General features: G+C 39.0%; 13 protein-coding genes across 20 annotated transcripts in view; 9 read left to right on the top strand and 4 right to left on the bottom strand.

Annotated features, from left to right (window-relative positions):
* Positions 1–1,675: 1,675 nt before the first annotated feature.
* LOC134311878 (neuropilin and tolloid-like protein 1) lies at positions 1,676–12,254 on the top strand. Its single transcript, XM_062993525.1, has 9 exons — positions 1,676–1,700; positions 3,524–3,553; positions 4,103–4,237; positions 4,335–4,583; positions 6,598–6,639; positions 6,729–6,856; positions 9,114–9,342; positions 9,523–9,636; positions 11,665–12,254. The coding sequence occupies exons 1-9, from the start codon at positions 1,676–1,678 to the stop codon at positions 12,180–12,182; spliced, it is 1,470 nt and encodes a 489-aa protein (XP_062849595.1). The 3' UTR covers positions 12,183–12,254.
* Positions 12,255–14,340: 2,086 nt separating this feature from the next.
* Positions 14,341–20,196, top strand: atpsckmt (fATP synthase c subunit lysine N-methyltransferase). The gene is made up of 4 exons (XM_062993091.1): positions 14,341–14,828; positions 17,458–17,595; positions 17,920–17,970; positions 19,910–20,196. The coding sequence occupies exons 1-4, from the start codon at positions 14,556–14,558 to the stop codon at positions 20,117–20,119; spliced, it is 672 nt and encodes a 223-aa protein (XP_062849161.1). The 5' UTR covers positions 14,341–14,555; the 3' UTR covers positions 20,120–20,196.
* Positions 20,197–22,398: 2,202 nt separating this feature from the next.
* On the top strand, positions 22,399–64,380 carry marchf6 (membrane-associated ring finger (C3HC4) 6). Its single transcript, XM_062993962.1, has 26 exons — positions 22,399–22,561; positions 25,075–25,174; positions 28,074–28,147; positions 35,910–36,053; positions 36,934–37,006; positions 40,067–40,235; positions 45,803–45,995; positions 50,105–50,166; positions 50,287–50,319; positions 50,401–50,452; positions 50,538–50,596; positions 50,687–50,767; positions 51,812–51,880; positions 54,043–54,117; positions 54,205–54,339; positions 54,441–54,560; positions 55,086–55,186; positions 56,490–56,627; positions 57,279–57,486; positions 57,590–57,659; positions 58,235–58,416; positions 58,550–58,684; positions 58,793–58,882; positions 58,985–59,117; positions 61,645–61,780; positions 62,625–64,380. Exons 1-26 carry the CDS (start codon positions 22,543–22,545, stop codon positions 62,710–62,712), a joined length of 2,739 nt encoding a protein of 912 aa, XP_062850032.1. The 5' UTR covers positions 22,399–22,542; the 3' UTR covers positions 62,713–64,380.
* Positions 64,381–76,258: 11,878 nt separating this feature from the next.
* On the top strand, positions 76,259–85,078 carry ankrd33bb (ankyrin repeat domain 33Bb). The gene is made up of 4 exons (XM_062993523.1): positions 76,259–76,624; positions 82,722–82,851; positions 83,018–83,158; positions 84,252–85,078. The coding sequence occupies exons 1-4, from the start codon at positions 76,259–76,261 to the stop codon at positions 85,076–85,078; spliced, it is 1,464 nt and encodes a 487-aa protein (XP_062849593.1).
* Positions 85,079–88,075: 2,997 nt separating this feature from the next.
* On the bottom strand, positions 88,076–266,274 carry ctnnd2b (catenin (cadherin-associated protein), delta 2b). 5 transcript variants are annotated; one of them, XM_062993956.1, is made up of 23 exons: positions 266,148–266,274; positions 221,527–221,660; positions 190,034–190,146; positions 170,624–170,658; positions 169,620–169,736; positions 166,931–167,100; positions 162,622–163,117; positions 161,991–162,128; positions 159,126–159,360; positions 155,328–155,384; positions 128,282–128,414; positions 127,588–127,801; positions 124,616–124,799; positions 116,547–116,664; positions 110,845–111,030; positions 110,155–110,349; positions 108,193–108,343; positions 106,656–106,872; positions 100,833–100,917; positions 98,444–98,570; positions 94,797–94,928; positions 91,647–91,723; positions 88,076–90,652 (listed from the first exon to the last, which is right to left on the bottom strand). In XM_062993956.1, the coding sequence occupies exons 2-23, from the start codon at positions 221,653–221,655 to the stop codon at positions 90,407–90,409; spliced, it is 3,555 nt and encodes a 1,184-aa protein (XP_062850026.1). In that variant the 5' UTR covers positions 221,656–221,660; positions 266,148–266,274; the 3' UTR covers positions 88,076–90,406. The 5 variants fall into 5 exon arrangements, with proteins under 5 accessions (XP_062850026.1, XP_062850028.1, XP_062850027.1 ...); XM_062993958.1 differs by having other exon boundaries at positions 110,176–110,349; XM_062993957.1 differs by having other exon boundaries at positions 169,626–169,736.
* Positions 266,275–271,381: 5,107 nt separating this feature from the next.
* LOC134311876 (probable G-protein coupled receptor 141) lies at positions 271,382–272,272 on the bottom strand. The gene has a single exon (XM_062993522.1). The coding sequence runs from the start codon at positions 272,270–272,272 to the stop codon at positions 271,382–271,384; it is 891 nt and encodes a 296-aa protein (XP_062849592.1).
* Positions 272,273–281,804: 9,532 nt separating this feature from the next.
* Positions 281,805–290,041, top strand: si:dkey-94e7.2 (uncharacterized protein LOC100141353 homolog). The gene is made up of 7 exons (XM_062993090.1): positions 281,805–281,827; positions 282,932–283,047; positions 285,518–285,673; positions 287,472–287,576; positions 288,619–288,828; positions 289,627–289,819; positions 289,939–290,041. Exons 1-7 carry the CDS (start codon positions 281,805–281,807, stop codon positions 290,039–290,041), a joined length of 906 nt encoding a protein of 301 aa, XP_062849160.1.
* Positions 290,042–293,057: 3,016 nt separating this feature from the next.
* LOC134311457 (protein transport protein Sec61 subunit gamma-like) lies at positions 293,058–296,206 on the top strand. The gene is made up of 4 exons (XM_062993089.1): positions 293,058–293,147; positions 295,307–295,413; positions 295,714–295,816; positions 295,920–296,206. Exons 2-4 carry the CDS (start codon positions 295,320–295,322, stop codon positions 295,927–295,929), a joined length of 207 nt encoding a protein of 68 aa, XP_062849159.1. The 5' UTR covers positions 293,058–293,147; positions 295,307–295,319; the 3' UTR covers positions 295,930–296,206.
* Positions 296,207–297,389: 1,183 nt separating this feature from the next.
* Positions 297,390–307,156, bottom strand: LOC134311875 (oxygen-regulated protein 1). Its single transcript, XM_062993521.1, has 3 exons — positions 306,491–307,156; positions 302,583–302,742; positions 297,390–302,104 (listed from the first exon to the last, which is right to left on the bottom strand). The coding sequence occupies exons 1-3, from the start codon at positions 307,154–307,156 to the stop codon at positions 297,390–297,392; spliced, it is 5,541 nt and encodes a 1,846-aa protein (XP_062849591.1).
* A 6,713-nt stretch (positions 307,157–313,869) lies between these two features.
* Positions 313,870–324,879, top strand: tcea1 (transcription elongation factor A (SII), 1). Its single transcript, XM_062993088.1, has 10 exons — positions 313,870–314,054; positions 317,291–317,353; positions 317,432–317,537; positions 317,738–317,840; positions 318,262–318,395; positions 321,698–321,754; positions 321,860–322,014; positions 322,134–322,280; positions 323,943–324,014; positions 324,108–324,879. Exons 1-10 carry the CDS (start codon positions 313,980–313,982, stop codon positions 324,114–324,116), a joined length of 921 nt encoding a protein of 306 aa, XP_062849158.1. The 5' UTR covers positions 313,870–313,979; the 3' UTR covers positions 324,117–324,879.
* A 9,384-nt stretch (positions 324,880–334,263) lies between these two features.
* Positions 334,264–342,682, bottom strand: rgs20 (regulator of G protein signaling 20). Of its 2 annotated transcripts, none has more exons than XM_062993086.1 (5): positions 342,603–342,682; positions 340,073–340,248; positions 336,868–336,957; positions 335,755–335,989; positions 334,264–334,739 (listed from the first exon to the last, which is right to left on the bottom strand). In XM_062993086.1, exons 1-5 carry the CDS (start codon positions 342,663–342,665, stop codon positions 334,551–334,553), a joined length of 753 nt encoding a protein of 250 aa, XP_062849156.1. In that variant the 5' UTR covers positions 342,666–342,682; the 3' UTR covers positions 334,264–334,550. The 2 variants fall into 2 exon arrangements, with proteins under 2 accessions (XP_062849156.1, XP_062849157.1); XM_062993087.1 differs by having other exon boundaries at positions 336,868–336,945.
* Positions 342,683–357,021: 14,339 nt separating this feature from the next.
* atp6v1h (ATPase H+ transporting V1 subunit H) lies at positions 357,022–428,914 on the top strand. Of its 3 annotated transcripts, none has more exons than XM_062993082.1 (14): positions 357,022–357,071; positions 360,464–360,605; positions 366,494–366,593; positions 366,724–366,813; positions 370,017–370,130; positions 376,516–376,620; positions 381,221–381,274; positions 382,163–382,260; positions 384,273–384,465; positions 400,111–400,289; positions 400,471–400,596; positions 401,882–401,983; positions 405,515–405,628; positions 428,025–428,914. In XM_062993082.1, exons 2-14 carry the CDS (start codon positions 360,502–360,504, stop codon positions 428,089–428,091), a joined length of 1,446 nt encoding a protein of 481 aa, XP_062849152.1. In that variant the 5' UTR covers positions 357,022–357,071; positions 360,464–360,501; the 3' UTR covers positions 428,092–428,914. The 3 variants fall into 3 exon arrangements, with proteins under 3 accessions (XP_062849152.1, XP_062849155.1, XP_062849153.1); XM_062993083.1 differs by lacking the exon at positions 357,022–357,071 and adding an exon at positions 357,234–357,246; XM_062993085.1 differs by lacking the exon at positions 381,221–381,274.
* A 53,988-nt stretch (positions 428,915–482,902) lies between these two features.
* oprk1 (opioid receptor, kappa 1) overlaps positions 482,903–483,629 on the top strand; it is a 3,221-nt gene continuing 2,494 nt past the window's right edge. Inside the window, exon 1 of the mRNA XM_062993955.1 lies at positions 482,903–483,141. Coding sequence (XP_062850025.1) covers positions 482,903–483,141 — 239 coding nt within the window. The remainder of the gene's footprint in view (positions 483,142–483,629) is intronic.

The following is a 483,629-nucleotide window of genomic DNA, read 5'->3' as shown; positions in this document are numbered from 1 at the left end:
ATGTTGTTGTACAACTTGTTTTACTGTAGACACTAACATCTGTGTTGCTGCAGCTTAAAGTGCGTTTTTTATCGCATCTGGGAAATTTTTATCCTATCTTTAAATCATATAAAGGTTTTCTTCCTACTCTTTTTACTCATTATCTTACAAACCAAAGAGTCTTAGAAATGGCCTCAAGTGACATTCAAAACTTGTGAAAATCTATGATTTGCTTTTTGAGATCTGTACAGAGGTCACTAAACCTCCCAACTGTAATAATTGTGACTCAGTTTAATAGGGCAGCCAAGCTAGGCATATTTACATTGTACAAAAAGTAACTATGTAGATTATCTTTTTTACCCACAAAGAATAAGACAGCCATGCCACAATCAGATTATATCAAACTTTCCATACCAACACATTTTTTTAAGTTGCATTAAGTATTTTTATCCAACAGATTATGTTAAATGTTCATTTACCACAACTCTACAAAAACTGTGTGTATGTGTTCCAGTAATTCAGTCACAAAAAATGAAAAGTTGCACAAATGAGGGGTAGCACAATGGCTCAGTGGGTAGCACTGTTGCCTCACAGCAAGAAGGTCCTGGGTTTAATCCCCAGATGGGGCGGTCCAGGTCTTTTCTGTGTGGAGTTTGTGGGAGCTTTGGTTTCCTCCTACAGTCCAAAGACATGCAAGTGAGGTAAACTGGTGATACAAAATTGTCTGTGACTGTGTTTGACATTAAACTTGAACTGATGAATCTTGTGTAACGAGTAACTACCGTTTCTGTCTTGTAAAATGTAAAATACATTATATGCTTCCAACTTTGTTGCAACAGTTTGGGAAAAGCCTTGACATGGTCCAGCACAGTTGTGCCCCTGTGTACAAACCAAGGTCCATAAAAACTTTATCTGACAGATTTAATATAAAAAACAATGACTTCCAAAGTGTGATTTTATCAGGCACTGAAAATCTTTGGGATACATTGCAACATAGTTTGCCAGACCCACTTGTTTAGCATAACAAATGTTGTTTTGACTAAATGGCTTCAAGATCTTGTGGAAAGTCCTTTCCAAAGAGCAAAGGGTGCCACAAAAGTGACAACTTTATAGTATTATCTATTGTTTTAAAATGGGCTGTCCAACAAGCTAATGGTCAGTTGTCCACATACTTTTGGCTGTATAGTGCACAAATCTTTCAAGTGCATGTGATTTTAACTGAAGTGCATGTGATTTTAACTGAAGTGCATGTGATTTTAACTGAAGTGCATGTGATTTTAACTGAAGTGCATGTGATTTTAATTAAAAGAAGAAAATTATTTTACTGAACTATTTTCTGAGTTCAAATATAATGCTGGGTAAGTGTCGTACCTTAGCGAAATATCCTATCATGTTACTTTCTTAGTTTGGATAATCTGTCTGGCAAATGCTTCGAAATGACCCTGTCTTATCCTAAATCTGAAGGGCAGCTGTTAATCCAGTGTGGATGCACACAGGTTTTTACTAAGACAGACGCGGTAGGATTATTTAGCTTTACTAACCTGCAGACGCTCTCCCAGTTTGTACCAGCAGAATGGGACTTTCAAATGTGTTTTTCATCTTGGAGACTTTGGAGAATTTGTTTAGGAAAACATTTTAGCATCAAACTGGTCGTTAAAGCTGGAGTTCTGTTAAGATATTTATTCTTTAGTGAAGCATGGACATTCGAACACTGCTGCTGGGTAAGTTGACATGAAAAACAGGCTAGTATGAGCTATTCTTGTATAGATTTTGATTGTTTTATTCGGATTTTAATGTCATATTTTACACTTTGGTTACATTCATGACAAAATAGGTAGTTACAGGTTACACGATTCTTCAGTTCAAGTTCAATGTTAAACACTGTCTTGGCCAACTTTGTATCTCCAATTCACCTAACTTGCATGTCTTTGAACTTTGGGAAGAAACCGAAGCTCCAGAAGGAAACCCACACAGACATGGGGAGAACATGCAAACTCCTGTGAAGCAACAACATTACCAGCCAAGCCACCATGCCGGCCTTCTTGTATACATAACAAATATAAATTGATTAATATTACTTTCTTAATAATTTAGAAATTTTATTGTTTATAGTAATTTCACACAACAAAACATGCTGCAAAGGATCATTGTGATCATCTGTAATAGAATGTCATGGTTTTCATATGGAAATCATTGATCATTTTCTGTGTAAAGTGACAGTGGATTATTACATTTTTCATGCCTTTCATATTTGGATCAATTTAGATATTGTTCAATAATACATTAATTAAATAATTCAATGATGTATGTGTGTTTTTACACTTGTGAATGGTAGCTATTACTGTAAAATAGACTGTCCTGCTTATTTACAAACTTATAAGTATATTTAATCAAAGTTATAATGTAAGCATTTAATGCATAATTTAACAGGTCTCTTTCCGTACAACACTTATATTGTTATATTGATATATTGTTTAAAATAAAACATTTATGGTTTTTAAAAAATCTTGTCACAAATATGTGGTCACTGCCGATACTTAAATATTTACTCGCTGACACATTTTTGTGGTCATTCTTTATTCCTGATCAGGGTTGCAGAAGGTCCAGCACCACCCAAACTTTTAAAAGGTGTTTATCTTTTGCAGAGTGACACAGAGGCACTGGAAAAAACATGCCAAACTCCTTACAGACTGTGGACCCATCTTGATGTGCAGCACAGCTACTAGTTTTTCCACATTTTGCCCAATGTTTTCTTGTGTATTAGCTACAAACCCAATAGAAAAGAAAGATGAGACAGTATAAAACATTCAAATTAAATCTGTGCTAGTGTTTTTCTTTTTAACAACATTCTTTAATCATTTCATAACTTAATACACAAATGATAAACTTGTAAAATCAATATTTTGTCTATTTTTTGCTTGTATACAACATTTTATTTGGCCAACAGTCCTAGGTCTCTGCAGTGGGCCATATATTTTCAATGGGAAACAGGTCTGGACTGCAGGCAGGCTACACTAGCATCTGTACTCTCTTTCTACAAAGTCATGCTGTTGTAATACATGATGTGTATGTACCCCTTAGTATTACAGTATGGTGCCATTACAGATGTAGTTATGAACAAACCCACCCCCATGCATACTTGAGCTGCACAGTTACACTGAATGAGCTACAGCTCATAAGTATGCGGTGCTGGCCCTCATCCTACTGTTTGGTGCCTATTGTGTCACACAGGAAATGTAAAAAATGGAAATTACCAATGTCTTAATTGAGTACAGACCGAAAAGGGCAAGGCCAGTGTCTAAAATTGTGCAAAGTTCCTTAAGATCCCTAAATTCTACTCTAAAAATGGATATGATACCCCTTAAATTATATTGGCATCTAAAATATACTGTTAATGCACTAATTTGTTCATTTGTTTGTCAATGTTGTTTTTGTTAACTATCAAGTGTTCAAGTATTACAGTTTAAGTGGATAAATCATTTTGTCCTTTTTTTTGAAGATTGCATGCAATGCCATTTCATTCCCGAGCGGCACAATGGCTAAGTGGGTAGCACTGTCGCTTCACAGCAAGAAGGTCCTGGGTTCGATCCCCAGGTGGTGCGGTCTGGGTCCTTTCTGTGTGGAGTTTGCATGTTCTCCCCGTGTCCGCGTGGGTTTCCTCTGGGAGCTCCGGTTTCCTCTCAAAGACATGCAAGTGAGGTGAATTGGAGATACTAAATTGTTCAAGACTGTGTTCGATATAACCTTGTGAACTGATGAATCTTGTGTAATGAGTAACTACCGTTCCTGTCATGAATGTAACCAAAGTGTAAAACATGATGTTAAAATCCTAACAAACAAAAAACGTTTCTGTCTTCGTTTAGTTGTAACAGTGCTCAGAGTTGAGTTTTCTGCAGCACAAAATGGATCAACAAAGATTGCAGGTAATCTAATCATGCCATAATCTACAGAATTTATTAGTTTCTTCTTTTCTGTAATGTAATAATGTGGTTTGATATTAAAAGACCAAAAGTGCCAGTAACTATTTTCCTCCAGTATTTTAATATGTACAAGCTTCATGTGTATTTATTCTTGTTTATTTCGTTAATACGTAATACAAATTTTTGGTTCACTTGTATCCAAGTTCAAAACAACTCAGGGGTGACACCAGTGGGTCTGTGTGGTGCCTGGATTAAAGAAGCTGATGGGGGATCATTTACATCTCCCAATTATCCTGAAAAATATCCTCCTGATAGAGAATGCACTTACATAATAGAAGGTGAGTTTATCAAATGCCTAGAAGTCTCTGTGCATGTCCGCTTGCTTGTTTTGATCCTTATAACATCACATTTTTGTTCTCTTCTTGTAATTTTTAGCATCACCACAACAATGCATTGACCTATACTTTGATGATAAGTATGCTATAGAGCCTTCCTGGGAGTGTAAATTCGACCACATTGAAGTTCGAGATGGGCCCTTTAGCTTTTCGCCCATTATCGGGCGATATTGTGGGCAGAAGAGTCCGGTGTACGTCAGGTCCAGTGGGAGATACCTTTGGATTAAATTTATTGCGGACAGTGAATTAGAGGCCATTGGTTTTTCTGCAAGATACAATTTCACTCAAGGTAAGAACAGACCTGCTTAAACATAGTTACTTAATCTATGAGTTTCAATTGGTGATTTGATTAATTTCCACATTCCAAAACACATCTAAACTGCCCAGAAGTGGCAAAATAAATTGATGCCTGGTCCTGGGTTTATTCCTGCCTGGCGCCCGACCCACTACAACCCTGACCAGGATAAAGTAGTTATTGTAAATAACTGATGAACTAATTGCTGAATTACCTAGCACTATGGCTCTGAAAGTCAGAAAATTACTTTTATATCTAAATAATATCTTAATATGATAATTCATATTAGCATCAAGTAAAGAACTGGAGCACCACAAATAGTGTACCATGGTAAAATACATCATCATATTCATTCTAATAATGTTTTCGCAATACAGAGGGCAGTATATTAATGTATCTGTTTATTTGCAATGTTTTCCAATTGTCTTCTTCTTGGTGTTATGCAAAGTTCACCCCAGTCCTACATGCATATGCTATAATACAACAAACAGCAATCAGCATTCGGAATAATCTGGGCCAAGCTGCGGCCGAGATAAGAAACCATGAGAGGATTAGTGATGATCCCCAGATGATTTTAGATTGAAACCTTACTTGACCTTTCCTGTTTGAGAATTTGGGAAAATTCAAGTTTACTTGCCACATAGTGTACAATTGTTTTTGAAACTAAACTAAGAAAAAAGTTAAGGTTTAGACGGAAACTACCTAACTGATCAGTTTGTCAATTGAACAAGTTTGTCTATGCAGGTCATATTACTTGTCTTGTTATGGGATAGGGCAACCTAATCTGTATGAAGCTGGTATGAGGATTAAAAATCATGATTTAGGACACAGTGCATACTTTTGTATTCTTCTTTAATCCTACACGTTATAGATTACATGCAAAAAAAAATAGATTGCACCAGTGTGTTGTTTTGAATGACCTCCAGTTAAACAATACTTTTATATTAAAAGATTTGGATAGTACTTGAATACTGTATTTAAGACCCTAAATATTTTTACATATTCAGATAAGTAAAAGCTTTTTTAATTACTGTATTAATATTCTATTTATGCATTTTCCTGAAGAGGGTTATACCTAATACACACCCCCTCTGACAAGTGTGTTGTAGTCAACCTCTTATTTTCACCTGCAAGAGACGGGTTCACACAGAGAGCAGTAATGTGTATGCTCCTGATTATTTCCCGTCGCTGTGCAGGCGCTGTCGATCAGCCAACAGAGGCCACAGCAGCAGCAGCAGCAATGAGGACTCCCTTTGGCCCTCCCACCCTCAGACACAGCTAATCATGTCTGTGTAGGCAGAGAGCTTGAGATCTCAGCAGTGATGGCTAGTGTGTTAGACTGCTGCGCCACCTTAGCATACTAAGCTATTCAAATTCATTTAAAATAGAACATTGAAATGAGAGAAAATGCTTGAAAATATGAACTGTAACACTAGTGATAGCACAGTGAATAACTGGAATACTATGAAGTACAGTTTGAGTTCGCAATGTACCGTATGTAACAATCTTCTGTTGCTCTTAATAGCTTTTAACTGTTAAGATAAATGTTATATTTACCATCTGTTCATAGTGTAACTGTTGCTACAGGCTTATCAAGTGACACCAGCGACACTAGTAAAAATATTATTATTTTGCCTAGCTAAAGCATAACTATTATAACTATTATGCTTAGCTAAAAAATGACCCATGTACAGTAAAACAGATTATTTATGCATTAATGTAAAACACTTTAGGTTAGTAGGTCTTAAAAAATTAATTCTACTTACAATTGGCTAGAAATAAGTCAAGAAAACGTGTCAGTATTAAATTCACTAGAGTTATAGGTAATGGAAAGCTTCAAACCCTTACTGTGTGGGGTTTAGGGTGAAATTTACCACACATATTAATAAATATTTACCAAAGAGTTTAAATACTAGCAACTTAGATCAAAGTAAGTTCAAATGCATAGTAATACTTTATAGAACTTTATTACAGTTTCAGCCTAACACCCAGCCTGTTGTCTTTTCAGACCCTGATTTTAAAGATGCAGAAACCCCTCTTTTACTGCCATGTGAGTTACATTATTCACCTGTAATGGCTGTAAATTAAAAAACAAAGTAGTTAACTAATTCTGCATTAAATGACGTTGTTTTCCTGCAGCATGTGAGTTTGAGATGAGTGGACCTGAGGGCATTGTTGAGTCTGTGATGGTAGAAAAAGAAGGCAAAGCTCTGAAGACAGAGGCTGTGGACTGCAGGTGGTTCATCAGAGCCCCATCTAACTCGAAGGTAAAACCCTGCCTGTTAGGCTCTGTGGCATCAGGGGAATGTACCATCTCTCCCTGACGCCACAGGCCTTACAGAGCAGAAACGAGCTGTGCCTTTAAGTACATGGCCAGCTCGTTAGGGCGAATGGGCTACACCTGTGCCTTCCCTTATTTAAGGGATAGGTGCAGAGCTGTAGCCGTCGCACCTTCTGCTCTTGTTGGCTGTTTCTTTTTTCTTTCTTTGAGTTTGTTTGACACTGCGGTGTCCTTTTATGTTTATTGTTTTTTTTATCTTTAGGTTGTGCCGCCGCACTGTGCCGCCGCCGCCGTGCCGCTGCCGCCAAGCTGCCGCCATAGTGCCGCAGCTGTCGTGCCGCCGCCGCCGCCTGGTGGCCGCTCTCAGGTCGCCGTCGGGCCGCTGCCGCCGAGCCGTCGAGCCGCCGTGCCGCCGCCACCTAGAGACCCCATGACTGCGCCCAGAGGAACGTGACCCCCTCCCAGCTACCGCTGGTGACAGCGTCACGTTCCGCCCTCTGGAGCGCAGGAGCAAATGGCCACTTCCCAGCCACCTTGGCTGGTGACAGCGCCTTTGTCATTAACTTTTGAAACCCGCAAATCGATCACACCCGGTAGCTGGCATGGCTCTAGCCAGCATTAGTTGCTGGAAAGCGCCATGCCACGCAGCTATTGTCGGTGTTACCCCCCCTTCTTCGGCCAACAGCGCGAGGTGGTCCATCTCGCGAACCCACTCTTTGCTTCAATAGCGCCGGGAGCGAGTCTGCCACTAGCGCCGCTGTGGCAGGCTGTTAAAGCTCCCGGTCGGGAGGCAAGAGTCCTGGGTTCGCGCCTCGCGCTTCCCCTTTTCTTTTGTATGCCTTTTTTTGTTCCTTTTCAGCCCTCGACGTCCGGCTGCCTTCGGGATTCCCCGAAGTGTTTTTTGTTATTGTTATTCCTTTTATTTTATGTATATTATGTTTATGATTTTGTAAATAAAAACCCTTTTTAGTTAAAACCTCCGCATCCCTGGGTCCTTCCTCCTCACATCATAACACTGCCTAGAGTAAATTGCTTTGCTTTGAATTTTTACAGTATCAAAGTCAACTTTAAAGAAAAAGAAAAAATAACACGATTATTTTAGTTTTTAAAAATACTATTTAAAAATAGTAAATGTTACAGCACTAAAAGTATGTGACCATATAGAAGCACTTTGTAGTTCTACAATCACTGACTGTAGTTCATCTGTTTCTCTGCATGCTTTGTTAGCCCCCTTTCATGCTGTTCTTCAATGGTCAACTCTCCTAGGACCACTACAGAGCAGGTATTATTTGGGTGGTGGATCATTCCCAGCACTGCAGTGACACACATGGTGGTGGTGTGTTAGTGTGTGTTGTGCTGGTGTGAGTGTATAAAACACAGCAGCATTGATGGAGTTTTTAAACACCTCACTGTCACTGCTGGACTGAGAATAGTCCACCAACCAAAAATATATCTAGCCAACAGCGCCCCGTGGACAGCGTCCTGTGACCACTGATGAAGGTCTTAAAGATGACCAACTCAAACAGCAGCCATAGATGAGTGATCGTCTCTTACATCTACAAGGTGGACCAAGGTAGGAGTGTCTAATAGAGAGGACAGTGAGTGGACACGGTATTTAAAAACTCCAGCAGCGCTGCTGTGTCTGATCCACTCATACCAGTACAACACACACTAACACACCACCACCATGTCATTGTCACTACAGTGCTGAGAATCATCCACCACCTAAATAATACCTGCTCTGTAGTGGTCCTGTGGGGGTCCTGACCTTAGAAGAACAGGGTGAAAGCAGGCTAAAAAGGTATGTAGAGAAACAGATGGACTACAGTCAGTAATTGTAGAACTACAAAGTGCTCCTATATGGTAAGTGGAGCTGATAAAATGGACAGTGAGTGTAGAAACAAGGCGGTGGTTTTAATGTTATGGCTGATCGGTGTATCTATATATATCCATTGTCAGTTATCATATCAGTTGTCACCTTAACAGCAGGTTAGTTTTTCATGTCAATTGTAAGAGCTGTAATTGTGTAAATGTCTGTGGAACAGTAACAGCTTAGATACAAGGTGATAGGCCACACTGGCTGATAGAACACAACTGCAGATGACTTCAGCTTGTAGTCTTAAAAAATTATGTCCTTGGTTGCAACTCTAGTTCCAGACCACCTATAAAAGCATCTATTGACTATGTTGTGATTGTTGTTGTAAACTGAATGATATAATCACATGTATGATGTGGCCCCTCAGATGTACCTGCGTTTTCTGGAGTATGAGATGCATAACTCCAACGAGTGTAAGCGCAACTTTGTGGCTGTGTATGAAGGCAGCAGCTCAGTCGAGCACCTGAAGAACAAGTTCTGCAGCACTGTGGCCAACGATGTCATGTTGCTCTCGTCTGTGGGAGTAATCCGCATGTGGGCTGATGAGGGCAGCCGCAGGAGTCGCTTCCGTATTCTCTTTACCACCTTCCAAGAACGTGAGCCAGATCTTTGTGTATACTGTTAACCTATAATTTTCTCTCATGTTCTTTATGTGGACAGTTCAAGACTGAATATGTACTTCCTATTTAGCTATTTATTAACTGATAGCTATTATGAACATGATCATAAATATTATATCATCAGAACTGACATTAATCCTCTTTTATGTTCTTTAGCTCCGTGTGAGGAGGATACTTTCTTTTGCCACAGCAACATGTGCATTAATCAAACTTTAGTGTGCAATGGGATTCAGAACTGTGTCTATCCTTGGGATGAGAATGGCTGCAAAGGTACGCTATCCAGTTATGATCAGAAATATATCTAAGTCTTAATAGAAAATACTGTATTAATATTACAGGCTTCTTTTAAATGTTTGTTTGTTTGTTTTATTAGGATTTTAACGTCATGTTTTACACTACAGGCTTCTTTTAAATGTGATAATGTGAACTACTCCTTTCAGTGATGCTGATGCAGAGGCCCAGGCGAGAATAGTTAACGTGAAAGTGTAGCCAAAAATTACATTAAAACTATTTCCACCTTGGCCAAATGTAGTTTATCAGCTTAAAATGTTCGCTGTCCTAAGTGCGCCTCTTGAGATTTGCACCAGAGCCACAATGTCAGTTAACTAATGGTTTTAATAGTAATTCTTTTGAATTTGTACTACATAATAAATAGAAACCATTTGGCTAAATAGTTTAATTTAATAGCAGAAGAAGATAAGCTTGATACTTGCATCGAGTGATGAGGATGAATGTAACTCAAGATGACTGTTGCTACTGTTAGCTGCTTGTGTACACTGTAGATGTGGATGTTGGGAGTTAGCTGTAGCTTTTTCTAACTAAATGAGTGCAACAACTTCTGATAAAACAACTTTTTCCTTGGTCATATATCTACACACAGCAAAGTAGAATTTTAATGAATAGTGCAAATGTTATTCACTATAATGTCATTTAACTTTCTGGCATGCTCCCCTAATTTTCTGTTAGTGATTATGATTCATTATAGCTGGTAAATTCTTTTTGTTTATATAAAAATGAGGCGTTGCAGTGGATTAGTGGGTAGCACTGTCGCCTCACAGCAAGAAGGTTCTGGGTTTGATTTACAGGTGATGCGGTCTGGGTCCTTTCTGTGTGGAGTTTGCATGTTCTCCTTGTGTCTGTGTGGGTTTTCTCCTGGTGCTTCGGTTTCCTTCCACAGTCCACAGACATGCAGTCAGGTTAATTGGAGATACTAAAATTGCCCTAAGTATAAGAGTGTAAATGTGTGCGTGTGTGTGTGTGTGTGTGTGTGTGTGTGTGTGTGTAAGAGAGAGAGAGAGAGTATGTGTGAGTATGTGCGTGTGTTTGCCCTGTGGTGGACTGGCGACCTTTTCAGGGTGTTTCCTGTCTTTCATCCAGTGGAGTGGACCCACCGCGACCCTGAATAAGATAAGTGGTAACAAAACAGACAGTGAGTAAATATATATATTGGGCTGTGTACTGTGGTCTTATGCCAAGGTCTGGTTAAAAAAATCACCTAATCTTGGCATAAAATTGTCCACCTACCAGATATAATCAAAGCTGCTGGAAAATATTCATTGGTACTTTTTACATTTTTTTAAATGCATTTTCTCCCCATTTTCCTCCTGATTTAGCACACTCAATTTGTCTTCCGCTGCTGAGAGATACCAGATTGCATTCAAGGAGAGCACGTCATTGTAGACGCCTCCTCTGACACGTGTACAGCCCTCCTCTTCTCTCCCATGCACTCTGCACAGGCGTCTCTTCCGCTAATCAGGGTCCTTACACAGCGTATGAAGACCGAGGAGTTCAGAAACTCGGTGCTGGTGTGCTAGTGCAATATCCCGCTGCGCCACCTGGGCGCACCTCATTGGTACTTTTTAATGGGTGCTGTCAGAGTACTTTACAGTAATGTATTTTGTAGATTATTTAATTTAAATTAAACCCCATTTCCATATAAGTTGGGACATTTTGTAAAATGCATTAAAATCAAGAATCTGTGATTTATTCTTTTGATCCTTTATTTAACTGACAAACGTAAATGACTTTTAATGTTTTGGCTGATTATCTTGAAAAAACTCTTAATCCAGGATTGCAAATAATTTAGGTCTTTCACCATCTACCATACATAATATCATGAAAAGGTTTGTAGATACTGAGAATCCTCAAAAACCCTAAACAAATAGCAACCATAACAAAAAACATCTTTCGTATCATAGATTCACTGGGTGAAACTAATTAAAGACTTTATATACATTAGGCCGTGGGCTCTTTTCTGTGACATTTGTTTTTTACCCGCACCCCCTTGTCTTTACCCAGAGAAACGGAAAACCACCATTTTGGACAGCCTGGACCAAACCAACATGACTATAATTGGGGTGACATGTGGGATAGTGCTCATCTTGCTAACCGTGTCGATCATAATCCAGGTCAAGCAGCCGCGTAAGAAGTACATAGTGAGAAGGGATGACTTTGATCCAGAGCTTCTGCGTGAAGCGCTTGCGCCTCCACACTATGAGCTGTGCGCTCTCAGACGAGAGCCGTCGACTGAGGATTTCTCTGGCCTGCGCCGCTCTTCCTCCAAGTGTGTTCACGGTCACCACTGTGGCTCTCAGGCATCCAGTGCCCGCGGCAGTCGCAGTGATCTGAGTCTGGGTCTTCTTGCTGAGACAGCCAGCACCCCGCGCAGGAGCATGGTAATGCTCAGGCACAGCCACTCTCTAGAGGATGATGAGGTGTGTGAGCTGGACGATGAGCTGGAGGGTGGGAACATGATCAGTCACATGGGAGTGGAGATGGACAGGAATATGCACCAAAATATGTGCAACGATTTCTGAGGTACCAGTATCAGTTATGAGTTTAAACATGTAATGTCTCCTGAAATATGCAAAAATAATAAAATAAATAAATAAGTGAAAAACAGCATTGTTTTGATGACTGGTTAAGAATTATTGCCAAATAAACATATAACTGTTACCAGGATTTTTATTGCCAGGTTCCAAACAATGGTTAGCACTTACTGCTGTTTGGCTGGTCAGTTTTTATGTACTAATTTTATTCATTCATTTATCCTAAGTAACCTTCCTATTCTGCTCAGGGTCACAGTGGGTCCAGTACAGAGCTTATACACAGGGCAGTTGTAGCCTAGTGGTTAAGGAACTGAAGGTACAGGTTGCCACTGTTGGGCCCTTGAGCAAGGCCTTTAACCCTCAATTGCTTAGATTGTATACTGCCACAACTGTAAGTTGGATAAAAGCGTCTGCTAAATGCAGAAAATGTAAATGTAATACACTCACTACATTTAATCCCTCAATTACACCAAGAGGCAATTTAGTGGCATATTCTGGTGGAAGGAAGCCAGAGTACATGAATACAATTAATTGATAATGAATAAACCTTAACAATTTAATGTCAGCATTGTTTATAATATAACATGCAACATTATTTATCATTATTTAACTTTTACAATGATCTGGTGACAATGTTGTTAATTGCAACATTTGATTTTGGGAAAACATGAGACTTGTAGCACACAGAGATTTCAACAATAAAAACCACACCAATTCTTAAGTTCAGCATCTCTTGAGTAACAGTTGTGCACACTTTAGGGGGTGTTTGCTTTAAAACATTAGGCATTGCAGTTATAATATATTGGTTATTTAGTAGTAGCAACTGTCGGATCAGAATTTTATGATCTACTTTTTGTCAGCTTAGTCTCTTAAAACGACTTTACATATTTCATGCATATCTGATGAATGTCTTGATGCATGCTCAATAATCCAGGGACACAAATCCACAAAGTTGAATCAGTTCATCTGGACACAAGTTTGTCATAGAGATACACTGATCAGCCATAACATTAAAACCACCTCCTTGTTTCTACGCTCACTGTCCATTTTATAATCTCCACTTACCATATAGAAGCACTTTGTAGTTCTACAATTACTGACTGTAGTCCATCTATTTATCTTCATACTTTTTAGCCTGCTTTCACCCTGTTCTTCAATGGTCAGGACCCCCACAGGACCACCACAGAGCAGATATTATTTAGGTGGTGGATGATTCTCTGTGTTAGTGTGTGTTGTGCTGGTATGAGTGGATCAGTCACAGCAATGCTGCTGGAGTTTTTAAATACCGTGTCCACTCACTGTCCACTTTATTAGACACTCCTACCTTGGTTCACCTTGTAGATGTAAAGTCAGAGACGATCGCTCATCTATTGCTGCTGTTTGAGTTGGTCATCTTCTAGACCTTCATCACAGGACGCTGCCCCTGGGGCGCTGTTGGCTGGATATTTTTGGTTGGTGGACTATTCTCAGACCAGCAGTGACAGTGAGGTGTTTAAAAACTTCATCAGCGCTGCTGTGTCTTATCCACTGATACCAGCACAACACACACTAACACACCACCACCATGTCAGTGTCACTGCAGTGCTGAGAATGATCCACCACCTAAATAATACCTGCTCTGTAGTGGTCCTGGGAGAGTCCTGACCATTGAAGAACAGCATGAAAGGGGGCTAACAAAGCATGCAGAGAAATAGAAGGACTACAGTCAGTAACTGTAGAACTACAAAGTGCTTCTATATAGTAAGTGGAGCTGATAAAATGGCGAGTGAGTGTAGAAACAAGGAGGTGGTTTTAATGATATGGCTGATCGATGTATTTATAAACGCAAAGTGATTTGGTTCCCCCTTCTGGTTGACACATGTCATTGACATGTCATTTAAAAATGTAGATCAGAGTGGAGAGTGAGACTTAAAGAATATTTGGTGAAAAGTTTACTATGTAAACGTAAATGTAAATAAATGCAATGTTTGCATCAAAATGGTGTTTAAATTAAATTAAACTGCAATCATCCTCACGAGATTCATCTGTCGGCGTTTTAGTGCGGAACTAATGACAATCCTGAGCTGTACCATATCGGAAGACAATACAGATGCACACGCTAAAGGATGTTACATATGATTAGTTCATGACTGAGATAAATTATCATTATTCGTGAAACTGTTATTAACTAAATTAGAACAGTAAAATCTACCGGCAGTGGTAATAACAGGCCAATAGTAAACTGTTGCACGAGGTGACAGGCTTGAGTTTAGTTAGCTCTGTGCTATCTATGTAGGTGCATTAGGGTAAGTTAAAAGTACCAGCCTAGTGCACTAAACAGTGAGTGATGAAGGATTGAGCTACAGACTAAAGTCATTTACCATGTCTGATTTTAAAATAGAGCTACAACAAAGCTCAGATGTACAAGTCCAGAGTAGCAGCATTAAGAGACGTGTAGGAGTGATAGTGACATGTGCACTGGGAGGATCATTAGTAGCTTTATATGCTGTTGCTGCACCGTTCGTTGCTCCAGCATTGAGGAAAATCTGTCTGCCATTCGTCCCCGCCACCAGCACTCAGGTCAACAATGTCCTCAGCGTGTTAAAAGCAAGATCAGGGAGCCTGGTGGACATTGGAAGCGGTGATGGACGAATAGTAAGTCATTTCTAATTGTCCTGTTTTAAAGTATGCTTAATTTCATAATGGAAGTTGGTGTGATTGGTTTTCTAGAGTCCATCTTTCCTGACCAATGCTCACCTGTAAGTCAAGTTAAGTCAACTTTATTTATATAGCGCTTTTTACATTAGACATTGTCTCAAAGCAACTTTACGGAATCCAGGACCAACAGACCAAAACCCCTGTTGAGCAAGCCGAGGGCGACAGTGGCAAGGAAAAACTCCCTTAAATATACAGGAAGAAACCTTGAGAGGAACCAGACTCAGCAGGGACCCATCCTTCTTGGGTCTGGAGGATAATTTAAATAAATAGGGTTTACACAAATCATACATACACAAATTAAAATGAACTAAAAGTTATAACTAGCAATAATAATTGAAGTTATTATTCAGTCCAGTCTGTGATTGGCACGGCAGTCTCGACTTCATTTCTTAACCTCGGGTGGGTAAACAGGTTTCCATCAGAACCACCTTGGGGTAAAACAACAGAAACTGTAGTTTAAAATGTAAAATGCGAGTTGAGTAAAATATCAGTTTTACAGAGAGTTTTAGACTCCGGCACCCCTAATTATTACAGCATAACTAAAAGGGAGAGCGAGCGGGTAACAAGGTCATGAAGGCTTTCACAGGACATCAGCGCCCACCTCTCCTACCCAAACCTGAGTGATCGGACACAAACACAAGCATCACATCAAAAAAGAACATCACATTAAAAAATATGGAACAATTAGTAGAACTTGTTCCGTTTGTTGCTGTAACAAGTCTCTCTTTAATGCCTTCCAGACTGAGGGCACCAGGAAAGATGAATACAATGATCAATATAGCTTATATTTTCCAACAAATAAAATTAAAATTAAATTAATAAGCTACCTTGCAGCAACTCATGCATGCTTACATTTATGTGGGCTTATGTCTTAGTTTGCAAACTTATACTGTACAGTATAGTGTAGTACTAAAACAATTAGTGGTGAAATAATTAGTAGAGTAGCATGCAGCTCAAGATGAAGTATGATATACATCGACCAGGCATAACACCACTGACAGGTGAAGTGAATAACACTGATTATCTCTTCATCACGGCACCTGTTAGTGGGTGGGGTATATTAGGCAGCAAGTGAAAATTTTATCCTCAAAGGAACAGAGTAAACCGACGACAGGGTCATGGGCAGCCAAGGTTCATTGATGCACGTGGGGAGCGAAGGCTGGCCCGTGTGGTCTGATCCAACAGACGAGCTACTGTAGCTCAAATTGCTGAAGAAGTTAATGCTGGTTCTAACAGAAAAGTGTCAGAATACACAGTGCATCGCAGTTTGTTGCGTATGGGGCTGCATAGCCGCAGATCAGTCAGGGTGCCTATGCTGACCCCTGTTCAACGCCGAAAGCGCCAACAATGGACACGTGAGCATTGGAACTGGACTACGGAGCAATGGAAGAAGGTGGCCTGGTCTGATGAATCACGTTTTCTTTTACATCACGTGGATGGCCGGGTGCGTGTGCGTCACTTACCTGGGGAACACATGGCACCAGGATGCACTATGGGAAGAAGGTAAGCTGGCAGAGGCATTGTGATGCTTTTGGGCAATGTTCTGCTGGGAAACCTTGAGTCCTGCCATCCAAGTGGATGTTACTTTGACACGTATCACCTACCTAAGCATTGTTGCAGACCATGTACACCCTTTCATGGAAACGCTATTCCCTGATGGCTGTGGCCTCTTTCAGCAGGATAATGCGCCCTGCCACAAAGCAAAAATGGTTCAGGAATGGTTTGAGGAGCACAACAATGAGAACAAACAATTTGAGGTGTTGACTTGGCCTCCAAATTCCTCAGATCTCAATTCAATCAAGCATCTGTGGGATTTGCTGGACAAACAAGTCAGATCCATGGAGGCCCCACCTCACAACTTACAGGAGTTAAAGGATCTGCTGCTAACATCTAGGTGCCAGATACAACAGCACACCTTCAGGGGGTCTAGTGGAGTCCATGCCTCGATGGGTCAGGGCTGTTTTGGCAGCAAAAGGGGGACCAACACAATATGATTGATTTGTACTAGACTCTGATTGGTTATCAGCATATAATTTTGCTTCTCATTTGCATAAGGTTAAACTTTCCTCAACTTTGTTGTATCACCTCACCCACCCTGCATTGCCAAGTTTCTTATATTGATTAGGGTTGCAGGTAGCCTGCAAGAAAACACTGGTTGTAAGACAGTAATACACCCTGGCAAAGTATCAGTCTGTTGCACATCATCAGTTAATTACCCATTCACTCTCATACCAAGGAGCAATTCAGATCAACCAATTCTCCTTTCTGCATGTTTTTGAAAGATAGGCAGAAACTAGGCATGAAGAATTGGTGAACATGTAAAACTGGGACCAGAAATGAACCCAGGACCCAGTGTTGCCATGTTTAGCCAACCTACCATCTGCTCCACTGTGCTGCCCTCACAACTGTTTCAACTTCAAACTAATGTTCATTATCTTTATTTTTAGTTCAAATAAAATTAACAGGAAAAGAAAGTTCTTTTGCAGTAGGTTAGAAATTTCTTGTTGTCGTTTAATTTTTCAACACAAATTTTTTCAGCCCTTACACTTATTATATGTGCCCACAGGTTATAGCTGCAGCAAAGGAGGGTTTTCGGGCAGTTGGCTTTGAGCTGAATCCATGGTTGGTGTGGTACTCCCGTTACAAAGCATGGACACAAGGAGTTAATCAGCGCACCTCTTTTCACATATCTGATCTTTGGAAGGTAGGAAATTTATTGAATGCAGTGCACATCCAGTTGCAATTGATGCTCTTATATTTTATTATATTATAAAATAATTCCCATTTCTGGAAAACACAAGATTTCAGCTATGTTATGGCTTATCGTCAGATGCTAATACATTTCAATATCAAAAACACATGACTACAACAATGAGTGCAGGTTGAATGTAAGACTTAAGTAAGAGTTACTTTATTTTATGTCTACTATCAGTTAGAATGTTACAGTTAATTAAATGTAAGATTTTAGAAATGTTTTAAGACCTTCAAAAAGTAACTGCTTTTATTAACATCTCACTCTCTCTCGTAGGTCAACTTTTCACAGTATTCTAATGTAGTAATATTTGGAGTTCCACAAATGGTAAGATTTATCAACTTTTTGTGTGTCGTTCAGCATTTTACTATATTCAAAATAAAAATGTTTGTTTGTAATCATCTTAAAACCTGAAGCTCTAAAACTGCAAAAACAGTGCTTTAACATTTTTGACCGTTATCTATAATATACCAAAAAGGTGAATTGATTTAAAAAAATGTTTGTAAAAACAAAAGCTGTTTTTAAAGATAAATAAAAGACCTGCTATTCTGCCCCAATAAATGTTTGTGCACAATTATACACTGATCAGCCATAACATTAAAACCACCTCCTTGTTTCTACACTCACTGTCTATTTTATCAGCTCCACTTACCATATAGAAGCACTTTGAAGTTCTACATTTACTGACTGTAGTCCATCTATTTCTCTACACACTTTTTTGCCTGCTTTTGTCCTGTTCTTCAATGGTCAGGACCACCACAGAGCAGGTATTATTTAGGTGGTGGGTCATTCTCAGCACTGCAGTGATAATGACATGACATGGTGGTGGTGTGTTAGTGTGTGTTTGAGTGGATCAGACACAGCAGCGCTGCTGGAGTTTTTAAATACTGTGTCCACCCACTGTCCACTCTATTAGACACTCCTACCTAGTTGGTTCACCTTGTAGTTGTAAAGTCAAAGATGATCACTCATCTATTGCTGCTGTTTGAGTTGGTCATCTGTAAGACCTTCATCAGTGGTCACAGGACGCTGCCGACGGTGATCTGTTGGCTGGATATTTTTGGTTGGTGGACTATTCTCAGTCCAGCAGTGACAGTGAGGTGTTTAAAAACATCCATCAGTGCTGCTGTGTCTTATCCACTCATACTAGCACAACACACACTAACACACCACCACCATGTCAGTGTCACTGCAGTGCTGAGAATGATCCACCAGCCAAATAATACCTACTCTGTGGTGGTCCTGTGAGGGTCCTGACCATTTAAGAACTGCATGAAAGGGGGCTAACAAAGCATGCAGAGAAACAGATGGACTACAGTCAGTAATTGTAGAACTACAAAGTGCTTCTATATGGTAAGTGGAGCTGATAAAATGGACAGTGAGTGTAGAAACAAGGAGGTGGTTTTAATGCTATGGCTGATCGGTGTATATACTTAATGTTTTCTAATTGTGTTTGTTTCTTGAGCAGTGTGCATTCTTGTACTGATTATACACTGATATTTTTAACCTTTACCCATTCAATAAAATGTTTACGCTCACCTACAGAGTTATCAGATTTATCTAATGGCAGTTTATAGATAGCTACAGGGAGGACACACTTCCTGGTTATTCATCGGTGTGGGCCAGCAGCAATAACTTATGGATAAATAGGTAGGGAATTCCCCCATGGCCGAAAGATTGCATTCCAATAAGATAGGAAAAGGTTAAACCAGTTTAATTATTCTTACTTGTTTTGGGCTCCTCAGGAGGAAATACTGTTTGGTATTATTAGTACCTTCTAGTCTGTGTTTTACTGTAATCATGTACTGTGTTTTGGAGACCAGTAATTGTTGTTTCATATTACTTTGGGTAAGTACAAACCCTGTACTGCACCGTATCCAGCATGTGGCTAAGCTGTGCATGTTACACACAGTTTAATTCCACTACATCAGTTCTCAGTAAAATAAAATATGACATAACTGGACAATGCAGATTTAAATCTCTTCTTAAAACGTTTTTGTTTACTCAACACTTTCATTCTCGTGTTTTTATTTGATTGTTGTTCTTGACTGTAACTACTATGTGAAGCGTCCTTGGGTATTATGAAAGGTGCTATATAAGTTGAATGTATTATTATTACATTTGTGAAAGGCTGCACTAATTTCATGTGCTATGTGAAGCTAAATAGAACCTGTCCACTGTGACACTGTACCAAAGTCAGACATACAGACCAAGACTGAACCAAGTGTAATTACAGTGATTGTGTGTGTAATGATCCTCTCTGTAGATGGAGCAGCTGGAGGGCAAACTACAGGCAGAGCTTCAGTCGTCAGCCAGAGTGGTTGCGTGCCGTTTTCCCTTCCCCACGTGGACTCCTGATCATGTAGCTGGAGAGGGAATAGACACTGTATGGGTGTACGATGGCAAGACATTCAAATCTCACAAAACCACAGGAGAGCTGCTGAATGCCACTGAAGTGAACAAGGAGCATGAATGATAGTTAGAAAGCTATTAAATTAAACAGACTGAATGGATGTTTATACATGTATTTATAATAAACCAATGCATACTTAATGCTTTCTGCTTATATTTTTAACACCTCACTACACAGTTAAACACAGGTTCTCTATGTACATTGCAACTGTTGCTACACTGAATAGAGAATATAATAAAAAAAAAAAAGATAAAAGTATTGCAAAAAAGAATCGAACTGCTTTGTAAAGTCTTTTTATATGATCATATATTACAATATTGATGCTTGTATTTGTAGACCTGTAGAGGGTTTTGGCACAGCCATATAATTCATGAGACAGTTTGCATATTTGAAAACTTTGAGCCAGCATGCAGACCAATATTCAAAAATAATATGTTCATGTTTATGTGTGTGTACAGTGCTGTGGAAAGGTATTTGCCCCCTCCTGATTTTTTCTGTTTTACATGTGTTGCACATACAGTACGTTCTACATCAAACTACTTTTAATATTAGACAAAAATAACCTAATGATTTTTATAAAAGATTTTATTTATTGAATGAAAATGCTGTTTAGCCCTACCTGGCCCTATGTAGAAAAAGTAATCACCCACTTAGCTACTAAATCAACTAGTTAACCAAATTCTTGTTAGGTTATATTACTGAAATATTTTGTTTTTTAATGCAGTGCTTTTTGGGGGGATCAAAGGTCAAGGCCATTCAACATTGGTTTTCAGTGTTGCCCTTTGTGCATAGAAATTTTTGTGGCAGACCACGGAAAAAAACAGGCCGGGGTCACCGAGTGCTAAGGGGCATAGTGCACAACAACTAGGCACTCAGAGCTTCATGGTTTCCATGGTAGAGCAGCTGTGTGGAAGCCGTACATCACCAAGCACAATGCCAAATGTCGAAGGAGTGGTGTAAAGCAGGCTGTTACTAGACTCTGGAGCAGTTGAAATGTGTTTTGCTAAGTGACAAATCACACTTCACTACGTGGCAGTCTCATGGATGAGCCTGAATTTGATGAATGCCATGAGAATGTTATCTGCCGGGCTGCATTGTTCCGACTGTAAAGTTTGGTGGAGGAGGGATATTGCTATGGGGTTGTTTTTCAGAGGTTGGTTTAGACCCCCTTAGTTCCAGTGAGGGGAAATCTCACTGATTTAGCATACCAAATATTTTGGACAATTGTATGCTTCCAACTTTGTGGGAACAGTTTGGGTAAGGCATTTTGTCTTCTAACATGACATGACTGCCCCATTGCACAAAGCAAAGTCCATAAAGTATGGTGTGAACAATCTTGACCTACACAGAGCCTTGACCTAGAATAGAAATTGCAAGTCATGTCCTCTCATCCCACATCAGTGTCTGGCCTCACAAATGCTCTTCTAAGCGAATGGGCAAAACTTCCCACTGTTATAGCTGCAAAGGGAAGACTCCATATTAACTCTGTAGATAAAATGTGTAGGTGCCAAGAGAGAGAAGGCCCAGTCCAATATTGTTAATATATTGTTGATAAGCGGTTCAAACTTCACCCTGGTCTTAGTCTGTAAAGAAAACTGGTAAACATGCAAAAGGTTGGTTAGGAGCTCTTAATTGCCCCTAAATGTGAGTGGTGCTCTACAACGGGGGTTTGGGCGGCACGGTGGCTAAGTGGGTAGCACTGTCGCCTCACAGCAAGAAGGTCCTGAGTTCGATCCCCAGGTGGGGCGGTCCGGGTCCTTTCTGTGTGGAGTTTGCATGTTCTCCCCGTGTCTGCGTGGGTTTCCTCCGGGTGCTCCAGTTTCCTCCCACAGTCCAAAGACATGCAGGTGAGGTGAATTGGAGATACAAAATTGTCCAAGACTGTGTTCGATATAACCTTGTTAACTGATAAACCTTGTGTAATGAGTAACTACTGTGTCTGTCATGAATGTAACCAAAGTGTGTAAACATGACAGTAAAATCCTAATAAAAAAAAAAAAAAATAAATAAAAATAAATAAAAAAAACGACGGGGCTCTGTCAAATGTCTCCCTGCTTAGCACCAGGTATTTGGGATCGACTGCGACCCTAATCAGAATAAAATGGACGAACACACTGTCTTTTTAATGTGTGTGTGGGTGTCCACATGCGTTTAAATAGGTTTAAGATACGAAACGCCATATTTCCTGTGTCCCGTGTTATATTAAAATGTGTTATTGTTGTAACGTGTTACCTGTAGAGGCCGCTACTCGGATTTGATTCACAGATTATGTGTAGCTGGGTGATGGAAGCAAAATAGGAAGCCTGACGTCTTGCTGAACAGTTTTTTGTCTGAGGGCTGCGACACCGAAACAACCAGGAGTTCCAGTTTTGAAATGTTTCTTTAGTTTAAATGTTAGCTTTTAGCTGAGATTCACTGCCATCACTTGACACTGCTATTATGTGTTGACTGTAGCCAGAACAGTGCGTCACGGCTCGAGCTACAAGATGGACACTGCAGAAGAAGGTAAACTAAAATAACACCTAATGGCTTTTAATGTGTGTCGAAAACGCGAGAACGTCAATACTAGTTAATGTTCACTTCATATGTGCTTTACATTTTGTTCAGCATTAGAATGCAATACAGAACCTAACCGTAGCTGTTAGGAACCAGTGTGCGTTGTTTTACCTAGCATGTTACCTAGCTAGCTTTTAAGTTGGACTGCTCTGTGTGGCCCTCTTGTATGAAGCTTTTAGCTAGCTGGCTAAGTAGTGTTGTTGTTGGGCAGGTTTATGTGTAAACCTGTCATTACGTTTGTACTTGGTAGTATACTATAACCTAATACTTAATATTGATAGTGGAAGAATGGTAGCGGTTAGCCGAAGAGCTAACATGCGGAGGTTTTGAGACAGCATTCTGTAGGCTTCTAAAACAAGCAGCCGTCCATTTGTTTACTTTAGTAAATTAGTTCGACATTTGAGGGAACACGTATATCACCAGATTTGGTTCTGCCAACTGCCAATAAATCATTAGAGCTACAGTATGCAGGGTTACAAATGTGTTCAATAATTTTGTCTACAATGTCTTGCAGTGTAAATAACAATAGTTGTAATAGTCGCAGTGTTTAATACAATGCACTTAACATTTAGCATTAATTTGTACTTAAATTATATTTGTCAGGTTGCAAATGTGGTGCAGTTAATAGATTGTGTCGATACTCTTCTCCTGTCAGTGTGTGTGAGGAGTTTCACATGTTCTTTGCATTATATTCCTCAAGAAGGTCTGGTTTCCTCCCATATTCCAAAGACATGCAGTAGGTGGATTTGCAACTCTAAATTGCCCCCGTGTAGGTCTGTGTGTGATTTTGTATAGCCATGAGATCTGTTGGTGCCTTGTCTAAGATGTATTTTTTTGCTTTGTGTTCAATGTTTTTGGGTGAGTAGACAGACTGTGACCAGTTAGTAAAAACGATGGAATAAATACATTTTCAAATAAAGTAAATTCACCAGCAGACAGTGTTTTTTTGCAGTGGTTAGACTAGTCAGTGGGCATTAGAAATTACTAGTAGCCTGTCTTCATGAAGCCCTGTATAAGGAGCTAAATAATATATTTAAGGCCATCCAATATGTGTTCTTTTGTGTATATAGGCAAGTAGCCATAAAACATTTAAATCTTATGGTAATAATATTTATTATATTTAAAAATAATTTTAATCACATCAAAACTGGTAACTTTGTCCAGAAACAAAACGTCTAATTTAGACTTAATGGAATGAAAAAGGCAGTTAATTTTACTCTGACTCTAAAGAGGGCTAACCTAAGTCATACAAATACAAAATACATCAAATGTGGTAAAATGTTTTATGAGGCTAAATCAGCTTTAATTTTAAGTCATTCCAGTTTTTACACGTTATGTTTTGCAAATAAATGACAGTAAACAACATGTTGTTTCTTTGTATAATAATTGAAAATATCTAGGTCTGCTTTCTGTAAACTTGGGTTCGGGTTACAACTTTGCGTGTTTTTCCTTTTTTTTTACCAGGATGTTTGCTTGTGTAATATGAGAACAGTACAGAAACAGTGTTTATGAGTCATAAAAGCAGTAGTACCTGGGAGGTATTTTAGGATTTAGTACTGATGTACAGAAAACACTAATTGTTGTATGAATTTCTGCTTACACCAGTGTTTTATACAGTGAGTCAGTCAGTAAATATTGGCCTTTTTTCATTTAAATGCTTGACACTGAACTGAAATGCAGCTAATGCTGAATTCATGACCAAGAAGGATTTGGGAATGTTCCAAATTCCGGGTAGGAAAAAGGCACTCAACAGTGGCACTCAAAGATCTCCAACTTATGAGTTGCAATGCCTTGACCTTATGGTGACATGTTGGTGAAGAAATAAAAGGGAGCTTAAGGGTTTTGAAGCAGGAGAGAGGACACAGCTCCTTGATTATTTTAGGAAGCTTTGGATTCCTCTTCCTTTGACCTAGATGAGGCTTTTTTGTAATGTAGTCACAAACTATAAGGATTTAAAACAAATAAATAGAAAATCGCAGTGGAAAGTAATGCAGAATGAACACTGGCCGTACCTGTTTCTCCTACTCTTCCTGGGTGTTACATGTATTGTGTAAAAGCTGTTTGGAAGCTTTCTTTTGTGCTCACACACAATAAACAAAGAATGTGCTTTTCTTTTTAACACCTTTTGAGTTGGGACATATCAGATTTGAAAATTTCATGTTACTATTTGTCCTAAACCCCTACACCCAGACTAGTCCATCTGCTGCTTCATCACAGTGGTGTGTGGATACAAAAATGTGTTACATTCAGTCTAATAAGCGTCCCTCATCATCATTTGTATCATTTAATTACTGAAAAAGAGCATTAAATACCATAGTTATTTATGATTAGTGTCAATATTTTTAGGTGAAGTAAATCATTTGTTATTTATTTTTTCAACTGTCATTTCCTTGTACTTTCAAGCTATGCTTTTCATTAATGCACTTTTAATATTGGTGTACTTTTATTTGTTTTTTCTACAGCTGATATATGTCGAGTGTGTCGCTCTGAGGGAACTCTGGACAAACCCCTCTACCATCCTTGTGTTTGCACTGGAAGTATTAAATTTATCCACCAAGAATGGTAAGTACTGAATGTAATTATTCTGTAGTTTTTAAAAATATGCTTTTTAGTTTTACTTGAAACTACACATCTTTGAAATGCCCAGGACACAGGGTAAGTCTTGCCTTAAGCTAAACTTAAGCTAAACATTTAAACCTAATCACTGGGGACTAAACACCAATACCTAATCCTATTAGACTTTATCTGTGCTGATCATTTTTATTTTTCCCCAAAGTTGTATGTTTGTTTGTATTGCAAATACATAAAAGAAAATTGAGTAGAAGTGAGTTTGCACCTGTGAAACATTTAAATCTACAGATGAGATGAAACATATCTACCATCATGAATAAAATATGAAGAAAATGCAAGATAAACCTGAAAACTAAACAAACGCATTCTCAGCTACATAGCAGTGTTCCTTTCACGACTCATGCGTACATTATGCTGCTGGTGATGTCTCACTGATCTTTATTGCTGTAACTACAAATGGCCATAGTACAATGACTTTTGATTATTTACTAGAACATGCCTGTAGGCTTACTGCTTAACATGTAACTAGAACTTTGGAGTCATCGAGTTCAGCAGAGGTAAAAAGATAAAAGATTTGCTAGATAATCCAACAGTTTTAAACATTGCCAAGCATACATTTTACCTACTGCATTTAGGGCCCTACGAAGTAATGTTAATTATTCTGTTTAACCGCAGCTAAGCTTTGGATTAGACACTTGGTTTGTGCCATGTATGCTGTTGTAAGTAGTCCATAATAAACACATTTTATAGAGCCTGATTAATATTGCATAACTCTAATGTACAAACTAAATATTGCTGCACAAAAGATTTAGCAGAGCTTCTCAAAGAAAATATGAGGTGTTTTCTTTTGTACATTGAGGACAGTGATTAAATGATAAACTTAGATCCTGTTAGACGTTGTGTAGTTTGTTATGGCAGGTAGGACAGCAAACGATTGCACTTGGATGCAAACCAAAATAACCAGCAAACTCTAGTGCAGCACAATTACTTTTAAAAAAACAATGTAACTTTAGTTTGAACTCTTGTTTAGTTTTAACCCATCAGCATCGTGACATCTTATAAACTATTACATTAAAACAAAATAGATACAAGCCTTTGATCTAAATAAAGGTCAAATAGTTCCCAAAACAAGCAGTAACCCTGCATTGTTAATAAATAGTTTGGTTACAAAAGAGCTTATGTTTAAAACATTGTTTACCTGTGGAAGAGATGGCACCAGGAAGCATGTATGTTCAGGTATAGATCTAGATAAATATATAGATCCAAACAAAGGTGATGATTTATTAATTAGCTTGTTCTGCAGAAAGCAGATCATTACATTAGTGGTCGGCATTTCAGTGCAGTTTACCACACTTGCACCAGCTGGTCTTGCCCACCCTCTCTACACCTTGGGGAACTGATGGCTTCTCTTCTGCACAAACTTGAGTTCGTACAGTTGCTCTCCTCCTCACTGGCTGAAATTGCATAAGCTGTTGTGTTTGAATCTCGTTAAAACATGTTCAGTTTCGTCTTTTGCCATAATGTGACTGAAGCAACAAGCACATACGAAGACTGCTGTTCACCTGACTAACTTCTTGATGTAGTCACTGACCAACAGCAACATGGCGGCATGCCAGAGCAAAAGCATAATTTTGTACAAAACATAAACGTAATTGTTTTATACGTTTTCCCCCACCCGAGTTAAATTATAACACACTTTATTCTGTACAAAACTCTAAATTAGGATGCCTTGTGTACCAATTGAGGAAAGCAGTTGCAGCATGAAAGCTATCAAACCACAGTCAGCCATAAGCTTTTGTGTGAGGAGAATGAGAGATTTTACAAGAGCTGTGTGATTCCACAATAACAATGTCAGTGCTTACTAAAATCACTTATTAGAGGTTATTAAGGGAAAAGTACTTGGGCTGGGAGTTGCTTGTATTCATCAGTAAATATTCTTTATTTGTTTACATGAGTGTTTTCGCCATATTTCTATTGTATTGCCATTCAGTTTGATACACATTGCCATAACACCTTTTAAGATGAGGGGGAGTTTAATATTTCAGGTACCACCAACATAATAGATATTTTTAGGGAAGCTTTAATGTACCATTGAACTGTGCAGTGGTCAGTATCTATCAAAAGTGGTCCAAGGAGGGAACAGTGGTAAATCGGCGACAGGGTCATGGGCGGCCAAGGGTCATTGATGCACTTGGAGAGCGAAGGCTGGCCCGTGTGGTCCAATCCAACAGACGAGCTACTGTAGCTCAAATTGCTGAAGAAGTTAATGCTGGTTCTGATAGAAAAGTGTCAGAATACACAGTGCATCACAGTTTGTTGCATATGAGGTAGCACAAGGGGGACCAACACAATATTAGGAAGGTGGTCATAATGTTATGGCTGATCGGTGTATTCATGTTAATAAAACTCAGTAATGTGTTTATATTTTAATAGGACACTACACTTGTCGGTTGACTGTTAACTGTTGACAAATGATTAGTTATCGGTTACAAGAAGTTGTAATCAAAATGTTATAATGTTGATGGGGTATTGCACAGGGTGTCCACTTTTTCACAGTGTGTGGAAAAAGTAATGTTATTTATATCATTCTTTGTCATTTTAGTTACCTTTTAAAAGTCTTTAAGCAGTGGCTTTTAAAGGTGTTATGTAAACTCTTTTGAAAATAATCTGCTGTTAATTGTGAGTTGTGTGCTCTCGGCATGCCTTCTGCTTACAGAATGAACTTGCTGTACCCATTAGTAGTTTTACCAACAGTTAATAAAAGATTACAGCTGTGTGCATTATACTTGCTTGTCAGGATATCAAACAACCCTGGAATGCTAGCTGAATCATGTGGTTCATCCCATCTGTGCAGCATCTTAATCCTGTGTACCTTTCTTGTTTTTCCTAGTTTGGTGCAATGGCTCAAACACAGCAGAAAAGAGTACTGCGAATTATGCAAGCACAGATTTGCTTTTACTCCAAGTAAGTAAAACACTCGTGTTGTCTGATGTCACTCAACAGACATAACTCATAACTCCTGGAGTTCAGCACAGTTACTGCAGCTTTCTTTGGCCCTTTTAGCACCTTAGTATTAACTGACATAGGTGGAGCTATGTGACAACAATACCACACTAGTTACTGGTTTTCATTATGTGTTTTCTCCTGGGCTAATTAAGATACTTTGTTCATATGGTCTTATATGTTCTTTAGTACTATATGTATATAGTTCCATATTTTCTTGATATACAGTGGGGGAAATAAGTATTTGATCCCCTGCTGATTTTGTAAGTTTACCCCTTGAACAGTCTATAATTTTTATGGAAGGTTTATTTTAACAGAGAGAGACAGAATATCAACAAAAAATCCAGAAAAAAAACATTAAATAAAAGTTATAAATTAATTTGTATTTAATTAAGGAAAATAAGTATTTGATCCCCTACCAACCAGCAAGAATTCTGACCCCCACAGACCGGTTATGTGCCCATGAGGCACACAAATTAGTCCTGTCCCTGTATAAAAGACTCCTGTCACAGAATCAGTTTCTTCCGTTCAAATCACTCGACCACCATGGGCAAGACCAAAGAGCTATCAAAGGACGTCAGGGACAAGATTGTAGACCTGCACAAGGCTGGAATGGGCTACAAGACCATCAGCAAGAAGCTTGGTGAGAAAGAGACCACTGTTGGTGTGATAATCGAAAATGGAAGAAATACAAGATCACAGTCACTCACCCTCACTCTGGAGCTCCATGCAAGATCTCACCTGGTGGGGTAAGAATGATTCTGAGAAAGGTGAGGTCAGTCCAGAATTACATGGGAGGAGCTTGTCAATGATCTCAAGGGAGCTGATGATGGCTCCCCACCTTGTGCCAAACTTCACAAGAAAATGTTTAGTCTGTTCAAAAACATTTAACATTTCTCATTGCAAGACTTAACAATAATTTTGTTTTTTTGCCATCTACCATACACAATATTGTTACAAGATTTCAGGGAGTCCGGAGAAATCTTAGTCTATGTAGGGCAAGACCAGAAATCACTGTTAATTTTACCTGAGCTTTTGAGCCCTTAGCATTGCTTGAGAAATGTTCACACTTCTTGGATAAATATATTCATTGGGCTCTGGAGTACTTTGCAAAAACATTGACACTTAACACAGCCTGTCGCTGCATCAAGAAATGCAAATTGAAACTCTACTACTCGAAGAGAAAGCCATACATCAATTCTAAACAGAAATGCTGCCGAGTTCTGTGGGCCGAGCTCATCTCTGATAGACTGAAAGTCAGAAAACATGTGCTGTAGTTAGATGAGTCCAGATGAGCTTGTTTTCAGGAAAAACAGATGTTGAGTTCTATGTGTCAAAATGGAAAAGGATCATCCAGACTGTTATAAGAGAAAAGTACAAAAGCCAGCATCTGTCAGGGTATGGAGATGCATTAGGGACCACAGCATGGGTGACTTGCTTATGTCTGAGGTGCCACTGACATGGAGCTGTATTTTTGGATTTTAGAGAGATTTCATTCTATCAAGGCCAAATCTTTTCCCATGAAGTCACAGGTTATTTCAGCAAGATAATGCCCGGCCTCATTATGTACTTGTGCTTTGTGGACACAGAGTGCATGTGCTTGACCTGCCTGCCTGCAGTCCAGATCTGTCACATATAGAAACTATATGACGCATCAGGAAGAGAAGAAATAGACAACAGAGACCAGGGATTTTTGAACAGCTGATGTTTTGTATCGAGCACGAAGGGGCAAAAATCCCATCTGCAAAACTGCAACACTTAATCGTCTTCAGTTCCCAAATGATTAAAATGTGCAATTGTTAGGAAAAGCGATAGAACACAGTGGTAAACATGCCTCTGTTTCTGGTAAACATATATTTTTGAGTGGGTTGCAGGCATTAAAAATTCTATACACTACAAGTTTTATTGCATTAAAAAAAAAGATATATCTCTATAAAATAAATATATATATATATATATATATATATATATATATATATATATATATATATATACACAGTGTATCACAAAAGTGAGTACACCCCTCACATTTCTGCAAATATTTCATTATATCTTTTCATGGGACAACACTATAGACATGAAACTTGGATATAATTTAGAGTAGTCAGTGTACAACTTGTATAGCAGTGTAGATTTACTGTCTTCTGAAAATAACTCAACACACAGCCATTAATGTCTAAATAGCTGGCAACATAAGTGAGTACACCCCACAGTGAACATGTCCAAATTGTGCCCAAATTTGTCGTTGTCCCTCCCTGGTGTCATGTGTCAAGGTCCCAGGTGTAAATGGGGAGCAGGGCTGTTAAATTTGGTGTTTTGGGTACAATTTTCTCATACTGGCCACTGGATATCCAACATGGCACCTCATGGCAAAGAACTCTCTGAGGATGTGAGAAATAGAATTGTTGCTCTCCACAAAGATGGCCTGGGCTATAAGAAGATTGCTAACACCCTGAAACTGAGCTACAGCATGGTGGCCAAGGTCATACAGCGGTTTTCCAGGACAGGTTCCACTCGGAACAGGCTTCGCCAGGGTCGACCAAAGAAGTTGAGTCCACGTGTTCGGCGTCATATCCAGAGGTTGGCTTTAAAAAATAGACACATGAGTGCTGCCAGCATTGCTGCAGAGGTTGAAGACGTGGGAGGTCAGCCTGTCAGTGCTCAGACCATACGCCGCACACTGCATCAACTCGGTCTGCATGGTCGTCATCCCAGAAGGAAGCTGACGCACAAGAAAGCCCGCAAACAGTTTGCTGAAGACAAGCAGTCCAAGAACATGGATTACTGGAATGCCCTGTGGTCTGACGAGACCAAGATAAACTTGTTTGGCTCAGATGGTGTCCAGCATGTGTGGCGGCGCCCTGGTGAGAAGTACCAAGACAACTGTCTCTTGCCTACAGTCAAGCATGGTGGTGGTAGCATCATGGTCTTGGGCTGCATGAGTGTTGCTGGCACTGGGGAGCTGCAGTTCATTGAGGGAAACATGAATTCCAACATGTACTGTGACATTCTGAAACAGAGCATGATCCCCTCCCTTCGAAAACTGGGCCTAATGGAAGCTGAAGGTAAAGGTGATGGATTAAACCCAATTGAGCACCTGTGGTGCATCCTCAAGTGGAAGGTGGAGGAGTTCAAGGTGTCTAACATCCACCAGCTCCGTGATGTCATCATGGAGGAGTGGAAGAGGATTCCAGTAGCAACCTGTGCAGCTCTGGTGAATTCCATGCCCAGGAGGGTTAAGGCAGTGCTGGATAATAATGGTGGTCACACAAAATATTGACACTTTGGGCACAATTTGGACATGTTCACTGTGGGGTGTACTCACTTATGTTGCCAGCCATTTAGACATTAATGGCTGTGTGTTGAGTTATTTTCAGAAGACATTAAATCTGACTACTCTAAGTTATATCCAAGTTTCATGTCTATAGTGTTGTCCCATGAAAATATATAATGAAATATTTGCAGAAATGTGAGGGGTGTACTCACTTTTGTGATACACTGTGTATATATATATACTTTTTAGTGTCCCCACTTGATAAATAATATACAATTATATTAATATAAGTGGATATACCTTCAATCTACTCCATTTGCACATCTTTACTGAAACCTAAAGTAATTTTTACAGAAAATGTATGATTTTTGAAAAGATAACCCTTGAAACCCCCAAAATGTCATTCAGTGCAACGGTCCCCCTACCTCTTTAAGTAATAAAACATTAAGAAAAAACTAATTAATCTTAAGTAAAACTTAAAATTTACTGCTTTGGCATAATTGTACAAATGTCATGTGTGACATATTAAATAATATTCAATCAGATGTGTTTTTTAATATGAATAATATTTAGGATACTTTCAGTCCCCATTTTCCCAATCTTCAGTTGTCATTCAGTACAACGTTAATAAAAAGCCTTATTTTAATATGCAATCAAGCTACTGCAGTCATGTGACCAATTATAACAACAAAAGAAGACACCTGGGGACCCTTCAGCACACACACATGGTCAATGCATTTTAACATTATTTGATAAAAATGTCTTTTTTACTGACATAGTACATTAAAGAACAAAACTGAGTGTCATTCAGTACAACACAGAAAACGTAATATTACGGTTACTCTTGTAAACAAACAAGGTTATTAACATTTAAATGTGAATATGTGTAGAAATGTCTTTGAGCTGAGGTCAATGTTAGCTTTTGCTAACCACTGGGATAACTGTAAAATGTGCTAAAGTAAAATTTCTGTCATTCAGTACAACAACAGTCATTCAGTGCAACAGAATTTCACTGTTGCATTAAATTTTCTAATGTTTTAAAATTCTTTTTAAATATTAAAACCACTTTTTTCCATTCTAGTCTTCCTTAATAAGAGCAGTAATTACAATGAATATTAATAATTATGTTTTTGATGAAGTGGTCCCTGAGATTTTGTTATTGTCAAGTACGATGACCTGCCATTCGTTGGGCAGGTACTGCTGTCTGTAGGAGATGAGGTGCAAGTTAGCTGCATGCTACAAAATTGAAACAGAAATTCCTTTGTGTGGCCAAATCCACCTGATGAAATTTACTACCTTAAGTCTAATGTCAAAATCATAATCGCAGAACCAAAGCCATGTACAGCAAGAACCTCAAGGTTAACAACAAAAGACTGGAAAACATTTGTTCAGTTCATGAAATAAAATGCGACTTCAAATGGTTTTTACTGCTGAATGAATTTAGATTTACTGCAGCAACTTTTTCACGTGTTATGACACAAATTCCACACTTCCACACTGTTCTGGTGCCTTACAAGTTGTTATGATGGCTTCATTAGCTATGTTTTTGATTGCCTTACTTTTTTCATGATGTAGTAATATTATAACACATACTTGCCACTGGTGTGGCATATTTTCATTCTACTACTGCTACTTTAATCAATAAAGAACTTAAAAACAAATTAAGTCATGAATATTCTGATGTAACAGGATAATTTGGAGTGTCATTCAGTGCAACATAAAATCATCATACAGTGCAACAAAAACATTTGCTTAAAATAACTGAAATAAGTAATTATTATATATATGTTTTCATGTGAATGCAAGAGAATCCAGGCCTGCTTCATAGAAAACAGAGTTTGATTTAGGTTTCAAATAGAATAGAATGTGTAGCAAAAACATCTTGTATACAAATAAACAAAATCCCAAGACGCATTAGAGTACAAACAATGCACAGAAAATTCAAAACAGAGTAAGTACAGTTTCTTCTGAGGTTTTAAATCTTTTGTAAGAGATATACTAAACTTATAAATTTGAAATGGCTAAGATTGTTCCTTGTGTGTGTATTTTGTCATAAATTAGTCGTTGCACTGAATGACATTTTTGTGCCCTTGTTGTGTGTCAACAACACTAAAATTATCAAATAAGCAAAATGCTGAGAAAAAAAATACATATTTACATAGGTGACACATTTGTGCACAATATTAAATAAAAATATTATACAATTTAACCATTTTATATATATATATATATATATATATATATATATATATATATATATATATATATATATACATATATATAAATATACAGGGGTTGGACAAAATAACTGAAACACCTTGTTTTAGACCACAATAATTTATTAGTATGGTGTAGGGCCTCCTTTTGCGGCCAATACAGCGTCAATTCGTCTTGGAAATGACATATACAAGTCCTGCACAGTGGTCAGAGGGATTTTAAGCCATTCTTCTTGCAGGATAGTGGCCAGGTCACTACGTGATGCTGGTGGAGGAAAACGTTTCCTGACTTGCTTCTCCAAAACACCCCAAAGTGGCTCAATAATATTTAGATCTGGTGACTGTGCAGGCCATGGGAGATGTTCAACTTCACTTTCATGTTCATCAAACCAATCTTTCACCAGTCTTGCTGTGTGTATTGGTGCATTGTCATCCTGATACACGGCACCGCCATTGGATGCACATGGTCCTCCAGAATGGTTCGGTAGTCCTTGGCAGTGACGCGCCCATCTAGCACAAGTATTGGGCCAAGGGAATGCCATGATATGGCAGCCCAAACCATCACTGATCCACCCCCATGCTTCACTCTGGGCATGCAACAGTCTGGGTGGTACGCTTCTTTGGGGCTTCTCCACACCGTAACTCTCCCGGATGTGGGGAAAACAGTAAAGGTGGACTCATCAGAGAACAATACATGTTTCACATTGTCCACAGCCCAAGATTTGCGCTCCTTGCACCATTGAAACCGACGTTTGGCATTGGCACGAGTGACCAAAGGTTTGGCTATAGCAGCCCGGCCGTGCATATTGACCCTGTGGAGCTCCCGACGGACAGTTCTGGTGGAAACAGGAGAGTTGAGGTGCACATTTAATTCTGCCGTGATTTGGGCAGCCGTGGTTTTATGTTTTTTGGATACAATCCGGGTTAGCACCCGAACATCCCTTTCAGACAGCTTCCTCTTGCGTCCACAGTTAATCCTGTTGGATGTGGTTTGTCCTTCTTGGTGGTATGCTGACATTACCCTGGATACCGTGGCTCTTGATACATCACAAAGACTTGCTGTCTTGGTCACAGATGCGCCAGCAAGACGTGCACCAACAATTTGTCCTCTTTTGAACTCTGGTATGTCACCCATAATGTTGTGTGCATTGCAATATTTTGAGCAAAACTGTGCTCTTACCCTGCTAATTGAACCTTCACACTCTGCTCTTACTGGTGCAATGTGCAATTAATGAAGATTGGCCACCAGACTGGTCCAATTTAGCCATGAAACCTCCCACACTAAAATGACAGGTGTTTCAGTTATTTTGTCCAACCCCTTTATATATATATATATATATATATATATATATAAAGACGAATAGGGTGTTCCAAGTACCAAAAAAGTACCAAAAGTACCAAAAAAGTATATATATATATATATATATATATATATATATATATATATATATATATATATATATATATATATATATTAGGGCTGTCGAAGTTAACGCGATAATAACGCATTAACGCAATCTCAATTTAACGCGATTAAGATAAATAGTGCCATTAACGCAAATTCTAGTTCATGTTGAGACTTGACTGGTAAAACAAACGTTTTAATGTCGGACATGTCACCGTTTTTCATTTGCGGTTTGTTAACATAATGTAAAAGAGCGTCGTAGCATCTGCACTTGCATAATAAAGAAATAAATACACGCTATATTCACAAGTTGTCGGGAGCAGAACACTTTATTAACTTATTCTGTTACGGTAAAGAATACCGGACAGCTGAGTCAAGCACGTTGTCCATGAACTATGGAAGCCCCAAAGGGTCAAAACACACTCACTTTGTGTATAAACGTCCATCAAACCATTGGATAGTATTACTGCCTAGTATGTGAGTGAATAAAACTCCCTTACAGTTTTCTCTTGTCCCAGCAGTTTTTAACATAAGTACATTTAGCATAAAATGTGTTCACCATTTTAATTGTAACATTTCACTTAAAAATCCTTGTTTTCTATAACATTTACACAGATTTTTTTTAATGCGATTAATCGCGATTAACTATATGAAATTCTGAGATTAATCGCGATAAAAATTTTTAATCGTTTGACAGCCCTAATATATATATATAATGTGTGTGTGTGTTTCTATAAAGTCTCTAATAAAGTTTCTATTACCTTGTTTATATTGCTGATTGAAAAGAGCAGGTTTTAAATATGTTTTATCCCCTTTTCCTACTTTTAGTTTACTCTCCAGACATGCCCTCACGGCTTCCTGTACAGGACATATTTGCCGGTCTGGTGACCAGTATAGGCACGGCCATACGATACTGGTTTCACTATACGCTGGTGGCTTTTGCTTGGCTGGGAGTCGTCCCTTTAACAGCATGTAAGTGTTTAAGACTTTACAGGGAATGCAGCATGTTAAGGTGGAATTTGTTAGTTGTGGTGTATGGTGTCCTGTATAAAGATCACTCACTCAGCATTTGGGTTTTACCATTGCAAATGTATTAAATCATGACAAACAACAGCTGCTGAAAGACTGCAAGGGTTAAAGTTTGATTAATCTTATTAATGATTACGTTCAGACTTTTTCTTCCACAACCTGTTTTATTAATTTGACTTGAATGTAGAGCATTGACGTTGTGCGAAAATAAGAGCAAATAAACTCCTCTGAGACATTTAATAACATTAGACATTTTAGATTTGTTTATATACAGTACAGTTGTGATTGTGTTCGTGTTGTGATCACTTAGGTTTAGATTAGTTTGTTTTTACTTCATTACCATAGAACTGTCAGGGGTTTTAGGCCCTCAGAGCAGGAGTAGAAAATGTATATATTTATCATTTGAAAATTAGCATTTAAATGAATACATTGAATTCTGCTGCTTATTCAGATTATTCTGCATGCTTATTCAATTTGTGCTAGAAGGTTTAAATAAAAAATTTATATGAGCTGGTCCATCTGTGGATTTCTAGAGTGCCAAGCAATAGGAATTTAATGAGAGACCAATTTCACATGACAGTAAAACTGACCAATGGATGGGCTTTGTTAACACAAATTTTATGACAAGTTATGGAGTGGGGTAGGAGGTTGGGGGGCAGAGAGCCAGGGTTGAAGAGTGTACCTGCACCAAAGCAATTTGATACTGTCGCATACCAATACAGCCATAAAATCTATACTAAGGCTGACAATGTGGTACTATATATATTGGTATTGTGCGAGTGAAATAAAAATGTTAAATGAATTCTCTTGTTCCTCGTTACAGGTCGTATCTATAAGTGTTTGTTTACTGGTTCTGTAAGCTCCCTCCTGACTCTGCCGTTAGATATGCTTTCCACGTAAGTACCAGCAAAACAAAACTATAGCATCATTTTGTGAGAGTTGGATTAAACTGAATTGCAAGGTTGACAAACCTGTAGGTAGGGTTAGGGTAGATTTTTTTCTGCTATGCATTTACAATTATTTGTAAACAAAAATCTTTAAATGTAGTTGTTTTTACACCACTTAAATTGGTTGATTGATGTGCAAAATGCACATAATCAGTTATAATCAGTGATATTCACTCATTCTCTCGCACTCGTGGAAGACGGTCGCACTTCTCCCTCCTCCCTTATCTTCCCTGCTTGGCTTCTCCTGTATCGTCTTGTCTCGTCTACTCTACTCTACAGAGGTTTTCTTAGCACAGCTCCTCAAAGAACAAATTATGGAATTGGTTAAATGGTCTGAATGCTATTGACACCATCTTCTCATCGAGAAGTTCGGGTTCGGGGGAACCCACATGCCCCGACGGAACGCAGATGGCAGGATACGCGATGGACTCGTGGGAGAAGTGGAGGGTCGTGTGCCTGGCACCTCTTTCGTTGGAGGACGTAGAGGATGTTTACCTATTCAAAACTTTGATTGTGGGGTTTTTGCTGATTGGATTAGGCTTTACCCTGCTGTATCGGGAAATTAAAAAAGTTGGGTCAGTTGTCAAAGGTCCCCAGAAACTGCCCAAGTTGATTGATATATGGTGGGTAGAGCTGTAGGAACTCAGACTGTGGTTATTAATCGCAATATGGATTCCATTTTGGAGAAACTAACGGCTTTGCGAAAAGAGATGAACCAGAGACGCATTCATTCTGAGAGTTTGTGTTAAATTTGTATTAGTGCTCAGACAAAACAACTAGTTATTATCTGCTATTCGGCTTCTCCTGTTATCAGCTTCGGCCTTGCTGATAGGAAATCCCTCCAGAAGACCTGTTGCTATGGTTATCTCGTATCTACCCTCCCCTGCTCCCTGACTGTTTTTTCATTCTGGTTAGCAACTGCTGCAAACGCCATCTTATCGCGAACTTTGTACAGACTTTTTGCTACGGGAATGAATGACTGACAGATTATTTCCCCAACCCCCAACCCAACGTTTTCCACTCTTAGCTTAATTCCACCAACACGGCAGGACAGGTCTGTAGTGCGCGCTGGTTTGGCTGCGAATCACCAGATGGCTGCTTGTTGCAGTTGGTTACTCTTGATCCCCTCATCCCTACCCGTGGCTGGTTGTGTGACTATGTTATGTTTTGTTTACATGTGCTTGTGTGCTTAAGGAGCTTTTTTTTCGTGTTACCATAATGTGCTCCTCAGGGAGCACAATCTGGTTGCTGTTTTTTTTTTTTTTTTTATCTCCTATCCTCCCAATGTGTTTATTATTTCTTGTTTCTTATCCTGTCTTCCCCCCCCCCCCCCTTGTCATATTGAATGTTTGGACGGGTGGATGGCTAATTTCGCTGTAATTGTACTTGTTGCAATTTATAGTGACAATAAAGTTCTACTACTACTACTACTACTATAACAGGAAGCAAATGTGCTGTCAACAGGGTCTGTGTAACTTAACAACACAGCTAGCAAAGTACACTATATGGACAAAATGAACTGGAACATCAGTTGAGGTTTTCTTGACCAACATCAGTGCCCAGCCATACAAATGCTCTTGATTGAACAAGCACAAAGTCTCACAGACATACTTCCAAGTCTTGTGAAAAGCCTTCTCAGAAGAGTGGCTTTTGTTAGAGCTGAAAAGATTATATGAAGGTCACTCTATTTTTATATCATTTGTTTTTGATATGGTATTAAATGGTTTTTGAAATATATGATTGGACATACAAAACTTACACATATACACCTAATCCAAGGACAAGAAGCAACAAAATGTCAAACTTGCAACCCCACACTAACCATAAAAGACATACTCCTGGAATGTCCACCACACAACATTACAATAACAAAATGTTACACAGTAGTGGCCTTGAAAGACATTTTTAACAATGGGCTGTTTAGGCGCCCAGCCTGCCAGTAGCAGAACTGAGATTAACAAGTTTGAGATGTCAGCTCTGGTGTGCTAACGTGTTTTACCGCTGCACCACCTGAGAGCCCGTAATGTAATATTAGTATGAGAGATCTTCAAATAGTTTCCACACTTTTACATTTTTGTTGGAAACGGTGAGGGTAGGAGGAGTAGTAAGTGGTCGTGACTGGGAGACAGAGAAAGCTTATAGTCTGGATTTAGCGGCATTGGATGCTGAAGGAAGCTTTAAGGGGAAAAACATTTTCATGTGATGATGATGTGAAAGAAGAGGTGCATCAGTGGCTACATGCTCAACCAAAAACATTTGTTGCTGATGGCATTAAAAAGTTGGTATGACCCTGGGGAAGAATGCATTGGAAGGTGTAGAAAAGTGATGTAATTTGTTTTTGAAATTTTTTATAAATAGAGTTTTAAAAAGGGTGGAAACTTTTTGAAGAACCCTCATATTGTTCCGTATGTCTTTGTATGGACCTTACTTTTTGCACAAGTGTGCGTTTAAGTTGGAAGCAAATTATTTCCTGTTTATTATTGATTTTATACACCTGTTAGCAACATGTGTGACTAACACCCAAACTTAGTCATTAAGAGGTGCCCGTACCGTTCAGTCATATAGTCAAGTATTAGTAAAACAGATACTGTTTTTTTTCCATTATAAGCAATCAATCTTTTTAGTCAATATGTACTATTCTGAACAGGCACAGGAACACAGTTCAGTTTGCTTCACTGCTTATTGCAGTCAGGCTTTCAGGTTAATTGGTGTTTTCCCTCACTAAACACAGCAACACCAGGCATGTCATCTACATGCCTCACACCTATTGCTCAAGTCTGGGTGAATGAGGTAAATCTACTGTTGGAGCTTCTCTCCTAACCAGAGCAAAAACCTAAAACATTGAGCAAACAGGAAACCCAAAAGAAGCTAGAACAGGTTCCCTTAGTGTAGCTATTAACCGCAAACCGACTAGTTTTTGTTCTTCGAGTGCACTAGGAAGTAATCATGTTGAGCGTACATACATGTTTCTCACTTATGTTTGTTGCTGAATGTTGTTGACATCTGTAGAGAGAACCTGTTGGCGGACTGTCTTCAAGGCTGTTTTGTGGTGACCTGCACTCTGTGCGCCTTCATCAGTCTGGTGTGGTTACGGGAGCAGATAGTTCACGGTGGAGCACCGCTGTGGTTGGAACAAAACCAGCAGCAACCTGCAAATGCAGCAGCGCAGCCTAATGAGGTAAACGCACTACTCCTGAGACTCAGTTTCAAAACTCACATTCAAACCACGTTTTAGAGCAGGGGTGTCAAACTCATTTTCACAGAGGGCCACATCAGCATTATGGTGGCCCTCAAAGGGCCGATTGTAACGTATCATGCTGTGATTGCAGTCACATTGCTGTTTTTCTTGGAGGCTGAATTCTGCATTTATATTGTTCTACTTTACCACAGACACAGCCTCATAACACAAGAGACGCACCGGTTTCTCTTCCTGAAGCACAAACTTGTTTTCACTTTCATTAAATTTCCTCCTTATGCTTAATTTTCTTACTTATCTTCCTGTACATTTTAGGATCATGTGTAAATATGTGTAACATCATCTACTGGTGGGATGTGTCACTTTGCAGGTCACAAAATCAGCATGCATTTTGAAAGATGCAGTTTGTTTAGGATTTTACAGTGTATTTTTAAGACAATCATTCTGTCCTCACTAATAGTTTATCCCCCTTTCCCAGCTAGACAGACAGACAGACAGCTCCCTTCAGAATACAGTCGGTTTATTTGCTCCCCAGCTGTGTGCATCAAAATGAAGTAAAAATAAAAACAATAAAGAACCTAATACAGTAAAAGCACACAGCTGTAGTCAAGTGTTACATCTGGTACAATATGAGATTTAACCAAACGTAAAATAACGAGTTAAAATTGTGTGTAAAGATACTAATTGCTATAGTAACGTAACAACAGTATTTAATTACGGTAAATTTGTAACTAAAACGCTGTGATATACTCTTACTACAACCCCTGGCAAAAATTATGGAATCACCACTCTTGGAAGATGTTCTTTCAATTGTTTAATTTTGTAGAAAAAAAATAAATCACAGACATGCCACAAAACTATCATTTCTCAAACTGTCAACCCTCTGGCATTAAGAAACAATAAAAAAAGAAACAAATATAATAGTTGTGGTCAGTCACAATTGCTTTTTTTTAGATCAAGTAGAGGAAAAAAATATGGAATCACTCAAATCTGAGGAAAAAATTATGGAATCATTAGAAAACACTGCACCATTATTACTTTGTTGCACCACCTCTGGCTTTTATAATGATTTAAACTCTCTGAGGCATGGAGTTAACTAATGACAAACAGTATTCTTCATCAATCTGCCTTCAACTGTCTCTTGCTGTTGCCAGATCAGCTTTGCAGGTTGGAACCTTGGCATTGACCATTTTCTTCAATTTCCACCAGAGATTTTCAAATGGATTGAGATCCGGACTATTTGCAGGCCATGCCATTGACATTATATGTTTTCTTGAAGGAAAGTTTTCACGTCCTTTGCCCTATGGCAAGATGCATTATCATCTTGAAAAATGAAGTCATCATCACCAAACATCCTTTCAACTGATGGAATAAGAAAAGCGTCCAAAATTTCAATGTGGACTTTGGCATTTATTGAAGACCATCTCCCCTGTGCCTTTACCCGACATGCAGGCCCATATCATCAACAACTGTGGAAATTAACATGTTTTCTTTAGGCAGTTATCTTCATAAATTTCATTGGACAGACACCAAACAAAAGTTCCAGCATCATCACCTTGCCCAATGCAGATTCGCGATTCATCACTGAAGATCACTTTTATCCAGTCACCCACAGTCCACGATTGCTTTTCTTTAGCCTACTTTAACCTTGTTCTTTTCTTTTTAGGTGTTAATGGTGGCTTTTGTTTGGCTTTTCTGTATGTAAATCCCATTTCTTTTAGGTGATTTCTTACAGTTCAGTCACAGACATTGACTCCACTTTCCGGCCACTTGTTTCTCATTTGTTTTGTTGTGCATTTTCTGTTTTCAAGACATATTGCTTTAAGTTTTCTATCTTGATGCTTTGATGTCTTACTTGGTCTACCAGTATGCTTCCCTTTTACAACCTTCCCATTTTGTTTGTACTTGGTCCAGATTTTAAACACAGCTTACTGGGAACAACCAACATCTTTTGCGACATTCCACAATGATTTATCTTCTTGAAGGAGTTTTATAATCCTCTCATTTGTTTCAACTGACATATCTTGTGTTGGAACCATGATTCATGACAATCTGCTTTGTCCAACAGCTCTCCGAGGTGTAAGCACTCTTTTTAAACTGAAGAATAATTAGCAAATCTAATCTGCTGCAGATGTTTTGTTTTTAAACTGCAAATTACAGAGTGATTCCATAATTTTTTCCTCAGATTTGAGTGATTCCATATTTTTTTCCTCTACTTGATCTAAAAAAAGCAATTGTGACTGACCACAACTATTATATTTGTTTCTTTTTTTTATTGTTTCTTAATGCCAGAAGGTTGACATTTTGAAAAATGATAGTTTTGTGGCATGTCTGATTTCTTTTTTTTCTACAAAATTAAACAATTGACCGAACATCTTCCAAGAGTGGTGATTCCATAATTTTTGCCAGGGGTTGTATATACAGTGGTTTGCAAAAGTATTCATACCCCTTGAACTTTTCCATATTTTGTCACATTACAACCACAAACATAAATATATTTCACTGGAATTTAATGTGAAAGACCAACACAAAGTGGTATACAATTGTGAAGTGGAACGAAAGTTATACATGATTCAAAACATTTTTTACAAATAAAAAACTGAAAAGTGCAGTGTGCAAAAGTATCCAGCCCCCCTGAGTCAATACTTTGTGAAACCACCTTTTGCTGCAATTACAGCTGCAAGTCTTTTAGGGTATGTCTCCACCAGCTTTGCACATCTAGTGACTGACATTTTTGCCCATTCTTCTTTGCAAAACAGCTCAAGCTCAGTCAGATTAGATGGAGAGCGTTTGTGAACAGCAGTTTTCAGATCTTGCCACAAATTCTCGATGAATATGTTTTGTTTTAAACCATTCCATTGTAGCCCTGGCTTTATGTTTAGGGTCGTTGTCCTGCTGGAAGGTGAACCTCCGCCCCAGTCTCAAGTCTTTTGCAGACTCCAACAGGTTTTCTTCCAAGATTGCCCTGTATTTGGCTCCATCCATCTTCCCATCAACTTTGACCAACTTCCCTATCCCTGCTGAAGAGAAGCAGCCCCAGAGCATGATGCTGCCACCACCATATTTGACAGTGGGGATGGTGTGTTCAGAGTGATGTGCAGTGTTAATTCTCCGCCACACATAGTCCAGAGTCACCATGGGCCTCTTGGCTGCATCTCTGATCAGTGCTCTCCTTGTTCGGCCTGTAAGTTTAGGTGGACGGCCTTGTCTTGGTAGGTTTACAGTTGTGCCATACTCTTTCCATTTCCGGATAATGGATTGAACAGTGCTCCATGAGATGTTCAAAGCTTGGGAAATCTTTTTATAGCCTAAGCCTGCTTTAAACTTCTCCACAACCTTATTCCTGACCTGTCTGGTGTGTTCTTTGGACTTCATAATGCTGTTTACTCCCCAATATTCTCTTAACCAACCTCTGAGGCCGTCACGGAGCAGCTGTATTTGTACTGAGATTAGATTACACACAGGTGGACTCTTTTTAGTCATTAGCAGTCATCAGGCAACTTCTGAATGCAATTGGTTGCACTCAGAGAAAAGGGGGCTGGATAATTTTGCACACCGCACTTTTCAGTTTTTTATTTGTAAAAAATGTTTTGAATCATGTATAATTTTCCTTCCACTTCACAATTGTATACCACTTTGTGTTGGTCTTTCACATCAAATTCCAGTGAAATATATTTGTTTGTGGTTGTAATGTGACAAAATATGGAAAAGTTCAAGGGGTATGATTCCTTTTCAAGCCACTGTATACTCTTTACTAACAACTGAGAATATAAACGCCACTACTTACAGACGATGCTTGGGTATTATATTGCAATATAATTATTTGTATTTATTTATTATTGTTTACGTTACTGACTACGCTACCCCGCGTTCTTTTGCCGTAAAAGTCACATGGCTTCTTAGCGAGGGTAAAGTTAGTTGCCATGACTACGATGTCACGTTTGTCTCTTAAAGGCGCAGGAGCGCATTAAATTATAAGCGCGTCTCTGTAAGGACTAGAACCATCACAACAATCATACAGTCGTTTAAGCTCTCGCGGGCCGGATCAAAGGACGCGGCGGGCCGGATCTGGCCCGCGGGCCGTGAGTTTGACACCCCTGTTTTAGAGGATTACGTATTTAAACATGAAGATAAGTTTGTGCATGTGAGTGGCATGTATGGAAGATTTTGGCTAAGGTTAAGGGGTAAAACCTTTTAACAGATGATATTCTTCAAAGATTTGCACAGTGCTGTCTGATCGAGTGGCTTCATGTGCTGAAGAAGGTGTGTGCTAAACTGCATCCCTCTTCTGCCTGCATGAGTGTTGCGCAATAAGGAGATAAGAAATGGCTACAAATTGCAAGAAATTTGGGGAAGGTACTATTAAAAAGAAAGAAAACAAAGGTAGCATGTCTTAAAAAAAAAAAATATATATATATATACATATTTCCCTTTCTCTCTCAGTTTAGTCATATCCAATTACCCAGCTGTATCCTCTCCACTGCAGTACCTAACACACGCTCCCTCTGACAGCTGTGTAGTAATCTCTTTGACCTTCCCTCCTGACAGTCTTGTCTGTGTGGGTGCCTGGCCAGTCGCCTTTTAAAGTTACAGGATGAGCTAGAGGATTACCTCCTCAAACTTGCAAGCACACACTGCGTGTACCTAAATTTACTTAGTCCGTAAATTAGCTTGAACTGACTAGGAAGAAATGTTTTTCTCCCACAGCTGATATTTATCAGCATACTCAAAAATACAGTAAAAAGTAGATAAAAGTTGTAGGAAACTAATAGCACAAAATTAATTTAGTATGATTCTCTTGAAGCACAGGCAGACACATGGCTTTTTTGCTGCTGGCAGCTCAACCAGACCTGCACATAACCTTGAACAGACACTTCAAAATAAAAGTACTATTACTTGTACTAAATGAAAGTGTAAATTAATGCAACTTACAAGCTTTCTTAATTTTGACACAGTCTTAAAAAGGGTTGGCCAATTATTTAAACAATATAAATACAACAGTTACATTTTGGACCACACAGAAATCCAGGAGCAAAGTTGAACTTTCATTTAATAGTGACTTTATTTTCTTAAAATGTGTATTATGTTTCTTCCAACCGAGACTGACGTTCACATTTGTATTGAGTGGCTAAAAGTGATGGTGTCAGAGCAAAATGAGTTGTAAGATAGATCTTCAACCCGGCATATCAGGCTGATTAAGCACACACAAAATAATTAAGCACACACGACAAAGGCTGAAAATAAATGGACCCCATGGAGATCTCATTCATAAGGCCAGTATATGGAGGACCTGAAGCAAATAATGCTTGAGAGACAGAGACCAGAGCCCTTGAACTGTAAATAAAGGAGTCGGCACCGTCAATCATGTACGACTCCACATGACGTCATGTTACCACAATCCATGTTACAAACATGCACTTGATAATTTTAATATGGTAAAGTCCAGCCCACGATCAAAAAGTCAGGACGCCGCTTTCCTCCTGTGACTAGCCTTTCTGGTATACTTGTCCTAAACACTTTTATCAATAAATCTGTTTGTGTTGGTTTAGCCTCCAGGTGCCGGAAATGGAGGTGTGGAGAATCAGCCTGTGCCGGCGCCAGCTGACCCCCCAGTGGAAAACGCCGCTGCAGCTGAAGTGCTTGATGCCCAGCCTGACCAAGCTGAGGAAATGGAAATGGAAAACGAAGATGAGGAAGAGGCAGGTGCTGAAGATGCAGCTGATGGCAACAATGGTGCACAAGGTATGTAACCCCTGCCCCATGGACTACAGTAAGTAATTAGAAAGAATTTGTTTAAACGGTTTGTTTTAAAGTATGTACGTACATGTTTTTTTTATTTTTTAGTGCATGCTTTCAGACTAAATATGTTCTGAGTCAAGTCAAGTCAACTTTATTTATATAGCGCTTTTTACAATAGACATTGTCTCAAAGCAACTTTACAAGATCCAGGACCAACAGATACAAAAAAAACCCTGTTGAGCAAGCCGAGGGCGACTGTGGCAAGGAAAAACTCCCTGAAAATTACAGGAAGAAACCTTGAGAGGAACCAGACTCAGCAGGGCCCATCCTTCTTGGGTGGCCTGGAGGATACTTTAAATAAATACACGATTTACACAGAGCATACAAACACAGAATTAAATGATTTAAAAGTTATAACTGGTAATAAATAGATAAATAGATAAATAATAATAGAGTTGTTCTTCGCTGTAGTCTTCAATAATGTCTGTAGTGATTTCTTGTCATTCTTGGTGCAATTACTCCAGACCCGTCACATCCGGCAGGAGCAGCATAGTTGTCACGGCAGTCTCGACTTTAATCCTTAACCTCGGCGGGTAAACAGGTTTCCATCAGATTGCCTTTGGAGTAAAACAACAAAGAATGTAGTTAATAATGTACAATGCTAGTTGAGTAAAACAATTTTACAGAGTTTTAGACTCCGGCAGTCCTAATTATTACAGCATAACTAAAAGGGAGAGCGAGCAGGTAACAAGGTCATGAAGGCTTTCACAGGACATCAGCGCCCACCTCTCCTACCCAAACCTGAGTGATCGGACAAGAGAGGCAGAACGACAGCAACCCAACATCCCTGATCACCACAAGTTTCTATGACCAAGAACCCCCAAGCTCTGCGCCTTTGTCTATATTAATCAAAAGCCTGAGAAAATAAATATGTTTTCAGTCTAGACTTAAACATTGAGACTGTGTCCGAATCCCGAATAGAGGCAGGAAAATTATTCCAGAGTTGTGGAGCTTTGTAAGAAAAGGCTCTTCCACCAGCTGTGGTCTTTTTAATTTGAGGAACTATAAGTAACCCTGCATCTTGTGAACGAAGTGGACGCGCTGGGCTGTAGTGATTAATAAGTTCACTCAGATACTGTGGAGCCAGACCATGTAGCGCTTTATAGGTTAGTAAAAGTATTTTGTAATCAATGCGGAATTTAACTGGCAGCCAGTGTAGAGATGATAGAACAGGACTGATATGATCAAATTTTTTAGTTCTAGTTAGCACTCGAGCTGCTGCATTTTGAACTAACTGGAGTTTGTTTATGGATCTACCAGAGCATCCAGTTAGAAGAGCATTACAATAATCTAACCGAGAAGTTATAAACGCATGGATCAGTTTTTCAGCGTCATTAACAGATAGTATATTTCTTATTTTAGAGATATTACGCAAATGATAGAAAGCAACTCTAGTAATATTATTAATGTGTGTATCAAAGGAAAGATCTGAATCTATTGTGACACCCAAGTTTTTTACATCTGAGCTGGGAGTAACAGAGAAAGTGTTTAGGTTTAGCACCAGGTTAGACAACTTGTCTCTTGCAGCTTTAGAGCCAAGAAGTTAAACCTCAGTTTTATCTGAATTAAGTAAAAGAAAATTACACGACATCCAGTTTTTTATGTCGTTTACACAATCTTCTATCTTACTGATTGTGTCAGTATCATTTGGTTTGGCTGATATATACAGCTGTGATATATACACTGCTATCTGCATAGCAGTGAAATTTTATGCCATGTTTATGAATAATTTCACCTAGTGGAAGCATATAGAGTGTAAATAATAGCGGTCCAAGTACCGACCCCTGTGGAACACCACACTTTACTTTTGTAGTTTCCGAGCATTTATTATTTACATAAACAAATTGCAAGCGGTCAGTCAGATATGATTGAAACCAAGAGAGTGCAAGTCCTTTAACACCTACTGTATTTTCTAGCCTATCCAGTAAAATGTTATGATCGACCGTATCAAACGCTGCGCTAAGATCTAATAGAACAAGAAAAGAGACACATCCATTATCAGAAGACATTAACAACTCGTTAACTACTCTAATTAATGCGGTTTCGGTACTATGATTGGGTCTAAATCCTGATTGAAATTTTTAATGAATACAATTTTCATTCAAATAAGAACATAGCTGTTTGGAAACGACTTTTTCTAATATCTTAGAGACAAAAGGAAGGTTTGAAATTGGCCTATAATTAGCTAGTACATGTGGATCAAGATTAGGTTTTTTAATCAGGGGTTTAATAACGGCACTTTTAAACAATTTAGGTACATACCCTAGGCTAAGGGATGCATTGATTAATGTAAGCAGGGGCTCTACAATAGCTGGGAGTAAATCTTTAAGTAGACGAGTTGGAACAGGATCGAGTATACAAGATGATGACTTAGATGATTTAATCAACACAGTTAGTTCATTTTGGGAGATTGGATTAAAGGAATTTAGTTGGATTAACTCGTTACTATTATCACCAATGCTGCTCGGAGTGAGTCCATACTTAACATTGGCAAGTGACACACTGACTCTGAAGTCGTATTTTTTCTATCTTGTCATTAAAGAATTACAAAAAATCATCGCTGGTACAGTCAGGTGGTATATTAGATTCAGTTTCATTAACGTTTTTAGTTAATTTGGACACTGTCTCAAAAAGGAATCTAGGATTGTTTTTATTTTTCTCTATTAGGGACGAATAATATAAAGATTTAGCTTTTATAAGTGCATGTTTATACTCAGTTAGAGCATCTTTCCAAGCAATCTTATACACTTCCAGTGTAGTGTGACGCCACTTGCGTTCTAATTTCCGTGCTGCTTGTTTAAGTAATAACACAGCTTGATTAAAGAGCAAACTATTATAGTATGTCTATTCAGGAGTCAGTTTATGAGCATCTTTCATATAATTGCACTTTTTAGATGTACACAGTTATACAGATGTTTTTGTCTTGTAAACTTTCCCACCCCCTCTATCTTAACAATCATTTGAAAGGAACCCCCATATGACCCCACTGACCTAATGTTATTTAGGAAGTACACCAAAATTGGGATATTTGAAGATGTTTCAAGCACAAATGCAACTGTGCTATAGTTCAGTTAATCACTTTTGAAGAGACCACAGATCATCTTTTGTGGTGAGATTTTTAAAAAATTAAGAAAAGTTACTAATGCCACCTGGCATAGATACACATATTTGTGAGTGCCAAGCTGCCATGTCTTGGTGTGTAACAGCTTTAGACAATTCTTGAGGCATTTTCTAAAAGTGCCTTGCTATAAATGCTGCAGTAAATACTGCAGTCTAGGTGTACTATGTTTTTTTTTGGTCTGGTTTCAATCACATGTAGGCTGGGGAGGCACGGTGGCCCGATGGGTAGCACTGTGCCTCACAGCAAGGAGGTCCTGCGTTCAATTTCCATGTGGAACAGTTCAGGTTCTTTATGTGTTAAGTTTGCATGTTCTCCCCGTGTCTGTATGGGTTTTCTCCAACAGTCCAAAGACATGCAAGTTAGGTGAATTGAAGATACAAAATTGCCTGTGACAGGGATTGACCTGTCCTGTCATGAATGTAACCAAAGTGTAAAACATTACCTTAAAATCTAAAACATGTCAGCTACATTCGGTTAAAAAGAGTTTGAGCAACAGGCATGCATTGGATTTATTAACTGGCTCGTTTTAAAATGATTTAGGAAAGGAATGTTGTTTTAAAACTGCTTGTTCAAGGTTGCCAGATTAGCTTTACAGAAGCGTTCCAAATAATCATGCACTGTTTTGTGTCTGAATGCACAAGTCTGGTGTCTAGATTGATTCATTGACCATATTTTAAATTTATATTACCTAGGACCACAAGTCTCTGCGGCTACACCATGTTAACTTTTGAAGCCTTTATTAACAATTAGTAGGCGGTTCCTGCCACAGTTTTCATAGGAAACGCTAGCCTTATTAAACTGGACATTTATCATTTCAGATGACATTAATGTGCTGAATTTGCCACACGCAAAGCACAATTTACAATGCATCCTCTTTTTATTTGCTTTAAGAGTTCAGAAATGTGTCTCTAGACTGGTGTTTTCTGTGCAGATGATATGAACTGGAATGCTCTGGAATGGGACCGTGCTGCTGAGGAGCTCACATGGGAGAGGGTGAGTCTGCTCTTCATCGTCTGTTATAAATCATCTTGCAGCATAACATCACTTCTAAAAAAATAAAAAAAATAAAAACAAAATAAATAAAAAAAAAAGCTTTATTTTTCTATTTGACAGATGCTTGGGCTGGACGGCTCTCTAGTTTTCTTGGTGGGTAAAAATATTATTCTCTGAAATTTGGTAGAAAAATGAAAATGTATATTAATGTTGTTGTTTTTTTGTTTGTTTCAGGAGCATGTCTTCTGGGTTGTTTCTCTGAACACACTATTTATTCTGGTCTTTGGTAAGCATATAAGATTGTTATTGAATTACATTTAATAGCCAAATGTTTGCATGCTTTTGAAATGACAGTTTCCCCTTTTTCCTAGCATTTTGTCCATATCACATTGGGCACTTCTCTGTGGTTGGACTTGGTTTTGAAGATTATGTGAGTGCATACTTGCAGCATCAATGTTCATAATAAACATCTGTGTTGCATGTTAGAAGGAGATTAATAATAAGTCTGTTCTGTTGTTAGGTTCGCGCTTCCCACTTTGAGGGCCTGATAACCACTATTGTTGGTTATGTCCTACTGGCTGTAACACTCATCGTTTGTCACGTATCCTTTTCCATTCTAACCATAAAATAAAACAAAGCATTTTTTGCAGCTAATATACACTGATCAGCCATAACATTAAAACCACCTCCTTGTTTCTACACTCATTGTCCATTTTATCAGCTCCACTTACCATATGGAAGCACTTTGTAGTTCTACAATTACTGACTGTAGTTCATCTGTTTCTCTACATACCTTTTAACCCTGCTTTCATCCTGTTCTTCAATGGTCAGGACCCCCACAGGACCCCCACAGAGCAGGTATTATTTAGGTGGTGGATCATTCTTAGCACTGCAGCGATGATGACATAGTGGTGGTGTGTTAGTGTGTGTTGTGCTGGTATGAGTGGTTCAGACACTGCAGCACTCCTGGAGTTTTTAAATACCGTGTCCACTCACTGTCCACTCTATTAGACAATCCCACCTAGTTGGTCCACCTTGTAGATGTAAAGTCAGAAACGATCGCTCATCTATTGCTGCTGTTTGAGTTGGTCATCTTCAAGACCTTTATCAGTGGTCACAGGACGCTGCCCATGGGGTGCTGTTGGCTGGATATTTTTGGCTGGTGGGTTATTCCTAGTCCAGCAGTGACAGTGAGGTGTCTTATCCACTCATACCAGCACAACACACACTAACACACCACCACCATGTCAGTGTCACTGCAGTGCTGAGAATGATCCACCATCCAAATAATACCTACTCTGTAGTGGTCCTGTGGGGGTCCTGACCATTGAGAAACAGCATGAAAGGAGGCTAACAAAGCATGCAGAGAAACAGATGGACTACAGTCAGTAATTGTAGAACTACAAAGTGCTTCTATATGGTAAGTGGAGCTGATAAAATCGACAGCAAGTGTAGAAACAAGGAGGTGGTTTTAATGTTATGGCTGATCGGTGTAAAATTCAGTGTAACAGTCTTTGAGATAAAAAGTGTTTAGTGATCCAAACAATGCCGTAGATCAGCTGATCTATGTTTATTGGAGTTTATACTCTGTAAAATGTTCTGTAAAATGACAATGAAGTTATTTTTCTTAATGAGGAAAATTTAGGGTTTAGCAGCACTGGTAAGATTTCAAAGATCTCGACGATTGTTAGGAGTCTGCTATATTGTGGTTAAGGTAAGTTGTTACTGCTTTCTGGAGGAATGTTAAAGCTTGATGTTTAAAGTACTTTATTCATCCCTCAATAATGTAATAACACAAATAAAAAACTAATAGTACTACTTGATTACTATTACATACATTTTCTTTTTATTTGTAGCTAACTTTAATTATCTATTTTGACAGTGCTGGGGATTTTGAATTTTACTCACAGTTAATCCTAAAGGGAAAATTATTATACACCATTACAATAACTGTTTACTGACGAATTAAATGTACACATATTTCTCGGAACTTTTACCAACATACCTGAAATCTTCTGCATTTGCTGTTTATTTTTCATTTATTCATACTTCCACTTCTCATTTTTTATAGCGTCTATTCAAAAGCTCAATAACATCGATAACATTAATGTAGATGTGTGGAGTTTGCATGTTTCCCCCGTGTCTGCGTGGGTTTCCTCTGGGTGCTCCGGTTTCCTCCCACAATCCAAAGACATGCAAGTGAGGTGAATTGTCCAGGAGACACTAAATTGTCCAGGACTGTGTTCAATATAACCTTGTGAACTGATGAACCCTGTGTAATGAGTAACTATCGTTCCTGTCATGAATGTAACCAAAAGTGTAAAACATGACGTTAAAATCCTAATAAACAAACAAATAAGGGAGACTAGCTGGGCAGCGGTTTAGATTTTTTTTAACGCGATACCTACACCCAGTGTTCAAACTAGGAATTTCGTTTTTAAAATCAGCCTTATAGCGAACCATCCTTTATTTTATTTCGTAAATACTTTGCTGGCAGTTTCAAAAATGCCAACGGGCCACATTTTGGACATCTCTAATATATAGCTGTAATATTGGTTAAGGTCACAATGGGAGAGCCTATTCAGAAAACTCAGGAATGCCAGAATACAATCTGTTCTCTGCAGTCTCACAGTGACTTAGTTACTCAAACCTTGGGGCAACAGTCAATAAATTTACCAGCATGCAGGGCCTAGTTAGACATAACCAACACATGCCTTTATAGCTGAAACTTAGTGCCACCAATACTACCTGCTGCCTAGAGATTTGAGGTGGGAATAGTCTGCCATTGCTGGTGCTGTTTGCAATATATCTGACAAAACATTTTAGGTGTCCAGTATTTAACAATTAATTTAGCAATTAAGCTTTTATAAATACATTTTTGGAAAGCACATTAAAGCCTTTCTTTAGACATCTGTTTTGTTTGTGCACCTGTAAACAAACAAACATGAAAAGTCAAGAGAAATGATAGCAATAAAAATCAGATCCAACTGTCTAAATTCTAAATTGATAATTTACACTTAAAGTAGTTTTGATAAATAACACTGTGTTACCTTATCTGATTTCCGCCTCCTGTCTATGGTCGTAAAACTCTGGGGAGTTCAATTATAATTATAATAATTAATGACCAGAGAGCGAGAGTGTGCCAATGCACTCTGCAGCCTGAATGGACAATGAGCCTACAAATATAGGACAACATTGCTAACTAAATTAGCTAATATTGCTTCTCTTTTGTAAATACCTTTAAAATCCCAACTGCGTCTATATAAATATTGTTAGCTTATTTATCCCTTGAAACTTGAATTAAACTCTTACTGACCAACTGTCTTCAAAATCCAGTCTGAATTGCTCTGAGCTATCTCTGCTTATAAATGCACTTATATCCATGTACTGGGCGGCACGATGGCTAAGTGGGTAGCACTGTCGCCTCACAGCAAGAAGGTCCTGGTTTCGATCCCCAGGTGGGGCGGTCCGGGTCTTTTCTGTGTGGAGTTTGCATGTTCCCCCCGTGTCTGTGTGGATTTACTCTGGGTGCTCCGGTTTCCTCCAACAATCCAAAGACATGCAACTGAGGTGAATTGGAGAAACAAAATTGTCCATGACTGTGTTCGATAAAACCTTGTGAACTGATGAACCTTGTGTAATGAGTAACTACCGTTCCTGTCATGAATGTAACCAAAAAGTGTAAAACATGACGTTAAAATCCTAATAAACAAACAAACATCCATGTACTGACCAGATGATATCAAGCTATTTTTATTTAATAAAGCCTAAATCTTAATGACAGAAAATGCTTAAAAACATTAACCATGATCTGTTCTACTATAGGTAGTTTTGTTTAGATTTTATATTAAGTTAGTGTATGTACCTTTTCTATAGGTGTCGTTGTTGGTGGTGGTGGAGATTGGAGTATTTCCCCTTATCTGTGGTTGGTGGCTGGATATCTGCTCTCTGGTTTGTATGAATTACAGGAGCCACTGATGCATTATTAATACTTTTAAAATGTGAATGTAAGATTAAAGTGCTGTGTTATTTTTATAGGAAATGTTTGACGCTTCCCTGAAGGACAGAGAACTGAGTTTTGAATCAGCTCCAGGCACCACTATGTTCCTACACTGGCTTGTAGGCATGGTCTACGTCTTTTACTTTGCATCTTTTATCCTCCTGCTCCGAGAGGTTTGTAATTTGTTATAATAAGTCTTTTATTTAACTAAATAACCTTAAAGAGCACTGGTTTATAGTGGTGATGTATTTTTAAAACCCATGTCTATAAACAGGTCCTCAGGCCTGGAGTCTTGTGGTTTCTTAGAAATCTTAATGATCCAGATTTTAACCCAGTACAAGAGATGATCCACCTGCCAATATACAGACACTTGAGACGCTTCATACTGTCAGTGGTAAGAGCAACTGTGTTTTACTGGTATATGGGTCTATGACATTTTGTTTAACAGGACTTAACTATGTAAAATGGCATAGCAGTCTAATACACCAGCCCATCGCAACAGAGACTCAATGCTTGATGAGGTTGTTGTGGAGGACATCCAGTGGCTTGCACACACCTAGCACTTTTGGGATTAAAATGAACTTTGATTGCGAGCCAGGCCTTCTCATCCAGCATAAGTGCCTATGTTTATAAATGCTGTATTGACTGAATGGGCACATATTTGCACAAACAGACTGTAAGATCTTGTAGAAAGCTTTTTGAGAAGAGGGTAGGATGTAATAGTGGGAAAGGAGGTTAACAGCATACTAATGCCAGTTGTTATGGATGGGATGTTCAACAATCTCATGGTCAGGTGTACATACTTTTGGGCATATAGTGTTTTATTTGTTATAAACTTTAGTCATTGAACCATATGTTTATTTCTGTGTATTTTAATTAGATTTTTTTTTTTGGTCACTTTTTATCTCCTGTTTATTAGGTTGTGTTTGGTTCAATTGTCCTGTTGATGCTCTGGCTACCCATTCGGATAATCAAAACCATCTTGCCATCCTTCCTTCCCTATAATGTGATGCTGTACAGGTAAATATGACAAGCAATATAACAGATAATATAACTGTTTTACCATAGTTACCCCAGATAATTACATCCCACACCATTGTTTAGACCCCATAGTCTGTAATTGTTCAGACTTACTTTATTGGGTTGATGATGGGTGTAAAGTACAATGCATTTTAATATACACTTGATATACACTAAGGAGCCAAAACCTCAGGACCTCCTGCCTAGTATGCTGTCAGCTCTGACCTGCTGGGACCTGCTTGACTTAACAAGGGAGCTGATAGGATCTTGTGGTATCTGTGGTATTTAACTTCTGAACGCCTGCTGAGCATCAGATGAGTGAAACTTGCTTTACAGTATATAATTAAACTTGGGGCAAACAAGTAAAACCCAGCCAACCCCTACAGCACCTGCCAAGGTACAAAGTAAAGCCCAGAAACATTTGCCCACTCAGCCATTGAAAAAAACCACATCTAAAGGACCTGGACATAAACTTGAATCCCCATGATATCAAGCTCTTGGTCTTTCAGTATGTAGGCCTTTTCTTGTATGTTTGCTCTCATATTCTGCTGCATACCAGGTCATAGGGGACTTTGTGGAAATGAGCAAGCTGATGCAGTGGCAAAAAGGCTCTCGAGACCCGAATCAGTGACATCCCAGCAACAGACTTCAGATCTATAATAATAACAGTGTATGTAAAGAAAAGATGGCAAGAAAATGAGTGTATAAACAACAAGCTCTGTGACGTCAGCCTTCTTGTAGGAAAACAGCCAGTGCTACTGGAAACCAGCTGCTGGGACCACAGGATGCAGCATAGGTTGCACAAGGCTCAGCAACAAATCCCTTCTAGGAGATGACAGTCTGGTGGAACCACCCTGCTCCTACTACTGCTGGGATCCAAGGTTCAATTCCCTAGCAGTGACCTGCAATGGATTGACGTTCTGTTCATATTACTGCAATGCATCCAGTGAATCTTGGGAGTCAGACCCACTAGAGGATAAGTCAGTGGTAAAACTTGGAAATAAATATTTATGACCAAATAAGAGACAAAGTTACACAGAAAAAGTATTAGGATTTCAGACACAAAGACAAGAGTCTTTACTTGTATCAATGTAATAATATTATAGGCCTTTTTGAAACTAAGCTATGTACTAGTAAGATCATCCCTGATACTACACGTAATCTGAGGGTTTCATCATACTGAGATCATGTTACACAGTATGTGTATATTCCCTCTAGAATATCACTAGAGATATAACAGTGTTCTGTTTATTACTCAAGAGATATGGCTACTATTTTTTTTCTCACTGTGTGTGTGTTTCAGTGATGCTCCCGTGAGTGAGCTGTCTCTGGAGCTGCTGCTGTTGCAGGTGGTCTTGCCAGCTCTGCTGGAGCAGGGACACACACGGCAGTGGCTGAAAGGTTTGGTGAGAGCCTGGACAGTCACTGCAGGTTACTTACTGTAAGTCTTGCATTGAAATTCACTTAAAGTCCTTGTGTATTTTATGGTGGTTCATAAAAGGCTCAGAATTATGCCTGCACTTTTAACAATTACAGTATTTAAGGATAGGACAGTAAATTGTGAACACACACACACACACATTAATTCAAGATTTAGGTGGTGGTTGTCATAAACCATGACTTATAAAAGTAAATGTGTAGACCAGGGCTAATCTACAGCCGGCCGCGGGACAAGTATTACTATTTTCAATCTTTCACATGTCATATCACATTGCAGATGTAATAAAAGTCATATTTTATTATATAATTTAAAAAATATATTACTTTAATAAATGGTCAGTCAACAGTCCCACGTGTTGGATGAGGTGAGTGCTAGTCACTCCTTGGCCAGCAAGAGTGTCGTGCAGAAAAACTGCAATACATGATTGAAAATGGCTTGTGGGAGATGCAAAATAGTATGAGACTAGCATAAAGTCAACAGGTATGACACAAATCAGTACTATATATTTGTTGTAAGGCTTCATACTAGGAGTGTAATAGTAATATGTGATTTACTACATGAGTTTATGATTTGGGATTCAGTCAGAGCTATCGGAAATCTCAGGACTTTTACTGTATTTTAAATGAGATGCTTTTTTGGTCAAATCCTCAGAGATCTTCACTCATATCTGCTCGGAGACCAGGAAGAAAATGAAAACAATGCCAACCAGGCGGCCAACAACAACCAGCAACCACGCAACAATGCCAATGTCATGCCTGTAGTGGGCGAAGGTTTACATGCTGCACACCAAGCCATCCTGCAGCAGGGAGGTCCTGTGGGCTTCCAGCCCTACCATCGCCCTGTGAAGTTCCCTTTTAGGGTATCACCTTTTGCACTAAAACCTATAAACCAGTCTGATTATTTGGAATATTAAATAGGAAATTTTATGCATCTCTAATGTTCGTTGCTTTTTCCTACTGTAGATTGTGTTGCTGATCATGTTCATGTGTGTGACACTGCTCTTGGCTAGTTTGGTGTGTCTCACTTTGCCAGGTGAGCTAAAACTGTGTGTCTAATGTAATTAAGCACCTAAATATAATATATACACAATGATTAATTATTTATTAGGCAACCTCTAATATTTTGACATAATATAACAACCATCACCTTCATATAGATCATTGAGATGTACTGTACATAGTTTGGGACTATAGGTGTAATTAATCTTGCAGTTGGACATGATTTTGTCGAATTTGGTGAAGTATAAGAGAATTTAAGGGCATTTAGAATAAGGTGATAATCAGGTGGAAACAAACTATTTATGTAAGTTATGAGCAAGTCAAACACTTTATAAAGGTGGGGTTTTTTAGTGTGAGTTGGGGTGCTGTAGTAGCAGGAGCTAGATTACACATTGGGGTGGAAATAATTAAATAGAAAGAAAAAAACAATTGAAATACATCATGCTTTCTCCTGTTTGACTTGAACATCGAAGCATGCTCCTCAGGTGTGGCTAAACCTGATGGCTGGGGTACCAAATTCAGCTCTGAGGGCTTCTATCGTACCTGGTGTTTTAAGGGGCTGTAATGCTTGTTTAATGCTCACTCTGCTTTTCTTTTTTCTCATGCCAGTGTTTGCTGGTCGTTGGCTCATGTCATTCTGGACCGGCACTGCCAAAATTCACGAGCTGTACACTGCAGCATGTGGCCTGTATGTGTGCTGGCTGTCTATAAGGGCTGTCACCGTGCTGCTGGCGTGGATGCCCCAGGGCCGCACGGTCATCCTGCTCAAAGTTCAGGAGTGGACGCTAATGGTACTGAGAGTCACTCTTGTTTCCCTTTCACTCCACCCCATCCATGTGTTTTTAAAGCATTTACTGGTTAGAATTATGCCTTTTATACATTTAGCATTTGTTCTGTTTTCTGGGTGTTGTGTGTGTTGTGCAGATTTTGAAGACTCTCATCGTTGCTGTTCTGTTGGCCGGTGTAATTCCTCTGCTGTTGGGGCTGCTGTTCGAGCTGGTTATTGTGGCTCCTCTTAGAGTTCCACTTGACCAGACACCTTTGTTCTACCCTTGGCAGGTAATGTGTGCATTTGCTCCTGTTTATTAAAATGGGTAGGGCTGGGCATTAGGGCAGTGTAGTGTAGTGTTTGTTCTAGACTAATTTTTCATTATACTGTTCTTTCAGGACTGGGCATTAGGAGTATTGCATGCCAAAATCATTGCTGCCATCACTCTGATGGGCCCTCAGTGGTGGTTGAAGACTGTCATTGAGCAGGTAAGCCATCTTTATTTACATCCCCCTGTCAGAGTTGTCATATACAGTATATTCTAGTAGCATGTACTAAGTTTTGTTAAATGACTCTTGCCACTGTTGTAGGTCTATGCTAACGGAATCCGCAACATTGACCTTCATTTCATCATCCGAAAGTTAGCTGCCCCTGTCATAGCTGTGCTGCTGCTGTCCCTGTGTGTACCCTATGTCATTGCTGTTGGCATCGTCCCCATCATAGGTATGTCCCAGCAACCATACGCTATATGGGTTAGATATACAGTATGTGGTAAAACAGATAATGATACTGAACTGGTATCCTAAAAATACTTTAAACAAACAATACATGGTCCAGGTCTGACCCGTTTTACTTTTTAATAGCTGAATTATATGTTATAAACATATAATGTTATAATATCTGTTATTATATAGTTATATATGTCATTATATAATATGTTATTATATCTGTTGTAATCCAGCACATTTAGATCATATGTTATGTATGAATATATAAAATATATTTATATTTCAATGCCTAGTTGTTGCCAAGTTCAGTCTGTACCACAATCTAACAGCAGGTACTTCGAAACACTCACCTGCATGGTAATAATAGTGGCACTTTAGCTTAGCTGACCCGTTATTCTAGAATATTTCATAAACACTGTAGTAGGGCTGCAACTATCGATTATTTTTGTAATCGAGTATTCTATCGATTATTCCAGCGATTAATCGAGTAATCGGATAAGAAATACTTTTGCTTTAACAAAGAGCAAAAACAAATACATATTAGATTAAATAAGACATGTTTCTTAAACCAAACTGTACATTTGTATTCCTTGCATACAGGACAGTTTAACATTTTTTAAATGCAAAAATAAATAAATAAAAAATAAATCAATTTACTTTTAAAATTTAAACAGGCAACCTGAAACATCAGGTCATCAAGTCATAAATAATAATAAACAAAAATACATGAACATAAGCCTGTAATTTGTGCAACTTTCAAAACTCAAAGTTTCAGCTACAGCTCACTCAGAACATAAAGCTTTAATATATTGTTGGGAGGTTTTGTGGTGTTTGTAGGGGGATAAAAATCTGTCAGGATTGTGTCTCTAGATGAGGTAGATCTGGTGTGTGTGTGTGTGTATGTGTGTGTATGTGTGTGTTTGCCTACATCTTCATAAAAGCCTGTGGTGGTTGAAACGAAGTAAAGTCAGTAAACATGAGTAAAGTAAACACGACGCTCTGATGGTGTGGATGTTATACTGAGTTTTAGTTTGATCAGCTTAAAATGATCTCAAACTTTCTGTGGTTTTCTCTGTCCAGTCTCCTCCTGTTCGCTATTTTCTCTCTATATTTTGCAGTCCGCGCTATCAAATCTCGGCTGCGTCCTAAACTGATACGTTCAGTTCGCAGGAGCGGCGAACGTGTCCAAATACGTAGTGTTCATTAAACTGTCCGCAAAAAGAACCCGGATTAAGTCCTGTTAAGTTCTGTTTATGTTTAAGATATTTGGGACGCAGCCCTCAGATTCTTCACGTCACCTGCACACAGCGTTAAACACGCTGCGCAAAAGTGAAAGTCGTCCGTGTAAAACACCGTGAGCTGTATATGGTTGTGCGGATTAAACGATTCCTCGATGCAAAAAATTTGAATCGATGATTTTTAGTAATCGATTTACTCGAGTTACTCGAGGAATCGTTTCAGCCCTACACTGTAGCACTTGTTCTTCTTTAATGCTTTTTGGCAGCCCATATTCCCCATTGGATCTCTAAAAACTCATCATGTAGTGAGTTCTTGGTAAACCCTAGTGGGTACAAGACAGCACTTTAATACAGCACTTTAATACAGCACTTTAAAGCACTGTATTAAACTGTGTAATACTTAAAAGCTCCGTGTCAGTGTAGTTTTTTCTGTTTACACAGATAATGTCGTTTTATTAATGTAGTCCATAAATAATGGATCGAGTCTGTTACTCTCAAAGGTATTCAGAGTATTTTTGCAATACTTTGTAGACCCCTTATTTGCTAACATTTACAGCTGTTTGCCTTCTTGGTTACATCTCTGCAAGCTTTAGATACCTGAAATTGGACTGGATTTATCTCAATAGCTGATTCAGTGTAGACTGATGTCAGTTATATTTATTCAAAATTAAATCTGCAACATGAAGTGTGCAAATCATCAGTGTACTTTTTGAATCCACTGTGTGTTACCACCAGTGTTCACTTGGCTTAGCCAAACAAATTAAAACTCATGGGAAATTTACTGGATTAAAAGTAAGAGCAAAATGTGAATACAGATCTAGGTTAAATGTCAAAAAGGATTTTAGCTGCTGTACTGATTTAGGGTCTGTGATTTTGGTATGGACAGTGGGTGCCTGACACTGCCACTATTTCTGTAGAGTAGGTTGATAGCTACCAGCCGGTCTGAGGTAAGATAGTCTGTTTAAACCAACTTGTATTACTTAACTAACAGAATGCTTGGTAAACACAGTTTTTATATCTTCAGTGCCCAAACATAATGTAATTTTTTTTAAGGAAAAACAGCTACAGATTCATGTGTATTACGAAGGTTTAGTAATATTGTATGTAGTAATTTAGTAAAAGGAAGTGGTGGTTAAAAAAGCAGGTTTTGTTCTGTTGAATCTAGTTTTTTAAGAGTATATAAAACATTGTTGGGAGGTGCAGCTGTAAAAAGCCAACCTGAAGTGATGTGTTTCTGCCAGCCAGTTAAAACATTGTTTTTCTCTGTGGTGTGTCTGTGTTTAGGGGTCACCGCAGAGATGCAGAACCTGGTTCAAAGGAGAATCTACCCTTTCCTACTAATGATCGTGGTTCTAATGGGAATTTTGTCTTTCCAAATCCGACAGTTTAAGCGTCTTTATGAGCACATCAAGAATGACAAGTAAGTATCACCACTCAATCAAAAGTATTGAGGTTTAATGATGATACTAAAGAATTAGTTGACTGTTTAAAACTTTCTCAATCTTTTAAGTAACAATGTTCACCTCAAGCAGCATGTTTGCAGGTCGTTTATGTCTAAAATTGCTTTTTAAAACATTAAGCTCCCAATGTCCTTGTTAGCTTTTGGTATTTTGTTAAGGGTTCTATTAAGTTTAGGTATGTGATAACTGCCCTGCTGCGGAAACAAGCCCAGTTGTTACTCAAAGGTTTAATACTTGTACATGTACAATGAAGCATAAACTACTGCTTAAAACATATTTGTAAAATTGCCGCTCAGGTGGCGCAGCGGTGAAAACTGGGAGCTGGGATCTTGAATACATCGTTTCGAATCTCAGCTCTGCCATCTGGCTGGGCTGAGCAGCCACATGAACAACAATTGGCCTGTTGTTCATATAGGGGTGGAGTAGTAGTAAGCCGGATACGTTCTCCTCGTAACTGATGCAACTACAACCTCTGCTTGCTGATTGATGGCGCCTGCACAGGGGCGGTGAAGGAGTGCGTTGATCAAGGTGTGTCTCTCCGTACACAGGGCTGATCGGCATCAGCTCTCACCTAGTGCAGGTGAAAAAAAAATGCATACAGCTGCTGCCCACGTGTCGGAGGGGGCGTGGGTTAGCTTCGTTCTCCTCAATCAGAGCAGAGATTGGCATTAGTGGAGAGGAAGCGTGATGCAATCGGGCAGTTGGATGTGCTAAAAGTCGAGAAAAAGGGGAGAAAATGCATAAACAAAAATACAAAAAAACATATTTTTGAAATGTATCATTATTATTTATTTGCTCTTACAGGTATCTCGTAGGACAAAGACTTGTGAACTATGAACGTAAAGCTGGAAAACCCAGCCCAGCTACACACAGCAGCTCACCACAGGAGTAAAGACTTTGGAAAAGAGCATGCGAGTGTTAGGATCCAGACCTATCCCTTCTGCTGTGTGTGATTGTGTGTATGTCCATCATTTCCTATGTCCAAGTCCAGTCCAATACTAAAGAACACTCAGTGACTCTGGCCTCTTTGATATTGCCTGTGAACTGTGGCTCAAGAGCTGTCACATGTTTATAAAGAAACAAAAATGAAAAATCCAGGCAACTTGGATTCGAAAGTATGTCGCTGTACATCTTTGGAAAAAATAAGTATGTATATTAATTTATTAAATCTAATTGTCACTTTACTTTGTTGAATCCTGTTGCTTGGTCAGAAGTGATGCCTGTGCTGTTGCTCTCGAAGACACGAAGGAGGTTTTTCAGAGTTTGGAAAAAGCCCATAGACATGAGCACCTCGGAACTCAGCTCTAATATGGGTCTTTAATTTATTTGTTTTCTTCTGGAGTATGTGATCGATTTTTAAGACATACTTGTCTGCAGTGTGTTGGTCCCTGACGTCTCTAATTCCCTGGCTTTGTTTGAATTTGAAGCACGTACTTTAGAAGACCAAACCAGCGCCGTACAGTTGTGGCATTAACTGTAATAGAGAAGATAAGTTCCACTTAATGGATTTTACAGGACTTGTCATGAGTTTTTCTAAAGCAAGTAGTATATGAGTGTGGAGGCTAAAGTTAGACGGTAGTCATTATGGCTCACAGTGAGCTGCAACTCTTACTTCTGCCCACAGCTTTAGTTCAGCTAAACACGTACACATTTTCAGATTCAAATTTTTTCCACGGTGCTGATTGGTGAGTTTGGAGTCTAGTTGTCAGGTGTTGATTACTGTCTGTGTCTTGTACTCAGCGTGTCCCAAAATCATAATCTGTCCACCTCACTACCTTACAGATGGTATTCAGGCACATACTTGAAAATAGTGGTGTCTTCACAGCAATAGTTTAGAAGTCTTTTCAAATTGGTGAAGCAGTGTTTGTGTGATTTCAGCTTGATTAAAAACTGATCCATGTTTCTCAGGACCAGTAAATGCTTGGTGGTTTTTAGGTGATTGCTTAAATTAGTGCTCAAAGTCCCAACGAAGGTTCTCATGTTGTGTATATAATGTAAACTTTCAATTGTACCAATCTGCCACAAGCTTTCCTCAGATTACCTGAATTTGCTGCAGTCTGCTGTAGAGATTTGGAGATGGCTGTACACAGTCCCTTTAGCAAGTTTCCAAGTGACCTTTCAGTTTCACACCACAGTGACCCCTGATACGGTTTGCTTTTTAATATTGTTTGGGCAACTAATAAAGCAAAATTTTTTATTTTTCTATGTGGATGGAGGTGACTGCTGGTTTTTAATTTTTGGCAGTTTTGTTTCCCGTCTTGCCTGCTTCCTAAGCTTCTCAAGGAGGATGCTTGTGAAGCGAGGGCACTGTAGATCGGTGTTGTGTGGGGTGCAGAGTAGACGGCATGTTGAAACAGCACTGAAGACTCGCACGGCTAATTAACTCAGCCTTGTCCTATCCGTAGCATGTTTGTGTAAGACGTGCTCAGTGTTCTGAATGTTTTAAAAACCTCTTTCTGGGTGGCAGTGGCTGTAATTACATTCTTACACAGGCAGGCAAGTACATTTTTGGTTGTATGTTAAAATTTTTTATTACAAATATTAAATCACAAGTATGGTACATCTGCAGTCAGTGTGTTTAATTCTAAAAAAACATGAACATTTTGTTGATCCCTGCTATAAAAGGCTCAGTAATGTTTATTGACTAAATGCACATCAGTGATGCTGACCCATGTCTGGTAATATCTCAGCCAGCGAAATCAACTTGGCTTAACGGTCAAAAAGTCCAGCTAACAGTAAGTTAAATTTAAGCTAAGTGTATCATTGTATCATCAACATATACACTTCTTTTTTTGCTAATAATGCTAACCACAGAGCCGCTTTGATCTGGTTCTGTTCCTGTTTTCAACGTTTTTCCTTTTTCTATCTCACTTTCTCTAACTAACTGTTAAACCGATTCTAGAGATATCTCTGTCTACATTTCTCAGATCTGTTTGTCTCCTGTCTGAGTTTTTCCTCTCCTGACCTGTCTAGTTCAAATTTCAAGTTTATTTGTCATTTGTACAAGTGTTAGCAGCAATTGTACATTAAGATGTGTGTTGGGAGGCTTTGGAGCTCTACAAATGTTCAAACAAAAAAGGGGAAAAGAGAGGATAAAATGGGGGATAGGGTAATTCAAAATAATAGAGAAAAACACGATAGATTTTATACACGAGGATCCGCACTTTTATATTTTTGTTGGAAACAGTGAGGGTGGGAGTAGTAGTAAGTGGTCGTGTCTGAGAGACAGAGAGAGCTTGTCCAGATTTAGCACCATCTGATTTCCACCTTTTTGGACACTCATAGAAGCTTTAAGGGGAAGAATATTTTTGAGAGATGATGTGAAAGCAGTGGTGCATCAGTGGCTACACGCTCAACCAAAAGCATTTTTTGCTGATGGCATTAAAACGTTGGTACGACGCTGGGAAATATGCATCAAAAGGTAACTGTAGAAAAATGATATTTGTTTTTGAAACTCTAATAAACAGAATTAATAAAAGTGTGGAAACTTTTGGAATATTAACATAAAATATTAACATTGGCAAAGATTTAAACAGCTGTTTGATTGATGGTTTTTAGTGTGATTGATGAATAATACGGCAGAAGAGGGTATAGTCCAAACTGTAATCTGAAGTAATATAATGGTGATTTTGCCCAGTGTGTGAATGTGTGTGTGTGTGTATGTGTGTGTGAATGAGTGGAAAGAAGGTGAGTTATATATTGTTCAGCACCCTGATGGCCAGCAGGAGGAAGCTGTTCTTCAGCCTGCTGGTCCTGGATTTTATGAGGTGGTACCGTCTGCCTGGTGGCAGTCTTGTAAACAGTCCATGTGTGGGGTGGGTGTGGTCTGAGGCATCAGCTGTTGTCGATGTCCTGTAAGGCTGGGAGCTTGTCAACAATGATGAGCTCAGACCCAAATCAAACAGATAATGCCAAGTTCAAACTACACGACTTTCCAAGTCGTCAGGTCTCTGTACAGTTCACACTACACAACTGGATCTCTTGTAATTGGGAGTCTTTCAAGTCGGTGTGTATTTCACACTACATGACTGATTGGTGATAGGGGGTTTCACACTACACGATCCATCACCAACTGGAATCACAGGTGAGCTTTTCTGGTCTCCCGAACTACGTTTTGTCACGACAACAAACGCGAGAAGTGATGAAAGGTTTAATGATACCACGTCCAAAAATGCACATCAACAAGTAGCGAGCGATCAAAGTTTGTGTGCTGATGTGAAGCATTAAAGCAAAGAGGAAAATAAATGAATCTGAGTGGATTTGGCTACGCAAACAGCTTGGATTGTTCTGTAGTGAGTTGGAGGTTAATAAATATTTTTTGCAATGCAGTGTCAGTATTATGGTTTGTAGAGAACGATGAGGTCAGAAATACTGTAAAACTTGTGTGTGTGTGTGTGTGCCGATGTGTTCTAACATAAACTATATTATGCCCCTGTCCCACCTTTTTACAACTCCCCTGCGTTTCCCCTCACCCCGTTTTTTTTCATTCTCATTGGCTGTTCAACATAGCACTCATTGCCAGTTGTGCGACTCAGGTCCAGATATTTGACAAGCTAGATATCTCTCTTCGCTGCTCGGATCGAGTTGTTGGGTAGTTCACAAATAGCGATTGAGAGATTGAGAGAGTTTCGATTGCCGAGCGAACGCCAAGTTGCTCCCGAGCCGGCAAATCTAGCGCCGACCAGTTGCAGAGTGAAGATCTGGGCAAAAATGAAATGTGTGAACTAGGCATAAGCAGCCAGTCAGTATACTCTCAATGGTGCACTAATAGAAGTTTACCAGAATTTTGGGTGGGAGACCAACTTCCTGAGCCTGCAAAAAAAAAAAAAAAGTATAATCACTGACGAGCACGATTCTGTCGCAGCACCATTCAGCTAGCTCACTGACCTCTTTTCTCATCACCATTTGTGATGAGGCCTAGGATGGTGGTGTCATCATAGTGGTGTCTATAAAAGGGACGTTTGTGTAGTTGACATTAGGCTGCACGGAAATGTTGTTGAGTTTATGCCACCAATGGAATTGAAACAGTAATTAAAACATCTTCTGGTGAAGCCATTCTTACGTGGAGGTATGCTTTGGGTTGTTGTAGTGCTGAAAGGTGAAAATCCTCTTCAGCTTTTTAGCAGAAACCTGGAGGTCTTATGTCAAAATTGACTGATATTTGAAACTGTTCATAATTATATTAACCTTTACTAAAGCCTCAGTTCCAACTGATTATAATGTATGAGTATGTGGGTATGGTGTTCTTTTGGTGATATGCAGTGTTGTTTTTGTGTGAAGTACACCGATCAGCCATAACATTAAAACCACCTCCTTGTTTCTACACTCACTCTCCATTTTATCAGCCCCACTTACCATACAGAAGCACTTTGTAGTTCTACAATTACTGACTGTAGTCCATCTGTTACTCTACATTCTTTTTTAGCCTGCTTTCACCCTGTTCTTCAATGGTCAGGACCCCCACTTGACCACCACAGAGTAGGTATTATTTAGGTGGTGGATGATTCTCAGCACTGCAGTGACACTTACATGGTGGTGGTGTGTTAGTGTGTCTTCTAGACCTTCATCAGTGGTCACAGGATGCTGCACTGTTAGCTGAAAATTTTTGGTTAGTGGACTATTCTCACTCCATCAGCGCTGCTGTGTCTTATTCACTCATACCAGCACAACACACACTAACACACCACCACCATGTAAGTGTCACTGCAGTGCTGAGAATGATCCACCACCCAAATAATACCTGCTTTGTAGTGGTCCTGTGGGGGTCCTGACCATTGAAGAACAGGGGGAAAGCAGCCTAAAAAAAGCATGCAGAGAAACAGATGGTCTACATTCAGTAATTGTAGAACTACAAAGTGCTTCTATATGGTAAGTGGAGCTGATAAAATGGACAGTGAGTGTAGAAACAAGGAGCTGGTTTTAATGTTATGGCTGATCAGTGTATATCTTTTGGAATTATGGCCAAAAGGTTCAACCTTGGTCTCAGACCATAACACATTTTCCCACATGCTGTTAGCAGACCTGATGTAGGTTTTGCAAAATGAAGCTGGGTTTGGATGTTTTTCTTGCCACACTTGCTTCTCATGTGAAGAATACAAGAAAATGTTGTAACGTAGCCAGGGCCGGAGTGGCCCCTTTTTCAGCCCGGGAGTTTCATGCCCAAATCCGACCCACTTTTTCCATGGAGGAGGAATTTGAATAAATGAAACAGCTGCTAGCTCTTATAATGCCTTTTTATTGGATATAAGTTCAGGTATATGTTGGTAAGTTAACAGAAAACACTTCACTTAAACATGTTTAATTCAAATTTAAATTAGATAAAGATTTAAAAGGTAAAAAAAAAAGAAAACGTATTTACATTTGTACAGGCGCAATAAGTTGAAATAAAAATTAAAATTGCATTTGTCTTCCCAACAGAGAAGTGCTCTATTGTTAGGTTTACACTAAACTCTTAAGTAGCTTCACTACACGCATATTTAGTAGGTTACCTACAGCATCAAAAGCCTCCTAAGCAGTGCACTGGTTTCTGCAACTTTATTAATAACGGTGTCATTGTCTATAGACATAAGAATTTCCTTCTCTATGTACATCATTGTTAAATTAAACACATATCATGTATATTCTGTACGTTACATTTTACGTTACAGATAACTATGTTAGTTTAAACAACTCTGTTAGACTATCCTCTACCTGTCCCTTCAGTAGTCATGGCCTCCTCGGGGTCATCAGTACAGTAGCGTCGGAACAAAAACATTCCATTAATGAGTTAGGCTATTTAATATATTACACTTCAAATGTTTATTATTTTCAGCTTGAAACTGGAAATTTGTGATTGATGGTGTGTATTGGGTTCTACAAAATAAACTACGCTAAGTTGACTTTGCAAATGTTGCACAAAATTATTTCCATATCTCTCTTTACCGGCTGCAACTGGGGTCTGTCCTCTGGAAAACAGCTCTGTTCACTTGGCAGCTTTTTTTTAACCTGGCCTTTTCAGCTTCACCTGGCCTCTTCCTGCCTTCCATCACCACCGACTGATGGTTTGCGCTATTCTGTTTCTATATTTACTTTTACCGGCGCTTCAGAAAAGACGCCTCATGGGCCAAACCAACTTAAACATTTGGGAGGGGAGAATTCCCTCAGATGGTAGAACCCATCTAATCTACTGCGATGTAAGGGCTGCGCTGTCAGATGAATGGATAATGAATGCAAGAAAAAGATTAGATAAGTGACAGATAAGTGTCAAAATTATTTTTCCCATCCAACCGGCCCAAACTTGAGATTGACATGAGCCGGCCCATCGGGAATCCTCCCGAATCTCCCGATTAACCACTCCGGGCCTGCATGTAGCACACAACAAGTACTTGCAAAAAATCCTGCAGCACCTTTAATGTTGATGGTCTCTTGACAGCTTCCCAGACCAGTTTTCTTCTTATCACTGCTGTGCCATGTTAAATCAACTTGTTAATGACTTCACTCTATGGTATATGTAATACTATTGTTTTTTGTACTCTTCTTTACTCTTCTCTTTGTGGGACATGGCTTTTGCTGGAGGATGCAACTTAGTAAATGTCAGGAAAATCATACTAAAATAGCTGAACTTTATATGGAGTTGATCAGAGTCACTTTGAAAAATGTGAAAAAACAGAGACACACCCCCAATTGTAAGAGGGTGTGCACACTCATAACCTTTATAGAAAGTACTGGAGCACATGCTGCATAACAGGTCACCACCTCTTTTATCAACTCAAAGAACTAATAAAAATGCTCCAATATCTCACCACAAATAATTTGGGACTTGTATTACAACAGTAAGAATACAGCAATTTTGGAGCAAATAAAGAACTGACTACCACTTAGGTTAACAGTTCAGATTAACATACACCGATTAGGCATAACATTATGACCACCTCCTTGTTTCTACACTCACTTCAATGGTCAGGACCACCACAGAGCAGGTATTATTTAGGTGGTGGATCATTCTCAGCACTGCAGTGACATTGACATGGTGGTGTCAGCCATAACATTAAAACCACCTCCTTGTTTCTACACTCACTGTCCATTTTATCAGCTCCACTTACCATATAGGAGCACTTTGTAGTTCTACAATTACTGACTGTAGTCCATCTGTTTCTCTACATATCTTTTTAGCCTGCTTTCGCCCTGTTCTTCAATGGTCAGGACCCCAACAGAACCACCACAGAGCGGGCATTATTTGGGTGGTGGGTCATTCTCAGCACTGCAGTGACACTGACATGGTGGTGGTGCACAATCGGACGTCACCCGGAATCCTTAGGTCACAAACCACTGAGACTGTGTCTGTTTACCGTGGCAGGTGTAAGCCAAAACAAAATCAAAAAGTTTGTCATAATAACTTAATTAAAATTAATCTAAATAAGCATCATGAAAACACTAGTAAGGCTAAACTAAAGTTAGGACTTCTAAATATCACTTGCATGCAAAACAGTAATTGTAAATGAAATGATCACAGATAATTGTCTTAGTGCACTTTGTTTAACTGAGACCTGGGCTAGAACTGATGAGTATCTAGGTTTAAATGAAGCATCTCCTCCGGGTTACAGTTATGAACATAAGCCACGTCTTAGCGGTCGTGGTGGAGGAATAGCCACAATTTATGACAAAGACATAGGTCTTACTGTAAAATCATCTCCCATAACAAACTCGTTTGAAGTTCTTATCTCTGACATACAGTCCCCTCCAAAAGTATTGGAACAGTTAGGCCAATCCCTTTATTTTTGCTGTAGACTGAACACATTTGGGTTTGACATTAAAAGATGAATATGAGACAAAAGATCAACATTTCAGCTTTTATTTCCAGGTATTTACATCTGGATCTGATACACAGTTCAGAAGATAGCTGAACTACTCCCTTCAGTCTCCTCTTTAGCAGGTAAAATGCATGCTCTATAGGGTTTAAGTCTGGAGATTGACTAGGCCAGTCCAAAACCTTCCACTTCTTGCCCCTGATGAACTCCATTGTAGTTTTGGCAGTGTGTTTTGGGTCATTATCTTGCTGCATGATGAAGGATCTCCCAATCAGTTTGGTTGCATCTTTCTTTAAATTAACAGACAAAATGTTTCTGTAGACTTCTGAGTTCATTGTACTGCTGCCATCATGCGTGACATCATCAATGAAGATTAATGAGCCCGTCCCAGAAGAAGGCATGCAAGCCCAAGCCATGACATTACCTCCACTGTGTTTTACAGATGAGCTTGTATGTTTGGGATCATGAGCAGATCCTTTCTTTTTCCAAACTTTAGCCTTTCCATCACATTGGTAAAGGTTAATCTTTGTCTCATCAGTCCATAAAACTTTATCTGTACTTCTTGGCAAATTCCAGCCTGGCCTTCCTATTCTTCTTGCTCATTAGTGGTTTGCATCTTCTGGTGAAGCCTCTGTACTTTTGTTCATGAAGTCTTCTGTGAACAGTAGATTGTGATACCTTCACTCCTGCCCTCTGGAGGTTGTTGCTGATGTCACTAACAGTTGTTTTAGGGTCTTTCTTTACAGCACGCACAATGTTTCTATTATCAGCTACTGTTGTTTTCCTGGGTCTACCGGTTCGACATCTGTTACTTAGTACACCAGTGACAACTTTTTTCTTCAGGACATTCCAAACGGTTGTACTGGCTATGGCCAATATTTGTGCAATGGCTCTGATTGATTTTCCATCTTCTCTCAGCTTCACAATTGCTTGTTTTTCACCCATAGACAGCTCTCTGGTTTTCATGTTGGTTACTCCTCTAACTATAAATGCACAGTCTGCACAGGCAAAACCCAAATCTGAAACTGAGCGTAGACATTCAGTGCTATTTATTGTTTAAATAATCAATGTAACAGGACACACCTGGGCAACAAAACACACCTGACAGTCACATGTTCCAATACTTTTCCTCACAAGAAAAATGGGTGGGTTCAGACAAAAGGTGCTATCTTATGATTTGTGTATCAGATCCAGATGTAAATACCTGGAAATAAAAGCTGAAATGTTGATCTTTTGTCTCATATTCATTTTTTTATGTCAAACCCAAATGTTTTCAGTCTACAGCAAAAATAAAAGGATTGGCCTCACTGTTCCAATACTTTTGGAGGGGACTGTAGCCAATAAATGTTCATCTGATAAAACTAGTATGTTTAAGCTGGTTACTGTTTATCGACCCCCTGGTCCTTACTCGGAATTTCTTCACGAATTTGCCGATTTTCTTTCTAAATTAGTCTTATCAACTAAAAAAGCTTTAATTGTTGGTGACTTTAATATTCATTATGAGGATGAGTGTAATCCACTCAAAATTGCGTTTTTACTCTATTTTAGAATCTTTAGGCATTGCCCAAAAAGTAACGGGACCCACTCACCGCTGTAAACATACCTTAGATTTAATACTTACTTATGGTATGAACCTAGACAACCTGGTAATTGTACCACAGAATGACTTAATTTCTGATCACTCCCTACTAATATATGAAGTGTCCCTATCCAATAATATACAGCAACCACATCGTTTTAAATGTAAGCGCACTATTACATCTGCAACTGCAGCAGCGTTCATAAACTGCCTGCCAGAATTACCAAATATATCAGCATCAGAACCTAAAGAACTAGATCAGGCAACTCAAAACCTAGAGATCGTATTGCGCACAACCTTAGATAACGTAGCCCCACTCAAAACTAAACTAATTAGGGAGAAAAAGCTTGCTCCATGGTACAATGACCAGACATGCGCACTTAAACAAGCAGCACGAAAAAATTAGAACGCAAGTGGCGGCACACTACACTGGAAGTGTATAAGATAGCTTGGAAAGATGCTCTGAGTATAAACATGCACTTATAAAAGCTAAATCTTTATATTATTTGTCCCTAATAGAGAAAAGTAAGAACAATCCTAGATTCCTTTTCGAGACAGTGTCCAAATTAACTAAAAATGTCAATGAAACTGAATCTAATATACCACCCGACTGTACCAGCGATGATTTTTTTAAAATTCTGTAATGAAAAATACGACTTCAGAGTCAGAGTGTGTCACTTGCCAATGTTAATAATAAATGCTACAAAAGTAAAGTGGGGTGTTCCACAGGGGTCGGTACTGGGACCACTATTATTTACACTCTATATGCTTCCACTAGGAGAAATTATTCATAAACATGGTATAAATTTTCACTGCTATGCAGATGACACACAACTGTATATATCAGCCAAACCAAATGATACTGACACAATCAGTAAGATAGAAGATTGTGTAAACGACATAAAAAACTGGATGTCGTGTAATTTTCTTTTACTTAATTCAGATAAAACAGAGGTTTTACTTGTTGGCTTTAAAGCTGAAAGAGACAAGTTGTCTAACCTGGTGCTAAACCTAAACACTTTCTCTGTTACTCCCAGCTCAGATGTAAAAAACTTGGGTGTCACACTAGATTCAGATCTTTCCTTTGATACACACGTCAATAATATTACTAGAGTTGCTTTCTATCATTTGTGTAATATTTCTAAAATAAGAAATATACTATCTGTTAATGACGCTGAAAAACTGATCCATGCGTTTATAACTTCTCGGTTAGATTATTGTAATGCTCTTCTAACTGGATGCTCTGGTAGATCCATAAACAAACTCCAGTTAGTTCAAAATGCAGCAGCTCGAGTGCTAACTAGAACTAGAAAATTTGATCATATTAGTCCTGTTCTATCATCTCTACACTGGCTGCCAGTTAAATTCCGCATTGATTACAAAATACTTTTACTAACCTATAAAGTGCTACATGGTCTGGCTCCACAGTATCTGCGTGAACTTATTAATCACTACAACCCAGCTCGTCCACTTCACTCACAAGATGCAGGGTTACTTATAGTTACTAGAATTAAAAAGATCACAGCTGGTGGAAGAGCCTTTTCTTACAAAGCTCCACAACTTTGGAATAATGTTCCTGCCTCTGTTCAGGATTCGGACACAGTCTCAATGTTTAAGTCTAGACTGAAAACATATTTATTTTCTCAGGCTTTTGATTAGTAGAGACAAAGGCGCAGAGCCTGGGGGTTCTTGGTCATAGAAACTTGTGGTGATCAGGGATGTTTGGTTGCTGTCGTTCTGCCTCTCTTGTCCGATCACTCAGGTTTGATGACGGTGGGGAGATGGGCGCTGATGTCCTATGAAAGCCTTCATGACCTTGTTACCTGCTCACTTTTAGTTATGCTGTAATAATTAGGGCTGCCGGAGTCTAAAACTGTTTTACTCAACTAGCATTGTGCGTTATTAACTACAGTTTCTGTTGTTTTACCCCGAGGGCATTCTGATGGAAACCTGTTTACCCGCCGAGGTTAAGGATTGAAGTCGAGACTGCAGTGCCAACAATGCTGCTCCTGCCGGATGTGACGGGTCTGGAGTAATTGCACCAAGAATGACAAGAACTCACTACAGACTTTATTGAAGACTAGACCGAATAATAACTCTTTATTTATTTATTTATTTATTTATTTATTTATTTATTTATTTATTTATTATTTATTTATTTATTTATTTATTTATTTATTATTTATTTATTGCCAGTTATAACTTTTAGTTCATTTAGTTTTAGTTCCCCCTTTTTTGCCTGCGAACTCAGCAGCTCCAGTCGGGGTTCGCTCTATTTGTTTTTGTTTACTTTTGTTGTTGATTTTGTTATGATTATTCTTTATTTAATAAAACATTTATTTGTCATCTCTGCGTCTTGGGTCCTGTGTCTCTCCCCTCGTAACAGAAAGGTGCGACCAGTATGGACCCAGCGGTCCCTTAAAGGAGGGGGTACTGTAAGGTGTCTGCGGCGTCGGTTGAACTTACCCCTGGTTCCCGACATCGCAGGCTTTACACAACACTTTACTTTTGTTGTTGATTTTGTTATGATTATTCTTTATTTAATAAAACATTTATTTGTCATCTCTGCGTCTTGGGTCCTGTGTCTCTCCCCTCGTAACACCACCTCCTTGTTTTTACACTCACTGTCCATTTTATCAGCTCCACTTACCATATAGAAGTACTTTGAAGTTCTACAATTACTGACTGTAGTCCATCTGTTTCTCTACATACTTTTTTAGCCTGCTTTCTGTTCTTCAATGGTCAGGACCCCCACAGGACCACCACAGAGCAGGTATTATTTAGGTGGTGGATCATTCTCAGCACTGCAGTGACACTGACATGGTGGTGGTGTGTTAGTGTGTGTTGTGCTGGTATGAGTGGATCAGACACAGCAGCGCTGCTGGAGTTTTTAAATACTGTGTCCACTCACTGTCCATTCTATTAGACACTCCCACCTAGTTGGTCCACCTTGTAGATGTAAAGTCAGAGACGATCGCTCATCTATTGCTGCTGTTTGAGTTGGTCATCTTCGAGACCTTCATCAGAATGCTGCAAACGGGGTGCTGTTGGCTGGATATTTTTGGTTGGTGGACTATTCTCAGTCCAGCAGTGATAGTGAGGTGTTTAAAAACTCCATCAGCATTGCTGTGTCTGATCCACTTATACCAGCACAACACACACTAACACACCACCACCATGTCAGTGTCACTGCAGTGCTGAGAATGATCCACCACCCAAATAATACCTGCTCTGTAGTGGTCCTGTGGGGGTCCTGACCATTGAAGAACAGCATGAAAGGGGGCTAAAAAAGTATGTAGAGAAATAGATGGACTACAGTCAGTAATTGTAGAACTACAAAGTGCCTCTATATGGTAAGTGGAGCTGATAAAATGGACAGTGAGTGTAGAAACAAGGAGGTGGTTTTAATGTTATGCCTGATCGATGTATGATAGATTTTCTATATTTTTTCATTTCCTGTAAATGTCTGTGTACCTAATAGGCAGTTGAGACTTTTGGGACTCACTGTTTTGTACTGTGATGTTACTTTCACTACTGTGTGCAGTTATTTTTACACAAGTAAGAGGACACAGAGTGCTGCTATTGTAATAGCACCCAGATTACTGGATTACTTCACTATGGACAGACAGAGAGGCTGAGAGAGACTAAAAGGATCAAGAGGATTCTTCTTGGACTGTGGTGTCTCCTGTTCCGGACGTTTGCTTTCTGATGGAATTTATCTGATGGCTAATGCTTAGGGCAAAGAAAATGAAGGTTGAATCATGGGATCATATGGAACAAATCAAGTGAAGAAGCAGTCTGGTAATCAAAAAGAAAATTAACTGGCGTAGCAAGATTAACATTAGATATATGCTAAAGGTTAACTTTGAATAGTTTTGCTATACATGAGTGAGTACAATGTTGGTAAAGTTTTTCATATACTGCTTATGGCTAACATAAGTGCTAAGGATTGTGACTCTGTAAGTGTAAATAACTTTGGATTTGGTAACCTGTTGAATCCTGAGCCAAAAGTTAAATGGTGCCTATAAGGAAAGCCTATTTAGTAGGTGGTCTACCTGTCATCCAGGGTCAAAATGGCAGCAGGAGAATCCTCTATACAAAAGAGCACTGATTTGGAAGAAAAAGAAAACTCTGATCCTTCAAATAATGGTGTTTACTGTGAAAACGGTGGTGATGATGATCAGTATGATGATGATGATGATGATGACGATGTATACCAGGAATTTGAGGAGTTTGACTTCTCCCAGCTACCAGACACTAAAAGCATCGCATCAGACGATTCCTTCTATCCACCTGATCAGCGATCTCCCACCCCTGAGGATCAAGAGCCTCTCACTTTTTTCATGGCATGTTGCAGTAACAATGCAATCATAGTCAAAATCATGATAAGACAAGGAGTTACAGAAGAGGAAGTGCGAGAAGTGGATAAAAACAACAGGGTAAGAGTTGCGATGTGAAATTAGATGCTTAAAAAGGTCAATAAATTCATTTCAGGTGTTTCTGTTTGTAGGACAACATTCTGAAGCCCAGTCAAACACTACAAAAAGTCAAGATCCCTGACTATTCTAGAATCCATCTATCTAGCAATAAAAACATCTTAAAACTAAGTCAATGTTAGACGTTTAGGTGGCACAGCGGTAAAAAATACACGGTGGAACATCAGAGCTGGGATCTCAAATACATCGTATCGAGTCTCAGCTCTGCCTGGTGGCTGGGCTGAGCAGCCACATGAACAACGAGTGGACTGTTGTTCAGATAGGGGTGGGATATTAAACGCTGGATAGGGACTTTCTCATAACTAATGCAAATACGACCTCTGCTGGCTGATTGATGCCTCCTGCACAGAAACGGGAAAAGAGTGCTGTCAGGGTGTGTCTCTCCATACACAGTGCTGATCCGCATTGCACTCGTCAAAGTCAATTGGGAAAAAAAGGAGAAAAATGGGAGAAGTTAAGTTAAGTTCGCCATCAAATAATTTTGCTGTGTGTATTTTATTTTAAAAATATGCTATAAACTTAGGAAAGAACTGCAACTCGTTGATTTTTTATAAGCTACCATAGTACCACCTTAGTGGCTGACGCTTACTGACTGTATCCCAGCTTTTGCTCTGTTCACCATTTATCAATCAAAAGGAACCCCCATTAAACTGCAATGCAATGACACTAACATGGTAATGACACTGATCACAGGACACTGTTGGCTTTGTATCGGTTGGAGAACTATTCTCCTCCTAGATGTATAAAAATCTCCAAAACACAGCTGTACCTGATACACTCCTACAATACACTATCATGTCATTGATGTCATTATCACATTAGCATGATTGCACTGCTGTGAAAAGTCTACCGTTCAAATAACATGATCAGTGGGGTCCTGTGGGGTAAAGGGGGGTTGAACAAAAAGTACAAAACAACCGAGAATCGTGGGTCAGAAATTACCCACAAAGTTAACTTGTATGGTAGGTTTAGCTTATAAAATCATCTACAAATGTTCAGTATGTACCAGATAAATGCACCTAATAAAGTGCTATGTGAGAGTATAATACTTAACAATAATAATAATAATTTTATTATTATAATTATTATTATTCACAGCACATTGGGTTTTAATAGTGGACAGTGGTAGCCTAGTGAGTAGAGCTTTGAGCTATTAATTGAAAGGTTAAAAGTTTAAATCCCAGCTCTACTATGCAGGGACTGTTGAGCCTCTCTGCTTCAGGCTGACTCTGTGCTCTCAGTTTCCAAACAAGCTGGGATATGCAAAAAAAATCATTGCATTGTATTTCATTGAGTAGATGTACAGTGCCTTGCAAAAGTATTCGGCCCCCTTGAACTTTTCAACCTTTTGCCACATTTCAGGCTTCAAACATAACGATATGAAATTTTAATTTTTTGTGAAGAATCAACAACAAGTGGGACACAATCGTGAAGTGGAACGAAATTTATTGGATATTTTAAACTTTTTTTAGAAATAAAAAACTGAAAAGTGGGGCGTGCAATATTATTCGGCCCCCTTGCGTTAATACTTTGTAGCGCCACCTTTTGCTGCGATTACAGCTGCAAGTCGCTTGGGGTATGTCTCTATCAGTTTTGCACATCGAGAGACAGAAATTTTTGCCCATTCTTCCTTGCAAAACAGCTCGAGCTCAGCGAGGTTGGATGGAGAGCGTTTGTGAACAGCAGTTTTCAGCTCTTTCCACAGATTCTCGATGGGATTCAGGTCTGTACTTTGACTTGGCCATTCTAACACCTGGATACGTTTATTTGTGAACCATTCCATTGTAGATTTTGCTTTATGTTTTGGATCATTGTCTTGTTGGAAGATAAATCTCCGTCCCAGTCTCAGGTCTTTTGCAGACTGCAACAGGTTTTCTTCCAGAATGGTCCTGTATTTGGCTCCATCCATCTTCCCATCAATTTTAACCATCTTCCCTGTCCCTGCTGAAGAAAAGCAGGCCCAAACCATGATGCTGCCATCACCATGTTTGACAGTGGGGATGGTGTGTTCAGGGTGATGAGCTGTGTTGCTTTTACGCCAAACATAACGTTTTGCATTGTGGCCAAAAAGTTCGATTTTGGTTTCATCTGACCAGAGCACCTTCTTCCACATGTTTGGTGTGTCTCCCAGGTGACTTTTTATGGATATCTTTGAGAAATGGCTTTCTTCTTGCCACTCTTCCATAAAGGCCAGATTTGTGCAGTGTACGACTGATTGTGTCCTATGGACAGAGTCTCCCACCTCAGCTGTAGATCTCTGCAGTTCATTCAGAGTGATCATGGGCCTCTTGGCTGCATCTCTGATCAGTCTTCTCCTTGTTTGAGCTGAAAGTTTAGAGGGACGGCCGGGTCTTGGTAGATTTGCAGTGGTCTGATACTCCTTCCATTTCAATATGATCGCTTGCACAGTGCTCCTTGAGATGTTTAAAGCTTGGGAAATCTTTTTGTATCCAAATCCGGCTTTAAACTTCTCCACAACAGTATCTCGGACCTGCCTGGTGTGTTCCTTGGTCTTCATGATGCTCTCTGCGCTTTAAACAGAACTCTGAGACTATCACAGAGCAGGTGCATTTATACGGAGACTTGATTACACACAGGTGGATTCTATTTATCACCATCAGTCATTTAGGTCAACATTGGATCATTCAGAGATCCTCACTGAACTTCTGGAGTGAGTTTGCTGCACTGAAAGTAAAGGGGCCGAATAATATTGCACGCCCCACTTTTTAGTTTTTTATTTCTAAAAAAAGTTTAAAATATCCAATAAATTTCGTTCCACTTCACGATTGTGTCCCACTTGTTGTTGATTCTTCACAAAAAATTACAATTTCATATCGTTATGTTTGAAGCCTGAAATGTGGCAAAAGGTTGAAAAGTTCAAGGGGGCCGAATACTTTTGCAAGGCACTGTATATATGACAAATAAAGGCATAGGCTAAATGCCACTTTAGAGCCAAATGGGGGGAGAAAAGCCAGGTTTTTAATAGATCTAAACTGACCTATGGTTTGATGGTACAGTTTATTTAGCCATCACAATCAGCTCAGCCAAAAATAAGTGTGTTTAATTCTAGGCTGAAGAGACTTTAATGCATCCACTTGGAGCCTTTATTCTCACTGACACGCTCTTGTTGCAAGAGAAGCTTGCTGTTTGTTTGTTTGTAATAGTGGATCTTAGTGATCCATGATGCCGTGTTCACTGAATACAGTCAGCTAAGCTCTGGAACAGACGGGAGGTCAGACAGTGGTTTGCAGTGGAACTCTGTGAGCCACACTGCAACCACACCCAAATTCTTAGAAGGTACAAAGACTTGAACTGGTAAAATTCCATCAAGAATATTTTTTATTTAGCTGTAAATCATACTCGCACAATGGTGAGAAAAAACACAAACAGTCGAAGGTCATAATACCTCCACCACAATGCTTCACAGTTGGGCTGGATCTTATGTGCTGGTATTCAGTCATTTTCTTTCTTTGTGCACTTGTGCCAAGTTATTTTTTCCTATCTATTTACCACAGATTATGGACAATATATGGAATTTTGAAAAAAATTGAAAAAAACCAAAAAATATTTTATTATTTATTATTTTTGGATATTAAAAAAAGGCTTTTGCTGTTGCTTTTGGCCTCTTTTTAACCTTCTTGAGAAAACTGTACTAAATTCTAGGGTTTGTAGACAACTTGTATCGTGGACTGATGTCTGCAGAAATGTTACACTTTTTTGTAGCTTTGTGCATTTGTATAGGTTTATGTTTATGTCAGGACAGAAAATTGCTGTATAAATTTTGACAGATTCATACTTTTAATAATTGTAATAACTGAAGTTTTTGCAAATTTTCCCGCTTTATTCATGAATGATAAAGTCATGTGTTTCATACATTAAATGTAAATTTTAATGTGAATAATAATACAGAAATCGAATTAGTTGTTTTAATATTTTAACAAAACTGTGTGTCTTGGCTTCAATATGTTTTTACATGGACAGTTATTATAACAAAAATACATAAAACTATTTTAAACAACTGTAGCAGTAAGATAAAAGCTTATTATGCTGTGCAGAACAGAGCCTTACTAAAAGACATGCTGCTTTGTGTCTGCCCATCGTGATATAGGCTGGCAATTAATGAAACAAGACAATTTCTAATAATTTACTGCCTGGTACAAGCTCGGAGTCTGCACTTACACACTGTATTACATTGAGGCTGTGATCTAAATGAACAGAGCTCAGAGCATACGTTCTTTAAAGGATCAGAACAGCTTTTGACAGTGCACAGAAACAAACTGTAGTTTTATAGTCTAAACGCGAGCCCCCGGACCCTGAAACTGTGCAGCACCAACACTACCAAGTGTGCTACAATGGTACCAATATCATTTAAGTTTATAGAAAATTTTTCTATTCTTATTTAGTTTCCACAAACAACATTCAACATTCATTTACACTATTGGCAGGAATATATGCTTGTCTGAGTGTCAATCCATTACAGGGTGACCCCCTCAACCATTTGCTTATTTACACTACGCTATTTATAACAGCTAATCACTGTACTGGCATATTTTCACAAGGTCCCCAGAATTATTTTTTCTTTTTCTTGTAATTTTAGTAATATTTCTAGTGTGTGCTCAGTGGTCAATCTACGGATGGAGCAGCTGCTTCACCAGCAGTTAGATATGTGTTTTTATTCCATTTTCATGTTTTACTATCAGACCTTTATCCTGTTCAGGGTCACGGTGGGTTCAGTTTTCCCAGAATTATTAGGTGCAATGCAGTAACACACCCTGCACAGAACAACCCACCTCTTCCTATAGGACAAGGCCGATCATGTCTGTACACCCAACCAGCTGATAGCACCGCTGGGAATTCGATTTCTGGATCTTGGTGGTAGTGGGCTAGCGTAATTTACCTCTGCATTACCCGAGTGCCTTACACATGGTACTTAATAACGTTATTTTATAGCTCTTTTCAACATACATGGACCCACACATTATCTTCATCACCATTACTCTGTGTTCAGTGTTCAGCTTTGTTCTGCCTCTGCACTACCCTTCAGCCTGATGATAATCAGAATTAGAATTTTAGAGAAAGATTTTCTCTTCAGTCATCTTAAGAGAGTCTGACATTTTTCCAGCAATTCAAAGACTAAGGTGTGTTTACACTGGTCCTGTAAGACCTTACAGGGAAACACTGCTAAATGTATAAAAAGAAATGCATTTCAAATCTGCTACATAAATATTCATAAAACTCAGCCAGTAAAACCTTTTTGGTTTTAATAATCACAAAACTAAATTCTGATAAGTTGGACCATTAAAAGAAAAGCTAATAGAAACAGAGAGCAATTATCTGTAGAATGTCTTAGACATAATTTTTCAAGTAAATTTGATGCCCACAACACATTCCAACACATTGGAACATGAGCATGTTTAATACTGGGTTTCCTTGAACAGTTGGCATCAAATGATGCAGACTTGAAAGTTGAATTCTGGCTGTGTTTGTGTTTACGCAAGTCTTCAGTTGTGTGGGGCTTTGATGCATTTCACACAACATAATGCAGCACATACAATATAAAGACCAGTCTAGCACAAATGCTCTCTGACTATGCAGCCATAAATTCTCTCTTTTATTGTAACTTGTGGCAGGTACAAATTTCAGAATGAGCAAATATTAAAAAGTTAAGTTAGTAATGTTAAACATTATATGAAAATAGAACAAAAGCAAAAGTGAATTTGCAAACCACTGTTTTTGTTATAGTTTGCATTTCACATATTTTTTGTAATTAAGGCTGGGAATTTATCTGTTTATTAAAGTGATGAGATTGACTACCTGCCTCCACACTATCTATAATCACCTTTTCTGAAACAGTACTGGCACTAAAGCATGTTCTTTAAGCTGTAATACACTTGATTCAGTTGACTTAGTAACTCTTTGAGGATTATGTCCAGTGTAACAGCTCTCTGACCACTGAGTCCATGTTTCTGTAACTCATGTTTCTATAATCACACTCCAAAATTGATGCATGATGTTATATGTTATTTTTTCTGGTTCACAGACAGGTCTGATAATGGCATGTTACCAAGGCGATGTGAATGTGGTCATTGCCCTTTCACAGTGTCCTTACATAGATATAAACTGGCAAGACAATGAAGGCAACACAGCTGTCATGGCAGCTGCACAAGCAGGTAGGGAAAGGGACAACATTCATTACTGAAAACATATCTCATGATATTAATCTAGATACATAATTTAGTCCAGCACTGATACGATTCAAATAAATTCAGGCAAACATAGTTTAATTAATATCCTAAGAATATGAATGAAATATATCTGTAACTTTTGGAAATTCAGGTCACATTATGATCACCAACTACCTTCTAAACTATTATGCTGGGCTGGATCTTGAACTCAGGAACTGTCACGGCTTCACAGCTATAATGAAAGCAGCACTGCAGGGCCGGATTGACTGTGTTCGAGCGCTCATGATGTCAGGTACAGTACCCCAGTGATGAAGTAATGCTAGTTTGAAGTTGGTGCAGCAAAGGATCTCTGTTCAGGTCCAGAGGTCTGTTTTAGATCAAGTATGTTAGCTTTCACTTGAGCTAACAAATCATTTGAGCTAAGACAGAACGTTGATAAAATATTCACTGCAGCAGTAACTGTAAACTAATAATTCACTTTTCATTATACTTACATCAACAGTTTTATCCTGGGCAGGGTTTTATTAGGAAACACTGGGTGCAATGCTGGTACACCCTGGACAGGGTGCCAATCCAGAACAGGGCTTTGCCTCTCCCTTACCAACATAGCTAAGCATGTCTGTGTAGATGCCCAGCTGGTCAACTGCATTACTGAGATTCGAACCCAGATCTCGGTGGTGGTGGGCTGGCGTAATAGACCGCTGTGCCACCTGATCCCATCGTGATTCATTCTTTATATATAAATGTGTTGGTAATTAATTTGTTCTGGTCAAAGTTATGGTGAGTCTGAAGCCTATTTCTAAAAGCATGTGGCCCAACGTAGTACTACGGCATCAGACACCGGGGGAAATTTACAGTAGACGGACCATATACTAGCATGTTTTTGGCATATGGTACAAAACCAAAATATTTGCATTTATGGGAGAATGGAAAATCCGCAGTACTTAACTTTTTGGATAGGACACAATCTAGACATTGTTCTAGCATTTTAGCTTACAAGTTGACTTTAGCATTTAATGAAGATATAGCATAGAAAATGACACATAGAAAGTGATCCTTACCTTTATTTAGTACGAGGAAAATAATGGCTTGACTACATGAAAGAAAAATGCTAAATGCAAAGGTTTTATTATGTCTTAAGGAGTTCTACTGGGAAGCCTGGGCCTGGACAATTTCCACTTAGTATAGAATGAACTAAAGCTGTAACAAAATGATAGATCAGCTTATTACATGTTGCGAGCGATTGACTTTTTGGTAAAATTTTAAACTCTGTATAACACATGCTATGTTTGTTGTTTTTTGGAAAGTTAAACCAAACTAAAGATCCTACACTACAATCCTTCTGTCTTTGTCTTCATAAATACATTTACACCATGTCTCTACAGGGGCAGACATTGAAGCAAGGGACTATGGGCGTAAACTGACACCATTTGAGTGGGCTCTTTTCACGTGTCACTATGGTACAGCACGGATGATGCAGCAGCTTGTGGCACAGCCATGTGCAGAACAGTTCTGCAACTCGTTCCGCATGGAGTGGCCTATGCTGCAGCAGCTGGTGGGTCAAGCACAGAAGCCTCTGCCCTGCTGGAGGCGACTGTCAGAAATCATTTGCAATACCTTTACCCTCAGAAGGAGGTTTAAGCCTCAGGAGGAGGGGGTTCTGGACTACATGGTGCGCATGACTACAGCACTGGCCAGCCCGCTTGTGGCCACCGCCTGCAGCACAGTTTGCCCAGACAGCCCACCATGCGTTGGCAAACGTCGGCCAGCTGTACCGGATATCCTCAAGTACGACGAGCAGCAGCCTGACAAGCTCAAAAGTCTTGGCCATGATCGCATTGAACACTACAAGTACCTCTTCCAAAATTGCCATATGCCACTGCCGTGCACGAAGCAGAAGTGGTGTGCCAGCCTACAGCTACCAGTACTGGCATTGACTGTGGTGCAGGAATCTAGTTTGGCACTCCGCAGGAGTAGTCTGCTGCCGTTGTACATGATGCGCAGAAGCAGTGTGTGTCCAGGCCTGTTGGCGCCAAAGGTATGTCTGTGCAAAGCTCCACCTCCAACCTACACACCTGAAAGAAACCAGTGCGGAAGCAAGAATGCACAGTTTTTGGAGGTGCCCGGGTGGAGGTATAAGGCTTTGAATGAGAACACGGCGAAAAAGGAGCAAAACAACAAGCTTAAGTTTCCCATCATGTGGAGGAAATGAGGACAGTTGATGTTATTTTTATTATATTGTTTTTATTCTTTGATTGGCTGTAGCAAGAGAACTCTGACACACTCATCTTTTTAGCCTAAGTGGATTAAATAAAAGAACACAGAACAAATTTTTTTACTTTTGATGTGACTCAGCTGATAGGACAATTTCTATTGAATATTTATCATGTGACTACGCCGTCACTGCTTCTCAATGGTTTGTCAGTTATTATGACTTGGATGAAGATTTTTCATACATTTATTTTTAATGATCATTTCATTTTAATAGTCACAGTGAATCCGGTGCGTATTACACTCACAGCACTGATCAGCACTTACAAACAATTATTAGAGAGATCCAAATGATCTTAAAGGGTTCACAAACGTTTTTTGTTGGGAGACAGTGCAGCATGTGGTGTGTGGTGGGTTCAGCAGGGGGCAGTATTGTACCTAAACTTTAGGGTAGAACACAGCCAGCAGCCTCAGCACAATATCCAGAGATACTTTCATTCCCTATCTCTCAGTTGGTGGCTCTGTAATTATATCTTTAAAAGATACCAGAGTAAAATAATTACACTGAAATTAAGAACAAAGATGAATATCTAGGTAATTAAAACAGGCAATAATTACAGATCATTTCTAATTTATTCTGCCACTGTAAATTGTTTTACGTAAATGCTTAATTCGCTTGTACTGTACTTATTTTTTACTTTACTAGTATATGTGGTAATAAGTATAATGTGGTAGACTGCATTTGCCTCGTGAAGCCCATAACAATCAGTTTTTCTAACTAGCTCCAACTCTAATTATGATTATTAAGAACAGTAATAAGGCAATTTAATTTCAAGATTCATTAATGAGCATATTGCAGTTATGACATACATTGTTGGAGACTAAATGTTTTTGCTATTAATTACAGCTGTAGAAGGATGTCCTGTTGCACCGGCTACATCCTTTTCTCTAGATTTGTGCAAATTCTCACAGTGAAATTAAGTCAACCAGCTTTTATTCTCAACACAGACCTATTAACATGATTTGCACCATTAGTAGCAAATCTGGTCGACAAAAACATGATTAAATATGTCAATATGTTTGTTTTAAGCAAATCATTGCCTGAGCTCTTTCATATCCCTGATAAAGCCCTTTTAACACATTTAGGCTTAATAACACCTGCATATACACTATATTGCCAAAAGTATTCGCTCGTCTGCCTTAACGCATATGAACTTGAGTGACATCCCATTCTTAATCCATAGGGTTTAATATGATGTCGGCACACCCTTTGCAGCTATAAAAGCTACAACTCTTCTGGGAAGGCTTTCCACAAGGTTTAGGAGTGTGTTTATGGGAATTTTTGAATGGGACCATTCTTCCAGAAGCGCATTTGTGAGGTCACTGATGCTGGACGAGAAGGCCTGGCTCGCAGTCTCCGCTCTAATTCATCCCAAAGGTGTTCTATCGGGTTGAGGTCAGGACTCTGTGCAGGCCAGTCAAGTTCTTCCACACCAAACTCACTCATCCATGTCTTTATGGACCTTGCTTTGTGAACAGGAAGGGGCCATCCCCAAACTGTTCCCACAAAGTTGGGAGCATGAAATTGTCCAAAATCTCTTGGTATGCTGAAGCATTAAGAATTCCTTTCACTGGAACTAAGGGGCCGAGCCCAACTCCTGAAACACACCACCACACCATAATCCCCCCTCCACCAAACTTTACACTTGGCACAATGCAGTCAGACAAGTACCGTTCTCCTGGCAACCGCCAAACCCAGACTCATCCATTGGATTTCCAGACAGAGGAGCATGATTTGTCACTTCAGAGAACACGTCTCCACTGCTCTAGAGTCCAGTGGTGGCGTGCTTTACACCACTGCATCTGGTGCTTTGCATTGCGCTTGGTGATGTAAGGCTTGGATGCAGCTGCTCGGCCATGGAAACCCATTCCATGAAGCTCTCTACACACTGTTCTTGAGCTTATCTGAAGGCCACATGAAGTTTGGAGGTCTGTAGCGACTAAGTCTGCAGAAAGTTGGCGACCTCTGCACACTATGCGCCTCAGCATCCGCTGAACCCGCTCTGTCATTTTACGTGGCCTACCACTTTGTGGCCGAGTTGCTGTCATTCCCAATCACTTCCACTTTGTTATAATACCACTGACAGTTGACTGTGGAATATTTTGTAGCGAGGAAATTTAACGACAGAACTTGTGATGCCGTGTTTCACAGGTGGCATCCTAATACGGTACCACGCTGGAATTCACTGAGCTCCTGAGAGCGACTCATTCTTTCACAAATGTTTGTAGAAGCAGTCTTTATACACCTGTGGCCACGGAAGTAATTGGAACACCTGAGACCAATGATTTGGATGGGTGAGTGAATACTTTTGGCAAAAGAGTGTAATTCCAAGCTGATTTCCATTACATTAATTTAACAGTATGTTGCAAAGAAATGACACCACATAGGGCTGCTGGTAAGATAACTGCAAAAAAGAAAAATAGATATGAAAATAGACTTTCCTAAGCAGTCAGCACTTACAACTATTAGAAGCTATACAGCAATACAATTTCATTCAGTCTGCCAGAATTAACACTAGCTTCAAATACTGGGTCTGTTTTCAAACATTCCATATATGTACGATTCCTTATTTGTGTCAACTGAATTTATTGATTCTTTTTTTTTTAATCAGACCTGGATTCATTCTGATTATGCATTTTGCAAAACAGCCAATAAACGCAGACAGTGATCGTCATTTATTTACATATTTATATTAATTACAAACAAATACGGTGTACTCATTCCACACTCCCAGTTGCTAGCTTAATAATAATGTAGCTATAGAATTAGTTTTAATAGTCCAACATTACAACAAAGGATTTTATAAAAGCCGTATAATTACAGCTAATAAACTGTACTTTTCATACCACTTATGCCTGCACGTTGTCATTTATTATTATACTTAGTGAAACACTCGCAACAAGCCCGCAACCTAAACATACAATCTATCAGTCTGCACACACTAATTAGTACTGTTTATTTGGCATCTAAGTAAATCAGGGCCTACGTCTTTAACAAATAATAGAAATATGGTACAGCGTTTTTACATGAAGTACAATTTTCTAGCAAAAATGATTCACGCAAAAATGATTTGATAGTAAGTTTATATCTTATAGCAGTTGCAGTAGCAATAAAAAGGTTCACAATTATCTCAAACACTTTGTCTATCAACAGAAAAATGTACTTACATTTCCAATACAAGTCGTCAGACATGTCTACTTTTTCCACAAATATTTTGCAGTTTTTTTTCCTGATGTTCACTACTGATAGTGCTAAAAGATAAGTGAGACAGATTCAGGAGGTTATTAATCTGCTTCTTTGCCTTGACATATATTTCTAAGTTTAAAACAATAGGAAGGAAAGACCAGGGCTTGCTGCCACAGTTCAAAACAGTTCTTAAATGGTCCTCAACCAGATTAAATAAGAGTCATCGTCCACACTCAGTGAGTGGATTCACCAAGCAACTTTAAACCCTCACAAGATATCCTGAGATTAAGAATGGGGCAGTCATGAATTACATGACAATAACTTCTCTAGAAGCAAATCTAGATTAGTAGGACATTTTTTGACATTTAGTAACAAAAAGACGAAATCATATGAGTTGGCGGCTTTAATTTCACTAAAGAGGATGAAACATTCATAACAGCTTTGATATTTAAAGGGTAGCAACTTCAGACCACAAATATGTAATGAGAAACACACAAAGACGCATGTGTATAAAATTTCTAGCACTATTTCCGTTCTGTGTTTGAAACATGGCTGCGTCGTTGTTCTGTGGGTCTGGAGCCCTGGTCTCACCTGTTTCACCCAGCAACACCAAAATAACAGGAAGGGGAAACAGATCAGAGGTACGGTAACGATAACAGAATCCTACGTGTTTTTTTCCATCAAATGTTGCTGCATTTGGTGACATCCACATCTGCACATAAAAAGTATATATTTATATATTTTATTTATATAATATATATTCATAATCTATTGACAGTTTAGTCTACAGTGAACTTAAAACCACTTAGTTTTGTAAATTAAAAAATCGGATTCGCTCAATTGTCTATTTTACAACACAGCATAAACTAATTGTACGTCCAAGGAGGGTTAGCTCCGAAAGCCTGAGTGCCTCCGAGTGTTAGCCATGTCTCTTCTCAGTGTGAAATGTAGAAAAGAAGCATTTACAAACTGGCATTGGTAAGATAAATAAAAATTGCATTGAACGTAAACTTCAGCGGCAGCTCAGCGATAACCTCCTGGCTCGGGGATTACCACATTTGGCACATTTTACAAAACAGAGAGCACAGATCACTGGAAGCATGGTGGAATGACAGGTCTTCAGTTAAAGCTGTCACCTAGTCTTTTCAGAACGTAAAAAAATGTCTGAGCAAAATAAAGCTACAATGTAATTGACTCGGTAAACTCTTGCCAGGCAGTGTAGCAACCGTGCATGGAATAATGATGCTCGGTGATTTCATTGTCTTCATCCGACGTCTGAATAAACTCTAATTTTGAATCAATTTTGAATCTTTTTTGCCGCCAAAACGTACTTAAACTACAGAAGAGAATGTCTGTTGAGAAATCTTTCCTACCATTTTTGAATATATCAGACAAAAAAGATGATTTTGAGCCACAGGAGAGGAGGGATACAGACGTTTTCTTTTCTGTATAATACACAATGTAACTTGTATCTACATCTGCAATATACAACAAATACTTTACACTAGAATTAAGAAGATAAAAAAAGAGGTACAAAATAAAAATAAGGAATGAAAGAAGATAAAAAGGCTCTGAGAATCTCCTTGTGAAGAATGCGCTCCACAAAAAGCAGACTAAACGCAAACAGATGTCCTAAAAATTTATCGACTCTTTCCTCAGCTTATGTAGAGGCATGATGTGGAGATTTCTTGTGCTTCACATTCCTGTCTCTCATCTGATCCGCACATTTACAGTTCACTAACCGTTTCTGTAAAATCCTGCTTCCTAGCAGCCGTACAGGTTGTCCTTATACTTTCAGATCTGTGTGGTAAAACAAAATCCTTTTCTTTATTCCCTAATTGTCTTCAAACTTCAAAACATCATCTTTCACCTGTCTGCGACTCTCTCTCTCTTTCTCTACATTGTTTGTGTTCTTAGTGAATAAGGGTCTCAGTGAGAGTGTTCCATGGTGTGGGCTCAGATCCAAACTGAGGGTGTTTGTACATCTGTCGTGTATGAGCGTGTGTCCAGTAGTGTTCATGCACATGCGGGGCTGGTTTCTTTCTGCGAGTGTGTCCTCAGACCGACCCTCAGCCTGCCTCACTACACCCAGGAGTCAGGTGAGGCAGGGTAGTGACTCGTCTCATAGTTGAGTTCGCTGTAGGGTCGGGAGGCTGAGTAGAAGTCCACGTAGTTGCCGGTGGACTTAAGGCCGAGGTGCAGGGTGCCGTCGGCAGTGGCTGGGGGGCGCTGGTGCGCTTGGTCCTCATAGTAGTTCTCATCAAAGTTAGCTCCTGGAGGGGTCTGGAAGGGAGGGTAGGCCTCTGTAGCGTTACCTTGAGTGGAGATCTGATACAGGCAGAAGGAACAAAACATAAAACATAAAAAAGAACAGAAATAGAATTAAAACAGTACAATGTTTTGCACATGCTAACTTAAATCGAATGCCCTCAAAAATGCTGTCTTCATTTAAATACTAGGCTTTATTATTATTCATCTATTAATTCATTCATGAAGACATTTATTCAAAGTGTGTCCCTCTGTAATTAAGGGGAGTATTTGAGTCTTGATTTGCATTCTCATATTTAGTCATTTGACAGTAGCCAAATATGTCAAATACATTTACATTTATGGCATTCAGCAGTCGGCTAAAGCAGCTGTTCCCAACCTTTTTTTGCACCACGGACCGGGTTCATATAAAATATAATTTCACTGACCGGCGGGGGCGAGGGGTGGGGGGATTTAAAATAGAAGAATGAAAAAAATCAGTGTGAATCCTCAGCTTTTTTCACTGCGACAAGACGCTGCTCCCAAATATAATTATTTATTGTTTCTGTGCGGCCCGGTGGTTGGGGACCACTGTGCTAAAGTGACAGGAATGCTTAAATTAAACGAACCATCCATTATGACTGCATCCCAGACCACATATGACTATTCTATTAATCTACTAACCAGGCTGTTGAGGAAAAAAATTAGTACTTATTGGTATTCTGCCACACCGGGTACTGTTTTGAGATGCAAATCAAAGCCTAGTTAGCAGACAGGTGAGCTAATTTTAAAGAACAAAATACATTGGAATCAATCATATCAGAGATTAGCTGGACAAAAGTCTACAAAAATATTATCGTCTGGATTCAGAAATCAATACTGTATCTCTATCTGTAACACTATTAGTGAATTTTGAGGCTCTGAAAGCAAATGCTTTTTCTCCTGCTGTAAATTATTTCAATTCCTTCGTTTCACAAACTGACCTGCATTGTCAGATCTTAATGGTTAAAAGAAGATTAAATGTCAGCTTAGTACATGTACATTATATGGAGACTGAAATTATTTTGCTTTTTACCTGGTTATGTTTGAGGTCATCACTGGGAGGCATGTGAGCACCTCGGAACAGTGTAGTAGTTCCACTGGAGATTTGAGCTGCAAACACATGAGCATGTAATTATAAATATGAATATAGTTATGAATATCGTTACACTACTATCTTTCTAATTGTGGAAGCTTGATCTTGGAATACTGCATTCCATTCAGTAAAAATGCATTCACATGAGAAGTGACAAAATAACTTTTGCACCTCCCCACTTTTTTTCACAAGTGTTGTACACCGCTATTTTGTCGGTTTTCATGTGAATATGGTATTTCAAGATCAAGCATCTCCATGATTAAGAAGATAAGGAAACAAGGAAACAAGAAGGAAACACTACACGATCTATCACCAACTGGAATCGCAGGAGAGCTTCTCTGGTCTCCCAAACTACGTTTTGTCATGAAAACAAACGCGAGAAGTGACGAGGGGTTTAATGATACCACGTCCAAAAATGCACGTCAACAAGTAGTGAATGATCAAAGCTGTTTGTGCGCTGATGTGCAGCGTAAAATCAAGGAGGAAAAATAAATGAAGCTGAGAGGATTTGGCAACACGAATAGTATGGATTGTTCTGTAGTAAGTTGGAGGTTAATTAATATTTTTGCAATGCAACGTTGATCAAGTCAGAAATACTGTAAAAAGTGTGTGTGTGCCGGTGTATTCTAATATAAACTATATTGTCCCACCTGTTTACACTCCTCTCCTGCGTTTCCCCTCACACTGTATCTTGCGTTCTAATTGGCTGTTCAACATAGCACTCATTGCCAGTCGTGCAACTCAGATCAGATATCTGACATGCTAGAAATCTTGATCCGGTCGCCGAGTGCTCGGCGAGCCGGTCGGATCGAGTTGTTGAGTAGTTCACACATAGCGATTGAGAGCCGAGTTTTGATCGCCGAGCGAACGCCGAGTTGCTCCCGAGCCGGCAAATCTAGCGAAAATCAGGGCAAAAATCGTGTAGTGTGAACCAGGCATAACAGGTTTCCCTATACATCCTTATGGGAAAAAATACCTCAAAACCCAACATCTTTTTAAATCAACGCCACTCCCAGAACCAATTAACGTCGAGTTTCAAGGAGTGCTCCCTGGACCACAGTGGCCTCAGTTAGGGTTGGGTGATATTGCCGATTTTCATACCGTCATACCGTCTTCAGGAAATACCACGGCATACGGTATTACCCGTTGGGTGTCGCGGACAAACTTTACAGTGTACACACTTGAGTGTAATTACAATATTTCAATGTTTTATTATAAAAAGATTTAACAATCTGAACGTCAAACATTGCTTATCTTATCTGATCTACAGTATAATAAATACGCATAAGTATAAATGCATGTGTATCAATTACACTTTAACACAAACATTAACACCTAACATTTTGGCATTGTAATCTCTCTCTGCCCACACAAAACAGAATAATAGCAGGCTAAACACTTCAATATATTTCAAAAGTTAACTGCTTAGTTTATAGTTACAGATATTTCTTAAAAGTGTATGAACGTGTACGTGTAATCCAGAATTAAGTTCTATACCGTAACAAAAAATATGAATGTAAATGTTCATGTTGCAATGATGGTGATGTAAAATAATGTTAAAATAATTCAAAGTCCAAACATTTGAGTGGTTAACGAGAACGCTACTTTAACATGTCACACAAGCTCAGTGCAAAACAACTCGAGCACAGAAACGGTACAAATCCGATCTATTCCCTACACACTCGCTCCCTACGCCCTATAGTGCGCTTAACATTCTTAAAGGGCCCGACAATATATTTTATAATTACATTACACGACAGGTGAGACGTTCTTTTTTCTTAATATAGCGCTTTTATTTAGGAAAAAATAGTTCTTACATAGGCAGGAAAATCTATGGCAGACAAGAGTCAGAACAGCGGATTGGGCGTAACGTTATTATTACTGTTTGCTCCTTTTTCTCAACACTTGTGCTCGATTTACACTGAAGATATATTTAGTAAATAAGTACATGTCCGCGCATGCACGCGCTTGTGTTCATTTCCGGTTGAACTGATAAAAAAATTAAAAGACGAGCCGTTTTTCAGTTTCTGCTTGTTAGCTCACAGCTAACGCTAGCCAGTGTGGCTCTTCACTCGTCTCTCTGTGTTATCACCAGTGAGCACCGCACAGCCAATCAGCGAGCTCCAACCGCCTACCCCTCCCACCCCTCCCTCACTGTGGATGCGCGCATGTCCTAAAGTCTGAGTTTTCAAGGTAAACCTGAAGCAGAAATTTGGCGCTTCACATTTAAAAAATACCGTCACCATTTTTGAATACCGTCACCATTTTTAAATACCGCGGTATACGGTAATATCGTCATACCGCCCAACCCTAGCCTCAGTAATGTAAAAATGGAAGAAGCTTGGCATAACCTTGAAGTGATTACTCTAAAGGAGCTCTACCTACATCAAACTCCTGTACACAGATTGGAATTCAATTAAGAACTTTAACTGAGCTATAGGCACATCTTAAAGATAATAAAAGCAAACATAATGCATCTGACCTCAATTAGAAGTGTCACAACAAAATGTCTGAAGAGACATTAAGCAAACTCCAAGAACATGATTAAGTAAAACATTATGGTTGATTGAGTAGATTAATTGGTAATCTTGGCAATAATATCCATTTAAAATCAATTAAACAACACAATAAATAGAGCAAACAGTCAAGGGTCTGAATATTTTCTGAATTCAATGTATATTATTACACTAAACATCGGCCTCTGTGGTGCTAAAACCAGACCTTATAGGTGTTCTTGGTTTTAAATCTAGATTTGGGGTCACCACTGTTCAGGAATGTACACAAAGCCTCTGGATCACCTTTGAACCGTGAGGCTGTGGAGGAGCATGACTCACTGTGTCTACAATTGGCCAAGCTATCTGAACAAACACAGCTGAATGTGTCAGGTGAAAAATACACGGCACAAAGGTTAAATCTACTGATCATACTGTGCTGGTAATCTGGTTTGTGCAGCAGCTCATTCTGCTGGGAATATCAGTGTCTGGTTACACCAGCAGGAACTGCACCTTTGGAGGGTAGGAGGAGAATCTGCTGGTAATGGTTTAGTGTTACTTTGGGTTAGAGAAAGAAAGACTGGAAGCCAACCATTACCTGCCATGGCATCCTTCCTAGAGGTGTGCTCGCCCTTGTTGCTATGGTACCCGGAGTTGGTTCCAGTTGACTCGTAGTCTGTCTTCCTCTCCTTCAAACTCATCATCTCTCTCGGGGAAGTGGGGGCACTCGCTTCAAACAAACAAGCACTTGTCAACACATCATGCTCATGTACTGAATACAGAACAAACAACCAATAAAAAGGTACAGTGAAAAGTACTATAATGCCAGTTAACTTTGTGGACAAGGTCATGTGTATGGCTGAGCATGTGTGCATCAATGGCACAAGGATGCTCTGTATACACCTCATTATTTACACAAGTTAAAGGACCTGCTGTTAAAGTACTGGTATCAGATATTACAAGACGTCTTCAGGCAGGTCACTGCAGTTTTGACAGCACAAAGTTGGTAAATCTAATGTTCTGGAACGTCAGTGTAAACAAATGACTTCCCCTTCTCTTCTTAAACAGTTTAAAATATAATTTCAGTAAATGCTTAAACTCTAACATTCAAGCAAAAGCTCTTATATACCATCAGTAATAAAACTGCAAGCGCTCTGATACAAGTACTTGTGCACATTGCTAACTTCTACTTTAATAAATCATGACTAAAGAGAAGGTAATGAGGTTTCTCCACCCAGTGATGAGTTAGTCACCCTCTTCACGATAATGACCCCACTCTCTGGTTATGCTTGTAGAGTGAGTGGGTGTTAACATGATATGACAACGTTTCCCCCTTTTAAGGGTCAAAATAATATGTCTGGTGTTTAGCAATGCTGCCAGGAGAGCCGTTTATCTGTGGCAAAGCAAAGATTAAGAAGACAACTACACAGTTTTATTTAGATGTGTGAACAGGCTCACAGGCTAATGAGGGGATCCAATTCAACCCGGAATATGTCAATGCTACTTTAAAAACAAGCTGATACTTCTGAGACATCCATAAAATCCTAATAATAATATTAATAACATACATAATTTTGTAAAACTAATCTTAATGAATCCAGACTGGGAATAACAACACAAGACATAACACTTTAAATAATGGTCTCTGGAGTATAATCATTTCCAAATACACTATGAGGAAAAAACATTTATGGATGCTAACAACCAGAACAACTCATCCACAGACCTCAAACATTAAAATGATGATTGTTAGCCGCTCAGGTGGCACAGCAGTAAACACGCTAGCATACCAGAGCTGGGATTTCAAACACATCGTTTCGAATTCTTGGCTCTGCAAGCGGCTACATGAACAATGATTGGCTGTTGTTCACACAAGGTGGGAAAGCCGGACCAGGGCTCCTCATAACTGATGCAGCTACGACCTCTGCTGGCTGATTGATGGTGCCTGTGCAGAGCTGAGGAATAATGCGTTGACACAAAGCTTATCCGCATATGAACTCGCCTCGTGCAGGTGAAACGGTGCAGTCGGTACTGCACACATGTCGGAGGGGGCGTGTGTCAGTTGCGGTGCTCCTCAGTCAGCAGTGGAGGGTAGTATCGGTAGAGGGGAAGCGTAATGCAATCAGGGTTATTGGATACGACTAGATTAGGGAGAAAATTGCAAAAAAAAAAAGATAATTGTTGACCATTTGCTTTTGTGTGATACGTCCTCCACTCTTTTTGGGTAGCTTTTTTCTAGACTTTGGATTATGACATAATTCCAGTGTCTAAGGGCATACGCTTTACATCACCCTGGCTGGTACAAAACACAGTGTGTGCTGATCTTAGGCTAGTCTTCAGCTAATTAGCCATAAAAGCACAATCATAAAGCTTTAAACGAGAAGTTCTCGTGCTGTTGATGCATTCAGAAGTAGTTTGAGACTTGATATTCATCGAGCTCTTTCTACTGGCAGTGTTTGTTTCTAGAGATTTAGGGTTTGTATGCCCTTAACAGCAATGAGATGCCATACAAATAATTGCAAATAACAATGTAAGTACATACACTAATTAGCTAAAACACTTTGAGCATCTTTACCTAATATGCTCTTAAAACAGCTCTGACCTGCCAGAGCATAAACATTTAGCTCCACAAAACATTTAAAGGTGTTCCTTGGTATCTGGTACCAGGACGTCACCAGCAAGTCATTCAACTCCTGTACATCGAGGAGTGAATTGTGCTTTAGTGCATCCTGATGCCTCTCTTCCTCAGGTAAACAAACATGTCCCTGGCTGTCTACATGATCTACGAAAACATTTAATAGAGGAAGGCCAAAGAGGAGGTTTATGATGTGGTGAGGGAGGACATGCAGGTGGCTGATGTGACAGAGAAGGATGTTCAGGACAGGGCAGAATGGAGACAGATGATTCGATTTGGCGACCCCTAACAGAAGTGGCCGAGAGAAGAAAATAGGTCTGTTGGGAAAACTATGGAAATCAAATTTCAATGAGAATAATAACCATTCTAAAACCTGCCGAATACGTTCAGCCTGCTTCTCTCATAGAGTATAGATACCCATGCTACTAACCAAGAGATGCTTAGCTTTCCTCCACATGTATCTGTTAAAAGGTCTAATGTTTAAACAAAATAACCAGCACTTGAATGCTTTAGGACAAACTCAATGTCTGATAGCAATGTTCTACAGAATACAAATGACTACAATCTTTCAAAACACAATTTAGGCACTGGGACAGCTGGAAGAGTTGGTGCCGCAAAGCAGGTTGGAACCTGGGGATGTGTGTCTTTTTACCCTCACTTATGGTCACTTTTGAGGAGTTAGGCATGTTCCTTTGGTGTCCATTTGTAATTTCTTGGGGTATTCTGTTTTTCAGTTGGATCGGTTGATCTGATTGCAATTATAGGTGAGGAACTGTGTAAGTGTGAAAATACACCAAAGTGGCCAATCCACCAACTGGAAGACATGGGAAGAGCATGGCAAAATTCTTTCAGACTGACTTAAGATGAGATTTGACCTTGGTGGGCCCTTCATTATGAGTGTGTTCGAAAACCTAGTTGCTGCCTTGCTGTCTTACTGCCTACATAGGCAGCTGCCTAAGTAGAGAGAATTCTAATAAGTCATCGACTTAAGTCAGGTTATTCGAACGCGCTACTCAGACAGTGATTCCATCAGTTTTCGCTTACTAAGCTAACACAGTTAGCCTCATGCCATTTAAACCAATGGAATGGGGTGGCACAATGCGCTAGCCTGTCCCTCCGTGTACCAAAAAATGGTTAAATTAGCTGACAAGCCCAAATTTGCAAATAAATGACACTTTGTGCAAGTTTATACAAATTAAAAATCAATTATAATTTATTTACGTTTAGAAAAGAATTCTCCGTACCGTCCGCCATTTTTTTTTTTTTTCTGTGAGAAAAGTTGTGCCGCACTGAATGCTGGGATTGCCTCCACCGCTAAGGCAGCATCGGATGCTCACTCGTTCTTGAGTCAAAATACTGTTGAAGATACCTTACTAGTGAGGTACAGCCTCCTTCTCAGGAGCACGCACAGGATGATGTAAAATGCTGTCTATGTAGAGAGCGCACTAGGTTTTCGAACACACCCTATATTTATTTGAAATGCTTTGAAACTCCTAATTTAAATCTAATTATTTAGGCCTCATTTAATTCTATATTTAACATAATAGTGCACTTCAAAAAGAAATCTGTAAGCTAAATTCACAATATTAAATGTCAAGCAGTCCACTCACCTGAACGGTTATTTGGCGAGGTCCGCACAGGAGAGATAGACGGAGTACGAGATGATGAATAAGGTCTCTGTCTGTCTCTCTCTATTGTAGAGGATGAACCCACAAAGTGGTACTGAGAATAGCCATCCTGCAAATAACAGAAATCAGTCGCTGTGGCAGCACAGGCTAAATGTTAAGAGCCTCTAACAGCTACCTTGGTATAAACACTGAAATGGCTCAGAAGTACTTCTTAATCAATTTTCACCCAATTTTGTTATTGCAGTGGTCCATTTTAGTAGCAAATCTCTATTAGTCATTCCCATCAACCTAAAGGGAAATCTGTAGACTCTGTCAATAAGAATCTTGCAGTGCTTCTTTTTGAACTAGCAGTCTGTAAAAACCTCTATTCTTTTCTGTTTCTTTTAAACTCTCCAGTGTGTGCTGTATTCCTGGTTTTTAGTGTACAATTTAATAGACTTTGCTTGGGGTTGTTTATTATATCTACTTTATACAGTCTTATTTGGATTTGTTGTATAAATAAATGTTCAGTGCTTCTGAACTTATGTAATTCTGTCTTCTTGTATTATGATACACATAAATATTGAATGTGCCTGTGTATCAAATAGAGATAGGAAAGTGAGCAGATATAAGTTATCTATGTATTTACATTCATTTGCTTTAATATACAGAGTGTAAACAGAGTGTTTGTGCCCATATATACAATGGTAAAACCTTAAGAATGATCTGATTTTTACATTAATCACTAGTAAAATGTGGATTAATCTAAATGAAATTAATATAAACAATTTGCCCAAACTACATTAAAATCTTTCAAACCAGTTTTACATGTAAAAAGCATACAAGGTACAAGAGTGTAAATGCAGCATGATTAATTTTAAGATACACTACATGTACCTCCTCATTTACAAATATAAAACATTATCATGTCTTTACTTAACACACTGATTATTCATTCCTGATGCAGGCTGGACAAAGAATGTAAACTACTAATCAAACAACTTTTTTATTACATTTCCTGTTCATCAACTACTTAATCCTGATCAGTGTCTGGGTGGGTCCGGTTTCATCTAGAATCACTGAGCGCAACATATCAATGTAGATGCAGAGATGTGTTGATGATTTGAACCCAGGTCTTTACAGTGGTGGGCTGGTGTAACAGAGCCCCTGCTCAACTTCCACAAAGTCAATTAAAAATATTGTTAGGTTGGCAGGTTGTCATGTTACCCCCCAAAAAACTGGCAACCCCAAAACTCTATACAGATATCTCTAGCACTTGAGGTCTGAGGTCGCTCGGATGGCGCAGCACCCAATTACGCTAGCCCACCACTGCTAAGTCAAGCTTTACAGACACAGATGTCTGGGTTTGAGGAGTGTAAGGTTGGATGAGGTATCACCTTATTGCACTGCAACAGACATAGAATCGGAACAGTTAGAACGGAAATTCCCAAGTATTTCCTAGTGTGTTCCTGTATGTTTCTGCTTTATGTGCAAATCCTACTCTGTCTGGTGTAAACGAGAGCCCAAAGCCTTCAAATGTCTCGGAGGGGCCTGTTGCTAGGCTTCGGTCTTATTCTGCCTGTGTGAACGTCATGGATGGCTTTCAATGCACTGAGAAAATTGGACATATTTAAATGATAATAAATTAAATAGATAAATAGAAAACACTAAAATCAATTGTGTCTAAAATGCCACAGAAAATAGCTGCTGAAAAACTCACAAAAACCCCAAACCATTGCTGCACAATTCAAGCTTGCAAAAGAGCATCTGGATGATACACAGCACCTCTGGTTTAGAGTTCTCTGAATAAATAAAACAAGGAAACTCAACTGTGAAGCATGGCAGGGGACGTGCTATGTTTTGAGGCTCCAAAAAGCCTGAGGAAAGATACTTCAAAACTCAGTCTAGAACTGACAAGAGACTATTAGAACAGACTACACAGGTGAACCAAAAACAGACAGAAAGACAGAAGGAGGAGGAAACTAGGGTTTTGGATTAGCACAGTTTGGACCTTAACACAGCTAGCATGCTGTGGTATGATGAGATGATTATATAAGTCTTAAATTTCTCCTTACTGTTATGTAAGTCTAAACAGCAGTTAGAGGTACAGGTACAGTACTGCTGCTAGATGAGGTTCTAGCAGTCCCTTACTGAAAGAATTCACATCCCTATTACAGCCTGGACTGTGAAGCAGTAATCAGTGTGTTGAATGAAGTTGGTTGTGTATTATTATTAAGGGATTTTTTTTGTCTAGTGGATGAGGTTAAGAACACATTGTATAAGTAATTATTGAAGGTTCACACCATTTTTTGCTTAGGTGTATGGTAGGTAAAATTGTATGAGTGTCGGTACAAAGTAGACATGGTGAAAGTGTTGTTGCTGAGTTTACTACCTTCTTATACAGGCTACGTAGATCCCGGTACTGCCACATACTACTCAGGACCTGGGATGCAGCTTTTACCACCTTGGGTGAGTGTCTACAGGGGAATAATAAAAAAATGGGTTAAAAAACAACATTAAGACAATTTCAGAGAAAGAGTAAGGGAGCAAGAGCACAAGGTGCTTTACACACTTTATTCATACATTGCATCCTTTTTTTCCCTCTATTTTATTTATGCATTTCCTCCCATTTTCTCCCAATTTAGAGAAGTCGTCCGCTGCTGGGGGACCCCTGATTGCATTTGAGGAGGGTATATTTGCTGCTCACACGTCCTCTGACACGTGCGCAGTCCTAGCGAACCCTTACTTTACGCCCATGCACTCTTTACAGACGCCTAATATCTGCTAATCAGGGTCCTTGCGCAGCGTTTAAAGATCCCACCCACATAGTCCGGTCATCCCCTCTAGCAGACACGAAGCCAAGGAGTTCAGAATCTCGGCACTGGTGTGCTAGCGGAATATCGTGCTGGGCCACCTGGGCGCACATTGCAATCTTTAAATCTTCTGTTTCAGAAATGGATTAGAGTAGTTTACTTGAATAAAGAATAGTAAGATTCCTAAAAGTAATTATTCAAATAATGACTTTAATAACATCAAATAGTCAAATATTTCAGTATTTAATGACAAAATGGTTTATATATCTGTATTAATAAAAATGTACGTACATCTGTAAAAAAAAAAAAAAAAGAAAGAAAAAACTTATACTTATGTGAACTTATACAAAATTTTACAATTTATTAAAATTATACAATTTAAATTCAAAATCTTGAAAAATCTCCGCTGGACAGAGAAACTTTTCTTGTACTTTTGTTAATTGAATAAAGGATCTAGAATGAACAAATCACTGATCACTGTTTTTATTACATTTTACAAACTGTTCTGGAAATGGGTTTGTATAACTGATCAAATGTGACAAGAGTAAAAGTCCCCTTTTTATCCTGATATAAATGTACTTGATAAATGAAATGACATTATTCTATTAACCCCAGTGTTCTGTTGACATTGACTACTGCCGGGTTCTTTGGGGTTCCAGAGACCCCAGTGTTGTGTGGATAAAATAACAATTACTTAAATAACCAAATTAATGAACCAAATCAGTTGGAAAGAGATAGATGGGAGATTTTGTAAAGGGTTATGTGTGTATTTAACAAAGTCAGCTGTACCCCAAAACACCAGACTGAGGCTTAAAACATATGACTATCTATTGGCTTTAATCACATATCCTGGCTGGGATCTCAGAGACCCCAAACATAAGTGTATAAATTAGGGGGTGTTTGGAAACTCAATATCAATATCAATATAAAAATATTGTTTATTTGCAGTTTCCATAAAATTAGGAAACATTAATAAAGAATCAAGCTGCTTGAAAAAGGCTAGGGATATTTTGTGAGCTGTTAGAGACTCTGAGGTGTCAATGCTACACAGTAAATGTCTACATAATATTTAAATAGTAGAGGAGAGGTGTTCAAAAGACTGTTCTTCAGTCATGTAGATCCCTAATGCTGATGACACACTTAAAGCAAACACCCACAGTCGGCTGCAAAACTGACAACGATGAATGAAAAATGAGTTCCATCCTTTCCTTATTTGGATCTGCGCCCACGGCCAGTAAAAAGTAATTTTCATTCCCATGAAAAACTCTATTGGAATTCTCAAAGCAGATGATGGAACTGCACAGCCTCTTCGGTTTCGCATGTTAACATCTCTGCCAGAGGGGAACAAATTACCAGGCATTTCTCCCATTATGATTTAGGCTGGAGATAAGAAGAGCGCACCTTACAATGAGAAAAGCACCATGGGCTTGCTACAGACTACAAACATGTCCATTCCAGAATTACAGTTACATTTTATTTCAGGTGCTTTAAGAAACACTTAAATCATACATAACGAGCTAAAGGATGATTACAACAGCTAATTGCTCTATGGCTTGCAGAACAGCTACATGAGTCTGGGTGCAGATACTTTCATTCTAATGCAAAGAGGACCAAATGTAGAACAATAATGTTCAACTATCATCAAGTTTCAAGCTTAACATGCTTTTTAAAAGTACAGTACATCTAAAAATAGTACTAATAGCACTTCTTGCTCTTCTTTATAGGTTCTCAGAAATAGTGGACTATTGTTATTACAGTTTAGCCGAAATTACCTACATTTTTTTACGAAAAACAAAAAGCCAAGAAAATGTAACTACAAATGTAACTTAAAAGCAACTTAAAAAAAAAAAAATAGAAAATTCATGTAGCAGAATGGTAAAAAAAATAGATGAAAGTTGTTTGCTGGTCTTTAGAACTTTCATCTCTTTTTGAATGTTCTTATGCGCCAGGGGTATTCAACTAAAATTTAAAGAGGTCCAGTTAGAGAAAAATTCTTGAAGCAAAGGTCCGGAATGTTTAACTATATATATATATATATATATACACAGTATATATATATATTGATATTTACATTTTCAGCAGATGTTTTTATCCAAAGCGACTTACACAATGAGCAATTGAGGGTTAAGGGCCTTGCTCAGGGACCCAACAGTGGCAACTTGGTGGTGGTGGGGCTTGAACCGGCAACCTTCTGTTTACTGGTCCAGTACCTTAACCACTGAGCTATCACTGCTATATATATTATAACATATATACAGTATATAACATATATATTGATATATATTATATATAAGTAGCCTAGTAGTTGTATCAACATCTGCATGTAATCAATAACTGACTGTCAAATCAGATGTTTGTTTATTTATTAGGATTTTAACGTCATGTTTTACACTTCGGTTACATTCATGACAGGAACGGTAGCCACTCATTACACAAGATTCATCAGGTCACACGCTTATATCGAACACAGTCTTGGACAATTCAGTGTCTCCAATTCACCTCACTTGCATGTCTTTGTACTGTGGGAGGAAACCGGAGCTCCCGGAGTAAACCCACACAGACACGGGGAGAACATGCAAACTCCACACAGAGAGGACCCGGACCGCCCCACCTTATCAAACCTTTCTCTTATCAAATTAAGAGAAAATAAATTGTGCTCCAGTGGGAAGTAAGAACAGAAATTAGTCTCTCCATCACGGATTAAATGCTGTATTTTCGCTGTACACGTTTCTTTTTTGGAGAGCGCCATTTGTCTCCTGTCTCACTCGTCTTTTCTCAACTTTCTCCTAACTAATAACTTTCTGCGTCGTCTGTATCTCGTTTTTTCTACGTTCGCTATCTTTCTTTTTCTTTCCACCGTCTTTTCACATATAACTCGCCTCTAACTCTCTCATCTGTCTGCACTGTAGAGTCGCAGTGTTTACCGGCTGGAATGCACAGACTTGATTGGCTGAGTGGTGTCACGTGATTGGTCTGTGCGTTTTCTCATCCGCTAAACCGCTACCGTAAAGACTACAAAAGCTGCGCCGGTTAAAATAGAAGCGCTCCGTCAGGTTTCAAATCATAACTTTCTGTTTTGGCTGTAGGTCCGGGTCCGTATGGGACAGCTTCTGGGTCCGGACCCGGACCGCGGTCCGCCTGTTAGTGACCTCTGGTCTAGAAGATGATCGATGAGCTGCTGTGTCTGATCCACTCATACCAGCACAACACACACTAACACACCACCACCATGTCATTGTCACTGCAGGGCTGAGAATGATCCACCACCCAAATAATACCTGCTCTGTGGTGGTACTGACCATTAAAGAACAGGGTGAAAGCAGGCTAAAAAGGTATGTAGAGAAACAGATGGACTACAGTCAGTAATTGTAGAACTACAAAGTGCTTCTATATAGTAAGTGGAGCTGATAAAATGGACAGTGAGTGTAGAAACAAGGAGGTGGTTTTAATGTTACGGCTGATCGGTGTATATGTCATTTTATGGCAAGATAGGTATTATGTTTGTCTGCTTATTTTATCTTGTCTTTACATTCTGGGGCCATTTTATATTTTCATTTTTATGGCTGTGAGGTAGGTTATACTGTTCTTGTATTGTCTTGTGTAAGAATTTCTTTTAAGGTTCCAGGCATGTGTACTTGTTGTCTTTCCTTGGTGTAAAATTGTAAATAGTACTGTGTAAAACTATTTTTGGTACTACACATGGCAGTTAATGATGTTTCTCTTATAGCTGAATGCCTACTGTCTACACATAATGCATTACATACAGTGTATCACAAAAGTGAGTACACCCCTCACATTTCTGCAAATATTTCATTATATCTTTTCATGGGACAACACTATAGACATGAAACTTGGATATAACTTAGAGTAGTCAGTGTACAGCTTGTATAGCAGTGTAGATTTACTGTCTTCTGAAAATAACTCAACACACAGCCATTAATGTCTAAATAGCTGGCAACATAAGTGAGTACACCCCACAGTGAACATGTCCAAATTGTGCCCAAATGTGTCGTTGTCCCTCCCTGGTGTCATGTGTCAAGGTCCCAGGTGTAAATGGGGAGCAGGGCTGTTAAATTTGGTGTTTTGGGTACAATTCTCTCATACTGGCCACTGGATATTCAACATGGCACCTCATGGCAAAGAACTCTCTGAGGATGTGAGAAATAGAATTGTTGCTCTCCACAAAGATGGCCTGGGCTATAAGAAGATTGCTAACACCCTGAAACTGAGCTACAGCATGGTGGCCAAGGTCATACAGCGGTTTTCCAGGACAGGTTCCACTCGGAACAGGCTTCGCCAGGGTCGACCAAAGAAGTTGAGTCCACGTGTTCGGCGTCATATCCGGAGGTTGGCTTTAAAAAATAGACACATGAGTGCTGTCAGCATTGCTGCAGAGGTTGAAGACGTGGGAGGTCAGCCTGTCAGTGCTCAGACCATATGCCGCACACTGCATCAACTCGGTCTGCATGGTCGTCATCCCAGAAGGAAGCTGACGCACAAGAAAGCCCGCAAACAGTTTGCTGAAGACAAGCAGTCCAAGAACATGGATTACTGGAATGCCCTGTGGTCTGACGAGACCAAGATAAACTTGTTTGGCTCAGATGGTGTCCAGCATGTGTGGCGGCGCCCTGGTGAGAAGTACCAAGACAACTGTATCTTGCCTACAGTCAAGCATGGTGGTGGTAGCATCATGGTCTTGGGCTGCATGAGTGTTGCTGGCACTGGGGAGCTGCAGTTCATTGAGGGAAACATGAATTTCAACATGTACTGTGACATTCTGAAACAGAGCATGATCCCCTCCCTTCGAAAACTGGGCCTCATGGCAGTTTTCCAACAGGATAACGACCCCAAACACAACCTTCAAGATGACAACTGCCTTGCTGAGGAAGCTGAAGGTAAAGGTGATGGACTAAACCCAATTGAGCACCTGTGGCGCATCCTCAAGTGGAAGGTGGAGGAGTTCAAGGTGTCTAACATCCACCAGCTCCGTGATGTCATCATGGAGGAGTGGAAGAGGATTCCAGTAGCAACCTTTGCAGCTCTGGTGAATTCCATGCCCAGGAGGGTTAAGGCAGTGCTGAATAATAATGGTGGTCACACAAAATATTGACACTTTGGGCACAATTTGGACATGTTCACTGTGGGGTGTACTCACTTATGTTGCCAGCCATTTAGACATTAATGGCTGTGTGTTGAGTTATTTTCAGAAGACAGTAAATCTACACTGCTATACAAGCTGTACACTGACTACTCTAAGTTATATCCAAGTTTTATTTCTATAGTGTTGTCCCATGAAAAGATATAATAAAATATTTGCAGAAATGTGAGGGGTGTACTCACTTTTGTGATACACTGTACATTGTGATGGACTCTTCCACCGCTGAGGCATTTCTAGTACATACTTGTCTCCTTTGCTGCGTGCAATGCCGATGAGCTTCTCGATGCCTCCAGCGTCGCGCAGGGCTTTGGTGTTCTCCATGTTCTTGGTAATAACCTCATGCAGGGCACAGCAGATGGCTGTGATGGTGTCGTCGGACATGCTCTTCCCCACGCTGCCGCCACTGCTGTTATTGTTGCCTCCTGGCAGGCGGTGGACCAAGTCTCTCATGGCGTACTTGCCTTTAGGGAAGCAGAGGAACCACAGAGAGAGATGAGAGCGTTGGATTATTGGCAGATGGGATTGAAAGTGTTAGAGGGGGTGGAAGTGCACAATCTGTGTCTCTACCGAGATTCAGCAATTTAGGACTGAGATTAAAGAGAGTGACATTTCCGGTACAGGGCTAATACACTACACTAATAAACTGCACTATAGGGTTATACACGCCCACCAACCTGGCAGAACTATTTTACACAAAAAGTTTATTTTTCAAGTCCAAAATTATGTGGACATCTGATCATGAGCTTGATGGACACCATAGGTGTTTATATAGAGCCTCTCTACTCCTTTGGGAAGGCTTTCTATAAGATTATGGGATGTGTCAGAGGGAATTTGTGCCCATTCATATAAAAGAGCTTTTGTGAGGTCACTAGAGTTCAACTTTTCAATTCATCTCAAAGACAATCAATCGGGTTTGTGGTCAGGGCTTTTAGCCTCCACACCAAATTTGTTAAACCATGTCTGTGTGGGACTAAACTTCCAAAATTTAATGCAAGCTTCTGACAGTTCAGCTAAAATGAAGGCATGCTGAGATGACTTTGCTGGTTAGCAAGCTCTTAAAATAAAGTTAAAAATGATGTCATAATGATCTTCAAAGTTTTAAAACACTTTAAATTTGCTGGTCTTATTAGTGAAGACCTTTTGATCGACGATGCTGTTGGGGCATGTTATTACCATGTTTACCACATTTTTTATTATTACATTTGTTTGATTGTTTATTGATTGAAATAATTTGGGAAAAATTTCATCCATATCTTGGACGCCACTGAATGTCACAGATTGAAATAAATATTATAAATATTTAAATAAACATGTAACAGACGGCATTTGCATGGTTCTCTGCTTAAATCTTTCAGGAGAGCTTTACTTCTTTTGCTTTCAAAATCATCCTCTTGCATGTTACCAAGGCCTAGACTAAGTGGCGTTGCCATGGAGACTCCGAGGCCAACCTCAGCACTCAAATCATCACAGTGATCAATAATTGTCTGTTATTGTAACGAGGCAGATTTTAAACAAACACATGCCACATCTCAAGCCACATTTATTAAATAACCAATATTGCTTGCTGGGTTTATTAAATAACTGAGATTACTACACACACACAGAGGCGTACACACTCACACAAACACCCACAAACACACACAATATGAAAATCTACAAAGCAGATGTAATCAAAGAATGCAATAAATGGTGGATATGAGTGTTGTACGATTCTACGCCTTAGCACAATTCACTTTTATATTTCAGCTCTAAAGTATTTATGCCCCCATCCCCAAACGTACCGATGAGCTCTTTGTTCCTCACATCTAAGGCCATATTTCTGAGTGCCGTGGCTACGGCACACACCACACGATCGTTATCGATCCTCAGCAACTCGACCAGGATAGGAAGGCCTTTCTCTTTCCTCACTGCTGCTCGGATATACACCGACCACTGCAAAACACACAGGAATAACTCTAATACAGCCGCCCCAGACAAAACTCCATCTGATAACATGAATCAGAAAACACCTTCAATAACTCATAAAAAGGATATGAATTCATTTTAAGATATGACATGAAAGTTTGTTTTAAGTAGCCTGATTCACACACATTTCCCTTTACAAACTCTACATCATTACCACAGTCTGGGTTTTGGTGTGTGTTTCTTCATTTTTGGTGGAGCTGTAAGACTGAGAAAACATTAAATGTATGTATTACTTTTTTGTCAGCACATACAGACGAGTGACAAAGTAAATACATCAAATGGTCTAAGTCAGGGGTGTCAAACTCATTTTCACAGAGGGCCACTTCAGCATTATGGTGGTCCTCAAAAGCAGATTGTAACGTATCTTGCTGTGATTGCAGTCTGCTTTTTAAGTCTTGGACTATTTGTTGTTTTTCTTGGAGGCTAAATTCTGTGTTTGGTGTCTGTATATTTATAATGTATATCTACATTTATATTGTACTCCTTTACCACAGACACGGCCTCATAACCGGTTTCTCTTCTTGAAGCACAAACATGTCTACTTTCCCATGTTTTACTGAATTATTTTCCTTTTGCTTCAATTTTCTCTTCTTGTACATTTTAAGATTATTTGTAAATATTTCTCATCACTTGTTGAAAAACCACCTCAATTAAACGCTGGTGTGGAAACACTGTCATCTAGTGGCGGGATGCGGTCACTTTGAGGATCACAAAATTGGCATGCATTGTAGGAGATGCAATTTATGTACGATTTTACAGTGTATTTTCGGACAATCATACGTCTTTTAAGCTCTCTAGGGCCACATAAAATGACGTGGCGGGCCGGATTTAGTTGCGAGCCTTGAGTTTGACACACGTGGTCTAAGTGATTTGTTTTCCAACCACCAGCAAACAAGATACTCCCTGTATTAGGAATACAATTTTATGTAACTTCACACCAGTGCAGTAGAACATAGTGAGACAATGTGATGGCCTTTTTAATAAAACTGTGATTGCACCAATTGTGATACCAAATCTTTAAACAAGGGTGTGATTAATTATATTTAACTTAAAGCTCTAGTACAAAAATGAAGAAACAACTTTCAGGCACTAAACCAGTCTTGGCCAATCCTAATTTCAGAGAAGAGAATTGTTTAATTCGTTTTCAGCACAAACCTTCTTTTATAAATACCTACTCAAACATTAATATACTATGTACTATATGTCAGAAAGTATGTGGACCCCCATCCTAATCACAGTATTGACAAAATGTGTTTTAAGCACTCTGCTAACAAGTGCATAAAATCTCATTAAATGAATGACATTATTCCAACTTTGTGGTAACAGTTTGGGAAAGGATAGCATGACTGTGCCACTGGGCATAAAGCGAGGTCCTTCATTTGGTGTCGAGGAACTCCAGTCCTGACCTTAGCGCCAATGAAGACATTTGATTATTAATTAAGATTATTAATGATCCAGTCTGTCTTGGCCAAAATCAATGCCTGACCTCATTGAATGGGTGATAATATCCATAGACACAATTAAGAATCTTGTGGAAAGCTCTTCCAGAGGACTAAATATGGTATTTGAATGGACTCATGGTCATGTGTCCACACACTTTTCCCATATAGTACATATTATTATATTTAAATATATTTAAAATAAATATATTTAAATTTATATATTAAAAGTTACAACAAAGCGAGAAGTGAACGTATGGCACAGAAAGATGTGTGTTGTTGATACAGGCATGAGTTGACCCGACTGGGCCATGGCTCCGAGGGGGTGAAGTTACTCACTGGTTTGGGGGTGGGGCCTACCTTCCAGCTTCCTGCCGCCAGATTCTGTAGAGCCCCTGCCGCCCCCTCCAGCGTGTCCGGGTTGGAGCATTCTGACAGCAGCGTGAGATACGGCTTCACTATGGATGGGTGCCAGAGCATCTGCAGCCCCTTCGGAGGATCGGCGGAGTCTGGAAAAGGGCCCACACCGTCCCACTGAAACCACAGGAAGAGCAGACCTCATTAAACACTCAGTTGATATAAGCTGCTCTCGAGAGGTTCAGAAACATCAATAGCTGATTAAAAGAACATGATGCTGAGAAAACATTTAAAACCCATGGTAAAAGCGGCAATGGGTGCTAATCTGTATCAGTCATTTAACAAGCTGAGCAATCCAGCTGTTCTAAACAATCATTGTCACCTTTCCAGATGTGCATTTATTTCACTAACTAAGCAGACTGTTCCTATGTGTTTAGCAATTTAAAAGCCACAATACGAGATAATGCTTCACACTGGAGTCAGGTGGTTGTAGAAGAATGAAGCCGATGCCCCTCTATCCCCACTGTTTTCGCAGTGTAAATGAAATCAGCCCTCTTAAGTAAGTAATTATCTACTGGAAGGAAAATGATTGGCGACACAGGCCGTCTGAACGGCAGCGCTGCTAAGTGGCGATAATTGCTGCCAGCTGCATCTCTCGTGCCTGCTGCCCACCTGATCGTGGCCCTTCTTTTTCTTCTTCTTTTTACCCCAGCAGCCAGAGCTCTCAGCATCCTTCCCGCTGGCGTCAGTGCACAGCACCCCGTCTAGCTCGTCCGAGCCCAGCTGCTGCCCCTGAGACGTCTCAGCTGCCAGCCGGTAGGACAGGTTCCTCAGAATACACACGCAGTTCTCTACAGTCTGGTTAAGTGAATGGTTAACAGGAGAAAGAAAATAAGGGCAAGATGAACATTGACTGAAAGAGGTGCAATGCTTTAAAAGAGACTTGATATTTGGACCTGCTTTCCATTCAAATACACTTTGTGTTCAGTGATATGGTTTGACAATATTACAACACCACGATTATGTGAACCAGGGTCAATGTACTTGAGTTCTGGTGGTTTTCATCTTGCATCATTACAATGCTATAGAAAAAGTATTTGCCCCCTTATTAATTACTTTCGTTTTTGCATATTTGTTACATTTAAATGTTCATTAAAGTACATTTAATAATAGACAACGTTTTTTTTTTATTAATGATTTCATTTATTAAAGGAATAATGCTGTTCAGCCTTACCTGGCCCCATGTGAAAAAGTAATTGCCCCCTTAGCTACTTAATCAACCAGTTAACCAAATTCTGTTAACAGCTGGGTTTAAGTTCACCAGCCCAACCCAGGCAGAATTACTGCCAGACCAGCTGCATCTAATCATCATCTTAAAGAACCTCTCTTTCACCAAGAACACACTGATGACTCATCCAGGGGTCACAAAAGAATTTAAATAAACATTTAAACCACAGTGTGAACCAAAGTCTTCACTTGCCTCAGTTAAGGTCAATGTACACAATTCCACAATATGAAAGACACTGCGCAAACCAATTCTGACCAAAAAAACACAAAGTCTTGTCTTGCATTTGCCAAAAAACATCTAGATGAACACCAAGACTTTTGGGATGATATTTTGTGGACTGATAAGTCTATCATGGAACATTTGGAACACATGGGTCCCATTACCACAGGTGAAAGTTAACATGCATTCCACTGTAAGTACATAATACTAACAGTCAAACATAGTGGTGGTAATGTGATGGTCTGGGGCTGCTTCCATGGGACCTGGACGACTAAACATAACTGATGGAACCATGAATTCTGCTCCTGATCAAAAAATCCTGAATGTTCGCCCCTCAGTTTATAACCTGGGCCACTAACCGCAGCTGGGTTAGCCAGCACCTCTGAGTAGCTCGAATAAAAAAAAAAAAAAAGCATAAGGGTTTTGATGTGGGCTCAGTCAAATTCCTATATAGTATATAGTGACCTGTTGTTGTTATTCATAACAATAATTTTACAAAAGCACTAAGACCTGATAAAACTCAGGAGGTTCAGAAAGCTGTATTATTATGTTAATATACTGTGATATGACTTTATAAATCACATCCTGAATCACATCCTGACAGGGTCACAGTGTGTCCTGCACTGTGCAGAAACACACATCTCGAACAGCAAAACCAATCATGGCATGCAATTTGCCTTTTGGCAAGGCCTATGCATGACTGTTACTTAACAGTTTCTTGTTAGGCTGGCCCAACCTAAACTAATCCTTTTCTGATGAGCAGTGAAGCAAGTTAAAACCAAATAAAGGACTTTGATCTTGGATGGATTCCAGGGGATTTAACTCTGACGGCTTTATTTTAATTATCTGGCAGATTCAGACCAAGCATTTTAGAAATAACAAAGAGCCTTTGAAATTCAAAGTGAAGAGGTTTTTGACTTTGTAACTTAATCTGTGCAAATTAACATTCCTCACCCTTAATGTTGGGACTGCTTATACAACAGTGATAGAGGAACCAATCAACAGTGGTGTATGCTATTAAAAGGGTTGGGGACAAATTAATATTGCTTTGGACTCTTCTGATGGATGAGCTATTATCTGCATTGCAGGATAATCTGTAAACCCTGTTTGTTTTATATAGGTGTTAGGAAAAGTTTGTGAACCCTTTAGTTTGACCCAAATACACTTAGCAGACTAAAGAGGGACATGAGTACAAATACAAATAATGACTGGTAGAACTTGTACTATGTTTCCTGTGGCAGTTGATTAGTTGTACAACAATAAGTTGCAGTTTGAGACTCTTGCTTGGATTTCTTGCTCAAACACTATTTTAAAGTCATGCCACATCAGTTTAAATGAGTTTAGGTCTGGACTGACTCTTCTTGTTGTCCTGTTTTTGCATCATTCAACTTTTATAAGACTTGGGTAATAAAATGCTGCTTCGGCAATCTCATGTGAAACTGTCCAGGACCTGAATCAGCACACAGTCCCTACCATGATGCTTCCTTCACTGCTCTTTACAGTTCAGGCTTTGGTGTTGGTGTATAATGTGTTGCTCTAAAATACTGGAATACATTTTCTTTTCTGTCCACTGAACATGGTCCCAGAAACACTTTGCCCAAGACACTGATTGTGTCTGTATGTTTAGATATCAGTGTTTTACTATTTACATTTTTGTTTTTTCTGATGTTGGTTGCAAGAATCAGTACTTTTGCTTTGAACCTTGACTTCCACACATTATGCAAATGGTGTGAACCTTGCAGGACACCCACACATAGGTCTCCACACATAACATTTCTAAAGTTCTTTATCTATTAGACAGTTTATACATTTTCCAGGTCCTTTACAATGTTTTAATCATAGAATGGTCTACATGAATGCTTCTTTTGTTAGAGAAGTGCAGAAGTAGACGTATCATAATTGACATTTGATTTTATCTGACTACACTTTGTTTTAGTCCAGAATGGCACAGACTAAGGGGATTTATTAATATAACACACACATTAAAGGTATCCTATGCACTTTCGACCAGTAGGTGGCTCTGTGGACCATCATAAGAAAAGACAAACTCCATGTAAGGTCCACGTAAAGTGCAGATTGTGGATACATAAATAACAGTAAAAAAAAAGCTGGGTGACATTGCTTAATTTGGTTTATCAAAAAAACAGTAAGAAGCAGCACAGATTCACTAGTGGTGTGCGATACTGCAAATTTTTTTATCGATCCGATACCAAGTAAATACAGGGCCAGTATCGCCGATATCGATCCGATACCGATACTTTTTAATAATTAAGGTAGATGCATCATCAAATTGCTAAATCTGAATGAATTTTCATGACCTTTAGGTGTGTTATTGTAATACATATTTTTTTTGTAAGTAGCTTCTCTCAGTAGGGTTGTAAATAAATTCAGTTGTTTTAAACGGTCCGATTTCTTGTTTCTGGTGCTTCACTTTCTCACAATGTTACCATCATGGCATATCACCACAAAGCGGCTAACTCGTACCACATAGTTGTGTTTGCTGGGTGAATACATTTGTACATTTTTAATAGTGACCAAATACATGTGTCCTTGTTAATTGAAAATAAAAAATCAATGCTATTCTGTTTACATTTATAAGCACAAAGTCAAAAGAAAAGAGCTCTCATTCACCAAAACACGGAATAAGAGCCTCACTACATGCTCCGATTCATTTGCGTAAGGGGCGCAAAGTGCGTAAGGTGCGTCCGTACTTTACGTACGTATAGTTTACACTATTATTTCCATAAAATTGCCCCAATTTCTGTATCTGCAAAGCAAAGTATTCAAAAAGTTACAATCTTCCCATGCCTAACAACATACTGATGTCTGTTAGGATTATAACAGCGTGACGGTACCACAACAAAACACAGCAGAGCAGGAGGGGAGGAGCGAGGTGAGCATGTGAGAGGAGCGGAGGAGTCTGTACAGACATGGTCTTTACTTTCTGATGAAACGAGAGAAACGTGCTGAATGTAGCAAAGAAAAAGTAAAACTAAAGAATCGATCCCATCACATTAGTATCGATCCGATACCAATACCAACATTGGTGTCGATAATATCGATATTTGGATTGATCCGCCCACCACTAAGATTCACTGCTTTTGTGGTTGAATGCTTCTGGTCTTCGGTCACTTAGGTAAGCATTGTGAAAAAACAAGCACCCGTAATTAAATATGTAAAATGCTACAATATTTAGAATCAAATAAATGTGGTAACAGTTTATGCCAGTGAGAGAAGAATTAAAAGTGAACTGAATACATCAGTCACACATATTATTTCTGCATTGTTTTGTTAATGGCTAAAAATACATAACTCTTATAAATAGATACATAACTGCCTGATCTGTTTATAATTTTTGCTTGGTGAATGCAGTGAAGAAAAAAATCTAATGTTCATTGTGATGCTGTGTGTGTGTGAATTGAACAGTCTACTGCTTGTGCAATCTCTGCTGCTCACCTAATGAACAAAGAAAACAAGTCATCAAGCCTTCTTTCTACCAAGTAGCAAAAAGGAGCATCTGTTTAATCCGGGGTGCATTTTAGGTCAGAAAAAAGGCAAGATGGGTTTGTTTTTCTGAATTACAAAGTGAGACGAGGACTGCAGCAGAAAATCTCTTATACAGGATAGAATGTAAGAAGAAAAAATGACTACTAATAAAAATGACTAATATGTTTAGAGCATAAGAATGTTCATGTACATTATTATTTACCTGTGTTGACCATCCACTTTTACTTATCTACACAAAGGAATAATAATTATTCCTAGTTTTGTTCAAGCCAAAAAAAAATTATATTCATTGCTCATTTGCAGTAAAAAGCACAGTGTATAAAAATTCAGACCAGCGCACTATTCATGCCCAAGGACAATATTTGGAATTCTGCCACAGAGATAAACCTCAGGCAGGTAAACATGGCCAAATGCACCAGAGTAATGGCAGGCAAAATTACTTTTTATTTATTAACAAACTTTAATCAAAGTAATTATTTTTGCTTATTTGCTATGTTTGAAAGTGTTATAGTTTAAGACTTTAGTTTTCAGCACAATGAGTAATAATCATAAAAGTTTAACTTTTAATCGTTATTTAATTATTACTGTCACAGCTGGGTGCTGAAAAACAACATGAGTTCTGGAAATCTGCATCAGTCCTTGCATGCTAGGTCACTGTATGAGAATTCTGGCATGTTCTCCCAGTGTCAGAGTGCGTTTTCTCCAGGTTACACAGGTTTGTCCCTACCTCACAAATAGGTGGTAAACTGTCTGCTTTAAATTGTTCCTCTGTGTCAGTGATTGAAGGAGTGTTGTCTTCATGTCAGTAATCTCTAGTACTTTAACCTTTCCCTATCCAATGGTCAGCCCTGCTGGCCTGGACCAAAATGTCGTAGCAATATTTCAGGAAGCATGACTGGCCCGTGGGGGAAACTCCCTAAACGTTTATCTACATGTTATTGCTACTGTACCACACTGATCAATAACACAAAGTGTGCCCTCCCTGTAGCTATTTATACACTGCCTTTTAGTAATTTCTTGGGATTTCAGTGGCCGGGCATAAAATTTTTATTATATGAATAAAGGTTAAGCATTATGGGAAAGGCTGGGTAACCGCTAATCGGATAAGCTAGTTGGTTGGTTACCATGGTAAAAAGAGGGTGGAATGACTGCAAAACAAACACTGCAAAAATTCCCAGGCATTATACAACATTTTCCAGTATTAATAATGGCTAAATGTGACTGCACCTTATTAGACAGTACGAATCCTTTAATCGTAATGGAAACTGAAGAACAGGTTCGTTCATAAAAATCTGTTTTATATTTTAATTCTGTTTAAAATGAAGAAAGTATAATTTATGGAATGTGGTAAAACTCAAACCTTGCTGTCGATTTCACTGCTGCCCAGTGCTGTCTGAATGACATAGAGCAGCGCGTCCGTCAGCCCTTCACACTCTCTCATCCGGCGCCGCGCTTCCTCTCCTGCCGAGCTCACGTTCCTGTAAAGCATGCACAACAAAATGTTTTGCACATTAGCATTAGTTCACCATCTTTCATCATTTTGCTGATGCTGAACTGAACTCACGTGTTGCTGAACGCACATACTGTTCTGGATTTAAATATGAACTCACTGCTTCACTCCAGACTATTCTAAAATAAATGACAGGACTGTTACTTTGCATCTACTGGAATCTGAAGATGTGTTAGCCGAATGCCTGTTGTGTGCGTGGCTCATCCTTAACAGGCCCTCCACGTGTCAGCCCGAAGGCTATGTCCTCATCCCCTTGGCTCTAGGAGCTCATGCCTTTGCTGCAGGTGCTGTAGCAACCTCGCTCAAGCGTTAAATACTGAATTGGATTCCTGAATCTTTGGTCAGGCATGAAACACATTAATTAGAGCACAGGGCTTAGGGGAGAACTAAGACCAGCCTGTCCATGTCCAGCATGACTCTGCACTTCTGCTGATGCTGACCAGCTGTTGCAAGTTTGAGTGGAAGTTTTCAGTGCATTACAAATGCCAAAAAGTACGTTCCCAATGTTATTTATAAAATCAGACACTGATTTACTTAGGACCACAAAACAAGGTCATGCTAAGCTAGGGCGTTGTTAAGTACAAAAATTTTGTCACAGATTTTAATGGGATTAGAATCAGGACCGAGTAATTCAAGAGCATGCTTCTTATTTTTTTACTATAAACAATGTAACTCTCGCTTTGGCAGTGTGCTTGGGGTCAGTGGGCAAATTTTTTTGTCATTCAAGATCCCTTTATACTGTGCATCATTCCTTTCCTGATTATTCTTTATCAGTCCCCGCTGTTGAAATGCATTACAATGAAGCTACAGCCATACTATACATTAGGGCTTGTATAACCTATATTTCTGCCACTATATTAAAAATGTAGGGCTGAAAAAATTTCCGGCAATGTAAACCATGCTGAGATCAAATAAATACATTTATGTTGAAAGGTTTTTGTAGATTTCTGTTCTATTCAGCACATTCTGTACAACAGAGAGCAGCAATCACAAGAGACACAGGACCACCAGATTTGTAAATCTTGAAACACGTCACATGTCCTTAATAAAAAAAGATCACACTGCATTCCACAAGTCAAAGCATCAAATAGTGCAGTCATACTCAATACAGCTAACAGTAATAAACCACCCAAAAGCGCTAGCTGTGATCTCATAACTCTTTCTACCCAGCCTCTTCTGTCAACAGACCAGAGCAGTCTGAATATCAGGAGCAAACTTCCCTGACAATGTGCCAAGTAGTTCACAATGCCGGTGTAAGCAGTATCAATAAATCAGAAGAGCAGTTCAGCTTAAATCTTTACAAATGTGGTCAGTTAGATAAGACATCTTCTGTGACTGAGTTTGTGGTTTTCATTTATGGACAAATGATACAATGCTAATGATGTAAAAAATAGAGGAAGCTGCCAGTTTAGACAAGTATAAACTATATTCATAATTCATTACACTCTTTTATTCACATTGTTAAAGGTAAAAAAGGCAGAACTGAATGTGTAAACTGCAGCAGCAAGGGTTTGTTTTTAACCCCATAATAACAGAATCCTAAAAAGAGTCATTTAGCAATGAAGTCTGCCATGTTGTTATTTGTGAACAGTAATAATTTTGGTGGTATTGGGAGGGCTTCTAGAATGTGAAAAGCAAAAGTCAACAAGCTTAGCTCTGTGTGTACTGAATGCAGTTTTGCAGTTTATTTAATGCATTTTCTCCCTATTTTCCTACCGATTTAGTGCACTCAATTTGTGTTCCGCTGCTGAGGGATACCCGATTGCATGCGATGGGAGCACGTTGCTGTACACGCCTCTTCCGACACGTGCACAGCCCTCCTCTTCTCGCCCCTGCATTCTGCACAGGCATCTCTTCCACCAATCAGGGTACTTACACAGCATGTGAAGACCCACCCACCCACACATAGTCTGGTCCCCACCCTGCAGATACGATGGCCAATCAGTATGTGCTGCAGGCACTGCCAATTAGGCAACGCCGAATTTCAAACCGAGGAGTTCAGAATCTCTGCACTGGTGTGCTAGTGGAATATCCCGTTGCACCACCTGCCTTTTTGCAGTTTTAATTAAAAAAATTATATATATCTTTAGCTATATTAATACCTTATTTGCAATATTAATACAGTATTAATATTTAACAGGTAAATACTGATGAGCTGCACAGATGTTTGCATCTTTTCCCACTTTCCTCCCAATCAAGTCATTTCCAATTCCCTCTTGTATTTCCTCTGCCACTTGCACAACAACCACTGGCCAGGGAGAGTCACAGACTTGCATATGTCTCCTCCTGCAGTTGTCGATCATATCTTTTGCCAACCAGTGGAGGGTTCCACCACAGAGCTGTAATGTGTGCTAAAAGTGTAGTTATGCCTTATGTGAATCTCACCCCCTACCCTCCTTGTGTCAGCACCTTGACTAGTCCCAGAGATAGCTTCTGCAGTGCAGTGAGAGAAAACCCCATCCGACCTTCCCTCACTCAGTCATGGCCAATTGTGTCTGTATTAGTCTGGCCTCATCAGTAGCACTGCCACAATTTAAACTCAAGAGCTCAAATACTCAGTGATAAGATTAAATAATGGACCGCTGCGCCACCCGAGCGCCCGTTGATTTATTTCTTATGTGAGAAACAATCTTGCATAAATGTTATCTGCTGAAAAGTACCAGCACAGACATTAAGGACCATGTGAGCTGTATTGTTATACGCTATATGGCCAAAGGTATTTGAACACCTGATCATGAGCTTTTAGGACATCCATCTGCCAAAACAAATGGTACAAAAACAGTGACTGTTATTTTTTATGATCTTTTCAGCTATAACAACTTTTTTGAAGTCTCAACTGAAGTTCCAGTTCTTCCCAAAGCTATTCAGGTTCTGTGCAGGACACTGGAGTTTCTTTAGACCAATTTCTTTTTCATGTCTTTATAAAGTTTGCTTTGTGCACAGGGGTACAGTCATGCTAGAACAGGAATAGCCCTTCCCTAAACTGCTGTGGCAAAATTGAAGACATTTAATTTCCTTCCTAGAATTGATTTACTACACCTGTTAGAAATTGTTGTGGTTAAACTAATAATAGCTTAAACTAATGATACTTGCAGCAATGCTACTGATCAACATGCTTTATTAAAGACTTAACAGCAGTAAGGAGGAGAGAGGTTTGCTGTCACACCTCTTTTTTGTTTTCTCACAGCTCATAAAAGTAAACACCACTGCACTTGTGCGTGCTGACCTTTAAATCCTGTGACCATACTCTCCTTCCTACCTCCCTCATGACAGCTCAAAAGGGACCGGTATTTCATAGCTAAAGTATGACCCTGACCATAAATGACCACACAGTCAGGTATTACTCAGCACTTCAGACTATATACATTTGCATTTTAGTCTAAAAATGTAGCGTTAAATGTCTTCATGTACTTGACAAGCCACATTTTTGATGAGTGGTGACCAAACCACTACTCATTAAATAGGTCTAACAGAAACAAGGGCTGTCAAAACTACTTTTACTATTCAAGTATGTACAGTCTGAATTTAAATTCGTTTTACATATGAATGCCAACAATACGCATTTGACTTTACAATTTATTTTTGTCTGCTGCACCATGGATAGGACCAACATGTGTGAGTGTAAATAATTATAGAAAGTACTGTGTTAAACCCAGAAATGAAAAGAGTACAAAAATATTGTACTCAATTAAAAGTACTATTACTTTAATGAATTTTAACTTAAGTACAAGTAAAGTTACTAGTCCAAAAATCTTTTACTTAAGTAAAAAGTAGCTCATTTAAAATGTACTCAGAGTAAACGTTACTTAGTTAATTTTTTTAACAGGAGAGGGTGACAAGTGGATATACTGTAAATCTCACAATAGTTGTTTTTTATTCAAATATAATAGAAAAAACATGTTAATACAACAATATATATATATATATAAATAAATATATATATATATATATATAAATATATATATACAGTATATATATACATATATATATATATTTTTTTTTTTTTTTTGGCGCACTTCTTATCGGCGGTAATCCACCCATTCCGCTTAGCAGAAACAAACGCAGACACATCTCTGCACAAGAGAGGATTTTTCTGAAACTAAATGCAATGCAACCACAGTATGTCTCTTCCCTGTAGTTTTTTCTCTATCATGTATTACCGAGCGGAATGTAATGAAATGAAATGTCAGCCCAGTTTGGCTACAAGTTATACAACAGATGATGTATTGCAATTATTTTAAACTATTTTTGTTATTAAAATATACTTGTTGTCAATTTGTATACTTTTGACAATCTTTTTTTCTCATTTAAGTGTCGTTTAAATTAGATGATTGTTCATCATTGATATTAATATCGGGGCTGTATTATAGTTACAGTAGCGCCTCTCGCTGCCTAAACAAAAGAATGAAGAGCCATTTTTTTGAACGGCTCTTTAAAAGGAACCGAGCCAAAAGATCCGACTCCCCATTGCAGAATTTACTGCAGCAGTTTCCCCAGACATGATTTTTTTAGCGTTTATTTTACTCAGTAACAGATGATATTTAAAATGTAGCGAATTACAATTCTTAATACAAAACATACTTAAGTAAAAGTAAAATTACTCGTTGTAAAATCTACTTTAAAAAGTACAAGTTCACAAAAAAACTACTCAATTACAGTAACGCGAGTAAATGTAATTCGTTACTTTCCACCTCTGGTGAAACCATATAGAAAGCAGGCCGCAGCCTAGTGGTTAAGGTACTGGACTAGTAATCAGAAGGTTGCTGGTTTAAACCCCACCACTGCTAGGTTGCTGCTGTTGGGCCCCTGAGCAAGGCTCTTAACCATTAATTGCTCGGACTGTATACTGTAACTGTAATGTAAGTCGCTTTGGATAAGGAGTTTGTTAAATCCTGAAACTGTAAATGTAAAATGTAAAAACATCGCAAGGCAGAGAGAAATTTAAATAAGTTTAGCAAGAAAGGCAACATGTCTCCTTTAACTGTGTTTTTATATACAGTTAACTAAAAGCAGCTAACATCACCTGTGGACAGTTACCATATAGGAGCACTTTGTAGTTCTACAATTACTGACTGTAGTCCATCTGTTTCTCTGTGTGCTTTGTTAGCCCCCTTTCATGCTGTTCTTCAAAGTTCAGGACCCCAACAGGACCACCACAGAGCAGGTATTATTTAGGTGGTGGATGATTCACAGCACTGCAGTGACAATGACATGGTGGTGGTGTGTTAGTGTGTGTTGTGCTGGTATGAGTGGATAAGACAGCAGCGCTGCTGGAGTTTTTAAATACCGTGTCCACTCAATGTCCACTCTATTAGACACTCCTACCTAGTTGGTCCACCTTGTATATTTAAAGTCAGAGACCATTGCTCATCTATTGCTGCTGTTTGAGTTGGTCATCTTCTAGACCTTTATCAGTGGTCACAGGACCCTGTTGGCTGGATACATTTTTGGTTGATGGACTATTCTCAGTCCAGCAGTGACAGTGATGTGTTTAAAAACTCCATCAGCGCTGCTGTGTCTGATCCACTCATACCAGCACAACACACACTAACACACCACCACCATGTCAGTGTCACTGCAGTGCTGAGAATGATCCACCACCCAAATAATACCTGCTCTGTAGTTGTCCTGTGGGGGTCCTGACCATTAAAGAACAGCATGAAAGGGGGCTGATCAGTGTATAAGTCATGCAGTTTCATCAAACCCCAAAGCAACAAGTAACTTGTTGTAAGCTTGTAGACAGAATCTAAAGTACCTAATATTAAAATTCAATTATTTAAAAAAAAAGGCCATATTACAAGCGTTATTCCTTAAGAAAAATAGAATACATCTTATTAGGGATTCTAAAGTACAAGCCTGTAATCAGAAAACTATACTGATATCCAAACAGATAAATTCAGGATCGGATCTTATAGGAACTTGTTTACAACAAGGCAGTTTTCTTCTGTTATTAAGAAACCATTTCCTATAGGCTAACTGGATGCTTTCCATTCATACACAAAAATAAACACAACATTCTGGTCACGACAATTTAAAGCTAAGCAGATTTACTGGATGTGACTGAAATGTAGTTATTTAACAATTACCACTTCTGAACCAAGTGCTCTCTACAGGCCACCAAGCTAATTAGCAAATTATAGCCTCTATTGATCTGGTATAAAATGTACAATAGAACTACAAAATACTGGGACATTTCCCAAATGTAAAATTGTAAATTAGCTGGGCAAACTACTGTTCTACATTACTGCTGTGCCACCAGGTTTTAAGGGCTGCCACTTTTGTCTAAATCACTAACCAATACAGCTGAATCATTCTAAACAAAGACTAAGCCACTTAAGTAACGGGCACAATGAGCAGTCTTAGCTTTTTAATTTCACACTACCTACATAAACATCCTGCGTTAGTCATGCACCATGTAAGGTGGAAGCAAATAAAATCAGTGTGTCAGTGTGTGTATGCATGTTTTATATCCAACACATGGTTATAGTGTGGAAAAAAACAGGTAATAACTAGATAAGGAAAAATTCATGGCTCAGTATTGCTCCTATATGCATGATAAGACTAAACAGAAATAAGAAAAATTACATGGCACTGTCTGTAGAAAAAACGAAAATGAGTGTCACAGTGACCAAATCCAGTACAAATTACTTTTAAAAAAATGCAATTAAATTTCTTCCTAAAACACACATTTGAAGAAGACAGCCAACAGTCGTTTTAATACTCTTTTAGCCAGTAAAGACATGTCACTGTTTATGTCTGAATTGCATCAGCTGGGCAGCACAAGTGTTTGCAACTGGGTTCAGCATTTAGTTTTATTAAAAATACATTTGGCATAATTAGGAAATGTTTGTTACTTTGAAAAATTGTTTAAATTGTTGTGACCAGAATGTGGCGTTGTTTGCATATCAATAGAAAGCATCCAGATAGCCAGTGTAATAGGAGAAGATTGACTGACAGTTTATTGATACAGGATTGTAATTTAGAATCCCTAATAAATCTATGCTTTTTTATATGGAATGGATTCTGTAATATGGCTAAATTTTTTACATTACATTTAAATAAAAGGTACAGGTTCATTAAACTTGTTGCCTTGCCTTATGATAAAACTGCATCACTTAAACATGCTGAGTCCTAGCAAGATATTTCAGTAGATAGTTTGTAATCAGAAAGCTTCTTATACTTCTCATTCAGAAATATGTTCACAACAATTTAAAGTCAACCGCTTATGCTATTTAGGGTCACCTATTTAGGCAAAGCAAGAACACCCTGGACAGGGAGCCAGCTGATCGAACTGATCTTCATTATTCCCGGTCTCTGTGCAGACGTCTTCGACCAGCCAGCAGAGGCTGCAACTGCAGCAACAATGAGGAATCCCTTCAACCATCTTTCCCGAAAAACATAGCCAATCATGTCTGTTTAGGCACCAAGCTGACTAATAGCAGAGCTAAGATCTGAACTTGAAATCTCAATCGTCAGTGGTGGTGGGGTGGCGCATTAGACTGCTGTGTCACCAGAGCATCACCAGCCTTTTAAATTATCAATGTGAAAATAGCCAGTATTAGTTCTGGGCATTAGCCTGTCATTAACTTGGCACTCTGCTATCATTATTGTATTAGAGATAAGTTTAATAAATGTGTTCTGAGTAACAACAAGTATATCTAGTAGGAGTCAGCTGGTAAAGAACAGGATCACAAGACAAACAGTGGCAGTTGTAGCCTAGCGGTTAAGGTACTGGACTAGTAAGCAGAAGCTTGCTGTTTCAAACCCTACCACTGCCAGGTTCCCACTGTTGGGCCCTTCAGCAAGGCCCTTAACACTGAATTGCTTAGACTGTAAACTATAAGTCACTTTGGATAAAAGCGCCTGCTAAATGCTGAAAATGTAAATGTGTGTGTGTGAGTGAGAGAGATACACTTTACCTGAGGCATCCGGTGGCATTGCGGAGCACCTGTGAGGAGTGCAGATGCAGCTTACGCTCATCCTGGTGTGGAGAGGAGTCCCAGCCTGAGTGAGGGATGATCACGGTGTTGGTAAGCACAGCCAGAGCATCCTGGATTATGGGCATCTTCAGTGCGTCACACGAGGACAAGTTCCACAGTACACCTGAACACACACAAAAACAGCACGTCAAATACATCAATAATGCTTTACAAAAAGACCATTAACACCAATTACCTAAACATATGTTTTCTGGCTGAAGCGGCGATTATATGAAAAGCTCCAAACTAACCTTTGTAAAAAAGCCTCAAGCAGCTAGAATAGAACTGAAATTGTGCTGTCTAGTTCCATGTTGCAGGCAGTGCTTAGGGAATATGTGAAGGTTTTTTTTAATCAAACACAGCCCTTTGGGTTACATGCATTGTGCCTCCATCAACGTCAAGTACCTCTGCTGTTTCTCTGAACATGATTAGAACATTAATAGAGGTCTTGATTAGTCTTTTAGGGTTAGTTTTTTAGGATTAGTTTTAGGGTTTTAAGACTGTGAGGGGAGTGTGCTCTTACACTAGTGTTTTTTTTTTTAATTTGTGGCTGACATTTACAAAATGTCTTGTGTATAATAAAGTCCATTTCTGCCAGTTTTTAAACCCCTCAGAGGCCTGGCCTTTAGTACAGTGCTCTAAACAACTTTTTAGGGAATACACATTTATCTTTTGCCCCGTCTCATCCTCAAGAAAATAAAAGTCCCATACTGGTTGATATTAAATACATGCATGCTTTGGTTGTTGTCCTAACTGTTGCCAAGTAGACAATTAACTAACTATTCACCAGCTGCTGCATTTAGCCAAAATAGACAGAGGATTTAATAAGCCTGTTAAGAAACTGGGTATCTATTCAACAAGGATACTCAACACAGCGACTCACAAGGTCTCTTTGCATAGCAGAAATGCCATGCCTTCAATCTAGAGAATAGAGTAAATTATGCTTGGACTTCAGGCAACTGTCACTGCTAGAGATTAAAATTCCTATTTACCAGTTACAGGGACAGTACGTTTCCGCTGCATTTCTTTATAGAATATTTAAGCTACACTGCTTTAAAACATTCCACAGTAAGCAGGCAAACGGGTGGCAGGTGAAGGTATGATTGGAGCTTTGCAAGCAAAAATGGGTTGCAAAATTGGGTTGTGGCTCACAAATTTGTGCCCAACTTCATCAGAGGTCAATTGCATTTCTTAACAAAAGATCACAAATAATTTAGGCCGTTCACCATCTACCATACATAATATTTAGGGCTGGCTCGATACCACTTTTTTATGTCCGATACCGATACTGCAAATTAAGTATCTGTCCATAGCGATACCAATCCGATACCGCCATTCCTCTCAACAACTAAGCAGTAATAATACATGTCTCAATGCACCATGGTTAAACTAGCTATCTAAATAACAATGTTTAGACTGTAAAACAAATATTCTAAAGGAATAAATACAAAACCTACATCACACTTATGCAAAACTGCTGTTTTTACTTTAACTTTTACACAAAGAACATTTAGCAGCATTTTTGGCTTGTTTAACAAAAGTGTCTACAATTGGAAGATGTGGAAGGCAATCAAACGTGATGGACCAATTAAAATTAACGCAGAGTTGAGATTTTCCATTACAGTTCTGTCACGTTTTTAGATTATTAAAAACCAAAGTGTGCTTATTACAAAACCCTGCTGGATTTTGAAGAGGAAAACGGGAAAGGGTGTAGTTTGTTTCATTTCATAACACTAACGGATTAATTGTTGAGGATGTGAGAGATCTCCAAGCCGGGACAAAATAGGTTCTCAGGTGAGCGATTTATCATTTATAAAGCGATTTTTATTGTGTTTAAACAGTGTTTTTAGATGTGGCAGTAGTACATGATTTTTTAAAATGCTAAAAGTTTAAGTAGATCAGTGTGTTTTAATTTCTAAATGGCTGTTGCGGATGAGTTGTAGATCAGTTGCACATGTTAATGATGTCATCAAGCGTGAGTGGCAATAAACGGCGCTCTGTTGGAACATATCTTTGTGTGTTATTTGTTTTACACACACACAATGGCCTTATTTTCATTAAGTGTTATTTACATTAAGTAACAGTATCGGATCGGATTACACATTTTTTTCCTTCCGATATCCGATCCAGTGATTTGGGCCAATATCGGACTGATACCGATACCGAGTATCGGATCGGTGCCAGCCCTAATAATATTGTAAAAAAGCTTCAAGAAAAACTGACGAAATCTCAGTCTAAACAGGACCAGGCAGAAACCATGCGTGACCTTTGAGCCCTCAGAAGGCATTACATGAGAAAGTGTTATGCTATTCTGATAAATAAGCCACATGGGCTCGGGAGTGCTTTAAAAACTGATGTCACTGAACACAGTCCCTCCGTATATTAAAAAAATGCTATTTAAAACAAAATCCAGACATTAATTAAATGAATTTCAGCTTGATTTTGGGTGTTTCATTTTCTGTGCCAATCGGTGAAAAGTGCAAAAGCCAATATATGTTATGCTCAAATCTTTTCCTGGAAAGTCTATGGTTATTTCAACAAGGCCTCACTCTGCGACTGTTTGACAGACATACTGATACCCTTGAGAGGAGGGGGTCACTATCAAGAACCAAACAAACTCTGGAGCAGTTAGTTTGTCAGTATTAGCTCCATATTTCTGTTTAGTCGTCTGAAGGCAGCATGATTTCTTGGCAAAGTCTAAAGCATTTTTAATACATGCCATAAAGTGAATTTGACATTCTGCTGATGTTTTTCAGCCGTGTATATCGCCCAGATAATTAACACAGCTATACACAAATGCTGTCTCTGCTGTAGCTCCATGTTTAATTGCACATAAATATGCTAGTCCAAAGCACAGGACCCTTTATTTATACAGGGGTGAAAGATATAGAGAGTTTGAAATATTTCTATACCTGTGAGCAGTTCTCTGATCTCCACATCGGTAGTTTTGCGGAGAAGCCGCACCAGAGCCGGGATGCCACCGCAGTTCTTTAGAGCTATCTTGTTGTCATCGTTGGCTTTCCCATACACCAGGTTCCTTAAAGCGCCACAGGCACTGCGGTGAACATCACTCATTCGGTGGTCCAGCAGGTCCACCAACAGCTGGATGCCTCCTTGCCTTCGTATCTGCAGCAAACACAGCACGACATGGTATATGACGTATTAGCATTATAAATCACATTACACAGAATTTTTGGCGAATCTGCACATTTTCAGCAAGACCTTTCTTAAAAACATGACTGTAGAGATCACATGAATAATTGTTGCATAAAACCACTAATAAGAATATTATTGGTACACCGGTTCAGCTTACTATTTTTAGCCAAACAGTTATTAAAATATGCCTTAGATCCGGTCCAAACATCTGCAAAGGTTAAAATGAAAATAATATCAGAATCCACTTAAGGCTAACTGCAACTGGTCTCACATACTACATGTTCTGCAATAAATAAAAAAGCCACCAGTGCAACTGAATTGAAAAATCAAACATCCATCAAACAATTCCATTCCTTGTGTTAAAAACAAGCTTTGTGTAGTCACTTGATGTTTGCCACACACGCTGCCTTAATTTAAGAGTAGAATATGCTTAAGAAGATAAGCCTTCACCTCTGATTTGATCTTGTTGTCTCCAAAGCACAGGTGCTGAAGGTAGGCTGCTGCGTTGGACTGCACAGATGGGAACTGATGCTGCAGCATTTGGATCACCTCGGGTAGCTCAGGATCCCTCCAACCAAACTCCCTGTAGAGGAACACATACACAAACACAGCATGTGGAGGAATCCCAAATCTTGATGCCACAACTGTAATAGATGGTCTATTTTTAGGCTAGGTAGGCAGAATGAAAAGACAGAAATCAATGGAGCATTTTCACCAGAAAAAAATGGGCTACAGCAATAATTTCCAGAACAGTGAATTCCTCTGTACTGTGTCTTATGCTGTTTTGCTCTTTAAGGGGTCTCATGTTGTTCTAGCTGCTAGCATGTGACATTAGCTTCGCTTTGTAAACTGCACAAGAAAAGAAATGCTAAAGAAACTCATATGCAGATGAAGGTAAAGCACAGGACAGGGCACTGGATGGTTTGGGGTAGAAAAAAAAGTCGTCAATTAGACATGAATAACTGAAATATGCCAGACAACCCCTGTGATTGTTGTTGTATTTTCTTTAACTTTTGGAGAAACCAATCAAGTAACATCCTCCCAGGAATGACAGTCCCTATCATTGTTAATTGTTCTGGTCTGTATGATCACTGTATGCCACTGCTAGCCATATCATTTCCTCAGACAGTCTGCAGGTGGCTGCTGCACTCACTGAAACTTCAGTCTAGGCTTTACAAGTCTAATTAAAACCATAAAGACAAAGACGGCAAGAGCCACCTCCTTCCCCTTTCTTCTTAACCACCCTATCTCTATTCAGCATGGTAAAAAAAGAAGCAAACCTCCCCTGAATAGCATGGTCAGTCAAAGCAGTGAAATAAATTCAAATAATAAAAGACAAATTGCATGACACTGGCCAGCCCTGACAGAAATGGAGCAATGAAGAAGCAGGGGAAAGAGAAATGACATGTGAGGGGGAAAGGGCAGCAAAATGAGCCAAAAGCACCACCAGTACATAACTAAATAAAAATGTCACACATATGGCCAATGTTAAACTATACCCAGACATGACTAACCATAATAGGGCAACCAACCTCGTCACTGCACCATGACACTAATGTCACTTAGGTTCTTTTTTTTTGGCGTAGTAAAATCTTTTCTATTGCATGACTTTAGGATTTTTGGACATACACCACCATTGATAATACATCTCTATCACACAGCATTAAACACTAACACTTTTATAGTTTAGAGCAGCCAATCCACCTTCTGCAGGTTTTTTGAAGGGGGGCACAAAGGAAACTAGAGTAACTAGACGAAACCAGCATAGACATACGGAGAAAATGTCAAACTTACTGCAGATAGGGACCAAAGCCACGGTCCAATCTAAGTTCCCTGTGGCCATGTTGCTGTGCTGCTCTTACTGTAGCAGATGCACCATTATCCCACAGCTGATCATCATATAACAAATGAAATGTAATGTTTTAGATGTAGAATCATGCCAAAATATTTATATAAGACTACATTCCCTTTAACAATAATTTACTTTATCCTAATATATTGTGGGGATGGTTACACCACCTGATAATTTTGCACTCTGAGATGCAAAAATAGCTAAAATATATATATTTTGTAATAAAAAATGCGTCATTAAAAATTGTAAATGCACAGCAACATGGGTCTGTAGGGTCCGGGTTCAATTCTCGTCTGTAATTACTGCCATTAAGAAGCTTTGCATGATCTACTGCTTGAGCTAATTGATACTTTCATAGGTGTAAGTCAGTAAGTAAAGGTGTAGGGTTTGTGTTTTCCTGCAGTGGACTGCTGTCAAGTGTACACAGTGTTTCCAGGTGCTGTTCCAACCAGGATAAGGTGGCTACTAAAAATGGACGAATAAACTGAAAATAATTGAATAAATATATTGGATAGAATTAATGTCAATTACAACTAACACACATTTTTCTCATCAATCTAAAACCAAAAAACATAAGAAATGATATTAAGAGTGAAATGACGAGACATTTGCAAGAATAAAAAAACAAGATGGACCAACATCTTCAGCTAATAAAATCCCTGGGAGAGATGTACCACAGCACACCCTATAAATGCCACCCAACAAACCATCTGAACTACAGCCATAAAAGACAAATGACCTACAGGGAACAGGCTAGAAATATAAGTCTGGGAATGATTTCATTCTCTTGGTGTCTTCTATAGACTCTACCACTGTGCTGTTAATCAGGGACAAGTCCCTGCAGGGTTGCATGCACAGAAAACTGCACACTGTGCCTCACAAACAGCAATAAGCAGCCCTGAAAAGACTGAGGATGACATCACTATTTAAGGGTCTGTCTGAAAGCCTAGTGAGAGACATGGAGAGACAAGCTGAGGATGACATCACTATTTAAGGGTCTGTCTGAAAACCTAGTAGGCTGCCTTGTTGCCTACTGCCTACATAGGCAGATGGCTAAGCATAGAGGATTCTAATAAGACATCGACTTAGAATGAAATAGAATGCCTTTATTTGTCATATATACAGTGTATCACAAAAGTGAGTACACCCCTCACATTTCTGCAAATATTTCATTATATCTTTTCATGGGACAACACTATAGACATGAAACTTGGATATAACTTAGAGTAGTCAGTGTACAACTTGTATAGCAGTGTAGATTTACTGTCTTCTGAAAATAACTCAACACACAGCCATTAATGTCTAAATGGCTGGCAACATAAGTGAGTACACCCCACAGTGAACATGTCCAAATTGTGCCCAAAGTGTCAATATTTTGTGTGACCACCATTATTATCCAGCACTGCCTTAACCCTCCTGGGCATGGAATTCACCAGAGCTGCACAGGTTGCTACTGGAATCCTCTTCCACTCCTCCATGATGACATCACGGAGCTGGTGGATGTTAGACACCTTGAACTCCTCCACCTTCCACTTGAGGATGCGCCACAGGTGCTCAATTGGGTTTAGTCCATCACCTTTACCTTCAGCTTCCTCAGCAAGGCAGTTGTCATCTTGGAGGTTGTGTTTGGGGTCGTTATCCTGTTGGAAAACTGCCATGAGGCCCAGTTTTCGAAGGGAGGGGATCATGCTCTGTTTCAGAATGTCACAGTACATGTTGAAATTCATGTTTCCCTCAATGAACTGCAGCTCCCCAGTGCCAGCAACACTCATGCAGCCCAAGACCATGATGCTACCACCACCATGCTTGACTGTAGGCAAGATACAGTTGTCTTGGTACTTCTCACCAGGGCGCCGCCACACATGCTGGACACCATCTGAGCCAAACAAGTTTATCTTGGTCTCGTCAGACCACAGGGCATTCCAGTAATCCATGTTCTTGGACTGCTTGTTTTCAGCAAACTGTTTGCTGGCTTTCTTGTGCGTCAGCTTCCTTCTGGGATGACGACCATGCAGACCGAGTTGATGCAGTGTGCGGCGTATGGTCTGAGCACTGACAGGCTGACCTCCCACGTCTTCAACCTCTGCAGCAATGCTGGCAGCACTCATGTGTCTATTTTTTAAAGCCAACCTCTGGATATGACGCCGAACACGTGGACTCAACTTCTTTGGTCGACCCTGGCGAAGCCTGTTCCGAGTGGAACCTGTCCTGGAAAACCGCTGTATGACCTTGGCCACCATGCTGTAGCTCAGTTTCAGGGTGTTAGCAATCTTCTTATAGCCCAGGCCATCTTTGTGGAGAGCAACAATTCTATTTCTCACATCCTCAGAGAGTTCTTTGCCATGAGGTGCCATGTTGAATATCCAGTGGCCAGTATGAGAGAATTGTACCCAAAACACCAAATTTAACAGCCCTGCTCCCCATTTACACCTGGGACCTTGACACATGACACCAGGGAGGGACAACGACACATTTGGGCACAATTTGGACATGTTCACTGTGGGGTGTACTCACTTATGTTGCCAGCTATTTAGACATTAATGGCTGTGTGTTGAGTTATTTTCAGAAGACAGTAAATCTACACTGCTATACAAGTTGTACACTGACTACTCTAAGTTATATCCAAGTTTCATGTCTATAGTGTTGTCCCATGAAAAGATATAATGAAATATTTGCAGAAATGTGAGGGGTGTACTCACTTTTGTGATACACTGTACATATACAGATGTACAGTACAACAAAATTCCTTCTTCACATAACCCAGCTTGTTTGGAAGCTGGGGTCAGAGCGCAGTGTCAGCCATTGTACGGCACCCCTGAAGCAGAGAGGGTTAAGGGCCTTGCTCAAGGGCCCAACAGTGGCAGCATAAGGCAGATTATTTAGACGTACTACTTAGACAGCGAATGCTTGGATTGCCTAGACCGCTATGGAAGCATCGGATGCTCCCACGTTATTCACTCAGTTTATAGCTACAAAATAAGGCACCTCAGTAGGCAGCATTTTAAGGTATCTAAGAATTCAGAATGCTGCCTAGAGAGCTGACTAGGTTTTCAGACAGACCCTAACTGTGCTACATGCTACTAGTCCTTATTATTAAAGTAGGGATATTCTTTTCTCTTATTTTTCCCCATCTGCTCCCAATATAGTTCTCTCTAAATCCCTCCAGTTGGGATCAAGGTTCCCCTACAAGGCAGACCAAATATTTTCACTTGTTTGCAAATGTAGCCTGAAAGGCTCTCTGGATGTTTACCTCAAGCTTGCCTGCCAATAAGACCACCCTGTACTAACCACATGTTACTTGGCTGATGTACCATTCTCATTACTGTAATTACACAAATATGGTAATAAGATGTCTGTGTGATATTCTGACATGAATGTATCAGGTGTAGCAGTGCAGCTGGGATTTTTACATTCACAATTATGGCATTAAGCAGCTGAGTTTATTCAAAGCCACGTACATTTATGACCAAATACAATCCAAACATTAGGTTCAGGGCCTTGCTTAAGAGCCCAACAGTGACAACCTGGCAGAGGTGGGGACTGAATCAGTGACCTTTCAGGAAGCCTGGAAACAATTAAGAAAACTGAAGAAAACCTTCTCCAGAGGGCCATTATTACTTTCAACCCAAGAATGATTAAAAGGATACAACCAAAAACAACACTGCAAGGGTTCAGAGCAAGACCAAGGCCTTGGTTGGCCCAGTTAAAGCCTAGACTTAAATCTTTTCAATCATCTGTAAAAACCTGAAGATGGCAGCTCTCAAACTGTCACCATATAATCTAAAAAAAGTTTCAGCATTTGACAATTATTTTTCAAAATATTCCAAATGTGTTTTTATTTTGTCACTACGGTTTATTAAGTGCAGGTTGGTGGGTAAGGATGGCAAGTAAATCCATTCAAAATGAAATCCCCAAAACAGAAACGACACAAAAAAGACAAGGGGTCTAAATACTTCCTGAATCCACTGTTTATAAATAGATACAACCATTCATGAGTGTAGCTTCCACATGGATTAGCCAACAAGTCAATAAAAAAAAAAAAAATTAAATACAGATTCTCACCAGACTGGTCAGTGTATAAATACATAAACAGCTTGGTCTGATATATGCATTATTCAGGTTAATGAACATCTTCGCATAAAACACTACCATCGTATTAAATAAAACATAACTTAATCTAATGCTAAATCAGGTAAATACATAATTTGTGTTAAAAAGTAAAGAGATAAAAGCCTTACACTATAATAGCTCCTTGTTATTGCATTTATAGGACTGTGGTTAATTTCATGACCGGTATGCAATTTCACCGTTTTACCAGCAGATGCTGCCAGACAAGTAAATACCATGTAAAAGTAAACAATAATCTGCTGTTTGAGAATTAAAATGACATGCGGCATGACAACTCTGCACAATTTTGCTTTGATCTACTTTTGTTCTGATTCTGCAGCAGGAACAGTAGTAGCCTAGTGGGTAGAGCTTTGGGCTATCAATGCAGCCACTGTTGGATCCGTCAGCGTCCATAAACCCTCTTGGCTCCAGTGGGGTTTGATTGATTGATTTGATTGATTGATTTACTTTATTGATCCCCAAAGGAAAATAGCGGTGTAGCAGCAGCAATTACATTTATTACAAACATCACACAACGACATTACAATGAGGTAGGAAAGAATAAAAATTAAGATATAAAATCTAAAAAATATATAAAAAAGAAAACAGAATATAATAATTTTAAAAAATAAGAATATAAAACATCTAACAGAACAAAAACTAAAAACTAAAAAGTGGGGAGCCTAAAGGTGAAGTTACAGACATTGTGCAATTTAAAGCTGTGCAAATAAAACAGTACTTTGTGTAAATTGTGGAACAGGTAGTACCAAGTGATCAAGTAGTAGGTTTATTGTCTTTGTGGGTATTATTATTATAGGTTCTGCATCCTTCTCTTGCACCAGTGAGAGTCATTGTAGGTTGCCACCGCTGTGGGCAGAAATGACTTCCTATAGCCCTCTTCGTTGCAGCGAAGTTGGCGGAACCTTCCACTGAAAGTACGTTGCTGTTTAATCAGCATGTCATGTAATGGGTGTGTGGTGGTGTCCATTATATTGAGCAGCTTATGCAAGATTCTCTGCTCAACAACACGTTCTAGGGGCTCCAGAGCAAAGCCCAGCACAGAAACAGCCTTTCTGATAAGCTTGTTAAACTTCTTGGAATCTAATGCTGCTTCCCCAGCAGATGGCTGCATAGAAAATTGCACTTTCCACTACAGACTGGTAAAAAATATGTAGCATCTTGCTGCATACATTGAAGGACCTGAGCCTCCTTAAAAAAATAATCTCTGCAGTTATATAAGTACAGTATTATAATTCTGTAACTCTGCTCTTCAGTCAAGCAAAATGTAGAGTAAAAAACAAGCACAGCACAATGCCATGGCTAATACCATCCCTACGATGAAACATGTTGGGGGCAGCAACTTGTTGTTGGGGTGCATCTCAGTGGCTGGGACAGAAGGACAACCAAAAACAACACTGAAGTGGGTGCCGGGCAAGTCCTTGAATGTCTTTGGTTTGACCAGTCAAAGCCTAGACTTAAATCCTATTAAACATCTGTACATCTTATTCACATTCGTTCTGTATCAGCCACCCCGATACTACAGTATTTGTTTTTATACTGTATTGTATCTATGCACATTGTATTTTTACTTCACCGTGCTTACATTGTTTGTATTATTTTTTCCTCCCGTCTTCTTTTTGTTCAATTTCCCTGAAAAAGTCCCTGAGCTATCTATCTATCTATCTATCTATCTATCTATCTATCTATCTATCTATCTATCTATCTATCTATCTATCTATCTATCTATCATTATTTACTATATGTAACTAAAATTCACAGAAAACCAAATGCTCTAATTAAAAAGTTGTTACCAAATACATTATTGAAGACCCAATAATTTGTACAGTGATTACATATTCTTGATTTCCTAACATGGACACACTACAGAAGCTGAAAGAACAGCTAATACTATTAAAAAAATTTACATTCCAATACACAGCTGACTAAACATAGCTGTGTGAGTAAATTGGCAAAGAGTCTAGCTTATAAAATGCTTAAACCAGAACAGAAGTAAAGTTCTGTAGCAATAATTTTATGGTCTTATAAAGCAGACTGCTGAGTCATTCCCCAGCAGAGAAATTAAACAGAGATACACACATGCACAGAGCAGCCTGCTGATGCTGGACCACTGACTGTTTCTTCTCTGTTTTACACTCAAGACCCTTAACTGCCTAATTCTACCAATTATTACCCAAATTAAACCTATGCCCATTTCTTCCCAGTTTTTGCTTCTGACTTGATCGAAGAGATGACCAATCGTTGATCAGTGCGCATGAATAATCAAACATCTTCTGGAAGCACAGATGCACCATGATGGCATTCATCTCTGGAGGCCAGGACCACTTTGGCTAAGAAATGGCTTCTTCATGCTACAGAAGACAGAGCTCTTTTTCATTACAGGCTCAGTGATCTCATTCTATCACGGTCAGATCAAATGTGCAGGGTTGTGTAAGAGGGCAAAAGCCCAGCTCCACTGATGCACCGCTGTGCTATTACCTCATCTCTCAAAAGAAAAGGTGGCAGACTGCATGGGCATCAGAAAATGCACATACTGCCAGACTATGATTATCCTAGGTATTGGCTAAACTATGACTGAATGATATTATTGCAAGAATCTGGAATCTGAGCCCTGCTTATTTAACTGTCTGATTAGATACAAAGCAAGACAGACAGAGGAAGGAAGTAAGGAAGAGGGGGGTACTATTTATTCCTGTATGCCTAGTTCTCACTAAGCAAATTTAAGTCCAATTATCCTGGCACTGCAATTTGCAACTCTGTGGGTGCATGTCAAGTTGGCTTGGTGGTCAAAGGGCATTCAATATTCCAGCTTGTTTAAAATAAAGCAATCTTCATTCTGAATGGTTTAAATCCTAATACTGGAAAATATTTCTAAGAGCAGGAGATAAAACTAGAAGAATAAACACGAAGTAGAAGTATACAGTGCCTATGTTATACTTCCGCATAAAATGTTTGAACCAGCACTGCTACTTAAGCATACAAATTTCTACAACAAAATGTAATTACTACATTGAACATACTGTTTAGGAAGTAGTGGTTTAAAGATACAGTTTACACAGGCTACATAAGTGCTTTGGCATTGTCTATAGGATTTGATGTATTATTCTAAAAAATACTATATGCTGAAGTCTGAGCATTAGGTAATTCTGACACTTTAAAGAGGACATTATACTTCACAATTCAAGGATTTGAGTATACATCCAAAGCTCACTGCATCATGGTCCAGCTTACGTGAAGCAACGAAGAGGCACTTGTACCTTAAGCTGTGCCCCACAAACCCTGTTTTCAGAAAAGTTGGGATGTTTTGTAAAATGTAATAAAATGAAGAATCTGCAATTTGTTAACTTAAATATTTATTTAATAGGCCGCTCAGGTGGTGCAGCGGTAAAAACACAAACTGCAACCAGAGCTGGGATCTCGAATACATCGTATCGAATCTCAGCTCTGCCTTGCCGGCTGAGGCTGAGCGGCCACATGAACAACGATTGGCCTGTTGTTCAGATGGGCGGGACTAAGCCAGATAGGGGCCTCTCTCTGTCAGACTGGTGCAATTACGACCTCTGCTGGCTGATTAGAGGCACCTACACAGAGATGACGAAAGAGTGCTTTTAGGGTGTGTCTCCGTACACAACGCTAGGTGGCACAACACTCGTCAATGTGTGGGTGATGAGATGCATACGGCTTGCTGCCCATGTGTCGGAGGGGGCATGGGTTAGCTTTGATCTCCTCGGTCAGAGCAGGAATTGGCATAGGCAAAGAGGAAGCATGATGCAATTGGGCAATTGGACACGCTAAAGGGGGAGAAAAAGGGGAGAAAATGCATTAAAAAAAATTATTTAATAAAAAAAAAAAATAGAAAAAACATTTAAAAATTGATACCTGCAACACATTCAAAAAGTTGGGACAGAGACGTGTTTAGTACTGTGTTCCACCACTTTCGGTTCATCTATGATAAGCTTGGAGCCAGAGAACCTAATGGCGTTTCTGTACAGAACTAATGTTCAGGTTGCATATTCTTGATGCAGAGTCAAACTGTGTTAAGTAACAACGGTTTTCTAAAACACTCCATAAACCATCTGCCTATACTGATTATATTAGGATGACAATTTCTATTGCAATCCTGCCTGAGGGCTCAAAAATCATGCACATTCAACAGTAATATCAGGCTTTGCCCTACGCAGATGAAGATATCGCTGGATTTCCCCGAATCTTACAATATTATGTATGGTAGATGGTAATATAGCTAAATTATTTGCAATCCTGCAGTTATTTCTAAACTGGCAATTCTCTCATGAAGTTTGGTACAAAGTGATGGGCCACGACGCATCACTGCTTGCAAAAACTGAGCCTTTGGTGTGTCCACTTTGTATGTCAACTCATGTCTCCCTCGCCAATTCACCTGCCTAATGTGGAATGTTTTAATATGGTATAATTTAAATGTTATATTACGAAACTTTTCACTCTCATTTAGCCTCTTTCCCAACTTTTTTTGAGCATGTTGAAGGCAGTGCATTCTAAATTTGTTTATATTTACAAAATACAAAGTTGAAATCTTTTTTTCTACTGTTGTCAGTTAAATAAAGATTCAAGAGAATTAACAAATAACATTTTTCATTTTACTGCATTTTCTTAAACATCCCAACTTTTCTGGAAAAGGGGAGGCTAAACTAAGGATATCTATGCTAAGTTAGTATTGGTTTATGACACAGCCCTTAAGTTCACAGCCAGCAGCAGTGTCTTTCTTTTGCTTTAAATGTGCTTTGGAATGATGCTTTAAGCTTGGGAATAATATGTAGTGTAACATGTACCCTACAGTACACTTCTCATACAAGAGATGGACTGATACTGATAACGCAATTTTCCTTCCACACAATTACTCAGGTGAAAGACACCAAACTGCTGTACTATTAACAAACTTATAAAATACCATAGAAAGACCATATTTTAATTCGATTCTGCATGCCTTATGCTTCAACCAATGAAGCATAAGCACCTGTTAAGGGGTGCTGCACTTGCACCAGTGAGAACATCAGCTTCATGTCAATTTACCAAGCTTTACTAATACATGTAGGATATACATGCAGCAAACATGCACACAACAACAACCCAGATACTGTTATTAATAAGTGCACCAATCGGAACCACTGTGTAGAACTGAACAAAGAAAAATCAGGCAACTGAATGATGAGATTCACATAAATAATAAGTAAAGTGCTTTGCTCGGAAAGTTAATAAGCAACAATAAAAAGATTAGCAAAGGATATGGAATGGATGAAAGTAAACAGGATGCAAGGATGATCAAAGCCAATTTAAACCCTAACCGGAGCAGAGTGTATCTGTTAAGCACAAAGCAGCAGAGCGAACACATGCAGCTGGATTCTTTTAGAAGATTATTTTACAACATTTAGAGTTGAAAGATGTCACAGTATCACTAATACATGCACAATGCATGCACTTTTAACAATGTCCTCTAAGATTTATTGGTAGCTTGGGATTGCCTAGATAATGACAAATGAAACAGCAAATCAGTTTGCATGTTTGCAACAACAATTAAAAAAATAAAAGATGGTGGTACTGGGTACATCTAAGCCATTCTTGAAGTGATCAGACTTTGGTTATTAGTCTGTGTTGCACTCTATGTGATTTACCATTCTTGAAAAATAGAAAGATTAACAGGAGCCAACCAACCACGAAACATTTGACAATGTTACATAAAAAAATTGGCAACAGAGGCGCCCAGGTGGCGCAGCAGGATATTCCGCTAGCACACCAGCGCAGAGATTCTCACTCCTTGGTTCGAAACCGGTAAGCTGGGCGCCATCTAGAAGTGCCTGCAGCAGACTCTAAGTGGCTACCATGTCTGGTAGGGAGGGATGACCGGACTGCGTGGGTCTTCTAACGCTGTGCAAGGACCCTGATTAGCAGATAGAGGCATATCTGCAGAGTGTATGGGTGAAAAAGAAAGGGTCCGCTAAGGACTGCGCACGGGTCGTAGGAGGCGTGAGCAGGAAATATACCCTCCTCAAATGCAGTCAGGGATCCCCAGCAGTGGAAGACAAATTGACTACGCTAAATCGGGAGAAAATGAATAAATAAATAGAAAAAAAAATACAAACAGGTTGTTTGGTGGCCAAAACACGGTAATGCCAAAGGACATGAAGGCTATGGTGTTCAGCTACATCAAGCATGACCAACCTATCTTGTTATGCATCTCAATGGTATTTAAGTCAGGACTTTGACTTGGACACTCCAAAACCTTAATTTTAATCCTTTTTATTTAGAGGTAGACTTGCTTAACCAAACTGCACTATAGCATTAGGTCACCAATTAAAGGGCAGACGTTCTTATGATCCAGAGCAGAATCCATGGGTCCATCAATTATGACAAGTTGTCCATGTCCTGCACATGCAAAGCAGCCCTTTTTTGGTAGACCAGCCCCTCCTGGGCAGAGGCAGTTTTGCATTAGTCAGCTCATGTATCGGCCAAATTAAGGAAAAACTGAATATGTGGGGTAGAAATCAGCTTAAACAATTATTCCTTTAGTACCTTTTTAGGCCTTTATTTTAATTATTTGGTTGACAGTTTGTTTACTAATGCCTTCAGGCTCTCGTTATAAACTGAAAGACCACTGTGAGACCTCAGTTGCATGGTGAGTGTTGCATCGTGTCACACAGTCTTTTAGACTAAAAAGTACAGCAGTTTCAAGTTTTTGAAAGTCCTGTAGTGTGAACTAGGATGTGCGGTAATTCCTCAGCACAAACTAATGAAGTATTCGGATCATCACTGGGCTGAGACAAACTCCCCTGTTTGTAACAGCTCCTTGTTCAGGCCTTAGTCCTGGTTCAGTCAGGTGTGCCTATCTTACAGCCCCATGGCAAAAGCATTACCACAACTAGGGCTGGGCGATATATCGAGATTTTACAATATATCGATATATTTTCATACGCGATATAAGATAAGACAATATCGCATATATCGATATAGATGTTGCGTTCCAATTAGATCCGACAGTTCGTCTTTCTCTTCTCCCAGTTTGTCTCTGCACATGTTCACCTGCCCCGTCCCTCTCCCTCACTGAACACAACTCGCCCCTTCCCACCGCTTCCTGCAGGCAGCGATAGCATGGAGACGGATAAAGACATGACAGAAGCTATCGAAGAGGAGCTGGTTAGTAAAAAGAATAATAATGGCTCAATTATTTGGAGATGGTTCGGATTCAAAGTGTCAGATGAGCAGCAGAATAATGTATTCTGTAGAGAAAGCCGAAAACAAGTCCAGACAAAATCTTCGAGCTCCGTGTACCATTCGTTTTTCAAAAAACAAGAAAAAGAGTCGTTATTCGTTTCAAAAACCAATATAAACATACAAGCGCATGCACGGGCTGACATGCACGTTAGTTTATACTGGATGATATCCCGACGTCCGAGACTCATTTATTTATTTATCTTCTATTATAGTATTTCTTGTTCTCGGCCAATAAACATCCAAAAATTAATAAAATTGCATGAACTAACTCTGCAGTAAACAAGGAGCAAACAGCAATTAAACAACAAAATAAAGCTGTTAAATAATGATAAAGTGCATGAAGCAGAACGCTGATTAAAATGCACAGTAACATGTACAATTAGTTCTGCCTGGATTACAGAACTGAGTTCTATACAGTAAAAGAAAATATTAATGTAAATGTTAATGTTGTGGCGACTGATGTAAAACAATGTACTGTATAAAGTCCAAACATGTGGGGGGGGGGGGGGGGGGGTAACGAGAACACTACTTTTAATGTCATACAAGCTCAGTGCAAAACACACAAGCTCACACAAGCACAGCCGGAAACGGCCAATTTCTGTTATCTTCCCTACACACTCGCTCCCTGCGCCATATAGTACACTAAACATTCTTAAAGGGCCAGACAATATATTTGTAATTCACATTACACGACAGGTGAGACGTTAGAAAACAACAAACATTTTCTTACAATAGTTATTTTTTTTCTTAAGGAAAAATAGTTATTGTGTAAATCTTCCCCAGCATGAATATTAATAAAAGTGCCTGTAAAAAATTTGGAACATGTAGATTTGTCTTAGAAGTGTCTTTTTGTTATTACCTTATGGGATGAAAAAATATCGAGATATATATCGTATATCGCCATTCAGCTAAAAAATATCGAGATATAATTTTTGATCCATATCGCCCAGCCCTAACCACAACAGTGCCAAAATGCATTCTGTCATCCCAAACAGCCCCACGGGGCACGGACAGAGTGCTGCTAAGCTTCTCACAAACCACTGACTGTTGTGTTGTATAAGAAAATGAAAGAAAAAAAGAAAAAACCCAAAAGCATCATAAATAATGCATGGAGGAGGTCTGAGAGAGTAAGATTATCAGAAACAGAGCTAATGGAGTGAAATTTTGGAAAGGACACAGTTTATGTATATCTAAGGCAGCACAGATGGGAAGACTTGTGAAAAGCTGTTATGGAGCCTTGATAGAAAATGCTGAAAAAGAGATGAAAAAGGCTTAAATGAATCATCTACCCAGTCAGACATGCATTACTAGAAATAAAATCTGTATAGACGTCTGAGTGACTGAGGCAGTAACTTGTGCATTTTTGTTCTTTTCTCCTGCAGTAAATAGCACTGACATCTGGCTCATCATTTCGCGAGTGTGTATGCTGAGAATTTACTATGCACTTGAAAACGAACTGACAGAAACAAAATATCTGACGTGTCGTACAACTAGCTTGGGGTGAGATGCTGAATGCACTGAACATGGTAAACAGAGAAAAGCTTATGAGTCCATGTAATTGCTGAAGCTGTGCCTTGTGCTTTAGCCACTGAGGCGTGCACAGTAATGAAACAAGCACGCTAATAAGCATGTGGCATCTTTACTTTGAATGCTCTGGCAGATTAACGCAAAGCCCTCCTGAATTATGCAGTGCTAATGCCACCTACAAAAATGTTTACAATACAGGGATGCACAACGTCACATTTACTAATTATTAACTTAATACTGTCAGCGGCCAGTAAGCTTTACTTTGTTAATTAGATCTCTAAAGACAACTTCTATAGTGCTAACTGAACATGAAATTAATTAACAATTACAGTAAGTGTGTTTGGATGATTTGATGAATACAGCTAAAAGAATGCAATCTTAGGCATGCAAACCATTTAATTGCAATAAAATATGTAAAATTAAGTAGTTCACAAAGGATTTTTATTGTAGAACCCTAAGCGGGCTATCATATACCTTTAACAGTGGAGTGCAACATATTATAACAGAGAAGCTTGTCTAACGTATGAAGTGATGTATAGATTGTTGTCCCTTTGTCTTTTAGAGCAGTGGTCCTCAACCACCGGGCCGTGTACCAGTACCGGTCCGTGGGTCATTTATTACCGGGCCGCACGGAAAGAATAAATAATTAGAGATTGCTACATTAGCAATGAAAACACCACCTTTTTACGGGTGTTATTGTTTCTAATCACCCCTAGGCGGGAGCAGCGTCTCATTGCAGCAAAAAAAGCTAATTTGTGAGTAGTACAGTTATTCTATTTTAAATCCCCCCTACCCCAGCTGGTCCGTGAAATTATATCTTATATGAAACTGGTCCGAGGTGCAAAAAAAGATTGGGGACCACTGTTTTAGAGTTTCTGTTGGGTTCTTTCTTACCTAACTGACAAAGGCCCTTCTTGCCTGGATGCCCAATAAGGCTGAATGGCCAACTCTAAAGAAGTTCATGCTTGTTCCTTTTAAAAAAAAAAGACCATCATGCTGCACAGTCTTAGATAATGTTTAATATCCTTGCCACGGTTTCTTGTACTTTTTGGCTTGATGTGTGTTCTGACAATGCAGTTTAAATTGGGGGTCCATATAGACCCAGGTGATTGGAAACATTGGCTGTGTCTGAAATCACATACTTAAACAGTACAAACTAAATTCAAGGCAGTAAGCACTGCTCAGCCGGTAAAGCAGTACGCTCTTTCAGTACACAAGTGTGCAGTATGCACACAACCTCGTACGTACTACGTCCGCCATCTTACCAACGTCACGTGATGCATGACGTCTCATCGCCACAGTTACAACAATTGTAAAATCAGATAAAATTAATTCTGTTGATCTCCACAAAGCTACTCAACATTATTCAGGGTTGTACTTAATCATAACATTTTGTTTGTCTTACTCCGCTTTCCACCATCTTTCTTCGCTACAAACGCCTTTGCAGAGTTATAGACACTTTAAAGACAAATAAAGTAAACAGGACACACCTCACCACAATTTGGAGTTCCACCGCAAAAGGCCTGAATACATTTTGAATAAGAAATTTTTGATTTTCAGAAACTTGTTAAAAAAACACTCAAAAATATTTTCACTTAATTATGTGTAATTATGTGAAAAATTATGGAAAATTATGGATAATTATGGATGATCAAGTGCAGACTGATTGGTAGACATGGCAGAAATAAGCATTTAAAATCAAACACACAACAATTAATAGCACGAAATACTTTTTAAATCCACTGCATATCAGTACTATAGTATAAATTAGGGATGTCCCGATCCGATCTCAAAGATCGGAATCGGGGCCGATCAAGGCATTTTTTAACTGATCGGTATTGGCTTTACTAAGGCCGATCCTAACCCGATCCTTTGTTTTACGTCAGCATGTCCGCTGTGTGGAAATACTTTAAATTGGAAAGTGAAACAAGTCCAACAGTGAAGTGTAATGTCTGCAATGCGAGCGTTTCGCGAGCGTTTCACGAGGTGGTAGGAGCAGAGCTGCGTTCATTACTGTAGAATTTTACTATTTATATGGTGTGTAAGTCAAGGATCACTCCGGTTTACAAAACAATAACTTTTAATCCGATTAGGAAAACTTCAGGACCATAACATACAGCTTTTACGAGTTTACGTGTTACAAGACTGAACGACATCTCAGTATCAAGCACTCTGATTGGCTTAGTTATGTAACCGAGCGTCGTAGTGATGCACTTGCTTAATAAAGAAATAAATACACGCTATATTCACAAATTGTCGGGAGCAGAACACTTTATTAACTTCTTCTGTTACGGTACCGAATAGCGGACAGCTAGAGTCATCGCGTTAGCCAAGTACGCTATTCCATGCACTATGGAAGCCCCAAAGGCTCAAAACACACTCAATTCGCATAGAAACGTCCATCAAACCATTGTCACAATACAACCACAGAACAGTTTGTTACAGTTACAACACGCATACAAGTACAGTGGCTCATAAGAAACAAACCAGATATCATTTAACCAAACGATCTACAATTACTACCTATTTGATACGGCACCTAAAAAATAAACACTCAGCCAAATACAGCGAGTTTATTATTATATGATGAAAAGAGGAACCAGCTGTCCGCTAACACGGCAAAGATGCTGATTTTCCTCAAAAAGAACCTTCACTTCATTTTGAGTGTTCTAGTTTTACTACTACAATGCTGCACTAAGTTTGTTTACTTTTATTTTGTAAAAATAAAAGAACATTAAGCAATAGCTTGGATGCAGGCATTTTTTTTCCTACAGCACTGCAGAGCTATTCAGTTGTTAAACATATAACATTGGATTAATTTGAATAACTGTAATGTACTTGAAGTGTGAACAGTATTATCCAGTTCTTATCTAGACAATATCTAGAAAATACAAGTATCGGTTTGAGACTCGGTATCGGATCGGGATCAAAATTAATTATCGGGATCGGGATCAGGAACAAAAAAAACGTGATCGGGACATCCCTAGTATAAATGTCAACTCACTGTAACTTGATGAGTGGGTGAAAATGCTAACAGTGAGATATGCACTATTTGTCATGGTAATCAATACAGTAAACCCTATATATACACTGATCAGGCACCTTCCTAATATTGTGTTGGTCCCCCTTTTGCTGCCAAAACAGCCTTGACCCATCAAGGCATGGACTCCACTAGACCCCTGAAGGTGTGCTGTGGTATCTGGCACCAAGATGTTAGCAGAGTTGTGAGGTGGGGCCTCCATGGATCAGACTTGTTTGTCCAGCACATCCCACAGATGTTCGATTGGATTGAGATCTGTGGAATTTGGAGGCCAAGTCAATACCTCAAACTCGTTGTTGTGCTCCTCAAACCATTCCTGAACCATTTTTGCTTTGTGGCATGTTGCATTATCCTGTTGAAAGAAACCACAGCCATCAGGGAATACTGTTTTCATGAAAGGGTGTACATGGTCTGCAACAATGCTTAGGTAGGTGGTACGTGTCAAAGTAACATCCACATGGATGGCAGGACCCAAGGTTTACCAGCAGAACATTGCATCACACACTCAAAGCATCACACTGCCTTTGCCAGCTTGTCTTTTTCTCATAGTGCATCCTGGTGCCATGTGTTCCCCAGATAAGTGTCGCACACACACCCGGCCATCCACGTGATGATCAAATGTTCACTTGCTGCCTAATATATCCCACCCACTAACAGGGTCCGTGATGAAAAGATAATCAGTGTTATTTACTTCACCTGACTGGTCATAATGTTATGCCTGGTCGGTGTATGGGTGCATTAAAAACATGACCATCACGTAATCCTCAGTGGAAATGTCTCTCATGTGGACACAGGGGTTGACCCATTCCTGAACCCTATTTAAAAGATGGAGAAGCTAACAGCATGGGCAATTTATGACAAATGTGTGAAGAGCAGCACATCAACAGAGCAAGTGGAGAGGTCAGTAGAAAGCCATGTTGTGCTGAACTCAAAACTCAAATCAGTGAAGGTTTATTCCATATTTTATAAAAAGAAATGTAAGATATAATGTAAAAAAAAAAAAAGAATAAAAATCCCATGCTTTATCTGTAATAACATGACTTTGACCTTTTAAACTAAATTACTGTTAAAATATCCTCTGAAATATTTACAGTTCACTGCTACACGAACAACCACAGTGCATTAAACACTCAATATTTACTTACAAACAGCAAAAGGTCAGTGCAAATATTCTATACGTTTCAACCTCTCTGTTCAAGAGGAGAACAATGCACAAACATCTAAGCTCCACAAACCACATTACATCCACAATAAATCTCCATTAAATAATCTAGTACTGTTGATTCCAAGATGTGTCAATTCAAGAACCCAGTATAATACATAGCATAATAAAGTATTTCTGTACAGTGCCAAAAAAGTATCTGTACCCTCTATTTACTGTATGTATTTTTTCACCCATGTAAAAGCATAATCGCCTACCTAGACTTAATTGGTGATGCCACTTTCAGCAGTTCACCTTTAAACCATCGTAAAGGGCTTTTAAGCATGAACTTTAAAGGATCTTTATGTTTTAGAAAGACCTAGTAAATAATCTGTCTTATGTTCTTCTTAAGCCATTCAGATGTGGATGTGTTGTGCCTCGTTGTTGTCTTTGCATATTGCAATGGCACTTGAGCTTCAGATTAGAATCTTATGACCAGACATTCCTCCTCATGATTTCTCTTTTCCAGAATTTATAAATCTATTAGTTATGGTAAGTCACCCAGGCGTGAAGGCAGTAAAGCATCCTCACACAATCACATCACCACAACCACATTTGACCGACCACTGCTTTTAAAAAGTTTTAAATGATCTGAAATGAACTTTCAAATGATCAGTCAGACTTAACAGATATTGTTTAAAGAATCTTAAAGAAGCTTTTCTTTCTTTTGCTTAGCATCACTTCTCACCTTGCAGTTTTACCATGGATACCATTTTTACCAGGTCTTATTCTAACAGAAGAAATACAAATGCTGTCTTTATCTGAGGCAAAAGAGCCTGCTGTTTCTTAAACGTTCACCTGGGTTCTTTGAAGTTCCTTGAAGTCTTTCAGAACAAATAATAAATGTAGTCTTAGAGGAATTTTGGGAGGCTGGTCACTCCTTCCAAGCTGATACATTTTACATTATTTCTGTAACTTTCCCACCTTTTTCAGAATCATATTTGATTGATAAATTCTGTCCTGCTTGTTAAGACCTTTTAGCCTACTTCACAGTGCTAGAAATGTCTGAACGTGTCTAGACTAAGTAGAGTACACATATAATTTGGCTTTTTTTTTTTTTTGTTAAATGAGAACTAAGAGAGCAACTACTGTGTGGTCCACAGTCAAGTGATCTTTGAATTGCCATGGGCTTAGAGATTGGTGTACAAGAAAGAAGCCCCTGGTCTAAAATCTGCACCTTAAGCAAAGTCTGCGGTAACATAATCGCTGTCTAAGTGGTGTGCCTGAATAATCTGCCTTATAAGTCGATGTCTTATTAGAAACCTCTCTATCTAGACAGCTTACTAGGTAGGCAGTAGACAACAAGGCAGCTCACTAGGCTTTCGAACAGACCCCATGTGTTTGTCTGAGGCTTTCCTGAAGTGGGCTAGTAACTCCCTCTGCTGCTGCAGACCCCCTGAAGTGACCCAGGAGAGCCACAGACTATCACATGCCAGAGACTGGGTTTCACAGAGTCACACACTACTGTCAACTATCTTTTGTGCAGGCTTCTTGGCCAGCCAGCAAAGAGTGCAACTAAAACAGTAATGAGGAACCTGCTTCTTGATTATCTCTCTCAGGCAAAGGCAATCACATCTGTTTGGGACCTGGCCGGGCGATAGCACATTACTCTATGCTTTAACCCTTTAAAGCCGGCCCATTCAAATTTCGAAACAATAATTTCGATGGCTTAAAGCCTTATATCTCCGCCGTCCAATCACTGATTGTAAATCTGAAAACTGCCCCAGGTAGCTGACAACCCAGGCTAAAAGGCAATGTTATTGGTCAAGCGGTTTGTGTCGTGGCTGGTTTGCATATTTAATGAGAAGGCGGAGAATTTATTTTTTTCATTCGCCCCGCCCTCACACGGAGCGCAGCTGAGACAGTCGACTGGATAACAACACAGAAAGAGAAATTCTGTCAGTGAAATAAGGTAAGATTTATTTTAAAACTGTTTATTAGTGTTATTACTTTTCATTTCTACTCAGAAAACTTGGCTTTAATGGTAAAATTTTAATATTATTAGTGCTTTACGCTTTGGAAAAGCTGAGGTGATTCTGAGAGTTGCGTTCTAAGTTTAGTCAGTCAGCTGCACAACTCTCCTTTCTGAATCAATTGTAAGGTTTTTTATGTCCATCTAGATGGAAATAAATACGTTTGGAGAGTTTATCAGATACCTTTTTAGTCTCGTTTGTTTCGTAGTTTGTAAAGTATGCAGCAGTTTTACACAAATAAGGGAATAGCAGTGAGCTAAGCTAAACTACCGGAGCTGTGTGTTGCACCCTGCAGCCATGTGGTTTGAACAGGCTGCTCTCAAACTCCAAAGTTAGATTTTATGTAATCTTGAAATCAGTTATAGCTTACTTGTTTTACTTCAATACTGTCTAAAGTCTGCTTAGAAATCACCTTAGCTTTGCTCATAATAGCATTACATTTTGCATTACATGCATTTAGCATGACTGGCTAAAGTAATTTAGCTGAGGCAGAAAGCATAAAGGTGGATTACATGTCAGTCTGGGCAATTTATAACCTTTATTTCCATGGTATATTTTATCTGTGGTAATTTGTACTTATAACAGAGAAATATTATTTTATCTATAAAATATTTCTGTGAAATTTGCATCATTTTCTAATGTATTGCAAGAGATATTTGAAAGGGACTAAAATATGGTATCAAACTTTTTTTGAAAGCTTTTTTTGAAAGCATACAGGTGCATAACATTTCAGTCTGTGACTATTTACTTTGTCTTGTAATTATTGCTCCTCTTAGATAATTATTGTTTTATGTGTAAACCATGTGCCAGATTTGAGAAACTTTTGTCATATGTATTGGTTCAGTGTACTTGAGTTTACTTCAAAACATGAGCCTGTGGACATTAGCGTCTCTGACAAAAACATATAGAGTATTTGTGATTGAATTCTACATATATGTAATTATTTTTAAAATAACATCACTGTCACCACCTTTATTCATTGTAATCTCTTTTCTTTTATTATTCTGAGATGGATGGAGACAAGGCTCAATATGCACGCCTTATGGAGTCTCTGAAGAGGAGACAGCGGCTAGGCCCTGACGAGCTTAGGCTTATTGCTGAACATGACAGCGATGAAGATCATGAAGGCATGACCATTGAAGAGGAGGACTTCATGGACATGGAGCTCCTGGATGAAGGGGAAGAAGAGGATGAAGAAGAGCAAGATGAGCAGAGGGATCAACCAACAACCTCCTATCGGTAAATACATGTATTCCAAGTGTGTGTATTTGTAAATGTGTGTGTGTACATACAGGGGTTGGACAAAATAACTGAAACACCTGTCATTTGAGTGTGGGAGGTTTCATGGCTAAATTGGACCAGTCTGGTGGCCAATCTTCATTAATTGCACATTGCACCAGTAAGAGCAGTGTGAAGGTTCAATTAGCAGGGTAAGAGCACAGTTTTGCTCAAAATATTGCAATGCACACAACATTATGGGTGACATACCAGAGTTCAAAAGAGGACAAATTGTTGGTGCACGTCTTGCTGGCGCATCTGTGACTAAGACAGCAAGTCTTTGTGATGTATCAAGAGCCACGGTATCCAGGGTAATGTCAGCATACCACCAAGAAGGACAAACCACATCCAACAGGATTAACTGTGGACGCAAGAGGAAGCTGTCTGAAAGGGATGTTCGGGTGCTAACCCGGATTGTATCCAAAAAACATAAAACCACGGCTGCCCAAATCTCGGCAGAATTAAATGTGCACCTCAACTCTCCTGTTTCCACCAGAACTGTCCGTCGGGAGCTCCACAGGGTCAATATACACGGCCGGGCTGCTATAGCCAAACCTTTGGTCACTCGTGCCAATGCCAAACGTCGGTTTCAATGGTGCAAGGAGCGCAAATCTTGGGCTGTGGACAATGTGAAACATGTATTGTTCTCTGATGAGTCCACCTTTACTGTTTTCCCCACATCCGGGAGAGTTACGGTGTGGAGAAGCCCCAAAGAAGCGTACCACCCAGACTGTTGCATGTCCAGAGTGAAGCATGGGGGTGGATCAGTGATGGTTTGGGCTGCCATATCATGGCATTCCCTTGGCCCAATACTTGTGCTAGATGGGCGCGTCACTGCCAAGGACTACCGAACCATTCTGGAGGACCATGTGCATCCAATGGCGGTGCCGTGTATCAGGATGACAATGCACCAATACACACAGCAAGACTGGTGAAAGATTGGTTTGATGAACATGAAAGTGAAGTTGAACATCTCCCATGGCCTGCACAGTCACCAGATCTAAATATTATTGAGCCACTTTGGGGTGTTTTGGAGAAGCGAGTCAGGAAACGTTTTCCTCCACCAGCATCACGTAGTGACCTGGCCACTATCCTGCAAGAAGAATGGCTTAAAATCCCTCTGACCACTGTGCAGGACTTGTATATGTCATTTCCAAGACGAATTGACGCTGTATTGGCCACAAAAGGAGGCCCTACACCATACTAATAAATTATTGTGGTCTAAAACCAGGTGTTTCAGTTATTTTGTCCAACCCCTGTATATGCTGACAATAAATGTCAGCATTTGCACCCACACACACAATCAGGGCTGCCAACAAAATATAAAATCAACAAAAAGAGTACAAACTCAGATTATGATTTTTACTAATGTTTGTTTTCTTTTATGGGTTTGGTTAGTCTTTCTTGTCCCATGTCAGGTAGGAAGCGGAAACGCTTCCCTGAATCTGTATCCTTTCCTTCCTATGCTGATGTAGACACAGAAGCACCAGAGCCCATACCATTTAATCCTTCTCGTCCAGTAGGCATAGATCTGGGAAGTGTGCACAGGGCTGTATGGTCAGCCACAAGTACCTTGCGTGAAATAGACTTCTTCAAGTTGTTTTTCACGTACACCATTGTTGCTGAGATTTGCCAGTTTACAAACTCTAAGGGGTGGGAGCTTGTACTGAATAGGCCGTCTTATGCGAACCATCATGGGGCATGGGAAGAAGTGACCCCAGATGAATTCTACCGGTTTCTTGGGCTCCTCATTTACATGGGTTTCACGTCCCTCCACAGCATTCACAGATATTGGGGAACCAGATCTCTTCAGGAATCATGGGCCAAGTTATTCATGTCCCGTGACCGTTTCAAGGAATTGATGGCAGCCCTCCATGTTGTAGATCCTGCCACAGAAAATAATCTTGATCGTCTTAGGAAGTTGCGTTACCTGATGGACCACCTCAAAACCAAGTGTCAGCAGCTTTTCCAGGCTGATGAAAATCTGAGCATAGACGAGAGAATGGTAAAATCAAAAGGTCGATCAGGATTCAAGCAGTATATGAAGGGCAAACCTACTCGCTGGGGTTTCAAATTGTGGGTCATTGCAACTTCAGATTCGGGATATACCTTAGACTTTGATGTATACACAGGCAGTCTTGATGGGCGCATAACTGATTTGGCTATAAAAGTGATCGAAGACCTTGTGCAGCCATTTAAAAATCAAGGTCACACAGTTTGGTTTGACAACTTCTATACATAACCAACTGTTATGGTCCGACTTAAGGAGTGGGGAATCAATGCTTGTGGGACATGTAGGATTAATCGTAAGAAATTCCCAGTGGATTTCAAAGATGTCAAGAAATGGGAGCGGCAAGCTAACCGTGGTGATATGAGGTGGTGTAGAATTGACGGAAATGTCTTAGTTGTTCAGTGGAAGGACACGCGAGAAGTTACATGCCTCTCTAATTTCCACAATGCTAATGATTCATCAGAGGTTTCTAGGATGGTAAAGGTTGGTGCCAAGTGGGACAGAAAAGTAGTCTGTCAACCAGCTGTAGTAAAGGACTACAATAAACACATGGGAGGTGTTGACAGATCTGATCAAATGTTAAACACATACAGTCTGCTTCAGAAAACTCAAAAGTGGTGGAAAACACTTTTCTTCCATTTTGTGGAAATAGCCGTCGTTAATAGTTTCATTTTGTTTCAGGACTGGCATCATTCCAATCCAGCATCACGTTATGGGTTTAGTTTAGCAGGCTACAGCCAGAAAAACTTTAGGGAAAATCTTTCGCGCCAGCTTGCAGACATTGCCGTAGATTCAATTTTGCCATCTCAGCTTTCAGTAGCTCCAACCACTTCCTCATCGTTTTACGTCACCCACATTCCTCAGATGGAGCAAGTATCAAGAAATTGCTGGCTTTGCTACAAAAAATTCAAAAAAGAAAATAAAACAAAGATTGCATGCATGGCTCCTGAGTGCCAAGGTAGAAGATTTTGTTTAGTTGGCAATCGAAACTGTTTTCAGTCTTGGCATTCTAGTGAAGGAGATGAGTTTCGCAGTTAGACCTACACAGGGCTTCTGTCTTCTACTGTCAGTCCCTCTCATCCTTCCTCAACCCCTGTGTTTGTGTATATGTTCTTTGTTTCTCTTTCTCTTCACAGGTCAAAGTTCAGTGTGCATTGTTCATTGGAAGGAGGTAACTTGAGGTAATTATCCATTGTGCATTGTCTGTTAAATATTTTGTAGTGAATTTTTTGGCAAAATGGCTTAGATGAGATTTGATATCCTGTTGCCTCAAAACTGTTTACTGAATTGTTCAATGATTATCCTGAACAAATAATTGCTTTTTCTTGTATTGTTGAATTGGATTATTTGAGAGTTTGTTTTATGGAGTGATGCATTGTTCATTGTTCTTCAATAGTGCTGAACTATATTGTATTGTTGTTTTGAAATTATTTATAGAATGAGAAGTGTATATAATTCTAATAAAAATCTTTAATGTTTTTGAACTATACACTGTTGTTAGAGTGCTTATTTTGTCAAATACATTTTATCTGCTGTCTTATTTCAAAAATATGGATGTTGACAATTTAGTAATAATTAAGAAAAAAGTACACTTTCATTGGTTTATAGTGTATGCTGACATTGGTAAAAAGTGAAGTAAAAAAGGAGCGACACGAACATTCTAAATTGCTAAATGACACCTGCTAAATTGATCATAACTTTTGAATAGAAGATGATAGATTCAAAATTATTTTCTTGACAAATGGCTCACAAAATTGCAAACATTTCATATACTCTATATTTTTCTCTATATTGCACAGAAATGTGTTAAAAATGTAAGTGTTTATGAATTAAATAAAAAACGAGAGATTTTTTAGGTTGATTTTGAAGGTTTTTTGTAAACATTTATTATATTACACTTGAAAAACATTGTGTTTCATATAATTTTAAAGAACTGATTCTCCTGGTTATAATGGTGTGTGTATATGCAGGTTTTTTTTTCATAAAAGTACACTTTCATTGGTTTATAGTGTATGCTGACTGGTAAAAAGTGAGGTAAAAAAGGAGCTACACGAACATTCTAAATTGCTAAATGACACCTTCTGCTAAATTGATCATAACTTTTGAATAGAAGATGATAGATTCAAAATTATTTTCTTGACAAATGGCTCACAAAATTGCAAACATTTCATATACTCTATATTTGTCTCTATATTGCACAGAAATGTGTTAAAAATGTAAGTATTTATGTATGAAATACAAATTGAGAGGTTTTTTAGGTTGATTTTGAAGGATTTTTGTATAGATTTGGTTCTATTACACTTAAATAACCATACTGAGTTTTATATCATTTTAAAGAACTGATTCTTCTGGTTATAATGGTGTGTGTATATAGTCTATGCTATGTACGGTATTTACACAATAAGGTTTTTTCTATGACCATGTTACATAGTGTCCGAAAATGGAATGTTCCACTCAGGCATGAAAGGGTTAAGTGTGTTTTGGGTGAACTTGAATGTGATAGTCCCTGTCAAAAAACAGAGAATCTAGATACATGAAATGTGTCCTTGTAAGAATTTAATGTACTCAGATTTTCTCATTTTCTACAAACTACATCCCACGTACAAACTAAGAATGTTATTTATCCCGTGTTTTTGACGCAAGTGTCCTCAGTTCACATTCATGAATGGTGGCATGTCAGCACAGTGGTCGATCAGAACAAGAAAAGTAAAATACAATCGGATAACAATCCATCTTATTTAGGCCAGCATCAGATACAGATATCTGCTATTGGATCACTGCATTGCTGTTATAAACAAACGATCAGATAGATAGAGGAATGACAGGGTGTGGATCTCAGGAAAATATAAAATTCAAGCCAAAACCAGCCATGCTAAAACATAAAAGAAACAATGGAGAAAAAAGAATGACTCAAGCGCAAAGTAATGTTCTGTAGCAAAAAAAACAGACCCATCACCTGATATAATACACACATACAGTCTACAGTAGAACTGTCCATGACATCCTTAGTTCAGTTTATCTACTGACTGTATTCACATTAATGACAATAATTACCTCTGTAAGCCCACATTTAACTCTCAAATGCTTTTGGAATAAAATGTGCTGAATACACATGTATTCAAATCTCAATGCTTCGGCTAAAACTGAGAATCCTCATGCAGTGGTATCTGCTCTGTTCTAACAGTGCATTCATGTGGAGAAGAGACAACATGAAAAGGAGAATGTAAAATAAAGGCTGGATTACTTTGTCATTCTTTGTTCAGCTTGATTTTGATTCCAGACAAGGAATTCAGGGTCGTACCTATCAGGAGACAGGCAGAGAGAAAAAAAGAGAGAGAGGGTAGGTGGCTAGCACAAAGGGGTTTGACATTGAAAAAAATTTATTCATTTGAAATTTCTTTTTTTTCTAGACACATTACACACTTGCATTTGGCTTCATACATGCACAGAGAGTGTCTTGTTGGTGTTTATTAAAGAGGGGTCTTACATGATGCGAAAGACTTTATCTGTACAAACCCAAAGGTAATCTGGACTTCTCATTTTGAGTAATGTTATATGGGAACCTTTATGGCATGCTTTATGAACACAGGTATAAAATATTTCTTATTATTTTCAATCTAATTACTTTAGTTTGGTGCTGCATTCAGCATGCTAAAAATAGTGACCCCTGTAATAAGACATTTCAATCACTGCAAGCTCTGTAAGCTTTATTTATTTAAAAAAAGTTTTGAGTTGCGCGTTATTCAGGTGCATCTACCTTGTACTTCACTCGCACTCACTTGTCTTAACCGCTTATCCAGTTAGAGTTGTGGGGAGGGGGAAGGCTGGAGCCTATCCCAGCTTTTCAATGGGCGCAAGGCACACAGTAACAACCTGGACGGGCGCCAGTCCATCGCAGGGCAGACACACATACACACACATACACACCCATTCACCTATAGGGCAATTCAGTGTCTCCAATAAATCTGACTGCATGCTTTTGGACTGTGGGAGGAAACCGGAGCTCCCGGAGGAAACCCACGCAGACACGGGGAGAACATGCAAACTCCACACAGAAAGGACCCGGACTGTCCCGCCTGGGGATCGAACCCAGGACCTTCTTGCCATGAGGCGACAGTGCTACCCACTGAGCCACCGTGCTGCCCACTACCTTGTACCTCTAAATGTAAAAGCTCTCAATACATTTTTATTAATTTTATACAAATTGTGTATAGCACAATAAGAACTACAGTAAAACAACAGTACATTTATGGCATTTAGCAGACGCTTTTATTCAAAGGGACTTACAATTAGGACTGAATACATTTCAAGCAATTGAGGGTTAAGAGTCTTGCTCAGGGGTGACGGGACTTGAACCAGCAACCTTCCAATTACTAGTCCAGTACACTAACGCTAAGCTACCACTGCCCTTGACCTAGTAGGTGCGAATGATAGACTAGCTTTTGTTGTTGGATTTAAGCTTTCAGAATGTAGATTTTACATTTGCACCACTAGCAAACAGTTCAATACTAGCGCTAACCAAACATGCTAATTATAATAAATAGATATGCAGTCTTTATATTAAAACACTTCCTGACATTAGTGTAGTTATGAGATGATGGAAACAGTTTTACTTTCTAGATCAAGATGCAAAATATCCATATAATTTCTTTAAAAGATAACATAAGCAAAGATTCAATTGTGATTCATGAGTTTTACATGCGGTTAAACTTCAAATTGACACAAAACAGCTTCTGCTTGTGATTTTAATGTGAAATAGTTTTGTTGTTCATTATTCAAATATCAGCTCATAATAAAGTTTTTCTGGTTCCATGCTTGGTGATGCTCAGTGTTGCTTTGCACCAAACATACCTTTTGGAATTATGGCCAAAAAGTTCACCCTGGGTCTTATATGACCACATGCTTTTGGCAGACCTGATGTAGGTTTTTGCAAAATAAAGTTGGGTTTGAATGTTTTACTTGCCACACTATTCCACAGCCCAGTCATATGAAGAATACGGGAGACTGCTGTCACACGTAGTTCACAACCACTACACAAGTAGTTCACAACTACTTGCCAGAAATTACTGCAGCTCCTTTAATGTTGCTGTAGGCCTCTTGGAAGCCTCCTGGACCAGTTTTCTTCTTGTCTTTTCATCAGTTTTGGAGGGAGGTCTAGACCCATGTCTTGGTAATGTCACTGCTGGTCCATATTTAATCCACTTGTTGATAACTATTTTCACTGTGTTCCATGATATATGTAATGCTTTGGACTAAAAGAGCTAAACTTTTTATGGGGTATGGGCACCTTCACATGAGAAGCGGCAAAACCGCAAACCTTCTTGCAAATCGCCGGTTTTATTAGCGCTTGGCTTGAGCAGTGCAGTAAAACGTCATCAAAGTGCACCACGAAACAAATACACATTTGTGTAAAATAACCATCAAATCCATTTTAAAAGCATCCACATACACCTATGTTTAGCTGTATTTTCCTCACCGCTTCAATTTTAAACTTGTGTTATAGGTCGGTGTGCTGAGAAATTGTGTGATTCAGCTTTTCAAAGAGAGTCTATAACACTTATTGGTAAAACATGTGTTAATGTACTAACAGAATGACACTGAAACACTAAACTTGCGTAAAAATCGCAAGCCCAAAGTGGCGAATATGTGCGGTGCGCGCCGCAATTTCAGTTTTTTTTTTAATTAAATTGCTCAATTACAGGTCACATTAAAAGTAAAATTATCTTGGTCTGATTTTATTTTACATCACAAAAGACAGAAATGATGTGGATATTTTGTGTCATGTTGCAAATTGGAGTTAAAACTCTGCTTATCATTTTATGATAAAAACACTAACGGTGTCAAGAAGAGCTTTAATTTACATTAAATTAGCATGTTTTGTTAGCGCCTGTACTGAACTGCTCGCTATCAACTTCGTATAAATTTTACATTGTGAAAGCTGAACTGGTTTTGCTCACAGTGTTTATGTGCTACATTCTGCCACATTCACTATGTTACACTGTTTTTACTGGTTTTTGCTTCATTACTGGATAACAGTTAACTAATAACTGTTACTGGCTAAAAAAAATTGAATGTTGATTTGCATCCTTATCATTCAGTTGTGTCTGGGGAGCACCAACATCTGCTGTGCCTCCTTTCTGCCTGCCATTTTAATAAATATTTTTGTGGATTTCTTTTTGTATCACACATTTTTTTTTCAGGCTTGAAGGCTGGTTTACAAGGTATTAAAAGAAACTTATGTGCCAATAGCTGTACTCAAGAACAGGCTGGCAACCATGGAGAATTAAAGTGCACACAGACGGAAATGCGTCTTTCCTGGACATAGTTTTACACAGCCACACATATTGCAGGCCTAATGCTTACTGCATTAAGTGCAAGTACAAGGTAGCTGTATGTAACCTGGCAACTCTTATAAACCATATCAATGTAAATATTGGGCTCCTCTCTTTAACACACCAAAGCATAATTAATGAAACTAGCTGTAATTGATTGTGCATGTTGAGAATTTGGCTGTAAGCAGCAAATGCAGTGCATCACACACTTCTCAGTTTCACATCACTGGCAGTGTGCACACAGGACAAACACTAAAACATGAGGAGTAAAGGAAAGGGATGACCAGAAATCAACAAAACAGACAGGGCTCACGCAAAAAACAAAAGAAGAGAACCAAACAGCTCCATGCTAGCTTGAACGGCATGACGATGCTTAGGTGTTTATCAGTGTCCTACATAGCTCTTGCAATCCAATAATGCACATAAAAGCTAAACAGAAGCCATATTCAAAATCACATGTTTACAACCATCAGCCCACTTATGCTTAGCAACATACCACTTAAATCAAGTGCTGCACAATATGACATTTAATGACACGAGCAGGAGTGTAAGTGACAGTCTGGATGTAAAAACAGACATTCTTTGCATTCGCTCATGCTGTCCATGACTTTCATTAGTACCATGTGTATGTGCAACACCTACAGTACATTCAAGTCCATTAAACTGTTTTACAACCAGTGGCTGTATGTATAACAGAGGTTTCTGCTTACCTGGGGTCCTTCTGGATGCTGTCCACAGAGGGCGACCTGACCAGTGTAGCCTCGGGCGGCAGTGCTGGCCCGGATTTGCTGTAGGGTGAGTCGGTTGAAGGGCAGAACTGCAGCGTGCGGTAGGGGTTGGCGTAGTCGGGCGCAGCAGCATAATTAGAGCGAGGGAAGGTGCCCGTGGCATTCTGGCTCCCTGTGCGCTGCAGGGGGATGGGCTCGACGCCAGGAGAGGATGGGGCTGGGACACGAGAGTAAGGGCAAAACACAGAGGTCAAGACTTGCTCGCACAAACGGTTCACACGGTCTTTAGGGTTCAGCAATGGAGTGATTACAGGACATACATGTATAAGGAAAACAAGACAAAAAAAAGAAAATAACATACAGCACACAGTCAGAGTCAAGATGGATACACACTCGAATTATTTAGAAATTTGATGTGTTAACCAATGGGTCTGAGGTGTGTCCTCTTGTCTGAGCACCAGTTCTTGAACTTGCGCTATACTGTCATGGATACGCACGCTTTTCATATGGCCACTTTGCTTTCGTCATTCGTTGCTGCCAGTTTCACAGATAATATTAGCAATGCAGATTTTGTTTTTTCAGTTTTTTGTTCAGACTTGATTCACTTGTGAAACCCCATTGCGCTGCTATATTTATTCCGAACATGTGGCTTTCCAGCTGAGCTGAGCCAGCTTCAAACACTCAGTATTACTAAAAGAAGGGCGGATATTAGATAGGGATGTTTATGATTAACCAGTTAACCGATACCTGATTAAATCAATTTCCAACAGCTGACACTTAGTTCTAATTAATAGTGCAGCTACGCAGCTTAGTTTTTCTCACTGAATCTCAGTGTTTATGCTCTCCTTCTGAATACAACCGTGAGGAGTGCTACAGTTCTAACCCCAAAAGGAAAACTTTTTATTATTTTTTTCTCCCTTTTTCTCCCCATTTCTAGTGCGTCCAATTTTTACCCGATTGCGTTATGCTTCCTCTTTACTGGTGCTGACCCCCACCCCTGATTGAGGAGAGCGAACTGACACGCCCACCTCCGACAGAGGTTGTAATTGCATCAGTTATGAAGTCCCTATCCGGTTCCCTTCCCTGGATGAACAACAGCCAAACCTTGTTCATATAGCTGCCCAGCTCAGCCGGATGGCAGAGGTGAGATTTGATACGATTTATTCGAAATCCCAGCTCTGGTGTGCTAGCGTATTTTACCGCTGTGCCACCTGAGTGGCCAGGAAAACTTTTTATTTTTTAATGTTTAGTTAGATTAAATCATGAACAATGGAACTGTTACACAATAAAATTACAAAGAAAAGCTGTTTAGTGCCAGTATACAGTATGCATGTTAAACTGCTTGTGGAGCAGTTTATTTTTTTATATCCAAATAAAAAAAGGATGTGGATATCTTGCATCATGTTGAAGTATGAAGGTAAAATTAAATTAGTGTCATTAGGAAATGTTTGAATATACAGAATGCATACAGGATGTAATATAATGCATCCCTATTCCTTCTGATTAGAATGTTTTGTTTATAGTATTGAACTATTCGCTGTTGAATCAGTATTAAATCTAAATTGTGAATGCTGAACTGGTTTTGCTCACAGAGATTAAGTTTATCTTACTGTTATACATCACTGCCACATTCACCATGTTACACTGTTTCTCATTAATAAGGTACAAAGACTTACTGATATGAAACTCAGGGATGTGTTTTATATTTTTGATAGGATGCCATCAAACAATGACAATTGGTTGTTGGTTAAAATGAATTGGCAGCATTTTTTGTCGCAGACAATTGAATGGGATGAGGCCTTGCTTTGAGTTATTTTTAGAAAAAGAATATGTTTTAATCCTTCAGTCACAGGAAAAATAACTGTTGTATAATGCACTGAGACACTGAGACCATGACATGCCTTGTGTTTGTAAACCCATGAATTCCAGGTAAATTTTTTTATGTTTCTTTAAATGTTTTTAAGCTGCAGTGCTAAAAATGTCTTCATTACACACTGACTACGCAGCATTATTTAAACACTATTCTGTAACACTGTTATGGCTATGAAACGGACATTGATTAATGATACCTGGCAAACTGAGGCTGCATTACTCATTAATTGCTACTTAGTGCAGAGCATTTATTTCATTTTATTATGTGAAATTTCGGCTCTCTTGGAATCCTGGCAATGGATTGTCAATTGTAATATTAAGCAAGGCACTGGTGATATTATAACCATTAATGTACATACACTACATACACCGATCAGCCATAACATTAAAACCACCTCCTTGTTTCTACACTCACTGTCCATGTTATCAGCTCTACTTCCCATATAGGAGCACTTTGTAGTTCTACAATTACTGTAGTCCATCTGTTTCTCTGCATACTTTTTTAACCTGCTTTCACCCTGTTCTTCAATGGTCAGGACCACCACTTTACACCACGGTATTATTTAGGTGGTGGATCATTCTCAGCACTGCAGTGACAATGACATGGTGTGTTAGTGTATGTTGTGTTGACCATTGAAGAACAGGGTGAAAGCAGGCTAAAAAAGTATGTAGAGACCACAGTCAGTAATTGTAGAACTATAAAGTGCTTGTATATGGTAAGTGGAGCTGATAAAATGGACAGTGAGTGTAGAAACAAGGAGGTGGTCATAATGTTCTGCGTCATCGGTGTACAATAAAACAAAATGTAACTGAAAATTATTCAAACCATACACCAATAACCAAAAAAGCAGTCGGTTTGTGTAGCAGTTGATGAAACTTGAATCTGTACCATTTCCTGCCTGGATTTCAGTATGGACTTTCAATTTAAAAATAGCACTAATGCTCAGACTGTACAACATTACGTGCAGCTCTTACCCTGATTAAAGTTCCTCAGCTGTGATTTCTGATACACTCTGTCCTCATAGATAGGATCAATGTGGTGCTCGGGAGACTGAAGGGGGCGCAGCTCAGTGCCCAGGTGGCCGTGCTGGCTGCTGTATGAGCCTCTGGAGCCTGGACACAACACAAAATACACACAGAGAGAACCTTAAAAATGAATGTTCATATTTGCAATGTAGTAGGATGTTCTGGAGAAACACTAGACATATGGTTGCCAGGAGCCAGCATTGACTTAATAAAAATAATGAGGGGTGACGCTGTGGTGCAGTGGGTAGTGCTGTCACAGCAAGAAGAGCCTTGGTTCAATTCCCCTGCCGGGTGGCCAGGGTCAGACAGCTCGATCAGCCAGCAGAGGCTGCAATAGCATCAGCAGTAAGTAATCAGTTTCACCATTCTCTCCTCTGTGTGTGTGTGTGTGTGTGTGTGTGTGTGTGTGTGTGTGTGTGTGTGTGTGTGTGTGTGTGTGTGTGTGTGTGTGTTTGTGGACTCCTGGTCAGGTCAACAGCACAGCTGAGATTCAAACTTGAGGGCTTGACTCTCCACAGTGCTAGGCTAGCGCTAACACTGCCCGAGCTACGCTGCACTGTGTGTGTGTTCTTGGTCATACCTGCTAGACTGCCGGGTCTCTGCAGAGTGGCATTGGCGTAGAGCTCATGGGAGATCTTATACTGGTCAGAGGAGTGAAGCATGCGTTTGGCGGGCGACAGCGTGGCATAGCTGCCCACAGCCGAGCTTAGCTGGTGAAGTGGAGAGGAGCTGGAGTTGTTACCGTGCCCAGACGAAGCAGATGTGTTGCCTCCAGCTGCCATATTAATGGGAGAGCTGGTGCTGTAGGACTTGGCCAGGCGGCTGGGCGACTGCTTGGGTGAGGACACCCGCTGCAAAGTGGCATAACTGGGCATGTCTAAGGCTGAACCAAGCCTCTGGAGCTTAGAGGGTGAGCCCAGGGCCTGCATGGTAAGCGGAGAGCTCACACGCTGGGCTGGCAGGGTGGCACATGAGTAGTAGACAGAACGCTGATCATCTGGCAAGTTAAAGCTGCTGCCATGACTCTGGGCACCCCGGTCAGTGCCCACCAGCTGGCCTGCTCGGCTAGATGTCACCTGAAATAACAAGCAGTAAGATGTAATATATACAAAAGCATAATACAGTGGGGCCAAAAAGTATTTAGTCAGCCACTGATTGTGCAGGTTCTCCTACTTAGAAAGATGAGAGAGGTCTGTAATTTTCATCATAGGTACACTTCAACTATGAGAGACAAAATGAGAAGAAAAAAAATCTTTTTTTAAAGAATTTATTTGTAAATTATGGTGGAAAATAAGTATTTGGTCACCCACAAACAAGCAAGATTTCTGGCTCTCACAGACCTGTAACTTCTTCTTTAAGAAGCTCTTCTGTCCTCCACTCGTTACCTGTATTAATGGCACCTGTTTGACCTCGTTATCTGTATAAAAGACACCTGTCCACAGCCTCAAACAGTCAGACTCCAAACTCAACCATGGCCAAGACCAAAGAGCTGTCGAAGGACACCAGGAAGAAAATTGTAGACCTGCACCAGGCTGGGAAGAGTGAATCTACAACAGGCAAGCAGGTTGGTGTGAATAAATAAACTGTGGGAGCAATTGTAAGAAAATGGAAGACATACAAGACCATTGATAATCTCCCTCGATCTGGGGCCTCACGCAAGATCTCATCCCGTGGGGTCAAAATGATCATGAGAACGGTGAGAAAAAATCCCAGAACTACACGGAGGGACCTGATGAATGACCTGCAGAGAGCTGGGACCAAAGTAACAAAGGGACCATCAGTAACACACTACGCCGAGAGGGACTCAAATCCTGCAGTGCCAGGCGTGTCCCCCTGCTTAAGCCATTACATGTCCAGGCCCGTCTGAAGTTTGCCAGAGAGCATATGGATGATCCAGAAGAGGATCGGGAGAATATCATGTGGTCAGATGAAACCAAAATGGAACTTTTTGGTAAAAACTCAACTCGTCGTGTTTGGAGGAAGAAGAATGCTGAGTTGCATCCCAAGAACACCATACTGTGAAGCATGGGGGTGGAAACATCATGCTTTGGGGCTGTTTTTCTGCAAAGGGGACAGGACGACTGATCCGTGTTAAGGGAAGAATGAACGGGGCCATGTATCGTGAGATTTTAAGCCAAAACCTCCTTCCATCAGTGAGAGCATTGAAGATGGAACGTGGCTGGGTCTTCCAGCATGACAATGATCCCAAACACACCGCTCGGGCAACGAAGGAGTGGCTCCGTAAAAAGCATTTCAAGGTCCTGGAGTGGCCTAGCCAGTCTCCAGACCTCAACCCCATAGAAAATTTGTGGAGGGAGTTGAAAGTCCGTGTTGCCCAGCGACAGCCCCAAAACATCACTGCTCTAGAGGAGATCTGCATGGAGGAATGGGCCAAAATACCAGCTACAGTGTGTGCAAACCTGGTGAAGACTTACAGGAAACGTTTGACCTCGGTCATTGCCAACAAAGGTTATGTTACAAAGTATTGAGTTGAACTTTTGTTATTGACCAAATACTTATTTTCCACCATAATTTACAAATAAATTCTTTAAAAATCCTACAATGTGATTTCCTGGATTTTTTTTTCTCATTTTGTCTCTCATAGTTGAAGTGTACCCATGACCATTACAGACCTCTCTCATCTTTCTAAGTAGGAGAACGTGCACAATCAGTGGCTGACTAAATACTTTTTGGCCCCACTGTACTTATATTTTTAAAATATAATAAACACAAAAATTCTTTAATGAACACATGAGGTAAAAAGATACGGTTCATGTATTAGCATCTGTGGTATCTGCTGTTACTATATGAAGGGCTTTGTTTCTATGTATACTGGTATGATTTAAAACAGTACTATTTCATAGGGCAGTGACAGCTCAGTGGTTTAGGTATCAGACTAATAATCATAAGGTTTCCAGTTCAAACCCCAACATCGCCAGGTTGCCACTGCTGGGCCCCTAAGCAAGGCCCTTAAGCCTTATGCCAAGTTCACACTACATGACCTTCCAAGTTGCCAGATCGCTGTACAGTTCAAACAACACAACACTACACTATCTCCTGCAATTGGGAATCTTTAAGTGGGTGTGTATTTCACACTACACGACTGATCGGCGATAGGGGATTACACACTACACGATCTATCACCATGAGGAATTGCAGGCGAGTCTGTCCTGTCTCCCAAACTACGTTTTGTCACAAAAACACACGGAAGAAGTGACAAGGGGTTTAATGATACCACGTCCAAAAATGCATGTCAATAATAAGCGAGCAACCAAAGTTGTTTGTGCGCTGATGTGCAGAGTAAAAGCATGTAGGAAAAATAAATGAATCTGAGTGGATTGGGCTATGCGGCCAGCAGGGATTGTCTGTACTGTAGTGAGTTGGAGGTTAATAAATATTATTTGTAATGCAGGGTTGGTATTATGGTTTGGCATGGACGATAAGATCACAAATACTGTAAAGCTTGTGTGTGTGCCGATGTATTCTGATAGAAATCATATTATGCCTCTGTCCCACGTTTTTACACTCCTCCCCCAGGTTTCCCCTTACCCCGTATCCTGCGTTATAATTGGCTGTAGTTCGACATAGCACCTTACTCGCTGCTGCTCGCAATGCTTTTCACACTACAGGATTTTGAGTTGGCGATATTTAACATGCCAGATATTTTTCTCAAGTGGCGAGCCGCTCGGATCGAGTCATTGAACAGTTCACACAGTGATCAAGAGCAGAGTTTCGATCCCCGAAAGAACACCGAGTTGCTTCCGAGGTGCCACATCTAGCGACAACCAGTCAGCGAGCAAAAATCAGGTCAAAAATCGTGTAGTGTGAACTAGGCATTAGTTGCTCCAATTGTATTCAGTCATAATTGTAAGTCGCTTTGGATAAATGCTGCAAATGTAAATGTCATCACAGTAAGTCACAGTGTTCCATACATTAGCTTTACGTCATCCTTTGGAACCCTCCTATTGGTGGATTTTATCAGGCCTCACAGAACAGTCACATATAGTAAGAGTATAATATTTTGATCCAAAATTTCAGACACCACAAAGTGTCGCTTGTGTTCCAGCAGCTTCTAGTTTATGGCATATCTGTTTTTTAGTGGCTGCTGGATTACAAATGACCATCCTGACAAATTACCCTGTTGCATACAAGACCACTGTTCCATGCAGATCTACACAGATCTACACAGAGCTTTCCAGACTTTCTCACTATAATAATGCTTTTAGCTTTGTTTAGGGACCCTTCTCAAACATGCACGAAGGAGTCACTAGCGTTAGTTTATTAGAATCACTATGATAAACTAGTAGGCCACGCCGCAAAGTGAAATTGCATTATATAGTTTTAACCCATCAAAAGCAATGGACCCCTACAGGACATCAGCAGGTAAAACAATTTGGGAAGGACCATTCTCAGCACTACTGTGTCTGATAGACTCATACCAGAACAACACACACCATTATGTTAGTGTCATTGCAGAACTGGGAAAGGTCCATCACCCACCCAGGTATCAGCTGGTCACTGAGGGTCCTATGGGATTCTGTTTGATTGATGAATGTCATACAGGGGGTGATTAGGGGAACAGAGCAACAGATCGTCCGCAGTTGGTAATTGGATACCCACACTGTTCATCTGTATTTTTATGTATAGTAATAATCAATGTGTAAAATAATCAATGAATATACGTATCAGTTAGGTGTAGCTAATAAAGTGCGTGGAGAGTGAATAATTTATGTATTCATTTATTTGCAAGCAATTTGTCCTATTTTTAGAAAACCCAAATTAACTATCAAACTAATTAGAATTTTGTATAAGTAATGTAGATGTAGATTCTTCAGACAGACTGGCATAACAGCAATGCATTTACCATCATGTCAATGATTTTGTCATACCTGATTGTAGCTGTGCACAGCCCCTCCCACCTGAGCACCACGTGCTAGGGGTTGGGAGGTCGCCGGGTCGCCCAGGGCCAGGGTCTGGCTGCTATGGTAACCAGTTGGATAGGGAAAGGTGCCCTCCTGATTATTGAGCTGTAGAGCACTCTGGGACAGGATGCCTCCTCCTGAAAAGAAGGACATAAACATGTATAATGCAGGTGACCTCTCTTTGCTCTTTCCTAAACACACTCTATTTTCTCTCTTGTTTCTCTCGTCCTGCTTCGCTTCATGCATTCCATCACTCTCGCTTACAGGACGGGTGAACAGAGATGGATGGAGGGGGCATGTATAATTAATCAAGGCTCAAGTCATCGAGAATGGGGTCAGCAGGAGCAGAAATCACTTTTGTCTGTCCGCCTCTTTCTCCCAGACACAGAAGGAGACTGAATTGCTTGACTGGTTTTGAGTGGTAATGCTGATCCTAAGGCACAAACTGTGCCACTGAGCTTCTGCTCTGACAAAATGCATGCTTTTCAACCAACAGTCACCAGATAAAGCCAACAAGATCTGTCTGTTTTGTCAGAACAAGCACAGACAAGGCGAGACACCCTTCCTTACAGCTGCCATTACAGCCACTAGACGCTTTAGGCACAAATAATGAAGGTCAGTATAGTTTACCATCTTGAAGATACTCATAAATTCAGCACACAAACAACAGTGCACATTTATTTTTACTTCATTTTATTTTCTGTGCCATTTTTCCTGTTTGGGTGTTTCTAATTTCTCTTTTAAATGGTTCCCATTTAAACGAATTGTCTATAATTAACCTCACATTACTATCCTTTAAAGGCACATCTTATGGACACATGCCTGTACACATGACTTATAGTAAGGCTAATCACTAGTAACGGCTAGCGATGCACCCATCATGCATTGTGCCTATTGTGCAAGTCTCTGGAGGCAGTGTTATAATCTAGAGCTGTTACAATTAGTCAGGTCAAGGTTCAGCACTATTATGAGGCAATAAATAAAGTCAGCTGACTACCTGAATGACCCAAATGACCAGGTTATCCCATCAATGTTTTTTGTTCTTTGTTGATGGCATACTGATGGTACAGACACAGAACAACGATACCAAGTTTCATCAAGCTCAAACTGGTTTAGGGAACATGGGGAAATATTTTCACACAAAGGCTTTATGAAGTGGGTCGACTCTCCTGTCATCAATGCCAAATTAATATATTAACAGCAGACCTTCTGCTTCACGTGGAAACTCCGGGTTATATGTTAAAAACGGTCTGAACACCCCAACAGTACATGTTTGTACGCTGCCTTACAATAGTAACTAGGCTGTTGTTGGATGTTAGATGACCCTTAAATGACAAAACTGGTCAACTGTAGTATTTTAAGTGCTTGTAGTGGTCATACAGTGTAAGCTCTGAGTTTTATAAACATGTCATTAATCCTAGGTTGCTCCTCAGTTCGTACAAGACAGTTTGCATTGTGCTGGTCACCAGCTATTATCTCGGCTTGGTCTTTGTGGAGTATGCCTCTGTGCAGCTAACCTTCATATTTTACTGGCCCTGAATATTGATCTAAGCTATGTACAATGATAATGTATACAGTACTTTCTTTATTTATTTACTTATTAGGATTTTTATGTCATGTTTTACACACTTTGGTTACATTCATGACAGAAGTCATGGACAATTTTGTATCTCCAATTCACTTCACTTGCATGTCTTTCGACTGTGGGAGGAAACCGGAGCTTCCGAAGTAAACTCATGCAGACACAGGGAGAACATGCAAACTCCACACAGAAAGGACCCCAAATGAGGATCGAACCCAGGACCTTCTTGCAATGAGGCGACAACGCTACCCACTTTCTTTATACAAGCCTATAAAGATGGTCATTGGTCAATATGATAAAATATATGTAGCACCCCTAAGGGCTGTACATTACAGCTGTTAATTGATTTCAAAACTTTGATGATCATCATTTTCAAATTTATAACAAAATAGTAATAATATAATAAAATGTGTGTAGAGAAACTATCATAAAGCAGCCAAGTAGAAGTTATCCAACCATCCTTAGTCAACTAAAGAGACATTTGCTTAATCTTCAGGCATTTTAGTCCCACCGTGCTGCTCTGTATACATCTCTCTATTGACACGATCAGCCCGATCTATTCAGAGCAATGAATGCACATGTGATTACTTTTGAACGACAGTATTTAAAGCTTGATTTAGTTCCCCAAATTGTACCCATGAGGGTAGTGTCAATATCCCTTTTTCGGTCAAGTAGAGCAATTCACACATGCAGCTTCTGCTGTTCATAATGGGTCATGGCAGGTAGTGCTCAGTGCCAGGTGCCCTGAATACAGCAAAGGCCAAAGGACTCTCCCAGTGAAAGAAGGTGAATATCAACCGCAGAAGGAGCAGCCCTGAACTGTGAACACCTGCAAACCTTCATTATCTGCTTCTGCATCTGGCGGATTCAATTCTACCCCCATCACTCAATGTCAGGTCTTACTTTAAATGGTACATTGTGCCTGAATAGATTTATCAGTAGAAATCATGAGAGGTGAATGCACCTGGGACTTGTTCCACAGGTGTCACAGACAATGGTTCTTTACGTTCCTGGTCCTGCTAATCTACTGCTGTGCTACGCCTCGAATCATTACATAGAAGGTACTGTGCTCACTTTCACCTGTTGTAAACTCCTGTGAATCCAGAATGCCAGACTCTTGCAAAGATCTAATGCAGGAGTCCACCAGCTCCAGGCCAGTGGTCAGCTCTTCCTCTATGTCCTTCGGTCCATCTGTGGCGAAAAAGCAATAGACAAAAAAAGAAAATTATAAAAGTCATTTACATTTATGTAATTAAGTCATTGTCAAGTCATGTTTCATTTACTAAAGTGCAACAGGACAAAGAAGAGCAAGCTGAAAGTTAACCATATTTCTAAAATGTTAAAAACCATATATTGGTCAAAAATGTTTATAAGCCTTGGTGATGTATTGCAAGATTGAAAGATTTTGCAGAAATTCATAATTTTATCCAGACGCCACATTACTTTTGCACTGAACATACAAATTGGCCAGTAACGTGAGCATGCAGCTGAGCTACAGGTAATTCCCATTTCATATACATGATTATACACACATGTTCACAGTGGGGGTGACTCAAACACCTCACCTCCATAATCAGAAGGAGTGTCATCATAGATTTGGCCAGATAGTGTAACTGCTTCACAGAGGATCCTGGTAATTACATGATTAAGTGGACTAATTAATGTGCACCTTCATTGAACTTAACTGAGATTTGAACAGTCGACCACCCATCCGCTTTCATAAATAATGAAAGCATGCTGGCATTCAGCATCTCCACATTTCTAACCCTGTCTGATTTTCTGCAGAGCCTCCAAAGGCACTTTCCCGCTATAACTTAATCAATTCAGTCAGATGGGCCTGTATTTTTGGTTGACGAGTACAGTTCTGCAGTCATGTGACCCTGACAGATGGTGACAGCTGTCAGCACTTGGCTCCACGGAGCGCGCTCACTACTTCCGTAGTGTTCGGCAAGTCTGGAGCTATTAGTCACGCACAGCTTTTCATGACTCTCAGCACTGCTTTATTATGGTACATCAGGCAAAAACAGGGGATCTGATCTATCGCTTTGATTTTAGGATTTCGAAGTAATCTACTGTACCTTGGTTGTTCCAGCGAAACTTCTCATCAGCAGAACTGCAGAAGAAAATGAAAGAACGAGTTAGTTATGATGCAGAATAATCAAAATTACACAATGCATTAGATTTGTTTTAAGTTTCCCTTTTCACCACAGTTTTAACCTGGTCAGGGTTGTTGGGTTGGGTTTCCTTGGAAAACTGGGCACAAGGCAGGTATACACCCCCGCCCCACAAACGGCTGATAGCACCTGCTTTGATGGGCTAGCAGTAAAACTGATACCAATGTGGTTCGGTGTCCACACAAACAATGTACAGAGTATCTTCTCACAATGCGGGGTGAGCTTAGTGTGGGGTAATATTAATATGTCCTTGTGTAGGAACCCAACACTGGCAGGTGATAAGAAGTGGCCGCAGATTAAACACTTGTCGTCAGAGCAGGCGTGTGGTGATCCAGATCGGGGGTTGTGCAAGCAGCAATCAGGAATTAGATATGACTACAATGGGAGATAAAGTACTTGGATTTTTGTTATAATATGTGTAAAATTTGACTGATCTTGCAACGTCTGGATTTTTAGCACAAAAACAATTGTACATTGTGTTTTTTATTGAGCACATTCATTCTTGCTGGAAGGCCTCATAAAAGCTTTATTAATATTCCATGTAGCTGCAGATCAGACCTGTAAAGCAGTGAGAAATCAGATCATTCAGCCCATGCAACAGCATCTGAGTGTGGTCAGTGTATATACTCATTCTGTTGTTTATTACTCCTGTGTTTGGCTCAGTCATGTTACATCATTTAACTTTTATCAAGCTGTAGGTGACAAACTTAAATTTCTTATTACAACCTTTTACTGCAACATTCCCAGGTCCTGAGGCAGTCTCCAACCAATATGCCCCCTCCACCAGGCTTCTTAGTAGTGTGAAGCTCACATTAGTTTTCTCTCATGCAGCATGGCCGAGGTGTTCAACTATATACAGAAGATGTTGTGAAACATCCAGGTGGTCTTTTGGAAACGTGATTGTCTGGAGAGCAGTGATTTTCTCTGTGGTGTCTTATTATTAATAGTATTGTATTACATACATTAATGTATTACATACTTCTGTTTGCAGACAATTAGTCTCAGTGAGGTCTGTAGAAATGAATGTGGTCTTTTTTAGCTGTATGCGTCTTCTTCTAAGGTTCTGTGAAATGTGTTTTGATGGAGCCATGATTCACATGAACAGGCATTTGATGATATGAGCAGAATAAGAACCATGTTGTCTTTTTATAGGCCATCTTTAACCTCATCTCAGTCAAGAGAGTCAAACACCCTACTTTCAAATAAAATGTGACCTTACATCCTTCCATTAGTTAGCTGTTATTTCAAATACTTATAAGCAAATAAGCAGAATTGCGAATAAATTAATCAATGTCTTCACCAGAGACATAAAAAGTAGCCACTGTATAATTCCCATAACCCTGTCCTATAATACACAAAGTGTAATCACATCTCATTAAATGGATTATAATGCATAATGTGTATTTATAAAACAGTGCTGTTTTACTACACCCCACTTTTTGAAACATAACCACTGATAAATCAATGAAGACTGTTGGAGACTGAAAGAGTGATGACTATTATAGATCAGAAGGAAACGAGGGGTTGAAAAACAGAATGCGGCGGATCAATGCTTTGCAATGACAGCCTACAGGAAACGCAGTTTTAGCCCTTGAGCCATCAGGAGGTTAAACACTTGCTTAGTGTTTCCACTGTTATGCTACATCTGTTTAACCATTCTATAGATTTCTGTTCCACTGTTTTTGTTGAGTGTGAATTCCGGCTTCAAGCCTTTCTGTTACTGTGTGAAGGTCACGACTTACAGCAACAAAAACCAAAGCATGAGATTAGAAAGGCTACAGCACGTTATTCCCAGAACTCCAGCTATTTATCTCCAATTATACAGTGAACAATTCGCACACAGAGACTGCCTGCATGAAGAGATGAGCTACAAGAAAATCTCACTAATCATTCAGGCACCGAGTCTAATGAGCAAGCCAGCAGCATTACGATTGCTTATGCTACTGTGGCCCAACTTTTACTTTTATTTACATTTGTGGCATTTAGCAGACTCTTTTATCCAAAGCGACTTAAGATAAGATAAGATAAGATTCCTTTATTGATCCCCATGGGGGAAATTCAAGTGTTACAGCAGCTCCAGTACAGTGTAAGTATAGTAAGTAGAGTAAATAAAAGTAGAATAAAATAGAAAAATAAGGAAAGAAATTTGCTATGCAATGCAATTACTATTATACATCAGTATGGCAATTACTACAATATAATACAAACACTATATATTCTAATATATACATATGTGTAAATAATGAAACAGAGTCCAGTGCTGGGCAAAAGGGTAGGGGGGGGTCTTGAGTTATTGTTGGGGGGAAGCTGGCTCATCAGTGTGAGGACAGCCTGTGTATTCTGCTACTGTTATGCAGTCTGATGGCAGTTGGCACAAAAGAACGTCTGAAGCGCTCAGTCTTACTTTTCGGTGGAATTAGTCTATGACTAAAAGAACTACCCAGCCGCCATAGTTCTACATTGAGAGGGTGAGAAGGATTATTCAGGATGGCCCTGATTTTGTCCTTTGTTCTTCTCGCACATACCACCTCCAGACTGTCCAGCTGTAGACCCACCACAGAACTGGCTTTCCTGACCAGCTTATTTAGTTTGTTGGCATCTCCAGCCTTGATGCCACCACCCCAGCACACCACAGCAAAAAAGAGGGCTTGATACAATTTCAGCAATTAAGGCCTTGAATAGGCAACATTCTGCTTACTAGTCCAGTACCTCAACCACTGTCTTATTTATTGTGGAAAATTGGAAAAAGACACAATATTTTATTCCTACAAATATTTAACTTAACCCTAATCCAATCTAAACACCATAATTGCATCCAGTGAAATTAGACTGCTTATTGTTTGTTTGTTTATTAGGATTTTAATGTCATGTTTTACATTTTGGTTACATTCATGACAGGAACGGTAGTTATTAATTAGATTAAAAAGATTCATCAGTTCACACAAGTTTATATCGTCATGGACAATTTAGTATCTCCAATTCATCTCACTTGCATGTCTTTGGACTGTGGAAGGAAACCGAAGCACCCAGAGTAACCGGAGCACCTGGGGAAACCGGAGCAGCTGGGGATCGAACCCAGGACCTTCTACTGCTTATTGTAGAGTAAACTTTTTTTGTTTAATTTAAACAACATGGGGCTCATAATTAGATGGTATAGATGGCAGGGGTGTCTGACACCAGGTTGGCTTACCTGGCTAGGGTTTTAGACCATGTGCATTTTAATCTATTTAAGGGGTATTAATTAATAGACTGGTATTTGTAGGGCATTAGAATGATGATTAGAATGAGAAACAATTATTCAATCTATTAACTAATACAGAGTTGTTTGAACTGATCAACTGACCAAGATAAAGATATATTTTTTCTCTGATAGCAGTTGCCTATTCCAGGTTGACAATGTCTGCACCTACAGGACATCACGGCTAATTGAGTATAAAATGTATGTAAATCATATGCAATGAGTTTCAAAGTCACTGGATCTTGATCTAACCATGCATAGGAGATTTTGAACTGATGTCTTAGGCACCGCTATCTTTAAAACATTAAAGGAATTGGATTGGCACTCTGTTAGAATGTATTCCTGCCTTGCACCCAGTGTTTCGGGGGAAATCAGATCCATCACACCCCTGACCAGGATAAAGCTGTGATAAAAAAAAATTTAAAAAAAATACACAGACAGGACCCAGACCATCCCACCTGGGGATTGAACCCAGGACCTTCTTGCTGTGAGGCGACAGTGCTACCCAGTGTGCTTTTACCCATGACAAAAGACTCAAACAAATACAAAAATGTATTAAAACCCAATCAAGAAAAGAGAACAAAATGTCAAGTGTATTTCTGAAACATTATCTTTCAAAAATTGGCTCGTTTACTTGAGACTGAAACTTTTGCATGTGTTGTGGACAGGAATGCATATGTTGCATATTTACGTAAGTGATAACCAACAAGCATATTGCGTCCCATCAAAACATAAAACAGAAAACTAAGCTTCATATCAACAAGTCACACATGCTTTACTGATTAAAAAATATATTACAGTGAACATAGCAGTAATGTAGAACAGTAAGATAAACATATTATCACCTCGAACTAAACCAGTTCAGCATTCAGAACATAGATTTTATACAAAGCCAGAAGCGACCACTTTATTACAAGCGCTAGTTTTATTCTGGTTAGGGTCATAGCAGGCCCAGGTTCCCCTGGGAAACAGTGAGCACAAGGCAGCCATAATCTGGACAGGGTGACAATCCATTACAGGCCTTTAACCTGCCCACCCCTCCACCAGACACAGCCAATTATTAATAAGGTGCCTGTTTGTCTATCTGTATATGTTTGTGTAAATACCTGGCTGGATAATATCAAACCAGTAAATGCAGATTTCAGCAGAGTTGAGCTAGCACAATAGACTGCGGCATCACACAAGCGCCCTGGCGACACGGTGGCTCAGTGGGTAGCACTGTCGCCTCACAGCAACTGCAGAGCTGACACCATACTAACACAAGCTGGCTTCACTGTTAGTGATTTTAATGCCTGATATTTCTGCATAAAATGTTCCTGATTAGATTAGAACAGGGGTGGGCAAACTTTTCGGCTCAAGGGCCACACTGGGTTTTAAAAATTGACAGACGGGCCGGGTGGGTGCGAAGGTGGGGTTTTGGAACTAATTTATTTTCATGATAAAAGGATGAATTTTTGAATATAAGTGAAATGTCAGGCTCATTCCATTATGTGCACATTTACACGTGTGAATGTGATTATTTAATCTTTGTTTCTACCTGGTGTATCGCCGTCTAAACAAAACCAATTCAGCTTTTAAAGCAGCACTTTCGACATACGTTAATGGTCTATGTGTGACGTTTTAAACCAGCCAAGTGGTTAGATCACGCTGGCGTAATAGGCGACTCCAGAGGGGTAGTAGGGCTCAGTGCGATGGCAAATGTGACAAATGTATAGACTCGATAGACTCGGCTTTAGCAAAGGTCTAGTGGAATCAATTGAAACGCAGGATATTGCAGGAAAAAGGTGAAATGAATGCGGTTTAAGAACAATCTTGGAAATACCCAGCGGGCCAGATTAAACAGTCTAACGGGTCGTATGTGGCCCGCAGGCCGTAGTTTGCCCACCACTGGATTATGAATAAATCTCCTACTGCAGGTTGTAAACATGGTGGGGGTGGGTAAGAGTTTTTTAATCTGCGTTCTACTCTGTACAGACTGTAGCCCTGATTTGGCATCAGCTGTTGGAAATAACTTTAAACTAGACATTTACATTTTAGGCATTTAGTAGATGCTCTTATCCATAGCGACTTACAGAAGTGCTTCCATAGTGAACATTTCATTACTCTAGTTTAAGTAAACAACAGTCCAAGAACACAAGTCTGCTAAAACCTAAAACCAAAGTTGTTGTTTTTTTTTTTTTATTAAAAAGAGCATTAGTAAGTAAGTACAAGTCAGCTTAAGTGCTTAGTAAAGAGGTGATGAAGGTTTTTAATCGTTTTTAAAGACAGCAAGAGACTCAGATGTTCGGACAGACAGAGAAAGTTCGTTCCACCACTTGGATGCCAGTACAGAGACATTTTTAACCCACAGCAATGAATTTTGTTGGTTATTGGTAAACCGATTAATCCAAAGTAGTGCTCTGAAAATCACGAGTTAAGCTCAACCAAGTTGCCACTGTTGGGACACTGAGCAAATAAATGATGTAGACCTAAATGTAATAGTTGTGGATTAAACTCTTCCAGTGTCGTTGTGGGTTTTAGAAAAACACAGCAGGCACAGACAGATACATAAAGTGTATCTATGAGTGTGTGCCGTGGAGTGTATGAGGGATGAGACATGACAGACAGAAGTCTGAATAAGAGTAAAGTGCACTATGACAGGCCAGAGCAAAGCTGAAAATGTCTTTTGTCTTATGTCCGCATGTGAATGAAAGAAGATATGAAGAGATAAGGGGGAGAGGGACAGGAAGACAGAGAGAGTCAGGTCCAACTCTGCTGGGGGTCATCGGGTCATTCACAACCGAAAAGAAAAAGACAACAATAGAGAACGCTGTGGGCTAAAACAGCATCACTACAAAAAGTGGCTTTTGATTCCAAACACAATAAGACAAGCGCTAGTTTTATTCTGGTTAGGGTCATAGCAGGCCCAGGTTCCCCTGGGAAACAGTGAGCACAAGGCAGCCATAATCTGGACAGGGTGACAATCCATTACAGGCCTTTAAGCCGCCCACCCCTCCACCAGACACAGCCAATTATTAATAAGGTGCCTGTTTGTCTATCTGTATATGTTTGTGTAAATACCTGGCTGGATAATATCAAACCAGTAAATGCAGATTTCAGCAGAGTTGAGCTAGCACAATAGACTGCTGCATCACACAAGCGCCCTGGCTACACGGTGGCTCAGTGGGTAGCACTGTCGCCTCACAGCAACTGCAGAGCTGACACCATACTAACACAAGTGGCTTCACTGTTAGTGATTTTAATGCCTGATATTTCTGCATAAAATGTTCCTGATTAGATTAGAACAGGGGTGGGCAAACTTTTCGGCTCAAGGGCCACACTGGGTTTTAAAAATTGACAGACGGGCCGGGTGGGTGCGAAGGTGGGGTTTTGGAACTAATTTATTTTCATGATAAAAGGATGAATTTTTGAATATAAGTGAAATGTCAGGCTCATTCCATTATGTGCACATTTACACGTGTGAATGTGATTATTTAATCTTTGTTTCTACCTGGTGTATCGCCGTCTAAACAAAACCAATTCAGCTTTTGATTCCAAACACAATAAGACAGAAAATAGACCTGAATGGCTCATTTTAAACATTTCTAGTATCTAGTATTTTTTAGTTGAAGCTAAAAGTTTACTTATATGAGCATATATACATCACAGCAGTTCCATGATTTTAATGGTTTTTGCAAACCTTTTATAGAACTCAATCCTTTAAACATATGCTATACTTTCACAGGTTTATTGTGGGTTTTCTTAATTCCTACAGCTGCCATTATACCATTACACACAGGACTAGTTTTTAGCCAAAGTAGGGAAGAAAATCTGAAGTGTTACCCTATGCTCAGAGGACGCTTTGTCCATATGGTCTGATGTGATTTTGAAACTACTTCGGAAATTAAAAACAAAAAAAACTTTTCAGCAGAATACTCATGATTACCATTATCGTGGTCATGAGCATGGCAGCTCAGAAATGAGGGTACTTGGACTATTTATCAGAACGCTGCTAGTTCGAGCCAAACATTGCCTAGTTGGACCCCTGAGCAAGGCCTTTAACCCTCAATTGCTGGCACTGTACAGAGTCACAATTGTTATTGTAAGTCTTCTTTTTTGCACAGTAAAGTTTTAAGTGGCATTTGTGCATGTAACTCTGTATTGTAGTGCTTGACAAAGGTTTGCCAAAGTAATCCCCTGCTCATGTGGTTTTATCAGCTATTGTTGAGTGGCGGTTCTTGATGCAGAGCCGTCTGAGGGAACATAGATCATGGGCATTCAGCTTAAGCTTGCGCCATTTGTCTTTATGCAATAAAATTCTTCTCGATTCCTTGAATCATTTAATGATATTATGCACTGTAGAGGGAGAAATATGCAAATCCCTTCCAATCTTTCTTTGAGGTACATTGTTTTTAAGCATTTGAATCATTTTCTCACACATTTGTTGACAAACTGGAGATCCTCTGATCATGAGGCCTTTCCTGGATGCTGCTTTTGTTCCAAACAATGATTACAATCACCTGTTGACATCACCTGTTTGTCACATCATTAAGTAGTTTTTTCACTGCATTACTAGCCCTAATTTACCCCCGTACCAACTTTTACTTGGAATGTGTTGCAGGCCTGAAATGCAGGAATGGAGGTTTATTAACAAATGAAATGAAGTTGAGCAGACAAAACATGAAATATCTCAGATTCAAACTGTCTGCAATCAAGTAAAAGTCAAAGTAAATGTAAGGAACATTTTTATTTTATTTGCATTTTCCATACTGTCCCAACTTTTTCTGATTTGGGGTTGTAGTTTAAAACAAGAAGCTCTGCAGTGTCGTCACTGCAGTGATAAAAAATGAAAAGGAAGTGGGTTAATGAAACTTTGTTTGCTGCAATTAATCTTATTAAAGAGATATGAAGCAACAACCAATTCCTGGATTGGAAAACGTGAATTGCAATTTAAAATCTAAACACAGTGTCCTGGGTTTGTAACTGACTAGACACCATGCTGAACGCTGTGGTTCTAATTTATTATAAAAAAAAAAACAGTTCAGGGTTGTTTGAATCAAAGAGAACAATTTTCTTTCCTCCATGACTGTGCTTAGCTTCTGACTACGTCATATAAACAGTTTGCGTCACTGTGTCTTGCATTTTGATCCATTTTGCTGCTGACCCTTTTAAATCAGATTAAAGTAGTTAAAAAACAAGCATCAGAGCAGTAAATATGCTCAGTACATGACGCACAGCGGCAACATTGGCGAAGTGGCCTCACTCCTGCAGCCTAACATTTGCTAACAATCTCACATTCACACCAGACTCCAAAAACTTCAGTATTTACTTTTTTTTACTACTGAGTAGTAAATCTTGAACATTTGTTTTGCATTTTCCCCCAATTTTCCTCCCAATCTAGTTGTGTCCAATTACCCTGATTGTATTACGCTTCCCTGATGCTAACCTCCACTCCTGTCTGAGGAGAGCCGCAACTGACACACATGCGCACATCGACACATGCGCAGTAGCCGACTTCATCTTTTCACCTGCACGAAGCAAGTTCATATGCGGATCAGCTTTGTGTACAGAGAGCCACACCCTGATCCCATTATTCCTCGTCTCTGTGCAGGCGCCATTAATCAGCCAGCAGAGGTTGTAATTGCATCAGTTGTGAGGAATCTCCTGTAGAAGCCCAGCCTGGCGGTAGCAGAGCTAAGATTCAAACTGACAAGCTTGAGATGTCTGGTGTGCTAGCGTATTTTACCGCTGCACCACCTGAGCACCCTCATCTTTAAAAAATATTTAAGGAAATGTATTTGTGTCACATGTATGTATCAGGCACACAGCTCACACGATGGTGGCATGGTGGCTAAGTGGGTAGCACTGTCGCCTCACAGCAAGAAGGTCCTGGGTTCGATCCCCAGATGGGGCGGTCCAGGTCCTTTCTGTGTGGAGTTTGCATGTTCTCCCCGTGTCCGAGCGGGTTTCCTCTGGGTTCTCCGGTTTCCTCCCACAGTCCAAAGACATGCAAGTGAGGTGAATTGGAGATACTAAATTGCCCATGACTGTGTTCGATATAACCTTGTGAACTGATGAACCTTGTGTAATGAGTAACTACCGTTTCCTGTCATGAATGTAACCAAAGTGTAAAACATGACATTAAAATCCTAATAAACAAACAAACAGCTCACATGAACAGAATGGTCTGTAAAAACCTTGTTTAGCACAACCTCTTAGCAAAATCTCTTCTGATTTGTATGTTTAAACCAGGCCACACTAAAGCATCATTTACAGCAGCCATAACACCTAATACAGCATGTAAAAAGAATTCCTTCAATAGTGCTAATGAAAGTTGATAAGTGCTGATCTATTCAAAACAGAGCCACGCCACCCATTAGCCAGCACTGAAACATGAGGAAAGACTCGTCGTAGTACTTGCTGCTAATGTGAGCGAGCTAAATGTAGACACTGCTTTACCAAAAAGCATGCGAGCAGAACACATAAATACAACCATCTGATCAGCACAATGACTTCAAATTCATAAAGCAGGCTTAGGTTTCTCAAACAGAAAACCATATGTGCTAACGCACCACCCTACTGCATGAAATAAGACCATGATTAATGCATAATCAAAATATTAGTGGAATCAATTTCAGTTTTTCTATAAATGAGAAGAATTGAGAAGAAATATTAAGCAGGTGGAATACAATATGAACAATAACATTCACGTGGCAGAGAAATCAGGGAGGGAGAAAGAGCACTGAAAAAAGAATAAAGAATACATGCAGAAGAAAATCATGATTTTTCAGGGATAGAAAATGCCTGTGCAGCTTTTTAAGGGACACTCAGACCTAATAATGAAAACAAAAAAATACAACCATCTGTTGCAAACTTGCCCCATGTACTTTTACAGTTATGATGCCTTTTTTTAAAGCCAAACTGCCTGTTGGATAAGGAACTTCTTGGATGTACTTATGCAAAGGGCTGGGCGATATGACTAAAAAACGTATATCTCAATATGCTTTTGAGAAGTGGCGATATACGATATGATGTGATATCATTTAAATTTAACAAAGTGCAATGGCAGACCACTGCCCGTATTTATATTTTGTATTATTACAACAAACCAGCAGAATCTCACAATTACATTTCTGCTGTATATTTTACTTCAGTAAAAAAAAAAATCCCGAAAAAGTTCTATATTTGATAATGCTTTACTATCATCGCAAAATGAAAGCACACGGTAAACAGCAGCACCATGACCCAGAACAACCACACAGCAGCATACAATTATAACCAGTGCTTACCTGAGCTTCTCTTCTTCAAATTGAAACCAAATCTATATCCGTGTGTTGTTCCATTAGGCATATAATATACTTTTTGTAAATGTTTACCTTTATGTTCCCAGCATATTTCCAAAATATTTACTGCACAAAACTCTACTCTGTTGTGCATCATCCCTCCGGAAGCCGAACCATTTCTATTCAAATGAACCATGCACCGTCTTTTTTTGTATTAAATCTTCGCAGCAAAGTACATTTTTTTTCATAGTTGCCGGACTTATAACGTTATTAACGAGGTAGACATGCATGAGCTTAATGAACGTGGGGAAAATTATCGATATATTTCGATATACCGCCCAGCCCAACTTATGCACAGCAATATTTAGCCAGCTTGTACCAGAAAGCCCTAAGCCAACAAAAGGAGCAAAAAAACACAGGTGGATTTCAAACATCGTGTAACATCGCAAATTTTCAGAAAAGATTATTTAAGGTTTATAAACTGAAATGATCTTTTACAGTCCTGAACTTTTCCCCCACAGTTTTTGAAGAAAAAATTAATGAGTTTTTCATTTTCTTGTAGCTCTATTTAACTGACAAAAAACACTTAAAATTTTATGCCTGCAAAAAACTAAAAAGGTGAGACAGAGGCATGTTTACCAAGATGGCAGTTTTGCAAGATCAATTTTACTCCATTCTTGCTTGATACGAGACTTTAGCTGCTCAATAGTCAGTGGTCACTGTGGTCTGATTCTCCTCTTTATGCTGCATCTTATATTTTCAACAGGAGATCTGGACTGCAGGCAGACCAGTCAAGCAGACGCACTCTGTGTCTACGAAGCTACGCTGTTGTGGCACCTACAGAATGACGCCTGGTATGGTCTTGCTAAAATAACCATGGACTTCCAAAGAAAATAAGTGGCCCTGATGGCAGTAGATATCTCTCCAAAATCCCAGTACATTCTGTGTCGATACCTTCACTCTTGTGCAAGTCACCAATGCCATGAGCGCTGATGAACCACAATAATATAACAAACATTGGCTTTTGCATGTTGGCTTTTCACTGCTAACAGTCTGAATGGTCCTTTACACGTTTGTCATGAAGACATTGTTGTCTGTTTTTTTTCCAAAAAAAATGTTGAATCACAAATTTCGGAGTTACTGATTCTTGTTTTTATAGCTATTTACAAAATATTCCAGCTTCTGTGGAAATTGGGTTTGTGAGGTCTTTTTTTCCACTTAATATCAAACTAGTGATCGTTCCAAAGATTTATTTAAATTCACATTCATAGTGCAATGTTACATGCAGTGTGACATTTTAAATTCTTTCTGCCATATGACAATGCTTACAAATTACAAAGTTAATTATACTGTGTATTTGCAGCACATTTTATTTGTATTCTTTATGGTCGAGGTTGATGGTGTTTGTTAGCTGATGTCTTTACCTAAGTCACAGCTTGTGTGCACACACTTTCCAGCTGTATGTAATAGTTGGTAACTATTATGTAATGATGATAAAGATTAACTCTAATGCCCCTTTTTTCAGTGCATGGTACCCTACGGTACAGTTTGTTCAGTGTTTGATGGTTGGTCAGAACACTTAGTCCATGCACATTCATCTCACGACTTTTCCAGACATCTTTCGAAAAATGACACCAAAATGCAACTCGGCACATGTCACCACCCCACAGTGATGATCAGTTTGACATACTTTCTCTGTGGGAAGCTATCAAGCAACTAAGCACAACCATTCCTCTCAGTATGTGCTGCTGACTCCTTTCATTTATTTCTCATGTTTTCCCACCACTTTATCCTGGTCAGAGTCTAGGTGGGTCTAGGAATCACTAAACGCAAAACCCATGTCCCCCCTTCCCAGCCAATCACGTCCAGCTGACTGAATCTCTGGGGATTTGAACACTGAATCCCAGCGGTAGTGGGCAAGCATGATTTACAGCTGTGCCACCTGTGCACCCCCTGCCCTCTCTGCTGCTGACTGTTCTGCAAATTATACACACCACTGAATCCCAGTTTCTAATGTGATAACGAGCCATTTTATACTTATGGCAGCAGCATATTTATTAAGTAGTTTAGACGTAAGACCATGTCATTGCAACACGACATTCTCTAGAAGTTAAACACACATAATTCTGTAAGAATCCACTGATTTTGTTTCCCTTAAGGTAAGGCCCAGCTCAAACCATAAAAAACAGTCAACATTTTTTGGCCACAATGTGAAGGGCATTTCATGACTCCAATGCAGATGTACCTTATTCCATTTAAGCTAAAGCTTTGTCCTACACATGGTGATCTTAGGACTGCTCCTGGCTGCTTGGCAATGGAAACCCATTCTGCCAAGCTTTTGATGTGTAAGAATATGTGTAGGAACTGATGACTTTTACATGCAACAAATTTCAGCCTGTGCCACCACAAAGCTGTCGTTGGTCCTACACGTTTCAGCTTTAAAATAACTCTCAGTTGACTAAGAAGACTTTAACAAACCAGAAATCTGAACAGACTGGTATAATAAAAGCTGAATCTGTATCAGAAACTTTTTTTGCCTACTCACTCAAACCCCTACCTAACTTCTGTATTTTAAACAAATCTAAAGTTAACAAACACAACCCTGATCATCAACGACATACAAGGGTACATACAACACACATGTAGAGAAAACTTGGTTATTGTAAGGGGTGATTAAGAATTAATGTGTGGGGATGAAACACATGAACTCACTCATTTAGGTGGGGTGCCCACATGCATTTGACTATTTAGTGTATTTACTTAAAGCTAGTTTGTATTCTTTACCAGTAATTATTAGTAAAAATGTGGTTAAAGTGATGCTTTTAATGACTCCCAACATCCTTTTACACATTTTCCTCTGTGAAACCCAAGACTCTGTTGTCTGACCTTTTCCATTTTTCTGACAGTCTCTGCGGAGGAGATGCTGGGATTTTCTCTGTCTGTATGGCTGTCTAGCAGACAGACTGGACTCATATCAGTCCAGTTAAACCAAAAATCACACAAACTGAGCCAGACTTTCATCATCTTGTCTTAATCCTAACAGACTGGCTGCCAAATCAATATGCTTCTGCTTCTCTTTTACTGTATATCAGGCGCTTAGTATGAGTCAGGCGGTGTGGCAGACAGTCTTAATAAGCCTAATTTCCAGCACCAAACAGAGAGTGCAGACACCCTGGGGTACACCAGCAAACAGGGGAGGCTTTTCTTTGCTTTTATTATTCCTAACATCCACTGTAAGACTTTAAACGCTGCAGTCTTTATCCTTGTCACTTCCTCGGATCAAAAGAAAAAAGGCTGTGGTGTTTAAAATTCCGGTTTTGACTGCGTTATGAGAATAGCAGTGTGTATGGGTATGATTGTGTGCACAGTTTGTTTTCCAGTGCAACCATACACTTTAAATATGGCTTTAGACATCGTACACATTAGCAAAAAGAATGTATTTATTAACAGAAACAAACAAAATTATAAAAAACTTGAAAATTCTAAACATAAATCAAGTTCAAGACATTAAATAAAAATTCTGAGACACTGGGTTAACATATACTTGCAAGACAAGAGCTACAGATCTATAACAAAGACGTAAACATCCCTGTCAGTACAAAAGCTTCAAAAATCTACAAGTGGAAAGTTTATAGAACCATAAGTAATCATTCCGGGATAGATGCACCATGCAAGAATTCCCCATGTGCCCTCAGATAATGATATGGAAAGTAAGAGTCAGGTCAGCAGTCAATCAAACACAGTTGCAGGATGACCTGAAATCAGGTGGATCAACAGTTTTCTTCTGTACACAGTGATGCTTATCTCAAATTTGCACACAAACACGTTAAACATAAATAAAACTGATACAACTAATAAAAATGAGCTGTACATGTTAAAACTTAAAGCATAGCAGATCCTAAGAACACTAGACCCAGCATGATGCGAGTCAAGCATAATATGGACTGTAGTAGCCCAGTGGCTAAGGTAGTGGACCAGTAATCAGAAGGCAGTTTGGCCCTTAAACAAGGCCCTTAACCTACGTTTGCTTGCACTGTAATAAGCTGCTTTGAATAAAAGCATCTGATAAATACCATAAATCTTAATGTACACAGGACTTCTTCACTGCAAACAATAATGGGGCATTACATACTGTCAAAATGAACACAAATAGAGCCATATATCAGGACATATAAAAAAGAATTAAATCTGGCCAGTTACAGCCATAATTATCTTCATTCTTTATAATATTATAATCAATTAAACCATTTGCAGCTACAGATGTTTCTTTTTATAATACAAACACTTTTAATGACTCAATTAAGAATCATAAAAATACGGCCCTCAGCTTCACACCATAACTGTTATACTATACAAATCTAAAAATAAATCCGGATGAAAAAATATATGTTGGAGAAAAATGTTAATTTACACTAGAAGTATTAATACATAATCTAATACTACTTAGAACGTGTAGATATATTTAGAGCATGACTGCCACTCGTCATATTCCAATATTCCAAGAATACTGCTACAATGGAATGTTACTGAAAAGTGGTGTACATGACAAGAAGTGAATCAATTGCATTGTATGCTCTAGCTAAGAACTCTTTGTTAATGGTAGAATCTTCCCCTCTCCTACAAGGTCACTGATGGAAGTATAAAGGGTGATTATTTTCTTTCCTTCTTATTGCACTCTCCAAACTCCCATGTGAAACTGTCAGTGCAATCCTTCTCTGCAGACAAGAATGAAACTCTTTTTCTACTCATAACCATAGTCTCTGAGGTACTTCATTAAGGGTTTTTCCACTACAATGTATATCCTGAAGAGAGTTACCTGAGTGTCCTCTACTGTCAAGCATTTGGACCACACCGTGTTTATGAGCATCCAAACCTCATAGTGCAACCACTATGAACCTCCATGTATCATCTGAGCATAAAGATGCCAGTACTGTTCATGGTGTGTTGTAAAAGTGACATTTAAGAGACAAAGAATGGCATCCACTATAATTACATTTTAGACTTCAAAACCCCTTTTTCTTTTTAGTTAGAGTTTAGACACATTGGCTTTGCAGAACTTCGACTTTAAAAAAAGCCAACTTGCAGTGCAAAATGCTCATTTTACTTCAAAATTAAAGCTATTCACATCAATCTTAGCTTCTGTATGACTGATTTCTATCATGCAAAGAGCACAGGCATAAATACAGGCGTAAAATATAAACAGTGATATGCAGAGAATTTTGGATTTGGTTAAATCATTACAAACTCACACATATTAAATGAAAACTACAGCAGTTTAAATGAAATGAAATGAAAATGACTTTAAATGAAATAACATATTTTGGCATAAATAGTGGTGGAAAAGGAAAAATGGTGAAGCAGTTCACCTTTACTCTGCAACAACCTGTTCCTGTTTTGTTATTCCAGTCAGGCACTGCACAAAAGCACTGGGCGCAAAGTGGGAATACACACAGAGCAGCACAAACTCAGCCAATCACTTATTCACACCTAGGGGCACTTTCTGGGCCCATCCCCCTCCTGGATATTTTGGGAGGTGAGATGAAAGCAAAGTACCTAGAGAAAACCATGCAGACACAGGTTGAACATGTAAAATTCCTTACAGACAGTGGCAGAATCAAATACTCAGGATTTCATCTGACTTTAAATGCAAACCCCATTTCCATAAAAGGTGAAATGTTTATTAACATGCAGTGATTTGTTTATTCACTTCAATCTTTATTCAGTGGAAAGAAAGGATGTGCCGTGTTTACACTGTTCAACTTCATTGTATTTTTTTAATTAAAATCCCAATTTATGTCTCCACAACAATGATACCATCACTCATATGCAATATGAAAGGTGTATACCATGATATTGCACCTTTTACTGATAACAGTTTAAATGGTCCTTTTTACCTTTTAACTTTCAGCCTGCATTTCTCGATCCAGTGGACTGTGTTAAGTGACTGGGGTTTTTAATAGTAGTCCTATTTATCATAGTAGCAAGAGGGTTTCTTGTGAAAAGCCAGCTGAGGACTCAAAAGGCTATGCATATACAACAGTGGTTTTCTGGTCTTGCCTTTCACAGACTGAAAATTCTCTGGATTCCTTTAGTCTTTTTACAATATCACGATTCTCTCCTGAAGTTTTTTTTTCCCCCTTTTTCTCCCACTTTAGCGCATCCAGTTTCTGCCCGTCAATCATCCTCTCACTAATGCTGGTCCCTGCTCCTGATTGGGGAGGACGAGGCTGCTCCACGCCCCCTCCGACACGTGCACAGCAATCGAACATCTTACCACCTACACTTGACGAGTGCAGTGCGGTATAGAGCTGTGTACGGAGAGCCACACCCTCTACCGCACTCCTTTCCCATCTCCGTGCAGGCGCCACCAACCAGCCAGCAGAGGTCGTAATTGCACTAGTCTGAGAGAGAGTCCCCATCCAGCTTAATCCCGCCCCTTATCTGTACAACAGGCCAATCGTTGCTCATGTGGCGGCTCAGCCTAAGCTGGCAAGGCAGAGCCGAGATTCGATACGGTGTATTCGAGATCTCAGCTCTGATGAACAGCGTGTGTTTTACCGCTGCGCCACCTGAGCGGCCTCTCTTGAAGTTTGGTACAATGTCATGACCAATCATTCAAAACAGTGTAACTTCAATATGCTATTAACTTTTTACTCTTATTTTGCCTTTGTCCGATTTTTGAGAGTTGCAGCCATCAAATTCTAAACGTGTTTATATTCATAAAATGCAAAAAAAAAGCTAATCAGTGAATAAATTGGAAATTTTTTACTTTCTACTTTTAATGATTAAATAAAAATTCAAGAAAAATTCATTTAAAAAATGTCATAAATTCTTCCTTTTATTGCATTTTTACTAAATATTCCAACTACTCTGGCAATGGTTTTGCATTTGATGGAATTGACTCAAAGACGTACACTGTCAGCGACACAACTTAGGTAAAATATTAATATTGTAATTATACTAAATATGCAAAAAAACCTCCAACTGTATTCTACCTCATAGCCACCATTCCAGGCTAATGCTCCTCATCCCTGACTAGCATGTCTTCATGGACCCAGTATATGCCAAGCCAACAGGAGGATTTGGACTTATTTGGCAGCAAGGCAGTCTGGCAGTTTTAGCTTAACGCTCCCTAGCTGTGCTGGGCAGACAGCGTTTAGCGAAACAGCTCTATGTGACAGGAGGAGGCTCAACAGAAAGCATTTAACAGCAAGCTAAAAGCCATGCTTACTCGAGCGGATGTACAGGATTTTAGCCCAGATACTTACAGCATCCTACAATAAAGCAACAGTATCTTTATTATTTATTTAACATTTTAATCAATTTGAAAGGTGCAGTATGTATGTTTTGTAACTCAGCAGGTATTGAAGTGAGGGATTGGTTGGCCAATGTATTTTGTCAACACACAGATTAGATTAGCTTCACTGCTTGGATAATAAACTATTACTTTAAATGTCAGACATAACCAATCATGTCTGTGCAGATGCCTGGCCAGCAGATAGCACCAATGAGATTCTCAGTAGTTGTGGGCTAGCATTTAGCAGACTTCTTGATATTTGCCTTTAAATTCTGATGATTGTACAAAGTACCCAACACACACCCTCTCAACCATCCAGCGGAGAACACAATTACAACAGCAATGAACAATCCCTTCGACCATCCCTCCAAACAGACATATGCAATCATGTCTGTGTAGGTGCCTGTTCAGTTGATAGCAGAGCTGAGATTTAAACTCGTGAGACTCAAGATGTCAGCGGTGGTGGGTTAGAGCATTAGATCACTGCTTCATCAAGGCACCCAAGTGATTACACTTGTTCATAATATGCTCAAGAGGGCAAAATGATTACCATCTTAACCATAACCTTTAATTGTACTAATAAAACCATGTAAATGTAGATCAGAAGAGAAAACATTCCAATGTTACATTTGTGACAGTTCCTAAGGCGTGAATGATTAAATCCAAACTATATCTGAATACTTTTGACTAGACAGATGAAAATAACTTATGAAAAAGTAAAAAACCTGTCTCTAGGTTTACTACAGTATACAGAACAGCCCCCCATTGTCTGGCTGTGACCCAAAAATAACACTGTGCCAAATAACCACAATGTCACACAACCCTATTCTCCCCCTCTCGACAGAATTATCAGAATTTCATGTGTTCAGTGTTCTGAAAAAAGCCACGTTTCATTAAACAAATAGGACACTTTTTAAACCAACTTCTCCCCGCAAGCTGTATTTATGACAATAATGCTTGTTTCTTGCATAGAACCACAGTGGTGGAAACATTTGATTGTATCACTTTATACAAAGCAAGGCCACAGGCTAAGAGGGGTATATTATTTGCTATAATAAATGATGAGAGGGGAAAATGAAGCAAAGACATTTTTATGCATGTATCATAACCTAACATTTCATCATTTTTAGCCTGAGCGTGTTTACAACTTAACATTAAAACATTTCAAGCCTTAAAAACTCAACACTAACATTCGTCCTGTCTGTAACTGGTCACAAAGTGTATTTCATGATCATGGTCATGTTTCATGGTATGTTTACAAAGTGTATACAAGAAATGTAGTAGCATATGTGGTACATGTGTATCCAAAAGCAGCTTAATTCTGTGATTTAATGCATCAACACATTAATCCTCCTAATCTTGTGTTATAATTTGATTTAACAATCAGTGTGATAAATAGGCTGAAAACATTTGGTTAAACAACTGTTATTTTAAGTTAAATGCATCATAACTTTGTAATAACTGTTCATAATAATAAAAAGCTGAATGCAAAAATCAGGATGCTCTAGTCGGCCTACCTTATGCTGCTCACACTTCCGGTTTCAGATCCCAGTTTGCAACGCTCCAACTGAGTAGCCACAATCTGGCGCTCAGCTTCCAGCTCTCTAGTCAGTCTCTCAAACTGCAGCTCCTGTACATATAACACAAACCCTCAGAATGAACATGAACTGATATAATCATGTCATTAAATGCGTTTACAATTACTGTGTGACAAATACTATTAGGAGCTATTACATACACACCTACGGTATCTACCTGTGACACTCAATATTCCAGGGACTATTCTTGGAATTACAGTGGTACCTTGAAACTCAATGCCAATTGGTTCTAGGAGCAGCGTTGAGTTTAAAAGACGTTGAGTTTCAAGGTATTTTTTCCCTTAAGGATGTATGAGAAACCTGTTAATGTGTTCCATAGTCCCATGGAACTGCATATATTTAAGGCTAATGTAAAATAATGAGGTTGTTTTTGACAAGTAGCCACTGAAAATACCACAAATATAGTATAAAAAACACTGAAATACAATTGAAAAAGTTAAAAATCCATATAAAATGCAATAAAACCTTCTCTTTACCATTACTTCTTTATTGAAGTATTTGCAGTATATTGCAGAAAAAATATGTAAGATGAATTATTTGTACTTTATAGTGTCATTAATCAACAAATTTGTGCCTTTTTGGCTCTAAAGCTCTGTCAGACTCTGTCCATGCACATGACATTTATCCCTCCCCCATTTCTTCACATCAGTCTGTGCAAAAGCATCACTGAGTAAACTGAATCACTCAGAAATTACTCTTTTCAAGTGAATTATTCATTGGAATCGAATCAGGTGTCGCGCGTTATCAACTCAATGAATCAGTGCATTTGTTTGGTTTTTGTTAGTTAGATAGACAAACACAATTGAATATGGATTTATATATTTTGAAATTAATCTGGAAATATTCTGGAAACATACAATGGCCACCAAGAAGAAAAACAAGTGGATTATATCCCTAATGAAACAACACATGGATATAGATCTGGTCTCAATTTGAAGAAGAGAAGCTCAGGTAAGCAGCGGTAATGATTTTATGCTAATAGCAAAGCATTATAATAGCATAAATGTCATTGTGAGATTCTGCTGGTTTGTTTGATATAAATATTTTTACGTTTTACCGCACCGCTCAAGCCAACCGCTGAACAAAGTGACAGTCGCATACACGTCGAGTTTAAGGGTACAAATTTCTCGACGAAGGGCGCCGAGTTTCAAAGATTTCGAGTTTAGGGGACGTTGAGTTACAAGGTACTACTGTATATTATCAATTATTCAATTATACTTCCTCACAAAAAAATTACTACATAATTGTGCCTAATATTAAGTTACATAATTTTGAGTTTAAATGAAAACCATCTACTTTTTTGACAAATGTCCATGTGCACTATTATTCCACTCCCAACCTTAGTACTTAGGTGAATTAATAGTTAATAAGCTCTAATAAGCGATTTTGCTAAGTGCTAACAAGCTTCTGACACCTCTCTTGCAGAATTTTTATCCATTTTTCTCATGCAAAAGCTTCCAGCTCATTCGGATTTGATGGCCTTGTGCTGCAACCGCTTTCTTTAAATCCCAGCAAAGAGTTTAACTGAGTTTTAAATCAGGATTAAAATTCTGGTCATAAGCATCGCCTTTCTTGTGCCACACAAACCCTTGTGTTGCTTGCTCAGAAGTGGTGTGCAATGTGCATTATGGAGATCACTGCTAAAGGATCTTCTTATGTTTGCCACTGACACATTTGTTCCAGCCTTCATTACTTCATCCTGTAAATATAATGCAGTAACACAGGGGATTGTCTTCCTTATCCTGACATGACTGCTAAGGCCTCTACATGAAATGATCTCTCTCCCATAGCCAGGCAGGTTTGCTGTTGTGGCACAAGTTTGGAACTTCAAGGCAATAATCCCAGTGGTGTCTCTACGAATGTTTAAACGCTTGAAAAGCTTCTTATACTCATTGCTCATTTAATTCAATAATCTGTTTTTAGTTTTCACCATGGTAGCAAGACACCTTGAACACTTAAATTTCTAGGTGGTTTTTATATAATACACCACAGCTAAAGTAAGTTAAACAGGTATATTCAGTTCTTAATGGTTTAATCATGTTGTAACCCAACTTTAACTTATACAGACTAGCCTAAATACAGAATAGAAAGGGAACCCTAAACGCAAGCTGGGGCTGGTGAAATACAAGCGGTAAGCCCCGGCTCAGCATGGTTCCACTACATGGGGACCGCTCTGATAAAGAGGGTCGGGGCAGCTTGCTCATCCTGGGTAGTTCCAAGGTGACACGCCCAAACTGCACCAACCTTGGCTGAATAAAGGAGGCTGGCATCCCATAAACTGAACCAGACCTAGCCAGCACCAGGGTTTCACAGAGAAAAACAGGTCTGCCAGACAGAGGAGCTGGGAAATTGTGATATATAAAAAATTTAACCAGGAGTAAATTAACACTCACAAGGTACAGGTAATTAAAAGATGTCAATTACAAGAAATCAACACATGAATTATCTGCACCTCCGTGCCCCATCTGCAAGCAAAAATAGCGATGCAGAAGGACATGACTCACTTCCGAACTCCTTCAGCAGAAGAGCCAGTTTACACACTGATTAATTACTAAACGAGCCAGTTCAAGCAAGAAATAAATAAAGTGGAATAAATGAGCATAAGAATTTTCCCTCTCACAGTCCTCTGCTTAGTTTCTGCTAATAAATGCTCTAAAAGAATTCTGATGAGTATTAAGCTCAGAGGCCAACAGCAGCAATAAACATTCTCTCACTCTCGGTTTAATTAGATATGCACTGCCTAACACTTAATGACAAAGCTGTCAATGCTAGATCAGAAGTTGAAATCCCAGTGTGCCTGTTAAAAGTAAGCACTGTGGAAAATACAGTCCAAGAGAGATGGGGTTGCACTAGGGACAGAAAGTTTGAGAGAAAGAGTCACATACAGTGAAAAGGGGGCATAACAAGTAACCGATGTGACAGATAGAGAGGCATATTATAAGAAATGAATGAAAAAAAGAACGTATAGTGGAAAAAGTATGAATAGAAAAATCAGAAAAGAAAAAGTAAGGTAAATAGGAAGCGATACACTTTATGGCTAAAGCTTCAGGTGTTTTAACCAGACCCTTTGCTACTAAATATTAAAACCTGTAGTTTCGAAATGGGATGTCCAACAAGATTTTTGTCAGGTGTCTACACACTTTTGAGCACAATAAGACTCACAATAATTGTAGAATACAGCTCCTAAGAAAGACTATGTGCATTTAACGCATCTTGAGTATCAGCACTCTATTCAACTAGGGATTACTCACACAAAATGTATTGATTTAACCACATGCAGAGCAACTAATGTATATCATGCACATCCTACCAGTATGACTTGATAGTATACTTTTTATCAAAGAAAAATAGAAATGATTACACTGGTAAATTAAATATCAAACATATTCTGACAAAAGCATTTAAAAAAAATAGAATTAGAGTCATTTCAGACAGAAAGATCAAGACAAACAAAAACAGGCATGGGGACAATTGAGTAGTGAAGATGTAGCAGAAAAGAGAATGAGGATGAGTGACAAGTCAGCATGGAGGAGATTACAGAGAGACCGTTTGAGGAAAAGGCCTGTTCTGGGGTTTTAGTGCTTAAAGCATAGCCAACACTTCATTTGAGAAAAAAGGATAAAATGGGTTCACTTAGCCACAAGGTCAAAATTCCCCCATTTTCTGTTTCTTTCTACAAATCTGTCTGTCTGTCTGTCTGTCTGTTTATCTATTTCTCAATGTCCTGTAGTTTAAGGCACACAGAGCAACATAATGCATCACCTGCTATTCTGGGCAGGAACCCAGGTCCAGCCTACATAAATGCCCATTCATTTTTGTGACTGAACAAGAGGGCTTTATACACACCACTGCCGAACTGGGATGGAGCAACCTTGATAAGTAGAAACATTATTTGAAAAATCTAAATAAGCAGGAATCAAAGAAAGTAAATGCATAGTGACAACTGGAGGGCAGTGAAGCTCTGTTAACAATATTATTAAAAATAAAAGGGTTGAGGGTGGCACTGCAAGAGTGTGGGAGAGACATGCACAGAGCAACATACCGCTTTAAGGGTCTTTTGCATATCAAATAACATTCTTAATGAATTCTTAAGAGTTCAATAGAAATCTGGTAAGGGTTCTTCTGAAAAACCATTTAGCAGGATTTTTAAAAACATTGTTAGCCTGCACAAGTAGAATATTTTAATATTTGATAATATAATTAAATATTTTAAGTTAAATCATTGTTTCTGATACTAAGTAAAACATTCTAACTGTAATTATTAGTTAGCCTTGGTAGAAATTGGTAAAAAAGGTTAGGAAATGTATATATATATACACCGATCAACCATAACATTAAAACCAACTCCTTGTTTCTACACTCACTGTTCATTTTATCAGTTCCACTTACCATATAGAAGCACTTTGTAGTTCTACAATTACTGACTGTAGTCCATCTGTTTTTCTGCATGCTTTGTTAGCCCCCTTTCATGCTGTTCTTCAATGGTCAGGACTTAGCATTGAAGCACTTAGCACTGCAGTGACACTGACACAGTGGTGGTGTATTAGTCTGTGTGAGTGGAAAAGACACAGCAATGCTGATGGAGTTTTTAAACACCTCACTGTCCCTGCTGGTTTGGGAATATTCCACCAACCAAAAATATCAAGCCAACAGCGCCCCATGGGCAGTGTCCTGTGACCACTGATGAAGGTCTAGAAGATGACCAACTCAAACAGCAGCAATAGATGAGCGATCGTCTCTGACTTTACATCTACAAGGTGAACCAACTAGGTAGGAGTGTCTTGTAGAGTGCACAGTGAGTGGACACGGTATTTTAAAACTCCAGCAGCGCTGCTGTGTCTGATCCACTCATACCAGCACAACACACACTAACACACCACCACCATATCAGTGTCACTGCAGTGCTGAGAATGATCCACCACCCAAATAATACCTGCTCTGTAGTAGTTCTAGGAGAGTCCTGACAATTAAAGAACAGGGTGAAAGGGGGCTAACAAAGCATGCAGATAAATAGATGGACTACAGTCAGTAATTGTAGAACTACAAAGTGCTTCTATATGGTAAGTGGAGCTGATAAAATGGACAGTGAGTGTAAAAACAAGGAGGCGGTTTTAATGGTATGGCTGATCAGTGTATATAAAACTTGTTATATATAAGTCTTCTTCCATATCACTTGTATATACAGTATATAAGTCTTCTTCCATATCACTTGATAGGACTGGAGAAAGAACTCTGAGCAATCCTCAATACAGTAGCTCTCCAAAAGCTTAAAGCATTTTAATTATTTATTGTAATGTGAACAAAGAAGTTACAAAGTACTATATAATTATTATATTAACAATTCAAAAAGAATCTGTTGATGCATGCTCAATAATCCAGGTACACAAATCCACAAAGTTGAATCAGTTCATCTGGACACAAGTTTGTTGTAGAGATACGTTTCGTCACTCAATCCGAATGACTTCTTCAGTCTGATTGAGTAACGAAACGTATCTCTACAACAAACTTGTGTCCAGATGAACTGATTCAACTTTGTGGAGAATTCAAAAAGAGGATTTAGTATTTAACTGTAATGATACATTGTATATATAAAGACTAGAAACAAAATAAGTTTGAAAAGACCTTTACATTAAATATAGAAGCTTAATTTCTTTGACATTATGCCATTTGTATGAATAATGCATCATTTTCTATTAAGCATGTCTGAAAGTGCCAATAGTTACACATCTGGTTATGTTAAAACATTTAAAAAGTAAGAAAGTAAGTATGTGACCACATTTGTTTTATTACAATTTTAACCAATCGTTACCAGAACAGTTATGACAAATTTTTAAGAAAGTCATGAGAACTCCAAATCCAGATTTTTGCCCCTCTAGTGTTACTTTTGGTTACTTTACTAACAATAGGTATGGTCATTTATTATAAGTGTAGCTTTTTTCAAAAGATCAACATGTGGAGGGTATTTTAAAAAAACGGTGTAGCTTCGTTTACTCGTATCCCAATTTCAGGCTGTGTCCCAAACCTCTACTACACTAAGTATTATCTACTCAGTATGATGTTTGAGGCGCAATCAAAGATGACTTTATCAGACACACACACACACACACACACACACACACAGTGAGTGTGTGTATTAGTGTGCTAAGAGTTAGCAGAACAATAAACACAGCGCAGTCGAGCAAACTAGAGCGTGTACGCGCGCGCTGCTAATAGCTGCAGCACCTGTTGCCTTCAGAGCGCAAATTGAAACAAACAGCGACACTTACCTGCACACACACGGCACACTCCTCAACCTGCAGCACAGCAAACTTACATGAGCGTAAAGCACCCCGACATCCCGCTCCTCCACAAACAACGCTTTAACCTCCACTTAACCACAGCACAGAGTGAGCAGAGTGAACACAGAGTGAATAGAGTGAACAGAGCCTCGCTGCAGCGCCACAGAGGACATGCAGCGCGCTCCTGCACAAAAGTCGCCATGGCAACACAGCATTTCGAGCCCACTCGCTATTGTTCATGCAACGCTAAGTCACAAAAGGCCCCGCCCATCAGGGCCCACTTAGCCCCGCCCACTTTCTTTATTCCTTTCCATTAGCCCTCCAGTCTGAACAGCAGAGCAGTAATGGGGGAAGTTGTTCTCTGCTCTACCTTGATTGTACTGGTTTTAGAGATCATTTGTGTATGTTAACGTCTTTGAAATTCGATACAAAATATCATTTTTGTATATATAGCTATTCGGATATTTAAAATAAAGATATAAACCATCAATACATGTTAACAAAGCTCCTGAGTTCAAAGTTTAAAACTATGTTTGTTTGTTTGTTTATTAGGATTTTAACATCATGTTTTACACTTTGGTTACATTCATGACAGGAACGGTAGTTACTCATTACACAAGGTTCATCAGTTCACAAGGTTATATCAAACACAGTCCTGGACAATTTAGTATCTCCAATTTACCTCACTTGCATGTCTTTGGACTGTGGGAGGAAACCGGAGCACCCGGAGTAAACCCACGCAGACACGGGGAGAACATGCAAACTCCACACAGAAAGTACCCGGACTGCCCCACCTGGGGATCGAACCCAGGACCTTCTTGCTGTGAGGCGACAGTGCTACCCTCTGAGCCACTGTGCCACCCTTAAAACTATGTAACATCAAACTTTTATCTTACCCTGACCAAATGTTGACTGGTTTAAAATGCACTGGTCAGTTTTAAAATGTTCTTAATATTAAACAACAGCACTGGTAGTTTTGTTTATTAGGAATTTAATGTCATGTTTTACACTCTTTGGTTACATTCATGACAGGAACGGTAGTCACTCATTACACAAGATTCATCAGTTCACAAGGTTATATTGAACACAGTCATGGACATTTCTTGATGCATGCTCAATAATCCAGGTACACAAATCCTGAACAGTCATGGACAATTTAGTATCTCCATTTCACCTCACTTGCAAGTCTTTGGACTGTGGGAGGAAACTGGAGCACCCGGAGGAAACACATGCAGACACGGGGAGAACATGTAAACTCCACACAGAAAGGACATGGACCGCCCCACCTGGGGATCGAACCCAGGACCTTTTTGCTGTGAGGCGACAGTGCTACCCACTTAGCCAGCACTGGTAGAATGGACACCAAATAGCAACATGTTTTCTAAGGTCACATACATACATGAGTGCGGCACTTTGCACATTGTCTTCATTTCATTCATGCACAACCGAATCACAACCTCTGTTAAACCTTTGCATTTGAGTGATAAAAATTTAAATAAAAATTACTTCAATAATTCAGTACCTATATTCTTAAAAATTTAAAGCGAAACTGCAGTATTATACTGCCAGATACAATGCAAGAGACCTGTACTGATCTGTAGCAACTGTTCATTACAATGAACCAGTTTTTGTGAACCAGTTTATGCAAAAATGACAGTGACAGTATAATCAATTTATCATCAACTATAATGTCTCACACTTCATTGTTTTTATTTTTACTTACAGTGACATATGACACACACACATATGATATAGGTAGATTCCTGTAGATACCAAGATAAAAGTCACTTGCTGATAACCCTGCAATGTCCGAATTGTGTTTCATACTATAGTAATACACACTACATAAAACACAATACACAAGTCCTGTGCACCTGATATTATATAAATTGATATTTAAAATATATCCACAGAAATAGGACAATTTACTTTCTATTCACTGGGAACTTTATTTTAAATCATTATCTGTATTTATATGTACATTATTCTCATTTGATAGCACAGGGTGGCAGAGAGGTAAAGTATGCCAACCCACTATTGCTAAGATCTGGGGATCCAGCATTCGAATCTTAGCAGTGTTATCAGCTAGTCGGGCATTGACGTGAACATGATTGGCTGAATGTCCAGGGGTGAACAAAACAGTCTAGTCATTTGGAAGTGCACTTGCCAGTGTGCTCTTAGTGCCAGTCCCAAGCCCGAATAAAAACAGGAAGGTTGTGTGAGGAAAGCATTTACGCATTTGGTGTAAAAACTGTGCCAAGTCTGGTATGCAGAGCAGATCTGCTCTGGCGACCCCAAAATATGGGAGCAGCTAAAAGAATTAACAAAAATTGTCATTTACAGCAACATTGGGAAGCAATATAAACAAAATGATGCTGGTTAATTATGGTCCCACTGTTTTGGGGTCAAGTATTTAGGTGAAATTGTTTCACAGTAACACAGTACAGAAAGCTCGGATTTAAATTTTTTTATGTAGTAGCACCCATGCAAACATATGGTGTAGATAGATATTTTGCATCTTTATGCTTGAAGCAATGCAGATGCAAAGCTTAAGTGCCACATCCATTGTCAGGTAAGACAACTGCATCCAAACAATGCAGAGCCAGGCTAGGTTGTTTTACATTAATAATAGTAGTATATAATTAATAGTAGTAATAATAGTTTTGGTACCCTATAAAAACTAATACATTAAAAAAACTGGAAATGGCTCATCTTTTGTACAATTGTGACATATGCTTATTGGAAGACTGAAATGAGTTGCTACAACAACCATAGCTAATGTATTTATTGCAAAACCTTATTTGGTGGGTATAATAATTAATAACATAATAAAGCTATTAGGTAGTAAGTAAAAATTATGTCACATTGTAAAGGACAAATGCATTGAAATTTTTGTTTCAAGTTTCTCCTATTATTTAAAGCAGTGTGTTAAATATATACATATGGAAATGGACGGGTTACATCTTGCTACTGAAGTGCGAGGTAAAGCCCTGCACTTGCAAAAACTAAAAATAAACCCGAGTGCACGATGCTTAACCAATGTAGAACAATACTGTGGCTAAAATGACACTTACAAAAAGTAGGATAAATACAAATACAAAAAGGTAGCCAAAGTAACATAAAGTAACAAATGAAAGACACAAAAACAGGTAGCACAGTACTAAAAACTGGTTGTCACTATATCATAGGCTGTTCCAGCTGTCTGCTGAACAACCCAGTTCTCCGAAAAAGAGCAAGGATAGGGAACCCTCCAAAACAAGCCAGGGACGACAATGCACAAGCAACACAACAACCCCAACAAGCTATGTGGATTTACAAGGACGTCACCCAACATTTCACACTTCCAGGGCTGTCCCATAGTGAGACCCAAAAATGCCTCAACACTGGCTAAGTTCCCAGAAAGAGATAAAAAGTATGTTGGCATCAGCAGAAAACTGGACTGTACCAAGCTTAGCATCACGATTCTAGAGAAAAGGCAGAATGCGAGACAGAGTAGCTGGCAATGAGAAACTGTGATATATAGAAACACTCCCGCCTAGAGCAAATTAACACTTACAAGGCGAAGGTGCAAGATTCTACAACTAGCCCAGTACAGATTCTGTTCTTTCTTAATTTTGGATTTAGAGTCTAAGGCTGATTGTTAAAATAAAAACACTTTCCAAAACACTTTGCTCATCTGTTTGTTTATTAGGATTTTAACCTCATGTTTTACACTTTTGGTTACATTCATGACAGGAACGGTAGTTACTCATTACACAAGATTCACTAGTTCACACAAGGTTATATTGAACACAGTCATGGACAATTTAGTATCTCCAATTTACACCTCACTTGCACGTCTTTGGACTGTGGGAGGAAACCGGAGCACTTGGAGTAAACCCACGCAGACACGGGGAGAACATGCAAACTCCACACAGAAAGGACCCGGACCGCTCGACCTGGGGATCAAACCCAGGACCTTCTTGTTGTGAGGCGACAGTGCGACCCACCGTGCCGCCCGCTCATCTGTTTGGCTTGTCAATATAACATCGAACCAGTAAATGTATATGAACTCTTTTGTTCTATAATTGGTATTTAGTAATTCAATAATTGACACTTGAAGGTGCTGATTTGACTTGCAGAATGAAAGTGAAATTTTAGAAAATTGTGGGATTACTTGCGTTAACACTTATTAAGAAGTGCTTTTTTTTACAGAAATGTGCAGTTTGGTGCACAGACCCCTTCCACTGCCATTGCTACTTTGATCTTAAGATCTGATCATAGATTAAGTTTGGTCCTGCCCTAATTGAACTTAGTTCTAAACCATAATGCTTCCTCTAGCATGCTTTACTGTTGCGATTTGGCTTGAGCTATTTTGTTGTTGTGCAGTCCCATTTTTATCCAAGCACAGCACTGTGTATTACAGAAGAAAAAGCTTTGTTTTGTTAGGTGGTTTTCAGGTTGTCTTCCTGTTTGGCGCACACTGTTTCTGGGACCTTCACCAGAATAAAAGTCAAAATAATAAATAATTATTGCCTTAATTTAATTCAATTCTTTTTAAAGGTTAAACTTGCATATATCTACAAAACTAAATATATTTATACTTAAGTGTATCTCTACATGCACCCTGTCGTGCACCCCAGGCAGAAACACTATAAAATATCTATGGCAAGAAAAACAAAAGTTTGTCAGGGAATGAGGGTAGTGGAAGCACTCTGCTTTGTTCTTCGCCTCTCTTTAAGAGCTCTCAGTACCTGTTCCACATCAGTGGCCTACAATGTCTGGGCTGTGTGTGGCATGAGTGGGTAAATATAGATTCTCATGCAGGAAGCCCAGAGGCAACGGCCAGTCACCAGCCTACAAATTACTGCAATCACAGTCACTGTTCAGTTTGACTAACTAACCTTTCGCTCTAACGTCAGACCTGAAGATCTAAGTGGAAACATAATGAAGCAGTAGATGCTCAACTGAATGTCCGAAATAACCCAAAGTCCAAAACAATCTCTACTTTACCTGGTAATGAATTGGATCATTCCAAGACATGTGAGGTCAGTTGTGACCTTGTCTATAAACAGAACTGAAAACAACTGTGGCTATCTATTATTCAAAAATGGCCCAATGTACCACAAGAGAAGTTTAATTCACACACACAAAGTTTTGTAAACAAGCCGAGTCTTTAAAAATAAGTCTTTAATTATTATTTAATAGCTTAAATTTGTAATTGTTTGTTTACCCTCTGTATACTGATCTGAAACATTAGGTCTGCCGCCTTAAACCGTATGGCAGAGCATTTTACAGTATATTTCATAACACTTGTGCATGTCAATGTCATTTAACAGCATGTATTAAATGTTGGGCTGATGGTAGTTATTAATACTACACGTGTTGAATGCAGCAGGTATGGGCAGCATAAGGACCTGAGTGATTTGGACAAGGGCCAAACTGTTATGCCCAGACAACTGGATTGAAGCAAGTTGTGCTCACATGTAGCTATGGTGAGTACCCACTGTCTGTCGTCTGAGAAGGGACAAGACACAATCCGCAGACAGGGTGATAGACAGCCAAGACTCACTGATGCCAGAAAACAACAGCAGATATAAAGTCTGATACAGACCAGCAGAATGGCTACTATGGCTTAATTAGTATCCATAAATATATTTTAAGAAAAAGTACATTGAGATCATATGCTGCCTTCAAGACGTCATCTTTTCCAGGGATGTCCATGCATTTTTCAACAAGACGATGCGAAACTACATGCTGCACACATTACAGAGGCATGGCTGTGGAAGAAGAGGGTACGGGTACTGAACGGGCCTGCCTGCAGTTCTGACCTGTCCCCAATAGAGAATGTGTGGATCATTTTGAAACGAAAAATGCAACAACAACGACCCCGTACTGTTGTCTTAAGACGTGTTTGCAGGAAGAATGAGACAAAATAAAAATTGAAGTTCACCAGATAAAACATTAAATATCTCAGGTTCATCCTGTCTGCAATCAAATAAAAGTCAAAGTAAATGTTATTATTTGCATTTTCCATGCTGTCCCAACTTTTTCTGATTTGGGGTAGTACATTGTTTGTCCCACTTGTGCTACACAGTGTGTAACTATAATTAATAACTAATAATTGATTCTCTTTCTGTGTGGACTTTACCACAAGTCCAAAGATGTATATATATATACTGTATATATACTGTATACAGTGTATCACAAAAGTGAGTACACCCCTCACATTTCTGCAGATATTTAAGTATATCTTTTCATGGGACAACACTGACAAAATGACACTTTGACACAATGAAAAGTAGTCTGTGTGCAGCTTATATAACAGTGTAAATTTATTCTTCCCTCAAAATAACTCAATATACAGCCATTAATGTCTAAACCACCGGCAACAAAAGTGAGTACACCCCTTAGTGAAAGTTCCTGAAGTGTCAATATTTTGTGTGGCCACCATTATTTCCCAGAACTGCCTTAACTCTCCTGGGCATGGAGTTTACCAGAGCTTCACAGGTTGCCACTGGAATGCTTTTCCACTCCTCCATGACGACATCACGGAGCTGGCGGATATTCGAGACTTTGCGCTCCTCCACCTTCCGCTTGAGGATGCCCCAAAGATGTTCTATTGGGTTTAGGTCTGGAGACATGCTTGGCCAGTCCATCACCTTTACCCTCAGCCTCTTCAATAAAGCAGTGGTCGTCTTAGAGGTGTGTTTGGGGTCATTATCATGCTGGAACACTGCCCTACGACCCAGTTTCCGGAGGGAGGGGATCATGCTCTGCTTCAGTATTTCACAGTACATATTGGAGTTCATGTGTCCCTCAATGAAATGTAACTCCCCAACACCTGCTGCACTCATGCAGCCCCAGACCATGGCATTCCCACCACCATGCTTGACTGTAGGCATGACACACTTATCTTTGTACTCCTCACCTGATTGCCGCCACACATGCTTGAGACCATCTGAACCAAACAAATTATTCTTGGTCTCATCAGACCATAGGACATGGTTCCAGTAATCCATGTCCTTTGTTGACATGTCTTCAGCAAACTGTTTGCGGGCTTTCTTGTGTAGAGACTTCAGAAGAGGCTTCCTTCTGGGGTGACAGCCATGCAGACCAATTTGATGTAGTGTGCGGCGTATGGTCTGAGCACTGACAGACTGACCCCCCACCTTTTCAATCTCTGCAGCAATGCTGACAGCACTCCTGCGCCTATCTTTCAAAGACAGCAGTTGGATGTGACGCTGAGCACGTGCACTCAGCTTCTTTGGACGACCAACGCGAGGTCTGTTCTGAGTGGACCCTGCTCTTTTAAAACGCTGGATGATCTTGGCCACTGTGCTGCAGCTCAGTTTCAGGGTGTTGGCAATCTTCTTGTAGCCTTGGCCATCTTCATGTAGCGCAACAATTCGTCTTTTAAGATCCTCAGAGAGTTCTTTGCCATGAGGTGCCATGTTGGAACTTTCAGTGACCAGTATGAGAGAGTGTGAGAGCTGTACTACTAAATTGAACACACCTGCTCCCTATGCACACCTGAGACCTAGTAACACTAACGAGTCACATGACATTTTGGAGGGAAAATGCTCAATTTGGACATTTAGGGGTGTAGTCTCTTAGGGGTGTAATCACTTTTGTTGCTGGTGGTTTAGACATTAATGGCTGTTTATTGAGTTATTTTGAGGGAAGAATAAATTTACACTGTTATATAAGCTGCACACAGACTACTTTTCATTGTGTCAAAGTGTCATTTTGTCAGTGTTGTCCCATGAAAAGATATACTTAAATATCTGCAGAAATGTGAGGGGTGTACTCACTTTTGTGATACACTGTATATATATATATATATATATATATATATATATATATATATATATATATATATACACACACAGTGCCATCAGAAAGTATTCACACCCCTTCACTTTTTCCACATTTTGTTACGTTACAGACATATTTGAAAACCAATTTGAGTATGGTTTTCTTTTAAAAAATCTACACGAAATAGCACTTAATGACAAAGTGAAAACATGTTTTCAGACATTTTTTTTTCTGCCATGTGCCTTTTAGTGAGGAGTGGCTTCCATCTGGCCACTCTACCATAAAGTCCTGATTGGTGGAGTGTGTTAGCAATGGTTGACCTACTGGATGGTTGTCCTATCTCCACAAGGGAACACTGGAGCTCTGCCTTAGTGACCATTGGGACCAAAGGGTCTCAACTGTGAGACCTTTTATAGACAAGTGTGTGCCATTCCAAATTATGTTCAGTCAACTGAATTTACCACAGGTGGTCTCCAATCAAGTTGTAGAAGCATCTCAAGGATGATCAGTGTAAACTGGATGCACCTGAGCTCAATTTTGAGCGTCATAGCAAAGGGTATGAATACTTATGTACCTATTTTGTTTAAATGTTAAAATTTTTGAAAGATTTACAAAAATGTCTGAAAACATGTTTTCACTTTGTCATTATGGGCTATTTTGTGTAGATTTTTTAAAAGAAAACTATACTCAAATCGGATTTCGAATATGTCTGTAACGTAAGAAAATGTATAAATATATATATAATATATAAAATATATTTGACAACACTTCATTGATATAATGGTATGGCAGAGGTAGAGAAAGACCACCTAAATGTTCTTACTAAATATGTGTGACTACAATTGATTAAAGGTTTGATTTAATAAAAAAAAACAATAATTTGAACAGCTAAATTACATTTATCTAATTTCTAGGATAATTTAAATACAAAGTCTATTCATGCATCCATATTCACCAACCACCTCATCCTGTTTTTCTCTAATTTTAATGTATCTCTATATTTTTTCCCACATATGTTTCAACATAACAGTTCACAGATGTTCACAGTACCACCAACGCTGCACTGTCAAGCTCTGCCACATGCATGACATCCATACTTGTCAAAGAGGACTGCAGTTATTCTTCTTGCCAGTCAGTGTCAGATTGATGGAATGTCTTACAAGCACATGGCCAGGTGTCCACATGCTTTCGGTTATATAATGTATAATAAGGTTTGAAGGGCAGCACAGACCTTGGTTTTTCACCCTGTAGTCACTGTTTGTTGGCATGAGTTTTTTTCAGCCGCTCCACTTGAGTAAAAGTGTGTGTGTCACCCTGTGATCACCCCTGGGGGGCTGTGGGACTTGAAGAAGATGGAAGGGTACCTACCGAGAGCCTGATCGGAGTACAGCAGGTATTGAAAAAATATATATTATGTTTTTACCTGTGTATCACAATGTACAGTGTATCACAAAAGTGAGTACACCCCTCACATTTCTGCAAATATTTTATTATATCTTTTCATGAGACAACACTATAGAAATAAAACTTGGATATAACTTAGAGTAGTCAGTGTACAGCGTGTATAGCAGTGTAGATTTACTGTCTTCTGAAAATAACTCAACACACAGCCATTAATGTCTAAATGGCTGGCAACATAAGTGAGTACACCCCACAGTGAACATGTCCAAATTGTGCCCAAAGTGTCAATATTTTGTGTGACCACCATTATTATCCAGCACTGAGTGTTGTCATCTTGGAGGTTGTGTTTGGGGTCGTTATCCTGTTGGAAAACTGCCATGAGGCCCAGTTTTCGAAGGGAGGGGATCATGCTCTGTTTCAGAATGTCACAGTACATGTTGGAATTCATGTTTCCCTCAATGAACTGCAGCTCCCCAGTGCCAGCAACACTCATGCAGCCCAAGACCATGATGCTACCACCACCATGCTTGACTGTAGGCAAGATACAGTTGTCTTGGTACTTCTCACCAGGGCGCCGCCACACATGCTGGACACCATCTGAGCCAAACAAGTTTATCTTGGTCTCGTCAGACCACAGGGCATTCCAGTAATCCATGTTCTTGGACTGCTTGTCTTCAGCAAACTGTTTGTGGGCTTTCTTGTGCGTCAGCTTCCTTCTGGGATGACGACCATGCAGACCGAGTTGATGCAGTGTGCGGCGTATGGTCTGAGCACTGACAGGCTGACCTCCCACGTCTTCAACCTCTGCAGCAATGCTGGCAGCACTCATGTGTCTATTTTTTAAAGCCAACCTCTGGATATGACGCCGAACACGTGGACTCAACTTCTTTGGTCGACCCTGGCGAAGCCTGTTCCGAGTGGAACCTGTCCTGGAAAACCGCTGTATGACCTTGGCCACCATGCTGTAGCTCAGTTTCAGGGTGTTAGCAATCTTCTTATAGCCTAGGCCATCTTTGTGGAGAGCAACAATTCTATTTCTCACATCCTCAGAGAGTTCTTTGCCATGAGGTGCCATGTTGAATATCCAGTGGCCAGTATGAGAGAATTGTACCCAAAACACCAAATTTAACAGCCCTGCTCCCCATTTACACCTGGGACCTTGACACATGACACCAGGGAGGGACAACGACACATTTGGGCACAATTTGGACATGTTCACTGTGGGGTGTACTCACTTATGTTGCCAGCTATTTAGACATTAATGGCTGTGTGTTGAGTTATTTTCAGAAGACAGTAAATCTACACTGCTATACAAGCTGTACACTGACTACTCTAAGTTATATCCAAGTTTCATGTCTATAGTGTTGTCCCATGAAAAGATATAATGAAATATTTGCAGAAATGTGAGGGGTGTACTCACTTTTGTGATACACTGTATATTTGTATGTCTGAAGTTTTATAAGCCGTTTGGAACATGATGCTCTAAATATTACACACCTGTATTAAATCTTGCATAAGGTTTTACCCATGTGTATTAAACACAGTGATGCGTCAGGTAGTTTCCTTAACTAAAGGTCTAACTGCACCTCGCTGACAAGGGCTGGATTTTAACCTTCTTAGAAAAGACTGAGTCTAAAATTTGTCCAGGGAAAACCTCCTAAACTTCTTTATTGTGGGATATAACCCAATAACTAAAGCTCTGCTGAACTTAATGGGACCACCATCAGTCCTCTCCCCGACTTTGACCCCATCACCCAAGTACCAGCAGTGCCCTAAAGGAAAAAATAAACTATAGCCCCCATTAAACTGTAAGAACTGACATGTGGAATAGTTTCAGTAAGAGACTTCCCCCAAGCCTTGCTAGATATCTTCTATAATGTTTCCTTTGGTGCTAAAAAAGACAAATACCTGTAAAAATGACAAATCCTTCCTGGTGTATGAAAGGCTGCTATCCTCAATACAGCAAACAATATCACCACAGTAGTTTCTGAAGACCCTGACTCAAAATGATTATCTCTAAATGGTTAACTCATCTTGGGTAAATTATTCTAATTAAAAATGTAATGTTTTGGGTTAATGTGATGACACAGCTGGTGGACTGGGTTGTAGGAATCTGGATTTAATTCTCACCTCCGGTCACTGTCCTCCTTATGTTTGACATGTTCATGTCATGCATTAAAACCACCTCATTGTTTCTACACTCACTGTCCATTTTACCATATTTTATATTATATTTTACCATAAAGAAGCACTTTCTCTGCATGCTTTGTTAGCCCCCTTTCACCCTGTTCTTCAATGGTCAGGACCCCCACAGGACCACTACAGGGCAGGTATTATTTAGGTGGTGGATGATTCTCAGCACTGCGGTGACACTGACATGGTGGTGGTGTGTTAGTGTGTGTTGTGCTAGTATGAGTGGATAAGACACAGCAATGCTGATGGAGTTTTAAACACCTCACTGTCCCTGCTGGACTGAGAATAGTCCACCAACCATAAATATCCAGCCTACAGCGCCCTGTGGGCAGCGTCCTGTAACCACTGATGAAGGTCTAGAAGATGGCCAACTCAAACAGCAGCAATAGATGAGCGATTGTCTCTGACTTTACATCTACAAGGTGGACCAACTAGGTAGGAGTGTCTAAAAGAGTGGACAATGAGTGGACACGGTATTTAAAAACTCCAGCAGTGCTGCTGTGTCTGATCCACTCATACCAGCACAACACACACTAACACACCACCACCATGTCAGTGTCACTGCAGTGCTGAGAATGATCCACCACCTAAATAATACCTGCTCTGTGGTGGTCCTGTGGGGGTCCTGACCATTGAAGAACAGGGTGAAAGCAGGCTAAAAAGGTAAGTAGAGAAATAGATGGACTACAGTCAGTAATTGTAGAACTACAAAGTGCTTCTATATGGTAAGTGGAGCTGATAAAATGGACAGTGAGTGTAGAAACAAAGAGGTGGTTTTAATGTTATGGCTGATCAGTGTATTATTGTTGTTGGAATTATTAGTAGTAGTAGTAGTAGGAGTTGTATTAGTAGTAGTAGTAAGAGAAGCCATTGCTTTGTAGTAATAGTATTATTATTAGTAGCAGTAATACATGTTGTAGTAAAAGTATAAGTCTGTCAGTAGAAATGCCACCTGTATCAATGCTGATTTTTTGTAACATATCTGGCAACTCTGATCACAGCAGAATGCATCTGGTTTATTCAATTCTACACAGTCTAAATCTAGAATTTTCAAAGCACATAAGGCCAGAGGAATGATCAGCAAATTATAATCAAAAATTACTTTTAATGGTTTGACTGTATTTTGTATATATAAACAAATTCTGAATTTGATGCACTCAAAATTAGCAAAATAAAAAAATATATAAAATACACAGTAAATTAATAAAACTTGGTAAATTAAACAGATGAACTGGTAACAGGTTAGTGTGTGTAAAATAATTCAGCAAAGGCTAGCAAAGAGGCATCATGGCACATTACTTGTGCCAACATTTAGGATAAAATTGTAAGTCATACAAAAAGTAAAAAATAGGTCTTTTATATCTACCATATATAATATTGTAAACAGATTCTGATGGCATTGATTGACAAACATTCATGCTCATGTGATAAATATAATCACATGGTCTTAAAAGTATTTTGGAAAACCTTTGTTAGTTAACACAGTCCACAATCAAGAAATCCAACCACAATGAGATAGCAACACATCAATTCTATGCAGAAAAGCCGCCAAATGTTCTCTATCCAAGCTCATTCGAGATGGCCTGAAAAACAGTGGAATTGTGCCAGGGTCAGGTGAGTCCATGTTTCATCTTCTTTTTAGGATAAAAGACGTCAAAATTCTCTTTGCCAAAGATTAACGGAACCATTGAGAGTGTTATGAGCAAAAAGTTCAAAAGCCATCTAGGTTTGAAGGTACACTGGATACAGAAGCATATTGGGAGTAATATGCTGCCATTGGGAGTAATATGCTGCCATATACGTCATGTAGGCTGCCATTAGGGTAACATTTCTTGAAGTCCATGCTAGGCCTAATTTTGCATGTGCTTTATTTACACAGAGTATGTTGGCTTGACTGGCTAGATCTGTCTTCTATTGAAAGTGTCTGGTGTATAATTAAAAGAAAAATCTGACCACAAAAAAATCAGACCACATACTGTTAAGCAGTTTTTTCAGATGTACTATTAATGTATTTATAAGGATAATAATATTGAAGAGTGCACATTTGACACATATTGTGTAGATTGTGTTCCTCTATTTAGATTTTCTAATGTATTTTGAAATATACTTGCTTCTGGATCATCTTACTCGGTAGCGGGGGACTTTAACCACGTAAAACTGACGGACACATTGCCGAGGTTTTTCCAGCATGTGAACATTCCAACACGGGGAAATAACACACTCGACCGTGTTTACACCAACATAAGAGATGCATACAGAGCCGTCCCCCGCCCCCACCTCGGGCTCTCTGACCACATCTCCATCCTGATGGTCCCTGCATACCACCCCCCGCTGCGACGCTCCAAACCCACACAGAAGACCATCACTGTGTGGCCCAGCGACGGCGACGCGGTGCTGCAGGACTGCTTTGGCTGCACAGACTGGCAGATCTTCAGGGAGGCTGCTGAGTGTGAGGGGGAGCTGGATCTGGAGGACTACACATCTTCTGTTCTGGGGTACATCAGCAAGTGTGTGGAGGATGTCACCACCACCAAGACTGTGACTTGCTACCCGAACCAGAAACCCTGGCTGAATGCAGAGGTGCGTGCTCTGCTGAAAGCCAGGGATGCTGCCTTCAGGTCTGGTGACTCACAAGAGCTCAGGAGGGCTAGAAGAGAGCTGACTGCAGGGGTAAAAAGAGCAAAAGCTGCATATGCTCAGAAAATCCAGGGATACTTCTCCTCCCAGGATCCACGGAGCATGTGGAAGGGCATTAAGTGCATCACAGACTACAAATCCAGTGATGCACAATGCCCCAAAGACCCGTCCCTGCCCAAAGCCCTCAACAAATTCTACGCCCGCTTTGAGGACCCTGACACCCCCCCCCCCAGCACCAGACTCACCCCCCCACCTGGAGAAAAGCCCCTCAGCGTTACACCAGCAGAAGTGAGGAAGACTCTTAAAAAGATCAACCCACGGAAAGCTGCTGGCCCGGACAACATTCCCGGGCGGGTGCTAAAGGAATGTGCGGATCAGCTCTGCGAGGTCCTGGCGGACATTTACAACGTCTCCCTCATCCAAGCAGCTGTTCCCACCTGCCTGAAGACCGCCACCATCATCCCGGTCCCCAAGAGTTCCACAGTGACTGGTCTGAATGACTACCGGCCAATAGCCCTCACGCCGATAGTTACTAAGTGCTTTGAAAGACTGGTTATGACCCACATCAAAGCCACCATCGACATCACTGTGGACCCACACCAGTACGCATACAGACAGAACCGCTCCACAGAAGATGCCATTTCTTCTGTGGTCCACACCGCACTCACCCACCTGGAGCAGAAGGATTCTTATGTCCGTTTGCTCTTTGTGGACTTTACATCTGCTTTCAACACCATGATTCCCCAGACCCTAACAAACAAACTCTTCTCACTTGGACTGAGCATTTCCCTTTGCAACTGGGTCTTGGACTTCCTGACCAACAGGCCGCAGTCGGTGAAGATCCATGACATCTCCTCCTCCACCACTATCCTCAGCACTGGCTCCCCTCAGGGCTGCGTGTTGAGCCCCCTCCTGTTCACACTGCTCACATATGACTGCTCACCTCTCCATCCGGGCTGTCATATTGTGAAGTTTGCGGACGACACAGCAGTGGTTGGAAACATCACAAACAATGATGAGTCCAACTACAGACAGGAGGTGGAACACCTGGAGGACTGGTGCAGAAAGAACAACCTCTGCATCAACACGAAGAAGACGAAGGAGATGATCGTGGACTTCAGAAGGAGCAGACACGCCCACCTCCCCCTGCACGTCGGAGGATCTGAGGTGGAAGTGGTCTCCAGCTACAGGTACTTAGGTGTGCACCTGAGTAACAACCTCACCTGGAGCAACAACACTTCCTGTCTGGTCAAGAAGGCACATCAGCGGCTCTACTTCCTCAGGCGGCTGAGGCGAGCCGGACTCGGGAGCTCAGTCCTCACCTCCTTCTACAGATGTGTGGTGGAGAGCGTCCTGTGCTCCAGCATCAACGTGTGGCATGGAAGCTGCTCGGCTGCAGACAGGAAAGCTCTGCAGAGAGTGGTGAAGGCGGCACAGAGGACGGTCGGAGTCAGCCTCCCCACCACCACCGACATCTACACCTCCAGATGCAGGAAAAGGGCCACCTGCATCATGAAGGACCCCACTCACCCAGCACACTCACTTTTTGTCCTGCTCCCCTCAGGCAGGAGGCTGTGGAGCATTAAGTGTAGAACAACAAGACTGAGAAACAGCTTCATTCCCGAAGCTGTAAGACTCTCAAACTCCACCTCGCCAAACACTCTGCACTGACACTTTCAGAGTACACTTGGACACCTTACATTTACGCACAATAAGACACTGTCTTTGCACCTTGCACTTGGTCATTTTATTATGCTGCTACTCAGTTCTACTACCCATGCTTATAAGTTAAATGCACTCTTATTGTTCATGTTGCTGCTACATTTCTACATTTCTACATTTTTACATTTCTACATTTCTACATTTTTACATTTTTACATTGCTACATTTACTTCTACTTTTTATATTTGTAAATATTTTTCATACTATGATTATTCTTTTGTATTGTATATATTAGATATTTTATTGGGTGTAACTGGGACCTTGGGTCATAATTTCGTTCCACCTCATGTACCACATGTGATGTGAATGACAATAAACCCTCCTTGATTCCTTGATTGATTACTCAACTGAATTTGATGCAAGCATAAAATATGATTACAAAAGCTATAGTCACTTCTTCCATCAATTCACCTCTGACAAAAAGCCGTTTGTTTAGATCACTGTTCATATCAGACAGAAATTTAATAAACTGACTTTCAGTCTCTCACCATAAGCACGCTAATGGCAGTCTAGAATTCTGAACACATTAGGAACGACTGTGATTTAGCATGAGCGGTGCTGCCCTTTTAATAGATGGCTGCAGTTTGCATCTTCACTCTCTCACAAAAGAGGCTGCTAATGGTTAGGGGCATTGACACTCTCTCATTGTAGCCTACAATACAACTAATGGAATACTCAGCCTGAGTCTGTGTGTGTCAGTCTTTTTAAACACTCAGCTTAATTTTTCTAACCTGACTGGCTTACAGCTCAACAAGAGCATTTAAATGCCACCAACATATTTTCAGGTATGTCATCTAACAGATGAATACAACACACAATATACTCTGCAAATACGTCTGTATACATTGCAAGGTCAATACAAACACAATAATAATGTAATTATTAGCACTGCAGACTAACGTGTAGTGTTACTTTTCCAGGGTCATTCTTTCCATTGCTAAGTGATGTGTACTGTAGCTAAGCACCAATGCTGCATTTATTTACCAGAGAACAAAGAACGGGGAACTTGTGTAGAAAAGTGTTACTAGAACTAGTGTAGAGCATTAGGACAAACATTGGCTTGGGGTCCCTGAGTAGTGATATACTTGTCTTTCCGACATCCCTTTAGTGAAGTGAGAGCAATGTTGGAGAGCTTTTTTAAACCATTACATTTACGACCTGTGAGCTGTATCCCAAACAGGCTATTTAATGTAGTGTATATGCTTAGTGCACAACATATTGCTCGTATAGAACCTATGCGGTGCACTATGGAATGCAGTAGCAATGCGTGACCCTTAAACCTTGGCCCCCTGATCCTGAGCTTTCCTAAAGTACTGCAAACGTTAAGAAACAAAAATTAAGATGATAGTTCGGCCTTAGAAATGCAACTAGCAAACAGCACAGAGAGGGTTAACACCTAAACAGAAATGCTCATTTCTTAACAACAAAGCCCATCCATTCAGAGGAAAAATATGACCAGTCAAATTTACATTTATTTAAAATTTGTCTCTTTATAGTAAGGCGTGCATAATTATAGTAAGGCGTGCCTCACAGCAAGAAGGTCCTGGGTTCGATCCACAGGCGGGGCGTTTCGGGTCCTTTCTGTGTGGAGTTTGCATGTTCTCCCCATGTCTGTGTGGGTTTCCTCTGGGAGCTCCGGTTTCCTCCCACAGTCCAAAAACATGCAGTCAGGTTAATTGGAGACACTGAATTGCCCTGTAAGTGAATGGGGGTGTGTATGTGTATGTGTGTCTGCCCTGCAATGGATTGGCGTCCCGTCCAGGGTGTTACTGCGTGCCTTGCACCCATTTAAAAGCTGGGATAGGCTCCAGCACCCAAGTATTAAGATACTTTGAGTCTTGTGTTTAAACTTGGATAAAGCAATATGAAAGACACCAACAGTATGCAGCATTTAACATTCTAATTGACATATTTAATATGCTGATGTCCTGTTTTCATGTTATAACAGATCTCTGGGAACTCCTTTTGCTTTCACTGGGACTGTTAACTGATGGGAAATGGGCACATGCACTTAACCAGGGTACAGATGGTCCTGGTTTCGGATTAATAAGACTTCTGCACTGTATCCCACCTCTGGAAAAGCACTACAAGATGGCAGCTGCTTGTGTAAAATGACACTCGAAGGACCAGGAAAACAAAAAACAAAGACAGCCTGATATGAAAGACAGTCACGTATTTGCAGTGCTCCACATGGGGCTCTTGTCATGTTTTAGAATAGGTTTATCTCTAGTGCATCAACCTGTTTAACAAAGCATCTTTCTACTGTGATGGGGCTTGCTGAGGTGCTTTACCTATAACAGCATGTGGGAATGCAGGAGAGCCTGGCTTTGTGAGATGCGGATAAGATATGGCTTACATGTGCAATCTTGAAACTGCAAACAAAGCACACACACGCAGTAGCTGGATATTTTGCTTTGCTTTACATTATCCATTGTGCTGCATGATACCACCACAAAAACAGAAGTTTCTATATCAGTATCTGCACATTGCAGGATAAAGTCTTGCTTTATATTAAAACATGAAATTACTTATATATTTTATTAGGATTTTATTTAACGTCATGTTTAACACACATTTTGGTTACATTCATGACAGGACAGGTAGTTACTGGTGATTATTACTACTGATTCATCAGTTCAAGTTTAATGTCAAACACAGTCATGGACAATTTTGTTTCTCCAATTCACCTCACTTGCATAATTTGGACTGTGGGAGGAAACTGCAAACTCCACACAGAAAGGACCCAGGCCGCTCCACTTGGGAATCAAACCCAGGACCTTCTTGCTTTGAGGCGACAGTGCTACCCACTGAGCCACCGTGCCGCCCAACATGAAACTAAATCACAATCATAAGCACAGGTAAACTCTAAAAGACTGGTTACCTATTACCAGTATGTAATGGCTAAAAATGTGCTCTGACCATTTGCACTAATATGTGAGATTTCCTGGCTGTAAGAGATATTACCTGAATTTCAGAAACCTTACATATAAAAGGCCATTGCCTGTAAAAAAAGCATCATTTGGAACGGGGAGCACAAACCTGGGTTCATTTTTCATTCAATGTAATCATTTAGTAAATAATTAAAGAACATACACAGTTTATTTTTATCAGAGACATGATGGGTCTAATGCCTGCCAAGATACTCTGGGTGCATGCAGGGCAGGGATACACCGTGACAGGATGCCAATTTCACTAATTCAAGGGGTAATTTAGAGCAATGAATCCACCTACTGACATGTTTATAGGAGGTTTGAGGACAACAGAGAATCTAGAGAGAGCATACCAAACTTTCCACTGACACGTCCTGACATACTGCTGAAATGATTTAAGAGTAGTACAGAATAAAGCCAAGCTAAGCTGTGGAGAGCAGACTGTGAAGTAGAGGTCCTTCTTTATTTATCAGAGAGCTAGAAGGTTTTCTTCTTAGTGCAACAGTGCACCACAAATCATTCCTATTTCTTTTCTCTAAGTCTTGATCAATTAACGTTTCTATAATTTTGTCTTGTCCCTGTTGGTCTCTTTGTAAACAACAGTACAGTAAATGATTGCCCTCTAGTGGTTGATCTAAAATTTATTTAATTTCTTAAAAAACTGTAACACACACTTAAATGTGTTGGACACCCCATATAAAAAAATGAATGGTATTAAAACAGAGTGACCTTTATGTGAAATTTTCAGCTATAACAACAACCACTCTTCTGAGAAAGCTTCTCACTGGACTGTCTGTGGGGATTTGTGTTTATTTAGTCAAAATAGCTTTTACACAGGGCCACATTAATGCTGAAACAGGAAAGGACCGTCCCTAAAACGTTGCTGATGGAAGCATTTAATTTCCTTTATATCATTGATTTATTACACCTTTTAACTGTTGTGGTTAAAACACATGAATTACAAAAATTATACATGGTGTCCCAATACTTTTGTCCATGTAGTAAATATTTTTTTTTTTATTATTTGTAGTAGTATTAGTATAAGAAATAAAAATGTTCATTGCAGTAAAAACATGACGAATTTGATGAATTGATGAAACATTGATGAATTTGTCTATCCAGTTAAAGTTTACATACACTTGTAATGGACATGTATGTAATATTTTTTTTGTTTTACACTTTTATACATTTATGACAGTACAGGTAGTTCCAGGTTACACATGATTCATCAGTTCAAGTTCAATGGCAAACACTGTCACATGCAATGTTGTATCACCTTTACCACGTCCTTGAACTATGGGACAAAACCAACACAGACACACAGAACAAACAAACTCCACACAGAAAAAACACAGACCGTTCCACCTGGGAACTGAACCCATAACCTTATTGCTGTGAGGCGGAGGTGCTACCCACAGAAACATGATGCCACCCACAGGCATGTCGTACGGGCAAGCCGTAGCCTAGTGGTTAAGGTACTGGACTAGTAACCAGAAGGTCGCTGGTTCAAGCCCCAACACTGCCAGGTTGCTGCTGTTGGGCCCTTGAGCAAGGCCCTTAACCCTCAATTGCTCAGACTGTATACTGTAACTGTAATTAATGTAAGTCGCTTTGGATAAAGGCGTCTGCTAAATGCCGTAAATGTAATGGCAGTCAGGGATTTTCATGTTTTCTGCAGCTGTTCTTTTTCTCTAATTGAATTACTGTAACACATACTTCTTTGTTTAAATGCAAATCCACAATAAACATGTCAAAGAACTCAAATTCATTCCTGGACAAAGAAGTAAATGTTCCAATAATGCTGACTGCCTTAATATGCATTATGCATGTCACTGCCAAGTGTATGAAAACGTTTGATTGTAATCCTGTTGGGTGTAACTGAGTAAGAGTAAGAAAGAAACATCTTAGAACGACATCCCTCTTCTGCTGACCTACAGAGAAATAATGTGGCTGACAATTTTAGATTCCCCCTCTAATAAAAGAGCTATTAGGCTGGTCCAGAGCAGTCTATGTCTGTGGCCTATTTTACTATACCCATGCTATTCCCACATTTTTTCCTGCCTTACAGCTAAAAGTGAAAAAGAAGGCTAGACTTAAACAGAGAGTGGAAGCCTTGTCATGATCGCTTTCATCTCTCTATGATTTTACCAGCCTTCTAAATGGCCTTTATCATGAATTCTTTATCATACTGCTTTTTATAAGTATCATAACACAAACACTAGAATCCAGATATATTACCATGAACTCATTATTGATAAATCAATGATTTGACTTAAGAATTACTTTTAAACTTTATTGTTGGTAAACTCTATTAAAATTAAAAGTGCCACCTTTTTGATTGCCTCTTTAATTCCACATTCATCAGACTGAATTATTTAAAATTAAACAAATAAAAATCATTTCATAAAAGTGAATTTGGAAGAAAGAAAAAGTAACCCCCCAGTTATTCAATCAACCAAATAATTAATGTATCATTAATACTCTTTTTAATAACCACACCTTGCAAGTTGGGGTTGCAGTGGGTCCAGCACTAACAGGAACTACACCATGTACAGGATGCCAATCCATCACATAATCACTTACACAATAAATTACTTAACTTAATTACAACTAGGGCAGACAGAAAAAAAACATACACAACTTACAGACAGTGACTGGAAGCCAGAACTGAACTCAGGACCACACTGAGTAAACCAAATTCAATTAGTAGGCAAGTTAAGTTAATTAAATACAACTGGGCTTACAATAAGGTTGGGGTATTCAACACCAGCTCAGACTGAAGAAGTCATTCGGATTGAGTGACGAAACGTATCTCTACAACAAACTTGTGTCCAGATGAACTGATTCAACTTTGTGGATTTGTGTACCTGGATTATTGAGCATGCATCAACAGATTCTGACTCACTTCGGCAAGGATTGCCTCAAACTCGTACGAGAGTACGAGAAAACGGCACGTAAGATGGCTGACTACAGGAACCACCTGCGATTTAACATCAGATGCAGACAGAGCAGGATCACACCTAAGAGCCTGCAACTCAGATCTTCTGTCAAAGGTCACCGAGCTAGCAAGATCATTCAGAAGGCACAGAACCAGCTATTGAATGAACGGGTGAGACAAACTAACTTCACAATCGATGTCTTAAAAACTAGAGAGGAGCAGATTGTACAAAAACTTACATCACGTCTAGATGAGCCCACTCTCCAACAGGTGATTAACTTCACGCAGAAGGCTCATCTAGGACAACATGAAAAGTCAAAAACCAGGCAGCGAAAAAAGTTTGACTTGCTTGCTGCAGGACAGAAACACCAACAGACCATGGATGGCTGAAAGAGGAATGAAGGGCAAACACACGCTGGTGATGTGGACAAGTGGGTGAAGAACTTGTCGGACAGACAACTCACACAAGCGGAGAAAGACATCTTGGCTAAGGGGTTGAATTTCGCTGTTACACCAAAGCAAGTCCCACTAGTGGAACTGATCACAGCCACAGAATCAGCAATCCGCAACAACAACATCTCCGACCTGGAAGCGGAACAGTTGCGGATGAAAGTGTCAGCTTGCCTGAGTAATGCAAAGCCACCGCCATCCAACATCAGCAGAGACGAGAGGTATGCACTTACTACACTTAGTAAGGACAATAACATCATCATACTTCCTGCTGACAAAGGTAGATGTACTGTTCTATTAAACCAGATAGACTATCATAAGAAAGTGATGTTGTTACTTAGTGACACTAACACTTATGAGCTGCTGAAACGAGATCCAGGTAGTAGCTACAAGAAAAAGGTGATAGATTGTCTGAAAGTTTTAGAACAGAACAATGCTATTGACAGGGCTTTGTACTACAAATTATATCCGGGGGAGGCTACACCTAGTCTGAATGGGTTACCTAAGATACACAAACAGGATGTACCTTTACGACCCATTGTTTGTATGATTAACTCTGTGACTTATAACATTTCTAAGTTTCTAGCATCGATTCTCAACCCGTTGGTAGGTAGCACGGAACACCACATTCAGAACACCATGGATTTTGTGGACAAGGTGAAGGGCGTCATTATTGAGACGGAGGAAACAATGGTCTCGTATGATGTTACATCCCTCTTCACGTGCATTCCGGTTGCTGAGGCAGTGGAGGTGGTCCATAGGAAACTACAAGGTGACCCCACCCGGAGCACGAGGACCACCCTTACCACGGTCCAGGTGTGCACACTTCTAGAACTGTGTCTTCAGTCCAACTACTTCTCGTACAGAGGACAGTTCTACAAACAGAAACATGGGTGTGCTATGGGGTCCCCAGTCTCACCTATTGTTGCAAACCTGTACATGGAGGAAGTGGAAAAGAAGGCACTAAGGACCTACTCAGGGACACCACCGAGTCATTGGTTCAGATATGTGGACGACACCTGGGTTAAAATAAAATCAGAGGAAGTACCACATTTCACGGACCACATCAACTCGGTGGACAAACACATCAAGTTCACAAGGGAGGATGCAAGCGACAACGTTTTAGCCTTCTTAGACTGTGAAATTGCTAGTAAAGATGGGGGACGGTTGAAAGTAAATGTTTACCGCAAACCAACGCACATGGACCAGTACTTAAGGTTTGACTCCCATCATCCTTTGGAGCACAAACTAGGAGTCATCAGGACGCTGCACCACCGGGCGAACAGCATCCCCACAGACACTACGGCCAAGGATAGAGAGAAATCTCATGTCAAGAAGGCCCTGGGTGAATGTGGTTATCCCAACTGGACATTCATAAAAGCGGGGAAAATGCCCAAACACAGCTCCAGTGGATCGAAGGGAGGAGAAGAACAACCGCGTTCTAAGCGCAAACCAGTGGTGATTCCGTATGTGGCGGGAGTATCGGAACAATTAAGACGGATATTCTTCAAACACCATGTTTCAGTTGCTTTCAAACCCCAGAACACGCTACGCCAGAAATTAGTTCACCCTAAGGACCGGGTTCCTCGACACAAACAGAGTAACGTAGTGTATGCTGTTAGGTGCCGGGAGGATTGTCGGGAACTGTACATCGGGGAAACTAAACAGCCACTGGCGAAACGGATGGCCCAACATAGAAGATCGACCTCTTCTGGCCAGGACTGCGGTTTACACCCACCTGCAAGCCAGCGGCCACTCATTTAATGATGAAGATGTGCAGATCCTTGACAAGGAGGAACGCTGGTTTGAACGTGGAGTCAAAGAGGTCATCTATGTGAAGAGGGAACGACCATCTCTGAACCGGGGAGGGGGCCTAAGAGTACATCTCTCACCATCATACAACGCCGTAATTGGAGCTTTACCCCAGTGTGAAAGACACACATGGCCATTGTAATTAATGGTCATTGTGAATTTCATATGGACCTGATCACCAGTTCCATTGTTATGCAATGGGCAGTGATCGGTCGTTATGCAAATCAACTGCATATAAGGTTGGGGTATTCAACACCAGCTCAGACTGAAGAAGTCATTCGGATGAACTGATTCAACTTTGTGGATTTGTGTACCTGGATTATTGAGCATGCATCAACAGAAACTGGGCTTGCTTTTAACAAGGCCACTGGAATATATATCAGACTTATCTTTAGCCTTACAGTCAGGTAGTCACCTTCAAGTTTCCACAGATAAATCATTTTGTGTCTTTTAGAAAATGTGGCAAAACATATCAGGGTATTAAAGCCACATGTTTGTGTTTTAGGACTTCACCAAACCACGGTAAGAGCCATTATTTTTATGGTTAAAACTTAAAACCATTTAGAACTTTTCCAGGAATTGAAGTCTGCTGAAATGCCTTCAAAGGCTTAGCAACAACTTTTCCAGTGAATCAAAAAATATTTAAGGAACTGCAGACATCTCAAGCCTCTGCTAAATTCAGTGTTCATTTTACATTTACAGCATTAGCAAGTACATTTAGCTAAAGCAACTTACAATTGTGACTGGATGTAATGCAAGCAATAGAGGGCTAAGGGTCTTGCTCAGAGGCCCAACAGTGGCAACTTGTGAGTGGAGGGTTTTGAACCAGCAGCCTTGTAATTAATAGGCTACTCCCTTGACTGCTGAGCTACCTCTACCCTCTGAATGGGATCTAGGCTAAATGGGAGGAACACAAGAAAAGGAGGGAACAATATATAGTAAGAACATTGATCCAACTATCAAAAACAGCAGTGGTGGTGTGATGGTGTCAGGCCAGTCACGTTCCTTAATAACAAATGTGTAAAACCATGTCTTTTATTGATCTCTCTAAATGCACAGGGACAAAGTCATGCTTAAACAAAAAGTCCCCAGGAAGTGTATTGCTGTGCTGCACCTACTCTACCACTGTTTGACCATGGCAGGTGGTTCATCTGGATTATAATGTATATGTAAGTGGGGATGCCAGTTATTCTCTATTCAGTACAGTTAAACAAAGTAGGTAACCAACTGAAAAAAGACGTGACTCTGACTGACCTGCTCCTTGACAGAGGCTAGGATGGCAGACGTTGTCTCTGTCTCAGATCCATCCCCGTTAGAGGCGTTTAACACTGGGCTCAGCATGCTGGAGTTCTCGCTGTCAGAAAGCTGGTCTGGAACGGGCATTACTCCTACAAAAAATATTCAACAGTAATGATTATGCAAAGTAAAGAACATTTAGAATTGATCCAAAAACAGTAAATAATGTAAGATGTGATATTTAAATACATACTGATCTGCAGCAACCTTAAAAGTCTCCACCAGCTTAGACAGTACATATTCTGTGTGTTGGAATAGGCTATTATGAAGTATTTTTGCAGTTGCTAACAAAATGCTGCTGATGTGAGATGTTGATGCTGATGAGGACACAAATTTGTCAAGCACAATTAGCTGTCAATAGAACATTCCACATGTCAAACATACTGTGGATTTAGAAATTCAAACCCTGTAAGTTTTTTGTAATATTTATTGTGGTTACAAGACCTCAACTCCTTATCAGTCCATGGTCTGATTCTCCTCTTTTTGATGTGCCTTTTTCAATAGGAGACATAGCTGGACTGCAGACAGGCCAGTAAAGCACACATGAAGCCACGTTACTGTAGCATGTGCAGAATAAGGCCTGGCATTGTTATGCTGAAATAACCATGGATAGCAGTATGTGTCTCTCTAAAATCTCAATACACTGACCAGCCATAACATTAAAACCAACTCCTTGTTTCTACACTCACTGTCCATTTTATCAGCTCCACTTACCATATAGAAGCACTTTGTAGTTCTACAATTACTGACTGTAGTACATCTGTTTCTCTACATACTTTTTTTTTTAGCCTGCTTTCATCCTGTTCTTTAATGGTCAGGACCCCCACAGGACCACTACAGAGTAGGTATTATGTAGGTGGTGGATCATTCTCAGCACTGCAGTGACACTGACATGGTGGTGGTGTTAGTGTGTGTTGTGCTGGTATGAATGGATCTGACACAGCAGCGCTGCTGGAGTTTTTAAATACCATGTTCACTCACTGACCACTCCATTAGACACTCCTACCTAGTTGGTTCACCTTGTAGATGTAAAGTCAGAGACAATCGCTCATCTATTGCTGCTGTTTGAGTTGGTCATCTTCGACCTTCATCAGTGGTCACAGGATGCTGCCCACGGGGCGCTGTTGGCTGGATATTTTTAGGTTGGTGGACTATTCCCAATCTAGCAGTGACAGTGAGGTGTTTAAAAACTCCATCAGTGCTGCTGTGTCTTATCCACTCATACCAGCACAACACACACTAACACACCACCACCATGTCAGTGTCACTGCAGTGCTAAGAATGATCCACCACCTAAATAATACCTACTCTGTGGTGGTCTTGGGAGAGTCCTGACCATTGAAGAACAGCATGAAAGGGGGCTAACAAAGCATGCAGAGAAACAGATGAACTACACTCAATAATTGTAGAACTTCAAAGTGATTCTATACAGTAAATGGAGCTGATAAAATGGACAGTAAGTGTAGAAACAGATGCAGACTCAAGTCCCCATGTCTGTTATATGTGTATATATATATATATATATATATAGAGAGAGAGAGAGAGAGAGAGAGATATGCTGGTACACGCTGGTACAAGTATGGTATGGTGAAAGCTTGTACTGCTTTCTAACCATTTTAATTGTATGATCGGAACTGCCTCTAATGAGTACATCAGCCATTTAATGAATTTAAGTTTCCTACACAGGATAACCAAGCCTTAGCATGTATGTAGGACTATACTACCCCCTCAGTATTTATCAAACATACTATAAAAGTTACTGTTGCAGAGGTGATACCCAATCCAGCCCCACCCCGTCATACCTTAAACACAGCCAGTTGTGTCTGTTGAGTGCCCTACTAGGCTGATAGTATTACCCCAAACTGTTTTAATCTTTTTTATCCTATTTTGAGTATATTTTGACTGTCCTATCTATATCTCTATAGATCCTATGTATGTTCTTTCCAAATTTTTCCTCAGCTCTGCCTTCAAGCTTTGTTTTTATCTTTTATGGTTGGTTACACAGCTAGTTAGAATCCGTTTTTGATGTGATTTTTTATAAATATCCTAAATTCATTGGCCATGTGTATGAAGTAATGAAGCCTAAATAAAGTGCTCTGGGATTTCTGAATAAACACTCGCTCAATCTCGTTCCATCTATCTCTCTCTTTTCCTCTTTTGCTCATTTCCTTCTCCTTTCTCTCTCTTCATCATTACTCTCTCTTTCCACATCTTGCTTACCAAATATCAACCCAAGCCTGAACAAACATCTCTGCACTGTACACCTGTAAGGGTACAAGCATAAGTTTCAGAACTGTTAAATCAGGTTTTGTCAGTCTATGAGGAGTGTGGTACAAGATAATACAAGGCTCTTCGTTCCTCCTTGTAGTCTAAAAGCAGCCCATAAGACATTTCTAGGTCAGACTGACACCCTGTCACCAGTCACGTGAAATAGTTTTAAATACGTCCAAGCTTGGCAGCTTAACTAATAGCAGCGCCAGCTGTTGGTATGATGGATTACAAACCTTGGTTCTAATCTTAGTCACGCATCTGATTCAGACTGATGATATCAAATAAACCAACAAGGCCAAATCTTCACAAACTAAATAATGCGATGGTCTTGCAGAGCCATTCTACCATCGGTGTGCTATTTTAGTGCTCAAAGAACCTCTAGACAATCCACAAACTTGTATAATAGCAAACTGTAATGGTTTTTGTCTCTTTCGTCACACTCTACTGCTCAAAAAAGTCAATGGAACACTTAGTCATCACAGTATAACACCAAGACAATTAAACTTCAGGGATATCAATCTGTCCAGTTAGGAAGCATAAGCGATGCAGGACAATTAATTTACTTCACAATCGTGGAATAAGACAAGCTCATATGAAAAACCTATAAAATGAAAGAACCTTTTCTACTATAGGACAACCATTCAAGGGTGCAGTGATCTATAACGCTGGGTTCAAATCACAACTGTGCTATCAACCAACCAGGTGCCTATGAAGACATTATTGGATTTGTCTATGTCCAAAGCCCTGCAATGTCCATAGCTCTGTCCTGTTTAGGGTATTCCTGCCTTGCGCCCAGTGTTTCCCAGTGGAATTGTACCACATGACCCTGACCAGGACAAAGCAGTTGATGAAATAAAAGTAAACAGATCTTTTTTGTAGAATAATTACTACCAAATCTCATTAAATATTGTGGTCTCAAAAACACTCTTCACATCAAATGACTGTGCTATGTACAGTAAATCAGAATTGGGTTTATGCGATGCAGTGGAATAAAGTTGATTTTATGTTATGTTAGATGCGCTGATCCAAACATGGTGGAGTAAATTATTTAGCACCGGAACAGAACAGATTATTTCCGTTATGATAAATAGATAAATCATTCACATCTCAGCCTTGCTGGAGCCGCCCTCAGACCCTCTATAGATCTATAGATGCTGTAAAATGATGCTGCCAGAATACACAAGCAGGTCTCTTCATGAATCACTCAAATGAATCACATTGATTAATTAGACTGCAAACACTTTCACTGATCCTGCCTTTATTATGCATCTTTTACATACAGCCCAGCACCACTATTTATCACTACAGCTACATAACAGTAAAACAATTTGTCAACAGCACTGCAGTGGAGATGCTGTTAATTTACAAACCCCATTTCCAGAATAGTTGAGACGTTTGTAAAACGCAGTGAGGAGAAGAATCTGTGATTAAATTCTACTGAATCTCATCCTGGAATTGATAAAAGTAGAAAGAAAAGATTTCCAATGTTTCACTGATCAACGTCTTTGTATTCTGTAAATAGAAACCCATTTACACATGTATCCTTGTGTTCCATCAGCTTTCCTATTAATAAAAGACTTATAATGATTAGGGAAATGAGAACACTATTTGTTGCAGATTTGCATGTTGAGTCTCCATTCTCACATTTTCTTCAAAATGTGTCGTACATTTTCAATAGAGGAGAGATCTGGACTGCAGGCAGGCCAGTCAAGCACATGCACTTTGTGTCTACAAAGCCACATCGATGTAGCACGTACAGAATGAGGCCTGGCCTTGATGGTAGCATGTGTCTCTCTAAAATCCCAATATACGCCTCTGTGTCAATGGTACCTTTACACACATACAAGTCACCCATGCTGTGGGCACTGACGCACCACCATAACATGACAGATGTTGGCTTTTGCACCTTTTACTGATAACAGTCTGGACTTTTTCAGAAAAGGGGTTTGCACACTACAGCATAAGAACACAAAAAATTCAACCACTTTTGTTTATGCTATTTTGTACTCCCAGTGCTTATTTACACTTCAAATGTACAGACAATTTTTTTGTTGTTTTTAATATTAAGTTTGTGCAATTATAAAGATTTAAAGCTAATTAAGAGGAAAAACCATAAATTTATGGTTAAACTTAAACCCATTCCTTTTGACAAGGGCGCCTTTTTTATAGATGTAAATATATTTAAGTACCTGGCTTGTAACTGCTGATGCTGCTCATCAATGAGACTGTGTCCTTGTTTTTCTTTAAGCTCCTCATACACAAAGTTTGTAACTCGAACACATTTAGCAGCTGCAAGTTTCTTCACAAAGGAAAGGTATTCCAATAACATACTGTAGTCACGCTGGTGCTTCAATAACACTGTGTCCTTGTCTTTTGATGTAAAGGCCTTCATGAAGCTGGCATTTATCTGAAGCAGATGTAATTTGTAGGTACAGTGATACCTTGTAACTCAACGCCCCCTAAACTCAAAATCTTTTAAACTCAACACCCTGCGTCAAGAAATTTGTACCCTTAAACTCAACGTTTCCTTTAAACTCAACGTGTGTGTGACTGCTGCTTTGTTTAGTGCTCAACTTGAGCGGTGCCGTAAAACATCATCATCAAATTTTTCAATTGTATTTTTGTGTTTTTATATTATATTTGTGGTATTTTTAGTGTATACATGTCAAAAACAACCTCATTATTTTACATTAGCTTAAAATATATGCAGTTCCACGGGACCATGGAACGCATTAACAGGTTTTCTATACATCCTTACGGAAAAAATACCTTAAAATCAACGCCTTTTAAACTCAACGCCACTCCCAGAACCAATTAACGTCAAATTTCAAGCTACCACTGTATATTGTATGACTTTTTTTAGTTACTAAAACGAAGTTTTGCCGTTTTACTCTGGTAACGTTAACATAACTATGAACACCCTGGCTGCCACCACTTTAATATAGGGTCCTACATCAAGCATATCCAGTCAGGAGCCATTATCACATCACACGTTTAAATGGGCCCAGGTCATGGTGCCACACCCTTACATATTTCTGCAAGAATATGTCAGCATAAGTTACTAAAACTGTAACAGCTATTCCCTTGACATTTTTCACCACTTGACCTCATTTTCGACAACCAACAGAGGCAAAAAGATCACAGAATGGAGCTTAAAAGGCTGTAATGTAAAAAAGTCAGAGCTTCAGGAGATTCAGGTGTCTATAGATGATATGAGATTACGTTAACACAGAATACAGAGATCTGTCCTTTAACCTTTGAAGATGATTTATCCTTAATCAGCATGCCATTACCCAGATGATTAGCAGAGAGTTCAGAAGATATAACACATCTCCTTGCTGCAAGCCCTGCCAACCCTGCTAACATCACCTAATAAGCATCACACATACAGTAATCAGTATATTCTAATGTGGTCTAAAAGCAAAGCATTAAAAAGGACACATATCAATTTGGTAGCAAAATCATCCCCTTAAACGGAGTGGATTTTGAATGGCAACATTTTGTATTTAGAGCTTTGTTTACTCCAGGTGATGAGGTTAAGGCAGTGCCTATAAGCTGTTCTTACAAGTGTACACAGTAGATTGCAGCAAAGCCCTCTGAGAAGGGATCATTCCCAAATCAACAAACAACTACTCAGTACCCCGGGTGGCACTGTGGCTCAGTGGAGCAGTCCGTGTCCTTTCTGTGTGGAGTTTGCATGTTCTCCCCATATCTGCGTGGGTTTACTTCGGGAGCTCCAGTTTCCTCCCACAGTCCAAAGACATGCAAGTAAGGTAAATTGGAGATACAAATTTGTCCATGACTGTTCGATATAACCTTGTGAACTGAGGAACCTTGTGTAATGAGTAACTATTGTTCCTGTCATGAATGTAACCAAAGTGTAAAACATGACGTTAAAATCCTAATAAACAAACAAACAAACTCAGTACCCCCACAAACATTACCAAAATAAGCTTTAGTTGGTAAAGAACTGCACTAAAAACCAAGCACCAAGAGCTAATTGAACTGGCAGGGCATATAGCTGAAATCAAAGGTTTGACAGACACATTTAGCCGTATTTAAAAAAGAGATGGCTGTTTAAGGTTTACTCTTGCTGACTGGCCATGGTACAGGCACAAGCAGTACAGGAACACAGATGGCATAGCTGGACCTTCTGTATTATGTAATACCACTGTCTGGCTGGTGTAATGAAGCAGCCAGCAACTTCACCTGTCAGCGGAAGAGGATGCTAATCTTCGGCTCTCCTCGGCCCACGGTGAGGTGATGCAAGCAACAGAGGAATTGTAATAGGGATTCATAAATGACTAAATTAGGAAAAAACAGAAAGGGGGTCAAAAAGCAGCAAAAAAGTATCTGAACAGAAACACTGAGCTGTACTGGCTTGTTTTCATTTCTTCTACTAATCATGTTAAAGATAGCTTTCACTTTAATCTTTACTGCTCTAACTGCCCTAATTCACAGCTGTGAAAATCACGTCACAAATGAGCCATTTCCTGTGTAATTTGCAATTTGCTGAAATTCAAAATGTAAGGTTTGTGTTTAGCAATTTAACATTTTTATTATTATTTTATTTGCGTAGCATTCTAGTGCCTTATGTTTACTGGTAAATCTGCACTATGAGGCAGTCTTAGCAATCTAACAGCAATTCAGTAAGCAATCGCTTCGTCAAAATGTCCAAGATGTCTAAAGCAGTTAAAAACACTACTCAGGAAACTTAGTTTGAACAAAACTAAAACTGCCTGTCGATCCCAATCAATTCTGGGAATGGAGAGAGGGCTGTGTAACGATGCACCACAAGACAGTTAAAAATCGGTGCACATGTGCCACAATTCGAATCGGTTATTCATTTAAGATGAATCGATATTCACTTTAAACAGCAGAGGGCACTGGCGCTATTCACCTCGCCTGGTTGATGGCACTTCACAAAGTTGCCAGGTAGGGGATTTTCCAGCCAACTTTATTTATGTGAGGATATTTTCTTTATTTGTATTATTCATTTATTTATATAATGTTGGATTATTTGTAAGCATTATTTGGCATAGTTTGTACCTACCTCAGAAATAAAAGGGCATTCATAATTTGGATAAATAAAAGATAGTATCCAATTGCCCGATTGCGTCATGCTTCCTCTCCACCAATGCCGATCCCTGCTCTGATTGAGGTGAACAAAGCTAACCCATGCCCCCTCCGACACGTGGGCAGCATGCAGTATACATTTTATCACCTGCACTTTGATGAGTGCAGTGCAGCTCAGCGTTGTACGGAGAGACACACCCTAAGAGCACTCTTTTCTCATCTCTGTGCAGGCGCCATCAATCAGCCAGCAGAGGTCGTAATTGCACCAGTCATGGGAGAGAGACCCCATCCGGCTAAGTCCTGCCCAAATCTAAACAACAGGCCAATTGTTGTTCATGTGGCCACTCAGCCTTAGCCGGTAGGCAGAGCTGAGATTCGATACGATGTATTCGAGATCCCAGCTCTGGTTCCAGCGCGTGTTTTTACCGCTGCGCCACCTGAGTGGCATGTCTTTTTTTTTTTAAAGAGAAATAATAAAAGGAAACTTTGTCATAATTTGTCTTCAATTTCATTTTGTTTAAAAAAAAAAATTGGGATAAAATCGTGTCGTGAACCCAGTATCGTGAATCGTATCGCATCGTAGGTAGAGTGTATCGTTACATCCCTACAAAACACGGATTAGTATTTTCGTATCTGAGATGGAACATGAAGCCTAGCACTGATGCTGGATGTTCTAGGTTGACATTCAACCGTTAATGTAGGGTGTGCTCTGTATTGTAGCTTTCATTCATTCTATCATTTGATTTATAAGTGTTATTTAAAGACTGCCTTGGCATTTTTCTTTACAAATCTCCATGAAATCTGTGTTTTTCTTTTTTTGAGAAATGAGGGCTGTGAAAGTTTTCCTGTACATTTAGTAGTGCCCTACATATAGCTGATCCCCGAAATTGCTAACATGTGATACTATGGTTGTTGTGAAAAACACAATCTGCTGCTGTAGCTTTAATGTAACCACTAGAGCCATAATTCTACCTCATTTAATCAGTCACTGTGATCTGCTCCCAAAATTAAACCAGTAATCTGTTATTTCACTTACTCACAGTTATATCCTCTCTGGTTTTCCCCTCAGCTTGGAGATCGATGTTCTGTATCTGTTTGGTTCTAATTTCTGCCATTATCTATTCATTAGTTCCTCTATTTAATGTCCACACCTGTTTGGGTTTTTATTGAATAGTCTGAGCAGTTAAAGTATATCAATGTTTACAAATGGTCTCCATTCATTTGTTGTCCCACATGATTTACCCAGCCTTGTTTTTGGTGTCCCTTTTTGTTGTTGTGATTTATCATGTTAGAAATATAAATCTGTCTGCAAATTCAACCTTGTTTTGGATGTGGGTGCAGTTAGTTTATAGCACATCTTGTCTGTGAGACCGGCAGGTAAAAAGATAAAAGTTAAAATGGGGGAGTCCGCAATGATTATATAGGAGAAATGGAAAATGGAAAATGCCAGAAGGCAACCTGGCTGCTCTCAACTCCCCCAAAGTGTGAGTGAATGAGTGTGTGTTCCCCTGAGAAAAAATTTTGCCCTGTCCAAGATGTACACCATTATATACAGTGTGTATATATATATATATATATATATATATATGTGGCGATTTCTCTAAGACTGCAAGGGAAGCTCAGCTTCCCCTAAAATGTCAAAAATTAAATGGTCAAATATGTACAGTTGTGTTAACATTTCATTGACTACAAATGCGTTAGAACACGTTCATCTTGAAGACGAGTTCGTTCAGAATCAGCTACTTATCACAAATCGACTCAATTTTGTTAACTTAACTCATACATTCCCGGAGCGTCAATGCATTTACCTGCAGACGCTGAGCGTCTCTTTGCTTCTATGGGGCTGCATGGGCTGAGCGTCTCTGGGGGTGAATGGGGCTGTGGGCGGGTCTGGACGCTGAGCTTCTGCAAGATGATTGGAGGATCAGTCGAAAGACTGAATCCCGTTTTGATTGACAGCTGTCGCTGGGAGCTTCAGTACCATCGCGGATTTTGCGAGTGAAGTCGGAAGACAAACTGCAACCCATTTCATGCCATTTTCTTGAAAACTAACAAAGGGGAGAATTTATACATTTATATATAAATAAATTGACAAATTTTATGATGTAAGCCGACAATGAGCTTCCCCTCTTTGAAAGACCAGCAGCCGCCACTGATATATTTATATATATATTTTTATATATATTTAGGGACAGTGGTAGGCTAGTGGGTAGAGCTTTGGGCTATCAACTGAAAGGTTAAGAGTTCGAATCCAAGCTCTGCCATGCCGCCACTGTTGGGCCATTGAACAAGGCCCTTAACCCTCTCTGCTCCAGGGGTGCCGTATGATGGCTCACCCTGTGCTCTGACCCCAGCTTCCAAACAGGTTGGGATATGCAGAGAAAGAATTTCGTTGTACTGTACATGTGTATATGTATAAATAACAAATAAAGGCATTCTATCCTATTCTATATAGTATATAAGGTATATAAGGCCAAGTCAACACCTCAAACTCATTGTTGTGCTCCTCAAACCATTCCTGAACCATTTTTGCTTAGTGGCAGGGCGCATTATACTGCTGAAAGAGGCCACAGCCATCAGGGAATACTATTTCCATGAAAGGGTGTACATGGTCTGCAACAATGCTTAGGTAGGTGGTACGTGTCAAAGTAACATCCACATGGATGGCAGGACCCAAGGTTTCCCAGCAGAACATTGCCCAAAAGCATCACAATGCCTGCGCTGGTTTGCCTTCTTCCCATAGTGCATCCTGGTGCCATGTGTTCCCCAGGTAAGTGACGCACATGCACCCGGCCATCCACGTGATATAAAAGAAAACATGATTCATCAAACCAGGCCACCTTCTTCCATTGCTCCGTGGTCCAGTTCTGATGCTCACATGCCCATTGTTAGCGATTTCGATTGTGGACAGGGGTCAGCATGGGCACCCTTACTTCACCTGTCAGTGCTCATAATGTTATGCCTGGTGTATTTCTATGACCCTGTGATTGATTGTAAGCAACATTTAGTGAGAGAAAACATAGCACATACAGCCGTATTCCAGCATTTAGGACAATCCAAACAAAACAACAAACTACATACTGTTCAGAATGAGTAAACAGTACAGAATTTAACTTTACACCTGGTCTGGTTTGGCATCTATTTTACACTGGTTATTGTGACAACTTGGCCTACTGGGAAATTTAGAAATCAGAACCCCAGCATATAAAGCCACCTGGTGCAATCAGTCCCTAAAACTAGTAGCATCCTCACCACACGCTATGATAAAATGAAACAACACTGTCTGACATCATAAGCAATCTATCTTGTTCTGATGTCAAGAGTATGACAGCTAGTCCATGTAGCCCTGTGTGCGTTTATACAAACTGTTAAGCTTTTTGTCTTCACTAAAATGCCTCATTGGTGACAGCTGTCTTGAGCTTGTGTTTTCATCCCAATTACCTCCCATTAAGGTTGCAGCCATATGTTTTTGACAACAAATTAGTCTCTGCTGGCAGTGTCTGACTCGTCTTTCAGCAAGCCAAGATCCACTTCACCAGATTCTGCAAGAAAACCAGATGTTTTTCTGTTGTTTACATGGACTGTCCAATTTGCATGCTGCATCTTGGTGTAAAGCACACAGCATGGATGGATCTTTTAAAATAAAGCAGATTTGGTGCAGTCCTCCTGACTTATTTAATTTTTTCTATATTCATCATTTACATTTTTATAATAATGTAAAGCAGTCATTTTATTCTTGTTTTTTAATCAACAAAACCAAATTTATTTGGCAACATAAGATGAGAATAAGTCAGGGAGGGGAGATTGAGATCATTTGGGCATGTGCAGAGGGATTTGAGGTATATTAGGAGAAGGGTGCTGAAGTGGATTGACAAACTTGGTAAACTTGGAGTCTTGGCAATTGTCTTAACTACTGGAGCCCTGTTAAAGCTAAACATTACATCACCTAAAACACTTTTTCGATAATGTGAAGTAGACTAAAAGATCTTAACAAGCAATAGATTATGCTCCCATCACAAAATACAAAACATCAAGGAGAAGAAAAAGCAATGATGTTAGAAGGGGTCACGAAACTATTTTGAAGGCTCTGAGACTTTATCAAATCACAGTAAGTCATCATCTTGAAACAGTGATAAATTCCTTCAGTGGCTGACCTACAAAAAAGTCTTCAAAAGTGTATTGATAACTTATCCAGTAAGTTACATCCAGGGAACTGCAGGCCTCACTTACCTCAGATAAGATAGACATTTCCATTAGAGACTGATGGCATCAATACCCACAAATGCAAGTCAATACCTCCTGCTAACTAGCAGGAGCATTATCTTACCTTTGCCCACAAAATACATTGTTGATGCTTATGGATTAAAGAAGACATGAATAAGTCTTCATGGAAGACATGAATCCCTTTACATTTTGAGTAAAGCACAGTATATCACAATAAGAACAAACACTGATCAGCCATCACTCCAGCAGTGCTGCTGTGTCTGATCCACTCATACCAGCACAACACACACTAACACACCACCACCATGTCAGTGTCACTGCAGTGCTGAGAATCATCCACCACACAAATAATACCTACCCTGTAGTGGTCCTGGAAGAGTCCTGATGGACTACAGTCAGTAATTGTAGAACTACAAAGTGCTTCTATATGGTAAGTGGAGCTGATAAAATGGACAGTGAGTGTAGAAACAAGAAGGTGGTTTTAATGTTATGGCTGATTGTTGTAAGAACACTAACAGTCAAAATGGTGATGGCGCTACTATGCTGCTTGATGGCCAGGTAACTTGCCGTAATTGACAGAATCACAAACTCAGCTGTCTATCAGAAGATCCTGAAGTTCTGTCATTATTCTGTAATCTGAAGCTTTAGTGGAATCAGGTTATGCAAGAAAACAACAATCCAAAGCACAAGAGTTAGTCTACCTCTGCATAGTTCAAAAGGACCTCAAATGGTAAGTTTATGCTTGAAATCAATTCTAAAAATAAAATACCTCCACATCAATATTAATAGTAGGAATCACTGATCTCCAGTATGTAGAGCATTTGGTTGCACTTGTTGCTTCTAACAGTGGGACAGCCAGTAAGATTCAGGAATTCAATTAGGTGTGCATAACCATTTCAACAAATAAACTGTGTTTTATGTTAACATATCTTTTTATTGTATTATATTACATTTTGTATTAAAAATTTAGTATGAAACGCCCATGTGGCACAGCGGGATATTCCGCTAGCACACCAGCGTCGAGATTCTAAACTCCTCGGTTCAAAACTTGGCATTGCCACCGGTTGGCTGGGCGCCATCTAGCTGGCATAATTGACAGTGCCTGCAGCAGACACGGTTCTGCTAGGGCGCGATGACCGGATTATGTGGGTGTAAGGACCCTGATTGGCAGATAGAGAGTGCATAGGTGAAAAAGGGTTCCGCTAAGGGCTGTACACGGGTCAGAGGAGGCATGAGCAGCAATATACCCACCTCGACTGCAATCAGGGATCCCCCATAAGCGGAAGAAAAATTGACTACACTAAATTAGGAGAAAATGGGAGAAAATGCATAAATAAAAAATTTTGTATGAAAAATATCAGGACAGAGGCAAATATTTTTCACAGTAATGTACCAATAAAAAGCTGTTTTGTAGACTACTAGAAAAAAATGAAGAAAACATGGAGATTGGCATGTGTGTAAAAAAATTGATAAAACAGAGGTAAGGGTGACAGTTACTAGTCAAAGGTCACCAATTAGCAAAAGGCGCACTGGATCCATGAATCATTTTTTTTAAATTAAACATTTTCCAGCAAAGCATTATTCCTTCTTCTAACAGAGCTCTATAGTGCCTAATTAAATTATTTTTATGCACCGCTCAGCTACAGAAAATAGATGCTGCTTGTTATAAAGAATAGAGAGACACATGTGGAAAAAAAAAACAAGCTGCTACAAAAAAATCAACTAGTCAATAGGCCGTATGTAATTAGAAGAATAACTGGAGAGCAGAAATGCTGCTGCTAAAACATTACTGGGCAGTAAAGAAATAACGAATAATTGTACAAGCCTCATTCACAGGAAACTGAGATTTTTAATTCTTCAGAACCTTTAATTAACTGACAAAAGTACCAAAGTTTACACTGACCTACTACAATATATTTTGTATATTTGCCTGCAACACAATAAGTAAGGACAGGCATGTTTACCACTGTGTTCTGTCATGTTTTCTATTAATTATATGTGTTAATCATTTGGGAATTGAGGATACTAAGTATTGCTGTTTTGCAGGTGAGATTTTTGTCCATTCTTGCATGATACAAGACTTCAACTGCTTAACAAACTGTAGTTGCCAATGTCTGGATCTCTTCAACATGCACCATAAATTTTTAATAGGAGACAGAGCTGAACTACAGACACTGTCTGAGAGAGGATCTGGAATGAAATAAACGAGTCCTGGCACTGTGCTGCTGAAATAACCATAGCTTTGCATTGATGGTGTCTTTACACATCTGCATGTCAGAGGCAACTATACGTAAGTGGACAGTGGTAACCTAGTGGGTGGAGGGTTGGGCTATCTTTCACCCTGTTCTGCAATGGTCAGGACCCCCACAGGACCACCAGAGAGCAGGTATTATTTAGGTGGTGGATGATTCTCAGCACTGCAGTGACACTGACATGGTGGTGGTGTGTTAGTGTGTGTTGTGCTGGTATGAGTGGATGAGACACAGCAGCGCTGCTGGAGTTTTTAAACACCATGTCCACTCACTGTCCACTCTATTAGACACTCCTACCTAGTTGGTCCACCTTGTAAATGTAAAGTCAGAGACGATCGCTCATCTATTGCTGCTGTTTGAGTTGGTCATCTTCTAGACCTTCATCAGTGGTCACAGGACGCTGCCCATGGGGCGCTGTTGGCTGGATATTTTTGGTTGGTGGACTATTCTCAGTCCAGCAGTGACAGTGAGGTGTTTAAAAACTCCATCAGCCCTGCTGTGTCTTATCCACTCATACCAGCACAACACACACTAACACACCACCACCATGTCAGTGTCACTGCAGTGCTGAGAATGATCCACCACCCAAATAATACCTGCTCTGTAGTGGTCCTGTGGGGGTCCTGACCATTGAAGAACAGGGTGAAAGCAGGCCAAAAAGCATGCAGAGAAACATATGGACTACAGTCAGTAATTGTAGAAATTCAAAGTGTTTCTATATGGTAAGTGGAGCTGATAAAATTGAAAAGTGAGTGTAGAAACAAGGAGGTGGTTTTAATGTTATGCCTCATTGGTGTAACTGTATATATGACAAAAAAGGCACTCCATTTGCCCTAGATTATTATTACCTATGCCACAAAAAAGTTCGCTATTGCACCTTTTACTGACAACTGGTCTGGATGGTCCTTGTTGTCTTTACCACAAAGAACTTAACATGTGATTTTCCTGGACCCACTGAAACTGGACCCACCTGAGATTCGGGCCTAGAGAATCTGTTAGTCTTTCTGAATAGAACTGATGTATGGCTTTCTGTTTGAGTTTCAGGTGGCATTTCCTGATGCAGTGGTAGTGTTAAGTGACTGGTTCACCATGTGATGATATTTATCATAGCAGAATGACAGTTTCTCATGCAATGCCAAGGGTTCAAAAGTCACATACATTCAACAGTGATTTCCAGCCTTGCCCTACATGGACTTAGATGTCTTTGCATCCCCTGAATATTTTTGAAATATTTTGTATGATAGCTTGTAAAAATAATCTGCAATCTTGCATTTTAAAACATATTTCCCCTCAGTTTTTCTTCCAATCCAGTCGTATCCATTCCATTGATTTGTATTTCCGCCCCTACTGCTGCAAACCTTCATTCCTGACCCAGGAGGGTCGTAACTAACACGCATACCCTACAACACATATGTAATAGCCAACCGCTTCTTTTAACCTGCACACAATAGGTTTTTATAGGGATCTGTATCATGCACCAAGCTCCATTATCCATTATGGGTGTAGGCGCCCAGCCAGACGTTAGCAGAGCTGAGAATTGAACTTACAAGGTAAATGTCAGCACTAGTAGAGAAGTGTTCTTTTTGAACTGACGGAAATTTTTTAAACACAGTTTGGTACAAAGTGGTGAGTCACATCCTATTATTGCTTGTACAGACTGAGCCTTTGGTGGATCCTACTTTTATACTGAATCATGATTTCCTCACCTGCTACCATTCATCTGCTTATTGCGGAATGTTTCAAAAATAGTCAAAAACGTTTTACAGTTATTTTTTCATTTCATTCATAATTTTATATTTACAAAATATAAAATGTTGGTCAGCCAAAACATTCTAATTATTTTTGCATTCTTGTCAGTTAAATAAATGTTTAAAAGATTACAAAAAATCATAAATTCTTGTTTTTATTGCATTTAAAAACGTCTTAACTTTCCAGGAAATATGGCTACATCTGTATAACACAATGAAGGATTTGTTGCACCCCTGTGTTCTAAGTCGTTAAATCTGTACTAAAATAAGTGTTAGAATATAAAAGATTGTTAAAAGAAATAAGTCACATAAAAGAAAAAGGCATTTGGCTTTTAAAGGGCTGGACAATGTTGAGCATTGCACACTATCCTATTCAGATTTCACTGAGTAAAGTGTCTGCATTAGCAATAATACTGTCTCTCTGCCATTTGAATCTCTTAGCTCTTGACATAGATTTATATTCTAGGCATGGTACATTAACCTGAGTAATATTTGCTCAGTGCGGTGTTTGGTTTCTTCAGCCTGATGCAACACTGGCTTGTATTAGAGAGCAACAGAGCAAAAGGATTAAAAAATTCAATAATGTCATAAAAAAATCTATAACGTCTTTCTCTGACGCTGACATGATGGGTACTGTGTGTATCCAGAGTCAGGCACACACAGAGACCTTTAAAAGAGCAAGTGATTAAAGTAAAAAATGGACATAATCCAGTCAACTGTAAGTGCTTTAATTATGAAGTGATATGAAATTGACTCAGTCAAAAGTGTGACGCCACAAAAGTTAGCTTAAGCTTTCCAATTTCAATGCCACATATTGGCTGATTGGTGTAAAGTACACTGCAAGTGGACTCTGGAGCTGTGGAAATACAATTTTGAAATAATTTATTATACTTATTTCATGTTTACTTGTGTGTATAAATGTGCTGATGTTCTAAACTAAGGGGTAAGCATTTGTGACTCTGACACAGCCATGTGCTGTACTTTTGCTATTTTACCCCTCAAAACTTGAGTGTGCACATTTATTCATACTAAATATCTCTTTAGTTCTTACCATTGGCTCAAACGGTTATACAAAGCGAGAAAGGTGCGAGAAATGGTGCTACGCTACGACACATGTAGAAAGCGGCCTCAAAGATGACCAAAAACACCCTGGCTGCCACGGATCGGCAGAAGTGAAGGAAGGCATGCAAAAGAGCGGACCAAAAGCTTGTGGGTTACATTTTATTCACTTTATACGCTTTCCATGTGAGTTTGAGATGCACATTTTGTAGTGGAAAAATCTGTCTACTCTTAAATCAAGTGCTTTAAAATATCAATCTGACAATTAAAGAAGGCAATAATGGTAAATTTTGTTTTATCACAGGTGACTAAGGCTTTGGCTGAGACAGGTAGGACCAAAGACTAAGACATAAAACACATGCCATCCTGCCTAAATGCCACAGATATTTGCAGATAGCAGGGCAAAGCTGGGCAATTAAATCCTCCAGTAATGTTCTCAAAGGACAGCTGAGCATGACACTGGTTATAAAGACTAATTATAAGAACTTGCCATGATCTAATGAGCCCCACTGCTTGCTGAAGTCATCTTTAAAATAATATGAGTTGGGTTAGCTGTCTCCATGGTTACGAGTGGGTTGATGATGCTTTGTGAGACAATGCATCACAATGAAAAAATGTAACAGTAAGCATTATACAGATGTGCAATATCAGGTGCATTAGAGTTAAAAATTTTATTATTAATGCCTATACAGCATAAACACTAAAAGTCATTGTGGTTTTTAATGTTTCAGCTTTTTGCTTTGACGTGTTGGTGGCACAGTGGTGCAGCTGATAGAGTGGCTGCTGGACTTAAAAAATGGTATTTAAGATCATGCATTTGAGCTTTTGGTTTGATGATTTGGTCTGAATTTGGCATATTCTTCCTGCTTCTGGGAAGGTTTACTCTGTAAACTTTGATATTTAATTCAGAATTAAATATTTTGAAATAAAAAAAGTCCAAGATTTTACATGACAGCACATGTTTGTGTTATTCTGCCGATAATCATTTTGTGACCTGATAGTGCATCTGGTAGTGTGGGTGCTACACAGCAACATGGGTCCTAAATACCTGAGTTCAAGCCTTGATAAGTTTTGAATGCAGGTTAGAATGAGTGAACGGTTCCATATCCTGTCCAGGGTGCATTTTTGGTTTGTGACCAGCGGATTCAGTGCCAGCCAGGGTTTGACCAGAATAAAATGATTAGTGACAATGAATTAATGTAGCTTATGGAAGGCAGGTCATCCAACTGAGCAGCTGAAGGATTGATTTCATTCATTTATTCATTTATTTTGAGTAACTGCTTCCTTCTACAACTGGACACCTTTCATTTGCAGCCCCCCAAATACTTAATAATTTACTTCTTCATACCTAAGACAATTAAGAACTGTCAGTCCACCTACTGGCCACAAGGACAAGGAAAAAAATGATAGAATCCATTTAGAAGGTCCTTCGAAGTCAGATGTGTCAAACTCAAGGCCCGTGGGCCAAATCCGGCCCGCCACATCATTTTTTGTGGCCCGCGAGAGCTTAAAAGATGTATGATTGTTGTGATGGTTCGAGTAGTTACAGAGACGTATTTATAATTTAATGGGACACCTGCGGCTTTAAGCGGCAACCGTTGACATCATAGTCATGGCAACTAACTTTGACTTTGCTAAGAAGTCATGTCACTTTACGTTTTAGCGGCAAAAGATGAACAATAATAAATAGAAGTTAATTCTCTTGCAATCCAAAACAGAAGCATCGTCTGTAAGTAGTAGACATTTATATTCTCAGTTGTTTGTAAATGTGTAGCGAGTATGTTACAGCGTTTCAGATTTTACGAATACGAATTTACCGTAATTCTGTAATTAAATACAGTTGTTACCGTTACTATAGCAATTAGTATTTTTACGCTATTTTATGTTTGGTTAAATTTCATATTGTACTAGATGTAACACTTAACTACAGCTATGTGCATGTTCTGTATTAAGTTTTTTATTGTTCTTATTGTTTGCATTTTGTAGTTTTACTCCATTCTGATGCACACAGTGTACAGTTGGGAAGCAAATAAAACTGACGTAACTGTATTTTGGAGGGAGTTGTCTGTTTGTCTGTCTGTCTGTCTGTCTAGCTGAGAAAGGGGGGAAAAACTCTTAGCAAGGGCAAAACAATGGTCTTAAAATACACTGTAAAATTGTACATAAACTGCATCTCCCACAATGCATGCAGTTTTTTTGTGACCCACAAAGTGACTGCATCCCACCACTAGATGATGTTGAGAAATATTTACAAATAATCCCAAAATGTACAAGAAGAGAAAATTGAAGCAGAAGGAAGGTAATGAAAGAAGGGAAAGTCAAAACAAATTTGTGCTTCAGGAAGAAAAACCATTACGTCTCTTGTGTTATGAGGCCGTGTCTGTGGTAAAGGAGTACAATATAAATGTAGATATACAGTACATTATAAGTATACAGTATAAATTTGCCATTTTGACATCAAACACAGAATTTAGCCTCCAAGAAAAGCAACAAATTGTCCAAGACTTAAAAGGCAGACTGCAAACACAGCAGGATACGTTACAATCGGCCATCTGAGGGCCACCATAATGCAGATATGGCCCTCTGTGAAAATGAGTTTGACATCCATGTTCTGAGTGGTCAACGCTAAGTGCCAACACCACCTGCTGTACATTTGTGCCTTCTTTGGAGTAATCTTTCTTTGCTATGTTAGTAGAGGTGCCTCTTTAACATTCTTTTTCACAAAAATCTCTAACAAACCCTAAAAGCTGCCCAACTCTGAAATCAGTAGTAGTAGCAGACAGTAAATCCACCGGACAAATCATGTGATGTGGATCTCTTTTTGTATACTATAAATTGTTAACAGATTTTAGGTCTTATGACAGCAACTCCAGTTGATGTTCAGCAAAAGTAATATGAAAACTAAGGGAGATCTAAAGGTCATGTGACCTCCATAAGCCCTCGAGTGGTACAACTGAAGTCATCAAGAACATAAAAAAAATTCCTTCATTGACTGTTATACCACCGCTTTACCCTGGTAAAGGCCGTGGAGGGTCTGATCCATTGGGCCCAAGGCAGGTAACTCCCTGGGAAATCTTTGTAGCTCCAATTGGACTTGTGGGAGGAACACCATATGGCCACAATGAAGACATACAAACTCCACACAGAAAGGACCAGGGAAACAGACCCAGGCCCTTCTTGCTACCAATTGTACTGCCTCATATAACACAACTACAGCTCCCACTTGAACTGTAACCTCTGTAATGTAAGCCGTAAGCCAGTTTTTTGAGTTGTTTTCCATATACAGTGGACCCTTGACTTACGAATTTAATTGGTTCCAAACGGCTGTTCTTAAGTCAAACCTAAGTTCATTAGTTAAACCTATTTTTCCCATAAGAAATAATGTAAATAGAATTAATCCGTGCCAGACATCCCAAACCACCCTCTTACCTAACCTTTCTAATGTCTTAAATGGTCTTTTTTGTTATAAATACAAATGTAATAAACAATAATAAACAACAATACACAGTAGTACTGTACATAAACACACATCACATTTCAGTACAGTACGTGTCTATTATTATTTATTTATTTATTTATTTACTGCCAGTTATAACTTTTAGTTCATTTAATTCTGTGTTTGTATGATTTGTGTAAATCCTATTTATTTAAAGTATCCTCCAGACCACCCAAGAAGGATGGGCCCTGCTGAGTCTGGTTCCTCTCAAGGTTTCTTCCTGTAATTTTCAGGGAGTTTTTCCTTGCCACAGTCACCCTCGGCTTGCTCAACAGGGGTTTTTGTATCTGTTGGTCCTGGATTTTGTAAAGTTGCTTTGAGACAATGTCTATTGTAAAAAGCGCTATATAAATAAATTTGACTTGACTTGACGTGTGCTGTACCATACACCATTATAAATTTCCTTCTTTTTTTATAAAATGTATCTACCAGAAACAACAATTCAAGATTCAAGAGTTTTATTGTCATGTGCACAGAAGAACTAGCAGTTACACTGTACAATGAAATTCTTACTTTGTTCGTCCTCCAAACATCAATAAGTATTAAACATAAAACAAAATTAAACTAACAGAATATTACTAGAAAAAACTTTTTTAAAAATATATAAATTTAAACTATAAAAAAACGTTTTATATACAGAGGAAAAAAATAGAAATAAAATAAGGCAGTACAAAAGGCACATAGCAGCAGTTACATAAGGTGCAGAAATTATGCAGTGTTATACAGCATAAATACAGAAAAATACAGCAGCAGTTATTTTAAAGTGTAAATTGTGCAACATTATGTGCAAGTAGCAGCAGTCATTTAAATGTGCAATAGTGCATTGTAGAGAATGTACAATGTTCATGAGCTAAGTTGTGTATGTGATAGTCCGTGTTTGTTCACAAGCCTGACTGCTTGTGGGTAAAAACTGTTTGTCAGTCTTGTTGTTCTGGCCTTTAGGCTTCTGAAACGTTTGCCTGATGGCAGAGGAGTAAAGAGGTAGTTTTGGGGGTGTGTGCTGTCCTTAATTATGTTGTGGGCTCTCCTGACCACCCTGGTCTGATAAATGTCCTGTAGTGCAGGGTAGGACGTTCCAGAAATTCTTTGTGCAGTTTTTATTACACGCTGGAGTTCCTTCCTGTCCTCTGCAGTGCAGTTTCCGTACCAGACTGTGATGGAGCTGGTAAGGACACTTTCCACCGTACATCTGTAGAAGTTGCTGAGAATTTTGGTTGACATGCCAAATCTTCTTAGTCTTCTTAGGAAGTACAGTCTCTGTTGTGACTTCTTGATAATATGGCGTGTGTTGCAGGACCAGGTGAGATCCTCGCTGATGTGCACACCCAGAAATTTGAAGGTTTTCACCTTCTCCACCACTGTTCCACCTATATACAGCGGTGTATGCTGTTCTCCTCTCCTCCTGGGGTCCACAATCAGTTCCTTTGTTTTGTTGATGTTTAATGAAAGATTGTTGTTCTGACACCAGTCCTCAAGATCTGCTACCTCCCTCCTGTACGCCATCTCATCCCCCCCAGTAATAAGACCAATGACTGTGGTGTCATCAGCAAACTTAATAATACTGGTGGTGTTATAAGAGGCCACACAGTCATGTGTGAAGAGCGAGTACAGAAGAGGGCTCAGCACGCAGCCTTGAGGTGTCCCAATGTTTATGGTCTTTGTGCTGGATGTTCGAGTGCCAATCCTGACTGACTGAGATCGGTCAGATAGAAAATCTAGTATCCAGTTACAGAGGGTCGGTGTCAGTCCAAGGGTGTGGAGCTTTTCGGTGAGCCTGTGTGGGATGACTGTGTTGAACGCCGAGCTGTAGTCGATAAACAGCATTCTTACATATGTGTCCTTGCCTTCCAGATGTGAAAGGGCTGTGTGCATGGCTGTGCAGATTGCATCATCAGTGGATCTGTTTTGACGATATGCAAATTGTAGGGGGTCGAATGTGTCCGGAATGGCTTTTTGGATATGAGTCATGACTATCCTTTCAAAGCACTTCATTACAATAGGTGTGAGTGCAATGGGACGATAGTCATTCAAGCAGGTTATTGTGTTTGTCTTTGGGAGTGGAACAATGGTGGTGGTCTTAAAGCAGGAAGGAACAGAGGCTTGCATAAGAGACAGGTTGAATATGTCTGCAAACACATCCGCCAACTCTGTTGAACAAACCTGTAGTGCACGTCCAGGAATGCTGTCTGGACCAGTTGCCTTCCTTGGGTTTACTCTCAGAAGCGCCCTGCGCACCTCCATCACAGACACAATGAGTGAAGCGTCCTGTGTGCTCTCTGTGGCTGGAACCTCTTTCAGTGGTTCGATGGTGAGGGCCTCAAAGCGCGCGTAGAACTCATTCAGCTCTTCGGTTAGTGATGGATTGCTGGTTGTGATATCTATGTTCCTCTGCTGGTAATCTGTGAAGTGTTGCAAACCTTGCCACATGCGCCGGGAGTCCGTATTGATGTAATATCCCTCCAGCTTCTGTGTGTACTGTCTCTTGGCCCCTTTGATGGCTCTACGCAGGTAATATCTGGCCCTTTTGTAGTCCTCAGTGTTGCCTGAGACAAATGCAGCTGAGCGAGCACGTAGCATGGAACGAACTTCACAGTTTATCCAGGGTTTTTGGTTGGGGTAGTTCCTGCAGTGTTTAGTGGGAACAATAGCCTCAGTGCAGTAGCTAATGTAACCAGTTACTCCAGAAGCATACTCCTCTAAATCAACAGTACAGTCCTCTCTCAGAGCAGCAGTTCTAAACACGTCCCAGTCTGTGCTGTTAAAACAGTCCTGAAGTTCCAGATCAGTTTCTTCATTCCACACTTTTACAGTTTTACTCACTGGTGGTGAGAATAACTTTCATATTTCTCTATTATTTCCCTCTTTATTTCAATAGTGTTGTATTTTGTAGGTGTAATTGCACAAAAAAAAATACTTTACTAAGCGGACTTCCTTCTTCTCTCTCACTCACCGTCCCCTCTTTCTGATACACAGTGACAGCTACTGGCAGGAGTAATTATACAACACACCAACACTTTCTCTGCAGCTTCTTTTTGGCCCTTTTAATATAGAATTTTATGAAATATAAAAAAAACACCATCCGCTGTCCGAATGTTTGCTCACTGTATATATATAGAGAGAGACGGTCGGAGTGAACGTGTTCGTGACATCACGTGTTTCGCGAATTTCAGTTCGTAATCCGAAACTTGTTCGTACGTTAAGTTGAAAAAGATCATTTGTAAGCCAAAATGTTCGTATGGTAAACCGTTTGTAACTCAAGGGTCTACTGTACAATATTCTCCTTTTAAAACCTAATGGTACTACATGTGATGCTTGCTAGAAACAGGAAAACATCACTTTAAAGCAGTGATTCTCAGCCTATTTATAAACTGTGCCTCTGCTTTAAAGTGACATTAAGGAAATAGTACTGTTACCAGAATAAACATTATTACTAGCACACACAAACATTTCCTACTTCAACAATATTGATAGTAATTCCTCAGCATAATTAAGCCCTGGAAACAGCTTGGTTAAATGAATTCATTATGTTGGTGTAGAGCAGAGTGTGATAGAAAATGATGCAATAAATGCAGAATGCTTGTACAAGTGACCTGAACAAATGTAGGGCATTTCTAACATATTACATTTTTTTCAGACAACAAAGCTTTAAATGAGGCAATTTGTTGTCTGTTATGCATGTTATTAACCTAGTCCTCTCTTCTCAGGTAATCATCTTGCATATACAGTGTATCACAAAAGTGAGTACACCCCTCACATTCCTGCAGATATTTAAGTATATCTTTTCATGGGACAACACTGACAAAATGACACTTTGATGGCTCTACGCAGGTAATATCTGGCCCTTTTGTAGTCCTCAGTGTTGCCTGAGACAAATGCAGCTGAGCGAGCACGTAGCATGGAACGAACTTCACAGTTTATCCAGGGTTTTTGGTTGGGGTAGTTCCTGCAGTGTTTAGTGGGAACAATAGCCTCAGTGCAGTAGCTAATGTAACCAGTTACTCCAGAAGCATACTCCTCTAAATCAACAGTACAGTCCTCTCTCAGAGCAGCAGTTCTAAACACGTCCCAGTCTGTGCTGTTAAAACAGTCCTGAAGTTCCAGATCAGTTTCTTCATTCCACACTTTTACAGTTTTACTCACTGGTGGTGAGAATAACTTTCATATTTCTCTATTATTTCCCTCTTTATTTCAATAGTGTTGTATTTTGTAGGTGTAATTGCACAAAAAAAAATACTTTACTAAGCGGACTTCCTTCTTCTCTCTCACTCACCGTCCCCTCTTTCTGATACACAGTGACAGCTACTGGCAGGAGTAATTATACAACACACCAACACTTTCTCTGCAGCTTCTTTTTGGCCCTTTTAATATAGAATTTTATGAAATATAAAAAAAACACCATCCGCTGTCCGAATGTTTGCTCACTGTATATATATAGAGAGAGACGGTCGGAGTGAACGTGTTCGTGACATCACGTGTTTCGCGAATTTCAGTTCGTAATCCGAAACTTGTTCGTACGTTAAGTTGAAAAAGATCATTTGTAAGCCAAAATGTTCGTATGGTAAACCGTTTGTAACTCAAGGGTCTACTGTACAATATTCTCCTTTTAAAACCTAATGGTACTACATGTGATGCTTGCTAGAAACAGGAAAACATCACTTTAAAGCAGTGATTCTCAGCCTATTTATAAACTGTGCCTCTGCTTTAAAGTGACATTAAGGAAATAGTACTGTTACCAGAATAAACATTATTACTAGCACACACAAACATTTCCTACTTCAACAATATTGATAGTAATTCCTCAGCATAATTAAGCCCTGGAAACAGCTTGGTTAAATGAATTCATTATGTTGGTGTAGAGCAGAGTGTGATAGAAAATGATGCAATAAATGCAGAATGCTTGTACAAGTGACCTGAACAAATGTAGGGCATTTCTAACATATTACATTTTTTTCAGACAACAAAGCTTTAAATGAGGCAATTTGTTGTCTGTTATGCATGTTATTAACCTAGTCCTCTCTTCTCAGGTAATCATCTTGCATATACAGTGTATCACAAAAGTGAGTACACCCCTCACATTCCTGCAGATATTTAAGTATATCTTTTCATGGGACAACACTGACAAAATGACACTTTGACACAATGAAAAGTAGTCTGTGTGCAGCTTATATAACAGTGTAAATTTATTCTTCCCTCAAAATAACTCAATATACAGCCATTAATGTCTAAACCACCGGCAACAAAAGTGAGTACACCCCTAAGAGACTACACCCCTAAATGTCCAAATTGAGCACTGCTTGTCATTTTCCCTCCAAAATGTCATGTGATTTGTTAGTGTTACTAGGTCTCAGGTGTGCATAGGGAGCAGGTGTGTTCAATTTAGTAGTACAGCTCTCACACTCTCTCATACTGGTCACTGAAAGTTCCAACATGGCACCTCATGGCAAAGAACTCTCTGAGGATCTTAAAAGACGAATTGTTGGGCTACATGAAGATGGCCAAGGCTACAAGAAGATTGCCAACACCCTGAAACTGAGCTGCAGCACAGTGGCCAAGATCATCCAGCGTTTTAAAAGAGCAGGGTCCACTCAGAACAGACCTCGCGTTGGTCGTCCAAAGAAGCTGAGTGCACGTGCTCAGCGTCACATCCAACTGCTGTCTTTGAAAGATAGGCGCAGGAGTGCCGTCAGCATTGCTGCAGAGATTGAAAAGGTGGGGGTTCAGCCTGTCAGTGCTCAGACCATACGCCGCACACTACATCAAATTGGTCTGCATGGCTGTCATCCCAGAAGGAAGCCTCTTCTGAAGTCTCTACACAAGAAAGCCCGCAAACAGTTTGCTGAAGACATGTCAACAAAGGACATGGATTACTGGAACCATGTCCTATGGTCTGATGAGACCAAGATTAATTTGTTTGGTTCAGATGGTCTCAAGCATGTGTGGCGGCAATCAGGTGAGGAGTACAAAGATAAGTGTGTCATGCCTACAGTCAAGCATGGTGGTGGGAATGCCATGGTCTGGGGCTGCATGAGTGCAGCAGGTGTTGGGGAGTTACAATTCATTGAGGGACACATGAACTCCAATATGTACTGTGAAATACTGAAGCAGAGCATGATCCCCTCCCTCCGGAAACTGGGTCGCAGGGCAGTGTTCCAGCATGATAATGACCCCAAACACACCTCTAAGACGACCACTGCTTTATTGAAGAGGCTGAGGGTAAAGGTGATGGACTGGCCAAGCATGTCTCCAGACCTAAACCCAATAGAACATCTTTGGGGCATCCTCAAGCGGAAGGTGGAGGAGCGCAAAGTCTCGAATATCCGCCAGCTCCGTGATGTCGTCATGGAGGAGTGGAAAAGCATTCCAGTGGCAACCTGTGAAGCTCTGGTAAACTCCATGCCCAGGAGAGTTAAGGCAGTTTTGGGAAATAATGGTGGCCACACAAAATATTGACACTTCAGGAACTTTCACTAAGGGGTGTACTCACTTTTGTTGCCGGTGGTTTAGACATTAATGGCTGTATATTGAGTTATTTTGAGGGAAGAATAAATTTACACTGTTATATAAGCTGCACACAGACTACTTTTCATTGTGTCAAAGTGTCATTTTGTCAGTGTTGACCCATGAAAAGATATACTTAAATATCTGCAGAAATGTGAGGGGTGTACTCACTTTTGTGATACACTGTAGATCAGAAAGATCCAAAAAAATAATATTAAAAAAGGCCAGTAATATTCGTATATTCCTCTACCCCAAACATTTAGAAGAAACATTTCCAGAAACAAAGACTCAAAACTAAACACAAACTGCATCAAATAAACAATTAGGTGCAATAAACTCAAAATACTACCATCAAAGGTGTTCATTTATGTTTTGTCTTCACGAGGACATGTTACGTATTTAAATGCACACAAGTGTGTGAAACTAAGTTTCTTTTTCTCGTTTTGGTTATGTGTATGGTAAAATAACATTTACGCTACTGCATAACATGACCACCTCCTTGTTTCTACACTTACTGTCCATTTTATCAGCTCCACTTACCATATCGAAGCACTTTGTAGTTCTACAATTACTGACTGTAGTCTATCTATTTATCTATGTACTCTTTTAGCCTGCTTTCACCCTGTTCTTCAATGGTCAGGACCCCCACAGGACCACCACAGAACTGGTATTATTTGGGTGGTGGATCATTCTCAGCACTGCAGTGACACTGACATGATGGTGGTGTGTTTGTGTGTGTTGTGCTGGTACGAGTGGATAAGACACAGCAGTGCTGATGGAGTTTTTAAACAACTTACTGTCACTTCTGGACTGAGAATAGTCCACCAACCAAAAACATCCAGCCAACAACCCCCCCGTGGGCAACGTCCTGTGACCACTGATGAAGGTCTAGAAGATGACCAACTCAAACAGCAGCAATAGATGAGCGATCATCTCTGACTTTACAGCTACAAGGTGGACCAACTAGGTAAGAGTGTCTAATACAGTAAACAGTGAGTGGACACAGTATTTAAAAACTGATCCACTCACACACACTAACACACCACCACCATGTCATTGTCACTGCAGTGCTGAGAATGATCCACCACCTAAATAATACCTGCTCTGTGGGGGTCCTGACCATTAAAGCGTGAAAGCAGGCTTAAAAAAGTATGTAGAGAAAACAATGGAATACAGTCAGTAATTGTAGAACTACAAAGTGCTTCTATATGGTAAGTGGAGCTGATACAATGGACAGTGAGTGTAGAAACCAGGAGGTGGTTTTAATGTTATGGCTGATCGGTGTATATGCAACACAATAATACTTGTACTTAGCAACACAAAATTTTACCTATGCAAGTATAATTAGAAACACTGGAAAGAAAATCAGTGCACAGATTAAAAAAAAACCTGAAAATGCAATGAACAGATCAGTCTGCATCTTGTCTCTGATCCCGGCCAGGCCAGATGACCTAATCCACATCAGCTGTGATGTTCTCACTGGCAAAGCAACAGGGGAGAAACGCCTAGCATGACTGATCCATCCCTTGTATTCATCTTTGAGAATGTCATCACATGGCTTCTCCATTGCCTGAAGTAATTCCACATGCTTGTGGAGTCTGGGTTTGTACACTGTCCACCACCACACTGACAAGAATTCCTCTAATGGATTTACATGTGGGCAGTATGGTGGAAGGTAGGGCACTACAAAATATGGGTTGTTGGTGAACCCGTGGTGGACCACAATGACAGGTACTGTATATTGTAACTAAGGACAGTCACAAAAAAGTCAATGGTAACTCAGTGGTTAAGATACTGGACTAGTAATCAGAAGGTTGCCAGTTTAAGCCTTACAGCTGCTAATTTGCTATTAAGCCTCAGTTGCTCAAACTGTATTCAGTCATAACTGTAAGTTGCTTTGGATATAATGAAAAAATGCAGGGATGAAACAGGAATCTCATGTTCGATTTGAGTGCAACTCTAACTGTAGAGCAACAATACCAGTATTCGTCATATCCAAAATTGTCTTCCAATTGAGTTTGCACTGTGATTGAAAATGAAATTTAGAAAAGAACAAAAGTTTGGAGTCATGTTGTTGATATATGAGAAATGTGTGCACAGTTTTCTACAACTCCAAATCAGAAAAAGTTGGGACAGTATAAAAAATGCAAATAAAATAAAAATGCAGTGCTCTTTACATTACAAGATATTTCATGTTTTGTCTGCTCAACTTCATTTCATTTGTTAATATACCTCCATTCCTGCCATTTAGGGTTAGTAATGAGGTGAAAAAACTAAATAATGATGTGATTCCAAACAGGTGATGTCAACAGGTGATTGTAATCATGGTTTGGTACAAAATCAGCATCCAGGAAAGGCTGAGTCTTTGATGAGCAAAGATGATCAGAGGATCTACAGTTTGTCAACAAATGCGTGAGAAAATGATTGAAATGTTTAAAAAACAATGAACCTCAAAGAAAGATTGGAAGTGATTTGCATATTTCTCCCTCTACAGAGCATAATATTATTAAACGATTCAAGGAATCAGGAGGAATTTCAGTGCATAAAGGCCAGGGGCGCAAACTTAAGCTGAACGCCCGTAATCTTCGATCCCTCAGACGGCACTGCATCAAGAACCGCCACTCAACAACAGCTGATATAACCACACGGGTGAGGGATTACTTTGGCAAACTTTTGTCAAGCACTACAATACAGAGTTACATGCACAAATGCCACTTAAAGCTTTACTGTGCAAAAAAGAAGCCTTATGTTAACCATGCCAGAAGCAGCGTCAACTTCTCAGGGCTCGGAGGCATCTAGGATGGACGATCACACAGTAGAAACGTGTATTGTGGTCAGATGAATCAGCATTCCAGGTCTTTTTTGGAAAAAATGGACGCCGTGTGCTCCGGACCAAGGACAAAAAGAACCATTCAGACTGTTATCAGCAATAGCCAGGGTCTGTCATGGTATGGGGCTGTGTCAGTGCCCTTGGCAAAGGTCATTTACACTTCTGTGATAGCAGCATTAAAGCAGAAAAGTACATTAAGATCTTAGAGCAACATATGCTGCCTTCAAGACGTCATCTTTTCCAGGGACGTTCATGCATTTTTCAAAAAGACAATGCAAAACCACATGCTGCACACATTACAAACGCATGGCTGTGGAAGAAGAGGGTATGGGTACTGGACTGGCCTGCCTGCAGTCCTGACCTGTCCCCAATAGAGAATGTGTGGAGTTTGACAATTGACGACCCCGTACTGTTGCACATCTTAAGACGTGTTTGCAGGAAGAATGAGACAAAATAAAAGCTGAAACACTAAATCACTTGGTATCCTCGGTGTCAAAACGTCTTTTAAGTGTGGAGAAAAGGAATGGCAACATTACAAAGTGGTAAATGCTTTACTGTCCCAACTTATTTTGGACTGTGTTGCAGGCCTGAAATGCAGGAATGGATGTTTATTAATAAAGGAAATGAAGTTGAGCAGACAAAACATGAAATATCTCAGGTTCATCATGTGTGCAATCAAATAAAAGTCAAAGTACATGTAAGAAACTCTGTGTTTTTTATTATTTGCATTTTCCATGCTGTCCCAACTTTTTCTGATTTGGTGTTGTACATCTGTTTTAATTTAGGTTTCAATCTTGTCTTTAAATGTCATAAATAGAGTTATAAATAACCAATAAGCAGCAAGACAGTTAGAATGTGCTTGAACCTTGCCTTGTACAGTAATGCTGAAACAGAAAATATTTTTTTCAAACAGTTGCCTGTTTATATACCTGTTAGCATTGGCTGTGGCTACACCTGAACTCAATATTTAGAAAGGATATTCACATACATACAGTGAATATATGAAATAACTAAACTGAACTGTATGTTTTTAAAGTGTTATGTTACACTATTATACAATCCTTTCTAAACCTTCAAAACGTGGGTCGTAATCTACTGATGTACGCAAGCTTTCACACTACTTAAGAGATTTTTTAACTGAAATCAATAGCTCTACCACAATAAACTGTTTTCTCTTGTTTTTTACAATCCAAATTGCTGCACTGATGGAAGTCTCTTTAAGCTTTAAATTACAATGAATACAGCTAATCTAGCATGGGACTTCAGTTTTAGCCTTCACCTTCTAACTGAGCTATGATGGCATTCAGGGGTGCAGCCAGGGGTGGTGCACATAAGAGCACTGACTCCAGTTAAAATATGACTGGGCTCTTAGGTCCCTCCTCTGTCACTATCTACCTACTAGTCAGCTTGCTTGAATAAAGAGGGGAGTTGTGGCTATTACACACACATCAGCTAGAGAGAGAAAGAAAGAGAGAGACCCACAATCATATTGTTATGCTGAATTCTGCACTGCTGCCATCAGATGCATCTCATATACACCGATCAGCCACATCATTAAAACCACCACCTTGTTTCTACACTTACTGTCCATTTTATCAGCTTTACATACCATATAGAAGCACTTTGTAGTTCTACAATTACTGACTGTGGTCCATCTGTTTCTCTACATACTTTTTAGCCTGCTTTCACCCTGTTCTTCAATGGTCAGGACCCCCACAGGACCACTACAGAGCAGGTATTATTTAGGTGGTGGATCATTCTCAGCACTGCAGTGACACTGACATGGTGGTGGTGTGTTAGTGTGTGTTGTGCTGGTATGAGTGGATCAGACACAGCAGCGCTGCTGGAGTTTTTAAATACCATGTCCACTCACTGTCCACTCTATTAGACACTCCTACATAGTTGGTTGACCTTGTAGATGTAAAGTCAGAGATGATCACTCATCTATTGCTGCTGTTTGAGTTGGTCATCTTCTAGACCTTCATCAGTGGTCACAGGAAGCTGCCCACTGGGTGCTGTTGGCTGGATATATTTTTGGCACAAAAAAGTGACAGTGAGGTGTTTAAAAACTCCATCAGCGCTGCTGTGTCTTATCCACTCATACCAGCACAACACACACTAACACACCACCACCATGTCAGTGTCACTGCAGTGCTGAGAATGATCCACCACCTAAATAATACCTGCTCTGTAGTAGTCCTGTGGGGGTCCTGACCATTAAAGAACAGGGTGAAAGCAGGCTAAAAAGGTACGTAGGGAAACAGATGGACTACAGTCAGTAATTGTAGAACTACAAAGTGCTTCTATTTGGTAAGTGGAGCTGGTAAAATGGACAGTGAGTGTAGAAACAAGGATGTGGTTTTAATGTTATGGCTGATCAGTGTATAATCATATTTATAAATCAATTTTTAAATAAATTAGAATAATTTCCATTAGGTCGTGGTAGGTAGTGCTGGGCGGTATGGTTCGATCGGTCTACCAGCTTTAAGTCAAGCTGTACAATGGAGCCACACCTCAGTATATTGGTGCACTTCATCAGTGGTGACTGGGAGTGTGCAAACATCTCTGTATTTGTTGAAGAGAGAACTAAGGGAAACAGTTTTCACTACGTTGCATTTTGTTTACATTCTGCAACTGTTTTATGAATACTGATTCCTTTATATATTGTGCTATTTTGTGCAGCCAAACAAACTTTATAGTACTCAAACCCTTCATTATATACATGATGAAATAAAAATATTCAGTAGAACAAGCCACAAATGCATACAAAGTCCCAGTCATGCAAAAAAAAAAAAAAAAAAATTATTATAAGTGAATGATAAGTAAAACTGTCAGAATCTTAGTTGGTGCAGTGGTAAAACACACTAGCACACTAGAGCTGACATTTCAAACTTGTCTGTTTAAATCTCAGCTTTGCCACCCAACAGGCATGGTGCCTACATGAACAACGATTGGCTGTTGTTCAAGGGGGGTGCCAGAGGGGATTTCTCTTGACTGATGCTGTTACAACCCCTGCTGGCTGATTGATGGCGCCTGCATAGAGACAAGGGATAATGCTGATCAGGGTGTGTCTCTCCGTACACAAAGCTGATCCTCATATGAACTCGCCTTGTGCAGGTGAAAAGACTCAGTCGGCTACTGCACATGTGTCGGAGTCCACTCCTCAGTCAGAGTGGAGGTCAACATCAGTAAGGGGGAAGCGTAATGCAATCGGGTAATTGAATACGACTAGATTGGGAGGAAAACTGGGGAAAATGCAAAATAAACAAAATACGGTAATACACATTTTTGGTCCTACTGCCCAGCTCTAGTGGGAGGATAGTAGTGGATAAATAAGTGAATAAAAGTGTGAAATGTCTTTGGTGTATTTCTTGCACTCATAGTTTCTGAGTGTCACTGTATTTACCACTACCTTGACCAGAATGAAGCAGTACATTTACATTTTTTGGCATTTAGCAGACACCTTTATCCAAAGCGACTTACAGTACAGTTACAGTATACAGTCTGAGCAATTGAGGGTTAAGGACCTTGCTCAAGGGCCCAACTGCAGCAACCTGGCAGTGGTAAGGCTTGAACCAGCAACCTTCGGATTACTAGTCTAGTACCTTAACCACTAGGCTACAGCTAGGCTTCAGCAGTAAGTTAAATTATTCAAATTTGTGGCCGCTTTGTAGCCTCATCTAAAACAGAATCCTGCAGAATGACTGCAATGCCTGTTTTATGATGGGATTCAGCTAGCATGAGACCTCAATTCTTTCTTGAGACCCTTCAAGATTAAAAACACCATTTCCTGCTGGCATGCAAGTCACTGGCAGCTGGCAGTGCCATTAGATAGCTCATCTTTATTGGCCTTCAGTACTCCAAGCACCGATGGCTGAGCATCAGAGACAAGTAATACATTTCTAAAAACACATGCCAAGCCTCACGGGTGAAACTAATGAATCTGTAAAGCCTTGGTTAATACACTTAGCTAAATCTTGCTCATCTGGACTGTTGCCTGTAGAAATTTTGGAAATTTTCCACCAACACAAAGGGAAATGTTCAGGTACAGAGCCTTTTCAAATTCTTTTGTTTTTGTTGAAGATTATGAAAAAGCTGGCAGTAATGAGACAGCCCTCATGGTATTTAGAGGTTGAATGCTGGCAAGCACTTTGCCTGATGGTGGGACAATCGCACAGCCACAGGGACTAAAATTAACAAAGAGCTACAAGGGGGATGACGCAAGACTCATCTGAAAGAAGCAGCACAGCAGTCTCATTTTGGATGCCAATATGACATTCATTATTACCACTTAAAGACAACCTAAAATTAAAATGACCTCTTTTAACCCTTGTTGCTAATGAGTTTAAAATGTGCAGATTATCTGTACAGTATTGTAACTTTGATTTTATTTACAACAATCTTATTTGTCTGTAATTTTGCACCAAAGCTTTGTCTTTTTGACACTTCAGAACAACTGGTTTTTTTTAGGTTGAGCTGAATTTTAAAAATAAATAGTCATAAAGTCATATTTGTGACCTGCAGTAGACAGGAATACCCTGGACAGGGAGCTAATCCATCGCAGGGCTTCAGTGACCCATTTCACAGACCTAGCCTCCTTCAATAGACATTAAGTCTGTGTAGACACCCGGCCAGCTAATAACACAGCATGGATTGTCAGATAGTGTATTACACTGTCCAGCAAACCGAGTGCCCTATATTATTATCATTATTAATATTATTATTATCATCATCATCATTCTGTAAAAAACACTGCATTTGAAAACAGGTGGTATGTACTCCAGGTCATATTTTGAAAGCCTGATGGTTAAATTGTTTTTTCTCAGCATCACTCAGAGCTTAGACATTAAAAGTTTGTGGTCTGTTTCACAATCAGCTCCAGGCCATGTCTTTGTAATTAAACTGAGGCTTTTGAAGCAAAGAATGTAGTCAATTTGCTTTCAATGAATGCCATCTGGTGATGTCCAGGTGTAGAGATGTCATTTGGGTTGCTTGTATTGAATGTATTAATATTTTAAAAGTCACTGTATTCACAAAAGTTGGTTTTCTTGGTAGAGAACAGAAGTGGTTTACAGTTACTTTCTTCATTTTATCCATTCTTCATCTTAAGAACCTATTGATTTTGACAATGCTCAAGCGGCACCCCAAGTCCACCAACTGGTACACCCTGCACATTATGTGGATTTATTGGTGGATTTATGCCACCTCTGTGGCAAAACACTCTCCCAGTGTGGTTTATCTTGAGGCCAGAGACACTGGGTGAGTTCTTTGAAAGATACAGAACATATAGGCAAACTGACCAGACCAAGCAGCCCGGCACCACGGTTTTAAAGAAAAGCAGACAGAGTAGCTGGCAAATTTGAGAGAGAGAAACCATGATATTTAGAAGAACTTCCACCTGGAGTGAATCAACACTCACAAGCCGCAGGTGATTGCCAGTTGAGAGCAACTGACACATCAATCATCTGTGACTCTGTGCCACCTCTTCCACCAAAGTGGCAATGCAGAAGGACACGACTTTTAACATGACTCCCTGCAAAATTCATTCAGCAGATAAGCTATCTTACAATTCCTTAGCTATTACAATTTTTTTTGTCTGTATGGTAATGACTGGTATCCTATTGTGTTACCGAGTGCACTTACAACATCATGGCCTGAAGCATTCTCTCTCTCACACAGCATGAATATGATAACCCCCTGGAAATCCATAAATAGGTGAGTCACATCTATCCTTCCAGGCACCAGGAAATTGGAATTTCACTTCATAATTCCGCTCATCATTCATCCATTTTTATTCTTGAAAATACCTGTTACTCTGGACATGGGTAATAATGGGGATTGATATTAAAATTTTGTCTCACATAATTGTGCTAAAATAACCCAGCAAACCACCCTGGATAAATCAGTTGGACTAAAAATAAGTTGTTGGAAACTTGCTGTCTCTTTTATTAAACATTTCTTGTGTTGGACATTGTGTTTACATGGTTGTTACTTATGATGGTCAGTTATGGATAGGTCTCTTCTCTCTTGTTCAGATTCTCCAAAGCACTAGCATTGTGTACTCTAGCAGCTTTCAGCCTCAACCTCAATAAAAAAAGTCAGCATTGTTTACGTTGAAGGTTTGTTTGTTTATTAGGATTTTAACGTCATGTTTTACACTTTGGTTACATTCATGACAGGAACAATAGTTACTCATTACACAAGATTCATCAGTTCACAAGGTTATATCGAACACAATCATGGACAATTTAGTATCTCCAATTCATCTCACTTGCATGTCTTTGGACTGTGGGAGAAAACCCACGCAGACACGGGGAGAACATGCAAACTCCACACAGAAAGGACCCAGACTGCCTCACCTGGGGATCAAACCCAGGACCTTCTTGATGTGAGGCGACAGTGCTACCCACCAAGCCACCGTGCCACCCTTACGTTGAAGGTAAAAACGGCCCAAATCTGATTATTTACATTTTTACATTTACATTACATTACATATATTTTACATTTGTAAAGCAAAAAACTAGAATCTCTTAGTTCCTAATGGTTTAATCATGTTGTAACCCCTTAAGTCAGGGGTGTCAAACTCACGGCCCGCGGGCCAGATCCGGCCCGCCGCATCATTTGATCCGGCCCGCGAGAGCTTAAACGACTGTATGATTGTTGTGATGGTTCAAGTCGTTACAGAGACGTGCTTATAATTTAATGTGCTCCTGCGCCTTTAAGAGACAACGTGACATCGTAGTCATGGCAACTAACTTTAACCTTCGCTAAGAAGCCATGTGACTTTTACGGCAAAATAACGCAGGGTAGCGTAGTTAGTAATGTAAACAATAATAAATAAATACAAATAATTATATTGCAATATAATACCCAAGCATTGTCTGTAAGTAGTGGCGTTTATATTCTCAGTTGTTAGTAAATGTTTAGTGTGTATATCACAGCGTTTTAGTTACAAATTTACCATAATTAAATACTGTTGTTACGTTATTATAGCAATTAGTATCTTTACACACAATTTTAACTCGTTATTTTACGTTTGGTTAAATCTCATATTGTACAAGATGTAACACTTGACTACAGCTGTGTGCTTTTACTGTATTAGGTTCTTTATTGTTTTTATTGTTTGTATTTTTACTTCATTTTGATGCACACAGCTGGGGAGCAAATAAACCGACTGTATTCTGAAGGGAGCTGTCTGTCTGTCTATCTGTCTAGCTGAGAAAGGGGGATAAACTATTAGTGAGGGCAGAATGATTGTCTTAAAAATACATTGTAAAATAAACTGCATCTTTCAAAGTGCAGGCTGATTTTGTGACCTGCAAAGTGACACAGCCCGCCAGTAGATGATGTTACACATATTTACACATGATCCTAAAATGTACAAAAAGATAATTAAGAAAATTAAGCATGAGGAGGAAATTTAATGAAAGTGAAAACAAGTTTGTGCTTCAGGAAGAGAAACCGGTGCATCTCTTGTGTTATGAGGCTGTGTCTGTGGTAAAGTAGAACAATATAAATGCAGAATTCAGCCTCCAAGAAAAACAGCAATGTGACTGCAATCACAGCAGGATACGTTACAATCGGCCCTTTGAGGGCCACCATAATGCTGATGTGGCCCTCTGTGAAAATGAGTTTGACACCCCTGCCTTAAGTCATACAGACTTAGCAATATTCTGAAATATTTGTGACCTGTCAGTATTAACAAAATATCATTCTACTCTAAAATACTACATCATTCATTTTCTTTGTTTATTTGCAGTATCATCCAACTGATATAGACTTAATTTAAAGTAAAATCTAGTAGGGCTGGCACAGATCCGATACTCGATATTGGCCCAAATCACTGGATCGGATATCGGAAGGAAAAAATGTGTAATCCGATCCGATACTGTTGCTTAATGTAAATAACACTTAATGTAAATAACACTTAATGTAAATAAGGCCATTGTTTGTGTGTAAAGCAAATAACACACAAAGATATGTTCCAACAGAGCGCCGTTTATTGCCAGTTCACTTGGCAACTGCCGTAACAAGGTGCATTTTGATGACATCATTAACATGTGCCACTGATCTACAACTCATCTGCAGCAGCCATTCAGAAATTAAAACACTGATCTACTTAAACTTTTAGCATTTTAAAAAATCATCTACTACTGCCACATCTAAAAACACTGTATAAACACAATAAAAATCGCTTTATAAATTATTTTATCCCGGCTTGGACATCTCTCACATCCTCAACGATTAATCCATAATCCATGTTATGAAATAAAACAAACTACACCGTTTCCTGTTTAGCCACAGATGTGTATTATTACTGCTTAGTTGTTTGGAGGAGAAATGACAGTATCGGATGTGTCAGTATGGGCAGATACTCAATTTGCAGTATTGGTATCGGACATAAAAAAGTGGTATCGAGCCAGCCCTAACATCTAGATATACAGAACTTTTTTGCTTTGGGTGGTTGAATATTTTATTTCAGTGTTTCTACATATAATATATAAAAATCCTAAAACAAAATTAAATGTAGGCTAAAAATCTTAAATAGGTACTAAATGTTGCAGTGTCAAAAAAGCTTACAGTGGTGTTCAAAAAATAGCAGTCCAACATCATTAACCTGATAAATCACTGTTTTTATTAGAAGTGATATTTCTACAAATAATTTACTTGAAAGTGTAGTAGAGTAATGAAAACAAAACCCAACAATTAGGACATGCATGCCGCTCATTCTGAGTAATCGAAGCATTGATTGAAAGGGGGTTATTCAAAATAATAGCAGTGAATTGGTGAAGTAATTCATTCTGCAGAAGAACGGGTGTCAATTTTGGCCCTTATTTAAGGTAGGAGGGTGGCAAATGTTGCACATGTTGGTCATAATGCATTTCCTTCTGAAATACTGGGTAAAATGGGTTGTTCCAGACATTGTTCTGATGAACAGCGTACTTTGATTAAAAAGTTGATTGTAGAGAGAAAAACATACAGAGAAGTGCAGCAAATTATTGGCTGCTCAGCTAAAATGATCTCAAATGCTTTGAAGTGACAACCAAAACCTGAAGGACGCAGGAGGAAGCGTGGAACTACTGTTCGAAGAATAGCCAAAATGGCAAAGGTTCAGCCAGTGATCACCTTCAGAAAGATCAAGGAACATCTGAAGTTACCAGTGAGTACAGAAGATGATTAAGTGAAGCCAATTTACCAAGAATTTACCAAGTTACCAAGAATTTTGCAAGAACTCCTGCAAAGTCCCGTTGTTAAGAAAAAGACGTGTCCTGAATGGGTTTAAATCTGCCAAGGAACACATTGACTGGTCCAAAGAGAAATGGCTCAACATTTTGTGAACTGATGAAAGCAAAATTGTTCTTTTTGGGTCTAGTGGCCGTAGACAGTATGTCAGACGACCCCTGAGCACTGAATTCAAGCCAAAGTTCACTGTGAAGACAGTAAAGCATGGTGGTACAAAATGATGATATGGGGATGTTTTTTTATACCGTGGTGTTACGCCTATTTATCACATACGAGGGATCATGGATCAGTTTAAATATATCAGAATACTTGAGGAGATCATGTTGCATGTTGCTATGTCGAAGAAGAAATGTCCGTAAAATAGGTGTTTCAACTTGACAATGACCCAAAACATCTTGGTTACAGACAAACAAGATTGAGGTAATAGAGTGGACAGCCCAATCCCCTGACTTCAATCCCATAGAGAACTTGTGTTCAGACATCTGAAGCACGTTTCTTTGAGGCAAAACCCAAAATTGCAGAAGAACTGTGGAATGTAGTCTAATCATCCTGGACTGGAATACCTGTTCAGAGGTGCCAGAAGTTGGTCGACTTCAAGCAACACAGATCTCGGAGACAATTCTTATACCACTAAATATTAGTTCAGTAATTTAAAGTAAAGTGAAACCAAACATTTTTTGAGTTTTTAAAGAAAAATGCTGGCTTTGCTATTTTTTTGAACAGCCTAATATTCATTTTTCTTAACTTTCTATAAAGGATTAACACAAACTGGCTACATTTTGCTGATGTTTTGAATTAGAATTGAAAGTGTAGTATTTTCAGTGCATTTGCATTTATGGAAATAAAAGTTATTATAATGATTTTGTGCTTTATTCACTTTTTAAAATCACTGCTATTTTTTTGAACACTACTGTATGTAGCCAATAATTGTACCTTTTTATGCTACATTAATAAAAAAAATAGAAAAAAGGTAAGAAAGTCAGCCTTGGGCTTAAGACAATGCAGAGGAAAGACTGCTATTCTATAGAAAAAAAACATTTAATATTAAAGACTCCTGGCAATTTAACAAAACAGAAAAGCTACTGCTGCATTACATTTGCAAATAATGAGCTTGCCTTTACCTCTTGTCTAAAACTAAGCCAAATTGCCATCACATTTAAATTCTTAAACCAGTGACACTGACAGTTTCTTTAATCTAAACGGGAACTATTTTAGTTAAAAACAGCGGGCTGGCTTAAAAAACCACAAACAATAGACAGCCTTCAAACTCATTTAATTTTAAGGCCCAGTTGGCACCACATATTGGGAACAGTTTAACAAATGTTTAAAAAGTGCAGTGTCATTCCATTTGCGCCAGGCATAATTGTCAATATGCTGCTTGTGGAATTAACTGTGCTGACAATGAGAGCCATCATAGTCATTGTCAGAATTAACAATGGAACATAATGGGGAGACCAACTAACTGATGTCTTCTAATCACACTGCCCATTTCCTTTGATGCTTCTACCCTTATTATAGTTTACAGTGAATTACAGTGAATTTACTTTATTCATTTTCAGTGACTGCTTTATTTAGTTCAGCAAAACAGTGAATCTAAAGCCTACCTAGAAACACAAGTGCCAATCTTTCAAAGGGTTTTATACACTCACTCACACTAATGGTTACTTAAGAGCAGTAAGTACACCTTCCCCATGTTTTCTTGAGTAAGTGGACACTGGGAATATTTGGCACACTCCACAGAGATGTTTACATTACACTAAAAATCTCATTAAAGGGTTTAAGAGTAACCTATTATTCTATTGGTCATGTAGACAGCATACCTCAATTATCTTAACATAACTAAGGCCATATTCTGATGATTGGGACTATACTGTATACAGGTAAATGGGTATTTTAAATGTGCAATGGTAAGAAAAGACCACTGACTCACACCACAAGCTGCATTCTAACACATTTTTTGTAAAGTTCTTAGTATTATTATTATTAAGTGCTGTCAAGTTGATTATGACTCCTGGCAAGCATATGGATAGTGTTTCACCAGAACATCCTGTATTCCGATGGGTGTTCAGGCTTCTTAATGGCTTGCTCTTTGTTCCTCTAATTGTATCCATCCATCTTGTTGCTAGTCGTCCTTTTCCTTTTTTCCTTCAACTCTTCCAAGCATAATTGTCTTTTCCACTTAATTGGTTCTTCTGATAATGCATCAAAGCAAGGAACCTTCAGAAAAAGGTTCTATAAGGGTTGCATAAGGGGCTGACATCCTCTAGTGGGACCTGTGCTTACAGCCCAGCACTATGCAGCTCGATCAGCATTTGCCAGAAAACACCAACACTGGCAGGTCTGCCATTGAGGCCCTGTTTATTCTTGCTTGATACCAGACTTCAACAGTCTGTGGTCACCGTTGTCTAATTCTCCTCCTCATGCAGCAAAATACTTTTTCAACAGAAGACAAATCTATCTGCAAGCAGGCCAGTCAAGCACAAGGCAAAAAAATGCCTAATTTGGAATACGATATGCAGCTGTAGAGCTTAAGAGAGCAGGAGCCCTATGGACTGAGCCAAACTGCAGCCTGAATTACAGTTCACTAGTGTTGGGTAAGAGGTGACACAGAGTCAACTCTTCCCCATGCCAAACTGCTTTTACCTGAATCCCTACAGCTAAAGGGAGAGAGAGCTGGGTGGAACCGCAAGTCCACCAGCTACACAGTCCACCAGTCAACTGCTGTGTGGTTAAAGCCCCAGTGCTTCTCTCCTAAGAGGCAGTAAGGGTAGATAACAAGCAAGAAAAGGGAAGTCATCCAAAGTTGGTTTGTTGAACCAATTCATGGTTGCGAAATGACTTCCAAGAAAGCGGAAGTGGGCAGTAATGATTACAGCACTGGGAATATCAAGAGATCTCTTAATTTATAAATACGTACAAAGGAGAACACACCAGCTCACTTCCCTACTGGCTAAGTAAGATCAATGACTTTAGGTGTGATGCGTTAGTGCTCATTAGTGCTACAGCTCCTGGGATTTGTAGTCTGTTTTACACAACAACGGGCTAATCTACGTTTTTCTGCCATTAGACAAAGTGAACAAAAGTAATCGCCCTATTTTGAGGGAATATCACTCTCCACATGCTCGCCCAGGAAAGAAACTGAAAACTCAGATGGCCATGTGCTTGCCCTAAAGAAACATCAGTGTCATGCCCCCAGCGAAACGCTCACCGTTACCACTGCACTAGCTACTCGGTGTGTAATAACTCACATTTACAGTAAAAAAAAAGGAGCTGAAAAAAATCAAAATGAGTGGAGCGGCCAATACATCAGTGACACAACCCACGTCCAGTGTGGATTCCTCTGTTGTACTCAGTTCATGAGGGTGTAGGCACCCAGCCTCTGGAGGCAGCTCATTCATCCAGGGCAGATACTCTGTGACAGCCAAAGGATGATGTGAAAGATCAAAGACTACCAAAGTCTGAGCCATCAAAACTAAAGATACCTGCCTCATAAATTGTGCAGGTGGACACCACACAACACAAAGCCAACGAGGTGTGGCAGAACAAGAGCTTCACAGTATTAATGCACAGCTTACAAAACTAAAGCAATAAAGTGATGCCACTATACACATTTTTCAATAATTAATTCCAACACCTTGTGGAAACCATGCCACAAAGAATTAAGGCTGTTTTGAAAGCAATAAAGGCTAAAAGTATGTGGACAACTAACCATGGTAAGACAGAATATGGAATACGGAATTGCCAACCCCCTCAATGCTTCTCTACTTCTCTATTTAAAACCACATTTATTTCATATAATGGATTTTATCCAATGTGGGTATGGCTTAAACATCTGAACTTAATTATTAGAAGGGGTGTCCACATACTTTTGTCTAAATATAAAATAGTTTTGGTTTAATTATCTAGAATCCAACTTTAAAGGCTACAATCACAGTACCAAAAATTCTAATACCACAGTCTAAAGCTCCAGTATCAGAAAAGGCTATAATTCCAGTACCAAATGTTACAGTTCCAATGCCATAAAGTTTTAATACCCAATGTACAATTGCAAAGGCTATAGTTGCAGTACCCAAATGTCAGTATTAATACCCAAGGCTAGTTCTAGTACCAAAAGTTTCAATTCTAAAAGCTACAGTCCTAGTAACAAAGTACCAAGGGCCATGGATCAAAGACTATGTTTCTAGTATTACCAAAGGTTAGTAAAGGTTCATGTTAGAATACCAAAGTGTGTAGTACCAAAAGCTTTCAGTCCCAGTATCAAGAACTATGAGCTAGTAGGAAAAACTACAGCTCCAGTAACTAGGTTTCAATTCCAGGGCAGTGACATTTACATTTACATTTTCGGCATTTAGCGGACGCCTTTATCCAAAGCGACTTACAGTACTGTGACAGTATACAGTCTGAGCAATTAAGGGTTAAGGGCCTTGCTCAAGGGTCCAACAGCAGCAACCTGGCAGTGGTGGGGCTTGAACCAGCGACCTTTTAATTACTAGTCCAGTACCTTAACCACTAGGCTACACCTGCCCTGTGACAGCTCAGTGGGTAAGGTACTAGCTCAAGTCCCACCACTGCCAAGTTGTCATTCTTGGGTCCCTTAGCAAGGCCCTTAAACCTCAAATGCTGTAATTGTATCCAGTCACAATTGATAGTTGCTTTAGATAAATGCCATACATGTAATAGCAGTACATTATGATCTGGTACCAAAGGCCACAGTCAGATTACCAAAATGTCAGTATTAGTTTCTGTTTTAATAGAAAAAGGTTCCAGTACCAAATGCTACAATTCCAGTAAAGCTAAAGCTACAGTAAAGTTCCAGCACCAAAAGAAGTCATAAAACCAAAATTCCAGTATTATTAGCAAAGATTTCATTTTAAATCCCGAAGGTACCAGTCCAAAGTGCTACAGTTTAGGTATCATTTAGGTAATCATATTCCAACACCAAGGTTTTAGTACCAAAGTTTGAGTACCAACACTAAAGGTTTCAGTACCACAATATACCCTTGCAGTACCAGATGCTACAGCTCCAGTTCTAAAGGTCCTGACAGTAAAAGCTACATTCCCAGCACCAAGGACTACACATCCAGTACCAACAATTCCAGTACTGAAGGCTACAGTTCTAGTATATTATGTTCCAGTGCCAAGTACTACATTCCCAGCTTCATACATTTCATCCACAATGAAGGAAAAGAATGAAGGCTTTTAAATTCCTTAAGAGGTTTTCACAAATGTAAATGGTTCTACCTATAGTCACAAGTCCATCCAAAAACCTTAAAGCACCTTTTATATTGCGTCAGTGTGTCTGTGTAATGTGTCTTTTTTATGTTGTAGGCCTACTTGTGTCTGTCTCTATGTAAGAAAAGGCGAGCATTGCTTTTCATGAGGGCAAGCAGTAATTAGTTTTTCCTGTAGCACAAACCAATAAGGCATTCCTTAATGTACATGTCTGTGGCTTGCTATTTAAAGGCTACAATACGATAAGACAAGCGACTATCGCACGCCATCATCTAATGTCACAGCATGTGTACATTAAAATGTAGGTCAAAACGGAAGTATTATCCTTTTTTTCTATCACCCCCACCCCCAACTGATGGAGAATCGGCCTCTAATGGAGTCCGTTATCAGTTTCCACTAATGCACACCTCTCATGCACATTTGTAATGGAGCATCCATTCCCACAATTCATGCATCCTATTTAATGCATAACATGATGCAGTGCTGATTTTGACATAACGCCTGTGCAGGTGAGGTCCACCATCGTCCTGGCGATATTGCAGGCTATTCTAGGTGTGTGTGTGTGTGTGTGTGTGTGTGTGTGTGTGAGAGAGAGAGAGAGAGAGAGAGAGAGAGAGAGAGAAAGTAAACCGGGATGACATTGTGCTTACCGATTACTATCCAGTGTAAAACAAACGATCTTCTTGTTCTCCACCACCGATTAAAGTCCACTATTCACATAAATGTTGAGTCCTCACGCATCCCGCACGATCGGCGCCGTAACCTGCACCTGTAAGGTAAGACACGGAAAAAGCAGCAGTCATGCACATCCACCAGCTGATTAAAAGAGCTGCGCTGAGAGATGGAGACGGTTTTCCTCCTCCAGTGCTGCTGTAGCATCCCTCAATTCTCTCCTCCTCACACACTCCCTCACTTCCTAACACACTCACTGCAGCAAACTCACCCGAAATACAACAGCGACATCTGCTGCCCTGCTGCTTAATAACTGTACCATGTTGCCAGATTAAATCCAACATCGGCATGAAATATACAGTATAACGAAAGCCTAAAGTCGAAAATGTAATTTTCACTGTTGAAAATGTAATTTAGTGTTTTTATTAAAAATTGGTTTGTTCCACTTTTGCTAAAACGATATCAGGTCATTTATCAGGCATCGACTCCACAAGTTTGTACAAAATCAAGTCATTCAGCAATGTAAGAATTATTACACAATATTCCAAACAGTATCTCTTGATGTTGCTTTTTTTTACTTCAAGTGCTCTCATAAATTTATGCAGTCCCATATGTGTGTTTGTCATTCGTGTTTCTATGTACAAATCCTCAAATATAAATAAACTGATTTGTTCACACCGTATACGAACATATTCACTGATCTGGCAACCTTGCATCATCTTTCCCGCACTAGTTTCCTCTAGTAGCTAGGCATGGAAGGAAAGTTACCATGGCAACGTCCAACCCATCTTTTCATATCAAATATCTTTTACTACCTTGGCAAAGCTTGTTCTCCCAGGTTGCCATGGTCACGTCCAAGGCTCCGCTAAGCTAGTAGTACAAAGGCAGTCAGTAATACTTTAGTTAATACTTCAAATGGCTATTAGCAAAATTGTCAATATTGATAAAAGAACAGCCTTGTAATATTACAAAGTATAAATACTATAATTTATCAGAAAAGAGACATTCTAAGCTTTCAATTGGTACCTTCTTTACTGAGAATCTTACAGGAGCTGGGGGGTGGAGGGCCAAGGTTCAAGAGTCACGGTTCTCTACTGCTTAACTGTTTTGCAAGAGCACCATAAGCGTCGGCACAAATTGCACAAACTAAAAATGACATCCCTGTTTGAAAGCTTCAGAACATAAAAATGGCAGACAGGACATGAGATTATTGATTACACGGCTTCTGTGCAGTGAGTGTTCAATTGATCGGCACCTGTAACAGCAGATAGAATGTTTCTTAAAAGAAAGATTGGAAGTGATTTGCAAATTTCTCCCTCTACAGTACATAATATCATTAAATGATTCAAGGAATCTGGAGGATGGCTCTGAATCAAGAACCATCATTCATGAGCACATGGGCAAGGGATTACTTTGGCAAACTCCAACAACTTTGGCAAACAGCTACAAGTCCAAAAGTCAGGGTCTGTCATGGTATGGGGTTGTGTCAGTGCCATTGGAAAAAGTAATTTATCTTTGTGTGATGGCAGCATTTATGCAGAAAAGTACATTAATATTTTAGAGCAACATATGCTGCCTTCAAGACAACATATTTTCCTGGGATGTCTATGTATTTTTCAACAAGACAATGCAAAACCACATGCTTATTACAAAGGCATGACTGTGGAAGAAAAGGATACGGGTACTAAACTGGCCTACCTGCAGTCCTGATCTGTCCCTAATCAAGAATGTTTGGAAAATTTTGAAATGAAAAATGTGACAATGACAACATCATACTGTTACACACTGTTGACGTGTTTGCAAGACGAATGGGAAAAAATAAAACCTGAAACACTAAATTGTAAAAACATTACAAAGTGGTAAATGCGTTACCATCCCAACTTATTTGGAATGGGTTGCAGGCCTGAAATGCAGGAATTAATGTATATTAACAAATAAAATTTTCACCGGTCACCAGAAAAAAAACATAAAAAATAATTTGGGTTCATACTGTCTGCAATTTAATAATTGACAAAGTAGATTTAGAAAACACTGCGTTTTTTAATTTGCATTTTCTATACTGACCCAGCCTATTCTGAGTTTGGATTGTTCCCTATCCCCTATGTTCCCTATTTTATTGAATTACATTTACCACTGTACTGTGCTGCCCATTGCATGAACACCAGTTGCACCACTAAAGCTTAGTTGAATGTAAGAGTCATTACAATTAGTGAACAAGAACAAAGAGAGCACAGACAAGCATTGTTAAAAGCAGTAAGTTCAATGCAATATGCTGGATAGTGTCTGAAACAGGATGTGTCCTTCAAAAGCAGCTTTAATCCCCCCAGATCCTGGTCCTGCCCACTGGGAGCCAGAGGCCATGCTCACACTTTAGCTGTAGATCAATGACCACTCTCTGAGGACAGGGCACAGAAAAAGCTGTTTCCCAAGTGACCTTGAGCAAAAGATTAGAGGACAAAATGTCCACTTTCCCCAGTCCCCAAAAACCAATCTAATATCACTAGGTCTGGTGATGGTGTCTTGGAAAGGGTATGAGCAGTTGGGCGGGCCTTTTGGGCATGCATGTTCCTTCAAAACGTAAAATTATGATTGTATAAATTGTCTCAGTCTCTTAAATCACAAAAGATACATAATAGCTGTTATGCAGCACAATTAACAGTTACCATTATGATTAAAAATACAGACGTTTCTCATTGTATTGTACATTCAGTATGTCCTCAGCAGCAGAAGAAAAATGGTTTGGCTTGGCAGAATTAAATAAATACATCTGAATCATTTGTTTTCTATAGAGACAGTAAAATGCTTTTTATTTTATTTTTTTATCCATCCTTATTTATCTTTGTATTTTGGTTAGGCTTGTGGTGGGTCCAGATTTACTGAGATATGGTGCTAATACATCTTAAGGTATCACACTCTTTAAAAAAAAAAATGTATTCACTTACATCTAAAGGCCATTTAAAATAGCCAATTCACATACTGTATGAAATTCTGACCACCAGACAGAAACCAATCAAACACTGTTAGGATGAGGCACACTCTCCACAGATATGACCCAGAGGCTAGGATTAAGCCAAATATCAATCAGTTGTCAACACAATTTGTTGTGTCAACAGTTTGGTGAGGAGGAACTCCAACAGCCTGTAAGAACCCCATTTAACACTTTTGGGATATAGTCCCATAGACATACTCCATCTTGTTAAACACCTTCCCAAAAAGGTTGAAGTCAGACATAGCCTAAAAGGGAAGAACAACTCTACATTAATGCCATTAGTTTTGACATCCCTGTCCACATTTTGAAAATAAAGTATATAAAGACAGATACTGACAGAAAAAATCTGACAGTTTTTAAGTATTTTGACACTAGTATTTGCCACTGACAATGGTTTTCTGAAGTACTCTTGAGCTTATGTGACTAAATTTTTCAAAGTAGGACTTGAAGTTCACGCACAATCAGTAGTGGTTTCTGTTTTTGCCCTACAAAGACTGAGATTTAAATTATTTGCGATCTTGCATTGAGCAATGTTTTTTTTAACTGATTGACAATTATTTCATGTAGTTTGGAGGTTGTGAGCCATGAGTATTACTTGTACAAACGGAGCCTTTGGCAGACTCTCCTTTTATACCCAATTGTGATTTCCTCACCTGTTACCAAGTCACCAGCTTATTGTGAAATATTTAACACTGTACATTCAAAATTCTATAAACATTTATGCTTTTTTGCCCTTTCATAACTTTTTTGGGGTACACTGTAGGCATCAAATTCAGCTTGTGTTTATATTTACAAACTACAATTATCCATGACAATAAATAAAAAAAAGAGAAATAGCAAATTACTGATTTGTTTTTAAAAAATTTTTTATTGCATTTTACCAAATGTTACAACTTTTCTGGAAATGGGGTCTGTAATTTACTAATACAAACAAAATGACCAGCCAAGGTCCTCTACAATATTCTATATAAGTGGGGACATCTGATAATGAATTGGATAATCCAGATTTTGAATAAATGAATCACAAAGGTACAGTGATTTGTTCACATTCACAGTGTGCAGCAAATATTTGGAATAAATGGAATAAAAACATTAAAACCATAAATATTCACAATGCACAATACAAAAAAAAAAAAACTGTACATAGCATACTATTAAAGCAACAAACTACTTAAGTTTATAATTAAATGTTTAAATAACTTACACATCACATTTTCCTTTGAAGATAAATTGACACAGGGCTATTTTCATTTTTTTTTTTTAAAACCTACTAAATAGATTAAGACTAAGAAGAGATTTTTTTTAGTATCTGTTTTAACCAAATTTGTAAAACATTAAAACAATTATTAAGATATTATTAAGTTGACAAACATTTTGGGTGCAGCATGTTTATCGTGATTGTGAATGAAAAAAATCACCATCATTGTAAATTCATTGTGTGAAATCATTTTTATTACACTTGACTTGTAATTTTGCTTTTATGTCAAAATATAGATTCAGCCATATATCTGTGGAAAATCAGTCCTAAACAGCAAATAGATGACCCATATGTCATCTAAAAACAGTAAAGTCTATAATATATATTGTGGTATTAAATTTAAGTGCAATAAATTGAAATGTGCTATATCTCCATTATTTTGGCTTATTCTATACTGAACAGCTGCAGATTTCTTTAACATATTTGGAGAAACACTCCATGCTGTGTGTATTTCTCTGCTCATGATGGTAGTTCGACCAGACAGACATTGGCTACATGTGTATGTAGACTGCCTGACCAGGCATCAAACTGTGGTGTCTGCTGCACTACCCCTGCATTCTTAAAACATAAAACATAGACATAATGTATTCTTATTTCTCATAGACTTCACTGGTGCAAATTGCACATTACTGTAGTATTGCATCTTTCCTCTTATTAATTTAGACATGAAATATAAATACAAAGAAATGTCTATATTTTTTTGCCTAAGTCAAACCCACAAAACTTACAAAAATATTGACCTAAATATCCAGAGCACTTAATCAATTAGCTTGCACATGTTCATATTGATATCTATTTCACAGGAATATGTAAGCTTCAGTTAAAACATGCACATGCAATAAAAAAGAATGAAATTGGACCTTACACTGAATTTCTAAAAAAGACTTGCTTCAAATTGTGAGCCACAAAAGCTATCCTTATCGTAGTCAATAAAGTAAAATTACATTTGAACAGATGTCATTTTTCTAATCCTGAAAAGAAACACAGCATGTTGTATATAAAGGTCGCCACATGTCTCTGCCAGCAAATATAAGCATGTCGAAGCAGCTGAAAGCCGTGACTGCAATAAAAACTTCGTTGATTGTTGCGAGCTGTTGACAGTAGGCACTCACATAATAGATTCTAAAACTCTGATAAGGCACAAAGCAAATAAGCATAATCAGCAAAAAACACAGGCTCTTGATCTGAGCCCAGAACTCTTGGTGGCTTAATGAGGCTTTTCCATGCTTCCGACACACTTGCCACAGGATGTACAACTGACAGGAGGCCAAGGACAACCAGATCACCAGCACCACACCACTGAGAATGTAGTTCACCACTTTCACTCCCACATTGTTAAGAGCAAGTCCATAGGTGAAGCATAAGTTATTATTATTTGTCCTTACATTCCCATATGTCAACACGGTGGCAGGGAGAGCAAGTCCTAGAATGACAGCCCAGATGGTCACGCTGGCTATTAACGCATGTAGAACTCGGTAGAACTCCAGCCGGTGTCTCCATTCAAAAAATGACAGGTATCGCGTGCTCAGGATGATGGTGTAGAAAATAATGCTGAGGTACATGTTTGCATGAATCATGCTGCTAGTCATCTTGCAGAAGATGGTGCCAAGGGCCCAGCTATTAGTGGCATAGTAGTAGACACGAAAGGGTACAGTTAGGAGGAACAGCACGTGCACCAGCACTAAGTTGAGCACTGACACACTGGTGACAGACAGCATGTTAGACCTGAGGGAGGTGCACATCAGTATCACCCCCAGGATCCCTCCCAGGAAGACAAGCGTGTAGAGGACCATCAGGCTAATCCTGTAGTCCAACGGAAAGATGGTAGAAGTTTGGTTTGTGCTGTTATCACACATTGCAGCAAGTTCTCTGTAAAAAAGATATAATCTGTTATTTTCTCATTATTTGGTAAGCACAGCTTGCAAATAAAGATGTTTTATGTATTAACTGTACTAAAAATGTGACCTTAGTGTAGGTGAGGGAGGACAATGTATCACTTTTAAAACCTTTTATCATTTCTATGCAATAATTTTAAAAAACACTTTAGGAAATCAAAGACCTAGAAAGCAACAACGTTAATGAACTACCATAAGATCATCTTCACTTTGTTAACTAATGTAACCTAAAAGTATCTCATTTGGACAGTAAACAGGCCAGTGGCCTTTCCTGCAATTGTTTCATGAGTGTTTTGAAAAGGAAATTGACAACACATTTTTAGTGCATCAGATGTAGATAAAATAAAACATATAAAGTCATAAATTTTATATGAAATACTTTGCCATGATTTGTTTGCCTGAAACCTTTTAAATGATGGCATAATGCAAAATGGGGCAACTTTAAAAAGTATTTCAGTCACAATGTTACCATGCATTACCAACACTGTCAGGCTGTAAGACTCCACGATATTAAAAGATAATACTAAAATTGTATAAACTGATAAGAATGTACATGTTAGAAAGACTTATTTAAGATATTTTTCAGTGTGCATAATCTAAAATTCTCTGGGTGTTCATGTATATCATGTATAAATATAAGAAAAGTTTTTTACTTTTTTATTGTTTCAAGAATTTGAATTTGGTCAGTTTGCTTTAATCGTCATTGAGACGTATCTAGATTTCAAAGTTCTAAATACTGATCTGAAATTATCTGGGTTTAATCTAATCTGATCTAAAATTCTCTGGGTGTTCATGTATATCATGTATAAAAAAATTCAGACCTTTGAGTTTTATTGTTTCAAGAATTTGAATTTGGTCAGGTGCATCTTGTTTGCTTTAATCGTCTTTGAGATGTATTATATAATATATAAGGTGCTGAGTGTACCAGTCTTGGCACAACCTTGAACCTTCCTAGAGTTCGGTGTTCAGCCAAATGGGTCATCAAAAAGTGCCTTAGTCAGGAGAGTAGGAAAAAACACTAAAAGCGCTCCAAAATTTCAGTGCAGAGATAGGCAAACCTGTTGGACAGCCAATTTTGCAACACTTCATAAATCAGGCCTTAAAGGGAAAGTAGGAAGACAGAAACTGTTAAGCAAAGTAAGTAAATAAGTAAGTTACTGTTTAACTTTCTAATTTACAACATAAAGTGTGCAAAAATTAATCTGAAACACACACATATATACATATATTATTAAGTAGAGATTATTGCAAAGACAGAAATACAAAAGTGCACATATATAACCCATAAATAATAAGATTTTTACTAGAGGTTGAACCACTCTCAGCATTGCAGTAACACTATGTTAATAACATAGCAGTGTGTGTTGTACTGATAAGCGGATCAGGTACAGTAGTGTTGTTATCCAGGTTACTGTTGTTGGGCCCTTCAGCCCTCAATTAAGTCACAATTGTAAGTTGCTTTGGACAAAAGTATCTGCTAAATGTAAACACATATTTTATGAAAACTTTCACTGATTCATCAGTACAGAAATGTTTTACTACCCTCATAATTACAACATAATGGAAATTTATTTAGGAAACATCATTGGCAGTTTGCCTGGAATGTGTCTTAACTAAAGAAGTATCAAGTGAAGCAAAATTTGTGAAATACGTCCCTTATCCGCAGGCTTATGCATATACACCATGTAGTTTGCAGAAACAAAATCTGCAAAACACATGGGAAGAAAACTCACTCATTCTTGAAAATGTAATGAAAGTTCATGAGGATTGTTTGTGTCTGGCTAATTACTTTGATTTCTGTACTAATGTTTTAGTTTCTGTCTTATTCCTTAAATAATTTTCCGGTTCACTTAACTTATATACTAAACATATAATCCTTGATTTAAAAATGAAATAATTTAACCTGTTTATTTATCCCATATAGAAATAAAATATAGCATAATGTAATATATTTTTTAACAAAAATTGGACATGTTTACGCTACACCTACTATTTCTTATAGGCTATAATATGTATTTGTCAGTGGAAAGCAAGCATCAGAGTACATCTACTGATCAGGTATTATAATGGTTATGGTATTATCATGAATAATGGCATATAGGGTTACCAGGTCCAGCATAGATATCCACCCCAAAGTCTATCTAAAAACCACCCTTCAGAAGTTGAAACTAGCTCAAAATCTAAGGTGTCAGACAGTTGAAGAACGGGCTATAAATTGCAAAATAATTACCAAAGTACTTCTTTTAAATCTTACACAGACAATTATTGGCTTGTCCCTTTGGTTTGAATTGCTGGCAGGGATTTCTTTATAACTGATGCAATTATGACCTCTACGGGCTTAGCGTTTGCAACTGCACAGAGACTGGGGATAATGGAGATCAGTGTGTGACTCTCCATACACAATACTGAGCACCATACAGTATGGACTCACCTTGTGCAGGTGAAAAGATACAGGTGGCTACTGCACACGTGTCAGTGGGACCGTGTGTTAGTCACGACTCTTCTCTGGCAGGAGTGGATGAAGCAGCAAATGAGAGAAAAATTTAAATGCAATAGGTAATTGGATATGACTAGATTGGGAGTAATGTTGGGGGGAAAATCCATGTTCTACAAGCTGCTACAAGGGCAATCCGAGAAGCAAAGCGCGCACATGGCCAGAACATCCACAGCCACTTCCAGAACAGCGGTGACACACGGCACTTGTGGCAGGGCATCCAGGCCATCACCAACTACAGGACGACTCCACCTGTCTGTGACAGTGATGCCTCCCTTCCAGATGCGCTGAATGACTTCTACGCTCGGTTCGAGGCGCAGAACAACATGTTGGCGAGGAAGATGATCCCACCTTGTGACAGATGTATTCACTGACATCTTCAACATCTCCCTGAGCAGCGGCATCGTTCCAACGTGCCTCAAGACGACCACGATCGTACCCGTGCCAAAGAAGTCATCTGTGTCATGCTTCAATGACTATCGTCCCGTAGCACTCACGCCTATCATCATGAAGTGCTTCGAGAAACTAGTCATGAGGCAAATTAAGACCCTACTGCCTCCCACCATGGACCCACTGCAGTTTGCGTACCGTCCTAACCGCTCAACGGACGACGCCATATCCACTACACTCCACCTGGCTTCTACACACCTGGACAGAAAGAACACTTACGTCAGGATGCTGTTCATAGACTTTAGCTCAGCATTCAACACCATCATTCCTCAGCATCTAATTGGAAAGCTGAGCACGCTGGGCCTGAACACCTCTCTCTGCAACTGGATCCTGGATTTCTTGACTGAGAGACCTCAGTCCGTCCGGATCGGTAAGAACACCTCCAGCACCACCACACTGAGCACCGGCGCTCCCCAAGGCTGTGTGCTCAGTCCACTGCTGTTTACTCTGCTTACGCATGACTGTACAGCAATGCACAGCTCGAATTCCATCGTTAAGTTTGCAGACGACACAACTGTGGTGGGACTCATCAGCAACAACGATGAGTCAGCGTACAGAGAGGAGATACAACATCTAACGGACTGGTGCCAAGTCAACAACCTGTCTCTGAACGTGGATAAAACCACGACGGCTCATCTGTTGAGATCGTCAAGAGCACCAAATTTCTCTGTGTTCATCTGGAGGAGAATCTCACCTGGACCCTCAACACCAGTTCTATCACCAAGAAAGCCCAGCAGCGTCTCTACTTTTTGAGAAGACTGAGGAAAGATCATCTGCCACCCCCCATTCTCACCACGTTCTACAGAGGAACAATCGAGAGCATCCTGAGCGGCTGCATCACTGTCTGGTTCGGAAATTGTACTGCGTCGGACCGCAGGACTCTCCAGCGAGTAGTGAGGACAGCTGAAAAGATCATCGGGGTCGCTCTTCCATCTCTCACGGACATTTTTAACACCCGCTGCATCCGCAAAGCTCTAAGCATTGTGGACGATCCAACCCATCCATCACATGGACTTTTTACTCTGCTCCCGTCTGGGAGACGATACCGCAGCATCCGGACCAACACAACCAGACTGTGTAACAGTTTTATCCCTCAGGCAATCAGACTCCTCAACTCAGTACTGTAACAATTTCCTCCGGAAATTTTCTGCTGCCACACACTGAACTGTATTGACTATGTTACTTGCATTTTTTGCACACCTCCTGGAACTGCACAAGTAATTTCTGCACCTTACTTGTATTTTTGCACCTTATTTACTTTTTAGGCACCTTATCGGCATTGCCAATTTTACGCTGCTAATGTACAACATGTCACTACCTCATGAACCATTGTACCATCTATTCACCATCATGTACTAACACTTGTCTTTAGTCCTGTCTTCTAATTACTTGTTTAGATTAGGGATAATTAGGAATATCTTTTGTAGTTATTTATTATAGGATTTTTTGTATTTATTGTTGTATTTACAGTGTTTTGTATTGTCTTGCACTTTTTGTACCGTGTTACACCGTGATCCTAGAGGAACGCTGTTTCGTTTCAATATGTACTTGTATGTAGCTGAAATGACAATAAAACCTCTCTGACTCTGACTGACTCTGACTCTGCTGGGAAAAGAAGCTTGGAGGATGGTCCTTCCTTTAGTTATATAACTATTAAACCCCCCTCATAAGGTATTATTGTGATGTGTACAAAAAAACAAAATTAAAATGATGGTCTTGGTAAATAGAGAAAAAAAGCACTGTCTAAAATAGGTAATTGTTTAAAATAAAAACTGTACATATTTTGCTTGGGAACCAATATTAAAGAATACTTACCTGATTATACTTGTCCTTGCTTTGAATCCTTCTTTAAATTGTAGTTTATGTAGTTCTTAACATATTCCCATTTAAATGAATACGTCTTCCAGTACGTAGCTTTTCTCTGCTGTTCTAGCCTGAGCCAGCCCTTACTCTATTGAGGAAGTACAGTTGTGGCTTTCCTATTACACAATACCCATCAACAACTGACAAAGGAACTCAGGGCTTATGGTGTTTGTGAAAATCTATTTCTACTCACTGGCATTCCAATGAGATTCATTTACCTATTTTAACTTACCACATTATCCTGGTCAGGGTCGTGGGTGCTCTTGTGCCACTGAAAAACACTGAGTGCTGAGCAGGAACACAACCTGGGTGGGGTGGCAGTTAATTGCAGAGCACCACACAGTCACACACTTGCCTAATCAATCACTGGAGCAATTGAAAGCAGCCTAATGCATGTTTTTTAAGAAAACTTGGACCTGGAGGTAAACAAGCTTCCTTGTGTTTGTGTGGGTTTCCTTCATTTACTTCCAAAAATAATAAATAAATAAATAATGAAAGAAAAAAAGAATGCGTTAGGTCAAGTCTATTAAGATGAATTCCAATGTGATGAAACACTTTCAGAAGAAATTAAGCAGACCAGGGTTGCGTCAGATCTGGTGTAAAAACTGTGTCAAATCAAATATGTGGATACATAATCCGAGCAACTACCACTTCTGGTACTGTTGGCCAGTACTGGTGGAAGCTATGCTACTGTTGGGGCAAGGAAGAAGGAGGAAAGAGAAGGGGAAAGAATTTCCAGCAGAGAAAAAGGCGAAATGATAGGAAGGTCGAGTTGAGAGTTAGAGCTTTGAATGTGGGCATTATGACTGGAAAAGTGAGAGAGCAAGCTAATATGATGGATTGGAGAAGGGCTGACATACTATTTGTACAAGACTCCAAGTGGAAAAGGAGTAGGACTAGGAGAATCGGGGGTGGGTTCAGTGTTCTACCATGGTGTAGATAGAAGGAGAGATTGGGTGAGGCTAATCTTGAGGTAACAGTACATTAAGAATGTAGTGGAGGTAAAAGGAGTGTCTAATGGAATGATGAGTGTGAAGCTGGAAAATAATAGTGCTGATAAATGTCATCAGTGCATATGCTCCACAAGTGGGTTGTAAGAGCTAAGCACAGAAATAGAGAAAAGCAGATGGTGGTAAATTTTAAAGGATGGAAATGGTTGTAGTGAACATAATTTAAGATGAAGGGGAACACGGGGTGACATAAGAGCAGGGGAAGGTGCATACAGGTGGATTCTTCTCTCATCAGGAGAGTCAAGCTGAAACATATTGGACATTGTAAGATGGTGGCAGTGGAGAGTCTAGTTAGCCAGCATCAGATGGTGGCCTGTAGGATGTCTTTGGAGGTGAACAGGAGGAAGAGAGTGAGGATCAGATGCTGGAGGTTAAAGGTAGAAGACTTTGGTGTGAAATTCAAAGAGGGTGAGACAGGCGCTGGGTGGTGGTCTCAAGGGGTACTAGACAACTGGGCAATTACTACAAAAGTGAACATGTAATCAGCTCAGAAGGTATGTGGTGTGACATCTGGACAAAGGATGGAAGAAAAAGACACGTGGTAGTAGAATGAGGAAAAGCAGGAAAGTAAGACGTTGGCAAAAAAGAACTGAGATCTCCAGTGAGATAAAAAAGAGTAGACAGGAGTTCAAGAAGATGCAGTATAAGGCAAAGAGAGAAGTGGCAAATGCTATGGAAATGGAGTATGGCAAGCTGTTTAAGAAGTTGAACCTTATGGAAGGTGAAAAGGACTTGTACTGATTGGTCATACAAACAAACAGAGCTGGGAAGGATATACAGCAGTTATGAATGAGAAAGGATGCACATGGGAAGGTACTGACGAAGGGGGAGAGTGTGCAGTAGAGCTGGGAGGTTCCTGAATCACCCGGGATAATGATTCGAATCTTTGTACTGAATCAGGAATCACGAGTCCGAAATCTCAATCCTATGAGTCCTCTGACTGGCTGCTGCTAAGTACACAGTTGTAGCCTAGTGTTTAGGGTTCTGGACTAGTAAGCAGAAGGTTGCTGGTCCATGAGCAAGGCCCAAGTTGCTTAGACTGTATACTGTAAGTCGCTTTGGATAAAGGCGTCTGCTAAATGCCAAAAATGTAAATGTAAATGTACACAAGGCGAGTGAGCAGGCTCACTGGAAACACCGCGGACTCAGATGATTTGGCTAAACCGACTTCACTCCAGTCCATGAATCTAAGTAATAAGTTAAATATTCCAGTAAACAAGCGGTTAAACACACTGGTGTTTGTTATGTGGCTGATTTTATGAACATGCTATTATTGTTATCAGTAGTCGAGGTATAGATTAGTAATGCAGCATATTTTCTTGTAAGCAAAACAACAACAAAATATAGTTATATTATTATTAAAATGCAAATGCTTACAGGCTACTTTAGGACTGCACCACTTAAGGAGTATCCTAGCCCCCATGGTAATTTATTGACTTGTTTGTTTTGGTGCCACTGTGGCTGCCTGAATGGGTGAAGTCACCATGGCAATTTGTTGTTGACCATCCCCTCTGAACCCTTGACCCATTAATATACCCCTCTGATTGGTAGTTGAGTCCACCCCCCTCTCCTGCATGATCAAGATTCCACTTAGAAAAAAGTGCCAACTTGTCACTGACAAGAGAAGTGTGAGATGCCAAGAGCATTAACAGAGAAGGATTTATTTACAGAAGATGAGTGCATAGAAGACAAGTGATATTTGGATGCATTTTCATGCAGTAAATCAATCGCAATCAAGATGTCAGTACAAGTGACTCAGCTGACTCAAGTGAACCGGATCACATTACTGAGTGACTCAGATTAACCCGAGTCCATAAGATAAACCGAATTTACCACCACTAGTGTACAGAGAAGGTGGAAAGAGTACTTTAAGGAGCTGATGAATAAAACAAATGACATAGAGCTAGTAAACAAGGGAATACCTCAGATTAGTAAAGAGAAAGTGAGGGCAGCTATAAACAGAATAAAGAGTAGAAAGGCAGTTGGCGCAGATAACTGCCAGTGGAGACATGGAAATGTTTAGGAAAGATGGCAGTAATGATTTAAACTAGATTCACAAAATGAAGTATGTCTGAAAAAATAAGAAAAAGTAGGTTAGAATTTTAGGAGGTTAGTAGGTTATAGTAGGTTAAAATTTTTTAAGAATAAGAGTGTTGTGGAGAGCTGCAGTAACTACAGAGAATAAAGTTCTGGGAAAGAGCAGTGGAAGATAGGATGAAAAAAGGTAAGGATTTGTAAGCAGTAATATGGTTTCATGCCAGCAAGGACACCACATATGATATGTTTGCTTTTGCTAATAATAAAGTAAAACATGTTGAGCGTATTAAAGGTTAATTAAAAAAATAATAAATAAAAAAACACTTAACTTGACACAAAACAAAAAATTCCACATTGTCTACACTGAAACCAAAAGACTACAGGTCAGGAGAACAATAGGCACCACCTGATTTACACTGGTTACAGCTTATTATGTAAAACTCAGTTTCACTTACAGAGGAAGCAACATGGAGAAGTGATTACCACAATCTGGTCTGGAGTTTATAAAGAGAATCAACACAGGCCTACCATAATCCCTCTTACTTTATTAACTCACATTTGTTCCTTTGTTCCTTTAGTTCCTAATTCTTTTCATTTGGTTGAAGTGAATCTAATTCAATGCAATACATGGCAATGAACAACAAAATGTTATTATATTTATATTATATTATATTAAATATTAAAAGCCATATATTTTGGAATAAAAATGCTAGCACTAAAAGCATTATCAAAGTCAGTTAAAGGTAAAGTGTCATGCAGATAAGAAAAACAATGCAGTAAAAATAGGTTTTGCCATTTTCAATTTTTGTTTAAAGCAGTTACCCATAAGAAAGGATGCAAAGAAAGTACACCAGTGCATTGAAACTATACCTGACTAAAATAGGAATTTCTAAAGTAAGGATTTGGCATATTAACAGTTGTGTACTGTAATGTTGTGCATTAAACTTCACTGGTGTAAAAAGGGGGTAGGATAACGTTAAACATTGCTGTAATCCATTTCAAAACTGTTCATAGCGCACAGGCGGTGCAGCAGTCGCACTAGTCTAACACACCATTATGAATTGTTTAAACTCATGAGCTCAAATTTCAGCAGAGCCACCGACCTGGCCGGGCATCCACACAAACACAATTGGCTATGTTTGAGGGAGGAAAAGCGGCCACTGACTTGCCCTGGCATCCACACAACAACAACTGGTCATGTGACAAATTCCATCTTTGAGACGCTAACAAAGTACCGTTTTTGCTGAGAAACCTTCGCACAAGATTTTGAAGTTTGTCTGAAGAAATCTTTGGCAATTTTGCTTATGAGCTCATTTTTATAGACAGTTTTTAATTATTTGTCCACAGCCAGTCTGTATTCCAAATACACTTAGTTTTCTCAGTAGGCAACATGTTCTATTCCACTGAATGTTTGGCTAGGGGTGCAGGTTATTTCTAGAATGGACCAAAGCTTAATGAACACTGGACCAGTGGTATTACACCCTCTCTCACTGATTAGCTGTGGATTAGTCAAACTCTAATCCAGACCAACACAAAGCGTGTCATGCACTAATGTGAGTATGTACTTTCTACTAAAAGATTGTGCATAATTCGACAGTCATGAGGTAAAAACTGCTGATTCTTTTGCTGTGAGATGAAGATGGCCAACATATATACATTAAGGTAAATTTTCGCTTTCCTTATCATGTTTTAACATTGTGGCACACATAATAACTGGTATTGTACAGTACTTTGTACCTTTGACTTGTCACAATGTAAATGCATTGTGTAAATGCAAAACTCTTGTAGGGCAGTTGTAGCCTAGCGGTTAAGGTACTGGACCAGTAATCAGAAGGTTTCCGGTTCAAGCCCCACCACTGCCAGGTTGCCACTGTTTGGCCCTTGAGCAAGGCCCTTAACCCTCGATTGCTTAGATTGTATACTGTCACAGTACTGTAAGTCGCTTTGGATAAAAGCGTCTGCTAAATGCTGAAAATGTAAATGTAAATGTACTTATTACTTATTAAGTATAGAAAAATGTCTTAATGTGATCTATTATTCGGATGCCACAGTACTGCCTACTTCAGATGTTAGACCCTTTAGTGATGGTTTTGTACATGTCAAAAGACATTACAATAAGGACATTACAATATTAAGAACATTATATTATTACTGCATATTTGAAACTGGATCAACAAATACATGAAAAAGTTCTTATATCATTTATCCTTTGAGGGGATAGTGGAGTTTCAGGTCATGTTTTACTTAACAACATGTAACATGTAGCAACATTAGCAACATAGCTGAACAAATAAGTAAGAAATGGGAAAGGTTAATTAAACGTTTATTTGTTTAATAAGGAATATAAATTAATAGAGCAGATTGTGTGGGTGTTACACAACTACTGGTTCGATCCTTTCCTCATTTTAGTGTCTGTGAGAATTTGGACATGTTCAGTTTGTGCCCGTGTGGTTTCTTTTGAGTAATTTTTATGGTTTTCAAAAAGATGCCTGTATGTGTGGCTTTATCTGCTCTAAACTGAGTGACTGATTGAGGCAGTGAGTGAAAAAGTTTGTGGTGCCTTGAGGAACATTAAAGGCTTGTACTCCAGTATCCAGGCAGGCTCCAGACCCACCTTGTTCTGAAGCATTTACTGATGATAAATAAATAAATCAATTAATAAATAAATAAATTAGTGACCAAATATGAAAGTTATTTTTTAATAACTTAGAATGTTGCTAAACTTATTGACTTTTAATAGTGCATAACATTGTCATTTATTATTAGGGCATTTTTCTTTGGCCAGTGGTCCTCCACAGTAAGACTTGATGGCAAGACAGTTATTATTACAGGAGCCAACTCTGGCATTGGCAAGGAAACCGGAAGAGACTTAGCAAGGAGAGGTAAGCATTATATCTATTTATTTACATAGTCAAGTCAAGTCAACTTTATTTATATAGCGCTTTTTACAATATACATTGTCTCAAAGCAACTTTACAAAATCCAGGACCAACAGATACAAAAACCCCTGTTGAGCAAGCCGAGGGCGACTGTGGCAAGGAAAAACTCCCTGAAAATTACAGGAAGAAACCTTGAGAGGAACCAGACTCAGCAGGGCCCATCCTTCTTGGGTGGCCTGGAGGATACTTTAAATAAATACACGATTTACACAAATCATACAAACACAGAATTAAATGATCTAAAAGTCATAACTGGTAATAAATAGATAAATAAACAATTAAATAATAATAGAGTTGTTATCCGCTCTAGTCTTCAATAAAGTCTGTAGTGATTTCTTGTCGTTGCAATTACTCCAGACCCGTCACATCTGACAGGAGCAGCATCGTTGTCCCGGCAGTCTCGACTTTAATCCTTAACCTCGGCGGGTAAACAGGTTTCCATCAGAATGCCCTCGGGGTAAAACAACAGAGAATGTAGTTAATAATGTACAATGCTAGTTGACAAACAGTTTTACAGAGAGTTTTAGACTCCGGCAGCCCTAATTATTACAGCATAACTAAAAGGGAGAGCAAGCAGGTAACAAGGTCATGAAGGCTTTCACAGGACATCAGCTCCCATCTCCCCACCGTCATCAAACCTGAGTGATCGGACAAGAGAGGCAGGACGACAGCAACCCAACATCCCTGATCACCACAAGTTTCTATGACCAAGAACCCCCAAGCTCTGTGCCTTTGTCTATACTAATCAAAAGCCTGAGAAAATAAATATGTTTTCAGTCTAGACTTAAACATTGAGACTGTGTCCGAATCCCGAACAGAGGCAGGAAGATTATTCCAAAGTTGTGGAGCTTTGTAAGAAAACGCTCTTCCACCAGCCGTGATCTTTTTAATTCTAGTAACTATAAGTAACCCTGCATCTTGTGAACGAAGTGGACGTGCTGGATTGTAGTAATTAATAAACTCACTCAGATACTGTGGAGCCAGACCATGTAGCGCTTTATAAGTTAGTAAAAGTATTTTGTAATCAATGCGGAATTTAACTGGCAGCCAGTGTAGAGATGATAGAACAGGACTGATATGGTCGAATTTTTTAGTTCTAGTTAGCACTCGAGCTGCTGCATTTTGAACTAACTGGAGTTTGTTTATGGATCTACCAGAGCATCCAGTTAGAAGAGCATTACAATAATCTAACCGAGAAGTTATAAACGCATGGATAAGTTTTTCGGCGTCATTAACAGATAGTATATTTCTTATTTTAGAAATGTTACGCAAATGATAGAAAGCAACTCTAGTAATATTATTAACGTGTGTATCAAATGAGAGATCTGAATCTATTGTGACACCTAAGTTTTTTACATCTGGGCTGGGAGTAACAGAGAACGTGTTTAAGTTTAGCACCAGGTTAGACAACTTGTCTCTTGCAGCTTTAGAGCCAACAAGTAAAACCTCAGTTTTATCTGAATTAAGTAAAAGAAAATTACACGACATCCAGTTTTTTATGTCGTTTACACAATCTTCTATCTTACTGATTGTGTCAGTATCATTTGGTTTGGCTGATATATACAGCTGTGTGTCATCTGCATAGCAGTGAAAGTTTATGCCATGTTTATGAATAATTTCACCTAGTGGAAGCATATAGAGTGTAAATAATAGCGGTCCCAGTACCGACCCCTGTGGAACACCATACTTTACTTTTGTAGTTTCCGAGCATTTATTATTTACATAAACGAATTGAGAGCGGTCAGTCAGATATGATTGAAACCAAGAGAGTGCATGTCCTTTAACACCTACTGTATTTTCTAGCCTCTCCAGTAAAATGTTATGATCGACCGTATCAAACGGTCCACTAAGATCTAATAGAACAAGAAAAGAGACACATCCATTATCAGAAGACATTAACAACTCGTTAACTACTCTAATTAATGCGGTTTCGGTACTATGGTTGGGTCTAAATCCTGATTGAAATTTTTCATGAATACAATTTTCATTCAAATAAGAACATAGCTGTTTGGAAATGACTTTTTCTAATATCTTTGAGACAAAAGGAAGGTTTGAAATTGGCCTATAATTAGATAAAACATGTGGATCAAGATTAGGTTTTTTAATCAGGGGTTTAATAACAGCACTTTTAAACAATTTAGGTACATATCCAAGGCTAAGGGATGCATTGATTAATGTAAGCAGGGGCTCTACAATAGCTGGGAGTAAATCTTTAAGTAGACGAGTTGGAATAGTACTGCATGGCCACTGACAAATGCATTATTAATGTAATTCTGTAATTATTACAATTGTGCAATAATGAAGCAAAAGTTCATGCTTAACATATGTCCATGACTCATTCTTTGACAGCACTGGCAGCTTAGTCATTGCCATTAAATGATGACTATTCATACTTTGTTGTGCTGTCTCATAGGGGCCAGAATCATCATGGCTTGCAGAGATATCTCTAAAGCTGAAGCTGTTCAGAATTATATCATTGCAGAGTCAGGCAACCAAAACATCGTCATTAGAAAACTAGATTTGGCTGATACCAAGTCAATCAGAGCATTTGCAGAGGTGATCAATAAAGGTTTGTGACTTTAAGAATGCTTTTACATACACTGATAAGCCATAACATTAAAACCACCTCCTCATTCTACACTTACTGTCTATTTTATCAGCTCCACAAGGAGGTGGTTTTAATGTTATGGCTGATCAGTGTATAATGCACTATGCAGGGAAGGAAGGGGTTTGGAACAAGACCCATGACCCGGAACAGGATAAAACAATAATTTAAATAAAATAATCAATAGAAAAACAACAATTAATACATAAATAAACACAAAACTAAAAGCACACCTGGTAAAGTGTGTGTCACACAAAGTGGGTGGTAAACATGGGTCCTGAGTGTTATAATGAGAGAGACTAGGGACCCAAAGATGCGGAGAAAGGTGTTCTTTTATTTAACAATAAATAATAATCAAAACACAAAAACAGGCACAGAAAACAACTCGGGCAGAATTCCCGAGTGAAGCCGCTGGCGCCGCAGGCAACTGAAAAAGAGAAAAAAGAATAATGGAAAACGAAAGCAAAAGCGCGAGGCGCGAACCTGGATCTTTCAGGCGTTCGCGCTGCTCGCTGCGCTATTTAACAGCGAGTAAATAAAGGAGCCCTCGTGCTTAAAAGAAGCGCTGAGGGCGACAGATCCCAGGATAATCTTCGCTAAAGTGAAATTAATCAGGTAACTGGGACTACAGCCGAACCGGTATTGTCACCAGCGGTAAATTCGTGCCGCTGGGAAGAAACCGATCTGAAGTTAGAAAAAAAAAGGGAGGTCGCTAACTGCAGCGTGGATTCGAACCGGGACTGTAAAAGTGGATGACGCTATGGCATAGTCCACACGGCCAACCCGGCAGTGATGAACCCACCTGAAAGTTCAGGCTATAAAAGGCTTGTGAAAAGCGGTTGCGGGGCTACCATTAGCCACAAGCTAACCGCACAGAAGGGGTTTTTAATGCAAAACGCCGCAAACAAACGGCAGCGCGAGGGCTGCACGAAGTCGCACCAATCTTTCCCTATAAATAGAACCAAAACCCTACAATACCTCAGGCTTACGACTTACACACCCGACCGCCCTATTTAGCGCCCGGGGTACCGAAACTGTCCCTATAAAAGAAGCGACTTGTGCAGTCATTGAATGGGAACAAAAGATAAAGGTGCGTCGCCTGCAACCTGGCGACGCCCCCTTAAATAGGGAGATCGCAGGTGCAGGTCGTTCGCCCCTAACGAGCTGGCCTGCTATTTGAGGCCAAGCTCTTTGTTGTTCTGTAACGCCTGCGACGCTGGGAGCTGATGGTATTTTCACCAGCCGTCGCAGGCACCCTAACACTGAGGACCTGGATTCAATCTTTAGGTCACTTGTGAGGAGATTTTCATGTTCTCTTCATGTCCAGGTGGGTTTTGTTCAGGTACTTTGGTTTTCTTTTAAAACATGCAGAAGGTAGATTTGATGCTCTAAATGTTCCGCTATGAGTAAGTAAGTACATGACACTTTGACGGAAAAAATCAACAATGAATTTTCATTGAATCACCTGAATCTTAGACCATACCTTAATTTTATGGTATAACTTGAACAGTTCTTATCATACACAATGTTTTACAATGTGTTTAATTATTATTACTGACTTGAATAAAGCGCAAACCACATTGTATAAGTAACTGATATAAGTAATTGATGCAGGTCATTTCATAGAACTCACAAAGCTTTACAAAGCTGTACATTTATAAGAGTTATGTGATAGTAAGCATGAATTGAATGCTACATTATGTGATTTATAAAACAAGGCATGTTATACCACATGATATTTTATGCTACTCTTTTGTTACAGAGGAGAAACAACTGCACATACTAATAAACAATGCTGGAATCATGATGTGCCCCTACTCTAAGACTGCAGATGGCTTTGAGATGCAATTTGGAATCAATCATTTGGGTATAAATGTTTTTCCTCCTTTTTTCTTTTTATCCAAAAAAAGTTCATGCCTTAGCTAACTACCTCAGTTTAGGTAGCCTTGGTGGGGTCATACCACGTGGCAACATACTACGTGACTTGACTTAATTTCTTAAAATGTAACTTAAATGTAAACTTTTATGCAGCTCATATTGCCTCAATAATTTAATATTTAGGCATGGGAAATATAATTATAAAAAAGGAGTAAGGTAGCACCTGATAAGCCATAACATTAAAACCACCTCCTTGTTTCTACACTCGCTGTCCATTTCATCAGCTCCATCTACCATATAGAAGCACTTTGTAGTTCTACAATTACTGACTATAGTCCATCTGTTTCTCTGCATGCTTTGTTAGCCCCCTTTCATGCTGACACATCAGCCCCTTTCATCAGACACAGCAATGCTGCTGGAGTTTTAAAATGCCATGTCCACTCACTGTCCACTCTATTTGACACTCCTACCTAGTTGATTCACCTTGTAAATGTAAAGTCAGAGACGATCGCTCATCTATTGCTGCTGTTTGAGTTGGTCATCTTCTAGACCTTCATCAGTGGTCATGGGACGCTGCCCACGGGGCGCTGTTGGCTGGATATCTTTGGTTGGTGGACTACTCTTAGTCCGACAGTGAGATGTTTAAAAACTGCAGCAGCGCTGCTGTGTCTGATCCACTCATACCAGCACAACACACACTAACGCACCACCACCATAACATTGTCACTGCAGTGCTGAGAATGATCCACCACCCAAATAACACCTACTCTGTGGTAGTCCTGTGGGGGTCCTGACCATTGAAGAACAGGATGAAAGCAGGCTAAAAAGGTATGTAGAGAAATAGATGGACTACAGTCAGTAATTGTAGAACTACAAAGTGCTTCTATATGGTAAGTGGAGCTGATAAAATGGACAATGTGTATAGACACGAGGAGGTGGTTTCAATGTTATGGTTGATCGGTGTATAATCTATTCTAAACTGATTTGTGTTTGAGTGTTGGTACTGACAAAACTCTCCTGCTGCCTCTTAGGTCACTTTCTTTTAACGTTCCTGCTGACTGACTTGCTGAGAAAGTCTGCTCCCTCGAGGATCATTATGCTCTCATCCATGGCTCATAGGTGGGGCACCATAAAGCTGGATGACATCAACAGTGAAAAAATCTACCACAGCAGGAAGGTGTACGGGCAGAGCAAGCTAGCTAATATTCTTTGTGTGCGCTCCCTGGCTAAAAGACTGAAAGGTGGTTTGACTGAGTTTTAAACTCATTCCTGATTTTTATTAAGAACCTCATCTGTGCAGTAAAACGGGACAGATCACAAATCACACATTACCTTAAATCTAGGTGAGACTTATTGAAGCCAGTCTGCCAACTAGCATCGTTTTAGGACTTTGGAGTAAACCAAAATAGCTAAAGGAAATTCACATGGGCATAAGAAAAAAATTGCATTATCCTACCAGTTAGTAATAGTGGGCAAACATCAAACCCAGATCCACAAAGACCCTGAAACTGTGCAGTACACAAACCCAGTGCTTTGCCACCAGTGATTTTTTGTATGTAGCAAAACACACAAAAAATCAGCTTCCAATCATTTAATTATATCTCTAAATTTTATTATAAATATTTTTCTTCAAATCAGCTATTTCCATCCCAGAAAATCAGTTTAAAATACATCATAAAAAATAAATCAACCTTGTACATCTGAGATACTCAAAAAAAAGCAACTGTAAATGAATGTGCTCTTCACTGTAGATTATTCTATTTTTTGACTCTTTAAATTACATGGGTGTATATTTGATTTGCATGCACATAGGTGGATTCTATGCTGTAAAATGCTTTATTGCATGAGAGAGTAAATATGTGAGTGTGATGAACCATAGCCCTGTCCAGTGTGTATTTCTGCAGTGCCCTTTTCTCTGGGCAGGTTACTACAGATGACTGAATGAATTACACAACGAAGGTTAAAATCTGACGTGCAGGCTTGTATTTATCCGCACAGTTGTCTTCTCTTACTAATAATGCTCTTGTGTGTCTCCACAGACACAGGGGTAACTGTCTATGCTGTTCACCCAGGAATCGTTCGCACTGAACTGAAAAGACACATGAACCTTGGGCTTCTTTGCATGTGGAAAGTTGTCAGGCCGTTTACCAAAACATCAGTACAGGGAGCTCAGACTTCAATATACTGCGCTGTGGAGCCAGCACTCAGCTCCCAGAGTGGTGAATATTACAGGTGCCAAATTTAATAAAATCCCCTATGGTTTTTAAATGTCTCCAGATGGTTTACTAAATCTCAGAGGTGTAATTGTGCAATCATGATAATCATCTTTATCTTTTCTATTTTCCTTACAGTCATTGTATGCCTTCCAGTTGCACAAGAGCTGCTAGAGATGATGAAATGGCACAGGAGTTGTGGGAGCTGAGTTGCCACATGCTGGGAATAGACTGGGAATGAATCCAAATCATTCATTCCCATCATAAATATGCAAACTGCATCAAGTTTCTTAAACGTGCCATTAATGGGAACATACACTAATTAGCCATAACATTAAAACCACCTCCTTGTTTCCTCCACCTCCATTTTATCAGCTCCACTTACCATATAGAAGCACTTTGTAGTTCTACAATTACTGACTGTAGTCCATCTGTTTCTCTACATACTTTTTTTTTACTTGCTTTCACCCTGTTCTTCAATGGTCAGGACCCCCACAGAGTAGGTATTATTTAGGTGGTGGATGAGTCTCAGCACTGCAGTGACACTGACATGGTGGTGGTGTGTTAGTGTGTGTTGTGCTGGTACGAGTGGATCAGACACAGCAGCGCTGCTGGAGTTTTGAACACAGTGAGTGTCCACTCACTCTATTAGACACTCCTGCCTAGTTGGTCCACCTTGTAGATGTAAAGTCAGAGACGATCGCTCATCTATTGCTGCTGTTTGAGTTGGTCATCTTCTAGACCTTCATCAGTGGTCACAAGATGCTGCCCATGGGGCGCTGTTGGCTGGATGTTTTTGGTTGGTGGACTATTCTCAGTCCAGCAGTGACAGTGAGGTGTTTAAAAACTCCATCAGCACTGCTGTGTCTTATCCACTCATACCAGCACAACACACACTAACACACCACCACCATGTCAGTGTCACTGCAGTGCTGAGAATGATCCACCACCTAAATAATACCTGCTCTGTAGTGGTCCTGGGAGAGTCCTGACCATTGAATAACAGCATGAAAGGGGGCTAACAAAGCATGCAGAGAAACAGATGGACTACAATTAGTAATTGTAGAACTACAAAGTGCTTCTATATGGTAAGTGGAGCAGATAAAATGGACAGTGAGTGTAGAAACAAGGAGGTGGTTTTAATGTTATGGCTGATTAGTGTACCTCTCAAATTGTGTCTATGCACAAATCATTTTTAATTGATCAATGTCACATGTAGGATCTAAATAAAGTACACTTATATGGTCAAAAGTATATGGATACACCTTAATTATTAAGTTTAGGTGTTTAAGCTATACCTATTGTTAACAGATGTATAAAATCAATTATCTATGGGGAAACATGGAAACATATCACAAGGACATTCAGATGAAATGTAATCATTGCATTTTTTTTAATTAAAATGTCTCACTCAGATTATTTTAAGTTTACAGTTACAAATCATTATTTTCTTTGGGTTTTTTTTAATAGCTGTGAAAGCTTAATTCGTACTTTAGCAAAAAAAAAGGAAAAATAACAATGCAAACTGTAGCTATGTTACATAAAATCTTCTTTGCCACATAATTAATCCATTCGTGTTTTTAACCAAAAAGAAAAAACGATTTTACGTCCAATAAATGTAAAACTATAATAAATATATAAATAAATAAATAATATTCTCGAGTGATTCCAAGGAAACTGCGCCTCCAAGTGATCTGAGCCTGACATGACAGTTTGCAAAAAAAAGAATTTTTGCAGTGCATATAGCGCTCATTATGTTGTATATTGGGGCAGTATGATAGTATAAAGGTTTACTTAAGCTAAAGGCTCCATCCCAGACTGCATACTGCTGTAATAAGTAGTATTCCACCACATTTACACTACTAAATACTACCTTGGCATATTATTTGGTGCAGTAGTGTGCGGTATAAGAGGGCCATGAGGTGGTCAAATCATAGGGCACCTGTCGTGTTGTACGGTCGTTTTATTCTAAAGTGAGGCAAAGTGTTCACTTCCAAGGGCACTTCAAATTAGAACAACTTGTGTATACTGTAGACGTTCAAATTACAATTTATTTGCGATTATTGTGAGTAGAAATGTGTCAAATGTATTTTCAAGTTAATTTGGACTCCTGGCGGGCAAAGTGTTTCTCCAGAACATCCTGCCTTCTGTTTGGGTCTTCAAGCTTCTTAATGGCTCGGTAATTATCCCTCCGGTTGTGTTAGTTGTGTCTTTGTGTTAGCCACCCTCTTTTTCTTTTCTACCTTCAAGTTTTCCAATCATCATTGGCCTTTCCGGTGTACTGGTTCTTCTCATAATGTCTCCAAACCAAGACTTCAATATGGTTATCTGGTTCTCGAGTAAAATGTTCGGAATGGTCGAGAAGAGATTGAGTATTAAGGATAAAGTAGTCACTCTAAAAATGAGCAGGAACCACACAGACCACTGAAGTCGTGCGTCATTCTGTAGTCCTCGTTATGCCCATATTTGGAGACCCGGGTCTAAGTCAGATTTCCTATAGGAAAAATGAACCGGGTTTTCAAAAAATCGACTCCTGTGCTAAATAAACATGTTCAGAACGCTCTACGTTTTGTCCTATGTACATTTTTTTCTTGTACATCACTGGATCCTCTGAATTACGAGGTTTTAAAGGATCGTAGTACTAATAATGCTACACGAAAGCTAATGCTACTGCACATTAATTAGACGTCACTGAACTACACCAATCGAATTGCCGGAAAGAGCAGCCCGCTTTTGTTGAGTACAACCAAAGGCGTAACACCCAACCATCCTTGCTTTCTACTTTAATGTAGCTAGCTACTAAAAATATAAACTAAAACTTGTGAATATCACTCCACTGTTACACTGGTGAATCGCGCTGCTTCGTGTGGTTATTTAAGAGGCTTATAAAAGAAAAAAAAGAAAAATGTAAGAGGCTTCCAGCCTAGTGACGTCAATTCAGTGCGCAGTGGCATTAGCTTACATTTAGCAATATTCATATTTTGACTCTTTAACGACTTCATAATTCAGAGGATCCAGTGATAATAGACAGAAGAATCACCATAAATCAAAACGTAACAGCTCTGGAAAAATTTTTATGACTACAGGGTGCCAGAGAGGCAATTTGCGAAATCTACAATATGACGACACGATACCACGACAGTGGTCTATTAAACTAGGCACTACTCCAGTACAGTAGATGGTGATAACACAGCGTTAAGTACAACCACTGTTGTCCGAAGAAGACCTACAAGATGACGTTGCGCATGTGCGAACTCAAAGGCGTCGTCATCAGTTTAGGATAAACAGACGTGTATAGCAGAAGCAGTGTAGATCAGTGTTACATTCTTTTCTCAGCTCACTCAAAGGTAAGATTCTTTACTTTTATTATTGTATAATGTTACTGCCTGTTAAACAAAGCATCCCAACTGAAGATATATAAATCATTATGGTAATGTAGAAAATGTTAGAACGGAATGCTTTTCCTGTTAGTTGGAGATGAATGATTTACCATAGTGGATTACATTAAGGTCCTTAATTTTACCGTTTTCTTACATGCCTGCAATTACATCTTAGTTTGACGAAACGGCAGTTAGATTAATTGTCCTACTGGATGTGTTGAAATATTTACATTTATTTTAATCTTTTTTGTTTGATTCATTCGGTCAGTAAGTGTAGAAGTAGTAAGTATTATTCACTAACCATCTCTCTGTATGGAACACTGAACAGTAATCCGTACAGGATATTTTTCACTACATTTTCTTTACATCTAAAAAAAACTTTACTGCTTTTAGGCACTGTTTTGCTGTTCATTGTAAGGATAAAACACGAATAAATAATGGTTTATAATATGAAAGACATTGATAAGTCAACCTAATATAATCTTCAGCCCTTTGAATCACTTTACGAAATAGAGATTGTGACGTCAGCATATGTCTGCGTCAGCATGTGTCTACGTTTCTTTTTCAGCTTCTTACCTGTCATCAAGGACGGATTAAGGATAGTCTGGGCCCCTGGGAAAATACAATACAAATTCAGAAACATTAAGTAAGGGCCTGAATCGCATATTTGCAACAAAACGTCTGTTATGAAATATGGTAGCTTGCCTGGCAATTTGTAGGTCCCTAGAAAGTCAAGGAGCCATGGTAAACGACTTCTATGGAAGTCAAGGGCCCCATAGCAGGGGCCCTCGTGATCAAGGGCCCTCTAATGGTATTCCCTGCTCTTCTCTAGGGCCCCCTGGTAGGGGCTCTCATAACCAGGGCCCTCTAAAAATATGCCCCCCTCTTTCCTAGGACCCCTAATAGCCAGAAGTCGAAGTCAGAGCAGTGCCACAACGCCTCATCCATTTTCATAAGGGGCCCAAAAGCATGGCTATGGCCCCCAAAAGCATAGCTAGGGGCCCCAAAAGCATGGCTAGGGGTCAAAGTCCCTAATAGTCAGAGGATCCTTAAAATGGAGGGCCCTCGGAAATAAAAATATATTGTATCATAAATGTTGATAGGCATCGCAAAATGTTTTGGGCCAGGGGCCCCCTGACCTCAAGGGTCCCTGGGCGCTGGCCCCACTGGCCCGGTAAGTAATCCAGCCATGCCTGTCATGCATTAAAAATACAAAAAGTATGGTGACGTTTGTTTGGAAATACATGTTTGTTTAAATACATAAACGGCACTTATTAATATTAACATTAAACAGTCGATGGTGTTTTCATGCAGACTTCATTAAAGCATGCAGTCAGATGTAAACAAGTGCGTTACAATTAAATTTATTATTATTATTATTATTATTATTATTAAACAAACATGATAAATTCGCCATTTAAAAGAAAAAGCTTTTTTTTTTAACAGAAGTTTTGGAATGCCGAAGAAATATAGCAATTTCCGATTAATTTACATTTACAATTAGTCTTAAGTCTTGATATTTAAGCTAAATGTATAGGTGGCATGGAAAACAGTGACCCAGACACTATAGGGGGTCAATATGGCTTTCGTCTTAAAACCTAAGAAAACTTGCAGTGTTCATCATAGAACTTTTCTGGAAAATTTACAGACAAAGCATCATAAACACTGCAGGCATATAAGAAATAATTTAAGTAAATAATTACATCTTAAACAAACAAAAATAAAAGCAACCTATCAGCTGCCTGAACTGCATCAAATGTAAATGATGAAAATGCTTCTGTGAGGATTTATTCAGAGTACTACATGTAGCTAAAATATATTTACAAAAGCAAAACTTCCAACACGTTTTAGCTATTTTCCCCCTTTCTATTTAATTATTTAATAGCTGTCCATTAATATCCACAGCTTCCACATTTACAGATTTGTTTTTTTTAGATATGTCATAAATGTAAAAATATATACTGTACTTGATTTGTATGTTGAGGTCAAAGAGGTAATTTGTTTTTTACATTTTACATTTGAGGAAAGAATGTTGTAGTTGTTATAGTGAACATTTGAACAGCAGGTTTAATAATGTTTCTAACTTTTTTTTATTTTTTTTATTTTCTATTTATTTATTATTTTAGTCCGGCCACCAGGATGGATCAGGTAATGCAGTTTGTGGAGCCTGGACGGCAGTTTGTGAAGGACTCGTTAAGACTGGTGAAGAGATGCACAAAACCAGACAGAAAAGGTACAATCGTTTAACTTGTTTATTAGACTGTGGGTTACTGTGTGATTGTATAACATGGATCAGATGTTTTAATGTGTTTATAAGGATATTGGCTCATTCAGTGCCTTTTTATTAATAAAATCAATACAGAGAAAGAATCTATAAATGAAAATGAACTAAATGAATCTATACTGAGAGAAATCTGTATTAGACATTACAGACCACTGTATAAATATGACGACTGGGGCATTATTATTATAAAAATATTCCATTACATGCACTTCGTACAATGATTACGATTTTTTTTTTTTTTTACTACAGAGTTTCAGAAAATCGCTATGGCAACGGCAATTGGTTTTGCAATTATGGGCTTCATTGGGTTTTTCGTTAAACTCATCCACATCCCTATTAACAACATCATTGTGTAAGTATAATGTAAAATATTCACTATATATTTTGTGGCATTGTTTTTTCATAGTATATTATGTTCAGTACTCTTTTCTAAAAAAATACATTTTCTTTTACAGTGGTGGCTAAATATCTCCCAGAGGCTGACCTGCTGCTTTAGTGACTTGCTAGGATTCATTTTTGTACTTCTTTTTTTTCTCTTTTGTATGTATATAACATGAAATATTACACATTCTTGCTTTTTCAAGAATGCTTCAAACCTGTTTGACTGTACAAACTGCATTTGCACACTCTTACACTATATTGTTTTAATATGAGTATGTTTTACTGATATACTACAATTATTACAAAATGTTCACATACCAATGTGTTTTTAAATATTGAAATAAATACATCACACAAGAAACGTTGCCAGGTATCGACTTTTGGTTTCATTGCCTATGTTAACACTGCCTATATAGGGCAGTATATTTTCTGGTGGTTAAGGTGCTGGAATAGTAAGGTTGCTGGTCTGGACCACAATGTCCAAGTCGCCATGGTTGGGGTCCTTATCAAGGTCCCTAATTCAAGTAGCTTTGATTGTACTCTGTCACAGTTGTTAGTCGCTTTCAATAAAAGCACAGCCCCGGTTCTGGACTGCTTTGCTTGGGGGGGCAAAGACACAATTTGGGGGGGCAATGCCCCCCTCAGCCCCCCCTAGCCCCGGTTCTGGACTGCTTTGCTTGGGGGGGCAAAGACACAATTTGGAGGGGCAATGCCCCCCTCAGCCCCCCCTAGCGCCGGCCCTGTAAAAGCATCTGCTAAATTCCATCAATGTTTATGTTTATTAATAACCTTGAAACAATATTAGCCTGGAATACAAAGATACAATATTTAAAATGTTCTTTGTTTTTTCCCCCCAAATTGTCATTTTTATAAGGTCTCTTTGCAGTTCTAAAAGCCTCTAAAAGTAAAAACTAATTTTAGTCTATAATACAGTTTACTGAGCTATCTGGGGAAAGTAAAAATGTGTAGGGATGGCTGGGGGTGCTTTTAAAATATAGGAATTACAATAATGTGGTAATATGCACACGTGGTAAAATGGACCCAAAGCATAATGCTGCTGCCACCATGCTTCACTGTGGGTACAGTGTTCATTTGGTGATGTGCAGTGTTGTTTTTGCATCAAACATACTTTTTGGAATTATGATCAAAAAGTTTGACCTTGCTCTCATTTCACCAGCACATTTTCCCTAATGCATTTAGCAGACTTGATGAAGATATATGAAAATTCTATGCAGACTTGGATGTTTTTCTTTCCCCACTTGTTAATGACCATCTTCACTTACACACCATGGTATGTATGATATGTAATGCCTTGGGATTTTTTTCCTGAATGATACCTTTTAACAATGAAATTTCTTTGTTCCATGTTAGTCCCACATCATATAGTAATCATGGGTATAAAAGTTAACCATGTGTTTAAAATAATTTTAAAGGAAGCACCATGTGAGAGGTAAACCCTTTTTGTAGGCTCATGGGACCAGTGTTCAAGATTATATGGCTGGAGAAACCACTTTTGTGGTCATTTTTGGTTTTAAACCAGTACTTCACAGTATTGGGCAGTGCTGTCCACACGTAAGATTTAGACCCTCAACTGACTCATTCTCACTGTGGTGTCTGGCAGACTTCTCCACAACACTAGATGCTGGGCCACCTTCTGGATAGACTTTTCCAGCAGCTAGTTTGAACTCAACAGATGCAAATGATGGGAGACTTCCAGTTTGTTTTGCGCACATTTTTGAGGTCTCACCCATTGGTGATACTTTAAGCTCTTTACTTTTTCTAACAACACCTTTTCTGTTGTTACTGTCAATGCTTTGGTTGTCCAGAAAAGGGTCATAGTCACTATTGTGAACCATGTTGAAGTATGTACACTTGGGTGTGATAGGTTTTGCCATATCTTCAAGCTCTGAGGAGGATATGACAGCTAGAGTGGGGTGCTGGATCATACTAGATTTAAAGGTGTAATCATCATCTGTATTTTCTTGACCTGTGTCAGCTGACGTGGTGTCCGCATCTTCATACATTCCTGTTGGTACAGGAGGAGATTTGCGAATAAGGTGATTTTCTTTGAGGAGCCACCTGCCCTTGTCTATCAGGATTCCTTCACCAGAGTCCAGCTCTGCATTAACAGGTAAACATTGAACAGTTTTGGGATTTTCATTAATGAAATCAGAGTTGTAGTGAGCTGGTTGCAGTACTGAATAGTTAGATATGGAATCAGGAGAAGAGGCAAGACTCTTGATGTCAGCTAACAAATGAGGTTTCATTGAACCATTATCCAGTGCTCTGTTGATGCTCTTTGTGGATTTATTGATGTTGCCTTGCTTATCTGCCTCATCGTTGCCACTCTCTGTTAAAAGATCTGTGGAAACTAGTGACAGATCTGCACTACTGTTGGTTGCCTCAGGCCTGTAATCAGAAAGTTCAGACGTGTTTGGGCTTGGAAGACATTTTTGTGTGTAGTGATGATCTACACTGCTTTCAGAAAGAGACATTTCAGTGATTCTACACCGGTCTGGCTGTATTCTAGGCTGGCCATTTGAGTCACATTTAAAAGTAAGAGCAGAGGTCTTCAGTGCTAAATTGACAAAGTCTAACAATTGCTGGGGGATCTCCATAAGATGCTCACATTGACTAGTATAATCTGTGGCAGCCTCCTCCATTCCCATAGTATCCTCTGACTGGGTTTTGGGTGTTTCTATATTGCCACATTTGCTTGAAACACTTGAATTTTTAGATGAATGGTCTCCGGTGAAGACTTGCTGTAGCTGGGTTTCAAAATCCTTGCTCTGTTCATCCATATCCTCCACGTCTTCATCATTCAGCTCAAAAGAACGAGTCTGTTTCCTACACACACTGTTTTCCTGTAATATTTGAAGTTCATGGTCTGATTCATGTCTGTTACAGGACTCATTTTGGTTGGTGTATTCACTTTCTTGACCTGACTGCACAGGATATTTTGGTTCTTTATCAAAAGCTCTTTCTGAAGCATTGACTATTTCATCTTTATCTTCTTCCATGTCTTGAATGGAAGCTGTGGTTCCATCTTCCTTTAGATCATTATCAATATTGTTTGGAACAGCATTATCTACACTACAGTTTGATGCCTCTGACCTAGCAATGTCTTGTTCATGTCCATTCTCCTCTTTTTTGAAGATGACATTGTTTGATTGTTCCACGTCATAGTTTTCATTATGGTCAAACTCTGCAGTAGTGCCAAATAGATCATGCTTAACCTCTGATGTTGGAGAGTGGCAGACGTCTTCTTCCCCTGCATTTGTGTCACATTTTTCTAAACTTTCTGTATTCTGTCCCTCTTTATTAGCTTGATCATAATTTAAATCAGAATGCTCACAAGCTGCATTGTCTTGCTCTAGATTCTTTGCATCAAAATCTGTTTGCCTGTAATCTGGTGACTGATTCATCAGATTGTCCAGGTTTCGTTTCTCCTCACATAGATTGGGTTGGCTTGTTTCCTCATCTGTTCTTGTTTCCTGATTTGTCTGGACATGACCCTGAATGCATGTTATATCTGTCCTATCTTCTACAGCTAGAACATTTTTCTGAGGACTTGATTCCAACTTGTATAATTCTGCATTATCGGTGTTTGTAATACCACTGTCTTGGTTTTCCATTTTCTCTGAATAGCTTTGCTCTTTTTCTAAGGTATGTGCTAAATCTTCTTTTATAGCCATGTCCTCATTCTTGCAGTCAATATTGGTTTTACAGACAATAACAAAATGGTCCTTTGTCAGATCCCCACCTTCAAGGGAAGTAATTTCTCTGTGAAGATTCTCATCCATGTTAAGCTCATTCTTCAAATCTTTTTGCTTTTTGTCTTGATCATCTTTTTCTGAGTTAACGTCCAGAGCAAACTCTTGCTCAGACTGCTTTGGTGAAAGTGGTGGACATTCTTCAGTGTCATTTTTCTCCTGAAAATCATTCCAGCTACTCTTTAAATGAGGGGTGGTTGAGTTGTGAAGACTGGACAAGCTGGCCTTAAGCTCTTCATTATCCTCTATGCTAGTTAGTTTTTCTATGGACTGCATCAAATGCAGGGCCTCTGAATAGCTGCCTGACCCTTCATTACCAATGTTGGAGATTCCATCTTTTAATTTCATCACTGTCAGAAAGGAGAAAAGAGATTTTGATGAAGAGCTAAAAATAGACGACATCTGTGTCGAGAAGTCAGGAAGACTGCTCCTCTTTTTGTTCTCCAAGGATGTTAGACAAGAATCACTAGAGGCCCTTCTTATTGTCTGGATCGATAAACATAGCTGATCCATAACTTGTTTCATACCTGACCTAGTAGTCATCTTTGTGTTCTCTAATGTTTCACCATTTAAATCCTGCTCTTTAGAAACCAAGGCCTCTGAGGACTTATGTATTCTCATGCAGGTCTCTTGTTTGGCAGGTTCTATTTTTACAGATGGCATTGATTTACAGAACCCTCGTATCTTTTTGGTCTCCACAGTTTCTTCTTTAGACATGACGTGTGTACAAGACACTGACCTCTTGAAAGATGTATCTTCAGGAGAGGCACTTTTCCCAACTGTACTGTCATTTTCTAATGTATTTTTTATTTTAGAGGTGTCTGAGAAGTCACTTCCGATCTGGAACTTTGCTCTGGGTTCACTCTCAGTCTTGTGCAGGTCCATCTCATCCATGTAGGGCACTGACTCCGGCTGAATATTTTCTAGCCAGTTTTTCACATACTGATGCACATCAGAGGAAGTTGAATGGATCACTGGCATAGAAATACTTTCGCTTAACTCTCTGCTCTCTTTAGGAGATTTGATTTTGTCATTCAAAGACTTTTGCTTTGTCAGATTCTTGAATGGTGCTTGAGGAAGTTGTGGCAACGTGCCATTTTCTTTCCTAGAGTGAGGTATAAGTGTGTCAATATAGAGAAAGTCTACATTTTGAGACAAGTCTCTTATTGTCTCACTATTTTCTTTCTGTTCTGATTGCTCTTTTTTGTTTTTCACAGTGTTCTGGTCATGTTTGTCACTTTTGGCTAAGCGACATGTCTTTTTCTCTGACCCTGTATTGCTCCGTGACTCTGGTAATCTACTCGTTCTTAGGTCTTTTAAAGAATCTTGAATACCGTTCTTTTGCTTTTTGTCTGTTGCACTGGGTTCTGCAAAAACACCTTTCTTTGATTTTGTAGATTTTTGTGTGGATTCTGTTTTCTGTTTTTTAATGGATAAGACTGTGTTCTCTATGCCTTCGTCTGAGGATTTGGACCTTGCTTGTGTTTTGATGTCTGTGTGTCTTTTTTGTGACTGACTAGACTGGCTAGAAGACAATGAAAGAAGTTCATTTTTGCTAGCATTCTGTGCACCAGAGCTAGCAGATTGTGGGAAATCGTTTTCATATGAATATGTCATCCCTGTCCCATTGTTTTGCAAATGAACCTCTGCAATGCCATTCTTGTGGGTGGATGCTGTTTTTGAGCTGTTCCTTCTAGGTTTTGGAACAGGTGTTGTACTGCTGGAACTACTATGACTGACCACACAGTACCCTTCCATTACCTCCCCTTCAGTTGTGCACTCTATGTATGAATATGTACCGACTGTGCTCTCCTGGACCTCAGTTTGGGATGGCCTTTTTATATTCTCCGCTGATGTTTCTTTTCTTCTGACACATCTAGGTCCTGGAGTAGGTCTCCTGGAACATAGTTTTGGTTTTTCCAGTGCCCCAGAAGAGGCAATTTTACTGTGGTTATCTCCATTTACACTTAATCTGATTGATTGATTGATGGCTGCACTATTTTCTTGTGATTTACAGTTGTCTTTTTTCGCCTCTGCTGTTTGGTTGCTATAGCTGTTGTTGCTTTCTGGGGAGTTGTAGCCTGAGACCGGTGGTAAGCACACTGCCATCTGCTGGCTATTAACACAGGTCCGGCTCACTGTAGTGGTCCATTGAATCAATTCCTCCTGCTTTATAGCAAGATGAACCTTCATCTCCACTGTCATGCTGCCATCTTGATTCACACGGAAGGATTTCTCAATCTCATCATCTGTGGGCATGATAAACTCATCCTTTTGTTCTGTACCAGACATAGAGTTGCATGGCTCTATCTCATCAGATTCTAACAGTTGGTTATTCATCGTCTCCAATGATCCTGTTTTCTGTTCATTGTCCTTTAAAAAACACTTATTCAGCGACTCAGTGATCTGATCTACAATGTATCTTTCTGAAGATAAAGAGAAATGCTTTGATCTTGGTTTACTTTTAACTGACTTTTTTGCAGCTTCTTGAAAGAAACATCCAGGTGTGTCCATGGTCGTGTAAAGTGGCAAAAAAAAAAAGGAAAATAGAGAGAGACTGTTACCAACTTTATAATGACTTTCATATAATTATGGTCTACACTATTCATTATAAAAAAGGTCCTTCCTAATTCACAGCTATAAAAATCGTGTCACAAACCGTGATATGAGCTGAGACGACAAGAATTTACGTATCTGTTAAGGTATGCTGTGCTGATTGTTGTAGCTTTTATTTATTCTATCATTCAAATTAGGATTGTAATTTAATGGCTGCCGTAAAAAGTGACACTTTTCTTTAAAAAAAAAAACATGAAATCTGTGAATTTTAAAAAACGAGGTCCGTGAAATTAAGTAAATTTTCCTGTGAATTATTAGGGCCCTAATTATAAGTCATTACTACAACTGTGTTTTATTTTATATATAATGTTAAAGTAATAATAAGAATATGATTAATTCAAGGCTTACTTTGCTGTGGCTGTGTCTTTGCTTGCAGCATAGATTCAGATGATGCTGATTGTGAAGTTAAAAGAGATGCCTTAAGTTTAAAGTTACCTGGCCTAAAGGGTTCATTACCAGCTGCTACCACAATGCCAGAGCATAGGATCAGGGCAGGTAGACCTTCAACCTGCAAATGAAATATGTGAATTTTTTTTTCTTATCTTGGTTTGTCTTTACCATTTTCTAGAAGTAATACAATTCTTATCACAAATTTTTCTTTTGCTAATTTACCTGGGAATAGCACATAACATATATATATATATATATATACAGTGTATCACAAAAGTGAGTACACCCCTCACATTTCTGCAAATATTTCATTATATCTTTTCATGGGACAACACTATAGAAATAAAACTTGGATATAACTTAGAGTAGTCAGTGTACAGCTTGTATAGCAGTGTAGATTTACTGTCTTCTGAAAATAACTCAACACACAGCCATTCATGTCTAAATAGCTGGCAACATAAGTGAGTACACCCCACAGTGAACATGTCCAAAATGTGCCCAAATGTGTCGTTGTCCCTCCCTGGTGTCATGTGTCAAGGTCCCAGGTGTAAATGGGGAGCAGGGCTGTTAAATTTGGTGTTTTGGGTACAATTCTCTCATACTGGCCACTGGATATTCAACATGGCACCTCATGGCAAAGAACTCTCTGAGGATGTGAGAAATAGAATTGTTGCTCTCCACAAAGATGGCCTGGGCTATAAGAAGATTGCTAACACCCTGAAACTGAGCTACAGCATGGTGGCCAAGGTCATACAGCGGTTTTCCAGGACAGGTTCCACTCGGAACAGGCTTCGCCAGGGTCGACCAAAGAAGTTGAGTCCACGTGTTCGGCGTCATATCCAGAGGTTGGCTTTAAAAAATAGACACATGAGTGCTGCCAGCATTGCTACAGAGGTTGAAGACGTGGGAGGTCAGCCTGTCAGTGCTCAGACCATACGCTGCACACTGCATCAACTCGGTCTGCATGGTCGTCATCCCAGAAGGAAGCTGACGCACAAGAAAGCCCGCAAACAGTTTGCTGAAGACAAGCAGTCCAAGAACATGGATTACTGGAATGCCCTGTGGTCTGACGAGACCAAGATAAACTTGTTTGGCTCAGATGGTGTCCAGCATGTGTGGCGGCGCCCTGGTGAGAAGTACCAAGACAACTGTATCTTGCCTACAGTCAAGCATGGTGGTGGTAGCATCATGGTCTTGGGCTGCATGAGTGTTGCTGGCACTGGGGAGCTGCAGTTCATTGAGGGAAACATGAATTCCAACATGTACTGTGACATTCTGAAACAGAGCATGATCCCCTCCCTTCGAAAACTGCACCTGTGGCGCATCCTCAAGTGGAAGGTGGAGGAGTTCAAGGTGTCTAACATCCACCAGCTCCGTGATGTCATCATGGAGGAGTGGAAGAGGATTCCAGTAGCTACCTGTGCAGCTCTGGTGAATTCCATGCCCAGGAGGGTAAAGGCAGTGCTGGATAATAATGGTGGTCACACAAAATATTGACACTTTGGGCACAATTTGGACATGTTCACTGTGGGGTGTACTCACTTACAGGGGTTGGACAAAATAACTGAAACACCTGTCATTTTAGTGTGGGAGGTTTCATGGCTAAATTGGACCAGTCTGGTGGCCAATCTTCATTAATTGCACATTGCACCAGTAAGAGCAGAGTGTGAAGGTTCAATTAGCAGGGTAAGAGCACAGTTTTGCTCAAAATATTGCAATGCACACAACATTATGGGTGACATACCAGAGTTCAAAAGAGGACAAATTGTTGGTGCACGTCTTGCTGGCGCATCTGTGACCAAGACAGCAAGTCTTTGTGATGTATCAAGAGCCACGGTATCCAGGGTAATGTCAGCATACCACCAAGAAGGACAAACCACATCCAACAGGATTAACTGTGGACGCAAGAGGAAGCTGTCTGAAAGGGATGTTCGGGTGCTAACCCGGATTGTATCCAAAAAACATAAAACCACGGCTGCCCAAATCACGGCAGAATTAAATGTGCACCTCAACTCTCCTGTTTCCACCAGAACTGTCCGTCGGGAGCTCCACAGGGTCAATATACACGGCCGGGCTGCTATAGCCAAACCTTTGGTCACTCGTGCCAATGCCAAACGTCGGTTTCAATGGTGCAAGGAGCGCAAATCTTGGGCTGTGGACAATGTAAAACATGTATTGTTCTCTGATGAGTCCACCTTTACTGTTTTCCCCACATCCGGGAGAGTTACGGTGTGGAGAAGCCCCAAAGAAGCATACCACCCAGACTGTTGCATGCCCAGAGTGAAGCATGGGGGTGGATCAGTGATGGTTTGGGCTGCCATATCATGGCATTCCCTTGGCCCAATACTTGTGCTAGATGGGCGCGTCACTGCCAAGGACTACCGAACCATTCTGGAGGACCATGTGCATCCAATGGCGGTGCCGTGTATCAGAATGACAATGCACCAATACACACAGCAAGACTGGTGAAAGATTGGTTTGATGAACATGAAAGTGAAGTTGAACATCTCCCATGGCCTGCACAGTCACCAGATCTAAATATTATTGAGCCACTTTGGGGTGTTTTGGAGAAGCGAGTCAGGAAACGTTTTCCTCCACCAGCATCACGTAGTGACCTGGCCACTATCCTGCAAGAAGAATGGCTTAAAATCCCTCTGACCACTGTGCAGGACTTGTATATGTCATTTCCAAGACGAATTGATGCTGTATTGGCCGCAAAAGGAGGCCCTACACCATACTAATAAATTATTGTGGTCTAAAACCAGGTGTTTCAGTTATTTTGTCCAACCCCTGTATGTTGCCAGCCATTTAGACATTAATGGCTGTGTGTTGAGTTATTTTCAGAAGACAGTAAATCTACACTGCTATACAAGTTGTACACTGACTACTCTAAGTTATATCCAAGTTTTATTTCTATAGTGTTGTCCCATGAAAAGATATAATAAAATATTTGCAGAAATGTGAGGGGTGTACTCACTTTTGTGATACACTGTATATATATACATATCTTTTTTAATATTCATACTTTTTATTTCTGCAATACTATAATATATATATATATATATATATATATATATATATATATATATTTATATATATATATATACTGTATATACTGTGTGTATATATATATATACAGTATATATATATATATATATATATATATATATATATATATATACAGGTATATATATATACTGTATATATATATATTATAGTATTGCAGAAATAAAAAGTATGAATATTAAAAAAGATGAGAAAGGTGCTTAAACAATGCAGAACAAGAAATATCAATCGATAATAATAATAATAATAATAAAGGGTATGACTGGGGGTACACTGTAAGGGCACAAATGAACAAACAATTTACAAAATAAATACAACCAAGAACTAGAAGCATATGTTCTGTTTGAGTGTCATTTCCAAAACTATATTTCTGGTGGCAGAGACAGCACAGCAGAGCATAGACATTTTAGCTTGTACGCTTGAGGGCTGTACCCTTCATTTATAAACCTGTATCATAAACAGAAAATATTGAAAAAAAATATTGACAATGGTAAAAATAAACACAATTTACTGGACTATTTATTACATAGTGTGGTATTTTAGATACAGTTAGCTTCTGAAATGTTTAAAAACAATGTGCCACAAATAATATGCATATTTCTCTCTCTACAGTGCATAATATCATTATGCGATTCAAGGAATCTGGAGGAATTTCAGTGCCTAGAGCACAAGCCTAAAGTGGACACCCATGATCTCCGATCTCTCAGACAGCACTGCATCACATGGTGTATTTTATAGCACAATACTTGTTAAATAATAAAAAGCTTAAATGTTTAGAAATGTACTTTTGCAATACTTACTCTTCTGCCATCAGGTGTATATAGCTTTACCACTGGGAACTGCATAACTTGTGAAAGGTAATCCAACAGGGCCTGGAAAGTGGGAGCAGTCCTCCTTTGCAAAACAACTATGCTCTTAGTGTTGGGGTCCCTATTTTTAAAAACCACCAGTCTTTTTGGTGTCCACACTGCCTTAGCATTTTCAGCCATTTTTGCTGTCTTGACCTCTCCGGTTTTACCTGCCAGCTGCTGGATCAGTCTTCTGCGTCCCAGACGTCCTGCACTAGTAGTTCTGGTGGTGTTCCAAGGAACCTGTCTCCGGTTCACCTCATCCAGGTTTAGGGGCTTGATCTTTTTTTTGTCTGAGCATACATAAGAACCCCCATTTTGCAGGTCACCTAAGTTCCAGATGGTGTGTCTACCCTTGGGTGTTGTTATGGTCCGTACTCCAAATGGCAGAGGCACTTTCTTGGAAAGAGCATCCAGCAAGGCATCAAATGTCTTAAAAGTACGATTGTTAAGTACCATCCATTGACCAGTAAACTGTGGGTCACCACTTTTATAAAAGCAAACTCTCTTTGAGGTGTTTAAGTTTCTGGATGAGGGTGCTGGTCTGGAGGATGGAGTCTGTGTGCTTCCCAAGGGCACACCTGGCTGTAATGTGTCATGATGGAAAGGGGTATTCATGGTAAATCAGATCCACTATAACAAATCAAAACAAAATTATTAACAATTATTCATTCAGTTTAACAGGATCCACTTGCTCTTCAGACCTGATTTGAAGATGCAAATAAATTATATGCCATTCATCAAAATTACTAAACATGTCAAGAAACATTGGCTAATAATGACTTGAGAAAGCTAACATCCTCACCTAAATCACATATTTTGTTAATTGTTGTAGTTAAAATAATTAAACACAACCTCTGTAGCATACTGTTTAGTTTTTCTATAAACATAGTGCACCATTACTTAATACTTGATCTGCAGAAGTCTGGACTCCCTACCAAGTCACTATTTAGTTACACTCCGTTCGACAGGTATTTCGGCTTGCAAACACTTTTTATAGCCAGCTATTCTTGATTTAGACATTTTACACACTTTTTCTTACATGTTGTCTAGTTCTGAACTCTTAGGTAATCTTGCATCTTGCAAGGAGCCAATCAAAATGTAGAACAACACAGCACACTTCCTGTCCAGTTAGCTAGGTGTTCTTTTTATCAAATAATGCTGCTTTTGGTGATTATAAGTATTACTTCATCAGTTATCAGCATTTGTTTCCAAAATTACATCTACATCTTGCTTGGCATACTTTAGATGTTTTAATGAGGTCATAGGTAAGATTCACTTTTGATGGAAGATCATGGCTGTGCAGTAACTCTGCAGCGCAAACCGATGTCCCACCATTTCTCTGTCAGCTAAACCTTGCTACTTTGCTTTGCTGTCACGTATGCTTTGTCTTTGTGGCCAGCATGCAAGCTGTTCTATCTCAGAAGTCATTTTGGTGTTCCAGATATTGTCTTTCTTAATGACATTTTGGACAGAGTAGCAAGCTAGGATTACTTTGGAATATTTTTATAAGCTTTTTAACATTCAAAGTTTAAATGTTAACACATCTCTGAAAAGTTAATTACATTGTGTTCTGGGATTGTTAAATAAAAGTAAATGTAATTTATAAATGAATGAATGAATAAATGCCTTTATTATCATTGTATTAAAAATACAACAAAATTGAAACAAGAAACAAGAAACATACACTGTCACATACACACACACAATAAAACGGTGGAAAAATACACAACAATTAAGTTCTTAAATATTAGGGTCTAAAAATGTTTAAGGAGAAAAAATATATATATATATACACTGATCAGCCATGACATTAAAACCACCTCCTCGTTTCTACACTCACTGTCCATTTTATCAGCTCCACTTACCATATAGAAGCACTTTGTAGTTCTACAAATACTGACTGTAGTCCATCTGTTTCTCTGCATACTTTTTTAGCCTGCTTTCACCCTGTTCTTCAATGGTCAGGACCCCCACAAGTCCACTACAGAGCAGGCATTATTTAGGTGGTGGATCATTCTCAGCACTGCAGTGACACTGACATGGTGGTGGTGTGTTAGTGTGTGTTGTGCTGGTATGAGTGGATCAGACACAGCAGCGCTGCTGGAGTTTTTAAATACTGTGTCCACTCACTGTCCATTCTATTAGACACTCCCACCTAGTTGGTTCACCTTGTAGATGTAAAGTCAGAGATGATTGCTCATCTATTGCTGCTGTTTGAGTTGGTCATCTTCTAGACCTTCATCAGTGGTCACTGGACGCTGCCCACGGGGCACTGTTGGTTGGATATTTTTGGTTGGTGGACTGTTCTCAGTCCAGCAGTGACAGTGAGGTGTTTAAAAACTCCATCAGTGCTGCTGTGTCTTATCCACTCATACCAGCACAACACACACTAACACACCACCACAATGTCAGTGTCACTGCAGTGCTGAGAATGATCCACCACCCAAATAATACCTACTCTGTGGTGGTCCTGTGAGAGTCCTGACCATTGAAGAACAGCATGAAAGGGGGCTAACAAAGCATGCAGAGAAACATATGGACTACAGGCAGTAATTGTAGAACTACAAAGTGCTTCTATATGGTAAGTGGAGCTGATAAAATGGACAATGAGTGTAGAAACAAGGAGGTGGTTTTAATGTTAAGGCTGATCGGTGTGTGTGTATATATATACAGTATATATACAGTGTATCACAAAAGTGAGTACACCCCTCACATTTCTGCAGATATTTCAGTATATCTTTTCATGGGACAACACTGACAAAATGACACTTTGACACAATGAAAAGTAGTCTCAGCCTCTTCAATAAAGCAGTGGTCGTCTTAGAGGTGTGTTTGCGGTCATTATCATGCTGGAACACTGCCCTGCGATTCAGTTTCCGGAGGGAGGGGATCATGCTCTGCTTCAGTATTTCACAGTACATATTGGAGTTCATGCATCCCTCAATGAAATGTAACTCCCCAACACCTGCTGCACTCATGCAGCCCCAGACCATGGCATTCCCACCACCATGCTTGACTGTAGGCATGACACACTTATCTTTGTACTCCTCACCTGATTGCCGCCACACATGCTTGAGAACATCTGAACCAAACAAATTAATCTTGGTCTCATCAGACCATAGGACATGGTTCCAGTAATCCATGTCCTTTGTTGACATGTCTTCAGCAAACTGTTTGCGGGCTTTCTTGTGTAGAGACTTCAGAAGAGGCTTCCTTCTGGGGTGACAGCCATGCAGACCAATTTGATGTAGTGTGCGGCGTATGGTCTGAGCACTGACAGGCTGACCCCCCACCTTTTCAATCTCTGCAGCAATGCTGACAGCACTCCTGCGCCTATCTTTCAAAGACAGCAGTTGGATGTGACGCTGAGCACGTGCACTCAGCTTCTTTGGACGACCAACGCGAGGTCTGTTCTGAGTGGACCCTGCTCTTTTAAAACGCTGAATGATCTTGGCCACTGTGCTGCAGCTCAGTTTCAGGGTGTTGGCAATCTTCTTGTAGCCTTGGCCATCTTCATGTAGCGCAACAATTCGTCTTTTAAGATCCTCAGAGAGTTCTTTGCCATGAGGTGCCATGTTGGGACTTTCAGTGACCAGTATGAGAGAGTGTGAGAGTTGTACTACTACATTGAACACACCTGCTCCCTATGCACACCTGAGACCTAGTAACACTAACAAATCACATGACATTTTGGAGGGAAAATGACAAGCAGTGCTCAATTTGGACATTTAGGGGTGTAGTCTCTTAGGGGTGTACTGACTTTTGTTGCCGGTGGTTTAGACATTAATGGCTGTATATTGAGTTATTTTGAGGGAAGAATAAATTTACACTGTTATATAAGCTGCACACAGACTACTTTTCATTGTGTCAAAGTGTCATTTTGTCAGTGTTGTCCCATGAAAAGATATACTTAAATATCTGCAGAAATGTGAGGGATGTACTCACTTTTGTGATACACTGTATATATATATATATATATATATATATATATATATATATATGTATATATATATATATATATATATATATATGTATATATATATATATATATATATATATATATATATATATATATATATAGACCGTAAGTATATGAAGAAGTGTAGCAGTATTGCACATGTTTAAATTACAGTATTATTGCACAAGTTATTGCACTTCAGTTTACAATGGTGGTGAGATGGGTGGGAGTGGTAAGAGGGCATTACTTATTTAAAGCAACAATAAATATAAAACAAATATTTATTTGTATATAATAAAAGCCTCTAACCTATAACCTATATAATATAATAATTACCTCTAATTAATTTGGGCAGGTGTGTAGATCTACAGTAGGTAACAGCTATGAATACAATTATAAAGGGATCAGTAATTGTTAGGTATTTTTTGTTAAAAAAAAAACATAGATTGCCAGTAAATTTGAGTAATTATAACTTAGCTATTAGTTTCTGTTACCTGTTTAATTATTTTTTCATTGTAAGTTAAAAGCAGTGACAAGTGTTAATATATCATCAATATTTAGGCTGAGCTTAGCCTCTACATAATTCTACGTAACATTCAAAGTAAGAGTATTGTAAAGATTTACCATCTGTGATTTTTGTATTATGTTATCAGTATTCTGACTGTACAATGTGTAATTCTTGAAGCCACATTGTCATGAAAAGTTTTACCTTACCTGAATTCACATTTTCAGTAAAGTAATCCTTATTTGAAGTTGTAGATCCGGTGGTTCAACTCGAAAAGCTTATCCAACAGTCACACTGATATTTTTATATTTGGCTTCAAATTTGCATGCTCACAGTTATTTAGCATTTACATTTTTGTGCAGTAAATTTTTTAGATTGAAGCAAGAGTTAAATGTACTACCAATAGTTGCAGACTGGTAGTGTTATATGATGTACAATTAAATACAATTAACTGTTAATTTTAGTCAGACTAATTGAAGTGCTTTCTTTTTGCAAGCGTTTGTAAAAGCAAGCAGATGGCTGCTGGTTCTACCTTCTCGAAGAGATGTAATCAGATATGAGCAGGGTGCTAATAGGGATTAGTGTGGGCAGAGATAGCACAAGCACCTATAGAGGCACAGCAGTACTGTGACTAGAAAATGTTCACAGCAGGGCACTAAGCCTTACTAATAGTATAACATCAACTCTTGCGTGATCTTGATGAGTGACAACAAATGAAGAGAAAGAAGAAATGTTTTGTGGTGACTTGAATATAGTCAATCTCTTTCTATCCTAGAGCATAAAGTGCAGGCAATTATATTTTATGTGTGATGTTAGTTATTATTAAATGTTAACACCTACACACATTTTACATTTTATTAAGTTGTTCAGTGTAAACCAGAGGTATTCATACACACCCCCAATTTAAGAAAAGTTGGGACCTTTTGTAAAATGCAATAAAAACAACAATCTGTGCTTCTCTAAAACCTATTGATTTGACAATGATTTGGCTGACCAGCTGTATTTTGTTAATAGAAATACATTCGGAATATGACCCCTGCAACACAATTAAAAAAAAGTTGAGAGTGGGGCAAAAATCTTAGAATAAACAAGTTACACTTTTTTAAGAACATTCCACAATAAGCATGTGAATTAGTAATAGGTAAGCGGGTCATGATTTGGTATAAAAGGAGGTCCTACCAAAAGCTCTGTCTTTACAAGCAAATAGAGCATTGTCAATCAGTTAAAAACATTCAGAGGTTCGGAGTACTTGGGAGAAATCACAGCCAAAAACCACTGCTAAATGTGTATGACCTTTCAGCCTTAGTGTTTTTATAAATGTACCTTTCTCTTTGAATAATTACATGCAGTTGAATAAAACAAATACCACTGCAAACTGTGTATGTTCATTTATTACCCACATCAATCTGCACTTAATGTCCTTGTAATGCAAGTAAATACTGCAGGGGGCGGCATGGTGGCTAAGCGGGTAGCACCTCATAGGAAACCCACGTGGACACGCGGAGAACATGCAAACTTCACACAGGACCCGGACCGCCCTACCTGGGGATCGAACCCAGGAGGTTCTTGCGCTCCGGTTTACTCCCACAGTCCAAAGACATGCAAGTGAGGTGAATTGGAGACACTAAATTGTCCATGACTGTGTTTGATATAACCTTGTGAACTGATGAACCTTGTGTAATGAGTAACTACCTGTTCTGTCATGAATGTAACCAAAATGTAAAACATGACGTTAACATCATAATAAACAAACAAACAAATACTGTAGGAGAGGTCAATAACAGCAGATTTTTTTACATTAAATGTTTATGTAAAGATTACCTTGTTCATAACACAGTTGTTTCATTTGCAAAGTCAGTTGTCATGTATTGACTTACTTTTAAAATAAATAGGATTATATTGCAAGTAAGACCATCACTGTAGCTGCTGTGTCATCACATCCTCTTTGAACTCTTTATCAGTGGGTTCTTACTTTGCTGTTTCAAAGCTAATTTAATCCATTCACGTGGCCATAATGATTTGGCCCCTTTCCAGGTCATGTACTAGGGTATCTACCAGTAACCCAACATTTAAGACAGCCTATACTGACTATACTGTTTTTTGGTGGTGCTGGTGGGAAAGGGGGCGTCCAAATGATGTGACTCATTAGTGTATACATAAAACAAAAAAGGTGTTTTTAATACCTGGGAATTACATGTAACAAATGAAAACTTTAAGCCCCCCCTGCCTGCTTCTAGGTCATTGCTCTATGCATACAGTGAAGATGTGATGCTGTGTACAATTCATTAATTTCACTATTCATTGCACAGAAAACATTGAGACTTTATGGAATGCTGTAACCTTTTATTTTTGTGAAGATTCTCTTTATAACTTTAAATATATCACTCACTATTTGAATGAATTAAACATTTAGAAACACTGATATTAGTTTGTTTGTTTATTAGGATTTAACGTCATGTTTTACACTTTGGTTACATTCATGACAGGAACGGTAGTTACTCATTACACAAGATTCATCAGTTCACAAGGTTATATAGAACACAGTCGAACAATTTTGTATCTCCAATTCACCTCACTTGCATGTCTTTGGACTGTGGGAGGAAACCGGAAGACCCAAAGGAAACCCACGCAGACACGGGGAGAACATGCAAACTCCATACAGAAAGGACCCTGACCTGGGGATCGAACCCAGGACCTTCTTGCTGTGAGGCGACTGATAATTAGTAATATGTTGGTGATATCGAACTGTTTAATTACAGCTGCTCATAACCATAGCTAGAAAGTTCGGTAATCAGTTAGCGATTAGCTCTGCCTGAGCAGCTCTCTATGATGTGATTGATTAGCCATGACTTGTTGGAGGTAAACAGGCTTCCTGGCTGGCTGCGCGGTGAGCAGCCGGTTCTGTGCTGATAAACTTGAAAGCGTTTTGCCTTTGAGTTTGTTTTTGTTTGTTATCACTGCACAAACTCATCAATATGGGCAAAAAAGAAGAGGAAGAGGTTATCAGGATTGCAAAGAAGATTGATAAATTGGCACAAAAGAAAAATGGGGTGAGCTGTTATGTCATCAATGAATTTCCAGCACAGAGCTAGCTTCATTTAGCCTAGCATGTCGCCGTATACCAAATGGCTTTTGTGTGGAAGACTAGTGCACTACGAAGGGCGCGGTAGCCTTTATTTCATGTCGAATAAAGTGTACTGACGCAGAGAATGTGGAGATATTTGGTATTCAGCCTCGGACGCTAAACAGCCAGTGTAGCTTAATTATTAGGCTACAATGCATATTTAAACCGGTTTGTTCATTTGCTGGCGCGAATTTAACCACATAGCTGCGAATTTACAAAACATTTATATAGTGTAAATAAGAAAAATAATATTTGCTGAGAAGATGGTCAGCTTACATGCGAGCGGTATGAAGGACAAAAGATTAAGTTAACTTGGGTACTGTAGGTGATTAACAAGCAACGTAACTTGTTATTAATTAAAGATAACGTATAGTGGTAGGCGGTCTCATTATATCTTCTATATAAATACTTATATAAATAAATGTATCGCCATACGTTTTTGTTATACATGATGTGTCACGATATTTAGTTTTGCTTTTAAGGTCCTAAACAAATATTGGAGGCTACAGATCGAAAAAGTATAAGTTAATTCGTTTTTGTATAATGTTAAAATAAAGTACAATTAAAAAGCACAATGTTTGAGAGTAAATATAAGACATGGAAATGGGAAAGCTGAACAGATTTTGCTCACTGCGTTTATGTTCAAATAACATTATGACCACCTCCTTGTTTCTACACTTACTGTCCATTTTATCAGCTCCACTTACCATATAGAAGCACTTTGTAGTTCTACAATTACTGACAGTAGTCCATCTGTTTCTCTACATACTTTTTTAGCCTGCTTTCACCTTGTTCTTCAGTGGTCAGCACCCTCACACGACCACTACAGAGTAGGTATTATTTGGGTGGTGGATCATTCTCAGCACTGCAGTGACACTGACATGGTGGTGGTGTGTTTGTGTGTTGTGCTGGTATGAGTGGATAAGACACAGCACTGCTGGAGTTTTTGAACACCGCACTGTCCCTGCTGGACTGAGAGCAGTCCACCAATCAAAAACATCCAGCCAACAGCGCCCCGTGGGCAGTGTCCTGTGACCAATTATGAAGGTCTAAAAGATGACCAACTTAAACAGCAGCAATAGATGAGCGATCGTCTCTGACTTTACATCTACAAGGTGGACCAACTAGGTGGGAGTGTCTAATAGAATGGACAGTGAGTGGACACGGTATTTAAAAACTCCATCAGCTCTGCTGTGTCTGATCCACTCATACCAGCACAACACACACTAACACACCACCACCATGTCATTGTCACTGCAGTGCTGAGAATGATCCACCACCTAAATAATACCTGCTAAATAAATAAATGGTGGTCCTGACCATTGAAGAACAGGGTAAAAGCAGTCTAAAAAAAGTATGTAGAGAAACAGATGGACTACAGTCAGTAATTGTAGAACTACAAAGTCCTTCTATATGGTAAGTGGAGCTGATAAAATGGACAGTGTGTGTAGAAACCAGGAGATGGTTTGAATGTTATGGCTGATCGGTGTATAAGTCTTTATAATATAAACCAGTAAAAGGAACATAAACTCAGTGAGCAAAACCAGTTCAGCTTTCAGAATGTAGATTTAGAGAGTAGTGAACAGTTCATTACAAGCACTAACTACACATGCTAATCATAATAAATAGTGGTGCAGTTTGTATGTTAAAGCTCTTTCTGATAACCTTAGTGTAGTTTTTATAAAATGAAGCATTGTCATTCATGATTTAAATCAAACATGTGCATATGACTGGGTTGTAAACAAAGAGTCGCAAATCAGCAGCCTGAACTTTCACTTTGTAGTGCTTCTATGAGAGAGATGTTCTTATCTTAAATTAAATCAACTGTCATCTGTTGAAAATAAAACTTAAAATGGCATTTTCATATGACAGCATTACCCGAACAGTGACAAATTTATCAGTTATCAGTTAACCATTAACATTCCTAGTTGTCGTGTTTTACAGTTTTATGTGATTATAGTTTTGCCTAAATGCAAGGATATAATGACATTAGAAAAAAAATTAACCTTATTAAACTGTAAAGTCCACAAATACACTGTTGTGAAAAATGTATCAAATTTAAATGAGCAATGGAAGGCTGATTAAGACTTTATATCTTGTGTTTGGCACAAAACTCTATGCCTAGGGATATTTTCCTAATATGAATTACTCAACAATAATGTATATTCCTAATGTATCTAGGCCATTGATGTCCTAGTGGTTAAGGTACTGGACTAGCGATCAGTTGGTTTGAACCCAATTACTGCCAAGCTGCCACTGTTGGGCCCCTGAGCAAAGTCGTTAATCCTCAGTTGCTTGCATTGTATTTAGTCAGAATTGTAAGTTGCCTTGGATAATATGTCTGCTAAATGTAGTAAATGTATATATCGGGAGTCTGCTGTGGTACAATATAAATACAGACTTTGAAAATTAGTTTGATATATTACATGCATGAAACACTGGAAGTAACATCTGAACAGCATTGATTATTTTTTTGTCATGCACTAACCCTACATTTCGCAAAATTTTTTGCTTTTTAACTGCTCATACACACGCCTTATTTTATTCTGTGTTTGAATGATGAAAAAGCAAACATAAAAAGGCACAATTCATTTATTAGTTTTAATTAATCACATTTCACTTATACAATGCAAAAAAAAATTCCCATAATATCCCCCACAAGACACCATACATGCCATTGACTATTATTTTATTGCTGTGTTTATTTTACTCTGTAGTACTCGTATGAGAGAGATCCGTCTAAAATGTGTCATCAAATATTTTGTTTTTTATATTAATGTTAAACCTCTTGGCACCCAGGTGACGCAGCGGGATATTCTGCTAGCACACCAGCACCGAGATTCTAAAGTCCTCTGTTCGAAACTTGGTGTTGCCACTGATTGGCTTAGCGCCATCTGGCGGGCATAATTGGCAGTGCCTGCAGCAGATACTAATTGGCCACTGTATCTGCTAGGGTGGGACTCCTGTGCAGAATGCATGGACGAGAAGAGGAGGGCTGTGTACGTGTTGGAAGAGGCGTGTACAGCGACGTGCTCTCCTCGGATACAATTGGGTATCCCTCAGCAGCGGAAGACAAATTGACTGCTCTAAATCGGGAGGAAAATGGGGAGAAAATGCATTAAAAATATGTTGATCCTCTTTTAATAAGTAACTTTTGTTCAGTCAGGGGCACTGGATCTTCTAAAGGAGCTAAAGAATATGCCTATGACCCTGGAACTGCTTCAGGTAATTGAACTACTTAGTAATGTTAGTACTGTATCAGTGTTTAGAAAAAACCAACTCTGATCAGCTTTCTTTTTGCAGTCGACCAGGATTGGGATGTCTGTAAATGCCATCCGAAAACAAAGCACAGATGATGAAGTGACATCCTTAGCCAAGTCTCTCATTAAGTCCTGGAAAAAGCTTCTGGGTAAGTTAAACATGTTAAACCTGTTACTGGAGTCAGGTGTGGTTATGCTAATACAGATCTGTTAAAATATGCCTGAATTTTCCTGATGCCAGTATTTTGGTTTTTTGATTGTGTAAAATCTGTACTTGGATGTGAATGGGTTTATTTTAGTGTAGAGTGTAAATGTAAGTTCTGTTGGTTGTGTGTTTGATATTTTTAAGACGAGCCTAGTAGTGGGGACAAAAGCTCTGAGGAGAAAAAGAAGGAGCCTGCAGCATCGTCTGAGTCTCGGTCCGAGGACAGCCCTCAGCCCAGAGAGGAAAGGTATCCACAGTGTCTACAGCACCAGGGAAAATAATGAATTTTTTTACATATTTAAATCTAAAACATCTTTTATAATTTGTTTTAAATGACACAAAATGAAGAAGCAACTTGAGTACCGCCGTATAAATGACCCCAGTGTGTCAGTACGGCGTTAAAAACTAATCAAACAAAAAAAATCCACAGTGTCTAAAATTTCTGATGCAACATTGTAGTTGCAAATGTGTTGAACTCCAGATGAGAAACCTGCTGGTTGCTTGACTTTGTGAAGTGGGTGTGATTTACCAATGCAGTTTGCTTGTTTGTTAAAGGCCAGGTAAATCATGGTAATCATAACAATTACAGTTAGGTGGCTCACTGAATTCCAAAAATGGTTTGCTGTGTATTTGACTATCTTCTTTATCTGGGCTTTAATTTTCTCTAGCTCCAGCAGTAAAAGTGATTCTGGTGATATGATACCTAGCTCCTTGACTTCCAGCTTCCCTCGAGCACCAGGCACATCCGACTCTGTGCGTCTGAAGTGCAGGGAGATGCTGACCAGCGCTCTACAGACCGGAGGCAAGTCTTGCTGCACACACACACATTTCTGACCTCTTCAGAGATTGCAGTTAGAATTTTATTCCTAGAGAAATTGGTTTTTATTTATTTTTACTGTTTTGGTTCTGTCTATTTAATAGACCTTTTCAAGATGAATTGTTCCTTAGATTTTTACATCACACTCGACCACAGGCATAACCAGCAACCACCAGCTAGCCAGGGATAGAGTGAAACTTGGCAAACGAATAACAATAAAACTTAAGATGTATTTAAGTAAAGAGTAGCAGAGAAACATGTAGATAATATACTCATAATTTTATTTAGGACAACCTATTATAAACCTGATACAATACAACAGTACAACATAATAGAACATTACTGCATGTGGGGCAAATACCACCCTAAGTGTCTTTCTGCTTAAAGTTAATTAGCTTACAGTAATTACTTGCATATCTAGTGATTTATCATTCCTAAAAAACTACAGTAGCTGATTTTCATTTTTTTTCTTATTTACACACACAGCAATGCTGCTACTATGCAGCTCATTGTGCCCGAACATACACTGATCAGCCATAACAATAAAACCACCTCTTTGTTTCTACACTCAACTGTACATTTTATCAGCTCCACTTACCATATATAAGCACTTTGTAGCTCTACAATTACTGACTGTAGTCCATCTGTTTCTCTGCATGCTTTGTTAGCCCTCTTTCATGCTATTCTTTAATGGTCAGGACTCTCCCAGGACCACTACAGAGTAGGTTTTATTTAGGTGGTGGATCATTCTCAGCACTGCAGTGACACTGACATGGTGGTGGTGTGTTAGTGTATGTTGTGCTGGTATGAGTGGATAAGACACAGCAATGCTGATGAAGTTTTTTAATACCTCACCATCACTGATGGACTCAGATTAGTCCACCAACCAAAAATATCCAGCCAGCAGCATCTTGTGACCACTGGTCTAGAAGATGACCAACTCAAACAGCAGCAATAGGTGAGCGATCATCTATGACTTTACATCTACAAGGTGGACCAACTAGGTAGGAGTGTCTAATAGAGTGGACAGTGAGTGGACACGGTATTTAAAAACTCCAGCAGCACTGCTGTGTCTGATCCTCTAATACCAGCACAACACACACTAACACACCACCACCATGTTAGTGTCACTGCAGTGCTGAGAATGATCCACCATCAAAATAATATGTGGTGGTCCTGTGAGGGTCCTGACCATTGAAGAACAGGGTGAAAGCAGGCTAAAAAGGTATGTAGAGAAATAGATGGACTACAGTCAGTAATTGTAGAACTTCAAAATGCTTCTATATGGTAAGTGAAGCTGATAAAATGGACAGTGAGTGTAGAAACAAGGAGGTGGTTTAATGTTACAGCAGACCAGTGTAAGTTGACTGACATGAAAATGATACCGTTTTCAGTTTGCAGAAACATGGGAAAACTTGTTTAGCAGTAAGGTAGTAACATTGAAAAAATAATAGCACCCCTTTCGTTTACATAAACGCCCTATAGCAACTTTCTTTGCCACATACTACAACTGCTTCTCTACACCATCCAGTGGGAATTCTTCCACAAAATTTAAATACTGTGCTCTTTTATTTTGTACAGTGACCAGACCAAGCCGGTGGCACCACTAAGACTGGCCACTTCCGTGGTTGACTAGTGTATTTGAGTTCCTAGCCACCAAAGCACATGTAAAGCAAATTTACATTTTTTTAGTATTCAAAAGTTTTAGCAAGACATGGCATTGTACTTCTGATTTGCTGTATGCCCTTATTTAAAAAAAGGCTGCTGTTTTTAAAGGCTGCTTTTAAAAGTAGGTTTTTGCACTATGCACCTTAACACTTGGTGACCCCACTCAGTAACCATTTTCTTCGTTTTATCATGAAGAAATTAATTAAACAGTTTTATTTTATTACCTTTAAATTAATAGACAAAATTATTACTATGTTAATCTGGAAAAACATAAACAATTAAATTAGACTGAAAAAATCAACCAGTTTATATGCATATTGCCCTCATTATTAAAAAGCATTGCTTTATTAAAGCAATAATATATTATATATGTATATATATATATATATATATATATATATATATATATATATATATAGGGCTGTCATGCGATTACAAATTTTAATCGAGATTTTTTAATCTAAATTGTAATCGCAAACTAATAATTAAGTAAACTTTGAACACTTATGCCCATTTTTTTGCAAGAACCATTTCTAGATGCAACACCAGTGGTGTAACTAGGAGCTCATGGGCCCCAGTTAAAAAATAAAAAGTTGGGCCCCCCTCAACAAATTGCACATGCTGATGGCTGAACAGAATGAACTAAAAGTCACTCGGACGTTACACTTCAAGTTCAAATTCCCCCCTCTGGCATTTTTAATGGACAGTTTTAGTTTTTTTAGTTTTACTTAACGAAAAAATTGGAGGTGGGGGTTTGGGGGTAGTGAGGTGAGTGGTAGAGTTCATGTCATGGAGGACCCCAGAACAAGTTCTGTGTACAGTTCATGCGCTTTACATCCTAATTCATCTGAAATACAGTTCATTACCACAGAGACACAGATTTACGTGGCACAAACAGCCAAATGAAAATAGTTCGATAAAAATTTTTAATCTTGATTCATTTTTTTAATCGCGATTACATTTTTAACGCATTAAACGACAGCGCTAATATACAGTATGTATATATATATATATATGTATATATATATATATATATATATATATATGTATATATATATATATATATATATATATATACATACATGTATATGTATATATATATATATATATATATATATATATATATATATATATATATATATATATGTATGTATATAAATTTTTTATTTCATATTAATGCTATAAATTTTAAATTGCATGAGGCTGATGGGTTAACAATAAGTGATTTTAACCTTCAAAACAGTCCTGTTGATGGTACCCTGTCATTGATGGTTTGTTTTTTAATGTGCAGTTATTAATATTAAATATTAATAAAATGTACTTTTCTTAGGGTGTATATTTTTTGCATATTTTATATTTTAAGTTAGTTTAACAGACATTAACAGATGGTAGTTTACTTCAAGTTTTGCTGTGTCACAAATGCATGTTTCCATACTAAATAGTGTGTAAAGCAACTTAATACTATGTCTAGTTTTGGCATGGTTGAAGTCTGGCAACTGTAGCCAAGTAGCAAACCTAGCATTCACATAGCCTGTCCATACCACAACCATTTAAGGTATATGAATATGTTTTTTGAATAATGTGTCTGGCTTTTTTTTGCTCTGTTTTTAATTCTTTAGATGACCACATCACCATTGGGGCTGACTGTGAAGAACTTGGTGCACAGATTGAAGAAAATATCCTTTCGTTGGAGCTACTAAAGATGAAGCAGTTTTGTTTTTTGTCTTTGTGTGTCACAGCTTTATTATTTAAAGTCATACAGTTTCTTAACTAGATTGCACGCATCTTTTCGGAGTTCAAAAACACAGACATGAAGTACAAGAACCGCGTTCGAAGCCGAATCTCAAACCTTAAGGACGTGAAGAACCCCAACCTGAGAAGGAATGTGCTGTGTGGTAATGTGGTTCCAGACCGTATAGCCAAAATGACAGCAGAGGTGAGAGTGGTTGTTTTTATTAACAAAAAATATTATTTGTTTAACCTGGTCTTAAGCACTACATGTGCCATGTCCAGAGATGTATACCATGTACTTTATAATGGTGTGTTCACTGACAGGAAATGGCTAGTGATGAACTAAAGGAGATGCGTAAGAATCTGACAAAAGAGGCTATCAGGGACCACCAGATGGCCAAGACTGGTGGCACCCAGAGTGACCTGTTCACTTGTGGGAGATGCAAAAAGAACAAGTGTACCTACACACAGGTATGTCTGCACCGTAGTCAGTCTTACGTAATTACAATCTATGGCCACTTTATATGGAACCGCTTCAATTTTCATTCTTTGGCATGGATTATGTAAGGTGTCGATTTTGGTCTGATTGAAGTGGAATTGCTGCAGATTTGTCAGCTGCACTTTTTTGTTGCAAAATTCTTTATTTTACCACATCTTAAATTTGTTCTTTTAAATTTAGATCTGTCAGTTGTTAACTTACTGTATTGAAATGAATTAATATTAACACATACATTATATGTTTGTGTTTTATTAGCATAAACAAATGTTAAATTAAAAATGTGTATTAAAAAAATTTCTATTACAGCCGCTCAGGTGGCGCAGCGGTAAAAACACGCTGGAACACCAGAGCTAGGATCTCGAATACATCGTATTGAGTCTCAGCTCTGCCTGCCGTCTGGGCTGAGCAGCCACATGAACAACGATTGTCCTGTTGTTCAGATAGGGGTGGGATATTAAAGCCGGATAGGGACTCTCTTATAACTAATGCAATTACGACCTCTGCTGGCTGATTGATGGCGCCTTCACAGAGACGGGAAAAGAGTGCTGTCAGGGTGTGTCCTTCCGTACTCAGTGCTGAAGTGTAGGTGACAAAATGCATACGGCTGCTGCCCACATGTCGGAGGGGGCGTGGGTTAGCTTCGTTCTTCTCAATCAGAGCGGGGATCGGCATTGGTGGAGCGGGGAGGGGAGAAAATGCATATATATATATTCTATTACAAATTCCCCTGGTTTCATTATAACGTTTTTTTGTTGTTGCTTTGATTGGAAAGATATTATGCAAATATATTGAAATGGACATTGTCTCAAAGCAACTTTACAAATTCCAGGACCAAATAGCACAGAACTTTGATTTTGATTAAATAGATTAGATATGTATACATAAAATAAGTTCCAACAAAAGTTATAGTAAATAAAAAGCGTTAGAATTTTAATTGAGTTCATTTCTTTCAGTAAGATCTGTAGTAGAATAAAGTGAAGGTGATTGAGGAAGGGAAGATATATTAAACAAAACGTGAATAGAAAAACACCATCATCACAAATACCTCAAACATCTGTCAGAATAATTGATTTACAAATCACAAGCGGAAAGTTAATTGGACCACAAATCAGCCAGGCAAGCTTTTAAAATAAGGGTTATAGGGTTATACAGTTAAACATATGAAAGTAGTTATTAATCTTACTGGCCAAGAATATAAATCTGTAGATTTAAACAGGAAAACACCAAACAGAAAGCCAAAATAAATCAACACTGGATTAATAAAAAGATTGTTAAGGTTTTTGCATAGCATAGCCAGTGTCCTGAGTTAAACATGTATAAAGGGTGACCTTTAAAAATCGCTGACTGGTTGATAATAGTTGATAAAAGGAATTACTTTTGTTACTCTTATTAAGGGTGTTTCTAGGAAAGTTTGTAACAAAATATGTTCATAAGAAAATATGCTCTTGTTCTTATATCATTTTGTGTGTTTCTAAAGCATCAGATTAAATTGGGAATGCCTGCAGTCAACATAAACACACAATTTTTACATCAGAATGAATCATTAAAGTCAAACTAAAGACCCTTGGAATGTTTGGAATAAAGAACTTACTAAACTATGCTGGTCTTTTACCTCACATTTGGTTTGTTCTTAGGTTCAGACCAGAAGTGCTGATGAACCTATGACCACGTTTGTCTTCTGTAATGAATGCGGCAACAGGTGGAAGGTGCAAATTGCCTTTATTTTATTATTTACTTTTTTTAGGTCTTTATTTCATCTTTTTAAAGACTAATTGTTGTTGTTTTTTTTATTGTTACAGTTTTGCTGAAATGGAGTGTTCATTATCAGCATGCAGAGCGGTAGCTTAATTCCTGGACCATCAACTGTAGGAACTTTTAACACTGACTTTGAGTGAACAAAGGCGGCTATAGACTCCATCGTTGTATTTTTATTTGAATGTTTCGGTCCACACACTCATGTCCTGTGTTTTAACTTGACGTATTGCTAGCCTTTGGACTTTGATCAATGGTGTTGTTACGTTGTTTCTTTTAACATCTGTTTTATATGTAGTTTAATAGGATTTTACAGCATTCATGTGTAGTAAGGTTGCTTTGTCCAAATAAAAATGAGCAGTGGTTAGGCTATATTACTTTATTATTTTATTCAATAAATTGGAAAAGAATATGTTTTTTTTCTTTTTTGTGATAAATGATTAATTTACTTTTGGATAAATCATATGTTTTTAATTGCTTTAAATGACACCCTTTCCTTGTTTATTCATATTTATATGCATGCTTGGCAAATTTATACTGTTTACATTTTTTTTTCTTTTAAGTAGTAAAATATTTTACAACTCTTTTAATGGGTATACACTTACTGCCTCTACATTTTTAACAAGAACTATATCACACACAAAAATAAATGTTGTGTTTGGGATTAGGTTTTCATACAAGCAAATTTTAAGCATTTTATGGGCAGGACAAACCCTGAGTTATTAAGTGTGTATGTACACAGAGAAATGAATTCAGTAGTTAGAAATTAAAATACACTGTGCATGGAAGCACCAATATTTTTATTAATAAATGTAAGATTGCAAATTGTACATTTCAAGACAAGTTACTTGGATTATTTCTCAGTGCATCTATATTGCCACAATAGTTTTATATTTACTACAAAGTGTTCATTGGGATTTAAACATTGTTTTACACTTATTGTATTCATAGCAGCAAAGGTAGTTACAGGTTACACATGATTCATCTGTTCAAAATCAATGTCAGACATCTTCACGTGAGAATTTTGTATCTCCACCTGGAAATCAAACCCAGAACCTTGTTGTTGATCGGTGTATTATCCAGCAACAGTGGCTCGGTGGGTAGCACTGTCGCCTCACAGCAAGAAGGTCCTGGATTCGATCCCCAGGTGGGGTGGTCCGGGTCCTTTCTGTGTGGAGTTCTGTTTAAAAAACTGCAAGCCCCATTTCTAGAAAAGTTGGGGCATTTTATACCATACAATATAAACAAGATTTATTCTCTTAAAAATTTTTAACTGACAAAATACAAGGAAATGACAATTTTTTCATTGACCAACTTGACTGTGGTGTTTTGTAAATATAAATAAATGGTATTGTGTTGCTGAACTAATCGTGGACTTCAAAATGGCAGCATATATCACTCTAAAATCTCAATATAAGCCTCTGCATCAGAGGAACTCTCACACAAATGCAAATCACCCACACTGTGACCACTGATGCACCCACATACCATTCACTGTTTACAGTCTGAATGGCCCTTTTTATCCCTGGCATGGAGAGCTCATTTTTACTGATTGAAAGGTTTTATGAAGTTTGGCACCAAGTGGCGAGCCAGTACTCATCTTTGCTTGCAAAGGCTGTTAAGACTAGCTAAATTTTTTTTACCATGACACATACCCTGATCAGCCATAACATTAAAACCACCATCCCTGTTTCTACACACATTGTCTATTTTATCGGCTTCACTTACCATATAGAAGCACTTTGTAGTTCTACAATTACTGACTGTAGTCCATCTGTTTCTCTGCATGCTTTGTTAGCCCCCTTTCATGCTGTTCTTCAATGGTCAGGACTCTCCCAGGACCACTGGGACTACAGAGCAGGTATTATTTAGGTGATGGATGATTCTCAGCACTGCAGTGACACTGACATGGTGGTGGTGTGTTAGTGTGTGTTGTGCTGGTATAAGTGGATAAGACACAGCAGCGCTGCTGGAGTTTTTAAACACCACTGTCACTGCTGGACTGAGAATAGTCCACCAACCAAAAATATATCCAGCCAACAGCGCCCTGTAGGCAGCATCCTGTGACCACTGATGAAGGTCTAGAAGATGACCAACTCAAACAGCAGCAATAGATGAGCGATCGTCTCTGACTTTACATCTACAAGGTGAACCAACTAGGTAGAAGTGTCTAATAGAGTGAACAGTGAGTGGACACAGTATTTAAAAACTCCAGCAGCGCTGCTGTGTCTGTCTCATACCAGCACAACACACACTAACACACCACCACCATGTCAGTGTCACTGCATGTACCTGGCCAGTCAAGAACAGGGTGAAAGCAGGCTAAACAAGTATGTAGAGAAACAGATGGACCACTAATTGTAGAACTACAAAGTGCTTCTATATGGTAAGTGGAGCTGATTAAATGGACAGTGAGTGTAGAAACAAGGAGGTAGTTTTAATGTTATGGCTGATCAGTGTATTGTTTTATATTACTGTAGTGGTATAACTCACTTGATAGTACTTTGTTTTATTGAAGCTTGTTTTACTAGAGACGTGACAAGAACGGATTATACTCCAAAACAGGACTACTTGATAATTAGAGTAATTATAACATCAACATGGTCAGAAATGAACCAATATGCTGCTTTGTTTAAGAAATAGTGATGCTACCACAATGTGTCTGGCCTACAACTTTACTACGTGTTAATGCTACTGAAGGAAATCTGATCACTGACCCGACTCTGATCATTCGTATTATTTGATTTATTTCAGTACATATAAATATTTTAAAGCTGTAAACACAGATTTCTTTAACATCTGTTTCTGGTTTAAAGACACAACCATACCTAGAGAAGCTATTCTAAGCCTGCAAACCTTCACTTTAGTCCACTGTGCTGTTCTTACTGTGCAGTTTGACAGTGCAACCATAGCATTGGTTTGTCTCTTAACTTTTATACAGGCTAATTAGCATCCTCTGATGCACTGCAAAGACCCCCTTGGTGGCTGATCCCGACACTTGGTTACATCCCATGGCTTCAAATGTGAAGCAGCTTCCGTGCCAGAGGAGTAAATTTCAACCAGGCCCTGTCAATACAGTCATTTGTGAGCAATATTACTTTTATTAAAAGCAAAAGCAAGAATTTAATTATTTTATAAGGCATGTATGCTTTCTTTTGACAAATGTAGCTGTAATGTAAGTGTTACATGAAATAATTACAAATGATTTACTACCTTACAAGACAATTTAGCACCAAATTTAGTTTCAGCATTGACTAAGGCCATCAGTTTTATGATTAATTTATAATTTCGGGTTACCAGATGACAATATCCCCCACATGTTGAATTTTTACACACACTTTTTAATACAACATGAATGTTAACGTTAACCTTACGTCATTGGTCTGTAAAGCCTGTTAAAATACCAAATATATTGGGTATTTGGACTTCTGACCATGAGCTTGTTGGACATACTTTTAAAAACAAATGGTATTAAAATACAATGACCGCTGTGTCATCTTTTAAGCTATAACAACAACAGACCACAGCCTTGCGGCAACCCATCTTGAACACTTGAATCTTTGGGTGGTGTTTATATATAATGTAACACATCAGAGCTGAAGCAAATGAAAGGTGGTTATTGAGTTCTCTATGGTTTAATGTTCTAACCCAAGTTTAGGTCATATAGACCAGTAGTAGGTTTTAAGATCAGTAATACACTGATCAGCCATAACATTAAAACCACCTCCTTGTTTCTACACTCTCTGTCCATTTTATCAGCTCCACTTACCATATAGAAGCACTTTGTAGTTCTACAATTACTAACTGTAGTCCATCTGTTTCTCTACATATCTTTTTAACCTGCTTTCGTCATGTTCTTCAATGGTCAGGACCACCACAGAGCAGGTATTATTTAGGTGGTGGATGATTCTCAGCACTGCAGTGACACTAACATGGTGGTGGTGTGTTAGTGTGTGTTGTGCTGGTATGAGTGGATCAGACACAGCAGCGCTGATGGAGTTTTTAAATACCGTGTTCACTCACTGTCCACTTTATTAGACACTCCTACCTAGTTGGTTCACCTTGTAGATGTAAAGTCAGAGACGATCGCTCATCTATTGCTGCTGTTTGAGTTGGTCATCTTCTAGACCTTCATCAGTGGTCACAGGACACTGCCTACGGGGCGCTGTCGGCTGGATATTTTTGGTTGGTGGACTATTCTCAGTCCAGCAGTGACAGTGAGGTGTTTAAAAACTCCATCAGCACTGCTGTGTCTGATCCACTCATACCAGCACAACACACACTAACACACCACCACCATGTCAGTGTCACTGCAGTGCTGAGAATGATCCACCACCCAAATAATAACTATTCTGTAGTGGTCCTGTGGGGGTGCTGACCATTAAAAAATAGCATGAAAGGGGGCTAACAAAGCATGCAGAGAAACAGATGGACTACAGTCAGTAATTGTAGAACTACAAAGTGCTTCTATATGGTAAGTTTGTTTGTTTGCTAATTAGGATTTTAACGTCATGTTTTACACTCTTTGGTTACATTCATGACAGACACATGGTAGTTAATCATTACACAAGTTTCATCACTTCTCAAGGTTATATCGAACACAGTCATGGACAATTTTGTATTGCCAATTCACGTCACTTGCATGTTTTTGGACTGTGGGAGGAAACCGGAGCACCCGGAGTAAACCCACGCAAACACGGGGAGAACATGCAAACTCCACACAGAAAGGACCCGGACCGCCCCACCTGGGGTTCGAACCCAGGACCTTCTTGCTGTGAGGCGACAGTGCTACCCACTTAGCCACCGTGCCGCCCCTATATGGTAAGTGGAGCTGATAAAATGGACAGTAAGTGTAGAAACAAGGAGGTGGTTTTATTGTTATGGCTGATCAGTGTATAATGCAGGGGTTTAATGACATGCCAGTATGAACAAATATCCTGCTGCTCTAAAATACATCATTCATTTTCTTTGTTCATTTGCAGTATCATCAGTTCTTTATTTTATTGACAGGGATTTGACATTTTCAGATTGCAGCTGTATAATATACAGTACATGCATATCAATGTAAACGACGCTTGGACTCCTCACTTGGTTACACTTTAACATAAAGCACATGGGTGTACTGTTTTTGCATATGAAAGTCTTTTCCATTTACTGTTACTAGATGGGTTTTGTTGCATTTCCTTCCACTGCCTTGATGTTTTAACAAGCGCTGTATTAGCACCCTATCTGAATAACAAACAGGTGTGTGCTGATTGTTTTTGATGTGCATATGAATAAGGCAGTTCACAACCTCTCAAGACCCCGCTGCATTTTAAATTGTAATATTTAGGTGTTAGAAGGAAGCAAACTCAGTATTTGAATTTGCAAAAAGGCCTGACTGTGCCTTCTCTCTATGCCCGTGTGGCTTTGGTGGTGGTGAATGAGTGAGGACAATATACTGTGTGTACTCTTTTGTGAGCTACCCAGGTGCATCCTCTTCAACAGATCCCAGCCTTATTCTCCATTACTGCACTGCACACCCCTCCCAGCTGCTCATCAGGGGTTTTCCCCCCTAATAATGAATGTTAATGGGTTGGTGGCAAATAAACATTTCGAAAAAAGTTGAAAAATAGGTTTTGTATGACTTTAAAGATGGTAACTAGATGCACTTATGTACATGCAATAATGTACTCAGTGTATTTCTCTATTTTTTTCAAACGTCTTTAATTTACCATCCTGGGTCATACCATCTACCCTAAACCAGCTTAACCAAAACTCAAAAATGTCCATCCCAATTCATTGCAGGATGCCTCACTGTTTTAAACCTAGGGATTTGTTAGCACTTCCATTTTACCCACTGCATGTTTCTATACGGTGGCAGGAAACAATAGTAGCCAATGGAAACTCATTTAGATATGGACTTTGAATAGCCAGTGACTGAAAGATTGAACCCAGGTCCTTGAGACCCATGTTGCTGTTCAGCACTTACTACACCGATCAGCCATAACATTAAAACCACCTCCTTGTTTCTACACTCACTGTCCATTTTATCAGCTCCACTTTGTAGTTCTACAATTACTGACTGTAGTCCATCTGTTTCTCTGCATGCTTTGTTAGCCCCCTTTCATGCTATTCTTCAATGGTCAGGACCCCCACAGGACCACCACAGAGCAGGTATTATTTAGGTGGTGGATGATTCTCAGCACTGCAGTGACACTGACATGGTAGTGGTGTGTTAGTGTGTGCTGCTGGAGTTTTTAAACACCTCACTGTCACTGCTGGACTGAGAATAGTCCACCAACCAAAAATATCCAGCCAACAGCGCCCCGTGGGCAGCATCCTGTGACCACTGATGAAGGTCTAGAAGATGACCAACTCAAACAGCAGCAATAGATGAGCGATTGTCTCTGACTTTACATCTGCAAGGTGAACCAACTAGATAGGAGTGTCTAATAAAGTGGACAGTAAGTGGACACTATTTAAAAACTCCAGCAGCGCTGCTGTGTCTAATCCAGTCATACCAGCACAACACACACGAACACACCATCACCATGTCAGTGTCACTGCAGTGCTGACAATGATCCACCACCTAAATAATACCTGCTCTGTGGTGGTCCTGTGGGGGTCCTGACCATTGAAGAACAGGGTGAAAGCAAGCAAAAAAAATATGTAGAGAAATAGATGGACTAAATTCAGTAATTGTAGAACTACAAAGTGCTTCTATATGGTAAGTGGAGCTGATAAAATTTACAGTGAGTGTAGAAACAAAAAGGTGGTTTTAATGTTATGACTGATACCGATCAGTCATAACATTAAAACCACCTTTTTGTTTCTACACTCACTGTCCATTTTACTCTGTGGTAACATGGACCACCTGATTTTGTTTTCTATACACCAGTCCATGTTTGTGCAGGATCCTTTGATATTAAAGGTTACCAAATTCCAGCTGTGTGAAGCTCACAAGGTTGAGACTGGATTACAAAATTTTTATGTAATATTTTAGCGTTCATCTCTCTGACTGTAAAGCGCTGCCTATCACTGTCAGTAAGTTTTTCATTGCAACTCGTTTCTCTTTGCTGATGCTTTTTTCAATGTTTGATATGCTGCCATGACTTTTTGTTTGTGTGTATTCCTTTTATGGTTTTATTGTTTTCCATTGAACTGATCTGAATTTAATTGAGTGCCCCTGAGATGTGACAGAACATATTTATTGTACAAATGTGCAGGTGATTAATCTGCAGCAATTATAATATGCAATCAGGTCAGAATTGCCCAAAATCTTAAAGAAATAATTCCACAATAGAACATCTTCTGGAATCTATGCCACAAAGAATACAGGATGTTCTAAGAGCAATAGGTATTCCTTCACAGTACAGTAGACCCTTGAGTTACGAACGGTTTACCATACGAACATTTCGGGTTACGAATGATCTTTTTCAACTTAACGTACGAAAAAATTTCGGATTACGAACAGAAATTCGTGAAAGTTATTGTTGTTTCTGGTAGATAAATTTTATATAAAAAGAATTTTATATTATGGTGTATGGTACAGCACACGTACTGTACTGAAATGTAATGTGTGTTTTATGTACAGTACTACTGTGTATTGTTGTTCATTATTGTTTATTACAGTAATGTCTATTCTATTATTTAAGATTTAAGGGAAAATATAGTTGTATTCATAACAAAAAAGACCATTTAAGACATAAGAAAGGTTAGGTAAGGGGGTGGTTTGGGAGGTCTGGCACTGATTAATTCTATTTACATTATTTCTTATGGGAAAAATAGGTTTAACTAACAAACATTTTGACTTAAGAACAGCCCTTTGGAACCAATTAAATTCGTAAGTCAAGGGTCTACTGTATTAGTATAGGGTTTTTAACAGAATGGTTGGAGAATGAATATCCACACTATGTTTAAAGTGTGAACAACATTCTAATTTATAGAAAATAAAGTCCTTTTTTAGTCCTTGTATAAAGAAAACACACCAGAGCACTAAAATTATTGTGCTTTATTTCATCTTAAATCATTTAAATGCCCAAATATACATTTTCTCAGTTGACTAGAACAGAAATGACTGTAAACCTTCAAATATAAGTAATTTAAAAATGTATTGTTTTTGTAAACTGGTTGGAAAATAACACTCTTGTGTACTTCACCACACGAACAAAAAATGGAAAAAATATAGGCAGTATCACTTCAGACAGTTGGGTTAGACTTGAGGTTGATCTATGTGGTGAATCCATTAGCTCAGATCTCACATACTGAGTTGTACTGTAGAAATATTTCTGTATAATACATACCGGCAGGAGCATATCTAAACTTGATCAGCCAGCATTATAAATGATCCTAATCTCATACACTTTTCCTTTAAATACTGTGAATACAGACAATAAAATTAAAACAAAACAAAGAATAATAGACCTGAAGTGCAAGAATTAATTTCAGGAGTACAATCAGGACAAATCATGTGAGAAATTATTCAAAGGCCCAGAGACTATTTCCACAGCAAGAGTTGGATTCAACTATTGCCATAATAGAGATGTCACACAATTCAATGTCAAGGCACTTTCCCAAGTGAGGATCTTGTCTTTGTGCGACAACAGAGTCAGGCAACAAAATAATTAACTACAAAAATAATTAAATAAACATTTTTAAATGGCAACTCAATTTCCAGTTGTAACACAGTTAACTAGACCTGGCTACTTTGGTGTCATATTAAGTCCTACGTAAGCAGAAAATCTGAGTCTGGGATACCAGTGTTCATCAGTGCTGTTTCTCATACCCCTCTGTACCACTTATTGTTGAGTTTTCCTGCTCTAACACACCTGTTTACCCCTATAAAGGGTTTCTGAGAAGAAGGGGATATGGGTTCAATCCTGGCTTTCGGTCACTGTCTACAAGGAGTTTTGTATGTATCCACAAGTCTTTGTGGGTCTCATCCAGATATTCCATTTTTTCCACATGGGTGAATTGGTTACTAGGTCTACAGGTCTAATACTTTGCCCCGCTTGTGAGTAAGTAAACTATAGTATTAGACCTTTAGAACTAGTAACCAATTCACCCATGTGGAAAAAATGGAATATCTGGAGGAGACCCACATAGACTTGGGATACATGTGTTTGATCCTTGCTTTTTGGTACTCTGAGCACTCTGGTTTCCTTTCACCTACCAGAACATGCACTGGCAAGGATCAAACACAATTTACCAGGACCCTTCCACCAGCTGTAAAGTTGTCTCATTCTTGTTATATTGTCTAATTACTGTTACTCTTCTACAATAAGAAACTAAGGGCATTTATGTACAATTAAAAGATGATTATTTAGTAAAGCTACTGGTTTACCTTTTATCTATTTATTTTTTACATTAATAAGTGACTGAATGATTCCAGTATATTCAAACTACCTATCAATCAAGTAGCAAATTTGCACAACTAAATTACAAATGTATGTTATTCTAATTATTTAAAGAATAACAAGCTTCCAGTATTGAACGCTTGAGTCTCTTAAATAGTACATTTTCACATTTTTACAGTGGCGAAAAGCACATGCCCTTCTTTAAGCTATTTCTATTTTAACCTGGACTAAGCTTAAGTGCCAAATAACATACAACTGTATTAAATAGCGTATTAACATAACTACAGGGTGCCAATCCCTTCATTCTCAGATTCAGCTGTTTATTTTTCAGGGTCATAACAGGTCTAAAGTTTGGAAGTCTAAAACTAACACTTATGGTCAATTTAGGGCAGTCAGACATGCGAAATCCAGTATCCAGGACCCATATTACTGTAAAGTACCCACTCTGCCAGCTATGCCACTGTGCTGCCAGCCAATTCACACTTCTGGAATTAAATATAAAAAGCTTAATATTCATTTTCACTCAGTCCACATTTATGACACATCCTTTCCCATGATAAATAATTTTATCATAATGATGCCAAAAGACATACTAGTAATAATGATAGCAGGTAGTGAAACATTACAGTACAGCACAGTTTCCTGTGAGTAAAGCTGACGTTGCCTTGACTTGAGCTTTGATTCTTGTACGCGGTGTCAGTACTGAGCATGTGAGTGAGCATTATGAATCCCTTTTTCAAAAATATTCTATTAAATGTACATCCAAATAAATAATTAATAAATATATATGTGGTGTGTACTGTAAATAGACCACACTGAAAATCAACTTACAAACAGATTACAAAAAATAAATAAATAAAAGAAATCCAACAAATAAAATATATTTTTTCTTAAAAACATGAGAACGCATTGAGAATCCTTTGGAGCTTCTTGCGTTGTTGATGTGTAGCAGTACTTGTGGTGTTGAGCCCTCAGGAAATTTGAGACATTGTTTAAAATCCAGTGACCTGGAGACCTGAGTGTCTTTTTCAGGTACAGATCTCTAATGCTGTAAAATCCCTGGGAGGACCCGCACCGAGATCCTTTTTAAACACTACGTAAAGAAAAGAGGAAGGAAGAAAAAGGAGGGAACTGGAGTAGGATCACAGGGATTTAGGATTCTGGAGATTGCTCCGAGACACTTTTCAGGAGGTTTTTGTAGACGTAGGAGTTCATGAAGCGTGGATAAGAGTCTCTTTGCATTAGTGTGTAAATCTGGAGCTGGGCATCATCAAAGGTGTGAGATGTGGGCTCCAGCATGTTCTTGTTTATAACCTCCCGGACACGAGAGTCCAGACTCACCTGGAGAGGCAGAAAATCAAACTCAATTAATGCAGGTGTGTTTCAAACCTATCTGCTGTGCCTCCTCTGTTATGGGCTGGCAATTCATTTATTTTATGACTAAAGTTGCATAAACAAACTGTAACCTTTATAAATAGATAGAAATATTTAATATTAAAATGCCACCAAATTCAGATAATTTATTACTTTTTGGAGGGGGTATTAATTCCTGAAATAAAAAGTAAGAAAGTACAGGTGCTTACTTTGTATTATTTATAACCTTTTGCTTCCAGGTGTCTATTTTCACCCTGCAGATTGTTGAGCAAATGGACAAGAAAGCTGGTCCTGAATCAACTTTTCAAATCACAGGTGTTCAGTGGGGTTGAGTTCAAGGCTCAGTGCAGGCCACTAGAGTTTCTCTACACCAAACTCACCAAAAAAAACTCTTTATGGACCGGTGTGCAAACAGGTGTGCAAACAAGAAAGAACCTGTTTTAAAAAAGCAAAAGATATTTTCTTCACCCCCTTCATAATAAAAAATAGTGTTACCTTCCCCCAGTGCAAATATTGAATCTATGGAAAGACACATAAAAGCTGTTCTGGTGATTATTATGGCCCAACGTCAAAATAACTTCAATGATGTTTTTTTAGAAACCTCTCTGATTATGTATCTGTATGTTTTAGCCACACCCATTGTTTGTTGTAAAAGTTTGGTGTAAAAGGATTGTCAGTGGCTTACACAGAGCCCTGACCTCAACCCCCTTCAACACATTTGTGATGCAAGCCAGGCTTTTTTTCTTCAAACATCAAGGTCAAATCTCACAAATACTCTTTTGACTAAATGGACACACTCAGCATTTCTGGATTCCCTGATATTTTAAATAGAATAAACACATGCTTTGAGGCGTACAGTGTATTTTAGAAAGTAATAGAGAGTGTACATACTGTAATTATATACAGTAGTATTTATCTGGACAAGTGTTTGTTTTTCTACTATAGTTAATGCTGCCATTTGCATACCCAAAACCCCACATACCTCTTTGGGAGAGAGGATGGAAATGTAATCCTCATATATGATGCGTGCTTTCTCCTCGATAACACTCTTATTGGTCTCCTTGCAGAACTCCTCGCAGGCCAGCCAGAACAGCATGTTCTCTTCGCTGAACTCAGTGCGCAGAAATTGTCGGAAGGCACGGCGACCAGCAGGGCAATGCATTAGTTTGTCAAAGGATTGCCCCCATGAGCACACTTCATCCATAGTTGGCTTGGGACTGCCAAAAATATAGGGAGATTTATTTTATTATTTAAAAAAAATACAGTGAGTGTATGTACAACATGCAGCTTATGCATTAAAATTTTCCTCTCCAGCTGTTTACTTAACTGCTCGAGGAAGAAATTTATCTTATTTATCTTATGTATCTGTTGTATGTGGAGTAAAGCTGGGCACATGCTGGCAAAAAAATATATACTTAATATACCTAAATATTATCAAGCATAGTTTGATGCACTAAAATACTTAATTGGAACTGCTTTAAACTTGCATTACAACAGCATAACAATATTTACCCTTTATTTATGTAATCATTTTTAGTGCTACATCCTGATCAGAGTCAAGTTGGGTCAGATGCCATTCACAAACGCTGGGTGCAAGGTAAGAATGCACCCTGGACAGTGTGCCAATTTGCTTAAGGGCAACACAGACTCACATTTAATAAAGAATAAATACATTTTTATTATTATTCATTAATAATAATAACAACATTTTTACGTATATAGCCCCTTTTACAAACTCAGGGTCACTTTACAACACCAGAACAGTAAATAATAATAATTATATAAAAAAAAGAGGAAATTTTACAGCAGCCCAGAAGAAAGCCCACTTGGACACAAAAAATGGCTACATTCCCAAACCTGTTTATTCATCCTTACAGTCAGTGACCAAAAACAAGGATTGAACCCAGGTACCCAAACTCTTACTTTATCAGCTGTGCCGTGCTGCCCTACACTTAATATAATAAACTTAAATATACTTAAAATATTAAACACAACAACCTCCCTCAGACCATTTAATAATGAAATATGCAATTTTTCACATTCTGCAATAAAGTCCTATTGAGATTTATTGAAATTCAATCATGGAGTAACCAACCTGTCCTCGCAGTCATCAGGGTCCTCAGTTTTTTCGTTGTATGAAGTTGTCAGGATCCTCTCCTCCCTGTCTTCATTCCTAACAGTGAGACTGCAAGGTAGTAAGCACATCATGATCCCAGACACAGACTACAGGACACAAGCAAGCAGTAAGGACAACGGTGCCACAAATATCATCTGAGAGGCTTTGCAGTCTGTAATGCTGAGTACCTCCCCCAAGAATCTGATTGGCCTATTTCAAAACAGTCAGCATAAACCAGGGTGTGTGTCCAGCTTGACCTAGCAGCTGAACAGTGTAAAATCCGTTATGGATAAAATCATTTTCAGCAGCGTTTTCAGTATTTATGCATGCATATTTCACTACAGCATTTTTCTATGTGGTTATTTTATATGAAAATGCATGGGTAGCTATGTAGTTTATATTTTCTGACTTATGGTATAATTAACTAATTATTTTAATCAGTTCTTTAGTCTGAGGCATGAGGTTTGTTACTTAGTTTGTTATGCACTTGCAAATAAAGCTCCTAAAAGGTAAAAAAGGAACTATACTTAAACATAAGAATCTTTTCTCTGTATACACTTTTCAGTATTTGATTAAGCCATTTTTCTTAATTTTGTCTCAGTTTTGTGATGAAGGTAAGGTGGTTAGCAGTGGCATACAGCAATACTGACAACTTGCCAAAGATGTTTGATGTGTTTTTTATCAGAACTTTCAAACCACTTTAGTGTTTCACTTGACATTGCGCTTTGGCTCATTTTTAAAAGACAAACGTCCTATTAAAAAATCTCCCAACTATGAGCTATTTTGTTTTATATGCTCACTCATCCCACAAAAAGGCTAACACAATCAGAGAAAGTATCAGCTTTCAACCAACAAGTCGTAAAGACATTTGATTTGGCCATTAAAAAAATCCTGATGTTTGGGTGGGGCACAAGCCCACCACGGCTGAGATCTCAAGCTCTCAAAGTTGGAATCTCAGACCTGGTTGAGCATAACTGTCTATGTTTGAGGGAGGGAGGTTGAGTGGGTTCGTCACTGTGGGAGGTTGAGTGGGTTTTGCTGCAAATGCAGCCTGAGCAGGCTGATAGATGCACCTACTTGATGGATGGGGGAAATCACAGAGCAGGTGAAATCTATCTGGCAGGTGAAAAGAAGCAGTGGGCAATAATAGATATGTGATCTCTTCTCATTCAGGCCAGGGGTGGTACAAACAGCAGGTGTATTACAATCAGGGGAATTGGAAACAAATTGATTGGGAGAAAAAAGGGCAAAAACAATGACAATGATTTAAAAAACCATGTATAACTAAACATTGTAAATGATGCCTTTTTGTTCTTTTAGGCTGATCATAGAGATTAAGAACATGTATAAATTTCCAAGTTGTGTTTTAAACCCTTTAAAATATATCTTAATACACATCTAGTAGAAATGAAGTTGAATCTTTCAAGAATAATACACATACAAATACACAGGGCACTAGCTTGCTACTTAGCATTACACCTAGCTAATGAGATATACAGTAGAACAAATACCAGCACAGTTGCATTTTTACCAAAATAATTATCGACATTAGTGGTAACATCTGCAACAATATTTACTTATGTGCCACTTGAAAGCTTAGTGGCACCTTAAAATGTCTGTTCCAACCTTAGGACCCCACAGTGGGTTGCCTAAGTTGCAGAGGGAGTTGCATCTTTACAGTCCATTAATACAGAGCTATTAACAGATACATTTGGCTACTGGGATATTGTTAGAGAAACAATCATATATGATTTGAGCAACACTGTCACAGCATGATCAATATATAATCTATGTTCCATGTGTTCTATAAAAACGATACAATCAGTTTGACTGGTCACATGGCACTGCATCATCTATTTACTTTTTACACTAACACTACAATTAAGCTCACATTGAGAAAATCTTTTAAAAAGAGAGAAAAAGCTTTTAAAATTGGCTCACTGGTCAATACAACCCAATGTTTCATAATGTTAACTAATATCATAGTTTGTGTTAAATATTTACAAGGAAACAAAGTAAATGAATACTACAACAAGGACTCAGCAGTGGCACAACAATAGAGTGTATACTTTATCATAAGTGGATCACGAATTTGAGCCTGTTTGGAAGACCCAGAAAGTTAAATTGATTTCTTCTTTTTGGCTGAGAGAGACACCACCCTCGTCCAAATGTGTAGCTCTGCACAATGATTTAGCTTGAGCCAGAATTTAAAAGAGGGCGGCTGGCTTTTATGTGTTTCAATGTGTTTCATGTGGAGCCAGGTTTGCCATTAGAATCCTTGGTTGGTAGTTGCTATGTGATAGCGAAATAAAAAAAATAAAAACAACTAAACTAGGAGAAAAAATGAGCTATACATTGTCCCCTCCAAAACAGAACAAAAACACTGTAATATCTTTCTCCGTCTCTTTGATCTCCACCAGTCAAATAAGAATGAGGAATCATTATGCCTCATGTGATGTGAATGTTGCAAATACACATTTATTGACCTCTGCAATAAAACCAGGACAATTTAGCCCACCCACCCAATTTTTCAGCTGGTCATGGCTAATACATGCTTCTGTAATGGTGTTGTTAACACTGTGTTACTATTATAAACTTTGTCCTACAGAAAGTCAATCAGATACATTTTAAATTGAACTGTACAAAACTGACACCCCCCCCCCCCCCCCCCCCACACACACACACATACACACACATACATATTCAGCTAATGTCCCAAATACACATTTGCAATAAGTGTTAACTATCTGTATCTGATGGACCATATAAATCCACTGCTGGTTGACCACCAAACACTTTTCACCAGGGATGTTTATTTATTTATTAGGATTTTTAACATCATGTTTTACACACTGTGGTGTTACACAAGATTCACCAGTTCAAGTTTAATGTCAAACACAGTCATGAACGATTTTGTATCTCCAATTCACCTCACTTGCACGTCTTTGGACTGTGGGAGGCGCTCCCAGAGGAAACCCCACACAGAAAGGACCTGAACCGCTCCACCTGGGAATCAAACCCAGGACCTTCTTGCTGTGAGGGAACAGTGCTACCCACCGAGCCACCCCCAGCTTAGCAATAAACCATCTGACACACTTCATTAAAATCTTAGCAATGACTCAAGCTCAAGCCTTTGGCAACATACAGATGCAATTTTGGTGTGAAGGAATGAGAAGCTTCATACCATGAACAGCTGCAGCAGCAGCACCAGCAGAAGCAGCAAGCATTGGAGGGACGGTTTCCCTGGCCAGGCTGCTCATGCTGGGTTGGCACTGTGCCCACCGTTGTGCCTCCTGCCACCAGCTCCTGCTGCCCCGACATCTGCCTCTTTCGCATCTCCATCCTTTTTGATCCCATGGGCTGCAAAAGAAACTGACAACTGAGACACGTCTGCAAATCCACAAGCACTCTAAACCACAGTCTCACCACAAATTAGATCATTAACTTGTTTTGCAAGGGTGAGAAGATGGAAAGCGATTTTTTACGTGGGTTTTCATACATTTTCAGGTGCTTCTAGGAATTAACACGAAGGTGGTGATGATTTATATTTATATAGTGGCTTTGCTTGATAATGAATGGGTTAAAATAATTAAATTTCTGCACATGAGATAATAAACAATGGTAAAGCTTTGTGCATAGGGATGTTTCAACTAGCCATAAATAAACTGGTCTAACATGTCTTACACCACACTCCCCCACAAACCATGTAATATCTCTTTTTATTTCTTTTTTCTCTCTCTCTTTTTTGCAAAGTAGCACATCTGCTTCTTTTCGTATTTCATGCTTGTCATTGTTTTCATTAGCAATATTATGTGTTTGATTGATCCTGAAAAGAAGCCACAATGCATTAGCATTGGCTCATCGTTTTTTTATTAAGTTCTGTAGATGCTTTATCCTGATCGACTTAATGTTGTCAAAAGCATTTATTTTCAAGCCCGGTTAGATATCACTAAGAGTTTAAACAGACAAACTAAATAACGGCACAATATGGACCATTTAGGAAACGTATTATCTGAAAATTTACAACGCTGAATTGTTAGAAAAACTTGCAACAGTATAAAAGAAAATGTAAAAGAACGTGTTTTTTTTTTTACATTTAGTTTAACTTTAATTTTATCGCAGACAATATAAACACAGAGTATTTCATATTTTGATTGGTCAACTTAATTTCATTTATTAATATCCATCAATTCTTGCATTTCAGGATGGCAACACATTACAGAAAGTTGAGACAGGATATTAGATGATCTCTCAGACAGCACTGCATCAAGAACCATCAATTCATCAATAGCTGATATAACCACATGGGTGAGGGATTACTTCAGCAAACCTTTGTCAAGCTCTACAATACGGAGTTACATTTACAAATGCCACTTAAAACTTTACGGTGCAAAAAAAGCTTTAGGTTAATTATGTCCAGAAGCTGCGTCAAGTTATATGGCCTTGGAGACATCTGGTATGGACCATCACACAGTGGAACTGTGTATTGTAGTCAAATGGATAAGTATTTCTGTTATTTTTTGGAAGAAATGTGCTCCTGACCAAATACGAAAAGGACCATCCAGACTGTTATCAGCCTGGGTCTGTCATGGTATGGAGTTGTGTCAGTTCCCATTGGCAAAGGTAATTTTGACTTCTAATATACAATAAAGAAGAGAATTTTAAAACAAAATATGTGGCAACAACAACCCCGTACTGTTGCACATCTTAAGACATGTTTGCAGGAAGAATGGGACAAAATGTTACCTGAAACACTTCATAACAAATATTTACATTATATTTAATTATATTTAATAAATTTATGATACATTCTGGGGATGGTTGGGGGGGGGGGGGGGGGGGGTAAAAGTAAAGGTTCACTACTGCACAGCAGTAAAGAGGTTACGTTTTTTTTCGTATACATTTTGAATTCTTACTGTTAATGGCCTACAGAGACTACCTGATGAGAATAAACTATTTCATGATAAGAATAGACTAGAATTGAACAGAATAGAATAGAAGTAGAGCAGATCTGTCACTGATGCATCGCTGCTGTGTTCTGACATCAGAAGAGCAATCAAATAAATGACTGGAAGTTCCATTAGGCAGAAAAATGGCCATAGCTTAATTAACACCTACATGGTTCCTCAGTCTTTGCAGCTGGGTTATTAACACAATGTGTTTAGTGAAAACTGGGTTTTGCAAATATGTTGGAGTATTTAGTTAGGAGGTGGAGGAAGAGGAGGAGGAGGTGGGGGCGCATCTCTAACTGCAGTCAGTGCTCTTCATCACCGATCACTACCATCCGGTCCATAATCAACACTGTGTTGATTATCATTAACAGACATTTTAGACATATACTAACACAGAGATTCGTGCATTCGTGTATAGTCTGTATAAATGTACTGACATGGCTTGTAGATGAGGAAAAAACGGAATCAGCATTATTGATACAGAAAGACCAGATTTTTACAAAGGTGGAAGATGTGTATTAGCAGCAGATCAGGTAACAGGTGTAACAGCACAAGCTGCCCTGTATAACGATGTTCTGAACGTAAAAGAGGCAGCAGTGCAGGGTTCCAGCATCCTCTCTCTTCACCGGGAGGAAGCTAGCTCTACCACAGGAACCCGACCTCACACATGCCATGTCTCTTCTAAACCTAAAAAACCCAAACCTCGCTACTGACATTGACATTTCTGCACATAGAAAAAGACAGCGTCATGCCCATACTTACAGTTTCACCATGTATGCCCAGAGATAAGAGATAATTCTTCCCCTTGATTACATCGGTCGGCATAAGGGTTCTTTTTTTAAAATACCGGCCGCTTCTGTCAGTGCGCATGCGCGCCTCCCTTAATTCGCGCTGGCGGTAGCGTAAAATCCGCTGCATATCAACGACGCGGTGTGTCCTGCACCTTCTGTTCCTCTCTAACACTACACTATAATAATAACAACAAAAATCTTTAATTACATTATTTTTATTTATGTTGGTCGGTCTATTACGCCAGCCCATCATCGATGGGATCTGAGTTGGAATCACAGAGACAATTGGATTAGTCACCTGTTCAGGGTATTTCTGCCCTGCGCCAAGGGTTTCTTTTTGATCCGGACCCGCAGCAACCCTGATCAAGATGAAACGGTTGGTACGAATGAAACGGTACAGGAGTATTGACTGTTGATCAGCTGATAACTGGTTTAAGCCTTACCAGCGTGAAATTGCCACCACTGGGTCCCTAATCAAGGCCCTTCATCCTAAACTGCTTGCATTGTAAAAACACTATATGTACTATATGGCCAGAAGTATGCAGACACCTGTTCTTATTTCTGAGATCAGGTTTTAGCCACATCCTTTGCTGACAGGTTTATAATACATTTATATGAAAAAATATAAAGATTTATGAAACATTTTATGATTCCCATTTCTGGAAGACCCTGTTCTAGCGGGAAAGGCCATGCGCACAAAGGTCTACATAGATATGTTTAAACATTTTTGGTTTGCAGGAACTTTAGTAGCTTGCTCAGAGACCTGACTTTAACCCCACTGAACACATCTGGGATAAATTAAATGTTGTCCAAAATCATCACTTGACCTTTATAAATGCTTTTAAATGGAATAGGCACACATTCTCACAGACTTATTCAGATTCTTGTGGAAAGCCATACCAGAGGAGTGGAGGCTGTTAAAGCATAAAAAGAGGGTCATGGTTTAGTAATAGGATGCATACTTCAGACTATATGATGTACATAACAGACATACAGTGGGACAGGGGATGCATGAATCAAGGCCAACGCCAACTATTTTGGCCAGTGGTTACATTTTAAAGGCTTAAAATTGAAAAGACATAATCATAGCCCCACCAAACATACTCCTCACATGTACCACTGTTGTTTTTGTAGGAACTAATATAAAAAGTGCATATTTCACAGAATTTTCTTATTCATCCATTATTTGTCACTAAATGCTTCATCCTGGTCAGGGTCATATCCATATTAGAGCAGCAAACACTCACAAATTTACTTGCTCACTCAAATCTAGTAACAATTAGTACATTTATCTGTCTAGAACTTCAAACCGACCGTTTGCTAAGTAAAACTGTGCCACAGAAGAATCCCTTATGATTTTGGTCACACAAAACAATATGCAACCATTCATTATCAATGTGGAAGCATACCACAAATTTGTGATTCAGGAAGCAGTCTCCTCCAAACTCAAGGCTATACCATTGTAAGCATCTAGGTCTGAAATGTCATTGTATGTTGTAGCTTTAAATTTTCCTTCCCTTCACTAGAACTATGGGACCAGCAGGATTATTGCAGACCTTTTATTCTTCTTTCACCACACTTTAGCAAAGCATTCTCTAGTATTTGCTAAATCCAGATTCTGCCAGATAGGGGAATGCATTTCTACTTCTCCAGAGTCTGATAGCAGGGTGCTTTACACTACTTCAGGCAATCCTTAGGTTCCAGATAACAGATTCTGTTCTGCTGGTCATTCCAGCTGTTTGGTTCTCAGAAATGTATTATAATTTTTGCAAATAATGAATATTTTTGTACAGTACAGTTTTGTTCTGTGTGCTTGTGTGGCCTGTCATTTCACAGCTGAGGTGTTGTTGCACTTAGACAAGTAAAGCTCTAGCTGTCTATAAATGTAATAGAGTAAATTTCTGGAAAAGGTGGCATCTTATGGGTGTCTATGAGTGTTATGATAAATGTCACTGAGCACTTAACTATAGCTCATTTTACTGACAGTGTTTGTCTCTAGAGGTTGCATGGCTACAAGCTGTGTGTGTGACATGAAATGTGGCTGAATACTCTAGTTTAAAGTGGTTTCTGTACATACTACAGTACTGTTGTCTACTTCTGAAGAAGTTTTATCAGCTAGACTCTAGGCCCGCTGTGACCCTGATCAGAATAAAGAATTTTATATAGATAAATAAATAAGTAAATGAATGATTAAACGACGCTTTTATTTTACTGCATAGTTTTTTATTCGTTTAATCATTCATTTACTTATTTATTTATTTACTTTTAATACTTTTTTCCTCACTGCTCGTCCTGTAAAGCATGATCTGAATTCTCTTCCCAATATTTAAAACCTATAACGTTTAATAAGAAACATGTTTGTTTAATCAGAACACTGAAATGTTAATAATTTTAATAGTTATATTCAAAACCATAAACGATCATTTTGCTCATAGTGCAATACTGACATCTGCTGGTACTCTGTAAATTTAGTATATAAATACTCTGTAAAGTATTTTGAAACAAAAATAGATATTTTTTACAATAAATGTATCTTAAATATTGTAGACATTATTAATCTGGTATTTAATGGTATTTTTTGTTAAAAAAAGACAAAGTTTGTTAAAAAGAGAAATAGCAACATAAATATGGAATTAATGTAGAAGCTCTAGATGGCACTGTGGATCTATACACATGTTTCCACAATTACGATTAACTCGTACTGTATGTGATGTAATAAAAACACACACAAACAAATGAATTGTCTTTATGCCCAGCAACAAAATTCAGTTCAGCTTTAAGGTACAATATTTAAAAACAGAAGTGTTTATTACCCCTTTTCCACTGCACACTACGGGACCATTAGGTACGTAGTTGTTGTTTGTAGGTAGTAGGTGGTTGTTTTTACCTACAAGTTCACAATAAATTCCCGTACTGAATTTCGTTACCCTTCCTGACCAAGGACCAAGTGTAGACCGTTGACTGGTCAAACAGCATCGCCACTGGAGTGCGACTATACAAGTGCCATATTTTAAACCCCAATTTTATTAAATCAGTGCTGTGAAAAACATGAAAAACTTTGACAAGGCTACGAAAATGAAAGACAACAAGGCTAACCTACAGTTATTGTGGCGTATTTGCTCTGTGAATCACGCTCACCTTCAGAGAGCTCCTATTTTTACGAGTACCCTTGTGCAAATGGAAATTGACAATGATTTGCTAGGTACAACAGGACTAGATTTGATTTCGTACAATAGGGCTAAGTCTACAACAACATAAAACTTGATTGTGGACATCAACGTCTGTCTTCAAACATCTGTTTTTTGGTGTTTGTTGAATTACATTTTATCATCCAAACAACTTAAGTTTTCGTCTCAATCTTGTCAAAGAGAACTTTGCTACATGTTCAGATTACTCAGGACAATAAAAACGAACACAACCAGACATGCTAACAGCTTTTTTCCAAGAGCTGTAACAATTCTTAACCACAGTTGCTCCCTTGGTTAATACTTATTTAACAGACCAGACAGCACACGGACTGTTAACATGCTCATACATGTCATACATGTGTATTATGTGTATACAGTGGGGTCAAAAAGTATTTAGTCAGCCACTGATTGTGCAGGTTCTCCTACTTAGAAAGATGAGAGAGGTCTGTAATTTTCATCATAGGTACACTTCAACTATGAGAGACAAAATGAGAAAAAAAAAAATCCAGGAAATCACATAGGATTTTTAAAGAATTTATTTGTAAATTATGGTGGAAAATAAGTATTTGGTCAATAACAAAAGTTCAACTCAATACTTTGTAACATAATTTTTGTTGGCAATGACAGAGGTGAAACGTTTCCTGTAAGTCTTCACCAGGTTTGCACACACTGTAGCTGGTATTTTGGCCCATTCCTCCATGCAGATCTCCTCTAGAGCAGTGATGTTTTGGGGCTGTCGCTGGGCAACACGGACTCCACAAATTTTCTATGGGGTTGAGGTCTGGAGACTGGCTAGGCCACTCCAGGACCTTGAAATGCTTTTTACGGAGCCACTCCTTCGTTGCCCGAGCGGTGTGTTTGGGACCATTGTCATGCTGGAAGACCCAGCCACGTTCCATCTTCAATGCTCTCACTGATGGAAGGAGGTTTTGGCTTAAAATCTCACGATACATGGCCCCGTTCATTCTTCCCTTAACACGGATCAGTCGTCCTGTCCCCTTTGCAGAAAAACAGCCCCAAAGCATGATGTTTCCACCCCCATGCTTCACAGTAGGTATGGTGTTCTTCAGCATTCTTCCTCCAAACACGATGAGTTGAGTTTTTACCAAAAAAGTTCCATTTTGGTTTCATCTGACCACATGATATTCTCCCAATCCTCTTCTGGATCATCCATATGCTCTCTGGCAAATTTCAGACGGGCCTGGACATGTACTGGCTTAAGCAGGGGGACACGCCTGGCACTGCAGGATTTGAGTCCCTCTCGGCGTAGTGTGTTACTGATGGTAGCCTTTGTTACTTTGGTCCCAGCTCTCTGCAGGTCATTCATCAGGTCCCTCCGTGTAGTTCTAGGATTTTTGCTCACCGTTCTCATGATCATTTTGACCCCACGGGATGAGATCTTGACCCCAAGGGAGATTATCAATGGTCTTGTATGTCTTCATTGTCTTACAATTGCTCCCACAGTTGATTTATTCACACCAACCTGCTTGCTTATTTTAGATTCACTCTTCCCAGCCTGGTGCAGGTCTACAATTTTCTTCCTTTTGTCCTTCGACAGCTCTTTGGTCTTGGCCATGGTTGAGTTTGGAGTCTGACTGTTTGAGGCTGTGGACAGGTGTCTTTTATACAGATAACGAGGTCAAACAGGTGCCATTAATACAGGTAACGAGTGGAGGACAGAAGAGTTTCTTAAAGAAGAAGTTACAGGTCTGTGAGAGCCAGAAATCTTGCTTGTTTGTTATTGACCAAATACTTATTTTCCACCATAATTTACAAATAAATTCTTTAAAAATCCTACAATGTGATTTCCTTGATTTTTCTTTCTCATTTTGTCTTTCATAGTTGAAGTGTACCTATGATGAAAATTACAGACCTCTCTCATCTTTCTAAGTAGGAGAACTTGCACAATCAGTGGCTGACTAAATACTTTTTGACCCCACTGTAATTATCTGTACTATTATGTGTATTATTATGTGTATTATTGTGTGTATCACCAAAACAAATTCCTCGTATGTGCAACATACCTGGCGAAATAAAGTGATTCTGATTCAGATTCTGAGATTATTCTGTTTTTTAAAGGCAATTGTTTGCTCAGATGTTCTTAGGACCTAACTTTAATATGTGTGGCAACAATCTATTTCCACCAGCAGATTTGCTGTTCACTGGGTGTTTTTTGTTTTTTTGCACAATTCTGTGTAGACACTAAAATTTAACATCCCAGCAAATGAAAATATTCTGACAAACTCCAACTAGTCCAACTAACTTCAGACACCAACAGCTATGCCATGCTCAAAGTCACATTTCACATTCACCCCCATCCTTATGTCTGATGTAAACATTAACTAAAGCTCTTGATCTGTGAGTTCTCCCTGTGTCTGCGTGGGTTTCCTCCGGGAGCTCCGGTTTCCTCCCACAGTCCAAAGACATGCAAGTGAGGTGAATTGGAGACACTAAATTGTCCATGACTGTGTTCGATATAACCTTGTGAACTGATGAAACTTGTGTAATGAGTAACTACTGTTCCTGTCATGAACGTAACCAAAGTGTAAAACATGACGTTAAAATTCCAATAAACAAACAAACAGACATCTTGATCTGTGTCTCTAATTTGAATTTAAAACAGTACTGTAGTTTTAGCAATGCTATATGGCCAAAAGTATTTGGACACCTGAACACAAGCCATTTGGACACACATTTCAGTGAGTAATGGTATAAAAATAAAGTGACCTCTATGTGATCTTTTTAGCTATAAAAACAGCCACTCTTCCGAGATAGCTTCTCACAAGACTTTGAAGTATGTCTGTGAAAATTTGTGCCCATTCAGTCGAAAGAGCATTTGTATTGGTCGGCACTGATATTGGTCAATAAAGCCTCAACTGATGTTCCAGTTTATTTCAAAGCTGTTCAGTGAGGCTGAGGCCAAAGCTCAGTGCAGGTCAGTAAAGTTTTTTTAAACCAGTTTTTTTTCCATGTCTTGCCTTGTGCATAGTGTCACAGTCATGCTGGAACAGGAAAGGGCCTTCTCTAAACGGTTAATGCAAAGTTGGAAGCATATAACTTCCTGTATGTAAAATGTATTACTTCTGTTAGCAATAGTTGTGGTTGAAACGTAAATTTTTACGGCTGCTCCTGTATTCAGGGGTTGCCGCAATGGATCTGGTCAGCATACCACACAATTTTTAAGCCTGGTGCTTTTCCTAATGCAACCCTACTTTTTTATGTGGGCTTGGGATCAACATTGAGAGCACACTGACAAATGCACCTCCCACTAGTGCTAGATTTTTTTGGCCAGTACACCCCCATCATCCAAGACACTAGGCAATCATATCTGTGCAGACGCCTAACCAGCCATGAAAATCACAAATAAACTCTGAGTCTATTCTGAGACTGAAATAAACCAGGCTGTATTTATCTCTAACACTATACAATAAGAGAAAATAATCACTGAAATTCACATAAAGAGGAAAGACATAATCCTAGACTTATGCTGCAGTTTGGGGATACAGGCATATGATTTAAAATGCCGTACTTAAGTGTTTGCTCAAAGCTGTTTCTTGAAGTAATGTGAAAGCATTTATTTAAAATCATGAAGTACTGAATGAAATAGCTCAGCGGGCCAGAGCCTAAAACATCTACAGGCTATTAATAAATATACACATTATTTTTATCCTACAATCACTGGGCACTTGTTATAGGTCAGTGTATTTATGGGTTAGTGTATTTTTTTTGGCTGCTTTTAACGGCTGTATATATTTGGCTTTGTCCAAAATTAACATACATAACATAACACCATAGCCTTTTTATATGTTTTTTTTTTATTATTTCATTTCTCATTTAATTTTCATTTCTGCCACAGCGTTATCCTAGTCAGGGTGTGCTGGTCTGGTTTCCCCAGAAACATTGGGCTCAAGGCAGGAATACACCCTAGACCCCCCATCCCCCCAAACAGAGTCAATCATGTCTCTGTAGGCTCCCGGCCGGCTGATTACACCTGCTGAGATTTAAAAAATTAATCGAGAATAAAATTTTTAATCGAACAATTTTTACTGGGCTATAATGTGCCGCTTTAAACATGCGTCACTGTGGTAATTTGTGCTGCTTTAAGACAGCAACATTGTGTTTATACTGTATAGTGATAACACAGGTCTTTTTCCAGTTTGCAGTCGCGAGTTACAAATTACTCGAGCTGCTGCTGCTATACGTATTGCGAAATGTAGGGTGTTTTAAATAATCATTTTTGTTTTGTTTTAAAAAAGTGTGAGAAATCATCACTAGAAAAAAATTAGAGTTATTAATTGACGCTTCAGTATCATCTTTGGTCAAAGCACGCCTTTGTCTCATCAGGCATCTGCACACACGAATACGCGTTACAGGTAAAATGAGCTCAGGCAACTTTATTTAAGAGGAATTTGGATGGAAAGCCCATGAACTGTACACGTCGTGGGAACAAACATGTTACAAACACGTAACAAAGCAAAATTTGAACAGTTATGCAAATTTTTATTGCATAATTAAGAACATGTTTACCAATAAAATAAAAGCTACCCATCTTTCAGCCAGTTATTTAAAATGACGAGTCTGTTCACATTATCTGGCAAAAGTGAGGATCTTTTCCTGTTCATAACCCTGCCACTGAAAACAGGCATTCAGGGTACTAATATGAACCCTTTCTAGATGCAACATGTATGTTAAAGCATCCACAGTCCATTGCGATACATTTAACCACCACCATGTCATTGTCACTGCAGTGCTGAGAATGATCCACCACCTAAATGATACCTGCTCTGTGGTGGTCCTGACCATCAAAGAAGAGGGTGAAAGCAGGCTAAAAAGGTACGCAGAGAAACAGATGGACTACAGTCAGTAATTGTAGAACTACAAAGTGCTTCTATATGGTAAGTGGAGCTGATAAAATAGACAGTGAGTGTAGAAACAAGGAGGTGGTTTTGTTTGTTTATTAGGATTTTAACGTCATGTTTTACACTTTGGTTACATTTATGACAGGAATGGTAGTTATTCATTACACAAGGTTCATCAGTTCACAAGGTTATATCGAACACAGTCATGGACAATTTAGTATCTTCAATTCACCTCACTTGCATGTCTTTAGACTGTGGGAGGAAACCGGATCACCCGGAGTAAACCCACGCAGACACGGGGAGAACATGCAAACTCCACACAGAAAGGACCCGGACCGCCCCACCTGGGGTTCGAACCCAGGACCTTCTTGCTGTGAGGCGACAGTGCTACCCACTAAGCCACCGAGGAGGTGGTTTTAATGTTATGCCTGATCGGTGTATGTCCTAATACTTTTGTCCATATAGTGTAAGTCTTTAAAATAATAAAATAATCATTTTAAAAACTGTTATATGATTAATTATCATGTTTTATTTTTATATTTATAAAAAATTATGATATTTTATTTTACAGCCTAACATTTGAATTAATAGTCATATTTCATCACGACATTGGAAGAAGAAACTGGGGTGAAGAAGGGGTCGCACGCCTGGAGGGTTTTGCCTGAAGGCATAGTGACACTGCTCTGACATTACAGCCTGATCCTGTTTAAGTTTCCACTAGGGTATAAAACTAATTTCAAAACAACAAAGTAAATATTAAATTAATAAACTTTTGAGACATAAGTCAGCAAGTGTCAGCAAGTGTTCTCCAACTTATTACAGTTAAAAGAAAGGTGACAAGAAACCTGACCTTATTCTTCTCTCTCATTCCTTTTAGTTGAGTTAACCACCTTCTTAAAATGACATCTTACTAGAAGCTTAAGAAAACACAAGCGCATCCTATATTTACAATATGAGGTAGTTAAGTCTAATGCACACTACACAGTGTTTAATACTAATTAAATGACATGACTGTAGATTGGAGAGAGGTGACCTGCTTGATTAACAGTCACACAAAGTCTTTTTCCTTTTAAAAAATATTTGTTTATGTGAAACATTCAGCAATTACTAAATTTCAGTCAATATTAGGTGAAAAAGAGAAAGGCTACAAAAGTTTTTTAAAGACCTTTGTATTTATCAATCCTTAAAATGTAGGAAATTTAGTAATGCTTTTAACTCTCCTTACTGCTGGGTTTCCTACAAAGATTGCAGCAGTGTGTACTGTGTAGTGTAGAAAGTGAAAATAGACCCAGAGGTTACATAAATAGTAAACTAAGTAAATCGTGGTACAGTGGCACAGTGGGTAGCACTGTCGCCTCACTGCAAGGAAGGCCTGAGTTTGATTCTCCAGCTGGGTGGCCAGTGTTCTTTATGTGTGGATGTTTTCCCTGTGTCCACGTGGGTTTCCTCTGGATGCTCCGGTTTTCTCCCACAGTCCAAAAACTGCAGTCAGGCCAATTGGAGCTACTAAAAACTGCCCTAAGTGTAAGTGTGTGTGTCGGCCCTATGATTAACTGGCGAACTTTGCCTTTTTCCCAACAAATCAGACCCACCACAACCCTGACCAGGATAAACTGGTGGCAAAACAGTCAATAAATTAATTTACTTATTAAATCGCTAAAGCCTCTATGTGTACAGCAGCAATCCCCAAACTTTTTTGCACCATGGACCAGTTTCATATAAGATATAATTCATAAAAGATATTCTTTTTGTACAGCTCGGTGATAAATGACGCATGGTCATTATATTGGTACCAGTATATTTAAAAAAAATAATGTATCTCAATATAATTCAATGAAAACACTGGTACATGATGTTCTACAAGATTTCTGGAATGTTGTTCTGTGGACAGATTAGACAACAGTTTTTAGAAAGAAAAAAAGCAGAAAAAGTGCTTCATACACCAACATTTACAAATCAAAACCTCATCTCAACTCAAAGTTTGGTGAAGGTAGCATCACTGTCATTTTCAGGAGCAAATAATCAGTGTATTCAATAGACATAAAAAGTGCACTTGTTTGCTTGTTAGATTTGAGCTGAATGTGTCTATTAAGTTGTGGCTAAAAGCCAACATTCATTTTATGATTAAAAATGCAGTATGTGAAAATGACTCAGTTGAGAGAAAAAAAGGTGCACTCATTCCAAAAGGGATCACAATTTTTTGCAACTGGCTGCATAATCATCTATGACAAATATTGTTTCTATTGTAATACAAAGCCATAATATTATTATAAAATTATTTATACTATAGTACTCATGGCCAGCATGGTGGCACAGCTGGTAGAAAGGGTGCAACAGAGCAGCATGGTACTTAAGGTCCTGGGTGCCTTCTTTGAAATCCAAAATGTTTCTTAGGATGCCACAAAATCAAAGACTCATTTTTAACATTCAGTTCACTCATATGGAACACAAGCACTGGCTAATGGCCTCTTACCTGGAAAGAAATTGGACCCGCTGAACAGTTTTCTCCATCTTCACATTTATTGTCATTTTCAGAACTTCCCGGTGCTTGGTAACCCTCACCATGCCGACAGGCCAAAAGCAGCTGCTGTATTCGCCTACACATAAAGTAGGGAGTGTGGTTAATACACCTCATTACAGAAGATACATCCAATTTGATCACAATCTTATTCTGTGGCATTCTCCATTCAGCATCTCCTTCTATCACCAGGCACATGTCTGTCAGTCTGAAGTACTGAAGTGCTTTTTCACAGTAGCACATCACTACAGGTCCCCGTCAAGAAAAAAATGTAAGACAGCCATTTCAATTGAAATGCAAGCCAGCAACAGGAAGTAAGATCCATAGCGAAGAAGACAAATGGGGATTATGGGCACAATCTTAATAAGATCTGTCGCATGGTGATTTAGTGCATCTTACTGGCTTAGGTTTAATCTTACAGATTAAGACAGGATGTGAGTCCTGTCTGTGCTAGGTTGACTTTCAGACATAAATAGTACATCAGCACTGTTATTGATAGAAATACGCATGTCCTCAGACAACCCTGCCCAGACTTTTAGAACATAAAAAGGCATGACCAAATTGACTTAAAATTCAGGGATTTATCTGCCTGGTTAATACCAGGTAATGGGCCCACAAAAGTAAGACTGGCCTTTAGATTTAGACAGTATATATCAGAACCCAGTAATTCTTCCCTGTAAAACTAATACTAAATGGACATCAAAATGAGTTTTGTGTTTAAGCCAAACCCATTGCTTACAGCTATAAAAAGTCAAGTATAATTTATTTGTATAGCGCTTTTTACAATAGTCATTGTCTCAAAGCAAGTTTACAGAATCCAGGACCAATAAACAAACAAGAAACCCTGTTGAGAAAAACCCAGGGCCACAGTGAAACACTACCTTTACAAGGAAGAAACCTAGAGAGAAACAAGACTCAACAAAGGACCATCCTCTTTTTACCCAGCCTTGGATGGGTACAAGAGTTCAAAGATAGATAGATAGATAGATAGATAGATAGATAGATAGATAGATAGATAGATAGATAGATAGATAGATAGATAGATAGATCAGCATACAAAGAACAGTACAGATACAGAAACTGAACATACACAACAATAAAGACCTTCAAGGAACCTGTATTTTACATACACTGATCAACCATAACATTAAAACCACCTCCTTGTTTCAACACTCACTCTCCATTTGATCAGCTCCGCTTCCCATATAGAAGGACTTTGTAGTTTTTTACCTGCTTTCGCCCTGTTATTCAATGGTCAGGACCCCCACAGGACCACCACAGAGCAGGTATTATTTAGTTGGTGGATCATTTTCAGCACTGCAGTGACAATGACATGGTGGTGGTGTGTTAGTGTGTGTCCACTCACTGTCCACTCTATTAGACACTCCTACCTAGTTGGTCCACCTTGTAGATGTAAAGTCAGAGACGATCACTCATCTATTGCTGCTGTTTGAGTTGGTCATCTTCTAGACACAAGACGCTTCCTACAAGGCACTGTTGGCTGGATATTTTTGGTTGGTGGACTATTCTCAGTCCAGCAGTGACAGTGAGGTGTTTAAAAACTCCATCAGCACTGCTGTGTCTTATCCACTCATACCAGCACAACACACACTAACACACCACCACCATGTTAGTGTCACTGCAGTGCTGAGAATGATCCACCGCCCAAAGAACACCTACTCTGTGGGGGTCCTGACCATTGAAGAACAGCATAATAGGGGGCTAACAAAGCATGCAGAGAAACATATGGACTACAGTCAATAATTGTGGAACTACAAAGTGCTTTTATATGGTAAGTGAAGTCGATAAAATGGGTAATGTGTGTAGAAACAAGGAGTTGGTTTTAATGTTATGGCTGATCGGTGTATATTGATAGCTGTAGCAAGTCAACATCACAAGTGAGGTTGAGTAAATGGATGAATGAATTAATAAATTAACAAATGTGCAAATGACAAAATGAATGTTTCGGGAGATGCATTTTTAAGGATACAGTTGAAATATTAATTTTTAAATTACAGTTTGTAGTTTAAAGTTAATACAGTTTCAAATATAGATCAATCATAGTTACAATAAATTATATTCTTTAAACTTTGTGGCAACAGTTTAAGGAAGGCCTTTTTTAACATGACAGTGCACTAAGCCAAAAGTGAGCTACACAAGGACGTGGTTTGACAAGGCTGGTGTGAAAAAATTCCATTGCCCTGTGCTGAGCCCAAAGCTTAACCTCACTGAACATATTGGGGATGAACTGGAACACTTATTGTATTCGAGAGGGTTATAGTTTAATGATCTTCTGTTGGGTTCAGTTTTATTAAGTCTGGAATAACCTTGTCATTTGAATTTGTTTGAGTTGATTGATGAACTTTGTATGTGTGTTAGATTGCTATTTTCTTAAATAAACGAAACAAAAACTTTAAATAATGAATTAGTGTTCCAAGTATTAATAGGGGCTTTTCAGAAAAGACGCAATTCCACGATGCATGAGGGCAATGTGGCTTTTGGAAGGTTCCAGAGCGGTAGAGAGAACAGAGGCGACACTCCCATAGGGAACCGTTGGAAAGGGGGCGGGACATTTCTTCTGCGCAGCTTCCGGGTTGTGGAGCTCTGTATAGTTCCAAACATCCCATAGAGCCCCATTCATTTCCACTACTTATCAAGCATTTTTAGCTGTATGTTGCTTTGTTTAAAAAAAAATTATGAATTTAATGTCATTAATATACTTAATACTGTTATTGTTTAGCATTTGCTCAGCACTAAATGTTACATGTTTATCTTAATTAATAGGTATAACTGAATTTAGCTTAGTTCAGTTAAGCTTAATTAATGACACTACAGTCTTTTTATCTAAAATGAGTTGATTAATCAAGAGTCTTGTTACAGAAATGATCATAAAACATTAGAACCACAATAAATCATTATACTTTTACTTTCACACTTAAGTACATTTGAAGATAAATTTAGTTTAGTACTTTAGTGGAGGTAAAGAGTATTTTTACTTTTACTACTACTTTTACTGGAGTAATATGTTACCTTGGATATCTCTACTTTAACTCAACTGCATGGTTTGTGTACCTTGTCCACCACTTACATTAGACAAAATGAACTAGTGCATATTCATAATGAATTCATTAATGTATTACATGTAGGAATCAATTATTAATCACTCATGAAATAAGAGATGAATGAAGCTTTTTCATGTACCTGCACTATAATGTTTTTGGTACGGTAATGTGTTTATCAATCTGTTCATTCAGTGCAGGTAAACCTTATGAATCCAGCACATGACTTAGTGTTTAGCCAAAATGATTATTATTATGAATCCTCAGGAAAGTGAAGGGAGATTAGTTTATGCAAAAAACAAAACATAAAAAACTTTAATGTCTATACTGTATATTGTCTCTACTACTTAATGATATCGCATTATGTAATGTATGCTAATATAATGTACTGTGTTAACAAGAACGACCTATTAACAAGTCATTATAAACATCAATCTTCCACTTTATATACCAAATTGTCATTAAAGCAGATGCAGTAAATGTAAACGCAGTTGAAAATACCCAGAAATTGTACAAATTTTTATTTATTTATTTATTTATTTTATTTGTTTATTATTTGCCGTTTAATATTTCATTTACTGCTGCCTGTCCCATTTGAGAACATGACAGCGCCGGGTTTGTTTGGAACTATTGAGGGTTACATGAACCACGTGACCGCGTAGCGGCGAGATCAAGGAGTGTCGCAACTCTCTCTATCTACGGCTATGGAAGGTTCCTGCTTGTTCAGGAAAGGGTTAATTCTGCCTCTCGTGCATGTGACAATATCACGTGATATTGGTCGCGTGACGTGTTGCGGTTTGACAACTGAAGCAGGAGGTAAACATTCGACATTTTTCTGCTTTTTTAACAAAAATAATGTACTATTTTGCATTTATTATCATTATTATTTAGAATCATTATGTGTTTTAAAAAGAATGGTTATAATGTCTGTAAACAGCACGGTGTCTTTTTTCTGTCACAGACTGGCGATGCTGTTCAAGCAGCTAGCTTGGTAGTTAGCCAGCCGGTTTATTTCATCCAGTCAGCTGACTCAGTGACATTGTCACAAAATTAAGGCCTTACATTTTATTTAAATGTTGCTGATTATGTTGCTTCTCAGGCTGACTTAATTGTCTATACTGTTAACCTTAGAAATCCTTTACAAAATGCACCTCAGTTGCCAGTTAGCTTGTCGTCTTATAAAACAGGCTTTAGGACTCCATGTACGGTCACGATGTTCCGTACACTTTAATTTTAATATATTATTTTAAATTTCCGCACATTATTTGCAAGTCACTATAAGGACTCTGCAGTAGGGACTCGTCGAAGTGGTGTACGCTCGTATCAACTAACCGTTCAATGTATGAACTACAGGCGGTGTTAACAGAAAACCGTACATCACTTAATATTCCTAACCCAAGAGCTACATTAAAACTTAATTTAAAATCCAAAAGATGCCTGATAGGGCTATTCAGTCACCTTCATTTTTATTGGAAACACACGAGTTATTTTGGCTTAATGTTTCGAGTTGTCCTGTTTAAATGTCCAAATTATGTGTCATGACTGAGATTCAGAAGCTTAGTTATGCTTACATGAATTAAGTCAAGAGACATTTAATAAAATCAGTAATTACAATTATGTGTATAATAATTCATTTTCATAACATATCATTCATAACATATCATAACTTTAACAGTCCCAGTCAATATATGCAGTTGATGGTGGCTAAGTGGGTAGCACTGTCACCTCACAGCAAGAAGGTCCTGGGTTCGATCCTCAGGTGGGGCGGTCTGGGTCCTTTCTGTGTGGAGTTTGCATGTTCTCTCCGTGTCCGTGTGGGTTTTCTCTGGGTGCTCCGGTTTCCTCCCACAGTTCAAAGACATGCAAGTGAGGTGAACTGGAGACACTAAATTGTCCAGGACTGTGTTTGATATAACCTTGTGAACTGATGAACCTTGTGTAATGAGTAACTACCGTTCCTGTCATGAATGTAACCAAAGTGTAAAACATGACGTTAAAATCATAATAAACAAACAAACATATAATTTGTAGTGTAGTCTAGTTTTTCTATAAATTAACTATAGGAATTTTTTGTGTAATTTAATGTCCTGATTTTATCTGAAATATATTGTTTAGCCTATAAGGCTGCTAAATTGGGTTTATTTGGAAATTTGTAGTTGTGTAGAATGTAACACTGAAACTTCCTTTTTTGCTCAAACATTTTGTGTAAAACCTCAGTTTCTTTTGCTGTATTACAACTTAAACATGTTGTTTACCTTAGTGTCTGCATATTTGATTAAACATAATGACATGAATAAAACACAAAAGATTACTTTAAATTAGGGCTGTCGAAGTTAACGCGATAATAACGCATTAACGCGACCTCAATTTAACGCGATTAAAAAAATTAGTGCCATTAACGCAAATTCTAGTTCATGTTGACACTTGACTGGTAGAACAAACGTTTTAATGTCGGACTTGCCACCGTTTTTCATTTGCGGTTTGTTAACATAATGTAACCGATCGTCGTAGTGATGTACTTGCTTAATAAAGAAATAAATACACGCTATATTCACAAGTTGTCGGGAGCAGAACACTTTATTACACTTAATTAACTTCTTCTTCTGTACCGAATACCGGAAAGCTGAGTCGAGCACGTTAGTTCATGAACTATGGAAGCCCCAAAGGGTCAAAACACACTCACTTCGTGTAGAAACGTCCATCAAACCATCGTCACGATACAACCACAGACAAGTCTGATACAATAACTATGCCTTATCCCACCTAAAGCACTGCTGATCTACAATGTTTGCTGATGGAGAAATTCTAACCTACAATCTGACATTTACTGCCTAGTATGTGAGTGAATAAAACTCCCTTACAGTTTTCTCTTGTCCCAGCAGTTTTTAACATAAGTACATTTAGCATAAAATGTGTTCACCATTTTAATTGTAACATTTCACTTAAAAATCCTTGTTTTCTATAACATTTACACAGATTTTTTTTAATGCCATTAATCGCGATTAACTATATGAAATTCTGAGATTAATCGCGATTAAAAATTTTAATCGTTTGACAGCCCTACTTTAAATATAACCATTGGCATTGTTAAACAACATATCTTTTGGCTTTTATTATGCACCGGGGATCCAAAATATAAGAACCATCCAGCTATGAGCCACTGAGGCATTACCAGCTTTCTGGTACCAGGACATTACCAGACTTTTGTACTAAGGTACATCCTGGTGCCATATCTCCCAGCCATCCACTTAATCTTTGAGATTTTTTGGACCAGTCAACCTTGTCCAGTTTCGATGTATGCTTGCCCAGGTGCTTTTTAATAGCGGAGAGCACTTTGATCAAGTATATCAAGAACCAGCAAATTTGATGTGTTGTATTTATTAGTTTCACCCACTATATTTTTATTTTTGTTTCCTTTTTTAAGCAAACAAGCATTTCAGATACACTGATGTCTTATTAATAATAAGAAATAGCTCTTTATAAAAAAAACTTATCCAGACACATAATTAAAAAACTTTAACTCGGCACATTTGTTCTTTTTTGATGAATATTTTAGGAAATTCAATTTTTTAATAATTTTGTCACTCTGCACCTAGGTGGCACAGTGGCTAGGTGGGTAGCATTGTCGCTTCACAGCTAGAAGGTCCTAAGTTTGATTCCCAGGTGGAGAGTCCCTGGTCCTTTCTGTGTTTCTGTGTTCTGAATTTGCATGTTTCTTCCGCGTTTGTGTGGGTTTCCTCCGGGAGCTCCGGTTTCCTCCCACAGTTCGAAGACATGCAAGTCAGGTAAATTGGAGATAGAAAATTGTCCGTGACTGTGTTTGATATTAAAACCTTAAACTGATGAATCATTTGTAACCAGTAACTACCTATCCTGTCATAAATCTAACCGAGGTGTGTAAAACATGATGTCAAAATTAAAAATAAAGTAAAAATGTCATTCTGCATTTTTAAAATCATGTATACTAAAAAGTTGCTCATTTTCTTTTTCGTCTCAGGTGTTTTGAAACCAGTCCATATCACAAAAGATGTAGTGCACATATTATTTACATGACTTTAGTTTTAAAGATTAAGAGGAGTGCTTTATGTGAAATTTACTGCTTAATACTACTGTGCTGTTGACGTAAATGTTTAATTGAAACCACTGGGCTAAATTATGCTAGAAAAATGTTTGCAATGTTTTTCTTTAGCATCATGTCATTTCTCCAGTAGGCATATTTAGGTAAAAGATAAAAAGGTGTTTAAACATGGACATCCGAGGTGCAGTGGACGCTGCCGTCCCAACCAACATCATTGCTGCCAAGGCTGCTGAGGTCCGAGCCAACAAGGTCAACTGGCAGTCTTACTTGCAGTAAGTACACATTGAATGCAGATGTTAATAATGAAAATAAATTGCAGCTCTTTTTTTAAACTCTGTAGTACAATACGGTATTCATTCAAATCCAGAACTATCTGTACTGCACCAAATGTTCTATTATCTATTTCTATTTACACTAGGGTACTTGTGAAAACTGTGATAACATTCTTTATTAGATGCTGAGAACAAATATGTCATGGTAACTGTTAACAATATCTGTAACAACAACAGAACAACTTTTGGTTTGTCCCACTTACAGTGGGGCCAAAAAGTATTTAGTCAGCAACTGATTGTGCAAGTTCTCCTACTTAGAAAGATAAGAGAGGTCTGTAATTTTCATCATAGGTACACTTCAACTATAAGAGACAAAATGAGAAAAAAAAATCCAGGAAATCACATTGTAGGATTTTTAAAGAATTTATTTGTAAATTATGGTGGAAAATAAGTATTTGGTCAATAACAAACAAGCAAGATTTCTGGCTCTCACAGACCTGTAACTTCTTCTTTAAGAAACTCTTCTGTCCTCCACTCGTTACCTGTATTAATGGCACCTGTTAGACCTCGTTATCTGTATAAAAGACACCTGTCCACAGCCTCAAACAGTCAGACTCCAAACTCAACCATGGCCAAGACCAAAGAGCTGTCAAAGGACACCAGGAAGAAAATTGTAGACCTGCACCAGGCTGGGAAGAGTGAATCTACAATAGGCAAGCAGGTTGGTGTGAATAAATCAACTGTGGGAACAATTGTAAGAAAATGGAAGACATACAAGACCATTGATAATCTCCCTTGGGGTCAAGATCTCATCCCGTGGGGTCAAAATGATCATGAGAACGGTGAGCAAAAATCCTAGAACTACACGGAGGGACCTGATGAATGACCTGTAGAGAGCTGGGACCAAAGTAACAAAGGGACCATCAGTAACGCACTACGCCGAGAGGGACTCAAATCCTGCAGTGCCAGGCGTGTCCCCCTGCTTAAGCCAGTACATGTCCAGGCCCGTCTGAAGTTTGCCAGAGAGCATATGGATGATCCAGAAGAGGATTGGGAGAATATCATGTGGTCAGATGAAACCAGATGAAACTTTTTGGTATAAACTCAACTCGCCGTGTTTGGAGGAAGAAGAATGCTGAGTAAACACCATACCTACTGTGAAGCATGGGGGTGGAAACATCATGCTTTGGGGCTGTTTTTCTGCAAAGGGGACAGGACGACTGATCCGTGTTAAGGGAAGAATGAACGGGGCCATGTATCGTGAGATTTTAAGCCAAAACCTCCTTCCATCAGTGAGAGCATTGAAGATGGAACGTGGCTGGGTCTTCCAGCATGACAATGGTCCCAAACACACCGCTCGGGCAACGAAGGAGTGGCTCCGTAAAAAGCATTTCAAGGTCCTGGAGTGGCCTAGCCAGTCTCCAGACCTCAACCCCATAGAAAATTTGTGGAGTCCGTGTTGCCCAGCGACAGCCCCAAAACATCACTGCTCTAGAGGAGATCTGCATGGAGGAATGGGCCAAAATACCAGCTACAGTGTGTGCAAACCTGGTGAAGACTTACAGGAAACGTTTGACCTCCGTCATTGCCAACAAAGGTTATGTTACAAAGTATTGAGTTGAACTTTTGTTATTGACCAAATACTTATTTTCCACCATAATTTACAAATAAATTCTTTAAAAATCCTACAATGTGATTTCCTGGATTTTTTTTTTCCTCATTTTGTCTCTCATAGTTGAAGTGTGCCTATGATGAAAATTACAGACCTCTCTCATCTTTCTAAGTAGGAGAACCTGCACAATCAGTGGCTGACTAAATACTTTTTGGCCCCACTGTATTTGTTGTGGTTTTTAATTGAAATTTTAACCTCCCCCCTTCATGTCACTGCTTTGATCAATCAACGTTATACACTTATTTTTGAGCCACCCATATGACCTGCTTCGGTTCGCTTGGTCCCCTGTTAAGAATGCTAATCAAATTCTGAACAGGTTTTTAGGTATAGTAGGGGCTGCGTGCCAATAGTAACAATCACTAAAAAATTGGGATCATTTAGTGGATTTAAAAAACATACCATACAACAGGGTAGCATGCATTGTAAAAGATCTTTATGTTGCTTATAAACATATTGATTGTTTAATAGTTTAGCTTAACCATGAAGGATTTCTTAATTAAAACACAAGCTTGTACTTTGGTTAGACTTGCTAAATCCTACAGAACAGATTTAATTATACTTCCTTTAAATGTATTGTTAAAACAGGAACTAGACAGCTTCCTTTAACTGCAAATATGTGTCAGTCCCTTGTGACTCTTTATTCTGATGTGTGTCTGTGTGTGTGAGTAAGAAAATGTATGTTGGTAAAAATGTTAATTACAAAAAAAATAACAAATATAAGGCATAAAGGAAAAGGCCTTTCACATTAAGTTTTCCAATCACCACACATGTGATTTTGAAATGGAGTGCCACCATTGTTCGAACAGCTAATTAGAAGCTATTTGTCTAAAAGCTTATCTGTCAGAACAGCAGGAGTTTCCTTCCAGTTTGAACATGAAGTATATAAAAATACCATGAATTTGCATATATATAAGCTAACTGAAGAATACCAAAGAAATATGTGACTCTGTCCCTGCCATTTAAATCAAAACATCTATTCATTATACACATTAACATTAAGTTTAATATATTTTTTGATAACCTACCTAGAACACACATACACAATGTCTCCATTGTGTATGTGTACACGGAGCTACCATGAGCATTATTATCTAGTTCATATGCAGCCAATTCATACAGCCTTAATTCTTCACAGAATGCTTTTCACAAGGTTTTGAAGTGCATCTGTGGAAGACCATTTGTGAGGTCAGGCACTAACAAGAAAGTCTTGCTTGCAGTCAACAATCCACTTCATTTCATTCAGGCTTAGTAGGGTTGTTGTTGGGGCTCTATGTAGGCCACTTGTGTTCATTTTCACTAAAGTCGTCAAACCATGTCTTTATGGACGTGATTTTGTTCATAGTTGCACAGTCATGCTAGAACTTGATGCTGGAAAACTGCTGCCACAAACCTGAAAGCCTATAATTTATTTATGTAACTGATGTTATACACTGTTTGGCAAACCCCTGTAGTCAATAATTAGAGGGGTGTCCACATAATTTTGGCCCTGTATGTACTGGAAAACTGTTTTTGTCTGTAAGAGATGTTATTTTTTTATACTTGCTCATTAAAAAAAACAAAATACAAAATTTACAAAGATTCTTAGGGTTTCTTCAAAGATACTCAATTGTGGCACAAAAGTACATGTGCATGATTGCGACTGTAATATCATGTTTTAACAATGTTCTGTAATCATTTGGAAACTAAGGATGTCAATAATTGTGGTTGTAAGAGTGGATCTTTCCCCACTCCTGCTTAATATAACACTTCAGCTATTTAACAGTTTTGCTGCAGTGCATACTGCATTGCTGTATGTTGCACTTCAGAATGTGCCACACAGTTTTTAGTGGGAAACCAATTTATACTGCAGACAAGCCAGTCTAACACCAGTCTTTTACTATTAAGCCACAAGACTGGAATGCGTGCACCATGTCATTTGTCATTGTTTTGCTAAAATAAACATAGATGCCGCTCAGGTGGTGCAGCAGTAAAACACACTAGCACACCAGAGCTGACATTTCAAACTCGTCAGCTTGAAACTCAGCTCTGCCATCTGGCTGAGCTGGGCGGCTACATGAACAATGATTGGCTTGTTGTTCATACAAGGTGTGAGCCGAAGTGGACCTCATAACTGGTGCATTGGATCAGGGTGTGTCTCTCTGTACACAAAGCTGGTCCACATATAAACTCACCTCGAGCAGGTAAAAAGATGCAGTCGGCTACTGCACACATGTCGGAGGGGGGCGTGTGTCAGTCTCGCTCTCCTCAATCAGCAGTGGGGATCAGCATCGGTACAGAGGAAGCATAATGCAATCAGGTAATTGGATACAACTAGATTGGGAGAAAAACTGAAAAAAAAAAAAAAGCATAAATAAATAAATAAACATTGACATTAATAAAAAAGATATCATTTTGATGGCAACATATGCTGCTTTAAAATGCAGAGGTACCCTTATTGGTAGCCTTATTGGTACCTTCACATTTACTTATGGCCCAAGCCAGGAGAGATGCTGACTTTTGAAGTTCACAATGGCAGCTGGATGGTTCTTTTACTCTGAGGTCTGGAGAGCATGGCATTTTTTTTAAATAAACAATTTGAAAGGTGGACTTCCTGTTTTTGCTTTGTGCAGTTTATCTCATATGAGCTTGGTTTTAGGGAAGTTGCTGGATGTTGTTGCTTTGTTTTGCATTGCATAATCTGTTAAAGGTTTTTAAAGAGATACTCATTACACAGACTTCCCAGTCTTCCATTGCCCCTCATTAGAATTAGCATTGAGAAGGGGAAAAATGATTTTTGGAGCTCATTATTTGTAGGGAATTAAAGCTAAATGTGTATAAGCACAGTAAGGTGAATCTGTGGTTTTGAAATGTGATTGTGCCATCTTAAATTTATATTTCCTGGAAAAACCTTTGAGGATAGGTTTAATTGGATTGAATTGGATTTGATAATTAGATGAATAGATAGATGTAAAAGGTTTCATCTATGTTGGAAAATGCGTGCTTTGTGTAACACATCATTTATTTATTAATTTATTTACAGAATTTAAAAAGTTGTCGGTTTAAAGACCTTGACCAACAATAATAATTACAGTATGATGGCACAGTGATTTGCTTGCACTATAAAAGACTAGAACAATAGACCTGGTATTGACTTTTGTCTAGTACCTTAAATGCTGAGCTACCACTGCCAATAAGTAATTGCAATGAGACAATTATGTAATAATTAAAATACACTTATATTTTAGCTAAAGCTGTGTGTTTTTGTAAATTTTTTTTGTTACAAGTATTCATTACTGTTACTTTCATATCTAATGCCTAGTTCACACTACACAAATTTTGCCCCGATTTTCGCTCGCCGACCGTATCTTGCGCTAGATTTGCCGGCACGTGAGCAGCTCGGGAGCAACTTGGCATTCGCTCAACGATCAAAACTCGTCTCTCAATCGCTTTGTGTGAACAGTGCTCGCCGAGCGACGACTGAAGAAATATATCTAGCATGTCAAATATCTAGTTGAGTCTCCCAACTAGCAATGAGTGCAACGAAAGATACGGTGTGAGGGGAAACGCAGGGGAAGAGTTGTAACAAGGTGGGACAGGGGAATAATATAGTTTAGATCAGAATACAGAATACACAAGGTATTTCTGACCTTATCGTTCTCTACAAAACATAACACCAACGTTGCATTGCAAAAAAATATTTATTACCCTCCAACTCACTATAGAACAATCACTGCTGCTCGCGTAGCCAAATCCACTCAGATTCATTTATTTTTTTCTCCTTGATTTTACGCTGCACATCAGCGCACAAACTTTGATCGCTTGCTACTTGTTGGCGTGCATTTTTGGATGTGGTATCATTAAACCTTTCCACACTTCTTGTGTTTGTTTTCGTGACAAACCAATAATTTGGGAGACCAGAGAAGCTCGCCTGCGATTCCAGTTGGTGATAGTGTAGTGTAGTGTGTGACCCCTCATCGCCGATCAGTCGTGTAGTGTGAAATAAACACCGACTTAAAAGACTCCAGATTACAAGAGATCCAGTTGTGTAGTGTGAACTGTACAGCGACCTGACAACTTGGAAAGTCGTGTAGTGTGAACTTGGCATAACTCTAATGTGGCCTTCATATATGCACACTGATTTCAATATATAATCAAATCACTAGAATTTAGAATTCAGTAAGCTCTTTAGCAAGTTAGTTTGCTGTAACTGCTTTTGTTAATCTTTCTTTTTATCCAGGGGTCAGATGATCTCAGGAGAAGATTGTGAATTTATCAAGAAGTTTGAAGTAGCTCATTCTGAGCAGAAGCAGGCAATTCTGACAAATGAAGGACATCAGGTATAGCCTAACTGTGGTTTTAGAAACTGTGTTGATAATGTGTACAGTAAAAGTATGTTGCAATGTATGTGATGATTTTCTTTCTTTAAGAAATTAAGGGTTACATTTAAGTATGTGTGTTTGTTTGCAGTGTGCTAAGACCTTTCTTAACCTAATGGCTCACATTTCGAAGGAGCAGACAGTTCAGTACATCTTGACCCTGATTGATGACACTCTGCAGGTATAATGCACTTTTATTTAAAATAAAAACTTATCACTATTCTAATTCAAATACTATCAGAATTGCCATATAGTGTATTCAGACCCTTTGACTGTTTACACACTTCATTGAGCTGTGTATTTGTAATTGCCATCAATTTACCCACTAAATTACACTTAACTACCCAAAAGTGAAACCGTTGTCTAAAAATTATTCGAAAATCTAAAATTAAAGTCTCATTCATAAAAAGTATTCAGAGCTTTGTAGAAGTGCTTTGTAAAAGCCCCCATGGCAGCAATTACAGCTGCTTAGATATGTCTTTATAATCTTTCCTAGATTAAGGCAGATCTATTCAAGCTCTTTCACATTTAATGGTGAATGTGTGTGAGCTGCCTTCTTCAGGTCTTTTCACAGATGTGTGATGGAATTTATGGCTGGGCTTTAGCTGTGCCACTCAAGGACTTTCAGAAACTTGCTCCAAAGCCACTCTAGTGTTATGGCTGTATGCTGTATGTCATTGTTGTACTAAGAGGTGAACTGTCGCCACAGTCTGAGTTTGTGTGAGGTTTTCTTCAAGGATGTTCCTGTATTTGGTTGCATTTATTAATTTCTTAATTCTTATCCAGCCAAGTCTTACGAGACTCCTTGTCCTTGCCACTGAGAAGCACCCCATAGTGTGATGGTGCCACTACCATGTTTCACCAGACGAATGATATTAGCCAAGTGACCATGTCACCAGACATAGGGTTTGCTACTCTGTCCAAAGAGTTCATATAATCATAAATAGGCCTGTTTTATGGAGTGCTGCAAAGAGGTTGTCTGTCAAACAGCTTCTTTCATCCCTGCACAGGACTTTTGAAGCAACTGATGCTGAATAGTTTATACACTAATAACTAGGGCCCTACTAAATCACGGGAAAATGTGCTTAATTTCACGAACCTCGTTTTAAAAAAATCACAGATTATTAAAGAAAAGTGCCACACGGCAGTCACTAAATAACACCTAAATAACCACTAAATAACCCCCCCCCCCCCCCCCCCCCCATAAATCCACAGAATTGGTTGGGAGTTTTCCAAACTCAGTTACCCTAGTAGTGTTTTTAGCTGCTTTGGACTTCGTCATCTTGGACATTTTAACTAACCGCTTGCTAAAGAAATTGCCGTAGTATTGCTAGTGTAACACACTTTTGTTCCTTTGGTGATTCCATAATCAATGATAAAGAGTTCTTGTCTACGCACGTGATCATCTTTCTGTAGTGTCTCTGCTGCACCTCTAAAGAACAAGCCAGTATAGTATTATGCTCCTGATAGTTTGTCTATGTACAGTTTATTTCTTACTTTTCAAATTCAACAAACTCTAAAGACGCTCAGTTACACTAGGACCACCTAATAGTGCACATTAACCAGTAAACATAAGGCACTTGAATGCTACGCTAATAAAAAATGTTAAATCGCTAACATGGGGGGTGGGATTGGACAGTAAAGTGTGCTTAATTATTCAGTCACAGAAAAAGAATTTGAACAGAATATTCATTTCTCAAGATTCCTTGGCATCCACTATATGGACAAAAGTATTGGGACACCCCTTCTAATTTTTAAATTTGTGTGTTTCATTTACACCAATTGCTAACAGGTGTAATACATCAGTGATATAAAGGAAATTTTATGCCTAAAATTTGCGTTAATACTTTAGAAAAGGCTCCTGTTTCAGCATGCCTGTGCCCCTGTGCACAAAGCAAGGTCTATAAAGACACGAAGAAAAGCTTGGTTTAAAGAAACTCCACTGGCCTGCACAGAGCCCTTGTTAGAGTCTTCTTGTTAGAAGCCTTCTCAGTAGAGTGGCTGTTGCTATAGCTATAAAGATCACATAGGGGTCTCTCTGTTTTAATACCATTTGTTTTTGAAATGGGGGTGGGTCCAGCTAGTCTTTAAATTTCAACTGGATCTATGTAAGTACATTTTATTTCATTTTGTTTACCCCGGTCATGATTAAAAACATACTTTTGACATGTTATTTGTTTGGCTTTATACAACAGTTAGTTTTATTCTTACAATTTGATGGTTTGAGAAGTGTTCTAACCTTGCTGATATTTGTGATAACAGCACTGCTTTTTTACACTAAAACTCCTCTATCACATTGCCAAGTATCACCTCACACACACAAACCTTTGTTGTTTTGTATCTGTGCTTTACAAAACAAGACATTGATAAAATGGACATGAAGAGAACGCTTGACCCGCAGCCTGTGTTTGGCCAGACAAAAAAAGTGATTGCAGATGCACATCAAATTTTGAATCTGCCATTACTATTCTGAATCTGCCGTAAACACACTGGAATTAGCTAGAAATAAGCAGAATATAAACAGATTTGATTTATTTTTATTTTTTGTCTTTTTTCTTTGTACTTTGTATTTAAAACTAACATTACTTGGTAGAGTTATGTAAACCATGTGCTTTTGGTAGCTTGTTGTGTTAAGGCAGGCTAAGGAATTACTAGGGGGTTACTGTTGTATAGCAACAAATCATTTGTTATGAAACTACTTTTTTTGGCTGTTGGTTTTGTCTGTTTTAAAGCATATTTAGTATACAATTTAGGGGTTCTTTAATTTAATTAGTTTTTTTTTGTATTTTGTAATAGAACACTCAAGATTGTGTCTTAGTGTGAATAACACGCCCCCTCATGTTCTGTTGCTTAAATATATAATATGTTAAGATGTCATCTGATTTAAACCTAGGCTAATCAGATCCACTTAGTGTTTTTTTTTTTTATTTAAATCGGATTGGTTACCTATGGATTTTAATAATACCTAATTTGATATGAAAGAAAATAGTCTCATATTCATGCTCTTGCACGACATTTACTCTTTTCATATGTAGTGGACAGGAGCATTCTTGACTGGATTTTTTTGACTACGTTTGCAGTCCATCCCTGAACTTTTTTACATGTAATTTTAAGTTCTAAATCTAAACCCTGAAACTATTTTAAGCAAGCAGATTTAAACTCCAGGTATTAGGAAAATGATTTAGTTGCAGAGGAACGACTGCACCTTACGCCTACATGCACGCAAACTATCCCTATCATGAGGAAATCTGGGTTACTTAGGAAATGGATCAACAGCTGAAATGAACTGGATTAATACATCATGTCATTAGGCGTTTGTTAATTAGTGAGTTTTTTTTTCTTTTTGCCGAACACGTAAAAATAATGCTTTATTTCTTGTTGCAGGAAAATCATCAGAGAGTCAACATTTTCTTTGATTATGCAAAGAAGACCAAAAACACAGCATGGTCCTACTTCCTGCCCATGCTGAATCGCCAGGACCTTTTCACAGTTCACATGGTAAGCTGTTATTAAAATCCAGCAACAATGCAATTAGAGGCCCAGGAATTATTTTCTTTAAATACTGCTTAACATCATATTGTGAGCAAACTGTGTAAGCTGTAATTACATGGTGAAATTGTTTTCTATTACTGATTCAGTACAAACCAAAATGCTGCCATTATGCTGACCAGACATGAGATTTTAAAAGAAAAACCTGCACTGACTGCATCAATCTGCTAGATAACACTAAAAGTTCACAAGCCATTCTGTCAGACTGGTGGACATCCAGAGTTTCTATGTTATGCTTGGAATCAGTAAAACAGATTTGTTGTCTTGCAGAAAGATTCAAGGTGATATTTAAAACATTTTATATAGGCAGATAGAGGTTAACAAATTTAATGATACTTGATATTGAAAAGATAAAGATAAAAACTAATAAAATCTAAAAATGACACCAAATGTCAAAACTGATGAAATATAAAATGCCTTTACAGGAGATACCTTCCACTGGAACAAGCCGTTTTTTTGATCAGTGCATGACAAAGAAAGCATTAAATATTAACGTCATGTTTTACATTCATTGGTTATATTCATGACAGAAACAGTAGTTACTGGTTACACAAGATTTTTAATGTCAAACACAGTCATGGACAATTTTGTATCTCCAATGCACCTTACTTGCTTGTCTTTGGACTGTGGGAGGAAACCGGAGCTCCCAGAGGAAACAGTACAATGAAATTATTTCTTTGCATATCCCAGCTTGTTTGGAGTCAGAGTGCACGGTCAGCCATCGTATGGCACCCCTAGAGCAGACAGGGTTATGCCAAGTTCACACTACACCACTTTCCAAGTCGTCAGGTCCCAGTACAGTTCACACTACACAACTGGATATCTTGTAATCGGTAGTCTTTCAAGTCGTTGTGTATTTCACACTACATGACTGATCGGTGATAAGGGGTTTCACACTACACTATCTATCACCAACTGGAATCGCAGACGAGCTTCTCTGGTCTCCCAAACTACGTTCTGTGACGACAACAAAGTGAAAAGTGATGACAGGTTTAATGATACCATGTCCAAAAATGCACATCAACAAGTAGTGAGGGATCAAAGTTTGTGCGCTGATGTTTGTGCGCTGGCGTAAAATCAAGGAGAAAAAAATAATGAATCTGAGTGGATTTGACTACACGAGCAGCAGGGATTGTTCTATAGTGAGTTGGAGGGTAATAAATATTTTTGCAATGCAATGTTGCTGTTATGTTTTGTAGAGAACGATAAGGTCAGAAATACTGTATAAAACTTGTGTGTGTGCCGATGTATTGTGATATAAACTATATTACGCCCCTGTCTCACCTTTTTACACTCCTCCCCTGCGTTTCCCCTCACCCTGTATCTTGCGTTCTCATTGGCTGTTCGACATAGCACTCTTGCCAGTTGGGCAACTCCAATTCAGATATCTGACATGCTAGAAATCTCGCGCTCGGCGAGCCACTGAGATCAAGTTGTTGGGTAGCTCACACACAGCGATTGAGAGCCGAGTTTCGATTGCCGAGCGAACGGCGAGTTGCTCCCGAGCCGGCAAATCTAGCGTCGACCAGTCGGCGAGCGAAAATCAGGGCAAAAATCGTGTAGTGTGAACTAGGCATTAAGGGCCTTGTTTAAGGACCCAACAGTGGCTGCATAGCAGAGCCTGGATTTGAACCGCCAGTCTTCCGGTTGATAGCCCAAAGCTCTACCCAATAGGCTACTACTGTCCCTCCTTCAAAGGACATGCAAACTCCACACAGAAAGGATCGCTTCACCTGGGAATCAAAGCCAGGACCTTCTTGCTTGGACAGTGCTACCCACTGAGCCACCGTGCCACCCAAGCATTGAATAAAAAAGTGTATTAAGAAAATGGTCACATGAATCAGCTAGGCTAATTAATGTCTCACAGTTTGAAACAGATCTAAATTGTGTGCTGTTTCTCAGACAAAAGCAAAATAGCCTGACTGATGCTTTTGATTTTGCTCTAAAGGTCAAGAGTGATTAGGATCAGGAGAAGATGCATAGGTCTGCCTTTCAGATCTGAATCTATTTTTCCTTTATTCAGTTAAGATATTCAGTAGCTGTTCACAGTATTGTCCGATATGTTGTTCAGTATGCTGTTGAATAGAAGTCATTGTCATCTCCCTCTTTGCAAATAGAACAGCTTGTCACTATTGTACCTCTGGATGAAGACTCAGTATCCAGATATAATCGAATTAAGTAAGCTGAATGCAATATAAAATAATAGAAAATTAAGTCTGTGTGGTGCACTGTAGTGCTGTAATTTCTGGAATTAATGGATATTATTATATTACGATTTCAGCATTTGCAGTTCCCATCATTTGTTGCTATTTGTTATTTACACAATTTAATTTAACATGATTTTAAAAAATGAGTACTGAAAAATATTTTTATTTTTCTGTTTTTAAAATATTCATGTTGCTCATCTGTATAAAATTACAATTAATTATTTAAAACATGACAGCATAACCTGCAAGAAAACCTCTGTGATGAATTAGAATGTTAATCATAAGCCAGGCCTTCTTGTCTTACATAAGTGCCTAAATTTAGTGGTCTTTTGGCTGAATTCACACAGACTAGGAGAAGCGGAGGCTGTTATTGCACAAAGAAGGACAGGGTATGGGAGCAGAGACTCCATATTAGTACCCATGGTTTTGGAATAATATGTACAAAATGCTCTGTGTACACATAAATTTGATCATATAGTGTATGTAATGTTCATTAACCACTTTATGCAGGTCAGGGTAGCAGCGTTTCTGGTTTCACCTTGAAACACTGGGCGAGAGGCAGTGTATTCGTATATGCCTAGTAATCCAAGAGTCTAATCTTGAACAGAGAACGAGAGTCTACTGCTTCGGAGATCCTGCAACACACCTCAAAAGATTGACGCAGACAACCGGAGTAAATGATAAAAGCAAATAACCAATTTATTTATCAGCTGATTGACCATTTTCTTAGTGCAAACTCTCACACAGGTTTACAGAAGAGAAAAGGGTGACTGCTCCCCCCGCGTCTCCTTCTTATACTCCTCTTTCCTAACCCTTCATGCAGCTGTGCTCAGTAATCTAGCTCAAGGTCAGCTAATACAAAGACCTGTTCATCGTTATACCTTCCACAACAAACTTGCTTGATACAGCGTGTCCACCAAGGCCAGCATGTCCTGAACTTAACCTAAAGTAACAATTAAAGTAAACAATTACACTCGTGATTATTAGCCATGCTATTCTATCAAGAATATACTGTATGTTCATTAGTAAAATACAAAATTTTCCACCACACTACATTTAAAAAATATTCATTCAAAAATATTCATTATTCCTTTTCTTTGTATTCCACTGTGTATAAATATCCTAGTTTTTTTGACCTTGCGAAGTTGAATGTATCTGTGTACCTATAATACAAAATTAAAAACCTTTTAATTTTTAGAAATCCTTCACTTTTAATTGCTTTACACTCGTGGGTAATGCAGCAGTGGAAGGGTGATGCTGTGCTAGAAGAACCTATAAGGTTTGTGCTGATCACCTCAGCTGTCCTCACCTCTGCTCTTAATGAAGCCGGCTACATTTTTGCCCACTGTGTAAAATGTCAAGTACACGGCAGACATAAGGAAAAGACTAATTATTTGAAAAGACCAGTGGGAAGATAATATTCAATAACCATTAGATAACCTTAACCACACGGGGCAGGTAGGGTTGATATTTGGGTTAAGTTTTGCGAGCCTAGTCTTGCTATAATATAATATATAATATTTACTAACTTAAGCTGTATCAGGCCACGTCAAGTGCACAAGGTTGAATGGTATCCAGCACCCTTGACCACCACTCCTCTCTTAGTTCCACCCCTAGGTCCTTCTCCCACCTGGTCTTGGTCCCCTACTCACTACTACACAAGGTAGACTCATGGTGTAGTTGTAGATGATTGATATCAGACCCTTTGTGTTGTGAACACAGCTTTGATTGTACAAAGAATGTAATGGTTAGGAAAGTGTATCTTACAGGTGTCTAAATGATAACAGCACAAATGAAAAATATAAAATGTTTTACCATATCAATGTATTATTATTTTTTATTTTAGGGCATATTATTTTCACAATCAACAGACACAGTTTACTTACACTTGAAAGAGATAGGTATGTCATGCCAGTCTTTGATGTTTAATTCTTTTGGTCACTGAATAATCGAAACATTAAACCAATAACATACTCATTTTTAGTGGTTCTTGGATTACATTTAACCATCTCCCAGCAATGGGTGACTGTAGTTTTTCCCTGTCTTTGGCAAAAGCACAGCTGTTCCATGCTCTTTTATTCTATAACTTTTCAATGATGTCAGATAAACAGCCCAGAACACTAACAATGTGAGTTATACCGACTTGTCACCAGTTTTTCTTAGCTTTACATCAGAATAGAAAATGAAATGAACCCTTACACAACCCTCATCATTTGAAAAGACCAGTGGGAAGATAATAATTATTAGCAATTAGATAACCTAAATAAAAAAAAAGAAAACAATTTTCTCCCCTCTCATTTTCCTCCACTTTTCTTGGATGGTAATTCAGGGAGACTATTAAATCGAAGGATAAAAGGCCGCCAGATCTTATGAAACATGTCTACAGATCCCCTAAGACTAAATTTAATTTTCTCCAGGCTAAAGAAAAAGGCCATATCTTTTAATCACAAGGAGTGCGAGGATCACTTCCAGTCCAGGAGGATCTATTGTTTTGCCAGGATTAAGGCAAAGGTGATGTACCCTTAGGGCATAAATGCTGCCTTTAAAATGTGCTTATACCATTGGCACTGACACCCCATACCACCACAGAGGCTGGCTTTTAAATTTTGCCTTGGTAACAGTCTGTTGTCTGTTTGGCTTGCAAAACGTGATGTCCACTATTTTGAAAAATGTCTTGAAATATCGTCAGACCACAATACTTTTTCCTTTTGTGCCAGTTCAAGTCGGCTGTGTTTCTGGATGTTGTTGATGGTTGGTTTCCAATCTGTATAGTAGATGTTTTTCACAAACTTGTTGCATCATTACATTTAAGTTTATTGACTTATTAACCTCCCAGTACATGAGATTGCAAATAAAGTAAAACAGTTTAAACAGATTTTGATGCAGCAATGTTTATGAATCTAGCCATGTTTGTTGAGCCAAACTTCTATGTAGATAAAAGTAACAAACAACTAAGCAGTAGTAATACATGCCTCAATGCACCATGGTTAAACTAGCTATCTAAATAACAATGCTCAGACTGTGAAACAAGTATTCTAAAGGAATAAATGCAGAATCTACAACATCACAAAACTGGTGTTTTTATTTTAACTTTTACACACAGAACATGTAGCAGCATTTTTGGTTTCACTTACGTTCGAGCTGTTATTAAATTTACTCATCACAATGATTTTTTTAAAATACTAAAAGTTGAAGTAGATCAGTGTGTGTTAATTTCTGAATGGCTGTTGCAGATGAGTTGTAGATCTTGATGTTAAGGATGTCATCAAGATGCATCTTGTTTCGGCAGTTGCCGAGCTGGCAATAAACGGCACTCTGTTGGAACATATCTTCGTGTGTTATTTGCTTTACAAACAAGCAATGGCCTTATTTACATAAGTGTTGTTTACATTAAGCAACAGTATTAGATCGGATTACACGTTTTTTTCCTTCCGATATCCGATCCAGTGATTTGGGCCAATATCGGACTGATACTGATGCAGAGTATCGGATTGGTGCCAGCCCTAGTACTTACTGTAAACTGTGAGCTTCATAATGCCTCATTTATATTCCATTTCTGCAATTTGACCAAACTTATTTCTTGCACAGTTCCATATTTGTTTACGTTGTGAAGCTGTAGGAAAATTAACATCAGCCTTTTGAACACAATGCACACAGTTGCTGGCTTTTTATATGCCTTTAAAAAGCATCACATTTATTAAAGCCATTTTAACAGTTCATTTAAAGAGAAAATATTATTATTAGCCTATTATTATTAGCCTGATTCTTGCTCTGGCCTGTATTTGCGTGGACGACGTATATCAGCTTTTAATGGCCAATCAATATGGTGGAGGGGTTTTGTTCTAAAAGAAAGCCATCCTTTCTCTCTAGAGAACAGGACCTATTATGCTCTGTTAGACTTCTGACTTTGGGAAAATTGTTGTCTTGAGATTTGAATTTAACAGTAGAATAAAACCTTTGACTCTTAGTAATGTTAATTAAATCTGACAATTTTTTTGATCCTCCACAGTTTCTCATTAATTTTTTTTTTCATACATTAGTATAAAAAGGTCTGTGGGTGTTTGGACCTTGATGTTTTATTTATTTTCTGCATTAATTGCTAAAAGCATGTTTTCTCTTTTTCTTAGGCTGCCAGGATCATTGCTAAGTTGGCGGCATGGGGACGTGACTTGATGGAGGGGAGTGATCTGAACTACTACTTCAACTGGATCAAGACTCAACTCAGTTCCCAGGTAAAAAAGCGTACATGCTTTAACACTACAATTGAAATAAAAACTTACATAGGATCTAATGGATGATTTTAATAATAATGTTTTTTACGCTACATGGATAACTCTAGGTTGCATAAAGATGTGTAATACTGTAATACTGTTTTCAGGCATCTCAACTACCTGTATTATACTTTATTTGTGGTTATTGTTAGAAATGAACGAATAAAATATCTGTATTACAGTAAGGCAAGTTATTACTCTCTAAAGTGAACAAAAAATGATAAGCAAACAAAAAATACAGTTCTATAGTTTAATCCATTCATTCACTTAGTCACGTGGTGTGGAGCATAATCGTTTTGAGCTGGCTGTGCAACTATTTCATACGGAGTGAGGCTCAATGCCTGACCTTTTTACTGCTCAATGCCTGACCTTTTCAAAGCGCTGCCAATATGACAATTTTTTTATATGACTTAGTCAAAAATGATGTACATACATGCCGGAGAAAAACTGATTCTTACTTTTTCACACAAACCCTGGACTATTGTGTTCCTCTTTTATATTAGAGGAAAAATATGGCGTTGTAACTAGTGAGCTATAAAATGGTGAGACTGGATTTGCATTTTGGATAGCAACCTCACGTTTACTAATCCTGGAATTACTTGTTGGCGTTGTAGCTTACTTGCCCTATGATTTTTTTCTAAACTTTTGGCATTGATTTGGACTGGCCTGCTTTTGTGCCTGCAAATCTGCCTGTACTGTTCTGAGGAGGCTTTCCACAAGATTTTGTTCTGTCTCTGTGGAATTTTTTACAACAGCATTTGTGAAGATTTGGCTTGCAATCAAAATTTCAATTTTTCTAGTGTGATCGCTAGTAGTAGAAATGTCCTCTACTGTTCCTTGCTACTGTGGAGCTGAATGAGACTGTTACTGAAGGTACTCTGCTGTCTGACCAGAATGTCATGAAGGGGTGATGTGTTGTCCAGAATAGCAAGTGTCAAGTGTCCTCCTTTTCACCACTACCTCTCAACCAAAGAGCAGTTCAAGACTGAGCCAGCACTCCTGATCAATTAGAAGATTGCTAACATCCTGCTGCACACATAAAAGGGATCTGAGCTTTTTCAGGAAATTGAGTAGATGGTTCGTCTTGCACCTCTCAAAAAAGCTGTTTAACAAGCTCTCCGTATTCTACAGCTTGTCCATTCCTGATGATAGTCATCAGAAGTTTTCTGAAGGTGTCAGGGATCTGACCTGTCCTAAAAATCGGTGGTGTTAACAGAAAGTGGGAGAGCACTCTTCTTTGTGGCGTGCCAGTGCTACTGACCAAAATTCAGACCAGCGGGTTCTCAGCTGCACATACTGGGCTCTTTTAGACAGGTATTTACTAAGCCAGGCTATATTAGACTTGTCCACCTGCATTTTATCCATCTTCTCCCCCTGAATGAGAGGTTAAATTATATTAAATGCATTTGTGAAATCAAAGAAAGTTATTCTCACTGTGAAGTTGTTGTGGCCCAGTTAACATTTGATTTACGTATGGTTGTGTAATAGCAATCAAAATGATAAAATGTACTTATTTAAGTTCATAAAGCTCATTGAGTATGTTTTTCCATTTTACATTGGTAAGGAAATAAATTGTCTTGACCGGACTGGTGCACTCAAAAGAAAATGTGATCAAACCAAGCTTATGTCATTCATCTATGTGCACTTAACATATCAGTTTATTTTGATCCTGACCCTCATCCGTTTGTGTATATGGATGTCAGATTTGCTTTGATTCTAACCAATTGTTTGTGGCATGCAGGAACATGAAAGCGCTCGTGATGTTTCAAGGCCTGAGTCATATAACAATTAGAAATTACATTCAATTGTAAAATGGGCTTTCTGATGTACTCATACAGCTAATTACTTAGCATTGTTCTGAGTCAGTTCTGTTTCTGATGTAAATGTGTGTTCTTTTACTGGATAAAATGTGATAATACTGTTTGCTCATAAAAATTGTTTTATGGACTGAACCTGTGGGGTTTATTTGTTGTGGTGCAGTTATCCCTGCACAGTTCTTGTGCAGTAGTTCTTGGTTTATTGTCACATCGAATACAAATGAAACTTTGTAAGGCCTTGTATTGAGTAGGGTATATAAAATATAAAAATAAGTATAAATAAATATAATTACACGATAAAGAATAAAATGTAATGCGATAGCCTCTTTAACTACAAATACACGTGAATATGAGTAGTATATTCAGTAGCAGAGTGTCTTAGGAAATCTTGGGGAAATGCAATTGGCATCTACAAAATTGAATTTTTGGTAATTTTTACAACTGGGAAATTAGATATGACTAGATGGAGAGGTGAAAGGAGTGGATATAAGTCTTCACACCCCTGTTACAATGCTGAGTTTTTGTGATGTAACAAATTAGACCAAGATAAATCCCCTAAAAAATAAGTATTTACCTATGAACTTTTTGCAGGGCTACATTTTGCATTACATGAATCTTTATTAGTTGAATGATACTGCAAATAAATAAGGAAAATGAATTATGTTGTATTTTAGAGTAGCAGGGTATTTATTTAATATTACCATGTCACAAATATTTTACCCCTATATAATATTGCTGATCTACTGCTGGTCTATATGACCTAAAGTTTGGTTGCAACATGATTAAACTGTTGGAAACTCAATAACCACCTTTAATTTTCTTCTGCTGTGATGTGTTATATAAACACCACCCAGAGATTCAAGATGTGTTGCAACCATGGTGAAAACTAATGAACTTTTACAAAAAGCTGGCAGAGAAGATCACATCATTGCATCCAAAGAGCAATGAGTATAAGAAAATTTTCAAGACCTTGAACCCAAAATATTATTAAAAGACCTTGTGTTACTGCAGAAGACTTACAGGATAACCTGATGATAACCTGGTCAGTGGCAACAATAAGAAGTTCACTTAACAAATGACTTCATGGTCAAACTCCATGATGCACACCACTGTTGACCAAGAGGCACAAAAAGGGTCGAATGTAATATGACTGAATGTAATATGCAGAGTCATAAGACACAGTTCTATTGAGTGTTGAATTTAAGCCGGAACTGTTTGGTCAGATGGATTAGTCTGATGCAGGAAAGGCAAGGTTTATAACCAGCAGAATACTGTCCCCATGTTCAAGCATGGAGGTGGGTTGATGATAATGTGAGGGTGTTGTTCTGCTGAAGGGCAATCTTAATTGTGTTACTACAGTTGGGATTCAGAACAATTGTAAGGCATTTTAGGAGAGAATTATATGCCCCTTTGTGGTGAAATTGAGCCTTGAGCCACAAGAGAGGTGACAGAAGCATATCAGCACTTACTAAAATCGCTTATTAGAGGTTATCAGGGCAAAAATATTCCTACAAAGTATTAAGGCTGAGGGTTGAATAGTAGTGCACATGGACATTTGTCTGATAGTCAAAATTGCACGTATGTATCAATATTCTTCTTCTGCTTTGTATGTTTATACTCAATTCTATACACTATTATTTATATGTAAAGTTCAAGCAGCACACATGAACAAAAGTAGCAACTGCTTTAGTGTAACTGCTTTAGTGCATCTTTTATAAAAATGTAGGTTGAATTAATAAGGCCTTATAATAGTCTTATACAAGTCTAATTAGTGAAGCTGGCATTCATTGTTGGCAGTAACAGCTCATGATGACTTGTAATACCCCTTAGCATTTTCAGAAAAGCAGTGTTGAAGTATAGTGTTCTAGGGATCATTCACACAACCCCTTTTTCACAAACAAGACAAAGTGAACTGTTGCAGTATGTTTTATTTTTGTCTTATATGATTATTTTTGTCTTATATGAAGCATTTTTGTCAATGCTTATCTGCACATTTTGAATTCACTGCTTTTTTTTTTTAATTTTTTTTTTTAATGTGTGATTTTTTTTTTTAGCAAAGGAGTGGGCTGTGCAAATACACCTGTACTCAATTCCAGGTTATATCCTTTTTGGATATGTGGTTTTCAGTCCCAAACGTTGACTGCATAGCCTCTGATACTGGTCAAGGTTTTGGGGGGTTTAGTTCAACTGGGAAATACTTGCTCAAGGCAGAAGTACTCTGGACAGGGTGCCAGTCCATTGTTGGGTTCTGGCCATCCCACTCAACATTGCCAATCATGTTTGTGTAGCTGTACGATTTTCCAATAGCATTGCTGAGATCCAGGTTTTATTGTCAGCTGCTGTAGGCTATAACAGGCTGGGCACACTACATTACATAAACCTAGCCTTTGTTGGGAACACATATCAGTGCACCGTTAGTGCTGATCCTATGCCTGGATTAATAGGAGGGTTGTGTCAAGAAGATTGTCCAGTGTAAAAAACATGTCCTATTAAATATATGGATGATGGCAACCCCTAACAGGACCAGCTGAGAGGAATCATTCATTCAGAAAAGGGGAAAAATGCTCAGTATAGTCATGCTGGAACATAGAAAGGCTTTTGCTTGGAGTGTCATATCCTATTCTTGTGCTGTATTTTAATTATCCATCCGAGTTATGCATTGTGGGGTAAATCTGCTTGGCCAGTACATATAAAAGTTAGTGGTTATTCCAGCACACATGCTTTTCTTTTTTATCTTTTGTTAGAAACTACACGGTACAGGTGCAGAAACAGGAACAGGAACCATCTCTCCCAGTGAAGTGAGTATAATGCCTCAGAGAGCTGAATGACCAGTCAGCTTTCACGAGGGCAACCCAGTTTAAAGCAGCATTACTTGAACTCTGCTGCATCTCTCTTTTCACCTGCACTCTGTTTCCACTATACTACTACAGCTATGCTTCTCAGCTACTGGCCATCTCAGCCCTAGCAGTGATTTTTACAGATGTAAAGATTTTTTGCCTTTTTCTTAACATTTAAGTGCATTTCCTCCTAAATGATTTTTAAACTGCAAATGTTTCTGTAGGTGAAGGAAATAATGGAAGATGGTTACTGTCCTCCATTAGTTTCTTTTAGCATTTCAACATTCATATAAAAATTTTTTTACACCTCATTTCTTATCTGATGGGACGATGAAAGCAGGGGCTCTAATTCAATTTCCTCTCAGCACTCTAGAAGTCTCAGCCCACTAATTTGTCATTCTTCATGATCTCTCCTTTTTTCTTAAGTACTCAGCTTTTCTGTGTAGTTCGTTCATGCTGGTCTGCAACATCACCACTCCAGCAGTGATTAATTGAATCTTTTCTCTTCTCTCAGCCACTCTGCTAACCTCTTTCACCCTGTCTAGGTTGCAGACTCCACTGCTTTGTCTCTTCTGCATTGTGGGACAGTCTGTGTCTGAATCTGCATGTGCCTAGAGATTGTCTCAGATCTAAAAGTGGTGCACGTTTCTATTTGAATGCAAATTGATTGAATGGAATAGATGTTACTTTGGTGGCCTTGTTTCATTCTCCTGGATGGGCTTATCCCATACACCATTTCCCTTGCTTCTGTGAATTGTTCTATTGCTCATTTCTTAATTGTTGCCCTGTTGTCTCGTTTGTCTATGTTTGTATGCATGCAAATTTGTGTGTGTGTGTGTTTTCTCACAGAGCTCTCAGTATGTTCAGTGCGTTGCTGGTTGCCTTCAACTGATGCTGAGAGTGAATGAGTACAGGTTCGCCTGGGTTGAGGCTGATGGAGTGAACTGGTAAGTTTAAGTTTTTTATTGCTTAAGTTTAATATTGCACCATTTGTAAAATTTAAATATATTATTTCACCTTTAACAAAACTATAAACTAAAAAATCCTTCAGTGACACATTGGACCTTCTGTTGCTTTACTCTGTTGCCTCACCTGTAAACTGATTAATTAATTAATAATGTCCTTTGGTAAATTTAGAATAATGTTATTAATTCACTTTGTCAGGAATGCAATATTATTTCTATTAGGCTTGTGTAAAATGAATAGCCCTATTTATTTTACATTCAAACGTTAGGTTGTTGCATCTTTTATGGTTGCTATTCTGTGATGTCCCCGTCACATTATTTTATATCAAATTACCTACTGCAAAGATGGCTTAGCAATTAAGTTACTTGTCCATCTTTAGAAACTTTCCACTATAACCAGATGAATTAGTAACTTTTCAGAGTATCATGATTGGGTATAAAAGGAAGACCAGCCAGAGGCAAGCAAATATGGGTTGTGGCTCACCACTTTGGCCCAAATCATGAGAGAATTGTTAAAAAAGATAAAAAAAGATCATTTCTTAATGCAAGATTTTAAATAATTTTGGTATTTTACCATCTAGCTTACATAATATTGCTTTAGGGAGTTTTACAGAATGTGATGAATCTCACTCTTGTAGCCACATAATCTTAGGAGTACTTTGGAAAACTGTTGTCACATACCACAGTCTACTGCTGCATTAGGCAATGCAACTCTGAACTTTATCAGACAAAGACAAATACATCAATTTTATGCAGAAATGTCGCTGAATTCTCTGGGCCCCAAGTTCATCTCAGGTGAACCAGAAAAAGTGGAAACATGGGCTGTGGTTAAATTAGCCTCTTTTTCAGCTTGTTTTTGGAAAAAAAACCTTACTGTGAGGATGAAAAGGACCCTCAACACTGTTTTGAGCGAAAGGTGCAAAAGCCATTATCATTCATTCTCTTTCATTTGTTTTGTTTTTTTAGATAGAGGTGCATTAGTGCCCATAGCATGGCTCACTTGCATATTGATGTGGAGGAGTATATTTGGATTTTGCATATGCTGCAATATTTGCGGGGTGTCTTCATAGACAGATCTGTCTCCTATTCAAAATATATGCTGCATTATGAAGAGGAAAATAAAACAAATTCTAAATTTGTTTATACAGTGGTACCTTGTAACTCCCTTGTAATGTCCCCAAACTCAAAATCTTTGAAACTGTACGCTCTTCATAGAAAAATTTGAAACTTAATGTTTCCCTTAAACTCTTAAAAAAAAAAAAAAAATTAATTAACAATAACCAGCCACTTTGTTCAATGCTTGGCTTGAGCGTTGCAGTAAAACGTCATCAAAGTACGCATATGAGACGAATCTGCATTTGTGTGGAATAACAGTCAAATCCACTCTGAAAGCTCCACATGTATCTGTGTTTAGCTGGATTTTTCTCCTGTTTCACTTTTAAACTTGAGTGTCTAAAACGCTTATCGCTAAAAAGCAGCGCAAAAGCTAGTGTGCTGCTTCTTATGTAAACGCGCCTTTACTGAATGGAATACGGTATTTCAAGATTAAGCATCTTCACGATTAGGAAGCATAAGGAAACAATAAAGAAGTGAAGGGCTAATATATTATATTTGTGTAATTTTCAGTGTAAAAGTGTCAAAAACAACCCCATTATTTTACATAAGCCTAAAATATATGCAGTTCCTCAAGACCATGGAACGCATTAACAGGTTTCCTATACATCCTAATGGGAAAAAATACCTTTAAACTCAATGCCACTCCCAGAACCAATTGATGTTGAGTTTCAAGGTACCACTGTACTTACAAAATACTACTACCACTTTCACTCTTCAGTCCGTAAATTAGCCTCTGATTATCAGTTTCTGCAGTTGATTGGCGGGCATTTGACAAGTACCCCCCACTCTTATCACAAAGCATTATCAGGGGTCTCTGTAGATGAACATGCAGTATGAGAGTGTCATGGGTCTGTTTCTGTTTGTTTGTTTCTTTTTAGCATTACAGCAGTGCTGAGTAACAAGTGTGGCTTTCAGCTTCAGTATCAGATGATTTTCTGCGTATGGCTCCTAGCTTTCAGTCCTCAGCTCTGCGAGCAACTGCGTCGCTACAACGTGGTGCCCGCCCTTTCTGATATCCTGCAGGAATCTGTCAAAGAGAAGGTCACCCGCATCATCCTCGCTGCTTTCAGAGTAAGCACACCTTGGCCACCTGGCACAATGACACACTCTTAATTAAAAAATCATTAAAAACAGGGAAAAAAAAGTTATGCTTTGGTAGGAAAATGTTGGGTGAACAGATGGTGTTGCATTCAAAATTACCACATATGCCATGTTCTTCTCAAGCTTTGATTTTACTGAAGAATAAAAGATGGTCTAGTGGGTCACGGGATTTTAGTGAAGTAAAATACAGTTTACATTTCTTGGATTTCTCTAATAAATATGATATCTTTAAATAATAATTTTAAACAAAAACATTATGCATAACTAAATCCACCCAAGCTATTCACCTTCTAAGAAAATATCAGTGAATATCAGGACTAATGACCTCTCAAGGTAAAGTTTTGAAATCACCTCTTTACTGGTGCAGCTGCAAAGCCGACTGTCTGTTTAGGATGCAGGTGGAATACAAAGAGCATAGTATAATCCTCTCTGCATGTTAAAGCGCTTTGCAGGTGGCTTCACAAGTCTTGAAGTAGGTGTGTGCTACCCCATGGCCCTCCTTGGCCAAGATGGATATTTTGCATGCTGTGAATGCAATATGTGTACAGTTATTGGAAAAACACACTCTCCCTCAGTTTTATATTTTAATCCATCAGGGTCAAAATAACAATTGTGTGAACTGCACTATTACTGTTAAAAACAAACATTCACAACAGATTTAAATGCGTAATAATTCCCCCCCCCACAATTAAAGAACATTTAGAAGCCAGGTGGAAAAAGTAAGTACACCCTTCCTACTTTGCCATCATAAAAAAGTTAATAGCAGCCAAGTGTTACTAATTTAATGCACAAAATGAGTTACTCATCAACAAGTAAAACTACCTCTATAAAAGCCGAACGTTCAGCAATTTGGTGTTCTGGAGCACTAAGGTGTGTGTCTACATCGTACCAAAAAGAAACAACATCAGCCATGACATCAGAAAAGCAGTAGTTGCTGCTCATCAATCTGGGAAAGGTTTTTAAGACCATCTTCAAACAAATGAAGTTTAACATTTTACACTGAGGAGGATTGTTTATAAACCGAGAGTTTCTGAGACAAGTTCCACTTCTTCCAGAAGTGGGCAATTCAGCAAATTCAGTTCATGGTATTTACTGCTCAGAGATACACTATATTGGCAAAAGTATTCGCTCGCCTGCCTTCACACTCATGTGAACTTGAGTGACATCCCATTCTTAATCCATAGGGTTTAATATGATGTCAGCCCACCCTTTGCAACTATAACAGCTTCAACTCTTCTGGGAAATCTTTCCACAAGGTTTAGGAGTGTGTTAATGGGAATTTTTGACAATTTTTCCAGAAGCGCATTTGTGAGGTCACTGATGCTGGACGAGAAGGCCTGGCTCGCAGTCTCCGCTCTAATTCATCCCAAAGGTGTTCTATCGGGTTGAGGTCAGGACTCTGTGCAGGCCAGTCAAGTTCTTCCACTCAAACTGGCTCATCCATGTCTTTATGGACCTTGCTTTGTGCACTGGTGCGCAGTCATGTTGGAACAGGAAGGGGCCATCCCCAAACTGTTCCCACAAAGTTGGGAGCATGAAATTGTCCAAAATCTCTTGGTATGCTGAAGCATTAAGAGTTCCTCTCACTGGAACTAAGGGGCCGAGCCCAACTCCTGAAAAACAACCCCACACCATAATAAGTTGCTGTCGTTCTCAATCGCTTCCACTTTATGATACCACTGACAGTTGACTGTGGAATATTTAGCAGCAAGGAAATTTCACGACTGGACTTGTTGCACAGGTGCCATCCTATCACGGTACCACACTGGAATTCACTGAGCTCCTGAGAGCGACCCATTCTTTCACAAATGTTTGTACAGACAGTCTGCATGCCTAGGTGCTTGGTTTTATACACATGTGACCACGGAAGCGATTGGAACACCTGAATTCAATGATTTGGATGAGTAATATGCATGAATGTGGATGAGTAATAGCAAAGTCAAATTAAAGACCCTTCTAACCCTTCTAATGCCTTGGCAGGATTCTAAATAAGTGATGCCTAAATGAATACCCTCCAACATTATTGACTGCAGTGTGTGCTTGTGTAACGTAAAGGTAGGAGCCTGAATTCTGGGGGTTTGAATCCCAGTTGCAAATTCACAAGACGCATGGTTGTATGTGGACCTAGCATATCAGTGCATCTTTAGTGTCGGTCCCAAGCCCAGATCAATAGGAGGGTTGCATCAGGAAGGGCATTCAGTGTGAAAACTGTGCCTAATAAAGAGTGTAGACCAGGGGTGGGCAATTAAATTTTCCAAGGGGCCACATAAGAAACTGGGACTGTTGTGGAGGGCCGGACCAATAAGGTGAACTTAATTCTGCTCAATATTAATTTTATCTCTTTATAAAAAGCAGTTAATTGTACAGTTCTGATAATCTGTTACTGTTTAGATGTTACAATCAGGAAATGAGAAGTAGGCAGAGTAAAAACATCAACATTATTTCACTAATCAACTAATTTCTCAAAAACAAATGTGAACAAAATGTGCAGGTTTTTAAACTTTACACTATTTTGTTTTGAGTGTAATTACCTCATTTGCTGTTTTTCAGTCCTTTGTTGTTGTTGGATATTCTTTTTAAAATCACAAAGCTGGTCCTGACTGCTTCAGTTCTGGATGTGTAAAACTTTATAAAAAAGTCCTTGTTGCTTTTGCAGTTTAGTTAGCGAAGCTTCAGATGTGACGCTCCGCATTGATCATGTTCTTGTATTTCTCCGTGTTTAGTACCGTAACAGCGATTTGAAGCCTAAATTGTGATCCTTAAACAGCTTTACATCTGATTTCAGTAAATAAATACTTCAGAAGTCCATGTCTTGTTAAAAACTCGACCGTCAATCACACTCAGTTCTGTTCGCCGACACATTACGGTGAAGCTGGACACACTCGTCTCGCACACACGTAAATCGGAACTTACGGAAATTGAAAGAAATAGCGCCCCCGTCAAAAACAATCCTGTTGTATTACATGTATGATGTACATTTATTTACGTCTGATTTTTAATTGTCACGGACCTCATGCGGGCCAGTTGGGGATGTCTCACGTACAATGCCCAGGTCTGGTGTAGACGAATGGTTCTTTGTGGAAAAGCTTAATGGGAGCAGCTGAATAGAATCACTAATTTAGCAATGAACTACACTGCCTGGCCAAAAAAAAGGTCACACACTCTAATATTTCATTGGACCGCCTTTAGCTTTGATTATGGCATGCGTTCGCTGTGGCATCGTTTCCACAAGCTTCTGCAATGTCACAACATTTATTTCTGTCCAGAGTTGCATTAATTTTTCCCCATGGGAAAAATGATGATGGGAGATTTGGACCACTTTGCAAAGTCTTTTCCAGCACATCCCAAAGATTCTTAATGGGGTTCAGGTCTGGACTCTGTGGTGACCAATCTATGTGTGAAAATGATGTCTCATGCTCCCTGAAGCACTCTTTCACAATTTGAGCCCGATGAATCCTGGCATTGTCATCTTGGAATATGCCCGTGCCATCAGGGAAGAAAAAGTCCATTAATGGAATAACCTGGTGGTTCATTATATTCAGGTAGTCAGCTGACCTCATTCTTTGGGCACGAAACATTGCTGAACCTAGACCCGACCAACTGCAGCAACCCCAGATCATAGCACTGCCCCCACAGGCTTGTACGGTAGGCACTAGGCATTATTCGCTTGTTAAGTGTGATGTCACGCGTAATTTCCGGGGCCAAACGAACCTAATCGCAAACGCAAACAACTATGGCTAAACCTGTGAACCTTTATATATATATATATATACAGTGTATCACAAAAGTGAGTACACCCCTCACATTTCTGCAGATATTTAAGTATATCTTTTCATGGGACAACACTGACAAAATGACACTTTGACACAATGAAAAGTAGTCTGTGTGCAGCTTATATAACAGTGTAAATTTATTCTTCCCTCAAAATAACTCAATATACAGCCATTAATGTCTAAACCACCGGCAACAAAAGTGAGTACACCCCTTAGTGAAAGTTCCTGAAGTGTCAATATTTTGGGTGGCCACCATTATTTCCCAGAACTGCCTTAACTCTCCTGGGCATGGAGTTTACCAGAGCTTCACAGGTTGCCACTGGAATGCTTTTCCACTCCTCCATGACGACATCACGGAGCTGGCAGATATTCGAGACTTTGCGCTCCTCCACCTTCCGCTTGAGGATGCCCCAAAGATGTTCTATTGGGTTTAGGTCTGGAGACATGCTTGGCCAGTCCATCACCTTTACCCTCAGCCTCTTCAATAAAGCAGTGGTCGTCTTAGAGGTGTGTTTGGGGTCATTATCATGCTGGAACACTGCCCTGCGACCCAGTATCCGGAGGGAGGGGATCATGCTCTGCTTCAGTATTTCACAGTACATATTGGACAGTTCATGTGTCCCTCAATGAAATGTAACTCCCCAACACCTGCTGCACTCATGCAGCCCCAGACCATGGCATTCCCACCACCATGCTTGACTGTAGGCATGACACACTTATCTTTGTACTCCTCACCTGATTGCCGCCACACATGCTTGAGACCATCTGAACCAAACAAATTAATCTTGGTCTCATCAGACCATAGGACATGGTTCCAGTAATCCATGTCCTTTGTTGACATGTCTTCAGCAAACTGTTTGCGGGCTTTCTTGTGTAGAGACTTCAGAAGAGGCTTCCTTCTGGGGTGACAGCCATGCAGACCAATTTGATGTAGTGTGCGGCGTATGGTCTGAGCACTGACAGGCTGACCCCCCACCTTTTCAATCTCTGCAGCAATGCTGACAGCACTCCTGCGCCTATCTTTCAAAGACAGCAGTTGGATGTGACGCTGAGCACGTGCACTCAGCTTCTTTGGACGACCAACGCGAGGTCTGTTCTGAGTGGACTGCTCTTTTAAAACGCTGGATGATCTTGGCCACTGTGCTGCAGCTCAGTTTCAGGGTGTTGGCAATCTTCTTGTAGCCTTGGCCATCTTCATGTAGCGCCACAATTCGTCTTTTAAGATCCTCAGAGAGTTCTTTGCCATGAGGTGCCATGTTGGAACTTTCAGTGACCAGTATGAGAGAGTGTGAGAGCTGTACTACTAAATTGAACACACCTGCTCCCTATGCACACCTGAGACCTAGTAACACTAACGAGTCACATGACATTTTGGAGGGAAAATGACAAGCAGTGCTCAATTTGGACATTTAGGGGTGTAGTCTCTTAGGGGTGTACTCACTTTTGTTGCTGGTGGTTTAGACATTAATGGCTGTATATTGAGTTATTTTGAGGGAAGAATGAATTTACACTGTTATATAAGCTGCACACAGACTACTTTTCATTGTGTCAAAGTGTCATTTTGTCAGTGTTGTCCCATGAAAAGATATACTTAAATATCTGCAGAAATGTGAGGGGTGTACTCACTTTTGTGATACACTGTATATATATTGTAAAAGCCATATTGCACTAATTGTAATGTTCTATGTTTATTGTCATAAATATTTTCTATTTGGTTAAAGAATACTTATTTGAGGTGGAGACTTGGTATTTCAACTACTGATTATTTTTCCTGGTAATCAGTGTATGCTGTTATTCATTAATCCTCTTCGGTTAGTCTGCGGGGGGAAGAATTATACTGACTCTATATACAGAAAATATTTATGAAATATACGGAAAGAAAGAGGACGTGGAGCAACAGATTTATGATCGAAGTTTTGTTTGTTATACGCCAATTGCGAACATAGTGAGTTTTTATTTTGTTTTTATAAGAAACTTGGATTAATGGATAAGTCAATGTAAGAAGAAAGTTAAAATAAATTCTGTTTGTGGAAAACTTAAGGAACTCTGTGTTGCTGTCGTAAATATATATATATATACAGTATATTAGAAACATACATTAAGATACAAATAAGACAAGATGTACAGTACACTAGTGCACTTCAGGTAATCAGAATATCATGAAAAGTTCATGTCATTATTTCATTTCATGTCACCTCATCAAGAGGTGTAAGCGGTCATAGTTTTTATTCATTACATGAAAACTGACGTTTCTAACTCTGGTTTTACTTTTAATCAGTATAGCTTATAGCTTATATAGTAAAAAATCCAGAATCTCACATTATTATATGAAATAAAAAAAAAAGCTTGAAACACGTGTAATGAATATACAATGAGGGTTTACCTTTTTACATTGAATTATGAACAAAAATATTACTTCATGATATCTAATCTCAAGGAAAGCGGTAAAAAGGCAATTGGGTAGTTTTTTTTTCGACTCGGACCTGTTGAAGCAGTACGGGTCACAGCACTGTGGCATATTGAAAATACGAGGGACTCAGCCAACTTGGACCCGGATGTGACGATCATAAGGTCGACACGTCACCACTTAACAAGCGGATAAGTGCATCACTTCAGCCGCCTCTCTTCTTACCCTGATGCGCCCATCACTCTGGAACAGGGTAAATCTGGACTCATCAGACCACATGACCTTCTTCCATTGCTCCAGAGTCCAATCTTTATGCTCCTTAGCAAATTGAAGCCTTTTTTGCCAGTTAGCCTCACTGACAAGTGGTTTTCTTAAGGCTACACAGCTGTTTAGTCCCAATCCCTTGAGTTCCTTTCGCATTGTGCTTGTGGAAATGCTCTTACTTTCACTATTAAACATATCCCTGAGTTCTACTGTAGTTTTTCTACCATTTGATTTCACCAAACGTTTAAGTGATCGCCGATCACGATCATTCAAGATTTTTTTCCGACCACATTCCTTCCTCGAAGATGATGTTCCCCCACTGTCCTTCCACTTTTTAATAATGCGTTGGACAGTTCTTAACCCGATTTTAGTAGTTTCAGCAATCTCCTTAGATGTTTTCTCTACTTGATGCATGCCAATAATTTGACCCTTCTGAAACATCTTTTCCACGACCACAGGATGTGTCTTTCCACAGGGTTGTTTAACAAATGAGAAGCTACTCACTGCATCAGTTAGGGTTAAATAACTTGTTTCCAGCTGAAACATAATCACCCATGCAGTAATTATCCAATGGGAGGCTATTACCTATTTGCTTAGTTAAATCCAGGTCGTGACCTTTTTTTTGGCCAGGCAGTGTATAAGCAGTTAAAAAAAACACGGGCCAAAATGATTTGAGAGACTGCTGAACTCAGAAAGTGTTTACTTTAAGTTACTGTTGCCAAAAGAGGTTCTACATGTTATTAAATTATAGTGTACTTATATTTTGACAACCACTTGGTTTACTTTAGAAAATTTTTTTACTTTTTTGTTATCCTCACCTAATGTTAATTGTTTTTCTATACTTATAATTATTTTTTACAAATGTTGGAAGGGACCACGTAATTGTTATTTAAGCCCTGATCTAGAAAAATTGCTTACTTTTTTCTCTTATGACTGTAATTAATCAATACAAAAAGAAAACATAAATGACACGACACAGTGTCATAGTGTCCTTTTAACCTAGGGCCACTAATATGCTTTTAGAAGTGCACTGACACATTCGAAGTTTGTAAGTAATAAGTTTTTGGGTTTAGTATGATGGCTGGAACAGCATTTGGAAGATGCTTGTTTACATTGTGAGTTCTGGGCTATTTTTTCCCCGAATGTTGTTTTGTTTCACTTCAGTTTGTGGGGACCGGCATTAGCACTTTAGCTCATCATTCAGACATGCACTCAAAAGATTTTCTGTTCCCTGAGCTCATTATGAAATTACAGAATACTCCATTATTTCCTTTATTTAGAATACAGAATACTGATAGTGCTCCTTTGAAACATTTCCTGTCTGCCAGCTCGACTGTTTCACTGTTAATGGCAGTGAAAATTCTGAGGTGAACGGTTGCACGCAGCACGCAGTTTTTATTACACTTGTATTACCATATAGGCTTCCAAAAATCAGATTTTTCTCTTGGTAGAGGCTCATCTATTATAACACAAAATATTTGCCCCCTTTTTCATTTCTTTTATTTTTGCATATTTGGCAGACTTATGTGTTTAAGATAATCAAATTCCTTATAAAACTAACACAAGTAAACACAAAATTAAAAAAACTTTTTTAAATGATGATTTAATTTACTGAAGGAAAACTGTACTGTAGTTACTAAATCATTTAACCAAATTCACTTGACAATCGGGTTCATTTTCACAAGGGTGACACGGTGGCTAAGTGGGTAGCACTGTCTCCTCACAGCAAGAAGGTCCTGGGTTCGATCCCCAGGTGTGGCGGTCTGAGTCCTTTCTGTGTGGAGTTTGCATGTTCTTCCCGTGTCTGCGTGGGTTTCCTCCGGGTGCTCCAGTTTCCACTTTCAGTCCAAAGACGTGCAAGTGAGGTGAACTGGAGATACAAAATTGTCCATGACTGTGAAACTTGTGAACTGATGAACCTTGTGTAATGAGTAACTACCGTTCCTGTCATGAATGTAACCAAATTGTAAAACATGACGTTAAATCCTAATAAATAAATCGTCAGAAAATCCTGAAGGTGAATGTTTTCCCATCAGTTTGTGATCTAAAGTTTAATTGCAGTTGGGTTATGTAGCACTAAAGCTGCAGAAGATTTTTGAGTCCATTTTCTGACTTTAGTTCCATTAAGATGCCTTGGCAAGACCTTAAATATGCAGTTCATTTAAAAAAAAACCTCCAGTCTCACTAAATTAAAACAATTCTGCAAAGAAGAGCAGACCACAATCAAAAATGTTTGATTGCTGTTGTCACTGCCAAAGGTGGCAGAACCGGTTATTTTAGTTTAGGGGGAGAAATGACTTTGTACATGGGTGATATTGGTTTTAAATAAATCTTTATTTTCAGTATATGGAACGATCATTTATAAACTGCATTTTGTTCTATGTTGTCTTTTCCTTATGTTAAAATTACTTAGATGATCGTAAACATGTAAATGTGACATTAGCTAAAATGAAAAGAAATTGCCTGGGGGCAAATACTCTTTCAAAGCACTGTAGCTTTTAAAACATGTCCTGTTATTTTTGTTCAGATTCACTCTAATTTGCTTTAGTCTGGTGCCGCTTACACCTGATGTTTAATTTAGTCCTGAAAGCTGGAAGCCATCTCTTACTTCAGCATGTGATAACGAATTTATCGCCCATGTCTCTGACAGCATTAAATTGAAGTGCTGCGTCTTCATTTATTTCCTCTGCTGCAGATCTTATTAACGTTCTACTCAGGGCTTCTTGTTTTGTCCTCGGCTCATTAATAAATAGCTTTTAGTTTAAAGCCTGAAGCACAGAATTTATATTTTTGTCTGTGTCCAGTGTTAGTTTTATTTTTAAGGAATGTGTTAGTGATCAGTCAAAAAGAAGCTTTCGCTCATATATGTTGCACTCGTGCTAGTAGGTTCGCTTGGATGGCGCAGCAGGATCTTGCTGCTATTTCAGCAGTGCATTTGTAAGCATGTGCGAAAATCACGTTGTACTTGACATGCTGTTGATTGCGATATCTCATAGTAGCAATGAAAATTATGTGTTATGCATCACATACTTGAGTGGCACAGCTTCTTAATTTATATCTTAGCATAGAGCTAATGGCGCATAGACATGCAGTTAATTGCGCACACAATATTTTCAGATCAATTAAAAATCCTAAGATCTGTTAAACCAACACAACTGCAGAATATGAATCGTCAGACTGAGAAATTCATCTGCAGATTTTGGGTAAAGCATAATGCAAAGACACGAAGATGTCATGTGAAGTGACAGTTTATTACAGGTCATCACAAACTTACACATCCACTCACTCACTGACATCTAGGGGCAGGTTAAAGCAGTCAATCCAACCTCTGCATGTTTCTGCAACAAAAAACAGAGTGCCAGATGGAAATCTAAACTGGTGTGGAATGAACATGAGATACACCTGTGTCTGTGTCCAAAGTCAGTGTCCAAGGTCAGATTGTTGCTGTGCCACTGCTATGGAGCATACAATCATTGTTTTTGTATTTACTTTAAATTCTTTGCTCTGAGACTTGGGGATCATGCACAGATATTTAAATAAAAGGAAACTACTAACTGGAAAATCATTAGTGGAAGTTACTTGCTTGCTGCCCACTAGTACCTACTATATACTTAACAGTATTTAGGATAGTAATGACAGCCATGGTGTCTAAAAAATCCAAACAAAACCTGCTTTTTATGTTTCAAAACATACAAAAAGCTTGTTTTTAACCTCTTACATATTTCTGGTCTGAATATAATGAGCTGTACAGGGATGTTTTTTTCCACATTGCTAGATGTGTACAGCTTTTGAAGGAAGCTGACAGCTGTGATTACTATTATTATAATTGCTCACCACTGATGTCAATGACTGAAAATAAATGGTTATTTCAGGTTACATACCTTTAAATCTCCAAGTGAGCTTTTGTTAAAATATAATGGAGGGTCATTCATACATCACATGAGCCAATGCATGTCTTTCGTCAATGTGTAATTCTTATTAGAATCTCATGCAAGAAGATTCCTATTTCCGGGAAAGTTGGAGGATGTAAATGCAATAAAAAAAGAATCTGTGATTCGTTAATTCTCTTAATGTGAATCTTTATGTAGCTGACAAAAGTAGAAATAAAAAAATTCTAGCGTTTATTGGAATTATGTAATTCATTGTAGATATGTAAACAATATACAACAAATATAATTTTAAATTCTTAAATTTAGAATGTAATGGCTGCAACCCATTTAAAAAGGTTGGGACAGAGACAAAATAAGAATTAAAAAATTCCACAGTAAGCAGGTGATTTGGTAACAGGTGAGGGAATCATGATTGGTTATAAAAGGAGGTCTGTACAAGCAATGATGAGTCATGGCTCACCACCTTGTTCCAGACTTTATGAGAGAATTGTCAATCAGTTCAAAAAGAGCATGCAAGATTGCAAGTAATTTAGATCGTTTGCCATCTACCATTCGTAATATTGTGAAAAGATTGCGGGAATCTGGAGAAATCCGATCTGAAACTCTGTTACACAAAGAGAAAGCCATATATTAATTCTATACAGAAACACTGCTGAGTTTTCCTGGCCTGAGCTTATCTAAGATGGCAAGTTAAGACAGTGGAAACAGGTTCTGTGGTTAGATGAGTCCAGCTTGTTTTCTGGAAAAAAGGACACTGAGTTATCAGACTGTTATTAACAAAAGCTGCAAAAGCCAGCAACTGTCATGGTATGAAGATGTATCAGTGCACACAGCATGGGTGACTTGTGTATGTGTGAAGGTATCATTGATACAAAGGTATATGTGAAGTCCATGGTTATTTCAGTAAAACAATTCCAGATCTCATTCTGCACATGCTACAATGACATGGCTTCATAGACACAGAGTGCGTGTGCTTGACTGACCTGCCTGCGGTCCAGATCTGTCTCCTATTAAAAATGTAAGGAGAGGAGAATCAGACAACAGCGACCACAGACTGTTGAGCATCTGAAGTCTTGTTTAAAAAAAATGGAAAGTAAGCAGGTGACTTGGTTACAGGTGAGGGAATCATGATTGGGTATAAAAGGAGGATCCAGCAAGAGATCAGACTGTACAAGCAGTGACGAGTCTTGGCTCACCAGACTTCATGAGGGAATTGTCAATCGGTTCAAAAAGAACATTCGTCAATGCAAGACTGCAAGTAATTTAGGTCGTTTGCCAAGAAGCTTTTGCTCATATATGTTGCACTCGTGCTAGTAGGTGCGCTTGGATGGCGCAGCAGGATCTCGTTCGTAATATTGTGAAAAGATTGCGGGAATCTGGAGAAATCGCGATCTGAAACTCTATTACACAGAGAAAGCCATATATTAATTCTATACAGAAACACTACTGAGTTTTCCTGGCCTGAGCTTATCTAAGATGGACCAAAAGACAGTGGAAACGTGTTCTGTGGTCACATGAATCCACATTTTTTGGAAAAAAGGACATTATCAGACTGTTACTACCAAAAGCTGCAAAAGCCAGCAACAGTCATGGTATGAAGATGTATCATGTGCCCACAGCATGGGTGACTGGTATATGTGTGAAGTTATCACTGTTACAGAGGTATATGTGAAGTCCATGATTATTTCAATAAAACAATTCCAGATCTCATTCTGCACATGCTTCAAAGATGTGGCTTCATTGCAGTCCAGATCTCTTTCCTATTGAAAATGTAAGGAGGGGAGAATCAGACAATGGCAGCCACGGACTGTTGAGCATCTGATGTCTTGTATCAAGCAAAAATGGAGAAAAATTCCACAGGCATTTTAGTGTCAATTAGTGTCCTCAGTTCCCAAACCATTATAAAAGTCTCATTAATAGTAAAGCCAATGGGAAAACAATATGCATCTGTTTTAACTTTTGAGTGTGTTGCAGGCATCACATTTTAAATGTGTTTACACTGATTAGCCATAACATTAAAACCACCTTCTTGTTTCTACACTGACTGTCCATTTTATCAGCTCCACTTACCATATAGAAGCACTTTGTAGTTCTACAATTACTGACTGTAGTCCATCTGTTTCTCTACACACTTTTTTAGCCTGCTTTCACCCTGTTCTTCAATGGTCAGGACCCCCACAGAGCAGGTATTACTTAGGTGGTGGATCATTCTCAGCATTGCAGTGACACTGACATGGTGGTGGTGTGTTAGTGTATGTTGTGCTGGTATGAGTGGATCAGACACAGCAGCGCTGCTGGAGTTTTTAAATACCATATCCACTCACTTCTTAATTTCAAACAATGCAATTTATCATCTGGCACAAATCTTTAGTATGTGCACACAGACATGGGAATAACTAAGCCTTTCACTAGTATTGACTTCAGAGGAGGGTTAGAACTCAGGTAACCAAGACCCTTTTGCTGTGCAACTCTCACATTACCTGCTACATTGTCTGCATCTTAACAGATAATAAAAAAATTTCTTGCTAATGCAGCCTGAATGAGAAAGCCTACAAGCTCTAATGGGAATTAACTGCATATAATTCGACATTTATTACTTTTGGTCATAAAAATGTCGTAAAAATTTTCCTCACACTTTTTACTCCCAATTCGTTCTTAGTCTAGTTCTGTCGCCTTAGTTGTTATTGAATAAGCTTGCACTTTTCTGAACGACTAGGTTATTACTAGTAAATTACTAGTGCTTAGACGTTCTGCTATTCCAGTGCCAATTCGCTATGCTTGTAATTTACAATTTCCCTCTCCGCTGCACAGCTCCTTTCAGTAAGCAGTGCATCTTATTAAAGGCGATATAAAGGCCTGTCAGGTCACCGTACTGCAGTTCTCAGTTTGCTGTTGCTTTTAGCTTCATTCTATGTGACTGATTAATATGCCAAACAGGGTTCTCTCAAAATAAATTACTGGCATAATTCAAACAGACAGTTTTTTTACTTTATCAGTTAATATGAATGCATTCTTTTCCATTCTACCTCTCTAAACTTTCACTGCTGGCAGTAATGACGTCACATTCAAGTGTTACCTTTAAAAAAAAAATAATCCACTAAAATTCATTTCATCACTGACTTCCGGGAATCACGTAGTGCCTAATAATTACCTTTTTGGATGTTGCTGTGCTAGGCTCAGTGCCGTTTCTCTCTTTATTGATTTGATTTATACAACATCTGATTCTAAAATAGTATTTGTTATACTGCCTCATTTATAATATGTGAATGTAATACATTGGAAACCAGCTAGTGCTAATATTAAGAGGGGGGTAGCATTACTTAAAATTTATGATACTGATTGGACAATTGCTTTTGTGCCACAGTATGATGATTTTATGTCACAGAGGTCAAATCAGTTAGCAACATCAAATGATGCAGGCACGTAGCTCATTCAAATTGACAGAATGCAGTGGTAACAGAGTAATAGATATGTTTATTTTAATAAATTACTATCCAGACAGATTCTACTATTGCATATGTACAATACTTTGCAGGTGGGCAGAGTAGCTAAAAGTCTCTTATTACTGTACATTAATAAAAAGTATAAAGCAAAGTATTTTATTTGCTTTGTCAGACATGCATAATGCTTGCCTGTAGACTGTTAGCTTACTGGTTGAGAAGAAAGATTGATCTACTATCACTAAAAATATTATTAATAATAAAAAAAGACACTGCACTGACTACATTTCACAGACTCATATGACCTCCAATGCTGACCTTTAACATTTAGTTCACAAATGATTTATGATTAATATTAATGTCCTTTCCTTAAAATGGCTTTGGGAGACAATACTGTGGCATTATACAACATATACAACATAGTTTTTTTGTCAACCTGTAGGAAGAAAATTGAGTTTCCAAAGTATATGAATAAATAAAATTACCTAAAACTGACATTATTTTAATAGCTTTCAACAACAATATATAGTTTGGAGACTAAGGTTTTTTTTTTGCTAGGCCTTTATATTTCTTTTTACATTTACTTCTCAGAGCATAAGCCAAAGTGTTTTTAAAGCCTTTTAAACTACTCAATTCCTTTAAAGTGAATCTTTTGTAGCAAAAGATTGACACTCATTCTGTTCAGAGAGGCTGCCTGGTTTTTCTGTCTTTAATGCATGAAAATGTTAAACATTGTCAGGTGTAAGTGTACCTTTTCCACTGCTCAAATGCTTAGTTTCTGCTGCACTCAGGTTCCATTTTAGCACACATAAAAAAAGCTTTCTTGCATAATGTGTTTTTTTCCCCGCTGTTTTTCCCCTTGAGGTAGTGATTCATTTGTGCTTTTTTAGAGTTCCTATATTACAGACTTTCCCAGTATTTCTTTGTACAGAAGTCCATTAAAAAGATTTGTGTGTTATTTTTTATGTGTACCTAGATTGGTCTTGTTAGACCATACAGAATTAACAACATTCAGAAACACCACGACTTCTCTATACATGAGTCCATCACTGGACTCATGCAAAGTGGAACATGTGCTATGGTCTGATGAATCCACCTTTCAGATACTTTTGCTAAATAATTGACATTGTTCTCTGGACAAAGTGGGATAGGACCATCTGGGTTGTTAACAAAGCAGTTCAAAAGGCAGAATTGGTTTTGCAGGTGTGTTAGTGTCAATGTTTGTTCAGATATGGATAGTATGGGCAATTCGGATACAAAGCTTCCTCTTCATGTAGCTTATATGAATCATGAGCATGCGCTCTATTTTTGATAAGGATTACAGTGGATCTAGAGATTCTGACAAACTTCTGTACTCAGTACACCTGCTGAGTGTAAGATGACTACAGTATTACATAGCTGCTTAAATAGACAAATGTTCCATATTTTAATATAAAGGATCTTGGTCTAACTTGAAAAGCTGGTTTACCATAAACAATTATTGTTTTGATTTGCTGCTGGTGCCTTGCTTTTATTTAATTAAGATCTAACTAGTTTTTAATGCAGCAGCCAAAAAGCAAGCAAGCCCATTAGTCAAATTCACCATGTCAACACCTTTGTACTAAAAGTCATATTTCCTTGAGTTTTACTCTTTCTTGAAGCACAATTTTATTACGATTTTATCTACTAATCAGATGCTAATAAATTTGCAGCCATGGTATACTATTAGCCCTGTGATGAATTGGCACCCTGCCCAAGGTATTCCTGCCATGGCTCCAGTGGTTCCAATTGTTAAACAATAGAGTTCATGCTGAAATTTGAGTCCATATGCTGTAATTAAAATGATCACTCATGTATTTTAGAACCTGCTGGAGAAGTCTGCAGAGAGGGAGACTCGTCAGGAGTATGCACTGGCCATGATTCAGTGCAAAGTTCTAAAACAACTGGAGAATCTGGACCAGCAGAAATATGATGATGAGGACATCACAGATGACATTAAGTTTCTCCTAGAGAGGCTGGGAGAAAGTGTACAAGACCTCAGGTGCCAATCTGTTCAAAATGTTGCTTGTTGACTTTGGATGCTTGTTGTCTTAGTAGATGTTTCCAATTTGTCATTGGTATGAAAGCATGCACTCCACATGGCTGCATTTTTAAATGAATTGTTCATGAGAGCTTTCAATATTTCTCATGCATTATTTTTTCATCTTTTCTTTATTGCTTAGCTCATTTGATGAGTACAGTTCTGAGCTAAAGTCCGGACGGCTGGAATGGAGTCCAGTGCACAAGTCGGAGAAGTTCTGGAGAGAGAATGCTGTCCGTCTGAATGAGAAAAACTATGAACTGCTCAAGTAAGTAACTAACTGAACTAAATAAGATTTATTCTTATTACTAATTAGAGTAAGGGGCTAACATTACATTTGATGCAGTGCATTTACATTTAATGTGTTTTTATTTGTTTGGCAGAATAAAAATATATGCAGTTAGGTCCTCTAAAGTAAAATAAATTGTTAAATTTCAACTCATTGGTTTACTAATTTTAATAACAAAAGTTTTAAAATATTTTATTAAAGAGTTCTTAGTGGGAGTATGACTGAGTCAGCATTGAGGTTCACAGATCTAAGCCAATTGCATTTAATGTCCATGTTATTAAAGGATGATTAGGTGCTCAACCCTGAGTTAGCTTGTTATCTGCGTTGTTAAGTACTTTATAAGTCATAATGAATATAAGAATGTCTATTGAGACCCTAAGAACAGAATTCATTTTAATACCTCTGGCATATTTGAACTAATGCATTAGTAATTAACTTAAACGCTAGGGCACATATATAAAAAACAACTATTATTGTTATGTTTTGCTGCTATTCAAGAAATCACAGGCCATATTATGATTGATGTAAAGCTGTACTTCAAAATCTACCCACGAACAATGCACGGTAGTGTACTGACAGTTATGCTGGCCTGCTGACTTGGCTAGGGTTAAACAAGGGCTGCATCCCAAATAAAATTTTAAATACTGTCTGTCAGAACAGTATCAACCATTGTTAATGCAAAAAAATAAAATACGAATTAGCACAATATATCCTAATGGTAAGGTGCTCGGGTGGCGCAGTGATCAATGCCGCTAGCCCGACTCTGCTGAGATCCGAATCACTGAGTTACCGCTGCATTGTAAACATGATGTAAACAAAAGCAAAGTAACAGGTATAATTTTAAATGGGCTATAAAGCAATTCTAAGGCTTTAGGACTCCACCAACCACAGTAAGAGACCATTACCTTTAACCAAAGAGACATTTAAGAGACTAGGCCAAAGCTGATACTGGTGTTGGACAACTTCAATATTGAATGCATTTCCCCCTAAATAAAGAAAATTATGTTAAACACGTGGTGTATTTATTCATGTTTGGGTACTAGCATGTTTTTTTGTATCTAATCATTATTTTGTGTGGTAAATATGCAATGGCCGAAGGAATCAAAACAGTGTAGTCACAGCACTGTACGTTGCAGGCTATGCAACTGTCATATTTTTGGACTTTTATTACCTGGCTTTAATGTGTTTATAAATGAGTCTCTAGTGTGTGAGAACATAAAAGGTATGCATGAGGAGGTTTATGATGATTGTACGTTTGTGCCAGGATTCTCACCAGGCTGTTGGAGGTTTCTGATGACCCTCAGGTTATTGCTGTGGCTGCTCATGATGTGGGAGAGTATGTGAGACATTACCCTCGGGGCAAAAGGTAAGCCTGTTTAACACTCATCAACACACAACACTAAAACAAGGTCACTATAAACAGGTCAGTGACGTGACATGCATTCATGTCCAGGTCCATTATTTTCCTTTCAAAAAATGTACGCATTAATGCATTCTAATAAAATGAGTTCAGCAAGGAGTTACTAAAGTATATAAATAAATACATAAATAAATAATTAAATATTATTAAATATTTTCCTGTGAGGTCACCACAAAAAGTGCACATTCTCACACTGCTCAGAAAAAGCTCTTGTCAATGCAGGAAGCTAAATGCTCTTCATGAACATTTACTAGTGTGAGTCACCTCTGGTACTAGCACCAAAGTGAGTACTTTACGTCTTGTGATTGTGTTACAGTTTTTCTTTCCATTGTTTCTAGTTCTGATTGAGTCACTGATTATGGGGACATTTGGTGCTATGCACGTTGTCAATTTTATAGCATCTTACAATTTGATGCATTTTCAAACAATACTTGATGCATATTAGTATATATTGTTTAAATATTATAGTTTTTTACTTGTGTGTTATGAATTTAAATGTGATATCTAATCTGGCTAGTTTCGAACTTACAAATCAAATCAATTTTATTGTCACGTCACATTAACACAGGTGTGAAAGGTGAGTTAAAATCTTAGGTGCATAGTCCCTTACAGTTGTAAATACACATTAAGTACAAATTATACACATTGACTTCCATACACTAGCACCATCTGTTCAATATGTACAGGTTATTGTTTACAAGCTATTAATGTACAGATGTACAAAGATTACAGTATGCTGTACTGTGAGTCTGTGATTAGGGAAAGAAAATGAGGAATGTAAATATTTATAGCAGGATATACAGGGAGGAGGATAATTATTGTATAGTCCAACATGTTCAGGTATTTTACAAGATATAAATTATATATTATACTTATGCAGGTGTGGTTAATATGTAAAGTAAAGTAGTAAAGTGCAGAGTGCAGAATGAGTTGTATGGGGTGTTATAATGTGGATTGTTTATGGAGATCACTGTATTGATGATGAGGAGTGTCCCTTACTGTTCAGCAGCCTGATGGCCGGGGGGGGAAGCTGTCTTGACTGAACCGGCTGGTTCTTGACATGATGCTCCTGTACCTCTTGCTGCTCGGCAGCTGTGAGAACAGGAAGAGGCTTGGGTGGGCGGTGTCTTCTATAATTCTCCCAGTCTTCCTCAGGCAGCGGCTGGTGTACAGTTCTATGACAGTTGAACTTTGGTAATATGCTGGGCTGTCCGTACAACCCTCTGCAGGGCTTTCCTCTCCAGAGCAGTGCAGCTCCCATACCAGGCAGTGATGTAACCTGTCAGTACACTTTCCACAGTTCAAGTGTAAAATGTCCTGAGGTTGCGGGGATTCATGCCAAACCTTTTGAGCCGTCTGAGGTAGAAGAGGCTTTGTTGTGCCTTCTTTACCAACCGTGTGGTGTGTTCTCTCCATGTAAGTTTCTCTGTGATATGAACCCCGAGAAACTTGAAGCTGCTGACCCTCTTTACAGTGGCTCAGTTGATGGTGATAGGGGTGTGCACTTTCTCCTGCTTTCTGAAGTCCACTATCAGCTTCTTGGCCCTGCTGACATATAGAGAGAAGTTATTTTCCTGGCACCAAATTTGATGATGACATTGGAGCTGTGACTGGCTGTGCAGTCATGTTTGTGTAAGCAGTAGAGAATGGGACTCAAAACGCAGCCCTGCAGAGCTCCGATGTTGAGGGTCAGTGAGGAGAAGGTGATGCTGCCCATCTTAACCACCTGCCGTCGACCTGTCAGGAAGTTCAGGATCCAGCTGCACAGAGAACGCAAAGCTTAATGTCAAGTCTCGAGGGAACAATGGTATTAAATGCTGATCTGTACTCTACAATCAGCCTTCTCACACGTGTGTCCTTTTTGTCTAGGTGGGAGAGGGCAGTGTGTAGTGTCAGGCTGTTGCATCATCAGTGGACCTGCTCTGTCTATAAACAAACTGCAGTGGGTCCAGGGTTGCAGGGAGTGAGGAGCAGATCTCTGACCAGCCTCTCAAAGCACTTGCTTATGATAGAGGTCAGAGCAACTGGGACAATGGTGGCACAACTGGGAGGAAGAGAGAGAGGTTGAAAATGTCTGTAAACACTCCTGCTAGCTGATCTGCACAGACTTTAACAACACGTCCAGGAATGTCAAAAGTTCTGGCTGCCTTGTGGGTTTTAACGCTCTTAAAAGACACATAGACAGTGAGTGGGTTAGATTCAGAACCCGCTGGGCTTTACAGGAGCATGATTTGCCTCAAAACAGCCGTAAAAAAGCGTTTACCTCGTCTGGAAGCACAGCACTGATCTTGACTTGTTTTACATTGTCTGAATGTTTTGTAACATTTTATTAAAACATATATCTTTGTAGCTACAGCACAACTTTTTGTTATCATGTATCTCTTTTCAGAGGCTAAAAATAGTCTAAAACTAGGTGTTACTGAACTAATGTGAGTCTCGCTTGAAGGCCTGGCTAAAATTTGGTTTGAGTCACCCTTTGAAAACTCTTAAAATGATTTCCATTGTGCCTACACACAGCCATGAGAGGTTGGAGAAACTAGACTACATTTTTCTTTTATAAGAATGTATCCGACTTCTGATTGTAGCCATTGTAATGAGGAATCTTTTATGTCATTGAACACACTCAGAGAAGTGGCCTGGCAAATTACTGTAGCTTTATGTCAAATTCTTTATGGTGGGCATAGTTCTGAGGTATGTTCAGTGTTCTATGTAAGACTTGTATATAAAACAGCACACTTGTATATATAAAACACAATATGAGAGTAATGTTAAATGAATTATGGGACTGGACATTTTTGAGAAGCAGTGTAAACATCGTACAGTGAGTAAAACCTCTAATACAAAGGGTGGAAATAAAGTGTTCATAGATCAGTTATTCCTGCACTGTGTGAGCGGGAAGCTGAAAAGGCTCTCGGATGGGTTTATTGCAAATTGCCTGTGTGACTCGTCAGCAATTAGCAAATGAGGCATTGTGTAATTTTAATGTAGTGCTTTAATGCTCAGCAGTATTACTCTTGAAATTGAATATGTTGAATTAACTCTAAGAAAGCAGAATTGTCATTTTCACAGCGATGAAGTCTGGACCTGTATTTTTCTCAGTCAGGCCTCAGATTCAAATATTACATTGTCAGCCAAGATTGAGTGCCACTTATAATGTCTTTCAGAAGCATAGTCCAAGCATGAGTGCAGCTTTGCTACTGAAAGCCCTTTGACCGTATTGATTAGCGTTAGCTTTGCTTGAGGGTCCAGCTGTTGCCCTTCATTGTTTCTACTTCTCAGTTTGATGACAGGGAGACAAAGCATTCCATCATCATTCCACCATTCCAAGCGCTACATTAATCCTAATCTGCTGCTCTATATATTCTTGCTCTGTCTCTGTATGTTGTTTGAATGTTTACTGTATCTCATACATTGCATTATCTTGTAGTTTTGACAAGAACTCAATCTCTTTCTTTCTGTCTCTTTCGGTCATCTTAGGGTGATTGAACAGCTAGGCGGGAAGCAGCTGGTAATGAACCACATGCATCATGAGGACCAATTGGTGCGCTACAATGCCCTCCTGGCGGTGCAGAAGCTCATGGTGCATAATTGGTAGGTCCCTCTTTTCTCAGCAGTAGATTAATTTTATGTGTTTGAAAAGTTTGTCACAGATTTTAAGGAGCTCTGGGTGGTGTTTATGTAATACATCACAGCTAAAGCAAATTAAAGTATAAATAAATTAAAATAAAGGGCGGTTATTGAGAAGACTAGAAGTAGGTTTTAAGATCAGCAATACTGTATAAATGGTATTGATAAAATAATTGTGACATGACAGTGTTACCAAAATATCCTACTCTAAAATACTACGTTATTAATTTTCTTTGTTCATTTGCTGCATCATTTAACTGATAAAGACTTCATTCCGCTCTGCGGAACAGTTTAGAATTAGAAATAATTTTTTATGGGGTTAAATATTTCCATTAATATGTGTATGTCATGTCAGTCTTGGGATCTTAATGGTTTTTGCAACTGTTATTTTTCTGTGAGTTCATTGTGTGAGTTTTTCTGCTGGGTCAAAACAATCTATATAAATACAACACACAGTGTTGCTCAGCTTGTTTTATATTAGTCCCTTGCTATCGACAATTATCAACAAGGCTTTGAGACAGTTCTGTTTGGATTCTAAACACTCTATTAGATTTAAAGTTCAACTTAATTCGAGTTCCTGCACAGCACTGACCTTTAAGTAAAGTTCACATACTGATAATGTTGGGAAGTACATTCCTAAAGCTTAATTTAACTTTTTTTAAAGAACTTTTTAGAAAGTCTTGATATAAAACAAATGATCTGTACATATAATGATTTACAGTTCCAATATCTGTCTATGCCATAAAATAGCCAATATGTTGCTGGCAATAAACCCAAACAAACGAACAAGAATCTTTAAAAAAATCTTTTTTAAACTTTTTTTAATTATTTTGTTTATTTTCGGAAATGCACCAATTCACCAGGAAGCAAAACAACTGCTGTCCTTTAAACATACTTTTGATTATTGTGGCCAAAAAACCCTCAGCCTTTGTTTTATCTGATTACAAAGCATTTTCTATCTCAGTGTAATCAGCGACAAAATAAAGCTTGCCAACTTTAAAATAGGGGCTTCATTTTTGCTTGACAGTCCATGCCAATGTTAAGCTTGCTTGACTGTCTAAACCTGTTCCCAAATTGCATCTGTGCATTTGAACAAATTTCCTCTGAGCATAAAAATTACAGATTCTTACAGTGTTTCTTTCTGATGCTGGAAAACAGGCAGACTCCAGCCCCAGCAGGCCTCATCATAAATCGAGTTGTGAATGAAAAATAATTGAGAATGGAAATATAGAACTAATGAAATGGATAAGGAGTATTACGTGTACATATTATTTCAGCACAAAACTCTTTGTATCATGCTGCCTGTGGAGCAGTGGAGAGCTGTTGTGTTCTGTATACTGTCCTGTATATTAAATAGTGTCCAGAACAGTCTGTTACACCTAACTGCAATGCCAGAAAAAACATTCTGTACAAATTGGGTATAACATCCCCTTTTTGAAGTTATCAAATGCAGGGAGGACATAAGATTACTGATAACACTCTGCTGCCGTGTAGTGAGGGTTCAGTCCTTTAACACTTGGGACAGTAGCTATGAAAAAATTCATAGTTTTGTTGGTAACTGTGCTGCCATGCAGTTATTGCTTGTTTGAACAATTTATCTCAGTCCTTTCTGTGTGTTTGTGTGTGTGTTCAGTTGTTTCACACAGTTTCACAGTTGTTTTAAAGTCAGTTGGCAGCCCTCCACTTACATAAAACCTCTTCCAGCGTGCCCTTTGGCAAGAGACTATTGTTCCATATTGCAGTTAAGTTGGAACAATAGTAAAAAAAAAACAGTGAGGATGTAACTGTGCCAGCTGATGCTCATTAAAAGTTTAACATAAAAGTGATTTGCTTGCTTTCTAACCTTTAAGTATACACCCCACCAGCTTTTTTTAAACCTCATGTGATTATGTATTTGAATGAGTGTTTTTCAGTCTCTGAGTTTGAAAATTTTTAAAACATGAGGGTAAAACATTAATAATGAATGACTGTTTTTGCTTTTATTTGATATAGATCTTTATTTTTCAAATATCCAGCACATGAGCATGTGCCAGCCTAGAATAGTTTTCAAGAATCAGATCACTGTTGAAACAGATATTCCAGATGTTGCAACAAAGATGTTGCTATGAATTATAAGATGCTGGAACATGGGTGTTGCTCTTCATAGCCAAACAGGTTTTACATCATCATGGGTCAACAGGCTGGCATGCAAGAGAAAAACATCTACTCCAAGGTTGGTTTCTTAAAGCTCAGTTGGAGTTTGTTGCTGGTTGCATAGACAAAGAAAAAGCCCTTTGGACCAAATACTGCAAATACTTTCAATACGAAGTATATGGAACAATTTTTACTATTGTTCCGACTTAACTGCAAATATGAAGTATTTGAAACAATGGTCTCTTTGCCAAAGGGCACGCTGGAAGAGGTTTTATGTAAGTGGAGGGCTGCCAACTGACTTTAAAACAACTGTGAAACTGTGTGAAACAACTGAACACACACACAAACACACAGAAAGGACTGAGATAAATTGTTCAAACAAGCAATAACTGCATGGCAGCACAGTTACCAACAAAACTATGAATTTTCCCCTAGCTACTGTCCCAAGTGTTAAAGGACTGAACCCTCACTACACGGCAGCAGAGTGTTATCAGTAATCTTATGTCCTCCCTGCATTTGATAACTTCAAAAAGGGGATGTTATACCCAATTTGTACAGAATGTTTTTTCTGGCATTGCAGTTAGGTGTAACAGACTGTTCTGGACACTATTTAATATACAGGACAGTATACAGAACACAACAGCTCTCCACTGCTCCACAGGCAGCATGATACAAAGAGTTTTGTGCTGAAATAATATGTACACGTAATACTCCTTATCCATTTCATTAGTTCTATATTTCCATTCTCAATTATTTTTCATTCACAACTCGATTTAAGTTTTAGATGAGGCCTGCTGGGGCTGGAGCCTGCCTGTTTTCCAGCATCAGAAAGAAACTCTGTAAGAATCTGTAATTTTTATGCTCAGAGGAAATTTGTTCAAATGCACAGACGCAATCTGGGAACAGGTTTAAACAGTCAAGCAAGCATAACATCATCATGGACTTAGAGGCTGTCATGCAAAAAGAAGTCCCTATTTTAAAGTTGGCACCTTAAAGCTCTATTTTGTTGCTGATTACACTGAGATAGAAAATGGTTTGTAATCAGATAAAACAAAGAGCAATAAAAGTGGCCATTCTCTCAAATCAGTGGCCATTCTCTGATTGCAGGATACTGTTGGTTTTATATTTTTGTTTGGCGAACAATTCCTCTCCTAGCACTGAGAATAATGTATTTAAAAATCCCAGCAGCACTGCTGCACCTGCTACACAAATACAACACACATGTCATAACCATGTTAGTGTCATTGCAGTGCTGTAAATGATGTACCACCCAAAACAACATCTTGCCAGGGGGACCTCTGGGCTTCCCTTTTGATTGATAAATGGCAAACAGGGGTAATAAGCTTTGAATACCCACAAACAAATACTTAGTGGGAAAATAGTTGGTTTAAATTGTGTCAGCCAATCTATGTTTCAGGAAAGTGGAGCTTACTGTACTAAATAGTAAATACTAAGGGTTGGTTTCACAGACAGGGATTAAGCCTAGTCCTAGACTACACAGCATTTTGAATGAAGATTCTCCATTTAAAGCAAAATGTAATCCTGGACTAGCCTTAATCCCTGTCTGGGAAACCAACCCTAAATGTTTAATAAGTGTACTTCACATGGTTTAGCTTCATACCGTATGGAACATAGGATGGAGTTTGATAGGCGGTAAGAAACTCACTTGATGATGATATCCGTATGAGTTAAAATCAGCAGACATGTCAAATAAGTTTGAGGTTGTTTCTTGCAAGTGAAAAGAACATGTAAAACTGTAACGGGACGAGCGGCTTCTGCCGCTACTGTGGGAAATAGAAAGCGCCCAGCGGCACGCCGTAGTTTGAAATAACTACATTTCCCACAGACCGCCACGCTCATCAGCAAAGATTTGCAGCACCTGGGTTCGCTGCTATATTAATGCGCGTTCCCAACAGCGTGGTGCTAAGTCTTTGAATTGTTCACTGACAGAGCCGGTACGGTATCGGGTTTACCCGAGAGGTATTTTGTGTTTGTTTCTAGAATATTTCGATAGAAAGAAACAGTATACTTAGAAAAGGAAAAAGAAGTGAAAGAAAGAAAGAAAGAAAGAAAGAAAGAAAGAAAGAAAGAAAGAAAGAAAGAAAGAAAGAAAGAAAGAAAGAAAGAAAGCAAGTTTCAAACGTGAACAGCGTTGCCGAGGTGATTCGGGGCTGTCACATTTCTCTCTCGCTTTAGTTCCGTGCATCAAGCACACATCCGCTATCAGAGTTATCAGGATAACTCACACGCTGAACCTTTATTTTATTTTGAGAGTTTAATCATTATTTTTATGTAGTGTGTACCTTAGTTTAGTTCGTAGGCGCGTTTGTTACGCCATAGGAATCACAGGCAGATAAGCTGAACAATCTGCCGTTCACTACGCTGAGTGTATAGCGCAGTGGGCAGAGTGCAGCGCGTTTAATCTACCGTCCTCGGTTCGAATCCCGCGTAGGGTGAAAACCAAAGTAACAAAAGCACTACCATTCTTGTTCATACATTTTCCATCCTGCACAGTGGGTCCAACTCATGTGTTTGTGAATGATAAAAGTAAATAAAATAAAAATAAATAAATAAATAATAAAATCACCTCCACTTTATTATTCACCACACACCACCCCCTTACATAAAACAAAATGTTAAATTTTTTTAAAAGATAGAAACTTAGATTCAGCTGTAGCATCAGGAGAAATCTCTGTACAGAATATAAAATAAATAGTTAATGATTAACTAAATGCAACATAATTGGGCTGCTGTTACCGATGTAAAAAGGCTGCAGAAAAGCAGAACATTATACCACAAACACCTCCAAAACACCTGACTGAAATGGAAAGTCATTTCTGAAACTTATTTTATAGGTTTCACATGTGTTGAACTCTTCTGAAGTTAAGTGGGTTTTAGACAACGGTGGATTAAATTTTGTTGAATTTCAATGCTGTTGAAAGCCAAATATCTTTCATGACTGAGCCCAGATGCTGAATCTCAATAAAAGAATGCCAACTAGCCTCATGAGACTACTACCGTCTCACAATGCTGTAAACTGCTTTTAAACCAATTTACATAAAATACATATAAAACAGTTTTTTTGTTAGTGGGATCCATTGTGATGCAGCCTGCAGTGCAGACATAGATATTATAGTCTCTCATATAGGAAGTCTTTTCATTTTAGACTCATCAGTCTGTAATTCATTCTGTAAATCATAGGTTGTTTGACCAAGCTCTAATGGTTTTAATCAAATGGATATGGATTTTTTGCCATTACTGCAGTAACAAAGTAAATGGTTCTGAGGATTGAGTATTGATCGGTGGTAATTGCAACGTGCAGCTATGTTGTTAAATATTTTTACTTTTAAATTGCAATCATTCCAAATTATTCTACATTGGTCCTTTTTTGCTAGTGCTAGTGTTGCTGTTGAAGCAAGATCGTACCTGCTGTGCCCAATTCTCTGAGGTGATTAAATAGCAAATTATGTTTATCCTGCTCTCTGTCTGATGACTGTTAGCAGATTGAACTAAGGTCATTAGTTGTGGTGCTGTTGGATGGCTGACAGGTGTTTTTTCAAGGCAGGAAAATGATCTGTTGTCACTGTGCTATGATAAATTTTCGATGAGAACAAAATCTGAAAATTGATTGTAGAAGCTCGAAGCTTTTGATTGGCTTTATATGTTTGTGAATTAAAGTGATTGGATTTTATAGGGTAAGAATTACAAGCACCATATTTTTGTTATTAGTGCCTGGTTACACTAAATAGCATGTTGTCATGGCAGCCAGGTTATTAGATAGTCAGAGTGTTAAAGGGTGGGTCCCACACCTGCAAGACTTAAAAATGAACCTAAATATGCAAAATGTTTAAACAAGGTAGAATAATACAGTAAAAAAAAGTGATAAAGGGAAGATAACTGAGATGGACATAATAACAGAATAACAAACAGTCTGCAATGAAGAATAGGAATAGAAAAGGGATAAATAAAAACTGGTTGTCACCCTGATGCTGGATTAAGCCCCAAGGTAAATCCGGTTGCCAATAGAGAAGCTTTCATCAAGTTGCAGGTTAATGTCATTAAAGAGGAAATGACATGTCAATAATCTGCGCCTCCATGTCCCCTTTGCTTGCTATATTTGGCAAGGCAGGAGAACAAGATTCTATAACTGAGCCCCCTGCTGATCTTGGCTCAGGTTGGCCTGCTACACAAAAAAGTGTAAGAGAAGCAAGGATGGAATAAAGAAAGAAGAAATTTTGACAGTTTGCTAAAACAAATTTAACAGGCCAGTCAAGTGTTTTAGTAGACCTGGTTGAGCTCAAGATACATTTGGGATTTGAGTTACATTCTTAGGAGAGCTTAAGGCTTGTCAGAATTTTTTTATCTTTAGCTAAAGTCACTTAAAACATGATCACTGTTGAAAAAGAGAAAATAGCTTTCACTACAGACACTGATTTCCCATTAATACTTTACAATCCCAACATCCTTTGTCCTGTTTTTACTCTGGGTGGAAAAAAAATGTAGGGATTACTACCAAATTTACTTATTACTGCAGGACGAGTACTAACATTGTAATTAGTTTTATTTTAATTATTTTAGTATTTCATAATAACAGTCCAATGGATGTTTTTAATTAAGTTCATAGTAAGCTTTTTAGAGTTCCCACAGCAGATGGTGTACCTTTCAGAGGGATTTCACAGTAAACTGTACCAACTTAAATACCTGGTGACAACTGGTGTAACATTATTCAAAGGCTTTGTCCCAAATAGCTTTAAATTGCTTTGGTCTTGCTTTCAAATGCATACTTAGTAATGTATCAAAACTATATGGGTAAGGCGCCCAGGTAGCACAGCGGGATATTCCGCTAGCACACCAGCGCCGAGATTCTAAACACCCCGGTTTGAATCTCGGCTCTGCTACCGGTCGGCTGGGTGCCATCTAGCGGGCCTGCCGCAGACACAAAATTGGTCACCATGTCTGCTGGGTGTGGAAATGACCGGACTAAGTGGGTGGGGTCTTCAAATGCTGTGTAAGGACTCTGGTTAGCAGGCCGAGGCACCTGTGCAGAAGCACAGGCGTAAACAAGGAGTCCGCTAGGACTGCGCATGTGTCGGAGGGCACGTGAGCAGCAATATACCCTCCTCGAACGCAATCAGGGATCCACAGCAGTGGAAGACAAAATGACTACGCTAAATCACAACCTGAGGTATTTTACAATACAGCTATTATTCTTATGGACATGAATCCATAAAATTAATATATACAATGCTTTTAATCTCACTTAAAAAACATTGTTCACTGTCATTTCTGATGACAGAGCACACCTTCATTTGTCATGTATACATATACAAGAGTACAGTACAATGAAATTCTTTTTTTTTTTTCTTTTTTTTTCCATATTCCAGTTGAGCAGACAGGGATAAAGGGCCTTGCTTAAGGGCCCAACAGTGGCTGCAAAGCAGAGTCTGGATTTAAACCGACAATCTTCCAACTGAAAGCCTAAAGCTCTACCCACTAGGCTACCACTGTCCAATTTCTGTGACAGTATAAGCTGTTTCGGAGGCTGACCTGCCTTTCTTGTACATTTTTAGCCTTTGGGTCAGCTAGGCTGTTCTATGCTAAATCCTATTATATCACAAACCCTATTCATATCTCTATAAAGGCTTAGTGTGTGAAGGAGGTATTTTGCTATTATTAGCCTCATCTTGATGGGCAGGAAATCCTGATCGTAATTCTGGACTGCAGTGCTGGAATACTCCAAGTTATTACTGGCATAATCAGTAATGATTACAAGTCCTTATTTTTTGGTCAAGAAGAGTTGTCAGCTGCTAAAAGAGGAGATGTAAATGGATCACATTCATGTTTTATGCATGGTACAGGCACAGCTGTATGTAGATTCTCCTCTGGGTTTATTTAACAAGTTTTGTTTTTGCACAGTGACATTCATTTAAATAATTCATTTTACTCATCCCAAGAAACTGTACAGAGAAAAAGGAAATTATGGTTTTATAAGGTTAATAATATTTCTAAGATTGTATTGTTTTAGTTTTACCTACCCCAAATATTCATACTTTTGAATTGTTTGCCACCGTAAACCCCATTGTTTTGGCACCACCACATGATATACACTGATAAACCAATACAACAGTATCACCCCCCAAAAATTTACTCTGCACAGCTTATTTCCGAACATGTGCATGTTACAGAAGGGGAAATATTAAATGTTGGAATGGTAGTTACCTGTACTATACATGTTGAATGCAGCAGATCTAACCAGCATAAAGACTTGAGTTACTCTAATAACAGCCAAATCATTTTGGCCAGTTGCCTGGGTTGAAGCATTTTTGAAACTTCAAGGGGTGCTCACAGGTACCCACCGACAGTGGTTCAAGGTGCCAATATTCATTAATGCCAGATGACAAGAAGGCTGTGGCTCTGGTACATACCAACAGAAGAGCTACTGTGGCTCAAATAAAAAAAAACATTTTTTATTCTGGTGGTGATGAGACTGTCAAGTCAAATCTTTCTGTAAATGGAGCTACATTGTTGCAGGCCAGTCCAAACACCCTTGCTAATTCCTGTCCACAGTCGATAGCATCTACAATGAGCACACATCTGAACATTGAAACAATGGATGAAGACCGGCTGGCCTAACAAATCCTGTTTTCTCAGTATCATGTGGACAGCCGGGCACGTGTGCATCCAGGCGAACAGCTGGCACCTGGATACACTTTAGGATGAGCCACCCCGCTTTGTACATAGTTTCTTCATCCTAATCATTTATATTGTTGTTTTTTTATTACTTGTGTGGTGTGTCTGGGTGGATGATAAGATAGGACACATGCACCATCATTTAAAAGCCCTCCAGTGGGTCTGAATGACTTGTGATTCATAGCTGCACTATATGATATTCTTACACACAGGTGTACTTGTTATTTATTAGCCTTAACTAAAGAACAGATGCATATTGTCACAGTTGTTGCTATGGATTCAGGCGTTCAGCAGATGGTCAAGGCTGGAGCTGCTGAACTACAGTGTTTATATATAGCCCAGGTTTTCTTCAACGGATGACGTGTTCCATCACTGGCATTGACACGTGTCTAGTGAGATCTTGTTAAATTTGTATTAATGAGGGATTAGTTGTGCTACTTCATACAAATTAAAAGCAAGCTGCCGGACTTTGTGTCATTTGTAACCATGGCTGAGCTCTCTCTGTGCTGCTGAGCAGATAAACATAGATTGTGAACTCTATCTGAACAGGTCATGAAGCTCTTTAGCTCTTGCTGGGTGTGCGTGGTGTTTGGACTTGTGTTGCTATTGAGGTGGAGTACTGCTGGAGCCCCATCATGACGGCGCCACAGCTCTCTCTGGGTTTATTATGGATGTGCAGCAGCATGCTCTTGCCACTTTTGTTTACTCTTTTGCCCCAGTAGCCATTTGATGGGTTTTCTGTTTGTATAGAATTTTCATGCAGGAACTTAAAATGCATTGATTTTTTATATTCATTTTATCCGAATAGTTTATTTTAGAACTATTTGGATAAAAAAGAAAAGTAAAAAATATTTTGCTATATTTTGCTATATTTTTTGTTAAATTTTTTGTTACTAATTAAATTAAAACTACATTTCATTACATTACATAGTAAAATGGAAAGAAATTTATTCTTTTAAGTGTGTGAACTGTTTAAGCACTATTTATTTATTTTTTTGACTTCCACTTTGAATCATTCTGGTCCGCATACCAGATTTGTTGCAGTTTTCACACCAGATAAGATGCTCTTCCTGACGCAACCCTTCTTAAGTTTTATCCAGGATTTGCACCAGCACTATGCACACTGACCAGTGCACCTCCCAATGGCTGGGCTGGCCAGCCACCCACATCACCTCCAATATAGCCAATCATGTCTGTGTAGACACCAGTCAACAGTGGGCTAGTGTATTTTACTGCTGCACCACCAGAGCAAAAAGTAAAAAAAAAAAAAAAATAAAAAAAAAAAAAAATATATATATATATATATATATATATATATATATATATATATATATATATATATATATATATATATATATATATATATATATATATATATATATATATATATATATATATATATATATATATATATAGAGAGAGAGAGAGAGAGAGAGAGAGAGAGAGAGAGAGAGAGAGAGAGAGAGAGAGAGAGAGAGAGAGAGAGAGAGAGAGATTTTTTTATTTTTAAAAAAGGAACTTTTATTCAACAAAATGAACAATGGCATTAAATTCTTTCAGTGAGACATTTCATTCAAATACCCTATAAGCACTTAACTCCATGGGCTGGCGAGGATTAGCTCCCCCTCCTCCACACTACAGAGAATATCATTATGGCACCACTCCATCTCAAAACCTTTAACATTGTCCATAGCTCTGTAGAAGCCAAACTCAAGAGTGATCCTTGACTTCACCAGAGCCAAGAACAACGGTACGACCTGCCAACCAGATTTGTTCTCTATTTTATTTCTTTTGGATTTATAGATTGCTAATTTTGCCTCACCAACTATAAAATTTAGCAGTTGCCATTTGATACGATCTTTCTGACCATAACCAGCACCGTAGATAAAAGCTCCAGGGTTAAAAGCCACCCCACACTTCAGAAATAAAAAGCTCAATGTGTTGAAGAGGGAGTTAAGCCTTGAAAATTCTAAAAAAACAGTGAAAAACTGTTTCTCTAAGCCCACAAAATGGACATGTGTCGCTGACCTCCGGATTGATAGTGGAAACAAACGCATTAACAGCTAAAACCCCATGTAAAATTCTCCACTGGAGATCACCAGACCTCTTTGAAAGAGGTGGTTTGTACAGTACTCTCAGGCCGCCTGTCCATCTCCACCCCCAACTTGTCCCTTCACACCGTGTCAGGCCGACCATTCAACACTACTTTATTAAAAACTTTTACACAACATTTGTAAAAAACCTGGCCTGACACAGTGTGGAAGTCCATGTCTTGAAGGTTCGAGATCTCCAACAATGGACCTGAAACATTGTCCAACTTAGGTGTAACAGCTGTCTTCGGAAAAGGGTCTCGTTTGTCAGGCACTACGCTCCCATTTCTATAGTTGTGTAGCATTGACAGTTCTTCTACTGAAAGTTTTTCCTTCCAGGCATCAACAATAGTTTTGGTGTGTCGTATGGATCTCTGCCCTAGCACAGCCGTCACAGCCTGGATATCCTCCAAGCCCGGTCCTGCAGTGTCCACCAGGTCCTGTAATTTTACCATCCTTGGGGCACATAGCCTCTGATTGAGGGCTGGTATACCGTTGCTTAACACATCCAGACGAGCCCCTTTAATCAAGGGCTCTTCCAGCAACCAGTGGAGTGAGTTGTTTTCCAGCCTTTGAGTCCTAAAAAGTCCCCATATTTTAAAAAGTCCACGATAAAAAATGGGTAATCCATTTAAGTGTAATTGCTTGTAGTCCATAAAAAATAGTGCATTGTCCAGACCCAGTCCATCAACTGTATGTAAAATTGTGTTAGCCACCTCTCTCCACACTAAGTCTGCAGAACCTGTCAAGAATTTCTGCAGAAACTGTAGATGAAAAGCAGCCATTCTGCTAGCAAGATGCACCAGGCCTTGCCCCCCTTCCTGCCTTGGTAGGAATAGTACACCTTGTGGTACCCAGTGCAGACGATCCCAAAAAAAATCCACCAAAATCGCTTGCAGCCGAGACAGCAGGCCAACAGGAGGGTCCACACAGGATAGTCTATGCCAAAGTGCTGAAGCAACCAAATTATTAGTAACGAGCACTCCCTCTAAAAGACATTTGACTATGTATCCACTTCCACCTTGCTAATCGGCCTTTCATTTTTTCTACTACACCTACCCAGTTTGCCTGCTGTGAGCCCAGGTACTTTATCCCCCCTCTTTTCCAAGCCATATCAGCTGGTAGCAAAGGCAGCCCCATTGCCCACTGCCCCACTGCCAGTGCCTCGCTCTTTGCCCAGTTTACCTTTGCTGCTGATAGAGCCCCAAAATCTTGAACAATAGAAACTACACTATCAATGTCTTTCTGCCCCCTCACCATTACCATTACATCATCAGCATATGCTGATATTTGGTGATGAATGTGTTTCTCATGGTCCAAAACAACACCATCAATTGTGGAGCGAAGCTTGCTCAGCAGTGGTTCAATGGCAATGGAGTAGAGCATACCAGACAATGCACAGCCTTGACGTATACCCCGAAGAGCCTTGAATGGAGCACTCAATCCACCATTAATTTTTAAAAACACTTTCAATGTCATGGTACAATACCTTTATCATGCTAATGAAAGATGGCCGAAAACCTAATGTTTCAAGAGTCAGCCATAGGTACTGATGCTCAACTCTATCGAAGGCCTTCTCCTGGTCAATCGAAATGAGACCAAAGTCAAGCCCCTGAGACCTGGAAATCTCCAGAACATCTCTAACCAAGCAAACATTATCCCTGATGGACCTGCCAGGCACACAGTATGTCTGGTCCTGGTGAATGACCTGCCCCATCACTTCCCTTAGTCTGTTAGGCAAGGCAAGGCAAGTTTATTTGTATAGCACCTTTCATACACAGTGGCAATTCAAAGTGCTTTACATAAGGAAAAAAAAATTAATTAAAACATTCCTGAAACCTCAGAAAGACTTCTTGCAAACATTTAGTTACAATTAAGAACATGAAATTCAAACAAAAGAGTTAAAAAAAAAAAAAATTAAGGACATGAAAAATTAAAAGAAATTATTGTAAAGTATAACCTACAATTTAGGGAATATGAAATTAAAACAAGAGAGATAAAAAATTAAGAACATGAAAACTAAAAGAAAATATAGTAAAATATACACTACAATTTAGAAGAGCATGAAAAACTAAAAGAAATATGGTAAAATGAGGGTAATGGCAAAAATTTCGAGCTCAATCATAGGCACAAGAAAAAAGAAATGTTTTTAACCTGGATTTAAAGATTTCTACATTTGAGGAACATCTAATATCTCCTGGCAGTCTGTTCCAGTTATATGCAGCCCAACAGCTAAATGCTGCTTCATCATGTTTAGTTTGGACTCTGGGCTCAACTAGCTGACCTGAGTCCATGGATCTAAGAGATCTACTGGGTTTATATTCTCTAAACATTTCTGAGATGTATTCTGGGCCGAACCCATTCAGTGATTTATAGACCAGTAGCAGCACTTTAAATTCTATTCTGTAACTAACTGGAAGCCAGTGTAGAGATTTTAGAACTGGAGTGATGTGCTCAGTTCTCTTCGTCTTAGTTAAAACTCTAGCAGCAGCGTTCTGAATGAGCTGTAACTGTTTAATGGTCTTTTTGGGAAGTCCAGTTAAGAGACCATTACAATAGTCCACCCTACTGGAGATAAAAGCATGGATCAGCTTCTCTAGGTCTTGTTGGCACACTAGACCCTTGATTTTGGCTATATTTCTAAGATGGTAGAAGGCTGTTTTGGTGATGGTTTTTATATGGCTGGTGAATGTGAGATCTGAGTCTATTAGAACGCCAAGATTTCGGACTTGGTCTTTGGTTTTTAGAGCCCGGGAACTGAGGTGTTCACTGACACTGGTCCTCTTTTCTTTGCTACCAAACACAACAATCTCTGTTTTGTCCTTATTTAACTGTAAAAAATTCTGGCTCATCCAGTTATTGATGTCCTCCAGACACTGACACAGTGAATCTATTGGGCTGTAATTATCTGGTGAGAGAGCCAGATATATCTGTGTGTCATCTGCATAACTATGGTAATCAATGTTGTTATCCTGTAGCATTTGGCCTAATGGAAGCATATAAAGATTGAACAGAAGAGGTCCGAGAACTGATCCCTGGGGGATTCCACATGTCATAGCCACCCTGTCGGATTCACAGCTGCCAATAGTGACGAAGTAACTCCGGTCTTCTAAATAAGACCTGAACCAATTAAGGACTGTTCCGGAAAGTCCAACCCAGTTTTCCAACCTATCCAGCAATATTCTGTAGTTGTTTAACACAGACACATCCAGAGTTCTCTTTTTTAGGAGTGGCTTAATGGCAGCTGTTTTCAGTGACTTTGGGAAAACGCCTGATTCTAGTGAGCCATTAACTATTTGTTGCAAATCAGTTTTTACAGAGTTAAAAATAGTTTTAAAAAATTCAGATGGCAGTATGTCGAGACAACATGTCGATGATTTAAGATGCTGAACTGTTCTCTCCAGTGTTTTTTGGTCTATTGTATTAAATTGTGACATAATAGTCATGTTATTTCTAGGTGTCTGTAGGGGCAGCATGGTTTCATCGTTTGACTGAGTGGCGTTGATGGTCAGTCTAATAGTTTGGATTTTTTCACAGAAGAAATGAGCAAATTCATTACATTTCTCTGTGGACAGAAGTTCTGGTGTGATCCGTTTTGGAGGATTTGTAAGCTTGTCGACCACGTTGAATAGAGTGCGGGTGTTGTTGATGTTCCTGTTAATGATCTTAGAGAAGTGCAGCTGTCTAGCCCTGCATAACTCCGAGTTAAAACTACAAAGGCTTTGCTTATAGAGATCATAGTGGATTTGAAGTTTAGTTTTCCTCCACTTACGTTCAGTGCTCCTGCATTCTCTTTTCAGAGCTATTACCATCATTGTGTTACGCCATGGTGCTTTCTGTTTGCTCAACGTTTTCATGACTTTTACAGGGGCAACCACATCCATGACAGTCAATATTTTCATGTTAAAGTTATCCAGGAGTTCATCAACTGACTCTGCAATTAAAGTTGGTGATATAGCTATGGCCTCCATAAACTGAGAACTAGTGCTTTCATTTATGCACCTTTTCTTAACAGAAACAGAGCTAGTTTGAGCATCTGGAGTGATCAGCATTTCAAAGAAGACACAAAAATGATCAGAGAGGGCCAAGTCCTTGACCATAACAGAAGAAATGTTAAGACCTTTAGAAATAACTAGATCCAGAGTGTGCCCTCGAGTATGTGTAGGCCCTTTCACATGTTGCAATAGACCAAATGTGTCAAAAAGTTCTTTGGTGTTATTGTCCTTGTTATTATCTAAGTGGATGTTAAAATCCCCAGTTATGATGAAGAAGCTGTACTCAGTGGAGATAACTGACAGTAGTTCAGTAAATTCATCTATAAAATGTGCAGAGTATCTTGGAGGTTTATAAATGGTTAAAAATAAAATTTCAAAATAAAACAGAGGTATTCAAAAGACATAAAATTGCCAAGTACAGTCTCTTTGCACTGGAATACATCTTTAAATAAGGCAGCTACTCCTCCACCTTTTCTACCACTTCGACACACATTCATAAAACTGAAGTTTGCTGGTGCTGTTTCATTAAGAACAGTGGCACTGCTGCCTTCTGCTAACCATGTTTCAGTTAGAAACAGAAAATCTAAACTGTAGGATAGAATTATGTCATTCACTAAAAATGATTTATTGGCTAGAGATCTAATATTAAGCAGAGCTAGCTTTAAAGGAACCACAGGAGCCCCTGGGACAGCCCGAGGTTGTCTTGGTACAGGTACGAGGTTAGACTGGTTGACTTGATATGCTGAATGCGTTCTATTCTTTCTATTTCTAATCAACACAGGAATAGAAAACATTTCAGACATACTGGGTCCAAGCTTACTCTCCAAACTGTTGTCAGTATCATATCTGCTATAGCAAGGACCCTGAACACATCACAACGTGTTATCATTGTTTTGTATTCTGAAGCCGCTATCAGTAGCACTCGCTGAACATTCTGAACTCTGTACAGCCAGAGGAGATGAAGTACAAGGCTGCTGCTGACGGTGTTGAAGTGGCCTCAGAGAACGGGGAGGGGGCTGTGGACAGGGGGGAAGGGGTGCCCTGCGCTTTTTGGGTGAAACCTGTGGACTGGCTGAGATGGAGTGTGAGAATTTAGTCCCAACACACACCAGCTTCTCCATTTTCTCTGTGAAATCCATATGTGGAGGTGATGTTGTTGAGAGAGAGAAGTTGGAGGATGATTGTGATGTCTCTGCTGTTGACTGCTGTGTCACTGCCTGATGATGAAGGTCATAATAGCTTTCGTCAAGAGTCAGAAACTCAGCCTGAGCCGTGTTCTCCAGTGATGGGGATTGTATGTTTGATGGTCCTTCATGTTGAAGGCAGGTGAGGGAGGTTGAGGATGCACGTATTGTGTCGAGTCAGTCCAAGAAGCAGATTGGTGGCGAAGAGCAAAATGGAGGTTGTCCTTTAGTGCCTTCACTCCAGTCTTGCTTAGGTGGGTGCCATCTGGGTAAAAAAATTCTCTGCGCCCCCAGAATAGATTAAAATTGTCAATATAACCCATACCTTTCAAACTGCAGGTTCTGCTTAGCCACATGTTGAGGTTGAGTAGCCGTGAAAACATATTAGATCCTCGGGCTAGGAGAGGCCCACTGATGAACTTCTGAGCAGTCAGCTTCTCAAGTGTATTAAACAGTTCAGTGAAGTTGTTCTTTAAGATTTCTGACTCCTCTCTGCGAATGTCACTTCTGCCCACGTGCAGAATAATTTGGTCGATCACTCCATGCTGGGAGAGAATGTTGGGAAGTTCCTCATTTAATTCCGAGACAGTCACATTCGGGAGACAGCATGTTAGCATTGATCTGCTGCCTATATTCTTGATGGCAGAGTCACCGACGATCAGAGTTTTCGGAGCGTTCTCTGCGTCAGCCGAGGGCCTCTGCTTAATCAGCCTCGTGTTTTTGCTAGCCCGCTTTGAGTCCCCTTTTATAGTCAGCTTCTCTGGTTTTGATTCGTTACCATTACCACTGGGGGTAACCTCGATCAGATTTCTGAGCGGTTCGAAACGATTCAGCAAAGGGATCGGTTTTTGTTGCGACCCTGCTATTTTCCCACGGGGTGCAATTGTGCTAGCTTTTGGAATAGTTTTAGCTTTCCGAGCCCATGATGAACAGTCTGGCGTGGAAGACATTAAGACAGCCACCTGCTGCTTTTGTGGTTTTGGTTTTGCTCCAAGTTTGTGCCACCGACTTATTCTCTCACATGGTTCGTTTCTGTTCCCCTGTTTTGACTGACTTCTGTCAAGCTTCGGGAAGTCTGTTAAGCTGTCTAGCCTTAGCTTAGCTGGTTGTTCTGTGTTAGATTTTGACTCACCCTCGAGTGATCTGGAACCATTTCTCCTATTCGTTCCAGGTAGGATCGTGAGCATTTTTGTCTCCAGCACAGCGATTTTCCGTAGGAGTCTGTAGCAGTTGGAGCAGCACGAAGAACCCGCTGTAGTGATAGGAGCCATGGTAGTCCTGATAACTGTGCCCGAGTTTAGTCTGACGGCTAGTGGAAAACTCCGTTAACTAAATGTCTAGTTTAATGTAGTTCTGTAATTCTGTGCCTTTCCAGCCGATCTATTGTCGGTGTCTACTGGTTGAGCTCTATATTTTAGAAATAAAAGATAAAAAATAACTAAAATAACTAAAAACTAAAAGCAAGCGGAGAGCAGACAGAAAGCGTGCAGCCAGAGCGAGCGTCAAGGACTCCCTGTTAGCCAGGGTTTTAGAGAAGATCTTGAGATCTATGCACAGAAGACTTACTGGCCTCCAGTTCTTAATGTCCTGCAGGTTACCCTTTTTAGGAAGCAGGGTGATGACAGCCCTCCTACAGCTCAAAGGCAGGGAACCATCAGCCAGACTCTCATTTAGTACGGCTAGCTAATCAGCACCCAGCTCCGTCCAAAAGGTCTTGAAAAACTCCACTGGAAGACCATCTATGCCTGGGGCAGTGCCACCCTCCATGCTCTGTAAAGCAGCATAGAGCTCTTGCCTACCAAGCAGCCTTTCCAGTATCTCACTGGAGCATTCTGAGACCCTCTGCAACCCTGCATAGAAACCATCAGCCAGTTCTCCATTTTCCCTGTAATCACTTCTGTACAGTTCAGCATAGAACCGTACAGCCCGCTTACGGATCTCTGTTGGCTCTGTCAGTTCCTCCCCGTCTTCAGAGCGCAGAGAGTGAATGAAATGGCTTTGACCATTTCTCCTTTCCAAACTAAAGAAAAACTTGGATGGGGCATCCATCTGTGTCAGGCTCTGAAAACGAGAGCGGACCAGAGCCCCCTGTGCCTTGACGTCCAACAGGTCTCTAAGAGCAGAAGTTTTAGATTTAAGAACTCCGACTTGACTTTGGTCTCTGGTGGAGTCCATCTGTCGTTGTATGTCTAAAATGTCTTTTTCCAAGTCTTTCATAGACTGAGTAATGTACCTTGAAACATTGAAGGTGTATTGTTGGCATAGTTGCTTTATTTGTACTTTTCCATAATCCCACCACTCTTGTAGGTCATGAAAACATTGTTTTTGCAATTTAAAACTATTCCTAAAAACAGTAAAAGCTTTTTTTAAATTCGTATCGCACAGTGGGGAAGTATTAAAATGCCAATAAGCACTCTTGGGTTTAAGATTTGCAATAAAGACGGAGCATAATACCATGCAGTGATCTGAAAAACCCACAGGAGTAATCAAACAACTTCTAACAATATTAAGGTGGTGCTTAAAACAATAAAAACGATCCAGCCTGGCCATTGTCACAAAACCCTCTCTTGCATGTGTCCATGTATATTGTCTAGTGTTCCGATTTAGAGCCCTCCAAACATCACACAAGCTGTGAGTCTTCAGGGACTCACGAAGAGCACGCTGGGATGCAGCATGAGGTTCAGAATGATTCCTATCTAGAGTGTCATCCTCCGTACAGTTAAAATCGCCCCCTATAAACAGAAATTCCTCAGAGCTGCACTTCTGCAGCGCTGTACTGACTGTGTTAAGAAAACCAACCCTTTCAACCCCAGTTGTGGGAGCATAAATGTTAAAAATAACAACCTTAAAAAGCTCAAACTGAGCACGCACCACCATACACCTCCCCTCTCATCACCTGCTCAACCTCATAAGCAATTGGCAAAAAGTGCTTCGCAAATAAGATCCCTACTCCACTACTCCACCTCTAGTTGAGCTCATATTGCTCAAAAGAACCTCCCCTTCAAACTCTTTTTTCCAATCTACTTCATTAGCCCCGTCACTGTGTGTCTCCTGAATAAGCATAATGTCAATCTTTTTCTGCCTGATGAGTTCATAAAGCAGTGCTCTTTTCTGTATGTCCCGTGCCCCATTCAGATTCAAAGAGCCCACCCTTATCGTACTCATAAAAATAAAAAGGTTGCACAACACAAGCAGTAACACAATAAGAGGCAGAAAAAAACTATGAGGTTTCAAATCCAGTGTCATTTTGAAGTTCAAGTTTCAGTTTTAACACAATTTTCTTTAGTCTATAAATTTCTTGTGCAGTAAACTGACATTCACCCTCACTTCTCATAAAAGTTTGTACTGAGTCAATAAAATGTTTGCGATCAGGGAAATATTCTTCCACCACGACACCTTTCATGTTCTTAGTTTTATGAAGAAAAGACCTAATTTTTTCAAAAGCATATGCACTCCTCCTACTCCGTTGACTTTTCACATCTAACAGATCACTGAGTCATCAAGGGTGCCAGAGCCAGAACCGGGGTTCTCTTTGTCCTTCTCGCTCTGTGCCTTCCCTTTTTGCCCACGAGCTCTAGCCCTCATTTTCCTTTTTCCCAATGGTATTCTGAAAACAGGGTCCTCCGCCAATGTATCTGTCTCCATTCCCTCCCCTTCCACAATCAGTTGAGCGGTATCGATAGCATCTAGTCCTGCCCCAGCTTCAGTAATGTTCTTAATCTGAAACCCAGAACACTCCTGCTCCATATGTACATTACTGTTCACAGGACTGTCTTCAGCAACAGACTCAACTGCTCCCCCCTCATCCCCATCCTGAGTCTGTACGTTTGAGGTTGCATCACTTTTGCAACTATCAACCCTGGTACCTATCTCACTGCCCCCTACTCCACTAGGCCCAGCCATCGCCTCAGCCCCCTCCACTGTTTCAGGGTCAGTCTCAGGCCCGGGCCCATCAGCAGTGCCGGCCGTACCACCACCCTCAGACGCAGGGCCAGAGGCACGTGAGGTGCCTTCACCTGCCTCTGAGGGACAAGAACGCCTTAAGTGCCCCTCTTGTCCACACCCAAAACATTTCATTGTGTCTGAAGTAGCAAAAACCACATACTCAAATTCATCAATCCTGAACTTAAATGCCACATTCAGCTCATCAATACCACTTTTTAAAAACATGAAAATTTGGCGTCTGAAACAGATGACATGCTTCAGCAGGGGAGATTTGGCACCAAGAGGGATTTTTCTCATTCGAGAAACGATCTGACCATAACGTGCTAACTCTGCAGTCAACACTTCATCTTTAATGAAAGGTGGGACATTGGACAGTGTAACTTTTTTTGCAGGACGTATGAGGGGCACTACAGGTGTGAATGTACCCTGAATAACAACCCCATTCTGAACCATGGTGTTAGCCTAGCTATCCTAAAAGATAACCACAGCACTGTTCATCCTAGAGGCAGACATAATACTGTCATACCCAACAACCTTTCCTACAGCCAAGCTGCACTCCTCCACTGAACATTTAACCCCGGGAGCGATTTTAATGCCATGTCTACGGGAAAGTTGTTCAAACCGAACTTTCTCCGTCGCCGCCATGGCAACTAGCAAAAAGCCGGCAGCCGCAACAACCGGCGTTACACACGCTACACGCGCGCAACTCGCGCTCACAACAACTACACCGTTCCCTGTTCGTGACACAATTTCTATTGATTATACCCAGCAAAGATAGAAAAGATAGAAAAAAGAAGAAACTCACTCACCCGGCAAACAGCCAAGCACGCTCGCTCACACACCGCTCACCCGCTCACACACTCACTTCCGCTCACGCGACAGAGAGAGAGACAGAGAGAGATAAGGCTATCAATAGCTATATAATAATTAGATGGTAAACACCAATAAATACACTGATCCACCTTCACAAACATGATGCTGTATCCATGTGGAAAAACTACAATGCTCAGATCGATTGGATCAGATTCATTGAATTCACACTATAGACACTAGTTCATCACTCTTTCACTCTTTTCATTTACAGCTATAACAGCATCCACTCCTTTGAGTTGACTTTTCACATGATTTAGAGTATGTTTGGTAGGAATTTGTGCTCATTCAGGCAAAAAAGGCATTTGTGAGATAAGGCGCTGATGCTGAATGAGAATACGTGTTAAAAGAATTGCAGTTAAAATTCCATTTCATCCCAAATGTGTTTATTGCTCAAAGCTCTGTGCAGGCTACTAGTGAAAACCACATCTTTAAAAATCTTGCTTTGTGCACAGGGACATCTGCCGATACCAATCAGATACCGTCTCCTCTTAAACAACTAAGCAGCAATAATACGTCTCAATGCACCATGGGTAAACTAGCAATGCTCAGACTGTGAAACAAATCTTCTACAGGAATAAATACTGAACCTACAACATCACACTTATGCAAAACTGCTGTTTTTTTACAGAGTATCGGATCGGTGTCAGCCCTAGTCTTTTATATAACTGATTTTAAACATACCTGTTAGCAATTGGTGTGGCTATAACCCTTAAACTCAGGAATAATGGGAGTGTCCACTTTTCTCATACAGTGTATGTAATAGTCTGACATAGCATTGATATTCTTATCAGCTATGAATTTTCCAGTCACAGTCTGAGCATAGTTGATGACTCCTTGACGAGGTTTCTAGCCTTAAAACTATAAAAAATACACAGAGAATAGAAGTGTGAAAGCAACTGTCATGTAACATGGGCCACCGATGGCCCACCAAAGCAGTTTATAAAACCCTGCTGTAAAGGGTTTGATTTTAAACATTTTAGAGCTTTGAAGCAGAAAGCAAGAGTACACAGTTGCCTTTTGTCTGCGTGTGTGTGCTGTTTAAAAAAGTAAATCTGGGAATTCTGGTAATGGAGCTCGATGTGGCTTATATAAGAGGAGCATCTTTGAAGCAGTTTCAATAAGGCAGCAGCCTAGTATTGTGAAATCTTCTCTACATCTTTTAGATAAAATCTTTAGATGTGTTTCTGATACTACATATTTCCAGTTGAGTATGTGATTATTTAGAACTGTATCTGGATATAGCTACAATATGCAGTCTGCTTAGCTACATGCAGAACAAAAGACACGAGAGAGAGAGAGAGAGCGAGAGAGATCAACTACGCTATTCAGAATCGCTGTCATTGTGTACAAATGGTTTCTTTTCTTTTCTAAAATTCTCAAAGCAAGTAACAGAAAAGCTTGCACCATATGCCTGTGTGAATGTAACTAACGATCATGTCTGGTTTTGCAGGGAGTACCTGGGCAAACAGCTGCAGTCAACAGAGCAGTCCACACCAGCTGTGGCTGCCAGAAGCTGAACTCTCGCTGTGCTCATACTTGCTCAAGTGATTGTGTGAACATCTCTAATTGCTTAGTCATCAATATGTCCAAAGAAATGAAAAAAATGTAAACCTGTAAGGTGTTATAGTGCATTTGTGTGCTCCAAAGCCCCAGTAACGACATCCTAGCTGTTCCAACAGAAAGCATGGTAAGAGAAGGTTTTTCTACAATGGACACAGAAAACCATTGTTTGCTGGTTGATCGGCTGACGGGTGTGTTTCATTTTCATATACTCAGACACCTCCAAGTCAGGTCCAAAAAAACTAAATTTAACGGAACATCATCATTCTGGAGTAGAATGAAGAACCAACAGAACAGTAGCAGTAATACACATTTTTGATTTATCTGTATCATTTCTTATATTTTTTCATGAATGTTAAATGCCACCAAAGGTATTATTGCTGCAATTTTAACAGTTGGTATGATGCCACTGCAGCCACTAAAAGATGCTGAAAGTAACAGACTGGTGGCTTTGAAATGAGATGATAACCGTCAACCGACAACCTTTGTGGTCTCGTCCATTATTCCCTCATAAAATAGAGTTAGTTAAGCTTTATGTCTTACACATGATAATTTTCAATTGGTGTTAACACTTGAAATTCTTTAGTTGCTGTACCAACTACTGCAGCCATTGCTAATCGGGGCTTTATTTCCATTGTGTAAATGTGTGTATTGTGTTTCATGATAAATGCTTAAAGTAGTTTCCATAGTGATTGATATTCAATGTTATTTATGTCTTATGAGTAATACAAGAATGCATTCCAATAAAAAAGTAACCTAATAAACCTATTAAAAGTTTAACCATGGCTCGGTAACAATGTTTTTGTCCTAACTTAACAGATGACTGAAACTCCTCTACATCATTTTTACTAGAACTTCTTTACATGATCAGTGAATTAAAATAATAATGAATTGTAATCATTTTTGCATTACAGAGTCCAAAATCATCAGGTGGTGTCACTAGTGGACATCAGCCATAACATTAAAACCACCTCCTTGTTTCTACACTCACTGTCCATTTTATCAGCTTCACTTATCATATAGAAGCACTTTGTAATTCTACAATTACTGACTGTAGTCCATCTGTTTCTCTACTGTTTCTCTACATACTTTTTAGCCCCGTTTCATGCTGTTCTTCAATGGTCAGGACTCTCCCAGGACACTGACATGGTGGTGGTGTGTTAGTGTGTGTTGTGCTGGTATGAGTGGATAAGACACAGCAGCACTGATGAAGTTTTTAAACACCTCACTGTCACTGCTGGACTGAGAATAGTCCACCAACCAAACAGCAAACAGCAGTGGGCAGCAAGCTGTGACCACTGATGAAGGACAAGAAGATGACCAACTCAAACAGGAGCAATAGATGAGCGATCATCTCTGACTTTACATCTACAAGGTGGACCAACTAGGTAGGAGTGTCTAATAGAGTGGACAGTGAGTGGACACACAATTTAAAAACTCCAGCAGTGCTGCTGTGTCTGATCTACTCACACCACCACCATGTCAGTGTCACTGCAGTGCTGAGAATGATCCACCACCTAAATAGTACCTACTCTGTGGTGGTCCTGACCATTAAAGAACGGTGAAAGCAGGCTGAAAAGGTATGTAGAGAAATAGATGGACTACAGTCAGTAATTGTAGAACTACAAAGTGCTTCTATATGGTAAGTGGAGCTGATAAAATGGACAGTGTGTGTAGAAACAAGGAGGTGGTTTTAATGTTATGGCTGATCAGTGTATACCCATCAGACATAACATTAAAAACAACAGCCTATTATTGTGTGGGTCCCCCATGTACAATCAAATGACCTCTAACCCGTTCATGCATGGACTCCACAAGACCTGTGAAGGTGATCTGTAGTCTCTGGCACCAAGACATTAACATCAGGTCCTGTACGTCTTGTTAGCTGTGAGGTGGGGCCTCCATAAAGCAGTTTGTTCAGCATGTTCCACAGATGCTTGATTGGATTGAGATTCAGAAATTTGTAGGCCAAGTCAGCCTCTTAAACTCTTTGTCATGTTCCCCAAACACGTCCCGTACCATTTTCCAGCTTATTATCCTGCTAAAAGAGGCCACTGCAGTAAGGATACCATTGCCATGAAGAAGGTGTATTTGTTCTGAAACAATGTTTATGTTGGTGGTATGGGTCAAAGTAACAGCCACATGAATGCCAGGACCCCAGGTTTTACAGCAGAACATTGCCCAGATCATCTCACAGCCTTTGTCAGCTTGCCTTTTCCCCCCAGTGCATCCTGGTGCCATATGTTTCCAAGGTAAGCAATGCACATGTACCAGGCTGTCCACAAGAAAATGACATGTACCCAGCTGTCCACAGCACATATGAAAGAAAATGTGATTTATTAGACCAGGTTATTTTCTTTTATTGCTCCATGTTCCAATTTTAATGCTCTGGTGCTCACTGTAGGTGCTTTCAGTAGTGGTGACCGGCATACACGGCAAAATACATTAGCATTAACTTTCTGTGGGATCAGATCAGACAGACTTAATTGGGCCACTTTTGGTAGGTAATGGACTGCATGCCAGGAACACCCTACAAGATCTGTAGTTTTTGAGAGGGTCTAAACCAGCGCTCCCCAACCTTTTTTGCACCACGGACTGGTTTCATATAAAATAAAATTTATAGACTGGATTTAAAATAGAATAACTACACTACTCACAAGACGCTGCTTCCACCTGGGGGTGATATGAGATGATAAACACCCGTGTGTTGGAAATGGAAGCAGTGTTTTTTAAGTAGGAAGAGATTAGTACATGGGAAATTAGTTCCCATTTAACCCTTGTGTGGTGTTTGGGTCTGTGGGACCTGTTTTCAATGTTTACCCAAAGAAAATGAAAATTTTAACCTCAGACTCTGCCTTTGACTCATTTTGTGTGAAGAACATATAAAATAACACATTTTTAATGAGTTCACAATGTACACCTCCCTACACATTTATATTACACTTGGTGTTCAGGTCCACTGCAGGAATAACAGTCTGTCCCTTTACTCTGTCCTACTACAACATGTCCTGCTGTGAGTGTGTGTCTTTGTGTGTGTGTGTGTGTGTGTGTGTGTGTGTGTGTGTGTGTGTGTGTGTGTGTGTGTGTGTGTGTGTGTGTGTGTGTGTGTGTGTGTGTGTGTGAGAGAGAGAGAGAGAGAGAGAGAGAAAGAAACAGACTGAGACACAGAGAGAGAGAAAGACAGACAGAGAGAAACAGAGACAGAGAGTGAAACAGACAAACAGGCAGAAAAAAACAGGCAGAGACAGACAGGAAGGCAGGCAGTCAGAGAGAGAGAGACATACAGAGAGACATACTGATACAGACAGAGACAGACAGACACAGCATACATGCATCAAATGAATGTATGCAACATACTGTACACACACAGTAAAGCTGACCCTCATGTGTTGTATAGACGAGCATGAATAGACTGTGTTCAATGGGACTGATGTGTAGACTGACACAGATACTGTATCTGTTCAGGCTAGTGTTGCTTACACTGACAGATGTTTTACATTTCTTAAGGTTGTTTTTCCAGCCATATTTTGATCGTGATTTGTCCTTTTTTATATTTTATCACAACAAAAGGATGGCACTGTTATTTATAAATATGATCCAACATAGGTGAATAGTAAATGTTAACCAAATATGCTGTCTTTATTGCTTGTAAACATCTTAAAGTAAACATCTGATATTTTGTATGTTAAATAAGTTATGGCTGTATTGATTTAAAAACACAATAATGACCCGCAAACATTGGCTGAGTAACAAAACTATAAACACCACACAAGGGTTAAATATTTGCTAATGAGGTGGGTCTAGAGTCATTTTTGTCTGAACAGACAGGAGGTCATTCCACCACTTTGGTGCTAGTACAGAGAATAGCCTTTATGTCTTGTCTTCCTTGACTTCTGAGAGATGGATCAAAATAAACCAGACCCAAGGCTTGAAGGTTATGAGGTACAGAATTGGGTTTCGATGAATGCTTTGAAGTATATCAGGGCTAATCAACAGGAAGCTAGTTAAGAGTGCACAGTGGTGGCGTAATGTGGCAGCACTTAGGTAGATTAAAGACCAGGTGTGTGCATCATTTTATGGTGAGATGTTTGCCAGATGTGTTGCAAGCTGTGCAAGATGTGCAATTATTTGTTATTATTTTAGAAATATATTTTAGAGTTATTTACTTTTATTATTGACTTATTGACTTTATTAATATCTACATTGTTATACACTGCGTGGCCAAAAAAAAGGTCACACACTCTAATAAGCCTTTAGCTTTGATTACGGCACGCATTCGCTGTGGCATCATTTCCACAAGCTTCTGCAATGTCACAACATTTATTTCTGTCCAGAGTTGCATTAATTTTTCCCCAAGATCTTGTATTGACACATCCAAAAGATTCTCAATGGGGTTCAGGTCTGGTCTCTGTGGTGGCCAATCCATGTGTGAAAATGATGTCTCATGCTCCCTGAACCACTCTTTCACAATTTGAGCCCGATGAATCCTGGCATTGTCATCTTGGAATATGTCCGTGCCATCAGGGAAGAAAAAATCCATTAATGGAATAACCTGGTCGTTCAGTATATTCAGGTAGTCAGCTGACCTCATTCTTTGGGCACAAAACATTGCTGAACCTAGACCTGACCAACTGCAGCAACCCCAGATCATAGCACTGCCCCCACAGGCTTGTACGGTAGGCACTAGGCATTATGGGTGCATCACTTCAGCCACCTCTCCTCTTACCCTGATGCGCCCATCACTCTGGAACACGGTAAATCTGGACTCATCAGATCACATGACCTTCTTCCATTGCTCCAGAGTCCAATCTTTATGCTCCCTAGCAAATTGAAGCCGTTTTTGCCGGTTAGCCTCACTGACAAGTGGTTTTCTTAAGGCTACACAGCTGTTTAGTCCCAATCCCTTGAGTTCCTTTCGCATTGTGCGTGTGGAAATGCTCTTACTTTCACTATTAAACATATCCCTGAGTTCTACTGTAGTTTTTCTACCATTTGATTTCACCAAACGTTTAAGTGATCGCCGATCACGATCATTCAAGATTTTTTTCCGACCACATTCCTTCCTCGAAGATGATGTTTCCCCACTGTCCTTCCACTTTTTAATAATGTGTTGGACAGTTCTTAACCCGATTTTAGTAGTTTCAGCAATCTCCTTAGATGTTTTCTCTGCTTGATGCATGCCAATAATTTGACCCTTCTGAAACAGATTAACATCTTTTCCACGACCACAGGATGTGTCTTTCGACATGGTTGTTTAACGAATGAGAAGCTACTCACTGCATCAGTTAGGGTTAAATAACTTGTTTCCAGCTGAAACATAATCACTCATGCAGTAATTATCCAATGGGAGGCTCTTACCTATTTGATTAGTTAAATCCAGGTGGTGAGCGTTTTTTTGGCCAGGCAGTGTACATTGTACTGTTAATTTGTGTATTTTTGTACTGAGTGCCTTGCTACCCCTTCGCTGCTGCAACACTGTGAATTTCCCCACTATGGGATGAATAAAGGATTATCTTATCCTATCTTATCTTAAGCTGAATGGTAGGAGAAGCCTGATAAGATAGTGTATAGTAGTGTGTAGTGTATATGGAAAATATGAGAGAATCAAGTATCAAACCTTGTGGGACTCTAGTTAAAAGATTGTTTTTTAGTAGATTTAGATTCCCTCTATCACTCCTGGTAAGAATGCTCTTCCAGGTAGGAAATGATCCATCGATTTCTTGTGTCTGAGGCTGCAACATTTGAATAAGGTTGTGAAGGATCGGAACTGGCAGCATGTCCTGAGTTTTTTAGTAACAGCCTCAAGGTCAGTTTCTGTGGAGTAAGCTGCTTTGAATCTAGATTAATTCTGATCTTGAAGGTCATTTTAGGTAAAAGACCATTGATTGCAGACCGTCTTTTTAAGGATTTTGGACAGGAAGGGGAGGAGTGATAAGACCAGAGATGATCAGTTGATGAGGAAAGTGAAGAGAGGAAGATCTAAGTAGCAGGGAGATGAGCTTGAATTTAGAAGCTGTGGAAGGTTTATTTATTTATTTTAAAGTAATTTTGTCATATAAAGGTCTAAATACAGTTGTGTTTTTTTTTTTATATATAAACCCCTTAATAAATAGTAATGTCACAATTAAATGGACCCATAGCATACAGACAAACTATATGGTCAAAACTATGTGGACTATTATGAAATTATAGGTACAACCCCAAATCAGAAAAATTTGGGACAGCATGGAAAATGCAAATAATAAAAAAACACAGTTTATTTGATTGCAAACAGGATGAACCTGAGATATTTCATATTTTAACTGCTCAACTTCATTTCATTTATTAATAAACATCCATTCCTGCATTTCAGGCCTGCAACACATTCCAAAAAAAGTTGGGACAGTAAAGCATTTACCACTTTGTAATGTTGCCATTCCTTTTCACCACACTTAAAATACGTTTTGACACCGAGGATACCAAGTGATTTAGTGTTTCAGCTTTTATTTTGTCTCATTCTTTCAGAAAAATGCATGAACATCCCTGGAAAAGATGACGTCATGAAGGCAGCATATGTTGCTCTAAGATCTCAATGTACTTTTCTGCATTAATGCTGCCATCACAGAAGTGCGAATTACTTTTGCCAAGGGCACTGACACAGCCCCATACCATGACAGACCCTGGCTTTTGGACTTGCTGGACTTGGAGTTGCTGATTACAGTCTGGATGGTCCTTTTCGTCTTTGGTCCGAAGCACACGGCGTCCATTATTTCCAATAAAAAGACCTGGAATGCTGATTCATCTGACTACAATACACGTTTGCACTGTGTGCTGGTCCATCCTAGATGCCTCCGAGCCCAGAGGAGTCGACGCTGCTTCAGGACATAGTTAACATAAGGCTTCTTTTTTGCACAGTAAAGTTTTAAGTGGCATTTGTGCATGTAACTCTGTATTGTAGTGCTTGACAAAGGTTTGCCAAAGTAATCCCTCACCCATGTGGTTTTATCAGCTACTGTTCTTGATGCAGTGCCGTCTGATGGATCGAAGATCACGGGCATTCAGCTTAAGCTTGCGCCCTTGGCCTTTACACACTGAAATTCCTCCCAATTCTTTGAATCGTTTAATAATATTATGCTCTGTAGAGGAAGAAATATGCAAAACCCTTCCAATCTTTCTTTGAGGTACATTGTTTTTAAACATTTCAATCATTTTCTCACACATTTGTTGACAAACTGGAGATCCTCTGATCATCTTTGCTCATCAAAGACTTTCCTGGATGCTGCTTTTGTACCAAACCATGATTACAATCACCTGTTGACATCACCTGTTTGGAATCATCATTATTTAGTTTTTACCTCAGTACTAGCCCTAAATTGCCCCCGCCCCAACTTTCTTTGGAATGTGTTGCAGGCCTGAAAAGCAGAATTGGAGGTATATTCACAAATGAAATTAAGTTGATCAGATAAAACATGAAATATCTTGGGTTCAAACTGTCTGCAATCAAGTTAAAGTCAAAGTAAATGTAAGGAACACTGCATTTTAATTTTATTTGCATTTTCCATGCTGTCCCAACTTTTTCTGATTTGGGGTTGTACAACAATGTTGTTTGGATTTTTAAACACCCCAAAGTCAGCTGAGAGGAAAAAAGTGCTTTAATCAAAAATATAAACCCAAAGCTGTTCTGCAATCAGGAACTGTTCACTGTAAAAAGGATAGAGGATGATTAACACATATTTTAATGACAAATAAGAGCTGTAGTCTCTAACTGTGCACCAGAAACATGTGCAAAAAGTTTGCTTAATAGACACACAAAGTCCATCTATATGAATGGTGTAGTTTTTAAAATGACCATTATTGTACAAGCCCTACAAGCCCTATTGTACAAGGAAGGATAAGTTATGAAAATCCAACAGGTTGGTGGACAGCCAAGACTCATTAATGCCATGGAGGACATGAAGGCTATAACGTCTGATACGGCCGACTGAAATACTACTTAAGTTGCAGATAATTTTAACAATGGTGGTATATGTGTCTCAACACAAGTGCCCACAGACACCATAACTGGACATTTTAGCAATTGAAGCAGGTTGACTGATTTATCAAATACTGCAGTTGGATGGCTGAGCATAAAGAGATGGCACCCAGATGCACTATAAAACAGTATATTAGGCAGCTGGTCCTCATATGGCTTATCATTGTATTTCTCCAAAGCAGGATCATTACATTAAATGTATTTTTAAATGAAGCATAGGCTGGCATGGTGTTACAGCTGGTAGAGTGGCCGATGCACAACAAATTAGGTGTTCATGACCTGGATTTGATCCTCTCCTTCGTGACCCTAGTACCTGTGAATAGGTTTGCACCCACTTTACCTGTCCATTAGGTAGGTCAAAAAATTGACCTCCACATGACCACCAGCATTTACAGCTGTAGAAGCACAGAAAAAATAATAAATACTAGGTTGGTGTTGGTGGTGCATTGTTTTGGAGACAAGTTCTGATCCTTGTCTCTAATTATACTATTACATATGACATGTTCTACTCTATTGGTTCCCTTGGTACCTACTTTCCTCCAAAAAGAATATGCAACAGGTGTATGCTGCTCTACAACCCCAAATCAAAAAAAGTTGAGACAGTATGAAAAATGCAAACAAAAATCCTGCAGTGTTTTACATTTATGTGTATTTGTTAATACGCATACAACCCCAAATCAGAAAAAGTTGGGACAGTATGGAAAATGCAAATAAAATAAAAATGCAGTTTTCCTTACATTTAGACAGGATGAACCTGAGATATTTCATGTTTTATCTGCTCAACAAACATCCATTCCTGCATTTCAGGCCTGCAACACCTTCCAAAAAAAGTTGGGACGGGGGCAATTTAGGGCTAGTAATGAGGTTAAAAAAAACTAAATAATGGTGTGATTCCAAACAGGTGATTGTAATCATGGTTTGGTACAAAAGCAGCATCCAGGAAAGGCTGAGTCTTTGATGAGCAAAGATGATCAGAGGATCTCCAGTTTGTCAACAAATGTGTGAGAAAATGATTGAAATGTTTAAAAACAATGTACCTCAAAGAAAGATTGGAAGGGATTTGCATATTTCTTCCTCTACAGTGCATAATATCATTAAAAGATTCAAAGAATTGGGAGGAATTTCAGTGTGTAAAGGCCAAGGGCGCAAGCTAAAGCTGAACACCGGTGACCTTCGATCCCTCAGACGGCACTGCATCAAGAACCGCCACTCAACAATAGCTGATATAACAATATAATAATAATGGGTGAGGGATTACTTTGGCAAACCTTTGTCAAGCACTACAATACAGAGTTACATGCACAAATGCCACTTAAAACTTGAATGTGCAAGAAAAAGCCTTATGTTAACTATGTCCAGAAGCGGCGTCAACTCCTCTGGACTCGGAGGCCTCTAGGATGGACCATAACAGTGGAATTGTGTATTGTAGTCAGATGAATCAGCATTCGAGGTCTATTTTTGGAAAAAATGGACGCTGTGTGTTCCAGACCAAAGACAGAAAGGACCATCTAGACTTTTATCAGCAACCAGTCCAAAAGCCAGGGTCTGCCATGGTATGGGGTCATTGGAACTGGGTCAATCTAGTGAAGTCAACTTTATTTATATAGCGCTTTTTTCAATAGACATTGTCTTAAAGCAACTTACAAGATCCAGGACCAACAGATACAAAAAACCCTGTTGAGCAAGGACAGTGGCAAGGAAAAACTCCCTTAAAATTACAGGAAGAAACCTTGAGAGGATCCAGACTCCGCAGGGCCCATCCTTCTTGGGTCGTCTGGAGGATACTTTAAATAAATAAATAATAATAGAGTTATTATTCAGTCCAGTCTGTAATTAAGTCTGTAGTGAGTTCTTGACATTCTTGGTGCAAACACGCCAGGTCCCGTCACATCCGGCAGGAGCAGCATTGTTGGCACGGCAGTGTCGACTTCATTTCTTAACCTCGGGCAGGTAAACAGGTTTCCATCAGAAGGACCTTGGGGTGAAACAACAGAAACTGTAGTTAAAAATGTAAAATGCGAGTTGAGTAAAATATCAGTTTTACAGAGAGTTTTAGACTCTGGCACCCCTAATTATTACAGCAGAACTAAAAGGGAGAGCGAGCAGGTAACAAGGTCATGAAGGCTTTCACAGGACATCAGCGCCCACCTCCACATCATCATTAAACCTGAGTGATCGGACAAGAGAGGCAGAACGACAGCAACCCAACATCCCTGATCACCACAAGTTTCTATGACCAAGAACCCCCAGGCTCTGCGCCTTTGTCTATACTAATCAAAAGCCTGAGTAAATAAATATGTTTTCAGTCTAGACTTAAACATTGAGACTGTGTCCGAATCCTGAACAGAGGCAGGAAGATTATTCCAAAGTTGTGGAGCTTTGTAAGAAAATGCTCTTCCACCAGCCGTGATCTTTTTAATTCTAGGAACCATAAGTAACCCTGCATCTTGTGAGCGAAGTGGACGCGCTGGGTTGTAGTGATTAATAAGTTCACTCAGATACTGTGGAGCCAGACCATGTAGCACTTTATAGGTTAGTAAAAGTATTTTGTAATCAATGCGGAATTTAACTGGCAGCCAGTGTAGAGATGATAGAACAGGACTAATATGATCAAATTTTCTAGTTCTAGTTAGCACTCGCGCTGCTGCATTTTAAGCATTTATTATTTACATAAACGAATTGAGAGCGGTCACTCTCACTTAAACCAAGAGAGTGCGAGTCCTTTAACACCTACTGTATTTTCTAGCCTATCAAGTAAAATGTTATGATTGACTGTATCAAACGGTCCACTAAGATCTAATAGAACAAGAATAGAGACACATCCATTATCAGAAGACATTAACAACTCGTTAACTACTCTAATTAATGCGGTTTCGGTACTATGGTTGAGTCTAAATCCAGATTGAAATTTTTCATGAATACAGTTTTCATTCAAATAAGAACATAACTGTTTGGAAACTACTTTTTCTAATATCTTAGAGACAAAAGGAAGGTTTGAAATTGGCCTATAATAAGATAGAACATGTGGATCAAGATTAGGTTTTTTAATCAGGGGTTTATTGCATTGCGCTTCATGGAGCGCTGGGTGGCCACAAGTGCCTGCCTTGCTTTGCGCCAGGCGGCACGGCAGCGGCGGACATGAAGCTGTACAGACGGGACCGCTACCTGCTGCTCCTGCTCAGGAAAGAGCGGCGGAGCGTACCCGAACTGAGCTTCAAACGGTGACTTTCCAATCGCCGAGTGATGCAGGGTATTGTGAGCAAATTCTGCCCACAATAATTTATCCGACCACGTGGTCGGATTCCCTGCCGTCAGGCACCTGAGCATCTTGCTCAGATCCTGGATCAGCCTCTCCGACTGCCCGTTCGACTCAGGGTGATACCCTGAGGATAAGCTGGCCTTAGCGCCAATGAGTTGGCAAAAGGCCCGCCAGCACTGGCTCACAAACTGCGGGCCCCGATCAGACAAAATGTCTGATGGGACCCCATGCGCTCTCACCACATGTTGCAGGATGATCTGCGCAGTGCCCATGGCGGATGGTAGCTTGTGCAGCGGAACAAACAGGCAAGACTTGGTGAACCGGTCGACAATTACCCACACCGCCGTGAACCCTCTGGACTTTGGCAAGCCTGTCACAAAGTCCAGGGCAATATGGGACCACGGTCTTGCAGGTATCGGCAACGGATGGAGAAGCCCTCGCGGGTGCTCTCTGGGGCTCTTGTTCAGAGCGCACACAGAGCAGGCACGGACAAAGTCACGTACCTGGTTCTCCATCCCCGGCCACCAAAATCTTCGGCGCAGCAAAACCAGGGACTTAGTCACGCCTGGGTGCGCCGCAAAAGGGGAAGCATGAGCCCACTCAAAAACCTGACGCCGTACAGTAGAGGGTACATACAGTCTGTCAGGAGGTCCCCCACCGGGGTCGGGTTCAGCCCTTTGGGCGTCCCGAATGACCTTTGAAATACCCGAGGTGACTGGGGCTGCTATCTGGGTTGAGGGAATCACGGGATCAGGCTCGGTCTCCGGCCTGGTTGGTTCCCACTGTCTAGACAGAGCAACCGGCTTACCGTTCTTGGATCCTGGTCTATAGGACAGTGTAAAGGGGAACCTACCGAAAAATAAGGACCACCGGGCCTGACGTGAATTCATCCTCTTAACCTGCTGGATGAACGACAAGTTCTTGTGATCAGTCCAGACAAGAAAAGGATGTTTGGCTCCCTTGAGCCAGTGTCGCCACTAATTTAAAGCCAACTTAATGGCTAGAAGTTTCCTGTCTCCGACCGGGTAGTTCTGCTCAGCCGGAGTCAGGCGGTGCGAAAAGAAGGCACACGGATGCAGCTTCTTTTCTGGCCCCGCTCTCTGGGACAGTACTGCCCCAACCCCCACCTCAGAGGCATCCACTTCGACCACGAAGGGTTCCTCTGGGTCAGGCAACTGCAAAACAGGAGCAGTTGTCAAGAGAGCTTTGAGTCTGTCAAAGGCTTGTTGGGCCTGCTCCGACCACTTGAAAGACCCCTTGCCGGTAAGGGCTGTTATTGGAGCAGCGACAGTGCTAAAGTTCTTGATGAATCGCCTAAAAAAGTTTGCAAAGCCCAAAAACCTTTGCATTTGGCGAACAGAACTTGGAGTTGGCCACTTCTCCACTGCAATAACTTTAGCCGGGTCCATGCGAAGGGTGCCCTGAGAAACAATGAACCCCAGGAACGAAACCGTGTGGGAGTGAAAGAAAGACAGACAAAAGCTGGTGAACCCGTCGGACATGCCCTATGTGTTCGTCGATGGACCGACTAAAGATAAGGATATCGTCTAGATAAACGTAGACGAATTTATCAAGAGTCTCCCGCAAGTCCTCGTTGATAAACCTCTGGAAGACTGCGGGGGCATTCATTAACCCAAATGGCATCACCAGATACTCATAGTGGCCAGTGGGTGTAATGACCGCAATCTCCAATCATCCCCCTGCCGGATCCGGATCAGGTTGTACGCGCTGCATAAATCGAGCTTTGTAAAAATTGATGCTCGCTGAAGGGCTTCGAAAGCCGTGGCCATCAGCGGCAGCGGGTACCGATCCTTGATCGTAATGGCATTCAGACTGCGATAATCGACACAGGGGCGCAAAGTGCCGTCCTTCTTCTTCACAAAAAAGAACCCTGCCCCAGCTGGGGAGGAAGAAGGACGGATAAACCCCTGTTTGAGTGCCTCGCGCACATACTCCTCCATAGCTGCCTTTTCTGGACCGGAGAGCAAGAAAAGCCGCCCTCTAGGAGGAGTAGTGTCGGGCAATAAATGAATGGCGCAGTCGAACGGTCTGTGGGGGGCAAGTCCTGCGCCCTGGACTTGCTAAAAACCTCCCGTAAATCATGGTACGCAGGAGTAACAGCAGCCAAATCCGGGATCTCCATCTTGGGTTCGGACAGGTCGGGATTCGTGCCGGCTTGCAGCAAGCACTAATCATGATACCGCGTCCCCCAGATGAAGATTGATCCGGAGGCCCAGTCGATCTGGGGGTTGTGTCTTTGCAACCACGAATACCCCAAAACCACCTGGAGGTGAGGAACGTGAGTCACTAAAAAGGTGATCCGCTCCTCGTGGTCTTGTAGACGCAACGTCAACGGTTGTGGGTAATCAGGCTGCCCGCTACGGCTCGACCATCTACAGCATGGACCGAGACCGGCTTGGTTAGCGGTTGGACCTCTATCCCCAGCCTGAGTACCAGATGGATGTCGATGAAGCTCTCCACCGCCCCCGAATCGACGCAAACCCTCAGGTTTGTGTTCCCCGAACCCCAAGACAACCAGGCCGATAAGAACAGACCCTGACCAGGGATGTTAATTCGGCCCTCTCTCAACTCCCTGGTTCGAGAGCGGCCTACCTGTTTTAACGGTTGCCGGGGTCGGGAGAGTGAGCCTGATGCCGAAGGGGCGTCAGTTCTTGTCGACCCTAACTGCATAGGTTCGGGATCCGGGTCGGGCGGAGGCGATCTAGGAGGGACCTGCGAGCGGACAAACGGGGGACAGGTACCCCGTTCCCACGCTCGCTGGCGAAGTCGGGTATCGATAGACGTGGCCAGCGTGTAAAAGGCCTTAAGGGTAGTAGGAGGGTCCCTTGTGGCCAGCTTGTCCTTAACCTTACTAGAAAGACCACGATGGAAAATGGCGGTAAGGGCCCCCTCATCCCAACCACACTCTGCTGCTAGCGTTCGGAACTCAATAACGTAGTCAGCTACTGAGCGACCACCTTGGGTGAGCTCGAATAGGCGTGGGCCCGCCTCACGGCCCCCCGTATGGTGAAAAAAGGTTTCCTTAAGGGCTTCCTTAAAGGAACTTTCAGATGAGCATTCTGGGGCGTTTTGCTCCCAAAGGGCAGTAGCCCATTCTAATGCTCTCCCAGTAAGAAGGGATATAATGTAGGCAACCTTTGAACGTTCAGTGGGGTAGCGAGAAGGTTGCAGTTCGAACACTAGTGAGCATTGAAGGAGAAATCCACGACACCTCTTCGCCTCTCCCGAAAATCTTTCGGGAGGAGGGATGGGAGTGTTGCGGGTTCCAGACTCCCCGGAGTGGGTAGGAGAGTGGGTGACGGGATTCGGGCTGGGCTCCGAAGTCGACAGACGCTGGGTGAGCTCGGTCACCCGCTTAGCCAACTTGTTCAGGACCACCTCATGTCTGCCCAACGTAGACGTAGCACGTCTGAGACGGGTGGGGAATCTGCTGAGTCCATGAGTGGTCGCACCTTTCTGTTACGTGGGAGAAAGGAGGACTCAAACGCAGAATGAAAAAATAAATAATAATTTTATTTTAAATGAGAATAAAAGATAAACAGAAGGAAAAACAAGAAAACAAAAACCAATCGGAAACACCGATGGGAGCAGCTGGCGATGCCGGCAACAAAAAACTGAAACAGGGAAAAATAACAAAGCTGGGCGCGAACCCCGGTTGTCTGGGTGGAAGCCGGGTGTGTTGTCACCGCGCTATTGCAGCGCGAGTAAAAGAGAGCAAGAAAGCACTAATGGCGCTATAGCAAACTGACGCGGGCAGGAGAACCTCCCGCCGAACACTAGCCCCAGCACAGCGGTAGGCTAGGGTAGGTAGCGATTGGCGTATACTTCGCTGAGGGTCACAGCTGAGGAAGCGCACCGATCTGAAAAGAGAGAAAGTCAATAGTTCAGTTAGGTAAGCTCAAAGGTGCGCATTCGAACCGGGGACGCTGGCGCTGAAACCTAGCGCTTAACGGCATCGCCACCCAGCGGATCCGGAATCCAATAACAACAATGATTAAGAGCACTATAGCGGGGAATGCAACAAGCGCTATAGCTTGATGCCCAACAAGACCGCTAATGCTAAATGCTAATCGTGTAAACAATAGCAGCGCGAGGGCTGCACGGCGTCGCACCACACTAATCCTAGAGAGGCAAAGGCAAAATATTAGCTACCTCGACCTTGCGGTCTACACACCCGAATGGCCTTGTGCCACCTGGGGTACCGTCTAGCCCTATAAAAGGAGTGTGGACGAGCTGCCACTTGAGAGCGAGAGAACAAAAGGTGCGACACCCGCTGCTGTGCGGAAAAACAGCTGCGGGTGATCAGCCCTAATTAGTGGACCTACTACTTACGGCCTTTGTTTTCTGAGCTCTGTAACGCCTGCTTTGCCGGGAACCCGGGGCACGTTCACCAGCTACCGCAGGCAACCTAATACTTCAAGTGTTTTAGTGTAAGGGCAAGGGCTCAAGTCTAAGCACTACAATATGGAGTTACATGCACAAATGCTACACTGTAAAAAGGAGACTGTGAAATGTACAGTAACTTGCTGGCAGCAATTAGCCGGTAAGTTGCTGTAATAAATTTTACAGTACACATACTGCAAATTTAATTACAGTAACTATAAAATACTGTAATATTTATTACAGTAATAATCACAGTACTGTAGCTCTTTTTACAGCAATTTCACATTACTGTAACCTATTACAGCAGTAATCACTTTACTGTAATTTGTCTTTTAATTACAGCAAATATCAGACTACTTTAAAGGCATTACAGCATTTAACACCAAAATAATATTCGAAAAATAACTATACATTGTAAAAATTAAGACACTTTGTAACAAAAAATAATTTATTGAATTTCAAAAACATGTTTTTGAAAATACATAGATAATTAAATAAATAAATTCATATTTTTGTAAACACTGCTGTTCTGAACAAAACTATAAAAATGTGTAAGTGCTTTGTTTTACATTTGCTAGAATCCACATCTTGGGCTAAAGTTTTCTTCCCTGCACTGTAAAGATAAAACAAGGAATTACTGTTACTGCTGTAGAAATGTATATACAAGACTGGAGACTATGACAGTTTTGTTAATTCCTAATTTCCCATTAGAGATATTACATTAATAAACACATTCTACTATTAAAAATGTGCTGTTTAAAATTCTTACCTGTTTTGGTAATGTTATGCACGCTGGCTCTCTAGTGTATCACTTTTGGCTAGACCATTAGCTAGTTGTTTATCAACTGGCCGATTAGTTCTATGTTAGCGAGCTAGCTTGCTTTCTGTCTTAATAGCGTTTTAAAAGAGTAGGTGACTATTATCAAGTAATTCTAATTTCTGTACCTGTTACTGATGATATAAAGATGTCTTTCTGTCTGAGTGATAAAAAAAACAAAACTAATATTTGTGTTAGATATAATGCAAACTGTACTATTACCATAGACGGATTATTGTTTAAACTGACAGAAAAAGAAAAATCCCGCTTAAATTTACCGTATTGTGATTCACAGCAGAAATATGCTTACTGTAGAATTCACCCACCACTGAATCTTGACCATGATCCTTTGCAGATCTACAGTAAAATGCTGTGTACAGGTTCTACAGTAAGAATTTTATCATTTTACAGTAGTAATGCTGTAAAAACTACAGAAAATTGTTGTGAAAAACAGTGTACATAAAACTTGTGCAAAAAAGAAGTGTTATGTTAACCATGTCCAGAAGCAGTGTCAAGTTCTGTGGGCTCAGAGGCATCTGGTATGGACCGTCACATAGTGGAAACATGTATTGTGGTCTGACGAACCAGTATTTAAAAAAAAAAAAAAAATTTGGATGAAATGGACATCGTGTGCTCCGGACTAACGATGAAAAGGACCATCCAGACTGTTATCAGCAACAAGTCTAAAAGCCTTAAAGTCTTCAAGATGACGTCTTTTCAAGCGACATTTATGCATTTTTCAACAAGACAATGCAAAACCACATGCAGCACACATTACAAAGGCATGGTTGCAAAAGAAGGAGGTACAGGTACCAATAGAGAAGGTGTATAGAATTTCAAAACCAAAAAATATGACAATGCCAACCCTGTGCCAACAAGGTATCCTTGGTGCCAAAACGTCTTTTAAGTGTTGTGAGAAGGAACGTCAATATTATAATGTGATAAATGTTTTACTGTCCTTTTTTTGGAATATGTTACAGATCTGAAAATCAGGAATGGATGTTTATTAACAAATGAATTGAAGTTGAATAGATAAAACATGAAATATCTTGGGTTTATACTGTCTGCGATAAAATAAAAGCCTTTGTAAGTAATTGTAAGAATACCCCCAGTTGAAGCAGTGAAAATAAAATGAAATGAAAAGCATTTTGATGGAAGAGCATCTCTGCATGGATTCCTGCAGTGCATGTCAATTTGAAGCTCCTTTGTGCATTACTTATTCATTCTGTGTTTGTGTTTTGTGCATCAGAATAAAGAAAAGGAATTTGCTCTTTATCTGAAAGACTCTCAAAGGAAAGCTTTGTCTCGGGTTGCTACAGCCTCTTTTAAATATTACTTTATCTTATTGTAATCGCTCCATATTGCACAGCGTGCATGATTGTCAGGAAATAATAAATCATAGTAGTTTCATACGACACAAAAAGAGTCTCTACACACAGTTTGGAATTTAAATGTTTTCTTACATTGCCCTATGGTTTAATACTTCTTCAGTTTTATTATTAATAAAACTCATGAAAATTCAGAGTTCAGGTCATTAAGATAATTCATTTTCTAAATCATACAGATATTTCTCATATTCATGTCCTGTTTTATCATATTGATTTATTAATTACAGCCCAGACTGCAAATGTGTGAATACTTGGCCTAATGATTTTATTAATAGATAAGTGTTCTAACTTTTGAGATAACAAGATGTTGTTGGTTAAAAAAGTAGTATTTTATAAATGTGATGGGCTTAATAAAAGTTGTACTGATTGTCTTTTTTAGGCTACAATATACAAAATGAGCAGTTTGGAACTAAACTAAAGTTGGTAAACTAAAGTTGGTTGTAAGCCAGTGTTTTTTTCTGTAAGGCTCTCAAAATGAAATAAAACAGGGTGAAAGCAGACATGGGTGAAAAAGTATATGGAGAAACAGATGGACTACAGTCAGTAATTGCTTCTATATGGTAAGTGGAGCTGATAAAATAGACAGTGAGTGTAGAAACAAGGAGGTGGTTTTAATGTTATGGCTGATCAGTGTATGCACATGTCCTTCACAGTTAACCAGTTTCACTGTTTTAAATGCATAGATTCATATATATTTCTCAGGAAAGTAAAATGCAATATAAAAATCTGTGATTGTTAATTCTCTCAAACTTTATCTATGCTATCCTAAGATTTGTTTTTACTGACCAACTTCTTATTTTGTCAATACAAACTAGTGGTGTGCGATATTGATCCGATACCGATACTTTTTTATTTACTTTCATGTAGGGAAGAGCAGTGTATCATGATTTATGAGGTGAATGTATCATCAATTTGCTTTGACTAATAAATGATTTTGTGTTAATTAGTTAATCATGTGCATGTGAAAACCCACTACAGTTTGTAGGCGAATAAAAAGTAATTTTATAATGTAATAAACTTTAATGAAGTCTGGGGTTTTTGTTGAGAAACAATTATATAATAAGAAACAAAATTCCCCCTCTCATTGCACACTCTGGCTTTTTGTAAAATAAAGTACAGAAAAATATTAAAGAACGTCAATTCTTTTTTCTTAGAAAGTTTTTTGTTCATTAACAATAATATAATAAAACTAAATTAATTCCTTTCACTGCACTTCTTATCTGGCTTAAAACAAAGTACAGTACGACATTAAATCTTAAGAACACATGTTTTAAAAAATTTTTTAATTCACTGATGAAAATATCCACTTTTTCTCTCTGCCTCTCTGCCTCTCACTGCTGTATGTATTTCCACTGGGTCGCACGACAGTAAAACACAGTGGAGCAGGGAGGAGCAAAGTGTGCATGTTAGATGTGAAGGAGCGCTGTTTGCACGCACACACACACACACACACACACACACACACACATGTCTACTTTTTGATAAAACGGGAGAGAATCCACAATTTAGAATTTGATGGACTAAGACATGTTTACCACTGTTATCTTACCTTTCCTATTATCTAGACTTTTCATTGGTTTGGAAACTGAAGATAGCAATTGTTGCAAGTGGAATTTAAATTCTTGCTTAATACAAGACTTCAGCTGCTTAACAGTCCATGATTGCTGTTTTATGATTCACCTCTTTAGTGTTTAGTGTTGATGGTTTTTCAAGGTCTGTTTGAACTGATTGACAATTACCTGACAAAGTTTGGCACAAAGTGGTGAGCCATGACATACTGTATATTAGCTTGAAAAGATTTAGCCTTTGGTGAATCCTACTTTCATACACAATCGTAATCCTCACGTTACCAACTGACCTGCTTATTATGAAATGCTTTAAAACTCCGCACAGAAAGGACCTGGACCGCCCCAAGCCACCGTGTCGCCCAGAAAATACAACAATGAAATAATTTATTTTTACTTTTGTCATTTAAATAAAGGTTCAAGAAAAGGGTTTTGTTTATTTCACAATACATCTACAAATATAGGAAATTAAGTACTATTTTTAGTGTACCTATGACAAGGCATCCCGCAAAAATTATACCACCAGCACATTATTCACAGCTTAAGCATTAACAGCAAAAGGACTGCGGAAATGTCAAAAGTTTTTTTATGTAACTGTGGTTTTCTAGGTGCAGTAGGATACTGATAATGAAGGATAGCAACATAGCAATGTCTGGAATACATGCCCTTAATAGTACATTTACATTTGAATGTAGCTTACATTCAATATAGATGTACATTAATACACAGACCTTAATGTCTACTGTGTTGAATGTTGCTTGTAAACAACACCATTACTGCTTCCCAGCCACAGACCCCTCTCATTTCTAAATGCTCTCTAAAGCGTACACACAGGGCAGGTACACGGTGCTGGCAGATGCTGCGCCTGGGTAATTTGTGTACAAACACTCTGGTTGAAATGAAAAACAAGCAGTAGAGCTGGTAGCTAACAGGAGGAGGGACGTTTTTTCTCAGTGTCCTGCTGGAAACAACCTTCCGCTCTATTAGCACTGATTCAGGCACTGACATTAACCCGTTTTCATCTTAGACTGATCTTAGGATTGTTGAAGATTTATACACTGCTTTATAATAAGACTGGCTATTGTCTGAATGGATCTGCAGAATAAATGTAGTCAAGTTATTAAAATGATCCTGGTGAATTGTATTCACTGTTCTTTAACAGTGACCTGAGTGCTTCCTGTGGTGACTGTAAACTCTTGCTTTGCTCTGGAGAAATGTAGGCTCAATCATCAACAGTGCAGGCCTGCTGAGTAACAGCATGAATGACATGACCCTTCCTGTGTCTAAAATACTGTTTTTATTTTGCTTTCACACCCCTGGCTACATAACACATAAACACTTGAAGTTTGTATGTGTAGTTGTGCCATTTACCATTTTCTGGGTGGTATTTTATCAATTTCAGACTTTGTTTGAGTGGATTGACATGGATCAGTTTGTTTAAGTCACTGATGACTATGCAGCCCAGTATTCTGAAGCAGAACCTCTACTGATTTGTTCTGCAAAGAGCATAGTGGAGGCACTATTTCCTGTTGCGATTCTTAAAAAGATCCTGACTGACCAAGGCATTTTCATGTCACATACACTACACTAAAACTACAGATTGCAGCAAATCGAAGAGTTTTGCACTAGTGTGTACCATCATCAGATCAGATCTGACTGGTGGAATGCTTTAATAAGACACTCAAAACACGTTCTATAAGTTGGGACAGTTGGAGGGTTGAAGCCCCTACTTGTTTTAACTTTTGTATGGTCAGAAACAGTCAGAGGTTGTGGTAGTTGGGAAGGTCCCAACCCCAGTAAGAATGAGGGGTAATATATCCTGAACCTCTGACCTGTACATGCAGTGAGCCACTTATTACAGGAAAATTTGCTCAAGGCTCAGTCAGGTACGTCAGCAACAATAGGCACTCCCAACTCAGACAATTTGCAACAGGAAATGGTGTTCTTGTATGGTTCCCTACGTCCATCTTAAAATTACTCAACCAAGTGGCAAGTGCCCTTTGAGGTTGGATGCACTAATTATCAGGTAGTGTGTAAAAAATGAAGTAGGCAGTTCATTTTGCTCCTATTCATATGCATTACCTCACATTAATGAACTCCTGGATTGGTTGGGCACTGAGTCGTTTAGACTGAGAACCTTGCAGGCTGAAAAACTACACTCATAATTTTGTTTAGCCTGAAGGATTTAAGTTTATTGGTTTTTGCTGACTGTGGAAGTAAATGCTATAAGACCAAATGGCTTATGAGTTACAATTATTTAAATTTAAACTAGCCCTATTTATACAGGCACAGAGTACCAGACCACCAAATTTCTCACAGAAATTCAAAGATTGCTATGACATTGTTGCTTACAAGTTGATATAAACTGTTGAAAATATTTTTATACAATTTAAAAGCTATTAAACAAGTATTAATACAAACAGATTATATCCTTTTATTTGTATAATTTATATAACATTTATTTACAGGTGCTAGCCCACTACTGCTGAGATCTGGGGATTCAGGGTTTGAATCTTAGTGGTCAGCATGGACATCTGTGGCTAAATGTCTGATGGGGTGAGGTGGCCGAAACAGCCTAGCCATTAGGCAGTGCACTTATCAGTACGTTCTTAGTGTCACTTTAAATTAAAGTTTGAGCATGACATTGCATAAGAAACCATCATGCTACTGGCATAAACATAACCACAAGGGCTTAGGAGTAATTTGGACATCGATTTCTCTGTGCCAAAGATGAAAAGGATCATCTACACTGTTACTGCCAAAAGGTGCAAATGTCATCATTTGTCATGGTAGTGGGGTGCTAAACACATTGGTGTATAGTAACGAAGTAATAATACTTCGTTACAGTCATCAGATCAACAGTACTTAAGTATTGTTTTGGAGTATCTGTACTTTATTTGAGTATAAGAATTTTCGGCAACTTTTACTCCACTAACTTTTTTAAAGAAAATGTTTACTTTTACTCCGATACATTTGCTGTATGTACATTCATTACTCGTTACTACAAAATAGTAAAAAAACGTTGTCTAAAAGCGCTCAGAGTGAATCATATCGCATGAAGCGCCTCTAATGTTTTACCCAAAGATACGGAAATTTCAGCATTTCAGAACAAAACTCCCCATCCAACCTCACCTAACACACTGATGTAAGTTAAGAATGATTGACAAAGTAAAGCCGCAGCATCATAGTTTTTATTTCTTATTATTAGCATTAAGATTGTTCCGATATCTAGCTAACATTTTTGATTACATTCGAACCACATATATAACGTTTCACAAAATTTTGTTGGAATTAATTCAGTGCAGAACACATCAATCATTTTCAAAAACTCATCTGCTGACGAATATTTCTTTAGCTAACTTCTGAATTACACCGGCAGAGGAAAGATTCATGTACATTTACATTTTCAGCATTTAGCAGACGCTTTTATCCAAAGGGTTAAGGGCCTTGCTCAGGGACCCAACAGTGGCAACTTGGTGGGGGCGGGGCTTGAACCGGCAACCTTCTGTTTACTAGTCCAGTACCTTAACCACTGAGCTATCACTGGCCCATTCATGGTGTTGAGGAAAATGCACGTCTTTAACCCTTTAATGGTCTCAACAAGAAAATAATGTTTATAAAATTATTTCTTTGCTTTTCCTAATTTTCAACTTTTCCAACTTTTCATGGATTAGTTTTTAGCTGCTAGCTTCAAGTTGACATATAAGTTAGAAATGGTGTTTTTCTAAAATAACAGTGTCATCTACCAATATTTTTGAGTTTAACACACAACAGCCAGGGGGTAGATTTGGCCCAAACAAGATTGTTTAAATACAGCTTATTTTTACCCATGTATTTAGACTCAAAGTAATGGTTGAGCAGATCATTAAAGGGCTAAAAGTGCCACACATTTTGTTAAACTCTCTTGAGTTTTGGTTCAAATTAATTTTGCCAAAATTCAGTGGTTATATATCTATATCTGTGACTTGAATGTACAACCCAAATCAGAACAAAATTGGGACAGTATAGAAAATGCAAATAAAATACATGCAGTGTTTCTTACATTTACATTTACTCTTATTCCATCTGATATGAACCCACTATATTTCACATTTTGTCTGGTTTTGCTGTAGGTGGAAGGTTGGCTCCATTGTTAAGGTCTTCATAGTTTTAAAAATTCTGACTGCTTGCGTTTTAACATCGTTTACTTGTACATCTACTTTCAATACTTAGGTACATTAAATATCAGAAAATTACTTTTGATACTTAAGACTTTCACTCAAGTAATATTCTAAAAGGTGACTTTTACTTTTATCAAAGTAAATTTCATGTACTTTTACTCAAGTATGGCTTTCAGGTACTTAACACACCACTCGCTAAAAAATTGACATGAGGTTACATGCAATCAAGGTGATTTTTCCCCAGGAAGTCCACGGTTATTTCAAGACAGTAACAGGCCCTTATTTTGCTCCTAATATAACAATGTGGTTGACCAGCCTGCCATCAGTCCAGATCTGCTTCCTATTAAAAATTTATGGTGGATCTTAAAGAAGAGTCAGACAACGGCAACCATGGACTGTTGAGCAACTGATGTCTTGTATCAAGCATGAATGGGCAAAATTCCACTGCACCAATTAGTATCAGTTCTGAAATGATTAAAATGTCTAATTAACTGGAAAGATGATGTAAAAACACTGGTAAACACGCCACTGTCCCAATAATTTTTTGAGTGTGTTGCAGGCAGCAAATGCTTAATTTGTGTATATTTACAGAATATCTTATGTACTTTTTTTAACAAATGAAAGGTTTTATTGCATTATAAAAATATCCCAACTTTTCTGGTTAGCAAATAAACACCTGTTACACTTTCCCAGTGGCAGCCCTTAGACTTAGTGTGGTAAAAGCACATACACTACAGACTGTATAGACAGTCATGGGGAAAATCAAGAAAATGCTGGTGAATTCTTTAAACCAGGAATGTAAACAAACTGCTTGATAAAGTTGATCTCCAGTGGGATTTTCCTGAACAAGTGTTTAAGACAGAGACCATGTGAAGCGTGTCAACTGCCTGAATGAGCCATGGTTGTGTAACTCAGGAAAATTATCAACTCACCTTATTGACTGACTCCCATCGCCCTTGTTGACACAGGTCACCAGATTGCCTGTTTCCATGGTTACGATTAAAACAAGAACCACTCTGCAGTGCTTTGCTGTGTCTTTGTATCATTCTACCTACGTGTGCATTGGAAGGAAAAGTACAGCCCAGCACATCACACGATATGATCCTGCTTTCAGCAGCACATTAAAACATCTCCACATGTCTATCTCCTATTCAGAGTGTCATTAGGCCATTTACATTGTTCTTTTTTTTGGAGCAACCTTGAGAAAAACAGAACAGAGGAGTAATTGACTAGTTTGAGCAGCAAACAGGTTTGGATATGTGTGTGGCTCTAGACCCCAGGGATGCTAGGAGGCATGGGAATCCAAATGAGAAAAAACCCTTTGATCAAAAACACATCGACATTGATTTGTGGTGATAACCCTGTAGAGCTCATCGTAATCCTGAACATGATCTCTTAACTTAAAGCCATACAAAGGTCTTCATGCTGAAGATCTTTGAAGTAAATTTCACAGCAGTCTTTTAGACAGTGCATCATCGACACTGAAGCATGTTTCTTCCTCTGCATTACAATCAAGTAGTGATTGGATCCTTTTGGCATTTTTTAAAGTGGGTCCGGTCCTGCGCTGGTGAGCCTTTCACTAACACCAGGCGTTCTTATTCAGCTCCTGATTGCTGACATCAGTGGCATTTTGTCTGCATTGAGCACTGAAACAGCTTCAGCTATGAACATAATTCACTGAAATATGGTGTAGAGCAAAACCCAAATGTCAGATTTTCTTCACACGTTTGTCAAACTTACTAATTGCATCAAATTTTTCTATAATAATTCTAAAAACCTTATTATCCTAACTTAATATCTTACTCCCATAATGTGACCTTTTGTTTAAGGGCCAATAGACTCACTGACAGAATTTCATAAATGCGCTAACTAGTATAATGCCTGTTCTAAAAGGTTAAGATAAGCCTCTGTTTCTCACTGTAATCTCCATAGGGTCAGCAACACACAGTCTGGGTCTATAAATTGGCCCTCCATTATTGCTAATGGCTTTAGTGGAGAGCTCTATCTTTTGCTTTGTGCTAGCATGACGCACGAGAGGACTTTGATCATGCTTAGCAACTACCAAACAAAATATCTCTACTTTCATATAATTTTAGGTTTTATATGGAACTAGAAAAGTAAGAAATGACTAAAGAGATTGAAGAGTGTGGTGTTAGTTTGATACCTAGTGATTTTCAGTACAATGTGTTTGTACAAAGTATATGATCAGAAATATGGGTCTGGATACAGTTAAGGTCAAACACTTGTAAGAGATATGAATGTCATGACAGTCTTGCTTTTTTCATATTTTAAGACAGAATAAATAAAGCATAAATCTTAAAAACTACCAAGACACACATGTTCCTTACAAGTGTATGGAAACTTACTAACACTGACACTGTGGCACATTTACTCCAAAACCATGTGCATGAATCTCTCCACTATGGAAATGATTTTCAATAGATTTAAAAATGTACAGATTTGCTCCCATGTAGTCACAAGTTCAGGCAGTGATGAGGTCTGGTTTAAAGTCAATGTTCCACAACCCCAAATCAGAAAAAATTGGGACAGCATGAAAAATGCAAATAATTAAAAAACACAGAGTTTTTTACATTTACTTTGACTTTTATTTGATTGCAGACAGAATGAACCTGAGGTATTTCATGTTTTGTCTGCTCAACTTCATTTCATTTATTAATAAAAATCCATTCCTGCATTTCAGGTCTGCAACACATTCCAAAAAAAAGTTCAGACAGTAAAGAATTTACCACTTTGTAATGTTGCCGTTCCTTTTCACCACACTTAAAATACGTTTTGGCACCGAGGATACCAAGTGATTTAGTGTTTCAGCTTTTATTTGCCGTTGTAATGTGTGCATCATGTGGTTTTGCATTGTCTTGTTGAAAAATGCATGGACACCCCTGGAAAAGATGACGTCTTGAAGGCAGCATATGTTTCTCTAAGATCTCAATGTACTTTTTTGCATTAATGCTGCCATCACAGAAGTGTACAGTACCTTTAGCAAGGGCACTGACACAGCCCCATACCATGATAGACCCTGGCTTTTGGACTTGTTGAGCACACGGCATCCATTTCTTCCAAAAAAGATCTGGAATGCTGATTCATCTGACCACAATGCATGTTTCCACTGTGTGATGGTCCATCCTAGATGCCTCCAAACCCAGAGAAGTCGACGACGCTTCTGGACAGGGTTTACATAAGGCTTCCTTTTTGCACAGTAAAGTTTTAAGTGGCATTTGTGCATGTAACTCTGTATTGTAGTGCTTGACAAAGGTTTGCCAAAGTAATCCCTCACCCATGTGGTTATATCAGCTATTGTTGAGTGGCGGTTCTTGATGCAGTGCCGTCTGAGGGATTAAAGATCAAGGGCGTTCAGCTTAAGCTTGCGCCTTTGGCCTTTACGCACTGAAATTACTCCTGATTCCTTGAATCGTTTAATGATATTATGCACTGTAGAAGCAAAACCCTTCCAATCTTTCTTTGAGGTTCATTGTTTTTACACATTTCAATAATTTCTCACACATTTGTTGACAAACTGGAGATCCTCCGATCGTCTTTGCTCGTCAAAGACTCAGCGTTTCCTGGATGCTGCTTTTGTACCAAACAATGATTACAATCACATGTTGACCTGTTGACATCACCTGTTTGGAATCACACCATTATTTATTTATTTTTTACCTCATTACTAGCCCTAAACTTCCCCTGTCCCAACTTTCTTTGGAATGTGTTGCAGGCCTGAAATGCAGGAATGGAGGTATATTAACAAATGAAATAAAGTTGAGCAGATAAAGTATGAAATATCTTGGGTTTAACCTGTCTGCAATCAGATCATTCTGATTTGGGGTTGTAGTTCATCAAAATTATATTCCAAAGGGTAGAGGTTAAGGCTTGGTATTGGCCAATCAAGTTCTTTAACACCTTTTTTTATGGACCACACTTTATATAAAGTGGTATTGTCATGCTCTAAAATGCCACTGTACCCTGCAGCATTTGGATATCCCTTTACTGGAACTAGGGGCCCAAAACATCAAAACCAGTCAGACCTTACAGTTTTAAATATAGTGGCTAACTGTAGCATTCTCCTTTTATTTTAAAGGTAAATCTTAATTACAAGCTAAAAACATGCATTTGGTGGTGGTGTGTTAGTGTGAGTTGTGCTGGTATGAGTGGATCAGACACAGCAGCGCTGCTGGAGTTTTTAAATACCGTATCCACTCACCTTCCACTCTATTAGACACTCCTATCTAGTTGGTCCACCTTGTAGATGTAAAGTCAGAGACGACCGCTCATTTATTGCTGCTGTTTGAGTTGGTCATCTTTGAGATCTTCATCAGTGGTCACAGGGTGCTGCCCACAGGACGCTTGATATTTTTGGTTGGTGGACTAATCTCAGTCCAGCAGTGACAGTGAGGTGTTTAAAAACTCCAGCAGCGCTGCTGTGTCTGATCCACTCATACCAGCACAACACACACTAACACACCACAACAATAATAATAATAATGCACTGTAAGCCCGGATAAGTTTAACCTACTTAAAAAATTTGAGGAAACCGGTTGCCTTAAAAAAGTTAAGTAATGTATAATGAAAACTTGAGTTAGCATAACTTAAAACATTAAGTTATTACACCTAAAAGGCAAGTTGATTAAACTTTATTTTTTTGGTTATACCAACTAATTACGTTTTAAATATCAATTAGAAATGTTTATAGAAAAACAGACAGAATAATAAAGTTATTTTTCTTTATTTCACTTTAGAAGTATTTACTTAAAATACAATATGTCAAGAAAACATCTTAAAAACTGTACAAACTGTATATAAAGTTTTGATGAAACACAAACAGCTCTTTACGGTAACAATGAACCTGTCGTCAGTTTCACACAGCGAGCTGATTTCTTAACGTTTGGCTGCAGCTCTCTAAAACAAAACAAAGAAACAAGAAACAGAAGTATTAATATCAACATTAATACCATTCATTTAAGGATTAAAATAAAGCAAGCCAGCACACTCTTTGCTTCGTATGAAGGCTAGCATGCTAGCATGTAGCCTAAACACGGCAAATAAAGCAGCGCTGTTTGATTATTTATTTAGTGTCAACATTAAGATCGTTTATTTTAAACAAAATTGTTAAAGTACAACACTTACCAAAACTGGACGGAAGATGAAAAAGTCCCATCACACTGGTGTACATGCTACTCAAAAATAGCATAATGAGTAAGAAAATGTTTGTCCATTTAGTTTAACAAAGGTTCCACTTCACAAAAGACAATTTTACTTTTGCAAAAAGCCTTAAATGAAAAGTAAAAAGTAATTTGCAACAACAGGTTACAAAAGTTAAAACAAATGGCTACCCGAACACAAGAAAATCATTTTTGCCTGATTCACCAACAGCAAGCTGAAAAAAGGCGGGCTTACACGTAAATGGTGGGCGTTTTTCTGTTTAATTACCTTAACTTTATTAAGTTAATCTGATAGAAAAGTATTTTTTTTGTTTAGTAAACTTAAATCTTTTAGCACATTTAAATGTGTACTCAAATGAGTACATTGTACTCTGTATTTTTTAGTAGAGCAAAAAAACTTAAATAATGTATGTAAGTTGTACTAAAAATGTTTGATTAGAAGTCCGGGCTAACAGTGTACCTGCTCTGTGGTGGTCCTGACAATTGAAGAACAGCATGAAAGGGGGCTAACAAAGCATGCAGAGAAACAGATGGACTAAAGTCAGTAATTGTAGAACTACAAATTAAGGTAAGTTGAGCTGATAAAATGGACAGTGAGTGTAGAAACAAGGAAGTGATTTTAATGTTATGGTTGATCGATGTACTTAATATTTTAGGTATATTTTAGTGGTTACCTAAATGTCAAGTGTCAGGGTCTGCCTTAAAAGCCCATTATGGCTATAGGATGAAGACAACTTAAGTTGTGTTACACTGTAAATTCCCATCACTGCATAGACCAGGGTCTTGGCAGTGGCACAGGTCTAGTGGGGCTATCCTGCAGATTTCATAAATTTCAGTGCAGCATTTCTAATATGCATTCTACCAACATGATTTACAAAGCACCTGGGTTTTTTTTCTGCCAGTTGCTATCAAAATTAATGGCTCCTTTAGGATTGCGTCAACTTAATGACAGTGGCTTCTGTAAGGTCATTAAAAATGGTTGCCAAAGCCATCCATTGTTGGACAAAATCGGTTACATAAAATGAATTATGTATACTTTAGACTTCATGGCAATTATGGTAGCTCAGTTATTAATGTACAAGACTAGTGATCAGATGGTTGCTTCTTCAAGCCCCAACACCACCACGCGGCCACAAGTTGGGCCCCTGAGCAAGGCTCGCAACCCTAATTTGCTTGCATTATACACCGATCAGCCATAATATTAAAATCACCTCACTGTCCATTTTATCAGCTTCACTTACCATATAGAAGCACTTTGTAATTCTACAATTTCTGACTGTCTCTTTCTCTGCATGCTTTGTTAAAACCCTTTTATGCTGTTATTTAATGGTCAGGACCCCCCTTAGGACCACTACAGAGTAGGTATTATTTAGGTGATGGGTCATTCTCAGCACTGCAGTGACACTGACATGGTGGTGGTGTGTTAGTGTGTGTTGTGCTGGTATGAGTGGATAAGACACAGCAGTGCTGCTGGACTTTTTAAACACCTCACTGTCACTGCTGGACTGAGAATAGTCCACCAACAGAAAATATCCAGCCAACAGCGCCCCATGGGCAGCGTCCTGTGGCCACTGATGAAGGTCAAGAAGATGACCAACTCAAACAGCAGCAATAAATGAGCGGTCGTCTCTGACTTTACATCTACAAGGTGGACCAACTAGGTAGGAGTGTCTAATAGAGTGGACAGTGAGTGGGCACGGTATTTAAAAACTACATCAGCGCTGCTGTGTCTGATCCTCTCATACCAGCACAACACACATTAACACACCACCACCATGTCAGTGTCACTGCAGTGCTAGAAATCATCCACCACCTAAATAATACCTGCTCTGTGGTGGTCATGTGGGGGTCCTGACCATTGAAGAACAGGGTGAACACAGAGTGAGGTTAATAAAGTCATGGTTTGTATGCTTGCACAGAGCCCTGACCTCAACAACACTGAACACCTGTTTAGCTAATTGTAATGTTGATTGTGAGCCAAACCTTTTTTTCTGCCAACATCACTGCCAGACTTTTAAGACTAAATAGGCATATATTTCCACAGACACACATGTTTCATATCTTTACACTGCTTCTTACCTTCTAAACTAAATGTTGCAGCATCTTTCCTACTCCCTCACCACCACTTCTTGAGAAGTCACAATTAATACACCCCCATCAGATAAAGAGACAACCAGCCAGATAATTATCACAACCAGCCAGATAATTATCATAACCAGCCAGATAATTATCACAACCAGACAGATAAAGAGACAACTAGAGAAGCTGAAACTGGGCAGGGCTGCAGGGCCTGATGGAATCAGCCTGAGAGTACCAAATGTTTATGCCACCCAGCTGTATGGGATCTTTCAGTACCTCTTCAACCTGATCCTTAAATGATTACAGACCAGTGGCCCTGACATCATACATCATGTTCTAGAAAGACTAGTGCTGCCACATCTCAAACCTCTCCTGGCCTTTTCCGAACCCCCTGCAATTTGCTCATCGTGGACTGAAATTTAATTAAGCCTTTAAGCTTAAATCCATTGCAGCTTTCTTCACATAGAACACACACACACACACACTAACAATATGATGCACGATACAATACAATACAGTACAATACAATACAGTACAGTACAGTACAGTACAATACAATACAGTACAGTACAGTACAATACAATACAATACAGTACAATACAATACAATACAGTACAATACGATACGATACAATACAATACAGTACAGTACAATACAATACAGTACAATACAATACAGTACGATACGATACGATACGATACAATACAATACAGTACAATACAGTACAGTACAATACAATACAGTACAATACAATACAATACAGTACAATACAATACAGTACAATACAATACAATACAGTACAATACAATACAATACAGTACGATACGATACGATACAATACAATACAATACAGTACAATACAGTACAATACAGTACAATACAATACAGTACAATACAATACAATACAGTACAGTACAATACAGTACGATACGATACAATACAGTACAATACAATACAATACAATACAATACAGTACAATACAATACAATACAGTACAGTACAATACAGTACAATACGATACGATACAATACAATACAGTACAATACAATACAGTACAATACAGTACAATACAGTACAATACAATACAATACAATACAGTACAATACGATAGGATACAATACAATACAATACAGTACAATACAATACAGTACAATACAGTACAATACAATACAATACAGTACAATACAGTACAATACAGTACAATACAATACAATACAATACAATACAGTACAATACAATACAATACAATACAGTACAGTACAGTACAATACAATACAGTACAATACAATACAATACAATACAATACAATACAATACAGTACAGTACAATACAATACAGTACAATACAATACAGTATAGTACAGTACAATACAGTACAGTACAATACAATACAATACAATACAGTACAATATACAGTACAATACAGTACAATACAAAACAGTACAATACAATACAATACAGTACAATACAATACAATACAGTACAATACAATACAATACAGTACAATACAATACAGTACAATACAAAACAGTACAATACAATACAATACAATACAATACGATACGATACAATACAGTACAATATACAGTACAATACAGTACAGTACAATACAATACAGTACAATACAAAACAATACAATACAATACAGTACAGTACAATACAATACAATACAGTACAATACAATACAGTACAATACAATACAGTACAGTACAATACAATACAGTACAATACAATACAGTACAATATACAGTACAATACAGTACAGTACAATACAATACAATACAGTACAATACAAAACAGTACAATACAAAACAGTACAATACAATACAGTACAATACAATACAATACAGTACAGTACAGTACAATACAATACAATACAGTACAATACAATACAGTACAATATACAGTACAATACAATACAGTACAATACAATACAGTACAATACAGTACAGTACAATACAATACAGTACAATACAAAACAGTACAATACAATACAATACAGTACAATACAATACAGTACAATACAGTACAGTACAATACAATACAGTACAATACAAAACAGTACAATACAATACAATACAATACAGTACAGTACAATACAATACAGTACAATACAGTACAATACAATACAGTACAATACAAAACAGTACAATACAATACAATACAGTACAATACAATACAGTACAATACAATACAGTACAATACAAAACAGTACAATACAATACAGTACAATACAATACAGTACAATACAAAACAGTACAATACAATACAATACAGTACAGTACAATACAATACAGTACAATACAGTACAATACAATACAGTACAATACAAAACAGTACAATACAATACAATACAGTACAATACAATACAGTACAATACAGTACAGTACAATACAATACAGTACAATACAAAACAGTACAATACAATACAATACAGTACAGTACAATACAATACAATACAGTACAATACAGTACAATACAATACAGTACAATACAAAACAGTACAATACAATACAATACAATACAATACAGTACAATACAATACAGTACAATACAATACAGTACAATACAAAACAGTACAATACAATACAGTACAGTACAATACAATACAATACAATACAGTACAATACAATACAGTACAACATACAGTACAATACAATACAGTATAGTACAGTACAATTTAATACAATACAATACAGTACAGTACAATACAATACAGTACAATACAATCCCTATCCCTATCCCAATCACAATCCCTAAAACTTGCTCTTTTTTATTATAGATGTAGTTAGCCATTGCTTTAAAACTGATTTTAATATTATTTCTGATGGACTACATTTGATCTCTACAGGAAATGTATTCCAAAACAATGCTACAAACATTTGTATAAAGTTTGTGGATGTTTCTTGAGTGTAAAACGTATGAGTGTCTTTAACCCTTCAAAAATAAATTGACAATTTTATTTAAGTAAGCAACATCTTAATATACACCGATCACTCATAACATTAAAACCACTTCCTTGTTTCTACACTCACTGTCCATTTTATCGACTTCACTTACCAAATAGGAGCACTTTGTAGTTCTACAATTACTGACTGTAGTCCATCTATTTCTCTGCATGCTTTGTTTGCCCCCTTTCATGCTGTTCTTCTTCCACCACAAAATAGTTATTATTTGGGTGGTGGATCACTCTCAGCACTGCAGTGACACTGACATGGTGGTGGTGTGGTAGTGTGTGTTGTGCTGGTATGATTGGATAAGACACAGCAGTGCTGATGGAGTTTTTAAACACCTCACTGTCACTGCTGGACTGAGAATAGTCCACCGACCAAAAATATTCCAGCCAAAAGCGCTCTGTGGGCAGCATCCTGTGACTAGTGATGAAGGTCTAGAAGATGACCAACTCAAACAGGAGCAATAGATGAGCGATCGTCTCTGACTTTACATCTACAAGGTGGACCAACTAGGTAGGAGTGTCTAATAGAGTGGACAGTGAGTGGACACGGTATTTAAAAACTCCAGCAGCGCTGCTGTGTCTCATCCACTCATACCAGCACAACACACACTAACACCATGTCAGTGTCACTGCAGTGCTGGGAATCATCCACCACCTAAATAATGCCTGCTCTGTGGGGGGTTGTGACCATTGAAGAACAGCATGAAAGGGGGCTAGCAAAGCATGCAGAGAAACAGATGGACTACAGACACTAATTGTAGAACTACAAAGTGCTTATATATGGTAAATGCAGCTGATAAAATGGACAGTGAGTGTAGAAACAAGGAGGTGGTTTTAATGTTAAGGCTGATCAGTGTATGCACATGTCCTTCACAGTTAACCAGTTTCACTGTTTTAAATGCATAGATTCCAAATGTGTACCACTCTTATTAATATATTTTGAGCTTTTTGTAATTTGATCTTGAATTTCTGAGATAAACCCATATACCATGAAATAACCACATAATCAAAATAACACTGTACCAGAACTCCCACCAATATTTGCTTGATGAATCCAAAAATGAAGCTTTCCTTGTTATTGTTTTTTTATTTATTTATTTTAGAAAGCTATGTGTAACTTATAGCCCAGATGGTTTACTGTTGTTTTTGTGGAAATTATATCCTTGTCCACTTTTACTATTAGCCCTGATGATTTACTTAGCTTGTCTTCTTTATCCTTATGCATATAAAAGCTGGATCATATGGGTAAAAGAACTACAGGATAATTTTAAGTCATTAATATTTTATGAATGTTTTAGCTCTGGGAGGTCAACTTAGAGGTGAGTCCAAGGTCTTTGTAGCATAGGAAGAGGTTTTAGGCTACCTGCAGGGAACAATCTGAAGGTGTTTGCCTGGCTAGCTAGATTTTAGGTTTATGAAGTAGATTATACATATTTGTATATATCAGAACAAAAAATAGGCAACAATACTTTCCAGAAAGAAGTTGACAAGTTCTCATAACTCCTGTGTGGCCTGTGAAGACCTTACTTCTCATGATGTGTGGAATGTATACACACATACCTTCTTAGAGGGTATGTCACAGGGTCTAGATCTCAGAGAACTAAAGCAACTAAGCAGGTGAGCTGGGCTGGAAAGACATGAAGATTCTTCTTGGGAAGTAGCATCAGAGTCATAAGGACAAGATTGAGCATCAGCTTCGCAGTCCTTAGATCTGGGTTTGTATCATTCTTAGATCTGGCATGGAGATCCTATGAGGAGGGTAGTAAGGGGTGCATTAGGAATCTCTGGAGTTTTCAAACAGTGGTTGAAACCAACCCTGAACTGCTGCACTTTTTTATCCCACATGCATACAGTATCCAAAAAGAGGATGTATCCTAGGTAGGAGACGGTGGACACGTGGAACTGACATTTCTCAGCCTTTACACACTACATTTCATCTTAGTGTCTCCTTAACATAACTAAAGTGCTTCTGTAGACTTCTGAGGGAGTACTCCAGAATAAAACTATAAAGTAGACCTTGGAGGACTGCACTGACAAAGAATTGGAAGACTGCTAGGGCATTGACTAGCATCCAGTTATTTTATCCCATCAACAAGGAGATGTCAGAATTCTGATGTTTTAACCATGGAAGACCAAGGACACCTTTTTTGTGTAATCAGGATCAACAAGGACAGTCAAGGAAACTTATGGCGTTTAATGAATTTAAACCTCAATGGTCTTCCATCACGGGCTTGTACCTTTAATAGTGGAATGCAGGGTTGTACTAGGATCTGATACTATTTATCTATTTGTGAAATAACACTGTCCATTGCTCCAGAATCAATTATTCCTGTAATATAAATAGTCACATTTCTCAACTCAACTTAAGGGGTTGGATAAATGAATGATTTAAAGATTTGGAAGAGATGTGACGAACCAGTTCGTTCTTGAGCTGGGGTTTCTTGGGACATGTTTACTAACTTTACAATATGAACACAGGCTGTTATTCATTCTATATGATCTCTACATGGATGACAGACGTGCACTACTGACTTGTTAGTGAGGACTAAATAGGGAAAATGAACTGGAGTTTGTTCTTAGTTGCCTAAGGTGATCAAGAGAGCAATAAGACTTTCTAGGGATAGAGATAGTCATTTCAGCAGGTGCGTTTGGTCTGTACCTCCGGGTGGCCACATCTGTAGGCAGTGATAAGTGCCTGCTCATTTCAGCCACTTTGTGCTGCCAGGGTGTAAAACATGAGAGCATAATCTGCTACAGTCGCTTGGCCTTTTTGCAGCTTTAGCAGTTTCTGTACTTCTGTGGGATGGTCTTAAGAGCAGTTAGCTTGAAGATGATAAATGCCACTCTGACACTTTCAGTGGAGAAGTGGGTAATGTTATGGGAAATGTTAAAGTAAACCTGGAGCAAAAACTCTCTGCAGTACCTGGAATCTTTATTGTACTTTTCCGCTCAGGATAACATTGAAGACTGGAAAAACAGGGAGTCAACTAACCTCATCTGAATTAACAGCTGGATTCAGTTGGGTGGTTGTTAACTGTTGAGAGAAGTTAGCTAACATCTGAACAATCTGGTCAGTCTGTTGTTGTAAAGATATTAGCAGCAATCTTAATGCTTTAGCATACCAAGTTCCAGTTTTGTGGGTACAGTTTGGGAAAGGCTGTTTCTGTTCCAGCATGACTGTGCCCCAGTGCACAAAGCAGGGTCCATAAAGGCTCATTGGGTGAGTCTGGTGTGGAAGAACTTGACTGGCCTGCACAGAGTCCTGACCTCAGCCTTATCAAACACCTTTGAACAGAGATTGTGAGTCAACATCAGTGTCTGACCTCTCAGACCTGCTCAACTGGATAGATGGGCAAAAATTCCTGCACACTAAAAATCTTGTAGAAAGCCTTCACAGAAGCTGTTATAGCTGCAAAGGAACTCCATAATAATGCTTATGAATTTAGAATGGGATGTCATGTCTGTCTATCCATCCATACATCTATTTATTCACGTTTCTCTGTTGTTTCCTGAAAATACCATTTAAAGTAAAATAAAAATAAATGACTTTCCAACAATGTGTCAATCAAGTCTCATCACCAGTCAGAAACAGAAATTCATTCATATGAGAAATGTAAACAAACAAGCTGCTTTATCAGTTAAGCGTCAAGAGAAATGAGCATACATGAGCATACAGTTAAGCTTTCAAGTAAGATAAAGGTGCATTGTGCAGAAAGAAAATAAAACTTAGATTTTTTTTAATTAAGATAAATATTTGTTTAGCAGTTTCAGGTGGAAATGAATGTTAAGCAAATATTTAAGAAATCACATGGGCACTTGACCATGAGCATGTAGGATATCCTGTTCCAAAACCACAGGCTTTAATATTGAGTTGCGTGTTGCCACAAGATTTAAATAATTTTATTTATTCAAAATAATAAATGTTATACACCTGTTGCAGCGTAGATGTTGGGAATCAATACTTGTCACAGCCTCTATGTGTAATTTAATTCTGCTGGACAAGTTCCAGTCAAAGATGACTATAGCTTGCAGGACTGTTGTCATAGTGATATGAGTTCTATAATTTTTCTTATTTTTGTGCCTTCGAATATAACACAAGATCTGGCATATTGTCAGAAATGTCATATTGTGAACACAAGTGTCAAAAAAACACGAGTTGTCAGCGTTGGCACATTCAGAAAAGAACACGTATTCCTACAGAGAAAGCCTCAGCTTGATCCATTGTGTAAAAATTCACAGCTGAGAAATTTCAAATGCTAATTATCTTATTAATATGTGGATTATGTACTAATAAATATTAGTATAATATAATGTATAATTAGGGCCCAACTAAATTCACAGGAAAAAGTGCTTAATTTCACGGACCTCATTTTTAAAAATCACAGATTTCATGGATTTTTAAACAAAAGTGCCACAATTCACAGCAGTCATTAGATTACACTCTTAAATTGAATGATGGAACAATGGAAGCTGTTTTGACACCCGTCCACAGAATTGGTTGGGAATTTTTGGTTAATGAGAAACTGTTGGCAGTAATTCAGAGATCATTAAGATTATACAAACCCAATAACATGGGACAGTGGGAAAAAAATGATAAAACAAAAATGTATTTAGCTGTATATATATAAACGGTATAGTTTGTTTTATTTCATAACACTAATGGATTAATCGTTGAGGATGTGAGAGATCTCCAAGCCGGGACAAGATAGGATTTTTATCTCAGGTGAGCGATTTATCATTTATAAAGCGATTTTTATTGTGTTTAAACAGTTGTTTTTAGATGTGACAGTAGAAGATGATTTTTTTAAATGCTAAAGGTTTAAGTAGATCAGTGTGTTTTAATTACTGAATGGCTGTTGCAGACGAGCTGGCAATTAACGGCACTCTGTTGGAACGTATCTTCATGTGTTATTTGCTTTACACACAAACAATGGCCTTATTTACATTAAGTGTTATTTACATTATGCAATGGTATCGGATCGGATTACATGTTTTTTTCTTCCGATATCCAATCTAGTGATTTGGGCCAATATCGGACCGATACTGATACAGAGCATCGGATCGGTGCCAGCCCTAGTTATAGTTATAGTTGCTTATTTATTTATTAGGATTTTGATGTCATGTTTTACACACTTTGGTTACATTCCTGACAGGACAGGTTATTCATTACACAAGGTTCAATGTCAAACACATTCATGAACAATTTAGTGTTTCCAGTTCACCTCACCTGCATGTTTTTGGACTGTGGGAGGAAACCGGAGCTCCTGGAGGAAACCCACGCAGACATGGGGAGAACATGCAAACTTCACACAGAAAGGACCCGGACTGCCCCTTCTGGGGATCGATATATTGTATATATGGGGCGGCACGGTGGCTCAATACACACACTATACAAACATTCTGTCCATTTAAAAAACATTCTTTAATATCTATTGGTATGGCAGAGCATATGTACTTTTGCAAAATTTTACATTGTTTAATTATTATAAATTGTTTGCTGATTATAAACATTATAAACAGACAAAAATAACAAATAATTGTTCCATTTTAAGTTTAGACCTGAACAGAAAATTTGTACTGGTACCTAAAACAAGCACTTGAAAAAAAAAAAGTCAAATTTTAATTACTTAATATTCATTAAGTAATTAAAGTTTTTCTTTTTTCACTTTTGTTTTGTGTAATAACCTAAAATGATTTAGTGTAAATAACATGAAACAACACACATAATCAGATATTGGACTTAAAATGTCATTTCATATAAAATATAAAAATTACCCCATTGGGTTTTATTTTGTCTAGCACTTTGGACAGGCAAGCCATCTTGAGGCTTACCCACAACGATGGTCTGGATACTTTTGAACTGCTGCTGTTTTTTTTTTGTGTTGTAGGCTTTACAGTTTGCAAACACTGGGTTCATGTGCCGTGCTGTAGCTAGTACAGTAAGTGCTACACAAGAACAAGGGTCTTGAGGACCTGGGTCCAATTCTGGTTTGTGGTCACTGTCTGAGTCTAGAGAACATTAGTAAGAAATGTTAAATAAACATTAGCTTGAGTTTTAATAACACTCCACTTTAAAAGAAACCACCACGGGTAACAGTTCCAGGAGGTTATGCAAGAACGAACACTTCTTATTTCTAAACAGCTCACATCTCAAGGTGAACTGTAGAGTTTGCAAGGTCAGATTTTCTCACCGCTCTTCTTTCCACAGTTTTCTGTAATTTCAGCATTCAGACTGTATTTTGTATTCAGTATTTTGCCGGCAGCGTAGTCCTGATTAATTAAAGGCATTTGGGTTGTCTGTAGCAATTTTGCATTTTTGTGAATTCTCACCTGATTTATTTTTTAGATTAAGGACATGAAGTTTTGAGAAAAATGTTGTACTCTCAGAATCCTGATGTAGCAAGAAACTGTGGTTACTGTGGCAACATCACAGCCTCTAAACAGTGGCTTGTATTCAATGGCTTCTTTTTACACTTCAAGATCAATACAAAGGCATTTGAACGCTTCTACCTATATCTATTCCTCTCTTGATCTTTTTCTTACATGTCTATACTTTATACCTTCTCATACCATTATTTATGGTATTTTATATATTTGGTAAACAAACATAATCTTTACCCTTTTTTTTATAAATGTGTTGATTGACCAAACATCCATACAATACATACAGTGCACACAGGTACTGTATACAGAACAAAATGTCCACAAAAGTTTTATTTATTCAAAACATCACATGCAGTATAACAAAATGTTTTATTGTATTACATTCAAATGATAAAGCAACGTCATGTGTACAGCAAAATATTATGCATATTAAATAAAAGAAATTAATATGAGTCAGATCACAATACTGTTTTGTTTAACGAAGGGTCACCCTCTGCCAACCTCCTTGGTGGCTTTTAGATGATCTTTGTAGCAGTGGTCACAATTTTAAAATCCATTATGATGAGCAGTTTTGTCTCTGACAGCTAAATATGGCTGATTATCATACAGAGTAACACCAGCTTAATACAGTTTTTTTTACTTTGTTACTTAATCTACTTAAGTTAGCTAAGTTATTAACTGTGTACACTGATCAGCCATAACATTAATACTACCTCCTTGTTTCTGCACTCACTGTCCATTTTATCACCTCCACTTACTATAGAGGAGCACTTTGTAGTTCTACAATTACTGACCGTAGTACGTCTGTTTCTCTGCATGCTTTGTTAGCCCCATTTCATGCTGTTCTTCAATGGTCAGGACCTCCACAGGACCACCACAGAGCAGGTATTATTTAGGTGGTGGATCATTCTCAGCACTGCAGTGACACTGACATGGTGGTGGTGTGTTAGTGTGTGTTGTGCTGGTATGAGTAGATAAGACACAGCAGCGCTGCTGGAGTTTTTAAATACTGTGTCCACTCACTGTCCACTCTATTACACACTCTTACCTAGTTGGTCCACCTTGCAGATTAAAAAGTCAGGGACGCTCACTCATCTATTGCTGCTGTTTGAGTTGGTCATCTTCTAGACCTTCATCAGTGGACACAGGACGCTGCCCACAGGGCGCTTTTGGCTGGATATTTTTGGTTGGTGGACTATTCTCAGTCCAGCAATGACAGTGAGGTGTTTAAAAATTCCATCAGTGCTGCTGTGTCTTATCCACTCATACCAGCACAACACACACTAACACACCACCACCATGTCAGTGTCACTGAAGTGCTGAGAATCATGCACCACCTAAATAATACCTGCTCTGTGGTGGTCCTGTGGAGGTCCTGACCATTGAAGAACAGCATGAAATGGGGCTAACAAAGCATGCAGAGAAACAGACGTACTACGGTCAGTAATTGTAGAACTACAAAGTGCTCCTCTATAGTAAGTGGAGGTGATAAAATGGATAGTGAGTGCAGAAACAAGGAGGTAGTATTAATGTTATGGCTGATCAGTATACACAGTTAATAACTTAGCTAACTTAAGTAGATTAAGTAACAAAGTAAAAAAAACTGTATTAAGCTGGTGTTACTAGACTACAGTCAGTAATTGTAGAACTACAAAGTGCTTCTATATGATAAGTGGAGCTGATAAAATGGACAGTGAGTGTAGAAACAAGGAGGTGGTTTTAATGTTATGGCTGATCCGTGTATGTGCATACAAGTCATCAGCATACAAGTGAAACTTGTGCCAGGGATTGCATATAAAGCAAGAACATGGACCATAGAAAAAACCTTGTGGGACACCATATTTCACACTCAAAGCTCTAAAAAAATCTATCTGATTAGGCAAAGCAAAACCAGGCAAGTGTGTGTGTGTGTGTGTGTACCCTGTGATGGACTGGCAACCTGTCCTTTTACTCAAGGACTCAGACAGAATCAGTAGTCAAGACAGCCAGTGAATAAATAAATTCATGTTATTCTAAACCATTTTTGCACATAGCTGTTTGGTTTGGTTTGTTGCCTCAAAGTCTTTAGAAAAAAATCGTTTTAATATCTATGATTAGTCAGTGTCTTACTGGAGGATTGAATAGTCACTGTTGCTGTACAGCCCAAATCATTCTACATAACACTTCAAAAGCCTTTGATTTAATAAAATCCCTTGCACTCTATTTATTTGCATGTTTTTTCAGAAAGTAATTCGTAACCATCAGCCAACAGGAACTCCAAAACCTCAAGGTCAAAATTCATTTGAGACTAGGTGATGGACCCTCGAATTCACATGTCTGTTTTTTTTTGCAGTGGATCTTTTAAAACCTAAGGTAAATGAAACTGTAATCAGCTCTTACATAAGGTGATGCTTACATGTGTGGAGAGTGCAAAAGGAATAAAGCATATGACCCAAAATGCCAGTCTCTTAGCAACCTGTCATCTTGACATCATATTGGAGGGAATAAAAGGAAGTGAGTTATGGAGTGCATGCCACACCTTTAACTGTAATGAATGAACAGTGAGAAGGAGACTAAAATGGCTACACCCCCCCGCCCTCCTTTTTCATGTATTTAGGAAAACAAAAAATGTGAAGGTCTGTGGAGGAAATGGGGAGGAGGTGGGTGCAAGGTTTCAATAATGATGGGTAAATATATAGTCAGTCAATTAAGAAAGTCTCTACTTTTTGAGAAGACTGAGGAAAGCTCATCTGCCACCCCCCATTCCCACCACGTTCTACAGAGGAACAATCGAGAGCATCCTGAGCGGCTGCATCACTGTCTGGTTCGGAAATTGTACTGCGTCGGACCGCAAGACTCTCCAGCGAGTAGTGAGGACAGCTGAAAAGATCATCGGGGTCGCTCTTCCATCTCTCACGGACATTTTTAACACCCGCTGCATCCGCAAAGCTCTCAGCATTGTGGACGATCCAACCCATCCATCACATGGACTTTTTACTCTGCTCCCGTCTGGGAGATGATACCGCAGCATCCGGACTAACACAACCAGACTGTGTAACAGTTTTATCCCTCAAGCAATCAGACTTCTAAACTCAGGACTGTAACAATTTCCTCCGGAAATTTTCTGCTGCCACACACTGATCTGTATTGACTGTTACTTGCATTTTTGACTATGTTACTTGCATTTTTGACTGTTACTTGCATTTTTGCACACCTCCTGGAAATGCACAATAATTTCTGCACCTTACTTGTATTTTGCACCATATTTACTTTTTAGGCACCTTATCTGCATTGCCAATTTTACGCTGCTAATGTACAACATGTCACTACCTCATGAACCATTGTACCATCTATTCACCATCATGTACTAACACTTGTCTTTAGTCCTGTCTTCTAATTACTTGTTTAGATTAGGGATAATTAGGAATATCTTTTGTAGTTATTTATTATAGGATTTTTTGTATTATTGTTGTATTTGCACTGTTTTTGTATTGTCTTGCACTTTTTGTACCGTGTTACACCGTGATCCTAGAGGAACGCTGTTTCGTTTCAATATGTACTTGTATGTAGCTGAAATGACAATAAAACCTCTCTGACTCTGACTCTGACTCTGAAGAGCTGGGAGGAGTTTCAGCTGTTTTCTTTCTCCCAAGCCTGATTTGATCCATAACTCCATTTTACAAGTGCAGATCACACCTTTAACTGTAGTAAATTATGACTGTACGGGAAGCAAGGGGTTTAGTTTAGTGAAGCTTCTTCTTTGTGCTGGGCAATCGAACCCCCAAAAGCTCCAGTTCAATTAGGACTGCCTGCTTGCCGGAAACATTTACGAGGTGAGGTCCCCGGTGGCAGCAACAAATCAGAGTGGTAGGATCTTCCGTTGTGGCTGTTTGTTTTGCTGGGTAGATGAAGATTTGTTGGCTTTATGGTGCTTTGTGGGCCATGGTAAAACCTGCAGAGAAACATGGCTCTAAAGGGGAATCCATTCTCATCTGGTCGATGCAGGTTAGTAGGTAACATTGGGGTGGTAGGCTGTAGAGTGGGCTTTTAGGAGAAGCAAGTACATGGATATGTACATACTATAAAGCAGATATGTGTATTGTGTGCTGCTATGATTTAATTAGTAAATGAGTGTCGTAATTATCCAGAGCAGGGTCTTTGATGGTGTCACCCTGGACTGCCTGGTAGGATTGTAGCACCACTTGTACCAAGTTGAGCCGTGTCGTCTTGCAGTCTAACCTCATTAAACTTAAATGAATAGAAGGGTGGGCACTTAGGAAAGGGAACTGTTACCTGCAAAGTGGGAACCAGTGTTAATAGATCATGGAATTGCATAAATTGTGGTTGGATTGGTTTGTTTCTGTAGGTAAGTGCTTTCTGATTATTGGGTTGTGAAAACTAAGAGTCTGTGTTTAGGTTAGTGTTGTTGAGGAGTAGAGATGGGAGGATTGATCGGCTATGTATCGGTATCGGCCGATTTTTAATCAAAATATGCAATCGGCAATATTTCTCAAATTTAGCCGATCCCGAGGGCCGATCCCGAGCGCGAGGTGTTCAGCTGCATGTGCGGACAGGAAACATGTCGTCAGTCTGGCAGTTTTTTAGCGTATATGACACAGACTCATCCAGGGCTTTTTGTAAAATTTGTAAAAGCACTGTGTCTCGCAGGGAACCAAAACAAAGACATTTAACACTACTAATCTGATACGGCACTTAAGAGTACACCAGGCGGCTGAATACAGTGAGTATCAGAAAACTGCAATCACTCAATTTAACTCAATTCTCAGTTCAAAGAAAATTAAACAGTCAATACTGCAATAATTAAACATAGCCCTTAATGTTTTAAACGAAAAAACTGTGAATTAAACAAATACAGTGAAAATACTGCAATCATTAAATTTAGACCATTAATTATTTTAACACGGAAAAACAGTATATTACATAAATGCAGTCAAAATTGCAGTCATTAAACTCAGACCCTGGGTTATTTTAAAACAAAAAACTGCAACCATTAAATGTAGATATTGAATTATTTTTAACGAAAAAACAGCTAATTAAACAAATGTTGTCTGCATAGCGTCACTGAAATTATGCAGTTGTCATAGGTCTTGAAGTAATTAACATAATATAATATAATATAATATAATATAATATAATATAATATAATATAATATAATATAATATAATATAATATAATATAATATAATATAATATAATATAATATAACAGAAGCTATATAAAATATGGAACGTTTAAAATTCAACAACTGGGCCTGTTTTAACACATAGTAATTTGTGTTTTCACAGTAATAGTAATTCATAGTAATTTTCACAAATAGTAATATTTCAGCTTTTTGGGATGACAGTCTGTTCCTCTTTTCAGTCAGTATATTTGAAGCAACACTAAACAATCTTTCACTATCCACGCTTGTGCACGGCGCATATTGCAGTATTGACTGTTTAATTTACTGTTTAAAAACAATTCGAGTTTGTTTTAAAACAATTCAAGATCTACATTTAATGGTTGAAGTTTTTCATTTAAAACAACCCAGAGTCTGAGTTTAATGACTGCAGTTTTGACTGCATTTATTTAATTAACTTTTTTTGTTTTAAATTAATTAATGGTCTAAATATAATCATTGCAGTGCTAATTTGTTAAATATATGCTGTTTCACATGAGTTCGTTAAAAATGGGAATAAACCAGTTAAGACCATGTTTCATGTCTTGCTTGCTCTAAAAATTGCATGTTGTCCTGTCGTGGCATATAGCCCCGCCCTCGATCGGTATCGGCTATCGGCCGATTGCGCTGAAAGGTGATCGGCGATCGGAATCGGTCTCAAAAACGCTGATCGGTCCATCTCTATTGAGGAGGCATGGGTGGTGTATGGGATTTTGTTACAGGGAAAGAAGATTTGGAAAGGAGTATTTGGACATGTCATCATAAGGTTGTGCCATAGTTAGAAGGCTAAATGGACAGGCCTGGTGGTGGAATGCAGTGGTGCAGATGGAAGGTTGTGATTATTGAGATGCTGCTCAGTTGATAGGAGATTAAATGGATATCAGATAGTAACATTCTAGTAGAAGCAGCAGGGCTAGCTCTGTGGGGTATATTAAAGCCATGCGACTGGAGGCTTTTGTTAAAAGTATGCAGTTTTTAAGACATTATTAAGGTGCTCTGACAGTCGTTGGGAAACTTTGGTTTCATTTTCCTTGGAATATATGAGATTTCTGTGTTTAGTGAATAAACAGCTTTGGTTTGTTGATTCTGTTTCTGTAGAAGCTTGGTTTATGAACTGGTTTCAGTGTTGCTTTTTGGTTGTTTGAAATCCTGATGGAGCATTCTAGTATGTGGAGTGGTTTTTGATGGACTAAATATGGTGCTTTGAATATATGGGGTAGGTTGGGATGGGTAACAAAATGTGAAATATAAGGTAGGGGTTGTTTAGTAGGTAAGATGTGTTTATTTATGTACAGTATTTGTATTTCTGGATTTATGTGTGGCTGTAGTGGTGGTTTTTATGTGGAATGTTGTAATGCGAAGGCTGGTCGTGGGCTTTTGAATACCTCCTGGTGTTTGTTCTGAGGGCAAGGCTGTGTGGCAGGTTGTTAGTGAGGACAGTGTTGGAATGGTTGGTGAGGTCGTTATGATTGACGTTATTACACGTTGTGTAGTTACCTAGATGGTAGATAGCTAGGTTCCAAGGTTAAAGGTAGGTGGCTTTGCAATATGTGATAAATCTGGATGTTTGAGTTGAGAGATTCAGTGCTGCTAGAATAAACAACCTGGCACATGATAGTTCATGAGTAATCACTGAGCTCTTGCAATTTCAGAAATACAGACATGTGTTAGGAGATGCTCGAGCAGGGTGAAAATAAGGGTGTTGGAAGGGGTGATGTTTAAGCAGTTTGGATATTTGGCTGTATATGATCAGCCTGAGGGGAAAGCAGTGGTTATATGGAATAAAAAGATGACTAAAGTGGGTGAATCATAAAGTGGGTAAAATAAATAATAATTACTATAATTATGTGCTGCCAAGTTGTATCTGGCTCCTGACGACCATATGGACAGTGTTTTCCAGGACTTTGTAAATAGCTCATTCATTCTCTAATCATATCAATTTAGCTGTTACTAGTCACCCTCTTCCTCTTTGACCCTGGAGGTGAAAGATGGAATAAACTGGGGAGGAGGTTGGGATGAATAGGGTTGAACAGGGGTTGGTAAGGAATTAGGAGGCATTTCAGCCTTGTCCTTTCTCTCAAATCGACTTCTATTTGCCCAGACACAACATCAGTTTATTTTAGAAAGCTGTCTTTATTCTGCTTATCTAGGGGCTATTCAATGAAACATTTGTGATAGAGGGTTAAAGAATTAAAGACATTTGCTCTGTAAACAAATGGCAAATTTTTTGCTTGTGGTTTGGAAAAATTTGTAATTTAAAGATGTTTTAATTTATACTTGGTGAATTAATTGTATGAATATACAAATTAATTGTAGATATTTAGTACAAATAGAAAAAAGAATGAGTATATGGTTTAAGGTATTTGTGTCACTTCTATAGTTCTCAGTCAGCTCAAATTGTATCATATACAGAATAGCACAGTGAGGAGTGTTGGTGTTACAAAAGCTAATGTTTCTGTCTTTGTGAGAGGTGACATGTTTTTTTCCATGTGTCAAAAACACGCTGACAGATAAATTGGCTACTTTTAATTGCCTAAAAATAATTCCTTAGGATTCTTTAAATAGAAACACACCACACAAACTGTATTCTTGTAAAAATACAGGAAGAGTTTAGCTAAAAATGGACACATCCTTCACCCAAGAAGGATGGGCCCTGCTGAGTCTGGTTCCTCTCAAAGTTTCTTCCTGTATTTTTAAGGGAGTTTTCCCTTGCCACTGTCGCCCTCGGCTTGCTCAACAGGGGTTTTTGTATCTGTTGGTCCTGGATTCTGTAAAGTTGCTTTGAAACAATGTCTATCGTAAAAAGCACTATATAAATAAATTTGACTTGACTTGACAATTCTTTGTAAATTGTTACAACCACCCAATATTATAAAATATAACTTAATAAACATGTTTTTTTTTACAGTATATAGACAAAATATGTGGACACCTGACCATGAGTCTCAGGACATCTCATTCCAAAACCATGAGCATTAATGTATGCTCATATTTCCCTTTTTAAAGTGATAACAGCATCCAGGCTCTTTACAAGATTTTAGATAGATGTGCTAGTTTAGTAAACATAGCATTTATTGATTTAGGCACTAATGTTGTATGAGAAGGTTTGGTATATTCTCTTTGTCTGACAAACAGTTTGAGTGTATTTAAGGTTTCAGGAAAACACAAAACTGCTAGGATTGCTTAATTAAAGAACAACCTTAATTTAGCCACAGTAAATAGCTTTCGAGCATGAACTCCATGTTTAGGGTCCCACCATTGCATCTCAAATGGGCTCAGGTTAGTACTTTAACTAGGTCACTCCAAACCTTTTTTTTGTTATTTTTAAGGTATTCAAAGATTTTTTGCCAAACCTATGTATCTTTAGCAGCAATGCATCTTCACACTATAACACTATCATCACCATATCTGACTGTTGATTTGATGTACTTTTCTGAAATGCTGTATTAGATTTATGCTAGACAAAATAGGACCCTTCAAAAAGTTCAATTTTATCCAAAATAGTCCCCAATAGCTTGGGGATTATCAATGTCTTTTTTCTTACAAGAGAGAAGTTCTCTTCCTATAATATAAGAATCATGAAAGCTCTCCTTATCTAAGGCAAGCACAGTCCAAAGATACTTAGATGTTCATGTTCATATTCATGTTCTTAGCGACTTTCTTTATGAGTCATTGATTCACTCTTTAAAAAATTGGTAGGCTTGGTAATTCTGGGCAGATTCACCACAATTACAACTTTTCTTTATTCAGAAATAATGGCTCTTTTCTGTGGTTCATTTGAGTTGTGGAGCCTTATAAATGCATTTGCATATAGGGCTACTTACAGTGACACTCCACATGGCTAAAAGCTTTTATTTAGGGGATGTTTAGATTTTTACAGGAGAATGATCATCACCAGTCCGGGTTGTTTCCTACCTGTTGCACAATAAATCAGACCCAATGTGACCCTGAATAGGATTAAGCAGTGGTAAAAAAGACAATAAATGAAGGGATTATGATGAGGAGCTGCTTCTCTGTAAATGCTACTAAAGGGCATCTTAGGATACATGAACAGAGCAATTTACAGTGATATATTACAGGAGAATTTAGTTTCATCGTTTAAATAAATTACATTATTATGTTTTAACACATCAACCCCAAACATAAGGCCAAACATAAGGAGTTTTTTTTTCTTTTAAAGCTTGTAACCATCAGAAAAAAGGAAGGAATGTACCTATAAATCTCCATTAAACTTTTAACTGGCTGTACCTACTTTTCCTAAATGGGTTCTGGTTTCACTGCAACCCTAATCAAGATACTAAAAATAATATAAAAACAAATAATATATATACAAATTAGCATTTAGGGTAATACTGAACCCTGTCCTCTATAGTCACACTTTAGTCTACAATCCTGGTAGCAGGTCACAGTGAGAACAGGGAAACGGGTGGATGTTGCACAGCATCAGGGTACTGTAGAGACTTGGGCTTGAATTTTGCCTGTAGTCATCATCACTGAGGAATTTCACATGTTTTCCCATGTCCACATCACTTTTATTTCAGCTACCATCACCCATAATCATGCACAAAGTAAACTGGCTGTACTAAATTGGCACTAAATGCAAGTAAGCATGTGAATGAGTGAGTGGGTGAGTGAGTGTTTCCTTGCTATGTATAGGTGCCCTGTCCACTGTGTTTCAATCCTGAATAAAAAATATACACACACACACCTCTTGACCCTGATTAGTAAAAGTGGTAAATACAAATGAATGAATGATTTTTAAAACTCTTCCTAAATATAATTTGTCATGTTGATAGAGTTGATAGAGAGTCTGTGTGTGATGTGCATGGATTGAGTCAGAGCACTCTAATGATCATTGATTATTATAAGATTAGAATACTCTCTGATTGTGAGCTCAGGCTAATTGACCTAAAAACATATTTATGATTTTCAATTATATTCAATTAACAAAAATTTGATGAACCTGACTAAAACCACAGCACATTTTAAAACATAATTTTGCAAAGCTGCAATGACTGCAACTGAAGACTTTTTTTAAATAATCTGATATTGTTTAATATTGCTGTTGAGGAATTTTAGCCCACTCTACTTTTTTCACTGATACATGATGGTAGGTATCAAGATAGGGATGACTTATATTTTACAGAGATGACTGTAACAAGCCAGGGGTAATTACTGCAGGGGACAAAAATTCGGCAGTGGACATCTAGTGGACATCCAAGCAATAAAGAAGAAATCAGAGTTGGAGCTAAAGTTGTATTTTAAGATGACAGTATAAGCTGACTGTAGGGTGGAAAAATGTTACCTGGCACATGGAGTTAGGGATTTTATCAAGTGGTTAGGACCAGTTCCAAGTACATACTAGAGCACCTGTCTAATAAAGGGATTCTGATTCCCAACCTACAAACAGTTTAGTAAAGTAAAACTAAATAAAATGATAATAATAAACCAGAAATAAAGCATCTAAAATAAACCAGATAGAGACATGACAGTTTTTTTCAAGCAACAAGTGTAGTATGAAAGGCAAAATGAAAGGCAGCGGTGTCTCGGTGGGGCACAAAAAACTCTGGATGGGCAATATCTGACTCATCAGTGAAACTACACACTAACCTACTTGCTCAATGAATCCAAACACAAAGGCACCTCATTAGTGAAGTCACAAATGAACACATTAACGTAAAGCAGGAGTCAGCAGAAGTGAAGTCAGGAATATGAGTGACATCACCATTAATGACATTTGATATCACACAACTAGTATATTATTTTGCTATAGAGCATTTTATTACAAATCCAAAGTTGTTAAGCAGTATAAAATCACTGTGCTCTGCAACTGAAATAACACAGGGGGCGATTGCTGCAGGGGTGTCCTTCATATAAATTAGTTAAGCTTTTTAAAATGTGTTGGATTTTTATTTAGCCATTCAATGTGAACTTCAGTGTAATTTAGTGTAAAAAGTTAATGAAATACTAATGAGGTAATGTATAACTGTGTTTTTGGTTAAATGGCTAAAATGTGATTGATATAAGTTTATTATCACCTTGAGCTGCAGAGAATCTGGTGCCTTTAGGAAACTGGACAACAAAACAATAAAGAAGAAATCAGGAATAGAGCTTAAGCTGTATTTTAAGGGAACAGTATAATTATTTAGCTGACTGTAGGGTAAAAAAAGGTTACCTGGTACATGGAGTTAGGAATTTTATCAAGTGTTTAGGACCAGTTCCAAGTACATACTAGAGCACCTGTCTAATAAAAGGAGTTTGATTCCCAGCCTACAAACAGTTTAGTAAAGTGAAACTAAATAAAATGATAATAATAAACCAGAAATAAAGCATCTAAAATAAACCAAATAAAGACATGACAGACATGTTTTTTTGGAGCAACAAGTGTAGTATGAAAGGCAGTATGAAAGGCAGCAGCATCTCGTGGGGGCACAAAAAACTCTGTATGGGCAGTATCTGACTCATCAGTGAAACTACACACTAACCTACTTGCTCAATGAATCCAAACACAAAGGCACCTCATTAGTGAAGTCACAAATGAACACATTAACGTAAAGCAGAAGTCAGCAGAAGTGAAGTCAGGAATACGAGTGACATCACTATTAATGACATTTGATATCACACAACTAGTATACTGTATTATCTTGCTATAGAGCATTTTATTACAAATCCAAAGTTGTTAAGCAGTATACAATCACTGTGCTCTGCAATGGAAATAACAGGGGGTAACTGCTGCAGGGGTGACATACAGTGTATCACAAAAGTGAGTACACCCCTCACATTTCTGCAAATATTTCATTATATCTTTTCATGGGACAACACTATAGAACTAAAACTTGGATATAACTTAGAGTAGTCAGTGTACAACTTGTATAGCAGTGTAGATTTACTGTCTTCTGAAAATAACTCAACACACAGCCATTCATGTCTAAATGGCTGGCAACATAAGTGAGTACCCCCCACAGTGAACATGTCCAAATTGTGCCCAAAGTGTCAATATTTTGTGTGACCACCATTATTATCCAGCACTGCCTTAACCCTCCTGGGCATGGAATTCACCAGAGCTGCACAGGTTGCTACTGGAATCCTCTTCCACTCCTCCATGATGACATCACGGAGCTGGTGGATGTTAGACACCTTGAACTCCTCCACCTTCCACTTGAGGATGCGCCACAGGTGCTCAGTTGGATTTAGTCCATCACCTTTACCTTCAGCTTCCTCAGCAAGGCAGTTGTCATCTTGGAGGTTGTGTTTGGGGTCGTTATCCTGTTGGAAAACTGCCATGAGGCCCAGTTTTCGAAGGGAGGGGATCATGCTCTGTTTCAGAATGTCACAGTACATGTTGGAATTCATGTTTCCCTCAATGAACTGCAGCTCCCCAGTGCCAGCAACACTCATGCAGCCCAAGACCATGATGCTACCACCACCATGCTTGACTGTAGGCAAGATACAGTTGTCTTGGTACTTCTCACCAGGGCGCCGCCACACATGCTGGACACCATCTGAGCCAAACAAGTTTATCTTGGTCTCGTCAGACCACAGGGCATTCCAGTAATCCATGTTCTTGGACTGCTTGTCTTCAGCAAACTGTTTGCGGGCTTTCTTGTGCGTCAGCTTCCTTCTGGGATGACGACCATGCAGACCGAGTTGATGCAGTGTGCGGCGTATGGTCTGAGCACTGACAGGCTGACCTCCCACGTCTTCAACCTCTGCAGCAATGCTGGCAGCACTCATGTGTCTATTTTTTAAAGCCAACCTCTGGATATGACGCCGAACACGTGGACTCAACTTCTTTGGTCGACCCTGGCGAAGCCTGTTCCGAGTGGAACCTGTCCTGGAAAACCGCTGTATGACCTTGGCCACCATGCTGTAGCTCAGTTTCAGGGTGTTAGCAATCTTCTTATAGCCCAGGCCATCTTTGTGGAGAGCAACAATTCTATTTCTCACATCCTCAGAGAGTTCTTTGCCATGAGGTGCCATGTTGAATATCCAGTGGCCAGTATGAGAGAATTGTACCCAAAACACCAAATTTAACAGCCCTGCTCCCCATTTACACCTGGGACCTTGACACATGACACCAGGGAGGGACAACGACACATTTGGGCACAATTTGGACATGTTCACTGTGGGGTGTACTCACTTATGTTGCCAGCTATTTAGACATGAATGGCTGTGTGTTGAGTTATTTTCAGAAGACAGTAAATCTACACTGCTATACAAGCTGTACACTGACTACTCTAAGTTATATCCAAGTTTCATGTCTATAGTGTTGTCCCATGAAAAGATATAATGAAATATTTGCAGAAATGTGAGGGGTGTACTCACTTTTGTGATACACTGTACATATTGGATAATTGTGTCCTTTATATAAATTAGTTAAGCTTTTTGAAATGTGTTGGATTTTTATTAGTCAATTTAATATGACATTCAGTGTAATTTAGTGTAAAAAGTGAATGAAATACTAAATAGGTCATGTATAAATGTGTTTGGTTAAATAGCTAAAATGTGATTGATATAATTAATCACCTTGAGTTGCAGAGAATCTGGTGCCTTTAGGAAACTGGGCAGCAAAACAATAAAGAAGGAATCAGGAAAGAAGCTAAAGCTGTATTTTATGGGGACAGTGACAGAGAGAAAGAGAGACAGAAAGAGTGAGTGGGTGAGTGAGTGTTTCCTTGCGATGTACAGGTGCCCTGTCCACTGCGTTTCAACCCTGATTAAAATACGCACACTCACACACCCCTCGACCCTGATCATTATAAAGTGGTAAATACAAATGAATGAATAATTTTACAAACACTTTTTACTACGGTGATAGAGAGCCGGTGTGTGATGTGGTAACAGTCAGGTGCAACTGCGTTCTGATGTCATAACGCGGCCGGAGCGCAGAGAGGAGGAGAGGAGGCGAGCAAAACGCATTGGAGCTGGAGAACAGCTGGAGAAAAACGCAGTGGAGTTGGAAAAGAGCGCGCTGGTGCTTACAGAAACTGAAATAAAGCGTAAGAAGAGCGCAATGACAAGAGCTGATCTGAGCTGAGGAGCTGGAGAAGAACCGAATCAGTGCGCAATCAAACTGGAGTTTAGCGCTACTACTGCGCAATACAGCCTGCACACTTTTTACCTCACGCTACATGCGCTTATACTTTTTGGGATTAGTCCACTTCATAATTGCCTATTAGCATCATAATACGGTAAGACTAATATTTTTTTTCTTTTTTGTGGATTAAAGCTGATTTATTAAGCATACATCACTCGAGTCTAATTTGTATGACTGCTGCATCCCTGCTCCAGATGTGTTAGATGTTTCTGTTATTATGGTTCAGCTGGATCAGATTAATAGAGGTTGATTGAAAGAAAGTGATTCAGGTTGAGGAGTACTATGTGTTCTGTGTTCTTGTGTGCGCAGAGAGGATGGACAGCAGCATGATGCACATTTTAAAAGAGTGTGTACCCGCTCGGCCTGAGGAGTGTTTGGTAAATTTAGACACTCTCCCTGAAGCGGTTCTCAACTCCTCAGTTAATGAGAGCTGGCCTGGCGAGGCAGAACCTGAACCCTTGTCCCCTATCGTCTCCATCATCACTGCTGTCTACTCCGTTGTGTTCGTCGTCGGTCTGGCTGGCAACTGCCTGGTCATGTTTGTCATAATCAGGTAAAGACCTTCTGACTTTATTAGGCTGTGAGTGCCATTGACGCAAACTGTGGGTGGCACTTCTTCCTGTTGCTTTGAACTAAAGCTAGAATATAAAAAGCATACATTCGTTTCCTGTCATACTTTTAGGTGGAAAAAAGTTTCGAGTGTACAAGATTTGCAGAAAGGTGGTCTGGCACCCCCCAGTGGATCTCTCGTTTTATCTTTGAGACTTTCATCCAGATTCGAAAACATTGAACGCAAGACAGAAGGAACACAAAGCAAATCATTAATCCTTTTGCAGGACTTTACCTACTTAGGGACTCGGGGGACCAAATGTCAGACAGACAGAGACCAGAGACGCAAAGCAAACTATATGACACACAATCTGCCGGCTGTGCCACGACTGTTTAAATAAGAGATGCTATTATTTATTTATTTAGTGATGAAAGGAACTACATAGGTTCCTGTTTAGAGAATGTAAACATTACAATAAACAGTAAAAACTA

Source organism: Trichomycterus rosablanca, chromosome 4 (assembly GCF_030014385.1).
Source record: "Trichomycterus rosablanca isolate fTriRos1 chromosome 4, fTriRos1.hap1, whole genome shotgun sequence".
Lineage (NCBI taxonomy): Eukaryota > Metazoa > Chordata > Actinopteri > Siluriformes > Trichomycteridae > Trichomycterus > Trichomycterus rosablanca.
Note: the sequence above shows the minus strand (reverse complement) of the source record. Positions and strands in the feature narration are given on the sequence as shown.

Bases quoted from the DNA above. Each gene is read 5' to 3' on its own strand.
- marchf6 (XM_062993962.1), top strand. The intron at 50,597-50,686 runs GTGAGTGCATAC...TTCTGTTGTTAG, and splicing joins GACTTGGTTTTGAAGATTAT to GTTCGCGCTTCCCACTTTGA. The intron at 55,187-56,489 runs GTAAATATGACA...TGTGTGTTTCAG, and splicing joins TATAATGTGATGCTGTACAG to TGATGCTCCCGTGAGTGAGC.
- tcea1 (XM_062993088.1), top strand. From the start codon at position 313,980: ATGGGCAAAAAAGAAGAGGAAGAGGTTATCAGGATTGCAAAGAAGATT. The intron at 317,354-317,431 runs GTAATTGAACTA...TTCTTTTTGCAG, and splicing joins TGACCCTGGAACTGCTTCAG to TCGACCAGGATTGGGATGTC. The intron at 322,015-322,133 runs GTGAGAGTGGTT...GTTCACTGACAG, and splicing joins TAGCCAAAATGACAGCAGAG to GAAATGGCTAGTGATGAACT.
- rgs20 (XM_062993086.1), bottom strand. From the start codon at position 342,665: ATGCCGACCGATGTAATCAAGGGGAAGAATTATCTCTTATCTCTGGGC. The intron at 335,990-336,867 runs GTTGGTTACTCC...TATTTTTGGCAG, and splicing joins CCTGATGACTGCGAGGACAG to TCCCAAGCCAACTATGGATG. The intron at 334,740-335,754 runs GTATGTGGGGTT...CTGCCTCTCCAG, and splicing joins CCATCCTCTCTCCCAAAGAG to GTGAGTCTGGACTCTCGTGT.
- LOC134311878 (XM_062993525.1), top strand. From the start codon at position 1,676: ATGGACATTCGAACACTGCTGCTGG. The intron at 4,584-6,597 runs GTAAGAACAGAC...TTGTCTTTTCAG, and splicing joins AAGATACAATTTCACTCAAG to ACCCTGATTTTAAAGATGCA. The intron at 9,637-11,664 runs GTACGCTATCCA...GTCTTTACCCAG, and splicing joins GGATGAGAATGGCTGCAAAG to AGAAACGGAAAACCACCATT.
- atp6v1h (XM_062993082.1), top strand. From the start codon at position 360,502: ATGGACATCCGAGGTGCAGTGGACGCTGCCGTCCCAACCAACATCATT. The intron at 366,814-370,016 runs GTATAATGCACT...TTCTTGTTGCAG, and splicing joins TGATTGATGACACTCTGCAG to GAAAATCATCAGAGAGTCAA. The intron at 382,261-384,272 runs GTAAGTTTAAGT...GTTTCTTTTTAG, and splicing joins GAGGCTGATGGAGTGAACTG to CATTACAGCAGTGCTGAGTA.
- atpsckmt (XM_062993091.1), top strand. From the start codon at position 14,556: ATGTCTGATTTTAAAATAGAGCTACAACAAAGCTCAGATGTACAAGTC. The intron at 17,596-17,919 runs GTAGGAAATTTA...TCTCTCTCGTAG, and splicing joins ACATATCTGATCTTTGGAAG to GTCAACTTTTCACAGTATTC. The intron at 17,971-19,909 runs GTAAGATTTATC...TCCTCTCTGTAG, and splicing joins TATTTGGAGTTCCACAAATG to ATGGAGCAGCTGGAGGGCAA.
- LOC134311875 (XM_062993521.1), bottom strand. From the start codon at position 307,156: ATGAATACCCCTTTCCATCATGACACATTACAGCCAGGTGTGCCCTTG. The intron at 302,743-306,490 runs GTAAGTATTGCA...TTTCATTTGCAG, and splicing joins ATACACCTGATGGCAGAAGA to GTTGAAGGTCTACCTGCCCT. The intron at 302,105-302,582 runs GTAAGCCTTGAA...GTTTCTTTCAAG, and splicing joins AAAGACACAGCCACAGCAAA to AAGCTGCAAAAAAGTCAGTT.
- LOC134311457 (XM_062993089.1), top strand. From the start codon at position 295,320: ATGGATCAGGTAATGCAGTTTGTGGAGCCTGGACGGCAGTTTGTGAAG. The intron at 295,414-295,713 runs GTACAATCGTTT...TTTTTACTACAG, and splicing joins CACAAAACCAGACAGAAAAG to AGTTTCAGAAAATCGCTATG.
- ctnnd2b (XM_062993956.1), bottom strand. From the start codon at position 221,655: ATGCCCGTTCCAGACCAGCTTTCTGACAGCGAGAACTCCAGCATGCTG. The intron at 170,659-190,033 runs GTAGGCCGACTA...TTTCTTCTGCAG, and splicing joins GGAAGTGTGAGCAGCATAAG to TTCTGCTGATGAGAAGTTTC. The intron at 94,929-98,443 runs GTGAGTGGACTG...GTTTGTTTGAAG, and splicing joins CTCGCCAAATAACCGTTCAG to CGAGTGCCCCCACTTCCCCG.
- ankrd33bb (XM_062993523.1), top strand. From the start codon at position 76,259: ATGGCAGCAGGAGAATCCTCTATACAAAAGAGCACTGATTTGGAAGAA. The intron at 76,625-82,721 runs GTAAGAGTTGCG...TCTGGTTCACAG, and splicing joins AAGTGGATAAAAACAACAGG to ACAGGTCTGATAATGGCATG. The intron at 82,852-83,017 runs GTAGGGAAAGGG...TTGGAAATTCAG, and splicing joins CATGGCAGCTGCACAAGCAG to GTCACATTATGATCACCAAC.
- LOC134311876 (XM_062993522.1), bottom strand. From the start codon at position 272,272: ATGTGTGATAACAGCACAAACCAAACTTCTACCATCTTTCCGTTGGAC.
- si:dkey-94e7.2 (XM_062993090.1), top strand. From the start codon at position 281,805: ATGGCCAACATATATACATTAAG. The intron at 283,048-285,517 runs GTAAGCATTATA...GCTGTCTCATAG, and splicing joins AAGAGACTTAGCAAGGAGAG to GGGCCAGAATCATCATGGCT. The intron at 288,829-289,626 runs GTGGTTTGACTG...GTGTCTCCACAG, and splicing joins CCTGGCTAAAAGACTGAAAG to ACACAGGGGTAACTGTCTAT.